The following is a 520,658-nucleotide window of genomic DNA, read 5'->3' as shown; positions in this document are numbered from 1 at the left end:
CAAGGAATTAGAAAAGCAAGAACAAGCCAAACCCAAAATTAGTAGAAGAAATAATAAAGGTTAGAGCAGAAATAAATGAAATTAAGACTAAAAAACAATACAGACCAACAAAATGAAAAGTTGATGTTTTTAGAAAGATAAATAAAATTGACAAACCTTTGGCTGGACTAGAAAAAAGACGCTCTCCTATCGTCATTGTTTTTAAAAAAAATAAATGTATATGTATCAAATGTATCCTTCAGGACCCTAAAATGCCTACTGGTACATAGCATGTCCTGCTTCATGCCAGATCCGGCTAATTAAGGAACTCTTCATAGCTGACACCTTTAATCTGCTATAAAGGCACTGAGACATGATGGAAAAATCTTTCAGGTATATATGGAACATTGATCTCCACTGAGTGAAAACAATCTAACCAGAAAGCTTTAATGCCTATCAACTAATGTTGAAGCTTAAATTCTGGGAGTGAGACATGTTGCAGGGCTGAAGGAATGGATAATTAATATTTCTCTTCTTCTTCCTCACCCTCTCCTTTAACAGAATCTATACCAACCTTCTCATAAATCTCCTCAAGGGCAGCCATGTCCTCATAGGCCTCAGAAAACTCTTCTACTCCCTCACTAATGTACTGGTGAACAAAGGCATGGTTGGCATACACCAGGTCAAAACTTATGGTCCAAGTGAGCCCAGGCCTCATCAAGGACTGTGGTATTGCTCAGCATGCACACAGCTCTCTGTACCTTGGCCAGGTCTCCACCAGGTACCACCATGGGAAGCTGGTAATTAATGCCAACCTTGAAACCAGTGGGATACCAATCCAGGGTCTTGATGCTGGTAACACCAGCATTGACATCTTTGGGGTGGGACCACAGTGCAACAGGCAGGAAGCCATCATTTGCTATGGTGAGGGTCACAATTCATCATCCGGTTGGCTGGCTCAAATCAAGCACTGGTGATCTTTGCTACAGAAAGCTGTTCGTGATAAGCTTTCTTGGCAAAGGTAACAGGGGCTAAGACCAAGTTGGTCTAGAATTCTGTCAGATGACCATTCAGGGAGCCACCAACTCTGAGGGAAGCAGTGATAGAGGGCATAATAAGGCAGTTAAAGTTAGTGTAGGTTGGGCACTCAATATTGAGGTTTCTATGGCAGATGTCTACCACAAAGGCATACTCAGAGTGCTCCAAGGTGGTGTGGGTAGTGAGGATGGAGTTATAGGGCTAAACTATAGCTGTGGAAATCTGAATAAATGAACTCCACCTTGGACTTCTTGCCATAATGAACAAAGAGACATTCTATCAGCAGGGAGGTGAACCCAGAACAAGTTCCCCCCACAAAGCTGTGGAAAACCAAGAAACCCTAAAGACTTGTGTACTGGTTGGCCAGTTTGAGAATTTGGCTGAACATGAAGCCAGTGATATCCTTGCCAATGGCATAGTGCCCTTGGACATACTTATTGGCAGTATCTTCCTTGTCTGTGATGAGCTGCTCAACGTGGAAGAGCTGTTGGTAGATGGCAGTGTGAACTCTGTCAATGAATGTGGGCTCCAGGTCTTCAAACACTGCCCTGGGCATATACTTGCCAGCCCGTCTCACTGAAGATGTCAAAGAAGTCATCTGCCCCAGTGGTCTTGTCACTTGGTATCTGGCCATCAGGCTGGATGCCTTCTTCCAGGCAGCAGAGGTCCGAGCAGGGATTATCAATCTGGACATCAGCCTGGCGAATGTGGACAGAGATGTGCTCATGCACTGTGGCTAGGGATTAAAAGGCAAAGGCAACAGAAGAAGACAAGTCCCAGTTACTTTCCCTGAGAAGCTAAGAGTCGAGGTAACACACTCAGAAGTCACACTTGTTTTTTCTTTTTTCGTCTTTTTTGGAGACAGAGTCTTGCTCTGTCACCCAAGCTGGAGTGCAGTGGCGTGATCTTAGCTCACTGAAACTTCTGCCTCCCAGGTTCAAGCGATTCTCCTGCCTCAGCTTCCTGAGTAGCTGGGAGTACAGGCACGTGCCACTATGCCTAGGTGACATTTTATATTTTTAGTAGAGACAGGGTTTCACAGTGTAAGCCAGGATGGTCTCAATTTCCTGACCTTGTGATCCACCCTCCTTGGCCTCCCAAAGTGCAGAGACTACAGGTGTGAGCCACCACACCCAGCCAATCACACTTTTAAAACTATTATAACTTAACATGTTTTCCTTCTGCTTAAATGTAAAATGGCTTTAGGATAATTAGCATTTTGAGGCATACAGTATCACTTACTAGAGTCCCTTCCTATTATGTGTTTCTCATTCCAAAACAAATACTAATTTGTCTTTCACCTGTAAGAATAAATATTATAAACACTGGGACATTCTTTTTAGAGACCTTGTATTTCCTATCCTGATTTTAGTAATCTAGTCTCTCTGGTATATTGACCATAGAGAAATTCTTTAGTGAGCTTGTCTTACTCATGCACAATTGGTGTTGTTTCATTCTTTAATTTGTCTCAAGCAAAGAAGTTTAAAGAGCAGCATGGTAAGGAATTTACCTAAAAGTCATATGATGGTTCTAGTCTCAGTTCAATTAACTGTGGTGTCCTAGGCAAATCACCCAATGCCTTGGTGTTCGCATCTATAAAGTATTAGAATTGTTTTTGGCATTGCTGCATGGCACAGAGTTGGCATCCGATAGTCTATTAACATATAAATATTAGTTTCATAAGCATCTTCAACATTTTTATTAAACTCAATTCACTTCTGTGAAAAGTAGTCAACCAACAAAATGGCAATACAAATTAACGAGGTCTGCCCTATTCCCCTCCTATGCTCGTGGCAGTCTGAAATTAGAACTAGCACTGGAATGAAACGAAAAATACAGTTAACACAGTAATCACTTTTAGTTCACTTCGTGGACAACTGACCTACAAACCAGAAGGAAAAAACTAACCAACCAAACAATCAAAAATGGCCCAAATGAAGCAGTAAACTAAAGTAGAAAAGGTTCACTTCCCATCCAGAACTGTTTTTTGAAAAATGTCAACAAATTCAGCTTCTCAAAAGTTATGTTAAAACAGGCAGGCGCCTTTCAAAGAGAAGCAGATACTTTTGAGGTTCTGGAACTTAGATTACAACAGAGATAAGCTTAATAAAGAGAGTGCACAATGTTAAAGGTGGAGGGGAAGAGGACTGTGGGGACAGTCATTTCTGGAGATCTAGAAAGATTCAGTATGTTTCATGCAAGGTAATTTCTGGGGTCCTTGTGTGTTAAACATTCTTAAGAAGAAACTGTCTTTATGTTTTACATTTGCCTTAATTTTCTTTTATTTCCAGACCACCTCTACTGGTTATGCTAAGTAATTATTTTCTCTTTTTGGAATTTAAACTTTTTAAAGAAACAAAAATTAAAGAACAGAAAGCAAGACACGTTGGAAATATAAACTCTTCTTTCTCATTTCTTATGCAATAAGAAATGAGAAGAAAAACTTAGTGTGAAATTCTGGAGTCTAAAATTAAAATGTAAACAGAGAATGCTCGGTGACCTTTTCCTAGGAGGCTCACATGAAGGAATGTCATGGTACACTGACCAAACTTTTATTCATTTGCCTTTTCAGGATGTTGCTATTAACACCACATAACATTCAATAAATTACACTACAACATTTTGTACAAATCACTTCACTTCTGGTTTCCTCTTCAGCTGTGTTACTTCAGCCTCTGGTTACCTGGTAGGAAAATAAATGTATTTGGGCTCATTTTTAAAGGGAGAGTCACAGTTCTGACCAATGTAAAAATATTAGTTCCCAAACTGTGTTCTGAGGAAATAGCTACCTAAGGTATCTTATTTTTAAAAAGTTTTCTACTGTTTGGGAAGCAAGTTTGGGAAGTGCTAGGTTAACCAAAGCTTAACATGATTCTTTCTAGTGGGACATCTGAAAGCCTTTTAACCAACAGTACACTGCGATTCTGCAAAGGGGAAACAATAATTCATTGTGTTTCCCAAATTTATCTGACCATACAACATATTTCTCAGAGTATTTTTCAAGAGTAGTATTTTCTGTAATATATGTTGAAAAATAATGGTATCGGCCATCTTTGTATGTAAGCTCAAAATGTCAGCCAGCCCCTGAAATAAATGTTAAAGGTAGAGAGATAAGTGAATAAAGCTAGCACACTGTCAGTCAGGAGTACCATGAAACTCCAGGAAACAGAGCTGGGGTTTGTCTCTAAGAAGAAAAACTAGAGCATCCAAAGCTTCTGGATCCCATTTAATTAAAACCCTTTTAAATTAAATCCTTGTAACTGAAGAGTATCAGTAGATGAAGAAAAAAATAGTCTCACATGTCTTCATTTCCATCCTTGGCTCAGTACAGCTCCAGTTCCATTATTCTTAAACATCTATTAACATGATTGCTAAATAATTACACAGGCTAACTGCCAAGCATTTCTCACAGGAAGCAAGGCACTGCTCTTCTGGTTTATGCAAAAGGGTCACTATTTTTTTTTTTTAATTTTTATCTTGTTTTGATTGAAGAAACATCTCTAAAAATACCATCTGAGTGCAACATAAAAAGGAAATAGCAATTCAAGGCACAAAGTTAAGTACATGCAACAATATAGATGATTTGGGGGTGGGACGGTACAGAATTCAGAATTGATAGAAGTTAGCAGCTCCATATTTCAGAAAGACCTAGTGTCTTCCTTCTGCGTATACTGTTCTGCCAGAATTTTAAATCAGTACATCCTCGATGTTATGATGTACTGATTCAGAGGTTCCAAATCAGTAGACCTGATCCTAGACAGATCCTCAAAGGTCAACTGCCACTAAGTGTCCCCTTCTTGATCATCCTTTATGCTCCCTGGATTGGGGCATGGCTAAGGAATCAAGTCAAAGGATTAGTTGGCAATATCCTACATTGCCAACAAAGCTTTGAAGAAAACAGAGAGACAAACTGGTATTTTCCAAGTACCTAGAACAACTCCCCTGCCCCAAATCCAAACAGATCCTTTCCCTGCTATTTATAGTTAAAATGCGCATAGAGAGGTTGTAAAAGTTGTCTAAGGTCAAACCAAATGCTGATAAGCAAATTAGGTAAAATTCTGAGCCAGGTCTGGATGAGTCCAAAGTCTGTTTTACAATATCATGCTGTCTACTGATCATTACAAAATTTCATTTGTTTACAGGAGCACAAATGGTCCATTTATGCCTTTTCTCTCAGCATCCAGCAAAACATCTCAATTTTTATTATACCAACTTCAGGAGTCTTGATAATGTTTAGAGCTTCTCATTCATTTGCCTAATCAACAGAGCTATTTATTCTCAACTGTTGGCAATAAACTGTCTAACTCAGCATTTTGGGAAAAAAAAAAGAAGAAAGAAATTCTAAATACTTGAATTGCTTCATTTCATGATAATTCTTTATGGCATGCATCTTTTTGATTTTCTTTAAAAAGAGATTCTAAAATCATGACATATTTAGATATGAAAAATAGGATGAAGAGCAATGGGAACACTAATCTAAAATAGTCAAATGGCTAGAATACCTGTGTCTGTAGTAATCTCAAATTATATAGAAAACTCTTGAATTTATTAAGCAATCCCTCACGTGTGCTTGATTGAAAAAAATAAAGCTCTGCTGTAGGACTGTAGACTTGGATTCTACCCCACTCTTCTACAGTTGCCATGGTGCTTAAGTCTCTCTCGTTGTTTCCTCATTGTTTAAAAGTAAGTGAGCTCTTAAATTCCTTCAAAACAAGATTCTATAGTCAACTGTAACTCTCTTGCCTTTCCAATGAATAAACAGTTTAAAAGAATACAAATACCACTGCCTCACCCCTTCTTAATTCTTTTGACAAGGGCAAAGGACTTACCCATCTTCCACCTAAATTTGCTTTTCAGCGTGACAGAGAGCAGCAAAGGAAAAAGTATGATCACTCAGCTAGGCAAGAGTGATGTACAGTGCTTAGAAAATAGTTAAGAAGAGAGCAGCTTAACAGTCCACTTATTTTGATTGCAGGTGTCATCTCTCATATCCCCTAAGGGTAGAGAGAAAAATCTATCTTTTCCAGGAAAGATGGTAACACAGTTAAAGCTTTTTTCCCTTGCTTGGCCTGATACCATATATTTACAAATGAAAATAATTCTATGAGTGCTATTATGCCCACAGCACCTGCTTTCAAAATCTTTTATCAGAGAAATTACATAACAGGCTATCTGGCTTGATCCTTACTCTGATAACAAATAGACCTGGGTTTCCTAGTATCACACCCTTGTATTTCATTCCTCTCATCATCTCATCGCTTTCATCTCCCCCTCCTCAACTGACATTGACACAAGCGGCCTGATACAGTAGGACACATAATAAAGTGAAGTCTGGACCATATTCATCACAACCTGGTGCAGTTGAGCAAATACTAGTTATTAAAAAATATAACTGACTTGACTTTCTGGGTTTAATTTCCTTACAAAGCAAACATTCCTTCAAAATGTCAGGACCAGAAGGATTTCAATGGTAGTGTGCAATTCTTGCTTGTTTCTTCAAAGATTTCTTGGACATGGCCAGGCCCACGGGTAGATGCACTAGAGGGGATATTTTGGGGAAATGCTCCCCTTTAGATACTCTAGCAGATGATCAAAATGGGAAAGAGAAAACTAGTGGGCAATTTTCCCCTCTACACAGACACATAACCATTTTTTTTTTTCTCAGTTCTGGGCACCATGCCCAGGGACCTTATAAGCAGAGGTCTCTTGTCAGAAAACATTAGTCACATTCACTGGTAATTCTACCATTGTAGCCTCATTCATGTGAAGACTACACAGTAATCTTAGTACAGTGCTTCTCAAACAACAAAGCGCACATGAATTACCTGGGGACTTTGTTGCAATGCAGATTTAGATTTAATAGTTTTGGGGCAGAGCCCAAACTTTAGCTTTTCTATAAATAACAAACTTCAGTACGACATTGATGCTGTTGGTTCACAAATCACCCTTGAGCAGCGATGTCCTAGGTACCTCTGCCTTCCCATATTAGAACCACATTTTACCTAAAGGTCTCCTTGTGGCTGGTTATCCTAAGAAAAATAAAGCAGAAAAACTCAGAATCTCTGCCATGGGAGAATTCTACCCTGCACACAGGAGTTAAGTTCTCTGACTCTCATTGCCCAGACTCAGGATCCTGCTTCTTGCCCAGATTGATTTGGCAGAGTCTTCCTATGTAGCTGATGACAAATCTTGGCTCAGCCTCACCACCCTTGGCTGATGCCATTCTGCCAGCAACCCAAACAATTAGTGGTGTGGAGAACCTCCTAAAATATAGATTCTTGGACTTTAATCCTGAGATTCTGACTCTTTTGGTCTGAGGTGTGCCTCAAGAATAAACAGACATCTTAGGTAATTCTAAGGCATCCTAAGATTTAAGAGAAGAAAATGCATGTAACCACTCTGATAGATTAGAGAAACCTATACCTTACTGCTATTAATATCTTTACATAAAGACAACAAAGGTAAGAAAAAAGAAAACAGAATTTAAGCATTTGATAATATAACAGAATAAACAAGTTCCTTTCCAATTTGGACACTTAAGGGTATTCATGGTTAATTCAGTGTATTCTGTCCTCTTCTTTAGAGAATTTCACTAAAAATGTGAAGTATATATTATATATTCTATAGAAAATTATTTTAATGTAGATATGATTACAAATATATTCACTTAGTGATCAAAACATCAAAGGAAAGGTTATTTGCTCTTCTGATTGAACAAATGAAACTAGAATTGTTAGTACACATATAATTTTTAAAAATACATTAATACACCAAAATCAGTTAACAAATATAAGAACTGCACATTAATTAGTGACAGTAAAATGGCAGAAGCAAATGTAAAATACAAAAAATAACTTTACTCAGACTTTTTGAATGACATGTCCTTCTATAGAAGGGCTACAGTTTGGCTACTTGGTCTCTGCTGAGGCAGATGTGGCATCCTGAGGCATGTTAGCCTCTGCCAGTGCAGGTACAGCTCCTGCCACAGTAGTGGTAGTCTCAGATAAAGCAGATATGGCTTCTGGATTGGAACTGGCTCCTGTCTCACTGGAGGTGGTCTCAGTCCGATTAGAAGTGGTATCAGTTTGAAAGGCTGGAGTTTCTTGACTGCAGCTGGTGTCTGTCAGACTGGGTATGATGTCAGCTTGAACAGTCATGGCCTCTTCTTCTGCTTCCAATTCTGTTTCCTGATTTTGAACTTCCTCACCTTCTTCTACCATAGCAGGTGGTAGTTGCAATAGAGTCTAATTAAAAAAAAAAAAAGACAACACCAACATGAAAAACAGTTTATAAAGCTAAGCTCTCACATTATTATTCTAGAGTTCTCCGAAACAGTGCTGGCCATTTTATATTACAAATGTAACACCTCTGATGAAAATGGTCTAGGAATATGTCTACAGAGATGTCATATATTGATGATCAAAATACATATAAAGTCTTCAGAGAGGAAAACAACCATGAAAAGCTATTACATTTTTAAGTGACAGACTTTGCTGTAAACATTTCTGCAAAAAACAGTGATGGATTAGGACCGATTATAAAACCAACTCAAGAGTCAACTTTGATTAAAGAGCACTGTGAGCCAGGTGCAGTGGCTCATGCTGGTAATCCCAGCACTTTGGGAGGCTGATGCAGGTGGATCAGAAGTTCCAGACCAGCCTGGCCAACACGATGAAACTCTGTCTCTACTAAAAATACAAAATTTAGCTGAGTGTGGTGGCAGCCACCTGTAATCCCAGCTACTCGGGAGGCTGAGGCAGGACAATCGCTTGAACCTGAGAGGTGAAGGTTACACTGAGCAGAGATTGCACCACTGTCCTCCAGCCTGGGCAATAGAGCGAGATTCCATCTCCAAAAAAAAAAAAGATCCTTGCCGGGGGTAAAGAGGAGCCCAGCCTTGAGGCAAAGCCACTGGAGGAGGGAGCAGCAAGGAACAAGGTTTCTCTCCCATTCAACCTGAAAACTAAAGCAGCTCTATGTGCTTAGCCTGCCCTTTGTCCCATGGCAGTCTAGTGATTTTCTCACCAGGAACTCTGCTTACAATGATGGAAACTAAATTGACTGACGGACTGATTGATTGACTGACAGAGTCTTGCTGTGTTGCCCAGATTGGAGTACAGTGACACAATCTTGGCTCACTGCAACCTCTGTCTCCTGGGTTCATGCAATTTTCCTGCCTTAGCCTCCCAAGTAGCTGGGATTATAGACATATACTACCAGCAGGTGATCCACCTGCCTTGGTCTCACAAAGTGCTGAGATTACAGGTGTGAGCCACCATGCCTGGCCTTGAAAAATTTTAAAAAGTACCATGCACTGGTACTGGTACCAAAACAGAGACATAGACCAATGGAACAGAACAGAGGCCTTGGAAGCAATGCCACACATCTACAACCATCTGATCTTTGACAAACCTGACAAAAGCAATGGGGAAAGGATTCTCTGTTTAATAAATGGTGTTCGGAAAACTGGCTAGCAATGTGCAGAAAGCAGAAACTGGACCCCTTCCTGACACCTTACACTAAAATTAACTCCAGATGGATTAAAGACTTAAACATAAGACCTAACACCATAAAAAGCCTGGAAGAAAACCTAGGCAAAACCATTCAGGACATAGGCATAGGCAAAGACTTCATGACTAAAACACCAAAAGCAATGGCAACAAAAGCCAAAATAGACAAATGGGATCTAATTAAATTTCAGAGCTTCTGCACAGCAAAAGAAACAATCATTAGAGTGAACCAGCAACCGATAGAATGGGAAAAAATTTTTGCAAGCTACCCACCTGACAAAGGGTATCCAGAATCTACAAAGAACTAAAACAGATTTACAAGAAACAGACAAACAAATAAACCCATTCAAAAGTGGGCGAAGGATATGAACAGACACTTTTCAAAAGAAAACATATATGAGGCCAACAAACATATGAAAAAATGCTCATCATCACTGGTCATTAGAGAAATGCAAATCAAAACCACATTGAGATACCATCTCATGCCAGTTAGAATGGTGATCATTAAAAAATCTGGAGACAACAGATGCTGGAGAGGATGTGGAGAAACAGGAACACTTTTATACCGTTGGTGGGAGTATAAATTAGTTCAAGCATTATGGATGACAGTGTGGCAATTCCTCAAGGATCTAGAAATAGAAATTCTATTTTTTTTTTTTTTTTTTTTTTGAGACGGAGTTTCACTCTTGTTACCCAGGCTGGAATACAATGGCGCAATCTCGGCTCACCACAACCTCCGCCTCCTGGGTTCAGGCAATTCTCCTGCCTCAGCCTCCTGAGTAGCTCGGATTACAGGCACGCGTCACGACGCCCAGCTAATTTTTTGTATTTTTAGTAGAGACGGGGTTTCACCATGTTGACCAGGATGGTCTCGATCTCTTGACCTAGTGATCCACCCGCCTCGGCCTCCCAAAGTGCTGGGCTTACAGGCTTGAGCCACCGTGCCTGGCCCCAGAAATTCTATTTGACCCAGCAATCCCATTACTGGGTATATGCCCAAAGGATTATAAATCATTCTACTATAAAGACACATGCACACGTATGTTCATCACAAGCACTGTTTACAATAGCAAAGACTTGGAACCAACGCAAATGCCCGTCAATGATAGACTGGACAAAGAAAATGTGGCACATATATACCATGGAATACTATGCAGCCATAAAAAACGATGGGTTCATGTCCTTTGTAGGGATATGGATGAAGCTGGAAACCATCATTCTTAGCAAACTGACACAAGAACAGAAAATCAAATACCACATAGTCTCACTTATAGGGAGGTGTTGAACAATGAGAACATGTGGACACGGGGAGGGGAGCATCATACACTGGGGTCAGTTGGTGGTGGGGGGGATAAGGTAGGAACATCATGGGGTGGGGAGGAATAATGTGGGGAGAAATGCCAGATATAGATGATGGGGAGATGGAGGCAGCAAATCACTGTGCCATGTATGTACCTGTGCAACAACCCTGCATGATCTGCACTTGTTCCCCAGAACCTAAAGTACAATTAGAAAAAAAAACAACTACCATGCACAATAGCAGCCAAAAAAAGAAAGAAAACTATTGAGCAAAATGTTACAAAATATGTGTAAGGTTTGTATACTGAAAACTACAAAACCATGATGAGAATTCAATGATGATCTAAACAAATGAGAGATCTTATTCACGGAAAGGAAGATTCAATATTGTGGGGAGCCACGGTGGCTCCCGCCAATTGTCCTGGCGGTTGAGGAGGCGAGGCTATAAGTTCAAGGCCAACCTGAGCAACATAATGAAGCTCTCATTGATTAACAAAAATATATATATAATAAAAATAAATAGACTGTTGTTTATATATCCAGGAAAATCTTAAAAAAAAAAAAAGTAAAGAGAAATGCATATAGGTGATTGCATAGCAGAACAGAACATTAACTGCAAACACTAAAGAAATATTATCAAATATACAAAGGTCCTACAATCCCTTAAATACATTTCACAAATAATATTTAAAAATCAATATTGTGAAGATGTTAATTGTCCCAAATGGATCCTAAACAATCCTACCCTTCAAAATATGCTTTTAAAAACCATAGCATGCTTTTTTGGGGTAGAAACTGACCTGCTGATTCTAAAATGTATATAGAAAAGCACAGGAACCAGGATAGCTAAAATAATTTCGAAAAAGAAGAACAAAGCTAAAGGACTTATGTTATCTAATTTCCAGGTTGACTGTAAAGCTACTGTAATCAAGGTAGTGTGGTGATGGCAAAGGGACAGATACACAAAACAAGGGAATAGAACAGAAAGCTCAGAATTAGACCCTCACATATATGGTCAGTTGATATTTTGACTAAGATAACAAGCAATTCAATAAAGAAAACAATAACCAATTAGGGAAATGGTGCTGAAACAACTGGATATCCACAGGCAAATGAATAAAACTCAATCCTACCTGTATCACATAAAAAAATTAACTCAAAATGTATCATACCTTAGTATCCAACCTAAGACTATACAACTTCTAGAAAAAAACCTTTTAACTCTGAGTTAGGCTGAGTATTTTTAGGACATAAAAAGCATGAATCATCAAAGAACAATTTGATATACTGAACTTTATCAAAATTTAAAACTTTTGCTAAGACACAAAATAAGCCAGAGAGAAAATATTTGTAGGGAGAAAATATTTGTAAAATACATATCTGATAAAGGACTTGTAACCAGAATAAATAAAAACCTTGAGAGGCACAGTGGCTCACACCTGTAATCCCAGCACTTTAGGAGGCTGAGGTGGGCGGATCATGAGGTCAGGAGATTGAGACCATCCTCGCCCATGTGGTGAAACCCCGCCTCTACTAAAAATATGAAAATTAGCTGGGTGTGGTGGTGTGCTCCTGTAATCCCAGCTACTTAGAGGCTAAGGCAGGAGAATGGCTTGAATTTGGAAAGTGAAGATAGAAGTGAGCTGAGATTACGCCACTGCACTCCAGCCTGGTGACAAAGCAAGACACCATCTCAATTAAAAAAACAAAAACCTCTTGAAACTTAATAAAACATACAACCAAATTAAAAAAAAAAAATGAGCAGGAAACCAGAGCAGACACATCCCTAAAGATAAACAGATGGCAAATGTCCACATAAAAAGTTGCTCAACATCATTAGTCCTTAGGGAAATGAAAATTAAAACCACATTGAGACCACTGTATATATATTAGAACTGCCAAAATTTAAAACAGACCTACCATATCAAGTAAGGATGAGGATGTATAGCAACTAGAACTCTCAAACTGCTGGTGGGAGTGTAAAGTGGTACACCACTTTGAAAAACAGGCTGGCAATTTCTTAGAAAGTTAAACACATCCTTAACATATAACCCAAACACTACACTCTTAGGTGTCTATCTAAGGTAAAGTGCAAAGGCTTGTATAAGCAATAGTAGACAAATTAAAAAAAAAACTGTATTATTTCATTTATATAAATATCTAGAAAATGGAAAGAAACCTATCATGACAGAAAGACAAAAAGGAGGGATTGCAAACAAGCAAAGCAAAACTCTTGTGGATAATGAATATGTTCTTTATCTTGACTGTGCTGATGGTTCCACAAGTAAATACCTATGCCAGAACATATAAAACTGTACACGTTAAGTTTGTGAACTTTATCATATGTATGAATTCTACCTATATAAAGATGCTTTAAAAAAATGCAAATGTCATATAAATAATAACAGCCTACTTTAGTTCATTTCCCACAAGGAATTAGGCACTTTAAAGATTTATTCCGTAAAAAAGAAAATCATTTCTACAGCAAGAAAAATAAAAGTCAGTTTTGAGAAACTCACCTGATGATAATGATGTGTAGTCTGTATCAAATGCATGTACATGTTGTATACAAAATTTGCCATCTGGGGCATATTTTTTATTATTTGTACTTCATGAGATGGTCTCTCTCCGTTCTATAAGAAGGAAAAAAGATTGTTAAATTTCTGGTCAAACAATCCGAGAAGGTAACAGTTCAACATAAGCCCATTTTTTAATCTTATGAAAAAGCACTATTAGAGTCTGGAAGACCTAACAGTAAGCGGACATAAAACGCAAGTATGAAGAGTCCAATAAAGACTTCATGAATGTTTTTAAAAACAGATTTTTAAATAGTTAAATTAATAAAAAAGGGGCCCAGGTCAGTGTGCTCTGCCTGCCGGCCATGTGACTCCCATTAAAAAAAGATTACTAAAGTAAACTTCATGAAGAATAGTGATTCCATTGAAATTTAGAAAAGTCAGAGACTAGAAAAGCTGAGAGTCACTAGCTTTTAATACAATCTTGGGCTGGTAAATGAAGTATGGGATTTAGTCTACAATCAATATAAAAGAATTAGTAAGAGAAAAGTAATTATTTGAATAGAGAGGAAAATCAACATGGTGTAAAGCAGCAGTTTCTAATACTGTGTATGCTCCAAAGACAGTTCACAAGATAATTCAGAAAAAAAAATTAACACTCTTTGTCCTAATTATATTTTTCTAAAAAAATAAGAAGCTAATATTTACTTTTACTGAACATACAGACTATGAGGCATGAGGCTGAATATTCAAATGTTCTTTTTAAAATTTTGGTGTCTATTAGAACCGTCTGGGGTAGACTGTTTAATTGCAGGTACCTAGGCTCTAGACCCTAAAGATTCAGATTCAGAAAGTCTGGGTGGAATGAGCTGATTCTTTTGTAGCTTCTGGACAACAATCTAAGAAACATTGCTCTATTAGTGTAGGTAAGGTAAAGCCAATCAAAATACAAATTTTGCACTTCCTTTTAAATCACCCTAAACCAGAGATTAACAACTGTCCTATTTATAGTTATTAATAAAATGTTTATAAAGTCTTATCCTTTCTTGTGGCAGAAACAATTTAGAAAACCATTAAGGTAGAAAACATACCCCCAAAAAGAGGGTTCAATTTTAAAGTCACAAATTATTTAAGGAGCATCAAGCCAGAAATAATTTAGTAAATTAAACAGCATTTCTCAGAAGTAAGCGGGATGGTAGCACTCCATCTAAGCGGGTATTCTTTTGATAATGGTCACTTTCTGCAATGATCAAAACTCCTATGTACAAATACTGCCATGCTATTTTGACTAGGAAAAGCTCTCTTCAAAACATGGACAACTTTTTGTTTGCTTGCTTTATTTTCTGGAGTCTTGCCGAGAGCTGCCTTTCCTCGAGATGCAGCACTCCCTGCCCCTCACTATCTCTTGAGCAGAAGATGGGGGGATGTTCTCAGCCCTAACCTTCCCAGGGCCTTGAACTGAGTGTTACCTAAAGCATGGGTTTTCAAGCCTTCTGTTCAGTAATATTGTCTGACCTGCACTCCAGATCGCTTCAGGTATGACATATAGTCCTTACACAGAAATCACCTGGAGAGCTTGTTACACATTATGACACCTAGGCTCTGTCCCAGACCTCTCATCAGGAATTTAATAGCGCACAGAAGATTGAGAAACTCAGACATAATAGGATTGTGTCTAGAGTTGAGCCTGACACTTGAGGCTTTATGTGACCCTACCACCTATGATCTCTCTCCACCATTTTCCTGCCACTTCTCCACAGCAGCATTTCCTTAAAAATAAGTAGGTAAATAAAAATGCAGGTTTTAAAAAAGTACTTATTATTAATAAACACACAGATTTAATTTTTTTTAGAGAGGTGGTGGGAAGACGCATACTGTGAACATCTAAAATAATGTTATTTAAAATCCAATGGATTCCCTAGGACAATTCATTAAAAAAAAAACCAAAGCCCAAAAGTCTATAGTATAATAACCTTTGCACAAGAAAGACAATAATATAAAAATAAATATTTATCTTCTCCTTTATAGAAAAGGAATATAAGTATAAACAAGAAACTAAAGAGACTAGTTACCTATGGAGGAAAGGTGCTAGAAAAAGGGGAGAAAGAAGGGATAACAGAGAGTAGTACTTCTCTATCTTTTCATTAAATATATGTGCTCTCTCCTCCCTCACTTCCCCAGAATGTAAGCTTCTTAAGAACTCAACTATTTATTGCTCTATTTTCAATAAGTAGTTAAGTTCTCCTTACAAAGCTGAAGACAAACAGTATAGTATAATGATAAATAACATGAACTCTGGGGGATGTTATTCAGAAAGACCTCCTGGCTTTTCAGATCTTGGATCCTCTATGCTAGATGCATGGTCAAACTATTTAACTTCTCTGGCCCTAAGTTACTGCATTTGTAAAATGGGATTAATAAAATAATCTAATAATGTAACAGGCTGTTGATACTGAGATGAAAATGAGGCAATGTATGTAAAGAACTAACTGTCTAATACAGGTAGATAAATAAATGTTGGCTGAATTATTATTTTTAATATTTATTTACTTTTTAAATAGAGACGAGGTCTCACTATGTTGTCCAGGCTGGTCTCAAACTCCTGGGCTCACGCGATCCTCTTACCTCAACCTCCCAAAGTGCTGGGACTACAGGCATGAGCCATTGAGCCCTGCTGATACTATTTTTATATAGAAAATTTAACTCAGTTCCTCAGTGCAACATACTCTAAGGCAGTAAGTGAATGACATATAATGATGCTCCAAGCTAATGTGGTCACCTATAAGAAAATTCCAATTTCCCCACTCCGCGGAATGCTGTTCTATAAAATGAAGAAGTCCTACCTTTCTAGTGGTTGGGAAAGGTTCTGTTGGAATTATATGCAAATGAAGCGGGCGAGCCGTGAGCTGACTGAAAGCTGGAGTCAGTTCAAAACAGTTTTGGAAGAGGGATACTCTGGCAAAGATGTAAAGTCCAAGTCTAGCTCTAGACATGGCCACTACCAAGCGACGGACATCCCTTTGGGAAATAAACAAAATTATTAGCACACTTAGAGATTATTAACATTTATGCAGATTTTTTTTTCACAAATTTCACTAGATAGTCCTGTTAAGCCACGGCAATAAAAAGTTAAGCTTCTTTAAAACTTAATAGAAGTTAATCAATGTTATGTGACTAATAAACCAAGTAAAAGTTAAGACTTCATTACTAACCTCTTATGGTTTTTTTGGGGGGAGAATCACAAAATAACCAATGCACTTACTTAAAAGGTCTAAATAATATATTTACTATTACAGTATAGTTTAATTGTCAGTTACTGGTTTACTATATCACTGTCACTGAGTCAATCTTAACTAGTTCTTCTTCCACTTCACCTACCAAAATCCCAGGTTCCATCAAGGTAAAAACTTTACTTCCTAGATAACTCTTATCACACTGTTTTATTCTTATTTACAACGAGTACATATGGAAATATAGTATACAAGTTTAGCATCCCTAATGTGAAGATTCAAAATCTGAAACTTCAGATAAAGGACAGTTAGCCTATAACGTGTCTTATCCATGTATTTATTCTAGTATTTAGATGCAATGCCTGGCCTATAATAGGTACTCAATGTTCATATAAACAGTGAAAACAGTTAAACTGAATGATAAAACTATACATGTAAGATGGCTGTCTGACAAACAATGTCATTTTTCTTTAATCTCTCTTTTTTTAAAAGAACCTAAGTTTCTTTACAATAGGTTTGAATCAAATAAATGTATAAAAGAGGGCTAATGTAATTTCACCTCTATATTAAATAAAATATGTCTTAGTGAGAAAAGATAATTTTGGTTTAAAATGCAGAGGATAATTTTTTTACTTGAGATGTTTTCAGATGGCTATTTAAATTTTTGAGTACTCTGCAAAAGAGAAGATTTTCATAAATAATAATAAAGCCTGGGAGAATTACCTCTAATCTCTGAAATAAAGTACAAAAGAGTGAAATAGATTATTCTCTGTAATATTCAGAGAGACAGAGAACCAGGAATTGGAATATTTATCTAATAACTTTTCTTTCTGTAATCCAAGATATTTGGGGAGTATCTATAATTCAGTCTCATTTTCTTTTTTTCTTTTTTTGAGACAGAGTCCCACTCTTGTCACCCAGGATGGAGTGCAGGGGCATAATCTTAGCTCACTGCAACCTCCGACTCACAGGTTTAAGTGATTCTCTTGCCTCAGCCTCCCAAGCAACTGAAATTACAGATACCCGCCACCACGCCCAACTAATTTTTTTGTATTTTTAGTAGAGATAGCATTTCGCCGTGTTGGCCAGGCTGGTCTTGAACACAAGACCTCAGGTGATCAGCCCACCTTGGCCTCCCAAAGTGCTAGGATTACAGGTGTGAGCCACTGTGCCCAGCCTAATTCGGCCTCACTTTCTATGGTGTTTTATGGACTAATCTATGGTCTTAAAATAATCTAGTTTCCTTTATTAGGAGGTACAGTGTGACACCAGCATATACTATTACTTATATTCTTGTGTTATACGTATGTGTGTGAGGGGACAGAGTGGGGATAGGTACCCTTCCCCCAGCAACAAACAAAATTAATACATGTTCATTTAGGTAGAAGGAAAAGAAATACTCTTTTACAGGAACTTTGAGAAATCTCTACGTTTGTGACACACTGGATTCATAAAGGAAATATTATTTTCTAGGTTGCTGTAATCCAAATTATTATTTTTGCCACATTTCCTTAGAACCCCAAGGGCTCATACAACAGTTGGGTAGTTCCAACACTGGTAACTGAAGAGATACTGCTAGAAATACTTAGCATAAGTTCTCACAGAAATATTATAAAGAAAATTATGGTGAAATTTAATGTTATTGGGGGAAAAAGGGTTAGTGATGGAAGCAGGTGATAAACTGTTATTTTCATAGTAACCACTGTAATCCCCCTCACATCAGAAGCCCCTATCTCTAGAAAGAGTATAGATACAGCACTACTGCAATGACCACTGTACGGTTCCTCTGAGAAAACAACTCCCCAGCCTTCAGTGCTATAGTGCAATAAAGTGGCTTTTGTAAGTCTGATCTCCGTTGTACATGAAGAGATTTGAACTAAAAATTTTCTGCAGATTGAAATGTAGGTATCTTCCAAAGGTATATTAATGAATCTGCCACTAGACCCTAAATGCCACAAGAGCAGAGATCATGAATGTTACCTCTATTACCATATATTAAGAATCTAGTCCACTGACAGACAGTAGACGGATACGAAAATGTTTGTTAAATGAATGACCAAACACTATAAACATAACAAACTACGAGGCAAAAAAACAAAGGATGGTAACGTGAGTAGGCAGAGTTGCTTGGAGATATGTCTTGAAAGCAGAGCAATATTGACTACTAAGTACTTTCTTAGTCCCAAGAAAATGGCTGGAGAGAAAAAGCACTGTTAAACAATGCCAACACTCTGATAGAACCTCTATGAGGAAACAACAGAGGAAAGCTGCAGCCTCATTACTTGGCTCAGAACAGGTTACACACATTTCTATTGGTAGCTAGGCTGTCCAAATCAGTTCAGTACAAGAACAATGAATGCTGGAAAAGGGACCAGAACTGTCCCACTACTCTGGCTTCTAAATAGCTCCACATTGTCCAAAACAGGCCTCTGGAACTGCAACTGGCTCCAACCCAATCACCCAATTAGTCCATCCTGGCTGAAAAAAGGTGTGAGCAAAAGAAATAAAGCAGGCACTTGAAAAACAGTCTAACAGTTCCCTAAAATGCTAAATACAGTTACTATATGACCCAGAAATCCTACTCTTAGGTCTATATCCAAGTGAAAGAAAAATAAGCATTCACATTAAAATTGTATATGCATATTCATAGCAGCATTATTCTTTCTAATAGCCACAAAGTGGAAACAATGTAATGTCCAATTGATGAATGGATAAATAAAATGTGACATAGCCAGACAATGGAATACTATTCAGCAATGAAAAGGAAAGAAGTACTGATACATCCTACAACAATGAACCTTCAACATATGTTAAGTGAAAGAAGCCAGTAACAAAAGACCACATATTATATGATTCCATTTATATTGTGTCCAAAATAGGCAAATCTACAGAGATAAAAAGTAAGTTAGTGGTTGCCAAGGTTTTAGGGGAGAGGGGAGGGAAATGCTAAGTACTGGGTTTCTTGCTAGAGTGATGAAAATGTTCTAAAATTGATCATGGAGATAACTGCATATATATTTTTTTTAATATATAAAAAAAATAATTGAATTGCACACTTTAAATAGATAAATTGTATGGTATGCAAATTACATCTCAATAAAGTTATTAAAAAATAAAACATGGCAGGAAATAGGTTTCCTTGTTATCATGAAACAGAAACAGTTTCTTACCTATATATAAAAGGAAGGATATGAAAGATTAGCTTTCTACAAATCAGAAATTTTTATTAAAAGTTTGATAAAATTCTAGCTAAGATACCTAGGCTAAGCTACCTGCGTAACTGGAATAATAAATAATAGTTAAGTTGACATATCCCCTCTATGCACAACCACTACCAATACTATCCCCAATTAAGAAGTTGGAGTTCAAAAAGAAAATTTTGGCAAAAACAAGTAAATTTAACTTATTGGAATATAAGTATTTTTGCTAGAAAATTTTGATACGCAAGACGATACTGAAATCAGGTTTTATTTTAACCCTTCATTTATAAGCATTTTATTATCAAAACCTTTCTTTTTTCCTAAATTTACAGAAAAATTAGGCAAAGAACAGCATAGGACTAAAGTCACTGGAAGTTGCAGACCAAGTACAAGAGTTAAGAAAAAAGGTAGGGAGAATTCATATATTCATATTGTACGTTTTTGAGATGTTAATTACATAAACCATAATGATAGCCCATTCAGATGGCAGTTATAAATCTCAAGGAGAAGAAGGAATTGCTTTTTAGAAAAGTTAAGTCTCTAAATATTTGCTTGACACTTAATAAACAAAAGCAAACTATTTTAGAATATGAAACAATTTCTTAAAACATTGTATCTTTAATTACTTTTTCATAAAAGTTATCAATCTCATGAACCTGGTCACTGGGTTAAGCTCCAAATGGATCTTAATGACAACATTACAAGAGCATTGAGAATTTTCTTTTTATGTCTATCCAATAAAATAATAAAATAAAGTCTCCTTAGTTGTGTTAGTAAGTCACATGAGATGAAGCTTTATACAAAACTAAACGGAGGCTTTGTAATAAGAAGATATTATTTCCATAAATCTCTAGCATATAAATACATCACAATACATGATAAAAATAGATTATTGTTTGTTTTGACAATTCCTAATCCAGGGAGAACAAACGGCTCCTTTGTCCTCTAACACTAAAGCTGAAAGACTGTGTATGAGAAAAAATGAGAAACCGTATTATACAATGAAAATTTATTCTTAAGGCTTTTTACTTCTTTATCTCCTTTAATTTCTGATATTAAGTTTCTAACAGATACAGGACAGATTAAGATTTTATGATAAAAATGCTACCTCTGAGTGTTACTAAAGAGTAAAACTTAACATTACTCAAACATTGAAGAGTACAAAAATTCAGCAGCAATGACAATGGTTACTACAAGGAATCATGTTACATTCCAACAAAAAGCAGCAGAAGTTGTCATAGTAACTATAGTTTAAACTTTAAAAATATTTAGAACACTTAGCCACAGAAATTTCAAAATTAAAGTAGATAGAAAAGTTTGATAACTATTATGAAAGTTGTTTCCTACATACCTCAGATGACCCACTGCCCTGGTTCGTACCAGAGAAAGAAGAATATAATCATTCTGTTGACCTTGAAATCTATCAACAGTTGTTACCTAGAAATACAAAATGGAAAATATGGTGCATTTTCAAAAGCCAAAAGACTCTAGAGATCATTTAAATAATGTGCTAGAAACAAACATCTTACCCTTAAAATAATAAATCCCAAAAGAAACCTAATCATAGGCTTGGAATTCCAAGAACAAGTTAAGGAACATTATTAAATAAACCATACTAACCAGATTAAACCACATACTTATGTTACTCACACTTACAATATTTGTCTTTACTTTTGCTGATAAATAAATATTTTTGGAATTAACAGTCTTCCCCCATTACACTGCAAACTTCATGAGAGCAGGGACTATGTCTAGCTCAGCAATGTAACTTAGCGTGCTTATTACTTAACATAACACCAGTACATGTCTATAGCGTTCCTCTATCCAAAAAAAAAAAAAAACAATAATCCTCATAGTACTTTCTGTTCATTTTGAAAATATATGTACATAGGAAGCCAAGGTGGGCAGATGGCTGGAGCCCAGGAATTAAACACCAGTCTGGGTAACATGGTGAAACCCCATCTACAAATTATACAAAAATGAGCCGGGCATGGTGGTATGTGACTATAGTTCCAGCTACTCAGAAGGCTGAGTTGGGAGGATTGCTTGAGCCCAGGAGATGGAAGTTGCAGTTAGCTGAGATCGTGACACTACACTCCAGGCTGTATAACAGAATGAGACCCTGTTTCAAAGGAAAGAAGGAAGGAGAAGGAAAGAGAAGGAAAGAAAGACAGAGGAAAGGGAAAGGGAAAGGGAAAAAGGGAAAAAGGGAAAGGGAAAGGGAAAGGGAAAAAGGGAAAGGGAAAGGGAAAGGGAAGGAAGGAAAAGAAAAGAAAAAGTGTATGTACAAATAGGGAAGTTCAGAAATGTTTCAGTCACTAATACTGGCAACTCAGGCATTTATCTTTTCATCAATTCAACGAAAAATTTATTGCTTACCCTGCAGAAACTGCAATTTATGGTCTATCTTTAGGAAGTTTACAAAACACTTTTTCAGTCAACTACATGAAGACATGGTTTATACACAATAAAATGTGTTCAAGTGTACAATTTGATGAATTTTGATAATACATTTTCCTATGTGACTACCACCACAATAAAAATGTCCATCACCTCAGGCCCCATTTTGGTCAAATCTGCATCCCCCAACCCCAGGCAATCACTGATCTACTTTCTGTCACTATAGATTATTTTTTGCCAGGTCTAGAATTACGTAAAAATAGCATCAAAAGGATATACTCTTTTGTGTCTTGTTTCTTTCAATCAGCATAATGTTTCTGATATATTCATTCATGTTTTTGAGATAATTCTTGTGTGTACACAAGAAATTCATACCTTTTTATTTTGAATATTCCTCCACTGAATGAATATACAACAGTTGGTTTATTCATTCACCTGTTCATGAAAATTTGGCCTGTTTCTAGTTTGAAGCCATTTTGCATAAAGTTGCAATAAATATTCATGTACAAATATTTTTGTGGACATGTTTTCATTGCTCTTAAATAAAGATGCAGGAGGGAAATTGCTGAGCTGTATAGTAAAAGTACATACTTTATAAGAAATGATCAAACTTTTCCAAAATTGCTATCCCACTTTACACATTCACCAGCAATGTTCCAGTTCTAGAGTTTCAGTTGTTCTTCATCTTTGCCAACACTTGTCATAATGTCAATCTTTATCATTTTACCCATTCTTTTGAGTAGGTAGTGGTATATCATTGTAGTTTTAATTTCTACTTCTTTGATAACTAATGATGGTAAGCACTTTTTCACATTTTATTGGCTACCTGTAGGTCTTCCTGTGTGAAACGTCTGCTCAAGTCATTTGCCCATTTTGTATTGGGCTGCCTTATTTCATAATAACGTTTACAGGAATTCATATATTCTGGATATAAGTCTCTTGTTATTATGTGTGGATATTACCTGCAAATTCTGTTGCCACCCTGATCATTTGGAGAACTGAGCTCACATACTGACACTGGCAGGACAGAATAACATCATTGAACTACCCTGTAACCCAACCTTGGAACCAACCCTATTTCCATCTTGTTATGAGAGACAGTAACTTTCCTTATTATTTGAGTGAGGTTTTCCATAAAAGGTCTCAAATATTGAGGTCCTTCTATTTCTAAACTTGCAAAATTATTAGTCTCTCAGTTTTACTCTATTCCTTATCAAGTATTCTGTAGTGTCCGTTCTTCCCTGTATTCCTTTTGATTTTGTTTTCATTCCTCTGATTTTACTTTCTTCCAGCTTACATTTCATTTCTTTCTCTGAGTTCTTACATTTCTCTGCTTTATAGCTTTTCCTCAAAGAAATGGTTACTTCATTAGGTATTTTCCAATTTACAATAAAATGTGTATTTGAAAATTTCATCTTTTCCAGGCCAACATGTTTTCTGCAGCATGTATCCTATCCATGTTTTGCTGTTCTTCACTTTTTTTCCTATAAATTGAGCTTGTGCTAGTTCCCTTCATACTATCCATCACTGAATAAGTAAGTTTCTTAGAATAGCTACGTGCGAGATGTTAAGATGGGGTGAGCAAAGCTGTTTTCTGAAGGCTGGATGGTTTTCATAACAAAAGGCCCTCTTTTCTTCTGCTACTGTCCAGATAGTCTATAAAAATAAGAGTTTGTACCCTTTCTCTCATTTTCCTGTTACTTTTGCATAATTTCAAAAAAAGGTGAGCTTTACATAGCCATGTTCACAACCACAGTCCTATCTTCAACATTAGTATAATCTTTATGTTATTTTCTAATTTATTCAACCCATCATTAATAAAACGAACATCATTTTATTTGATATTATACATCACTTTTCATTATGTAAAACAAAAAATATTTTTTAAAATCCCAAGGTCTGAATACGTTTTACCATCTTCCCTTATTCCCAACACAACCTTCCCTACATACAATTAAAAACAGTCTAAATTATACTTCTGCAAAGCAAAACAAACATACTCCTAGCAACAGTACACGAATTATAATGTAATTTTGTTATATATCATTTTACGAACAAAAAGTTTCAGAAACATTTATTTCTGTTACCATCTATCAGTAAACATCTTGTGTACTGTAACTGAGATAGATGGTCACAGCAAACCAGCAAGATTGACAGATAGGACTGTCAGAAAATTATTTATAGTTCCCATTATTTCATTTTCTCAAATATCTTAAAAAGAGAGAGCAAAGAGACAAAGCAGAACAATATAAACCTTTCTATCTTGCCAAAGTGATGAATAAGAGAACACATTATAATTATAAAAATACCTTGTTTGGTCTTCCAATCAACGGATTGTTTCCACATCGTCTATTGATGATGTCTCGAATAAGATGCTTTTGGCCATTGTATGTTGTTAGAATACTGATTCTGTCAGCAGGGTAACCAAGTAAACACATGTACATAAAAAGTGCTACTACATATTCTGCCTCTCCAAGATTCTGTAATGCAAACATAATCAGATTGTGCATTTATTTGCTTTTGTTTCAATGTTATAGAGAAAATATCTCATCTAGATAAGCAAAATTTGTTCACTTTGCACACCACAAGAAGTGAAGACTCAGTAACTCGGATAAGTGAGTATCTTTCATAAAACTGAGGGATAATCTTATGCTACATTAACACTGATACATGAAAACTTTTACATTTGCAATATATTTGCAATACATGGAACAATCATAAAATAAAACTGCCAACTTACAGGCTTAATATTCCTAAGACCACAACAATCACAATATAGATCAATAATATTCTGGCCAGGCATGGTAGCTCACATTTGTAATCCCAGCACTTTGGGAGGCCAAGGCAGACAGATCACTTGAGTCCAGGAGTTCGAGACCTGTCTAGACAACATGTACTAAAAATACAACAATGAGCTGGGCGTGACAGTCCATGCCTATAGTCTCAGCTATCCAGTGGGCTGAGGTGGGAGGATCGCTTGAGTCCGGGAGGTGGAGGTTGCAGCAAGCTGCAATTTCACCTCTGCAATCTAGCCTGGTGACAAAGTGAGACCTCATCTCAAAAAAAAAACAAAAAATTCTATACAATGTATTGCAACTATAGTTACATACAGACACAAAACTATAAAGTAACTAAGAAGCCAATACGATACCCAGTTTAATAGCATATACATCTAGCAGTATTATAGTTGACTCAATTTTTGCACAATGCTTTTCCTTTTGCACAACCGTCACTTAGAGAACAGAAACAAAGCATACAAAAAACAATTTTGCACAATGTTTTTTGTGTGCTTTGTTTCTGTTCTCTGAGTGACAGTTGTCACTTCCACTAGATCACTTTAGGTGGGATGAGGATGTGACCTCAAATTGGTCAGCCTGGTTTACTATTAAATTAGAGACTAGGAAGGCACTTAAAACTAAGGCTTATTCAACTTAAAGGTGAAGAATAATACATAAGGCTGTTTGGTCCAGTTCAGTAGACACTAAATCCAAAGTACTAGATGAAAGAAGAAAGTAAAATAAGACTATAAGCACAATATTTAAAAATAAAAAAGGAAGCTGCATTTTATGCACTGGCAACAGAAAAATTACTGGAAGACTTCTTGAAATATCATTTATATTATGGTTCTTTCTAACACACAGCCTGCGCTACTTACATCTGTCATTTAAGCTTTCTAGTTATTTAACATTGCCCAATTTGGTACTTTGCCCAAAGGTTAGACATAAGTATTAATAATAAAACAACATGAAGTGTATTGTGACCAAATATTTTAGAGCTCACTCCAAATAAGTCTAGTTCCCTTCAAATTAGTCACTTTTATTCATTTATCCACCTAGTGTTTCCCTCTCAGACACGAATTCTTCAAATGTTATCACTTAAATGCACAGGATTCTCATTTTAGGGGATAATGTTTTTAACTCTTCAGAAATACATTTAATAGTGGCAAATCCAAAAATTAGCTGGGCATGGTGGCGTGCACCTGTAGTCTGCGCTACTTGGGAGGCTGAGGCAGAATTGCTTGAACCCTGGGAGGCGGAGGTTGCAGTGAGCCGAGATTGTGCCACTGCACTCCAGCCTGGCGCCTGGTGACAGAGTGAGACTCTGTCTCAAAAAAAAAAACAAGTGGCAAATCATCATCTGAAAATATGTTTCTTGAAACACTAAAAACCCAGAGTTAGGCTTAATGAATAAGAAAAATAGGTAACCAATCTGGATTAAAACGTTACAATCAATACTACAGTATAACTCAGGCAATGAAACTAACTCAAAGGAGAAATTCCAAAAACCATTATGTAATGAAAATATCAGTTGATTACTGATGTTTTCTAATATTTTTAAAGTTATCATTTAAAGGTCACATCTGTTCTCAGGCAAAAAGCACACAAGTATAGTAACTTGATTTAATATAACCAAATATTTGGAGGGAAAATAAGATCTGCATGAGTTATATGTACACACATACATTTAAGCTGATGATATATGATGCTTTTTCATGAATAACTCATAATCTCTAATTTAGGTAACAACCTATATTGGATATTTTGCTGTAAAGAGAGAGAGAGAGAAAAAAGAAAAACTTAACCCCAAATGCTATCAACCAAACACTATATTTTGATGTATATGCTGCCAGATTATTTTGTATGCATTATCTGCACATATTTCTATTTTAAAATAAAATGAGATACTGCCAGGTGTGGTGACTCACGCCTGTAATCCCAGCACTTTGGGAGGCCAAAGCGGGGGGATCACGAGGTCAAGAGATCAAGACCATCCTGACCAACATGGTGAAACCCTGTCTCTACTAAAAATAGAAAAATTAGCAGAGCACGGTGGCTCGAGCCTGTAGTCCCGCTACTGGGAGGCTGAGGCAGGAGAATCACTTGAACCCGGGAGGCAGAGGCTGTAGTGAGCCAAGATCGTGCCACTGCACTCCAGCCTGGCAACAGAGCAAGACTCCATCTCAAAAAAAAAATAAGTAAAATGAAATAAAAAATAAAACAAAATAAAATGAGATACTAGAGATATACTTTGCAATTTTTTTCCACGTAATATAGCATGAACATTCTTCCTGTTAGTAAACACTTACGATGTTATCATTCTTAGTGGCTATTTATTTTTTCTTTTATATGGAATAGATAATAATGCAATTAATCCCTACTGACAGATATTTAGGTTGTTTCTCATTTCTAAAATCATATGTAGTGTTGAAAATTAAACATACAAGTCTGCAAATTGGCCCAATTATTTTTTAAGGATAAATTCCTAGAAGTAAGAACATTGCTTTTAACATACAGTGACAATTTATCCACCAAATTATTTTCCTACTAGCATTGTATGAGAATAAAATTTCCCCAAACCTACCTTAACACTGAGCATTATTAAAGAGGTAAAAATGTGATTAATTTATACTTGTTATAAAATATGAATTGCATATTCACATTTTTCTCTTAGTCTTGATTTTTAAAAAGAGTAACTGATGACTTATATATGTATATTCAGAATTCAACTTGTTTATTAAACATTGAAATAAATTTTAAACATTGAAAATAAATTTTTTCTCCCATCAGCATTTTTATGATTTCTGCTTTTGAAACAAGCTTAGGAAGACCTTTCTTACTCCAACACTATATATTTATCAATATTTTCTAGTAGTTTCCAGTTTGTTTATAGTTTCTTTAGTCCATGTATTTTTAATCAATCTGAAATTGATTTTTCGTATGCTGTGTGTAAGGTGGAGTTCCAACTTTACTTTTCTCCATGGCCAAATGGTTAAGTATCACTGATTTATGCATATGTGAGCCAGCAAATGCAAAATAAATTTAAAAGCTTCATCTTTTTTCTTACCTGATAGAAGTAAGGATTAGGTTCAGATTCTCCTACTCCTTGAAAATCTTCTACATTAATGAGCTGGAAGTCATACAGTAAGCCAGCATTTGCTGTACTAAACTCTGGCAAGAGCTGCACATGGGGTAAGTTTCCCAGATTCTTGTATCGCCAGTTGTAGAGGTTGCATAAGCTTTCCAAAGACAAATCCCCCACAAACAGAAAACATTAGCAGTATAAAATCCCATTTAATATACAAAAAGTTTCTCTGTTTCTGCGCTTCTTTTAAATTTTCATGTTAGCCATTCTTATTCATCTTTTAAACCATAATGCTTTTCCAACCTTAGCTTCCCTACTTTAGGTAACCAAGGGTCAGAAGATTGAAGGTACTATGAAACGATAGTTTTATTACACTCTCTGAGGTAAATGCTATCTTTATCCCTTAAATTACAAAATCAAGGAAGACTAAAAATTGAGGACAATTGGGGGTAACTCTGAGATGGGGCCTGCATCTTTTATAAAGTAAGAATTGGAGTGTTCTCCTCTTGTTCACTTTTTTCTTTAGATTTCAAAATTATATTAACTGTATATCTTTTGGGGATATGAAGAAAGGGGAAGGGACAATGAAAAGAAGCCTTTAGATTATAAGTTACTTAAGTTAATCTTAATGAATGAAATGAAGAAAATAAATTATTTGGTCCATTCATATCTCCGGCAGAAGTTGATAAAAGTCCTTTGGGATTTACGGATAGTCAAGTTCCCGGATAGCCGGGAATGCTAACAGTCTATACAAAAGCTATTCACAAATACTTGGATCATGGAACAAATGTCCTTAAGTAGAAATGATTTTTTTCCCGTTTCCTTTACCTTGCTCTGGCTCTCCCTTGAGCATCAAGGTCCACAGTCGGAACTCCAACGCGGACAAAGCGAGTGAAGAGAGACTGCTCCATGTTTGAGTACTTTTGAAAGGCCATGTTCTTAATAACTGGAGGTAACTGGTGATGATCACCAATCATAATCCATCGTTTCAGTCGGCTAAATCCATCCTGAGGATTCTAGAAATAAAAAATAAAGAAATGACAAAATATTATTCTATAGTCCCCAATATATTACCCAAGAGACTCACTCTTCCTCACAAGGCTTCCTTATCTTACAAATTACCAATCTTTACCAGCTCCACAAAGAAGAGTCTGGCAAATTTATAGAACAATTTGTGAACCAATTATGGACATCATTGCTCTTGGGTAACAGTGGGTGAGGGAGAATGGAGGGATTTAGAAGGCAAGCATGGAATTACCCTACTTTAATAGGTAGGGTAATCCAAAGAGGTCTGGAAGGCTTAGGTCAGCATTAGGTAAAGAGTATACAGAAAGAAAGAGAAGCCCCAGAAGAAAAATGGAAAGATGAGAAATAAACATGTTTCACAAGCAGCTGAGGACCAATTCTGAACCCACCAAAGCAGTTAAACACTACCTTCTTTAATTTTCTACACTACTACTTCAATTTCATACATATGTCTCTTTGTTCCTTGAAACATATCCTAATAGAATACATTCCAAGTTCCAAGTAGTTTCACTTATAAAAACAACTTTTGGAACTCAATTTATCTGCATATTAGAGTGGTCTCTATCCTTAAGTTGAGAATTCCACATTTCATTTTTAATGCTTCAATAGTAAAGAATATTGTACAGTGAAAAACATTCTTAAATAGCACCATTTAGCTCAAAAACTTAGGCATAAAGAAAAGCAATTCAGTCGGTGAATATCAAAAAATAATTTTACAAACAATTATAACAAAAGAAATTAAGAAACAGCTCATCTCCCCACCGAATTGCACAAAATGTAATTTTGATTAAAATTACTGAATCTTTTCAAAAATGCAGAAATAAACTATGAATTTTAAAATAGAACTTCTGGAAGCAAAATAACCACTAAATAGCCAGTGAATGGATCAAAAAAAGTTTACAGGCTTAAAATAGAACATCAAACATAATGAAGTTAAGGAATATATTTAACTATGGCAATGAGCACACCTAAATTGTACAGCTTTCTGATGTTGTCCTCAGCATTCTTAGAACTCGATTTTCTTTGCCTCAGATCTTATATTTCTTAATATTTCTTACCTGCAGAAGAAGAGGGATAAAAGTTTCTATCTCCAGAATCTGAGCAGCTTCTTCCATTAAAATGTTGTCATACTGAGAAAGAAAGAGGAAAGCTTGTCATAAAGACAGCTTAAAAGCCAAACAACTACCATGACACACATGACCATCCAAAAGAACCCAAATAATTTCAGATAAAAATAACAACATACAAATTATTCAAACAGAAACTTCATCGTATTATTTATCATAATGCCTCTGCGTTTCCAATTTAAGTATTTCATTTCAGGAAAGCCTCCTAAGTATGCAACTTTACATTGAAGAGATCGTGTATATCCTTTCTTGAATTGAAATGTCAATTTGGTTCTTTTCGATTTAGCTTTTCATTTCTACATCAGAAAGAATCAATTTATAATTATATATGAGGTCACTCCCTGTGGTACTCTTACTCTAGGTAGCATTTGGGGATAATTTTGTTTCCTTTATGAATCCTACTCATCACAACAATCCACTTCAGTCTCACTCCCGGACAAGCAATCCATCACCAGAGCATTGTCAATTTCACTTTCAAAACACTTGAGTCTATGGATTTTTCTTTATTTCTACCAGCATCACCACTCTAAAAATCCAAGCCATCACTATGACTACTGCTAGCAAACATCTTACTAGTTCTTCCCCTTCCTATCTTGACTCCTCTAAGGCATTTATACAACTCCTGGTTTCAAATCCTTCATACTACTGTTTTAGGGGAAAAAAAACCCTTAACATTGCCAGCAAGGAAGTATTACCAAGAACCTATAGTCAATCTAGCCTCTGACTTTCTCTTGAACTTTATCTTTCTCCTTACTACTACGCTTCAACCACAATGACCTATTTCAGTTTCTTTGAAATGGCAAAACACTTTCCTGCTGCAGGCCCTTTGCACATCCTATTCTCTTCATTTTTTTTTTTTTTTTTTTTTTGAGACGGAGTTTCGCTCTTGTTACCCAGGCTGGAGTGCAATGGCGCAATCTCGGCTCACCGCAACCTCCGCCCCCTGGGTTCAGGCAATTCTCCTGTCTCAGCCTCCTGAGTAGCTGGGATTACAGGCACGCGCCACCGTGCCCAGCTAACTTTTTGTAATTTTTAGTAGAGACGGGGTTTCACCATGTTGACCAGGATGGTCTCAATCTGTTGACCTCGTGATCCACCCGCCTCGGCCTCCCAAAGTGCTGGGATTACAGGCTTGAGCCACCGTGCCCGGCCATTCTCTTCATTTTTATTCTACTTGGTTGTTTCTCATCCTTAAAATATCAGCTTAAAACACACTTTATGTAGGCCTTCTCTGACCTCCCAATCTAAAACTAATCTCAAAGTACTATTCTTTTGTCTTCCAGACCTTCACAATTTGTAATTCTACCTGTATATTTATTTGTCTAATGTCTGTATCTTTTCCCTAGCCCAGTTCCCAGTCTTAGGTATTAAACATCTGTTTTAAAAAAATGAAAAATCAAGTCTTTCTCAAACATGAGAAAATTTCATTCTTTCTTTGACAATTACTGCTCTTCTATCTGTCCAATTCTCATTTAGATATATTCTCAACATGTTTTGTCTTTCCTCCTCACTTCTAATTCTGATCACTACTTAGTATGGTATCTTACTTTTTGTTTTGGTACAATATCTTCTTCTTGAATCTAAGTACACATTAGAGCGCTGTTTCTTTCTGTTTTTAATGTTTTCTACCATTGTTTTATTTTCTAGGGAGGTGGTAGATGGGGAGAGCATATTTACTCTGAATGTTTGGTCTCTATTTTAAAGTTATGGTTCAATTCTGGACTGTTACTGAAACGACCTGAAGGTGTAGGCATACGGATGGTCTCTGCTCTAGCTCTATAATAATACCAAATTTCCCTCTTATAATGATTAGGTCATTTTTATGGAAGCTGAAGAGAAGGAGAAATTCAAACAGTCACATTTTTTAACAAGTCCCTGTGTGGACTCTCAGGATAACAGATCCTATATGCAAAGCAGAGTAGGGGCAACTCAAAAAGAGATAGCTTAAAAGGACAGCTTCCTGAAAACCAATTCTGAAAATATAATACAATTTCACTTATAAAAATATATTTATAGATTTTGCTTTTTAAAAGGGAGATTTTAATTTCAAAGCAAAATTACCAGCACTTTAGCTAGTTGTCCCATGTATTTATTAGCCAGACCATTCTTTCATTCAACACTTACTAATCTCTACTAACATCTTACATGCTGGGTTGGCATTTGATGCTGCGGGTAAACCAGGCTAGGAGCTAGTCTTTGTGGTCTTTCAAAGGATTCCTAAATTCTACAGCCACCATTACTACAGTTCCATGGTTCTTTAGTTGATTATAGATGCTAGGATAGGGTCAGGGTGGTTTAAAAGTAAGGGTACAAGAGCCTTTAAATTCTTAGAAAATCACATTTTAATACTAGCTCTAGTAACTGATTACCTGTGACTCTAAGGTAATATCTCCCTTGAGTCACCCTTTCTCAACTATAAAATGGAGATATCTCAGCTAGGCGCAGTGGCTCACAGCTGTAATCCCAGCACTCTGGTAGGTCAAGGGAGGTAGATCCCTTGAGCTCAGGAGTTTGAGACCAGCCTGGCCAACATGATGAAAACCCTTCTCTACTTAAAAAAACAACTAAGTTGTTTGGGTGTTATGGCGTGCACCTGTAATCCCAGCTACTCAGGAGGCTGAGGCAGGAGAATTGCCTGAACCCAGGAGGCAGAGGTTGTGGTGAGCCGAGATCACGCCATTGTACTCCAGCCTGGGTAACAAGAGCAAAACTCCGTCTCAAAAAAAAAAAAAAGAAAAAAAGAGCTCATATAAAAATCTAGTTGTATGGAAGAGAAATAAATCATTGTAAATACAGAACTTTGTACACTATAAACACAGAACTTGTTACATTTGTAACACTCAACAAATTATGATTATCAGCTTATGTTTTTATTATCATTCTGATACATTTCCTTCTACAATTTCTACAGTGCAAAATGGGTTTAAGATAATCATAGAATTTCCAATCCCTAAAATCAAGCAAATTAAAACTAATATTTATTTAACTTTGTGCTAGTAAAAAACTGGGCTTCAACAAAATATATATTGAAACAAGTGACAGACTTCTGTTAAAAGGTGATGAACTGACACATAATGATGACCACTATCTCTAGACATTATGTAGTGAAATTTTACCCAAGAGTCAAAGAAACCAGAAACTAACAGAATTTCTTGAGTTTACAAAATGGCAGATAAGAAAAGAAACACCTTGCTGAAAAGCTGAAACTTACTTTGCTTCTAAGATAATAAAACTGGCTGAAACTGGTTGGAATTAATACAGCCAACTAGAGTTAGTGCAGAATGAGTATGCTTACATCACAACCCAAATTTCTACCATGTTTCATATTAACTCCTCTCAAACCTACACATGCGATCCAAGAGGTAGCATGGAAAGTGCACATGCTTGAAGACTTTCCAGACCCCTTTCCTTCCACCAATCACTTACTAACCCCAGAATTCACCCCCTAAACCTTTTCTAACAAAATTACTGCCTTAAAGCCAGCATGGGGACACAGATTTGAGCCTGGCTATGTTCTTCTCGTGAGTCAACGTGAAATAAGAAGCTTTCTTTCCTCAAAAACCTGGTGTTAGAATATTGGCTTCTAGTGCACCAGGCTGCAAGCCCCTTTTGCTCAGTAATAATAGGACTGGTTTAAAGAGGCAATTAGACTTCCCTGCTTCAAGGAACCAAATGAATGTACCTCCTTTCTCACCCCCAATAGGCAAAAGAAGGTTTAGTGTCTGCAGAGGATCTTGGAACTTGGAAAAAGCAGGCAGAGTTAAGAAGGTGGGATCAGAAATGAGCGCCATACAGAAAGTGGGAATTATGTCAAAGTCTGTGTATGTAACAGAATGTGGAAAAGTCTGGCTCTCTTTCTCCATTCATCTCCCACAATCCTAGGATCCAGAAAAGAGTCCTCCTTCTCCCTTTGCTACCCCTAAGACATACCACTGAAATTTCAGAACTCTAGGGACAAAGTAAAGATTGTAGGGCTTCCTGACAGAAAAAAAATGTGAAACAAAATACATTTAAAAGTACAGCTTTGAGGTTCTGAACAGCTATACTGGAAGACAGAAAATGAAGCAATTCTTCAAAATTCTGAAGGAAAATTATTTCCAATCTAGAAATCTATACCTAGCCATAATCATTAAATGTGAGAGTAGACTAAAAACAGTTTTGGGACATGGAAAGTCTTAAAAACATTACCTCCTATGCATCCTTTCACATGAAAGATACTGGAGGATGTATTCTACTAAAAGACAAAAGAAGAGAAAGACACAGAATGCCCAAAACACAGAATCTGACATATAAGAAAGGCAAAGGCTTAGAATGGATGCAATGTGAACTGAAATAGGTCAGGAGTATCTAGGAGAAACTTCTCAAAAAACATCTATGTGATGTGTCTAAATGTACTAAGAAAATATTTTAAAACTAAGCAGAGTTTTGGGTTGAACTAGTAGTAAAACAGAAAACTAAACAAACAAAAAAGACAAAAATCATTAATTCCAGAAAGGAAAAAAAATTGTGCATTAATGGAAAATGAATCATGCTATATTCCCCTGCTTGGATGCGAAACTGTTCATGTAAATTATGATGTAAACACCCAAAAGTGAGCAAACCAAAGTTATGACGTCACTATATTGGGAGAATTAAGGGAGGAAGGGTGTATGCACACATGCATGAATGTGTGTCTATTCTTCCTTCAGGAGAGCACAGAATCAAAAGATAATGCCTGAAATGGAAATTTAACATTCTTGACTGATACAGATGAAAAGGACAAAACAAATCTTAAAGAGTTGAAGGCCTGGATAAATGGGAAGGATGAGCAGAGTGGGCAATTGCCTTTTTTAACTAAGTGGACCTACAAGGTTTTTAAAAGTCTTAAGTGTGATAAAAATAAAACTTCAAATCAAAAACAGAGAAAACCTGTTAGCACTCATGATAACTACCCTTAGATGTATAGCACAATTTAAATACAGAAAATGACTACTGAAAATTTGATAAGTATTTTTAGAACACATGTAAAAGGTGCATGAAAGCATAAAATGTTAATTATGATTACATTATTTCCCTTGTTATTAAGCTATAATTTAATATCAAATTCAAAGTATATTTTATACGTCAGCCCCAAGAACAAAATATTTAGGTGAAAAATTCTCACTAATAATTTGCAAAAGGGTAAGTTCACACCACTGGGCTATGTTCACTCTACCTTTTAATAAATTGTCGTATTTGTCCTACCTTGCAGCTGAGGAACCTTGCATCCAAGATAACAACAATTTTATCACCTTGAATTTATTTAGCACCTATCTTTCAGTGAGCTCATAACATTTTTTAATTGTCAGTTAATTTAATCAACAGATGAATTACAAATTTTTAATTCAAACCCATATACAGAACTATGTTTTAAACAACAGATAAACCAGTTGAAGGAAGGTTAAATGACTGTATTAAAATCTAAGTTCAGATCAGTATCACTAGCAAAGTCACAAAAAATTTGCCAATTCAAATTTACTGCTCAATCATTACATTCCATTTCAAATGAGCTACAGGCTAACAGGCTATCACATCCTCTCCTGTCTTTATCATATGATAAAACCATTTTAGTATCAGCTAATTTTTGTAGTTTTAGTAGAGATGGGTTTCACCATGCTGCAGGCTAGTCTCCAACTCCTGACCTCAAGTGATCCGCTCACCTCGGCCTCTCAAAGTGCTGGGATTACAGAGTTAGCCATCACGCCCAGCTAAAACCCATTTTGAAATGTTCTTTTTATAGCTTTTACTTCTGATTGGAGATTTTTTTTTATTATGACTGTTTTTTTAATTAGGTGAATTTTAGGTGTTTCTCATAACTTTTATTTAGAGATTTTTAACTAAGTGATACTCAGTAAAAATAAATCCATTAACAAGTATGAGAATTTGGTCAGACAACCATATGGTTATAACATTACCTAATAGATATGTTACTGATAACTAGATTTAAAAAAAGTAGATTCAGAGTTCACTAATCATGTAAACAGGGGATATTATCACCCACTTTAAAAGACATATTTTAAGGTAATTATAAATGCAAACTTCAATAAGAAGTGAGTCAACCTCCAAGGGAAACAAATGGCCTAGGTAATATTCAAAACAAAACTACCAAAATAAGTCTTTACCTTGAAACCTAACTTGACCAAGTCATGTCGTTTTAAGGCAGCATGAGTACAGGTCATAGCAATAATTTTGGCTTCTTTCACTAAAAGGTATTTAGATCTGTCCAGTCCACTTCGAAGCAGTTCAGAGGCTCTGAATTCCTATGGAAATGAGGAGCAATGAAAAATAATTTTAGGAGAACAGAGTTTATGCACATAACCATACAATTGAATCAGACTTAGTTCCTGAGACATTAACATAAATATATTATAAACTAAGCCTAATGAATTATAATTCTGTTCATTATTATTTGGGTACTAATAGAGTTCATATAACAGCTGACACAAAAGTTATAATTCAAACTTTTTTGTACATAAGGTAAAATATTTACAATATAAACAAGAATACTGAATAAAATTCAATTATCACTGTACCTGTATTATTCAACGTCCCTCCAGGAAAATAATTTCAAGTATTCATAATATCAAAGGAAATTTAAGCAAGTAACTGGTTATAAAAGTGATAGAGGAATTACAAAGGTAATGTAACACAGAGATTAGAGACAGCAGCAGTCACCATCATCCCTAGGCTAGAAAGAATAAAGGTAGGAAGTGATATTATCAGAGCCTATGGACTGTAGTCACACAAAAAAGCTGGAACCACAAGTTTATCCAGCTGGAACCACAAGTTTATCCAGCTGGAACCACAAGTTTATCCAGCTGGAACCACAAGTTTTCCAGCAGAAACTGGGGTCAAATACCTTGGCACTCTCTCACTGGCTATACTAAACAAGAAGTCAGCTGACATAGAAAGCTGGGAAATTAAACCTGTAAGGATAAGCCAGAACATCACCCATAGCAAAGGATCCCTAACAGAGCTGAAAAGGGCGTGGACAATAGCGGGATATGAGGGGCAAACAAGGCAAAGCAGCATACCCAATATCAAGTTTTATAAAATCTAAGCCTTACCAATACTTATTTTAAAACTTAACATTTGTTTTGTTTTCTAATAATTAAAATATTACAGACATAGGTGAGGCATGCTGTATAACCTTCTGCCTTCTCTATCCCAAGGCAGTATTATGATGAATAAAGTACATTTTTATACTTTTACTTTGTGTTTATGTAACCATAAACATAATACTTTACATTTATTATTCTGTACCTACCATCCATCCACCTAACCATATACTTTTCAGTATTTACTGAACATATACTACATGTCTGACACTGTTCTAGGAAGTGGGTACATAATCACATCTAAAAGATACAAAGACAAGAGACAACGTCCCTGACATTTGTACCTGCAGTAATCCTAAATTTTCTTGCTGAGGAATCTGAGCCTGAATGTGATCCCTTTATAGACCACTGTAGTTTTTCAATTATGTTTGTTATATATTTTTACAATGATGATTCTGCAATGAGGTAGCAGAAACTAGGAGACATCTCCAGGGGAAGCTGGGTTCCAGACATAATCTCTATTCCCACTGTGTAGCTATGACTCTTATTTCACTTTAATAATCAGAATCAATCACCCTGGCTACCACAGCAACCCCCACTATTTTACTGATCAAGAGGCATAAAGGACTTAGAATGGCCACATGGCAGTCTCAAATTCCAATTCAAAGTACCATTATTGAATTTCTGATGGAAGCCTTCCTTTCTTAAAAATATTAAGACCTTTACATCAGGAAAGCCGGAATAAGGATCCAATTTATATCTTACTTAAAATTAACAATCTAATTTCTAAGCCAGGTGCAATGGCTCACACTTGTAATCCCAGCACTTTGGGAGGCCAAGGTGGGCAGACCACTTGAGATCAGGAGCTCAAGACCAGTCTGGCCAACATGGTGAAACCCTGTCTCTACTAAAAATACAAAAATTAGCTGGGTGTGATGGTGTGTGCCTGTAATCCCAGCTGCTCAGGAGGCTAAGGCAGGATAATTGCCTGAACCTCGAAGGCAGAAGTTGCAGTGAGCTAAGATCGTGCGGCTGCACTCCAGTCTGGGCAACAGGGTGAGACTTGGTCTCAAAAAAACAAAAAAAGGTTTGAATATTTCACATTTATTTCATAAAAAAAAAAACTAAACTAAACTAAAAACCATTAAAGGCAAGTTCAAAGAACTTGAGAATCCTTACCTCAAGCTGAGTAAAGATTTTCTTAATATGCCTAAAACATCCTTCAGCAATTTCCATGTCTTCCTCATAAGATCTTCCTTTAAAAATGGGTTGAGGAGCATTTGCAAAGTACTCATGGAAAGGGAAGAAAGTGGAGACTTCTGTAACATCTGGCAAGGCACTACCTTTATTTTTCACTTTGCTGATATACTCTTCCCAACGAGACATTACCTGTAGAAATAAGAACTTGAGGTTAACTGCCACCTAATTATGATGTTTTAAAGGATTAAAAAAAAATTTATAAAAACAAGATCTGTTAGGTGAAAAAGGAAAAAAAGAAATTTAATCTTTGATCCAATATAACTATTCCTCATTTCCTGTAAGTAACAGATTGCTCTTCTGTTATAAAAAGTAAGCTTGTCATTGGAGAAAAAAAGGCTCTTTAATAACAAATTTCTACAAACTATAAAGAACCCTAATGTCATCTTATGGAAATCTATCTCGGACATTTCAGATTCTCCACATAACTAAAGATAGTTTATTACTAATGTTTAAAAAGAATGTAAAGAAAAGAAAGCTCTCTCGACAAAGACATTTCTCATTTTGTCATCTGTTTCTCTCCATATATGGTAAATTCAGCTTTAGCACCTTTTAAATCAATTTGGCACTTGTCAAATCTTCTCCCAGATTTTTAGAACGTTTATAAAGAATGTCTGCTGTAGGCAAGTATATATTTGAAAGCTCATGTTATGACTTTTGTGTTTATAGTTCAATTGCTTTGTATAATGTTAGCTATATCTCTACCTGGCAGTTACTATGTAACCTCAATTTCTGTAATTCTCTCAGGTCTTTTTCTGTTATAATCTGTGTTTCTCAAAAGTGTAGTCCTTAGGCAAAATATTTGCAGAGCTAAATAAAAATGTAGATTCCTGAATTCCACCTCTATTGAATGAGAAGCTATAGGAACAAGGCCTAAGGAATTTAACTTGTAAAAAACTTTCCCAATATGATTCTTACATGTTGAAAAATGTCAATTTATACTGTAAAGCCTCATGTTCATTTTTTCCCAAATTTATTACATAAACCTCCATAATTTATAGATTATGTTTCCCCATTTTAAAAATTGTTTTCACTGAAAGCCAAGTAATTTTCTGTGTCAAGAAAGCATTTAAGCATGATTTTTACTCCTTTATTCAAGTCCTAAACAGTCTTGAATCTAATGTAGACTATATTACGTATTTTCCCTGCTTCACAAGAAACCATGAAAGCTGCTGATTTTGAATGAACTTAACTGGTTTGTGATATCCACTTACAATGAGCTTATGATATTATAATTTATATCTAAAATATATAATTGGCATTAGAACAAAGAACAAATAAAGTTATATAAAAATCTTCATTATCTGATTATATCCTAGTCCATTTTAAATTACTAGTAATCCAACTGACTATTAAAGTTTAGTTTTATTTACTTTATTTGGCTATTTCTCATGGGTTTTCATATTCCCAAAATTAACAGTAACGAAAGCAAAAGTACACATTTATATTGAAGTCAGAAGACTTTAAGACCCACTGTACAATTAGTTATAATTGAATTTAATTCTAACATAATTTACTTCTGGAAATTTAAGAATGTTTTCCTTCATTAGTTGATTAATGTATACAATATAAGTTAACTGTACTTTGTTGCCACTGGGTAGCTAGAATATTTATTTAGTTATATTTCTAGAGTAAAAAAAGAAAAAAGAGTGACTAGAATTTTTTCATATAAGGAAAAAAATGTAAAAAGTAGCAAGATTGGCCTTGCACAGAATGAGTCATCAGGCAAAGTTATTTAGCAAAGAAAACTGAAGATAACACAAAATACACTTAACACTCATAAATATAGCTTTGTAATACCATATATTTCAATCTACTCAAAAAATAAGTTTTCAAGAAGGATCATAAGAACTCATTAAGATTCTAACTGGGGTTCATATTATGATGAAGTATGATTCAAAAACCCTTAATATCTTACCTGGTATAAGAAGAAATAACCGGCAGTTTCACAGGTATATGAGGCATCTCCTGGAACCCCTAGACTCTTTTGCAATCGTTTCACTTCTTCTAAAAGTTCTATTCTTCTAGCCAGGACATAATTAACTCTTCCATACCTAGACATTTCAATTAGGCAAAATTGCAAAACTGTAATAAAGATACTTTGAAGGAAACAATCAGCAAAATTCAAGAAAATCATAATAGCAATTGCCAAAGAAAGGGAAAAAAAAACTAGAAGATATGGCTTCTATTTAACTATTGGTGATAGTTCCTGGGTTACTTAGGGAATACACTACTTAGGGAATATTCTGTGGACCAGCGTTGATCCACAAGGGTGTTACTGGTTTATGAGAAAGAAAAACCAACTAAATCACTAAATACATCATTTATTCGGATCTCAATCTTTTTTCTCACAATAACACACTTTCACAAAGAAGAAAACAGGACAATGCATTCTGGTGCTAGTTGATTTCATCACAGACCAAGAACATGTAAGTTCACAGATTGGCTGCTTCAAACAAAGTGTTTTATACTATTACAAAAGTAGACTCGATCTAAAGCCTTTGAAAGGTAATTTTTAAATACATTTCATTATCTCTGTCATCTACAAATCCCAATACATAGCTTGGCACCCTAACCTAGAAGGTTTATAATGTTTGCTGAATGAGTAAGAAAACTGAAGTTTGGAGAGTACCTTGTCCAAAAACACAAAGTTAAGGAAGAAAGTAGTAGAACCAAATTCTATGCACATTCTTTCCACAACAACAAAGGGTCTCCTACAACCCTTTGATGCTTAAAATAAGACTAAAATAATTTAATCAGTCACTGTTGTTCACATGTTTAAAGACTCAACAAAAGAAGTCACATTTCTTCTAGCTGTTCTGTAGTTCAGAGATTCATATTTGAGGTAACAAGGGATGATTAAGAATAAAAAAGAGATATAAAACATGATATATGTTTTGATATATATCAACTTGGAAGGGTATAAAAATTATGGCAGATACCTTTTTTTCTGCTTGTTTATTTATAGTTTAAATTTTTATCTATAATGAACACTTTGTTAATAAGAAAAAAATTAGAAATGCTTATAGACTCTGTTAATAAAATGCCAAAATTCTTGTGACATAATGTTAAACTTAAAAAGCAATATACCTGCCAGGCATGGTGGCTTACACCTGTAATCCCAGTTTGGGAGGCTGAGGCAGGCAGATCACTTGAGGTCCAGAGTTTGAGACCAGCCCGGCCAACATGGCAAAACCCCATCTCTACTACAAATACAAAAATTAGACAGGTGTGGTGGCAGATGCCTGTAATCCCAGCTACTTGGGAGGCTGAGGCACAAGAATCACTTGAACCCAGGAGGCAGAGGTTGCAGTGAGCCGAGATCACACCACTGCACACCAGCCTGGGTGACAGAGTGAGACTCCACCTCAAAACAAAACAAAACAAAAAAGGAATATACAGTACAATTAAACTCTATGTACTATCAGCTCAATTAGTACATTATTACACTTAAAAGATAAAGACTATTAATTATTTTTAAAAAGCAACTTAAAAATTACAAATAACAGCATTACAGAAAAAGACTACCAAAAGTTGTTTTAGGATAGTGTAATTATGGATAACCATTTCTTCTCTACAACTTCACCAGATTTTACAACTTTTTCTTCAGGGAAAGTGATATTACTTTTATTGTGAAACAATAGTCATGATTTTTCTTTTTAATTGTAAGAGAGAAAGAATATGTCCAATCAAATATGCAAACTAACAAGATCTAGGTTATGTGTCAGAAGAAAAAAGTATATTTTTTCTAAGAAATTTGGTGGTACCTGAAATCATCTTAAAAATTCTACCTCTGTTCTAACATTCTTTAAAAACTACAAATTCTACTTCAACATAACTGTAATTATAGTCAGACATTCTATTATCACCTTCATGTTCACTGAATTCTTAATTATTAGATTTTAGAATCTAACCTACTTTTGTAAGTTGGCTTTAAAATGAGGAAGTACTTATGGATGAATTCAGAAGTATCACTGGCTGATCCAAAATTAAGAATACAGAGCCCTGCCGGGCGCAGTGGCTTATGCCTGTAATCTCAGCACTCTGGAAGGCTAAGTTGGACAGATTATGAGGTCAAGAGATTGTGACCATCCTGGCCTCTATTAAAATACAAAAATTAGCTGGGCGTGGTGGCATGTGCCTGTAATCCCAGCTACTTGGAAGGCTGAGGCAGGAGAATCGCTTGAACCTGGGAGGTAGAGGTTGCAGTGAGCAAAGATCGCACCATTGCACTCAAGCCTGGGCAACAACAGTGAAATTCCATCTCAAAAAAAAAAAGAATTAGGAGTGAAGGATGAGTTTTATTAATACATATAATCTGTATATCAGTGATTTGTATGTAAACAATACTCCTTCAAAATAGTTAAAGACTGAAAAAAAAGACTATAGAACCCTAAATAACTTATGGCATGTTGTTCTTTGCCCTTTGCAAGATAGTGACTTTGTAGAAACTAAAAAGTCATTGTGCAATACGAGAACTCAAAATAGTTGCACATAATCATATTATATAATTATATTATAAGTTCTGTAGTACGAGAACTCAAAATAGATGGACGTAATAATTTAAAACTCTTTTAATGTCTATGGTCAGTAAGTCAAAGATCATGTTTAACAGACAAAGGCTGCGTTAAATATGTCCAGCTGTTAATTGTGCTTATTATCTAAAACTGGACTTTGAAAATGGATTTAAACATAAATCAAACATTATAAAGCAACTTTTAAGGAAAAAATTAAAATACTAATGGCAGAAGAAATCCGACTTAAAAAGTTTCAGTCAATTTACAGTATGTAATATCAAACATAAAGTCTAGCCAAACTAGCAACAAGTATCTGAAGTTATAACCCCAAAGCTTTTATTATCATTAATCATTAATTTGTGTTTCTTTTCTTTTCTTTTTGAGAAGGAGTCTAGCTCTGTCACCAGGCTGGAGTGCAGTGATGTGATCTCAGCTCACTGCAACCTCTGCCTCCCAGGTTCAAGTGATTCTCCTGCCTTAGCCTCCCATAATTTGTATTTCAATAAATAAATTAACCTCTTGACTGATACCTAAAATACATGCAAATTAAATGTCTGAATAAGATGTGAAAAGGAATCATTTAAGGTTGTTCAGTTTTGAATTGGCAACATTAAAAAATTATCTCAAGAAATAGCAAAAGGCAATCTGCAGTTTTAAAAAGATTAACAAGATCATTCTTTTCATTAAAATAATTGTATATTTGAAGACAAAATAGCATAACTACACACAATGGGAACTGAGGGACATTATGACCAGATTTCTAGGTCAACATACAGTCTTAGTAAGTTTTATTAAAAACTTTCAGAATTAAGTTTGAGTATTCCTCTCTTCTTCTGGTATTTCATTAGTAAAAGAAATGAAGAGGAAATAAAAAAATCCTTTTTTACACTGTTACTCATTCCCATTTGCTCACCTGCTGAAATCTTTTTCTGTCTCCAGCTCTTCTTCTCCATGACCAAGACGCAGTAGGTGGCGCTCATCAATGTCTAATGCCATGATTTTCTCAAACAACTGGTTTAGGGCCTAGAGAACAAAGCAAGAAGGGTGATGGTGTGTTTTAAAGAATCAGCAGGCACCTTTAAACACAGCAAAAACTAACATTTAAAAAGAATCAAAGTTGAAACAGAGAAGTAAATCGGCCTTATACTAGGCCACTTATAATACGATCAAATAGTATTTGTATCGATTTCTGATATTGCCTTCTAGTATATTTGGCTGTATGAATAACTAGAAACCATAAAACTACCCACCCATTAAACGTTAGCTTTTAATTTATGAAAGGAGAAAGGATTGGCTCAGATGCTATTTTTTCCAAGTTGTAACAATTCCTAAAATAAACAACCATACTGAGTTTCATTTCATTCAACAGCATTTCCTTGGTTGCAGAGAACTGGAAAAGTTTTCACAGTTGGAGAAAGACAACAAGAAGGCAGTGTGTAGGCAGAATACATTAAGAAGACCAGAGGGTGGAAAGATAAATTGCATCTTTCAAATCTTAGTCTGGAAGTCTAATGTTCTCTGTATAATAAAGAAAAGAGCACTCATTTATCGCAAACTATTCTGATGAAGGTCATTTAAGTCACTATTTTCTATCTATGAAATGTTCATAATTAGGGTTCCCTCAAACCCCAGTATTCATTATCTGAACCTCTGCAGTTTTAAGGTTTTACAGAAAGGTGAAAGTTTCATAGTATGGAGAGACTCACTAATAAAGTTATTATTTTAAAATGAGCCCCCATTCAAACAACTCTCCTCATTTATCACTAGTCCAACCCTGCCTGAGAAGTCAATGTCCAGTCTTATAAACACCTAGGCTATATAACGTAGGTACAGATATCCTTTACCATCAAAATTCTAGCAATTTGAGCTCTGAAACTGAAGAGATTTAACACAAATTTTCAGAAAAATCCCCCACTATCCACACTCTTGATACTCATCATCCAAAACTCAGGACCCAACAAAGCAGATTACATGGTGTTACTCACTATCCAAATCTTCACTATTTAAACTCAAGAAGCACAGAGATTTAGAGCAAAAGTAAAAACAAAAAACAAAAACCCCACAAACTTGCACACTATAATCTCAGAAAAAATTACATTATTCCATTGTGAATTAAAGTGATTTTGGAGAACTACTTGAATTATACATGCAAATGAAGATCTGGCAAACAAAACAGTTAACTGAAGGAAAACAATCCATTTGATGGGCATCAAGGGAAATGATTTGAATTTCAAAAAAAACAAGGCAGGTGTTTAGCAAGCCTTGAATTCTATGTCTACTTTTGCAAATTAATCTTTTCAGTGATTGTGCTATACGAATCAATCATAAAGTAGACAAAAACTGTAGAAAGTCATATCAAGGTATGACAAAACAGTAAAAATATGTTAAAACAACACATGAATTATTCTCTGTTCATTCTAAGAATTTACAATAGGCATAGTACAGAATAAATTTGACTAACCAGAAGAAAAAAATTCTTTTCATCATTTGTTTCTTTTATCAAGACAAAGTCCAAATTGATCCCCTTTCAACTCCCACAAATTCAGTATATTGGATGAATCACATACAATATATTATATAATTATACATATTATATATATCCAGTATGTAATAAGTTTATTACTAGATAAGTTTATTACTTATAAACTTCAAAATATATAAAAATGTGACAGGCAAATGAACTAAAAAGTATTATTTTTAAAACCTTACAAATTAAAAGTTAATGATCATTCGAATAACTGATATTTGGGATTCCGAAAACCCAATGCTTCTTTGTATACCAACTCTTTTTAAGACTGGTCAACCATAGTCACCACTCTGAGAAAAAACTTTCAGAGGTTTTGACTACCATGCAAATTTTAAAATATGCTTCAGGGTGTTCTCAGAGTTGCCTGTCTCATTTTATACCAGATCTAATAAATGTTCCTTGTTCTTCCCTCATTTCTTACAGCTTCAGAATGACTAACGTAGCGTACAGTCTGCTCATGTAATATTAGGTGTACATTTCACATGGATTTGAAATTTAATCCAGTATCAGTACAACTTAGACCTCAGTCTTTTAGTAATATACATTCTACTAAATGAAGAAAAATGCTCCTACTAAGGGTTAATGCTTATAATCTCAAAGTAAAAGTTCTAGTTTAGCATAGAAGAAAGGAAAAAAAAATGGCAATTTAATTTAATCCAAATATCTAACGATATATCCAAATATGCTTAGCTTTTTCACATTATGAAGCTCTCTAGTAAAAATAAAAGATTATTTTTATGTATCCCTCAACGTAGTCTCATTATAAGCAGTGATAATCCAAGAATAGCTCAACAGCAAATACTATTCAGATACTCCTCAACTTACAATGGGGTTACATTCCAATAAACCTATCATAAGTTGAAAATATCCTATGCTGAAAATACATTTAACACACCTAACCTACCAAACACCATAGCTTAACCTAGCCTACATAAATCATGCTCAGAATACATATATTGGCCTATACCTGGGCAAAATCATCTAACACAATATGCCTATTTTAGAGTGAAATGTTGACCATCTCATATAATTTACTGTACCAAAATAAGAGTGAAAAACAGAATAGCTGTATGGGTACTTGAAGTACAATTTCTGCTGAATTCATATTGCTTTCACACATCATAAAGTCAAATATTATAGGTGAGAACAAGTCAAACCGAAAGTCAGGGACCATCTGTACCAATTAGCCTTTCCTGGTATTCTGTGATACCTATGATCAGACTTCAATGCAAGGAGAATTATCTATCAACACATTCATTTCATAAATCTCCTGCTTCTTCCTTACCTCCCACTCAATCCCTAAGCTACACAACTGCACATGTGCACATACACACATGCACACACATGCGCGTGCACACACACACACACACACGCAGTCATTTACCTGATTGGAATGAGTAACAATTAGAGTCCTCTGTTCTGGGAAATTGTGGTAGATATTGGATATGATCTGAACGGCCACATCTGTTTTCCCTGTACCAGGTGGCCCCACAACCTAAAAAGAAAATGCATACATAGTAACTACTAAGTTATCACATACTGTTAGAAAATGTGCAGTACAGAACTGAAAGATAAAATTAACAACTTCCATAGAGGAGCCCAATAACAGAATAAACAGGATAGAGCAAGAGTTGGTGAACTTGGAGATAGATCAGTAAGCTACATAACCTGAGTAACAGAAAGACTGAAAAAAAAATTAGAGACTTGCGAATCTACAGAACAACATTAAAACATTTAACACGTCAACAAATTCTAAGAAGAGGAAAAAGAGTATGGCATAGGAAAAATTTTCAAAAAATTATGGCTGAAAATTTCCTAAATATGGCAAAATATATATATCTATAGATTCAAGCAGCTCATGAACCCCAAGAGAATAACCCTAAAGAAATCCAAGCCCAGATATACCACAACTGAATAGTTAAAAACAAAAAGCAAAGAAAAAATCCTCATAGCAACCAGAGAAAAATGATACACTACATATTACAAGAAGATGTTTATAATGACATTGGATTTGTTATCAGAAAACATGGAAGTCAGAAGGAAGTGTAGCAACATTTTAAGTGCTAAAAGCAAGAACTAGCAACCCACAATTCTATGTCCAGGTAAAGTATCTTTTGAGAAGATGTATCGGGGACATTCTTCCATGAAGAAAAATAAAACTAACTCATATCTAGTAGACATGTTATAAAAAAGTGGTTTAAAAAAAAAAAGTTCTTCAGACAGAAAGAAAATGCCACCAGAAGACACTTCGAATATCTAGAATGAAGAATAAATGGCAAATACAATAAAAGGCTATTTTTTCCCTCTAGAGTTCTTTAAAATACATATACAATTGAAAGCAAAAATTCTAATACTACCTGATGCTATCTTAATGTATTTAGATGTAGCACATACACCAACTACAATATAAAAGGGGAAGGAAGGCAAAGGAATCTGTTTGGGAGTAACTATTTGCCATTAAACCTGAGGTGACACAATACTGATTGTAAGTAGGCTATGAAAAGTTAAGTATATTATAAATCCCTAGAATAGCCACTAAGAAAACACTACACCCAAAATATAGTAAGATATAATAAAAGAGTATGATAGTCCAGGCGCAGTGGTTCACACCTGTATTCTCAGCACTTTGGGAGGCTGAGGCAGGCAAATCACTAGAGACCAAGAGTTCAAGACCAGCCTGGTCAACATGGTGAAATACCATTCTCTACTAAAAATACAAAAAAATAAGCTGGCCATGGAGGTGTACACCTGTAATCCCAGCTACTTGGGTGGCTGTGGCACAAGAATCACTTGAACCTGGAAAAGCAGAGGTTGCAGTGAGCTAAGATGACACCATTACACCTCAGCCTGAGAAGTGAGACTGTCTCAAAAAAAAAAAAAAATAGTAATATAATAAATAAAAACATAATACTGAAACCTATTCAAATAACACAACAGAAGGCAGGAAAAGGGAAATGGAAGAATATAAAATAAAGGGAACAAATAGAAAATAAATAAAATATAATAGGACTAAATCCAAACATGTCAATTAATTTACATTAAATGTGAATGGTCTAAACACACAAGCTGAAAGACAGAGACTCTCAGAATGGATAAAACAACTTTGGAGCAAAGAAAACTTCCAGCAATGAAGACAGACATTATATAATGCTAAATGGGGCCAATTTACCAAGACAACATAACAACCCTAAAGGTATAAAGCACTCATCCATGAAGCTTCAAAATATATTAAGCAAAAACTGACAGAACTAAAGGAGAAACAGAAAAACTCATAATTATAATGGGAGACTTCAACAGTCTGCTTTCAGTAATCAACAAAATAACAGACAGAAAATCAGCAATGATAGAGAAAAATTAAATAACATCAATGAAATAAATCGAATTGACATTTATAGGACAATCCATTCCCAAACAACAGAATACACATTCTTTTTAAGTGAACATGAAGTAATCACCAAGGGATAGTATATGCTGGGCCATAAAACAAATTTTAAGACATTTAAAAAGCAAAAATTAAAATCATACAATATGTTCTCTGACCACAATGGACTTTGAACAGAAACCAGTCACTGAAAGATAACAAGGAAACCTCCAAATACTTAGAAATTAAACACACTTCTAAATCAGTTGTCAGTAGACATTTTCTGTAAAGAGCCAAAGTGGAAGCATTTTCGGCTTTGCAGGCTAAGAAATCCCTGTTGCAAGTACTTACCTCTGCCATTGTAGAACAAAAGTGGCCATAGGCAATACAGAAACAAGTGGATGATAGATTTGCTAATTACCTTGATTTGATCATTACACAATGTATACAGTTATCAAAACATCACATCATATTCCATAAATATGTACAATCATATCAATTAAAAATGAAACAAAACTTTAAGCCAGGCACGGTGGCTCATACCTGTAATCCCAGTACTTTGGGAGGCTGAGGTGGGCAGATCACCTGAGGTCAGGTATTTGAGAGCAGCCTGACAAACATGGAGAAATCCCATCTCTACTTAAAATATGAAATTAGCCAGGCATGGTGGCACATGCCTGTAATCCCAGCTACTCGGGAGGCTGAGGCAGGAGAATCACTCAAACCCAGGAGGCAGAGGCTGCAGTGAGCTGAGATAGAGCCATTGCACTCCAGCCTGGGCAACAAGAGCAAAACTCCATCTCAAATAAAATAAAATAAAAATAAATAAAACTTTTTTTAATAAAAACAGAAAAAATGGACACAGTCATGTTCTAATAAAACTTTATAAACACTGAAATGAGCAGCAAGATCTCTAAATACATAAGAACCTGCACTTACTTATAAATACTTAAATTCAGCTGGGTTGCTGTCCTTCAAATAGAACACATTCTAAATTCTGTTACTTCTAAATCTATGTTAAAAACAGGTGTGGCTAGGTGTGGTTGGGTGTGGTGGCTCACACCTGTAATCCCAGCACTTTGGGAGGCTGAGGCAGGTGGATCACCTGAGGCTAGGAGTTCAAGACCAGACTGGCCAACATGGTGAAACCCTGTCTCTACTAAAAATACAAAAAATTAGCCAGGCACAAGGGGTGGGTGCCTGTGATCTCAGCTACTCGGGAAGTTGAGGCAAGAGAATCCACCTGGGAGGTGGAGGTTGCAGTGAGTTGAGATCACACCACTACACTCCAGCCTGGACAACAAGAGCAAAACTGTCTCAGGGGGTAGGGTGGACAAAAAACAGGTGTAACAATTCTCTTACCATAGTCAGCCCAGGCTGCATTCCAGCACGGATGGCTTCTATCTGTGTATGAGTGAACTGAATCGTATTACTGCAAAAAGAGTAAATAAAAAGTTGATAAGGATAAATGACACACAGTATAATACAAATTTAGACAACAATGACCAGTGGTCTAAATATCTGCTCTTTATTTACTCCAGTTCTCTTCAATCTCTTCTGAATGACTCCCTTCACCTCTACCCCCCAACACAGACAATTAAAATAAAATTATAATTATTTTTCAATATTTAACCCATCCCAGACCTCATATGGAGTGCCAAAGTTCTAGTTCCCATTTTAATACTAAATATAATGCCAATTTACTAGTTATGGCACACATGCATTAGGACTACTGCTATATGTAACATAGAGTCAAGAAGTAAGAACCCTTTGCTCAAATTAAGGTAGCCCTCTAAAACTTACTTCCCACAGTGCCTGAAAATGTTTCTTTTTGAAATATTATGACTACAGGATGGCCTAAAATTCAGTTATTCAGCTGAATGACAGAACAGAAAGAGAGAGGTTTCTGAAACAGAAGTTTTACGGAGTTTTCAAAGAAACAAAATTTAAAAACATTCCAAATTCAGTTGAAATAGCCAACTATTATTCATTATTACAATTAGAATGGGTAGTAAAATTACCGTTTGGGTTGATTGTAAGGATAAGGACCCCTATTAGGAATAACATGGGGCTCAACAATTAAGGTTTTTGCCTCCTCAGTGTCTTCATCTTCCACATCCGCATCTTTCCTTTTCTTCCCTTTTCCACTTCTTACTGGAAAAGTTATCCTACAATACCAAAACTTTTGTTCATTTTTACAATTAACAAGAGTTTACTGAGTGTCTATCTGGTGCATGATATTGTATGCAGGATAATCAGATGAATAAGAAACATTTCTGGCTTAAAGGAACTCACTATCTTTATGTAAACTCTGAAAATGGTAACACGGGTGTTAAAAGTTTTCAGATTTAAAAAAGTCACCCAGTTAACAGAGAATTAAGGGAGAATTTAAAGAAACATTAAATACTCTGTCTTGTGCACTGGAAAGTGTTTTATTCATTGTCCTTCATTTAATCAGAAACAATTTCATGGGACAGATGGTATCTAAGATGAGTCTCAAAGAATTTAGACATTCAAAGATGGGAAGAGAAGACATTCCTGGAAAGAAGCAACAGCAGAGGCCAACTATAAGCAGCCTATTTCGCCTAAGCATAGGGTAGAGAAAAATAGGTTGAAGAGACAGGAGTCTTGTTATGACAGGAGCTTTGTTATGACATCTCTAGAACATGAAGCATTTAAGGTGGAGGGTCATAACCTGGGGTTAGGAGGTAACTCCCCACAGATACCTCAGGGAAGTCAATTAACTCCCTAAAATTGAACTACAAAATTAATTTTCAATGTGTACTTTTTCCAGTCTTCTTTCACATTCTAAAAAAATAGATAACACCAAAAATGCTAACAGCCAAAGAGGCTAAGAGGTCAGCACTTATTTTGGTAAGAAATAGGAGCAATCAGCTTTTTAGCTAGGCAGTGAATAGCTCTAGCAGTAAAACATGTAATGGATTCAAGTGAGGTGAGACAGGGAGGAAAGAATTTGCTACCATAAAGACTGCTGAAGGTCTAAAGAGGAAGTGGCACATCAAAAAACTATCCTCAAGGCAAAATCTCTGAGATATAGCAGGAGTTTTACGGGAGTAAAAAGATTTAAAAAAAAAAATGCTGAGATTTCAAGACAGAGGAGTAGAAAAATGTCTTTGTCATAAATAGGATTAGGAAAGTATGGAGGAAGACTAGGTTTAGGTGTATAAAGGATATGTTTATTTAACATGTAGAATTAGTTATTATTTTGAGATAGAGTCTCACTGTCCCCCAGGCTAGAGTGCAGTGGTGTGATCATAGCTCACTGCAGCCTCACACTCCTGGGCTCATGTGATCCTCCCACCTCAGCTTCCTGAGTAGCTGGGCCTGTAGGCACACACCAAATCTTGCTAATTTTTTTTTAATAGAGATGAGTTGCCCAGGCTGGTCTACAATTCCTGGCCTCAAGCAATCCTCCCAACTTTGCCTCCCGAAGTATTGGGATTACAGGCATAAGCCACCACATCTGGCCTAGAATTATTACACACACACACACACACACACACACACACAATTTAACAATCAATTGAAAGCTATGTGCTTTCTAATTTCTAGCTAAGAAAGTAATCTGTAGGCTACCACCCATAGGTATACTCAGTGCCTTACCATTAACCCATATGAAGGAATTCAGGGAAAAACAACCAATTATTTCAGGTACTTTGTTCTATGCTCACTTAATTTTTAGGACCAGAACTAATTTAACATTAAATATGACTATATTGTAAATATTTAATTTATTTCTTTAGAGAAGGGGTCTTCCTCTGTCACCCAGGCTGGAGTGCAGTGGCACAATCATAGCTTACTGCAGCCTTAAACTCCTGGATTCAAGCAATCCTCCTGCCTCAGCCTCCTAAGTTGCTGAAATTACAGGTGTGTGCCATCACGCCCAGCTACTTTTTGAATTTTTTTAGAGATGGCATCTCGCTATGTTGCCCAGGCTGGTTTCGAATTCCTGGCCTCAAGCAGTTCTGTCTTAGCCTCCTGAGTTACTGGGATTACATGCAATAGCCATTGTGCCTAGCTATACACAAATTTGAACATTCCAAATTTGTGAAAGCAAGCAAAGTTAAAAGAAAAAAAGATTTTTTTTCCCTAAAAACAAACTTCAACATCACATGGCTGTATTATTTGGGAGACATAGTAGACTATGCACAAATGCAATGACATTTAGTCAAATGCTATAAATATATTTATACATTTCTCTTCAGACAATAAGCATTTACTGATCCCTTATTAGGCATTAGGCTACTTTTACTGTGGTCTTAAAACAGCTTCTGCACTAAGAGATAGATTCAAGTATAATAAAGTTATCCCAGCGATTATTTGGTGAAGGTAGGAACTGCTAAAACAAAATCCATGGTACAACTTGAAAGTTCACTGAAGGAAAAAAACAAAAAAACAAAATCCAAATATAGTACTCAAAACACTTTAGCTAACAATCCTGATGCCATAATGCACACTGACTACAGAATGCTGGAAAGGAGCATACCCAGTTCTGACTTTACCTGAAAGGGGGTATTTGTAGAGCAGGGTCTTCCACAGTTACTTTAACGTTATGACCAGGGAAGCTGGCTTTTAAATGCTCAATGGAGAGAAATGTATCATTGAAATCAAGGGTGGCAATCTGATTGGGCATTTTTGAGTAATGTGCGCTACTTGGGTCCCCATAACCTAAAATGATATCATGCAGCCAGTCAGGTACCACACAATCGGTATTCATCAGGTTCCGAATAGTTTCCAGCACAGCCTGTCAGTAAAAGGACAGAAAAAGATGGTGTCAATAAGACATCTCAAACATTTGCACTTACTGGAATGCAAAGCCGGCTGCACTAATCCAGAATTCTCAAGTGTTTCAGAGCAAGAAGCTATTTTCTGCTGGCTGACAGGTGCTTGGCTAGACTGAATCAACAGCTATATTTTCAGCTGATACCATACACTGGGTTAAACAAAAGACCAAACTTAGCAAGAACAGTTTATCCGTTAAGAGTTCAGTTAGACAGAAAGACATCAATTAATTTACCATTTGACTCCTATTGAGTAGGATGAAAACCAGACTCAGGTCGACACAGCAGTAAGAAAACAATCTAGAACAAAGCTTTAAAGAAAATACTTCCTCTCAGAAACTCCTGGAGTTTTTCCCTCTTTATATATCATAGTTCTTTAATACTAAAATCACGCACAACCAGAAGTACATTAATGTATGCTTCAATAGTGATGAAACGTCACAATTTAAAAATATTAAAATTAGCACTGTGAGAAGAAATAAAAAAGTGAACAAAATGATAAAAATAAAGAAAATATCAATTATATTTCAGAAGGAAAGAATCAGGACTACAGTAAAAGGTCATTGTTGTAGATAGCATGTATGTTGTCAAAGGTAATTACAAAAAGTCAAGGCAAATCTTAGACTTTCCAAAAATTATTTCAACAAAGTGATCTATCTCACATAAAGAAATCTAGAGACTAGGCTAGCAATTTCAATGAATAACATAACCAAACCGACAATTTTTAAATCATAAGTGCTATACAACTTTCGAAAATGATAAGATACTATATGTTAATCACACCCTTAATCACACTGCCTTGCTTTTACACTTGTCACTACCTGAAATTCTCTTGTTCGGGTACTTGGTTATTTGTTTTATCCCTACTATCCCTAATACCATTTGTTTAAATCCTACCAACATATAATTCCCACAAAAGTAGGGATCTAGGAACAGTTTAAATATGGAATGGGTGGATGAATGAATGAATACCCAAATGAGTATATTCACAAAACAATGATGATTAAGATCAGGGCTCTGCCTTCTAAGGAAATTACAGTTTTAGTAGCAAGATAAAATATGTCCTAACTGTAACACAAAGCAGTAGAATGTGGTAAATAGTGAAGAATGTTACAAAATACAATGGGAACACAGTTCACAGTAAATGAGAGAGATGGATGCAGGGGACGCTTAACATTGGGAAAGGTTTCGTGAAGGAAAATGGCATTTTTACTGAACTCAAGTAAAAGATTTGTGATGGAGCTTTGATTTATTTCATCATGAAGAGAAAGTCAAAGAAATGTTCTGAGAAGGAGAGTAAAGTGATCAGTGTCACACAGTAGGAGGAAACATGGAAAACAGGTGACTGACTATGAGGAGACTCAAGGGTAGACAAAGAGGAGGCTTCTATAACTGTCTAGACAAAAAATGAAGTATCCAGATGTACAAACTGGAAAACATAAAAGGAAATAAATGAGAGATGCTACACACACAGGCACATAATGAAACACCAAAAACACATAAAGAACAGTTTTTTCCTAAACATAGGCAAGTTAATCTTTCTCCTTTCTTGGTTCAGAAACTAAATGCCTCCTTTGAACTTTCAGGATGCTTTTATCTAGAGCCTTTTATGGTGCTGGGTACCTTCTAACTGTTCGTGGTAGGTATTTGTCTATATTTCTAACTTCTCTAAAGGTATCAGCTGTGTCTGATTCATCTTCATAAGATTCATCTCAGCACAGTCAGACTTACAGTAGGTACTAAATAAAATAGTCAAACAAATGAATATAAGAAAGGATTTTTTCACTTTTCAGTAAAGCAACTGAGATTTATTTACTTAAAACTGACCAACTGTGACAGTCATAGGAAACTTGGAAATTCTTAGATTTCTCCAACCTTCATTCCCTCAATAAATATTTATTAAGAACATACTATATAACAGGTACAGTTCTATGTGCTAAGGATACGCTGGCAAACAAAACAAAGATCCTGCCCTCCTAAACTTGCTTCTTCATTGCTTTCTAATGAAGAATTCGGATATGTAACAAATGTATAATCATCAGTTATGATAACGGCTCTGGGGAAAAATAAAGGGAATACGGTAGAGAATCATGAGATGCTACTTTAGGTAAGGTTGCCAGGGAAGGCTTCTCTTAGGAGGTGACATTGAAACAGAGTTGCCCATGTCAGGTGAGGAAATTAACCATGTAAATACCTGGAGATAATTGTCTAGGCAGAAGGAACACCATGTGAAAAGTATTATTTTAAAAAACAGCAAAAAGGGCAGTGTGACTGACATGGAGTGAATAAGGAAAAAGTGTTAGAAAATGATGTTGGAGAGGTAGCCAAAAGACAGATAAGGATAGGGCCTTTTGGATTATGATAAGAACTTTCTAATGTGATAGGAAGCCATCAAAGAATGTTAAATGGGGGTATCAAGGTAAACTTCACATTTTAAAAGAATTATTTGGCCATAATGTGGATATGTGTAAGGGGAGGAAAAGACAAGAAAGGAGGCAGGGATATAAGAGATAAAGGTGTCTTGGACATGGCATAAGCAGAGGTGATGAGCTAATTAGACTTACTGATGGATTAGAGGTAGAGTATGAGACAAAAAGAAATCAGGGATATCTCCATTTGTGTACAACAACAGGGGGAGATGAAGAACAAGTTCTGCTGTTTGAAAGGTCTTCTTTTCTCAATCACAATAAAAGGGTTACATAAAAGTAATAAAATGATAGGAATGTCTAAGAAGTACTGCACTTTGGGAGAAAGAGAAAAGGTACTCTTTCTGCAAAAGCTACATATTATCAAATGCTAGAACTGTTCAATGCTTAAATTTTATAATAGTTTCAAATAATGGTTTTAAAAACTATCCTTTACTAAAACTCTTCTCCCCACAATTATTCTAAAAGTAAAATTGTGAGCCACCAAACCTCCCTTTCCCACTAATTAGTAAAGTAAAAATATATCATATAGTACTTCAGAGCCTTAAGGTTCCGTATCTTTATTTTTAAAGTGACTTGAAAGTATATTTACTTTTGAGTCAAAAAAGAAGCCCCAGTAAAGTAAGCAAGTTTTCTTCACCTAATAATAGGGCACTGAGTACCTAATATACAAAGAGCAAAAAAGGAGGTGGACCTTTAGAATAACACCTGGATTCATCTATATTTTAAGTTTTTAACTCCTCAAAAGACAAAATAGATTTAACAAATGAATTTCTTTAAATTTTTATATTTCATCAATGTTAAAAATTTAAGAGGATTGCTTGTAATAAAAATATAAGCAGTAATTATTTTCTCAACAAATCTTCCTCTAACCAAATATCTTTGTATTTATGTCATAAGTCACTTAAATTATCACATAGTACTTTTAGTTACATAGCACCCAAATTACCTTAAAGTTATTTTCCTTTGGTTTTCTTCTCATTATTATATTAAAAGTTTCATACACATCCTCTGCTCCATTTTGTATAGTATTGGTCATATCTTGTTGATATTGGTTTGGATCCAAAAACACTCTAAATGTCCTTGACTCTCCTCTAAGATTGGGTCTGGGTTCAGGTCCTGGGGAATTTGAAAAAGTTTGTTAAATAAAATATATATTTTTCAAATATCTAAGTAAGTTAACAGTATTTCTTGTTTAGAAATGATGAGTAAATGGTTCTGGCTTAACTCCAATCATTCTTCCCAAACTAGAATGTCCTCCACTCACCCACTTCAAATTCTAAGTATTTTCTTCTTTCTCTAAATTCTTACTATTTCCTTCCAGATCAGACATGTAATGTCTATGATGCAACACCATGACTTGCAACAATTTGTAGTAAATGCATTCAACTAAAATAGGAGCACTTGGAAGTCAAACAACTTATCTTTACTTTTGTCACTCTTAGCGCCTACTACTGCCTTACATATAGTAAGTACTCAATAAATATCTTCTAATTAAATATATGTATTTTAGAATTTAAGGCATAGTTTTCTATTCCTTAATTTAACAGACATTCATCACTTTTCTCATCCTTCCACATTCCATACCTAGTATAACCAGCATGAAAGGAAATTTCACATACACAGAAATGTGGGATACTAATGGTTGCAAGATGAGAGCCTTTCTTTCCTCTCTGACGTATCTCCTCTTTTGGCAGCGGGAGCGGGGGGCCCGGCTTAGGCCGCCAACTTTGGTTCCATTATGTGGCCTTATGCTTATTCTATCCATATTCCATTCCCTTCTCCTATTTTCTTTTATTCTAGAGACAAATAACCTAATAATCAGCAGTTTAGCAATGATATAATCTCTAAACCACAGATGATAGAAACTAATTCAAGTTTCAAAAGAAGTTTAACAACCAAATTGTAAAATAAGCACTAGCCATGTATGCAGTTATAATTTAATGATAAGTATTATAAAGGAAGTCAGGACAATGGAAGAATTTTTTTTTTTTTTTTGAGACAGAGTCTTACTGTCACCCAGGCTGGAATGCAGTGGTGCGAACTCGGCTCACTACAACCTTTGCCTTCCAGTTTCAAGCAAGTCTCCTGCCTCAGCCTCCAGAGCAGCTGGAACTATAGGCACTTGCCACCACGCCTAGCTAATTTTTTTCTATTTTTAGTGGAGACAGGGTTTCACCATGTTAGCCAGGATGGTCTCAATCTCCTGACCTCATGATCTGCCCACCTCAGCCTCCCAAAGTGCTGGGATTACAAGCATGAGCCACTGAGACTGGCCATAGAAGAAAGAATTTCAAAGGGATAAGTGATATGCTTAAGAAATCAAATAACTGACTAATTTTGTAAAGCAGTGTTTTTATGGGGTAAAACTAGCATCTTTTGTGGGATAATTCCTTCTTTTAGTTCTGTTCAGATGTTTAGCATCCATCCCTGGCTCATAGTTACCTAATAACAATAGGCTCCCATTCCTCATCCCATCCCGGGTATTTAATATCACTATGCATTTCCAAATGCAGGACTGTATAGTTCCCAATTAAGAACCACCACTATGATGAATTAAAACAGTCAACTTTAAGAAGAAAAAAATGTATCATTGAACGCAAAAAAGCTTGGACATCTGAAAGAAGTATTTAGTTTTTCTAAAAAAAAAAAAAAAATTATAAAGTATTATACATTTTTAAAAGCTTTGAATAAAGACAATTTCAAAAGATCCTGTCCCAGCGTTCGAGACCAGCCTGGCCAACATAGTGAACCCTGTCTCTACTAAAAATATAAAAATGAGCCAGGCATGGTGGCAATCACCTGTAATCCCCACTACTCTGGAGGCTGAGGCAAAAGAATTGCTTGAACCTGGGCGGTGGAGGTTGCAGTGAGCCAAGATCATACCACTGCGCTTCAGCCTGGGTGACAGAGCAAGACTCCTTCTCAGTGGAGGAAAAAAAGAGTCTGTCCTTTCCAATATTTAGCAATATCTAACATAGAAGTTTTGAAACTGGCCAGGTACAGTGGTGGCTCACGTCTGTAATCCCAGAACTTTGGGAGGCTGAGGCAGATGGATTGCTTGATCTCAGGAGTTTGACACCAGCCTGGGCAACATGGCAAAATCCATCTCTACTAAAAACTACAAAAATTAACTGGGCATGGCGGCACGTGCCTATCGTCCGTCCCAGCTACTGGTGGGGCTAGAGAATCACATGAACCCAGGAGGCAGAGGTTGCAGTGAGCCGAGATCATGCCACTGCACTCCAGCCTGCACAACAGAGTGAGATTCTGTCTCAAAAAAAAAAAAAGAATTAGTTTTGAAACCATGTTACATATATCTAAAACTGCATGGGAGGTACCCTGCACATGCAGATAAATAGAGATAATAACCTAATCATCAGCAGTTTAGCAATGATATAATCTCTAAACCACAGATGACAGAAACTGATTCAAGTTTCAAAAGAAGTTTAACAACCAAATTGTAAAATAAGCACTAGACCTGTATGCGGTTGTAATTTAGTAAGTATTATATAGGAAGTCAGGACAATGAAAGCAAACCCTTTGTGTCAATTTAGTAGATGACACCACTAAAAAATATTACTTAAGAAGCAAAATAGGAAAGACATTTATCATTCAATACATATACTCTTTCAAAAATATGTCACCATACCATCTTCAATGACACGTCCTTTATCATCCAGCATGCCCTGAATTTCACAGCCTCTGACATAAACCAGGCCAACCTGCTCAATAAAAGGTCTCCTTCGGTCAAACTTAGTGCCATAAGGTTTTGTGGGACGTACAGTAATTAAAAAGCATACATCATGCTTACGAAGACCTGGTAAGATATAAAGACATTTTCATTTATTAGAATTTCATTGTTTTCAGTCTTTTGTAGGCAAATTCTAATTTGTCTCTCTACCTCTTATCTTTGGTAGAGAGATATCGTGAGTGACCAGTGATTACTATTGCACTGTAACACAATTATGGGCTTTTCTATAACCTTTAATACTCAATATTTCATAGCATTAATTGAAATGAAAACCTCTTTATATTAAAATTAGAAACATTCATGCCAGGAATACATTACTGAATAAGCCCTCCAAGTCATGCTACAGCTCCAAAATTGGATGTTCGTCATCATTCTTATTTTTAACATTCTTAATAAGTAACCAAAAATACAGTTGGCATACAATCCATCTATATCATATTTAGCAGGTTTTTAATATCAGTTTAAACTATCTATCAGTGTTCTTCCGAACACAGCCTAATTGTATTTCACTAAAACAGGTTAACTCTAGAATAATTCATCAGGGCAAAAAAGTATTGTTTACAGATATGATCTTGAGAAAGCTGGTTGAATATATACAGTTTCAATTGGCAAATAATGAATATTTTTATAAGTGATTATCAAGAAACAGAAGTATTGTGCCAAAGTCCATAGCTTCTCAGCCCACTAGACCCAATAATGGAATCAAATGGCTTCCCAGCTCCATTAAAAGTAGAGAAACTGGAAGACAAGGATTATAAAATTAGACCATACAACATGTAATGCTACACCACTTAATCTTCATTCCATTTCCGATGTTTTTTTTAAGCCATTATATGACATAAATGTAAATGTAAACAGTCTGCTTGCTCATAATCTTATTAACAACAAACACAATGAAATCAAATCAGCAATGTGGGTGTATAGCTAATAGTACTGAAAAGATTTTGGTTTGTTTTAATTGGGGGACTGGATAGAGTGTTGGTAAAGGTAGAAATAATAACTCTATTCATAATACTGAATTATTTCCCAATAAATTCTATGCAAAGCAGCAAGAGAAGTAATGAGAATGAACCAGGAATCGTTCTACTATCTGAGTTGTACTACTTGCATGATGTCTGATCTGCACAACTCATTAAAACTTCTAAGTCTAGGCCAGCCGCAGTGGCTCACGCCTGTAATCCCGGCACTTTGGGAGGCTGAGGTGGGTGGATCACCTGAGGTCAGGAGTTCAAGACCAGCTCGGTCAACATGGTGAAATCCTGTCTCTACTAAATATACAAAAATTAGCTGGGCGTGGTGGTGGGCACCTGTAATCCCAGCTACTTGGGAGGCTGAGGCAGGAGAATTGCTTGAACCCAGGAGGGGGAGGTTGCATTGAGCCAAGATCAAGCCACTGCCTCCAGCTTGGGTGACAGAGAGAAACTCTGTCTCAAAACAACAACAACAAAAAACAACTTCTAAGTCTAAAAGCCAAAGGAGGGGTCCTGAGAAGTCACTAATCCTCTACCAAGATAGGAGTTACTTTCTGGCATCACCAAGGAATGACCTCTTGTTCCTTCCTAAAGCAAACCACTTTAGTCTCTGACATCTTAGATCTACATTTTTTAAAATCCTGTATTACAATGGGCTCAACTCTCTCCTTACGACCATTTGTATCCACCCAATCCTAGCTGTGCTTTCTACAGTATTTCCATTTCATTAATTCTGTTTCCTTAACTTTAAATGAGAATACTGAAGATAAGGGCTTGAGGTTCACACCTTTTCAAAGGGACAAGCCGAATGTTTTATGGTATTTAAAAATCTTTAAAATTTACTTTTATAAAACAATATTCATTATTGTTTACAAAATCTCTCCTCTTTGCTCCCATTTTCTATTTGGCTATCCCATCTGTGATCAATAAAGGGGCTGGTTTTTGGCCCAGGCCTCCCAGAGAACACTTTTCTCTCCATCATACCCCAGATTATCACTCATCCCACAATACCCTACTAACGTACCCATTCCAGTTCTCATTCTACCAGAGGCCGATGTGTAAAAGAAAAAAAGACTGTCTCATGCCCTTCTGAAAGCAGTCAGTAATGGGGGAAGTGGCTTGCTTGTCTGGGTAAAACATCCTTTTGTTTTCTTTAACACCAAAATGCAGACTGTCATCTATAAATTCCTATAAAAAGTCATTTAAAATAAAAAAAATTCCAACCACTTACTACTTCTGCGGTACCCAGTAAGTTATCTCAGTTTACTACCCACTGTGTAAAACAGTATTTAATATCTCCTTAAGCTTCAAGGAATAATAAATATAAAACCTTCTCCAGCAACTTAATGGCTTTCTAAACGTCCAGCAATAATAAAGGTGTACCGCCTGTCTGTCCAAGCCCAGGCACAGGTCTTCATTCCTTCCTGCGATCCCCAAGGAAGCCCTCTCTCCCCAGACATGGCCAACAAGGGTCCTTCCTATGGCATGAGCCGCGAAGTGCAGTCCAAAATCGAGAAGAAATAAGATGAGGAGCTGAAAGAGCGGCTGGTGGAATGGATTATAGTGCAGTGTGGCACTGATGTGGGCCGCCCAGACCATGGGTGCCTGGGCTTCCAGGTCTGGCTGAAGAATGGCGTGATTCTGAGCAAGCTGGTGAATAGCCTGTACCCTGATGGCTCCAAGCCAGTGAAGGTGCCTGAGAACCTGCCCTCCATGGTCTTCAAGCAGATGGAGCAGGTGGCCCAGTTCCTGAAGGCAGCTGAGGACTATGGGGTCACCAAGACTGACATGTTCCAGACTGTTGACCTCTTTGAAGGCAAAGACAAGGCAGCAGTGCAGAGGACCCTGATGGCTTTGTGCAGCTTGGCAGTGACCAAGAATGATGGGCACTACCATGGAGATCCCAACTGGTTTATGAAGAAAGCGCAGGAGCATAAGAGAGAATTCACAGAGAGCCAGCTGCAGGAGGGAAAGCATGTCATTGGCCTTCAGATGGGCAGCAACAGAGGGGCCTCCCAGGCTGGCATGATGGGCTATGGACGACCTCAGCAGATCATCAGTTAGAGGGGAGAGGGCCAGCCCTGAGCCCTGCCCTCCCCCAGCTCCTTGGCTGCAGCCATCCTGCTTAGCCTGCCTCACCCACACCTGTGTGGTACCTTCAGCCCTGGCCAAGCTTTGAGGCTCTGTCCCTGAGCAATGGTAACTGCACATGGGCAGCTCCTTCCCCTTCCCCCAGCTCAACTTCTTATCCCAAAGCATCACTGCCCTGGCCCCTCCCACCCAGCTGCCCCCACCACCCCTACTGTGAAGCGGTCTGGGGGTAGCCTGGATATGGGTCAAGTCCACTGTCTTTGGCAGCAGAAGTTCATTGAAGAAGAACCAGCCCAGCCTCCCCCATCTTTTCCTGGAATATTTTTGGGGTTGGAACTCAAAAAGGAAAAAAAAAAAACAAAAATATATCAATCTTTTCTTAGAAAAAATAAAAAATAAAAAATAAATAAATTTTCTAGATGAATAATATATCAGAATGAAACTCTTTTGAAGGACATAGGGGTCATAAAAATAATCTGTCACAAACCATATGCACTATAGTAGGCATTTGTTAAACATCTGGCTAGCTTTGGTGCTGGATTCCTTCGAAATTCTTTGATAATGATATAGTTCCCATGATTATAAACAGCTACGTTGGTAGTAATAATTTCTGAAAACAAATCTATTAAAGGACTTTCCCTTTCCATCTGGGATGCCAAGAAGGTAAAAAAAGGTAAAACCTACTGACTACTGTTTCTCAAAACAGGGCATCAAATAACACCTCTCACAGGACAGCTGGGAGAAAAATATAAAAGTACTAATTAGAAATCAGTTCATATGTCACTTCTAGCATAGGTCTTATTGATGTTTTAACTCTATTGGACTTAGTAACTTTGAACATATCCGCCTCCAAAACAAATTAATTTTGACATGGAACGTTCATCCTTAAAATCTTGCCTAGCAAAAAATAGGAGAAATAACTCCTTTAATTTCTTGGAGTTATTTATAATAATTTCTTCAATTATTATATATGCTCAAGTATATTTGTTTTCACTGATTCTTTATCCTTTCTTAGGTGCAAATAAACTATTATTTATTTCTGAGTTGTTTGGACTTTTTATTTTTATTTTCCACAAAGTATATGCATTTCTATTCTTTTCACCTTGGCTACTTTTATCTTTTGAAAAATACCAATTTTCCTTACTTACTGCTCTGCATGTTTATCCATTATATGTGGGTTTTTTCCCTGCTCTTTGGCTAACACTAATATTTTTATTTTTTTATATTGATTCCACAAATCTATAAATATTATCTTGCTAAATTTAAGACTTAAAGCGCTCTCCTCTAAGCTTTGCGAACTTCAGTGTTCAAAGCTTTGATATGCATGCAAGTTTATGCTTTTTATTATAATATTAAGATACCTACATATTCTCATATGATCCCCGGTATTTTTATTTATTTTTTATTTTTACCCTATAAAATAAAGCTTTACACACAAATGGAAACTTGCTACAACCCAAATTACAGAATGAAATGCCACCTATGTAACACAAAATGGCAATAAAAAAAACAAATTAAACGTAGGCCTAGATTATTTGAAACCATACGTGACATAATTTGTTAGTATAGAACACTGTAGACAGTAGTCAGGGCACTGTCTTAGCCTAATAATCTTAGGGCAGCCTGATTGCTCCTAAATAAAATGAGAATTTAGACTAATCACTTAACTATTTTTTTTAAGTTCTGGGGTACATGTGCAGATTGTGCAGAATTGTTACACAGGCACACACATGCCATGGTGGTTTGCTGCCTCCATCCCCTAGGTATTTCTCCTAATGTCATGTAACGCCACACACCTACAACCGTCTGATCTTTGACAAACCTGCAAAAACAAGCAATGGGGAAAGGATTCCCTGTTTAATAAACGGTGTTGGGAAAACTGGCTAGCAATGTGCAGAAGGCTGAAACTGGACCCCTTCTTTATACCTTATACAAAAATTAACTCCAGGTAGATTAAAGACTTAAACATAAGACCTAACACCATAAAAACCCTAGAAGAAAACCTAGGCAATACCATATATGACATAGGCATGGGCAAAGACTTTATGACTAAAACACCAAAAGCAATGGCAAAAAGAGCCAAAATAGACATATGGGATCTAATTAAACTTACGAGCTTCTACACAGCAAAAGAAACTATCATTAAAGTGAACCAGTAACCAACAAAATGGAATAAAATTTTTGCAAGCTACTCATCTGACAAAGGGCTAATATTCAGAATCTACAAAGAACTAAAACAAACATACAAGAAAAAAACAAACAACCCCATCAAAAAGTGGGCAAAGGATATGAACAGACACTTTTCAAAAGAAGACATTTATGTGGCCAACAAACATACAAAAAAATGCTCATCATCACTGGTGAGTAGAGAAACACAAATCAGTCTCCGCTGCGAGCTTCCAAGATGACAAAGAAAAGAAGGAACAACAGTCGTGCCAAAAAGGGCCACGGCCATGTTCAGCCTATTCGCTGCATGAATTGTGCCTGATGCGTGCCCAAGGATAAGGCCATTAAGAAATTCGTCATTCGAAACATAGTGGAGGCCGCAGCAGTCAGGGATATTTCTGAAGCGAGCGTCTTTGATGCCCATGTACTTCCCAAGCTCTATGTGAAGCTACATTACTGTGTGAGTTGTGCAGTTCACAGCAAAGTAGTCAGGAATCGATCTCATGAAGCCTGCAAGGACCGAACACCCCCACCCCGATTTAGACCTGCGGGTGCTGCCCCATGACCCCCACCAAAACCAATGTAAGGAGCTGAGTAAAAGACTGAAGATAACTATTCTCTGGAGAAAAATAAAATGGAAATTGTACTTGATATTGCCTATTAAGTGTATCTGTGCCAGATAGGGTGGGGATTTTGTGTGTGTTAGACCAAGTGTGAAATAACAAGTAGTATTTTCATGGGGAACAAAGCTTATTTATGTAATCAATTTTTTTTGTTGTTGGTGGGAAGGGGTGGGAGATGTAGTCTTGCTCCGTTGTCCGGGCTGGGGTGCAATGGTGCTATCTCAGCTCATTGCAACCTCTGCCTCCTGGGTTCAAGCAATTCTCCTGCCTTGGCTTTCCAAGTAGCTAGGATTCGAGACATGTGCCACCACACCCAGCTAATTTTTTGTATTTTAAGTAGAGATAGGGTTTTACTATATTGGCCAGGCTGCTCTGGAACTCCTGACCTCAGATAATTCACCCCTTATCTTATTTAGGCCTCCCAAAGTGCTGGGATTACAGGTGTGAGCCATCATGCCTGGCTATTCATTTAAATTAAACCTTGTTTGTAGTCATGTCCTTGGCTTCACAACTTGCTGTGTGAAATAAAAAGTTTAGGCATCTGTAAAAAAAAAAAAAAAAAAAAGAGAAACACAAATCAAAACCACACTGAGGCATCAGTTCATGCCATCAGTTAGAATGGCAATCATTTAAAAATCTGGAGAGAACAGATGCTGGAGAGGATGTGGAGAAATAGGAACACTTTTACACTGTTGGTGGAAATGTAAATTAGTTCAACCATTATGGAAGACAGTATGGCAATTCCTCAAAGATCAAGAAACAGAGGTGCCATTTGACCCAGCAATCCCATTACTGGGTATATACCCAAAAAAACGTAAACTGTTCTATTATTATAAAGACACATGCACACGTATGTTCACACGGCATTGTTTACAATAGCAAAGACCTGGAACCAACCCATATGCCCATCAATAATAGACTGGATAAAGAAAATGTGGCACATATACACCATAGAATATTATGCAGCTATAAAAAAGGATGAGTTCATGTCCTTTGCAGGGGCATGGATGAATCTGGAAACCATCATTCTCAGCAAACTGATAAAAGAACAGAAAACCAAACACCACATGTTCTCACTTATAAGTGGATGTTGAACAATGAGAACATATGGACACAGGAGGGGAACATCACACACTGGAGTCTGTTGGGAGATGGGGGGCTAGGGGAGGGGTAACAGGGGGTGGGGATTGGGGAGGGATCCCTGGTATTTTTAAAACTAATAATTAGAAAGAAAATTGCTATTCTTTAAATCAAATTTCAAGAATAAAGTTTAATAAAAGCTTAAAAGGATAACATTTAGTAAAAGTACCTTGTTATTGCTCTAAGTGAAAGTTCGTAACAAGGCAAATGGTAACATAACTTTTTGAAACATAAAAAATTACCTTCCCATTCATCTTTGATGTGATCTCTGACATTCAGATTTATGGTAACATCTGCACGAACTCGGGTTGGCCAGTTTTCACCTATGTTGGGTTTGGCAACTTCAACTACAGTGAAAGCCACGATTGGCTGGGCCATTCTCGCCCAGCCACCAAATACTACACCGCCGTATTCAGACTGCCTGAAACCAAAGAAATGGATGATTACTCAAACAAAAAATAATTTATCCCCAACTTTTAGACAGGTAAAACTAGTAAGCAGGAATACTGTTTAGCTAGTATTTAAGCCCTAAATTGGTAACCCTTATTTCTAAACTTAAAAAAAAATAATTTAAAAACCTTTAACTCTCAATGTATAGAAAGTATATATGATAGTATGAAACAGATAATATGGTCCAGAAAAGAAACGAAAGTAGAGGAATATCTCCTCCCCAATCTAAGAAAAAAGCTAACCCTATGTGCATAAGAACATTCTGGGGCTGAGCCACTGTATCAAAGAAATAAAGAATCTAGCACACTTAGTTTTATTTCAGCTTTACTGAGGTATACTTGACAAAAATTGCATACAGTTAATGAATACAATGTGATGTTTTAAACTATGTATACAGGGTGATATTATTACCAACACAGTTATCATTTTTTGTGTATGTGGTAAGAATACTTAAGAGCTACCCTGGCAAGTTTTAAGTACATAAAACATTAATTATAGTCACTATGCTTTACATTAGATCTCCAAACTTATGCATCCTATAACTGAAAGTTTAGATCTTTTGACCAACATGTCCCCATTTCTCCCACCCACAACCTGGTAACTGCCCTTCTACTGCTTCTATGAGTTTGCCTCTTTTGGGTTCCATATGGAAAGTGAGATCATCAGTTTTTGTCAATCTGTACTGGCTTAATACATTTAGCATAATGTACTCCAGGTTTATCCATGTTGTCAAAAAAAGGATTTCCTTCTTTTTAAAAGTCAAATCATATTCCATTATATGTTTTTATATATGTACACACACACCACCACATTTCTTTATCCAATCATCCCTTAAGTTGTTTCCACATTTTGGTTATTGTGAATAAAGCTGCAATAACCACAAGAGTGCAGATACCACTTTGGGGTAGCAATTTTATTTCCTTCAGATAAATATTCAGAAGTGGGTTTGCTGGATCATATGATAGCTCTGTTTTTTAATTTTTTGAGGAATCTCCATACTGCTTTCCATAACAGCGTACCAATTGACATTCCCACCAACAGTGTGTAAGGGTTACCTTTTCTTCACCTCTTTGCAAACACTTGTTATCTTTTGACTTGGTAATAGTCATTGCAACAGCTGTGATATTTGAATACCTCATTGTGGTTTTGATATGCATTCACCTGATGATTGCTGATGTTGAACACCTTTTCATCTACCTGTTTATCATTTGTATGTCTTCTTACAAATGACATGTTATTCAGGTCCTTCATCATTTTTTATTGGGTTATAGGGTCTTAGGCTATTGAATAATATGAGTTCCTTATATATTTTGGATATTAACTTTTAATCAGATACATGGTTTGAAAATATTTTCTCCCAGTGGAGGTTGCGGTGAGCTGAGATCACGCCATTGCACTTCAGCCAATTCTGTCTCAAAAAAAAAAAAAAGAAAGAAAACATTTTCTCCCATTCTGTAAGGCTGCCTTTCATTTTGTTGATTGTTTCCTTTGCTGTGCAGAAACTTTTAAATTTGATGTGGTCCCCACTCCTTATTTTTGCTTTTGTTCCCTGTGATTTCGGTGTCACCCAAAAATCATTGCCAAGACCAATGTTATGCAGATTCTCCCCTATGTTTTCTTCAAGGAGTGTCATGGGCTTAGGTCTTAAATTTAAATCTTCAGTCTATCTTCAGTTAACTTCTGTGTATCATGTAAGATAGGGATTCCCTTTCATTGTTTTATAAGTAGATGTCCAGTTTTCCCAAGACCATTCTCTTTTTCCCATTGTATACTCTTGGTACATGCAAAGATTAGATGATTATACAAGTGCGGGTTTACTTCTGAGCTTTCTGTTCTCTTTTGTTGGTCTATGTGTTTTTATGCCAGTACCATAATGTTTTGACTAATGTAGCCTTGTAATATAATTTGAAATCAGAAAGTATGATGTATCCAGCTTTGTTCTTCTTGATCAAGATTGCTTTAGCTATTCAGGTCTCTTCATGTTACTAATTGGCTTCTTTTCATTTCAGATTGGAGAACTTCCCTTGGTATTTACTGTAAGGGAGGTCTAATGGTGATAAACTCTCTTGGCGTCTGTTCTGTTCTGCTTTTTGGTCTTTATTTCTCTTTCATTTCTGAAGGACCTCTTTACTAAGTTTTATTTTATATTGTTACCCTTTTATCCTCTTCATAAAGTCTGGTTCAATTGTTAATATTTTATTTTCTATATTTTAAGTATTTCTATAAGCTGTTTCAAATACATTTTAGGAGAAGCTATAATTTCAAAAAAACATTTAAAACAAGCAAACAAATAATATCAATGCAAAAACTTCCTTTGGAGCATATTTAAATCATTTAAAAGATATTGCTATGGATTAGAGAAAAAAAATAATGAAGCTAATTGTAATAACCAGAACCACTAACATCCCAATGCTTATTCTTTCTTCTTATGTTAGTCTAACTAGTACTTTAGTTTTCATATTAAATAGTTGTATTTGGGAAATCTGTAATGTAAAAGTAGAAGCAGCACTTCAAAATTAGGAAGTACTGCAGAATATGACATACCTACAAAGATAAACTGCCTCCTATATAAAGACTTTATATCACAACAAAGACTTTATTTGTGAAAAGACTTTTATTTTCACAAAAAACTGTAGAACTTCATAACATGAAAAAGAAAAACTAATTAAAAATAAAGTTCTGGAACGATCCAAGATGGCCGATCGCTAACATCTCGAGATTGCAGCTCCCAGTGAAAGCTCAGAGAACAAGAGGACGCCACACTTTCAGACAAATTTTCGTTGCTCACGGAGCAGAAGATTCCCAGTGGAGGAGCTCCACGGGTCGCCAACGCAACTCTTGTGGCCGGTGCAGCGGTTTCGCCGGCACCTTGGCACGGCAGCTCTCAGTGCACAGTAAACGAACTGGTTCCCCTTCTGACCAAGGTTTAGAGGAGCCGGACGGGTCGCCAGCGCAACTCTTGTGGCCGGCGCAGCAGTTGTGCCGGCACCTCGGCGCGGCAGCTCTTGGTGCAGAGTTAACAGGACTGGTTCCCCTTCTGACCGATGGCTGGAGCTCCGGAAAGGCAGAGTCACCTATTACGGACTCAAAAAGGAAGCCAGACTGGAGATTCCCGGGCAGAAAAGCACCATCAGTCTTAATGCCGCTGTTTTGGCTGGCGCAGTGGGTTGCTCATATTTCGGCCCTGGGAATTAACAACTTGGATGTCCACTCAGAGACCTAATATGAAAGTTGGTAATTACAAAGACAACAGGTGGATAAATTTACAATAATGGGAAGAAACCAGTGTAAAAAGGCTGAGAATACTCAAAATCAGAACGCCTCTCCCTCTAAAGAGGATCACAGTTCCACATCAACAAGGGAACAAGACTTGATGGAGAACGAGCGCATCCCATTAACAGAATCAGGCTTCAGGGAATGGATAATAAGAAACTTCTGTGAGTTAAAAGAACATGTTGTAGCCCAACGTAAAGAAACTAAGAACTTTGAAAAAAGGTTTGACAAAATCCTAATGAGAATAGACAACTTAGAGAGGAATATAACCGAATTAATGGAACTGAACAATATAATGCAGGAACTCCGCGAAGTATGCATAGGTTTAAACACTTGAATTGTTCAAGCAGAAGAAAGGATATCAGAGGTCGAAGTCCAACTTAATGAAATAAAACGAGAAGACAAGATTAGAGATAAAAGGATAAAAAGGAATGAGCAAAGTCTCCAAGAAATGTGGGACTATGTGAAAAGACCAAATTTATGTTTGATAGGTGTACCTGAATGCGACGGAGAGAATGAATCCAAGCTGGAAAATATTCTTCAGGATATTATTCAGGAAAATTTTCCTAAACTAGCAAAGCAGGACAATATTCAACCCCAGGTAATACAGAGAACACCACAAAAATATTCCTCAAGAAGAGCAACCCCAAGGCACATAATCATTAGATTTACCAGCGTTGAAATGAAGGAGAAAATACAAAGGGCAGCCAGAGAGAAAGGTCAGGTTAATTACAAAGGGAAGCCTATGAGACTTACATCAGATCTCTCAGCAGAAACTCTACAAGCCAGAAGAGAGTGAGGGCCAATATTCAACATCCTTAAAGAACAGAACTTTCAGCCCAGAATTTCATATCCAGCCAAACTAAGCTTCACAACTGAAGGAAAAATAAAATCTTTTATGAACAAGCAAGTACTCAGAGATTTTATTACCACCAGGCCTGCTTTACAAGAGCTTCTGAAAGAAGCATTACTCATAGAAAGAAACAACCAGTATTAGCCTTTCTAAAAATGTACCAAAAAGTGAAGAGCATCAACATAAAGAAGAATTTGCATCAATGAATGGATAAAACAGCCAGTTAACATCAAAGGGCAGTAATCCTAAATTTAAATAGACTAAATCCCCCAATCAAAAGATATAGCCAAAACCCAACAGCATGTTACATCCAGAACCATTTCACTTGCAAGGATACACAAAGACTCAAAACAAAGGGATGGAGAAAGATTTACCAACCAAATGGAGAGCAAAAATAAATAAATAAATAAAAAGCAGGAGTTGCAATTCTCGTATCTGATAAAACAGATTTTAAAGCAACAAAGATATAGTGGTAAAAGGATCAATGCAACAACAAGAGCAAACGATCCTAACACCCAGATACATAGAGACTTAGACTCAATGAGACAGAAAATTAATAAAGATATCAAGGACTGGAACTCAGATCCGGAACAAGTGAACTTAATAAATGTTTATAGAGCTCTCCACTTTAAATACACAAAATATACATTCTTGTCAATACCACATCACACCTACTCATAGGTTTAAATGAAACATTATTAATTGGCCATTATCAATACCCATTTTTTTTAGAATAAAGCAACATTTCCCTTCTCTCTCCCTCTTTTTCTTCCTCTTTCTTCCTCTCCTTCACTCCTTTTTTTTCTTTCCTTCTCTCAAAAAAAGAAAAAAAAAAAAGAAATCAACTTGTAGACCTCTAGATCCAGGTCGGCAATGTCTCTCTTATTGCTTGATTTCCTTCCTTCCCTTCTCTCCCTCCCTCCCTCCCTCCCTTCCTCCCTCCCTCCCTCCTTTCCTCCCTTCCTCCCTTCCTAAAAAATAAAAATAATAAAGTTCTGGGCTGGGCACAATGGCTCAAGCCTGTAATCCCAGCACTTTGGGAGGCCAAGGCGGGTGGATCACGAGGTCAAGAGATCAAAACCATCGTGGTCAACATGGTGAAACCCCGTCTCTACTAAAAATACAAAAAATCAGCTGGGCATGGTGGCGTGTGCCTATAATCCCAGCTACTCAGGAGGCTGAGGCAGGAGAATTGCCTGAACCCAGGAGGCAGAGGTTGCGGTGAGCTGAGATTGCTCCATTGCACTCCAGCCTGGGTAACAAGAGCGAAACTCCGTCTCAAAAATAAATAAATAAAGTTCTGCAAACCAATGGCTTGGCTAGTATTGGGACAATTTCTAAAAGAAATTATGTAGTGTCTAAACCCTTGCGAAAGAACTTCCTTTCACCTACTCCATTTTTTGCAGCTTTAATGCAGTATAATTTACATACCATAACATTTATCCACTGTAAATGTACAAGCCCATAGTTCTCAGTAAATTTATGGAATTGTGCATTACCACAAAATCCAGTTGCGGAACACTTCCATCATCTTTAAAAAGATCCCTCTGGCTAGGCGCGGTGGCTCATGCCTGTAATCCCAGCACCTTGGGAGGCCAAGGCAGGTGATCACAAGGTCAGGAGTTCAAGATCAGACTGGGCAACACGGTAAAACCCTGTCTCTACTTAAAAATAGAAAAATTAGCTGGGCAGGCTGGCTCGTGCCTGTAATCCCAGATACTTGGGAGGCTGAGGTAGGAGAATTGCTTGAACCAGGACCCGGGAGGCAGAGGTTGCAGTGAGCCAAAATTGCGCCATTGCACTCCAGCCTGGGCTACTACAGAGCAAGACTCCACCTAAAAAAAAAAAAAAAAAAAGATACCTCTTGTCCAGTTGCAGTCAATCCCTGTGACCAAATCCAAGCAACCACTAATCTATTCCCTTGACCCCTTTTTCTTCTTATAAAATCTATTTGAAGCATTAAAAAGTATAGATTTCTGGCCTTTAAGCACATCCTCTCTTACTGCTGGTTAGTGGGCTTCAGCACCAAGAAAACATGATCACTGGAACCACATAATGAGTCAAAATGCCTCTGTTAGTTTTCCATCTTCAAGATACATAAAACAGAAAGAAGCCTAGCCCTTTTAGGTTTCAACATTTTTAATAATTTTCAATGATGGGCATTAAAAATGTAAATTTTGAAGAATCTATTATTGCAAATGTGAATGAATTAACTCCAGAAAGTGACATTTTCTTCCCCTGCCAGAAAATGGTATACTTAAAAAAAAATTTTTTTTATTAATAGACCAAAAGAACTCAAAGTATTTTTGTTACACTTGGCATTTAAGTAAAATATAAATGAATTCTATTTGTTGAACTGCCAGTTAATAAATCCCTAGAGTTTGCAAAATGGCCAAAATTAGGCCCAAAATCTGAGCATATAAACTCAAGGTAATAGTAAATTATAAAGAAGTTTTCTGATCAAGCACTCCCCCAGGGTCCAAACAATGGGCAACAATTTCAGCAAAGCTGTGGGCAGAAATGATCAGTCAGTAGATATACAAATTTCACAGTGCTCGCCTGCCTACTGACTCAACTGATTATTAAGTAAAAAATGCTTTGTGTTGTATTTTAGTCTCACCCAGAATAACTTCTCACATAATTAATTAAAAAATAGAACTCTGTATGAAATAAAACATGGGAAGTGAAAAAATAGCTCATAATCACAGTATCTGTGGTAGCTCTCTATAATTAGTAAGGAGAAGCCTGGAAGATACCTGAATCAGTTCATATTCCAAAGCTGTTCAGTTTTTCATATAAAATGCAATATAATCATGTTATGTATATATGGTATGCTATAATGTAATAAAAATCCATCTCACAGTATTTTACTCATTTATAATCACATGTGATGTATAACTTATATCAGTTTATATATACTTCGAATGAAATAGTGAATAAAGAGCATTTGCCTGAAGTCAGCCATATCTATAAAACCAAATTAACCTTTACAACTTCTTGTAATGCAGAGCCGCTACCATAACCAGAATGAAAGACTTTTCTTAGCTAAAGGAATTCCAGACATCAGCTAGCAGGTGGGGAGTGGAGTTTATGCAGAAGAATTCCTCAAATAACAAGACCAACTCAACTGGCCCTAAAAGTAAATCCTGGTGATTTACTCTCCTCCACAGAATCTATGGGTGGAGAGACAGAGAATACTTTCTAACATACCACACCATACAATGTTCAGCAACAGCCCTAATCCTCTATCCATTCCCCTAGAGAGGCGGACTGAGAATACTGTGGCAACAGTGACAAGAGTAGCTGGATTAATGGAACATCCCTTTATCACAAGCTTCTTCCATGACTTAAACTGTCCTGCCCTAGCACAGGCCTGCTGGCTAACCCCTAGCCTTCAATCAGTCTTTAAGTAAGGTCCGACCTACTACCCTCTACAGTTCCCCCTTCCCTTCCTGAGCATGATGACTTCTTCTCCCCTATCCCCAGTCTCCCATCCCCATTCCTAAGTACTCAGATACATAGTTTATATTTTAGCACTTGTGATATGATACATGTTAATTCACATTTTAAAATGTCTCAAAGAGTAAATATCTCCTATTTTAGAGGGCACCTTTGTGCCAGGTATATTATTTCTAAATATACTAAGGTTTCTGACAGAAGTTTATCAGTCACTGTCTGCATCATTTCATTACAGGTGGAAACAATTTACTAACCATGGCTTCATTCTGCTGACACTATCTTCGATGTCCTGCCGAATTTCATAAGTTGACTCTAAGCGGAAGAGGTTAAAGTTCCTTAGCAGGTAGTCGTGAAGAGTCAAAAACTGCAAATTCAATTTGGGAAGAGCTAGACAACCTGAAAAGGAAAACATCATCCATATTTGAATTATTCTTCTAATCAGACATTTGCTCTCTGTGTTACAAAAACTGGCACCAAAAAACTAAAAATATAATGAATGCCTGAAATGCAGCATATTTATTTTTGTTTCCACACAGATGTTAAAACCAGATTAATAAATGTTGGTTATTAAGAATTAGGGGTGAAGCTGGGCATGATGGCTCATGCCTATAATCCCAGCACTTTGGGAGGTCGAGGCAGGTGGATCGACCTGAGGTCAGGAGTTGGAGATTAGCCTGGCCAACATGGTGAAATCCCATCTCTACTAAAAATACAAAAAATTAACCGGGCATGGTGGCAGGCACCTATAATCCCAGATACTCAGGAGTCTGAGGCAGGAGAATCGCTTGAACCCAGGAGGTAGAGGTTACAGTGAGCACAGATCACGCCATTGCACTCCAGCCTGGGAAACGAGCGAAACTCAGTCTCAAAAAGAAAAAAAAAATTATTAGGGGTGAAGGATGAGTTTTATTAATACATATAATCTGCATATCAGTGATTCGTACGTAAACTACTCCTTCAAAGAATTTAAAGATACTTGTACTAATAGTCTCAAGTAGTTCAAAACTTCTTCCCTTGTCACCTAATTTATTTTTAGCAAATATTGAAGTGAATCATGTTACCATAAATTTAGCCTACGACAAAATTTAGCATAAACGCTGAATTATTACGTTACGTTGCATAAATCAATCTCCAATGATCATTATTGTGCTCTGAACTTGCCTTGTGGCTAAACTTTAAGGATAAAACATTGCTTGTATGTTATTCCAGACTCCCCCTTTTCTGACTATATGAAAAAACAATATTCTGTTCATTATTCTCACTTAATACTATTTCTCCTGGACAGGAAGTGACCAACCACTTAAAATGTGTTTTGGAATTTTAAAAATCCCCAAACATATTTTACTGGTAAGTCACAGTCTCGTCATTGTTGTCCATATTACCAAAAAATAAATTAATAAAGACAACAACATTGACATATAAAAACTTAACATTATTTATATTAGTGAACTCTGACTTGTAATCTAACTCCATTTCTTTCAATAGCACATTTTTATTTTTAAAAACCCTGACAATTAAAATGTCACAACTTTGCAACACTCAAATGAATTAACAAATCTAGGTGTTTAGTATCAATAGCTACTAACAGCACAAAAAGAGAGACAAGCAGACAGTATGTGCCTCCTGATAAAAGAACATACCACTACCAGGAATCTTGCCAAGGAGAACCTTAACCTGAGACTCTGCCTAAGGTGGTATCAATTTGCAAGAAAAATAAAAAACAGAGGAACATATTCTGCAATATGCCATGAGTATTCAGTCAGAAAAATCTGAACCGTGGGAAACTCTAAGATCAAACAACTCTGGTTCTTCCGCAGGACAAAGAAAAGGAAAGAAAGGGATGTACAGAAGGTACCAGTAAAGTAAAAGACATTTTTTTTAATGAAACCTTTTCCGCTAACCCAGCACCCTCCCATATGCCCTTTCCCGGTTACAGCTTTTTCCCTTCACCTGACAGTAACCATTTCCTGACTTTCATAGCAATCACTGTCTTAATTTCTTTATAGTTTTATCATCCAGGTGTGTATCCCTAGACATAAGAAATTAACATATTAACCACTGTAAGGAATGTTCTGAAATCTAGCACAATATTAGCACACTGGATTTACTGGGGTTGTGGCTCTAAGATATGTCATAGAGTAACCATTTTAAATAAATATACCAATACTTATACTTGTGATGTCTTTAAAACAGTCACAGTTCTTCTAATAGTAATACCATTGTTCAAAAAATGATCTGAAATTTCTTTTGCAATATGCCTTCAAGGCCAGGTGCAGTGGCTCACATCTGCAATTCCAGCACTTTGGGAGGCCAAGGCAGGCGGATCACAAGGTCAGGAGTTCAAGACCAGCCTGCCAAACATAGCAAAACCCCATCTCTACTAAAGATACAAAAAATTAGCCAGGTGCAGTGGCACACGCCTGTAATTCCAGCTACTTGGGAGGCTGAGGCAGGAGAATCACTTGAACCTGGGAGGTGGAGGTTGCTGTGAGCCGAGATCAACAATTGCTCTCCAGCCTGGCCTACAAGAGTGAAACTCAAGTCTTAAAAAAAAAAAGGGGGAGAAGAAGAAGAAGAAATAGGCCATCAAAATATTGCATATACTCAGGTGTGACAAATTCTCATCCTCAGAGGATGAGTGGAAAGTGAACAAACTAGGCAATACCATTTTGGATCAACACTAAGGGTTTTCTGTCAATTAATGATAATATCTTTTTTTTGGTGTTTACTACCTGGCTTTACATAGAATTCAAAAGAGCCCCTAAAAAAGGCTTTGAAAAACAAAAGCTGTCAAACACAGCCTATCATAGCAACACAATTAAAGCTACACCTCATGCATTATCAAGTCTCCTTGAAAACAGTCTTATGGTCAGGTGCAATGGTTCACACCTGTAATTCCAGCACTTTGGGAGGCTAAGGTGGACAGATCGCTTGACCTTAGGAGTTCTAGACCAGCCTGGGCAACATAAGGAGACCTTGTCTCTACTAAAAATACAAAAAGAAAAAAAAAAGTGGGCATGGTGCACGCCTGTGGTCCCAGGTACTCGGGCGGCTAAGGTGGGAGGATCACTTGAGCCCAGGGGCAGAGGCTGCAGTGAGCTGAGATTGTGCCACTGCACTCCAGCCTGGGTGACAGAGCAAGACCACATCTCATACAAACAAAAAATTAAAACAGTCCTAGGGCTTTATGGTTGTATTTTTGACGCAGTGAAATATGTATAGTTAAATTTAATGAAAATCCTTAGTGCTAAAGCTTTCAAAATACAAAATCTTTTCTAGCTTCTAAGGTTAACTTCTGGGTACCAGGAAATTATCCTAATGTACAGAATAGACTGACGTACACTGTCTATAACTGCCAATTATACATGAGAAATCTGACGGTTTCACTGTTACAGCTGAAGCCATATTTCTTTACCATACCTTCTCCAGAATAGTACTCAGTCGGAACAATATTTTCATCCCATATAATTTTCTCAGTCGGATACAAAGGCATCTGGTTCAACTGCTGAATCTGAGAAATTCGACGTTCATGACGAGATACCTAAAAGAAAGGAAACAAGTTCATGCAGAAGGTTAGAACCATCTTTTTCAATCAAAATAATTTATGAAAGACGTTTCAGGCCTGTCAGTTATTTCATGTCTACATCAGTTATTGTAGCAGTTCAACAAGAATTTTTTTTTTTCTTTTCCTACTTTCTCCATAGATCAAAGATAACAAATGAACCGACGGTGATGGTCTTTGGAAACAGAGACTGAGTTCAAACCCCAGCTCTTCTATTTATGAGTACTGTAAAAACTAGCACGTTACTTTAACCTTCCTGACCTTACTTTCCTTTTCACTGAAACAGATAAAGTGCCACACATCTCAAGTTTCTTAAAAAAATGAAATTTTATAAAACAGTGTCAAAGTCCCTGGCACATGTCAAGAGTTTAAAAACCATGACACTTAGCATTAATCACCGTAAGAAAAAAAAAGGAGCTCTAAGTTTTGGACTACAATTTTCATTCTTATACTAACCAGCTATATCATCTGGGCAAGTTTATTAATCTATCACCCTAGTCTTCTCCCTCTTTGTTCCCTTCCATAATGACTTCTATGTACCCTTAATATTAATATTATAGTAATCTATCTCCAATTTGAAATTAAGTGTTTAATAATGCTAAAATGATACATTCTTACAACATATCACATTCTGTTCAGTGAAGACAATATAATTATAGAAAAAAATCATGGTATCTGAACAATATGCCTATTTCAAATTTTTAATCATAAATTGAGTATTTGAAGAATCCAAAGCCTGAAGAATCCATATCCAAATCCTCCCTTTCCCTTTAGGAAAGGAAACATAAACAATTTCCTGACATAATTTTCCTAAACAATTATGTTTAGGAAACATAATTGCAGTTCTTGCCATTAAGAAAAAAAAGAAAAAAAAAGGAAACGGAGGAAACAAAACATAATGTTGTAGCACTATGCATTTTAAAAATTATTGTCTTTTGGTGAAACTATTTAAATTTTAGGAAAAAAAATCCAGCCACAAGACTTTAATAGGCACAGGATCAATGTTATACTCAAATTTGTTGTCCATTAGAAGAATTCCTGAAAAAAGGCTGGGCACGGTGATTCATGCCTGTAACTCAACACTTTGGGAGGCCAAGGCAGGGGAATCACTTAAGGCCAGGAGTTGGTGACCAGCCTGGCCAACGTGGTGAAACCCCATCTTCTACTAAAAAATACAAAACTTAGTTGGGAGTCATGGCACACACCTGTAATACCAGATACTCAGAAGGCTGAGGCACAAGAATCACTTGAACCCAGGAGGCAGAGGTTACAGTGAGCTGAGATATATACCACTGCACTCCAGCCTGGATGATGGAGTGAGACTTTGTCTCAAAAAAAATTCCTGAAAAAAATCCGCATTTCTTTCTATTGTAAAGATTTATTATGAATCCCCAAAACCTGACTCATGAGAGAATTTACAGGGTCAAAAAACAGCACAGGAATTTTTAGGAATTGAAACAGAGACAATGAAAAGTGATTTGCACATAAATACTTGCTAATAGAATGATTCATCCAGAAAGTAGTTTAAAGAGATAAAATACTTGAGAAAAGAAATTCAAAAGATGAGAAAGCAAATCTCATAAAATCAAATAATAATACAATTCCAAAAACAAAATGGGAATTATCCACCTAATCTTTGGCCCATAAAATATCTATATGAACCTACATCTTTAAGAATGATTTAAAAAGGCAGGGAAAACCAAATGCAAAATTCAGAGAATATTAGTATTTACCAGCAATTCTAGAAGAAATTCTTTATCAAAAGATGTTTCTTCATTTTTAGGAAGAGTTGGCAACAAGCAGAGGTATGATGCCACCTGATGGAGTGTGTTTGAACTGCAGAATAGAGAACAATATTCATAGTAACTTACTTCACTTTTGAAACATGTATTTTTACAAATAGCTTTTAAAAAACAAATATAATACTATGACATGGGCAGCAAATATCAAAAACCAGCAATGAAAATTAAGGCTTCAGTGCGGGGTTCTCAAAATGTTTTCTGTAAACCTCTCATTGTACCCACGATCCTTTTAGGCAGTCCCCAAGAACACTTTTAAATATTTATACTAAGACATCGTTTGTTTCACAGTTTTAAGAATGTCCTTCATGAAGCAGCAAAAAAAAAAAAAAAAAAAAAATTAATGCCATTAAATTTGGACTTGAGTAACGTTCTTTTTTTTTTTTAATTCTGTGACAAAATGGGAAGCACATATTTTGCACACAACTTTTACTTCAAAAAATAACAAACTATACGGCCTTGGACAAATGGCAATTTTCTTTCAAATTTCAATTTTTGAATGAAATAAGTCTACAATTTCAAGGAAAACAACTATCAGTATTTGCTGTCAATGATACAATTTGAACTTCCACATGAACGTGAAAAATCAGAATTTTGGAAAACCAGTATTCGCCATGAGCTTCACAGCCTTCCACTATTTAATTGGTCTCATCAATGATACAATTTGAACTTCCACATGAACGTGAAAAATCAGAATTTTGGAAAACCAGTATTCGCCATGAGCTTCACAGCCTTCCACTATTTAATTGGTCTCATCACCTCCCAAAAATCTGTGCTAATTTACAGCTAACCCCCTTCTCCATCCCAATCCAGCAACCAAAATCAGTTTTCTATTTGTAATTTTGTCTTTTCGGGTCAAATAAACGAAATCATACATTAGGTAGTCTTTTTTTCTTGCTTGTTTTTTGAGATGAGTCTCACCCAGGCTGGAGTGCAGTGGCACCTTCTCAGCTCACTGCAACCTCCACATCTGGGACTTAAGCAATCCTCCCACCTCAGCCTCCCCAGCAGGTAGAACCACCAGTGTGCACCACCACATCCGGCTAAATTTTTGTATTGTTGGTAGAGATGAGGTTTCACCATGTTGCCTAGGCTGGTCTCAAACTCCTAAGCTCAAGTGATCCTGCCTCAGTCTCCCAAAGTGCTGGGACTACAGGTGTGAACCACCACAGCTGGTCTAAGGTAGTCTTTTGAATGGCTGCTTTTACTTAGCATAATGCATTTGAGATTCACCCACACTGCACTATTTATCTGTAGTTGGTTCCTTTATGTTGCTGAACAGTATTTCATGACATGGCTGTATCACAGTATGTTTATTTATTCAACAGCTAAGGAATATTTGTGTATTCCAGTTTTTGCTGATTTTGAATAAACCAACTATATTCCTTTTTCTGTATATTTTTGTGTGAACATAAGTTTTCACTTCTCTTGAATATATCTGTAAGTGGGAAACACTGGATCATGATGTAAGTTCATGTTTATCTTTACAAGAAAGAGTCAAATTTTTCCAAAACAGCTATCCCACTTTGAATTCCCACCAGTACATGAGAATTCCAACTGCTACACATCCTTGCCAAGAGTCAATGTTATCCATTTTGGGTTTTTTGTTTGTTTTGTTAAGACAGAGTCCACTCTGTCATCCAGGCTGAACTGCAGTGGTGTGATCATAGCTCAGTGCAGCCTCGATCTCCTGGGCTCAAGCAATCTTCTTGTCTCAGGCTCCTGAGTAGCTGGGATTACAAGCATGTGCCACCACGCTTGGCTAATTGTTTTGATTTTTAGTAGACAAATGATCTTCCCGCTTCAGCCTCCCAAAGTACTGGAATCACAGACATGAACCACTGTGCCTGGCCTTATCCATTTAAACAACAAAAAAAAATTATAATAGGTATGTCATATCTTGTTATGGTTTAAATTTGAATTTCCCCAACGACTAAACATGTTAAGCATCTTTCTATGGACTGACATCTATCTATCTACTTTGGTGAAATGTCTGTTCAAATCTTTTGTCATCTGTAAATTGTTTTATTATTACAGGAGTCCCCCTTTATCTGTGGTTTCACTTTCCATAATTTCAGTTACTCATGGTTGATCACAGTCTGGAAATAGGTAAGTATAGTGAAATAAGATATCTTGAGAGAGATACCACATTCACATAACTTTTATTATAGTATATTGTTCTAACTGTTCTTTGTTACTACTGTTGTTAATCTCTTACTGTGCCTAATTCATAGCTTTATCATAGGTTTTTACATGTACATGTAAAAACACAGTATATTCGGGGTTCAGTACAATATGCAGTTTCAGGCATCCACTGGGGTTCTTGGAACACATGCCCTGCGGAGACGGAGGGAACTACTGTATTGAATTCTAAGATTTTCTTCATCAAATATCTATTTAGCCAATATGTTCTCCTAGTTTGTGGCTTTTTTTTTTCCATTCTCTTATCAATGTCTTTCAAACAGCAAATGTCTTTTAGCTTTGATCAAGTCCAATTCATTTTTTCCCATTATGAATTGTGCTTTGGTTTCTATAGACAAACCACAATCAAAAACATTTTCTCCAATATTTCCCAGAAGTTTTGGTTTTGACATTTAGATCTATAATCCATTTTGAGTTAATTTATGTATATGATGCAAGGTATGGGTCAAGGTTCATACTTTGCGTATGAATATCTAATTGTTTCAGCACCACTGAACTCCTTTCTTTATTGAGTTGCCTTGACACATTAGTCAAAATTCAACTAACCATATAGGTGTGGTATATTTCTGGACTCTATTCTATTCCACTGGTCTATATATATATATCTGTTTATCAATACCATAATGTCTTGATTACAGCAGCCTTTACAGCAAGCCTTAAAATTAGTAGAAATCTTCCAACTTTGTTCTGTTACAAAATGGTTTGGGTTATTATAGTTCCTTTGTCTTTCCATGTTATTTTTCAAGTAAGTTTGTCAATTTCTATAAAATATCCTACTAGAATTATGACTGGAATTAAATTATATCTGTAGATTAATTTGGGAAGGATTCATACTTTGAGTCCTCTTATCCATAAGCAAGACCTAGCTTCTAATTTTTCAAATTAATTCATTTTAATTGTACAGACTTCCTTGACATGGTTTCAGATTCTACTGTGAAACTATTTTTTAAAGAAACCACCAGGCCAGGCGTGGTTGCTAACACCTATAATCCCAGCACTTTGGGAGGCCAAGGCGGGTGGATCACGAGGTCAAGAGATCGAGACTGAGAGGACTCAAGATGGCGCTGTGAGAACAACCCAGGATTGGAGCTCTCTTTGAGTCCACGGAGAGGTGAGTCAGAGCTGCATTTCCAGACTGATCTTTGTTGCCCATGGAACGGGGAGATTCCCAAGTATAGGGGAGACGCTGGATGCCTGGCAGTGCCTCTGCCTGGCGAAGCCAGCAGCCGGGGTGGTGGCGGCCGGCCCTGCCCATCGCTCCCCACAGGGCGCGCTTATCCGGGTGCCCTGTTGAGCCGGCAACCTGAGACTTGAGAGGGCTGGACTTGAGACTGAGCGAGACTCGGACAGTGGGCCCGCCCAGGGGATTGCAGGGACAGAGCGTTTGGGCTAGCCCAGGGGGACGAACAAGACCGCGATTTCAAGTGATCCCCGTGCAGTCGGTCTGAGACGCTATGTGGGGGAGGGGCGTCCACCATTACCGAGGCAACCCACCCCAACTGAGATACACGCCCACTGCTGAGGCAGCCAGCCGTTGCCGAGGCAACCCGTCCCTACTGAGATACACGCCCACTGCTGACGCAGCCTGCCATTGCCGAGGCAACCCGCTACAACAGAGAGACTCCACCTCAGGGCCTGGCGGAGACCACAGCAGAACAGCAGAGCCTGCCCTAACAGGGCGAGCCTCACAACAGCAGGAAGGAGCCTTGGCAGGAAAACAGTGGCTAGTCTGCCTCCTAGCTGGGCAGGACACCTCAACGAACATCCAAAAATAAAGCCCGAACCCCCCAACACAGAGCATATGAGAAAAAAAGGGTTTTTTTTAATGAGCTCTGTTGCAGCACAATCAAACATAGCAGCCTAACAGCCCTGAATGAACAACAGAGATCACAGCTCAGCAATTGAGCTCCTATAAAGTACAGACTGTCTCTTCAAACAGCTCCCTGACCCCTCTATATCCAGAAGACTGACATTTGGCAGGCATCATTCTGGGACAAAGATAGCAGAAAAAGAAATTGGTAGCATCCCTCGTTGTGCCACAGCTGCTAGAGGTGCACCCCAGACAAGCAGGGCCTGGAGTGGACCTCAGCAGTCGTACAGCGAAGGGGCTAGACTGGTAGAAGGAAAACCAAGTAACAGAAATACTTCATCATCAACAATCTGGGTGTCCACTCAGAGACCCAATCGAAAGGTCAGCAACTACGCAGACGACAAGCAGATAAATCCACAAAGATGGGAAGAAACCAGCGCAAAAAGGAGGAAAACACCCGAAACCAGAACACCTCGCCTCCTAGAAAGGACCAAAACTCCTCACCAGCAAGGGAACAAAGCTGGATGGAGAATGACTGTGACAAAATGATGGAATTAGACTTCAGAAGGTGGATAGTGAGAAACTTTTGTGAGCTAAAAGTTCATGTATTAAATCAATGCAAAGAAACTAAGAACCTTGAAAAAAGATATGAGGAAATGATAACAAGAATGGATAACTTAGAGAGGAATATGAATGAATTAAAGGAGCTGAAAAACACAATACGAGAACTTCGCGAAGCATGCACAAGTTTCAATAGCCGAATTGACCAAGCAGAAGAAAGAATATCTGAAGTCGAAGACCAACTCAATGAAATAAAACGAGAAACCAAGATTAGAGAAAAAAGCGCAAAAAGGAATGAACAAAGTCTCCAAGAAATGTGGGACTATGTGAAAAGACCTAACCTACGTTTGATAGATGTACCAGAAGAGGACGAAGAGCATGAATCCAAGCTGGAAAATACTCTTCAGGACATCATCCAGGAAAATTTCCCCCACCTAGCAAGACAGGACAACACTCAAATACAGGAAATACAGAGAACACCACAAAGATATTCCGCAAGAAGAGCAACCCCAAGGCACATAATCGACAGATTCAACAAGGTTGAAATGAAGGAGAAAATACTAAAGGAAGCCAGAGAGAAAGGTCGGGTCACCCACAAAGGGAAGCCCATCAGACTCACAGCAGATCTCTCGGCAGAAACACTACAAGCCAGAAGAGAGTGGGGGCCAATATTCAACATTCTTAAAGAAAAGAACTTTCAACACAGAATTTCATATCCAGCCAAACTGAGCTTCAGAAGTGAAGGAAAAATAAAATCCTTTGCGAACAAGCAAATACTCAAAGATTTTGTCACCACCAGGCCTGCTTTACAAGAGCTCCTAAAAGAGGCACTACACATAGAAAGGAACAACCAGTACCAGCCATTCCAAAATCACACTAAATGCTAAAGAGCATCAACATAATGAAGAATCTACAACAACTAACGGGCAAAACAGCCACTTAGCATCAAAATGGCAGTATCAAATTCACACATAACAATATTAACCCTAAATATAAATAAACTAAATGCACCAATCAAAAGACACAGACTGGCAAATTGGATAAAAATCCAAAACCCATCAGTGTGCTGTATCCAGGAAACGCATCTCACATGCAAGGATACACAAAGGCTTAAAATAAAGGGATGGAGGAAGATTTACCAAGCAAATGGAGAGCAAAAAGAAGCAGGAGTTGCAATTCTCATCTCTGATAAAATAGACTTTAAAGAAACAAAGATCAAAAGAGACAAAGAAGGCCATTACATAATGGTAAAAGGATTGATACAACAAGAAGAGCTAACGATCCTGAACATATATGGACCCAATGCAGGAGCACCCAGATACATAAGTTCTTAATGACTTACAAAGAGACTTAGACTCCCACACAATAAAGTGGGAGACTTCAACACTCCACTGTCAATATTAGACAGATCAACCAGACAGAAAATCAACAAGGATATCCAGGGCTTGAACTCAGACCTGGAGCAAGCAAACCTGATAGACATTTACAGAACTCTCCAACACAAATCCACAGAATACACATTCTTCTCAGCACCACATCACACCTACTCTAAAATTGACCACATAATTGGAAGTAAAGCACTGCTCAGCAAATGCAAAACAGCTGAAATCATAACAAACAGCCTCTCAGACCATAGTGCAATCAAGTTAGAACTCAGAATACAGAAACCAACCCAGAACCGCACAGCTTCATGGAAACTGAACAAGTGGCTCTTGAATGTTGACTAGATAAACAATGAAAAGAAGACAGAAATAAAGAAGTTCTTCGAAACCAATGAGAACGAAGACACAACATGCCGGAACCTCTGGGACACATTTAAAGCAGTCTCTAGAGGAAAGTATATAGCAATAAGTGCCCATATGAGGAGAATGGAGAGATCCAAAATTGACACCCTATCGTCAAAATTGAAAGAGCTAGAGGAGCAAGATCAAAAAAACCCAAAACCCAGCAGAAGACAAGAAATAACTAAGATCAGAGCTGAGCTGAAGGAGATTGAGACACGAAAAACCCTTCAAAAAATCAATAAATCCAAGAGCTGGTTTTTTGAAAAGATCAACAAAATAGACAGACCACTAGCCAGATTGATTAAAAATAAAAGAGAGAACAACCAAATAGATGCAATAAAAAATGATAAAGGGGAAATCACCCAGACTCCACAGAAATTCAAACCATCATCAGAGAATATTACAAACAACTCTATGCACATAAACTAGTAAACCTGGAAGAAATGGATAAATTCCTGGACTCCTGTGTCTTCCCAAGCCTAAACCAGGAGGAAGCTGAAACTATGAATAGACCAATAACAAGGTCAGAAGTCGAGGCAGCAATTAAGAGCCCACCACTCAAAAAAAGCCCAGGTCCAGACGGATTCACAGCCGAATTCTACCAGACACACAAAGAGGAGCTGGTACCATTCCTTCTAAAACTATTTCAAACAATCCAGAAAGAGGGAATACTTCCCAAATCATTTTATGAGACCAACATCATTCTGATACCAAAACCCGGCAGAGACCCAACAAGAAAAGAAAACTTCAGGCCAATATCCATGATGAACATAGATGCAAAAATCTTCAATGAAATATTGGCAAGCCGATTGCAACAGCAAGTCAAAAAACTTATTCATCATGATCAAGTAGGATTCATCCCGGGGATGCAAGGCTGGTTCAACATACGCAAGTCTATAAACGTAATTCACCACATAAACAGAACCAAAAACAAAAACCACATGATTATCTCAATTGACGCAGAGAAGGCATTTGACAAAATTCAACAGCCCTTTATGCTAAAAACCCTCAATAAACTCGGTATCGATGGAATGTATCTCAAAGTAATAAAAGCTATTTATGACAAACCAACAGCCAATATCATACTGAATGGGCAAAAACTGGAAGCATTCCCTTTGAAATCTGGCACTAGACAAGGATGCCCTCTTTCATCACTCCTATTCAATACAGTACTGGAAGTTCTAGCCAGAGCAATCAGGCAAGAAAAAGAAATAAAGGGTATTCAAATAGGAAAGGTGGAAGCCAAATTGTCTCTATTTGCAGACGACATGATAGTATACCTAGAAGACCCCATCGCCTCAGCCCAAAAACTCCTGAAACTGATAAGCAGCTTCAGCAAAGTCTCAGGATATAAAATCAATGTGCAAAAATCACAAGCATTCGTCTACACCAATAACAGACTTAAAGAAAGCCAAATCAAGAACGAACTGCCATTCACAATTGCTACAAAAAGAATAAAATACCTTGGAATACAACTCACAAGGAATGTAAGGGACCTCTTCAAGGAGAACTACAAACCACTGCTCAACGAAATCAGAGAGGACACAAACAGATGGAGAAACATTCCATGTTCATGGTTAGGAAGAATTAACATTGTGAAAATGGCTATACTGCCCAAAATAATTTACAGAATCAACGCTATCCCCATCAAGCTACCATTGACTTTCTTCACAGAACTGGAAAAAACCACCATGAACTTCATATGGAACCAAAAGAGAGCCCACATAGCCAAGTCAATTCTAAGCAGAAAGAACACAGTGGGGGGCATCACACTACCGAATTTCAAACTATACTACAAGGCTACAGTAATCAAAACAGCACGGTACTGGTACCAAAACAGAGATATAGACCAATGGAACAGAACAGAGACACCGGAGGCAACACAACATATCTACAAATATACAATCTTTGATAAACCTGACAAAAACCAGCAATGGGGAAAGGATTCCCTGTTTAACAAATGGTGTTGGGAAAACTGGCTAGCCATATGCAGAAAGCAGAAACTGGACCCCTTCCTGACACCTTACACTAAAATTAACTCCAGATGGATTAAAGACTTAAACATAAGACCTGGCACGATAAAAACCCTAGAAGGAAATCAAGGCAAAACTATCCAGGACATAGGAGTAGGCAAGGACTTCATGAACAGAACACCAAAAGCATTGGCAACAAAAGCCAAAATAGACAAATGGGACCTAATGAAACTCCACAGCTTCTGCACGGCAAAAGAAACAGTCACTAGAGTGAATCGGCAACCAACAGAATGGGAAAAAATGTTTGCAGTTTACCCATCTGACAAAGGGCTGATATCCAGAATTTACAAAGAACTCAAACAGATTATAGGAAAAAAACAAACAAGCCCATTCAAAAGTGGGCAAAGGATATGAACAGACACATTACGAAAGACGACATATATGAGGCCAACAATCATATGAAAAAATGCTCATCGTCACTGGTCATCAGAGAGATGCAAATCAAAACCACACTAAGATACCATCTCATGCCAGTTAGAATGGCGATCATTAAAAAATCTGGAGACAACAGATGCTGGAGAGGATGTGGAGAAAAAGGAACACTTTTACACTGTTGGTGGGAGTGTAAATTAGTTCGACCATTGTAGAAGACAGTGTGGCGATTCCTCAAGGCCTTAGAAATAGAAATTCCATTTGACCCAGCAATCCCATTACTGGGTATATATCCAAAGGACTATAAATCGTTCTACTATAAGGACACATGTACACGAATGTTCATTGCAGCACTGTTTACAATAGCAAAGACCTGGAATCAACCCAAATGCCCACTGATGATAGACTGGATTGGAAAAATGTGGCACATATACACCATGGAATATTATGCAGCAATCAGAAATGATGAGTTTGTGTCGTTTGTAGGGATATGGATGAATCTGGAGAACATCATCCTCAGCAAACTGACACAAGAACAGAAAATGAAACACCGCATATTCTCACTCATAGGCGGGTGATGAAAAATGAGAACACATGGACACAGAAAGGGGAGTACTAAACACTGGGGTCTATTGGGGGAAAAAGGGGAGGGCCAGTGGGAGGGGGAGGTGGGGAGGGATAGCCTGGGGAGAAATGCCAAATGTGGGTGAAGGGGAGAAGCAAAGCAAAGCACAATGACATGTGCATACCTATGCAACTGTCTTGCATGCTCTGCTCATGTACCCCAAAACCTAAAATCCAATAAAAAATTAAAAAAAAAAAAAAAAAAAAAAAGAGATCGAGACCATCCTGGTCAACGAGGAAACCCCATGTCTACTAAAAATACAAAAATTAGCTGGGCATGGTGGTGCGCGTCTGTAGTCCCAGCTACTTGGGAGGCTGAGGCAGAATTGCTTGAACCCAGAAAGCGGAGGTTGCGGTGAGCCGAGATCATGCCATTGCACTCCAGTCTGGGTAACAACAGTGAAACTCCATCTCAAAAAAAAAAAAAAGAAAGAAAGAAACCACCACTTGTCAAGTTCTTGTAGAGTATCAAAGAATATTCTCAATTATTTGATAAAGCTTATCAAAATACACTTCCCTCTGTGTAAGGCCAAATGTTCTCAATTTACTTCAAAACAATATCTCACAACAAACTGAATATAGAAACAGATCTGCAAATCTGTCTCCAATTAAATCAGACATTAAAGAGATTCACAAAAATGTAAAACAAAGACACTCTTTTCACTGTGCATTTTTTTTTTTCATTTTGGAGACTATATTTTTCATTAGCAATATATATGCTAACATATAATAGATTTCAATCTTTTTTTTCTTTTTTGTGATGGAGGCTTACTCTGCTGCCCAGGCTGGAGTACAGTGGCACCTGAGGTCAGGAGTTTGAGACCAACCTTGCCAACATGGTGAAACCCTCAAAATGCAAAACTTAGCCAGGTGTGGTGGCGCATGCCTGTAGTTCCAGCTATTCGGGAGGCTGAGGCAGCAGAATCAGTTTAACTTGGGAGGTGGAGGTTGCAGTAAGCTGAGATCATACCACTGCACTCCAGCCTGGCACTCCAGTCTGGCCAACAGAGGGAGACTCTGTCTGAAAAAAAAAAAAAAAAAAAGTTTCACCAACAGATTGACTTTAAAAAAAAATAGTATGGTGGGTCTGGGCGTAGTGGTTCACGTCTGTAATCACAGCACTTTGAGAGTCCAAGGTGGGTGGATCACAAGGTCAGGAGATTGAGACCATCCCTAACTAACATGGCGAAACCCCATCTCTACTAAATATACAAAAACATAGCTGGGTGTGGTGGCACGCACATCTAGTCCCAGCTACTCAGGAGGCTGAGGCAGAAAACATGCTTGAACCCGGGAGGCAGAGGTTGCAGTGAGCCAAGATGGCACCACTGCACTCCCGCCTAGGCGAAAGAGCGATACTCCATATCAAAAAAAAAAAGGTGGTCCTGTTTAATGGAACTCTACGTAGTTATTTAAAAGAATGAAATGAATCTATGTGTTATCAGTTATATTAAATCCTCATATGAGAATGAACAACCAAACCAACCTCAGTTTATTACATTTTAAATAGTCAAGGAACTACACATAATTTCTCCCAAGAGCTGGGAGATGACACAGCATAGTAGTTAAAAGTAAATTAGGACTTGGAAATCACACTATCCAGGTTTAAACTGTATCTCTGCCACTTACTTGCTGTGTAACCTAGGCAAATTACTTAACTATTCTATGCCTCAGATACCTTATATATAAAATGGTACCTACTTCTAGCATGAGTATTTTAAGAATTGTTTACATACTTAACAGAATTCTATCACATAGTAAATAAATGTATGCTATTATTATTACTATTTTCAAAAGGATATATTAGCAGATAGCTAAGTGCCAGAGGAAATTACTAATTTTATAAATGCTAAACATGCAAAAATTTCCCTAAGTCACACCTCTAATATCACACATACAAATATTTATTGGTTTTTGTTGTATGTGGTTTATGACTGATGAGATTGACCAGCTTTATGTTCTACTTTAGAAAAATTAAGATCTAGGAAAATTGTATACATTATAAAAAATAGAAACTTTACCAAAAATATATGGATAATTGCAGTTAACTGGCTCAAAGACACAAAACTGCTAGAGAGAAGCACTAGTTATAGACGTCAGTAAAGAGTGAAATAATAAGTAATATTACCTAAAGTAGTATAAAATGATTAAAAGCAATAAAGACAAGTATAATTGAGGGAGCATGATACAAAAAAAGGATATATAGTTTTTTCATGTTGTTTTACCTAAGAGGTCCAAAAAACTTGACCAAGGATTCCCGAGTATCTACTTCTGCCACATTTGAGAGGGCAAAATCATAGAGTTCAGTGAAATGTGCAAAAGCAGCTCTCTGGAAAATAACAGCAAAAAATATCAATCATTAATGTCTACATATTAATATACACATCTACAATTTAATAATAAAAATAATATTTTCTAAAAATATTAACACATTTCTCTTTCTTACATGCTTCTTTTACGCGACTTGTATCTTAATCAGACAGCAGCATGTAATAAAAAGAGAAAAACTACAACTATCATAGCAGAAATGTAAAAAACATAAAGATGGTGTTCAGGTTTTGACATCTAAAAGGATGGTCTATATATATGAATATAGCCACAAAGGCTAGCTTCATTGATAGAAGAGGAGAAAAAATCAAATACACACTTGATTATCAAGAACAGGTCTAATAAGACTAAAAGAAAGTCCCAAGGGAAACTCCAGCTGCAGAGAGAACTTGAAGGAGAGACCAAAAACATTATGTGTATGCCTTGCTTTTGTTTGGAACTCTGGGAAGAGAAGACCTCACAGGGTAACACTCTAAACCAACACAGGGTAAGCTGCAAGAAAACAGAAATAGGGCCGGGCGCAGTGGCTCAAGCCTGAAATCCCAGCACTTTGGGAGGCCGAGGCGGGTGGATCAGGAGGTTAAGTGATCGAGACCATCCTGTCAACATGGTGAAACCCCGTCTCTACTAAAAGAAAATACAAAAAATTAGCTGGGCATGGCGGCGCGTGCCTGTAATCCCAGCTACTCAGGAGGCTGAGGTAGCAGAATTGCCTGAACTCAGGAGGCAGAAATTGCGGTGAGCCGAGATCACGCCATTGCACTCCAGCCTGGGTAACAAGAGCGAAACTCCGTCTCAAAAAAAAAAAAGAAAGAAAAGAAAAAAACAAAACAAATAGTAGCATTACAAGAAAGTGACTTGTCTTCCTTGATGCCCATGTAGCACAGAAAAAATCCAGAAGTTTTCATGTGTTCCAAGTGGATGACACAGAAGGTTACCAAGGTTGCCACGAGTGAGCTTGCCATGAGATTATGGGATTACTGCACACAATGGCAAATGACTCTGCAACCCAAGCACGAGAATAACTATGTAAATAAGGAAATAAACAAGAGTCAGCCCTCAGGAGAATGCTAGCACCATCAAGCAAAGTTGGGGCCTCCTCAACAGGGACATAGCCAAGTTCCTTGAGAGTAATCATGAAGCCTTGCCTGTGTCAATACAATAGACCACATGCCATACCAGCTGTGGTCATTCCAAGGACAGAGATGGGACAAAAAACACTAATGCTCTAAAAAAAAAAAGCAAGAAAAGACATCTGAATTAACTCCTCTTCCAAAACAATAAGGTATTTTAGTGTCTCTACACACCTAGTAGGAAAGAAGGAAAACAGAGATTTTTTTCTTTTTACACAATTTTTTTTTAAATTTCTTCTTAAATAAAAGGGGGGGTACATATGCAGAATGTGCAGGTTCTGTTACATAGGTATACATGTGCCATGGTAGTTTGCTGCACCTATTGACTGTCTTCTAAGTTCCCTCCTCTCAGCCCCCACCCCCAACAGGTCCTGGTGTGTGTCGTTCCCCTCTCTGTGTCCATGCATTCTCAATGTTCAACTCCTACTTAGGAGTGACAACATGCGGTGTTTGGTTTTTTGTTCCTGTGTTAGTCTGCTGAAAATGACAGCTTCCAGCTTCATCCATGTTCCTGCAAAGGACATGATCTCATTCCTTTTTATGGCTGCATAGTATTCCATGGTGTATATGTACCACATTTTCTTTATCCAGTCTACCATTAAGGAACATTTGGGTTGGGTTCATGTTTTTGCTATTGCAAACACTGCTGCAATAAACATACATGTGCATGTGTCTTTACAGCAGAATGATTTATATTCCTTTGGGTATACAGTCAGTGAATGGATTGCTGCGTCAAGTGATATTTTTGGTTCTAGATCCTTGAGAAATCACCACACTGTCTTCTACAATGGTTGAACTAATTTACACTCCCACCAACAGTGTAAAAGCATTCCTATTTCTCCACAGCCTTGCCAGCATCTATTGTTTCCAGACTTTTTAATAATTGCCATTCTGACTGGCGTGAGATGATATGGTATCTCATTGTGGTTTTGATTTGCATTTCTCTGATGACCAGTGATGTTGAGCTTTTTTTCATATGTTCTTTGGCCGCATAAATGTCTTCCTTTGAGAAGTGTCTGTTCATGCCCTTTGTCCCCTTTTTGATGAGGTTGTTTTTTTCTTATAAATGTTTAAATTCCTTATAAATTCTGGATATTAGACCTTTGTCCAGATAGGTAGATTGCAAAAATTTTCTCCCATTCTGTAGGATGCCTGTTCACTCTGATGATAGTTTCTTCTGCTGTACAGAAGCTCGTAAGTTTAATTAGATCCCATTTGTCAATTTTGGATTTTGTTGCAATTGTTTTTGGTGTTATTGTCATAAAGCCTTTGCCCAAGCCTATGTCATGAATGGTATTGCCTAGGTCTTCTTCTAGGGTTTTTATGGTTTTGGGCTTTACAATTAAGTCTTTAATCCATCTTGAGTTAATTTTTGTATAAAGTGTAAGGAAGGGATCCAGTTTCACTTTTCTGCATGTGGCTCGGCAGTTTTCCCAGCACCATTTACTGAATAGGAGATCCTTTCCCCATTGCTTGCTTTTGTCAGGTTTGTCGAAGATCAGATGGTTGTAGATGTGTGATATTATTTCTGAGGTCTCCAATCTGTTCCACTAGTCTATATGTCTGTTTTTGTATCAGCACCATGCTATTTTGGTGGCTATAGCCTTGTAATATAGTTTGAAGTCAGGTAGCATGATGCCTCCAACTTCGCAGAACATATGTCTTAAGAGATAGCCAACTTGATTACAAAAGGGTTTGCGGTGAATCTTTACCCCCCTCAAAAGACTCTTTAAAACAGAAATAGCTGCATTACTTTAAACTGACAAAACTTCCTTCTGCCATGAGAGAAACTGGAGCTCAAGAATAAGATAAGATCAGCAATAAAAAACAAATGAAGGTACTTTTTGGGCATATCTGAACTACATTAGTAAATTTTAGCCCCATCATATGTGTTCATCTTAAATGTGCAAAATCCTTACACAACATCCTGCCAAATGTTGAAATACTCTTTAATAAATCTGACAATAGAGTTAATATTTAAATACACCAAACTGGCTCAGTAACTTGCATTTCCAAGTAGCAAATATCAGTATACTGATTCACCGGATTTAAAAAGGCTGTAAAAGAAAGTTCTATTTTTTGAGAATTCATTGGAAAAAGAAACATTAAAAATGTTGAGGATAAAAACAATATTAAATTAACATCATTTTCAATCTGTACCTACACAAAACCTAAACTGTAGGATGACACAATTTTATGAAACATACACAAAGGCTATAATGTATTTTAATTACCTGTAGAGAAGTAATTCTATCATAGTGAATTGTGGTCATCTCATTCTCCGTCAGAGCATTTCCAGTTTGGTCATTAATTTCAAAACCAGTATAGAATTTAAGCATGTCCAAAAGCTAAAAAAAAAAAAAAAAAAAAAACACACACATTTAAATAAATTTAAATGAATAAATCATGAGAACATAAGGGCAAGAAGCACAATACTATTCAAAATAATAAACAAGTTCATATAGCAGCTTAGAGGGGCTGAAAAACTCAGGACCGTAAACATTACAAAAAAGCTTTTAGAACATATCCAAGTAAAAATGTTTTCTTTATGTGAAAATAAAGTATGTGAATAAATTGTTCAGTCTATTTCATATACATGGTCTACTTCTGCAAAGAAAAACTTATACTGCAATCCCAATACTTAAGAGACATTAAGGAAGTAATCTAAAGAAGCCCAGCATTCTAATCAAACAAAACCTGTCTTATCTACATCACTGAAAATTTATAAAACTATAGCACTAGAGGGAACTCCTGGGGTTTCTTATTTAAAATCCTAAATACGAGTTTTGGAATTCATTATGTGCTTAGGTAAAAACAGTAAGATGGGGAAAGCTAAATTATTATTTTTTCTCCATGGCCATCAAAGTCCTTTGGCTTAATTTCTCTTGCTAATGAGGCTCTGATGTCCTGCCCTGTAGCAGCAGCATCAACAGAGCCTATTTGCTGCACTTACCCCAAATCTTTATTATTTTTAGATCTAACCTATGGCAGATCAGATATTATGATTTTAAGGTATTTTAATATATGTGACAAATCACTAGACAGAAATTTAAAGAGAGTAAGAGGAATGCTCACAGATACAAAAGAACAAAGGGGATATGTAAACACATACCAAAAATGTATCTCCAACTATGATCTCATTGAAAGATAGCATTAAAAGTTTGTTAGAAATGCTTTCTTCTGTTGGATGCAGTGTCTCATGCCTGTAATCCTGGCATTTTGGGAGGCCAAGGTGGGCAGATTGCCTGAGCTGAGTTTGAGACCACCTGGGCAACCTGGTGAGACCCTGTCTTTACTAAAAATACAAAACATTACCCAGGCATGGTGGGGCATGCCTGTTATCCTGGCTACTGGAGAGGCTGAGGCAGAAGAATCACCTGAACACAGAAGGCAGAGGCTACAGTGAGCTGAGATCGTGCCACTGCCACTGCACTCCAGCTCGGATGACCACTGCACTCCAGCCTGGGTGGCAGAGCAAGACTGTCTCCATAAACAAAACAAAACAACACAAAAGAAAATGAAATGCTTTCAGGCTGGACGCACTGGCTCACCCTGTAATCCCAGCACTTTGGGAGGCTGCGGGGGGTGAATCATGAGGTCAGGAGTTCAAGACCAGCCTGGCCAACATTGTAAAACCCTGTCTCTACTAAATACACAAAAAATTAGCTGAGTGTAGTGGTGGGTGCCTGTAATCCCAGTTACTCAAGAGGCTGTGGCAGGAGAATCACTTGAACCCAGGAGTCGGGAGGATGCAGTGAGCTGAGATCGTGCCACTGCACTTGACAGAGTGAGACTCCATCTCAAAAAAAAAAAAAAGAAATGCTTTCTTCTGCATGACATAACAGAAAATGTGAAATACCGTGTCTTCCTACCCAAAACAACAAAGTTAAGTGCATTTGCAGCTTCCTTATTCAAAGAAGTATGCACATTTCTACGCTATCAATACTCTGTCACCATCATCTTACAGAAAGACAGAGCCAGCCAGGTATGGTGGCTCATGCCTGTAATCCCAGCACTTTGGGAGGCCGAGGAGGGTGGATCACGAGGTCAGGAGTTTGAGACCAGCCTGGCCAAGATAGTGAAACCACATCTCTACTAAAAATCCAAAAATTAGCCAGGCACAGTGGCGGGTGCCTATAATCTCAGCTACTTGGGAGGCTGAGGCAGGAGAATTGCTTGAACCTGGGAGGCGGAGTTTGCAGTGAACCAACATGGCGCCACTGCACTCTAGCCTGGGTGTCAGAGCAAGACTCTTTCTCAAAAAAAAAAAAGGAAAAACAGAGCCATAGGATTGGGGCATAGTTCATTTAAAATTAATACACATCAACTACTATATGTCACATAATATCAAAATTGTAAACATCTGTGACTCTATTCCCCAAATCATAATTTAGTTCAATAATAAAAATCACATATAATTAACAAAAAGTTATATAATTACTAGAGGAAACCTGTATGAGAATACATTCATTTTGCAAGTTAACACATGACTTTAAAATAACTAACAGTTTGTGTTATCCCAGTTGTGTGGCAAAGAAAAGATAAATTTAGAAAGTAAAACAATAAATACATTCAGATACATCAATACTCACCTGGGAAAAAAGATGGCCATCCTCTTCTCTTCGAACAAGATTGGAAAGGTAACAGTGAACCAGAAGGTGGGAGTCATCCAGGATAGTATTAAACCAGCGCCTTGTGGGTAGTAGGGCCTGGGAAAAACAAACATCATAACAGTAAGTTTACATGTAGAGAATTCCACAGCTATAAGTACAATCTACTGATATTTAACTCATGAGTATTAATCACATACAAAGTACCCTCCAACCTTCCAATAGACACACTGTACACAATGCAAGAGGTCCCTTCATGCTGTAAATAAACCCAGTGGCAATGTTTTTTGGTTTTAAAAACAATAATAATGCTGGGGGCAGTGGCTCATGCCTATAATCCCAGCATTTTGGGAGGCCAAGTGGGGCAGATCACTTGAGGTCAGGAGTTTAAGACCAACCTGGCCAACATGGTAAAACACCGTCTCTACTGAAAATACAAAAATTAGCCATGCGTGGTGACAGACACCTGTAATCCCAGCTACTTGGGAGGTTGAGGCAGGAAAATCGCTTAAACCCAAGAGGCAGAAGTTGCAGTCAGCCAAGATCGCCACTGCACTCCAGCCTGGGCGACAGAGTAAGACTCTGCCTCAAAAAAAAAAAAAAACAATAACAATAGTAATGATAAAAGAACTTTTCTTTTTTTTTTTTAAAGATGGAGTTTTGCTCTTGTTACCCAGGCTGGAGTGCAACGGCGCAATCTCGGCTCACCGCAACCTCCACCTCCTGGGTTCAGGCAACTCTCCTACCTCAGCCTCCTGGGTAGCTGGGATTACAGGAACGCACCACCATGCCCAGCTAATTTTTTGTATTTTTAGTAGAGACGGGATTTCACCTTGTTGACCAGGATGGTCTCGATCTCTTGACCTCGTGATCCACCTGTCCCGGCCTCCCAAAGTGCTGGGATTACAGGGGTGAGCCACTGCGCCGGGCTGATAAAAGAACTTTTAAGATAAAACTGAAAATAAGGGGAGGGCACAGTGGCTCATGCCTATAATCCCAGCAACTTGGGAGGCCATGGTGGGTAGATTACCTGAGGTCAGGAGTTTGAGACTAGCCTGGCCAAGGTGGCAAAACCCTGTCTCTACTAAGAATACAAAAATTAGCTGGGTTTGGGGATGGGCAACTGTAATCCGAGCTACTCAGGAGGATGAGGCAGGAAGAATTGCTTGAACCCAGGAGGTGGAGGTTGCCACAAGCCGAGTTAGTGCCACTACACTCCAGCCTGGGCCAAAGAGCCAGACTCTGTCGCAAAAAAAGAAAAAAAGAAAAAAAAATCTCGCACTAAAAGGAATCTCACAGATCACCAGATCACCTCGGCCAGTAGTTTTCCAACAAAATTCTATGTAAAATCACAATATGTACTGTGTGTAAGTTTAAAAGTGGAGCTGCTCTGAGAAAAAAGGAAGTACAAGTTCCTATGTGGAGAATCCTGTCTTTGTTTCCTCTCCTTTGTTCCCCTATACCATAGCTTGAAAATCACTAATCTAATCAAACATCAGCATTTTATAGATGAGGTTATTGAGATCCTCAGAAGTTATAAATTAGTTACTGGCAGAGCTAGAATTTGAAAGATCTCATGAATGACTGCTAGTCTAATACACTAATACGCATATCAAGAAACCACCTTACTTCTCCAGATAAGGAACAAATTTTCTTTCAATATCCCACATTAATAAGAAAAAGGAAAGGAAATCAATCCAATCTGAACTATTCCAATTCTGTAACTGAATTTGCCACAAATCCTGTACCTCATTATGAAATCTTGTTTTTGTTTTGTTTTTTTTTAAGCATCTCCATTTTAAAAAACTGCACACAGCAGCTGTATTTTTCTTCACATTGGGCACATTTAGAAAAGTAAGATTATTTAAAGAGACAGTTAGAAACCTATGACTTCAGACATTATAGAAAACTCTACATGAGGGGTATATTTTGTGTCATATAGAGTATGACACAAAATAAATTGTCACTGCTGGATTCATGTTTAATAACTATACTATGTCATGCTTTTTCTACAACTAACAGCCCACAGTAGATGAGTCAGTCATTTGAAATCCTCAAGGGTCAACTAATTGTGACTTCCTTCTCTAAATGACACCTTGAAACAGGTACAAAGTAAAACCAGTTTGAGGTGATGAAGAAATACTTCATATAGACCAGGCACAGTAGCTCACATCTATAATCCTAAGCGATCCTCCTACTTAGGAGGCCAAGGTGAAAGAATTGCTTGATCCCAAGATTTCTAGAACAGCATGGGCAATACGAAGAAACCCTGTTTCTACAAAAAATAAAAAAAAAATTAGCTGGGCATAGCAGTGCACACCTGTAGTCTCCGCTACTCAGGGCTCTGAGGCAGGAGGATCAGTTGAGGCCTGTGAGGCAGAGGTTGCAGTGAGCCAAGAAGATGGCACCACTGCATTCTAGCCTTCATGACAGAGCAAGACCCTGTCTCTAAAAAAGGGAAAAAATAGGGGCCAGGAGTGGTGGCTCATGCCTGTAATCCAAGCACTTTGGAGGCCAAGGCGGGCGGATCACCTGAGGTCGGGAGTTCAAGACCAACCTGACCAACATGGTGACGCCCCGTCTTTTAAAAAAAAAAAAAAGAAAAAAAATACTTCCTACATAGTCATATGCTTAATGTTAGACCCACCCAACGATTATATAACAAAAAAGTCACTGTAGATTGTAGATTTCTTACCTCTAGATCAATCATAAGTTCAATGAATCTTTCACAGTAATGAACTTTGTCCATAGTGACAGGTTCTAGATATAAAAGAGAAGGCATGTTAGAATGTTCTTACTAGGTGATTTTTGCATGCTGTTTCTGAAAACTGGCAGTTATTTAATAAAGTCATTTGTCTTTTATTTATCAGAATTGGACTATGATTTAGAATGATGATCTCACATACATTTATTTTTAAGCCAGACCTTCCCCTGACACTTAACTCTATAAATATGAGAAAATAACACATCTAGCTTGGGTCAGAAGCACATTTTAAAAATCAGGTTTGCAAAGATATTTTAAAAGTATTAACTTTAAAAAATCTGTATTTAATTAGATTTGAAAAAACTTAGAGATATAAAAACTAGAAGGTAGTTTTATATCAGTTTTTGCTCCACTTTCTTGTCTTTACATTCTAAACTTCTGAGTTTTCTCATATGTATAAACACACACACATATGTATATCTACACACACACACATACCCCTTTAAAATGCACTGAAACTAATTTGAGAGGTGATTTTTAGGACATTTTTCCACTGTACATGTATTACTTTAATATTAGAATGCCAATGACACAAAGAACAATAAAAATACCTTTTAAATAACTAGCTTATTATATACTATTTATGAGCATGATATACGATTTTTACAAACATTTATTTTTGTTTTAAAATAATTACAACCTTGGGGCATGAAATTCTTTCAAAGTACAAGCTTTTTTTCTAATGTCAGGAAATGGCCTACCATTTTACCAACTAAAACCATCCTGTCAAGTTGGTTTCAATTAAAACAAAGATAATTTTAAGTTCCCTGTTTCTACTTAGTTTAAGGACTTACAGCAGTGACTAACATCCAGTGCCAGACATATAGAAGGCATCCTACAATTGCTTAAATATAAATCCATTTATTTATTTGTAGTGTACAGAAAAACAAAAAGCTTAATGCAAAGCAAGAAATGTGAATACTTTGGTGATTAATATATACAGAAATGTTAACTGGAACTTTTTCAGCTAGCATATATATCCCCATAATCCAAACCCTGAAATAACAGAATTATAGAATTTATTAGCTGGAAAAGACCTTTGGAAGCATCTGTTCTAGATTTTCATTTCCCAGGTAAGAAAAACACGATCAGAGAAAATGACCTGATAAAGGAGTAAAACTATAAAGGCTGGTTAGAACTGGAACCCAGGTTTTCTGAGACATACATATACAACTGTTTAAAATAAAAATTAAAAGGAGCAATTTTTAAATTAAGTCCATTCAAACTTATCTTTTTCCTATCTTTTGTTATTATAACTGCCAAAGAAAACATTTTTTCCCAAACTAGAAGAGTGAGCAAATTCTGAATTCTATATCTTTATTTATGTCTTGAGAAATTACTGGCAATGGCCTATTTAAAATCAGAAAATAATGCATGGTGCTCAAGTTCTGTGCTCTGGTGAATAGAGTTCCATGTTTTTATGTTAGCTAGTCATACTGGGCATGTTGCCTAATGTAGAAACCTTGTTATCCCAATTTCAAACACAAATATATCCTTATTTTTCTCAGGTATACTGTAATTTCTTTCCCTTCTGAAAGCAATCTTAACATCTAGACAGATGTTATCCTACACAGATTTCCAACTACTCATCTGGGCATGCCATTTTTAATGACCCTATTTTATTTTATGTATGTATGTATGTATGAGATGGAGTCTTGCTCTGTCACCAGGCTGGAGTACAGTGGCATGATATCTATCAGCTCACTTCAACCTCCACCTCCCAGGTTCAAGCAATTCTCCTGCCTCAGGTTCCCAAGCAGCTGGGACTACAAGTGAGCCCACCACACCCGGCTAAGTTTTTGTATTTTAGTAGACACGGGTTTCACCATGTTGGCAAGGATGGTCTCGATTTCCTGACCTCGTGATCTGCCCATCTGCACTTCCCAAAGTGCTGGGATTATAGGTGTGAGCCACCATGCCCACCCTAATGACCCTATTTTAAAAGGAAACTACAATCCTTCTTAAAATCTTTGAAAAATTTGCCTTCTCTTTGCTAACTATATAATCCATCTATCTTCATACCCATTCTAAACTGGTACATTATTGTCATTATCCTGTTAGTTCCTTTGCCAGCAAACTAAAAAATTTTGATAAAAACTCAAAATTAATACTGATGTTTACTGGCCAGGTGTGGTGGCTCAGGCATGTAATCCCAGTACTTTGGGAGGCCAAAGTGAGCAGATCACTTGAGGTCAGGAGTTCGAGACCAGCCTGGCCAACATGGCAAAACCCAATCTCTACTGAGAATACAAAACTTAGCCGAGCATGGTGGTGTGCACCTGTATGTAGTCCCAGCTACTTGGGAGGCTGAAGCAGGAGAATCACTTGGACCCAGGAGGCAGATGTTGCAGTGAGCTGAGATTGCCCCACTACACTCCAGCCTGGGAGACAGAATGAGACTCAGTCTTAAAAAAAAAAAAAAAAAAAACTTATTTTCTGACAATAAATAGCCTACAAAACACTTGCTATTGCCACTATAAATAATAGTGGCAATAGCAAGTGTTTTGTAGGCTATTTAATTGCTACAGGCCCTATGTTCTTGTTTTTGAAATGTAAATGACCCTAGATAAACATTCCACAGTTAGAGATATCAATTTTTATTATAGACATTAGTTCCACAGATATTAGTAGCTCAAAGAACTTGTTACTCTTCACGCCAAGAAAACCCAATCTTAGTCCTCTTTCCAGATATGAAGGCACTCAGTGGAAAGATTTAGATATACTAATACTAAGTGTCAAGATTATAAGCATAAGATGTTTTCTTTATACTAATGCCAGCAGTAGTATTGTGCTCCAAATCAGATACAACTGATTTACTGCATTGGTAGCAACTCCTCACTGAATTGTAGCTATGATTTTCAGTTGCAAAATATTATTTGGAATGTCAGTGTTTATAACTCATTCCATTGTATTTTTTTAAAAGCTACACTCTCTGATGCAAAAACATAAATATGGTATGCCTATAGAGCTGTCCTTAGATTATATTCCACTTTAAAATATTAAACAATTATATTTTAATTATATTTTATATATTTTAATATAGTATATACTCTACATAGTATATATTTACTTTTTAAATCAATAAATGGGGCTATGATGGAGGAAAATCCTTATATTTAGTCTTTTAGCTCATATCTCAGTATTTCTCCATTTTTCCTCCAAACAGTATCAAAGGACTTAAAAATACTATTCAGCATCCAATTATAAATAACATGCAAATATGGTCTGTAATTTTCCTGTTCACAACTGTATCCCAGCACCTTGGACAGGACTTAAATCTAATAATTAGGTGATAAAAATATTTGCTACATAAATGATTATTTCAATAACCACACCGGTACCTTTAAAATAACCCTTAGGCCAGGCACGGTGGCTCACACTTCCAATACCAGCACTCTGGGAGGCAGAGGGGGGCTGATCACTTGAAGTCAGGAGTTCGAGACCAGCTGGCCAACACGGTGAAACCCTGTCTCTACCAAAAATACAAAAACTAGCTGGGCATGGTGGCACATGCCTGAAATCCCAGCTACTCAGGAGGCTGAGGCCGGAGAATCCCTTGAACCCAGGAGGCAGAGGTTGCAGAGAACCAAGATTGTGCCACACTGCACTCTAGCCTGGGTGACAGAGCAAGATTCCGTCTCAACTAAATAGCATAGCATAGCATAGCATAGCATAAGCATAAGCATAAGCATAGCATAACATAGCATAACATAACCCTTAAAGGCAGTCCCAATGTTCAGACTGGTAATACATTTAAAAAGGAGAAGACATACACTTTGCCAATATAAATCAAAATCATTCCAAAAGCAGTTTTTAGAGATGAGTAAATACCAAAGAGGAAGCTATATGATAATTTCACAAATGCACTGAGCGAAAAAGAAGATAGTTACCAGAAAGTGGGACTGATTTCAGCACAGAAATAAACTTCTGGATGAGTTGTGAAAGAAATCTCCTCTCTTGATAGGCCCTAAAATCAGAAAGATCATTGACCAATTATTTTTGAAAAATAGTCATTTCCAAAGTAAATTTTAAATGTTGACCATGGCTTTCCTATACTGTTCAACTGTTCATTTGTCTGTGAAGCTGGAACTATAACTTGAATGCCCACCTTCTTCTTTCTATGTAAACATAGTGCTATATAAAGAAAAGGAGAGTCACATTACTGACTTAATAAGCCACCTAATCAAGCATCTCCTTTTCTCACTGTGAACACTTTCTTTTTTTTCTTTTTTGAGATGGAGTCTCACTCTGTTGCCTAGGCTGAAGTGCAGTGGTGCGATCTCAGCTTACTGCAACCTCCCAGGTTCAAGTGATTCTCCTGCCTCAGCCTCTCAAGTAGCTGGGACTACAGGTGCCTACTACTATGCCCAGCTAATTTTAGTATTTTTAGTAGAGATGGGGTTTCACCATCTTGGTCAGGCTGGTCTTGAACTCCTGACCTTGTGATTCATCCGCCTTGGCCTCCCAAAGTGCTGGGGATCACAGGTGTGAGCCACCACGCCAGGCCAAACGTTTTCACTTGTGATTTATGAGTCAGACCAAGAAAGAAGTTTCAAAATTCCATTTATAGTCTGCCCTTACCATTAAAAATCTCACATTTAATGTAGTTGAAACAAGATGAATAGTATTACATTTTAATATTTAAGTATTAAGTATATATAATACAGTATTACAATAGCTAAAAATCAAATGTTTAAAAAATAATTTTCTATTCATTACTACTTTAAGATACATCAATTAATGGACAAACTTGTGTCAAGTATTATATAGCTGTAAGTGCTTATAACAGTCCTGCTGGAAATACAAAGAAGGAGAATGGCTATCTACTTGCAATAACAAGTCATACACTATAAACATAATTAGTATACATGCCACTATGCAATCAATAAAACTGCCTGACATTAATTAAGCATCCATTGTGCCAGGATCTGAGCTATGCTAAACACTTCACATCTCATTTAATATTGGTAACAGTCCTCGGAAATGGGTACTATTGTCCAGATTTCACAATGAGGTTTAGAGGTGAAGTAACTTGCCCAAAGTCATACAGCAAGTGAGTGTGGAATCTAGGTAAGTCTGACTGTAGAACCTACATCCTAAACAACTATACACATCCCAATCATTACATAAACAGCTGGTGTTGCAAAAAAAAAATCATAAAGCATGTGTTCTAGGAGTTCAGATGAAAGCACTGTGGTCTAAAGTAGTTGGTCTGGAAGTGTGTTTATATGGTTAATACTCAATTAAATGGAGTGAAGAGGAAAGGGACTTAGGAAAGGAATGTTTAAGAAACAATGACTAGAGTAGTCCAGTGATTTGCAGGAGTCATGGGAAACAGCTGGAAGCTTCTGAAAGCCTTGTAAGAAGTTTAGAGTTTATTCAGTGGGAACTAAGAAATGATTGAAAGCTTGTAAGTAGGAATATTCTATGAAAAAGGCTAGGGAGGCTACATTGGTGTAGGAAAGCTAGAGAAAGACCAAGTGGGAAATTACTATGGTAGTTTAGTCAAGATGCTATAGGGCCTGAATTCTGATGACAGCAGTGTGACTAGACAAGAAAAGAGAGGAAGGACAAAAGGTGAATCCAACAGGGCTGGCTGGATATAATTAGTCAAAAAACTGGAGCATTCCAAGTCTAACTGGCTGGGAGAATTAAGAGAAACTGAACAAAAGGGTGAATTTGGGGAGAAAAAACAATGAGTATTATTTAGTTACACCAAATATGAGTTCGTAACAATGAGTCCAAGTAGAAGCATACAGGAAGCAGTTACATAGTGGAAAGTCACAAAAGAAGTCAGGACCAGAGAGACTGAGGATGAAACCACACTGAGGCAATGAGAGGAAGATTCCACCTAATTCCTCCCCCAAAATGCAGTCAAATATTGCAAAAATATCATTTGATTTGCCCAATCAAGAGGCTGTTGGTTACAAAGATACTATGAAAGAGATGGATTGAAACTGAATATTAAAGAAGGGATACTGCTACTCTGATTATAATATTCTCTTCCTGAAACTGTCATTCCCTTACTCCCAAACTCATCTCTGACATGCAGTTTTTTAGTTCTTCCCTATTTTCAAAAACTACCAGTGTAACTCCAGGTTTCGTTTCCTTTTATCCTCATCCCACTCTTCATGGCTTATTTACCTCACTAAATAATCTCACCCATATTCATAGCTTCCATTATTATCTACAGATGTACCTATACGAATGTGGCATTTAATACATATCCCATAATCTCAATCTCCTGGTAGCTATCTCAACTTGGCAAGGCAAAACAAAAATCATTCTCTTTACTGCCAAATCCACCCTCCCTCTTACATTCCCCATTTTGATGAATATCTCACTATCAGCCAGTCATCTAGCCAGGATGACAGTGAGATACTTAATGGATATCGATAAACTGCTGACTATGAGATAGTATCAATCTCACAGTCAACAGTTTACCGATATCCATTAAATAACTCTCCATTGTGTCACTATCTCTTTGCCTCCAATTCTGCTGTGTTAGTTCAAGCTCTCACTATCTCTTACCTGAGTATTACAATTACCTTCCATCCTTACAATCTACTGCTTGCTTCCAGAGAAATAATTCCAAAATTTAAGTCTGATTATATCACTTTATTGATAAAATCCCTTGGCAGCTCTCCATCATACAGGAAATAAAATTCTAACTTCTTACTTGCAAAGTGGTCAAGGAAAAAATGCTTGTAGACAGAAGGAACTAGGTCTAAATTCGATTCTGCCATATCCTAGATTTTTATCTTTTGAGTCAAGCTACTTTATTTCTCTGAATGTGAGTTTTCTCATAAACCTCTGGAGGGAAGGGAAAGTAGAACTAAAAGACAATAAAAGATAAAGCCTTGCAATGTGTCAATACCCTAGAAGTAGGTGCCAGGAAAGAGAGACAAAAATATCCAAAAAGAGAAAAAGCTAGAGACATTATGGAGGTGAAAGGAGGAGGGACATATGAGAAATGGAGTATCATCAACAAGATCAAATGAGGGTCCAAAGGAAATGACACAAAAAACAAACAATCCTCAAAATGACAAATGGTAGAGTGGACTGGTGAGATCAGAAAGAGCAATTTCAGGTGAGAGTAGGATAATGAGAACCAAAATTCAAGTAGGAGTTACAAGGCTTGAAGAAAAGTTAAGTACACTCCTCTAAGTGGAAGAAAAAATAAGACAGTGCCAAAAGAAGTTCTCATAGGCCCAGAGGAAGTATGTCCTCAGCATATACATGTGTATGTGTGTCTATGTGGGTTTATATATGCAGAGAAAAAAATTAGTGGAAAAGAAGAATTAAAGATAAAGGGGAAAAAATATTATTGCTGGAATAGTCAGGGAGTAAATGAGGTAAGAAAATAGTTAGACAAATTAGTCTCAAACAGATAAAGGGAAACAAACCTCTGAGAGCATGCCAGTCCTTCCCCTGTGTCCTACTAGTTCTTTGTTCCATGAAATAAATACTAGTTATCACAGACTTTTATTTAATTAATAAACATTACTATTAGAAATAATCCATTGGCCAGGTGCAGTGGCTCACGCCTGTAATTCCAACACTTTGGGAGGCCGAGGTGGACAGATCACAACAAGGTTAGGAATTCAAGACAAGCCTGGACAATATAGTGAAATCCCGTCTCTACTAAAAAATACAAAAATTAGCCAAGCGTGGTGGCACACACCTGTAATTCCAGCTACTCAGGAGGCTGAGGCAGAAGAATTGCCTGAACCCAGGAGGCAGAGGTTGCAGTGAGCCGAGATTGCGCCACTGCACTCCAGCCTGGGTAACAAGAGCGAAACTCCGTCTCAAAAAAGAAAAAAAAAAAATCCATCCTCATCTGCTCCTTTAATTCCTATACTTGACTTATTCTTTTCTTTAGCATGTATCATATCTAACATACTGTACAATTTATGTGTTCAGTGCTGTCTTCCTCAACTGGAATGTAAGCTCCACAAAAGCAGCAATTACTCTCCATTGTGTTCTCTGCTGTATCCCTAAAGCCTACAGCAGTACCTGGTAAAATAATAAACACTCAATATTTGTTAAGTAAATGAATGGTGGTTGGAGTGTGTAAAAGTCATTATTAAGAGTGAAGGAGTAAGAAAAAGAAAGAAAAGTTATATTAATGGCCTGAAGATTATGGAGAAAATTGAGAACCATCCATGGGACATGGACAAATAGGCAGGGACAAAAAAAGCTGGGCAACTATATATACTTAGCAGCACAGAAAGAAGGAAAAGAAGAAAAGCATGATGTTCTAGTTTCTACTTTAGACCTTTATGAAAAATATTCTTACGACAGTCTAAGTAAAAGCACTTATTAATAATTTAATTGGGCTCAGCACTATATAAAGGGAAAAAACAAACCAATCAACATCATCTAAGGCCCACAATCCAGCATAATAAGCCAACGTGAAATGAAGCTTTGCCAACATACTGTTTTCTTGCTTCTGGATCCATCTTTTCATCATTCTTTTTAATCAAGTTCCAAAATTTTCTTAGCTTAGGTGTCTTTTTTAATTCTAATTCCAATCGTGCCTGAAGAAAAGATGTGTTATTAAATCACCAGTAACCTCAAAGTTTACAAGGATAAGGATTAGATCAACTATTTGCTAGTTTTCTAATCTATAAATACAAAATAGAGCAATGTCATAAACCTGAAAACAACGTAACCTTAAAAATCAAGAAATGAATAATGATATTTTTAAAAATTATTCAACTCTAGCTCTTGTTAATAAAAATACAAATCAAGATTGTAAGCTCAATAATCAATTAATTTTTATTTCAAAACTCAAAAAGCTCAGTCTGAAAAATACATGGATCAACACTTAGCACAATCACTGAGGCTTAAAAAATATGAGTCTAAATGCACAAAAAACAGCTATCACAAGTAAATAAGGAAATGTCCTCATTAGCATATTCTCTCCTATGGCACTTGCTACTTTTTAGGATTAATTATATATATGTGTGCCTTATGTTTTCATTCCCATAAACTCCTGCTTATGAATGAGTCTACATATCTGGGTATATGCAGAAACACACATGTGCAGGAAATGAAATTCTGAATAAAGCATGACACTGAAATTTGATAATTTTAACTAAACTACTTAAGATGTAATAATTTGGTTTTGGTACCTGCACATATTACTCATTGAAGACTTTACAGAAAATGGAAGTCATTAATATTAAGTACAATCCAGATCTTCTCCTACAGCTCTCTATATATTCTAATCAAGGAAAAAAAATTCAAGTCTACATTTAGTCTCATCCATATTTTGCTAAATTAACCCCCTTTCTCTACAAGCTCAACAAATACCACCTTATTTCATTTTATAACACTGACATTAAGTTAAACATCAAATGTACATAAAAACTTTATAACTGTAAAAACTGTATCTATGATAAGCTAATGCATAGTGGCTTTTCTAAGAAAAGGGGTATTTAGCTACCACTTGTATATCCAGATTAAGGCCATAGACTCTAAAACCACATGTTCTACTTATAACACATACATTCATAAGATTCTGAAATTAGAGACTTACAGCCTGTAAGCCCATCCACATTGGGAGGGAGATAAGCTGCTGTACCTGACTCCGTATCAAGTCTACTTCCTGTTTTAGGCATAAAGAAAACAAGTTAATAAACATATCAGCATTTCTACCTAAGTCTTTACATAAGAAGTACACTGCCTTTTTAAGACCTGGAGGGAAAACATGCCACCAATATTTTCAAATTAATATTTTGATATTAAGTTCAATGCTTTAAAAAAAAGACTCCATCTTCATTACTTACAGATTTTGTATTTGCAAATTCATATATTAACAAAAATGTATTTGTAACGCCAAAATCAATACTTCCTGTGCTTTCACAGTCATTCAGACGGCACAAACAAAATTCTGAGTTGCCTGATGTGTACATTCTCAGGTGAGACTGAAGTGATGCTCTGCTTAACCCTCAGCTCTCATACTGTAAAAAACAAGTCTAGCCTGGCCAACATGGTGACACCCCGTCTCTACTAAAAATACAAAAATTAGCCAGGCATGGTGGGCACCTGTAATCTCAGTTACTGGGGAGGCAGAGGAAGGAGAAACACTTGAAGCCAGGAGATGGAGGATGCAGTTTTCCAAGAAGGGGAACCACTTGAAGTCAGGAGGTAGAGTTGCTGAAATCACACCACTGTACTCCAGCCTGGGTGACAAAGCGAGACTCTGTCTCAAAAAAAAAAAAAAAAAAAAAAAAAAGAGGCCGGGCATGGTAGTTCACACCTGTAATCTCAGCACTTTGGGAGGCCAAGGCGGGAGGATCACAATGTCAGGAGATCGAGACCATCCCGGCCAACATAGTGAAACACACATAAAATAAGGCTAGGTATTAACAGGTTGTAAAAATGTCACGACCAAAGCTTGCAGGAACCTAACCCTGTATTTCCCCAAGGACTAATGGTTCAGTTTTAGCTCATTCAGTGTTCATAGATAATTTATAAAATGAACATAACAACCTCAAATAAGAATTGACTGTGTATTTTACAAGATAAAACATTTCAATAATAAACTAGTTTGGTTAGTTGGTTAAAACTATCATCAAATTACTAATACTAATAAAATCTTGTTTCTGTTTCATTTCTGACAAAAAATCACATCTATTTATATTTCTACTTGTTCTGTTTAGTTTAATAAATGTTAGAGATAACAGTGGACATCATAAATCTTTTTTTATGCCTTTAAAAGATCCATGTGAGGTAGTACATTGAAACAGGTAATAACCATCCCTCTATTAACACTCAGTCTTCAGGATAAGAAAGAACTCCATGCATTCTCCTGCATGGCTGTAAGTAAATTATCAATGCAGAGCCACTAGATAAATATGTATGTATCATCAGATAACCACAGTAGGAAAGTTCAAATGAAATATTAATTACTGAAAATATTTAATTTTTTAGAAGATAATCTTATGGGGCCAGGCGCAGTGGCTCACGCCTGTAATCCCAGCACTTTGGCAGGCCAAGGCAGGTGGATCATGAAGTCAGGAGTTCAAGGCCAGCTTCATCAACATGGTGAAACCCTGTCCCTACTGAAAATACAAAAATTAGCTGGGTGTGGTAGTGCATGCCTATAATCCCAGAAACTCAGGAGGCTGAGGCAGGAGAATCACTTGAACCCAGGATGCGGAGGCTGTGGTGAGCCAAGATAGAGCCACTGCACTCCAGCCTGGGCAACAGAGTAAGACTCTATCTCAAAAAAAAGAAGATAATCTTATGAAGAATGAAAACGTATCACACATGAGACATTTTCAAAGATCATCTACAATCAGCCTTTATTAGTCAACTCAAAATATAACTGTCCTGCTGACTACTCAGCCTGTGCATGAAGCATGATGAAAAGTAATGAAACTCCATTTCTGTATGCATACACAGCTTGTGGCATGGATCTCATTACTCAAATTCCGTATTAACCAGTCTCTTGCTGCTTCTCAGTTGTGTGCTCTCCCTTTCGAGTTTCAGTTCTTATAATCATTTTTCTTAAGAGTCTAGATAGAAAAAACTAAGTATCGGGCCAGGCGCGGTGGCTCACGCCTGTAATCCCAGCACTTTGGGAGGCCAAGGTGGGTGGATCACGAGATCAACAGATCAAGACCATCCTGGTCAACATGGTGAAACCCTATCTCTACTAAAAATGCAAAAAATTAGCTGGGCATGGTGGCGCGTGCCTGTAATCCCAGCTACTCAGGAGGCTGAGGCAGGAGAATTGCCTGAACCCAGGAGGCAGAGGTTGCAGTGAGCCGAGATCGCGCCATTGCACTCCAGCCTGGGTAACAAGATCGAAACTCCATCTCAAAAAAAAAGAAAAAAAAAGAAAAAACTAAGTATCAAGCTCAAATCTATCAAAAAGTTAACATATCTTATAAAATGGTTTTACTAATAAGTGGCTGAAATCAAGCTTTTAGCATTATCCTTATTCCCCACTATTATGGATGAAGAATTGGCTACAGAGGTAATCTCACGTAAACTCAATCTAAAAGAACAAGAAAACTTGAAAATTTAAAATGTAAGTACCAAACTATTGAAGCAGTGATCAAGAAAAAGTAGTAGGACTGTCTGTTCATGAAGTGAAAATTCACCATCGGTTTCAGCTAATGCTGCCTTCAAGATGTGTTTGAAAAAGAATGGGAAATGGTCCGGTTTCTTCTTAAAAATCTGAAAAGAAAAAGAATAAAAATTCATTTTGAATTGGCTTGCTCACTTAAGCTTTAAAGAAATCCTAGTAGGCTTTTTAGCAGTCTATTTAAAAAAACAAATAATTACAAGATTATTTGTATCTGTATTTAAAAAAGCAGCATCACATGCTTACTTATAATTAATGGCAAGTCAACTATAGGTTTCTAACGGAACCAGGAGTTACAAAAACCTTTAGCTAATAAAATAATGGCTTTAATTCCTTTAGTTTTTCCTCTGTGGATTATGCCAGTATTTAGCTTAGGCTTTGTTTTCTTATTAAGGATCTGAAGTGTTTTAATTTATCTGATTTAAAAAAAAAAAGTACATCTTTAGCAAAAATCTTCTTTACACCCCATAATTAATCTGAAGGATAGCCTCTCCTGCTTTATATTAACTCTTTCCTCTTAACTTGTAAATAATGTAAATATATTCAAGTGTCTTTGACCTACCTCCATTTCTAGTTACTGCCATAGAAAATGCTCCAAACGTGTGGTCTTCACTAGTTGTTTTCACTCACTTCTCTAAGACAAGCTCTCTTGAAGCTGTATGGATGTCAAGTCCTATGGACCATTATTAAACCTCAACTCCTTTTTGCTATGTTGAAAGCTCTTCTTCTTTTGTCTGTTTTCCAAACAGCAACATTCCTAGGGTTCTAGTTTCATTCTTCTCCCCTATTACTTCAACTACCAAATACCAATGATCCCAAATATACATCTGCAGTCCAGATTTCTCTTCTGAGCTCTCAAACCTTAGATTCCTCCATCTTCTTAATCTAGATATTCCAAAGGCAATTTAAACTGAATATGTCCAAACTCAATTCAACAGTTTTCCATCCTCCAAATTATTCCTCACTAAATGGCAACATCATCTATTATATTAATCTGTCCAAGCCTGGAAGGTTATTGAAAATGACACCCTTTCCTAATGTTACTTCAACTGATTATCAAATTCAATCAATTCTGCTTTCTAAATATGTGTTTACCATCTAACTCTGTATTCTCATTTCTCTATTTTAAGGCCTAATCATCAAAGTGATCTTTGTAATAGGCAAATTGACCAGATTATTCCCTGGCTCAAAAAATTTTCTTTCTTCCTTTCTATAGTAGCTAAAGCAATTTCAAGAAATTCCTAGGCTCTCTTGTTATCGACATAAAACTCACAGTTTATTTTGAGCTCTAATGTGCCCTGAGATGGTAATCATTTAATGAATATTTGAGAAAAGTGTTCATGGTTTTATGTTAAAGACACTATCACCTTTTCGCTTTGGAGACCATTTACTCCAAACAGATGACAGGCATCCGCTTCTTTTTTTCATTTAAAAAAGTCTGACTAGAAGAGAAGAAACTCTTGATGAGGTGACCATTTTATGGTGGGCAAAGGAAACAGAGGTTTTGCATCTCTACTGATTAAGTCTCTGTTGCACCAACACAAAAAGGAAAAGTCAGTTCATTAGAAATTTCTAAAAGGAAAAATACATCCCAGGGCTCAGTGACTCACACCCGTAATCCAAGCACTTTAAGAGGCCAACGCAGGTGGATCACCTGTGGTCAGGAGTTCAAGATCAGACTAGCTAACATGGTGAAGCCCAGTCTCTACTATATTAGCTGGGTGTGGTGGCATGTGCCTATAATCCTAGCTACTCGGGAGGCTGAGGCAGGAGAAACATTTAAACCCGGGAGGCAGAGGTTGCAGTGAGCCAAAATCGCACCATTGTACTCCAGCCTGGGCTTTGGTAACATTTTATTCATATAAAACTACAAATATATACCTCTTCTTGTGAAAAAAGATGCTGAAAAATATCTCATTTGAACATTATATACTTGCACTTTTTTCTTCTTCTTAGAGACAGTCTCGTTCTGTTACCCAGGCTGGAGAACTATGGCGCAATCACAGTTCATTGTAACCTCGAATTCCTGGGCTCAAGCGGTCCTCTTGCCTCAGTCTCTCAAGTAGCTGGGACTACAGACACAAGCCACCATGCCTGACAAACTTTTCTTTTTTTTTAAGAGACAGATTTGTGCTTTGTTGCCCAGGCTGTTCTTGAACTCCTGGCTTCAAGCAATCCTTCCATCTCAGCATCCCAAAGTGCAGGATTATGGGCATGAGTGACAGCACTCAGCCTATCTGTACTTATGAATATAACTTCCAGTTTGCCAGCTCCTGATATAAGTCGTTATAACATACATATACCATTCTTTGTTTCAAACACAAAGCAGAAAAATAACTCCACAATTTTTCAATTCATAGTAAATTATTATTGTTGGAAAAAAGTGGCGAAACCAAAAGACAATGTTATCTTTCACATATCCATTCTTTTTCTCAATATTTGCTTTAACACTGGGTAAAGTGCTGCCCTAAAAGTACCACTGTCAATAAGTTCTGCCACTTTGTAATGGCTTAAGTGGGCACCGTATGAAAGCTATGAAGTAATTTAAAACAGTTACCTCCCATGCAGGCACATTTTCTCTGAACTTCTCATTCACCATACAGCAGATTGACATTAAATAAGCCTTGCTGGATACCTCAGGAGAATAATTCATCCAGAGATAATTTTCAAGATACTGGCTATAAAGTATAAAAAGCACCGAGTATTTCATTAGTTACCACCATTCACTGTAATGTACAAGTCACCCAGAAAAGCATAATTATTTAAAACTTTCTGAAAATGTTTTGGAAATCTCTATTTATAATTTGGAATCCTCGACCAGGTGTGGTGGCTCATGCCTATAATCCCAGCCCTTTGGGAGGCCAAGGCGGGTGGATCACTTGAGGTCAGGAGCTGTGCCCAATTTGGTGAAACTCCATCTCTACTAAAAATATAATAATTAGCTGGTTGTGGTAGGATATGCCTGCAATTCCAGCTACTCAGGAGGGTAAGACAGGATAATCGCTTGAACCTGGGAGGCAGAGGAGGCAGTGAGCCAAAATTGTGCCACTGCACTCCAACCTGGCTGACAGAGCTAGACTCTGTCTCAAAAAAAAAAAAAAAAAAAAACAACTTGGAATCCTTCAAAAATTTACCTGTAATCTCGGTCACTGCTACCAATTAGAAATTTACATATAGAAAACATAGCTTTGGGGAATGACAGTCTTATACTTTCAAGGAAAAAGGTATCAAAGGTTGCCAACATACATAATTAACACCACCAAACCACTGGATGTTCCCTTACCTAAGACTCTCTTAAAGTAAAAGACAAAAACACCTGACAAATATCAGTTCTAAAACAAAATTATGCCAGGTGTGGTGGCTCACATCTGTAATCCTAACACTTTGGGAGGCCAAAGTTGGTGGACTGCTTCAGCCCAGGAGTCTGAGACCAGCCTGGACAACATAGTGAGACCTTATCTCTACAAAAAATTTAAAATAAACTAGCCAGGTGTGATGATGCACACCTGTGGTCCCAACTACTCAGGAGGCTGAGGTAGGAGGATCACTTGAGCCTAGCGGGTTGAGAATGCAGTAAGCCATAATTGTGCCACTGTACTGCAACCTGGGCAACAAAGCAAGACCCCATCTCCAAAACTTAAAAAAAAAAATCTTCTGAAACTCCTATTATGCTTTCCCATTCTAGCCTCCACATATCTTATTTTCCTTTCATCTTTTTCATTTTTTACTTCTCTTTGCTATGTTCTAGTTAATTCCCTCAGATCTACTTTCAAGTTCACTAATTCCTTCTTTAGAGGCGTCTAACATGTTATTTTGCTAATTGATTTTTTAATTTCAATGATTTTGATCTCCATTTCCCTCCCCCAAGTCTACCCATTTTTCAGTGTCTTATTTCTTTCTCACATATTATATTTCTTTTTTTTTTTTTTTTTTTGAGACAGAGTTTCGCTTGTTACCCAGGCTGGAGTGCAATGGTGCGATCTCGGCTCACAGCAACCTCCGCCTCCTGGGTTCAGGCAATTTTCCTGCCTCAGCCTCCTGAGTAGCTGGGATTACAGGCACACGCCACTGTGCCCAGCTAATTTTTTGTATTTTTAGTAGAGACCATGTTGACCAGGATGGTCTCGATCTCTTGACCTCGTGATCCACCCGCCTCGGCCTCCCAAAGTGCTGGGATTACAGGCTTGAGGCACTGTGCCCAGCATATTTCTTCTCTTATGCCAACAATAATTTTAAACATAATGACTTAATAGTGTGTATCAATTATTTAATTATCTCAAGTTCTTGGTGGTGGGGGCAGGGGGGATCTTTGTTCTGTGTTGTTCACTCTTGCTTATAGAATATTACCCTAATGTGCTCTGTAATTTGGGAGTGTAAACTCACCTTTACCAAGGTTTTCTGTATAGAGATTTTTTTGCAGCATAGTTGGAATACATATGCTTCCAGAGTATCTTTATAACTGTTTCTGCCACAGTTTTTAAGAGTAAAATCTTATCTTGGGTGTTATCTGACTACACAGTAAATTCCAAACCTATCTATCTTTAAATCTTTTAGCTGAGAAAACTGAGGCAATGAGAAAACTGAGGCAATGAGAGTCAATGATTTGTCCAATTACACACGTATGGTCCTGACTCCAAACTACATCTCTTTTCTTCAGATTTAAAGATTTGTTCAATAACTTCCTGATCCTATTTCAGCAACTGCAGCAAATTCCATACAATACTGATATAAAATAATGCCTTCCTCTAATGATTTTCATCCACAGAAACCCTTTTCTTTCTCAGTTCACTCTCCCCTATCCAGCTACCTTCTCCATGCCATCTTATTTTCCACTCTAGCAAGAGACCATCAATTACTCTCTATAAGAAACTTTAGACTGGTTATGTCTGGAAGTTGGCCCAGGGAAAATGGCATTGTCTCATAATTAAACAGAAGTTCCTGAAAGGTAACCAACTTTTTCAGTTATTAAAAATTTTTCACTGTCATGCTTTCAATCTGTTTTGTTGCTTTGTCCCTCATCTCTTGCAATTCTCTTGGTTTCTGGACTCTAGAATTTGTGGTTAATCCTAGTTGCATATTTGTAGCCTCTTCATTTTACTCTGTTTTCTTGAGAGGAGGCACAATATGGTGGAAAAGACATTATTATTTCAGGGACAGATGGGTCGTTTCTAGTATCAGTTTTCTCGCCTATAAAATAAGGAAGATCGGGCCAGGCACAGTGGCTCACGCCTGTAATCCCAGCACTTTGGGAGGCCGAGGTGGGTGGATCACGAGGTCAAGAGATCGAGACCATTCTGGTCAACATGGTGAAACCCCGTCTCTACCAAAAATACAAAAAATTAGCTGGGCATGGTGGCGCGTGCCTGTTATCCCAGCTACTCAGGAGGCTGAGGCAGGAGAATTGCCTGAACCCAGGAGGCGGAGGTTTCGGTGAGCCGAGATCGCGCCATTGCACTCCAGCCTGGGTAACAAGAGCGAAAACTCCGTCTCAAAAAAATAAAAATAAATAAAATAAAATAAGGAAGATCTTACTGGTGTTATTATGAGGATTAAATAAGATCATTTAATAAGAAAATACAGTTCTGAGGATATAGGAGGCACTCAACTTACAATTCACAATAAATTTCAATTTCCCTCTATGAAAACAGTAAGACCATCTACTTCACATCATTTTTTTGTGAGGATCAAATCTGCGTATGTTGAAGTAAAATTATTAACACAGAGGCCCTGACCTCTGATGTAAAACAGAAGTCAAGAAGTGTAGAGAAATGGAAAACCATGAGCTTTGGCATCAGACATTGGTATCCCAGCTCTACCAATTACTTAACTTCATTATCTTGAGCAAATTATTCAACCTCTCTGATCTCAGCTTCTGTTTCCAGTAAATGCAAAGGATAGTACTTACTTCACAGGATTGTTCCGAGTACTCTATATATAAAATGCATAACACTGTGGTAAGTACAAGACAGGTGTTCTTGTATAAAAGGTAAATGTAACTATCATCAGCAACAATGCTGGCTTTTATTTTCAGCATACTGGTAAGACTTGGTTGTAACATAATCTAATGTATCTTTGCAATCTGAAAATCGTACATTATCTTTTGTTTGAAATATTTATAGTACTAGCAGCTAGATTGAAGCAATGCTGCCCTGATAACATTTTAGCCTGGCAGGGGAAAAAAATGGCTATAGAACACACTCTAATTTACTTCCAGTGATCACTAGAGAAAGCAAGTTTTAGTTCAGAAATTATTCAGCACATGCTAGCTTAACAAGTAAGAAACAAAAATACAAGTTATTCTGACAATGGGCCACCATCTTTGAAAATAAAGGCCATGATACACATATTTCAAAATAAGCCAATCATAGAAATATAAATCTTCACAAATTTAGATTTTCTTAGTCACTCACAGAAATACACAGAAAATGTAGCTAAAACTTAAGTCACATGGTCATCCTTTTCATCAATGCAATGTCTTATAACTTACCTAAATTCCAACAGCATTATCTTCCTAATAGCAAACCTGAAACATATAAATAAGATGTTTAAAACAGAGAATACAAACATTTCAGTTCTTAACGCAAATGCATTTCAGGATGTTTTGTTTTCATATTAACCCACTTATCAAAATTCATAATAGCAGATCACAACTTCCAATGTCAGTTCAACTTCTTAATCACTGACCAACATGTTTTCATTTAATACTCAAATAAAAACATTTTGCTAGAGTCATGCCTTCCTAAAAGCACACAGGACACATATCTATATTGCAAATGTGAAAATCAGATGTTTCACTTGCTTTTTAGTGTTGACAGTGAGCCTAAAATACTAAAATATTGTGGAAGAAATATGTCTTTAATATACTGTCTTTATTGTAATAGAATTGCTTTGTTTTATAAGAATAAACAATGATATAGTCATGTTTGTCCAAAATATAGTTATGTTGTCCCAAAGCAGGTATAAATGGCCACTAATTTGGTTTTATCATTTTTTATCTTTTAATATTGGAAATAAAATAGATCAGAACACTGCCACTAGATAATAGTTTCCAGCTTTGAAAATTAAATGTATAGGCATTATGAATTTATAATGCCCCAGGAAACCATTATCCTGTCAAAATCCTATTCTGGTTTCTGACCTCTTAAATAGTTTCACTGAGCATGCCATGTCACATAACTTTAATAAGAATGAAATGAAGGTTTTTACCATGCAAAAGCACAAAGACAGAATACTGCCAAAGTACTGACTTCTACAGTTAGCCAAGATGCTGAGTAGATGTGTCATCCTGGGTGACACACTTTCGATCTCCAACTGCAGACATTTTACTTGAATTAACTGTATGTTAGACAAGGGAATTCACTCACTGCCCACTATACACAAAACTCTACATTTAATGTCTTCAGTCACAAACAGGACCTCACAATAAAAGAGAAAATTCTGGCTCATGAGATAGAATACCAGTGTTCTAGTCATGACTCAGTGTTACTTTGACAATGCCTTTTAAACATTCTTTTTTTTTTCTTTTTTATTGAGACAGAGTCTTGTTCTGTCGCCCACGCTGGAGTGCAGTGGCGCAATCTCAACACTGCAACCTCCGCCTCCCAGGCTCAAGTGATTTTTGTGCCACAGCTTCCCAAGTAGCTGGGATTAGTGTCACATGCCACCATGCCTTGCAAATTTTTTTGATTTTGGGTTTTTGTTTGTTTTCTTTTGAGACAGAGTCTCACGCTGTCACCCAGGCTAAAGTACAATGGTGCAGTCTCGGCTCACTGCAACCTCTGCCTCCTGGCTTCAAGTGATTCTCCTGCCTCAGCCTTCCAAGCAGCTGGGAGCAGCCTCCCAAGCAGCCCACCACCATGCCCGGCTAATTTTTGTATATATACTAGAGACGAAGTTTCACTATGTTGGCTAGGCTGGTCTCAAACTCCTGACCTTGTGATCTGCCTGCTTCAGCCTCCCAAAGTGCTGGGATTGCAGGTGTGAGCCACCGAGCCCAGCAAATTTTTGTATTTTTAGTAGAGACAGGGGTTTCCCCATGTTGTCCAGGCTGGTCTCGAACTCCTGAGCTCAGGTGATCCACCCACCTTAGCCTCCCAAAGTGCTAGGATTACAGGCATGAGCTACCACACCCAGCCTCTTTTAAACATTCTGCAATTCAGTTTCCTCCTGTATAAAAATGGTAGAGCAGCCAACTTTCCTTTAAGATAACAAGTGAGGCCAGGCACGGTGGCTCACGGCTATAATCCCAGCACTTTGGGAGGCCGAGGTGGGCGTATCACCAAGTCAAGAGATCGAGACCTTCCTGGTCAACATGGTGAAACCCCGTCTCTACTAAAAATGCAAAAATTAGCTGGGCATGGTGGCACACACCTGTAGTCCCAGCTACTCGGGAAGCTGAGGCAGGAGAATTACTTGAAACCAGGAGCGGTGAGCTGAGATCACGCCATTGCACTCCAGCCTGGGTAATAAGAGTGAAACTCCATCTCAAAAAAAAAAAAGAAAACAAGTGAAAAATAAGTGTTCTTTTTTTTTTCTGAGATAGGTTTGCTCTGTTGCCCAGGCTAGAGTACAGTGGCACAAACACAGCTCACTGTAGTCTCAACCTCCCAGGCCCAAGCAATCCTCCCACCTCATCCTCTCAAGTAATCCCCCCACCTCATCCTCTCAAGTAGCTGGCTGGGACTACCAGCATGTGTTACCACACCGAGCTAATGATTTTTAGTAGAGATGAGGTCTCACTATGTTGCCCAGGCTGGTTTCAAACTCCTGGGCTCAAGTAATCCTCCCACCTGGGCCTCTCAAAGCGCCAGGATAATAGGCATGAGCCACCATGCCTAGCCTTGAAAAATAAGTCTTGATATGACAAGATAAAACAAAGGTATTCTGAAAAACATTCAATTCTTCTTCTAGCAATCTCAGTGGTATTCATTAAATTTAGTTTTATGTTTTTTCCAATAAACTCTCTGAGACAGATAAAGTGAATACTTTAACTGAAAGTGTACTTATAAAGGCCAGGCGTGGTGGCTCACACTTATAATCCCAGCACTTTGGGAAGCCGAGGTGGGCAGGTCACCTGAGGTTGGGAGTGCGAGACCAGCCTGATCAACATGGAGAAACTCCATCTCAACCAAAAATTCAAAATTTGCCAGGTGTGGTGGCACATGTCTGTAATGCCAGCTACTCGGGAGGCTGAGGCAGGAGAATCACTTGAACCTGGGAAGAAGAGGCTGTAGTGAGCTGTGATCATGCCACTGCACTCCAGCCTAGGCGTGAGTAAGAATCCGTCTAAAAAAAAAAATAAAAGAAAAAAGATATAAAAACAGGTCTATGAACTAGATAACACATCAGAAGAATTTTAAAGTATGGAAGGCCAGGCATGGTGGCCCACGCCTGTAATCCTAGCACTTTAGGAGGCCGAGGCAGGCAGACTGCCTGAGCTCAGGAGCTCAAAACAAGTCTGGGCAACACAGTGAAACCCTGTCTCTAGTAAACAAAAAATTAGCCAGGCATGGTGGCGTGCACCTGTAGTCCCAGCTACTCAGGATGCTGAGGCAGGAGAATCCACCTGTAGTCCCAGCTACTCAGGATGCTGAGGCAGGAGAATCGCTTGAACCCAGGAGGCAGAGGTTGCAGTGGACTAAGATTGCGCCACTGCACTCCAGCCCAGGTGACACAGTGAGACTCCATCTCAAAAAAAAAAAGATAATTATGAAAAGTTACAAACAATAATTACAAATACAAATAATTTGAATGATTTTTGTATATATATTTTTTTAAGTTACCAATATTTATTGAGAGCATGCATTGTGCCTGATACTGTGCTAAGGACTTAACGTGCATTTCATTAAATCCTTACGAAGTTGCATAATTTATGTACAAAAAACTGGGTCTGTCACTGTATCATTAAATTTGATAGGAAAAAGAGAAGGTGTCATGCAAATGAGAGCTCTTTTCTACTTTATCCTCCCTCCCCGCCCCAACAAATTCCTCTTTTGGGATATGACTTTGTGAAACATGAGATCTGGAGCTATGGCAGCCCCAGTGCAATCACATAGAAAAAGTCAATAAAATATTTTGACAAGACTGACAAGGGCCTTGACATTATGAACTTCTGAGCTACCTACTTCCAGATCTGTTAAGTAGATGATTAAAATAATAAATAAGAACACTGAACAAAAGCCAGTCATGGCTGGGCATGGTAGCTCACACCTGTAATCTCAGCCAATTGGGGCTTTGGGAGGCTGAGGTCAGGAGTTCAAGACCAGCCTGGCCAACATAGAGAAACCCTGTCTGTACTAAAAATACGAAAATTGGCTGGGTGTGATGGCAGGCACCTGTAATCCCAGCTACTCGGGAGGCTGAGGCAGGAGAATTGCTTGAAGATGGGAAGCAGAGGTTGCAGTGAGCCGAGATCATGCCATTGCACTCAACCCTGGGCAACAAGAGTGAAACTCCCTTTCATTTAAAAAAAAAAAAAAAAGCAGCAGCAGCTAGCCACAACCAAGTATATAATGTGTGATTCTATTTATTTATTTAAACTTCAAAAAGAAGCAAAATTATAGTGTTCTTGTTTACATACTTACATATTATAATGTTAAAAGTAAAGGAACAAGCAGAGAGCTACTGGAACACTGACAATGTCCATTGAGTTTTTCAGCCTAGGTGATGGTTATGAATTACTGTAATTCATAAGGCTATACATTTGTTTTATGCTCTTTTCTGTGTTATATTTCATAATACATGAGTCCATACATTTCAAATAAAAATAAACACTTTGGCAAAAGTAAATCACTCTGTACCTCACCCTTTTTGAAAGCATAAAAACCACTTTGCTGGATTCATAACAGGATTAAACATCGTATCAGAGTGTACTAGTTAAGAGGTTTCTAAAAGGCAAAGGATTCTTATTTTAAAACAGAGTACTTAAGGACAGGCGCAGTGGCTCACGCCTATAATCCCACCACCTTGGAATGCCAAGGTGGGTGGATCACCGGTGGTCAGGAGTTCGAGACCAGCCTGGCCAACGTGGTGAAACTCTGTCTCTACTAAAAATTTAAAAAATTAGCTGGGCATGGTGACACATGCCTGTCATCCCAGCTACCCAGGAGGCAGAGATTGCAGTGAGCCAAGATCACACCACTGCACTCCACCCTGGAGCAAAACTCGTCTCAAAAAAAAAAAAAAAAAAAAAAAAAAAGCAGAGCAGAATATTCAAAAGGAACCAGGGAACCAGGATTCAATACCTGGTGTACCTCTAAATACTGGGAAACATCTTTAGCAAGAGTTATTTAACCTTTCTACTTTAGTTTCCTCATCCAAAAAATGAGGATAATAATAGTGTTACAGGGTTGTTGTGGGAATAAATGAGCTAGGTGCTTACAGCAGAATTCAAGGTGCTTAGAGCAGAACCCGGCACACAGTAAGCACGTAACTATTATTTTTTAAATAATTTGAAATCAAACTTGGATTAAGATTAAGATATACCTGCCAAATCTGTTAATGGCAAGAAGAGCAAAAATGAATCAATTGTGTAATGTACCATAGAGTAACATGACTGCTACATCAAGCCATTTCCCCAACACTGAAAATGACTTGAGCGTGTAACTCAGAAAAATAATTTCCTCAGGAACTAGCCTAAAAAACTGGTCATCAAAAAAAGTTTTTTTGAGACAGAGTCTTGCTCTGTCATCCAGGCTGGAGTGCAGTGGTGCAATCTCAGCTCACTGCAACCTCTGCCTACCCAGTTCAAGACGATTCTCCAGCCTCACCCTCCAGAGTAGCTGAGATTACAGGTGCATGCCACCACAGCCTGATGATTTTTATATTTTTAGTAGAGACAGGGTTTCACCGTGTTAAATTTTAAAATACATACTATAGTTTACATGTTACAGAAGTATACTTGGAAATAAAAAATGTGTCCAAGATAAGAAAATGACTGTTAAAAGTACCATGATAAATCTTAGCCATGCCAAAGATAGCTACTTCTTTTGAAACTAAAAATAACACAGGGCTGGGCGTGGTGGCTAATGCCTATAATCTCAGCACTTTGGGAGGTCAAGGCAGGCAGACTGCTTGAGCTCAGGAGTGAGATCACCCTGGTAACATGGCGAAACCCTGTTTCTACCAAAAATACAAAGAGAATTAGCAGAGCACGGTGGTTTGCACTTGTGGTCCCAGCTACTCTTGAGGCTAAGGTTGGGGGATCACTTGAGCCGAGGAGGCAGAGGTTGTAATGAGCTGAGACCACACCACTGCACTCAAACCTGCGTAAAAGAGAGCAACCCTATCACATATACATACACAAAAAGTAGCAAGTCTATATGGCTTAAAAATCATTAGCTGGCAGAGCGCGGTGGCTCACGCCTATAATCCCAGCACTTTGGGAGGCTGAGGTGGGTGGATCACAAGGTCAAGAGATCGAGACCATCCTGGTCAACAAGGTGAAACCCCGTCTCTACCAAAAATACAAAAATTAGCTGGGCATGGTGGTGTGCGTCTGTAGTCTCAGCTACTTGGGAAGCTGAGGCAGGAGAATTGCTTGAACCCAGAAGGCGGAGGTTGCAATGAGCCGAGATCATGCCATTGCACTCCAGTCTGGGTAACAACAGCGAAATTCCGTCTCAAAGAAAAAAAATCATTAGCAGCTTGTGGCTGTTATAAAAAATCACCTCTGAAGAAGAAATACTAACAGCAAGGGTTTAAATGAAAAAAATAAACAATTACTTTTCACAGGAGGGAAAGCCTGTTCTAAAGACTCAAAATCATTTTCAATTTAGTATAACCTTAATGCAGAGGGGGAAAAATGATACTAGAATTAATCCACCTACTCGTCTTTAGTTTTCTCAGGAAATTTCATTCACAACCACCTTCAGACCAACAAGCAGTATGTTACAAATCTGCTCAAATGTCCTAACTTCAGAGAGGATTTGTCTAATTATTCTAAAATACCAGCCCTTGTCACTATCCTCTAACCACACTTTAATTCATAGCACTTACTATCTCCTGACATTACAGAAATATATATATATCTGTCTGTCTGACCACTAGAATGTAAGCTCCAGGAGAACAGGGACTCTATCTACCCTCGTTTCTGTTGTCCTGTTAGCATCAAAATGGTGGCTAACAAAAAGGAGGCTCAACTCAGTCTCTTTTTGTTGTTTGTTTTTTTTTGAGACAGGGTCTCACTCTGTCACCCAGGCTGGAGTGCAGTGGCATGATTACGGCTCACTGCATCCTTAACCTCCTGGGCTCAGGTGATCCTCCCACCTCATCCTCTTGAGTAGCTAGGACTACAGACATATGCCACCATGCCCATCTAATTTTTTGTGTTTTTTCTAGACACATGGTTTTGCCATGTTACTCAGGCTAATCCTGAAGAACTTACTGGGCTCAAGCAATCCACCCGCCTCAGCCTCCCAAGGTGCTGGGTTTACAGGCGTGAGCCACCATGCCCAGCCAACCCAATCTCTTTTAAGCTATACACCTAGATACCCAACTGCTTATTTCACATCTCCATCTTCATGGTTCTTATGTAGCTAGAACGCAAGACATCCAAAGTGAAATAACGATCTATACCCAATCCTACCCTCAACAACATGGCAAGAGTCAGTCATAGCATCATTAATCATTCAGCAACTTAAGCAAAAACTTTTAGGGTCACCTTTGATCCCTCCTTTTCCTACATCTACTGTACCCAAACATCAAATCTCTCCATTTTTATCTTTCTCAAATGGACAATTCCTCTTCCAACCTTCCACGCAAGTCAAATCATCACAACCTGAAACTGACTAATACAATACTCACCTATTTCCCTGCCTCCTGCTGCCTCCAAATCCAAATTCCTACTGGGTACAGTTGCTAATGCCTGTAATCCCAGCACTTTCAGAGGCTGAGGTGGGTGGACCACTTGAGGCCAGGAGTTTAAGTCCAGCCTGGCCAACATGGTGAAACCCAGTCTCAAAAAAAGAAAAAAAAAAAATCCAAATTATCTTTTTCAAATAACTCTGTGCTTATAACTCTTCTCACTTCCTACTGTTTTTCAAATAAAAAAACAAAATCCCATTTAGTCCAATAACCTTTTAAAATACTCACTGGGCATACACGTTTGCAGGTGCATATATTAAAAGGTCCCCAAGACACATTGTTAAATTTGTTAAAAGAAGCATGATGAAAAATGGCATGTAGAGTACAAACCCTTTATGTTTGAAAAACCATGTGAGGGGGTGGGGAATAGAACAGATGTATAACCAGGGATTAAGGGACAGAAAAGATGATTTATTGAAACTCACGCCTTACAGCATATTGCTCAAAAATAATTATCACTTCTCTGTTTATTATTATACATTTTATACATTACATATGTATACTAAGTGTCTCACTTTCATAACTTTTAAGAATATTTTTAAAAGCTGAATCAGAAATAAGAAAATTAGTACTAGCTGAACTAAAATTAAATCTTCATGTTTACTTTTTCTCAAATTCCATCTAAATCCAAATAAACCCTATGGGATTTGATACCTCTAATCTGAGCCAAAAGTTAGAAGGCAAAAAACAATTTATGACTCTTTAAGACCCAAAGTTTTTGTAGTCACCATTTCCCTGATGACCAATTTGAAACAGAAAAAAAGGTTCCAAGTTATGATCACATTTAGAAGTTCAGCCAAGCTGGGCGCGATGGCTCACTCCTATAATCCCAGCACTTTGGGAGGCCAAGGCGGGTGGATCACGAGGTCAAGAGATCGAGACCATCCTGGTCAACAAGATGAAACCTCGTCTCTACTAAAAATACAAAAATTAGCTGGGCATGGTGGTGCGCGCTTGTAGTCCCAGCTACTCGGGAGGCTGAGGCAGGAGAATCGCTTGAACCCAGGAGACGGAGGTTGCGCTGAGCCAAGATCGTGCCATTGCACTCCAGTCTGGGTAACAACAGCGAGACTCCATCTCAAAAAAAAAAAAAAAGAAGTTCAGGCAAGATCCAACTTGGTCCATCCCAATCACATTATATAAAATTTAAACTTATTCCTACCTTGATTTGACAATCTCTTTTTCATATATCTCTTCAATAACCTGTTATCAAAAATACAAACGTGTTTAATATCTCAACAACTTTTTTTCACCCCAAATTGACAGTTTTCAATGAGTAAGATAATATAAAATAAGTCGGTTTAGGAAAGCTATCAAACATTAATGCTACTGAAATAACAGGACATTTTTTAAATAATCCCATTATATTTCTCAAAATATGAAATTAACAGAAAGCAAACTAGAAAAAATAAATAATAAAACAAAGCCCTAGATTCATTAAAATGATGTGCTTATAAACATTTTTAGGGAAAATAAAAATTCACAAGATCAGGGTTTTTCTCAAACTTAAAGGGTATAAATGTTATCAGACTCCATTTAAGAGTCTGATAACAGTGTGCCTTCAAAATCCAGAGAGAAAATAAGTTAAAAGTATAAAGACGTAATAGAAACAAATTCTAATTGTTATATCCTATTATCCAAATGAATATAATAAAGCCTCAGAATTTCCATGCATTTGAGTGACGGTGGACAGAATAGTATACTACTTAAGAATTTAGAGTCTGCAATTGGAAGCCTGGTTCAAAACATCTGCCTTCACTACTGATGGCTAGAACTCTTGTGCAAGTGCCTGACCTCTCTAAAGCTCAGTCTCCTTACCCACAAAACAGATCTAATAATATAAACTATCACACAGGTTTACTGCAAATAAAATATGACAGGGTATATAAACAATCAGTACAAATACTGGCACATGGTGAGCCTTCAGTAACAGTTATCAATAGCTGTAGTAGGCCTGGCGCAGTGGCTCACACCTATAATCCCAGCACTTTGGTAGGCTGAGGTGGGCTGATCAACTGAGGTGGGCAGATCAACTGAGGTCGGGAGTTTGCGACTGGCCTAACCAAAATGGAGAAACCCAGTCTCTACTAAAAATACAAAAAAATTGGCTGGGTATGGTGGCACATGTCTGTAATTCCAGCTACTTGGGAGGCTGAGGCAGAATCGCTTGAACTCAAAACGCAGAGGTTGCGGTGAGCTGAGGTTGCGGTGAGCTAAGGTTGCCCCATTGCACTCTAGCCCGGGCAACAAGAACGAAACTCCATCACACACACACACACAAAGGGCCAGGCGCGGTAGCTCACACCTGTAATCCCAGCACTTTGGGAAGCCGAGACAGGCGGATTACGAGGTCAAGAGACTGAGACCATCCTGGCCAACATGGTGAAACCCCGTTTCTACTAAAAAAAGAATACAAAAATTAGCTGGTCGTGGTGGCGTGCGCCTGAAGTCCCAGCTACTCGGGAGGCTGAGGCAGGAGAACTGCTTGAACCCGGGAGGCGGAGGTTGCAGTGGGCCAAGATCATGCCACTGCACTCCAGCCTGGCGCCTCACAACAGAGCAAGACCCTGTCGCAAAAAAACAAACAAACAAAAAAGGGCTGGGCGTGGTGGCTCACGCCTATAATCCCAGCACTTTGGGAGGCCGAGGTGGGTGGATCACAAGGTAAAGAGATCGAAATCATTCTGGCCAACATGGTGAAACTCCATCTCTACTAAAAATACAAAAATTAGCTGGGTTTGGTGGTGCATGCCTGTAGTCCCAGCTGCTCCGGAGGCTAAGGCAGGACAATCTGCCTCGGGATTCTCCTGCCTCAGCCTCCAGCTACTTGGGAGGCTGAGCAGCAGAATGCAGGAGGCAGAGGTTGCAGTGAGCCAAGATCACGCCACTGCACTCTAGCCTGGCAGGAGAGTCAGACTCTGTCTCAAAAAAAAAAAAAAAATGGGGGCCAGGCACGGTGGCTCACGCCTGTAATCCCAGCACTTTGGGAGGCCGAGGCGGGTGGATCACGAGGTCAAGAGATCGAGACCATCCTGGTTAACATGGTGAAACCCCGTCTCTACTAAAAATACAAAAATTAGCTGGGCATGGTGGTGCGTGCCTGTAATCCCAGCTACTCAGGAGGCTGAGGCAGGAGAATTGCCTGAACCTAGGAGGCGGAGGTTGCGGTGAGCCGAGAATGTGCCATTGCACTCCAGCCTGGGTAACAAGAGCAAAACTCCGTCTCAAAAAAAAAAAAAAAAAAAAAATGGCAGTTGTAGTAGTGCTAGCATTAAATAGTTTTTTTTAAAATCCTACTGTAAAATTATGAAGTGCTTTAACATGGTATAATATATTACTGTATGGTAACTATAATGTCTTTCTTCTTTTTTTTTTTCAGATGGGGTCTTACTCTGCTACCCAGGCTGGAGTACAGCAGTGCAATCACAGCTCACTACAACTTCTGCCTTCCAGGCTCAAATATCCTTCCACCACAGCCTCCCAAGTAGCTGGGATCACAGGCATACAACGCCAAACTCAGCTAATTGTTTTGTATTTTTGGAAGAGATGGCGTTTCACCAAGTTGCCCAGGTTGGTCTTGAACTCCTGAGGTCAAGTGATCTGCTGCCTCAGCCTCCCAAAGTGCTGGGATTACAGGTGTGATCCTCGGTGCCTGGCCTGTATCTTTTAACTGCTCCAAGTATATTTGTGAAATAAGTATTTGTGGGTGGTAAAAAGAGGGAAGTGATGAAGAAAGCAAGTTTTGCTCAGCCTAGATGAAATTCTGTTACTGCTTTCATCAAATTTCAAATTAAACAATAACAATACTGGCAAAACAAAAATATACTTGTAAAGATTTAAGCTCAAAAAAAGTAAAAACTTTGGGTTTAAAAAGTTCAGTTTTACCAACAGTGCCTAAAGCATCACCATTAAATTTATAATGGCAGAGCTTAAAAGTCTTCATTACCTGTTGAATGGCATGCAATATGTCAATATCTACTTCATTTAAAGTCTTCACTCTCTTTAAGAGACAAGATCTCATTCTGTTGCCCAGGCTGGAGTGCAGTAGCCTGATTATAGCTCACTGGAGCCTCAAACTCCTGGGCTCAGTCATCCTCCCACCTCAGTCTCCTTAGCAATTGAGATTACATGTGTGAGTCACCACACCAAGTCAATTTTAAAAAACTTTCTGTAGAGGCAAGGTCTCACTACCGTCCAGTCTAGTCCCAAACTCCTGGCTTCAGATTATCTTCCCTCCTTGGCCTCCCAAAGCACTAGGATTACAGGTATGAGATACCGCACCTGGCCTTAGACCTCTCTTTAAGAACCTATTCCAGTGAGAATTAACCCTATATTTGGGAATTTGTCATATTATTTGTTCTACATTGCTTCAATTGGACTTATTCAATTGAATAAGTTCAGTTCCCTTATTGAATATTACTAGACTTGAGTTATTACACTATACAACTCCCACTCCTTCCATCTTTATTATACACCTTTCTTTCATTTACCACTCTGAAAAAAAGATAACACAATAGATTCAATTCTAAATGAACTGTCGGAAATTTATACAGCAAGGCACGGTAGCTCACACCTATAATCCCAGCACTTGGGGAGGCTGAGGCAGGCAGATCACCTGAGGTCGGGAATTGGAGACCAGCCTGAGGAACATGGAGAAACCCCGTCTCTAAAAATACAAAATTAGCCAGGCATGGTGGCGCATGCTTGTAATCCCAGCTACTTGGGAGGCTGAGGCAGGAGAATCACTTGAACCCGGGAGGCTGAGGTTGCAGTGAGCCAAGATCACACCACTGAACTCCAGCCTGGGCAACAAGAGCAAAACTCTGTCTCAAAAAGAAAAACAAACTTGTACCAAACTTTCTGTATATTTACAAAGGTATTTATTATGTGGTCATTTATAATAATGATAAATTAAAAACAACCTAAGAATCTATAAACAGAAAAACAAGTAAATTATATATAAACATGTTTTTTAAAAGCTTAAAGAAAATACAACAAAATGATAAGAGAGGTTATCTCTGGATACTGATTATTTTCTTCTGTGTAGTTTCCATAACTTCCAAATTTCCTTTTTTTTTTTTTTTTTTGAGACGGAGTTTTGCTCTTGTCACCCAGGCTGGAACGCAATGGCGCGATCTCGGCTCACCGAAACCTCCGCCTCCTGGGTTCAGGCAATTCTCCTGCCTCAGCCTCCTGAGTAGCTGGGATTACAGGCACGCGCCACCATGCCCAGCTAATTTTTTGTATTTTTAGTAGAGACGGGGTTTCACCATGTTGACCAGGATGGTCTCGATCTCTTGACCTCGTGATCCACCTGCCTTGGCCTCCCAAAGTGCTGGGATTACAGGCTTGAGCCACCACGCCTGGCCCCAAATTTCCTAACATGAGTAATTGTTAAGTTTGATAAGCAAAAAATTGTATATTGTGTAGATTCTTAGGCTGTTTTAAATTTTTTTTTAATTATGAAAAGCTTTTGTTGAAATAATCCTTTAAAAGGAGTGTAACTTCTCAAGAATTATGTTGCAAACAAAAGTACTTACCTTTATATCAAAAGGTGATTTCTTCTTGATGTGAGGAGCCCAGTATTTACATGCTAACTGCAAAAGTAAACAGTATAAACAGTAAGTCACAGACTCATACCATCGTAGAGCTAGAAGACAAATCATTTAGTGACAAGATGTCTCTTAACAAGGCAGTACTGGGCACTGGGGGACAGAGTAAATCTGAAAGGACTATACAGACATATAGGCTAGTTGGCATCCTTGACCCCTAAACCACTAAATGCCAGTAGTGCTTTGCACAAAATGCTACTGTGATTTAAACAAACAAAAAGTCCCCTCCAACCACCCCTAGGGAAACAACACAGCCCAGTTAATAACCACAAAGCCAAACATCTTCAGCAAAGCGATAAGGAAACCCTAATCTAGAAAAAATAAGTGATCTGGGCTGGGCGCGGTGGCTCAAGCCTGTAATCCCAGCACTTTGGGAGGCCGAGGCGGGTGGATCACGAGGTCAACAGATCGAGACCATGCTGGTCAACATGGTGAAACCCTGTCTCTACTAAAAATACAAAAAATTAGCTGGGCATGGTGGCGCGTGCCTGTAATCCCAGCTACTCAGGAAGCTGAGGCAGGAGAATTGCCTGAACCCAAGAGGCGGAGGTTGCGGTGAGCCGTGATCGTGCCATTGCTCCAGCCTGGGTGACAAGAGTGAAACTCCGTCTCAAAAAAAAAAAAAGGAATAAATGATCTGCCTGTGATTATAGTTAGTTAATAGTTGAACAAGTATTACAAGTGATATTCAAAATCTTCATGAATACTTTCTAAAATAATGCACCTCTAAATGATTAGTTCACACCCATACCAAAACCTAAAAAAAACGAACTGTAAGCCGGGCGCGGTGGCTCATGCCTGTAATCCCAGCACTTTGGGAGGCAGAGGGAGGTGGATCACGAGGTCAAGAGATCGAGACCATCCTGGTCAACATGGTGAAACTCCATCTTTACTAAAAATAGAAAACATTAGCTGGGCATGGTGGTGCATGCCTGTAATCCCAGCTACTCAGGAGGCTGAGGCAGGAGAACTGCCTGAACCCAGGAGGCAGAGGTTGTGGTGAGCTGAAATCGCGCCATTGCACTCTAGCCTGGGTGACAAGAGCGAAACTCCGTCTCAAAAAAAAAAAGAAAAAAAAAAACCCAAATTGTAGTCTATCAGCTGATTATTACAGAGAATATAAGAGCTGGTATATTGCAGCAGACCAGGCTTTACTTGTAAATTTTGAAATTTAAAGAAATATATATATTTTCTCTACATATTTAAAGAAATCGCATAGTCTTATTCATAGAGTTTTGTTTAAAAACCCAATTATAATTTATTTAAAAATAGATCGTGACACTGCACTCCAGCCTGGGAGACAGAGGGAGACCCCGTCTCAAAAAATAAAATAAATAGAAAACTGGCAAGCACAACTCAATATACTTGTTAAAAAGGTAGGGCAGGTGAGGTGGCTCATACCTATAATCCCAGCACTTTGGGAAGCTGAGGCAGGCGGATCACCTGAGGTCGGGAGTTTGAGAGGAGACTGACCAACACAGAAAAACCCCATCTCTACTAAAAATATAAAATTTGCCAGGCGTGGTGCCCCATGCCTGTAATCCCAGCTACTCGGAAAGCTGAGGCAGGAGAATTGCTTGAACCTGGGAGGCAGAGATACAGTGAGCCACGATCGTGCCATTGCACTCCAGCCTGACAACAAGAGAGAAAAATCTCAAAAGAAAAAAAAAAGTGACTACTCTGCAGTGGCTGGCATATCAGAGGCACTCATAAAGTCTGATGGATAAATGGATGGACAAATGAAGTAAAATCTGAAATGTTACTTCTGTGAAGCTGTCCTCAACACTACCTGATAGTGACAACTGGTTTCTCCTTCTCTTCATTTTGTATGTAACTCTTAATAACCTTACCTTTCTGTATTATAAATATTTGATTGCTTATCCATCTTTCCTTCTCACTTAATTGGAACAATTAAGAGATGGGACCTGTTTTCTTTGCTTTTATAGCTCAACAATGAACAGAGACAACACACTTAAAAAGTCTCCCGAGCAGTTAAGACACTGGCTCTGAGGAACAGCCTCTAAAAACATTACAGTAACTTCCTACTTAAATGACACCTTCCGGCTGGGCATGGTGGCTCACACCTGTAATCCTAGCACTTTGGGAGACCGAGGCGGGCAGATCACCTGAGGTAAAGAATTCAAGACCAGCTTGGCCAACATGGTGAAACTCCATCTCTACTAAAAACACAAAAGTTAGCCAGGTGTGGTTGCAGGCGCCTGTAGTCCCAGCTACTCAGGAGGCTGAGGCAGGAAAATTGCTTTAACCTGGAGGTAGAGGTTGCAATGAGCCAAGATTGCATCACTGCACTGCAACCTGGGAGACAGAGCAAGACCCTGTCTCAAAAAAAAAAAAAAAGCAAACATTTATTAAGCATCCATCATGTCTCTTCTCTGAGTTTCTCCTTTCCCTTGGGGTCTAATGTGTAATGTCTCAAATATCAGGATCTCGCAGTATATATATATATATATTGCCCTCCCTCAAACTCTCTAGTCTCATGTAAAATAAAAACTTTCCATTCCCCGCTTACTACAACTATGACAGTATAAACTGTTTAAAGTAAACCTTGCTAAAAGACAAAAAGGAAATAAAAATGTAATTGTATAAAAAAGTGACATGAAGTTTAGATTTCTAATCTTCTTAAAACTAAATTTTAACCTCTTGATCTCATTGATTCAATAAATAATTTTAAAAGTACCTTTTCTGGCTAGGTATGCCAAATGCTCAGAAATTAAATTAAAAAGGAAAAATGAGAAGAAGAAAACACCTAGTCCCAAGATGTCCCCTCTACGTAGAAAACCAATTCCCCCACTTTCCTCTCTAAATTTCAAAGTCCATCTCAAATGATACTTTCTCAATGAGAAAATTCTTTTTGGAAATTCTTCCCTTCAACAAAGTAATCATTTTATGCTCTTTTCTCAAAGCACTTCCCTCATACCCCAATCTGGCATTTCTCACACTAAACTATGGTGAGTTCTTTTAAGTCTCTTAAAGTCTCCTTCATAGACTGTGAACTCCTTGAAGGCAAAGATTACCTTTCTTTGTAGCCCAGAAGAGCCTAAACAGTTTCTGGCAAATATTAGACATTAATGTTTGTACCCATGGCCCAAGATTGCGGAGAACCTTCCTTTCTCCCACTATATCTTAATGATCTGTCATATTTGTTCATTAATTCACTTATTGTTCATTTGACAAATACTCATCACACAGCGTGTGCCTAGTATAATACCCAGGTGCTGAGAGTACATGGGGAATAAAACAGACATGTTCTCACAATCTAACCCAGGATACAATAAATGTCATATGTTTACAGTGTGCTCTAGGATATCTCATTCAGTCCTATGGTGTTAAATATCCTCTAGGATCAGTAACTCCCAAATTTATATTCAAGCCCAGATCTCACCCATGTGCTCTAGACTCACACATTCAACTGCCTTCGCAACATTTCCAACTACTAGGTATCTTACACTTTACATGGCCAAAACAGAAATCTTGATATCACCCAAAGAACAATCTCTCCTTCTAGTCTTCCCAATCTTAGTAATGTCCAAACCATTAACCCAGTTGTTCAAACTATTCTCAATTTGTCTCTTTCCTCCACCCCTGCACAAGCAATCATCAAATTCTATTGCCTTCAGCTTCAGAACATATCCAGTATACGTCACTCTCTAATAGTACAGGACACTACTCTTACCTGAACTAACTGGTAACTAACCCTGTTACAACTTTTGTTCCCTCATTCCCATCCACTTTCCTCACTTTAGCTACGGTGATCTTTCTAAAATATTATTCACCAGATTGCAAAAAATCCAAACTTTTTCAGATTCCAAAACTGTATATAATCTGGTCCCCACATGCTCTGTCCTCCTTTCATATCATCCTTAGATTCTAGCTACCCTGGCCTTCGGCGCGCGCACAAGACAGAGTTTTGCTCTTGTTGCCCAGGCTGGAATGCAATGAAGCGAACTCGGCTCACTGCAACCTCTGCCTCCCGGGTTCAAGCGATTCTCCTGCCTCAGCCTCTCGAGTAGCTAGGATTATAGGCACGCACCACCATAGCTGGTTAATTCTGTATTTTTAGTAGAGACCGGGTTTCTCCATGTTGGTCAGGCTGGTCTCAAACTCCCGACCTCACGTGACCCACAGGCCTTGGCCTCCCAAAGTGCTGGGATTACAGGCGTGAGCCACCGCGTCCAGCTAAAGATTTTAAGGACAGCCAGCCGTAATGTAGTCCCTGTAGTCCCAGTGCACGCCTGCAGTCTCAGCTACAAGGGAGGCTGAGATGGAAGTATCACTCGAGACCAAAAGTGGGAGACCAGCCTGGGTAACACAGTGAGACCCTGTCTTGAAAAAAAAAAAAAAAAAGGAAAGAGGCCGGGCACGGTGGCTCACGCCTGTAATCCCAGCACTTTGGGAGGCCGAGGCTGGTGGATCACAAGGTCAACAGATCGAGACCATCCTGGTCAACATGGTGAAACCCCGTCTCTACTAAAAATACAAAAAAATTAGCTGGACATGGTGGCGCGTGCCTGTAATCCCAGCTACTCGGGAGGCTGAGGCAGGAGAATTGCCTGAACCCAGGAGGCGGAGGTTGCGGTGAGCCGAGATCGCGCCATTGCTCCAGCCTGGGTAACAAGAGCGAAACTCCGTTTCAAAAAAAAAAAAAAGAAAGAAAAGAAAAGAAGGAAATAAAGAAAGGAAGGAAGAGATTTTAGGAAGGCAAGTGACATGATGAGATTTGCACTTGTATGAAATTACTTGGAAACCAACATCAATGAGCTAGAGGGGAGCAAGAGGAAAGACAATATGGCAGATTAGGATACCTTGGTACAGGCGGAAAATAATGGCAACGCAGCTTAGGGTGACAAAGATGCAGAACAACCGACGGATGCAAAAGATATTCAGAATGTAGAAATGTACGGGTTAAAGGAAAGGGAGGATTCAAAATTGCTCATAGGGTTCTGCCTTAGCAAATCTGCTGAGACAAGGAATAAAGAATAAAGAAGCAGGTGGGCATGATAACTTCTACGTTGAACTACTTACACTCTTACACAACTTTCAAATAAATAACAAGAATGAGGAATGTTGCTGACAACCACAGGACTGTGTTTCCCTATCCAAAGCCAACTGTGGCTCACAATACAACATAATAAATGGATTCTAAAGGAACGCTCTCAAACTACAGAATCACTCTCTACTTAGATGGATCTATTTGGAGGTGTCTTGTCAGTTTCGTATCACTGCTCAAAAACCCACGACACTCTACGGACCAGGAAAAACCCTATTCCTACTTGAAGAGTGAGTCCAGCATCACTCTGCTGCGAAGCCTGCTTGCCAGTCTCAGATGAAATGGGCTGTTGCCCCCTCACTGAATCAACTGCTCCTGAGACAATCTCCAATACAGCCAACCTCATATAGTTTTCTTTTTATATGTCTGTCCTCCTTGAGCCACGGAGTTCAGGGCAAGGCAGTCTCTTTCACCACGGTACACACAGCACTTAGCATTAGTGGTCGGCACAGAGCTAATACTCAATAAAAAGACTTGTGTGAATGAATTAACAAACGAATGCCTCCTCGGAGGTCCTAGTCCCGGAAAAAAAAAAAAAAAACCATCACCAGGCCTCGGGGCCACGACGTCCTTAGCCACTCACACACACCACACTCGCCTCCGCTCACCTGGGTCACGAACTCCGCGTTGATCTGGGACACCGTAGGGGCCACGATCTTCTTGGGCTGCGCAGGTGCTGCCATGGCAGCACTCTCTCCTCCACTCCAGTGGAAACGAAAGGACCGCCCCAAGCAGCAGCAAGTCTGGTCTACCTCCTCCAAGCAACTGCCCGGGCGGCTAACTCCGCGTTGCACTGACGCTCCGGGCCGGATATCCTCAGTCTTCAGAGTCCCCTACGGAACACGTACAACAGCCCAAACGTTCCCCGGGAAGCGGAATGGCTTGTAGCCGGAAGTTCATGCAGTCGTTGGAGCTGAGCTAGAGAGCCAAAGGCTTTGACCTCCTCTGTACGCGCTCTCTAGCGGGCGGCAGACAGAAGACATCCTGATGTCGGGATTAGAATGGCAGGGAGGGGCCCGGTGGATGGTGTTGGGTGGGGTTTCCCGTGGTTAGTGAGGAGTGGAGTGTGGGGTGAAATGGGAATTTTTTTTTTTCAACCCTACAGAAAAAAAAAAGGGTCGAGTGCGGTGGCTCACGCCTGTAATCCCAACAGTTTGTGAGGCCGAGGCGGGCGAATCACGAGGTCAGGATAGCGATACCATCCTGGCCAACATACTGAAACCCTGTCTTTACTAAAAATGCAAAAACTAGCTGGGTGTCGTGGCGCGCGCCTGTAGTCCCAGCTACTAGGGAGGGTGCGGCAGAAGAATCGCCTGAACCAGAGTTTGCAGTGAGCCGAGATCATGCCATTGCACTCCAGCCTAGGCAAAAAAACCGAAACTCCGTCCCCGCCCCTAAAAACAAAAACAAAACCAGCCTAGGAATACAGACTGAGTTTTAACTGCCTTTAACAGTGATGGAGGTAAAAATTGACATACAATAACCTAGCCGGGCGCGGTGGCTCACACCTGTAATCCCCGCATTTTGGGAGGACGACTCAGGCGTTCGAGACCAGCGTGGCTAACACGATGAAACCCCTTCTTTACTAAAAATACAAAAGAATCAGCAGGGCAGGTGGCAGGCGCCTGTAGTCCCAGCTACTGGGGAGGCTGAGGCAGGAGAATCGCTTGAAGCCGGGAGGCAGAAGTTGCAGTGAGCCGAATTCGCGCCAGGGCACTCCAGTCTCTGCGACAGAACGAGACTGCGTATCAAAAAATAAAACCAAATTGACATGCAATAACCCACACATATTTAGGTTGTAAAATTTGATGCGTTTAGATATGATCATACATTTGTGAAACTATCGCCAAAATCATGATAATAAGTATATCAAAGCCCCTAAAATTTTCCTCGTGAACTTTTGCAATCTGTGCCTTTCACTATTCCCACCCACTTTCAGGCAACCACTGATTCGCTGTCACTATCGTTTGCTTTTCATGGAATTTTATATAAATGAAATAATACAGTGCCTGCCTTCTTTGACTCAACAAAATGATTTTGAGATGCATTCATGTTGCTTCAGGTATCAGTTCATTTTTTATTGCTTAATATTCGTTCCATTTTACTGATACACCAGCTTGATAAACTATTCATCTGCTGATAGACATTTGAGTTGTTCCAGGTTCTTGGTTATTACAAATAAAGCTGCTATGAGAATTTGTGTGTTTATATGAACATATACTTCCTTTTCTCTTAAGCAAATACCTAGGAGTGAAGTGTTTGGGTTACATGATAGGTGTATGTTAAAGTAGTTGTACTATTTTACAATCACATCAGGAGCATATAATTCTAGTTTCTTCTCCACCTCACCAACACTTAATATGGACAATCCTTTTTTTTTTTAACTTTTAAGTTCAGGGGTACATGTGTAGGATGTGCAGGTTTGTTACATAGGTAAAGGTGTGTCATAGGGGTTCATTGTACAGGTTATTTCATCACTCAAGTATGAAGCCTAGTATACATTAGTTATTTTTTCTTATCCTCTCCCTCCTCCCATCCTCCACCCTCTGGTAGGCACCAGTGTGCATTGTTCTCCTCTGTGTGAATATGGATAATCTTTTTAATTGTAGTCATCATTTATTTATTTATTCTGAGACAGAGTCTGACTCTGTTGCCCAGGCTGGAGTGCAGTGATAACGATCCTGGCTCACAACCTCTGCCTACCAAGTTCAAGTGATTCTCCTGCCTCAGCCTCCCAAGTAGCTGGGATTATAGGTGCATGCCACCACACCTGTTTAATTTGTGTGTGTGTGTGTGTGTGTGTGTGTGTGCGCCGAAGATTTATTTCTTGCATTTGAAGTACTCTTTGATGACATCTTTGGCCTGAGACTCCTTGCCATAGTCCTTAACTAATACACAACTGCAACCAATCACTTTAGGGGGTTTCCCATGTCAATTTTACAGAGGCCTACCCATTCCAAGTTTCTTGTTGTCATCAACCTTAATTAAGTTGATTTGGCATTCAGCACAAAGGGCCTCCACCAACTTGGCATACATAGGCTCATCATAGTTGGATGGGCTTGGCGCTTGTCTACAGTTTTGGGCAGCTTCGCAAATTCCACATGCTAGGCCATCGTGGATGAGGGCGGTCTTCAGCACCTCTTGTAAAGCAGTATTAATGTCCATTACTCCTCCAGCAGCAACGCCTTCCTCAGCTATAGCGGTGAGTTGAGGGTGAAGCTGAATCTTGAACACACTCAAGCCTCCACCTCTGCACAACTCGCTGGTGACAGGGAAAGAGCAATTTTTGTATTTTTAGTAGAGACAGGGTTTCATCATGTTGGCCAGGCTGGTCTGGAGCTTCTGACCTCAAATGATCCGCCCACCTTGGCCTCTCAAAGTACTGGGATTATAGGTGTGAGCCACCAGGGGCACCTGACCCCGAATTTTAGTCATTTTAATAGGTGTGTGATATATTTCATTGTGGCTTTCATTTGGATTTCCCTATGACTAATGATGTTGAGCATCTCTTCATGTGCTTATTTGCTAGTAATACGTCTTCTTTGGGGAAGCCTCTATTCAGATTTTTTGCCCTTTCCTTAATCGTATAACTTGTTTTCTTTTTACTGAGTTTGAATGCACACCTCTACCATTCCCAAATTCATACATAAATGAAACGTGTCTCTCGTTAAACTCTCCATGGATGAACACATGCAAGAAACTGATAACACTATTGTTTCCAAGAAGGAGGAACTGTGGGGAGGGGACAACAGGAAGGGGAGAAACTTATTTTACACTTAATACCCTTTTGTGACTTTAGAATTTTGTAATCCATATGACATGTTCAAAAATAAACACTGTGGGCCGGGCCCGGTGGCACACCCCTGTAATCCCAACACTTTGGGAGGCCAAGTCAGGTGGATCATCTGAGGTCAGGAGTTTGAGACCAGCCTGTCCAACAAGGTGAAACACCATCTCTGCTAAAAATACAAAAACTTGCTGGGCATCATGGCATGCAACTGTAATCCCAGCTACTCGGGAGGCTGGGGCAGAAGAATCACTTGAACCCAGGAGGCAGAGGTTTCAATGAGCCAAGATTGCACTACTGCACTCCAGCCTGGGCAACAAGAGTGAAACTCTGCCTCAAAACAAAAAAACAAGAAACAAAAACAAAAACAGTGTGAAGGTAAAAGCAAAAGCCTGTAGGAATGGAGTTTAAATGTGAAGTCCCTTCCCCACCCATATGTTATTGTATAAAGTTTGTTTAGAGTGCTAGTGATAAAAATTTGCATAATTACAATTTTTTTTTTTTTTTTTTTTGAGACGAAGTTTCGCTCTTGTTACCCAGGCTGGAGTGCAATGGAGAGATCTCGGCTCACCGCAACCTCCGCCTCCTGGGTTCAGGCAATTCTGCCTCAGCCTCCTGAGTAGCTGGGATTACAGGCACGCGCCACCATGCCCAGCTAATTTTTTGTATTTTTAGTAGACGGAGTTTTACCTTGTTGACCAGAATGGTATCGATCTCTTGACCTCGTGATCCCCCTGCCTTGGCCTCCCAAAGTGCTGGGATTATAGGCGTGAGCCACTGCGCCTGGCCATGATCATAATTTTCAATGTAACAGATTTTGAATGTATAATATCTATTGACATTTTATTTCCAAACACAGTGTCTATAAAACAGGAAAAATAAGATCTTCAGATGGCTTTTTTTTTTTTTTTTTTTTTTTGAGACGGAGTTTCGCTCTTGTTACCCAGGCTGGAGTGCAATGGCGTGATCTCGGCTCACCGCAACCTCCGCCTCCTGGGTTCAGGCAATTCTCCTGCCTCAGCCTCCCGAGTAGCTGGGATTACAGGCACGCGCCACCATGCCCAGCTAATTTTTTGTATTTTTAGTAGAGACGGGGTTTCACCATGTTAACCAGGATGGTCTCGATCTCCTGACCTCGGGATCCACCCGCCTCGGCCTCCCAAAGTGCTGGGATTACAGGCTTGAGCCACCGCGCCCGGCCCAGATGGTTTTTATGATGAATCTTGACATAGAACATTTTGACTAACAAAAACCACAGGTCAGGCTGGGCGCGGTGGCTCACGCCTGTAATCCAACACTTTGGGAGGCCGAGGCGGGTGGATCACGAGGTCAACAGATCAACCCCATCCCTACTAAAAATATTAAAAATTAGCTGGGCATGGTGGTGCGTGCCTGTAATCCCAGCTACTCAGGAGGCTGAGGCAGGAGAATTTTCTGAACCCAGGAAGCAGAGGTTGCAGTGAGCCGAGATCGCGCCATTGCACTCCAGCCTGGGTAACAAGAGCGAAAACTCCGTCTCAAAAAAAAAAAAAAAAACACACACAGGTACTGTATTTCTATGCTATGCTATAGTTACAGCACAGATAAAGCCACGGAGGCAGCGGGCTATGTCAGGAGTGAGCAATAAGGCTTGATATGTTGAAAGCCTTGAAAGCTAGGAAGAGGAATCTTCCACAATAAAGATTGTGGAAGACAATGGGAAACCACTGATTGTAAATGTATTTTTGAAAGGTGACTTCTGAGTGGTATGTCAAATGGGTTGGTGCAGGTACTATAGGGATGGGAATATCAGCTAGGAGACTACTGCAAATCTGAAACTAAAATAAAAAGGATTAAATGTGGGTTCTGGCAATCAAAATGAAAAGGAAGGAATAAATGTGGAAGACACTGGAGAGAAAGAAAAAGAGAAATTACCTTTAGCAATTGAAAGAATAGTGGAACCAAAAAGCCCAATAGAGAAGACAGGGTAGAGTAGGTTTTAAAAGGAAAAATGATTATTTTATATAGAGAGGCAGTCTGAGGTAGCAAAGAGAGAGCCAGATGATGATAAAGTTTATTTTCCAATTTATATATTTATTAAATTCATAACTTATCTAATGATTTTGTGGCCAAGAGAATATAAGGGGTTAGGCATGGTGGCTTATGCCTGTAATCCCAGCACTTTGGGTGATCGAGGACAGAGCACCTGAGGTCAAAAGTTTGAGACCAGCCTAGCCAACATGGTGAAACCCTGTCTCTACTTAAAATACAAAAATGAGCTGGCGTGGTGGCATTAACCTGTAATCCCAGCTATTCAGGGGGCTGAGGCACAAGAATTGATTGAACCTGGGAGGCAGAGGTTACTGTGAGCCAAGATAGTGCCACCGCACCCCAGCCTGGGTGACAGAGCAACACTCCATCTCAACAACAAAAAATTAAACCAAGGTCCAGATCACATGTAGCTTTCTACTGATCTAAAACATAAATGGTTCTATTGTATAATACCTAGAAGATTTACGACAAAATGTTGTATCATATCTTCCCTCCCCCTTGCTCTCTCTATTCTTATCAACTTCTCTTAGCTAAGTTTCTGACTGAGGATTTTGACATTCTAAAATTATGTATATTTTATGATTTTATCTTTATTTTACAAGCTTTCTACAATATGTTGTGTAGACAGAAAGCAAAGGAACCAGGAAGTCAAGAAAGAAGGGTTTCAAATGACAAGATTGTCAATAGTGTCAAATTCAGATTTCTTCAAAGAAATCTGAAAGGACACAAATTTCAAAAAGTCCATGAGTTTGGCAATTAGCACACCATTAGTGACCATTATTAATTGTGATACGTTGTAAGAAAATCTAGTTCTAAATTGGCTTAACAATAAATAAAATCTAGAGTGGTAATAAAATCTGGTGATAAGTTAGGTTTCAGGCAGTTGAATCAGGTTTATGCTCCATTTCTCTGATTCTTTTCTTTGCCCCCACTACTTCATCCCCTTTGCGTTCTGACTTCATCATCAGAGAAGTGTCCCTCAGGGTACCAAAATGTAGGGAGCTGCTTCTATACACCCACTATTCCTTCCTGAATCACTAAAATAAGTACATGGTTTTGCTCTGATAGAATCAATCTAGGTCGGTGCTTACCCCCAAGCCAATTACTCTGGCTTAGACCTGAGTTACCTATTCCTGAACAGTCATCATGGCAAGGGAGATGTGAGTATTCTGACAGGCTTAGACTGATCACAACCCATGGCTGAGCTCCAACTAGGTCAGTCTAACCCTGACTATTTGGCAGATACACAGTGAAGGGAGGAGATGTCATTACAACCAACAAAGACCACCACAATAGCCACTGAGAGAGCAACTCCCAAAGGATGGTGAAGACAACATATATTAAATAATAAAGGGCTAAGAAGTTAGTGAGTGAAAAGGCCACGAAAGATGTAGGTGGAAGATAAATTTGCCATAGTTCTTACCACAAAAGGAAAAAAGTCAATTGTGATGGTAGCCAGAATGACAAATAAAACAAAAGTTGTTAGTCCCCACCAAACACTTTTTTTTTTTTTTTTTTTTTGAGGCAGAGTCTCATTCTGTTGCCCAGGCTGGAATGCAGTGGCACAGTCTCAGCTCACTGCAACTTCTGCCTCCTGGGTTCAAGTGATTCTCCTGCCTCAGTCTCTCAAGTAGCTGGGATTACAGGTGCGCGCCAACATGCCCAGCTAATTTTTGTATTTTTAGTAAAGACGGGGTTTCACCATGTTGGCCACGCTGGTTTCGAACTCCTGACCTTGTGATTCACCCACTTTGGCCTCCCAAAGTGCTGGGATTACAGGCGTGAGCCACCATGCCTGGCCACAAACACATCTTTTTAAGCTAGGTGCAGGGGACAACATTGATTGCTTATTCGTTCACTTCTCTTCCTAAACACAACTTCAAATTTGACCAGTATCCATATTACTTCCAGGAAACCAAATGCTTAAAAGGAAGGTGAATTCTAGCCTCAGTTCCAGGTTATTGTTGTCAGTGATTGGTTCAGAAATGTGGGCTGGGAGCGGTGGCTCACACCTGTAATTCCAGCTACTCAGGGAGGAGGCTGAGGCAGGAGAATGGCTTGAACCCAGGAGGCAGAGGTTGCAGTGAGCTGAGATAGTGCCACCACACGCCAGCCTGGGCAACAGAGTGAGTCCCCATCTCAAAAAAAAAAAAGAAAGAAAAGAAGGAAGGAAGGAAGGAAGGAAGGAAGGAAGGAAGGAAGGAAGGAAGGAAGGAAGGAAGGAGGGAGGGAGGGAGGGAGGGAGGGAGGGAGGGAGGGAGGGAGGGAGGAAGGAAGGAAGGAAAAATGTGATTTGTGAAGCAATTATGGCAGATGAGAAAGGAGAGGTTTGCTGTAGGCTTTTGGGAAAGTTGTCCTTTGGTCTTGTGAGAGTTTCCACCTCACTCACTCTCTGCTATGCCCTATCCCCTATGAAGTGAGCATGAGGTGTTGATTATAAAGCATCCAAAAAACACAGGAAAATAGCTTTGCCATTGTGAAAAGCAGAGCAGACAAAAGGAAGCACAATCAATTCAACGATGTGATTCAACAACTCTGAAGCTTATTTACTCACTAGACTTTCAAGTCATGTAAGCTAATTAAGGTCCTTATTGCTAAAGCAGTTTGAGTCAGGTATTCTCACTTGCAGCCAAAAGCACTATTATTGAATAGGGAACACATGAAAAAATTGTCTTGTTTTAGGCAGAGGGGAAAAAACAACTGGGAAAACTAGATACCAGAAAAAGGGATTATTAAGTTCCCAGAAGGGGGCAAGAAAAAAAGCTAGCTTCAGAAAGGCAAAGAAACATTATCCTAAGACAGACGAAGAGAAGCAGAGAAGAGATAGAGTTCTGAGTGAAGACAAGTTTGTGGCTTTGATCACAACACAGCAGAAGGTAAACTCATCCTCTGAGTGAAAGGAGCTAGGTGAAACTGTGGATTTAAGGAAAACATAAGTTTAGTAATAATTGCTCCATTCATTAATTTCTTTCTTCATACATTCAACATATATTTTAAGACGTAGTGTTTGCCACAGTATTAAGCCCTCTGTATATAGATAGATTCATTGTTTCTTTCCAGAAACATGTAATTCAGTGGGTTTCAGAGTATAGTCTCACAACTAACCTTAGTCACTAAATTCAAATTTTGGGGTCCTAAAAGACACTTAATCAGGAACTCTGAGGATGCAGCCCAGCAATCTATGCTTTTAACAAGCCCAATTCACACACTCAAGTTTGAAAACACTAGTTTCTAGTGGAAGATCAACAGAGTTATGAACAAAAAGTAAGGGGAACACAAGGGATGGAGAACTTAGGTAAATCAGAGAGGCTCCCGGAGGTAGTATTTAAGCTCAAACTTCAGCCGGGCACAGTGGCTCACGCCTGTAATCTTAACACTTTGGGAGGCCGAGGCGGGCGGATCATCTGAGGTTGGGAGTTTGAGACCAGCCTGACCAACATGGTGAAACCCCGTCTCTACTAAAAATACAAAATGAGCTGGGCATGGTGGCACATGCCTATAATCCCAGCTACTCAGGAGGCTGAGGCAGGAGAATCACTTGAATCCAGAAGGCGGAGGTTGCCATGAGCCGAGATCGCACCACTGCACTCCAACTTGGGCAACAAGAGCAAAACTCCACCTCAAAAAAAAAAAAAAAAAAAATCAAACTTCAAACAATGAATAGATTGCCAATGTAGATGCAAAATATTACGTGTTCTATATTTCATGTAATACGGTTATACTACTTTTCAGTTACATTTGCTTTTTTTCTCTTACTGCTAATAGAATTACCTTAATAGAATTAGCCCTTAAATTCTAAGCCCTTCAACCCGCAATAAGGAGAAATCTCAACAAGATAGGCATTAAATGTTCCTTCCCTGGAGCTTCAAAAAAGCAGACACCATTATGCATCATAAAACAGTACTTGCAAATTTTTTTTTTTTGAGATGGAGTCTCGATCTGTCACGACACTGGGAAGTACAGGGGCTCGATTTAGGCTCACACCAACCTCCGCCTCCCAGGTTCAAGCAATTCTGCTTCAGTCTCCCAAGTAGCTGGGATTACAGGTATATGCCACCACGCCCAGATTTTTTTTTTTTTTTTTTTGTATTTAGCAGAGACCGGGTTTTACCATGTTGGCCAGGCTGGTTTTGAACTCCTGACCTCAAGTGATCAGCCCATCTCGGCTTCCCAGTGTTAAGATTACAGGCGTGAGCCACCACACCAGCAGCAAATGTTAGTTTTCTAACAAAGATTCTTATAAAAGATTTCAAAGACTGTTGCTGTGTCCAAAAATATAATTCTAATTGGTTCTTATATAACATGTACATTGAAATCTGTTCTTTGCAGTCAGTTTTAATCACTTTGGTTTTCCCCCATAATCATGAAAAAATGGGAAAAGGAATGAAACCTGACTCAGCTAAATTTCTTCTTTGAACAGATTGTTGAGTATGGTTCTAATTTAAATTGATACAAGATAAATACCAGGGAAAGCAAAAGAGTAACAATACTAGTGTATAGTGGAGAAACCAATTCTCTATATATATTTCTAAGAGACAATCTCTGAATCAAGGACCAGAGGGAAGAAAAAAAAAAAAAAAAAGACAATCTTGCTCTGTCTCCCAGGCTTGGAAGGCTGGAGCACAGGGACATGATCATAGCTCACTGAACTTCCAGTACTTGGGCTCAAGTGATCCTCCTGCCTATGTGTCCTGAGAGGAGCTGAGATCGCATATGTGCGCCACCACTTCACTTGACTTTAAAAATATATGTATTTTTTTTCATAGAGACAGGGATCTTACTTTGCTGACTGTCTCAAACTCCTGGCTTCAAGCAATCCTCCCACCTCACCCTCCCAAAGTGCTGAGTACAGGCTTGAGACACTGTACCCAGCCCCTAATTCTGTATTTATTTAGTACAAATTTGAAGAGAAAGGTCAAAAAGGAGGATAAACAAGATAAATAGGTAGATCATACAACATAAAGTGGAGTTAACATATTCTTTTGTAGGTGATAAAGAAGCTGTCAGAGATTTTTTATTTTTTGCCACAGAAGGGAACAGCATGGAAATGTAATGTTAACAAGAGGGTAAATGATTAAATATCCAAGTAACTTTGGTGTAGAAGGTAGATTGGAGTGGACCCAAAGTAGCTAACAATCAATCAATCAATACCTTGGCTCCAATATTATGTGATTTTTTTTGCCCTTAATAAAGAATTTAAAAGGCCAAACTGTATAACTTGAAACTTTATTTTTAAAGTATTCTGAAAATATTTCAAGAGTTTTAACCACCACCTACTTCCCTTAAACACACACACATTTTTATGTTACAATTATAAGCCCTATTGCAATACCAAACAAGAAACAATAATTCTAAGTTAGCCAGCCAATCAAACCACTTCAGTAAATAATCATGCTACAGCCTGGAATCACTCAAACAAAAAATTCTTCTAGTTCTCTTTAAAGATATTTATCACTTATTTTTTTTTTTGTAAAACCAAAGTAATTAACAATACTAACAGTTGTAGCATGCAACAAACCATCTAATATCTAATGTTTAATCTTCTTAACATGTATATTTCATTCCTATAAAGTTTCCATAAGAAGCTTTCAATGATAATAAAGGTAAATAAGTACAGTTGTCCCTTGGTATCCACAGGGCATTGGTTCCAGGCCTCACCCCCCACCGCACACACCCCCAGATACCAAAAATCCAAGTATACTCAAGTCCCTTACATAAAACAGCATATCTGCATATAATTAACACACATCCTCCTGTATACTTTATCTCTAGACTAATACCTAATGCAATGTAAATGCTATTTAAATAACTGTTATACTGTATTTTTTATTTGCACTATTTTAATTATTTCCTCCTAATATTTTTGATCTGCAATTGGTTTAATCCACAGATGCAGAGTCCATGGATATGGAGGGCCAACTGTGTTTTGTTACAGGTACTTCAAATAGCACTACAGTACATCTTTGACAAAATTTTTACAATATTCCAACTTTCAATGTGAAACAGCTTAAGAAGTCATGGGTCAAAAATAAAGTATAGTAGTATCACTTAGGCAAATAAAGTCTCATAATCATACAAGCACAACACTGTGAGGACTCTCCCTCTTTAGGTTGGGAAAAAGAGTATGTAAAACATTTCCTTCAAATAAAATTACATAAATTTCTTAGAAAAATACCAAAATCAGTAAATTCAGACATATTAAGGAAAAAAACTTGAACATTATTGGAAAATATAAACTAGTTATTCCTTGCTTTTGTGTAACAGATGATGAGTCCTTGAAGTTTTGTGTAAAGCAAATTCTGTAAACCATTATCTTGTTTGCACTGGAGGAATATATCTCAAGGACCTAAGAGAGTATTCTGTAAAGCATGTGATTCTCCGCTTTTGTTGGAGGTCTACTATCTATGTAATAAACAGGAACAATTATACATCATTGGGTATTTTACTCGGATTGTCATGTTTTTATCTCCATAAATTAAACCCGAGTTACTTAAAAATCACCTCTGGCAAAAGCAAGCAGATCACTCCCACCTACTACCCCCCCACCTCCCCCTCCCCCCCCCCCCCCCCCGCCAAAAGAAAGTTCTTAGATTACGATGCAAAACTTACAATTGTTCATTTATCCACATTCTCAATAGAAGATTTTCCACTGTATTTAAGTGTGGTAGGATAACTATCCACATGTTCCTCTTTTCAGCTTAGAACCATAATGGTTAATTCCTTTTATTGCTAGAAAATGTCATTCCTGAAGATTTTATAAACAAAGGCAAATGTGAAGGACAATTTGTCATTATGAAATAAGTCATTTGTAGTTTAGAATATTTCCCAAAACATAACAGTTCTATTTGGAATGATACCCACAACTCTACAAGCATCTTATCCCTCTACAGGAATGACTACTTTACTAATTAAAATAAAAATATAACAAGGATCAAAATAAAATTCTTCAGCATTAGACTCTTGCAAAAGTAAAAACTAAAACTAGACCTAGTCATTGCCATTTGATCAAACTTAGAACAGGCTTAAATAATAGGACCACTCCATTAAAGAGGCATAAAAAGAAAAGTTTACTAAAATAAACATAAAAGTCTTAAGGAGATGAAAATCTCTAGAATAGAGTCTTAGATCTATGACTACTGCTATCACTAATGAGCAAATAAATGATTTGAAATTATTCCTCTGAAAAGATAAAACTGCATACACATTATGGAAAACAAAAAGACTATGGCACTTGGAAAATATTCCTGGTAAGTAAACAAGGTAGGTAAATGCACATGGATATATCCTAGCCTGTCTACTTTTAAATTATTTTGAGAAAGATGGCACTAACTGGACCAAAAAAAAAAAATCCTTATCACCTGAAGGTGAAATTATCATAATCCTAAATATAAACAGCTTAGAAAAGACCAATACTATAATTTTCTCATCCATTTTCACCGTTAGTGCCTCTGTAGTTTTTTAAATTTACAAAGAAAAAACAAAAACCCCCAACTTTCTAATGCAATTTGAGCCACGTGGTCAAAAACTTTCACATGAAATGTAAAATAAATGAAATAGAGCAGGGCTATGTGCTGCAGCTAAAAGTATATCTAACTTTTGAGTTATCTCAGACTTTTGAGTATATCTAAAAAGAGATGGTATGAATAATTCCTTTTAAAAAATGAGACTAAATTATTTGTACAGCATCATGGATTTATATTTTTCAATACAGCCAAAGCTTGTTTACAGTATTAAAATGCCTACTTTATAGCATCAAATCATGTTCTTGCCTCTAAAAATTCATTCGGCTGTTTCTAAACATCGTATTAATATTTTACCTTCTTACTATGCAGGATAAGCAAATGCCTGTGAAACCATTCAATTTAATGCAGGCATTTGGATACAGATGCATTTTAAATACAGGCTTTAAAAATGAGATTACCAGAGACCACAATTATTAGTGGTTGCCAACAGTTTACATAACCGAATCTAAGGCAACCACTTTCTCCCGTGGTCGTGACCGTTCTTTAAAGTGAGTAAGTTGATGTCTCTTCCAGTGAGGAGCCTGTCTGAATGTTTTGCCACAAACTGAGCATTCAAATGGTTTTTGCCCTGCATGAATTAGGTAGTGCCTTTCCAGTTTAGACGGAGATCGGAAACTTTTGGCACAAACACTGCATCGGTACAGGAAGACTTCATTTTTCTCCTGATTCTCTGAATAACTGCCAAAAGGATGGCTTTGCTCTGATTCCAAAAGTACATTAGGAAGACAGGGCTGCCCGGTGCTACCAGGAATAAAATCCTGCGAGTTTGCTTTAACTCCTGACATTTGATCTGACTCCGAGACCTCGTATTTTTGAACACCAGGAGCCTGACATTGTTGGGAAGCATTATAGTTATCATTACCTGGATTAGAAAGATTGTTCAAGTTTCCAAATTCTAGCTGGCAAAGAGATGCATAAGGACTCTTTTCATTATGAGTCTGTTCATGTCTTTTTAAGTGAGCTGACTGTCTAAAAGATTTCCCACAAATATTACAGCCAAAAGGCCTCTGTCCAGTATGAATTAAATAGTGTCTTTTCAGTTTGGATATAGAAGGAAATACCTTCTCACATTTGTCACAAGGACATATCTTATGTCTAGTACGTATGTTTTCCCTTGGAACTGAAAAACCGCACTGAAGTACCTCACAGTTATTAAAGAATTCCTCACCTGTTGAACCACAGATTGACAAGTCCTTCTTACTCACTGAATTATCAATACCTAATATGTTTTCTGTCGTAAGGATACCTTTCAAGTTTTTTCCCACATTTTGGCTCTGAAACTTTTGCCAAGTAAATGGCAAGGCCAATGTTTTCTTCTTTCTATTGCCAATTGTTTTACGTGTTCCATGTTTGCCAAGAGAACCCACAAAGGTTCTCTGGGTTTGTTCAGAGCTCTGCTCACCAGAAATAAGATCACAATTTTTCAAGAAACTCTTTTTAAACACTTTTTTCTCAGATCGAAAGTAATCTAATCTTCTACTCCTGGCACGTTTAAGCTTGGCCAAGATTTTTTTAACAATGGTTTTATAGTTGTAGCTTCTTTTGAACCTGCTTGAAAGTTTGCCACCTCTAGCAGGAAAACACTTGTGTTCATTGAGAATCTGCTCCGATTCAAAACACTTTTCACACTTTGAACATTGAAAAGGGACAATATAAATTGAGTGGACATCAAGTGGATTATTCTCCTCAGATTCACCAATCTCACCATTTTCAAAACCACCCTGATTTGCATTTAACTTATTAGGCAGGGGGCGAGATTCTGTACGCCTCTTCTTTAATAAAAGAGCCCGAAAAACCTTATTCCTAGTATGGATTTGTTTATGCTTCAGAAGTTTGCTTTGAACCTTAAATCCTTTTTGACAAAAACAACATTGAAAAGGTCTTTCTTCTGAATGTGTAAGTTGGTGGATTTTTAAGTGAGTTGACTGTCGAAAAGATTTAGTACACAAGACACATTTAAAAGGCCTCTGACCAGTATGAATAAGTACATGCCTATCAAGTTTTGACTGTGATGGAAACATCTTGCCACAAATCGTACATGCATGAATATTCTTTCTTCTCTTCATGCTATATGTGGGATCGGACTTAGAGCACGAGTGTAATGCCCATCTTTCCTGTGTGGTAAAAGTATTATACACTCCATACATTGACTTTTCTTGCTTGGCCTCCAGCAATCTTCTGACCTGTTTAACATTATTCTGATAGGTTTCATTGTGAAGTTGTTGGTGCTTCACAAATGTCTTCAGATTTTTAAAGTGGCGCTGACAAATACTACATTTAAAAGGCAGATTATGAGTTAGCTGATGCCTCTCCAGATGAACTAGTTGTCTAAAGGTTTTATGACACACATCACATTCAAATGGCTTTTGGCCAGTATGAATGAGATAGTGCCTAGCTAATTTTGATGGTGTTTCAAAGTGCTTGAAGCAAATATTGCAAATATATGGCCTGTTTCTAGGTAGTTTGTTGGTTACCACACACTGTTGAATCTTTAGCATTTTTAAATTGTTTTCAGCCATCATATTCTTCAGTGATATACTCTGATGAGCTCCATAATGTTCTTAAATTCCACAGATGTCTAAAAATTAAAAATAAAAATGTATTAATTTTAAAATTATTTATTCATATAAAAAGAAGTATTTTAAGTTGTCCTTTGGCTGAAGATATTAAAGGCAAAGGAGAATCTGGACTTACTGTTTACAAGTCAATAATCATTTTAAATACTTTAGAATAATATAACTAATTTTATACAGAGATATGTTGAGCCTTTAAAAGAAACATCTAAGAAAAATACAATTTTAAGCAATTTTTCTAATTGAGAGGCTGTATTACATGAGGACTAGGTTAAATTTCTTAACAGTAAATAGATATTTTAATTCCAATTTTCCTATTAGACAGATTTGCCAGTATTTAGCTGTCATCATTTTAAAAAATGGGCTAGAAAGATAACAAATTAAAACACAATACTGAAAATAAGATACAATTGCATTCAATTATAGCACATTATAAATATGCTCTGAGAATAGAACGTTCGCTGATCATAGTTGGATTTCTTAGCCACAAATTTAACATGACTTATTCTCAATTACATCTTTAGACCAACAAGGACAGTGTGGACTAGGAGAAAATTCCCAGAAGACCTGGGTTCTAGTTCTGGATTTGCCATCATATGATCTTAGTGGTAGGAAGAAGGAAATAGAGTTCTCATCCGTAAAATGGGGAAAAGGTCTCCTAGACTGTCTACAACAAACTGTCGTCAAAAAACAAAACAAAACAAAAAATCAATGGAGATAATGTATATATGAATGTGTTGAAAAACTGAAGCAACACATAAATCTAACTCAACATTGATCAAATTTTAAATGTTAGCTCAACACTAATCAAATTTTAAAATGTTATCCCTATCTTTTCAGTAACATGTTAAAGGGTTTCTCACTAAGAGATAAACCCACTGACTAAATTTACGGGTTTTAAAAATTTCTTGCCATGCGCGGTGGCTCACGCCTGTAATGAGCACTTTGGAAAGCTGAGGTGGGTGGATCACCTGAGGTCAGGAGTTTGAGACCAACCTGGCTAACATGGTTAAACACCCCATCCCACGTCTCTACTAATAATAGAAAAATTAGCCAGGTGGGCCGGGCGCGATGGCTCATGAGGTCAAGAGATCAAGACCATCTTGGTCAACATGGTGAAACCCCGTCTCTACTAAAAATACAAAAAATTAGCTGGGCATGGTGGCGCGTGCCTGTAATCCCAGCTACTCAGGAGGCTGAGGCAAGAGAATTGCCTGAACCCAGAAGGCGGAGGTTGCGGTGAGCCGAGATCGCGCCATTGCACTCCAGCCTGGGTAACAAGATCAAAACTCCATCTCAAAAAAAAAGCAAAAAGAAAAAGAAAAAAAGAAAAATTAGCCAGGCATGGTAGTGCACACCTGTAATCCCAGGTACTCAGGAGACTGAGGCAGGAGAATCACTTGAACCTAGGAGGCGGAGGTTATAGTGAGCCAAGATTGCGCCATTGCACTCCAGCCAGGTGAGACTCCATCTCAAAAGAAAAAAAAAATTATTTCTCCTTTTCATTCTTTTGTGAAATTCCCAAAAAGATAAGTACAGAGGTAATAAAATTGACAAACTAGTTATATAGCCAATCTATGACTAAGTAATTGAAAGTTCAGAGTGCTTTACCCACCAGGCAATAAAATAAAAGTGTAATTTTGACTTAAAAGTTAATACAAAGATTTAAAAAACTGGCCCAGTGCAGTGGCTCACACCTATAATCCCAGCACTTTGGGAGGCCAAGGCAAGGAGATCACATGAGGCCAAAAGTTTAAGACCAGCCTGAACAACATGGTGAAACCCTGTCTCTACTAAAAATACAAAAATTAGCCAGGCGTGGTGGTGTACATCTGTAATCCCAGCTACTTGGGAGGCTACAGCATGAGAATCACTTGAACCTGGGAGGCAGGGGTTGCTGTGAGCCAAGATTGCACCACTGCACTCCAGCTTGGGCAACAGAGCAAGACTCTGTCTCAAAAAAAAAAAAAAAACCAAAAGTTTAGCAAGCACTTTCATAACTATCTTATACCCTTGTCTTTTCTTTTATCAGAAAAGCCAATTTTCTACTCATTATTACTCTATTATGGCATTACCCTTAAATAAAGGAGTCAGATTAAAAAAAAAAAAAAATTAAAAAGCTATGCTGGCTCTTTCAATATAATGTATCTTCTAGATCAGAGAGTGGTTAAGTCTGGAGTTCTTTCGTCAGCTAATCTGGCAAACATCCAACAAATATGGTGTCACTATCTTCTCCTAGAAGATGCCTTCAACCCCAAATTACAAATATACCCACTGTGGTTCTTTAGCAACATGAATCAGAAACAACAAAAAAAATTTCTGAACAAGTATCTTTAGTTACTTTATTGCAGTGTTTTTTAAACTGCAGGACAAATGGACTGTGAATTCAACTTAGCATATCATGATGAGCACTTTGTTATTTAAAACGAGAGTTGAAGTTGGTATGGTGGCTCATGCTGGTAATCCCAGCACTTTGGGAGGCCAAGGCAGGTGGATCACCTGAGGTCAGGAGTTCAGGGCCAGCCTGGTCAACATGGCGAAACCTTGTCTCTATTAGAAATACAAAAATTAGCAGAGTATGGTGGTACATACCTGTAATCCCAGATATTTGGGAGGCTGAGACAGGAGAACTGCTTGAACCCAGGAGACAGAAGTTGCAGTGAGCCAAGATCACACCACTCCACTCCAGCCTGGGCAACAGAGCAAGACTCCATCACAAAAAAAAATAAAAATAAAAAAGTAAAAATAGGGGATAAAAATAAGAGTGAAAGTATCAGATTGCATACTATGTAGCAAGGATAAATATTGTTTTGGGAAACTTCTGTAGGAATAAGTAAAAAGTTTATAAAAGCTGTTACTAACATGCCTCTTCACAGTGGACAGAGGAACATACAACAAATCAACCACTTTATTCAAAGTGGCCAAGTAAGCTATTAAGATCAGAAAGATCGGGGACCCAAAGGCTGAGAAAAGATTACTAAAGAAAGCAAGTGTCTGATTTTCTTTGCTTCACCCATATTATTCCAAAATATTTATTTTAAATAAAAATCATCTAATTACAGGCCAAATGGAAAATGCCACACAAATTCACACAAAATAAGATAATCTGACTGTAAGCCAGCATAGTAGTAAAATATACCATATAACCCAGATATCAATCTTACCAACAATCAACTGTTGGTGCTATGAATATACACTTCCACTACCTTGAATTAAAGAAATAACAGGTGAACAAGCTCCAAAATCTCTAAACCTGCCGATACAGAGCAACAGTCATGATAATTAAAATTAAGTCATGAATCCAGTGAACTGCAAAGAACTTGGCAGCAATTAGGTGCCAAGGTAGTCAATCAGGACAATGAGCCAAACCAAAAGTAATCATGCCTTTATTCACTTACTGTAACAGTGCAAGCAAGCGGCAAAAAGAGGCACTGGCTCCCCAATGGTCTATTAAACACAAGGACACTGGATGAGGGTCAGTTGATGCTGTGCAGATGAGGTAATGCTCTCGCTGAAGAGGAGCCCCAGACAAAAGTCTCCTGCCTCTTATGAAACTTTAAAATTGGAAAGGGAGGAGAAGGTCTAGGAATGAAAGGAGCTGGGTCAAAAATGGAGAAAAGTGTCTTAGGCAGGGTCCTTCTTAGGACGGCCTCCAAATGCAGGTACCTAGGCTAGGAAAGAAGTCACAGGATTTGCCTATTTAGCAGGAAGGGCAGGGTGAGTCCTTGACTGCAACCCCCTTCAGAAAACTGCAATGCACTGGCCCATATCGAGTCTGGTATGGGAGGGCAGCTTCGCCCTTGAGGTCAGTCAAGCAAAGCCTGGTAATTGTCCAATGTCAGGACTGAATGATCACACAGAGGATTTTGGTCTGGAGCGAGATTCAATTCCTTTAGTATGTTTCTTCTTCCCTTTAATAAATGCTTTCGTGGAACATGTCTAAAAGAAAACAAAATCACACACCACAACCACCTCCGATTAAACAGGGACTGGCTACCCACAGCTCCTGTACCAAAAGGATCTATGGTTAATCATCCATTGTAAGCACTTAGATTGGATAACTATTGCCACTTGCTTCCCACCACGTGGAAAAGCACTTACTGGGAGCCCTATATTGTTAGAACCATTACTGGCAAAGTGGTGATCTTATCTTCTATTTATGAGTCAGGTTAGGGATTCTCACCTCAAGCACTCATGGAACTCCAAATCCCATTTCAACTGCTTTTTTTGTTGATAACATTAAAAAAAGAGACTGTAATATTTCTTATGTTAAACTGAAATAAAAGAATAATAGATCTGTTTAGTAGTTTAATCCAGAATTTCTCCTGACAAGAACAAAATATTCTATGTGAAGACTGTAAAAACTGACCTCAATAAAATCCAACGTTGCCTCAAGGCTGAAAGCCTGTTGATTTTCTTGTCTTGACTAGTAGTACCATTAAAACAATGTGACGATTTCAGGAAAGTAAGCGAACAAGAAATGAAAGACCTAAGAGAAACACACACAACTTTCAGTTGGGGAATAATCTCTAGCGGCTGCTTCTCCCCCACTAGCCCCGGGCCCATTCTCTTGGCCTTGAACTCTCACCTCTCCCTCCCGGTGGACTACACTGGACAAAGGACACTGACACACAGTCCTCGTCCTAATCGCCCACAACCAATAATAAGCACTACTTAATGGTGGAGCCGAGTGGAGAAACCACAAAACCCCACGCCAGTAAAGGAAAGGCAAGGGTAAAAGCTGCTTTGGCTGCAGTCAGGATAAAAATGCCACATGTGATACAACCCACAGCAGGAAAAAAAAAAATCCCCAAATCCCTCTGCGCCTTCCTCTCAGATTTCTGCTCCGCGTGAGACGCACTCAAGAGGTGGGGAAGTGAGAAAGCAAAAGGAGCTCAAGAACCGAGGTTGTAGAGCCCTCGTTCTGGGTCCCCAGGCACCTTGGCGAAATTGAGGCAGTCCGACCCTCCCTGGGGGTAGCTCCACTTCTCAGTCGGGTTTCCGAAGTCCTCCTCACGCACCTGGAGCTGGCGAGGGCCCGGGAGCCACGCACCTTAGGCCCAGGTGCCGCGAAGGCAGCGCGCGCACGTCCGCAGGGCCGGCGCGGCAACGGGCGGAGCGCGCATGCGCGGCGCCCCGGAGTACTTAAGGACGCGGTCCGGCTGGAAACAAGTGCTCCAAATTTCAGGGCCGTTGTCGCCTCCGCGCGGCCTGCCGGTCCCGAGGGTACTGGGACTCCGGAGACGCGTCCCAACCCCAGCGCCACTCACCCTGTCGTTACGGGGAAGAAAGAATAGAGGAATGAAGACGGGTACATTTTCTAGCTCACCCCTAAACCTCGCTTAGGAAAACGCTGTATCCCGGACTAAGGGGCGCAAGGGCCAACTGGAAAAGGGCGAGTCAGCGTTCACAGCCAAGTCGGGGCAGCCCTGTCTAACGTAGAGAGCCGGGGATAAGAAGACGACAGTGTATTAGGGGCCGTCTGGGCTAGACTATCCTCAGCACTTTGTACATTGCCAAAGTAAATATAACGTAGAGGTCAAGCGCAGGCGCTTTGGGGGCAGACATGACTGAGCTCCACTCGTGACTTCTCTAATGGCGTGCCAGCTGCGGACCTCATTGGCCCCGCCTCAAATCATTCAGTGTGTTTTGGTGTCTACAATGTACGAAGCCCTGTTCTCTCAATTAGATAAAATGAAATTGAACTGCTCGACATAATTCCTAGCAGGTTTTCAAAGAACTATTAAATACAACTCATATTAAATACAACTTTATGAAATGATAGGATCCCATTTTAAGATGAGGAAAACAAGGCTGTCAGAGACGTTAAGGAACTTAATGCCACATAGTTAACAAACGATATAGCAGTGCGATTTGAACTCAGGTAGTCTAATACCAGACCTACACTTATAACTCTCTACTGCTTCCCAAGTTATAAATATTTCAGCACTTTATGTAGTCACAATTGAAGACCAAATATACAGTTACAGACTAAGATGGCAAGTTATCACTGAATAAGATACTAGGGTATCTACTAAAGATTTTAAGTGCAAAAGGCATTAGTGAAGAATTTATTGTGGATTTTTGCAAATTCTGATTGTAATTGTCTCACCTTGAGAAATGAAAGCGGATATCAGGCATACTTTTTTTAATTCTAAGCAACTTTTTGCATTCCTTTCGGGGATCATCAACATCAAAACTCAATATTTTCTAATGTTGGTATATTTTCCTCTACTAAAAAAATAAATAAAAGCAGTTGGGCCAGCAAAACGTCTCTGTTTTGGATGTATTAACATGAGGAAATGGGGAATCGGAAATGAGCTTTTGCTTCTCATGAAGGAACCCTGAAGGAGTCAGGTTTGGGAGGGGTTGAAGCAGGGGTGGAGACAGGAAGGGAAAGACTTCTGGTGTCCCAAATGCTAATCCCAAAGTGGAGATGTTGTTTGTCCAGATAACCCTTGTAAATCTGCTCCATTCTGCAGCTGCTCCTGGGGAACTTAGCTCAGCCAAATAATACAAACAAACTGCATCCATCATCAGCCATGTCAGCCTTCGGAGGTATATCCACATTATGAAGGCATATCCATGTCATGAGAGAACACTACCTGAAATTGGCAACCACTGGAGGATGAGATTTCTTCTTTATCCATTACCTGCAAAACAAATTGGCCTTTGCAGTGAGAGTCTGAATATGGAGTGTGAATGCATTTAGGACATTACTGGGCTATTCTCCAACACATGCCCTGTATCATTTACCCTGAGAGCTCCCATTTACCTCCCCCATTTACCCTGAGAGCTACCTCAGGAGCCTTCTGGGAAAAAAAAGAAATTAATATGAATAAGAGTAATCAAGGAAGATTTCACTGAATACATGAAATTTGAACTAGTACTCAGTAGTGGGCAGACTATGGGACTATGGATAAATAGAAAATGTGACGGCAAGACAGAACATGGTAGGGCAGAGGTGGCAGGAGGAAAAAAGATAGTATGACGAGGAAAAATAAAGGGGGTATATGAAATATGTTTGGGTAAGCATCTTAACCTCTGTAGCTTACTAGTTGTGTCCTTAAAAGTTATTTAACCTTTCTGAACCTTTGTTTTCTCATCTGTAAAATGAGATCATGATCATTCATTTATTTGATGGCATGTACCAGTGGGGCACTGTAGCTCATGCCTGTAATCCCAGAACTTTGGGAGTCAGAAGAATCACTGGAGCCCAGGAGTTCAAGATCAACTTGAGCAACATAGTGAGAGCCCATATCTACAAAAAAGTACAAAAATTAGCCAGGCATGCTGGCATGTGCCTGTAGTCCCAGCTATTCAGGAGGCTGAGGTGGGAGGATTGCTCTAGCCTAGGAGGTCAAGGCCACAGTGAGCCATGTTCATACCACTGCACTCTAGCCTGGATGACAGAGCAAGACTTTGTCTTAAAATAAGTAAATAAATAATAATAAAAATAGAAAAGACATATCATGTACCAAGCACTAAAGATTCACTTCTAATTATATAAAGATGAAGAGCAGTTAGGTCCTGAACCTTAAATTAGTTTTTAGCTCAGAGGAGAAAATAACCTATAAACAAGTATTCATAAAATATGATAAGAGCAGATAGATACAGGGGGAGGAACTTCTAAATCTGCCTAGGGCGTGCAGATGGTCCCTGAGCTGCGGCTTCAATCAGCCATCCATCCATCCATCTATTCTGCGTATATTAAGCACTTATTCTATGTCAAGTCCTGGTCTAGGCAGGAGTTTGAGCAGACAAAAAGTCAAAAATCCATGTCTTCATAGATTTTATATTCTACTGAAGGAGGGAGACAACAAATCAAGTCAGTTAAAATATGTAATATGTTAAATATTAGTAAGAACTGAAGAAAAAGCATAGGAGAGGGCTGTGAAGATTTGGGGGTGGGAGTGAGAATGCTGGCATTTTAGCAGATGGCCAGAGATGGCCTTAATGAGAAGTTCTGTGGTGTGTTCTCGTTTTTTTTTTTTTTTTTTTTGAGACGGAGTTTCGCTCTTGTTACCCAGGCTGGAGTGCAATGGCGTGATCTCGGCTTACCGCAACCTCTGCATCCTGGGTTCAGGCAATTCTCCTGCCTCAGCCTCCTGAGTAGCTGGGATTACAGGCACGCACCACCATGCCCAGCTAATTTTTTGTAATTTTAGTAGAGACGAGGTTTCACCATGTTGACCAGGATGGTCTCGATCTCTTGACCTCATGATCCACCTGCCTCAGCCTCCCAAAGTGCTGGGATTACAGGCTTGAGCCACCGCGCCAGGCCTATGTTTTTGTTTTTTGTTTTTGATACAGAGTCTCACTCTGTTACCCAGGATGGAGAGCAATGGTGCCATCTCGGCTCACTGCAAACTCTGCCTCCCAGGTTCAAGCAATTCTCCTGCCTCAGCCTCCCGAGTAGCTGGGACTACAGGCATCTGCTCCCATGCCTGACTAATTTTTGTATTTTTAGTAGAGACAAGGTTTCATCATGTTGGCCAGGCTGGTCTCAAACTCCTGACCTCAGGTGATCCACCCGCCTCGGCCTCCCAAAGTGCTGGGATTATAGGCATGAGACACTGTGCCCCGCCTAGTTCTGTTACTTTTTTAGTTCAAACCTGGTGGAAATGAGAGACTGCCTTGCCCATGAGAGATGGTAGGAGGCAGGGAGAAAAATGAGTAGAAACTTGTTTAGTGGACAAGAGAGTGTCCTTTTGGAGGAGGGTGGGGAAGGGAAAGATAGGCAGAGAATATTCCAAACACAAAAGACACACAGTGAGAGAAGGCATGGCAAACAGGAAATACAAGTAGTTGCTGGAGTGTGAAGTACAGGTTGGGAAAGTGGGGAGTGGTAGGAGAGTCACTCATGCAGCAAATAGTTTGGAACACCTACTGCTCACCAGGCTCTTAGTAAGAAACTCAGAAAGTCCTTATATGCAAATGTTTTATTTTATTTTTTTTTTTTTTGAGATGGTGTCTTGCTCTTGTTGCCCATGCTGGAGTGCAGTGGCATGATCTTGGCTCACCACAACCTCCACCTTCTGGGTTCTAGAAGGTTCTGCCTCAGCCTCCCCAGTAGCTGGGATTACAGGCACCCACCACCATGCCCAGCTAATTTTTTTTGTATTTTTAGTAGAGATGGGGTTTCACTATGTTGGTCAAACTCCTGACCTCAGGTGATCCACCCGCCTTGGCCTCCCAAAGTGCTGGGATTACAGGCATGAGCCACAGCACCCAGCCAATGTTTTCTTTTTAAAATTTGTCTTCTTCTTTTTCTATCTTTTATCCAAAATAATTGTACTTGATTCTCTGGTTTCTCTTCAGATCCCATACATCTTTCATCTGTTACCAAAATAATTGTGCTTGAAAGGAGTCTATACTTTTAGCATATTTTCTACACTTTTTGGAATATTTTAAAGAAGGACACTTTTGAAATGGACTTTTAACGGTATTAAAGATGTCTGCTGCCCTAAGTAACAGGCTGGCAAGGAGCGCACATCTCCTGGTTTCATCTTATCTCTTATCTTTCCTCTCTCCTTTTCCCATTCCCTCTGTGGAGCAACCTACAAAGCCATCTGCTAGCCTTCTGCAGATAGTCCACCCAAATCTGTACCCCTCAGGTGTCAGTGTCTACCCTCAAGCAATTGTCAAAGAATTTTTTCAACAAAGAAATTCTATTTCTTTTTTTGTTTTGTTTTGTTTGTTTGTTTGAGACGGAGTTTCGCTGTTGTTACCCAGACTGGAGTGCCGCAACCTCCACCTTCTGGGTTCAAGCAATTCTCCTGCCTCAGCCTCCTGAGTAGCTGGGACTACAGGCGCGCACCACCATGCTTAGCTAATTTTTGTATTTTTTTAGTAGAAACAGGGTTTCACCTTGTTGACCAGAATGGTCTTGATCTCTTGACCTCGTGATCTACCCGCCTAGGCCTCCCAAAGTGCTGGGATTATAGGCGTGAGCCACTGCGCCCGGCTGAAATTCTATTTCTTTTTTTTTTTTTTTTTAGGATGGAGTTTCGCTCTTGTTACCCAGGCTGGAGTGCAATGGCATGATCTCGGCTCACCGCAGCCTCCGCCTCCTGGGTTCAAGCAATTCTCCCGCCTCAGCCTCCTGAGGCACGCTCCACCACGCCCAGCGAATTTTTTGACTTTTAGTAGAGACGGGGTTTCACCATGTTGACCAGGATGGTCTCGATCTCTTGACCTCGTGATCCACCCGCCTCGGCCTCCCAAAGTGCTGGGATTACAGGCTTGAGCCACCATGCCCGGCCGTCTGAAATTCTATTTCTTAAGAGGATTTTTGGTGACTAAAACCCTCTGCTTCCCATCATATACTGTACTTCCTTGAGAATAATACTTGCAACTTCTCGTACATTGTGCTACACAACTTCTGAGAGCATTGTGGCATAGGTGTGGGCGGATTGGGAAGAGGGATAAGTTGAGATCAGAAGACAAAGCACAATACAGCTGTACTGTATTTTACTTAGGGCAGTTGGACCATCTACAGCTCACAGGCTAGTCCCAGTCACCCAAAGGATTGCTGGAAATCTCTAAAGCTCCATTGGTGATCATATTTATTGGATTTCTGGGCCTAGTTAGGTATTAGATTGTTCCACACCCGACTCCTGCCCCACTTTTCCACATCCCATGTGTTGGTTCAAATTCGGTAGCACTGAGATTCCAGAGTTACCTGGAAGCAGGCAAAACTCCCTCCAGGGGTTTGACCATAATTCTTCATCCTTAGAGTCAAGACCAACCTCTCGGCCCCACCGAATAACCCTCTTGTAACCATCCAAAGGGTTCACCTTGGACACTGCCTACACAGAGCTTATTTATCAAGACAGGGGAATTGCAGTAGCAAAGAGTTTAATTCACACAGAACTGATTGTACAGGAGGCCAGAGTTTTATTATTACTCAAATCAGCCTCCCGAGAATTTGGGGGTCAGAGTTTTTAAGGATAATTTGGTTGGCGAGGAGGCAGTGAATCGGGAGTGCTGATTGGTTGGCTCAGAGATGAAATCATAGGGAGCCGAAGCCATCCTCTTATACTGAGTCATTTCATGGGTGGAGGCCACAAGACCAGATGAGCCAGTTTATTGATCTGGGTGGTGCCAGCTGATCCGTCAAGTGTAGGGTCTGCAAAATATGTCAAGCACAGATAATAGGTTTTACAATAGCGATGCTATCCTGGGAACAATTTGAGGTGGTTCAGAATCTTGCTGCTTCCAGCTGCATGACTCCGAAACCATAATTTTTAATCCTGTAGCTAATTTATTAGTCCTAAAAAAAGCAGTCTAGTCCCCAGGCAGGAAGGGGTTTATTTTGGGAAAGAGCCGTATTGTCTTTGTTTCAAAGCTAAACTATAAATTAAGTTCCTCCCAAAGTTTGTTGGGTCCACACCCAAGAACGAACAAGGACAACTTGGAGGTTTAAAGCAAGATTGAGTCGATTAGGTCAGTCATAATTGTCTCAGTTATAATTTTTGCAAAGGTGTTTTCACTATGACTCTTAAGACAAAGGTCTGAGCCAACCAAGGAGGTGGGAGGAACTATGGTTTTTGCTTAAGGAGTCAGGTGATCTTGACATTGTGACCCTCTCCTGTTTCTGGATCTTACTTTCTGGAAGCCGGTGATAGTGTTATTCTCACAGAGTCTACTGAAAAAAAAAAACGCCCTTCTTCACAAAAGCCAGCACAGACTAAACTTTTCCCTTATCAGTCCCCATCTAAAAGTAGTGTTGTGGGCTTTAAATCTGTCTCCGGTGTCTGCTAGATTCTAGGGGTAAATATGTGAGATGATACTGATCTCTCCTGTGTAAGATCTGGCTTCCCAATTAGGTGAATACTTAGTAGGTATGATTTCTGTTTAAGGTTCTGGGCTTTTTTGTTGGCTTTCTCACCCAAAGTAAGAACTTACTTATCTATGGTCAAGGGCTTTATTAGTTAGAAATCTGAACACAGGTGGCTAAAGGTAATCTTCCTCATTGCCAGCTCTGCCTGACTGGACTGGTGCCTTCACTTCTAACACTGAACTCTTTTTTTTCTCCTTTGAGACAGAGTCTCTCTCTGTCACCCAGGCTGGAGTGCAGTGGTGTGATCTTGGCTCGCTGCAACCTCTGCCTCCTGGGTTTAAGCAATTCTCCTGCCTCAGCCTCCCAAATAACTGGGACTACAGGTACATACCACCATGCCCAGCTAGTTTTTGTATTTTTAGTAGAGACGAGGTTTCATCATGTTGGCCAGGCTGGTCTTGAACTCCTGACCTCGTGATCTACCCACCTCGGCCTCCCAAAGTGCTGGGATTACAGGCATGTGCCACTGTGGCTGGCCTGAACAGTTCTCTTAATAGTCAGTCTTCTCTCTTCCTCCCGTTGAATGACTTCTTTAAGAACAGGAGGTGGGGAAGATATCTCAAGTTTTCATAGGAAGTTTTGAGCTTCTCGGGCAATGCTTTGCGTTAAGTTCCTCCCATAGCAACTTGTTCCAACAAGCCTGATTTTTCCAAATGACTTCTCAACAGCAATGTAGAATGGTTTGTTTCTAAAGCCTCTTAAATTTTTTTTTTTTTTTTGAGACGGAGTCTTGCTCTGTTGCCAAGCTGGAGTGCAGTGATGCAATCTCTGCTCACATCAACCTCAGCCTCCCGAGTTCAAGCAATTCTCCTGCCTCAGCCTCCTGAGTAGCTGGGATTACAGGCACCACACCCAACTAATTTTTGTATTTTTAGTAGAGATGGGGTTTCACCATGTTGGCCAGGATGGTCTTGATCTCTTGACCTCGTGATCTGCCTGCCTCTGCCTCCCAAAGTGCTGGCAGGCATGAGCCAATGCGCCTGGCCTTAAATGTTAACACATACGCAAAACAAAGGTTATTTCTCCTTCCAGCTGTTACATTGTCAGAAACTTTACTTACTAATCCAGGCAATTTATCACACTGCCAAGTATTGTTAAGCATTCAGGTACTCAGTGTACCCTAAGGGGTGCATTGACAGGTTTGCAATCAAATAAATTCCCAATTCTGGATCTGGCAAACATTCAATTATTATTGTTCACACCCTTACTGACACCTCTGTAATATTAATATTTTAGGGGAACATAAAAATCTTTCTTTCTGCGTTACCTAAAAATGTCTGTCTTTCTTGTGGCATAAAGCACTCACTAGTAGTCCTAATAGGCAGTTTCAAGTTTAGAGTCTAATCTATAAGGCTTATAGTGTAAGGGACCCTGTCTCAGTAAAAGAAGGAAGCATGATAGAAATCTTTAATCAGCCCTTTAATGAGCTGAAAACTGTCCTGTGTCCCTCAAAAAGATACGTTCTGTCCTAACCCTGAGTAGCTTTGAATGTGGCTTTATTTGGATAAGGAACTTTGCAGATGTAATTAAGGATTTTCAGTGTGAAATCATCTGGGTTTTAGAATGAACCGTAAATCCAATGACTGGTGTCCTTACGAAGCAGGGTACTTCCCTGACCCCTTCACAGCAGAAACTGGAGTGCACAGGCACTAGAACTAGCTGGTCACTTTAGTACTGGCAGGGGCAGACTTCGCTAACTTGGTCTCTCCATGTTCTACCCCTCGAGGGAGGGAAAGCACAGATGAGTGGGTTTAGGAGCTGAGGTGAGCATTTTTGGGCACTGGCAGGAGCAAAACTCCAAGCAGCCCATGTGGCAGTGGCTAAGGGGTTGCCCATGACCTATGAAGCTGCAGAAGGAGTGTTTCAGTGCCCTTTTAGTTTTGCAGTCTGTGGACAGCTTAAGTGTTAACAGCTCAGTGGAGGGCCAGTGTGACAGCCTTTTGCACCTGCACTTGTGGCACCCAAATTCTTGTCTGGCATCCAGAAGGAATGAGGTCACATGAATGACTTGTAGATGGTAGATGTGGGGAATTTTTTTTTTTTTTATATGGAGTTTCACTCTTACTGCCCAGGCTGGAGTGCAATGACATGCTCTTGGCTCACCACAATCTCTGCCTCCTGGGTTCAAGTGATTCTCCTGCCTCAGCCTCCTAAATAGCTGGGATTACAGGCATGCACCACCACGCCTGGCTAATTTTGTATTTTTAGTAGAGACGGGGTTTCTCCATGATGGTCAGGCTGGTCTTGAACTCCTGACCTCAGGTGATCCATGTGCCTTGGCCTCCCAAAGTGCTGGGATTACAGGCATGAGCCACTGTGCCCAGCCAGATGTGAGGGATTTTATTGCTGGCAAAAGTAGCTCTCAGTGGGAAGGGGAGCGGAAAAGGGGACAGAGCAGGAAGGTAGTCTTCTCCTGGAGTCCACTGTCCCCGGCGGGACTCCTCTCCAAAGTTGTGCCATCAAGCTGTCCCTCTGAAGTCAAGCCACTTCTCACCAACCAATTGTAGTCTCTGACATCCAGCTGCTTCTCCTCTCTGCCAGCTGAGTTCTGGGGATTTTATAGGCACAGGACGGGAGGTGGGGCAGACCATGGGTGGTTTTGGAAAACGCAACATTTGAGTGCGAAAACAAGGATATATATTCTCATTTTGGGCCATGGTGCCAGGCTTGAGGGTGGGGCCCTTGCTGGGGACCCACCCTCTTCCATCGAGATTTTCCCTGCCTCCTGTCTCTATCACTTATAAGAACAGGAAAGAGGGAGAAAAACAGGCACACAGAGAAGAAGGCCATGTGAAGACAGGCAGAGATTGGAGTTATGCTGCCACAAATCAAAGGAATTCTTGGGGCCACCAGAAGTTGAAGAGTCAAGAAATAATTCTTAGAGACGTCATAGGGAATATGGCCTTGCTAATGCCTAGTTCTAGATTTTAGCTTTCAGAACATAAGAGAATAAATTTCTGTTACTTTATTTTATTCTTTTGTTGAGACAGGGTTCTGCTCTGTCGCCCAGGCTGGAGTACAGTGGTGCAATCATAGCTTACTGTAGCCTCAACCTTGGGCCACACATAAAATATACTAAAAAAAATTTGCAAGGCCCAGCGCAGTGGCTTATGCCTGTAATCCCAGCACTTTGGGAGGCTGAGGCAGGCGGATTGCTTGAAGTTAGGAGTCCGAGACCAGCGTGGCTGACACAACCCCATCTCTACTAAAAACACAAAAAATTAGCCAGGTATGGTGGCGAGCGCCTGTAATCCCAGCTACTCAGGAGGCTGAGGCAGGAGAATCGCTTGAACCTGGGAGGCAGAGTTTGCAGTGAGCCGAGGTGGTGTCACTGCACTTCAGCCTAGGTGACAAGGCTCCATCTCAAAAAAAAAGTAAATAAAAATAAAAATTGCAAAGAAATCTCAGAATGTTTTAAGAAGGTTTACAAATTTGTGTTGGGTCACATTCATAGCTGTTTTGGGGTGTGGGTTGGACAAGCTTGTTGTAGATGTTTCTTTTTTTTTTGAGACGGAGTTTCGTTCTTGTTACCCAGGCTGGAATACAATGGCACAATGGCATGATCTCGGCTCACCACAACCTCCGCCTCCTGGGTTCACGCAATTTTCCTGCCTCAGTCTCCTGAGTAGCTGAGACTACAGGCGCGCACCACCATGCCCAGCTAATTTTTTGTATTTTTAGTAGAGAAGGGCTTTCTTTTTTTTATTTTTTTATTTTATAATGCTACTAGTTGTTTCATACATTTTATTGAAGTTTTTTCATTCTACATTTCAAACTGAATCAGTAACTGTAAATGACACAGCTTTATTGAGTGCTAAGTATAGTAACAGTTACATATTTAACCTTTGCACATAAATTTAGGTTGAAAAAGATAATACATTAGCAAATAAGTACATATTTATCCCAATCTTTAAAAACTGTCATGAAACCTAGGATAAATGTATTGAAATTAGATTTCCTGGGCAGTACTAGAAATCTATAGGGCTAAGGAATAGTCACAAAGAGGGAAGAGACTACAAAATGAGAACCTTGAGTGTGGCAGACAGGACAGTCAACTAGGCTGTCTGTATACATGATTTGTATAAGAAGGCTGAAGCTCTTTTACATATTTTAGTTTCTTACATCCTGATTTTCTAGCAAATACAATTAAAAACTCCTCCTCAGGGGAATCTGTAATAAAATGTGTACTATCTGTTACTAGTTTAATAAAACATTACCCAAATAACCAATTTCTACTGTTTAAAATTTGTAGTAAGAACTTATTAAAAACAAAAGATTATTACTGTTCCAAATATAGGCCAATATAAGTGATTTTCAATATAGATAAACTCAATGTGGGAGTTACATTTGGTTAAATCTGGCTGAGCCAACTTCTAAGAAAATGATTACGTGGCAGATGACGAGGATCAGCTGATTCTCTTCCTCAGCCGACCCTATGTCAGATCTTCACAATAAGAATCTCTCTCTTATTGAGGAGGCTCATTAGAAAAGGGTCCATCATCCATCAGAGACGGGGTTTCACCATGTTGACCAGGATGGTCTCAATCTCTTGACCTCATGATCCACCCGCCTTGGCCTCCCAAAGTACTGGGATTACAGGCGTGTTTCTTATCAGACTTAAAAAGGTGTCATACTCTTAGTTAATTGTCTCCTGGATCAGGGAAAAGACCTAGAAAAGGAAGTGGATACTCTACAGAATGTAGATTTCCCCCATAAGAGACAGCTTTGTAGGATCATTTCAAAATACATCAAAGAAACATATTTGGGGGTAAAATGCTTCTATTCCTTTCAGGACCTACCATCTGTCATGTTGGTATCTGACTACTACAGTCTGTTTTGTCAGTCTTAAGGTCTCTGTTTTAATGTTAACACTGGTCAGCTGTCCCTGAATTCCAAAGGGAGGAGAGTATAATGAGGCATGTTCAACTCCTGCTTCCTATCATAGCCTTAGCTAGTTTTGCAAGATAACTTTGGAATGCTCTTGGCTGAGATGAGGGATCTATGGGAGGCTTAGAATTTTGTTTTTGGTTTATAATTCCCTCAACAAACACTTATTGAGCACTATCATGTGCCAGGCAGAGAAATGAGAAAATGCTGTTCTTATCGAGCCTACATTCCGATAGTGATGGTGGTGGGAAAGAGAAAATAAACAAGCAAACAATAAATAAGATAATTTCTGGTGGTGAAAAGAACTATTCAGACAGGGTGATGTAAGAGAATACTGAGGTATGGTTGGCTTCTTTAGATTAAGTGGTCAGGGAGGAAGGTCTCTGAGGAGATGATATTTAAGCTGAAATCTGAATAAAAAGAAAAACCTGGTGACCTGAATATCAATCAATGGGAAGAAAGTTACAGGCAGATTTAACAGCTGGTGCAAAGGCTCTCGGGCAGGAATCACCTCAGGGAGGAACAGGTAGAATACCAATGGGTGGCCAGGCACACCTGTAATCCCAGCACTTTGGGAGGCCAAGGTGGGCGGATCACCTGAGGTCAGGAATTCAAAACCAGCCTGGCCAACATGGTGAAACCCCGTCTCTATAAAAATACAAAAAATAAATTAACTGGGCATGATGGCAGGTGCCTGTAATCCCAACTACTCGGGAGGCTAAGGCAGGAGAATCACTTGAATCCAGGAGGCAGAGGTTGCAGTGAACCAAGATTGCACCATTGCACTCCAGCCTGGGTGACAAAGCAACACTCCATCTCAAAAAAAAAAAAAAAAAAAGAGGCCAGGCGTGGTGGCTCACACCTGTAATCCAAGCACTTTGGAGGCCAAGGCGGGCAGATCACCTGAGGTTGGGAGTTCAAGACCAGCCTGACCAACATGGTGAAACCCTTCCTTTAAAAAAAGAAAGAAAAAAAAGAAGAAAGAAAGAAAGAAAGAAAGAAAGAAAGAAAGAAAGAAAGAAAGAAAGAAAGAAAGAAAGAGAAAGAAAGAAAGAAAGAAAGAAAGAAAGAAAGAAAGAAAGAAAGAAAGAAAGAAAGAAAGAAAGAAAAGAAAGAAAGAAGGCCAGTGGCTCAGGAATGGTGAGCAAGGAGGAAGTATTACAAAATGCAAAAAGATCCAAGAAGTGGTAGGGGTCAGATCCTATGCAACCTTGCAAACTATAGAAAGAGTTTGAATTTTATTCTAGATGCAATGGGAAGGATTTGGAAGACTTTGGGAAAGAAAAGTGGTCTGATTGTGTGTGTGTGTGTGTGTGTGTGTATATATATATATATATATATATATATTTTTTTTTAGCAACAGGGTCTTGCTCTGTTGTTCAGGCTAGAGTACAGTGGCGTAATTATAGCTCACTGCAGCCTCCAGCTTCTGAGCTCAGGTGATCCTCTTGCCTCTGCCTCTGAGTTTCTAAGACTATAGGCACATGCTGACAACACATGGTAGTTTTTAAATTTTTTATAGAGATCGGGTTTTGCTACGTGGCACAAGCTGGTCTTGAACTGCTGGCCTCAAGTGACCCTCCCGTCTTGGCCTTCCAGAGCTCTGAGATTACAGGCTTGAGTGATTGTGTCCAGCCTGATTTGTATTTTTAAATGAATTCTGCTGCCATGTTGGAGTTAGTTGAAGGGGTGTGGAGGGTTTGTATTGTGTCAGTTCAGCTAAAGTGGGATTTTTTTTTTTCAAGAATTTCCTTTGCTACCTGACTCAGGCCTCATAGGAGGCATTTTGCATGGTATTTGAAAAGTAAGAACAAAGCAGTAGCTTGTTTTTACACTTGAAATGTCTGAGCAGAGTGCAGGCACCCATCCCAGCTCACCCATGTTGTTGCAATCTGCTGACTCACCTTGCTGGCCTTGGGCAACATCCAGCCCACAGTTCCTTCAACTTCTGCCAGATGTTCTCCTTCAGATTCTCTAAGACCTTGGCCAGGAACATAATTAGCTTCATGACTAAGTGGAGGGCATTAGCATATCTGTGGAGGTAGTGAGAGGTCTGTCCTTGCAGGTTCATATTTCTCTTTGCAGATGCTAGTTGATCCTCGTGTTGTCTCTTTGCATCCATCATCCCTTTTTTTTTTTTTTTTTCTGAAACAGAGTTTCACTCTTGTTACCCAGGCTGGAGTGCAATGGTGCGATCTCAGCTCACCGCAACCTCCGCATCCTGGGTTCAAGCAATTCTCCTGCCTCAGCCTCCTGAGTAGCTGGGACTACAGGCACGCACCACCATGCCCAGCTAATTTTTGTATTTTTAGTAGAGACGGGGTTTCACCTTGTTGACCAGGATGGTCTCGATCTCTTGACCTCGTGATCCACCTGCCTCGGCCTCCCAAAGTGCTGGGATTATAGGCGTGAGCCACCGCGCCTGGCCCGTCATCCCTTCTAAGCACTAGCCCCAAGCTCTGGCACCAGGCACATATAGTGTTTAATCAGTCCCCACAATTGTCTAAGATCAAAGCCCTATAATAAATGTATATATATCTTAATTTATTTATATTTTATATAAGTATATTTATATATAATTTACAGTTAAAATTATATTTTTATATTTTAAATATCTTTTTATAGAGAAATAGATTTTCTGTAAAATGTTATATATTATATATTTAAATATTTATGTATAAAACGTGATTTTTATGTATCTGTTATAGATGTATGTATGTGTGTGTGTATGTATATATCTATCTCCATCATTGTGGTTTTCTCTCATTGAACACTATTGAAGAAGAGGCAAAAATGAAAGCAGATGCTGTGAACTTAGTTCAGAACCAGAGATCCAGAGACGTTGTCATCGAGATGTCATTGTTTGTTTCTTTTTTTTTTAATTTCTTTTTTACTCTTTTTCTCAAAGTATGTTTGTTTCTTAAACAGTTTAAGAAATGTTTTGAAGGCCGGGAGCAGTGGCTCAAGCCTGTAATCCCAGCACTTTGGGAGGCTGAGGCGGGTGGATCACGAGGTCAAGAGATCGAGACCATCCTGGTCAACATGGTGAAACCCTGTCTCTACTAAAAATACAAAAAATTAGCTGGGCATGGTGGTGCGTGCCTGTAATCCTAGCTACTCAGGAGGCTGAGGCAGGAGAATTGCCTGAACCCAGGAGGCGGAGGTTGTGGTGAGCCGAGATCGCGCCATTGCACTCCAGCCTGGGTAACAAGAGCGAAACTCCGTCTCAAAAAAAAAAAAAAAAGAAATGTTTTGGAGGTTGTATATATATATGTATTTACAAAGGGAGAGAAAGAGAAGGGAAAGAAAAAGAAAGAAAGAAGGAAAGAAGGAAAGACAGAAAGAGAAAGAAAGAAAGAAGGCTGGGCGCAATGGCTCATGCCTGTAATCCAAGCACTTTGGAGACCAAGGCAGGCGGATCACCTGAGGTCAGGAGTTCAAGACCAGCCTGACCAACATGGTGAAACCCCGTCTTAAAAATAAATAAATAATTTTTAAAAAAAGAAGGAAAGAAAATAGAGAGAGAAAGAAAGAAAGAGAGAGGGAGGGAGGGAGGGAGGGAGGGAGAGAAGGGAAAGGAAGGGAGGGAAGGAAGAAAGGAAGAAAGAGAGGAAGGAAAGAAAGAAGTATTATAAGAAATTGGTTCATGCAAATCCCAGCTACTCGGGAGGCTGAGGCAGGAGAATTGCCTGAACCCAGGAGGTGGAGGTTGCGGTGAGCCGAGATCGCGCCATTGCACTCCAGCCTGGGTAACAAGAGTGAAACTCCGTCTCAAAAAAAAAAAAAAAAAGAAAGAAATTGGTTCATGCAATTATGGAGGCCAAGAAGGCTCAAGATCTGCAGATCTGCAGTTGGCAAGCTGAAGACCCAGGATAGCTGATGGTGCAGTTCTAGTCTTGAGTGGGAAGGCCTGAGAACCAGAACAGACGGTGAAAGTCCCAGTCTGAATGCCGATTGGCTCAAGACTCAAGAATAGCTGCTGTTTCAGTTTAAGTCTGCAAGTAGGAAAAGAGTAATGACCTAACTCAGTCAGGCAGAAGGAGTTCCCTCTAATTCCCAGGAAGGTCAGTCTTTTGTTCTACTCAGGTCTTCAAATGATCAGATGGAACCAACATTAGGGAAGATAATTTGCTTTACTTTCTACCTATTCCCATGTCAATCTCTGTCAAACACTTTCACAGACACATCCAGAATATTTGATCAAATGTCTAGGCACATCATGGCCCAGTCAAGTGGACACACAAAATTTACCATCACAGAGGTAGAACTTACAAAACATCGGTATATATTGGATGCAAGGCTGCCTTCCTATGCAGTTGTACTGGGCCTCACACTTAGAAGGACCCCACATTTGGTTTAATGCTCTGCTATTGCTGTCTTGAAATTATATTTATTTATTTATTTGTTTGTTTTTGAGATGGAGTCTCGCTCTTGCCCAGGCTGGAGTGCAGTGGTATGATCTTGGCTCACTGCAAACTCCACCTCCCGGGTTTAAGCAATTCTCCTGCCTCAGTCTCCCCAGTAGCTGGGATTACAGGCACTCACCACCACGTTGGCTAATTTTTGTATTTTTAGTAGCGACGGGGTTTCACCATGTTGGCAAGGTTGGTCTCAAACTCCTGACCTCAGGTGATTCCCTCACTTAGACTTCTCAAAGTGCTGGGATTAGAGGTGTAAGCTAGCACAGCTGGCTGTCTTGAAATTCTTAATAATTTTTTTTTTTGAGACAGAGTTTCGCTGTTGTTACCCAGACTGGGGTACAATGGCATGATCTCGGCTCACCGCAACCTCCGCCTCCTGGGTTCAAGCAATTCTCCTGCCTCAGCCTTCCGAGTAGCTGGGACTACAGGTGCACACCACCATGCCCAGCTAATTTTTGTATTTTTAGTAGAGACAGGGTTTCACCTTGTTGACCAGGATGGTCTCAATCTCTTGACCTCGTGATCCACCCGCCTCGGCCTCCCAAAGTGCTGGGATTATAGGCGTGAGCCACCACGCCCGGCCATCTTAATAATTTTTTAACAAGGATCTCTGTGTTTTCATTTTTCACTGGATCTGCAAATTATGTAACTGGTCCAGATTGGATATGAGGAGCAAAGGAAAAGAGGCTGAAGCATTACACTTAAATTTTTAGCTTAAACAACTGGGTGGATGGTAGGGCACTTTGAGGTACAATTTGGAAGATAAATGAAGAATTCTGATTTGAACATGTTAACTAAGAGCTGCCTCTTAGACATTGTGATATCTGTTAATGGCTTCCTCAGCATTTGTTTTTCTCTTCCTGATTCCTAACTAGGCCTTGTTTCCCAGCCTCATGGCTAGGGTTTAATTGGCTCCAGTTCTAGTCACCCACAAGCAGTCGTGGCATAGCAGGCTCTGCCCTACAGGGGCGAAGTTTCAACTAAACATAGAAGACTAATTATTTTTGTAATTCTCTTTACCTCTAGATTAAAGAACAAGGAGGGCCAGGTACAGTGGCTCACACCTGTAATCCCAGTACTTTGGGAGGCTGAGGCAGGCAGATGACCTGAGGTCAGGAGTTCGAGACACGCCTGACCAAAATGGAGAAATTGTCTCTACTAAAAATACAAAATTAGCCAGGCACGGTGACATATGCCTGCAATCCCAGCTATTCAGGAGGCTGAGGCAGGAGAATCCCTTGAACCCTGGAGGCAGAGGTTGCAGTGAACCAATATCGTACCATTGCACTCCAGCCTGGGCAACAAGAGCAAAACTCTGTCTCAAAAACAAAAACAAAAAACAAGGAGAAGGCTGGTTATTTAAGAAGGCAAGGCAAAGGCTGCAGAAGTTAAGCCTAAAGGCTTATCAGATGTGATTGATAATTCTTTACTCTAGGGTTACAAAAACTACTCATTTCCCCCAGTATCTGTCTTTGCCATCTTCCTATCTAAGGAACCTTTTACTTCTTAGCTGAGGACATAGCTTTCTGGTATAAGAACTATATTGCCCAGCCTTCCATTCAGTTAAGCTCTGCTATGTGACTATATTCTGTTTAATGTGCTATCTTAGGAAGTGGAGTATGCAATTTCCTACACCTATCCCTAAAGGAAGGGGAAATTTTGGCCGGGCGGGGTGGCTCATGCCTGTAATCCTAGCACTTTGGGAGGCCGAGGTGGGTGGATCACCTGAGGTCAGGAGTTCAAGACCAGCCTGGCCATCATGGTGAAACTCCATTTAAAAAAAAAAAGGCAGGGGAAATTTCATTTATCCTTCCCCTTTCCTTTCAGTTGGCTAGATTTTGTATGCATTGATGGAAATCCCAGTAGTTTGCAGCAGAAAAGGATCCTGGTCCACTGATGTGGAGCCAGGCCCGTTCTGGACTGCCTACCTCTGGATTTTTACAAGAAAGATAAATACTATTTAATTTAAGCCACCACTATTTTGGATGTCTCTCACATATAGCCAATGCTAATCCTAAATGATATGCTAGTCATATAATTAACACCTTTTCTTAAGGACATCTAAATGAGTATCTAGTTGCTAGAACCAAGAATCTAATTATAACATTTTTTTTTCTTATGCAGGCCATGTACAATTTAGTTTTCATACAAACCACAAAATCTTACTGACCCATATTTTGCTTCCTCTATTTTTTAAGTCCTAAAAGAAATATAGACACTTTATTAAGATCTATTATTAAAAGACCACTATTTCCTCTAGGGAAGCAACAATAGATCCACATTTTCCTGACACCAGCTCACATTTCATAAATCCTTGCTCAAAATTAACCCAGATCATTAAACAACATAAAAAAATTCTTTTTAAATTACACAATAAAAGCTGCCTTCTGAGAGACTTTAAAAAAGTGAGTTTATGTGTAATCTCAGATAAGGTGACCAAATATTCAAAATTGGCTAAGACACTTCCAATTCCCAGATTGCCAGCTGCTCTGGTTTCTGTCCCAGCACACGTCTAATGGTTCTAGCCAGATGTCATCCAACTTTAGGACAGGAATTCCTGCCCCTACTCAGAAGAGCAAGCCACTGAAAATGGGAAGAAACAGTAAGAAAAATGGAAATGGCAAAATAACTAGGATGAATTTAATTTTAGTTAACAATTTGGTCCTTTTTTTTTTTTTTGAGATGGAGTTTTGCTCTTGTTACCCAGGCTGGAGTGCAATGGCGTGATCTCGGCTCACCACAACCTCCGCCTCCTGGATTCAGGCAATTCTCCTGCCTCAGCCTCCTGAGTAGCTGGGATTACAGGCACGTACCACCATGCCCAGCTAATTTTTTGTATTTTTAGTAGAGACGGGGTTTCACAATGTTGACCAGGATGGTCTCGATCTCTTGACCTTGTGATCCACCCGCCTTGGCCTCCCAAAGTGCTGGGATTACAGGCGTGAGCCACGGCACCTGGCCTCTTACACAAGTTTTCCAAAGCTGTTCCATTTACACATGCCCAGGACTGTTGCATGGTGGGTTGTCTACAGAGGATTGGTCAGTGGTAATTCACCTTTGATGTTCACTGGACAGATGATGTTGAAAGGCTAAATAAATGTTAGCCAGGTGGACAAGAAAAGGAAAAACAATCCAGCTAGAGAGAACAGTGTATGTAAACAGAAGAAAGGACAGTATAATGTATGGATTAGCATTATCTTATCTTTCATTCTGAAATCCCAAAAGTTCAAAAAGCTGAAAGCTTTTCTTAACCTGTTTGCCAGGAAAACAAGATTCGACTCAATTTGAACTCATGGGTGTACTGCATTTGTCAGGGACCTATCAGGAAACAGTGGCATTCTCAAATTGGGATCACTTGAAGAAGATTTAAGAAAGAGATTATGTATACAGGTGTGGGTGAGGTGCAGAAAAAACATGGGGAAGAGGGAGGGTGCTCATGCCTGTAATCCCAGCACTTTGGGAGGCTAAAGTGGGCAGATTACTTGAGATCAGGAGTTTGAGATCAGCCTGTCCAATGTGGTAAGACCCCCTGTCTCTACTAAAAATACAAAAATTAGTTGAGCATGGTGGCGGGTGCCTTAGCTATGTTGGGGGCTGAGGCAGGAGAATCGCTTGAACCAGGGAGGTGGAGGTTGTAGTGAGCCAAAATTTCGCCACAGCACTCCAGCCTGGGTGACAGAGCAAGACTCTGTCTTAAAAAAAAGAAGAGAATATTTGTAAAAAAAAAAAAAAAAAAAAAAAAAAATCATAGAAGAAATTAAGAAATGTGAGTACAGTGAAAATTATCTGGATTCTGGCTGGGCATGTTGGCTCACTCCAGTAATCCCAGCATTTTGGGAGGCCAAGGTGGGTGGATCACTTGAGGTCAGGAGACCAGACTGACCAACAATGGTGAAACCCCATCTCTGCTAAAAATACAAAATTAGCCAGGCATGGTAGTACACTCCTGTAATCCCAGCTACTTGGGAGGGTGAGGTAGGAGAATCGCTTGAACCCAAGAGGCACTCCAGCCTGGGCATCAAGACGAAACTCCATCTAAAAAAAAGAAAAAAAGAAAACAGAAATTGATTAAGAAACATAAATTAACGCCTGTAATCCCTGCACTTTGGAAGGCCGAGGCAGGCGGATCACGAGGTCAAGAGATCGAGACCATCTGGCCAACATGGTGAAACCCCTTCTCTACTAAAAATACAAAAATTAGATGGACATCATGGTGCGCGCCTGTCTGTAGTCCCAGCTACTTGGAAGGCTGAGCCAGGAGAATTGCTTGAACCCGGCAGCTGGAGGTTGCAGTGAGCCGAGATCACGCCACTGCACTCCAGCCTGGTGCCTGTCAACAAAGCAAGACTGTCTCAAAAAACAAACAAAAGAAAGAAAGAAACATAAATATAGTGAAAATTATCTGGATTCTGGCTGGGCGTGGTGGCCACCCCTGTAATCTCAGCACTTTGGGAGGCCAAGGTCAGCAGTTCAAGACCAGCCTAGGCAACATGGTGAAACAGTGTCTCTAAAAAAATACATAAATTAGCTGGGCATGGTGGTGGGTGCCTATAATCTCAGCTACTTGGGAGTCTGAGACATGAGAATTCCTTGAACCCAGAAGGCAGAGGTTGCAGTGAGCCAAGATCGCACCACTGCACTTCAGTCTGGGTGACAGAACGAGAGACTCCATCTCAAAAAAAACAAAAAAGAAAGAAAATTATCTGGAATCTCAGGAAATGTTTGACTTTCTGAACATGACAGGAAATTTTAGGAATAGAAAATAAGAGAAAATTCATTGACAATATATATTTGTATCCTATATTTTCAAATGTTAGTATTATAACTGTCAGAAATAATGTCGAATTTTATTTATTGAAGAGCTGGTTATCCACATCTAAGATTTTACATATGTTTTGTTACTGTTTTCTTCCCATATCATTCCTGCAATCTTCTGTATTTTCATTAGTTACAAAGCATGTGGAGTCTGGTGTGAAAGTTTTTTTCTCTCAATATGATTAGACTTTCAAGGCAAACTGTACGTTTCCTGACTTCCTCTAAAGGAGGACTAATAGATCACTCCTTCTAGGGGGCATCCATATTCTCTGGAGTATTTTGACTATAGCCTTGAATTAAACACATGGTTTGGTTGGCTACGTCATGATTTAATTTCACAAGAAACTTGAATGTCTCATTTCCTCATATCATCATTAACAAGATTTGAGGCTGGGCGTGGTGGCTCATGGCTGTAATCCAAGCACTTTGGAGGCCAAGGCAGGCGGATCACCTGAGGTCGGGAGTTCAAGACCAGCCTGACCAACATGGTGAAACCCCATCTTAAAAAACAAACAAACAACAACAACAACAACAAAACAAGATTTGAGGGCTTGACACTGGCTTTCAACCTCAGCTTCAGCACAGGATTCAAACTGTAGGATTTAGGGAGTATGTTATGGTCTAAATATTTGTGCCACCCCCTCCCCCATTCATATGTTGAAATCTCAACCTTCAAGGTGATGGTGTTGGGAAGCAGGCGTTCACCAGAAACAGAACCCGCTGGTACATTAATTTTGGACTTCTCCGCCTCTTGAACTGTGAGAAATACATTTGTTTTGTTTATAAGCCCCTCAGTTTATGGTATTTTATTATAGCAGCCCAAACCAACTAAGATGGGGATTTTTGATGCTTAAAGAGGGAGGGAAAATTAGAATGCTGTGGGTAGCCACTGATGCACCCATGGAGAGTTGGCTTTCAAATTTTCAGACTATGATTAATATACTAAGAAAAGACACTACAGCAGATAGAACTGTAGCCAACTTAGAGTTGGGTATTTTACGTATTTGTTTCTTTTATTTATCACCTTGTTCCAGAAAGTGAAGCAAAGCTATGTCATGATTTCTCTTCCAGGACAGTATCAGGAAAATATGAAGCTCTTGTTTCTTTTCTTTCTCCTTGGCCTGCAAAGGCCTGTGTTTAACTCCATAATAATTTCTTTTCAAACCTGAGTTGCTCAGGCAACTACACTCTTTGCTCTCTAACTTGACCCCATTTCCTGATGAATGGTCTTTTCATTGCTTTGCTAAGACCTAAAGGTTTTCACATTCTGCAATTTTCTCTGCTAAATAGCTCTAGGCATTACTGCTTATAAAATCATAGACAATCATAAAACCTTAGATTTGGAAGGAAACTTAGAGATCATTTAATCCCACCCCCTCATTTTACAGTTAAAGAAATTGCGTTCTCACGAGGTTAAATAACTCATTCTGTATCATCCAGCTAATTTGTAGACCAGGTAGTATTTTTCCAAGCTGATTTTTGGACTTTAATAAAACTACAACTGAAACCATTTTAAAGGGCATATACTTTTCCATCTTGATCCTTTTATAATATAATATTATAATTTACATTATCAAATTTGCAAAATAACCACTTTTACTCCTGAAAAACACTGTGATGTAAGAAATGGCTGAGTGAGGTTTGTGATTTACATGCTTTTTAATAGACCATGTACTCTGGTCTCAGATTACTAGTTAATTGAAGGTTGGCTAAGTCAGCCTAAAGGGATTGCTTTGCTTTACCTAATGACATTTATGGTGGAGGGCAGGGGCAGTTGAAAGAAAATAGGCCAACAAAGAGAGACATCAATGTCAGCATGAGAATGAGGTTAGGCTCAATAATCTATTGCCGTTATTATTACTGTTAATATAATAACACACTTGTGTGCACAATATCATGACTCTAGCTTGGCAGTATGAAGTCCAGACAAGAAATTATAAATTACCTTTGTGGCTGGGCGCAGTGGCTCATGCCTGTAATTCCAGCACTTTGGGAGGCCGAGGCAGGTGGATCACAAGGTCAGGACCAGCCTGGAGTTCAAGACCAGCCTGGCCAAGATGGTGAAACCCTGTCTTTACTAAAAATACACAAATGAGCCTGGTGTGGTGTCAGGTGGCTGTAATTCCAGTTACACGGGAGGCTGAGGCAGAGAACTGTTTGAACTCAGAAAGCAGAGGTTGCAGTGAGGTGAGATTGTGCCAGTGCACTGCAGCCTGGGCAACAGAGAAAGACTCTGTCTCAATAAATAAAGAAGATAAAATTTAAAAAAATTAAAAATTACCTTTGTGTCCAGAATTTTAATCTAAAGGTGAGCCATCCTCTTTTTACTGCCCACTCACTTCCGACGGAGGGTTCTCCTATATGGCCACAAGTAACTCACAGAGTCTTTGAAGAGCCACTTTTCTTGACTGCTCTATGTCTCTCTTTGCAAAATTGTGTATCTCACAAGTAGGCCCATTCCTAACACTTGTGAACTTAATGTGAATGTACAAATTGATGTTTCTCACCCTGCTCCAATGGACCACCCACCCTTCTGTCCTACTGACCTCACAGAGACTTTTAAGTATGTAGACTCTACCCCACACATCCAAGCTCTATCCACAACTCCAAACACCATACACAGCTGCCCCTTGACCAGACTTTGGGCAGTATAATTCACCCCTAAAAAGAGAAGAGAGGGGCAGAAGCCCAAACAATCCCTGGAAGCAGGTTTAGATTTCACAGCAAGGGAATTATGGGTTTCCTGAGTAACAGAACTTGATTTAGAAGAGGAAAGGAGGTTCCATGTGGAACAATCTCCTTGGCCACACAGATCTATTACTCTGTGGGGAAGAGTGGGTACCAGGGGATCCAGAGTATGGTCCTCTAAAGCACAGGATCCAGGAAGGAAGTCCCAGTCAAGTTGACTAGATCAAAAGCAATGCTGCTGATAAGAAAATTGTAGGACGAGGCCCTCCTACAGGTGTCTCCTGGTTTGGACCTATATAAGAAATGGAAGCAAAGATATTTGATGGACAGAAATACGCCACCTTAAACAAGTTATTTTTTAAATTGAGAAGGTTCAGATATGTTCTAAACGAGCATCTAAGGAACAAGTCTGTTTTAAAGTATTTCATGTCAGAACTAGAGAGAATCTTCAAAATCCTCTAATAAAGATGGAATGTGATCACAGAGACAAGCAACTTGTCCAAGGTCAGACTGAAGTTAGTAACAGAGCTCAGCCCCAAAACTTCAAACTTGGGCTTCTAGGTCCCAGGCCTGGGTCATTCCTTAACCTGGTACTGTATTGCTTTGAAATATAACTTTAAGCAACATGAAAGAAGGATGGTCACAGGGCAGCTCTTATTCTGAAAGGTATTTTAGGCTGACTGACTGCACCATGGACTGCATGGTAACCTCTGTGATGTGCACATACACCTCCAGCTGAGTTCCTAGAAATAGAAAGTCTGAAGTAACTGGAAAACCACAAAAAGGAGAGAAATGACCAACCACTGTGGCGCCTACTTAATTCTGAGACATTCTTCTATTGCTCCTTATTCCTACCTCAACTGATAAGGCAACTGGACTTTGTAACCAATCTTGCTCAACTGACATGACTCCAGACCCTATGAACCCCTCCCAGCTTGCAAAAGCCACCCTGAGCTGTAACTTCTATAACTTTCCACTGCCTAGCCCAAACCTATAAAACCAAATCCTATCCCACCGCCCTCTGCTGAGTCTCTTTTCAGACTCAGCCTGCCCACATCCAGATGAATAAACAGCCATGTTGCTCACACAAAGTCTGTTTAGGGGGTCTCTTCATTCACAGCATGCTTAACAGTGATCCACTGGCCTCGGCCTCCCAAAGTGCTGGGATTACAGCACTTTGGTATGAGCCACTGCACCAAGACTTTAAAAGGAATTTTGATATATGCTTCTATAGACAGCCTTTTTCTTGGTAAAGAATGGATGTGCTTGGGAATGATTCCCTCCGAGTCATTAGCAGAACGCAGTGTATGTGCCACCACTACCTCAGAACTATTTCTGTGTGCTGAGCCTGGTGTTCAAGAAAAAGTCAAATTGACCTTCATCAGCCTACAACAACTTTATCCATTCACTGGGAGGGATGACCAGTTCCTTAGGAAGATTTTTGTGCCTGAGATGTGCCTCAGACAGGGGTGGGAAATGTTTAGACAGACTTCTTTTCCCATGGCTTCAATTTCAGCCCCTCTTCTCAGCAGGGAGTGACCATTATCTCATGGTCATTCTCCACAGAAGCTGCTGGTAAGATGGAAAATGGTTAAAATACAAGTTCTTGGGAAATAAAAGCAGAGGGCAAGTAGGGCTGCAGGTGGAGCTAGTTCCAAAATTGAGCTTGGCATCCTGGGAAGGTAAGGTCAGGTAATATAGGGACTACTACTGTTACAGACTACTGGGTCAAGTACTAGCTATTAATGATCTTGGTTAACCTTTTAATAATATGATGTTAGCCATGTTATTTCTTCCTCCCCCTCTCCCGCCCCACCCCTCTCCTCCTTCTCCTCCTCCTCCTTTTTAGCTGGGGTAAATGAAGCTCAGCCAAAACAAAACAAAATGAAACAAAAAACGACTTGCCAAGATCTCACAGGTAAATGCTGGAGCCAGAGTTTGAATTGAAGTTTTACTGGCTCTGAAATGTATACTTTTTACAACAGAGTCCAGTGAGCCCCAGAGTTAATACCAGATTCATCCAGAAAGAACTTTGAAAACACAAATTCCAAAGTCCTATCCCTAGAAATGCTGATTTTAAGTATGTCGGGAATGGGACCAAGGAATATGTATTTTTAAAAGCCTCCTTGATTTTCTAGTGAAGGAGGTTCGAGGACTGCAGCTCTTCCACATGGCTGCTCCCACATCAGCAATTAGTCAAGATGTGTTCTTGTGCATGGGCCTGAAGACTCAGCCCAGTGAGTAAGCTGTGTGAACTTCACACTCTTGGCCCTGCCAGTTCTTCAGGCTCATATCTACCTCTCAACAAGTCAGAATTTGGGAAAGCAAGCCAGTCAGGAAGAGTGCTAATACAAAAAATATAAATGCCACAAGATAGAAATAATGAAGCTTCGGCTGGGCGTAGCGGCTTACGCCTTGAATCCCAGCTATTTGGGAGGCTGTGGGGGGTGGATCACGAGGTCTGGAATTTGAGATCAGCCTGGCCAACACAGTGAAACCCCGTCTCACTAAAAATACAAAAAAACTATCCAGGCATTGTGGCAGGCGCCTGTAATCCAAGCTACTCAGGAGGCTGAGGCAGGAGAATTGCTTGAACTAGAGAGGCAGAGGTTGCAGTGAGCCAAGAGAGCGCCATTGCACTCTATCCTGGGTAGCAAGAGTGGAACACTGTCTCAAAAAAAAAGAAAAAGAAAGAAAAAAGAAATAATGAAGCTTCCTAGGGTGGTGAGTGGGAGAAGGGGACAAGCGCCCCATGGAGTTGCTTCAGTCGCAATCAATGGTCATTAAACTGCTTTTAAGGAGGGCAGGTCCTCTTGGGTGCATGCCTTTGTTTGGCTGATTTGCTTTGCAGATCTGGGGCCAAGTCATGCCTCTGTTTAGGATCACAAAGCAATCACTGGGGAGCCACCAGCATTCTCCTCACCCCACTACATTTCACATTTTCGTCAGACTTAATAAACCTCTCCAGGCCGGGTGCGGTGACTCACGCCTATAATCCCAGCACTTTGGGAGGCCGAGATGGGTGGATCACGAGGTCAAGAGATCGAGATCATCCTGGTCAACATGGTGAAACCCTGTCTCTACTAAAAATACAAAAAATTAGCTGGGCATGGTGGTGCATGCCTGTAGTCCCAGCTACTCAGGAGGCTGAGGCAGGAGAATTGCCTGAACCCAGAAGGCGGAGGTTGCGGTGAGCCGAGATCCCGCCATTGGGCTCCAGCTTGGGTAACAAGAGCAAAACTCCATCTCAAAAAAAAAAAAAAAAAAAAATAGCTGGGCGCCGTGGCTCAAGCCTGTAATCCCAGCACTTTGGGAGGCCAAGGCGGGTGGATCACGAGGTCAAGAGATCGAGACCATCCTGGTCAACAAGGTGAAATCCTGTCTCTACTAAAAATACAAAAAATTAGCTGGGCACGGTGGTGCGTGCCTGTAGTCCCGGCTACTCGGGAGGCTGAGGCCGGAGAAATGCTTGAACCCAGAAGGCGGAGGTTGCCGTGAGCCGAGATTGTGCCATTGCACTCCAGCCTGGGTAACAAGAGCAAAAGTCCATCTCAAAATAAATAAATATATATATATATAAATAAAAAATAAACCTCTCCTTTAAATAAAATTTTTTTTTTTTTTTTTTTTTTTTTTTTTTGAGACAGAGTTTTGCTCTTGTTACCCAGGCTGGAGTGCAATGGCGCGATCTCAGCTGACTGCAACCTCCGCCTCCTGGGTGCAAGCAATTCTCCTGCCTCAGCCTCCTGAGTAGCCAGGATTATAGGGACACACCACCGTGCCCAGCTAATTTTCTGTATTTTTAGTAGAGACGGGGTTTCACCATGTTGAACAGGATGGTCTTGATCTCTTGACCTCGTGATCCACCCGCCTCGGCCTCCCAAAGTGCTGGGATTACAGGCTTGAGCCACTGCGCCCAGCCTAAATAAATATTTTTAAGATACGTCAAAAGATTAGTTTGAAGAGGCACAAAATTATTGACCTGTCTTATGCATCCCTGTATTTTAGTCCTGCTCTGTCTCACACCCTCCTCACATTGCCTCTGTTCTCCTCCAGGCCTCTGCACACCATTCCCACTACCTGGAACACTCTCCTGCCTGCTCACTCTCTCTCCACTTATCTTATTCGTACTCATCTTTTAGGTATAGGCTTAAACACGGCTTTTTCAGGGAGCCTTCTTCAACAGAGAGGATAGAGACTCTTAGTGTATGTTCTGACACCTATCACCACACTCATCACATTTCATTGTAATTACATATTCGTTTATCTGTTTCCCCCTAAACTGTGAGCTCTCTGAAGACAGGACTTTTTTTTTGTTTTGTCCATTACTGTTTCTTCATAGCTAGTCTAATGTTCATGAAGTCTGTATTGAGCGATTGAATGAGCTAAGAGTCTGAGGCTATGTACATAGTGATCTCTCACTTAGAAAAACTAAAAGCTGGGTCTGGAACTGTGGTCAGTTCACAAGAACTCCAGTGTATAGTCTCTAAGTTTACCAAAGCTTGATCTTATCCAAATTATGGTGCCAAGAATCCTGGGATGCAAATCAGAAATATAAGATCCACCAAGGTGTGCAACCTTTTGCCAGCTGTTTAACTGCTTCAAACTCTCAGAGCTTTTCTGAGTAGCAAAGTGTGGGAAAATACAGTGTTTTGAAAATACAAATATGAGCCCCCTTTCATGGAGACACAGATGTGTCATCTTTAAAGGGGCCACATTCTGGTTTCCATTTTTCCCACCTCAAGTCATACCTCTGGGAGGGTAAGCACAGTCAGTACAGTGAAGCCTCTCATCAACACCACTCACCACTGCCATTATCTGGCTGATTAATACAGTTTGTGTTATTGCTAAGGAAAGGGGAGGAGGAGAAAGAACAATGTGGCAGCATTTGTGGTATAAGAATGTGGTAGATCTCTCAAAAACACTTTCCAGATTCCTCATTCTCTAGGGGATAATTTTTCTGCTGCTGTTTTGAGATCTCAAAATTAAATACCTGTGCCAGAACTGCCATCGCTAAGGTGTCAATACTAGAAATCTCCCTCGGCTTCTTAACATGAAAGGTTTTAAATATTAGCTGCCTTAATGAAGTACCATATGCATAACATTTTAGGATGGGCAGTCAAATTTCGATAAAAAACAAAAAATGATTAACTGCAAGAAAAAGAATTGGAAGTAGGGTTGCCAGATTTAGCAAGTAAAAATATGTGAGACATACTTGCACTAAAAAATTAATTGTTGGCTGGGCACTGTGGCTCGTGCCTGTAATGTCAGCAGTTTGGGAGGCCAAGGCTGGTGGATCACCTAAGGTCAGGAGTTCGGGACCAGCCCGGCCAACAAGGTGAAACCCTATCTCTACTGAAAATACAAAATTAGCCGGGAGTGGTGGCAGGCGCCTGTAATCCCAGCTACTTGGGAGGCTGAGGCAGGAGAATCACTGGAACCTGGGAGGCAGAGGCTGCAATGAGCTGAGAGCTCCATTGCATTCCAGCCTGAGTGACAAGAGTGAAACTCTGTCTCAAAAAAAAAAAAAATTATTAATCATTTATATGACATTCAAGTGTAACTCAATATCCTGTATTTATCTGATAGCCCTTATAAGAAGGCCTTGCCTTTCCCTTAGATTGTCCTAATTATTCCATAATTTTAAAAAATATCTATTCTATAGAAATATTTATTCTGTAGTATCATTTCTTAAATGAGTTGAACAGTATCATTTAATTTCTTGGGTTTTTTTGTTTGTTTGGGTGTTTTGTTTTTTTTTTAGACAGAGTTTTTTTTTTTTCTGCTGCCAGGCGCCAGGCTGGAGTGCAGTGGCACAATCTCAGCTCACTGCAACCTCCACCTCCTGGGTTCAAGCAATTCTCCTGCCTCCGCCTCCCAAGTAGCTGGGACTACAGGCACACGCCACCACACCCAGCTAATTTTTGTATTTTTAGTGGAGACGGGGTTTCACCATGTTGACCAGGATGGTCTTGATCTCTTGACCTTGTGATCCACCTGCCTCAGCCTCCCAAAGTGCTGGGATTACAGGCTTGAGCCACTGCACCCGGCCAGTTTTTTGTATTTTTAATAGAGTCAGGGTTTCGCCATGTTGGCCAGGCTGGTCTCTAACTCCCAACCTCAGGTGATCCACCTGCCTTGGTCTCCCAAAGTGCTGGGATTACAGGTGTGAGCCACAGCGCCTCGCCTCCTAAGGTGTATTTCATATGGGAAAGTATCAAAGGTCAGTTTGCTGAACAACAGACTCGGAGATGAAAATTGCATGTCAAAAGTTTAAAGCAGGAAGCTCCAGGGAACAACACCTGTAAGAAAGTGAGGAAAGTGGAGACAGAGTGAGAAAGAAGTTGAACTGTGATGGAATTTTAGAGAACCCGGATAATCCTACAAGTGAGCTTTAAAGCCTGGATAGCTCATCAAAATTGAGGCTACGCCTTTGTATCTTCTACCCTGCCCATGCATTGATTAATCCTTGTGGGCTGCCCTTGTGTTGAGAGTGTAATCTTGAGTAAGACAGCTCGCTTTACCCAATAACAATTCCTGGGAGTGGCTCAGCTGAGAAACTTTAGTAGTGGAGGCCTCTGGGAACTGAATGAGCATCTCAGTTGCAAACGGGGCTGAGTGGTGCACTTAAGTATCAAATACACAGAACAAATTGTAATCCCAGCACTTTGGGAGGTCTAAACAGATGAATTGCTTGAGGTTAGTAGTTTGAGACCAGCCTGGCCAACAAGGTAAAACCCTGTCTTTTTCTTTTTTTTTGAGACGGACTTTCGCTCTTGTTACCCAGGCTGGAGTGCAATGGCTTAATCTTGGCTCACCGCAACCTCCGCCTCCTGGGTTCAGGCAACTCTCCTGCCTCAGCCTCCTGAGTAGCTGGGATTACAGGCACGCGCCACCATGCCCAGCTAATTTTTTGTATTTTTAGTAGAGACGGGGTTTCACCATGTTGACCAGGATGGTCTCGATCTCTTGACCTCGTGATCCACCCGCCTTGGCCTCCCAAAGTGCTGGGATTAGAGGTGTGAGCCACCGCGCCCGGCCAACCCTGTCTTTACTAAAAATACCAAAAAACAAAAACCCAGCCTGGCATGGTGGTACACACCTGTAATCCCAGCTATTTGAGAGGCTGAGGCAGGAGAATTGCTTGAACCCAGGAGGTGGAGGCTGCAGTGAGCCAAGGTCGCACCACTGCACTCCAGCCTGGGCAACAGAGCATAACCGTGTCTCAAAAAAAATAAAATAAAAACTTCAGCACTTATATTTGAGTGTGTTTAATTCATACACTTGTTATTTTGTTTTGTTTTTAAAGATGGTTTTTAATTATTTATTAGGAGCTACAATATGTACTATGTACATAAACTGTACTATGATTTGTTGATGGTCTTCTGGCTCATATTTTTAGTCTTCGCTAAATAGCCTAACCTGGCTGGGCACGGTAGCTCCTGTAATCCCAGCACTTTGGGAAGTTGAGGCAGGCGGATCATGAGGTCAGGAGTTCAAGACCAGCCTGACCAGCATGGTGAAATCCCATCTCTACTAAAAATACAAAAATTAGCCAGCGTGGTGGTATGGGCCTGTAATCCCAGCTACTCAGGAGGCTGAGGCAGGAGAATGGCTTGAACCTGGGAGGCGGAGGTTGCAGTGAGCCGAGATCGAGCCATTGCACTCCAGCCTGGGCGACAGAGCGAGACTCAGTCTAAAAAAATAAAAAATTGCCTAAACAGGCCGGGCGCGGTGGCTCACACCTGTAATCCCAGCACTTTGGGAGGCCGAGGCGGGTGGATCATGAGGTCCAGAGATCGAGACCATCCTGGTCAACAAGGTGAAACCCCGTCTCTACTAAAAATACAAAAATTAGCTGGGCATGGTGGTGCGTGCCTGTAGTCCCAGCTACTCGGGGGGCTGAGGCAGGAGAATTGCTTGAACCCAGGAGGCGGAGGTTGCCGTGAGCCGAGATCACGCCATTGCACTCCAGCCTGGGTAACAAGAGCGAAACTCCGTCTCAAAAAAAAAAAATTGCCTAACCTACCATTGGCAGTAACAATAGAGAAGTGTCAAACCTTTGGGCTATTCTTTTTCCTTAACCCTTATTTGACTGATAGGTATTTCAGAAGTTTGGAGAAGGCATATCTGGACTGCGAAGCTCGACTTATTATTTTCTGTATTTTCTGAGAGGGCATAGAATATTCTTTTTTGTTTGTGTGACCAAGTTTTGCTCTTGTTGCCCGGGCTGCAGTACAATGGTGCAATCTTGGCTCACTGCAACCTCTGCCTCTTGGGTTCAACCAATTCTCCTGCCTCAGCCTGCCGAGTAGCTGGGATCACAAGCATGTGCCACCACATTCAGCTAATTTTGTATTTTTAGTAGAGATGGGGTTTTACCATTTTGGTAAGGCTGGTCTTGAACTCCTGACCCGCCCTCCTTGGCCTTCCAAAGTGCTGACACTACTGACGTAAGCCACTGTGCCTGGCCAGGGTATTCTTAATTTAATCTCGTATGGGAAAACAGGTTATGGAATAAGTGGATGACATTCAAATAAATCTATCTGGTTAGTACTGGGAAATAGAGGACTGGGACTAAGAAGATAATTCAAGGAAACGCTGCATGGGGCAGAAGGCTCACCAGCTGTTTTCATTTCATCAAATGCTAGAAACAAATGCACATGTACTTAAGCTGAAGCCAGAATACCTTAAAAAGAATTTCCTGGAAGATTCAAAAGCTTAATGTAGAAGACAGTGTAATAGCTTTCTTCATAATTTGTAAAGGTTTGCCTTTATTTGGGCCATAGATTCTTATCGAGGGATGGGTTCGATAGCTAATAGTTTCTTAGTGTACTTTCCAGCCCCAGGAGTCAATAATTTAGTGTACTTAAGTAGGAATCTCCTTGACATTTCCGCATTGAATATCAGAATAAATCGGTAATAGCATATCCATATAACTTGCTAACATGTCATTTAGGCTGCCTAAGGGCTGCAGTAAATTGCTCTGCCACATTTTTAAGTGAATATACAAATGCTCAGCATCAGTGATAAGATGATCCTGTGTTTTATTTTATTATTACTCTTCCCCTCTGGTGCTGAGAAATGAATTGCTTATGAGAGGGAAAGGGGTATGGCTTAATAATTTGTAACCAGATATTCCGTGCAGCAGTGTGAACTTCCCATGTCCCTATTTTTGTTCTCTTTCTTCCCAAGAACAGCAGAATCTCATAATGTGGGAAAGGGTGGCATAGTCACCCTTGAATATAAAATGCCCATAGGAATTAGGTACAAGCGAGAAGAAAACAATAAAATGAACTTGTAATTGGTGACTATCTTATCCTTCTTTCTAAAAATAGTGCCAGGAGACAACTAATAATATTAACACGAGGCTTATTACAAGGCAGTCCCTCTTCTAAGGGTTTTATTAATATTAACTTAGTGCTTACAACAACTTGTGAGGTAGATATAGTTATTATCTCCATTTTATGGTTGACAGAACTGAAACAGTGACATGTAATTCACCCATGGTCACACAGAGTACCAGCTACTATGGTACACTGTCTCTAATGAAATACTGATTTCCTAACTGTATTTCAGTTTGTTCAATACTGTGTTTCTAGAGAAGACTTAATCAGTTTTTGAGAAAACATTGCATTCAGCCCAATTTCAAATTAGGAAGATTCTTTGGCTCAATTCCTTTAGTCTCTAAAAGTCCCTCAGAGCCCTTTCTTGGATAATTAGTTGCAAAAATATCAATTATATCTAAGCAGACAAATTTAATTACTACAAAAGACCAATTGATTTTTTTAATTATCATTGATTGCTCAGTAGTTATCTCAGTGTAAAGATTTGTACATTCTAAATCTTTAATTTAATTGGTTTATTAAGTAGACTAAAGGTTGACACCAAAGTAAGAGAGGTGAATATTCCTCCTGCTCCCTTATCTTCTCAATGAAAGTAAACACCTTGGAAGCCTAAGATAGTCAACAACAAAACAACAATAATTAATATTAAATTATGTGTAGGATTTTGGGATATTTTCTCTTTTTGATTTTAGGGGGTTTATTGAAGGAGTGATATCCTAGTTTTCCTAATGGTGGGGATAGAACTTGCATTATTAGCTATTTCACTGCTTACCAGAATGCAGCTATTTTTAATCCTTAAGTCAAATTCACAATGAAGCAACTTAAGATCATAAAGGTAATTGAAAACTGATGTGGATTTAGACAGAGGAGAACTGAAATCCACTTAAAAAAAAAAAAAGAGACCGGGTAGGGGCGTGATGGGGGATTGGGGGTCGATGGGGAGAGTGCGTCTCACTATGTTGTCCAGGCTGGTCTTGAACTCTTGGGTTCAGGCAATTCTTCCTCCTCAGCCTCCCAAAGGGTTGGAATTACAGGTGTGAGCCACTGCATCCAGCCAACTCTACTCCTTAAATCTATCTCTACCCCTACTCCTTTCCTCAACAGTAGCTGAGTGTGTGATTTAGTTTTTCAAGGTTTCAACAATCTCATCTTTAAAATGAGGATAATCACATCTGTCTTGCCTACAGGCCAAGTCTGTGGCAGTGCATCAAAAAATATTAAATGTATGTAAATTCAAGGATCATTAATATTCAGAGATAACTGTGATATTTTCATTATTTTGCTGTAAAACTATTGCCTGTCACTAATTGTATCAGTAATCTATTGTAGTATAAGAAACTACTCTTGGCTGGGTGTCTTGGCTCAGGCCTGTAATCCCAGCACTTTGAGAGGCCGAGGTGGGTGGATCACGAGGTCAGGAGATCAAGACCATCCTGGCCATGCTGAAACCCTGTCTCTACTAAAATACAAAAAATTAGCCGGGCGTGGTGGTGCACACCTGTAGTCCCATCTACTCAGGAGGCTGAGACAGGGGAATCGCTTGAACCTGGGAGAAAGAGGTTGCAGTGAGCAGAGATCATGCTACTGCATTCCAGCCTGGGGTCAGAGCAAGACTCCATCTCAAAAGAGAAAAACAAAAGAAACTACCCTCTAAACTTATTGACTTAAAGCAACCATTTATTATTTCTCTCTTATAAGCCTACAAGTCAGCCAGATGAGTGCACTGGTCTGCACCAGCCTCAGATGTTCTTAGCTGGTCTTGCTTACATTTTTGTGATCAGCTGGTGGGTCAGCGGGTGGTGCAGTGATACTGGCTTGTCTAGGATGGCCCCAGCTGGGATGATTGGGCTCTCTCTTATGTGGTCTCACATTCTTAAGCAGCTAGCCCAGAGCTGTTCTCATGGCAAAGGAAGAGAAGCGAGTGAGTGAATGTGCGTAATGCCTCTTAAAGCCTTGGCTATGAATGGCATCCCATCACGGCCACCACGTTGTAGTGATGAAAGCAAGCTACAAGCTACAAGACAGCCTGATTCAAGGGGTGGGCATGCGGACAAATGAATTTAACATCTTGATGGGAAGAGCTGTATATACACATTGTGAGGAGTAGGAAAAATTGGAGCAATTTTGCCATGATCTATTACACGAATTGAGTCACTTATATTCAATTTAAACCCTTGATTTTTAAAAAAGCTATTTACTATGCAGTGATTTTTTTTGAAATTTGCAATTTTTAGGTCACTGAGTTCTATCTTTTGACATATATATACATATTCATATCCATGGCTTACTGCTTATATATAAACCTAAAATAAAACATTTGAATATATTTGCAATTATTGTGACCAACTCTTACCTAGAAAATCTATTAGATGTATTCTCATTTATGTATTAACTTGCATTTGCTATATTTGTATTTACACAGGGAAATAAAACAAGCAAGAGGTCCAATCAAAATAAGTGTTGGAAGCTGGGCATGGTGGCTCACGCCTGTAATCCCAGCAGTTTGGGAGGCTGAGGCAGGTGGATCACAAGGTCAGGAGTTCAAGACCAGCCTGGCCAACATGGTGAAACGCTGTCTCTATTAAAAATACAAAAATTAGCCAGGCGTGATGGTGGGTGCTTATAATTCCAGCTACTCAGGAGGCTGAGGCAGGGAATTGCGTGAACCTGGGAGATGGAGGTTGCAGTGAGCCGAGCTCATGCCATGGCACTCCAGCCTGGGCCACAGAGGGAGACTCTGTCTCAAAAAAACAGAAGCAAAAAAACAAAACACCAACAAAAAAATAAGTATTGTCGGCTGGGTGCGGTGGCTCAAGCCTGTAATCCCAGCACTTTGGGAGGCCGAGGCGGGTGGATCACGAGGTCCAGAGATCGAGACCATCCTGGTCAACATGGTGAAACCCCGTCTCTACTAAAAATACAAAAACTTAGCTGGGCATGGTGGCACCTGCCTGTGATCCCAGCTACTCAGGAGGCTGAGGCAGGAGAATTGCTTGCACCCAGGAGGCGGAGGTTGCGGTGAGCCGAGATTGCGCCATTGCACTCCAGCCTGGGTAACAAGAGCGAAACTCTGTCTCAAAAAAAGTAAATAAATAAAAATAAGTATTGGAATTCTGAAGGCTAATGTGTTTTCCACTAGTGAATTCAATGTTGCCCTGAAATGATTAGTGCACTGCATTACTGATCCTAAAGCAGTCAGATTAAATAGAGAGTTGAGACAATATAAATAGAAAATCCATGTTTTCAGCCCTGCCCTTGAAAATGAAAAGAAGATTTTGGCTTTGTTTTATTTTGTTTGAGCTAGAATGAACCCAATTGGAAGACTACATTGATTACATTCTGTGGCTGTGTGTTTAACTCATGATTTCCCTTGGATTTAGGCATTTAGTTGTATAATGCCAAACATCTGGATGTTTTTTCTCTAGTGCCAAATATATAACTGTGTGGAGGAATGTTCCAGCTATGGCATTTACTTGGCATCCTTATAGATACTCTTCAACTGGATATACCATATCACACGAGGAACTCCAGAAATTTGGGTCAAAAAGATGTGTATTTCTTATTAGGTTTAATTCTAAAAACTGTAAATATAAGCTATCTGAATTACACATAAGCACTTGGAAATATTCTGTAGATTCTAAAAATCCTTCTATGTTGGCATCATGTTCAGAAACATTTAAAATATACTACCATAAGCCGGGCGCGGTGTCTCACGCCTGTAATCCCAGCACTTTGGGAGGCCGAGGCAGGTGGATCACGAGGTCAAGAGATCGAGACCATCCCGGTCAACATGGTGAAACCCCGTCTCTACTAAAAATACAAAAAATTAGCTGGGCATGGTGGCGCGTGCCTGTAATCCCAGCTACTCAGGAGGCTGAGGCAGGAGAATTGCCTAAACCCAGAAGGCGGAGGTTGTGGTGAGCCGAGATCGCGCCATTGCCCTCCAGCTTGGGTAACAAGAGCGAAACTCCGTCTCAAATATATATATACTACCATAAAATTTTTTAAATGACTCTATTATAATTTAATGCTATATTTGGCAAACACAACCTAAAATACGGTAGCTAATAGTGCAAGCCCATTTTACTTGCATATCGTTACTCACTTTCATGTAGTACTTACCAAATGAGTCAGATTATTACAATCTATTTAATGACTTAATAGGTAAGACACATTGTTCTTAAATTCAATTATACCCTTTGCACCTCTCTGGAATTAAGGTAATATCAGCATTTCTATTACATAAGTGCTCGGGTTTAGCAGTTTTTAACTGAGTTCTAAAAGTTGGCTTCCAAATCAAGTCTTAGTAATAAAGGTCACTGTCTGAAGGAATTTCCCTCCTCTTCAAATTTGGTACATATAATGTTTTGGTGCAACTCCTGCTTTCTAAAATAATTTTTTAGGAAAACTTTCATTATACTCTTCATATGGCAGAAAGGAAGCTCTTTTATTTTCTTATTGCATGATAAGGTCAAGCTTTTCTTCCTTGCAAAGTGACAATCATCTCTCAGATGATCTGGCTTTTTTTTTTTTTTTTTTGAGACGAGTCTCACCCCATCACCCAGGCTGGAGTGCAATGGTGCAATCTCAGCTCACTGCAATCTCTGCCTCCCAGGTTCAAGCCATTCACCTGCCTCAGCCTCCCAAGTAGCTCGGACCACAGGCATCTGCCACCATGCCTGGCTAATATTTTGTATCTTTAGTAGAGATGGGGTTTCACCATGTCGTCCAGGCTGGTCTCAAACTCCTGACCTCGTGATCCACCCACCTTGACCTCCCAAATTACTGGGATTACAGGTGTGAGCCACCACACCTGGCGTGATCTGGCTTTTAATATGTTCTTGATCTCCATTTTTTTAAATTGGTTTCTCAAGGTGTGATTTAGCCACTTTGTGTCTCAGTCTACTCATCTGTACAATGAACTACTGACAGTACCTACTATAAAGTCTTTTTGGGCCAACTGACTGCGCCATGGACTGCATGGTAACCTCTGTGACCTACACGTACACCTCCAGATGAGTTCCTGGAAACAGAAAGTCTGAAGTAACTGTAAAACCACAAAAATAGAAGAATGACCAACCCCTGCAGCACCTAATTAATTTTGAGACATTCTTCTATTGTTCCTTATTCCTGCCTCAACTGTCAAGGCAACTGGACTTCGTAACCAATCTTGTTCAATTGATAGGTCAACCTTGTGTCTCCAGACCTTATGCCCATCCCAGCTTGCAAAAACCACTCTGAACTGTAAGTTCTGTAACTTTCCACTGCCTATCCCAAATCTATAAAATTAACTCCTAACCCACCTCCCTCTGCTGACTCTCTTTTCAGACTCAGCCCACCCACACCTGGGTGAATAAACAGCCATGTTGCTCACACAAAGCTTGTTTAGGTGGTCTCTTCATTCAGAGCATGTATTTAACACCTACCTCACAGAGTTGTAGTGAGGATTAGATGAGATAGTATACACTTGTGTTTGGTAAAGTGCCTATTAATTGCTTAACCAAAGTTAGGTTTTATTATTATTAGATAAGAGATTTAGTATGAGTCTATTCCATGTCAGAGAAACATTTGAAAACAACAGGCTACTGAGGTAAGAGTTGGCATTTACTAAGATGAATGGAGGAAGCTATGGCTATCAGACGATCATTATCCTAATGTCAATAGTTTTTTATTTTAGAAATTAATATCTGCTGGGCACGGTGGCTCACGCCTGTAATCCCAGCACTTTGGGAGGCTGAGGCGGGTGGATCACGAGGTCAAGAGATCAAGACCATCCTGGTCAACATGGTGAAACCCCGTCTCTACTAAAAATACAAAGAATTAGCTAGCTGGGCATGGTGGCGCGTGCCTGTAATCCCAGCTACTCAGGAGGCTGAGGCAGGAGAATTGCCTGAACCCAGGAGGTGTAGGTTGCAGTGAGCCAAGATGGTGCCATTGCACTCTAGCCTGGGTAACAAGAGCAAAACTCCGTCTCAAAAAAAAAAAATTTTCACTGATAGATTAAGTTTTGCATTGACCGAATGCCTAATTTGTTCCTGAATAACCTGCAGAGAAATTCTCCTCCAAAAATTGGAAAGAGACAAATCCAATTAACAAAAAAATTTGTTTTCCTCTGTCTGAACTACCAATAGAATCTCTGCTTTCTGAGTTGTCATGACCTTCTGTTTCTACAGGGAATAGATCACTGTGTAAGGGACCCCACATAGAAGCATCACAGTAGTGTGATTAGACATGACTGCACAGATGCTCCAGCACTGATGTCGTGCCACACTACAAAAGAGTCCAAGAAATAAAATGCATGTGACGGAATCCAAAAGCCCTTAGAAGGATTTTAATCAATATTTTCCAGAAACTTCTTTTCAATATATACAATCTAAACACTGAAAATTATAATTTCCAATTCAATTAATGGACTTTTTTCACCTCTGTTAAAATTCTTTGGAGTTTTCTATTTGATCTTATTCAGGATAAATTTGATGTTTCTTACTTTTTTTTAAGAGATGGGGTTTCACCATGTTGGCCAGGCTGGTCTCTAACTCTTGACCTTGTGATCTGCCTGCCTTGGCCTCCCAAAGTGCTGGGATTACAGGCCTGAGCAACTGCACCCAGCCAATTTGATGTTTCTTTCTCTGACATAATACAGATAACATTCACGCAACTACAATCTGTTGTTTCCACCTTGCCATTACACAAATAGAATCCTAGAACAGGAAAGTCGGCAGAATTCATTTTTACAAGTGAGTATCAAATGTTATAAATACTCTGTTCACAAGATTTCCTTTCCTAAGAGAGAAAAAGTTCACAGCCTGTGATAGACAAAAGTCTAAATCAGGGAAAATGACAGTGTTTAAAGCCCTTACCAGGCACACACATCAAAGTTAAAGGAACATCAGATACAGAGAATATCCAGAATAAAACTTTGTGAAAGAAAATAAGGCTATAGAGAAAACCATCTAAGTATTGGTCTGTTATTATTTTTGAGAAAGAGTTTTGCTGTTGTCCAGGGTAGAGTGCAATGGCATAATCATAGCTCATGGCATAACCTGCAACCACTAGTCTCAGGCGATCCTCTCACCTCAGCCTCCTGCTTAGTTGGGACTACTGGCAGGTACTACCACACTCAGCTTGGTCTATTATTTATTTGATTCAATTATGTAAGAAAATTCAAGCATACTCAAAATAACCTGAAATATTTACTAGCAAAGAATAAGCAAGATAGATGCCAATCAGGATTCTAGATAACAGGCCACTTATGACTTGCTTGACCATCAAAAATAAGTTAGAGTAATATAAAATTCCTTTTCAAAATTTAATTAATATTTAAAAGAGAACACATAATGTAATTGATTGGGAACCTCTAAGTTGATATGATTTCTGAATAAGTCACATATATCAATTGATCATAAATCATCACTATCAACTATAAAATGGAGATTATGTTGTTCGGTGATACATGTTACATCATACCAGTAAGAGAGTAAGACAGGGTGATGATACAGTATCTTAGAAAGACATTACTACGATTTGGCTGGGCCTGGAGCTCAAATCTGTAATCTCAGCACTTTGGGAGGCTGAGGTGGGTGGATCATGAGGTCAGGAGTTCAAGACTAGCCTGGCCAATATGTTGAAACACCATCTCTACTAAAAATACAAACACTAGTCAGGCAGGATGGTGTGCACCTGTAGTCCCAGCTACTCAGGAGGATGAGGCAGAATAATTGCTTGAATCCGGGAGGCGGAGGTTGCAGTGAGCCAAGATCATGCCACTGCGCTCCAGCCTGGGCAACAGAGCAAGACTCTGCCTCAAAAAAAAAAAAACTAATAAAATTCAACGATAGTTCTTGAGATATAGTCCCACTGGAAAGGAAAATGTAGTAGTTATAATAGGACATGGTACAAGACAGTTGGAGATAAATGCCTCAAATCAAACAGATTTGCAGAAAACTGCCCAGGGGACCCCATGGATGTTTCCATGAGACTGGCTCACCCTGCAGCTGAATATCCTGACACTACCAATGCATGAGTAAATTAATCCAGGAGCTTAATAATTAAGCTTAATGTTTATTGATTAACAATGCATTGTTATCAATCTGCTCAATGGCAGGTAGAGTGGAAGAAGATAGTTTGGCCAATTTAAAGAGAATGTTGACTCTATGAAAGGATGATGAACTGACTATGAAATCTAAAGAGGTTTTCAATATTATATTCAGAGCATCTCATATTATGTCTCCATACTAATAACTGAAGAAAAAGAACTAATCTTAAAGCAAGTGACAAAGTAAAAAATGTGTATACACCTTCCCATCCCTTTCCTTGTGAAGTGTGTTCATTGTTTGAGTTTGAACTCAAATAATTCTTCCTCTGTGGAGGTATCTCTTATTTATCGAGAGAAAAATAACTTCTGTGACCCCAGATTATGTACATATACTTCTAGTATTGTATTCATCCCACCGCATTCTAAAAATTTGTGTATGTGTTAATTTCTCTGCTTATTAATATGATGAGAGTTCCTTAGGAGCATGTCTGATTTTTGTAATACGTGGCATGTGGCAGGTCCATAATAAATGTGTGTTGAATGCATGTGGTTAGTCAATATATGAGAATAAGAAATGTTCATGATGTCTATGATGCTTGTAATTTCAAAAATAAATTGGCTGACAGGCAAAACAAATCTCAAGAGACCAGATTTCTGCACCAAAACCACCTGCTTGTCAGATCAAATCATTTGCATATCATCCAAAGACAAAACTCTAAGAGATCTTACAAAGTTGCAGAAATCATGTGTTGCAACTCAAGATGATATTTAATAAAAAGAATAGCCAATACCAACTTCTTAATCTTTGATCAGATGTGTCCAAAAAATAAGCAAAGAAAACTTGGCAAGCAACAGAAAATCTACATTTAAAACACCGATTTTTATTCTCTCTCTCTCTTTTTTTTTTTTTTTTTTTTGAGACGGAGTTTCGCTCTTGTTACCCAGGCTGGAGTGCAATGGCGCGATCGCGGCTCACCGCAGCCTCCACCTCCTGGGTTCAGGCAATTCTCCTGCCTCAGCCTTCTGAGTAGCTGGGATTACAGGCACGTGCCACCATGCCCAGCTAATTTTTTTTTTTTTTTTTTTTTGTATTTTTAGTAGAGACGGGGTTTCACCATGTTGACCAGGATGGTCTTGATCTCTCGACCTCGTGATCCACCCGCCTCGGCCTCCCAAAGTGCTGGGATTACAGGCGTGAGCCACTGCGCCCGGCCTTCTTCTTTTTTTTTTTGAGATGGAGTTTCGCTCTTGTTACCCAGGCTGGATGGAGTGCAATGGCGCGATCTCGGCTCACCGCAACCTCCGCCTCCTGGGTTCAGGCAATTCTCCTGCCTCAGCCTCCTGAGTAGCTGGGATTACAGGCACGCGCCACCATGCCCAGCTAATTTTTTGTATCTTTAGTAGAGACGGGGTTTCACCATGTTGACCAGGATGGTCTCGATATCTTGACCTTGTGATCCACCCGCCTCGGACTCCCAAAGTGCTGGGATTACAGGCTTGGGCCGCCGCGCCCGGCCTTTTTTTTTTTTTGAGATAGAGTTTTGCTCTTGTTCTCCAGGCTGGAGTGCAATGGTGTGATCTTGGCTCACTGCAACCTCCCCCTTCCGGGTTCAAGCGATTCTCCGGCCTCAGTCTCCCAAGTAGCTGGGATGGGATTATAGGCATGCACCACCATGCCTGGCTAATTTTCTATTTTTAGTAGGGATGGGGTTTCTCCTGTTGGTCAGGCCGGTTTTAAACTCCCTACCTCAGGTGATCCGCCCACCTTGGCCCCCCAAAATGCTGGGATTACAGGTGTGAGCCACTGCGCTTGGCCTCTTTTTGTATCTTAATGGGATAAGCGGTTGTGAAAGGATTTTTAATGTTTAGAGACTGATGATTCTAAATTATTAGAAGTTTCCTCAGTTTCTTACACTATAACTTGCCTGGCTATGCTGATAACATCCCGTATTTCCCCCTTTAGAATGGTAAATGTGTTACAGAGGGAGATTTAAAAAAAATTAAACTAGTATCTGAAAGTGTAACAAACACAAAATAAGGATGCAAACAAGTGGGGTATTGTGTATATTAGTAAAACTAATTCGTTATTAAAGTATTTAAAGCCACTACTAAATAAGTAGTAGATTTTTTTTTTTATTCTTTTCTTTTTTTTTTTGAGACAAGGTATTATTTTGTCACCTAGGCTGGAGTGCAGTGGTGCAATCTCAGCTCACTACAAGCTCCATCTCCTGGGTTCAAGTGATTCTCCTGCCTCAGCCTCCTAAGTAGCTGGGATCACAGGTGCCCATCACCATGCCCGGCTAATTTTTGTATTTTTTTTTTCTTAATAGAGATGGGGTTTCACCATGTTGGCCAGGCTGGTCTTGAACTTCTGACCTCAGGTGATCAGCCCACTTCAGCCTCCCAAAGTGCTGGGATTATAGGTGTGAGCCACTGTACCCAGCCATAAGTAGGGTTTCTAAGCTAAAGATTTTCTTTAAACACAATTTAAATATATTTGCCCTTGTCAGTTTGTGTACCAAACATTTGACTTTTCGAGTGAAAACATCTGATGGTTTTGCAAGCATAAGAGCTTTGCTGCTGACTTGGTAGTATATTTCATAGAATAGGGTTGTGGCAAGAGTTAGGGCCCTGGAATGACGTATTGCTTCTGCTCTTTGGCAGCTATAGCACCTTGGGAAGTTATTTGACCTTAGTGTCAGAGTTCTCATATACAAAGTGAAGATAATTAACTATTTCACAAGGTTATTATGTCAATGTTATTATGTGTACAAAAGTACTTGTAAACTGTAATGTGCCATATAAATGTTAATTATGATTATGGCTTCATCTACTGTGCCATCACATCATCATGGAATATGGTCAGCCTATTTCTTTCTTTCTTTTTTTTTTTTGCCTGAAGGATAAAATCAATTTCTTCTTTCTAAATGTGCTCCTCTGCAACACAAATAGTGAAGCCTTTCTTCCATTTACTTTCTCGTTTTTCCTGTTCCCGATTTTTTTATTGTGGTGAAATACATGTAACATAAAATTTACCATCTTAAATATTTTTCAGTATACAATTCATTGCTATTGAGTATATTCATATTGTTGTGCAACCATTACCACCATCCACCTCCAGAACTCCCTTTATCTTGCAAAATGAAAACTTTATACCCATTAAACAGTAACTCCCCATTTCCTCCTCCCTACTTCCTTTTATTCTGAGGTAATTTAGAATTTGAATGCTGCTCCTACCTTAGCTGTTACACAAAATTCACTGCCAACCAGAAATGTAATAGTGGTAATCTCAATTCCATCTGCTACTTCTGTTGTTTTTAGTCTTGGCAAGATAAACAGAAGATATAGTGAAGAAATACTCTCATGTAGAACTTGCATAAGAGAAATGTGCAATTCAGCTACAAGTAGAAGCCTGATTATTTTGCAAACTTTGGGGCATAGTGACTCGTCTGGAAATATATCCTAAATAGCTAGGGATGTTTACAAAGAGTTATCTGATAATGGCTTTAAAAAAATTTAAGTAGGCTGGGCACGGTGGCTCACGCCTGTAATCCCAGCACTTTGGGAGGCCGAAGTGGGTGGATCATGAGGTCAGGAGTTCAAGACCAGCCTGGCCAAGATGGTGAAACCCTGTCCCTACTAAAAATAAAAAAATTAGCCAGGTGTGGTGGTGGGCACCTGTAATCCCAGCTACTCAGGAGGCTGAAGCAAGAGAATTGCTTGAACCCGAGGAATCAGAGATTGCAGTGAGCCGAGATGGCAACACTTGCCTGGGCAACAGAGTAAGACTCTGTCTCAAAAAAAAAAAAAAAAAAGTACCTAAGCACAATGACTCACGCTTGTATTCCAGCAGTTTGGGAGGCCGAGACAAGTGGATCACGAGTTCAGGAGTTCAAGACCAGCCTGGCCAAGATGGTGAAACCCTGTCTCTACTAAAAATACAAAAATTAGCTGGCGTGGTGGCAGGCACCTGTAATCCCAGGTACTCAGGAGGCTGAGGCAGGAGAATCGCTTGAACCCGGGAGGCTGAGATTGCAGTGAGCCGAGACTGCACCACTGCATTCCAGCCTGGGTGACATAAGATTCCATCTCGAAAATAATAATAATAATAATAAATAAATAAAAAGTTGATGTTACATATACACAATGAACTAAATATCTCATTATAAAATAATACCTAAATATGGGAATATGGTCTGTTATAGTGTTAGGGTAAAAATATTATAAAACAGTATATATTACTGTTTTAGTATTACTTTTTTGATATTACTTAACTGATATTATGCCCAATTAAATAATAAAAATAATACAGCTACACCTGTATGTGTGTATGTATATGTGTGCATATTGCATATATACATATATATGAAAAGGCTAGAAGGTATACAGCAAAATGTTAGTGGCAATCTCTGGGTGGCAGAATTATTCATGATTTTTAATTTCTTCTTTTTTTGTTAGAGATGGGGTCTCGCTATGTTGCCCAGGCTGGAGTACAGTGGCTCTTCACAGGCACAATCCCACTACTGATCAGCACGGGAGTTTTGACCTGCTCCGTTTCTGACCTGGGCCAGTTCACCACTCCTTAGGCAACCTGGTGGTCCCCCGCTCTCAGATGGTTACCATACTGATGCCGAACTTAGTGTGGACACCTGATCAGCATAGCACATACAGCCCAGAACTCCTGGGCTCAAGCGATCCTCCCACCTCAGCCTCCGAGTAGCTGGGACTACAGGCTGGGACCTTTGTGCCTGCCTGGCAATTTTTAATTTCTTCTTTGCTATTTTTGGCTTTGCAACTTTTTCAATGACCATTTATTACCTTTATAATCAGCACCAAAATTTAATTAAATAAAAACTCAGGCATAGGCTACTTTCAAAGCAAACTCAGCAATAAACTCTGAATTATTTCAGCTATGAACACTTAAGTAATTGGAAATTGGGAGGACTATAAAAAGTAGTCACTTGGGGCTAGTATTTGAATGAAAAACCCAAAGAGCTTGTTTCGAGTCCCGTCAGCTTTCACATTACTAATATAATTAAAGCAAGTAAATCAGTTGGCCAACTTGCCACTCACCCTTCAGACGCACGTCACAGCTGTCTGCATGCTCACTATCTCCACCTTGCTCAATTTTTACAGTTGTAATATGAATATCAATTCCCTTTTTCATAAACCTAACCTATAAATGCCACAACCCTCTGCGGGATTTTTCCAGGCTTCATTTTAGGCTCCACAAGAAAGGATGTAAAAGAGACTTTTCTTTTGTAAAGTGATTCTATAATTCTGTCCAATATCCATCATTTTCAAGGCCAAGTAATCATATTTAATAGATCCTAAATTACATTCTGTCAGGCAAAGATTCCCTTGATGATATTAACCAGAGCAGAGGACTGACAGTCAGAGGCCTGAAAGTAAGATATTATTCTACAAAGGGCTTACAAGCTTTGCTTTGTAGAGGTCAACCCCACGAAGTCTGGAGTGGTGTAGGATCTGTGCCTTCATCACAATCCTCAGCCTTCCTAGAGTTACCCACAAACAACCCCCTGATTTCCTGTCCTAAAATCACTTTTAAAATTAAATTACTTGGCCCACTTTTGACCCTTTCCTTTGAGTAAATTGCCATCGTGAATTTGTTTTTACAACACTACTTTAGGAAGACAGTTAGATGTATAAGAATCTACCTATGCTATCTCCACTGTAGCCCCTTGTGGGAAAACTGAAAAGAGAAATAGCTGAATGAGATGAGGAAGCTGGAGCGATGCTATCATGGCTTGTACTGTTCTATGAATGGTACAAGGTATCAGGTTGGAAATGTTTTCTTGACGGAAAAGACTGTAAGGTCAAGATTCCAGAAAAGGAGTAGAAGCACAGGGTTTCTTTTGCAAAAAGAGGACATCTTGTGCTAGATTTTCACTAGGAGGAAAGTTCTTGTCATTCCTTCTTTGAGCACCTCTATTGAAGTGGCTTTTATTTTGTGGATTTTACATCTCAAAAGTATCAAAGAATAAGAATAAGGGCCAGGCTAGGTGGCTCAGGCCTGTAATCCCAGCACTTTGGGTGGCGGAGGTGGGAGGAACACTTGTGAGACCAGCCTGACCAACACAGTGAATCCCTGTCTCTACTAAAAATACCAAAAAAATTAGCTGGGTGTGGTGGTGCACACCTGTAGTCCCAGCTACTCAGGAGGCTGAGGCGGGAGAATTCTTGAACCTGGGAGGCTAAGGTTGCAGTGAGTCGAGATGGTGCCACTGCACTCCAGCCTGGGTGACAGACTCCGTCTCAAAAAAAAAAAAAGAAGAGGATATTAAAAATAGCATGTTTAAGTTTTTTATGCTTTAGTTATTAAAATAACTGAAGCACAAATATTTTAATCTGAATCTTCATTTAAAATCCAACTATTAAGCTCTTGCTATGTGCCTCACCCTTGTTGCTTTATATACATGAACTCATTTCCTTCTTACAAAGACTCTGTAACCTATAGATAGAGTCATCCCTATCTTAGAGATGATGCTTACAATACAGCCATTTATTTCCTTCTCATTTCTAAAGTTTTAGGATGGCTTGGAGTCTGACCGTTTGTGCTACTATTAATGTTTTGATGATTTATCTATCAACTGATAACTTGTTTTTATTGTTCTGGAAAAAATAATCTCAATGCAGTTGCTCCAGACTTCAAGATATATGGATCTTGAAATTCTTGCCTAAAGAAAAACTGTCAAAATACTGAAGTGTAGAGTAAGAAAGAGGGGCTACTTGTCATCAGTGTTTAACATTCTAGAACAAGAAGTAGGATGATGAGCCTAAAACTGCAGAAGCAGAATAAAATAAATATTAAGGCCGGGCATGGTGACTCACACCTGCAATCCCAGCACTTTGGGAAGCTGAGGTGGAAGAATCATGAGGTCAAGAGATCGAGACCACCCTGGCCAACGTGATGAAACCTCGTCTCTACTAAAAATACAAAAATTAGCTGGGCATGGTGGCACATACCTGTAGTCCTAGCTACTCAGGAGGCTGAGGCAGGAGAATTGCTTGAACCCAGGAGGCGGAGGTGGCAGTGAGCAGAGATTGTGCCACTGTACTCCAGCCCTGGCAAAAGAGTGAGACTCTGTCTAAAAAACAAATTAAAATTAAAAATAAATATTAAACCATTATCAAGATACTTATAATTTTGAGTGATAAAAACATTTTACATAAAGGGACCAATGCTGCCCGTGTTCTGGCCAATTTTCTTCTCTTCCTTCTATTTTTTTTGGGTCTCTGTGTCCTTCCTTTGCTTTTTTTTTTTTTTTTTTTGAGACGGAGTTTCGCTCTTGTTACCCAGGCTGGAGTGCAATGGCGCGATCTCGGCTCACCACAACCTCCACCTCCTCGGTTCAGGCAATTCTCCTGTCTCAGCCTCCTGAGTAGCTGGGATTACAGGCATGCGCCACCATGCCCAGCTAATTTTTTGTATTTTTAGTAGAGACGGGGTTTCACCATGTTGACCAGGATGTTCTCGATCTCTTGACCTCGTGATCCACCCGCCTCGGCCTCCCAAAGTGCTGGGATTACAGGCGTGAGCCACTGCGCCCGGCTCCTTTGTTCTTGTATACCAGTTATGTTATTTTTACTCACAGCTCTTCCTTCTCACTTCTACTTTACCATAGTTCTTTCTCTCATCCTCTAATTTTTTTCTTATTTTTAAATTTAACTAATTAATTAATTTATTATTATTTTTTTTTTATAAAGATGGGGTTTCACCATGTTGGTCAGGCTGGTCTTGAACTCCTGACCTCTGGTGATCCGCCCGCCTTGGCCTCCAAAGTGGTTGGAGTACAGGCCTGAGCCACCACACCTGGCCTATTTTTTATTTTTATTTTTAGATGGGGTTTCACCATGATGGCCAGGCTGGTCTTGAACTCCTCACCTCAGGTGATCCACCCACCTCAGCCTCCCAAACTGCTAGGATTACAGGCATGAGCCACCACGCCTGGCTTATTATTATTTTTTTTTTAAAGACGGGGTTTCACCATGTTGGTCAGGCTGGTCTTGAACTCCCGACCTCAGGTGATCTGCCCGCCTTGGCCTCCAAAGTGCTTAGATTACAGCTGTGAGCCATAATTTTTTTTCTATGCCTAAAAAAGAGAAAAAATCAAATTAATCCAACTTGGATGCTTTTCCTTTAAATATAAAACACAGGTGCAATAACTGAAGGAACTGGCTGCTTTCATGATCATGTCTTCTATCTTTCATCATTAACTCCTTTTGCTACTCTCCTCTTACTTCCTCCTTTCCAATAAGTCACTTCCTTCTTTTCAATAAACCACCAAGGCTAAGATTTAAAAGCACATTGCCATATTCTGATACACTTTAGTAGTTTAATTTTCATATCAGTCTAACCCAAATTGATTTCTCATTGACAGAGCTCAACTGCCACCTCCTTGCCTGCTGAGTTCACCAAATGGAAAATGTCAATAAAACATGTATTATCATTTATTTCCACTATGGAACTATTAAGCAAGCTAGAATGTGATGATTTCTTTAAATTTTAAAAATCATAATGCAATTACTAGAGTAATGAAAAATTCCCCGTTTCCCAGGGAATGAGTTAGGGTTTCAAATAGAGTGTTCATGTAAAATCTGATCATTAGGTATCCAGTAAACTTTGGTCATTCATTTTGCCTGCACATGTCAATATACTGCTTACCCTCTTAGTGCTATTACTTTTTTTTTTTAAGAGTCAGCACACTTCTATCTTTTAATGAGTTTATTTTAAAAAAGATTTTTTTTTTTTTTGAGACGAAGTTACACTCTTGTTACCCAGGCTGGAGTGCAATGGTGTGATCTCGGCTCACCATAATCTCCACCTCCTGGGTTCAGGCAATTCTCCTGCCTCAGCCTCCCGAGTAGCTGGGATTACAGGCATGCGCCACCATGCCCAGCTATTTTTTATATTTTTAGTAGAGACGGGGTTTCACCATGTAGACCTGGATGGTCTCGATCTCTTGACCTCGTGATCCACCCACCTTGGCCTCCCAAAGTGCTGGGATTACAGGCTTGAGCCACCACGCCCGGCCCTAAAATAGATTTCTTTATTTTAAACTTTATTGAATAAACAAAGACAGCTGCCTGTATTTGGGTCACATTTTATAATTTTATTCATTCATTATTATTTTTTTGAGATGGAGTCTCACTCTGTCGCCCAGGCTGGAGTGCAGTGGCATGATCTTGGCTCACTGCAACCTCCGCCTTCAGGTGAGTCTCCTGTCTCAGCCTCCCAAGTAGCTAGGACTACAGATGCGTGGCACCACACCCACCTAACTTTTCTTTTTTTTCTTTTTGAGATGGAGTTTCGCTCTTGTTATCCAGGCTGGAGTGCAATGGCACGATCTCGGCTCACCGCAACCTCCGCCTCCTGGGTTCAGGCAATTCTCCTGCCTCAGCCTCCTGAGTAGCTGGGATTACAGACATGCGCCACCATGCCCAGCTAATTTTTTTTGTATTTTTAGTAGAGACGGGGTTTCACCATGTTGACCAGGATGGTCTTGATCTCTTGACGTCATGATCCACCCACCTGGGCCTCTCAAAGTGCTAGGATTACAGGCGTGAGCCACCGTGCTCAGCCAACTTTTCTATTTTTAGTAGGGATGGGGTTTCACCATGTTGGCCAGGATGGTTTTGATCTCTTGACCTTGTGATCCACCTGCCTTGGTCTCCTAAAGTGCTGGGATTACAGGCGTAAGCCACTGTTCCTGGCCTTAACCTGGTCTAATTTCCAACATTCATTTTTTTCTTTTGCTCTTTTATATATCATATTTGGAGAAATGCTGGACTTATGTAGGTTTACTTACATAAACTCTGTCATCTAGCAAGATGACAATACTCTTCTTTTTTGTGATGACTCTGCCTAAAAACTCTTTTGTGGTACAGCCTTTTTCCCAGGCAGGTTAGAAGGGCTTTCAGTGCTAACACCAATGTCTTTATCTGACCCATCCATTTAGATCCACAGTCTGTTTTGTGTCTATTCCTCTGGTTCCAGCAGCAGAGCTCCTTACCCAACCTATGGGCCACCCTTGTTCAGGAATGAGGATCTAATGTGAGCCTTAAACAGAAGTCCATGAGGAGCCCCAACCCATCTCTGAGTTGGACTTCTTGTTCACTCCACTAGGATAAGCTGTAGTCATTTTTCTCTTAGCTACTTAAAGTAGTAAAAAAAATACAGTATTTCTTCCTAAATGTTGTTAAAACAACTTCTTAGACAAATGGATTATAAACCTGGGTCAAAGCTTTATTTCTAGCTAGCCACAAGGGGTAAAACCTTTAAATGTACCAATTTAAGATTCCCTTTAGGAATTGTATAGAAAAGTGAATGGTCAATCATTGTTAAACTGGATACAAGAAAAAAATAATGTCTGGTTAAAGATTATTAGGCTAGCCAGTCAGCTGGGTGGGTAACCCTGGCTTCCCAGAAGTCCTTAATCTCATTTAGGTCTATCAGAAAAGTGCTCAAGCATTTTAACAGCAATGCCAATTACCTCCCAGAGGAGGTTGTGACTTATATCACATAAAAAAGTTCTGCTTCCAGACAAGGTTTAGGACAATTTTTGTTCTCAATGTGACTAAAACTTTTGTGCCAAAAAGTTATTATTGAATTTTTGTTCTAAAATAATATTTTTTCCCTAACTTTTGATTTAAGGTGGCTAGCCCTTTTGGAAGAAGCCTATAAAATGTTTGTTAGCTTAAAAGAATGTTGCAAGATTTGAGATGTTGATAGACAAATGCAACACTTCTGAGAAATTGTAAAATGACATAATGGAAATAGTACTGAAGTAAGTGGCAAATGTGATTTTAAAACAAGCCAGCAGTGTCTGGATTTGTCTACCAATTTATAGGAAATACATGATAAATTATACCACAGATGGGCAGTGAGGAATAAATAGACCGTGGAAAATTCTACAAGACCCAAAACCTGGTTTTTTCAAGAAAAAAACTGCAAGGAAGGGGTGGGGGAACCTATATATAATACATAAAAATTTCCAATCCATTACATGTGGACTTCATTTGGGTCCCTAGTGAAACAAACACATTATGAAATAAAATTATGCCATTCCTGAAGCAGTTGAGAATTTGAACTCTCTTACTGAATATTTAATATTAATGAATTATTGTTGATATTAAAATTGTGATAATGGTATTGAGTTTATATGTTAAAAAAATCCTCCTTATTCTTTAGAGGTAACTGAAAAATCTGCAGAGAAAATAATACAATGTCTGGAATTTACTTCAAAGTAATATAAGTGAAAGAGAAGAGGGCATGGATATAGATTAAATACAACTAGCTTGGATTGATAATGGTTGAAGCTGGGTCATGGGGGTTAGAAAGTTTTTTGTACAAGTCTGCCTTTTTGCATATGTTAGAAACTCTCTTTAATACAAGTTTAAGTTGAGGCCGGGCGTGGTGGCTCAAGCCTGTAATCCCAGCACTTTGGGAGGCCGAGGCGGGTGGATCACGAGGTCAAGAGATCGAGACCATCCAGGTCAACATGGTGAAACCCTGTTTCTACTAAAGATACAAAAAATTAGCTGGACATGGTGGCACGTGCCTGTAATCCCAGCTACTCAGGAGGCTGAGGCAGGAGAATTGCCTGAACCCAGGAGGCGGAGGTTGCGGTGAGCCGAGATCGTGCCATTGCACTCCAGCCTGGGAAACAAGAGCAAAACCCCGCCTCAAAAAAAAAAAAAAAAAAAAAGTTTAAGTTAAATGATCTCAGCAAGATTGGTCCTATGAGCTGTTGGTACTTTTGTTGCTTTCCTGGCTAAACTCCTTTTCTAGAGCCCACCACCAGTAGAGTCCTTTCACAAAAAACAGGTGGAGGGCAGGAATGCCAAATTACAGCACATGTGCAGAAGTCAGACCACAGTGTGATGTAAGGGACACCTTTCCTTTAGAGCATAATATTATGGGCAAAAAAAAATCCTGGCGAGGCACAAGAAATGGCTATCACTTTAAAGCATTGTGGTAAAGGAGTAGTACTCATCTCTCTTTGGAAAATAGAAAACTTGGTGGGGTTTACTGGCTGTGGATAGAGAGGATGAAAACGATGAGAAAGAATATGGTCCCAAGTTTGGCAAGGGGCAGAACTATTCTTCCACAGTTTAAAAGGTGCTGGGCCTCTTCTGGGAAGTAATTAGCATTCCTAATCAAAGGCTTGATAGATGTCGCTGAGATGAGGACCTCTTCTGGAAAGCTGGTTGGCCACAATCTTCAACCATCCTTTATTCATCTTCTTTCTTATAACACTTCCTCCTTCTTTCTCTTTTGCATTCTACTCTTCCTCTAGTCTTCTTTTTTCCCTTTCTACCTCTTCACAGATGTTTCTTTCGAGAATTACTTGTGTATGACTTGCTCAGAGGTCTCTGTCCTTGCAGCAAACTTGAAATGAGACTCTTGACATTTCTTGTAATCAGTTTGTCTGAGAATTTGCTTTCTTCAATTTTTTCATCGCATAGACTAGATTGTTCATTGGCACATAATAAATAACAAAAATCTTGGAGTTTCTAGTCCAGTAGCTCAAGGAAGGTGGCTGGAAGCCTGGAAAAGGTGGCAGAGAAAAAAGGATATGGAGAGAGAGGAGGAGAGCAATAAAACCAGAGGTTGGAGGTGAGGCACAATGGCTCATGCCTGTAATCCCAGCACTCTGGGAGGCCAAGGTGGGTGGATCATCTGAGGTTAGGAGCTCAAGACCAGCCTGGCCAACATCGTGAAACCCTGTCTCTACTAAAAATACAAAAATTAGTTGGGCATGGTAGTGCATGCCTGTAGTTCCAGCTGCTCGGGGTCCTGAGGCAGAAGAATCGCTTGAACCTGGGAGGCAGAGGTTGCAGTGAGCTGAGATTGCACCATTGCACTCCATCCTGGGTGACAGAGCAAGATCCTGTCTCAAAAAAATAACGAAAAAAAAAAAAAAAAGACCAGAGGTTAGGACTCTGCAGCAACACAGCCCAGAAAAACTGCTGTGCCTAACATTCAACTTGACCTGTGTTGAATGTTCTTTCCTACCTGTGTTGTTATTGTTCCTTTTCTCTCCCATCTTAGATGACAACCCCATCCCTAGGTTGAAACCTAGTCCAAAAAGCTAAGTTTCATCCTTGCTTCCTCTCATTCTTTCACATCTACACTGGATTCATATGCAAGTCCTGTTGGCAGACCTTCAACATATATCATAACCCAACCACTCCTCCCTAGTGCCATTGCTGGAACACTGGTTCCAGTCACCAGCTCTAGCCTGGATTACTGCAATGGCTATCGAAGTCATCTTCTTCCAGCTTCCATCTTTGCCTGTTTCATTCCACTCTTAACTCAGGAGCCAGATGATCCTTCTAAAATGTAAATTAGATCGTATCACTTCTCTGTTCCAGAGGGTGCGATAATCATGCAAAAGCTAATGGTCACACTGGTCTTCTGGTCTATGCAAGCCACTTCCCACCTATCCCTGGCCGGTTAGCCCTATGATCATATCTCGGCACTGCCCTCACTTGTTCCCACTGACGTCACACTGGCCGCCTGATTTTGTCCCTAGGGACTGCACCTGCTGCTCCCTCTACCTGGGTTGTCCTTTTCCCAGACGTGGGTATGGCTCTCTCCAGTGCTTCCTTCATGACTTTATCTAATGTTAAGGCTCCTCAGTGAAGCCTTTTTGACTCATCTGCTTAAACAATCAAACTCTCATGTAGATAGTAAAACCAAAAAGAAAAAAAAGTGAAACCTGAGTCACGGCACCAAAATTAAAACAACTACCACAACAACAACAGAAAAGGAAAAAAAAAAATAATCAACCTCTCCTCCCAGCACTCTACCACCCTTCTACTTTGTTTTCTCTGTATATGTATTATTATCAGACATACTATCAGCATTTCATTTGTTGTATTTATTTTATTTTGCATTTTTTGAGACGGGAGTCTTGCTCTGTCACCAAGGCTGGAGTGCAGTGGCATGATCTCGGCTCACTGCAACCTCTGCCTCCTGGGTTCAAATAGTTCTCCTGCCTCAGCCTCACGAGTAGCTGGAATTACAGGTATGTGCCACCACACCGGCTAATTTTTGTATTTATAATAGAGACAGGGTTTTACCATGTGGGCCAGGTTGGTCTCAAACTCCTGACCTCAGATGATCCACCTGCCTCAGCCTCCCAAAGTGCTGAGATTATAGGCGTGAGCCACTGTGCCTGGTATTTGTCTTTTAAGACAGAGCCTCACTCTATTGCCCAGGTTGGAGTACAATAGCACTGTCTCGTCTCACTGCAACCTCTGTCTCCTGCCTCAGCCTCCTGAGTAGCTGGGCTACAGGTGTGTGCCACCACACCCAGTTAATTCTTGTATTCTTAGTAGAGACAGCATTTCACTATGTTGGCCAGGCTGGTCTCGAACTCCTGACCTCAGGTGATCTACCCATCTTGACCTCCCAAAATGCTGGGATTACAGGCATGAGTCACCACACTTGGCCATTTTATTTGAGTATTAAAACAAGGGCAATCATAGAAGATTGGAAATACATGGGAATGTTTTGTTACTTTAAAATAATTTAAACTTACATTTTGAGAAAAGACATTTTCTAAATCTGGACATTTATACATCTGGTGTTTTGTAATTTCTCAGAAAAAGGTTTCAATATTTGAAATTAGACATCTGGCAACCCTAGTAACTAGCTTAAACAGGGCAGAGACAATCAACACTCTATTCCAGATCTGCCCAACAGGAAATACAACCTCCAATGTTGAAGATTTGAGAGTGAGGGTGGGAGTGGGGAGTGTGGGTGTTTGCCCTATACATTGGCGACTTCTTTGGGGGCTCTGAGAGTGGATGGAGCAGGTGAGGAGATGCTGATGAGGAAGGTAGAGGAGGCTGTGGTGGGAGGATCAGATCATCCCTGGAATAAGGCCCATTTTTAGGTTGGCCCAGTTGGCCTGCAATGAACAGACTACAGTAAGGCTCACAAAAAGAAGTGGTTAGTTTAGTTGGCACTAAGAAAAAGACAAAAACTGATTAGGAAAGAAGAGCAGCTCTAATGCGTAAGTAGAAATAATCCACATCCCTGCCTCCAGCCCCTTTTGTTAATCTCCCCATGGTCAAGGTGAAATCAGCAGGCTCCTCTCTCTCCTCTTCTAGTAATCTTTCAGTTCACAGATTGCATGTTCGAGGTTGTTCCTACTTTCACTCCACAAGCTACATTTTAAGGTTTTTTTTTTTTTTTGGCCGGGCGCGGTGGCTCACGCCTGTAATCCCAGCACTTTGGGAGGCCGAGGCGGGTGGATCACGAGGTCCAGAGATCGAGACCATCCTGATCAACATGGTGAAACCCTGTCTCTACTAAAAATACAAAAATTAGCTGGGCATCGTGGCGCGTGCCTGCAGTCCCAGCTACTCGGTAGGCTGAGGCAGGAGAATTGCCTGAACTGGAGTGCAATGGCACGATCTCGGCTCACCGCAACCTCCGCCTCCTGGGTTCAGGCAATTCTCCTGCCTCAGCCTCCTGAGTAGCTGGGACTACAGGCACGCGCTACCGTGCCCAGCTACTGTTTTGTATTTTTAGTAGAGACGGGGTTTCACCATGTTGACCAGGATGGTCTCCATCTCTTGACCTCGTGATTCACCCGCCTCGGCCTACCAAAGTGCTGGGATTACAGGCGTGAGCCACTGCGCCCGGCCTAAGGTTTTTCTTGATATTCATATTTTTGTCTTGTGTAAAAATATTGAGGCCCACATTTGCTAGGCATAGTTGTGTTGCCGAATAAACCTAAAAGTGGGTGCATAAGACCAAAGAATTGATTGATACTCCATGTTAATGTTGGAGAAGTTGCACAGCCTGGGTAGGCAGAGAGTTCAGGCCTCCAGGTGTTTTGCCCAGCTTCCACAATACCCATACCCTGAACGTATCCAGGAGGAACACTGACCATGCTGAGGGTGTTGGTGGGAAAGCTTGCCCCAGGGCCAACTGAGCTCTGTGTACATGTGTGTTTGTGGTATCAGTGTGTGTGTCTAAGGAAGACAGGATGAACAAAGAAGAAAAATCATACTTTAGTTGACAGCAGTGCTGGTCTGCAGCCCAAATGAGATTTGCAGGTAGACCTCCTCAGAGACTCCAGCAAGAACCCCAACAAGAGTGGAAATGAGGCTGCAAAGTAGCCAGGAGGCACCACTGGGCTCTGGCCAAGCCTAAAGGAATCAGAGGATGATTGGGCGTGATGGCTCACACCTGTAATCCCAGCACTTTGGGAGGCTGAGGCAGGTGGGTCACCTGAGGTTGAGACCAGCCTGACCAACATGGAGAAACCCTATCTCTACTGAAAATACAAAAATTATCCAGATGTGGTAGCAAGCACCTGTAATCCCAGATATTGGGAGGCTGAGGCAGGAGAATCGCTTGAATCCACGAGGCAGAGGTTGCAGTGAGCCAAGATCACACAACTGCACTCACAAGAGCAAAACTTCATCTCAAGAAAAAAGAAAGAAAGAGAGAGAGAGAAGGAAGGAAGGAAGGAAGGTAGGTAGGAAGGAAATAAATAAATCAGAGGACAAGGTACAAACAACAGAAGCAGCAGACCTTAGCAGGGCAGCAGCATCCGGGTGGACAAATGACAAGAACATCCAGATCGGGGAGCTACAGGACCTCATGCTTGAGGTCTCTGACCCCATCCATCATGAAATTGCAGTTTCTGGGCAAACAATCCAACTCTCTATATATTCATGTATTCTGATGTCGTCTTAGAGAGGAGCTGGTGGAAGACTGAGAAATCACCACTTTTATCCAGAGAGATGGAACATTAAACAAAGGGATCCTAAATGGTTACATTGGACCAAGGTTTAACCAGATTGGACCTTTATTTATTTATCTCCTTGCTGCTTACTTAGTGGTTAGGTGTCCACAAGGGTATCTGTCCTATTTATGTAAAAATACCAATTTTTAATTTTTACCTATCTGATAAAATTGCAACCACATAATATGTATGTAATTGTGTACATTTTCTGAGTATATGGTACCCCAGGTTATAATCAGCTCAGATATTTAAAGCTGCTGGCTGTCTTGGTACAGGAGAAATAGGGTAGGCACTAACCTCAAAAAGACCTAGACTTGAACCCATCTCCTCTACTCTACTTCCTCCCTGTGGGAACCTGGGCAAGTTACTTAACACCTCTGAGTCATGGTTGTCTGTAAATGGATTTAACATGGCTCATCTAAGAGGGCTGTCCTGAAACTCAAAGTTATCCTTGGCTGGGCACGGTTGCTCTTGCCTATAATCCCAGCACTTTGGGAGGCCAAGGTGGGTGGATCACTTAGGCCCAGGAGTTTGAGACCAGTCTGGGCAACATGGCAAAACCCTGTCTTTGCCAAAAGTACAAAAATTAGCTGGGCATGGTGGTACATGCCTGCAGTCCCAGCTACTCAGGTGGCTGAGGCATTTTAATCTCTTGAACCTGGGAGATGAAGGTTGCAGTGAGACCAGATGGCCCTATTGTACTCCCACCTGGGTGACAGAGTGAGACCCTGTCTCAAAAAAAAAAAAAAAAGTATATATTTTTTTTTGTTGAGTGCCCCGTTCAGGACTTGTCCCTCAGTAAATGCCCCACAAATGTCACTTTTTTTTTTTCCTCACTCTAATTAACTTGTACATCAATAAACAAATGACAAATTGTTTCTTAGCTAACTTAGTTCAGTTAACTTTCAATAAATTGTCTTAGGTATTTGGTGGGATAATCCAAATTAAAGTATTGGCACATTAAGAAGACACCATTTTTTCTTTTATGCCAGTTTCAACTGTAACCTCTAGATGTCTTTGTGAATCTTCCTCTCTATCCAATTATGGCTAAAGGTACAGAAAACTGCTCAGCCATTGGTGTTAATGATTAGTCATAAGAGAGTCTGTATGTGAGAAGAGAGCTCACTTCACTCTGCCCATCCATGTAGCCATCTCCATCCCCCACCGCAGGATGAGGAAAGATATTCCTTGAATTTGACCCTTTAGACTGCGTCTACTCTTGGCCTTAGAGTGTGGGTATAACCCCCATGCAAGGGACTCTGCAGGTGGGGCATCCAAGTCTGCAGGGCTTTCTGATACCCTTAAGGCCTCAGCCAGGATGGCAGCTCAGGGCAAACTCCTGTTTGGAGCTGTCCTGTGGGGCATTTTCCACAAGAAGCTGGTTTTTTTCCATGGGACATGATTTAGCTTGCATGACTGAGCTGGGTAAGAATTAGCCAAGTAAGGGAGGGTTTCTGCCGGATGCATTGGGACAAAATATTGAGCATTTGTTTCAACTAACCCCAACAGCTGAAAGCAGAATAAATGGCCATTGAAAAGGTGAGGGAAATGACTTTAATAAATCGTGGGGGTTTTTTTGTTTGTTTGTTTGTTTTCAGAGAGAGTTTCACTCTTGTCACTCAGGCTAGATTGCAGTAATGTGATCTCCGCTCACTGCAACCTCCCCTCCTGGGTTCAAGTGATTCTCCTGCCTCAGCCTCCTGAGTAGCTAGGATTATAGGCAGTATGCCTGGCTAATTTTTGTATTTTTAGTAGACAGGTTTTTTTTTTTTTTTGAGACAGTGGCTCACTCTGTCACCAGGTTGGAGTGCAGTGGTGTGATCCTGGCTCATTGCAATCTCCACCTCCTGGGTTCAAGCAGTTCTCCTGCCTCAGCCTCCCGAGTAGCTGGGATTACAGGTACCCACCACCATGCCTGGTTAATTTTTGTATTTTTAGTAGAGATGGGGGTTTCACCATGTTGGCCAGGCTGATCTCAAACTCCTGACCTCGTGCCTTCCAAAGTGCTGGGATCACATGTGTGAGCCACCATGCCTGGTGAGATGGGGTTTTGCCATACGGGCTAGGCTGGTCTTAACTCCTAATCACAGGTGATCCACCTGCCTCAGCCTCCTAAAGTGTTGGGATTACAGGCGTAAGCCACTGTGCCCGGCCTGTATGATATTTTTAAACAACATTTTCTACTCCATGACAATAGGATTCTTTTGAATTACATAAAACAGATACAAATGTATGTCCATGAATTGGTGGGTTTGGCCTCTCCCAGGCTACACTTTACGTGGCATAAAAGGCTTCTGGTGAATAACGTGGTATGGGGTGGCAGTGGGTGAGCAAGAACAGGAGAAAAAAAATCTCCCACCCGCAGTCCATTTCTTTCTTTTTTTTTTTTTTGAGATGGAGTTTCGCTCTTGTTACCCAGACGGGAGTGCAATGGCGCAATCTCGGCTCAGCTCACCGCAACCTCCGCCTTCTGGGTTCAAGCAATTCTCCTGCCTCAGCCTCCCGAGTAGCTGGGACTACAGGTGGGCACCACCATGCCCAGCTAATTTTTGTATTTTTATTAGAGATGGGGTTTCACCTTGTTGACCAGGATGGTCTCGATCTCTTGACCTCGTGATCCACCCAGCTTGGCCTCCCAAAGTGCTGGGATTATAGGTGTGAGCCACTGTGCCTGGCCTCCTTTTTTTTTTTTAAAGACAGAATCTCACTCTGTCACCCAGGCTGGAGTGCAGTGGCACAATCTTGGCTCATTGCAACCTTTGCCTCCCGGGTTGAAGTGATTCTCCTGCCTCAGCCCCCTGAGTACCTGGGATTACAGATGTGTGCCACCACATCTGGCACCTTTTGTATTCTTTTTTTTTTTTTTTTTTTGACACGGAGTTTCACTGTTGTTACCCAGACTGGAGTGCAATGGCACGATATCAGCTCACTGCAACCTCCGCCTTCTAGGTTCAAGCAATTCTCCTGCCTCAGCCTCCCGAGTAGCTGGGATTACAGGTGCGCGCCACCATGCCCAGCTAATTTTTGTATTTTTAGTAGAGATGGGGTTTCACCTTGTTGACCAGGATGGTCTCGATCTCTTGACCTCATGATCCACCTGCCACGGCCTCCCAAAGAGCTGGGATTATAGGTGTGAGCCACCGCGCCCGGCCAACTTTTGTATTCTTAGTAGAGATAGGGTTTCACCCCGGTGGCCAGGCTGGTCTCCAACTCCTGACTTCAAGTTATCTGCCCGCCTCAGCCTCCCAAAGTGCTGGGATTACAGGCGGGAGCCACTGCGCCTGGCTTGCAGTTCATTTCATTTTGAAGAGGACAAAACAAGAATCTGCTTTATTTTGGGGTCAGGAGTCTGTACTTTATTCCTGACAAATGACTGAGACAATTTGAGTGGAATATAGTTTGACATTCTACTTTCTGGATTTCCTTTACCTCTTTTTGTCTTTCCTTCGGTCCACTGGAGCTTAGACTGCCCAGTCTCCTTGAGCAACCCTGAGTAGATAGTGATCAAGGCTGCTTCTCCGCATGGAGTTCCCATGCATCTGTTTTGTTCTGCGCTGCTGCTGGTCTTTGGCAGATGGCAGGGATCATGCAGCAGTTGATCAAGGATGAGAATGAGACAGTGTCTGTGTGTTCTGTTATCCTCGGCAGAGGACGATCTCTTTCCCTTGGAGACATGAGTGGAGATACCTCAGGGAGTCTGTTGAGGCAGAGTTACCTGAAGTCAGTCAGAGTATAAGCAGGAAAAAGACAGGACACTTGAAAGCACAGATGAAGTCACAGGACATTAGATCAGGAAGGAGCCCTGGAGCCAAGGGAGGGCCAAACCTGGATCTGAGTCACAGCTGTATTTGGGATGGTTTTTGAGCTTGTATTTGGAGCTTGCTCTCTGTAGGGTGTCCTGTTAATAGGCAACCACATGTCCTAGTCTGCTCAGGATGCTATTGGTTTATGCCTGTTGCCTGGGGCAATTAACAATAGCACCCCATTTATTCTTAGACGTGTTCTCGCTGGGTGCAGTGGCTCATACCTGTAATCCCAGCACTTTGGGAGGCCAAGGTGGGTGGATCATGAGGTCAAGAGATCAAGACCATCCTGGCCAACATGGTACAACCCCATCTCTACTAAAAATATAAAAATTAGCTGGGCATGGTGGCAGGTGCCTGTAATCCTAGCTATTCTGGAGGCTGAGGCAGGAGAATTGCTTGAACCCGGGAGGCAGAGGTTGCAGTGAGCTGAGATCACACCACTGCACTCCAGCCTGGCGACACAGTGAGACTCCATCTCAAAAAAAAAAAAGTGTTCTGATTTGGATGATAGATTATATTGTCACCCTACCTAGTCACTGCACTAGATAGTCTATCAATATCCCAAGAGGATGCTATGCTTGACAGTCCAGTAAACATAAACTTAAAGCAGGACAAAGAAACTAGTCTAAATAGGTCAGGGATTTTATTTGAGAAGCTGTGTGTTTCCTAGTTCTTACTTTGTGTTAAATTTTAATAATATCCATTTTCTTTTGATCCTTACTTCTCTTCTTTCCTTCTAGCTAAGAAAGGTTTTTTTTTTTTTAAATTAACATTATACTGTAAATTGCTTTTTTTTTTTTTTTTTTTGAGATGGAGTTTCAATCTTATTGCCTAGGCTGGAATGCAAGGGCACAATCTTGGCTCACCACAACCTTTGCCTCCTAGGTTCAAGCGATTCTCCCACCTAAGCCTGCCAAGTAGCTGGGATTACAGGCATGCGCCACCACACCCAGCTAATTTTGTATTTTTAGTAGAGATGGGGTTTCACCATGTTGGTCAGGCTGGTCTTGAACTCCCAACCTCAGGTGATCCACCCACCTCAGCCTCCCAATGTTGGGATTACAGGCGTGAGCCACCGCACCCTGCCCACATTTCTTTTTTGTTTTTTCTTCTTTTTTGGTGGGGGGAAGCTGGAGTCTTGCTCTGTCATCCAGGCTGGAGTGCAGTGGTGCGATCTCTGCTCACTGAAACCTCTGTCTCCTAGGTTGAAGTGATTCTCCTGCCTCAGCCTCCAGAGTAGTTGAGATTACAGGTGCATGCCACAATGCCTGGCTAATTTTTTTTGTATTTTTTAGTACAGACGGTGTTTTACCATGTTGGCCAGGCTGTTCTAGAACTCCTGTCCCACCTGCCTCAGCCTCTCAAAGTGCTGGGATTATAGGGGTGAGCTACAGTGCCCAGCCTTATAAATTACTTTTTTTTTTTAAATTAAAAAATATATTTAAGTATTCCTCTGTTAACAGGTTAACAATGTTTGGCCACTACAAATCATGCATATACATATTTGCTTCGTATATACTGCATTTATTTCTGTTTTCTTATATGCCAATGAAGAAATCACAGGTAGAAAAATCGTAAGATTGGTGGGATGATTAAATGAGATAAGGCTTACAAAAGCACATAATACAGCACCTGGTAGAGTAAACATTCAAATAAGCCCTTATTATTATTCAAATAAGCATTATTATTATTACTTAAACATTACTGGTTCCATAAATGACTTTTTCTTGTCTCAGAAAGCCCTCACCTTAGGGCCGTCTGACTAGTGGAAATGGAGCTCTATGCCCTTTCAGGGTCATGGGCAAAGGCAGGGCATGTCTATATAAAATGCCTTCCTGACTGGGTGCAGTGGCTCATGCCTGTAATCCCAACACTTTGGGGTGCCGAGGTAGGCGGATCACCTGAGGTCAGGAGTTCAAGACTAGCCTGGCCAACATCATAAAACCCCATCTCTACTAAAAATACAAAAATTAGCTGGGTGTGGCGGTAGGTGCCTGTAATCCCAGCTACTCGGGAGGATGAGGCAAGAGAATTGCTTGAACCCAGGAGGTGGAGGTTGCAGTGAGCCGAGATCATGCCACTGTACTCCAGCTTGGGTTACAAGAGTGAAACTCCATCTCAAAAAAAAAAAAAAAAGCCTTCCTAAAGCATCACTCAGGACTTCAATGAGGGTTCCAAATAAGAAACCCAAAGTTCTTGTGGTCTATAATCCCTTTCAGCTCCCTGTTATAAAGTGAATATGATTATTTATTCATTTCTGTAGGGGCTAAAACGCCATTTGAAGTTGGCATTGAGGCATTAATTTTTTTCTCATCTCCAAAGCATAAGGTTCCAAAGACCTGCAGAGGTGAGGCTGTGAGAGATGGGAGGATGAGAGAGGCCATTCAAAGGAGAATGAGATGGAAGAAGTGGGCCTGCCACTCTTGGAACATGAGGTTTGTTTGGAGGAACTCCTGTAGAGACTGGAGTGGGAAGTGGCGAGGTGAAGAGCTGCCTCTACTTTTATGTTTTATAATACATTTTTTAGATGTTTCTTCCCAGCCTGAAATTGTCAATATGATTAAGAATCAGCTGTCTGACCTCAAAAGAAGGTGACCAGCTGCCCTTTAAATAAACTGTCTCTGCAGTTGAGGGCATCCAAAAAAAGCCACCTTTATATGGAAAATCAATTTTTCTCTTTGCTGTTTATTTTTTTTCTTAAAAAGCTTTGAACAACACAGCAAAAAGTAAGAAAGGAGGGCTGTGCTCCAGATGTGCAAGGTTTCCTAGAAGAAAAAAGATGTTAAAAGCTTCTTCACCACCTGTCCTGGTGAGACAAAGAGAGGACTTCACATGAAAAAGATAATCAAAGAAAAAAACTCCACTTGTCAGTATTCTTCTCTCTAGTTTTCATTTTAAAGAGGCACATCCTGACAAGCTGTAGAGTCTCTCCACTGACCAAAACCAAAAAACAAGACAAAGTAACTTAAAATAGGGCTGAGTAGAACTGAAGGTTTAAGAAACTATTACAAACAAAGGAAACACGCTAATTCTACCCAACAAAGATACAGGAAACATGTCAGGAGACAGAGGGAAAGAAATAAGACCCACCACCCATTTTACTCTTTGTCTGCTTTCGGAAGACTCACAGAATTTCAAACAAGTAAAAATGAAAATACAGAACATACTTTAACAAACAGATCAGTAGGTGGTTACCATGTGCCTACTTAGAGCGGCCCTTATTTCTCAGGGCCACGAGAGTGACAGCCCGGATGAATTAAGCTCAGAAGCCAGAAGCAAAAATTTCATTTTGGTCTTTAGTCTTATTCTCGTCTCAACCAGAGACTAACGAAAGTAAACCACTTTGAGTTGCAGCAGCTTTCCTTCCTATCTCTGTACTAAAGAGTTGTGAAAGTGCCTATTGGCACATATGAGGAAAAGGAAAAGCAACAAGCCTCATGTGACCACAATGAGGATGTCTGTGGAAAGACTCTTCAGAGGTGGGGGTGTCAGTGCAAGAGAGGAACAGCACACGGGACCCTTAGCCTTACCACTTTCTTTGAAAGGCTATAGAAACTGACTGGTAGGTGCCAGGCATTGTGATAGCTGCCATATATATATTCCTTAAAATAGCCCAATGAAGTAGAAATTTGTATTTCTGTTTCACACAAGAAGAACCCAGTTCCAGGTATCAAAGTCAAAGTCTCATATATATATATATATATATATTTTTTTTCAAGATGGAGTCTTGCTTTGTCACCCAGGCTGGAGTGCAGTGGCGCAATCTTGGCTCACTGCAACCTCCGCCTCCCAGGTTTAAGTGATTCTCCTGCCTCAGCCTAGGGAGTAGCTGGGATTACAGGCATGCACGAACCACACCTGGCTAATTTTTGTATTCTTAGTACAGACGGGGTTTCAACATGTTAGCCAGGCTGGTCTCAAACTCCTGACCTTATGATCTGCCCATCTTGGCCTCCCAAAGTGCTGGGATTACAGGTGTGAGCCACCGCTCCCAGCAAAGTCATATATTCTAAATAGAGGTGGGCCAATATTTGAACAAAGATTGGAGAAGAACCAATGTATTTGCTGTGCTGTGAGCAAGCATATTTGCTCTGAAATTTGAACTGAGAGGCAGTTCTGGAATGTTCTGCAGACTGGGGGCCAGAATTGGTACCCTGGCAAACCAGAGCCACAGGCATGATGGTATAGTAGCCAAGGAATCAGCTCCCTGTGGCAGGAATGAAGCACATGCAGAGAGAAGCGATCAGGAGTCAACGTGGACTCGCGTTTGTGCAACATTTAAAGCTACAGATAGGCCAGGTGCAGTGGCTCACGTCTATAATCCCAGCACTCTGAGAGGCCGAGGCAGGTGGATCGCTTGATCTTAAGAGTCAGAGACCACCTGGGCAATATGGCCAAATCCTGTCTCTACAAAAAATACAAAAATTAGCTGGGTGTGGTGGTGCGTGCCTCTATATCCAGTTACTTGGGAGGCTGAGGTGGGATGGCTGCTTGAGCTGGGGAGATGGATGCTGCAGTGAACCAAGATGACACCACTGTACTCCTGCCTGAGGCACAGAGGGAGACCCTGTCTCAAAAAAATTAAAAAGTTAAAATAAAAAAATAAAGCTGCAGATGATGCCTGAACCTCTCCCAAGCCCACCGGTTGGAAATCATCAGGAACTCAGACCAGAGCTAAGAATACTGAGCTAACATGAGTAGATTTTGTTCCTTGAAATCTTAAAGTGTCTTTGACCTACCCCAGACCCCTTGTCCTTTCTACTATAGCTCATTGCCTTAGGTAAGCATAGAAATACAGTAATTAAGGCCGGGCGCAGTGGCTCACGCCTGTAATCCCAGCACTTTGGGAGGCCGAGGTGGGTTGATCACGAGGTCAAGAGATCGAGACCATCCTGGTCAATGAGGTGAAACCCCGTCTCTACTAAAAATACAAAAATTAGCTGGGCATGGTGGTGCGCGCCTGTAGTCCCAGCTACTCGGTAGGCTGAGGCAGGAGAATTGCTTGAACCCAGAAGGCGGAGGTTGCAGTGAGCCGAGATCGTGCCATTGCACTCCAGTCTGGGTAACAACAGCGAAACTCCGTCTCAAAAAAAAAAAAAAAGAAATATAGTAATTAATTCAGGAAAAAGGTAACAAAAAGAAGTAAAATACAAAGAAGAAATGTGATCTGACGGCTAAAAGCATCCCCTCAACTCAGCTAATCACCACTTTCGTGGTTATTTTTGTTTAACACTATCAGAGTTTACTGAAAAAAATATGGAATCTAATTTCTTGAATATTTGCAAAGAAGACCTACCAGAATGATTCCAGTGCCAATGCTTCTGCCTGAAACTCAATGAGTGTGTCTTTCTTTTTTTTCTTTTTCTTTTTTGAGACAGAGTCTTGCTCTGTTGCCCAGGCTGGAGTACAGTGGCATGATCTTGGCTCACTGTAACCTCTGACTCCTGGTTCAAGTAATTCTCCTGCCTTAGCCTTCCAAGTGGCTGGAATTACAGGCATGTACCACCACGCCAGGCTAATTTTTGTATTCTTAGCAGAGATGGGGTTTCACCATATTGGCCAGGCCTGTCTTGAACCCTTGACCTTGTGATCCTCCCGCCTTAGCCTCCCAAAGTGCTGGGATTACAGACATGAGCCACTGCGCCGGGCTGAGTGTCTTTCAAGTCCCAGTCCAAGGACGTTACTAAAACTGCCTTTGCAAAAATTATAAATGAGAAAATCATGACTAACCTAACTGACTCCATTTTGCGTCTAACCTCCAAGCTGACTTTGTTCATTCCTAGGCGTGGTCCCAACTAACTTTGGGAGAAATTTAGTTTACAGTTTAGCTCTGAAACCAAGACAATAACAGCACTTTTGCAAAACAAACCCCCTTCCTGCCTGGGGACTAGACTGCTTTTTTGGAAGTAGCAAATTAGCTACAGCAATTATGGTTTAGGAGTCATGCAGCTGGAAGCTGCAAGATTCTGAACCTCCTCAAATTGTTCCTAGGGATAGCATCACTATTGTAAAACCTAAGATCAGTGCTTGCCATACTTTGCAGACCCTACACTTGATAGATCAGCTGGCACCACCCAGACGGATAAACTGGCTCATCCTGTCTTGTGGCCTCCACCCAGGAACTGACTCAGCGCAAGAGAACAGTTTCAACTCCCTATGATTTCATCTCTGACCTGACCAGTCAGCAGCTCCCCACTCTCCAACCCTCTACCCACCAAATTATCCTCAAAAACCCTGATTCCCAAGTTTTCAGGGAGACTGATTTGAGTACTAATAAAACTCCAGTCTCCCATATAGCCGGCTCTGCGTGAATTAAACTCTGTCTTTATTGCCATTTCTCTGTCTTGATATATCGGCTCTGTCTCGGCAGCGGGCAAGGTGAACCCGTTGGGCAGCTACGTTATTTGTTAAATGCCATAGCAAGTTCCTTGCTGGACGTGCAAGTTCGACCTCCTGGCTCCGGTGAAAGGAGACATATACCTGGCTTATTCTAAATTATACTAATTCCACACATCACCAGAAGAAAATTATTTGTGATGGCGAAACTTTTTTACTTACCTATAACCTTCTAAGGAGGATGCACCTTAATGAGAAACCTTGTTTTGCTGAGTGAGGTAAAGGGGAAGAGGAGCAAGGAGAGACCTAAATTGTTTTGCACAAGAAAAGAGATGTGGGGGAGGAGAAAGGCTAGAGTGGTTTTCAACCTTAATTTCCCATTAGAATCTCCTGGGGAGTTTTTAAAACGGGGAAACCTGAGTTTCACTTTCAGCAATTCAGATTCTATTAGTCTGGATGGGCCCCACCTGGGTACTTTGAGAACCTGTGGTAAACAGAGAGGAGGACTTGGTGCTTGGTGTTTTCTATTGAAATTGCTGTGCCATATAACATCTGTCTTTCTGGAATACTCCTCAGAAATCTAGACTAATCATTAACACTTTGGAAATTTTCTTTTTTTTTAAAATGTATGTTTGGCCTCAAAGTGGCTGTGGAGGGTAAAGTGTGCTCATGGTCTTGGTGGCTCTGGGGCAAAACATTTTATAACTGCAAAGAAGCAAAGGGTGGAGCAGGGTTAGAAGCTCATGAGTGAACATATTAGCGATTTTGCCCCTTTTATTGCTTCTATCAAATAAAAAAATTTTGAGGTACAGAAGGATTTTTCTTGGTGGGATACAAGTATAGCACTCATATTCTAAACAAGGTATTCTAAATAAAATGAAATAAAATAAAACACAGCAAAGCCAACATCAACAGAAGATTACCCTTTCTTTTTGACCCATACTTTGTCTTAGACATGAGAGGACTCAAGGGATGAATGTGTGGTTTGTAAATTTCCCAGACCTTTGTTTCTCTGGCCTTGAGATATGTTACTGCCCTTCTGCAGAAAGTGGAGATGAAGTGACAAGCAGTGGAACAAAAAAGGATGACTAGACTAGTACAAGACAGCCCTCCTCTACTCCCATTGGGCTCACAGGTGAGGGATCCTTCAGCTTTTTATTTTTTGAGATGGAGTTTCTCTCTTGATGCCCAGGCTGGAGTGTAGTGGCATGATCTCGGCTCACTGCAACCTGTCTCCCAAGTTCAAGTGATTCTCCTGCCTCGGCCTCCTGAGTAGCTGCGACTACAGGCATCTGCCACCACACCCGCCTAATTTTTTGTATTTTTAGTAGAGACAGGGTTTCACCATGGTGGTGAGGCTGGTCTGGAACTCCTGACCACAGGTGATCCGCCCACCTTGGCCTCCCAAATTGCTGTGATTAAAGGTGTGAGCCACCATGCCCTGCCATCTTTCAGTTTTTAAAGATAAAGAGGCCAGGCCATAGGAAGGGTAAGTCAGTTCATTCTGCCATCCTCCTGGAATGCTGACAAAGTACTGTTAGTAGGGCAAGTTGAAAACCTCGAATTTAGTGGTGATTGATCTCAATCAATTTTTGGTGTTTTGTTAGATGCTTGATAGTTATACTAATGGAGGATAATGGCACATCCACTTATTAAAAATATTATTTATATGACACTTTTTCTATGCCAGGCACTGTACTAACCACTGAAGAGAAAATAGTTCTCACCCTCTGGTCTATTTGATTGTTCCCAGGCTTCATTCCTTAAGAAAATGTTCAGTTGTAATTTTCAGAACAAACTGTTTACAACTGAGTTTGTTCTGTTACTTAAGAACTGGTATAGAGACACTGATCTAGAGGAATAGCTGCATTCAAGACCCTTACTCCTCTTTGCCACCCCATCTTTCCCCTTATGGGTCCAGGAATATAGCACTTCACTGAGTATGCAAAATAAAGCTAAGGTTTTCCTGTTTGGAGTACTGAATCTAGGATTCATAATATAATTTTTTTATCTTGAAGAAGACTTTAAGTCATAATCCGTTCTCCTTAGCAGTCAAAACAAAATTAAAATCACCCCATAGAGTTAACAAAGTTCATGCTAATATTATTATAGACTGTAAAATTTGTATCAGTCACATTACTGTTCTCACTTGTGGCCTATAATATATGTAAATAATAATAAAAAAAAAGAAAAACAGATTCTACTGCTTAAAGTAAAGGAATACTAACAAATCAAAGCAAGGCATATCCAGAAAATCCAATTTGCGAATTCCTAGGCTCCACAACTAACACTGAGCCAAAGAGGTCAACATCATAACTCAACATGCTACAGAGGTAGCCATGTTCATCTCTGGGAAGGGTCCATGGGTATGGGTGCCAGGAAAAGAGGGCCTGAGGTTAGACAGAATAGCAATTATAATCCTTTATCGAAGCAAACAGAATCCAGGTCTGCTTTTCCAAACTCAACCTATCAAAGTCGGATTTGTCCTGTCATTTTTTTTCAAGAACATTGTCTAGGATGGTGGCTTGTTTATTTATGTCTTAGATTTGTGGGTTGACTTTCCTCCAGAAGGCCTCTCTGCTAAAATTTAAACATGGTTTTTAAATCTCTTCTTCCTGTCATTGTCACCCAGCTCAAAAGAGAGAAAGAGAGCCGTGTGGTCCTGCTGTGCAATAATAATGGAGTGTTTGCAAACAAACCCATTTGACACATGCATTTATGCTTACATATTAAAACATCTTTTTTTGGGGGGGAGAGGAAAGATTGACAACAATTTTCTGTTAGACATAATGTGCTCTTATTCTGTATTGTCTTTTTCTGTTTGCTCCCTACTCAGCCTGGGAGTAGATTATTTTCCTTTCTTGTCACCTGTGTTTCTTCCTGAGCCTTTCCAGCTTCTCACCTGGGCTGCTTTTCATTTCTTTAAACAACTCATAAATTTAACCTCCTCTGGTCACAATTTTGAAGTCACAATCTAAATGTTTTTGTCAGCTCAATAAGCTCTCTTCATTTGCATAATAAAATAAAGATGATTAACAGACACTGGGAAGACAGTGCTGTATCTTGGCAAGACAGATCGGGCTTTTCTCAAAGGTATCAAGAAATTCTGAAAAGAAAAGACACTACAGAACTGTCCTTTTTTTTTTTAGTATTGGTAATAGGATGGCTAAGGGTATTCTACTTATGTGTGTGTGTCTATGCATGGTTGTGAGCCCAGGGAGAGCCAGCAGTAAGGGGCCCTATATGGCGGTGACTGGATTCTTTCCTACCCTGTGGAAATTGCAGCCAATAGGACTCTTCCTTTATGACAATTTCCTACTCCTCTTTAAAGAGGTCAGACTGGCCAGGCGCAGTGGCTCAAGCCTGTAATCCCAGCACTTTGGGAGGCCGAGGTAGGTGGATGATCACAAGGTCAAGAGATTGAGACCATCCTGGTCAACATGGTGAAACCCTGTCTCTACTAAAAATACAAAAAATTAGCTGGGCATGGTGGTGTGTGCCTGTAATCCCAGCTACTCAGGAGGCTGAGGCAGGAGAATTGCCTGAACCCAGGAGGCGGAGGTTGTGGTGAGCCGAGATCGCACCATTGCACTCCAGCCTGGGTAACAAGAGTGAAACTCTGCCTCAAAAAAAAAAAAATAATAAAATAAAAAATAAATAAAGAGGTCAGACTTAGACTTCAGAATGTTCTGTTGTTGGGTCACCTAGCCACAGATTAAACAGTATGGTATGCATGCTCATGATTGGGAAATAATTGGTCATTACACTGCCTGATGATGAGCTCCTCCTGTCATTACTAGTGTAGCATGAGATTCTAAGGGTGTTGGGAAACTCCAGCATGGAGACACCTGCCTTGTGAAAATGTCACATCTTACTGAGCCTAGATTGGAAGCCTGGGCCATTCAGGCTCTGCAAGCCTTTTTGCACAGAGCCTTAAATGGCTCTCCTGGCAGGAGATACATTCAGGCTGAATCTGAAAGTGGGCAAAATTGGCAGAAGATAGAAAAAATAGAGTCACCAGAAGCTGATTCATTTTTTTTTTTTTTTCTGAGTCAGAGTTTTGTTCTTGTTGCCCAGGCTGTAGTGCCAAGGCACGATCTAACCTCGCTTGCCAAGTTCAAACACTTTCCTGCCTCAGCCTCCAGAGCAGCTGAGATAACTGGCATGCACCACCATGCCTGGCTAATTTTGTATTTTTAGTAGAGACGGGGTTTCTCCATGTTGGTCAGGTTGGTCTCAAACTCCCAACCTCAGGTGATCCTCCCTCCTCGGCCTCCCAAAGTGATGGGGTTACAGGCGTAAGCCACCACGCCTGGCGATGATTCTTCAATGAAAGGATTATTGGACCTCTGGAATATGTTTTGTCTTCATATCCCTAGGGCCTAGCATAATGCCTGCATGTAATAAATACTTAAGAAATGTTGTCTGAATGATTAAATGAATTTGAATGGATGTATTAAATGGCACTCCCAATGAAGACAGATGGCTCGAATGCCTCATTGTGCAAAGATGGAATCCAAAGTCCACTGGATTAAGAGAGAATCCAAAGTCTCACTTATCCATCCATCCATTTGACCAATGTTACTGAGCATCTCCTATGTGTTCCTTAGCACTCTCTCTGAAATTATCTGGTTCATTTAGACTTCTTACCCCCACCTAGCTGGGCCCTAGAATGTAAGTTCCTTGAGGGCAGTGAGCTTCCTGTCCTTGTGGCTATATCTTTAGCACGTAGAGCAGAGTTTTAGGAACAGGGAGAGGTCCTCAAAAGGTGATAGACTAAATTTTCTGCCAGCTAGTATTGTCTTATTTGTAAATGGCTCCAAATTGTTCCTTGTATTAAAACCCACTGGTGGCTGGGGTATGTGGCTCTTGTGTTGGGCTTGAGATCTTCCCCTGTCAAGGGTCACTTGCTCACCTACTGATCAGCCTCTGCTGTTACCCCAGACCATCTGCATCTTTCCCCAGCTCAGAGCTGATATACAAAATCCAGAGTTTTTCCATATTTTCTAAAAGTTCAGTTTTTTTTTTTTTTGAGATGGAGTTTCACTCTTGTTACCCAGGCTGGAGTGCAATGGTGCGATCTCGGCTCACCGCAACCTCCGCCTCCTGGGTTCAGGCAATTCTCCTGCCTCAGCCTCCTGAGTAGCTGGGATTACAGGCATATGCCACCATGCCCAGCTAATTTTTTGTATTTTTAGTAGAGACGGTGTTTCACCATGTTGACCAGGATGGTCTTGATCTCTTGACCTCGTGATCCACCCGCCTCAGCCTCCCAAAGTACTGGGATTACAGGCTCGAGCCACCGCGCCCAGCCAAAAATTCAGTTTTTTAAGAATAGTGTTTGCTATTCCTTTGTTTCGGTCATTTCTATTCTTAATGTATTTCATAAAATCCAAAGAATGCTGGAGGTTGAAAGTGCAACTTTCCTCTGGCAGGAAAATGTTTAATACCTTTGGCAAAACTGTTTTCTCGGTGCTGCTGGGATAGGATGGGTCTCATAAACCTCCCAGACTTCAGGCTAGAAAAGAGTAACTCCTAGACTAAAGACAGCCTGCAAGAATTTCCCCAGCTTCCTGCAGCATCCTTTATTCTGCTTTTGCTTCTTGAGTCCCTATTCTGAAACTTACTTTCTGCTACAGAGGGGAAGAAGCCAAGAGGAAGAAAGATATTTGCATAGAACTCCACAGTTTACAAAGCTTTTTCATATGTTATCTTTAAAAAATCCTTGCCGTTAAACTGTGAAATGTGTGCTATCTGTGTTTAGAGATGAGGAAATCGAGGCTTAGAGAGGTTAAATAACACGCTAACAAGGAATCGAAGTGTCGTTCCAACCCAAATCTCCCAAATATGAACCTTACATGTTTTTCTACTCCCAAACCATGTCACAAATGAGCCTCTGAAGTTTGCTGGGTTTTTGTTTCCTGGTTGCTTCTCTGTGGATGCTGTGGTTTGCCAAACTTGCCCTCTCCTCTATGTATTTGCTGTCACTTATATTCATCCCTATTCACATCTGAGCTCATACAAGACAGTGGAAGATACTGGTAAGAGTGGGATCTGAAGTCACACTGTCTGAGTCTAAATCTTGATTCTGCCATTTACTCTCTGTCAGACCTTGGATGGTGGTTTAACCTCTCAGTTCTTATTTATCTTATCTGTATGATGGGGTAATTACAATGCTTATCTTCAAGGGCTGGCGAAGAAAGAGTGTAAATATCTAATTCCTTAAAGAGTATTCGGTTTGTTGTGATTCCCTCCCAATTTAGCACATTACCCATCTCACCTTTCACCCCCAAATCACCTATTGATCATCCTGGGGATTCCAACCATCCACCCCTTCCCAGAGAGAGGAAAATGAAAGGAAGGAAAAAAAGAGAGGAGAAGAAAGGAAAATCATGGGGCAAATGAAGAAAAGTGTCAGATGCAGAGAAAACATAAGACAGCCAGCTGAAAGGAAAGGAGAAGGAATATTAAAATAAATGTACAAATGTTGTTCTGTGGAAGGTTGGGGAAAAGAGAGAAATAGCTAAAAATGGCACTGCCTGTCCTGGCAGACATGTCCTGGCTCAGAAGGATCTGCTCTGAATCCAGGAACCGGCAGAGGAGCGTGGAACCCAACTCAGCAACTCTGCGGGAGGAGAGGAAACGATGAGAAGAGCTGGCTTGGAAAGGAAGGAGGAAGGATGACAGGAATTGTCTCTGTATAAATCCAAGTGGCAGTTGGGATGTATTTACGTTTTAAGAAATTATTTTTTTTTTTTAAAAAAAAGGACAACAAGCTTTTTATACACTTTTTGCTTAGCAACAAGAGCCACCAAAGGCATGTGTTCAGTCAAGATGTCAGTTGCTCAGCTCAAAATATTAAGTGAAACACTGATGACAATTACATAGCACTGAGACTTTTTGTCTGCCAAAGTGTGCCTTTCAATGCACAACAAAGTGGGTCAAAAGTTTGTTTTGTTATTTTATCATTTCTTTTTATCTTAGACTTTTGATGTTTTCTTTTCCGTAGGTGAAATGGTTGCCAAGTTTGGCAGGGATGATTTGAGGACAGGGAACTTCGATAACTCAGACATCGATTTCTGGATGGCCAAGGAAGGGAAAGACTCCCCTGAACTTCTTTCTGTCATAGACATTCACTCACTCAACAAACATTTTCTAAGCTTCTGCTATGCGCTGGACCTTCTGGTAGATGTCGGGAATAAAGTTGTGAGCAAGACAAATACTGACCATGATCTTATGATAAGATTCTTGGCCCCTACTCAAGTCTGTTTACCTGGACAACATCTCCTGTTCAAAATCTCTCTTCCAATCACAGAAAAGGTACACCTCCTAAGACTTCCCCGCCAGGCTCTACTATGAGAAATGAACACTGATTACCAGTGGATGTTGATAGATTATGAGGTGTTCATGGCAAAGAACAGCTATGTAAGTAATCTCCTTGTGGGTCCTTGTACCTGGAATATATAAAAGTATACACCTGGAAATATAAACTTTAACCTACAGGACCAAATTCCTGCTTGTGGGATTTCAAGTGGACACACGCTTTTATTTACGTGGCCCTCCCAGGGGATACCTATATTTTGATGGTTATAATGCAAGTTGAGGGAGCATTTATTGAATGTTTACCAAGTACCAACGATTGTGCTAAGCATTTTAAATGAATAAACTCATTTAATCTTTAAATCATATAAGGTTTGAAGACCTGTAATGGATCTGAGATTTTGCTCTATTTCCGAGCTTCTGGATGCTGGCAGAAGACATTAGACTCCTGGGTCAGAGGCAAAGACATTATTACTCATGGCTCAGTGTGAGTATCAGTCCATTTGTACAGGTTCCTCTGGCCTGAAGTTTCAAGGGGTACCAGCAAATGGTGGATTGTACTCCAGAAGAACTCTAAGCTTAAAAACCCTGAATCTTTTATAATGGGCAGAAAGCATGCCTGCCCTTTGCTCTGGAGGGAGACATCATTTCTATATTTCAAGGCTACTTGCTGTACAAAATCCTTGAGAAGATAGTTTGGAACAAAGAGGCCTCAGTGTCTCACAAGACATGTAGAAATTTGAGAGACTTATGGAAGATGATCTCTCTGAATAGATACTGTGAATACTCCCTTTAGAGACACAGTCCCACTCTGTCGCCCAGGCTGGAGTGCAGTGGCATGATCTCAGCTTACTGCAACCTCCACCTACTGAGTTTAAGTGAGTCTCATGCCTCAGCCTCCCCAGTAGCTGGGATTACAGGCATGTGCCATGATGCCTGGCTAATTTTTATATTGTTAGAAGAGACAACGTTTCACCATGTTGACCAGGCTTGTCTCAAACTCCTAACCTCAGGTGATTCACCTGCTTCGGCCTCTCAAAGTGCTGGGATTACAGGTGTGAGCCCCTGCACCAGGCCTATTGCTTTTTTTTTTTCCCCCAAATGAATAGGTCTTTTATTGCATCATTTAAATATCACAAGTAGGTCTTAGCTATGATAGGCATCTTGTTTCTGTAGCTGGGCAACTCTAAGGTCTTACTCATCAGCCTGCTGTCTTTTCTGTTGTGAATAGTGCTGCTATTAATGTATGAGTGCATATGTTTTTCTGGTAGAATGATTTATTTTTCTTCAGACATATAATCCCGTTGCTGTGTTGAGTAGTGGTTTTACTAAATTCATTGAGAAATAAAACTGCTTTCCACAGTGGCTGAATGCTTACATTCCCACCAATAGCATATAAGTGCTCTTTTTTCTCCACAGCCTCGCCAGCATCTGTTATTTTTTTGCTTTTAAATTGTAGCCATTCTGTCACAGGTGAGGTATCTCATTGTGGTTTTGATTTGCATTTCTCTGATGATTAGTAATGGTGAACATTTTTTCATATGTTTGTTGGCTGCTTGGATGTCTTTTGAAAATTTTCTATATATATCTTTTTTTTTTAGATGGAGTTTCACTCTTTTTGCCCAGGCTGGAGTGCAATGGCGCCATCTAGGCTCACTGCAAGCTCCACGTCCTGAGTTCCAGTGACTCCCCCGCCTGAACCTCTGGAGTAGATGGGATTATAGACATGTGCCATCAGGCCTGGCTAATTATTTTGTATTTTTAGTAGAGACAGGGTTTCACCATGTTGGCCAGGCTGGTCTCAAACTCCTAACCTCAGGGGATCCACCTGCCTTGGCCTCCCAAAATGCTGGGATTACAGGCGTGAGCCACCATGCTCAGCCCTGTTTATATCTTTTGCCCACTTTTTAATGGTGTTATGTGGTTTTTGCTTGTTGAGTTGTTTAAGTTCCTTATAGATTCTGCATACTAAACCTTTGTTGGATGGATAGTTTGCAAATATTTTCTCTCATTCCGTAGGTTGCCTGTTTACTCCGTTACGCTTGCTGTGATACATATATGTATATGGCAAATCTAAATAGCATAATCCAATCCATTGTTATACTAAGATACTTTATGCTTTGTTCTCCAACTCCAAATTGGCTTCTTAGCCAAGTGGAAATGCTATGAAAGGTGGAATACAAGAAGACAAAGAGCAGTGAACTCCCCTGGATCTGACTTGCCAGTAGTGAGCTGTGTAAACTAAGCCAGATGCTTGCTTTTAGTTGCAGTTTCCTGGTCTCTTAATAGGTCAGAAAGCATGATATATGTATTTCTTCTACTAGTGCTACTTGGAATATGATTCTGATCTAGTGAATGCTATTGAGAAGCCAGTACTTAGAACCAAGTTGTACACTCTTTGTGTTTGTATTTACTTTAGTCAGACAGTCGTGGGATTGCATCCTAACTCTGCTGGTTGTGTGACTTTGGGGTAAGTGGCTTAATCTCTTTGAGGTTCTATAAAATTGATATGACAACACTCTCTTTTCCCTAAGTATTTCTACACACTCAAGTCTCTCTCTCTCTCTTTTTTTTTTTTTTGAGACGGAGTCTCACTCTGTTGCTCAGGCTGGGATACAGTGGCACAATCTCAGTTCACTGCAACCTCTGCCTCCCCGGTTCAAGTGATTCTTCTGCCTCAGCGGATTACGGGCGCCTGCCACCACACCCAGCTAAGTTTTGTATTTTTAGTAGAGATGAGGTTTCATGGTGTTGACCAGGCTGGTCTTGAATTCGTGATCTCATGTTCCTCCCACCTGGACCTCCCAAAGTGCTGGGATTACAAACACGAGCCACCACGATTGGCCAACAACCCTGCTTTGACCTCACATTCCTGTTGTCATCACCATTGCTCTCTCTCTCTCTTTCTCTCTTTTTTTTTTTTTTTTTTTTTGAGATGGAGTCTCGCTCTTTCACCCAGGCTGGAGTGAGTGGTGTGATCTTGGCTCACTGCAACCTCCGCCCCCTTGGGTTTAAGCAATTCTCCTGCCTCAGCCTCCCAAGTAGCTGGGATTTCAGGCACCTGCCACCATGCCCAGCTAATTTTTGTATTTTTAGTAGAGACAGGGGTTTCACCATGTTGGCCAGGCTTGTCTCGAACTCCCGACCTCAGGTGATACACCCGTGTCAGCCTCCCAAAGTGCTGGTAGTAGGCGTGAGCCACCGTGCCCAGCCAATAATCTTTTCTGCTTTTCTTTCAGAGCAAACTTCCTAAGAACTGTTTGCACTATTGTCTCTACTTTGCCATCTTCCTTTGACCCTATAGCAATGTGATTTTTCTCTTATTACTTTCACTGAATCTTTTCACCAAGATAACTAATGACTGGCTTCTTGCTAAATCCAAAGAACATTTCTCCACTGTTTCTCAGCAAAATTCAACATCGTCAACAACTCTCTCCTCGAAACACCCTTTTTCTTTGGTTTCCAAGAATTTATTTTCTACCTCTTTTCCTCTTTTTTTCTCTGTTTCTTTTGGAGCCTGTCTTCTGTTTACCCCTTACATATGTGGTTGTCCTGTAAGGTTTTATTCTAGATTCTCTCTTTCTCTACAAAATCTTTTGGATATCTTATATATTTTGATGTCTTCAAGTATCACCTACCATGTATGCTAATGACTCTGGAATTTTTTTTTTTTTTTTCTTTTTTCAGACAGGGTCTTGCTCTGTCACTAGGCTGGAGTGCAGTGGCATGATCTCAGCTCATTGCAACCCCCACCTCCCGGGTTCAGACAATTCTCCTGCCTCAGCCTCTCGAGTAGCTGGAATTACTGGCTTGTGCCACCATGCCCAGCTAATTTTTGTATTTTTAGTAGAGATGGGGTTTCACCATGTTGGCTAGGATGGCCTCGATCTCTTGACCTTGTGATCCGCCTGCCTCGGCCTCCCAAAGTGCTGGGATTACAGGCATGAACCACGGTGCCTGGCCTGACTCCTGAATCTTTGTCTTTAGCTCACAGTACTTTCTAAGCTTCATATCCTCATACACAACTGCACTCTATTTCTACTAAATTGTCTTATAGGCATGCCCCATAACATGTTCAAAATAAAACTCATGATCTTTCTGCCCATATTAATGCTCTTATATTGGTGAAGGAGCCACTATCCACCTGGGCGTTATCCTTTCCTTTCCCCTACCCTCGTGCCTCATATTCAATCAAGGAGGTCTTGCTGATTCCAGCTTTCACATATCTCTTGAATCCATCCATCTTCTCCATCTCAATGGCCACTTTCTGATTCAGACCACCATCGTCTCTCATCTCGATGACTGCAACATTCTCCACATCGATCTCATTGATCAGTCTTGCTGCCATTCTTCACACCACAGCTGAACTGATCACATCATTTTCCTGACTACAATCTTGCAACAGCTTTACACTGCCTTCCAGCTAATGTTCAGACTCTTGGCAATAACTTATAAGACGCTTTGTGATGTGGACTCTGCTCACCTCCTCAGCCTCATATTTCTCTCCTCTCACTGTTCTGTCACCATACATTTCATGCTCCATTGAAACACAGCACTTTCCAGTCCCTCAGATGAGCCATGCTCTCCCACCCTGGGCCTGTAGGTACATGTTATCCTCTTAGCTAGAAAAGTCCTCTCCAAGCTCTTCGCAGGTCTACATCTATATCATCACCTCCAACAAGACTTTCCTGATCCACAACGCTCCTGCTGGATGGATCAGGACATATTCCCTCCATGTCCCCCTCTGTGTTCACCCTATCATCACATTTGGGACATTGTACTATCAGTATTGCTCACTGCACTGACTTCTGTGAAGGCAAAGGCCCTGTCCATTTCACAGGTATTCCTTGTACTTAGCAGAGCCTGACACATAGTGAGAACACACTCCACAAATGTCTGCTGACTAAGCATATGTACAGAAGTCACCCATTAGCTTGTTTAATATGCTAATTTCTGCACGGTCACTAGAATAATAGAATAGCAGAGTATTTCAAATATTGGGATTTTAATAGGACAGTAGAATAGGACAGTAAGCCAGTTGGTTTCTGTCTGTGTTCAGAAGCCCTGTGGGTTGACAGAGGAACTTGGGGATTCTCATGATGAGAGCGGAGGCTGTAGAAGGAGAGAGCAGAATGGTAACGGAAGCCCACTGGACAGGTCCTGGGGTCTGTAACATGGCTTTAACCAGAACAGTTCAAAATTGTTTTGTTTCATGCACTGGAATGCCATTTTATATTTCACATGCAAAAAAAAAATGAATGATAAAGGAGACAAAAAGAAAACAAAGCCCTGATCTAAGTAGGCTATCAAAACGGGTCTTCTAAAATGGTGCTGCAGTTAAGTCAAAAACACTGACAAATGGAGGCAGATATTGTGGTCGCTATAACACAGCATATACTGACATTACCCAAGACATGTAGAGTACTCTTGAAGACTGTCCTAGTACAAGGGCATGTACTCATAAGTTTACGTTGTTTGTTAAATCAATTAAGTTAAATGAAACTATCAACTGTCTTTTCTTTTTTTTTTGAGATGGACCCTCGCTCTGTCACCCAGGCTGGAGTGCAGTGACACGATCTCTGCTCACTGCAACCTCTGCCTCCCAGGTTCAAGCAATTCTCTGCCTCAGTTTCCCAAGCAGCTGGGATTACAGGCTCCTGCCACCACATCCAGCTAATTTCTGTATTTTTAGTAGAGACAAGGCTTCACTATCTTGGCCAGGCTGGTCTCAAACTCCTGACCTCATGATCCTCGCACCTCAGCCTCCCAAAGTGTTGGGATTACAGGCGTGGGCCACCAAGCCCAGCCCCAATTGGCATTTTATTATGCGAAACACTGTGGAAATTATTTAAAATCATCCTGTGCCTTTCTATTTCTCTTCTGTATATTCCTATTGTTTTAGAAGAGTGTACCTGCATACAATAGGACTTTTTGCTGAGTAGACAAAGAGAAACATATATAATCAGACTTTCAAAAATTAAATTAAACCCAGCAGTGGGAATTTACAATGCTAGCCTGCTGCCTCTACCGATGCATGGGCAGAGTGTGGACTAGCATTCACACTTTCTAGTTCCCTAGTGGAATGCCACCCATGATGTCATGTCCCACCTTTCTAATGCTGGAGATGGTAAGGTGTTGGACAAAAAGATTGCTATTGGAAGAGAAGGCTTAGGGGTTAAATATTCTCTATCATTTATTAAAAAATATTTATTTAGAGTCAAGAGCCTGCCAAATTTCCAGTGTTTGGAGGCACATAAGTGGAAACAATACACAAGGTCTCTGCTGTTACAAAGCTGATATTGTGATGGGGAAGAGAGATATTAAATGAGTAAATAGAAAACAAGATAATTCTGAGAAGTGATGAGCTGCGTGAAGCCAGTAGAATGATAATGTGTTGGATGCGGATACTGTGGGAGGGTGTCAGAGGAGGGGATCTGCTCTAGCCAGGTGGCCTCTGGGCTGAGCAATCTGGGCAAGAACTAGCCTTGTGAGGGGGTAAGGGAAGGGCCTTCCCCCTGAGGGAGCAGTAAGGGCAAATTTTCATCTTGTGCCTTTCCCACTGGGTCCTCAAGTAGCCAGAGCCTGAGCAGTAAGGAAAGTGCTAAGCTTCCCCAGGTGACTCCAAGGCCCATGGCCGGGTGGTTTATTAGGAAGGCCCAAAACAGTGTGCCTACATATAAGGGGACATCAAAGAAAAATCAGTGAGGAAGGGGAGAGAAGAGTCACATGCATTCTTTTATAAGAAGTTATATGCTTGGATAAAATGACTATTTAGTTTTTTTCTTAAGATTTAAAAGAAGGTACTCTTAAAACTGGATGTGAAATCAAAAATAAAAAATGGCCCTCAATTTTAAGGGGATTTAATTGAAGCTTGCGTTCATCCTTCTTGGCCACTAGAGAGCAGTATTGCCTATCAAATGCACCACAAGGCCCGTGCTGTAGGTTGAGATTTAGAGGGAGAAAATCAGTGCCACAGGTAAATCTCTTTTCCATCTTGATTTCCCACTCCTCCCCTCACCTTCTCATAATTCCACCCCTTAACTCCCTACTGTTTCCCTATCATACACATAATCTCAGTGTTCTGGATAAGCCTAGTGGTTAGAGAAAAATCTATTGATTTTTTAGGAAAAGATAAAATAATCACATTTAACCATGTTGGAAGTATTTTTACTCTTCCTTCAGCTGTGGACTCTCAGTGGCCAACAACCCAGGTCTAGGTAGCCTTTGGGGCACTGTTTGGTTCCTTTTGCCCAGCTCTTCAGAATTAGACCCATTATTTGGGGGATCAGGTTCATATTTTTAGCCTGGAGAGCAAGGAGTGTCGTTCCTTCCATGTGTTGTTAGATTGACTGTCCGCTGGTAGGTTGGTGGCTGCAGAGGCCTCTCTGCCTGACTCGGCCTCAGTGGGAGAGCCAGGACCTTGCTTCCTATTTCCTCAGCAGCCCATGCTCCTGCCTACTGAGTGCAAGTCTTGTGTTCTATGTGCCGGGGCCTTTTATGAAACAGTATGCAAAAGAATGGATTCACAAGAGGAGAAAGAGACAGAATTTTATCCATAGCCATAATTTTAGCCATAGCCACATAGCCACACAGGCAGAGCAAATGAAAGACTTTCAAATATGGTATAAGAATAAATGCCAAAAAAGGTAGGAATTGATAATATGGTCCCTCCTTTCTTCCATAGAAGGATTTGACCCATGCGACAGCAAAAATACACATAAAAAAACACATGCTGCTTGGAACATGGAGTAATTTATTCATCCAAATTATATTTACTGCCCTATTTTCTTTCTTTCTTTCCTTTTTTTAAATTAGAGATGGGGTTTCACCATGTTGATCAGGCTGGTCTCAAACTCCTGACCTTGTGATCCGCCTGCCTCGGCCTCCGAAAGTGCTGGGATTACAGGTGTGAGCCACCATATCCAGCCATTTACTACCCTCCTTTCATGTGCTGGAGCTAGAACATAGACGCTGCTTCTTTGCAGCTTCAATGCAGAATTGAGTAAGGTTACAAATGAGATCAGAAATCACACAAGAAAGTGTGTGTGTGGGTGTGTGTGTGTCAGAGGTGGTTCAGAGCTGGAAGGAAACTTAAAATCATCATCTCCATTATTATTATTATTACTATTATTTGAGACAGAGTCTTGCTCTGTTGCCAGGCTAGAGTGCTGTGATGCGATCTCTGCTCACTGCAACCTCCACCTCCTGGGTTCAAGTGATTCTCTTGCCTCAGCCTCCCAGGTAGCTGGACTACATGTGTGCGCCACCATGTTCAGCTAATTTTTGTATTTTTAGTAGAGATGGTGTTTCACCATGTTGGCCAGGTCTCGATCTCTTGACCTTGTGATCCACCTGCCTTGGCCTTCCAAAGTGCTGGGATTACAGGTGTGAGCCACTGTGCTTGGCCCTCCAATATTCTTTATTTTATATATGAGGAAACAGTGGCTCAGAAATATTGTCACTGATCCAGAGATAAATCAATTTTTTCATTTGAGCATGAAAATTTGCTCTGAGGAAATAGGAAAATATCTATTATCTGGGTTTCCTGGATTTTGGTGCTTGATTAAGAGAGAATAGTTAAGGAAAGGAGATTTCTTTGAGGGGATGCTAATTTATTGAAACAATGTTCATATGCATCCTTATATCATAGATATGAAGAGACAATGAAACATTCTTAATATGACTATATAAAATCATTAGCCCTTCATGAAATTGAGCTATATAGTATTGTGTTGTATTTTAGTGAAGGAATTTCTGTATGGGTTTAAACTACTGCACAGTTCAAGATTGTGTAACTTTGTTTAATCTAACTTGACAAAAGAATGTAACTCTTTTAAAGTTCCAGCATTGAGCACCTGGTCAGCCAATATGATGACTGAAACTCTCAGATGAAACCACTGCCCCCACCTGGCTGTCTGGTTCAGTCAGCTCCTTTTTAAATAGCATGCTTTGGGGCCTAAATTATCTGTATAGTTGTCTCAATAGAAGGGAATGCTGGTAAGAAAAAGAAACAGGGATGTTTGAATATGTTGTTTCTTACTTTTATTAGAACATAAACTCCTAGAGCTGAAATTGTATCTTGGATTTTTGGTTCTGCTGGTAGCACACTGTGCTCAATAAAAATTAATCCATCAATCGACAGGACAGAAAATCCCATCCTGCCAGAAGCAGTACCTCCTGTTTGCCCCATACAAAGCCAATAAGAAATGGAGACAGAAACTAAGGAAAGCAGCAAAAATTAATTTAAAAATCTCCTAAAACATCAACTAGAAAATGTAACTGGAAAAAAGCAGGTAACAGTGGAAAACCACTACCCAATTCCGTTTTCCCCTTGACACACTCTTTCCACTTACCTTCAGTGTACTAACAGTCTGACCGCAGAGTGGCATCTTGGGCTGCCCACATTTCCTGATCAGGGGGAAGCCTCCCGCCTTCCTAACAACTCACCCAGAGGGCACTCACTGTGGCACTCATGGCAGTCTTGCCATCTACCTACACTACATCAGGGCACCAGCTCCTGAGTTTTCCTTGCTCAACTTTGCTCGATCAGAAAACAAAGAGGACAATTCATCTGGGAAGGGATAAATAGGCAGCTGGCAAGAGAGCCAGCTAGCTACTGCTGATAAGTTGCCCATGCTGGAGTGCAATGTGGAGGGTGGCTGTGGGAAGGAAAGCAAGACAGGCAAATTGGGAATTCTTTCTGTCATGAACCCTCTTAAGAATTGATTAAAAGCAACCAAGGCTTTCTCCAGAATACAAACATATGTATATATGCACACAATTTTGCATTCATTTCATGAATCCCCACCTCACTTACACACAAACATACCTCTTGTTCTAAAAACATAAACTCTAGAAGCTATAAGCTTCCAAAGCTTACTAACCAAGAAATTCTGAAAAAGTTTTTAATCATGGCAACTGTTCAATATTAAGGATTACCAGCTGTAGTCTTAATATGTTTCCAATATAATCAGTTTCAAAAGCAATTTCTAAAACACTAAACATGGTCAAAATGGACACTTATGATAAAAATACTTGTTATCAAAGTTTCTTCTCATGTTGCAAAGCACACTGTATTTGAAGTTTTTACATATGCATTTACCTAAAACTAATTTTTTATATGAAATTTTGCTCTTGTTGCCCATGCTGGAGTGCAATGACTTGACTTCGGCTCACTGCAACCTCCACCTCCCGGGTTCAAGCTATTCTCTTGCCTCAGCCTCCCAAGTAGCTGGGATTACAGGCACCTGCCACCACACGTGGCTAATATTTTGTATTTTTAGTACAGATGGGGTTTCACCATTTTGGCCAGGCTGGTCTTTAACTCCTGACATCAGGTAATCCACCCACCTCGGCCTCCCAAAGTGCTGGGATTACAGGTGTTAGCCACGGTGCCTGGCCTATTAATTTTGTTTAAAAGAAAAAAAGACCTCCAAATCTTGGATGACAGTTGGGCAGGGGGGATGTCAGATCACCTGATATTTGACTATTCGGGGCTCTTTTGGGGAAATAAAAAACACAAAAGTAAACAAAACAGTTTTGTCCATCTACCACGCTCATACATTCTGTGTCCTGAAAGGAGGGGGAACATCTCCAAGTTCAACTAAGAGTATGCTGACTGCAGGCCGGGCACGGTGGCTCAGGCCTGTAATCCCAGCCCTTTGGGAGGCTGAGGTGGGCAGACTGCTTGAGTTCAGGAGCTTAAGACCAGCATGGGCAATACAGCAAGACCCGTCTCTTAAAAACAAAAATGCTAACTGCAAATTGCACATTCTGCAAATGGTTCAGTGTAGGAACAGAAGGCTCTTTCTGATCTCTTCTTGAAGGTAAGTCCTGGGCCTTTGACATACCTTCTTTTTGAAGACCATACAGGAAGAGGTTTTCAAACAAGGATGGAGCAAGAGGCCAGCAGCGCTTGGACCACCTGCAGGCAGAGACACAGGAGAAACTCTACCTGCCCTCCATAGCATGTGGGAGAGCAGAATATGCAGAGATAACTGCTGGCAAAGGGAACATGTGGGAGGAAGTAAGGGGAAATCAATAAAACAGGGATAAAAAACTGCTTTCCATGCCATGAAGGAAAATCATGATGAAGGCCCAAGTTAACTCCGAAAATGCTTTCAGGGATCACAGAAATGACACTGTCAAATACATTAGTTTTCTGAAGCCTACAGGCTGAATTTTATTTATTTAAAGTTAACTCCCATTTTAATAAAAAAAAAGATAGCATATTCTACATCAAAGGGAAAAAATCTTTTCCTAATGTATCCATTTCTCTTCTGAACACACGAGCTGCCGCTATATAATGCTTTGTGGTGTTTTCTCAACTGTGCTTGCTTTTCTCTGTATCAGGAAATGCACAATAAACAGGCTCAAGCCTGGGTCTGCTGTTTCTCAATGCCGAACAGGCAATCGTTCCATTGTGTGTGTGTTTTTGAATACATCGTTAGTTTTAACTAAGATCTATATATGTTCCATGAATGATATTTCAAAGCAGGAGAGAAAATGAGGATCAGGCATCACTATGAAATCAGTTCTTGGTAAACTATATAAAAGTGCAAACCATAAGCTGTCAAGAGGATCAGACTGGGGTAGCCTTTGGGGAATGATTCAGGTTTCTGTGGTGACTATTTTGTTCTTTCTGAAAGTTCAGTTGGTGGTTTCCTGGGTCTGATTAAAACTTCACCACCTGGTGAAGATAAGCACTAGCTCTCTACCAGCTTTCTGATATGGTTTTCGTGGCTGTGAGAAGAGACTAGAATTACCATCTTTCTGAATTGCTGGCCTTCTCATTGTTCTCCAAATATACCTTGCTCATTTCTGAGTCTAAGTCCTAGTTAGTTTGAACTAGTTAGTTAGTTCTTCTCTGAGTGTAGAGAAGTCAATTTCCCTTTTTATTTTTTTTGTGAGACAGAGTTTTGCTCTTGTTGCCCAGGCTGGAGTGGAATGGTGTGATCTTGGCTCACTGCAACCTCCGCCTCCGAGGTTCAAGTGATTCTCCTGACTCAGCCTTCCAAGTAGCTGGGATTACTGGCATATGTCACCACGCCCGGCTAATTTTGTATTTTTAGTAGAGACAGAGTTTCTCCATGTTGGTCGGGCCGGTGTTGAACTCCTGAACTTAGGTGATGCTCCCGCCTTGGCCTCCCAAAGTGCTGGGAGTACAGGCATCTGCCACCACACCTGGCCTGAAAAGTCAACTTTAGGGTAAACACAATGGATGAGACCATGGACTTGGCAGTGAGATGGCCTGGATTAACTCCCTTTACTGGCCAATGTCTCAGTTTCCCCATCTGAAAATTGGGATAATATGATTATCTACCCCACAGGGGTGTTAGGAGTAAATAAGTAGTATGTAAAAGTTATTTAGAATAGTACCTGGTATGTAGTGAATTCTTTATTTTAGAGTGTTTGCAATGATTGCTGTAGTTGCTATTTTTCTGGTGACCTCATTACAGTGTTTTTTCTCTGGGGATCTGATCTTGTTCTATATTCTAATATGGCTTAGATGAAGCTGACCTCACCTGCTTCTGTTTTTTTTGAGACAGAGTCTTACTCTGTCGCCCAGGCTGGAATGCAATGGCATGATCTTGGCTCATTGCAACCTTGCCTCCTGGGTTCAAGAAATTCTCTGCCTCAGCCTCCCGAGTAGCTGGGAATACAGGTGCCTGCCACCATGTCAGGCTAATTTTTGTATTTTTAATAGAGTCAGGGTTTTACCATCTTGAGCAGACTGGTCTTGAACTCCTGACCTCAGGATCAGGAATTGATCCACCTGCCTCAGCTTCCCAAAGTGCTGGGATTACAGGCATGAGCTACCACGCCCGGCCACCTGCCTCTGTTCTGTGGGTGGACACGTAGCCCAGACCTGGCCAATCAATGAATTCTATCCTCCAGCTATAGTGATTGCCTCAGGAATAGGAAAATGATATAAATTGGTCCAATCAGGGGAAATCACAGGAGTGTGTTAAAACTGTTGAGAAAGAGAGCTTATCTTTTGTATTGGGGTGGTTAAGGGAGTAGGATGTAAGCCAGAGGATGCGAGAGGCCATTGTGTGCAGTCAGTCAGGCTGAGACTGAAATCAGTGTGGAGGAAAGCAGAGCCAGGTGATAAAGGGAGAAAGAGAAGTCAACTGAAATTGTAGGAGCCCGTTGCTCTGGCCAGGGCCTGAAGCCCTAGGACCACTCTTTCTGCACAAGTCAGTTTGTGTTGGGTTTTTCTCCTTGGCGACACACTCTATCTCCTCATATGCAACCCACCCTTTGAGGCACAGTCCAAAGTTCACCCCTTCTGGAAGTAACACTTCCTTTTCTAAGTTACCAGTGCACCTACACTCTGGGCCATCAATCTCGTGCTTATTATTCACTTTAGAAAATGGACCTTTGCCAACGAGTCATGGCATCTCTTCAGTGCTACAGATTGACTCTGTGTTTTACTGTTTGGTGATCTGCATAGACACTTGCACATCTGGCATTTTACAGCAATCTTGCCAGTATTTATTATTTGAATTCCTTCTATCCTTTCATGTCCATCAGAAGTGGATTATATGCCCCGGTACGCAAAGGAATGTAAGCAAAGGAGCACTTGAAGTAAACTGAAGATGGGGCAAACAAAGTTATATTGTTCATGTAGGTAACTTTCAAGGAAGAGCCCAGCTCCTTGAAATGTGAGAAGCAGCAGTAGGATGTGGACTTGTTTATACTTGTCCCATCAGGTTGTAGGCTTCATAAGAGCAAGGACTAGCTCTATTTTTAAAACACTGTCCTTAGTGTTTGGCTCAGTACGTGGCACATTGTGTATGCTCAATAAATATTTGTTGAGTGAATGTTGCATGTTGCAGTACAGGGGGCTTCCACCAATAACTAATCTTTACCAGCATGTAAAGGAAATGAAGTAAGAAAGGAACTGCTAGTTCTATGAAGCCAACACCTTCTTTCCATTATTCTGAGCTTTTTCTACCATCACCTCATTTCTCCAAATTACAAGAATTAAGGCATTCCCTAGGATGACAGATGAGGTGTAATGACAATAGAATGTTTGGAATTTCCAGGTCTGTAAGAAAATTGGTATGCATTCCAGATCCAACAAGGAAAGGCTTACAATCTGCAGAATGAGTGAGTGGAGGAATATGAAAGTTGAATCACAGGTTTATAAAAAGGCACGGTATTGAAATGTTCATTATATACACAAAAAATTCTGGGTTTGGATCATTCTTATTTTCTTAGGTATCATTATACAGCATTAGTTCTATGGAAGCTTCATGTATTATAAATTGAAGAAAATACATGCCACTTCACTTTTCCTTTAAACTAGCTGATTTTCTCCTATAGAAAGTTATGAAGATATTAGTCATTCCCTTTCCCAACACAATATTTTTATTTTTATTTATTTATTTATTTTAGGGAGAACTTGGAACAATTCTAACAACACAATATTTTTTATTCATCCTTTATTAGTCAGATGTCAAAATTATCATCCTAAAAGCTCATTTTATTAGGTCAATACTCTTGAAAACATTGTTGCTCCTTCACCATAAAATGCAAGCTAAATCAGACAGCCAAGGCCTTCAACAATTTGACCCCAATCTACCTTTTCGTATGTGAACTTTTCCCCTCTCCACCATGCAAGCTTCTAATCCATTTACCTTTGTCTATTTACTGTCTCTCTCACTTGATTCATACCTTTGTTCTTCTGAATCTTTCTGCCTATTCAAACGTGTTTTCTTTCTTTTTCTGAGACGGAGTTTCGCTTTTGTTACCCAGGCTGGAGTGCAATGGCGCGATCTTGGCTCACCACAACCTCCGCCTTCTGGGTTCAAGCAATTCTCCTGCCTCAGCCTCCCGAGTAGCTGGGACTACATGTCCAGCTAATTTTTGTATTTTTAGTAGAGACAGGGTTTCACCATGTTGACCAGGATGGTCTCGATCTCTTGACTTTGTGATCCACCCGCCTCGGCCTCCCAAAGTGCTGGGATTATAGGCGTGAGCCACTGTGCGGGGCCAAATGTGTTTTCTTTTTTTTTTTTTTTTTGAGATGAAGTTTCACTGTTGTTACCCAGACTGGAGTGCAATGGCATGATCTCAGCTCACCGCAACCTCCGCCTTCTGGGTTCAAGCAATTTTCCTGCCTCAGCCTCCCGAGTAGCTGGAACTACAGGTGTGCACCACCATGCCCAGCTAATTTTTGTATTTTTAGTAGAGACGGGGTTTCATCATGTTGACCAGGATGGTCTCGATCTCTTGACCTCGTGATCCACCCATCTCGGCCTCCCAAAGTGCTGGGATTATAGGCATGAGCCACGTGCCTGGCCTCGTGTTTTCTTTTAAGTAACATTTTTTAATCCCTCCAACTGGAGATAGGCTGTAGCACTTATGGCCTCCACCACTAGTTCCTTGTATTGTCTCAGTATTTCATGTGAATGTGTTCTATGTCTTTTACTGTAAACTCTTTAAAGGCAGGGATCACACCTTAGATTTACTGGTATTTTTCTTTCTTTCTTTTCTTTTGAGATGGGGTCTCACTCTGTTGCCCAGGCTGGAATGCAGTGGTGCAATTATGGCTCACTGCAGCCTCAATCTCCCTGGGCTCAGGTGATCCTCCCAACTCAGCCTCCTGAGCAGCTGGGACTACAGGTGTGTTGCAGCATACCCAGCTAATTTTTCTGTATTTTTTGTAGAGATGGGTCTTCAACAGGTTACCCAGGCTGGCCTCGAACTCCTGGGCTGAAGCACTCCACTGCCTCAGCTTCCCAAAGTGCTCAGATTACAGGCGCGAGGCACTGTGCCTGACCCCTCTTAGCATTTTTCTTTTTTTTTTGAGATGGAGTTTCGCTCTTGTTATCCAGGCTGGAGTGCAATGGCGCGATCTCGGCTCACCGCAACCTCCGCCTCCTGGGTTCAGGCAATTCTCCTGCCTCAGCCTCCTGAGTAGCTGGGATTACAGGCACGTGCCACTGTGCCCAGCTAATTTTTTTGTATTTTTAGTAGAGACGGGGTTTCACCATGTTGACCAGGATGGTCTCGATCTGTTGACCATCCTGTTGATCCACCCACCTCGGCCTCCCAAAATGCTGGGATTACAGGCTTGAGCCACCACGCCCGGCCAGCTTTTCTTTACATATAATATAAATTCTTTCGATGGTTATTATGGCATAACTCTGGTAATACACAGCTAAGGATTTTCACTGTTCATGTCTGGGGAGGTTTTGCCCTTTCTGAAGTAGTAATGCCAAAAGTGCAATAAAGTTTTCAAATTTATGAATATCCTTCATGACTGAAGTTAATCAAAACTGCTTTTCAGATTTTCTATTTCACAAAGATCTCAATCAACTGAGAGCTTTGCAAACCAATAAGCAAAAGACAAAATACCTAACAGAAAATTGGGAATGGGATATTTATAACTTAATAAATAGCTACTAAAATACAAAAAGATGCCCATCTTTACTTAAAATTAAAGGTGAGAAAATAAAAAAAGAGATTCCATCTTTCCACTCTGAGACTGATGAAGATTTTTAAAAATTAAAATTGCCAGTTAACAGTGTGGGGAAAGGTGTAGGGAACTAGGAACCTATATACACTGTTGGTGGGAGTACAAATTTGGTATAATGACTTTGGAAGGCTATTTAGCAATATACATGAACATTTTAATTTACCTAATCTGGCCAGGTGCAGTAGTAGCACATGTCTGTAACCCCAGCACTTTGAGAGGCTGAGGCGAGAAGATGACCTGAGGTCAGGTGTTTAAGACCATCCTGGCCAACATGGCAAAACCCCATTTCTATTAAAAAATTCAAAAATTAGCTAGGCGTGGTGACAGTTTCCTGTTATCCCAGCTACTCAGAAGGCTGAGTCAGGGAGAACTGCCTGTCTCAGGAATTGCCTGAACCCAGGAGGTGGAGGTTGCAGTGAGCCGAGATTACACCACTGTACTCCAGCCTGGGAAACAGAGCAAGACTCTATCAAAAATAAATAAATAAATAGATAAATAAAATAAAATAAAATTTACCTAATCTTAGATTAAAGAAGTCTACTTTTTGGAATATATATATATATATATACACACACATATAATTATTTAAATGCACAAATATATGTACATGTAAAAAGATGTCCATTGTAGTATTATATATAATAGCAAAAGACCACCTAATGCTCTTCAGTAGGGGATTAACCTGAGGTTAAGTAGCAAGCTGTGGTGGGACTAGGCTTTGAATCCAGGCAAGCTAAGTCCACATTTATAAATGCAAGGCTTTACTACTGTCAATTGAACTAGGGCCATTTTCTTAGAAGCTCAAAATGCTCTATAAACATTGTTCTGGGTTTTGGTCAGAAGGAAAAGTAGTTAGAAATATGTCATAAACATTACTAAAGTTATTAAACCAGTCAGCAACAGAGACAAGATTAGAATTCCCATGCTCTTGACTCTCAATCTATAAAGCACCCTGCCATTTCTCATCTCAGTTTTGAGTTCATTTATTTAACTTAGTTGCATGTCCGTAAAAAATAAAATGTTCTAATGAATCTTTCAAGGTGTTCTGATAGCTGCTCTGTTTTGAAGTATATCTAATGCATGATTTATACGTTAGATTTATTAAAAACACGTCCATTACTTTGGGGCCTTTGGTGGATTTTTAAAGGAAGAATATGACATGTTCAATGCAGCAGTTAAGATTCTCCATAAATAGGCTGGGTACAGTGGCTCATGGCTGTAATCCCAGCACTTTGGGAGGCTGAGGCGGGTGGATCACAAGGTCAGGAGATTGAGACCAACCTGGCTAACACAGTGAAACCCCGTCTATACTAAAAATACAAAAAATTAGCCATGTATGGTGGCATGTGCCTGTAGTCCCAGCTACTCTGGAGGCTGAGGCAGGAGAATCGCTTGAATCCAAGAGGTGGAGGTTGCAGTGAGCCAAGATCTCACCACTGTACTCCAGCCTGGGCGATAGAGAGAGATTCTGTTTTTTTTTAAAAAAAGATTCTCCATAAAGAGTGGAGGGATAGCCCACCTTTTGATGCCAGATCAGAAAGATGCTCTGAATGGTGGGAGGGTGGGAGGAGAGCGAGGGATGAGGAATTACTTAGTGGGTATAAGGTATACTGTTCAGATGATGGCTACACTAAAAGCCCAGACTTCACCACTATGCAATTTACTCATGTAGCAAAACTGCCTTTATACCCCCTAAATCAGTAATTTAAAACATGCTCTGAGGAGATAAGTAGACTAGACCTCTCTACCTCAAGATGCAGAAACAGAGCTACCACAGTCTTGCTTCCATTCCTTGTGGCTCAAAACTTCAAACTTCTTTTGCAAAGGCAGGCAACTGATTCTTCTCCTGCCTGGCTTGAGTTATTAAACTCCCACTGCATTTGGACAAAATGCGATTCTCAAAATAGGATGCAAACACAAGCGCCAATATGCCTAGTAAACTGAAGGAAGGAAGGAAGGAAGAATGATTGAAAGTACAATGATCTTTCAAAATCAACATTGGGTACAACAGGTTCCTAATTCCTTTTAGAAGTTAGCTCTGGAAGGGGCACTAGATGGATTCGTTTCTAACTCCCTGACTCTGTTTTTTTTTTTTTTGAGACGGAGTTTCGCTCTTATTACCCAAGCTGGAGTGCAATGGCGCGATCTCGGCTCACCGCAACCTCCGCCTCCTGGGTTCAGGCAATTCTCCTGCCTCAGCCTCCTGAGTAGCTGGGATTACAGGCACGCACCACCGTGCCCAGCTAATTTTTTGTATTTTTAGTAGAGACGGGGTTTCACCATGTTGACCAGGATGGTCTCGATCTCTTAACCTCGCGATCCACCCGCCTTGGCCTCCCAAAGTGCTGGGATTACAGGCTTGAGCCACCGCGCCCGGCCCTGACTCTGTTTTTTAATGAAGTTTTAGTACTTGCCAAAAATATTCTAGGGTTTGGAAGACAAAAAGGTAAAAAGGTTGCAAGAGTACAAGATTTCAAGATTCATCTTTGAAAGCCAGGCTAATAGATCAACCTGGATTAGTCTGCCAAAAATATGGAAATATAAAAACATTATAAATTAGTAAGATGTCCGTGGCTATAATCTGTTTGCCTGATGCCAGATGTACTTATAATAGGAAAAACAGGTGGCTTTAAAATAGCTAGAAAATGCTAAGTACTTATATAACACATTTTTTTGTTTTAAGTATCAAATGAGTTGTTTACTTAGAGTTTCCAGTAAAAGAAGTGCCTAAGATTTAACTTGGACCAATGGTAAGTTTTCCCATTTTAGGATTTCAGTGTTCATTTAGGGAACTATAATACCATGTTGTACAAATCCTTTATTAAATCAATGCATTCATTATCTGAAATAAAAGTTTTATTCAAACACTGTATTTTGATAGACTAGACTATTGCACACAGGTAGGAGATAATGGATTGAAGAGAGTGTCCTTGAAGGAGAGGAGCTCACACCTCCTTTCTTACACATTCCCAGGAAACAGTCCATTTCTAACACTATCAGGATTTCAGACTGTGAGCCAGCCCTATGCAGTATAACAAATCAGCACACGAACCAACTAACCATGTAACTAGTGAGAGGAAAAAAATAAAATCACTTCTGTTTAAAATCTCTCAGTGTCATCTTTTAACCTATTTAAGGTGATCAGCTCAGGTGGCTTTATGGCGACCCAGCCATGTGTATGGTAAGGAATCACTAGAAGTCATCATCAAACTTAGTAAATCTGTTTCTGCTCTCTGCAAGCTTTTCTCACCTAGATTGATCTGCCCATCTCTCTTACTGCCCAACAATTAGAAAAAGAGCAGGAAGCACTCTTGGGAGAGAGAGGAGAAAGAATACAAGGACTAATAGGCAGATATGCCCAAACACAACACAGATTCAGAAAAAATGTGTTAACTGGTATTTTTACATTGTTATACAAGAGGGAAATCAAGACTCGTTTAAAAAATGCTCACTTTCTGGGCTGGGCACAGTGGCTCACTCCTGTAATCCCAGCACTTTGGGAGGCCCAGGAGGGTGGCCAAGATGATGAAACCCCATCTCTACTATAAATACAAAAGTCAGCTGGGTGTGGTGGCAGGTGCCTGTAATCCTAGCTACTTGGGAGGGTGAGGCAGAGAATTACTAGAACCTGGGAGGCAGAGGTTGCAGTGAATCCAGATCAAGCCACTGCACTCCAGCCTGGGTGACAGAGCGAGACTCTGTCTCAAAAACAAACAAACAAACAAACAAAAACCTCATTTTCTCATAACTTCCTACAACTTTTCTTTGTGCACTGATAAAGACTTCTCACATTCTTTTGTGTTTTGGATGCTGGAATAATCATCAACAAAGACTAATTTTGATACTGATAATCTCTAAATTCTTCTGGCAAGAGGACATGGTTAATAAAAGTTAAAAATCAATAAAATTGATTCATATATATGTATGTATACATATGTATATGTGTGTGTGTGTGTGTGTGTGTGTGTATAAGGTTTAGAACCAAAAATCAAATACATATTTGTGTACTCTAAGAGAAAACCTTGTTAGTTAAATATTGATGTGAGGGTCTGTCACTTAGTGGCAAACATTCTCCAAATTTCAAATCTTAATCTCTTTCTCAATTGTGGGTTTCTTGCAATCATGTGCTGGATGCATACACTACTACAAAGATCTCTGGGAAATGCTCTTTGGCAGCAGAACTTGGGAATTATGATGAAAAACACTCACTAGCACAAGTTGTGTAAAAAGATGGTGATGCTACTTTCAGAACATTTAATAGCTGTGTGCATTTATTTATACACATAACTGGCATCACCGTATTAATATAAACTGTTTCTATTAAAAGTTGAAGGAAGTGAAAAAGAGAAGAGGGAGAGTCCTAGAGAAAAAAGATAAGCACAGAATCAGCAGCTTCTACCTTCCAAAAACATTTCATAAATCACTCTACCCATCAGGAGGATTTTAAATTTTCCCACTTCATAAAAGGGAAATAATTCTCGAATGGAGAGAAATGACCTTATGATCATGCCATTGCATTATTTCCCCATTTTTCAACACATGAGTAAAGAGGATAAGACATAGCTCCCACCATATGAAGCAAGGCAGCCTTGAGGTTCCACTAGCTTCACATCCAGGTCACAGTCAATGTTGAATCTACTGTGTCTTCCGCTTGCAGCTCAAATGCAGTCACGCAATGCATTGGATTGCATGTGATGGCTTTTTCTGGGTATAGTATCAGAGTGATTTATGAGAAAGGAACAGAAATGGGTTGAATATTGCATTGCACAGTGTCTTCATACTGCCTGAGAATCTCCTGCCCACCCAACTAAAATGCTAACACAGGAACTTTGCGGGACTCTAAAACAGGTCCCAGCCCTACTGTAGTATACATAGTGCTCCCCACTTTGGCTTGGAATTACGATCCTTTTGAAAAGTTAACAACTCACTGTCTTCATATGAAAGGAGCCATTGACATCAATGGGTGCTCTGTGGGCCCTGGGGTCTGAAAATAGGCAGACACACAAGGCAGCAGGTACCGAGTTCCATTCTTTTTTTTTTTTTTTTTTTTAAAGAAAATACTTTATTATGTCACGAAAAAAGGCATCAACTAGATTCATACTTGTTTGAAAAAAAATTGAAAATTTATTAATTAGACAGTATGTGGGCATCCTGTTCCACATGGGAATGAGAAGATGCTATAGGTTCTCTAAGTATTGCACAGTCTGAAAAAATAACAAAAACGGGGAAGGGAAGGAAAAAAAATCACATGATATTGGGAACCTCTCATATTATGAATAATCTACCAAGAAACATTTAAAAAAGAAAACCCTTCGTTTCTCCAGTAGCTTTGAGTTTATAGTTCTTGGAATGACTGTATTCCATTGAAGACATCTCAGTAACAGGAAGCTGTTTTAGCAATCCCATGTGCAAATATTAATAAAAAATATATAAAATAATGCAATTCATCTCTTGCCATCACCCCAGCAATCGTGACATTTCTGAGAACGGTTTTGCTTGAAAATGGGTTAAGCTGTAAGGTTTGCCTGAAGCTCCATCTCTGCAGCCCGTTTGAGTGCAACATCCACTAGAAGCTGAAATCCGCTAAAGTCCTGGTTGAGGTCCGGTGGAGTAGGGGGAGGAGTGTTGAAAAGACCACTCTGTATTTGTAGTTGGTCCAGATTTACACGTGTCCTCTGGGTACATGAGAGAGGAGTCTGTGAAGTTGCTGGCCGCTATCTGCTGTATATCTGTGTTCCGTCCCACACCAGCCGACTGGCAGAGAGAGAAAGGGACATCTTTCAACGCAGTCACAGTGGTATGGCAGATCACTGATGGACGAGCCAAAACTGATCCCGGGGATGATGGCTTAGGAGACAGTGGCCTCCCTAGGGTTGGGTTTGGCCCAGCTGTAGAGGTAGAGGAATGAAACGGGGTCTCCTCTAGAACTGGCATGAAGTTTTTGATGCCCATTACAGACTCCACAGAGCTCGTTTCAGAAATCTTAGCTCCGCGGCGGGAAATTGCGAACTGATTTGGATCTTTGCCATCCTTTCTCAGCATGTCAGGGAGGAGCCTTTGGCGGACGTTGATGAACCATTTACAGACCTGTAGTGTAGACAGGTGTGTTTGCTGGGACAGCAATGCTTTTTCTTGCTCGGAAGGATAGGCATTGTAGTGGTGCTCATACAGCCAACCCCTAAGAATCTGCACAGACTCCTTGGGTAGTTTCCCCTTCTCCTTCTCTTGCTTGAGCCAGCGGATGAAGAAAGGTCCAAGGGAATGTCCATACTGTCCTCATCCTCACTCTCACTGCCAGATGCTGCAACAATACCTTACTTGCATTTCATTCTGGAACTCCCCGCCCAGCGCGAGGCAGGGATGGGGTCTCGAGGGGCCAGGAGCGGGGACCCAGGGGACAAGCCATCGTCTCCTTCAAGGCCCGACTCTCCCGTAACTTGTAGGACGTGTTCCAGCGGTTATTGCTAAACAGGGCGCTCTGATCCCTGGCGCCGGCTCCTTGGGTGGAATTCAAGTGACTTCCTCCCGCCAGGATCTTCTGGCAGCCGGCCGGGGGCTCTCCCTCGCCCAACTCTCTCTCCTCCCTTCTCCGCTCCTTTGTTCCCTGCTCCTGCTAGGCGCACCTCGGCCGCTGTCCCCGATTTCCATTCTTAACTAGGCTGGCATTTGTCCAGTTGAAGTGCCCAATATATTTACCTTTAAATTCCTTACTTAGGCTTTTCATGACTGCAAAAACAAAGTTTTGTTTACAAATTTAGTTTTCCTGTTTTCTCAGTGCTAGGGAAGGAGCACTTTCTCCTCCTTCTACTGACAATAAGGCTCAGCTCTTGACAATTTAAACTCTGTAGGAAACTCTAGAATTTTGATGCATTGTTGTATTCACTCATTAAGGAAGAAGACCCCTCTCCAAAATAAATAGACTTGAGGTCTAGATCACAAAGGCCTGAAGAAGTAAAGTTAGGTGCAGAAGAGCTGTCTTTTGAAGAAGTTCATCATGAAAATAAGCACGGGCACAGAGTGTTGCAGCTTTATTGTGGGGAAGAGACACAATTCAGCCCATAATTATCCATTATCTCCTTTATCCTCAAGGGCTGAATTGTGTCTCTTCCCCACAACCCCATGTCCCAAATTCACATGTTGAAGTCCTAACTCTCATTACCTCAAAATGTGGCTGTACTTGGAGATAGGGCCTTTAAAGAGGCAATTAAGATAAAATAAGGTCATATGAGTGGACCTGAATCTAATATGACTGATATCTTTATAAGAAGAGGAGATCAGGACACAGTTCACACAGTGAGGAGTGACCATGTGACAACACACTGAGAGGAAACCATCTACAAGCCAAGGAGAAAGGCCTCAGAAGAAACCAAACCTGCCAGCGCCTTCATCTTGGACTTCCACCCCCAGAAATGTAAGAAAATAAATTTCTGTTGTTTAAGGCACCCCATCTGTAGTATTTTGTTTTGGCAGTCCTAGCAAATAAATACAGATTTGAAAGTACTGGTAATTTGCGAAGTATTATACAAATGTTAGTTATCATTATCATTATGTGATTATGTTGCACTGTAAAAATGTATTATTCTAAAAGTAAGAGTGAGGGAGGAAGACATGTCATGAAGGAGCTGGAGAGTGAAAAGTGATCTGGACATTCAAAAGCAATGTAGTTCAGTAAAAATGGATTGAATGCTGGGTGTTTGGTTGTAAGTAAGCTGAGTAAAGTATGCATTTTGACCTCTAGCAAATGTCAACACGGTAAGGAAGATGCTGAAAGAAGCTCAGGGAGTGGGGGAAAGGATATGACTTCTTGCTGAGTGTGATGAGTGGAGGTGGGGAAGAGGGAGTTTGCAAAGTTTTCATAAAAAGTAACATTTAAGGTTCAAAAATGAAGACTTTGCCAAGTCAACGAAGTGAGGGCAGAGGAGAAAGCAAGTTCGGCGGCACTGTTCCATGAGTGTGCCATGTTGCTGGGAAGGGCACACACTGTGCTGGCAGGACATGAAACAGAGGGGAGAGTGCTAGGGGATATGGTTGAGAAATGGTTGTCATCAATTTGTGAAGGGCCTCGAAGTTACCATACAGACAATGAAAAAGAAAAGTATATATGCATTTTACGTTCTCAATAGTTCTTTACTTTCCGATTTTATCTGTTTTTTTCACTTTCATCTTCATACCTTTACCCAGACTTCAAGTGCTGGCTCTCCTAGTCTACTGGATTTCCATCAGCTAAATGCTTCTTAAAGTCCATCTTTTCTGATTTCCTATTGAGTCCACTCATGAAAGCTAATCAGTAACCTGAATGTCCTACGGTGTGCAAAGTTTGTCACCAATTTGATGGATCTTTTAGAAAAAGTCATTTTTGCGATTTGTTAAGAACTGACTATAATGGTCTTGTCAGCCAAAGTGTGATGGGGCCAAAACATAGATTAATTGGGAGAATAAAATGTGTCTAAAAGTTGCCATATACCCTGTTGTCTAGTCTGGGCATTCCCTCCCTCTCTGTATCTGAATTAAAATGGCATCCATCAATTATGGAGCACAGCCAAACAGTTAAATACAAGTTATGAAATTAATTGGAAATGCATGCCAATTCTTGGAAAAGTTTCAAGAGAAACCTTTGTTGATTCATGTTTATATATCACAGGGAATAATGAAACTCACATTCATCCTTTACTTAAAGCCTCATCACATCTTCTTAAATAGCTCTAAAAACCTTTGACTATGGTGGGTAAGCTGCAACACTACAGAATATGCATCCGGTGAAAAAATGGGCTGAATGTCTAAAAAGGCAGAACAACTCTTACTACCACATTTTATGCTCCTATGTACCAACTTGTAAATTAGAAGTAAATGTACATGCTTCTGATTTCAAACTTAATTTTCAGTACACTAATAAAACGCTTCCATATTGGCTGAGAGTTGGTTTTTATATTTTTAGAATTTATTCTTCTAATAAATCTAAAAAATTTATTATATAATTTTAGTTATACAGAGGATGTTCTTAGAGTATCAGTATAAATGAAGTGGTTAGGAATGAGAGCTTTGGTGTCAGATTACCCACGTTCAAGTCCTGGTTCTCCAGTTTTTAATGACCTTGTCCATTAAGTCATTTTAATCTCCTTGTACCTTAGAGAATTACCATGAAGATTAAGTAAGGTAATGCAGGTACAGTGCATGCATAGTATAATAGTGGGTAAAACAATGTGCTATATAGAAAAGAAATTATTTTCTGCTAGAAATTGGGTCTCAAAATAGATTTTGGAAGCTCTAGTCTCTTTCCACATGGAATGAAGTGAGTTGACAAGGAAGTTATACAGAACGCCAGATATGACTCCCATCTACAACTATAACTCCTCTGTCAGTGGGCAAGAAGTGAAAATGCTGATATAATTGATAAGTCACAATTGAAGAACAATCAGTTCATTTACAGGTTTCAACAAGTGGCTCAGAAGTTGACTTTTACGCAGCTCTAAGCATGGAGCTAAAAGGTCCGGGGAGTTTGTGTTGACAGAGAGTACTTTTGAACCTTTGAAGCAAAATAGATGTTTATATCTAGGTAGAAAGGTTTATTATGGATCTTACTATTGAACAAAAGAGGTGCAAAGTGTAATATTAAAATACTTAGCCCAGCTTTGCCCCAGGGAGACAAAGACATTTTAGAATGGTGCTGAGAACAGTTAGCGTGAAGAGCTCACTCCTCAAGCAGGGTGATGGAGTTCTTGTTTGTTTATCTAAGTGTTAAACCAGCATGCCACATGGATAATTTCTTCTATGGGTAAATGGTTCACAGATACCAGAAGCAGTGCAGGTGCCATCTTGTCCACCTGTGCTTCCAGCAATGTCTGGAACTCTTATGCAAAAATAGATAAAAGATGAGTGTTCACTGTTGACCTTACACAGATCAGATACACAATCAACAACAAAGTTGATTTCTTTGGGGGTGAGATGTGGATAAAGATTCTCCTACCTTTCTGGGTTCTGACACCCAGCTCCCATTTTGTCTGGTGCTGTCGTATGTTTTGCCTGAGGAATTTTCTATTATCACATCAAGTGGAACTAATGTTAAAATATTTGCCACTTCTTCAATTTTTCTGGTTTTTCATTGTAGCAGAAATTCTGATTGAAATGAAAATGCTTTTCTCTAGCTCTGAAAATGATATTCAGGTTATGTTTATTAAAAATAATACAAAGAAATGGAACTCAAAATAAATATTTAAGATAAAAATCTAACGATGATAAAAATCAGCACTATCAGAAGGCACTTGCTGTTAATTCAATGATGTTAATCAGAGAGGTGAAGCATATGATATGGTACCTTATAAACACGAGGTTGGGGAAAAAGTAAATATTTTTATTAATAAATAATGAAAGCACAAGAAGAAAACAAAATTCTTTTCATAACACCATCCAACTTCTAAGTTCAATAAAAATTTCTCATATGGCAGTTTCCTCTCTAAACTGAGAAATTCTCTTGTAACTAAAACTGCCATGAAGTTGCCACATTAGACTAATGACCTTTAGTTATAATTGGATAATCAAATTTTAAACTGTCAAGAAATGGAACTGAAATTCACGGAATTTGCCAAGAGAATAACTATTTGATATGCATTTGACAATCTGAAAAATACCACTAGCTTAAAAAAAGAGAACCTTCTATTGCATTATCCAAGGGCAAAGCAAGCACTTGCATATTTTTTTAAAAAGCATTTTCCTCCATGATCTCAGGATTAAAAAAATATCTCGGCAACATTTGTTAAATTTGTAATATATTTGCTTCAAGTTTCCTTTGGAGTAAGTTTATTAGAGATGATTTTTCATGAATCCTGTCCTCAGTATAGGTTAATTTACGGGTAACTTCTTATGACATTTAATCACATAATCATAATGTTGCTCGGTCTCCTCTTATTAACAAAGAGTATGGAAGAAACAATTCTTGAACTGGGTGAAATTTGTAATGAATAGGAATTAAACATTTTTAATGTGTGTGAATTAAGAAGACTATCCATTACTGAATTTATTTCACATTGAAATGTTGACCTTAGAGGTGATATTGACAAAAGTGGGGCTGATCAATATTGAACCTTAAGGGTCAAACGACTTCATGTTTGGTGTAATAAGCAACTCAGTTTAGGTATTACAGTGTTTCAGTAAAGTAACAACTATTAAGGGTTAGGTGAGCTTTCCATTATAAACTTTAATTTGGGGAGGCTTGCGTATTTCCAGTCTCCAAAGGAAAGTGATAGTATGATTAAGCAAGATGGTGGCTTGGAAATAAAGAGAAAGGGAGTCATTAAATTTGAATTTGAGGAATTAGATTATTTCCATTTTTCAGATTCAAAACCTATCTTTTCTTACCATCTCCATAGATCTTTAATGAAATCACTAAACCCAGGAAAGTTTGGATGAAAGGTAAATCTCATTTAAAATTTTAAATGGCTGGAAATCTTTGCTTTTGAAAATTATCTGGCACATACAAGAAGCCTATAAATTATAAGTACTACCAAAAGGAGCTCTGTATCAATTCAGCTAGATAGGGTTCAATGAAATATTGTCTACACTTTTCACTTAGTCCCTGTGTAGAATGTTAGCACCACATGGAAATCGTTACTCTTCACTCAAACGTACTTGATTATGTTTGTGTACTCAATTGCTTAAGCTTTCATTTTTCAGCAAATATTACTGTTTATTTAACTAAGAAATAATGCTTTAATTATTTATTTAAAAATTTACTTTGGATACATTGTGATTTGAACTTCAGAAAAAGCAAACAATAAGGTAAATATAATATATACCAAATATTTTATTTAAAAAATGATGAAATAAAAAATAGGTAAGTTCTTAGCAGAAGATATTGCCTGGCTTAGAATTCAACAACATAATTCATTCCCTTATTATTTTGTTAAATTAACATGAAAACATTTAAGATTATATACTTTGGGTTTCATAAAAATTGCATATCTGAGCACAGAGGAGAGGGTCCTAGAGTATTAACTCCAATACTGTCTGTCTAATAAACAAAACTTCTGAATCTTCAAGTCCTTCCTTGGGCAGACACTAAGTGCTCTGCCTTCCTGTGACCCTTCTTTTTGAATTTAGAATGTATAGATACATTCAAACAACAGAAGTGGGCATTGATCAGTCAGGGAAGAAGCCATGCGCTTTCAGTTTCCATTAAACAAAATACTCATTAGTCTTGGCATTTTCCCAAACAGACACAATCAAGGTGTCCATTGAGGGCTCATTGTGCAGTTAAGAAGTTTAAAAAGACTTTCTAGACATCAGCTAGGGACAATTAAGAGATGGGTTAAATTACTTTAGGGTAAGAGGGCCGGAATTACTGGAAACAAAAACATGTAGAAAATAACTGCAAATAGACAAACCATCTTTATCTTTAAGATCAGTTAGATATTCAAAGAGAGAAAGACTGAAGACTGCTCTGCTTAATAATTATTGCCCTCCTTGATGAAATCACAATACACTTTACTATGGTAGTATTCAGGTACGTTAAAACTAAATCATGTCTAGATATGTGGCAGGAAAAAAAAACCCTGATGGAAACCTGTCATCTCAACATAATTGTTCCTATCCTTTATTCAACAAGGAAACTAAGTGCTACTACTACTAACAGGTCATAATAATGTAAGTTAGCTCAGAAATCCATATCCATTAAAACTGTTGAACATGTTTTTTTTTTTTGACACAGAGTTTCGCTCTTGTTACCCAGGCTGGAGTGCAATGGCGCGATCTCGGCTCACTGCAACCTCTGCCTCCTGGGTTCAGGCAATTCTCCTGCCTCAGCCTCCTGAGTAGCAGGGATAACAGGCACGCACCACCATGCCCAGCTAATTTTTTGTGTTTTTAGTAGAGACGGGGTTTCACCATGTTGACCAGGATGGTCTCGATCTGTTGACCTCGTGATTCACCCACCTTGGCCTCCCAAAGTGCTGGGATTACAGGCTTGAGCCACCGTGCCCAGCCTGAAACATGTTTTATGCTAAACATCCACCCCCAGATCCTCCTAGAACAGTTTCTAGAAAAAATTACTGAGAGCAAATACTTGCATGCAGATCACATCAACTGAACTATTTTTCCAAGTGTTTCCTTCTTTCTTTCTTTCATTCATTCTTTCTCTTTCCCCCCCTTTGCCTCTTTCTGCCATCCATCCATCCGACAGTCATTAAGTACTATCTGCCAAGCGCTGTGCCAAATGCAACGGCTATAAGAGTGAGCAAGACAGACAACGCTTATGCATTCATGAAGTTACAGTCTAGCACATACTGCAAAAGCTTTTATATGACCCTCGTTGCTGTTGGTATTAAGACAACACATTTGAGAAATCTTAATTCAAGACTAGTACCATAAGTTAAACTTCAAAAGTCGTTCATGTTACCTGTTCTTCACTCTCTGGGTAGGGGAATGAGAAGCAATGCTTTTCATATCAAAACTTCTCTTATTTTTATTTTTTTGAGATGGAGTCTTGCCCTGTTGCCCAGGCTGGAGTGCAATGGCATGATCTCAGCTCACTGCAGCCTCTGCCTCCCAAGTTCAAGTGCTTCTCCTCCCTCAGCATCCTGAGTAGCTGGGATTACAGGTGCCCACCATCAGGCCTGGCTAATTATTTTTTTGTATTTTCAGTAGAGACAGGGTTTCACCATGTTGGCCAGGCTGGTCTCAAACTCCTGACCTCAAGTGATTTGAGGCAGATCACTTGAGGTCAGGAGTTTGAGACCAGCCGGGCCTCCCAAAGTATGAGGTTTATAGGCATGAGCCACCATGACCAGCAACTTCTCTTGTTTTAAGGAGACATTTATGTTTGAACTCTGGCTGATGCAATCTAGTATACCAGGAAGGTCTAGGAACAAATGTTAAATATAAACTCTTTGTCAAAAAGATGCTGTGGAATCTTTTCACAAGGAGTGTAGGAAAGACTAGGGAAAAGGAAAGAATGTATGCTTAACATGGAACATGAAAACCTCCTTGAGTTTGCCACAATATACTCTCCCTGCTTTTTAAGTCAAAAGCACCATTCTACCAGTATTTAACATGGATCTTTAAATCCCAGAGCTAATAATGCTTCTCAGCTACAGCTGGATGCATCTGACAAGCAGCATGTAGTAGGAAACCTCACAGGGGATAAGGTTCCTAACAGTCAACTAAGAGTTCAAATCCCAAAAGAGATGCCCCTGGAGCGCAAAGCACTTAACCCTTCGACCAGTACCAACATGACTATTCACAAATTATTGATGCTGCTAAATCCCTGGCAGATTGCAGACAGTTCTTGTATCCACTGAAGCTGAAGCATATGGCCACTAATGAGACAGATTTTTAAAAAATACATGTACACATTCAGTCTTTGCTACATGAATGTAAATCCACTGAAATGCTAGAAGGTGATTGAACTGGATGGAACACTGTTAAATACATGCTTAGTCTCATGTTATGGATCATTTCCGTTGACATCTATCTGCATCCTCCATACAGTTTAATTAAAGCTGTCTGGAACAAGTCTGCCCTCTAAATGATCAGCAGTGCAATGAAAAGGTGAAATCTGAGAAGGCTTGAGGCCTTTTGTAAAGCATTCAAATGACTGTCTCTGTGGTTGAGAAGAGCAGCAGAGAAGAAATTTATTTTCAAAATTAACCAGCCATTATGCTTTTTTTTTCTTTTGAAAAAAGACAAAGCTTCTTCTGATGTCATTTTGAAATACCAGAAGCTGAGTTAGTTACACAGATCTTAAGAATTCAAACTGGACCATGTTCTGGTAAAAAATAAACATGCTTTTTGGCTTGAAAACAGTAAATACTGTAGTAAACTTTCTTATTATTTAGTACGTTATTTTGCAAAATAAAACCCCCAAATTGAACTATTTGCCTAAAATAATCCCTTAAGACAATTTTGCAACTAGATGGCAGAAACATCATCTGTTTAAATTGGTTTTATGGTGTACAGAATAATAGCATGACAAGTAGATATTTTCAAACAATTACAATGTTTATTGAATTCTCTGATGTTTCTAGCACTTGTTAAGGTAACAGGGGAAAAAGAATAAAATGTGGATCTAGGGCATAAGAAATGTGAGACATGAAAGACAGAATTTTAAGTTTATTAATTTATATTTATTTTCTGTGGCATTTTTCTTTATTATAATTTTATTTAAATATATGTAGATTAAATTATATTTGTTCTTTATTTTCAGAATTAGTGGTACTTTATAAAAGTATCAAAAAGACTGTGTCATATTTAAATTTTTTCCATTGGTTTTTCCACACAAATCCATCAGTTATGGTGTAGGTGTTTCCTTTTCATTTAATATTTATTGTTTATTTTATTTTATTTTAATTAATTTATTTATTTTTGAGACGGCGTTTCGCTCTTGTTACCCAGACTGGAGTGCAATGGCGCGATCTCGGCTTACCGCAACCTCCGCTTCCTGGGTTCAGGCAATTCTCCTGCCTCAGCCTCCTGAGTAGCTGGGATTACAGGCACGCGCCACCATGCCCAGCTAATTTTTTGTATTTTTAGTAGAGACGGGGTTTCACATGTTGACCAGGATGGTCTTGATCTCTTGACCTCGTGATCCACCCGCCTTGGCCTCCCAAAGTGCTGGGATTACAGGCGTGAGCCACTGCGCCTGGCCGTTAATATTTATTTGATATTTACTTTATATAGAACATTTGATTATACTCTGTGCCTAACACCCACTCCCTGCCACCACAAAACATAGTCTCTCTTTGTCTATTATAACAGGTTCATCCAGCATGGGGAAAACTTAAGAGTAGTGCTAAATCCAAAAAGCATTCTTACATACACTTTGGTTGCCATTCTGGAGTACAGATGATTTTAACCTTGATGTCTCATAGAAATTAGTCAGACCTAGAAAATATTATATTGAAGCAAATAAGCAATATTTATTGGGTGCTTCATGTGCACCGGCACTGTAATAGGATGGGGAATAGGATTCAAGTACCAGCTTCCTCAACAAACTTACAAACTGGGAAGATACACACATTGAAAGTCACCAAGGAATAATGGAGTCAGGTGAGTAAAAACTGGAGTGATGCTGAAAGGCATTTTGAAGAAGACGAAGTTTGAACTGGGCGTTGAAGAATGAGGCCAGATGTCCAGGCCAGAAATATCATAACAGGCACATAGGGGCTGAAGGGCCAGGCACAGAATTGAGAACAGTGTCAGTTGGGATCTAATCAGAACAGAAACTACTTGAGTTTATTTTAAACAGAAGGAATTTAATTCAGGGAATTGACTTTAAAGGTGATTAAAGGCTGAGATGAGGTACAGGAGACATTGTAGCAATTTAGAGATGAGCAACTTCAGGAAGCTGCCAGCAATGCTTTGGTTGCAATGGCAAGGGAGAGTATTAGAGTTTCTGGAGCTCAGAAACTAGGGCCACTTAGAGGATGATGGAACTAGAGAAGGCTTAACCAGTTGGATCTGAAGAAACAGAAAAATAAAAATGCAATTACTTCCAGAGATCTGCATGAAGCAGAGAGAAGGAGAAATAACTTGACTTTTTCCTAGCTGCCACCCCCTAACCTCCCACCAATGTCTCCTATTTGCTAGGCCCAGTCTGAAGTTGACAAGCAGTCTAGGAAAAACATCCTGCAGGGGTCAGCTTCCCTATGAAACAAAACAGAGTAGGGGAAGGTGAGGACTATGTATGACAAAAAGGCTAATAATTAACAAACAAAGGGAGTAATGCAAAATTAGGTAAAATTATTATAGTAGGACCCTTTTATATAATGGGTCATGAATGTTAGGGAGAGGAATTTAAACCAAATAGGCTAGAGAAAGCCATCTTAGGTTTTTGAGAAGGGGGAAGATAGAATGAAATTGAGACTTCAGGAGCATATGGCCAGAGTATGAAAAAAGATTTGAGGCAGGGTGACCAGTCAGGAGGTGGCAACAGATTAAAGATGGCCACAAGCTCCTTGACATTCCTCCCCTTGAAAGGTGGGATGTATTTCCTTTCCACATGAGTCTCAGATGGTCTATGAAAGAAGTGACACTATACCAGTAGCCTTTAAGAGGACTGGCAGATTCTATTTTGGTATCTTGAAGTCCTGAACTGTCATATGAGAAGTCTAACCATCCTGTAGAAAAAGATCATGTGGAGAAGCCCAAAGAATACAGGGCAGGCAAAAGGGCTCAGTGGGATCCAGTTGTCCAGCTGTTGCCCACCAAGGCACGAGACATGTGACTAAAGCTGTCCTAAACCCTCAAGACAGGCCCAGCTACTGGATGAATTCCAATGACTGACTGCTGTTAATGAATCGTTCAGCTGAGCCTTGCCTAAATTTCTGATCCACAAAATGATGAGTTATAATACAATGGTTGTTGTTTAAATTCATTAAGTTTTTGGATATTCTATTATGCAGCAGCATATAACTAGAGTGGAGACCATGCAATAATATGAGCATATCATGATAAATCCGGAAAATTAAAGTTGTAGCAGGCACGGAGAAGAGGTATATTTTTTGGAAGATATTCTGACTTTTTTTTTCTGAAGATGGTCACATAGCAAATATTTTTGACTTTATGAGCCAACATATCTCTGTTGCTACTACTCGACTCAGTCATAAGGCAAAAGAAGCCACAGACAATATGTAAATGAATATGTGTAGCTGAGTTTCAATAAAACCTTACTTACAAAAACAGGCGGCTGACAGCATTGGCAGTGGGACATAGATTGCTGTTCCCTGGTTTATAATGTTTGAAGTAGGGAGGAAAATTCAACTGGGGATATGTTACATCTAGATATAACACACAGGAATGGAGCTTTGTGATGTGTCAGGACGGGAGTATAGACTGAAGAACAGATATTGTGGAAGAGAGACTACAACATTGGTGTTATATCTGTTTAAGGTGACTTCTGCTTTGTTGTTTCTTTTAAGTGATACTGGAGTAGTTGGTAAACACACTAGCAGGCTGAGGAATTACTTTAATCTGTAAGATGGTTCCACTGAGCCAGGGAACCTAAAATATGGAGACAATCAGAGAACAAAATTAAACAGATTTTCAGATACATGTAGGTTTGCTCTCAATGGTTTTCAGATTTGGACAATTTCAACCCTATATATTTTATGAGTAAATTAAACTATTCTAGAACCATTTTTTTTTAGTGTGTGGCTAATACCATGCTAATTGTTAATTTATATCACATTCATGATTTATTTGAACAATTATGCGTTTGGCAATATTTCTTGCTCATATTTGAAGAGTATCTATAACATTAATCTCTAAGTATTTATATCCTAAACTACCCTGAAAAGTCAATGGTTATTTTCCATAATTTATGATATACTGAAGGCATTCTGTCATGCTATTTACTATTAAGTCATGGGAAAAAAAGCATGTCCTTTGAAGAAATAAAAGAAGTAGCTTTTAGCTCTCCTATGTATCTGTTAAGTTTATGGATATTTAGGCTTTATAAAACTTCTATCGGGCAGCTAAACAATTTAGACTCACACAGCATGTAAATTCTATTAAAAAAGGGCTCTTTACCCTTTCACCTATTGCCCTACGAGTGCTTGGCACAGTGGTACAACTATTCAAAACAAACATTAATAGTCTGCTTAAAATCTTTAATGTAAGTAATGCAGGCATGCTAGAGGATTCTAGTGTATACTGAAATGGGTTTTATCCTTTTAAGGAAGAGAATGGCTTGAACAGTTCTGTTGGGGCCAGAAAAAGAGCAACCTGGTTCAGAGGTGAAGGCTTCTTATAGTTCCTGCATTTGGTAAAATACAGACCTTATAGCATTCCCTCATAGACCTATGACCTCACACTCTGGCCTTTAGACTTTTTTCCTCCTTGAGAGTGAAATGGTTACTGAGGTTCTTCTATTAGATATGTTAGCAGTTTCTGTGAAAAAGAGGATTTTAATAATACTAAATTACAAAGAATTATGAGGCAGGGCTTACTCCTAGATACTAAGACAAACTCAGTTGAAGCTGACTGCATAAGCTCCTATGCAGGGCCATCTGTTTAGTTCTAATAGCATTTTCTTTCTTTCTTTCTTTTTTTTTTTAAATCTTTGTAGTTTGGTTTCAAACCCTGTCTGGGACACCTGCTGAATGTGAAATGAGATTGGTGAGTCTCAGTCCATTTGTGGCTGGCTAGAATTTTCCATCTTCCTGTCCAGAAAAATGGTCCATAAGGAAATTAAGTGAAAAGAGTTAGACGTCACACATGGATTCACGTGTAGGTGTACTGAAGGCCTAGATAATCTTCCTGTGTGAAAAGTACAATATAAATTCAACACTGGTTCATTGGTTCATCCACTTCTCTCAGCAGCTCTCTAACACCTGAGGTCTCTGATACCCTGAAGATGATGCAACTTTAGGGACATCTTTTTGCTATTCTAAGCCACTACATAATTTGAGCTGAGATTGTAACATGGTTTGAAATTGGCTGTATTTGCTGCTTCATTTAAACAGGATGGCATATGAAAATAGCGTAAGAGGTACATGTTCTATGCTTTTCTAAATTATGTAAATAGATTCTACATTATGTAAATAGAGATTTAAAGTCTCTCTAAATAATAATTAAAGAATATTCATAGTTTAAGAGTAAACAGATTGGATGCCTTCAGACCATATATTACCCAAGAGAAAAGGCGGACTATCATAATTTATTATAACCCAAGGCAATATTACCCTAAAGTGGTATGAATTTTGATTTCAAAAGTCAATAGGGTCTTTTCCATATAAATTTAAAGCCACCAAAAATTTCACTGCATTTACTAAATACACAATTAGTTTCTTGTTACAGATAATTTCTGTTGATCCAAATCTGGTTTGTCAGCATGGATTAATCAAAATCGTCAGGGATTGAGATCTGCATGGCTCAAGGGATCAGTTTCTGGGCTAGGAGCCCCTCACCCCAGGTCATTGTTTCCAATGCATAAAAAAGTTTCGAAAGGCCTATTTGACAGCTGGTGTGAAACAGACCAGCAATTTCAACTGTCTCCTGTGCAGATTCATTGTCTCTTATACTCAAAGACATTAGCACCTACTGTCTGAAGGTATATGTAAGGTGATAAGTTACTGCACTGTCAGCAACCTTAGTTATTATTCATAGATATGTCCATATTTATAATTTCCTATGGTAAGCAATAGCAGTTGCTATCTTCAAGACCTGCTGTATCTAGTTTTAAAATATTTATCTCTGTATGACATCTTCCTGTGGTTGAGACCAGTTGATCTCTGATAGACCAAGCTATTGTATATTCTTTCCTTTCTAGAACAAACTATAGAAATATTTATTTTCTAGACAGTGTATGTGTGTACATCTCCCTCCTTTGTTTGCCTTTCAGGTCTTCCCTAAAGTGTAGGTAATAAGGTTCTAATCTTTTATCACTACGTAACTTCAGGTCCAGGTCTTCACCAGTCCTATGGCTTCCCTAAAGAAATAGTGTCCTCTGGCAGTTCCTGGGTTAGATGATTGTCCGTCACAGTCTTTAGGAGGCTTTTAACTCCACCTGGGCATCCATAATGATCTATTGGGTAGAACTATGACGTAGAGCAGGTATGCCCTGCTCTACAGCCACATATTTCATCACTCTAGGTCAAAAAAAACCCTTTGATGATCCTCTTCCCTTCAGCCCTCAATCTGTTAAAGCCCTTAATAGCCTTGTTTATTCAAGATGAGTCAGGCAATCTGGTTTTCAAGAGTTTTCTGTTCTAGTCCCATAGATTTTCTTGTCAGGGACCAAACAACCTGTTTCTTTCCTGCCTTTGTAGAAAATTTAATGGATTTTTAATACAATTAGCCGTTCTCTAGTTAAGAAAGAAAAAAATCTGGTTACCCTGAATTAAAGAAAAGAGGGTCTAGCCATGTTGGATTATGTATTAAGTTTTTCTACCCTTTCTTTACTAAGATTTTTTTTTTTGAGACGGAGTTTCGTTCTTGTTACCCAGGTGTACAATAGCTCGATCTTGGCTCACCGCAACCTCCGCCTCCTGGGTTCAAGCAATTCTCCTGCCTCAGCCTCCCGAGTAGCTGGGACTACAGGCGTGCACCACCATGCCCAGCTAATTTTTACATTTTTAGTAGAGATGGGGTTTCACCATGTTGACCAGGATGGTCTCGATCTCTTGACCTTGTGATCCACCCGCCTCGGCCTGCCAAAGTGCTGGGATTATAGGTGTGAGTCACTGCGCCCAGCCTCTAAGATATTTTTAATGTATGGTTCTTCTATGAAACTACATCTAGGAAGCTCAACATAGTGACTGGTGCCTATAGTGACTGTTATATTGTGAATGCAAATTCATTATTTTTATTCACATAAAAAAGGGGGGCAGGTTTGTTTGCTTATGCCTGTAAGCCCAGCCCTTTGGGAGGTCAAGGCAGGCAGACCAGTTGAGGTCAGGAGTTTGAGACCAGCCTGGCCAATATGGAAAAACCCTGACTCTACTAAAGAAACTACAAAAATTAGCCCGGGTATGGTGTCAGGCACCTGTAATCCTGGCTACTCTGAAGGCTGAGGCAGGGTAATCGCTTGAACCTGGTGGGTGGAGGCTGCAGTGAGATGAGATCACGCCACTACACTACAGCCTGGGTGACAGAGAGAGACTCCATCTTGAAAAAGAAAAAAAAAAAAAAAAAAGAATGGGAAGCCTCTAGTGCTTTCTAATTTATTCTCCGAGGGGGCTCATGGTGAACTTTGGATGCTGTATAGTAGACAGTATAGTTCTCTACTACTGGTCCATGTCCATACAATGAAGCCAGCTTGGTAGAATGTCTCAGTTGATAAAGGTCATGCTCACAGGAATTTGTTGCTTTGTTATTAGTTATCCCTATGTCTGTGGCTACTTAATTTCAAGTCCTTTTGCTTTGGGATCAGAAAGGCCATCCCAGTGTCCACACCCTCCTCCAGCTCTGAGCTCTCCCCCTTCCAGGAGCAGCAGGAAATGGTGCAGGCTTTCTCTGCCCAGTCTGGGATGAAGCTGGAATGGTCTCAGAAGTGCCTTCAGGACAATGAGTGGAACTACACCAGAGCTGGTCAGATCTTCACTGTGCTCCAGACCAAGGGCAAGATCCCAGTGGAGGCCTTCAAGCAGATTCCCTGAAAGAAGCCCTTCCATGTCTTCTTTGTCTTCGCTCACATCCTCTTTGTTTCCTCTCTTCACCGGCCGAAGGCCATGCCCAGGAGTGGCGTTGGAGGCCTGGCCGATCAGGAAGCCAAAGTTAACTGGCAGGCTGCAATGCCATAACCACCTCAAGAGCCACTTGCCCTCTGTATTTGCCCCACTCATGATCCCTGTTTATTTTCATAATAAAGAGTGACGTTAGGGAGATCTAATTAAACCAAGAAATTTGCCTTCCTGGATTTCAGATGTCAGGGAAGTAGCCCAAGAGAATTATCTTCCATTTCCAAATTGTGGACCCAAATTGCTCCGAACTGACTTGAGTGCTCCTGGCCATAAGGCTAGAGGTGTGGGAGGAAGGAGGAAGCTCTTCTGGTTTCAGGTAAATGAGTGGAGTTGTCCTAGCTATGTGGTTTCCTTCTCAGTCCAGGGAGGAGAAGACAGACAGTTACTTTCATAGAATGTCTTGGTTGAGGACAAAGAGCTGCTGGATGCACCCAGAGGGGATTTACTATTGTCCTGGAGAAGGCCATCACTAAGTAGAAACACTGAATTCTTTGGAATTTAAATTTTTCCAGTGTCCCGATAGCTTCTTGTATACATTTCAATTACATCATCATAGTGAACTTCAATCTTTTACCAGTTTTCCTTCCCAATGAATAATAAAGACAGTAACTATAGATTATTTATCTTTACAGAACAAGGATAGAATCTGACATATTACCTGCACTCAAGAAATGTGACGAATGAATGCATGGGCGAATCCAGAGAGGAACATGAGATGTTCCTTACTTCTTTTGTATCCTATTCTTTCCTTTTGGTGATGGTGACTTAGAGATGGAATCGTTACGTATCAGTACAGTATAGTTGGTAAGCACTCAAGTGCCATGTGCTTAATTTGAATTCCGATGTTTAGTACATTTTAGTTACGTGATTTTGAACAAGTATACAGATAAATATCTCTATCTGTAAAATCAGTATAATGCTTACTTTATTTGGCTATTGCGAGGATTAAATAACATACAGTTCTTGACACCTATAAATGACATTATTAGTATATCACTGCCATCAAAGTGAGAATATGTCCAGCTTGCTGCTACTGAGTCTTGGTGAGAGGGAGAAATCATTTATAGCATCAAGTAAGAATGCCTGATTTATTGTTTTCGGTAATGCTAAAGAATGGACTAACCCCTAGTTATTGTGTATCCCCCAGGTGATTTGTTTTACCAGGTAAAAATACGTGTCTTCCCTATTCTAATTTCCTCTAGAGAAATAAAATCTAATTATTTAGTCGAGGAAATTCCTTTTTTCTTCTGGGTGGCCAAGGTGTGTGCATGTAGGGGGAGATGAGTAGAGCCTGATAGGAACCATGTTTCAGTGTCCAGCAATCCTGGGGGCACTGAGGGAGAGTGTGAGTGCATAAATATGGAATGCTAACATTCTGAGCAAGCCAGAGAGAATGTACCTAGATTCCAAGTGTGGACTAGAAATGCAAGGGAAAACAGGCACTGGTTAACAGAAAGTTCAGGAAGAATTCTGACATTGGAAAGGTAGATTTCCAATGGAGTGAATATGGATGATGCCTGGAGGAGAGAAAACATCTTAACCTAGAATCTTTGCACACAGCAGCAGAATGGTAGTCTGCTAAATAGTTGAGGTAATGAGTGCCCATAAAACCAATATAAGGTAAGAAAAAATATTTCTGGAAAGATTAGACGATCTCTAGAGTCTAAATTTCCCTGGGGAAATGTAGTTATTTCATATTTACAGGTTTCTTTTCATTAAAAAGAAACATTTACTTAAGTCTATATTTCCTATTTTTCCTTAATTTATTTGCATTTATAACTGTGCTAAAATAAATTGGTAACCCAGCAATACATAGGTACCATTTTTTTTTCTTGCCATTGACCAGTTCTAAATAATCATTAAATAAAAGAACTTCACAAACCCAGACCTTGATTTGAAAGATACCCTGAAGATTTACAACATGCTAAACCAGGGAAAAACTTGGGAGTACTCAGTACAATACATTTTGCTCTCCATCATAATCAGTTTTCCAGCCTCCATGTCGATAAAACTTTTTCTCCTTTTTCACAATGGTTTACAACTGAAATAATTTAATACAACAGTTGTTATATTTTTATTGCAAGCTTATAAAACTGGTACCGTAAGTCTTTTCTATGCAATATATTACCAAAAAGTGACAGTGGAGAAGAGGAACTGATGATTACTAAAACTATAATTCAATCTTCAAGTTCTGAAGATGTCATAAAAACGTCTTCTGCTTTACTTGCATATGGCAGATACTATGAGGATGCCTCAAATGAACTCTCTCTGGATATTCAATCTCTCCTTAGGCATTATTTTATATACAATAAAAAAGGGACTTCACAATGCAAATGCAACTGTGATTCAAGCCCAATAGTTCTTTTGTCAAATAGGATTTTCTTTTATGAAGTTTCGTCTTAGAATTAATTTTGATACCAATTCCTGTCAAGCTGAAATTGAGCTGAACCAAGTGAGTCTATTCCTCTTTGCGCTGACTTGAAGGAAGTGGTAATTGGAAAAAATGCAGAGATTTTGTACTGTGCTAAAGAAAATTTAACTCATCATGCTACATATTGTCAATCTTGTGTAAAGTATATAAATGGTACATAGTAACATTCTATAAATGTCTGTTTTTCATATATTTTAAATCCCCTCTTTACTACTTTTCATCTTATATTAGTCAAAGAAAATTATTTTCTAATTCTGACTAATTGTTGCTATAATCTGAAATGTCTGTGAAAATAAATTACAGATTCCTATAGTGTTTATGATTAACATTTTCCACAAAACTTAGGACACTAGCATGGAAGAAAATGTATTTCATTAGATAAAGAGGATGGATGGTTCGTTACTTGTACATTCTTGCCAACTGTTCTCTTTCAGTGATCTTATCACATCTGTACTAACGTCAGTCTAAAACAAAGAGGCATCAAAGTCCCCAAATCTCTTCTTTGACTGGCCAACATACAATTAATCTACTAATGATGTTGCAAATAAAATTAAAGAATTGTTATCTTTCTATTAACAGAGTTGCTTTGCCTTCTGTATCAATGCACTAAAGCAATGCTTTACAAAATCATTTAAAAATCTTCCTATCATGAGAATAATTAGTTTTTATTGGGAGGTGGAGGAATTGAACTTTCATAATATGGCTGCCTGGTCACATACAGTTGGAACACATACAGTTGGAAAGTAAAATTTTCCATTTATCCCCCAGCCTGAGAGAGTGAAGTTGACACTCTGTGGGTTTCTGCACTTTGTCTCCCAGCCAACGCAGCCCTGGCTGACTCCACAAGGGGTGAAAGCTCACAAACACTATGTGAGTGGTGTTTAATTCTCACCACAACAGAGGCTGCTAATCACATAACATTAGGGTGAATCATAATAATTATAAAAAGCTGAAGAGAGAGATTCAACAATAACATCAGCTCGACCACAGCTGTGATGGTAGTGATGAAAATGTGGTCTTTCACAGCCCATGGTAATGGGTTTGATTGAGACTCTGGAAACCTTTGGTGAAAGATACTTTGCCCCTTCCAGGTTAGCTTTTCTTTCTTTTTTTTTTTTTTTTTTGAGACAAAGTTTCGCTCTTGTTACCCAGGCTGGAGTGCAATGGCGCGATCTTGGCTCACCGCAACCTCTGCCTCCTGGGTTCAGGCAATTCTCCTGCCCCAGTCTCCTGAGTAGCTGGGATTACAGGCACGCGCCACCATGCCCAGCTAATTTTTTGTATTTTTAGTAGAGACGGGGTTTCACCATGTTGACCAGGATGGTCTTAATCTCTTGACTTCGTGATCCACCCGCCTCGGCCTCCCAAAGTGCTGGGAATATAGGCTTGAGCCACCGTGCCCAGCCTCCAGATTAGCTTTTCTAAACTACCTTTATAATAAGTAGAGTAAAAATAACCAATTTTGATAGTTTCTGGTGTTGGAAGGAGCTCAAAACATTCTCCTCTAGCATCCTGAAGTCCTATTCATCTATAGAGTAATAATTTATTTCAGAGTTACTGTTTTCCAGCAGGTCTCAACTTGTACAGCTGTTAGCTTTTGAGTCTTACTGAAATTTTAATTTGTTTGATCTCATTTTACTCTTCTACATATGTAACCCCCTGTAATGGATTTTATTTGCCCTAGGAAAATTTGGAGAACAATAAAGAAGAGCCTATTCTTAGGAGTTTTCAAATTCGAGAAAAATTGCACATTTTAAAATAGGAAAAAGTCAGGCAATGGGTATGAAGTGCAATATAGAAAAACTGATACAGTTAGTCATTACTGATTAGTTTGCTTTTCAAGTTTTGGGGGCAAAGAAGGCTTCATAGTCCCTACTGATTATAGTTTGCTTTCCATATCTTGGGGGCAAAGAAAGCTTCTTAGACTTTCTGTTGTTCATCAAGCTGAAATGCCTTGCAACATTAGTTGCAAGAGAGGCAGAGATATTTAGAAGCCATGAATTACAAGGGGAAGTTGAGCTACCATTAGCCCCAGAGTTAAGTATTAGGATTGGCTTCTAAGTAGCACTGACTAACCTCACTCTTTGAATATACAGAAGATGCAGCATGTTTAAAATAAAAACACAGGACTTCAGCCATATTTATTTATTGATTTATTTACTTGAGACAGAGTCTTGCTCTGCCACCCAGGCTGGAGTGCAGTGGTGCAATCTTGGCTCACTGCAACCTGTGCATCCTGGGTTCAAGCGAGCACCTCCAGCTAATTTTTGTATTTTCAGTAGAAACGGGGTTTCAACATGTTGACCAGGCTGGTCTCAAACTCCTGACCTCAAATAATCCATTCACCTTGGCCTCCCAAAATGCTGGAATTACAGGTGTGAGCCACCATGTCCAGCCATATTTATAAGTGAATTGTAGCATACTGAATCTTACTAGGAAGTCAAAAAGTAGTCCTAGTTGACAAATAAATGAAGTGATACATGTATTCTATGCAAATGTGCCATAAAACAAAGAGTCTCATATGTTCTAGCTAAGGCATCTGGGTGGTTTTTAAAGAATTTTTTTTCTTCTTAAAATATGATGCAATGATCCAATGTGGTGCTAATTAAGGTGATAAAATCTACAAAGTCTGAGTCATGAAGAAAAAGTTGAAAACTCTGACACAGTTCAATAGAAGAGGCACCAGGTGCTTTTCAAATGCCATGTTATCAAGCCAAGCTGCTATGAGGTTGCATAATTCCAAACTAGGGTCTAGGCAATTTATCCCAGTTGTATACTTGTAGCCCACCTATTCTGGCTGATTTGATATTAGTTTGGCAAGGCAGTTTTTGGGCTAAATAATGCTGGGGCTTATAGCAAGTTCATTTTAAATTTTTGGCAAACATGAAAACATTTATATTCAGAAGTTACATAGTTACTTAGGCAAATGGCTACTTAAATGCATGCATCTTTATTTGATTCCTGAACTACAAGAGGTAACGATGATAATAACCATCATAATGACAAAAACTAATGGTATTGAATACCTACAGGCATTGTATTAGGTATATTGACTGCATTATCTCATTTGATTCTCACAACATCCAGAGGCTGCATTTTGTTGTTATACCTATTTTACAGATGAATAAATTGAGGCTGAGAGAAGTAAAAAAATGGGGCTTTCTGAATTGGGTGGAAATTTGGCCTCTACTGAGTATCAGAAACATTCTGGGATAACAAATGGAATCATCCTGTTCTTCTGTGATTATTGGCTCTTAGCAGCAGTGCGGCTTTAGGAATAAATATAGTGCACGAGTTCTATAAATGTGCCTCTTAATAAGTTAATAAAACAGAGATATTCTCATTGCCTCTCCATCAAAGTTTCAGGGGAAAAATGAGAATATTAAATGCAGTAGGATAGGGAAGATCTGCTCCATTTGCTCTGCAATGATAATCTTTTACAAAAGAGGATTTTTATTATTAATTCTTTGCCTTCTGGGGATATTATAATTTTCTAGAATGTAGAACTGCCTTAAGCACAGTAATTTGCTGAGCTAGACTGAATCTCAAAATGTTTCAAATGAGCTGATAAACAACTGCATAATTAGCCATTATTAGATCAAGTCTGTATGTTACTGATATCCACATGAACAAACCAATGGATAGGCAAATTGTAGATGCAGTTTTAAAAACTAAGAGCCTGTGTTGTATTTTTACATGCTTTGTAACTTGTTCTTTAAAGAATTAAAAACCACATTTCATTTGCCCCTTAAAAAAAGAAATTTAGATTATTCTATCAAATAAATCCTTAGAGACTTAATCATTAAATACATACTGCCCTGTATGAATAATGAAGGATTTGTGTGGTGAATGCAACTCATGCTGTAAAAATGACTAGATGGTGGGATTTTTCTTTTCAGTTAAAACTTGCCTCAAATCTATTGCTTGCATGGGTAATGCTCTTTCATCCTCCTTTTGAGTTTTGGTTTAAGTCCAAAGTATGAAATACATTTGGCCTTGATTATGAAAATAAAAGGTTTTGGATGCTCAACTAAGAAAAGGAAAATGCAGTTGGTTTTTATGCTTAAACGTGCATACCTTATTAAGGGGCTAGCATGAGTACAAAATGTACCCATATTACAATTAAACCTCTCTTTCTTATCATTTTTCAAGAACTTCTCACTGGATCATAAAACACCTGGGCTGGAATTTGTCATGTAGAGTTACAACCTAGGTGTAAGATTTTTGTTTTTTTTTGTTTTAATATTAAAATCAACTCACAACAGTTTTGAGGACCAAATAAAGAAAAGAGAAAGATTTCATTTAAACAAGGTTGTACTTTATGCTCTGAACTCGGAGGTCACAAAGCCAAACAGATAAAAGTACCAGCAGAAAGAGAAGCAGCAGCAATTTTCCTGAAGATTTCTAAATTAGAGAATTCATATTTTATATTAAATGGCTTAGCTGTCCTCCTATTTGGGGGGCAGAAGAGGTATAATTTTTTGAAATTCCTTGCAGATCAATTATTCTGATTTTTGTCGATTAGTATTTCAGATGTCAGAGCATAAACGCTAATTTGAAATTATGCAAGGGGCGTAAGACGATGTGTAAGCCTAGCCAGAGAATCATTTGTCACTACATTAAAAAAACTATTTTGAACTTTGACAACTTTAACACCTCTAAAATTCGAATACCCTTCCTATGCTTCCCATTATCACTGATACTCCATTTGATGCCAACTAATAGCCTATGTAAAATTTTATTGTTGTTGAGCTCAAGTTCTGCCATTATTACAATGATTATTTATCCACAATCTGATTTCTATTTTAGTCTCAGCCTTAATTTATTACAGACCTTGAGTCCCTGTTACTTTTTTTTTTTTTTTTTTTTGTAAAAAGGCATCTATTTGGCTTTTAATACAAAATGACTTAGAGAATGACAGAGAGAAAATATCATACAAGCTAGTTACTTAAAAAAAAATTTTCAACCAACAAATTTGTCACATTGGGCCTGCATTAGAAAACAGAAAACAAATAAAACAGTCCCTGAAATCTGGCAGGTGGTTTTTAGAAGCCATGGGGAGCTTGCCTTAGTCATCCTGGTGAAACGGGACAGAAGTGGTTTTTGGAATACGGCCACCGCCTCCTCTGTTTCTTGCTAGTAATGGTCATCTGAAGGGAGGGTGCTAGCCCGGGCAGCCAACATTTGACGTCACTTATGCAGTCTGAGGTCTTAAACACAAGCAGCCTTGGAATCTTCTATTCCATATCTTCACTGAATCTCTCCCATATACAGTCTCTTGTCACTCGATGCTGAGATAATGATGGGCTCGTCAGGGTGGAAAGCGACTTCATTGATGGAGCCAGCATGGCCAGGCAGCTTATACAATATTCTCCTGCTTGTAGTATCCCACACATACACAAACCTGTCGGCTGAGCAAGCTGCTATTTTACTTCCATCTGGTGACCAAGAACATCTCAGAAGGTTCTTTTCAAAGTTGTGCACATTTCCTTGAAATATCTTTACACACCTCTCTTTGGGGGCAAATGGCCGGACATCCCAGACACGAACTGTATTATCCATTGCATTGGACAAGAGGTAAGAGCCTTCAGAACTTAAACTCAGGCCAGTCACTGAATCTGCATGGCCTCTCATGGTGTAGGTTAGCTTGTTCTGGCGCAGGTCCCAGACCTTGATATCATTGTCTATTCCACCAGAAATAATCTGATCACTTGTGTCATTGAAGGTCACCGCTAGTACCTGGTATGTGTTCTGAAATGTCTGGATGGCTGCTTTCTTCCGGATGTCCCAAAGCTTAACTGTGCCATTGTCACTGCCAGTGCAGACAAGTTGAGGGCCTCTCCTGGCTGGATAACAGGAATTCACAAAGGAAGTATGTCCCTTTAGCCTTTTAACCCTCTCACCTGTTTCGCTATCCCACACAGTCACAGTTTTATCTGTGGAAGCTGAGAAGAGCATACTGCCATCTGTGTTGTAATGCAGTTCCATCACTGCTCCACTGTGTCCCTTCAGTGTGGCATAGTTATCACAGTCACCATAGACATTCCATAACAATATCAGTCGGTCAAATCCTGCAGATGCTAAGGTGGACCCGTTGGGGTGGAACTTGCAGCAGTATACTTCCCCTTTGTGTCCAGAGAGCAGCATGATTGGGGCTTGAAGGGAGGAACACCTTGGAGGTCCCGCTTGCAGCAAAGCTCCCGGTGTCGCCTGCTGCTGCCCGGCTCCAGGGCCCGACCCCGTCGCTCCCAATAGCAACTCATGGCGCTGCCGCTTGACTGGGACCGGCGGCAACTCTGGGCCCTTACGCTTCTGCTGTTCTATCATGGCGGCAACCGGTCCCCTGTTACTCTTTTTATACTTACACTTATTCAACTAGCCCTTTCACTTTATAAATTGGCATTCATCTTACTTGCAATATTTGCATAGTTGCTCAGATATATCATTTATACCCTCAGCGTTAGAGGTATAAGGCCATCTAGGCTCTCAATCCAACAAGGAGTGCCAATTTCTTTTTCTAAAAGTGTCCCAGCTGAACTCAGTCAATGATGAAAAAACAAGACCTTTGATTCGTAAGGTATCAACAATAATTGTGTTGGTGTTTTTTGAAGGCACTGGAAAGGTTTTCAACTATTTTAGAATGTTCTGACTTTGTCAGGAACATTTTGCCTTCATGTATTTGATAGGTAATCTTATCTGTATATTTTGTATCCTTTTGTTCTAAACTCATAAAAATGACACCAGTATTCTACAATGTCCAAGATACCTCATTAGGATTTTATTAATGAGCCTTTTAAAGGCAATCCCTCCCTAAAAGGGAAATTACATTTGGTTCAGAAAAAATGAACTTATACAATTAAAGATCTGAATTGATTTAAGGCTCTGCAGCTGAGAAATTTAAGTAGATTTCAAATTTGGAGCAATATACTGTCATGGTCCCAGAATAAGAATATTATTCCTAATTTGATTATACTTTCACAACGTGTAATGCTACATTTTTCAGAATTAGGTAAATATTATTACAGAAATATGGGTCATTACTTAGTTTCAGTTTTATGCATAAATAAAATGCTAGGGAAAAAGTTTCACTGAATTTTATTTCAATCCATTGTCTCCCCATCTGACATTACTATAAATCCCACTGACATTATAATAAAGTAAACCACAGTTTTGCTATTAATGACACATACAAAACAGCTTGTCTGGCATTTGATTCCTAGAAAACCTTTGAGATCTAAAGTTACACCTCACAAATGCATAACTGTAATGGATACTGAATACTTTGGGTAGGCTTTTGATCTGGAAGGATTCTGAAAAACCTTTATAATGGACAATGTTTGTATTTTTACATTAAAAGACTCATAAAACCAAATGAAAACACATTGACAGTACTATAATCAAAGAAGGAAAAAAGACCTCCAACCATTTAAGTAAGTTGTTTCCTTACAAATGTGGATGGAAAAATACTGCGAAATCAACTGCCAGAATCAAAAGTTAACAGACCATGATTGTAACCATCATTTACTTCTGACTTGTTTAAGGAAATAAGTAAAAAGTACAGGCAAAGGAAATGTGAACCTAAATTCTGATGAACAAATTTCACAATAGATAATTCTGCTTTTGGATTTTTGCCATCAAAATACAGTTAATAATTAAGAATCAGTGGCCATAAATCACCAAGAAAAATCAATGGACAACTTCCAGAAAGAGAGAGAAGAGCACATATGGCTATAGACATCCTGGACTGGAAACAATGGAACTTGTGCAAGATATTTAATCCAGTGAATAAGTTATTTGTTAAATTATTTATTTATTTATTTGAGATGGACCCAGGCTGGAGTGCAATGGCATGATCTTGGCTCACTGCAACTTCTTGTCTGCCGGGTTCAAGTGATTCTCTTATCTCAGCTTCCTGAGTAGCTGGGATTACAGGTGCATGCCACCATGCCTGGATAATTTTTTTTTTTTTTGGTATGTTAGTAAAGACAGGTTTCAGCTGGGCGTGGTGGCTCAAGCCTGTAATCCCAGCACTTTGGGAGGCCGAGGCGGGTGGATCACGAGGTCAAGAGATCGAGACCATCCTGGTAAACATGGTGAAACCCCGTCTCTACCAAAAATACAAAAAAAAAATTAGCTGGGCATGGTGGCACGTGCCTGTAATCCTAGCTACTCAGGAGGCTGAGGCAGAAGAATTGCCTGAACCCAGGAGGCGGAGGTTGCGGTGAGCCGAGATCACGCCATTGCACTCCAGCCTGGGTAACAAGAGCGAAACTCCGTCTCAAAAAAAAAAAAAAAAAAAAGACAGGTTTCACCATATTGCCCAGGCTGGTCTTGAACTCTTCAGCTCAGGCAGTCCACCCACCTTGGCCTTCCAAAGTGCTAGGATTATAGGTGTGACCTACTGCACCCAGCTGTGAATAAGTTATTAAACAGTGAGTGTGAATTTTATTTTAATTATTTTACAAAACCAGTAGTGAGGATAATGATTACTTGCATTTAAGCTTTGGTGCATTATACTAACTGCATTAATACTATAAAAATATTCATGTTGAAGTATGGTGGTTCCAGAAAAAGTTAAACAGAGTTATAGGATCTAGCAGTTCTAGTTTTGAGTATATAAACAAAACAAAAAAAAAAAAAAACAACTGAAAGTAGAAACTTCAACAGATATTTAATTTTTTTTCTGGTTCATTTGACTGGATTCAAAGGAACAGATATTTGTACATCAATAGTAAGATTATTCACAATAGCCAAAAGATAGAAATAACCCAAATGTTCATTGGCAGAGTAACGGATAATCAAAATGTGGTATATACACACAATGGAATATTATACAGCCTTAAAAAGGAATGAAATTCTAATTCATACAATAATAACCTTAAAGGCATTATGCTTAATAAAATATGCCCCACACAAAATGAGAAATATTGTATGATTCTACTTATATGAGGTATGTTGAGTTGCCAAATTCATAGAGACAGCAAGTGGAATAGTGGTTATCAGGAGTTGAGGGGAGGGGAGAACTTGAAGTTATTGTTTATTGGGTATAGAGTTTCAGTCTGGGATGACGACAAAGTTCTGGAGACAGAGAGCAGTGATGGCTGCATGACAATATGAGTGCATTTAATGCCAGTGAATCATACAGTTAAGAATGACTAAAGTTATAAATTTTATCGTATTTCACCAGAGTGAAAATTCACACAAAAAATTCACATTGAGTAAACATTATTTAATATTCAAGCCTTTTAAACAGTATGGTAGAATTATGAAATTTACTAAGATTTGGAGATCTTTGTGAATCCCCAGTTTTATAGGTATGAAAATGTTTGTTCTGACTTGATTCTAACTTCCAGCTTTCTCTCCCTTGTTAGCTCTTTCTCATGCATATCCTACCAACACACAAAACAAATTCGATGTTCACTGACTTTATTTTCCCATAGTATGCACTTATTGCATTGTTTGGGACATGAGAATTTCTCCCTGTAATGGTTTTCTTTTGCTTTGCATAGAAAGTTCTGTGAATTCTTTCATGTGACACATCTGATCTGCCATCAAATTCAACATGCTACTATTTAATCTATTGAAAATTTATGTTTTCAGGCTAAAACAGATTATTTCCCTGAATTACTTTCCTCCATTTTTATTTCTATCAAGAGCTCTAGCAGTTGGCTTTCTTCTTTGAGCCATTTTTTTTTGCCATAAATCATCATGACAGTTACTATGAGAAATAACTAAAAAACAAAGATGAATAGTAATGAAAGTGCTAGATGATAAGATATGAATACTGGACAGTCAGCTAGGTTCATTGGCTGGTTAAACGATGCTTCTTGAAAGTATCTGTGATTCTAACTCTTGCTTTGGGAAAATTACAAATCAGCACTAATATAGGTTCATATTTGCAAAGTTCTAAGAACAGTGTCTGACACAAAGTAAATATATAATTCTTAGTACAAGATACATGTTAGGGGTCTTTAGCATATCAGAATCAATATACAAAGATCATCAGACCTGAAAAATACCAAGCTGAGACTATAGCTGGATAGACATGGAGGAGCTACATCACTAAGATACAAGTTAGGGGGTCTTCTCAACTGGGAATTGAAAGCCTAGATGTAGAGCAAAAAGAGAGAGTATAACAAACAGGGAAAGATTTTAAGTTCACATTTCTGACTGACCTACGAGGTGGATTGTTAACTCTTCTTTTTTTTTTGAGATGGAGTTCCGCTGTTGTTACCCAGACTGGAGTGCAATGGCACGATCTCGGCTCACTGCAACCTCTGCCTTCTGGGTTCAAGCAATTCTCCTGCCTCAGCCTCCCGAGTAGCTGGGACTACAGGCGCGCACCACCATGCCCAGCTAATTTTTGTATTTTTAGTAGAGACGGGGTTTCACCTTGTTGACCAGGATGGTCTTGATCTCTTGACCTCGTGATCCACCCACCTCAGCCTCCCAAAGTGCTGGGATTATAGGCGTGCGCCACCGTGCCCAGCCTAACTTTCTTATGATTAACGTATTCAGGTTCCAAGGCACCCATACTGAGAAACCTGTTTTCAAGTAAGTCTGGGTGAATTGCATAAGATTCAGTCGACCTAGGTTCATTTGATGGATGTCTTAAGCATATGAACATGCTTGAAATTTAGTGTGTTTCTTATAACTGAAGTGTCCTGAAAATGTAAAAATCATTAACATTTAATTTATGATTGCTGAGGATCTATGCATTTTTCCAATAAAAATACTGATAGGATAACAATTGGAAAGTAGCTAGGGGTTTACAGATGCTCTAAAAAAGGATATGAGGAGTTTTTAGAAGCTTTCACAGGAGTTTCTGAAGTCAGTTCTATCTTTTGATGAACCCACATAATTAAGAACTTCCTTGGTAAAAGAACCCACGAACACTTAGGAAGAGTAGAATTTACTAAGTGGGATAACCCTATTTACTTGAAATTGCAACAATGTTATGAGGATTTAGTGATATTTCTCTATCATCCTAGATGATAATTTCTGTGTAAAATTTCTGTGTTTCATTATGCAAATGTACAGTAATTTTGTGTGTGTGTCAACATTCCACAGCTTCAGCTCCCTGAGCTAGTGTCTGTCAAGAATACACGCTCGCCGGGTACGGTGGCTCATGCCTATAATCCCAGCACTTTGGGAGGCCAAGGCGGGTGGATCACGAGGTCAAGAGATCGAGACCATTCTGGTCAACAAGGTGAAACCCCGTCTCTACTAAAAATACAAAAATTAGCTGGGCGTGGTGGTACACGCCTGTAGTCCCAGCTACTCGGGAGGCTGAGGCAGGAGAATTGCTTGAACCCAGAAGGCAGAGGTTGCGGTGAGCCGAGATCGTGCCATTGCACTCCAGTCTGGGTAACAACAGCGAAATTCCGTCTCAAAAAAAAAAAAAAAAAAAAAAAAAAAGAATACATGTTCAGTAAATGCTAGTTGAATGAATACATCAATATATGAACAAACTGACATTTCTCTTTCCTTTATTCATCTCCAAAGCTGACCTATTTGTTCCTTTTGATCTGGCACCAAAAATCTAGGTTTTTTTTCTGAGTGGAATGACCAGTTTCATAGGGGAAAGCTCCGCAGCCAGACAAGCCACACGATAAAACTGGTTAAACTGGAGATAGGAGGAGAAAACACCAAAAGTTGAAATGATGGCATTAAAAAATAACTTTATGCTTTCTCCGCTGAGAGCTTCCAAGATGACAAAGAAAAGAAGGAACAACGGTCGTGCCAAAAAGGGCCGCGGCCATGTTCAGCCTATTCGCTGCATGAATTGTGCCTGATGCGTGCCCAAGGATAAGGCCATTAAGAAATTCGTCATTCGAAACATAGTGGAGGCCGCAGCAGTCAGGGATATTTCTGAAGCGAGCGTCTTTGATGCCCATGTACCTCCCAAGCTCTATGTGAAGCTACATTACTGTGTGAGTTGTGCAATTCACAGCAAAGTGGTCAGGAATCGATCTCGTGAAGCCCGCAAGGACCGAACACCCCCACCCCGATTTAGACCTGCGGGTGCTGCCCCACGACCCCCACCAAAACCCATGTAAGGAGCTGAGTAAAAGACTGAAGATAACTATTCTCTGGAGAAAAATAAAATGGAAATTGTACTTGAAAAAAAAAAAAAACTTTATTAGAAAAGGTAAAATACGCCTTATAGAAGAAAGGCTTCCATGGAAACAAAAAACGAACCTACTGTTCTATCAGCTTTTTCTGTATAAAAATAGATTTAAAATTTATGCTTAGAAAAATGAGTAAGATTGTAGAGATGAAAACATTGCATTTTATATATTTAATTTAAACATTTTAAGAGAGTGAATTAGGGCACTATTTTCCCCTTAAAGAATGTTTCCATTTTTTTTTTTTTAAATTTTTATTGGATTTTAGGTTTTGGGGTACATGAGCAGAGCATGCAAGACAGTCGCGTAGGTACGCACATGGCAGTGTGCTTTGCTTTGCTTCTCCCCTTCACCCACATTTGGCATTTCTCCCCAGGCTATCTCTCCCCACCTCCTCCTCCCACTGGCCCTCCCCTTTTCCCCCCAATAGACCCCAGTGTTTAGTACTCCCCTTTCTGTGTCCATGTGTTCTCATTTTTCATCACCCGCCTATAAGTGAGAATATGCGGTGTTTCATTTTCTGTTGTTGTGTCAGTTTGCTGAGAATGTTTCCATTTTTAGCTTGGGGAAATAGCAGGTTTTCTTGCCACATGGTAAGTGATTCTTATACTATAGCCATTAGAAATTCCCCCATCATCCCGGAGTGGGTTATTATTAATTGAAATAGCTCTTTCAGAGTGATTATTATAAAATATACTACTGCTTTATTTATCTCATGTTAAAAGATCTTTAGAAAGCCTTCTATCATTAATGGACAAATTCCATTTTATACACACATCCATTAGTTGGCAGGAATAATTGTGATCTGATTAAAGTATATTTAAGACAAATTCACATATTAAATGCTTAGTACTGTACATTGTTAAAGACTTATGCCTCCAGACCTAGTATTTTTTTCTTGATAGAAGACAATAAATGAGATCTCAAATAGTGGATGAATCTTCTCTTGTCTAGACTGGAGGAAAAAAGGGCTAAAAAACAAGCATATTGCCTGAGAAATCCTTTCAGAAGGGTGTTCAAGGATCAATGTAGATATTATGAAATAACAAAGTATTACAAATCTCTTTGAGATGGAGGGAAGTTCATTAAAAAGAAAAAAAGTGAGATCAGATCTCAAATGGGTATTTAAGGAAATAAACACGATAAACTATTTCTTATATCTATGAAGTGTTTCTCAGAAAGAGTAAAGCAAATTTGTTATTCTAATAACTATTTCCATGCAATTAAGATCATAAATAGAACTTGTTTTCACAAGGGGCAGTATTGGAGAGGCAAAAAGAGAAATATGCCAGTATTTAGCAAAATGTATGCATTAGATTGTAAACACCTTGAAGGCAGGGGCCTAATTAATTCCACGCCTCATCCTCAGGGCCTAAAATTGATTCTGACAAATGTTATTACTCAATAAATGCTTGCTAAATGAATAATTTAAATGAGCACATGACAGGTTTCCTAATCTCAGTGCAGAATCCACAACCTACAAATATGCTAAATTCCAAAAGCATTTTGAGGCAAATTGCAACTTAAAATACATATCTCCACAGGAAATGATATCATGCATGGTGCCTGGTTGGAAAACCAGCCCATGAAAGTCATTTAATCCACAATGTAGCAGAAACACTACATATCTGAAATGAACAAGTAGCAGAAAAATAATACTGTAGCAATAAAACCAAAGAGAGAAATCATAAAATTAAATAAAAGCTAATTTTTTCTTGTCTCTCTGTGCTTGGAGAGATGTATAGAAATTGTCATGGAGAGGCTTATATTCTCAAGGAATTTTAGAAGCTGATGGATCTTAAAAAATTATGTAGAATTTCCCTTTAAAACATAACTCTATGTGTTCATGATAAAACTATTTGATAATACTATTTTAATGCTTATTAGCAAGATTAAAATGATTTTTTAAAACCCTAAAGTGGAATGGTGAGAAAAGAAACAAGTGAAGAAAAATCAATAACAAAGATGAAAATATTATAAAATGTATTAATCTAGTACTCCCAGTGCTCCAGACACTGAGGATAGATAGAAGAGTGGATAAAAACAGTCCTTGCCCTCAAGAAACTTCAAGCATAGTAAGGGAAGCCAAAATTATAAAACACTAAGTGTAATCGTCATTATAAAGACTACAAAAGAGGTAACTGGGGTATAATGGGGCCAAAAGGAAGCTGGCCAGAGCCTCCTGAGACCGTTGGTGAAGGCTTGTGGTGAATCTTAAAAAAGGAGGAGGTACTTTGTTGGCAGATAGAGTAAGAGCAATTCAGGCTCAGGGAACAGGGTGAGCCTATGAAAGCTTTCTAAGTGCAGAGACCGACTGGGACTTGGGGATGGAGGGGCAGGCCAGGGTTGGAGCAAGAAAGGGTTCTATGGTTCCCTTGGGAAGCATCCTGTCTTAGTCTACAGACCCCTGGAAACTTAGGGGGTTTGAAGCATGGAAATAACATGACCAAGTGGACATTTTAGAAAGGTCACTGACAGCATTATGGAGGATGGATGGTAGGTGTGAAATACTGGTAGCAGAGAAAACCTGTTAAAAAACTTCAAGGGAGCCGGGCGCGGTGGCTCAGGCCTGTAATCCCAGCACTTTGGGAGGCCGAGGCTGGCGGATCATGAGGTCAAGAGATCGAGATCAACCTGGTCAACATGGTGAAACACTGTCTCTACTAAAAATACAAAAAATTAGCTGGGCATGGTGGTGCGTACCTGTAATCCCAGCTACTCAGGAGGCTGAGGCAGGAGAATTGCCTGAACCCAGGAGGCGAAGGTTGCGGTGAGCCAAGATCGCACCATTGCACTCCCGCCTGGGTAACAAGAGCAAAATTCCGTCTCAAAAAAAAAACCAAAACCAAAACCAAAACCAAAAACCAAAAACAACAACAAAAAAACTTCAAGGGAATGAAAGCTGGGAGTAAATAGCAGAGCTAATTATACAGAGAACCAGGAGAGCCATTTGGTCTGTATTCTTCATGAAGAGGCTCAAATTTAGATTTTTGATGTTCTTTTCTACTGAGGTTATCCACATGGTCATTGGGATTCATTGTTAGGATGGAATATTTAAAATATGCTAAAAATATTGTAATCTATCTAGAATCTACAAAGAACTAAAACAAATTTACAAGAAAAAAACAAGCTCATTGAAAAGTGGGTGAAGGATATGAACAGACACTTCACAAAAGAAGACATATATGAGGCCAACAAACATGAAAAAATGCTCAGCATCAGTGGTCATTAAAGAAATGCAAATCAAAACTACATTGAGATACCACCTCACACCAGTTAGAATGGCAATCATTAAAAAATCTGGAGACAACAGATGCTGGAGAGGATGTGGAGAAATAGGAACACTTTTAAACTGTTGGTGGGAGTGTAAATTAGTTCAACCATTGTGGAAGACATGTGGCGATTCCTCAAGGACCTAGAAATAGAAATTCCATTTGACCCAGCAATCCCATTACTGGGTATATAGCCAAAGGATTATAAATCGTTCTACTATAAGGACACATGCATACGAATGTTTCTTACAGCACTGTTTACAATAGCAAAGTCAAAGGCTTGGAACCAGCCCAAATGCCCATCGATGATAGACTGGACAGGGAAAATATGGCACATATACACCATGGAATACTATGCAGCCATAAAAAACGATGAGTTCGTGTCCTTTGTAGGGACACAGATGAACCTGTATACCATCATTCTCAGCAAACTAACACAAGAACAGAAAATCAAACACTGCATGTTCTCACTCATAGGCGGGGGTTGAATAATGAGAACACATGGACAAAGGGAGGGGAGCATCACACACTGGAGTCTGTGGTGGGGAACGAGGGGAGGGATAACATGGGGAGAAATGCCAGATATAGGTGATGGGGAGAAGGCAGCAACCCACACTGTCATGTATGTACCTATTCAACAATCTTGCATGTTCTTCACATGTACTCCAAAACCTTAAATGCAATAAAATATATATTAAAACAAAGAAAAAAAGAAAATAAAATTCCTATAATGGGAAAAAAAGTTGTAATCTTGCTTTAGTATGTTTTTAATACACTGAAAGCCTCAATAATAAAAAGGATCCAACAATGGGGAGGAAATCTCCACCTAACAAGCCTATTACTTTGCTGTGCCTGGTTTGTGCTTACCCTTCTCCTCAAGATAGAGAATGGCAGGACCAGAGAAGAGGTGAAAGCTAGGAAATTTCCATAACTGGCACCAATTTAGGTGTTTGCAGTTGGGTGAGGAGAGTGTATAGCTCTTTACTTACAAGTTTTTGATGTTTGCAAGTGTGGGTGTTTGTAGCTTTGGAGTACCTGAACTGTTACTAAATAATTAATTCTCTCTTTACCTACTTACAATATAGATGAAGGTGCAGGATTTGAAATATTTAGTAAAAGGTATTGTGCTTCTCTAAATTACTCTCAGTTTTCCTGACACAGAAGATTAACTTTGAGAAATGACCCAGGGTTAATTGTTTTTAAACTAAATTATTGAAAGTGGCTCTTTTCTCTCATATTTATGTCTCTGGTACTATACTTTTTAAGAGCTTATAAAAAGCACTATAATCTGCAAAAAATCATTTTGTGGTTGTTGACTACAAAAAGTGAAATTCAATTTTTGCTTCTTAAACATCTTGGATTAGCTACTGTTGAAAGGAGAAGTAGATATGCAGCCAAGTTAGGGGCTATTTATTTCTAGGTAATCACAGCAAAATCACCTTGATGAATACAGTAAGTAAAAATACAGCAGATTTCAAGAGAGTTGAATTTAAAAGTTTTTTAAAAAGCATTCATTCATTAAATGCAATTGGTTACTAGCCTTTTGCTAAATGATTAACATATATCTAAAGTTAATAATTATCTATCAGTCATGAAGGATCTGTATATCACATATCTACAAAAATAAAAACATACCTTCCGGACAAAGTGGCATAGTTGTAAAGCCAAACTTGATTTAAATAATATATCACAATTTAGTCTTGTATGAATTCAGACTGTAAATAAATCTAAATTATTCCCTCTGAATTCAGTTGTCCTTGACATGTAGAAAAACCAGGAAAATATATCTCTTTTCAGAAAGAAAACATTTTTTTTCTTTTAGTGCATGACTAGATCTTTATCCATATGGGAGAAAGCAATAAAAATCATAGAAGTATTACAGTATTAAGATCAAGAGAGAGGGTCTTCATATTTCTAAAGTTAGCCATCTCATACAAGCCAAGGACACAGAAAAGCTCTTTCTCTTTTGGAGTATTTGACTCAATGTTTATATCCAATGCTCTGATCCTTCTGGTAGGGATCAACTCTTTCCTCTTCCTCTTTCTCTGCATTGGACAGTCACTAAACAGCTTGGGCACTGAGGGGACCGAGCAAAAGAAGGCACTGGTTGTATGCTAATTAGTGCTCTGAGATCTGAGAGAATCTAAGCGTCTTTGAGAGAAGTCAGTTTACTCTCTTCTTAATGCAAGGTCAACCTTATCACAGTTCTGGTAGTTGGCACTGAAACATGATTATCTTATGCAGATACAAAGTTGTGCACAACTACTTTTTGGCTGAATGCGTAACTTAAAGATCCTTATTTTAATATTTGAATTTAGATTTGTTTAATGCTAATTATAAGCATGCTTTAGAAAGTTTAAACTGTTTCCCTCATCAGGTATCAGTTTCCTGACCTAGAATTCCTATGAGGAAGATGGCCTAGAACAGTCATCTATGAGGCAAATTCTGATCCTCTTCTAAACATGTTCTCTTCCTTAATGTTTTGATCTCACCAGACGTTGTTTTGGGGGGGGCGGTAATGGTGAGGGAATTGTTCCTGTCAAGTATGCTGCCTTACTTTGCTTTTTTATTTTTTTTATTTTTTTTGTCAAGATAGACTCATAGCTTCCTTGACAGGAACAATGAAGTAACTGGTATTATACTTCCCACTTAATTAATGTGTGACCCAAATTTTGTGCCATAAGTTTTCAATGAGTAGTTTGATTTTTTTTCTGCGCTTTTAAAAAAGTGGGGTCAACATGACTTCTTGTTCAAGTGGACAGAAAACAGAAAGGCCCAGTCCGCAGAACAATTCACACAGAATCTTCTAATACATTCCCTTTAATTGCATTAAACTAAAAGACTCAGAACTTCCAAAATGCTTGTAGTGAAGCAAGTCGTCTCCTGAGTGTAGTTGTAGGCATGTTCTAATACTTCAAGCAGCAGACCTCTCTTCTTTGACTTATTTTCTCATACGACAGTGGTAAACTGAAAACTGACAAAGAAGAATTTGGGGCTTTATGATGAAAATTCTGTAAGATATATTAAACATCTACGCATTATGGTGGGAAGGGATCGTTTACTTTTGGACATTCAACTCACTAGGTATTCTAAATGCTAGGTTTCCCATAACACAAAGGCACAGAGGCCAACATGCCAAAAGTAGTGCCATGTTTAAAGATTTCTTCTCATGAGTAGCATTTACTGGCCTCAGCCCATCTTTACATTAAAAAAAAATCTGCTAAGTATAGAGTCTATATTCTAAAGCCTAAGAATTATAAATAAAATCTGAACCATGGAAAACTGAACAACTTTCTAAGATGTTTACCAGAGACATGTGCATTCAGATCTTTCCTCAAATTAGCTCTCTGGCATTGCTTTCTTGCTTTCTAGCATTACTCCAATGCCATATCTGTTTCATGGCTGGGAGGAAGCCAATTTCAAGGATCTATTGCACAAAGAACTATTTACTGAGACATATGTAATGTATTCACTACAAAATAAACAGGAGTAACATGCCTTTAATATAGATTTTGACAATAAGAAATGAGACTAATTTGTCTTTGCACCCTCATGCTCTAGAATACAGTGGCAATATCCTTGCTATTTATGATAGTACAGCGCCTTCCATGGTTTTGGAAGCACATAATTTTCTTAGCTTAGTCTCACATTTCACCTTTACATATGCCTTTGCATTGTCTTCCAAAAGGTAAAAATCTATTACCTTGTAAGTTTTTAAAATGAGAAGGCCTTTTCAAACTAATGCACAAGTTTCCTATGTTCTACCAAATGGTGGCATTATTCTTTCTGCCTGCCAGATTGAAAACTTAGTCATTTTGACTCTTTTCTGTATGTCATAAAATTCTGGCAAGTTCTCTTGAGTCCCTCAAATATAGATTCCACTTTAGTACTTCTATCATTTTTCCTCCTCTAGGGCAGACATTCTCTTTAGTTTGCAGATAAGGACCTGGGAAACTCTTGACATACAGATTCTTGGCCCCAGTCTTAGATTATTTAGTAAGTCTTAGGAAAGGCACAGGAAACTGAATTTTAATAAGTCACTTAAACATGATCTGTGGTCTAGATTTTGAAAAGTTATTCTACTGTATTCTAATCTCTGTTGTATCTTATAAACTATTTCCAAACAAAGCATCCTAGAGATTATATCATACTTATTCACTCATTTATGCCTTCAACTATTTGTTGAACACCTTCTGTGTGTTAGTACTCTCCTAGGTATTGCATTTATAACAGTGACCAAAACAAACATTCCTGACCTCATAGAGTTCATAGTCTGTGTTTCCCCAGGTTTAGAAGAGGCTTCTGTAACTCATCATATTTGATCTACATTCTCAGACTGATGTTAAGATCTTACTAATATGTCTCTTACTACCTTTCAACAAGGATGTTCCTCTCTAGTCAGGTATTTCTTTTACTGTTATTTAGCCTGTTAGTCTCCATACAAAGTCAATCCACCTCTGGTCTTTGGTCTTATTATTCTCCATCAGAAATACTGTCCAGTATTGTGGACAGCGAATAAAGTTGAGAAAGCAAGATTCATTTATTCAATTAAATACACATTTGTTGTGAGCAAAACACTATTCTAGACATATGGAAATTCAGCAGAAAACAACCATACAAACAAAAAACTCCCAGAAATATCAGTTAAATGCAATGTAGGGTGTGACAGTGGTAGTGACCCAGAAGCTACTTCATATAGGGTAGTTAGGGAATACATTGAGGCTGAGAGCTGAATGACAAAGGTAGTGGCTGTGCTAAGAATAGATGCTGGTGAGAATGTCAAGGAAGGGTAAGCCTCGTACACTGTTGGTGAGAATATAATTTAGAAGAGTCATTAGGGAGAACAGTATGAATGTTCCTAAGATAGCTAAAAATAGAACCATTATATGATCCAGCAACCCCACCTGTTGGGTATATATCCAAGAAAGAAAATTGCTATATCAAAGAGATACCTGCACTCCCATGTTTATTATAGCACTATTCACAATAGCCAAGGTGGAATCAATCTAAGTGGATGAACAGATAAAGAAAAAGTGATATGGATATACAATGGAGTACTATTCAGCCATGAAAAATATGGAATTCTGTCATTTACAACAATATGAATGGAACTAGAGGCCATTATCTTAAGTGAAATAAGCCAAACACAGAAAAACAAATATTGCACGTTCTCACTCACGTGTGGGAGCTAAAAAAAAGTCGAAGTGACCAGGCGTGGTGGCTCATGCCTATAATCCCAGGACTTTGGGAAGCCAAGGCAAATGGTTCACCTGAGGTCAGGAGTTCAAGACCAGTGTGGCCAACATGGTGAAACCCTGTCTCTACTAAAAATACAAAAAGATTAGCTGAATGTGGTGGCGGGGCACCTGTAATCCCAGCTACTTGGGATGCTGTGGCAGGGGAATCGCTTGAACCTGAGACGTGGAGGTTGCACTGAGCTGAGAACATGCCACTGCACTCCAGCCTGATTACAAGAGTGAAACTCCATCTCAAAAAAAAAAAAGTTGAACTAATGGAGACACAGAGTAGTGGTTACCAGAGGCTAAAAAGAGTGGTGAGGATGGGGACATAGAAAGGGGATGGCTAATGGGTACAAAAATATAGTTAGATAAAAGGATCTAGTGTTTGGTAATACAATAAGGCAACTATAGTTAATAATTTATTGTATTTTTCAAAATAACTAAAAGAATAGAATTGGAATGTTACACACACACACACACACACACACACACACAAATGCTTGAGGTGATGGCTATCCCAGTTATTCTGATTTGATTATTACACATTATATGATTGCATCAAAACATCACATATATCCCATAAATATGTACAACTAATATGGATCCATAATAATTAAAGATACAAAATTATAATGTAAATGTAAATCAATAAAAAAGGATTCTGCATGTTTTCAATCTTTTCTTCTAAAATATTTTAAATTAGTTATTAAAATTAAAGGGCAAAACAGTATATACATATATAATAATTATTATTATTTTTAGTTGCAGTCTCACTCTGTCACCCAGGCTGGAGTGCAACGGTGTGATCTTTTGGTTCACTGCAACCTCCGCATCCTGGGTTCAAGTAATTCTCCTGCCTCAGCCTCCCGAGTAGCTGGGATTACAGATGCCTGCCACCATGCTCGGCTAATTTTTGTATTTTTAGCAGAAATGGGTTTCACCATATTGGCCAGGCTGGTCTCAAACTCCTGACCTCACTATCCACCCGCCTTGGCCTTCCAAATTGCTGGGATTATAGGCATGAGCCACTGTGCCCGGCCCAAAATGTATTTTAATCAGGGGAAGAGAGACTTATAGGCAGAAGGAATAGCTAGTGCTAAGACTTTCAGATGAAAACGTTTGTAAGAATATGAAGAAAGCTAGTGTGGCTGGTGCACAGTGAGAGATGATAAGGCAGTAAAGGCTAGGATCAAAGAACTCCATGTAGGCCAGACGACACAAGGGCAAGAGTATGGATTTTATTCTAAGTGGAATAAAATGTGACTGGAGGCTTTTAAGCAGGTAGTGATGTGATCTGATTTATGTTTTAACAAAGCTCTTTCTGGCTTCTGTGTGGAAACTACAGACAAGCAAGAAGGAACCAAATAGAAATTACGGTGGCAGCCCAGCTGAATGAAATGGTGGTGTGGGTAGGTAGTAATATGAATGGACTGAAATGGATAGATTAGGCAGATGTTGTGGAAGCAGTGTCAAGGTGCTTGGTGATGGATGGGATGTAGTGAGCGAAATAACTCAAAGGTAATTCTGAAATTTTTCACTTGAGTAATTGACTGGGTGGTCATATCCTTCACCGATGTAGGGAAGACTGGAGAAGGTGCAGATTGGGGTGACAGGGTGAAATCAAAGGTCCAAATCATAGGTGATGTGGCTGAATATATAGCTGCTTGAGTCATACTGTAGAAAGCTTACAAGAAGAAAAAAATAGTGGCAGCTCCTATTACTATTAAGATTATCTAACAGGATATCTGATAAAAATTATATATTGTCGCATTTTCAGAGCTTGAAATATAGGTTCATAAAAATGGGGCAATTTTACTCAGTTAAGAGTTCTATTGATAACAGGCAGTATGTCACAAACAGGATGTATGTAAAGAGGATCATTGTTGTGACAAGGAAGAAAAACTGTTGCTCTTTGTAAGAAAATGTTTCTAGTTTACAATTAATTTTATATCTCTGACTGAATTTCTTCTCCAGTTCCACAAGCCTGATTAATACGAACCCTCCATGTATAATTTAGGAAATCCAGACAGGGGAAAATCACCAAAGAGAATACAAGCGATGGAGAAAATCAATGTGCTTGCCTACTCTGTGTTCACTTATCCTTCATTTTCCACTTCTTTTGTCTTCATAAAAACTTGGCCTCTGAAGCCAAGTGAACCATTGGAATATATATATTTTTTCCTAAAGAAACAAATTTTGGCTCATGTGTATCAATTTCAAAAGTAGCAGCTTTTTTCGTAGATGAGCCATTTTCTAAATAAGTGATTTGGTTTTTTGGTTGGCAAGTTGAGTAATTTTGCCTTTATTGATAGTTGGTATTATCATCAAATAGGAGGCAAATTATTTACTGTGAATGAATTAATATCTCAAAGAACTACAGTTATTTATGCCCTGAGTGATAAGCTTGGGAAGTGTTAATCAGCGTACTGACAGATTTTGTCAGTGAGATCAATTTATCACTGTTGGGAATCTTCCAGGAATGATGGTGGACAGGAAACTACCAGAAGACTGGATTCATTTGTTTACTTGCTCCTTCTTTCTTTTTCATTCTTTCTTCTGTCTCTTCTCTTCCTCTTTCTTTTCCTTCTACAGCATATATTGATGATCTCTTCTGTGCTAAGTGTCAGGGATAACCTTAATAAGACCATATACCCACATATTAACAATCTAGTGGGGAAAATAAATACACGAAACCATCAGACATCAGTAGAGCACAATGTACTGAGTACAACAGTAAAGGCCTATACAATGTTTTAAAGTGCAGATAAGACTCTAATTTGCCCTATGGGGATTAGGAAGGGCGTCACTGAGAAAAATACAAATTTCGTAAGTTGAGAAGGCAGTATTTTAGGCCAAAGACAATCTATGTGCAAAGTCATGCTCTTGTGGAAAAATATGATCCCCACTACCACAACTGCAATACCATGTACTTACTTTATGTCAGGTACCATGTTAGGTGCTTTTCATAAATGAATACATTTAATCATTACAACCACTCTATAAGGTAGGCATTATCCCCCCTACTTTTTATTTTAAGATACAGTTTCACTCTTGTTACCAGCTATTTTTTGTATTTTCAGTAGAGACAGGGTTTCACCATGTTGGCCAGGCAGGTCTTGAACTCCTAACCTCAGGCAATCCACCCACCTCTGCCTCCCAAAGTGCTGGGATTACAGGTGTGAGTCACCGCGCCTCACCTATTCCCTTTTTTTTTTAAAATAAGAAACTGAGTCCCCAAATAGTTAAGGAACTTGTCCCAAAGAAAAATTTTAGGGGGTTGCTTAGAGAGTTGTGACCACTTTGGCAGGTTGGTGTGTAAAGGGTATGGTGGAAAATGTCTACAGATGAGTCTGGAAAGACCATCAGAAGTTTAAGAAAAACTAAAGTATATTACAGGGTAGGGTTTAAGCTCACTCTTAGACAGGACACATTTTTCTGTATCTGTCTCCATCCACTCAGTTTTTGAATATCTGCTACATAAGGAACTTTTAGTACACAAAAATCACATATAAAATGAATAAAAATGAGGGCAAAAGAAGAGAAAAGACAAGAAAATGTAATGGAGTTAGGAATAAGACCAGCTCAGTAGACATAGTGAATCTTGGCAGACACTGGTGCTGTTTTACATCTTTGTGTGGAAGTTGAACCAAATGAAAAGAGAAGGCCAACCTGCCCACTGAGTGAGCTGAAACTGTACCCACTGGAAAGGCCAGGATTTTCTGAAATAATGATTTCTGAAGTCATTTAATCAGATGAATAGTGAATAGAAGTCCTGACATTTTGTTTCTTATGGCACAGTTGATATGATTTTAGCTTGAAAAAGGAAATATAACCAGGCCAGACATGGTGGCTCATGCCTGTGATCCCAGCAGTTTGGGAGGCTGAGGCAGGTGGATCACTTGAGCCCAGGAGTTGGAGACCAGCCTGGCCAACATGGTAAAACCGTGTCTCTACTAAAAATACAAAATTAGCTGGGTGTGGTGATGCAGGCCTGTAATCCCAGCTACTCAGGAGGCTGAGGCAGAGGTTGCAGTGAGCCAAGATCGCACCATTGCACTTCAGCCTGGGTGACAGAATGAGATTCTGTTGAAAAAAAAAAAAGGAGCTAGAACCAGTTGGCTGCCCACCTTAATCAAAACAATCTCAGTAGAGCACTCATGAAATGTCTATTAATAATTCTACTGCTTGAATATCTGCCAAAATAACCTGTGACATTTTACCAGTTTAGCTTTATTTAGTTAAACTTGCCGGTTGGCTTATTATTTTTAAACCCATTAAAATATTCAGACACCTAACAAATATGCTAACTTTGGTTTTGGGAACGTCTGATGTATAGCCCTTCCTTTTGGTAGATTAGTTAGGGGGAATATTGATTATTCAGGCTACTCTTAAATTCATAGGACTCAGGCTGGGCGTGGTGACTCATGTCTGTAATCCCAGCATTTTGGGAGGCCGAGGCTGGTGGATCACTTGAGGTCAGGAGTTCGTGACCAGCCTGGACAGCATGGTAAAACCCTGTCTCTACTAAAAATACAAAAATTAGTCAAGCGTGGTGGCACATGCCAGTAATTCCAGCTACTGGGGAGGCTCAGGCAAGAGAATCACTTGAACCTGGGAGGCAGAGGTGGCAGTGAACGGAGATCACGCCACTGCACTCCAGTCTGGGCAACAGAGTAACACTGTCTAAAAAAAAAAAAAAAACCAGAAAGGTTTACAGGACTTAAACTGCATCAGCCAAACAGTTTCTATTATAAGGGATCTTAATTGAATATATCCAGACATGCTTATAAGAGTATTTAGAAGCTAGTTCAAAAGGAGAGAGGAAAAGAGCCAGAACACAAACGATGGAAAAGTTAACTGCTCTGTTGAAAGATCATCTCAAGCAGTGCCAACTCTAATGTCAGTAATCTGACTCTATTTTTGTGTAAACATTAATGGGGATAGTGTGACAAGAGAGGTCTATGTTTAGTTTGTTTCTTGGATAGTAGTCCACAGAAGCAAAAATTATTTGGCACGTTATCTGAATATGCTCCTGGTAGGTACTTGCATGAAGTGGTAAAAAGTACCATAGTGTGGCGAGAGTCTGTAGGATGATAGCTAGCTCTAAAGGCCACCAGTCCCTTATGAGAAAACTGTCCTGAGGAACAGAAACTAATAATTGGTCAGGCATATAAGTTGTGTATGATTCAAGTAAACTGTCAAGTGGCCCAGTAAATCTATGATTTGGAGGCACAGGAGGTGAGCCTCTCTGAAAATGGAATAAATGACAATCTACTAGAAGGTACTGTGCTCAGAGTCAGTAAAAGTTTACAACATGCCATTAAAGAGGAGGGATCTCAATTCAGAAAAATTACTGAATAGCTCTGAGGGCAACATGTCTTAACTAGGGACTTTATTGGTTTACGTTTTCAATCAGCTGGACAGGATGAGGCCATGACTGGTGAAAGTTGAGGCAGTTAGCTATGTTGTAAGGTTATGAGACCTTGAGTCTCCCTACCTATCAGTGTGTCCCTACAACTTAGTTCATACCTATGTTAACTCTGTCTAGAATCCATGCTTATTGTCTAATGAAACCTAATGGCATATGACATGGCTTTGGCTCTATAGGTCTTTTTAGAACCAAGGTTTTTTCTGAGATAATACAATGTAAAGCTTTAAAAGCTTTAAATTTTATAAGGTCATAGTCTCCTGTTTAGTTTTTCTTTTAAGCTATTCAGCAAATCTGGTCAAACCAGGTACTAGAAAAGTGTAAAGTGGGATTTGCATTTGTTTTGAAATTCATTTTAAATTAAAATTTTTTTCAAGTAAAATTGATGTTAAATTCTGCTGATCTGGGGAAAGGGATTAACTTTAGTTTCAACTTCCAGAGGCAGAGATTCATCTGGTTCTCACTGAATTGAAAGAGATTCAACTGGCCATCAGTGAATGTTGAAAGCCACTCAGTCAGCCATAACTACTTTAAGCTCCCCTCAAACTCCTAGTCCAGTTGTCTATGCTCATAACTCAGACATGTACAGTTATATCTAGGATCACATCTAGGATTCACCCAGGACTAAAGTACTCACTCATCACCCATTTAAAATATCCTTTCTATGAATGATGAGAATCCCAGAAAAATCTGTGGGGCTGGATTCTGGAGAACCATGGGTAAAATTTCTAGATTTCCCAATGTACTGTGATTCAATTTATCAGAAATAATGAATCTGTTGAAGAATTTTCATTTAAATTGACAAATTTATCTCTAATAGCACATCCCATAGTCATTCTATTGGAGACACAATCTTCTTTCTTCACAAATTTCAGGTTGCCACCAATGTTTAGAGGAATTATTTAGCTTCAGGGTAACATATGAACTACTTCCAAATATTTTGTAGACTACTATGCAGATGTAGTACTACACTCATTCACCAAAGCCAGATAGGTGGAATAACATCTTAACAGTCATAGAGCTATCAAAAGACAAGTTATCTCAGAAGGCTTGACCCTCCAACCCCCACTCCAAAAGAAGTTCAATAAGCGTGTGGATGATCATTTGGCAGGAAAGTCATGTGTAGAGAGTACTTGGATCACATGATATGGAGCTCTCCATAGCTAAAAGTTCTAAGAATGAGTATTTTAAAAAATTGTTTTAAACCACTTTGTGGGTTTATCAGCTACATGATAAGATCTGAGGAAGAACTTTTTGTTGGAGGCAAAATATATGCTTATGTTTTACACTTTTAAGTTTTAAAATTGTTGTATTATTTATCACTTTTCAGAAAGCTTACTAAAAATAACTGTAAAAACTTCCTAAGATGTTGAATACTAATAAGGTCATAATTGAAGTTGAAATATTACATTTTTTCTTTTAGACACAACTCCTTGGGTGATATAGAATGCTAAATTTATTTATGTTTTACCTTTTTATTTTGGAAGAGTTACAATTTATAAAAGTTGATAGATTAGTACAAGGAATGCTTATCCATCCATCACCTAGCTTCAGTAATTATTAATTTACAGGGCAGGATTATTAATTTGAAAGGCAGAATAATGACCCCCAACAAAGATGTTCATGTCCTAAACCCTGGAACTTGTTACTATATTAGGTTACACGGCAAATAGAATTAAGTTTGCAGATGGAATTAAGGTTGCTAATCAATTGACCTTGAAAGGGTGAAATTATCCTGATTGTCCAGGTCAGAGCAATCTAATCACATGAGTCCTTATACATATAAGAGAGAGGCAGAAGAGATAGAACCAGAAGGATAGCAATGTGAGAAGGACTTGGCCTGATGTTGATAGCTGAAGATGGAGGAATGAGATCTGAGCCAAGGAATGTGGGTGGCTTTTAAGCTTAAAAAGGCAGGAATATGGATTCTTGTCTAGAACCTCCTAGAGGCATGCAGGCCTGCCAACAGCTTGATTTTAGCTTAGTGAGATGCATTTCAGACTTCTGACCCACAGAACTATATGAAAATAAATGTTTGCTGTTTAAAGCTGTTTATTTTCATAATTTTGTATAGCAGCCATAGAAACCAATTTGCTAAATAAGAAAAAAGAATGTCAAAGTATGAAGAAAATGAAATAATCCTTGAGGATATAGATAAAAATTTCTTTGAGTATGTTTTCAAGTAAAACAAGTATTTACAAACTTAGCAAAGAAAGAGAATGCTGTTATGTGTAGAGATTTAAGTACAATAGAGATATAAGACTGAATACCTATAAACGACATTTTAATATGTGCCACCAAAAGTTAAATAGATATTTAAATTGCTGCTATTATTAATTTTATTAATTATTTAAATGATTCAAACCTATTATTCTGATCTTGAGGTACCATTTTTATTAAATGACTTATCTCCATTTCTTTTTTCTTTTTTTTTTATTACATTTTAGGTTTTGGGGTACATGTGCAGAACATGCAAGATAGTTGCAAAGGTACACACTTGGCAGTGTGATTTGCTGTCTTCCTCCCCTTCACCCACATCTGGCATTTCTCCCCATGCTATCCCTCCCCAGCTTCCCTCCCCTATTCCCCCCAATAGACCCCAGTGTGTAGTGCTCCCCTCCCTGTGTCCATGTGTTCTCATTGTTCATCACCCACCTATGAGTGAGAATATGCAGTATTTCATTTTCTGGCCTTGTGTCAGTTTGCTGAGAATGATGTTCTCCAGATTCATCTTAAATTACAAATTAGATAGTCTAGCTTGTTAAATGTCTATATTATGATTGCTCTTGATGGCTTTTCTTTATATGCTATTTATCATTGAAGTTCAATGAAAAAGCAAATATTGGAGAGTGAAAATTGTATTATTTTATAAAAGCTAGTGAAATTGTTTATACTTATCCGGATATGATACTTTCAATAAAACCAATTAAAGTCTATAATTATTTTTCAAAATCATTCTTTAAATTTCTATTTATATTTACAGGTTTTTTTTTCTGGTCTTGATATGTAAAGTATTTAATTTGAGTTGAAAAACCAAGCAACCAATCACTCAACCAATGGAATGACTCACTCTGCAAACATATCCATAAGTAGAAATAAAAAAATAAAATGAAGTCTGGGTGCCGTGGCTCACACCTGTAACTCTAGCACTTCAGGAGGTCAAGGTGGGAGGATTGCTTGAGCCTGGGAGTTCAAGACCAGCCCTGGCAACACAGACACTCATCTCTACAAAATATATAAATATATATAAATAAATTAGTGTGGTGGCACATGCTGGTAGCCCCAGCTACTAGAGAGGCTGAAGTGGGAGGACTGTGTGAGCCTGGGATTTTGAGGCTACCGTGAGTCATGATTATGCCACTGTATGCCAGCCTTGGTGATAGAGCTAGATCCTGTCTAAAAAAAAAAAAAGAAAAAGAAAAAAGAAACAAAAATGAAGCAATTAAAATTTATAAGCAGTCATTTTTGAAAATCAGTGCAAATGACTTGGATGGAATTTTTCATATATATTTCGAAAAACTCTATAGTGTTAAAATAAAGGGCAAAAGATGCGTGTCTACATTACTGAAGTCATGTATACTAATAGGCCATTCATTTCTTTTATGTTTTAGGCCTTCCTCCTCTAAGATATCAGCTATATGATTCAGAATCTGGAGTGAAGTTTTATTAAATGTTATCATTTGAGGTAGATTCAACCATAGTGTTTGAAATGTGCAGATTCTATTTCTTTGCAAAGTTACAGAAAAAATGTTGTGGCAGCATATATTTGCCTTAAAAATGTAATTTAGAAACACATACCAACAATATTGAGCATATGGCACAAACTTTAACACACAGGCACACACTAAGTGAAAAAATCTCAGGAAAACATATGAGATTTGACCTTCTACTTAATACAATTATTTGCAGAAACTTATTCTTTCAAACACTATGAAAAACCAAAAGGTACAAAAGTGAGGGTCGTCTCTAAAGGTATGATGATTAATTTTATGTGTGATAGTTAATGTTATGTATCAACTAGGCTAGGCTATGGTGCTCAGTTGTTTGGACAAATACAAGTCTAGATGTTGATGTGCTGTATTGATCGTGTTGATGTTTTTAGATATGATTAGCAATTATAATCAGTAGACTTTGAGTAGAGCAGATTATCCTCTATAACGTGAGTGGACCTCATCCAATTAGCTGTCCTTCGGAGAAAAGAATTAAGTTTCCTAAGGAAGGAGCAACTTTGTCTTGGAACTGCAGCATGGAAACACTGCCTGAGTTTCCCACCTGCTAGCCTGCACTACAGATTTTAGACTCAAGACTGCAATATCAACTTTTACCTGAATTTCCAGCCCCTCGGCCTGCCCTACAGATTTCAGACTTTCCAGCCTCCAAAATCATGTGTTTCTCTCTCTGTATCTATGTATAAATATATTTATATCTCTATCTACATATCCCATTGGTTCTGTTTCTCAGGAGAACCCTGACTAATAAAAGCTGTTATTGATTGACCAAACACCTTTCAAATAAAACATTACCTTGATTACTTCTGAAATAAGGTAATTCCATAGTCTCATTGTGGAGACCTTTCAATGCCTTTACTTAAATCAATCCGAAATATTTTGTTCATTTTAACCCTAACTGATAATAACTTTAAAAAAGTTCAAAGGGCTTTATTTTCTCTACCCAACATTCCTGTTCCCTGAGATTCTTTCCCTACCTTTGCCCAGTGTTCACAACTTTCCTATCCAGCCCATGAGTCATCTGTCACATATACTTCATTTTTCTAAATTATAAGATCGATGAAGAGTTTTAGAGACATTCTATATTAGTTTTGATTTAAAAAAAAATTTCTTTCTGTGACCATCACTTCTGTGTTCTCGTGTGGAAGTACTACCCTTGGTGACTGTTTTCTATCATGTTAACAATTTATGTTTAGCCAATAGTTTAAAAAAAGTGTGCTGGCAGAAAAGCTGTGTCTTCATTTTCTTTTTTAGGTTTGGAATAACTAAATTCTGACTCAAACTCTAAAAAGAATTGGAAACACAAGTTAATTAAAAGCCATAGTGTCCGTGGTCAAGAGGTCCACATTCCTACCTAAGCAGACAGCATATTTCAAGATGCTTATTAATACAGGATTTATTCAAAGCAAACTTCAAAACTACAAAACTACTCCTTTGCTGTTGCTTAAGAGAGTGAGTTACCCCTTATCTAATTTATGACTCAGATTATCTTCTTAAACAATGTTACCCATATAAACCTTACTTGAAATCAGTGGTGCTGGCATTCAAACATTTTCCTTATATGGAGTTAACTGTGTCCTCTATCATCTGACTGAACCAACTAAAGTCATTTCTCTTAAAGACATCAACAGCTTAAGGAAAAAACAGTTTTCTCCCTAGGGCTGGGGGAGGACTTTTACTTTGCACTTTAAAATGTTTGCTCTGTACCAAGAAGATATTAGGATCAGTTGACTGACAACAGGAAAAATTTTTCTGGCAGAGAAGGAAGCCAGAGGAGATTCATATGCAGACAAAATTTTAACTATCAGGCTATTTGTATACCCCATGTCTATTCTAATATGCCAAGCTGGGATAAATCAAATGGCTCTAAAAATGGGAGACAAAAATGTGATTTCACAATAATTCTGGAGTTTACAGAATATCCACCTTAAGTGTTTCTTTTTTACAGAGTTATTTATTACTGGGCAAAGCTAAACGGCTATTTTAATACATGCAGTATTCAAAGAAAAAAAATCCCTGAAAACCCTGCATTTAAAAAGTGTTATAAAGATACAACAGTTTTACTGAAGTGCTAGTGTGGGTTTAGAGAGACTAGGACCCACACAGAGATGCCCAAAATCTGTTTGAAACCAGGAGGGAAAGCAGGACAGATGAGCCGTGTAGTGCTTGATGGATGTGATTACTTTCTAGCTGGCCATCCCTCCACAGGAGCGGTCAGGACTGAAGTGTCCTGGCTCACAGTGTGAGGCACATATCTACGCAGCTTGCCTCCATCATGTCCTCAGATCTTTAGGGCTGGTAATCCCTTATGGATGTGGGAGCTGGACTCCAGGCATAAATGCAGAGGACTAAACACACATGAAAGCACCGTTGGGGTGAACATGAAGCAAATACTGTAGAGCCCTCAGGACAGACTCCGGTCAGCCTTTCATAGCAACTTTATAATCATCCAGCTTCCCTTGGTTTCTCCAAGAAAATGTGATCCTTTTGAGAATTAGTAAACAACAGCTTGTAGAAACCATCTTTAATTCCTGCTATAATATATGTTATGAAAATCCCTCAAAGAGTACAGGAGGCCAGGTGCAGTGGCTCCCACCTATAACCCCAGCCCTTTGGGAGGCTGAGGTAGGGGAACTGCCTGAGCCCAGGAGTTCAAGATAAGCCTGGGCAACATAGTAAGAGCCTATCTTTATTAAAAAATAAAACAATTAGCTGGGCATTATGGCTCACCCTGTAGTCTCAGCTTCTTGGGAGGCTGAGGTGGGAGGATTGCTCTAGCCTGAGAGTTGGAGGCTGCAGTGAGCTGTGATTGCTCCTTGGCACTCCAGCCTGAGGGACAAAGTGAGACCCTGTTTCAAAAAAACAAAAAGAAGTGCAAGAAGTACTGATTTCTGAGAGTGAGGAGAGCAGAAGCTGGGCAGACTCTTTTGTTCAACAGTAGCACATTTTTACCATTTACCATTGCCAAAGGCAATATGCCTTTGGGGACCTTACCTGCCCAGTGGGATAAGACTTCCAAATTAAATCTTCCAGCCTAGCTGTCCTCCCCTTGCTGGGGTGAGCCTTGGGCCTTTTTTCTTGCTAAGACATTTCACAGGCAAAATGAGGGGTGTAAATGAAAATTCAAAATCAAGGCACTCAGGATTAATTCAAGGCTTGCAAAACCATCTCAACTAAACTTTAAATAACTAAACAAAACATATTGGGTCAAAATATAAATCGTATCACAGCAATACAAGAGGAATCTGATTCGGTTTTACCCTCATTCTTCCCTGAAAAAGGCTCATTTTGAAGAACCACTGAAGAACAAATTTAACTTAAATTTGATATAGATTGGATCAAGAAAACTAAAGACAATAGCAACAACAAAACAACGTAAAGCTGCCAAACACTGCTAACTATAGGAGAATTAATGTAGCTGAAAATCACTTACTGTATGCAGTTTACAAGATTCTGTTTAAAAAAGCATAAACTATTCAGAAAGACTGAAATCCATTATATTAGTGATATATTTGCCTTAAAGCATTCTGTTTTTTAAATAAAGCTATTTATTTTGAATAAAGCTGTTTTTTAAATTAAAGCTATTTATTAAATATAAATAAAGCTAAAAACAATGCAGAGAGATAGAAATGGATGGATATATAGATAGAAATATTAACATTTATTAAGAGTTTGATAAACTAAGGATTTTTCCAGTTATAATTTTTTTTAGGATTCTTTAATTTATGTTAATTTTTTTCTTATTTTGGGGACCATTTTCCAAAAAGCATTACTTTCTGTTATCTGCAGTAAATGCATAGTATTTTGTGAGAAAGCTATCTTTTGTTAGATACCTTTTTACTTCTTGGGAGGTGTTTTCTCTCCGTCTCTCTTATCTAAAAAATCCAAGTCAATTTATTTCAAATAAGTGGCAATAAATTGAAAATTTTCACAGGTGTTAATCTGGCCTAGGTGTACAATACTAATAAACCAAGAGCTTCAGAAATTGAGTTATTTATTAGTATAGAATAGGACCTGACTAAAATGGTTTACATTTTATTTAAGCACTAAAAAGCCTTTTCTATAATCATAGTATGCTGTTTTTAAGTCTATTTTGGTTTGTCTCTTCCATTTTTTTATCTTGGTATAAACTTTAAATTTTAACTATTCTGATGCGAAGATTTTAGCCAATTTCTAAGTTTGGGTAAATAACACTAACCTTGGAACGATCCAAGATGGCCGATCGCTAACATCCCGGGATTGCAGCTCTCAGGGAAAGCGCAGAGAACTAGAGGACGCCACACTTTCAGACAAATTCTGGTCGCTCATGGAGCAGAAGATCCCCCAGTGGAGGAAACACATGGGTGGCCAGCGCGATTCTTGTGGCCGGCGCAGCGGTTCCTCCGGCACCTCTGTGCAGCAGCTCTCGGAGCAGAGTAAACAGGTTCGGAGGACCCGCACGGGTCCCCAGCAGGACACCAGAGCCCGGCGCAGCGGCTGTGACGGCACCTCAGCGCGGCAGCGCTCGGCGCAGAGTAAATGGGACCGGTTCCCCTTCTGACTGAGGTTTGGAGCCCCAGGAAGGCAGAGTCGCCTACTACGGACACAAGAAGGAAGCCAGACAGGAGAATCCTGGGCAGAAAAGCACCATCAGTTTTAACGCCGCTGCTCTGGCCCTGGGAACTAACAACCTGGACGTCCACTCAAGAGACCTAATCTGAAAGTTGGTAATTTCAAAGACGACAGGAGGATAAATTTACAATGACGGGAAGAAACCAGCGTAAAAAAGCTGAAATACTCAAAGTTAGAACGCCTCTCCCTCTAAAGATGATCACAGTTCCACATCAACAATGGAACAAGGCTTGATGGAGAACGAGCGCATCCTGATGACAGAATCATTCTTCAAGGAATGGATAATAAGAAACTTCTGTGAGTTAAACGAACATGTTGTAGCCCAACGTAAAGAAACTAGGAACTTTAAAAAAAAGTTTGATGAAATCCTATTGAGAATAGACAACTTAGAGAGGAGTATGAGTGAAATAATGGAACTGAAGAATACAATACAGGAACTCCGAGAAGTATGCACAGGTTTAAACACTCGAATTTTTCAAGCAGAATAAGGGATATCAGAGGTCAAAGTCCAACTTAATGAAATAAAACACGAAGAAAAGATTAGAGAAAAAAGGATAAAAAGGAATGAGCAAAGTCTCCAAGAAATGTGGGACTATGTGAAAAGACCAAATTTACGTTTGATAGGTGTACCTGAATGCGACAGAGAGAATGAATCCAAGCTGGAAAATACCCTTCAGGATATTATGCAGGAAAATTTTCCTAAACTAGCAAAGCAGGTCAATATTCAACCCCAGGTAATACAGAGAACACCACAAAGATATTCCTCAAGAAGAGCAACCCCAAGGCACATAATCGTTAGATTCACCAGGGTTGAAATGAAGGAGAAAATACTAAGGGCAGCCAGAGAGAGAGGTCAGGTTACCCACAAAGGCAAGCCTGTCAGACTTACAGCAGATCTCTCAGCAGAAACTCTGCAAGCCAGAAGAGAGTGGGGGCCAATATTCAACATCCTCAAAGAACAGAACCTTCAGCCCAGAATTTCATATCCAGCCAAACTAAGCTTCACAACTGAAGGAAAAATAAAATCTTTTATGAACAAGCAAGTACTCAGAGATTTTATTACCACCAGGCCTGCTTTACAAGAGCTTCTGAAAGAGGCATTACACACAGAAAGAAACAACCGGTATTAGCCTTTCTAAAAATACACCAAAAAGTAAAGAGCACCAATATAAAGAAGAATTTACACCAACGAATGGATAAAACAGCCGGTAAACATCAAATGGCAGTAACCCTAAATATAAATTGACTAAATCCCCCAATCAAAAGACACAGCCAAAACCCAATGGCATGTTACATCCAGACCTGTTTCACATGCAAGGATACACAAAGACTCAAAACAAAGGAATGGAGAAAGATTTACCAACCAAATGGAGAGCAAAAATAAATAATAAATAAATAAAAAGCAGGAGTTGCAATTCTCGTATCGGATAAAATAGATTTTAAAGCAACAGAGATATAGTGGTAAAAGGATCAATGCAACAACAAGAGCTAACGATCCTAATACCCAGATACGAGACTTAGATTCAATGAGACAGAAAATTAATAAGGATATCAAGGACTAGAACTCAGATCCGGAACAAGTAAACTTAATAAATATTTATAGAGCTCTCCACTTCAAATACACAAAATATACATTCTTGTCAATACCACATCACACCTACCCATAAGTTTAAATGAAACATTGATTGGCCATTATTAATACCCAATTTTTTTCAAAATAAAGCAATATTTCCATTTACTCTCCCTCTTTCTCTTCCTCTTTCTTCCTCTCCTTTACTTATTATTTTTTTTCTTTTTCTTTCCTTCTCTCAAAAAAAAAGAAATCAACTTGTAAACCTCTGGATCCAGCTCGGCAATGTCTCTCTCATTGCTTGATTTCCTTCCTTCCCTTCCCTCCCTCCCTCCCTCCCTCCCCGCTTCCTCCCTTCCTTCCTTCCTTCATCCCTTCCTTCCTCCCTACAGTCCTTCTTCCCTCCCTTCCTGCCTTCCCCCCCAAAAAAACACTAACCTTATGATTAATTATAGCTTCATTTCTTTTCTTTTCTAGATTATTCATTAAAATGAGTACTCTGTTTGTCTGAAATATGTTCTTTCTGCAACAAACAGGAATGTATAAAGAAAAAAACCAAAATCATTTATAATCTCACCATCTAGAAAGAGCTTCTTTTTATATTTTGGTGAATTTCTTTCTGGTCTTTTGTGTGCATACATACATTTCCAGGTTACTTATTTTAGATTTCATAGCATAGACATGCTCTTTCATGTTTGGCACTTAACAGAGAGTTTCGTTTTTTACTTTCCTAGTGTCCTTTAACTGAACTTCTTTATATGTGAAGCAATTGTGCTAGAATTTGGAAAGACCAATGACTGACAGTTATTCTTCATTAAAGGATTTAGAATATGGAAATACTGCTGGGGAGCTGGGCTGATACAAACAGTATGAACATTCTGGAGAGTTAGCTCTAGCTAAATTCTTCAAGCTGGCATCCTATTCTAGAAGGCTCACAATAAACTTGCTCAAAAAACAAATGTTCCCTGTTCCTGTCTATGTGGGAGAGATCCCTTGAGTTTGTCAAAATTTTTCTGTCATTTCTCCCTTTGCTGAAATCCAGTCCTGGACACGTAATGGACAATTATTGACTTCACTGGAACACACAGAGATGAAAACAGCTTCAAGTTCTGGGGTGGTGACCTTAGCCAGCTATCAAAGAACAATTTTATTTATGCACTGTGTAAGGATGGATGGAGATATTTCTATTTGTATATGCATACACTTCTCTCTCCATATATCTACATTGTTTTGCAGCACAAAAAAATGCTTCTCTCAAATAGCTTCATTTATAAAATAATGATTTAAAAACAAATAGTATATGAAACATTTAAATTCCCTCTGCAATAGCATTTGTGTAATATTTCATAGATGCATACCCAAATAAACAAAAACCCAAAATGCCAAAGGTAACCACCAAAATGTATAAAGCTTAGACAAATGTAATGGGCTTATAGTTTCTCTCTCTCTCTCTGTGTGTGTGTGTGTGTGTGTGTGTGTACACATGCATGAACACTTTGTTCAAAGATTTACTCATTGAGTATGTATTACTTCAATATCACATTACTTGAATACACTATTACTTTGTGATAGATAAAACAAAGTAAGCCTATGAGGAAGAATTTTAAAAGTCCTCACTACAGTAATTTTTTATTTGCAACTCTTAAAAGTATATTTGACCACAAAACATATTTTAAAAATGTGATATCAAAACCTAAAATTGTCAAGACCATTTCTTTGCTGAATGTTATGGGTTTAGACTCCATATTTTGTTTCAATATTTTGTTTTCTCACCTCCTTATTTCTCTCCTTATAAGAAAAAGAAGATTCCCTTTTTCTCTCCTTCTTATAAATACTAGCACATTCATACCTCTAAACAGTATCTTCTACTTTGGATGTTCTGAGGAGAGGGAGAAGAAAATTGATATGTTTTAACCTTTGCATTATTTCAACATGATCTCATACAGTTCTTTTGAACATTTTTGCCCTATATATTTTCTGTCCTTCTCTTCTCTCTCCCTTTTCCTCTCTTGCCTAGAAAAATCATGTTAATCTGCTATATTGCAGAACTAGCAGTAGTGGTACTACTAAAGGTGAACTTGAAAAATTTTATAACGTTTGTTATCATTGTGTCTTGGCATTGACTTGGCCTGTACGTTATTCATATGCAGCCTCTAAAGTCTTCAGACTTCTTTATTTAAATGGTATTCATTTGTTGAGTATCTACCATGACCTTATCAACCAACATGTCACTAAGCAGCTAATCAGGCTGTTCTGATGTCCTACTATTAATGTTAGTCTATTCGTAAATGTCTTGGGACAATTGTAATTGACTCTAGAAAAATCAAAGTGGGGATGACACTCCTTATTTCTTTTTCTGGAGGAAACACTGGTTAATATATATATTACATATAACAGCATCACATTTATCGAATAAATTAAGTTCTAAAGTGCCAAATATAACTCATTATTGCATCAAGCATGCACTTATATGGTGCATTCTATATGGCAAGCATTTGGTCTAAATGCTTGATATATATTAATTCATTTATTCATCTAACAATTCTATGAATAGGTACAATATTACTCCTGTTTAACAGATGAGGAAATTGAGGAGCAGGGAGGTTACAGAAATTGTCCAAAGTCTTGTAGCTCCTGAGTAGCAAAACTAAGATTTAAAACCAGGCAGGTTACCTTCAGAGGGCTTTCTCAATCACAATGATATCATATTTTATTATATTATCATTATATATTTGATCATTTATTTTTTTAAAATACAGAGAAGTATCCATGCACAGGAAATGTAAAAAAATGGAAGTGATCCAAGATGGCCGATCAATAACAGCTCGGGATTGCAGCTCTCAGTCAAAGCGCAGAGAACTAGAGGACGCCACACTTTCAGACAAATTCTGGTCTCTCATGGAGCAGAAGATCCCCAGTGGAGGAACCACACAGGTTGCCAGAGCGACTCTTGTGGCCAGCGCAGCGGCTTCGCCGGCACCTCCATGAGGCAGCTCTTGGAGCAGAGTAAACAGGGCCGGCTCCCCTTCTGACTGAGGTTTGGAGGACCCACACAGGTCCCCAGCACTATTCCTGAGGCCGGTGCAGCGGCTATGACGGCACCTCAGCGCAGCAGCTCTCGGCGCAGAGTAAACGAGACTGGTTCCCCTTCTGACTGAGGTTTGGAGAGTAAACGAGACTGGTTCCCCTTCTGACCGAGGTTTGGAGCCCGGGGAAGGCAGAGTCGCCCATTACGGACACAAGAAGGAAGCCAGACAGGAGAATCCTGGGCAGAAAAGCACCATCAGTCTTAACGCCGCTGTTCTGGCCCTGGGAACTAACAACTTGGACGTCCAATCAAGAGACCTAATCTGAAAGTTGGTAATTTCAAAGAGGATAAATTTACAATGATGGGAAGAAACCAGCATAAAAAGGTTGAAAATACTCAAAATCACAACGCCTCTCCCTCTAAAGATGATCACAGTTCCACATCAACAATGGAACAAGGCTTGATGGAGAACGAGCGCATCCCAATGACAGAATCACTCTTCAAGGAATGGATAATAAGAAACTTCTGTGAGTTAAAAGAACATGTTGTAGCCCAACATAAAGAAACTAGGAACTTTGAAAAAAGGTTTGATGAAATCCTATTGAGAATAGACAACTTAGAGAGGAATATAAGTGAATTAATGGAACTGAAGAATAAAATACAGGAACTCCGAGAAATATGCGCAGGTTTAAACACTCGAATTGTTCAAGCAGAAGAAAGGATAACAGAGGTCAAAGTCCAATTTAATGATAGAAAACAAGAAGACAAGATTAGAGATAAAAGGATAAAAAGGAATGAGCAAAGTCTCCAAGGAATGTGGGACTATGTGAAAAGACCAAATTTACGTTTGATAGGTGTACCTGAATGCGACAGAGAGAATGAATCCAAGCTGGAAAATACCCTTCAGGATATTATTCAGGAAAATTTTCCTAAACTAGCAAAGCAGGTCAATATTCAACCCCAGGTAATACAGAGAACACCACAAAGATATTCCTCAAGAAGAGCAACCCCAAGGCACATAATCGTTAGATTCACCAGGGTTGAAACAAAGGAGAAAATACTAAGGGCAGCCAGAATGAGAGGTCAGGTTACCCACAAAGGCAAGCCTATCAGACTTACAGCAGATCTCTCAGCAGAAACTCTACAAGCCAGAAGAGAGTGGGGGCCAATATTCAACATCCTCAAAGAACAGAACCTTCAGCCCAGAATTTCATATCCAGCCAAACTAAGCTTCACAACTGAAGGAAAAATAAAATCTTTTATGAACAAGCAAGTACTCAGAGATTTTATTACCACCAGGCCTGCTTTACAAGAGCTTCTGAAAGAGGCATTACACACAGAAAGAAACAACTGGTATTAGCCTTACTAAAAATACACCAAAAAGTAAAGAGCACCAACATAAAGAAGAATTTTCATCAACAAATGGATCAAACAGCCAGTTAACATCAAATGGCGGTAACCCTAAATTTAAATCGACTAAATCCCCCAATCAAAAGACACAGCCAAAACCCAACGGCATGTTACATCCAGACCTGTTTCACATGCAAGGATACACAAAGACTCAAAACAAAGAAATGGAGAAAGATTTACCAACCAAATGGAGAGCAAAAATAAATAATAAATAAATAAAAAGCAGGAGTTGCAATTCTCGTATCAAATAAAATAGATTTTAAAGCAACAAAGGTATAGTGGTAAAAGGATCAATACAACAACAAGAGCTAACGATCCTAACAACCAGATACATAGAGACTTAGATTCAATGAGACAGAAAATTAATAAGGATATCAAGGACTAGAACTCAGATCCGGAACAAGTAAACTTAATAAATATTTATAGAGCTCTCCACTTCTAATACATAAAATATACATTCTTGTCAATACCACATCACACCTACTCATAGGTTTAAATGAAACATTGATTGGCCATTATTAATACCCATTTTTTTTTTCAGTTTATTTCCGTTCACCCTCCCTCTCTCTCTTCCTCTTTCTTTCTCTCCTTTACTCATTTTTTTTTCTTTCCTTCTCTCAGAAAAAGAAATCAACTTGTAAACCTCTAGATCCAGGTCGGCAATGTCTCTCTCATTGCTTGAATTCCTTCCTTCCCTTCCCTCCCTCCGTCCCCCCCTTCCTCCCTTCCTCCCTTCATCTCTTCCTTCCTCCCTTCATCTCTTCCTTCCTCCCTCCCTTCTTCCTTCCCTCCCTTCCTGCCTTCCTCCCTTCCTTCTTCCCTCCCCCACAAAAAATAAAAATAAATATAAAAGAACTTCTGCCTTTAGGGTTCTTCAATCTAGTCAGAAAGAGTAAACAATATAAAATTGTAAACAATACTAGGCAGCAGAAGCAGTGACAAAGGAGTCATTCAGACGAGTTTTCTAGGATTTTTAAGGTGGCCTGGTCAGTGATAGCAGGGGAAATTTGGAAAGGCTTCATATATCTGGACTTGTGAAAGATTTGAACCAAGGATCAAGATGCTTTTTAAGATCTTTTAAAAAAATTCAACTGAAATATGGATAGCTAAAAATGTATCTCAAACTCACTAAGACAGATGGTCTGAAATAATTTGAATCATCTGTGGGTAGAGTGAGCACTTGATTAAACCCCAGCAGGTGAGTGAGAATTACTAATATAAAACAACGGAATTTAAAACACAATTATTATGCCATTAATATCGAAGAACTAGAGTGATCAGATAATTCAGAAAACACTTGCCTTGATGCCTTTAAAAGTGGGACATGGAACGCCTTGGGCTGCAAACAATTAGTCCTGCATGTCAGAAGCTTGGGAGTGACAAGACCCTTTGACAGCTCTGACGATGAACCAGTGCCCAGGAGAACAGCAATCTAGAAACTGACTTGATTTGATACTTCCTTTTGCTTAAAGCAACCATCATATCAGTGATCTATAGTACTCCAGGGTTATATTATCTACAATTACTGTAATGCAATTGTTTCAGACGAAATAATGGGTAAGTTAAATAACAAGACCAATGGCACCTCAGGATAAATAAGAATATAGGAAAATTTAATTGTTAAAAATCCTGTATATCTATTTCTGCCACTTCTTTTAAGTTAACAGTAAAATTATTTCATTTTTCTTCCATTTACCTCACAAGCCATAAGTCTCTACTATAGTTTGGCTCCCTATTATAGCTAATTATAGTTTATTCTATAAATTTCATATTTACAGGGAACATTGTGTATCAGTTTCTTAACATTATTGTCTTTTGTAGAATGTGTTTAGCTTTACATATAACTTGAATGTATACATTATTTCAATGGATCCTAATAATCTGGTATTATTATTTTCTCTCTAGTATTTCTACCATCCACTTAAGTTATTAAAAATCAGAATTCTAAGTTTTTTTGATTCTTTCCTTTTCTTTTCTTTGTTTTTTTTTTTTTTGAGATGGAGTTTTGCTTTCCCTGCCCAGGCTGCAGTGCAATGGCGTGATCTCAGCTTACCTCAACCTTTGCCTCCCAGGTTCAAGCAATTCTTCTGATTCAGCCTCCTGAGTAGCTGGGACTACAGGTCCCTGACACGACACCCGGCTAATTTTGTATTTTTAATAGAGACAGCGTTTCTCTATGTTGGTTAGGCTGGTCTGGAATTCCCTACCTCAGGTGATCTGCCTGCCTCGGCCTCCCAAAGTGGTGGGATTACAGGCACGAGCCACTGTGCCCAGCCTTTCCTTTTTTTCCTCCTCATATTTAGTCAACACATGTTCTTCACTGTACTTCTTAAATATTTTATAAATGTGTATAGTTCATAAAGGCAAATTATTTCTATGGACCTGGAGGCATATATATTCCTGCTGAAACTAGAACCCAGGCCTTTTGATTCTTGGTTCAGCCCTTTATTTGATTTATGATATTTTCAGGGTAGGGACTTTCCTTTTAACGCAAATCTGTACTTTCTCAATAAGTAACTACAGAGTAAAAAATAATAAACATAAAACTCTCTGCAAACATTAAAAAAAGGCACAGAAATACTAAATACTATTAATGTGCATAAAACACTATTAACGTTACCTATGACACTTGACTCTGAATTTATTATTCTTATGCTTCACTAAAGAATGTTTTGCTGAATGTCCTCCTGGTCAATGTCTCTACCTGTGCTGTGGATCTTAACTGCTTTTGCTCCCTCCCAAGTCCTGCTCAGGCAATATTTCCTTCTTCCCAGTATCTAACTTCTCCATCCCCCTTCTCTCCTCCCTTGCTCTTTCCCTTCACCCTGTAACTATCCTTATATTTCTTCCAACTTAAGAAACAAAGAAAAGCAAACACACACACACACACACACAAACCCCACAACTGAACTAAACGGAAGAAAACTATTTTCCTTGTCACTTCCTCTCACCCCACAACTACCACCAAGTCTTCAAGCTACTGACAGACCTGACCCCCATGGGCCTTCCTCACTGCCTGACCACCATGTACTCCTCAACCCACAGTCACTTCTGCCCTGGCTATCACCATGGCTACCATCTTTGTTTTGCAAAGCCAGTGTACACTTTTCTATGATTTTGCTGAGCCTTTTATAGAATTTGACACAACTGACCATTCATTTATTTAATGAACAATTAATCAGTTATTTCTATGGGCCAGGCATTGTGCTACGGAACTAGCATCACTTTAGCATTCTGCAATAGACTGCAACTAGAGTCAATAGTTCACAGGCTATGACTGCACTAGAGTTGCACAAAAGAATTAGCATTAAAGTTAGGGTCTTCTCACTAAGTTAAATAACAGTGAGTATGCAGTGAATGCAGAAATATTTTTATTATGTGTATCCATTCAAGTTAACTACATATGCGACCCCATGCTTGTTCTGCTTCCCAGCCCACATATTTCTTGAATGCAGAATACCTGCATTGGCTTTCTCTGAGAAGAATGAGGATCTGGTCCACTGGGAGTCTTATGACTTTTTAATCTTATGTCATCAACCGTTTTACATAAGGGATCAGCAAATTGGAAGTTGGAAAGATTTTTGCAAATGGAGGCAATGTAAATGTTATTTTCAATTGAGCCTGATGTCCACCTTTAAAAATCAGATTACTCTTTCAGAGGTGTCAGAGAGAGAGAACGACAGATCAGAGTTGTAACTGGAGAATAAAATAAAGAACATATTTCTTATCAGATGGTGCAATTTAGTAAAGGTAAAAACAAAGGAGGGGCTTGAGAATAATAATAAAGTTCCTTAGCCATTCGAACTGGTGGTAGACAATAAGAATTTATATGAACCCATTTAAGAATCTCATTTGGTTTCCAAACAGTATCTGCCAATAGTGATGTACAGAACAACTTCACAGCTGTTATTCATAATAAGCCCTTATAAATATAAGAAAACTATTTGGCCATGGATCATGGGAGTTTTAAACAAATATATGTCTGGAAGGCAGAGCTTGTGTTATAAATTTTATGCAAGGCCCTCAGAAATCTACTTCAGTAAACAGAAAATATAGCCATTACTCCTACCTAAATGTGCAAACTTGTGGTGAAGAACACATGCTACAGCTTTTACATTGGAAATAATCATATTCATGCAAAGTAATAAAAATAACCACAAAGATTCAGGCTCAAGTGTTTCTCTACAACATATATATGTAAATAATAACAAAGATTTAGATGCTCCTCGAAAGAATCATAGAGATGTTAAAAGATGATGATGCCAAAAATTCCAGTTTCCTTTAAGAGTCAAAATAAAAACAAAGGCTTTTTTTTTTTCTGTTTTACATTTCTGGCTCCAAATGATGATGTTTCTTTAAGGTTTTGGAGACATTCAGAACATAAATTTAATGGCTATATCTTTCATCAGTTTATTTTTCAATTATCTTGTATCTCTCCTGCTTCAGCAACCCCACAAAAAGAAAAAGAAAATAAAGCAAACATTTGAATGTAATAAGACAGGAAGAAGTAAAACATGTAGGTAACTAGATTGAGTTACTCAACTTTAACCCCAGGGAAGTGGGTTTTAGTAACCAAAATTTCTAGTAATTCATATTATGATTTATTTTAAGCTTCTGGATCTATGTTTTTCTTTTAGCTTAAATTACAGCATTGTTTGTAAAACTACAGTCTACAGAATTGTTTTTACAATGTAACGTGCATTCAAAACACCTGGGGATCATATTGGAATGAAGATTCTGACTCAGTGGGACTATCCTGTGGACTAAGAGTCTTTATTTTTAACAAATTCTCGGGTGACATTGATGTCTCTGTTCCATGAACCACATTTTGAGTAGCGGGCATCTGGATTTGAGAATATAGCAGATCCTCAAATAACATAGTTGTGTTTAACATTGATGAGAAAAAAACAAATCAATCCCAATCTGGGGCCATCATCTGTGTGGCATTTCCATATTCTCCTCATGTCTGCATGGGTTTTCTCTTAATATTCTAGTTCCTCCCACATCCCAGCGATGTGCACATTAGGTGAACTGGTGTGTCTAAATGGTTCCAGTCTGAGTGAGTGTGGGTGTGGGTTTGAGTGCACAACTGTCCAATATGGGTACCTGCCTTGTGTCCTGAGCTACTGGGTTGTGTTCTGGGCCACCCTTGACCCTCAGTTAGAATAAGAGAACTGGAAAAGGAAAGAGTGAATGAATACAAATTACTATAAAATAAAAATGTGTAAAGTCTATGCTAATCATACAAATGATAATAAGTGACACAGAATGAAATGCTCAGCAAGTCCACATTTGTTATTGTTCGTTTTTGAATGTGTGGTTGTGGTTGAAGTGTTCCTTACAATTTTCACTATGAAAACATTTATTTCTTGATTTAATCCACCATGACTACATCTGGTGTCACTCACTGAGTCATCAAAAATTAAGTAAATAACTATCTCACTTGTTTTTATTCCTCTTTCTTAAGTGTACATATAGCTCACATTTATTTCAATATTTAAGATTAGATGTGTTTTTAGTCTTTATTTAGAAGTTTGCTAATGTTTTTGTGACCAGAAGTATGTCTAGGAACTTAATTCTTATTTATATCAATCAGCCTATGGTAAAATTAGTTTTCTTATATATCGTTTCACATAAAGTTGCAGTTTCCATGAGCCTAGTGACAATGCTAAGTGAGGACTCGCTGTATCAGTTCCTTGAGATGCCTCAAGAGTTCTGTGGCTGGTATTAATAAGTTAGGAACCACTGAATACTGTATTACCCTCTTGGAGAGTCACATATTAAAAAAACCTCTGAAAATCTTAAGGTTTGAGACACTGGCCCAAAGAAGAGTACACCCTAATTAGACCATTACTCCAAAAACTATTTCCTCAGAAAAATGATTATATTGCATTTGTTTGTTTTTTTATTTTTTATTTTTTTCAGATGGAGTTTCACTCTTGTTGCCCAGGCTGGAGTGTAATGGCATGATCCTGGCTCACTGCAACCTCTGCCTCCCAGGTTAAAGTGATTCTCCTGCCTCAACCTCCCAAGTAGCTGGGACTACAGGCATGTGCCACCACACCTGGCTAATTTTGTATTTTTACTAATGACGAGGTTTCACCATGTTACCTAGGCTAGTCTCAAACTTTTGACGTTGGATGATCCACCTGCCCTGACTTCCAAAAGTGCTGGGATTACAGGCATGAGCCACCATGCCTGGCCAGATTGTATTTCATTTTTGAGATGAGAGAAAGAAGTTAGAAATAATGGGCTTTGTTGTACTTAGTGGGAAGAGTATACTTTTCCTCTAGAAGGTAAATGAACTCTTCTGAGATTTAGCTAGGGCTGGGCAGCAGAACGTGACAACAGTGGTATGTTTCTTTCAAAACTACAAAAAATACTATGATATAGGAGTTGGCAAACTACAGCCCTTGTGGTAAGTTTTTGTATGAAGCGAAGAAAGGTTTTTATATTTTTTAATGGCGGAAAAATATCAAAAGAATTATATTTTATGATGTGAAAATTATGTAAAATTAAAATTTTAGTGTTTAAAAATAAAGATTTATTGAAACACAGCTCCACCCATTTATTTACAGATTGTATATGGTTGCTGTCACTATACAAAAAAGAAGTGAGTAGCTGCTGAGACTATGGCTCACAAAATCACAAGTATTTACTATTTGGCCCAGAAGAAAAACATCTGCTAACTTCTGCCATAATGGACATAGAAACATAAATTTATAAAGATAAAATATATAGTATTTTATATTTTATTTTCCCTCCTATTTAAAAAAAATATAAATAGCTTATTACCTAAGAATCAGTATTGGACCCTATATTTTGTTTAGTGAGGGTGTTGAACTAAAAAAAAATGCATAGGTGGTTAGGTGGTATTTGTATTTAACTATTCTGCAAGGCTTAATTAGGACCTCAGGAACTTAGGCCTCTATATTGTTTTTATAATTAGGTCATCCTTCCTAGAAGCACGGAGCTTGTGAAATGAAAGATCTTTGGTTCTGCAGAACATCATAATGAATTTACTATGTAAGTTTGACCCTAGGATTTGTGAAGAGCAGAAGAGCTCTGTAAAAGAAAGGAACAAAAATCTGCACAGTCCTAGAGGAAGAGAAAGAGAGAGAACAGAGAGGGAGAGAAGAAATGAACAAATCTGAGGAAGAGCATAGGTAACGTAACATGAACCCCTTCAAGAGAGCCCCTCAAAACATTCCAAAAGTCTGCAAATGACAAGAAGGCTTAATGTAGGGGATTTTGTTGTGAAAATCTGGAAAGGGTGGAGTTTAACATTTGGAGTGAGTAATAGCTTGAACCCAAAAGATAAAGAAAACCAAGGAAATTCACAGAAAAATTGAGGAAGGCACAAGGATTTCAAAAGCTCAATAATTGAGTAGTTCATACTTGAGTGGTTCATCTTACCTAGACCTCCAGAGAGAAGAAGGTAGCATGTGATATGTGACTTATATAATCAATAAATGTTTGTCGAAAGTTACAATGAGATAGAAGGAATAGTTTTTGGGGTTCTAATGCACAGTAGGGTGAAGCTGGTTACCAGTAGAGTATATTACAAAACAGCTAGAAAAGGGTTTTTAATGTTTTCACCATAAATAAATGATAAATGTGTGAGGTGATGGATATGCTAAACCCTGATTTGACCATTAGGCAACATATACATGTCAAAACATCAAATTTTAGGCCATAAATATGTACAATTACAATGTGTTAATTAAAAATAAAATAAACAAATATTTGTTGAATGGTTCAATGACACAAGTTACTTAACTTTGTTATGTTTCATTTCCTCTTCCAGAAAATGGGGACAAGAAAATCTACCTCTCGTTGCTGTGAGGATTAAATTCATTATGCATGCAGCCCTGCATCTGGCATGAAATAGGGCCTCAACCAATAGTAATTATTGTTCCCATTACTTTTGTTTCATCATTTTAAGCAGACTATCAGGCACATGGCAGGTGCTCAGATAGCATTTTTTGATTATGTAATAGGAAAATTTTCTCTCCATGACAAATGTGAACCCAGTATGAAACCATGTGTACCTTTTAAATACTGCTATACTTTTACATTTTGATTATGACTGAAAGGAACACTAATAAGACAAATTGCCTAAACTGTTATAAAATTGGGATGATTGTAGTGGCAAGTTCCTTTTACTCACAGTAGCCTTAACATTATCAAGCCTATGAGGCCCTGGAGATGCACTGGCCCTACACTGTTGTATGATGTCACACAGAAATATCAGAGCCTGTAGATGATTATGATCAAACACTCATAAGTTTGATTGAGACAAAGAGGCAAAGAGGATAGCAAAAAATATGTGCTCCTTATAGAAAAAAATGTGAGTAAGGGAGCCACATGAGGAAAATGCCCTTTTTCCCTCAGAGCATTTTGGAAAACAGAATGTTCTACAACTAGCTGCCTCTTCCTTTCACATTTGAAGGTAGGACAAATTCAGAAAGGAAAATGGATCTTTGTCTCTGTCCTATGACCTTCAGCAGAGGTTAATTGAGATGGAAAAGAAAAAGCACCAGATCTTCTCCTGCACAATTACAGCACACATCTCCCAATCTTTTTGCATCATTATAACGTGTTAGAGCTAACCATAAAAAAGGACTGGATTTATGAAACTCCTCATAACTCAAACAAGAGCCAGAGAACTATAAAAGTTTGAATCCAGATTTTCTTTTACATTGTGTGTGTGTGTAGTATGGTTTCTGAAGCATGTTCAATTACATTATCTCATTTGATTCTCATAACAACTCTACGAAGCAGGCAGGCATAATTGCCCTCCATTTTATAGGGAAGCACATTGAAACTTTGAGAGATTAAGGGTTTCACCCAGTTTCAAATGATTAGAAAGTACCAGAGACGGAACTAGGTCTTTCAGTTCTTTGTCCACTGTTCTTTCTACCCCATCACACTGCTCTGGTCCATGAACCCCAAGGTGAAGGGCAAAGGGAGACTACGCATCTCCAGGCCTTGCATTGTGCTAGCCACAGGCTTGGCTGTCCTTATGTGAAACACATGCCAAGATGACATTTATCATGTTTGAATGTGTATGTAAAAGTGACACTCAGCTTGAGGGAGACTGGGTTACATTCATGAAAAAGATAACCACAGATAAGTTCAATCTCATCTTAATTGTGTTCTTTCATGAGAAAGGCATGATTTTATGAGACATTATTATTATTACTTTGAATCATATTATATTTCTTTCACTAAAAATAAAGTAGACCACTATTTTTTAAATGTTTATATTTTCTAGGCATAGTTTGAAATATCTGAAATGAAATTTATCTATTACAATCTTATCTTTTTTAGTTATACAGAGCAAACCAGGTTTCTGACCAAGGTACCCTCCACAGATTACACTGAAACATTTTATCTTCTTTCACCTCTGATGAAATTCACATTTGAGAAATTATGGGAACCCTGAATACTTGATGGTCTTCCTTTTTTATAAAAACCCAGTCTAGACTTAAGGAAAACCATAATATATTTTTCTATTAAATATGAAATATATGATATATATTTTTACAATTAGAATATACAAAAATTGGTTTGTGATACTGAAGTTTTATACTTGTTTGTGTCATATGTTGCACAAAAGAAAGCAGAACATATGAATGGACAAATTGCATAAGATTTGGGAAGCGATTTTTAAGAGGATAATAAACATTTCAAAGCATAAACTAAATGTTTCTTTTCTAAACATCTGGAATGTTACATTTAAATCCTCTTATTTGAAATAGTATGATATGAAAAAAGAGTTTAATAAATAAATATCTTTTTTTGTAGTTTAAGATTAAAACGCCACTATTGGACCTTCAACACTTTAAAATTTGCTCCAAACACCTTTCAACCTCTGTGTGTGGAGTGGCGGTGGTAAGGCAGGTAGAGGATGGAAAGGATATGGAAAAGGATGGGGCACACTTATTTGAGGGGAATCCCAAGGTGGACCTAAAGACTAGAGAATGCAAATTCATTCTGGCTGTCTGAGAAAGGCTCTGTTTTTGCCTTTGATTCAATTTGATGACATAGATTTTTTTTGTCTTGATCTGATTATTCTCTCTTTCCTTTGCCCCAACAATTGCTATTTGACATCTAATGCACAGGAAAGACCCAGTGTGCCATGAATAGAGAAACAGGTATAGGTGCTCTGTGTTTACGGAAACTAGCTGTTGACCTGCACATTTATGGGAGTTGTCTGTCACTGAGTTAGAACTTTCTGAGCACCACAGCTTAGACATTACATCCAGTTTACACGACCTGAATCTGTAGATTTTCTTTTAACTAATTTTGGAGATTTTACAACATTATCTTCTGAAGTACTTGATAGACACTACTATAATTTTGGATTTGTAAATTGATTTTTGAATAACCAGATTCACTACACAATCTGTTTCATTGGATAGGACTGAGGCTGAGGAGGGTGAATGCAGATTTTTGGGCCTTAAAAATATCAGAGAATGTTTCTGATTGTCTTCTTTTATAATACTATAAACTTTTTAGTTAGGGGTTGCTCTAGTTTTTCTGTTTCTGTGTATAAACCTTTCAAATTAATGAAGAGAATCAAGTTGTTTCCCAAAAATATACTTGACATCACTGTATACCACATCAAATTCAGAACTTCATAAATAACTTACAGGTTTTCTTGCATTTTTAAGATCATGTAACACAGTTATCTCTAATCTTGGCTTCATGAATGATAGACACTATTTTCAAAATTTAATGTGTATGTGTAAAATCTTTGGGGGGGAGTTGTCATAGCCTTTATTAGATTCTTAAAGAGGTCCATGAGCACCTCTATCCCCCAGAAATTAAGGCCCCTCTATGGTAAATAAGCAGACAAGTTTACATGAGACTATTAAAACAGAAGGTCTCAGAGACTAGGCTGTGGTACTTTGTCCGCTCACTTCTGGCATCTTCTTTCTATCCTGCCCACATACCTAGTGTTGAGGCTCCCTCTTGCTCTTATGCTCCTATGCATGTACAATCAAGTTAATAATGAGAGACACAGAGGATGGATGCTTCTACTGCATTTCTACTCTTTAATTATGAATATCATATCGACCCTGAATCTTAGTGACCATTTCTGTTCTGTAAACAAATTGGACAATGAAGAAAGGAATTAAAAATGTTCTTCTTCATTCTCCCTCTTAAACTAAGAGCTTAGAGAAAGAAAGGCTTGCTTTTAAATTTTAGGCTGAATAGGGAGCAATCAAATGTCAAAGGCATATACTAAGAAGGACTCCAAAACAAGCCAGCCAAAAAAAAAAAAGTCCTTTTCAGATCTTCTAGATTTATATTCTCTTTTCTTTCTTTTTGAAACAAAGTCTCACTCTGTTGCCCAAGCTAGAGTGCAATGGCATGATCTCATCTCATTGCAACCTCCATCTCCTGGGTTCAAGCGACTCTCCTGCCTCAGCCTCTTGAGAGTAGCTGGGACTAGAGGCACACATCACCATGCCCAACTGATTTTTGTATTTTTAGTAGAGATGGGGTTTCATTATGTTGACCAGGCTGGTCTTGAACTCCTGAACTCGTGATCAGCCCACCTTGGCCTCCCAAAGTGCTGGGATTACAGGTGTGAGTCACTGTGCCTGGCCTATAGTCTCTTTTCTTTTTAGTATTAAAAATGCTTTCATTTTCAGTCTTAGAATCCCTGGGTAATACTTAAATACTACCATATTCCAACCAGGCAGGAGAAGGGAAGAGACTTCTGCCATTGCCTAGGCTCCTATTGTGATGCCTTCCTGTCTTCTGCATTTCTGTAGTGCCCTATTCTTTATTGTGTGCTCCTATTTTGCATCCTGGTCCCTTTCTCAAGGAAGTGGTAGGGCAGAAATGAGAAAAAGAAGTGTGAGAACAAAAGGCTACCTCTCGAATGAACTAAGATTTTTATTTTTATACCTTGTTTGGCTATATAAGCATTTAGGAGGGATTTATCAGTATTTGCATTGCTATCTTCATCAATAAAATTAAATTTGCTAATGGTTTCATGGAATTAGGGAATTATATGCACTCAGCAAATGTAATATTATTCATTTTAAACAAACTCCCTTTTATGAATAAGTATTTTTCTAAACATTCTTACAGCAAGTTGTTTTGAAACTCAAAAGTGCCAATGTTAATAACATCCATAATTATTTCTCTACAGCTTATGCTGTTATATAAGAAAAACTAGAAAAACTGGTAGAAAGGATTTTAAAAAGAGTCCTCAACTTGAATTAAGTAAGTGAGAGATAGAACAAATTATAGTACTTATGCTGGGAAAGCTATTTTTCAGCTTTTGAATTTTTTAGTTATGGCATGACTAAGAAAAAATTGAACGCCTACATACCAGCATACACAATGTGTTTTAGTTACAGAAATTGGTTTTAACAAAAGAATACTGGAAATAATAAAACAGGAAAAAAAAACAACAACAAAAAACTCTTCTGTCTTGTTACTTCTGACTTCACCTCTGACTTTACTCACCTAGAAAAACCCTAATCCTCTTTAAAAATCCAACCCTCCACCTACTATCTGCCTGCACCAAATAGTAAAGTTGGCTAGGCAAAAACATAGGCTAAGTTCATTTTAAATAGAGAAACACTCATTGGTCTCATCTTAAATTTATACTCACTGACCTAAATGGGGCTTCAGCCGTCCCACTCTATTTATGTAGTCAATGTATACTATTATTTTTCTAAGCTGGTGTTTCACACCCATACCCTTTCTTTTTTCCTCCAACTTCCAACATTTCTCTCTACTCCTCACTCTCAGCTTGCCTCTTATTCCAATACAAGATTGAGAAATCAGAAGAGAATTACTTTATTTTCCCACTATAAAATCTACCCCCGTGTACTCTGTGTTTTCTTCCTTTATGATGGGAACCATGTTCCTATGTAGGACCAACTCCTCTACTTATGCAATGCATCTCACTCCTTCTGGACCATTCACTCCTATAGCTATTCTTTCTCTTATACCTTCAGTTTGTACTGAATCAGCGTAAGTGCAGGCTACAGTATCTCTCATTTAAAAAATACTCTTCTCTAAGACATACAAGTGGCCAAGAAACAAAAAAATGCTAGTTATCGCTAACCATCAGAGTAATAGTATCAAAAGCACAAAGAGATACTATCTCACAGCAGTCAGAATAGCTTCTATTGAAAAGTAAAAAAAATAACAGGTGTTGGGGGAGCTGCAGAGAAAAGGAAACACTTATACACTTGTTGGTGGGGATGTAAATTGGTTCAGCTACTGTGGAAAGCAGTTTGGAGGTTTCTCAAAGAACTTAGAACCACTATTTGACTCAGCAATCCCATTATTGCATATATATCCAAAGGAAAATAAATCATTCTACCAAAAAGACACATGCTCATCACAGCACTCTTCACAATTAAAAAAAAAAAAAAACACATGGATTCAGCCTGGAGCCCGTCAGTGGTGGACTGGATAGAGAAAATGTGATAAGTAAACACCATGGAATACTACACAGTCATAAAAAAGAAAAAGTCACATCCTTTGCAACAACATGGATGCAGCTGGAGGCCATTATCCTAAGCAAACTAATGTAGAAACAGAAAACCAAATACTTCATGTTCTCATTTATAAGAAGGAGCTAAACATTGAGTACACATGGACATAAAGATGGAAACCATAGACTGGAGAATGCAAGAGGGGAGAAGAAGTGGGGGAAGATTTGAAAAACTGTGTATTGGGTACTATGCCCACTCCCTGGGTTCAATCATACTCAACATCATGCAATATACCTTTGTAACAAATGCACACATGTATCCACTGCATTTAAACTAAAAGTTGAAAAAAATTCTTCTCTAGACCACACATCCCAATTATTGTCCTATTTCTTCTCTCTACCTTGCAGTACAACAAAACCTTCAAAAGGCTTCCATGTCTAGGCTTTCCATATCTACCTCTTAACTTACTTTTCTTTCTAGCCACTCCATTCAGGCTGTCTTCTCCATTTTTCCACAGAAACCATTCTCATCAGGATCCGCAGCATTCTCCTTCTAGCTACAACCCATAATCAATTCTTTTTTTTTTTCCTCTTATCAACTTTATTTTAGGTTTGGGGGCACATTTGTGGGTTTGTTACATGGTTAAATTGCATGTTGCTGGGGTGTGGTGTACAGATGATTTTGTCACCACCTGGGTGTCCAATAGGTAGTTTTTTTACCCTCACCCTCCTCTCACCCAACTCCCTCAAGTAGGCCTCCATGTCTATGGTTTCCATCTTTGTGTTCATGTGTGCTCAATATTTAGCTTTCACTTACAAGTGAGAATCTGTGGTATTTGGGTTTCTGTTCTGTGTTAATTCGCTTAGGATCAGAGGCCAGTTCTTAGTTCTTATTTGACCCATCAACAGCATTTGACACAATTAAGCTTCCTCTCTCTCTCAGCGCATTATTTTTTCTTTGGTTTCTGAGACACATGCTCTGCTAGTATTCTTGTTGCCTTAGGAACTTCTTCTTAGTGTCCTTACTAAATCCACCAACTCTTTCAGTCCTTGGCATTTTTCTTCCTCCTTCAACTTCCTAGGTATTCATATCCCTTTTGTGGTTTTAAATCTTTATGTGATGCCTTCCAGATTTATACTTCCCACCTCAAACTCTCCCTGAGCTCCACACTCCTGTATTTAACTATTCATGTTTACTTGAGTGACTGACAGACATACCTGCATCTGCAGTTAATAAAAGCAGAAAAATGACCAAAATCATATCTCCCTGTTATGGATAGACTGTGTCTCCCCCAAATTCATATGTTGAAATGCTAATCTCCAATATGTTAGTATTTGGAGATGGAAATTTTGGGAGGTAATTAGGGTTAGATGAGGTCATAGAGTGAGGGCCTGGTCTGATGGGATCAGTATCCTTTTAGATGAGACACCAAGAGCTAGCTCGCTAGCTCTCTCTCTCTTTCTCTCTCTCTATCTCACTTTCTCTCTCTGCCATGTGAAAACAGAGAGAGATACCAGCAAGACAGTCCTCAACAGGTGCCAAATCAACCAGCATCTTGATATGGGACTTCCCAGCCTCTAGAACTGTGAGAAATAAATTTCTGTTGTTTAAGCATCCAGTTGCTGGTATTTTGTTACAGCAGCCCAAACTGACTGATACACTCCTCTTTGCCTTCCAAACTGCTCCTCCCCAGCTTACCCCATTTTGATAAGTGGCACCAGTATTTCTGCACTTGCTCTGGCTAAAGGGCCAGAACCCATCCTTGATTTTCTTTCCCACATTCCTCATCCAAATTCATCAAAAATCCTATCAAGTCTTCAATATATATCCTGCATCTTGATTATTTCTTGCCACCTCAACTACTACTAATGTAGCCCAAGACATGTACATTGTTGGCATAAACTACAGTACAGTCTTCTAATGGATCCCCTTGCTTCCACTCTTTAGTATGCCCAACCCTATTTCCTACATAATATTCTCCACACAGCAGCCAAGATATTTTACAAAGGTGTGTCAGAAAATGCTACTTTCCCTGCCTGAACTAGTTCATGGCATCCCAGGACATTCAGAATAAAATCCAGCTGCCTACGTGGCATCTCAAATGTTCTCCATCATCTGGCCACTGTTTATATCTCCATCCTTCCAATTTTTTGTTTATTTTCTCTGTTCTAGCTGCATTTGCTGCTTCTAAGCATGTTCATTGCATTCTTGCCTCAAAGCCTTGCAGCAGCTAGTTAGTTCTTCTGAAACACTCTACTCTCAGAGCTTGGTGAGACTCATTCCCCTACTTCATCTAGGTCTCTGTATGAATGTGGCTTCCTCACAATGGCCTTTCTTAGACATTTTATCTAAAATAGTGAATACCTTGTTTTTATCTCCCCCTTACCCTGCTTTTTTCTCTTCACAGCACTCACAGTGTTTTTTAATCAATTCTCTTCCATCAGAATGTAAACTCCATCAAGACATGTTTGTCTTTACCACCGAACCCACACTGCTAACAAGAGCCCCTACCCAAGAGTAGACCCTCTCTAGATATGCATTGAATAAATAAGCAGTTTTCAAATGCTTTTCTAAAAACGTAGAAATTGCTATTTATAAATTTTAAGGTCTAAAATCTGATTTCAAAAATGTGTTCTCCTTTGAATGAGGGGAAGTGAGGGACCCCCACAAGCAAATGGTCACAACATGCAGACCCTGTAAATAGATTTCAAGGCAAAGATAGAGGAGTCAGCAAGGCTTACAAACATGCTTACTACCGTGGTGAAAGAGTGAGGAAAATGGAGAAAACACAATTGCATTTGCTTTTTGGATCCTTGGTGAGCAGAAAGATGAAAGACATTGGTTCTACTCTGCCAACTATTATCTTCTGACCCCCGCATCTTTTGAGCTAGAGATATCACATGCTATTTGTGCTTTGCTGGAGTTTGTACTGAGACTGCTACTGACCCCAGAAAACAAGAGTAGTTTGTTCTCTTCCTTTTAGTTTTTAAACTTCCATAGAGCCTGAGTTTTACTGCCATTTATCTATCCTCCTACTGAATTCCAATACTGATTCCCCGTTCCAACACTTATATTGACCTGAAGTGAAATCATGCAACATTCCCTAAAATGCAACCTGTTATTTTTCTTACCTGGCCTTTATAGCCTAAAATTATTATAATGCCATCCTGAAACACAACAGTAAGATATATTTAAAATATTAATCTGAAGAAACAATCAGGACTTTTCATTTGGCTGTGAAAATGTACTAATGCAAATAGAACAAGCTAATGCATATTTGATTTAATAAGCAGTGGATCTAAAAGTTATACTAAGTAGTTTATCCAATCACAGCCTCAAATACATCTCTGGGCACTCACTGGATATAATTGGGAATAAGAATAAAAGGGCAAGCACAAAAATTTACATCTAAATTCGTCAGCAATTTAAATGAGCCACCCCTTTGTGGACTGCGTTGGTCATGATATTGCTCATCACTACCTTGTAATGACATGCTAGGACAAATGCTCAGAACAACAAATTCTTTCCATGGTTGCTTGGTTGGCCTTGAGGAGCAAAAGGCAACTGGATTTATTTTGTTCTGGCAGTAGCTCAGTGGGAGCATAAACTAGCAATGCTAGGGAGCAGAGGGTCTACAAAGAAAAGGAAGTTCTACCCATATACCTAAACCCTCAAATACCAGCTGCACTTAAACCAGAAGGAATGCGAGTGGTAAACATTAACATTTTCAAAGAATTGTCTAATATTCACGGTAGAATCTATAAAAGGTGACTTTGAATAATCACTTCCCAGCAAACTGTAAAAGTTTTATAAAATATGCTGCAAAAATGACTCACAGTAGATGTAATTACTGCGCAACCTTGGAAACTGATGTAAAAAATTCAGCTGCCAGCATGTTAACGGCCACCTAATATATGGGTTGTTTGATTGGACTCTTTGGGCAAAACTGCAAAATTCCTAACCCATTGCTGCTATATATTTTATCAGGGCCAAATTTAGCTACTTCCATTTTTTAAAATGCCATTTTAGACATCACGGTGAATCAAGTCAGTGTTGCTTAATTGCTTGCATACATTACAATCTAATCCATTTCCCCAAACACTAATTTAACCAGTTATTATTTATTTTTATTTTTTTGGAGCAGTGGCAGAGCTCTAATGCCTGAACTATGAAACTTGGCAAAATCACTGCTTTCTTAAAAAAAAAACTGTTAAGTACCAGCAGTGAAATTTTCTCCTTTATGCAGTCAGCAACTGTTTGTTTATTTTTTAATGTATTCAATCTAAATTAACAGTTTGCTATAAAAGTATTTTATTGCCCATATTCTGTTTTGAGTTGTAATAATATAGTGTTTCTGTAGGTGGAAAAATAAGCCAAATTTTAGAAGGGTCCCTTGCCATATTTTTACCCTACACTTCTGGCTTGGTGGGAATGATCAGGTATACTGTCAGTTTAACAGTGAATGTCAACCAAATATGTCAACTTTTGAGAGATGTTCTCATCTTATGAAATGTTCACTCTATAATCATTGCCATTCTTTGGACTTATGGGCTGTCACTTTTGGAAGATTACATGTAAATTGATTTTTTTTTGCAAAATTGATTCTATGTTAATGCCACTACAGGTGTTTGCTAGTTAAATGACCTTACTAATGAATCTTTTAGGAAAGAGACCATCCCCCCTATTTTGTAATAGAATAATAAATTCACTTCTCCCCTTAAGCTTACCTGTTTGGTAAACTTACATATATAACATTTTCTCCAAAGTGAGGCTTATCCCAACCATGGGTAAAAGACTGGATGATAAGAATTGCTCTACTGGCCTTCTTCTAGATTAATATTTAGGACTATTAGGATCACCCAAATACAGTAGCCACCACACAAAGTGAGTTGAGCTCTCAGTCTGACACCTTCATTGCACACCCTCTATTTATTCTAAGACTTAAATTGCAAGCAGGCAGGGATTTTGTCTTATTAATCTATGTGCCCCAATGAATATCTGTCAGATTGAATTCTCAGTTTTGTACAGTTGAAATAATGTCTCATCTTATTCTACGGTTCACTTTGGTGGAAGATTTTGATTTACTTACAGAGAACTAAAATTAATTTTAAAGAAACATTTTAAAAATCCATATAAAAATTTGCTGAAGAGGAGGTTTGGTGGTGAAGCTTTCAAATATATCAATAACAATAAGAGCTGTCTGTTTTTTACATTTCCAAATTCCGTAACTATAGGTGTTGAAACTCAAATTATTCTACATAATTAATTTCAGTTCTATATAAATATACTTGTAGATACCGTATGAAGCTGAATTTTTCAGCACTCAATTTAGTCTCTTTGGAAGATTAGAATATTTTGTTCCTAGTGTGGTGAACTGGGCAAATGCTGAGCCCAGAAGTTATTTCAACTGCAAACACTACTTAAACCTTTAATTAGTTTAAACATGTTTTCTTAAGTCATTGTGATCAGTAATTAGAAGACCCTGTCTACTTTGCCAGTTAATCTTAGTACATAATTCTGAACAACCTAAATTACAGGATGGCAATTTTGCTTCAGAAGCTATAGAGTATACAAGATTTAGAAAATTTTGAATTGTCTAGAAACTCCCAGCTATCAATACAATTCGAAATGCCTATGAAGTTTTAACTGTTATACATAGTATCAGTTAATTTGGGGGCAGCTTTCTTATGGTAACTAAAAAGATTGAATTACCTAACATACATGCTACACTTGGTGACAGTGCAGAGCATTCTTTCACTTTTGAAACTGATGGGTTTCAGGATATGATATGCCAAACTATGGTACCTTGGCATATTGAATTTTTTAAGCTGAAGGAATTTGAGAAACTATAGGAAGTTCTCTCTGGCCTTTTCTGTCCTTCTCTCGTGAAGCAGGTTATACGCCTCTCATACAGGAGGTACCCTCCTTCAACCCTGAGTAAAGGAGCATTCTGACCTCTGAATATGGGACACTGAGGGGAATCAGAACTAACAGGCCTTCCTAGTCTTCCCCTTCATTTATTATACTTATCTTCTTTGTCCTAACCCATTTTTCCATGACTTTCCACTTTTCATCAAACCTAGCATAAAAATCGTCAGATTTAACCATTTCTTTGGGTCTTCATTTCCTTATGAAGCCTCCTGTGTCACAAAAAACTTATGTTAAATAAATTTATATGCCTTTTTCCTATTAATCTCCTAAATTAAAGGAGCCCCATTCAAGAACTAAGACGGGTAGAAGGAAAAAGATGTTTTCCCTCTCCTGTAATACTAAGAGTTAAGAATAATTTTTCCAGCTCAAAAACATGAACCATAGAAGTACAAGATCCTGTTTTGGCCTCCATTAATGTTTTATAGACAGTTAATAGATAATAAAGATACTATCAGTGTAGTAAGAATGCAAAAGAAACTACATACATTTCATTCAGAGTTCTTTTAAAAAGTGAGTACTTGTAATGCTAAGGATTAAAATAAAAAGGATGATGAAAAAATGTCAAATTGCAGAACTCTTTCTGAAGGAGACCCCATCATCAGCCTGCTACTGAGATGAGGCATTGGTCAATCTTCTCTGGTAAGGGAGGTGGGGCATGCTGGAGGGAGAAAATCCTATCATTCTGAAGCAGCAGGGAAGAGGAGTTTAAGAGAGAGAAGACATTGCAAGAGGCAACAGGAAAGACTGTGATTAAAGAAGTCATTTTCTGGTAGAAGTACTGAAGGACCAGAAGAATTTAGAGTGTCAATGCAAGCAAATTCTCTTTAACGACCTCTGCCTCACTATATATCCAGATTAGGGAAATCTATGTAAACAATCAACAATAAAACTAGACATAGTTTTAAATTATCCTTTAAAATTTGGGGGCAAACAAAAGCCTGTTTATTAAAGAATATGGTAAAGATTGAAAACACAGTTTTATCCTTTTTAAAACCACCGAAGACTCAGAAGAATAACAAAAAGAGCAACAGCAACAACTTGGATTGGTACAATTCCTAGCAATGAACAAAAATGCCTTCACATAGATGGTCTCAATTGATTACTATAATTACCCTACATGTGAACAAGGCTAGCTAGCACTTCCATTTTATGGAAAGGACATTGAGGCTTTGAATCGATTGTCAGTTGTTTTCAAAAACATATGTTACTCTCTCTCAATTAAAAATATTTTTTGACCAAATTAAAAAAGAACCACATTCATAGAGCTAGAATATTCATTGGCAATAGCCTGTAAATGTTATACTGCAAATTACATGGTATTCTGTTCCACACAGAGATTTCGTGTCTCTTTAAAAAAAAAAAGAAAAAAAAACAAAACAAAATACCTGACCACCTGCTTCAATATCAGACATCTGGCAACGTGTAAGGTTAGATAAGATAGTTTAATAGAAAGAACCATTTATATATGGCAAATAATGATCTCTAACTCAGCCTTGCTTCAAATTTAGAACACTCTGAAGTAACCTACAATGTCTCCATAAACCTAAGAAGTCAACTTCTCTAGTCCTCTCTCTTCCTGATAGCTTTCTGAACTTCACCAACTATCGAAATTGTGATGGGATTGTGGATAAGGGAAAGTTATGAGGACTGCCAAGTGTAATAGTGCTCTTTATTTACCGCAAGGTACTCGTTTCCTCATACTTTCAGATGCCACGCTAAGTTCATCCTGAATGATTGTATTTTGGCCCTGTGGATCTAGTTTAATTCTGGTCCTGGAGATTACATGAGAAGTAAGCCCTCTATTAGCTTACTGAATAACATTGGAATATTTAAAGTATGTCTGAGACAGAAAAGACTTAACAAAGTTTATTAAAACTCTTCTTAGTGCTTTTTCACTCACTGACTAGACAATGTTTATTACATTCAAGGAACTGTAGTAGGCAGGGAAAATGCATGAAATAAAATTTTAATACTGATAATTTTTAAAAGGTTTTATTTATAATTAAAAAAATTCTATGGCTGAAACCTTTGACTTCCAGTGTTTACACTTGGAACATAGAAAGTGGCCTATATTTTATTTTCTCCTGAGCTAAATGATATTGCCTTGAAAAGAGAAGAGAATATCTTAATCACAAACTTTATAAAAAGATTGCTTGACTGCTACTATATGAGCTTTCAGTATATTGTGTCTAGGAATATGCATGTAGTACTATTTCAAGTCCTCTTTACAGATAATTTAATGCTACCTCTAAATTTAATGCCTATTGCCTTTTCACCAGAACGCAGTTTTTACTGATGATAATGATGATGGTCATTAGGGCCTTGGAGACTTTTAAAAGGATCCAAGGATGAATGAATAAATAAAAACCATGATGACTCATTCTGCACTGAATGCCATTAGTATAACACACAGCTCAGCACAGTTCCTCTTCCCCACGAAGCTGCACTATTTAAATGTATGTTAAAAATTTTTTAAACAAAATGAGTATGATTTATTCAGAGAATAATATGAGACTGTGGAACGTCAGCAGCTAAGCAGGCAAGATGCAAAAAGGAAATACATTTTACCAGGCTGATATTTTCTCTAATACTACTCCTAGTAGAACAACAATCAGGTTCTGTCAGGCTCTGTGTTCATTCCTTCCTTCCTGCATGAGAGGAGCTTATTTCTGTCACATTTTCATTGCTTTATTTTATAATGTTTTAAATGTATTAGAGACTTTCCAGTTGAATTTCCTTCTAGTATTGTTTCAGGCTAAGTGAAGGAAAAATAAATGCTGGGATCAGCAGCATAGATCAGAGCACCATGTTTTATATTAATTAAATTAATATGGTTTAGTCAATGTTTCATATTCATATTCATGAAAATGTGAATGTGTAGACACTGCCCTTAAAAATGAGTATACAAGTATACAGAGATATGCTCTGAATTATTTGTTTTGTGAAGACATATGTATCATTTCCCCAAAACTAAAGCTGCCACAGGATGGTGCATTATAAGCTATTATGGGGCATTTTATTTCATGAAGGATTAAACCACGGAAAATCCCAAGGCTGTAAAAAGATTTATGTTAATTAGGCACTGAATTTACGAGTATAGTCTCTGTTTTTCCCTTTATGAGCTGATTTCAAAGTCATTGATAGGCTTTCTCATGACTTACATGGTACACAACCACTTCTCTATTTTCCATACACCTATTTTCTTTCTTCTTGCAGTAGACAGTAGAGCAGTGAAAAGGACACTGAACCAGAACTCAGATAACAAAGATTCTCTACCTTACCATCCATGAAGGAGCCAGGTGACTGATCTTGGAATCAACCAGATGCATCTATGCCTTGCTCCCGCTTCCGTGCAGTGTAAAGATAATAATACCACAGTGTTGGTGGGACATAACTTTTATTACGTTGTTTTGCCTGCAAAGAAACAATCAATCACCAAAATTCCTAAAGAGTAAATGTTAGTTCTAGAAATGTTTTTGCTTTAAACAAATTAAGTATATCAAAATCTGTATTAAAACAAAAAGATAAATGAGCAGGCAGTTATTCATTTGGCTTTAGAAATATCTGATGTAGGAAATGCATTTTAAAAGCTAACTTCCATAAAATGTTCAAAGTAAAATTTAATTTGCAAATATTGAATTCAAATGCACCTATAGCAAGGTCTGACATACAACTGCATTTTAAAACCCACTGAGAGGCTTCACATGCAATTTAGGCTAATTTGATAAAGGAATAGTACATCAAATTGGAATTGATTGTTCTGAATCAACTGTCAGTCAGTGTCATTTACATGAAGGTGGTCCAATAAAAATCAAAACTTTCATTGGCCTGGGAAGACTGAGAACTTTCTATTGCTGCTTAAATGGGAAATTAACCAGTTGGTCAGCAAAATGTTCTGACTCTTGAGCCTGACTTGCATGATGAGAATGAAACGTGTCTCTTGGTTCCGACCCTTTTTTGGTAGCTCTAGCTACACAGTAAAATATGCCAAGAGCACACTGTAGTGTTTCTGTCTCTTAGAACTATGAATCAAAGCCCTTTCTGTAAAATATTCCTGGAACATAAATGGTGGAGCTTCCCTCTGAGTCAGAGTTAGTGTGGGGGATGACATTTTCACTTTCACTTATGTGTGTGGAGCATGAAGCCAGATTTACACTGGGGTTGGTTTAAATTCCGTAAGTCATCTCTAAAGAATAGTGTTCATGGTACTATGTACACAAACCTATTCACTAATATGCACTGCATAATGTGTGCAGCATTATATGTTAAACATGGTTTGGAATATAATAAAGAGGGTTACAGAGTAGGAAAAATGCATTGCTTTAAACTCTGGAATCACTCATAGAGTAGTAAGAGGTTCACACAGAAAATATAAAAGAACTGAGAACAACAGTGGGAAGAGTGGATTCCTATCTCTCATCCTATACTCTCATTGACTGGATAGGGGCAAAAGTCTCCCATGTTGCTTATGTTATTCTCTCTCTCTGATGAACATATATGATGTTGCTCCACAATCTGTACTTTCCCTTCACCCGTCTAATGGTCCTCTTACCTGGTTGCAGAACTGTTGTCTTTTGAAATAAAATATTCTAAAACACAATAATTTAGCTTGGTGAATTTTAGGTTCTTCCCCCTTCTTGTACAAATACAGTTATCATGTCCTGTAGAGTCCTATGTACAACAGTTCAGGAGGTAGAAGGTGACATTCATTGCAAAGAGATGAGGACTGATGCACAAGAAACAGAACTGGATGCCACAACTTCACATTCCATTTGAAAATCCTTAGCTTTCGTCTTCAAAGCAAAATTCTTCCTTTTAAATGGTTCTTCTGCCACTGCAGTGACGTGCTACTTGGCTGCAGCATCTCTGGGAAGACTAGGAATTACCACCACCATCAGGATACTCCTACCTGTGCCATTGTATCACACTTGTGGTTTTCCTAGAAATAAAAGACAGCAATCTGGATGTTGATGTCAGAATGGATCTGCAAGTATTCCATTCCAGAAACCTTATTATGTTTACATATATATACAATATGTACATATTTAGTAAATTAAAAATTATGTAGTAAATGAAAATAGGTTGAAACAAATAAAGTAGTTCCGTTAATTAGCTCTTAATAATTGTTGTCCATAATTGCCAATATAAACTAGGGGTTATGTATGTTTGCATTCTGAATAGTTCTTGTATCTTTATTCTAATATCTTTTGTAGAACCAAGCAAGATAAAATATAAGAAATTATATATGTTTGAAAATATATGTGGGTATATACAAGTTGAGTGTTCCTTATCAGTAATGCTAGGGAATTTAAATGCTTCAGCCATTGGATATTTCTGGATTTTGGAATACTTGGGAATACTTAGAATACTTTGGAATACTTGGGATGGGACCGAAATATAAACACAAAATTCATTTATGCTTCATATATACATTACACATATAGACTGAAGATAGTATTTTATAATATTTTTAATAATTTTGTGCATGAAACAAGGTTTGTGTACACTGAACCACCAGAAAGTAAAGCTGTTACTATCTCAGCCACCTATGCAGACAATCTGTGGTTGTTTGACACCACTATCATTTCTGACTCTGAATTTATATGCCACTGATAAGCAATCATTTTCTTACACTTATTTACTGTTATGAAAAAGGGTGTTTAGGGTAACTTGTAGTATAATGTTGGTGTTCAAAAAGTTTTGAATTTTGGAGCATGTTGGATTTTAAATTAGGGATGCTCAATCTGTATGTTCAATTCAATATATTACTTTAGCACTTGCATGTCATGTAGCTCTAAGTGCAAAACTATTTAAGTGTCTCACCTATACAGATACACTCATAATTAATTCCTAAAGCATACAGAGCATCATTTGTGGTAACTTAGTCTGTGGCACCATTCTTTCCATTGATTAGTCACAATTCAGGATAATTATAATAACTCAACTCTCAGAAACAATTTACTCTTTGTAAACCTTTGCATTTAAAAAAAAAATTTGAGATGGGCGTCTCACTATGTTGGCAAGGCTGGAGCACAGTGGCTATTCACAGGCACAATCATAGTGCACTGCAGTCTTGAACTCCTGGGCTCAAGCGATCCTCCTGCCTCAGCCTCCCATGTAGCTGGGTCTACAGGTATGAACCACCATGCCCTTCTACCTTTGCATTTCATAAAGGCTTTTATATGAAAAGTGGTCCTCCTGCTTCAGCCTTCTGAGTAGCTGGGACTATAGGTCTGAGCCACCATGTCCTGCTACCTTTCCATTTCATAAAGACTTTTATAAGAAACAATAATACTTTTATATTATAATTGCAATTTATTTTGAATGTATGAAAATATTGCTTCTAACTTCTATAATAGGTACTTAGATTTGTTTCATCCAATAGCTGTAATGGACTTAGTCTGGGTCTCAATCTGTCCCAGATTTCTGGGATCAGTACAGAAACTAGGGCTATTTCAACAAGATACTTTAAACAACCTAGCATGTCCAAAAGTAAACTTGTCACCTTCCTTACGAAACATATCTTTTTCATGTTGGGAAATAACAACTATCCACTCAGTTGTCCGAAGCTATAGAACTGGGTCTTACCTTTGTCTCTTTTGTCTTACTTAGCTCCTTTTTTTCACCTCATTCCAGGCAGCCAACAAATCTTATCATTTCTAATACCTTAAAACCACTTAAATATGCCTATTTCTCTCTGTTGCTTTACTTTTTCCTTAACGTAGGCCACTGTCATTTGTATGCTGCTTTGATTTCTGTAAAGCCTCCTAACAGCAAAGCCTCCTCAACTCCAGTTTTCTTCTTCAATCCATCTGGCACACTTCAGCCAGAATAATCTTTTCCTAAAATATGCCTTTTTTTTCAAGCTCCTGCATGCTTAAAATTATTCAATGGATTCTTGTCTAATGTCCATACTTCTCAGCATGACTCATCAGGCCTTTCAGAATTTGTCCTGTATTTACTTCAACCAGCTCTGCATGCCCCACCCCTCACTCATTGCTGGGGCCATGTAGAATCAACAACAATTCTTTCAACTACCTCTTCTCTAACCTTAATTTTGGAAATCTCTGGTCCCTTGATACAGAAGGTCCTACTCCAAGTCTCCTTGGCTCAATCATGTCAATATTTCCAGAGGTTAGACTTATCTTTCACTGGGGAAGTCTTTCCTGACCATCCCTTGGTCTCCTAACTGTACTGTGTATGTATGCTCCATGACATCTATTCAGCATTCAACAAATATGTCATGTGTTTTCCCTATGCCAGGTGCAGGTTTAGGTGTTTATGATATCTAACTGAATAGAACCATGAAAATCCTCGCCTCAATGGAGCTTGCATTCTACCAGTGTTGTGTCAGTTTATCTCACTATTGTCCTTACTCCCTATTCCTCACTAGATAAAGGCAGTTACTCTCCTGAGATTATTGTATTATCATGATTGGTACAATGTACAACCAGTAAATATTCACTTAAAGAATGAATAAACTGATAAAATGGGAATCAAAGAAATGCTAACATACTATAATTCTTTTATATTAGATCATTATAATTATTTTGAAACCAGGGAAAACTTGCTTAGAAGTGAAAGAATTTAAGCCTTTTATATTAGTTGGGAACTTGATGAGTAGGCATATGAATATATCTTCAAAATTATGTGTTACCCTTTCTCCCTCTAAATCTGCTTTCAATCAATGAGTCCTTTTATAACCTCTTTTAATATCTAGGCCAGTCTGCCCATTTCTGACCACCTGAATCTATAACAGAAAAATCAGTATCAGCAATGGAGAAGTCAGGATCAGGGACAGAAAAACTAGATGGTCCTCTGAAACAAAAATGAAATGAACACTACAATTGAATATACACTTTCTATAGGCTTGAGGTTACTTTGAGAGAAAGATGTTTTTCTTGCAAACCTAACAGCCATACTAAATTCCTAAACTGTGTTTCAGAATTTAAGTAAAAATCTAGAAGACAAGGAAAGTGTTTTTTATATTTTGAAAGCTCCTTGATTTCCTTTTTCTCTAGAGAAAAAGGAGACAGCAGTAATATTTGGTTTTCAAAAGAATACATCAGATGGACTTGAAAATTCAGGAGCTAATTACTTTTAAGATGATCTCAGGAAAAATTAAGGTTACATATAGAGGTGGGGTGTCTAATATCATTATGATTCCACAATTCCTTTGCAAAACAAGTATAATTTATATGTAATTTAAAAAATATGTATATTTCTTAACCACCTTCTAAACATACTCATCTTTATTTTAACATCTATTTATATTTGCATCCTCTTAGATACCTTATACTTAATATATCTACGCTATTCTTCTTCAAAGCACTGTTGGTTGTTTTGTAGAGATCACAAGTCCACTTGATATTAGTGACTTATACTTTCCTCTGCTTTGTGAGTGTCGGTAATAGCCTTTTTGTATACCAATTTGCTTACACTGCAGTTTATTCTGGTAATACTGTACGTTGCCTGACCTCTGAATGGAAAAATAATAACAAGCTAAAGCAGTCATTTTACCTGAAGTCGATAAGGCCATAACACTCACCCTGCTTTCAATTCACATGCTCAATTTTCATCCACTCACTCTCGACTTTGAGAGGAAGGAATAATGACAGGTTACAGGCACTTTATTTCAAAATTCACTCACAAAGTTATTGACAAGCATTTTTCACAGAAACAGCTCTTCTCTCTGACCCTCATGAGCTGTTTACATGAAAAATGTTCTTCCTTGTAGATTAATGAGAGTGGAACCTAATTCCATACCAAACATGTAACAATTGCCTTAGCATCTCTGATTTTGATATGGGAACAAAAGTAGGGATAATATGCCTCAAATTGCAGTCACTTCAGTCATAATAAAATCTCAGAGAGTACTGTTTGCTTTCAACTTTCATTAGGTAAGCTGGGGCTGTTATTAAGGTACCAACACATAAATGTTATATTAGCACTTAGCAGAAGCATGGCATTCTCCTCCAGGAGATAAATTCTACCCTTGTCAATAGAATTCCGCACCAAATGCAGTAAAGAGTTTGAAAAGATGAACTAGTGAAGCTTTGCACAAGAAAAAGAAATTCCTTGTTCATTCAAGCTTAAAGGCCATTTTGTTGGCCCAAGGTTCTAGGGTACTGTTTAGAAAATAAGTCTAAGAGAAACTCTCTCAGGTCAAGTCAAACATGGAGACAAACCTTCAGACATGTTCTCTTTGTCTGAAGTTGTTAAATCAGTTACTTTAAATTTCTGTGTGTCTTCAAATGGCATTTCAACTGTGAAGAGATAACAATTTAAGGTTAAGATGGAGTTTATTTCCAGACTTCAAATGATAAACATTTTGTGTGAATCACTGTATATACAATACCCACACATTTTATTTTATTTTTTTTAGAATGCTAAACGCTTTCAAAATGTAAGGTATTGTGTAGACTGTTGTGATGGAGCTGTTGAAATTAAATCTTTGTTTATCTTGACTCTTATCACCACGTCTTTCAGATACTTTTAAAATAACTATCTCCAATTTAAGGCTAAGGACAGTGCTGCCCCACTTAACAATATGAGGGCTATTTAATCTAAAATGGAAGAAAAGGAAGGAATTGGGGCATCCAAGAGCTTGGCTTTTGATAAGCCTAACTTCTCCATCTTTTATCTTTACTCCTAGCTTGTCAGAGTTCTTTATCATGCCATCATTTGATAGTTGTAAGGTCTTTTAATGAATCTATTGTCATTCAGATTATTTAATAGCCTTAATTGCACAAAATTATCTATTTTAACTACCATAATAACAGTTAGACCATAATGTTTTTCAGGTGACATGCGAAATATCGAAAACACTAATGTTTCTCTGCATTTCTAAGACATATGATTAGAAACAGCAGCATATGGCATCTGATTCTATCTAAAGATGCTGGTGAAGACCCCTTAGCTTAAAGTTATATTCATAGAGTTCGATGTATTTGTATTTGCCAATGAATGCTACTATTCCACAAAACTAGGAAATAGTCATTCATCCTTTCCCACAAGGTAAATCTGTTCCCATCTACATTTCCTCATATCCCTTGCATTCTGGTAATCTGAAAATGGCCTAAAAATGCTTACTGTGGCTAGACCTATAGAGAAAAGAGGTGTTAATACACTTTTCTGAGACTTCGAAGTCATGGATTTAGCAGATGTTGACAGTAACGAAGTTTAAAAAAGCTAATTAATTTGGGCCATGTGTGGTGGCTCAGGCCTGTAATCTCAACACTTTGGGAGGTCAAGGCAGGGGGATGACTTGAGACCAGGAGGTTGAGACCAGCCTGGGCAACATAGTGAGATCCCCCCTCTCTAGAGAAAAAAAAAATAATAATTAGCTGAGCATGATGGTGTGCACTTGTAGTCCCAGCTACTGAGAAGGCTGAGGTGGGAGGATCGCTCAAGCCCAGGAATTTGAGGCTACAATGACCTATGATTGCATTACTGAACTCCAGCCTGGATGACAAAGTAAGATCCCATCTCTAAAAAAAAAAAATCATCATCATCAATTTTCTAAAATTGACACTTTGTAATTCTACCTACTTATGGGATATAATTTGCGTCAAATGCTCTACCACTGAGCTATACTCCTGCACCTACGGGGTATAACTTGATGTTTCAATACATATATATGCTGTATGAAGATCAGACCAGGGTATTGAGCAGTACCATTATCTTGTGCATTTATAATTTTTTGTGGTATAAACAAGTTTTAAAATGATATTTTTATTATATAATATCTACATGAACAAAACAGACAATTACTTTACAAGACTAAATTAAAACAACTTTTAGGCCAGGTGTAGTGTCTCGTGCCTATAATCTCAGCACTTTAAGAGGCCAAGTGGGCAGATCCCAATGTCAGGATTTCAAAACCAGCATGACCAACATGGTAAAACTCTGTCTCTACTAAAAATAGAAAAATTAGCAGGGTGTGGTGGTGGGCACCTGTAATCCCAACTACTCAGGAAACTGAGGCAGGAGAATTGCTTGAACCTGGGAGGCAGAGGTTGCAGCGAGCCGAGATTGAAGCACTGAACTCCAGCTTGCACAACAGAGCAAGACTCTGTCTCAAAAAAAAAACAAAAATCAAAAACAACAACAAAAACTTTTATTCCACAAACAATTCTTCAAAAAACATCTTTTTGGGTTTTATATACTGTATTAGACTGTTCTCACACTGCTAACAAACATATACCTGAGACTGGATAATTTATAAAGTCAAGAGGTTTAATTGACTCACAGTTCCACATGGCTGAGAATCTATCACAGTCCACCTTACAATCATGACAGAAGGCAAATGAGGAGCAAAGTCACGTCTTACATGGTGGCAGGCAAGAGAGGGTGTGTTTAGGGAAAATCTCCTTTATAAAACCATCAGATCTTGTGAGACATATTCACTACCACAAGAACAGCATGGGAAAGACCTGCCCCCATGATACAGTTACCTCTCACCAGGTCCCTCCCATGACACATGGGAATTATGGGAGCTATAATTCAAGATGAGATTTGGGAGGGGGCATAGCCAAACCATATCATATACTAACAGTTTCATATACTGGAAAATATTATATACAGAAGTTTTTTTTTGGCTTCAAGAATTAGAAAGGCTTTTTCTGTGTTATATGTATAATTAAAAATTAAATATATGGTCAGAGCCAGAAGCTTCTCAACTCTGTCATTAAGTGCAAATCCAAAGACACATTTTAGAGGTATCAGGGGCCTACCATTTAACTGAAGCAAATGCTCAACTGTATTTGAATAACAGAATACATTGAACATATTTTTGTATCCTAAGCAGCTAGTATAGTACCTTGGACCCAATAAGTGCTCAACAATTGTGTTATGCTAACATTTTTCTGAAGGAAAATTTATATCAAATTTTCAAATGCTTACTCAATTTGTCCCTTATAATTCAAGTTTAAAAATTTATTCTAAGAAAATAATTGGGAGGGGACTCAAGATGGCGCTGTGAGAACAACCCAGGATTGGAGCTTGCATTGTGTCCGCGGAGAGGTGAGTCTGAGCTGCATTTCCTGACTGATCTTTGTTGCCCACGGAATGGGGAAATTCCCAAGTGAAGAGGAGACGCGGGATGCCAGGCAGAACCTCCGCCTGGCGAAGCTGGCAGTCGGGGTGGCGGCGGCCGGCCTTGCCCAGCGCTCCCCACAGGGCACGCTTGTCCGGGAGCCCTGTTGAACCGGCAACCGGAGACGTGAGAGGGCTGGACTTGAGACTGAGCTAGACTTGGACAGTGGGCCAGCCCAGGGGATTGCAGAGACAGAGCGTTAGGGGTGGCCTAGTGGGATGAACAAAACCGCGATTTCAAACAAGCCCCGTGCAGACGGCCCGAGACGCTCTGTGGGGGAGGGGCATCCACCATTACCGAGGCAACCCGCTCCAACTGAGATACACGCCCATTGCTGACGCAGCCAGCCGTTGCTGAGGCAACCCGTCCCTACTGAGATACATCCCCACTGCTGACGCAGCCTGCCGTTGCCGAGGCAACCCGCTACAACAGAGAGACTCCACCGCAGGGTGTGGCGGAGAACACAGCAGAACAGCGGAGCCAGGGCGAGCCTCACGACAGCAGGGCAGAGCCTCGGCAGGCAAACAGTGGCTAGTCTGCATCCTAGCTGGGCAGGACCTCAACGGACATCCAAAAATAAAGCCCAAACCCCTCAACACAGAGCATTTGAGAAAAAAAAAAGGGTTTTTTAAATGAGCTCTGTTGCAGCAGAATCAAACATAGCAGCCTAACAGCCCTGAATGAACAACAGAGCTCACAGCTCAGCAATTAAGCCCCTATAAAGTATAAACTGTCTCCTCAAGCAGCTCCCTGACCCCTCTATATCCAAAAGACTGATATTAGGCAGGCATCATCCTGGGACAAAGATAGCAGAAAAAGAAACTGGTAGCATCCCTCGCTGTGCCACAGCAGCTAGAGGTGCACCCCAGACAAGCAGGGTCTGGAGCGAACCTCAGCAGTCATACAGCGAAGGGGCTAGACTGGTAGAAGAAAAACCAAGCAACAGAAATACTTCATCATCAACATTCTGGGTGTCCACTCAGAGACCCAATCGAAAAGTCAGCAACTACGCAGACGACCAGCGGACAAATCCACAAAGATGGGAAGAAACCAGCTCAAAAAGGAGGAAAACACCCGAAACCAGAACACCTCGCCTCCTAGAAAGGACCAAAACTCCTCCCCAACAAGGGAACAAAGCTGGACGGAGAATGACTGTGACGAAATGACGAAATTAGACTTCAGAAGATGGATAATGAGAAACTTTCGTGAGCTAAAAGATCATGTATTAAATCAATGCAAAGAAACTAAGAACCTTGAAAAAAGATTTGAAAAAAGATTCGAGGAAATGATAACAAGAATGGATAACTTAGAGAGGAATATGAATGAATTAAAGGAGCTGAAAAACACAATACGAGAACTTTGCGAAGCATGCACAAGTTTCAATAGCCGAATCGACCAAGCAGAAGAAAGAATATCTGAAGTCGAAGACCAACTCAATGAAATAAAATGAGAAACCAAGATTAGAGAAAAAAGCACAAAAAGGAATGAACAAAGTCTCCAAGAAATGTGGGATTATGTGAAAAGACCTAACCTATGTTTGATAGGTGTACCAGAAGGGGACAAAGAGAATGAATCCAAGCTGGAAAATACTCTTCAGGACATCATCCAGGAAAACTTCCCCCACCTAGCAAGACAGGCCAACACTCAATTGCAGGAAATACAGAGAACACCACAAAGATATTCCGCAAGAAGAGCAACCCCAAGGCACATAATCGTTAGATTCAACAGGGTTGAAATAAAGGAGAGAATACTAAGGGCAGCCAGAGAGAAAGGTTGGGTCACCCACAAAGGGAAGACCATCAGACTCACAGCAGATCTCTCGGCAGAAACACTACAAGCCAGAAGAGAGTGGGGGCCAATATTCAACATTCTTAAAGAAAAGAACTTACAACCCAGAATTTCATATCCAGCCAAACTGAGCTTCAGAAGTGAAGGAAAAATAAAATCCTTTGCGAACAAGCAAGTACTCAGAGATTTTGTCACCACCAGGCCTGCTTTACAAGAACTCCTAAAAGAGGCACTACACATAGAAAGGAACAACCAGTACCAGCCATTCCAAAATCACACTGAATGCTAAAGAGCATCAACATAATGAAGAATCTACAACAACTAACAGGCAAAACAGCCACTTAGCATCAATATGGCAGTATCAAATTCACACATAACAATATTAACCCTAAATGTAAATGGACTAAATGCACCAATCAAAAGACACAGACGGGCAAATTGGATAAAAATCCAAAACCCATCAGTGTGCTGTATACAGGAAACCCATCTCACATGCAAGGATACACAAAGGCTCAAAATAAAGGGTTGGAGGAATATTTACCAAGCAAACGGAAAGCAAAAAAAAAGCAGGAATTGCAATTCTCATCTCTGATAAAATAGACTTTAAAGCAACAAAGATCAAAAGAGACAAAGAAGACCATCACATAATGGTAAAAGGATCGATACAACAAGAAGAGCTAACAATCCTAAACATATATGGACCCAATGCAGGAGCACCCAGATACATAAGGCAAGTTCTTAACGATTTACAAAAGGACTTAGACTCCCACACAATAATAGTGGGAGACTTTAACACTCCACTGTCAATACTAGACAGATAAACCAGACAGAAAATCAACAAGGATATCCAGGGCTTGAACTCAGACCTGGAACAAGCAAACCTGATAGACATTTACAGAACTCTCCACCCCAAATCCACAGAATACACATTCTTCTCAGCACCACATCACACCTACTCTAAAATTGATCACATAATTGGAAGTAAAGCACTGCTCAACAAATGCAAAACAACTGAAATCATTACAAACAGCCTCTCAGACCATAGTGCAATCAAGTTAGAACTCAGAATTCAGAAACCAACCCAGAACCGCACAGCTTCATGGAAACTGAACAACTGGCTCTTGAATGTTGACTGGGTAAACAATGAAATGAAGGCAGAAATAAAGAAGTTCTTCGAAAGCAATGAGAACGAAGACACAATGTGACAGAACCTCTGGGACACATTTAAAGCAGTCTCTAGAGGAAAGTATATAGCAATAAGTGCCCATATGAGGAGAATGGAGAGATCCAAAATTGACACCCTATCGTCAAAATTGAAAGAGCTAGAGGAGCAAGATCAAAAAAACTCAAAACCCAGCAGAAGACAACAAATAACTAAGATCAGAGCTGAGCTGAAGGAGATTGAGACACGAAAAACCCGTCAAAAAATCAATAAATCCAAGAGCTAGTTTTTTGAAAAGATCAACAAAATAGACAGACCACTAGCCAGATTGATTAAAAAGAAAAGAGAGAACAACCAAATAGATGCAATAAAAAATGATAAAGGGGAAATCACCACAGATTCCACAGAAATTCAGACCATCATCAGAGAATATTACAAACAACTCTATGCGCATAAACTAGTAAACCTGGAAGAAATGGATAAATTCCTGGACTCCTGTGTCCTCCCAAGCCTAAACCAGGAGGAAGCTGAAACTATGAATAGACCAATAACAAGGTCAGAAGTCGAGGCAGCAATTAAGAGCCTACCACACAAAAAAAGTCCAGGTCCAGACGGGTTCACAGCCGAATTCTACCAGACACACAAAGAGGAGCTGGTACCATTCCTTCTAAAACTATTTCAAACAATCCAAAAAGAGGGAATCCTTCCCAAATCATTTTATGAGACCAACATCATCCTGATACCAAAACCCGGCAGAGACCCAACAAGAAAAGAAAACTTCAGGCCAATATCCATGATGAACATAGATGCAAAAATCTTCAATAAAATATTGGCAAGCCGATTGCAACAGCAAATCAAAAAACTTATTCATCATGATCAAGTAGTATTCATCCCAGGGATGCAAGGCTGGTTCAACATACGCAAGTCTATCAACGTAATTCACCACATAAACAGAACCAAAAACAAAAACCACATGATTATCTCAATTGACGCAGAGAAGGCATTTGACAAAATTCAACAGCCCTTTATGCTAAAAACCCTCAATAAACTCGGTATCGATGGAACGTATCTCAAAGTAATAAAAGCTATTTATGACAAACCAACAGCCAATATCATACTGAATGGGCAAAAACTGGAAGCATTCTCTTTGAAATCAGGCACTAGACAAGGATGCCCTCTTTCACCACTCCTATTCAATATAGTACTGGAAGTTCTAGCCAGAGCAATCAGGCAAGAAAAAGAAATAAAGGGTATTCAAATAGGAAAGGTGGAAGCCAAATTGTCTCTATTTGCAGACGACATGATAGTATACCTAGAAGACCCCAGCGCCTCAGCCTAAAAACTCCTGAAACTGATAAGCAACTTCAGCAAAGTCTCAGGATATAAAATCAATGTGCAAAAATCACAAGCATTCGTCTACACCAATAACAGACTTAAAGAAAGCCAAATCAAGAACAAACTGCCATTCTCAATTGCTACAAAAAGAATAAAATACTTTGGAATACAACTCACAAGGAACGTAAGAGACCTCTTCAAGGAGAACTACAAACCACTGCTCAATGAAATCAGAGAGGACACAAACAGATGGAGAAACATTCCATGTTCATGGTTAGGAAGAAATAATATCGTGAAAATGGCTATACTGCCCAAAGTAATTTACAGAATCAACGCTATCCCCATCAAGCTACCATTGACTTTCTTCACAGAACTGGAAAAAACCACCTTGAACTTCATATGGAACCAAAAGAGAGCCCGCATAGCCAAGTCAATTCTAAGCAAAAAGAACACAGCGGGGGGCATCACACTACCAGATTTCAAACTACACTACAAGGCTACAGTAATCAAAACAGCATGGTACTGGTACCAAAACAGAGATATAGACCAATGGAACAAAACAGAGGCACCGGAGGCAACACAACATACATACAACTATACAATCTTTGATAAACCTGACAAAAACCAGCAATGGGGAAAGGATTCCCTGTTTAACAAATGGTGTTGGGAAAACTGGCTAGCCATGTGCAGAAAGCAGAAACTGGACCCCTTCCTGACACCTTACACTAAAATTAACTCCAGATGGATCAAAGACTTAAACATAAGACCTGGCACCATAAAAACCCTAGAAGGAAATCTAGGCAAAACTATCCAGGACATAGGAGTAGGCAAGGACTTTATGAACAAAATACCAAAAGCATTGGCAACAAAAGCCAAAATAGACAAATGGGACCTAATGAAACTCCACAGCTTCTGCACGGCAAAAGAAACAGTCACTAGAGTGGATTGGCAACCAACAGAATGGGAAAAAATTTTCGCAGTCTACCCATCTGACAAAGGGCTGATATCCAGAATTTACAAAGAACTCAAACAGATTTACAGGAAAAAAACAAACAAGCCCATTCAAAAGTGGGCAAAGGATATGAACAGATACTTTACGAAAGAAGACATATATGAGGCCAACAATCATATGAAAAAATGCTCATCGTCACTGGTCATCAGAGAGATGCAAATCAAATCCACATTGAGATACCATCTCACGCCAGTTAGAATGGCGATCATTAAAAAATCTGGAGACAACAGATGCTGGAGAGGATGTGGAGAAAAAGGAACACTTCTACACTGTTGGTGGGAGTGTAAATTAGTTCAACCATTGTGGAAGACAGTGTGGCGATTCCTCAAGGCCTTAGAAATAGAAATTCCATTTGATCCAGCAACCCCGTTACTGGGTATATATCCAAAAGACTATAAATCATTCTACTATAAGGACACATGTACACGAATGTTCATTGCAGCACTGTTTACAATAGCAAAGACCTGGAATCAACCCAAATGCCCACTGATAATAGACTGGATTGGAAAAATGTGGCACATATACACCATGGAATATTATGCAGCAATCAGAAATGATGAGTTTGTGTCGTTTGTAGGGACATGGATGAATCTGGAGAACATCATCCTCAGCAAACTGACACAAGAACAGAAGATGAAACACCGCATATTCTCACTCATAGGTGGGTGATGAAAAATGAGAACACATGGACACAGAAAGAGGAGTACTAAACACTGGGGTCTATTGGGGGGAAAAGGGGAGGGCCAGTGGGAGGGGGAGGAGGGGAGGGATAGCCTGGGGAGAAATGCCAAATGTGGGTGAAGGGGAGAAGAAAGCAAAGCACACTGCCATGTGTGTACCTATGCAACTGTCTTGCATGCTCTGCTCATGTACCCCAAAACCTAAAATCCAATAAAAAATTAAAAAAAAAAAAAAAAAAAAAAGAAAATAATTGGAGATGTCCACAAGAAAATAAGTGGAACTATATAGGAACTATCTCTGTAAACATATAAGGATAGTTTTATAACTAATGTTTATCTTGATAAACAGTCATAAAATAACTAATGTAGATAATAGCAAAAATTGTTAATAACCAAAATATCAAAAAATAGTCAAACATATTATATTACATAACAAAATACTGTTCACCTATAAAAATCCATATATTCATTTAAAGAACATTTAACTGTCAGGAAAAGTAAAACATTATATGGGAGAAAAGACAGTTCAAAGACTAGAAGCCTTTAAATATATATATAAAACGTGTACATGTATATTCACATAAATGTGCATACAGATATGAATGAGATAGGAAATATTACCTGTTATGAGGATAATACATATGTTTCTTGCAAGCCCCTGCTGGCTTGTAAAGACAGGGGATGCTAGGATGGGCCCTTTGTTTACTGAATGGGCAGATTTTTGTGAGAATAAGATGAGAAGATGGGAGACAGGAGCAGCTCTATGCTGGGAGTTGAAACAGCTGGTGTTTAATAGAAAGTAGGTGCATGGCAAAGAACAGAAGTTGAATAGAAATTTTCTACTGTTTTGCTGTGTAGTATGTATTGTATTTCGTCTCCTTTGCCTCCTTCTGAAAATGTCAGCAAAATTTTTGTTTTTCTCTTGCACTTGTAAAGATAGATTTGTTTTGAGGAGGGGTGAAACAACTTGCATTCAGGGGCAAAAAGCAAGGCTGTCTCTGGGACCCAATCCTATCTGTGATCTAATGAAATAAAATGCATAAAAATATTAAACATTCATTAGCTTAGAGAGAGAAGTAAGTGACTGTCATTTCCCTCTTTGTACTATAATAGATTTTTCCAAATTTCTGCCACGAATACACACTACTATACTCTGAAAACAAGTGATTTAAAAAAATAAATTGATGTCAAATAAATGAATAAGTAAATAAATCAACTTGATAATTAAAAATGGCATTGTAGAGAAGAAGTATATCCTCACTAATTTACACTAATTGCACTAATTTACACTGGGTAAAAGGAAAGTCAGTGTCTTCCTTCAGTTTTGGTTGCTCCTTGAAACAAGAAACTTAGTTTTAAAACACACACACACATTTGCCCAGTGAGTTTCACAATGCCTAGTTAATCAAAAAATGCCTACTTTGGTTTCTTGCCCAGGCTGGCATATGATCATGGCTCACTATAGCCTTGACCTCCAGGGCTCAAGTGATCCTTCCACGTCAGCCTCCCAAGTGGCTGAAACTACCGATGTGTGCAACCATTTTAAACTAACTTTTCTTTCTTTTTTTCTCTCCCTCTTTCATTCTCTCTCTTTTTCTTTCCTTCCTTCCTTCCTTCTTTCCTCCCACCCTCCCTCCCTCTTTCTCTCTCTCTCTCTTTCCTTCCTTCCTTCCTTCCTTCCTTCCTTCCTTCCTTCCTTCCTTCCCTCCCTCCTTCCTTCCTCGCTCCCTCCCTCCCTCCCTCCCTCCCTCCTTTCTCTCTCTCTCTCTCTCTCTCTGTCTTGCTTGGTAGAGACAGGGATCTTACCATGCTGCCCAGGCTGCAAAAAGGTCTTTAACTCCTGGACTCAAGAGATCACGCCAGTTAGAAAGACAATCATTAAAAAATCTGGAGACAACAGATACTGGAGAGGATGTGGTGAAATAGGAACACTTTTACACTGCTGGTGGGAGTGTACATTAGTTCAACCATTGTGGAAGACAGTGTGGCGCTTCCTCAAGGACCTAGAAATACAAATTCCATTTGACCTAGCAATCTCATTACTGGTATATGCCCGAAGGATTATAAATCGTTCTATTATAAAGACACATGCACATGTATGTTCATAGTGGCACTGTTTACAATAGCAAAGACTTGGAACCAACCCAAATGCCTATCAACGATAGACTGGACAAGGAAAATGTGGCACATATACACCATGGAATACTATGCAGACATAAAAAATGATGAGTTTGTGTCCTTTGTAGGGACATGGATAAATCTGGAAACCATTATTCTCAGCAAAGTGACACAAGAACAGAAAATCAAACACCACATGTTCTCACTCACAGGCGGGTGTTGAACAGTGAGAACACATGGACACAGGGAGGGGAGCATCACACACTGGGGTCTGTTGCAGGGGACTAGGGGAGGGATAGCAGGGGGTAGGGAGGTTGGGGAGGGATAATACGGGGAGAAGTGCCAGATGTATGTGACGGGGGGATGGAGACAGCAAACCACATTGCTATGTGTGTACCTATGCAACAATCCTACATAATCTGCACATGTACCCCAGAACCTAAAGTACAGTTAAACAAAAAAAGAGATCCTCTCTTCTCAGCCTCTCAAAGTGCTGGGATTACAGGCATAAGACACCATGCCTGGCCTACTTTAGTTTCTTGAAAAAAATGTAATATCTTGTCATTTAAAATCAATATTTTAATAAACAATTTTAATATACATTTCTTTTGGTCAAAGTGAAGTAGGCATTGAAAGCAATTTTTAAAATTTTGTTTTTATCTATTTTCCATTAAAAAAGGCAGTATAAAAATATGCATTTAAGCAAATAACGAATGTAGATGTGATGACACTAGTCACTACTCCCACTGATTAAGGGCACTGATACTAGTCAGACAACTAAGGCTTAAAATATGGCTCCACCACTAACTGGCTTTGTGCTCTTATGGCAGTCATTTAACTTTTTAATTTTCTCATTTGTAAAATGGGGATAGCACTAATTCCCATCTCAGGGTTGTTAAGATAATAATAACATTTTGTAGTATTTACAAATTTGTCTAGATAACCACCTTATATGTGGGTACTGACACATTATTTATGCCCGCGTTTACATTTGTGTTAGTGCCAGCAAGCACCTAAATATTCTTTCTCATTTGCTTCCCCCTGGAAGCTTCAGAAAACTTTTCATTTTATTTTAGTTAAGATATTCATTTGGTGCCAACATATGTAAATGGAGACACTAAATATTGCATTAATTGTCCCTGTGTTCACTATTCTTGCCCTTAGATTCTCCTGTCAGCTTTTTAGTAAAAATTCACCATTATCTTTTAATAGTTTAATAGAATATGACTTTAGTTCCCTGACTTATTTAATAAATTGAGATTATGACTGACATCATGAAATAATATTACAGAGTGTTATTTACTACTTTAATTGTCTTACATGATTAGAAATAGAGCTTAAGTTTACTTAATACATAAACAATGCCCTCATCCCAAATACAGGCCAAATGTTACCATGACATGCTGAGCAAAAGGTTTTACAGTGGTTCACATAGAAATAGTGGAAGAAATGAGTCATATTGTGACATTTTGTAGTTTAGCTATACCAGCCAGAAAAGAAGTCACACTATAGGAGTCAGCACTTACTTGGTAAGGAGAAGTATCATGAAACCTATTTTTGTAAATATTAATTAGCAGAAGCTCATTAGCAGTGTGTAGAAGTAAATGTATAATATATCTTTGTTTAATGATATTTCTTTATCAATGTTGTAAAGAAGATTCTTAAAGTAATTTTTTTTCTAAATAAAGATGTATATATTTGTGACTCAAAATAATTATAGCATGTGTCACAATCAAGTAATATTTTTAATTATAGTTGTATTGGTTTTGTAGGCTTGTTTTTATTTGTTTTGATTGTGTAGCTGTATAAAAGCTATAGATAAAGGAATTCATAGCTAGTTTTATAGTTTTACATGTACAACTATAATAACATTATAAGGAAATAATGCTCACCAAAACTGAACATCTTTAAGAATTTTCTTTTTTTTTTACTCTTAAGTACAAAAAGACTGAGAAACGCTATACTAGAGTAAACTGCTTTCCTTGCAGGGTGTTTCAAACTATATTATTACCAAAAGTAATATGCAATTCTGGCTGAAAATTTAATACGTTTAGTTTCTACTGAAGAACTGGGATAGGTTTGTGAGCTTAATTATTATTGACAAGGGTGATGATGATAATGGTGAGGATTAAATCTAAACATGATATTCCTACTTCCCCTCAATAGCATGTTCATGATTCATACTTACCTACTGACAATTTTCATCCAGTTATGATAAATAACATGCCTTTACAAATTTTCATTGTAAATGAACAACACTTATCTGATTATTTTAGAAAGTTGAAGTGAGGAACAAAGGAATGTATGAAAATTGTTAAAGAGCAAAATTCTATGGCTACACAAATGATATTATTTCATTGTGAATGATCTCAGATAATAAATAATCTCATTTACTCAGAGTTTTGTTTTTGTGTAGGTGGTCAGGTATAGGTTATAAAAAATCGGGTATAGAAAGGTCATTATTTCTTGCCTATAATAATATAACATTACTGTAACCTGATTGTTTTTAGAAGCTGCATATCTCTAAAACTTTAGCACCATTCAGAGGATCAATGAAGCTTTCAAAGCAAAAAATACTATTTCCTTTCTTTGATAAATATAAAGCATATTGGTGTAGATGGCACGATGCAAAACAAAGACTACAACTCCTGAAGCTGTAGCCCACATTACAGAAAGAACTGAAACTGAGAACTCTTTTACCACCTGAGCTTCTGCCCTTGAATTGATATTAAGTAACCATATCACTCATTATAGCCTTTAATCTCCCTTGCTGATACCTTTTAATTTTTAAACAGCCCTGCTTTACAAATCATATCCTCTTTCATGTGTTCTCCCAGCTAAAAAATTAATTCTGCAAGCAAAATATCTAAACAGTAAGCATAAAAAGAATGAAACAGGTTAAAGCTCATTAGCAGCAGGGAGCAGATGTAGTAAAACTCTGCCAGTTCCTCTACATTTCCTTCTCAGCAGGGACTGGGCACCAAGCTGTGAGTTAGTTCTATAGCACAATGCTTGGCTGCTGTTTCAGCAATTGCGCTTCTATTGCTTCAAGTATAATACTAAGAATTCACTTTGATTTTTGATTTTTCTTTACAATAATAGTGTCTAAAAGGACCCTGCAGAGCTAAAGGATAATGTTAAGCACCAAGTGCCAGCTAATCAGGAGACTATAAAAATGTAATTGATAAGAAAATAAGTATAGATTATAAAATCAGTGTATCTTTAAAAATATTAACCTCTTGACAAACAGAGGCTTGAATTCTGGATGAAATCAATAATTGCTCAAGTTAAACTTCCTTGATATATCATGCAATAATATCTAATATTCAGTAGCATGATTGTTAACACAACAGATAAAAGATACTGTGCAAAGATCAAAGACAGACTGATTATGATGTCAAAATAAAAGCAAATGAATTCTGTTATAAAAAACATAATTTCAAATTATTAGGCTAGGATTTCCTCTTTCATGTACAATGTTAAAACAAACCATCTTTGGGAAGACAGTAATTTCAACCAAGTTAAGATACCTATACATATGAATATTAGCAAAGCTTTATTAAAACATTCTTTTGTAAACATTAAAATCCATTTCTAGGGCTAAAAGTAGAACTTAGATGATAGAAAACAGTTGGAGATGATCATCAGTATGAATTCACCTGCCAGACTGTTTGTCCATGACAGATTTCTAGGACATAATTTATTCAGAAACATGAAAATGGACTATAAAATCAAATTTATGGTGTTTCCAACAAATCAGACTGCAACAGATGTAACAATCAATAAATTTATCCGCTTATTCTTACAACTTTGTAAATTACTCTTAAAGCTGATGCTACGTGTTTATTTGCTGTGTTTGTGTAGATTTAGTTTTGCAATGGCTTCATTCAGCCAAGTTTGATAGACAGGATGCTTTTAGAAGAATGACATTAACAGTGTTCCAAGAAAGCTACTCTAAATCCTTCAAAGAAAGAAAAAGAAACTCCTTAGAAGTGCAATTACTGGGAGAGTGGGAATGCATATTCTGAGCATTCTGAGCTTCTAAAATAAACTCATAAACCTCCCACTGAAAAGTAATAGGATTGGCCTCAAAGCCTGGAGCAGAGCTAAACCTACAATTAGGGGTTAACTTCCCCATTTCATGAAAATTCAAATAGCAAGGTCAAGAGGATCATTATAAAGTGAAGAAGTTGACCTAAAAAAAAGTTCACCTATATACTAAGGTTGATTGATTGCTCTGAATTGCTTGACCCATTTTTTTTCACTGCAAAAGGAGGAAAATTGGGTTTTCTGACGTGTCTCCTCTAAAGCAAACATTATTGTGTGTCTTCAGATGTAACTAGGTCCCAAGAGCTTATATCAATTAATGTCTTTAGAAGCTTGAGTTAATTTTTCAAACTCAACAGGTTATAGGTAACATTGAAAGTCATGCTACTAATCATCTAGGACTTGTGTGTCCTCGAAGTATACACAAGTCAATGGGTCATTTTGTAGTGTCAGCATTTTACTATGCAATTTCAATGGCTCTAAAGACAACTGAACTCTCTTAGCAAACTCTAGCAGAGATCATATGGCTTTAAAGATTTTCCCAAAGTTTTTCACCAGAACTATGAAACTGAAAACTTCCTGTGAATTCTAGTTTTATGTTTAATTAGAAATTGACTAAGAAGAATAGACTTAAATTGAAAGTGAAGATATATATGTAGAAAAATTGACCAAAAATATAGCTCCAATGTGGAAAAAAAACCTCAATCCGTAACAAATGACTTAAAAAAATAGTGCTGTCTAGTATTTTATAGGTACATAAAACACGGGCAACCACTGACATTATATCTACCTTTTGGAATAATTTCATCTGGGTTGCCTGCCATCCAAACTGCGTATCAAGTGACAAGAAAAGAGTAATAACTACAAAGTCCTTGAAAACAGCCAGACCACCAGGATTGCAGGGGGAGTAATCAAAACACAATTCTGCTAACTGATCAGGTATGAGGAAGAGACAACAGCAGGATACTCAACAAGCTGGAGTATAGTGTCCTGAAATGTAACATTTCCAAATAGGGAGGACAGAGAAAGCCTTTAGATTACTATTGAAGCAATATGGAATTAACTGTAGATGACTATGACATTAGGTGGCAGAGCAGCCTGGTATGTAGCTACAAGAAACAGAGTTGTTTTTCAGTAAAAAAATTTCAGGCTGATAACTGCTTGGAAGGTACAGCTGCAAATAGCAATGGACTTTTCAGACAGTAGCTGCTACCAAATAAATGACAATTTTCACGTGGAAATTTCTGAGTGTAGAAGGTATTAGAAATCATAGAATTATAGAATGGACAAAGTCATAAATATCATCTGTCCAATTCACTCATTTTATACAAAGGAAACAAAGTTTCAGAAATGTGTGTCTTGCTCACCAGTCAGAAGCAGAGTTTGCATTTGAATCCATGTCTCTGGATCTTTTCTTGCCGTATACCCTACTATAACACATTGTAGAAGCATAATTTTAAAAATATATAGATGCGACCTCTTACATTGGAAGGAAGCTTGCAGCAACTCCTTTAAATCTTCAAAGAAAATCAGGGGAGGGGGTAGTACGTAAAGTGTGAAATCTATGAACTCAAAACCTTTAAGTGATTATTAAACATAGGACCCTCATGATATCTTTAAATTTCTAATCCAGTTGTATAATTTTAGTCCATCACAAAAACCTATTGTGAAATTGAAGGGAATTCAGAGGTCATCTCCTTCAATCCTTTTGTTTTAAGGTTTAGGAGGGCTCTTAACTAATTTCCACGTAAGTAGCCCTCAGCTCCTGCTCTCTCTGTAAACACTTTCACCGATATGGCAGGATGAATGATTTAGACTACTAGCTCTTCTCCAGAATTTCCACCACTCTGCTTCTACCAGCTGAATTATGAATTTACAAATCACTAGTTGTCTTTATTTCAAACATGAATATGCTAGATGCAGTTGTTATGTACTTTCTATTAAGTATTACACAAGCCTATGGAATATGAATGTGAAACAAAATACACTTGTTTCTATAAAGCCCAAGTTGAGTATTTTGGATAGGCTTTACAAAAGTGAGTTTTTTTAAAAAACATTCTGTCCATGTTAGCAAGGATGTGAAGAAATTGGAGGAACCCCTTTTCCCTTTGGTAGAAATGCAAAATGGTGCAGTCCTATGGAAAACAATATGAAGATTCCTCAAAAAATTAAAAATAGAAATAAAAGATAATTTTGGCTTAAAATGTAAAGAATAGGTATGACAATTTAATCACTTTTATTATAATCAAGCTGTTCATTCAGTTCAGTAAGTATTTCTTAGGGCCTGCTTTGTATTAGGTACCATGAGAGGCATCTTATTACATAATGTAGAAGGAACATGAAATTTGAAGTAAGACCTGGTCTCAAAGCCTGGCTCTACTTTTAATATCTACCTCATTAAGTTGCCTAGAAGATTTAATACTAGGGTACCTTACCCATGGTAGGTGCTCAATAAATATCAGTTTCCCCAAATATATAATCACATTGAATCATCATGACAACTGACAAGTGGGCACTATTATCCTCATTTTGTAATCATATAGCTAATAATTTGGGAACTAATACACAAATCCTAGACTAAAGCCTGTGCTCTTTCCACTACAGGATATTATCTCATGATGGCATAATTTTTCATAGTATTCCATTCTGAATGATTTAGCCAGGTTGAGTTGCAAATATACCAGTAATAGCTGAATGGATTAATATAACTACTCAGCATGAACTAGACAGAATTTTTTAGTAGTAATCGTTTATATGTTGGGGAATACCTGTCAAATACAATTGCTTAGACTTTACTAGTGTTTATGCCCAGCTCCTTTTTTTGTCTAATTGCTCAAGGAGCTGCTTTTATTATAATGATTTTTGATTTATTATATTTTATAATATAAGGACTAGTCACACAAAGTAATTGCATTAGAAGTTTAAAAGGAGGGAATGGCAAGGGAACAATCCTAATTTTTATCGATTAGAATTAGAATTCAGGCCGGTAGCAATGGCTCATGCCTGTAATCCCAGCACTTTGGGAGGCTGAGGCAGGCAGATCACTTGAGTCCAGGAGTTCAAGACCAGCCTGGGCAACATGGTGAAACTCTGTCTCTACAAAAAATACAAAAATTGACCAGATGTGGTGGTGTTACACAGTAGGTATTTAATCAGAATGAGCATGGAAGGAGAGGGCATCCTCCTGCATAGGAATGTCCGGTGACCATCAGGTGATGGTCAAGCAGCTGTTAACTGCCTCTAAAATAATAATTGGTCACTGATGGTGCCAGGGAAAGGTGCTCTCCCAGTAGAGAGAAACACCTGGACCTAGTGATTAGCAGCTTCCTCATAGATCTCAGGAGTTGAGTGAGTGGGCTCACCCATGCATACTAAGAGGCAAAATGGTGGATGAGCTTCCTCTAGGAACATTGGACTGGTAAGGGAAAAATGCCTCCAGTGAGCATGTGTACAACTCCAGTAAACACACTGTGCATGCTCACTTCTCAAGTGCTAGCAGGCCACTGTGCATGTAGACAGCTCACCCCAAAGGGAAGAATCAGGAGAGAAGAAATGCAAGACCCTGGAAGTATGCCAACATATAAAACCCCAAATCAGAGGTCAAACAGCACACTTGATCTCTCAAGTTGTCAGTGTGGCCCTCTTCCAAATGTACTTGACTTCCTTTCATTCCTGCTCTACAGTGTTTTAATAAACTTTCACTTATGCTCTAAAACTTGCCTTCTTTCCCTCAGTTGAATTCTTTTTCCTGGGGAGGCAAGAATTGAAGTTGTTGCAGACCTGTATGGATCCACTGCTGCTGCTAACATACTTGGGTACTACATGACTCAGATACATTTCACTGTTAACAGTGGTTCATACCTGAAGTCCCAGCTACTCAGGAGGCTGAAGCAGAAGGATCACTTGAACCCAGGAAGTAGAGATTGGCCACTGCACTCCAGACTGGGTGATAGAGTAAGATCCTGCCTCAAAAAAAAAAAAAAAAAAAGAATCCATGATTTCTGTTCACTCTGATTTTAGAAGAACTATTACCCTGGTATTTGAAGCATTAAAAGCCTGATGAAAATAGCAAAGTACTATTGTTAGTGTCATTTCGAGTTCGAAGATCATCATGATGGCTGGAGAAGATAGAAGCTGAATAAGAAGTGAATGGTGATGCTCTTTTAACTTCGAGTGTGTTTCCCAAGCAATGAGATTAACACTTCTAATTGTTACTTCAAAAATTGCATTCAAATGACTTGGCATTATTAAATAGCTTTATGCTACAAGTTAGTTTTTCTATCACTATCTCATGTTTGTACCACAAAGGTATTTCTCTTGGTGTACTTTATCCCATTTTTCTTATATTCCTTTAGCTTCTGGAAGATAAAATTATCTAATGTAAAGCAAACTAAATAGGTAACTTGTCATATTATTTGCTTTTAAGTTCTTAGGCTTCCATTACATGTTTTCTGCCTTGCCTCAATCTCTCTACCCTTTCTCTTGCTATATTTTTTCCAATGCAAACTCCATATCAGAGAGTCTTCCTCAAATATAATGCAATTTCACCTTTTATTTTTACCTTATAAGATCCATTATATGATTTAAGACCCAGGAAAATCCAAACCTGGAATTATCATCTAAACCTGGAATTCTCTCTCCCTGATTTCACTTTTCTATTGAATTTATTAAGTATTGATTATAATTTATACTAAATTATATTTGCAAATTCTTTGAAGGCACCTTTGTAATTATAGGGAAGTATAAATGTTCCCTCTGAAAGTTCGAGTCTAAGTCTTCTGAACTTAATTGGGTATGAACAGAGTAATGAAGGAAAAGCCATGACAAATTTGTTAATGTTTTGCAGGAGCCATACAAAATATAAAAACTCAAAGAAGGGGCAGATGGTTGAAGCTTAAATACCCTTTTTATTGGGGGCTGCAGGCAATTTTAGAGGGCTAGTAAATGATTTTTAGGGGAAATCAATAGACTTAGGAAGCAGACATTATCTAATAATTTAGTCTCTGTAATTTGAAGAAACCCAAGAGACAGACAATATCTTATAAAAAAGTTTGTCTAGGTGTGGTTACATTTCTCAGTCTTCTTTTCTGTAATAGATAATAAAATTTCAAAGAGGATATGGAAGGCAATTGTGTTCCCTTTGGCAGTTCTGGTCTTAAGATACTGAAAATAGGAGAAGATTATGTAACCGCCCAGTGGGTTCTCCTTGCCTGCTGCCTAAACAGAGCTGATTTATCAAGACAGGAGCCTTGCAGTAGCAAAAGAGTTTAATTCATGCAGAGCCAGCTGTTTGGAAGACTGGAGTTTTATTACTACTCAAATCGGTCTCCGCTGCGGTTATTAAGGATAAGTTGTGGGTATGGGGTCAGAAAGTAGGAAGTATTGATTGGTTGGGTCAAAGATGAAATCACAGGGAGTTGAAGTGGCTTATTCTTACTGTCTTCTGTTCCTGAGTGGGACTGCAGAACTGGCTGAGCCAGATTGCTTGTCCAGGTGGTGTCTGCTGGTGCTCTGGAACGCAGGGTCTTCAAGGTGATCTTAAGTTCTATGACAGTGATGTTATCCCCAAGAGCAGTTTAGGGTGGTTCAGAATCTTGCAGCCTCTGGCTGCATGACTCCTAAACCATAACTTCTAGTCTTGTAGCTAATTTGTTAGTACTTCAAAGGTAGACTGGTCCCCAGGCAAGAAGGGTATTTATTTTGGGCAAGGACAGTTACCATCTTTGTTTCAAAGTTAACCTACAAACCAAATTCCTCCCGAAGTTAGTTCAGTTTTCACCCACGAATGAACAGACAGCGTGGAGGTTAGAAACAAGATGGAGTCAGTTAGGTCAGATCTCTCCCACTGTAATAATTTCCTCAGTTATCATTTTTGCAAAGGAGTTTTCAATCAGACTAAAATTTCACCTTGCACTGGAGTGTGGGGAGAGACAAGAGAGGTCAGAAAGGTTTTGATTCTGAGGCAGCTTCTGAGGCCTTCCTAGTTTAAGGAAGTGCTCAGCATGCCAAATTGCCATACTTTTAGGGTATCATTTTCTAAATCCCAACAATCTCTCTTAAATATAGTTTGGTCTACATTTTGATGAATTTCAAGATGAACCATCAATCAATGTTTAATGAAGCAAATAACAGACAGAAATACAGATTCAATGTAATATGCCACATTTCATTGTATGTCAAAGGCATTTTATATCAAACTGATATATACCTCTAGGTATAGCCCTCTTGTCATAAAATCTACTAAGGCCTCCCTGAGGCAATAGTCTTCTCTTTCTGTTCTGCTTTCAAGACCATGTCCTTTAAGTATCATCTTCAGAAAGAAGAATGAAGCATCATTCTACTCAAATGGTGATTCAAGCAACCATCATATTTGGAGACCTTTTGTGTTTTAGACATTGTGTTTGTCATTTCAAAAGCCTATGAACATCTGTATTTCACAAATAATACAGTCAAAGACTAGAGTGCTTAAGTAACTTGCTCAGGATGACTCAGGGCAGAGCAGGGATAAGAACGAAAGTTTACCTCAAGTCAAAGTCTGTACCTTTCCCCTATGAAGCCTTCCCTGACACTCTCCCCACTGCTGACATTGAAACCAGCACAATTGTTCAATAAAAATATTACTGTTTTTTGAATAAACATAGAGATTGAGTCTCCCAGACCTAAAACTTGAAACTTACACTTGTCTCATCTGAATTCCTTCCTCAGAAAAACAACCCTCAGACAAGTGACTGAACCTCACCAGACTACCACATTCAGACAATCTCAGTAATGATATACTAGACCCCTCATTCATCATGATTGCTTCCTTACCTCTCCCTAATTCCTTCCCACATGTAGCTATATCTCTACCCCCACTATATAAACCTCCCAATTTTAGTCACTTGAGAGTCAGATTTGAGACTTAACTCCTGTGCTCCTCAGCTGCAGCACTTCAATAAAGCCTTCTTCCTTGGAAATACTTGTTGTCTCAGTGATTGGCTTTCTGTGCAGCAAGCAACAGGACCTAGAGCAAACCCTTGGCATTTCAGTAACATGATCATTGTGATCTCTGATAAAGCCAGTAGGAATCATTTACATAACTGATGTATGCCCTGCCTTGTTCCAGAAAGTATTTAAGATGGGTAAAATGTGATCATGTTTTTTATTGTAATGCAAAAAAAAGGGTTGTATAGTTTCAGTTTAAATCCTAGGACTCCTACTTGACAGCTCTGAGAAACCTGTTTTCTCAGGAATAATAGTACCTAACATGTAAAACTTCTGGCACTGTAGCTGGTACACAGTAAAGAACATAAATATTACTTATTTCTTTATTCTACCTTATCCTTTGACCCTAACTTGCTTCTTTTTAGGTGGTAGTCCAATTTGAAAGAAGAATATCTCTATTTTTTCCCCACTGAAAGTTACATTAGTATTTACCCATCATTTTCTTTATGTGTGAACAATACTCTAAGTTTTAAGAAAGCCCTTCAGTAAACACATCCACTTTGCTACAGAGGATGCAGTCATATAATTTGGGATTAAGAATGAGCATTGATCTTTATAGAATTCATTGCTACTTGGTGTATAACAAGATAGAGATAATGAAATGACACTATTTGATGAGAATATTGAATTTGAAAATTTACAGCAACACTATACAATTTGTATGCATCTATAAACATCAATATCATTCATTTATTTATTTCTAAAACATTTATTGAGCCCCCACTATTTGCCAAGGCACCATGCCACAAACTTATGTGATGATAAGGGATGAACATAAGGCAGACAAGGTTGTTTCCTTCTAGAAATTGCCAATCTTGGAGGGAAAAGAAAGGAAAGATGTAGAAGTGAGGAGATAAAGACATAAACTAATGCTTGTAACTCAGAGTGATACATGCTACAATGAATTATGTTCAAAGTTCTAACATAGCAAAGAGAATGCTTCACACATTTATAATATTAATTCTTACCTTCCATCTCAAAATTAATATGAATACTAAGAGTAAATAAAATCTATGTTGAGATAATATACTTCTAATCTCTATCATTAATATCTGAATACTGAAATTTGTATGTGAAATAACGTCACTGAGATTAAATTTTTTTTCAGATCTCTCCCTTTTAAGAACAATGCAAAGACAGAGAGATAGGGACATTAATTAAATCTGGATTTGATTTCAACTTTACAAAAAAGAATGGTAGTTTTTCATTTAACAAAGAAAATAATATCAACAGACATGCAAACTTAAAGATAATTAATATTTAGATATTGTTTAACTTCCATAATTATTTAATAATTTATTGTATATAAATTCAGTCTCACATTTTTCTCTCCATCTTATTTTTGACTGTCATTTATTAATCTAAATGATCATGGCAGTTATTCTCTGGCAGTAATAAAGGTAGTTGCATGGAAAGAACAGGAAGAAAGTGTTTTTAATACGATCCCTTCCAAGAAGGACCACCAATATATATGTATTTCTCAACAAACGGTTTTGGTTTGGAAATCACCGCTAGAGAATTAGCACAGGGGCTTTGAAATGTATTAGGATAATTTATTCCATGTCATGGATGATGAAGAAAATATCAAGAAAGGTTAAATAATTAGTCAATAATAAACCAACATGTAACTGAGACAATGACATCCATTTGTGGACAGGACTTTCAAGAAGGGAAGACAGAACACAAGAAAGCATATTGTGAAAATGATAAACCACCAAGGGGGAAAAGGAAACAAATATACATGGTTCAAACAAGCTCTCAGAAAATGGTATGCCACAGTGCTTCCTTCTAACTCTTATTCTGATGTTTAGTTTTCATCAGGAGTCTAAATTATAATTGACTTTTGCTCAGAGCACCTAATATAACGCTGTTCAAATGAAGACTCTGATGCCAGTCAAAGAAGATGACAAGAAAACCTTGTTAAAAATACTCATTTACTTGTTAACAGAGTTTTTCTGTACACTTTTTAATGCTGCCCTCTAGGATTCATTTTTATTTATTTCCTCCTAAGGTTCCATATCTTTTATGACAGTCTTCTCATTCATGTTGCCCAGAAAGGAAAGAGCCTGGGGTTTCCTGACATCGCTGCTTTAAAGATACGCTCTATTCCACAGTTTCAAGCAAAAGTCAAAGGAAAAGATAATATATGAATACAGGGAGACCTGAAGCTTGACAGAGAGTCTTCCTTTTTCCAGAGAGAGACAGAACACCCCTTCCTCATTAGGAGTAAAAGCCCAGAAGTCACAAGCTGACATCAGCCCTTGAAACCCCAGGCTTCTTTGAGTCATCAGAGCACACAATAGCTCCACAGCGTCTGAAAGCAAGAAAACGTCTCATACTCAATAATAACCTATTATTTTCTGGTCATCTTTTTGTTTTAACACAGTGCACAGCATGTGCTTCTGTAGTCAAATCTTTCAAATCAGTTATGTAACTACATACAGGATTTTAAAATACATTGATTGCAGATCCCATGAAAAGTAAGTAATGGCTAGTACTAACTACATCACAGGCATTGTATGATGGGTTTCACTTGCATGATCTCATTTAAACCTCACAGCAACACTATGCTGAAGCATCATTTAAAACACATTTTTATTGATTCATATTAGATGTACATATATTCAGCCAACATGTGATAATTTAATACATTCATATAATCAAATTAGGGTAATTGGGATCTTGATTACCTTAAATATTTTGTTTATGGTAGGAACATTTGAATTATTTTCTTTTAGCTATTTTGAAATGTACAATTAGTTAATGTTAACTATAGTCACCCTATTGATCTATTGAACACCAGGTCTCATTCTATCTAAGTGTATATTTGCACCCGTTAATTAACCTCTCTTTACCCACCTAGTTCTCCACACCCTTCCTGGCCTCTGGTAACCACCAATCTACTGTCCATCCTCAGAAAATCCACTTTTTTAGTTCTTGCATATGAATGAGAACATCTGATATTTGTCTTTCTGTGCCTGGCTTGTTTTACTTAATACAATGACTTTCAGTTCCATCCATGTGGCTACAAATGACAGGATTTCACTTTTTTTCATTGTGTACATGTAGCACATTTTCTTTGTTCATTCATCCATTGATGAACACTGGTTGATTTCATATTTTGGCTATTGTGAATAACAAGCACTTAACAGTGATTAATGTAACCATTTTATAAAAGAGGAAATTGAGGCTTAGAAGGAAAAAGTCAAAAGTTCGGGTGAAAAGATACCAAAGGTCTTGCGATCATTGAATCCACATTTAAAGCAGAAGGTCAACATGTGATAATCAAATGAATCATTGAATTCACATTTAAAGCAGAAGGTCAACATGTGATAATCAAATGCTTGTGATTCAAGCATGGAAGACAAGGGAATTTACAAAGAGCAGGTTAAAATGCTCATTTACCTTCATATACTGCCTTAAGTCTACAGATCCAGGTTCTTAGAAGGAGTCGTGAGCAAGTCTGATATTCAGTTAGTATTTACAGGTAAGGCTCCACAGACTGTTAAAGTATTTAAAAGCTGTCCTCCAGGTTGGTAAAAGTGCCCTGGCCATGCTACCTTTACACCCAAGATCCCTTGGTATAGCAACTAAAAGGTTTATGACAAGTTCCAGGACACTGCTTTGCTCTAACTGGTTGATGCTGAAGGTAGTCAGCTCCCTAAAACCCTACCTTCCTGGACACTACTAGTGGCTCCCACAGAGATCTCCACCTACTGGTTGGTCTTTGTCTCTTCTGTAGCTATTTATTGGAATTTCAGCTTCCATGGGAATGTGGCTCTAAGAGAGTCAGGGAGAGACAAAAGAACTTGCAAGTGTGGGCTGGTTGGTGGGTCACAGATAGGGTGCTGTAGTAGATGATATATATTTAAACTGTTGAGACCAGAAGAGAAATGCAAGTCTTGATAAAATGAGGTATTCCTCATTTAGTAAAATAGCGTACTCAATCATGTTTATAATGGGATCCATTGCAAAAAGACAAATCGCTCTTGAAATGCAAACATAAAACTTAACGTAAATTAGTAAAAAACAGTTCTCAGGTATTAACGATAACATTATACTATGCTAAATAGATCATAAGATAAAATGATCACTAGTGAAAAGAGGTTGTGTCAGAAAATCTGCCACTTCTAGTGAAGAGATAAAAAATCTCTAAAGGTTTGGCAACTTGTCATTTTTAAAATCAATAATAATCATTTATCTAAGAACTAGGGAATCCTTGATAGAGGTGCCAGATTTAATTATGTGGACAAAGGCATTAAACTGGGCAGAGTTCTGATTACCCACTAGCTGGAACTCAGCTTCACACTTGCCTCAGCTGTTTTGTGGGAGGAGATGGGTTTTGCGGTAAGTATGCTGGGAGAAAAAATGACAAGGGCTTGAGAGTAAGGTATGAGTGCAAACTTATCCAATTTTTGGTAGCTGATCCACAGAATAAACTTGTAACAATCTATGAATTCTTTGACTCTGAAATTTGATGGTGGCTTTCTGCCACATTTGAGCTTGCTTTATAAGGCACTTGACAATGTGTTGAAAAGAGGTTTGCCAAGTTATTTGTGTCCTTGTCTTTTTTTCCACACCACCAGCAAGAAAGTTCCTTCAGGGTGAGGATAGCACTGGCACATAAGTATCCAATGAATGGACTTTAATTTATAACTCCAAGCAACTAAGTTATAAGCAGAGTTCTGGGAAACTGTATTCAAGTAAAATGATTGTTACTCAAAACTATTACCATCTTTAAATGGATACCTTTTAAAATCCAACAATCTCTTTGGGATTCTCAAATAAATTATACATTATTTTCATACTTTTACATTTTTTGAAATTATACAATGAACTTACAGATTTGTTACTACTGAGGGTTAAATACCCAAACAAAGAATTCTGGACCGAGTCATAATGATTCTTGTGAACACTGTCCTGTAAAATACAATGTATGTTAGCACACAAATTCACAGTAGAGCTTTGTAATCTTTAATGTAATAAAATGCAACTAAAAACTCATATGACTGGAAGAATATTGCTGTCTACTATTGAAATGGATCATTTAAAAAATCGAAACTAATTGCCGAAGAGGGAAATCCACAATAAAAATGGCAGCAGTAAAAGGAAAAAGCAGCTTTCATAAAGAATGTCAACATTGCCTTTCATACGGATGCTTCTGCTAAAATATGTTAATCTGATCATTTTGATTTACTAGTTTTGCTTAGTATTTACAAAAGGCCAATCATGTAGAATTTTACATCTTGTAGTAGACATTCCATGGCTTTTTAGTATAATCCCCTGCCTCCTCAAAAAAGAAAAAAATCTGATTAATGGCTATGGCCAGGGATACGAGTGCTATAAAAATGAGACAGACAGTAACACACTTCTTTTGTAAAGTGCAACTACAGCTTCAAAGGGTGGCAATGAATCTTATTTTACACATGGAATATGTATATGTACCTGAAATATATTCTATCTATTGCTTTAGGATTTCTAGGTATGTCAGAAAGTTTTTGAATTAAGTCACATTATCAGGCAGTTGTTTTGTTTCACCCCCCTAGAAACAATTTTCCTGAACTACTCTTGGGCATTGGTCTGAGAAATAACCACATAATGCTCTGAGTGAAGAGTAAAGATGGTGAAGAGTCAAGTGGCTTCCTAAGAATGCAAACAAGGGATTTTTTTTCCTGAAATTTCAGCACCATACATTCATTCTGGAAATAGTTATTAAGTCCCTAGGAATAGCTGGGCTTCTACTGAGCAACCAGTTTGTTTTTCTCTCATGGACATTACAGATTTTGTCACTGACTGCATTTCCCTTTTTGCGTAGATGACTAGAACGCTCAGAGCCAAATGTGACTAGGACATAAGACCTCATGGCACATATTTTAGATAAAAAAAAAAAGAAAACAAGCAGAACTAATCTCAATCCCTGCTGGCTTTATTTTATTGCAATTTAACAAACATTTAGTCAGTATGCAATATGAGCCAGGTGCTCTAGTTCTTTTTTTTTCTAATTTTTCCATTTAATAAAAACAAAACTTTTATATTTTATTCACTTTTCTAAGCTATCAAATAAAGAATACTAGGCTTCTAATTTTTAAGGCTACAGATTGCAGTCATAAGACCATACTTCTCCAAACTAGAGAATTAACTTGCCTCAATTTCTGGCAAGAAAGATGGTTTTCTATAAATTCCAATCACATCATATGGTTTGGTGCAAAATGAACTATCTATATGCATGAAGCTAATTGCTTAATAGCCCTACTAACATATGCTTTCTGGAAAAAATATATACACATACAGACAACAAATGTAATTGGTGGAATCCTTGCTTAAAGGTCTCTGGAGTCTTAGCAGAAAGTTGTAAGTAAACCAAGAAACTTGCATATAAAATTATTCATTTATTCTACTCTTCGAGTCAAGTGTAAGACAGTACTATTCATCTTGGAAAGCAATCTGGCTATTCTTTCCTTTAAAAGCAATTTCAACTGGTGAAAAAATATGAAATGTACTAAGTTTTTCTTAAAAGATACCAAAGGTGCCTCTTTATATATTTTGAAAGTAATAGCATAAGAGGCCCAAAAGTCTTTATCTGAAAAATCATCATGCAAGAAAGTTGCCTAATCAAAAGTGATTCTTAGAAGCTGAATACAGGTAATGTCTTACTATAAGTACAGCCAGGATGTGATTATAAAAGTGATTTATAAAAGTACAGCCAGGATGTGATTATAAATGCATTCCTACATATAGTAACACTTCAAATACTTTTAACTACAGGAATCATTTAAAAAATAATTTGTTGGCTTCTTCTTTTTTTTTTTTGAGACAGAGTTTTGTTCACTCTTATTGCCCAGACTGGAGTACAATGGTATAATCTCAGCTCACTGCAACCTCTGCCTCCCAGGTTCAAGAGATTCTTCTGCCTCAGCTTCCCGAATAGCTGGGATTACAGGCACATGCCACCATGTCTAGCTAATTTTTGTATTTTTATTAGAAACAGGGGTTTCACCATGTTGGCTAGGCTGGTCTTGAACTTCTGAGTTCAGGTGAGCCACATGCCTCAGCTTCCCCAAAGTGCTGTGATTACAGGCATGAGCCACCATGCCCAGCCACTTTGGTGTCTTCTTGACAGAATGATGTCATTAAATTTAATGCTGTAGTTTAAAAAGTCCATAAGAAGCTCAGTCAGAAATCAAGATTAATCATTTCACTTATAAAGTAATTGTCTCTCTCATAGTTTCATGGAAAAAGCAATGAATCTTGTATAATGGAAGTGAGAATGTCAATCATTTCTGTACCCCAAATAAATACCTTACACAGTACCAAGAAATTAAGAATTCAGTAGATGGCATTGATTGAGCAAAAAATTAATGAAACAATCCAAGACTGTTAGAGGTAGAAGATATTTATATATTTTTTAAGAAAAAAATTGAAACTACAGTTGATTTAACTGCTATGCATTTTAACATCTGGCTGAGAAAAACAGTAAGGACTAGAATCCAAATTTCCTGACTTCTAGAATAATTCTTTTTTATATCATTATGCTATTTAAAAATGTAAATCTTCTGCACATGTACCCCCAAACCTAAAATGCAATAAAAAAAAGAAATAGTTTATGACACTAAAGCAAAAAAAAAAAAAAAAAAAAGGCATTTTAGAGATCTTGCCATGGCAAAGGATTATAAATAAAACAAGAAAACAAGTCTTACACACACACAAAAAAGGGTAAATCAAAGGTGACATATTATCAAGGTTTTACCTAGAGATTGCTTATGTCATTAAAAAAAAGAATGAGATATTCTTGTTTTATGTTATAAAACAAAATGGCTTTTAGGGGGAAAAATACCTCTCTGAACAGAACAAGGCAATACTGTTGTCCTGAAAGAGAATAAGAGAGCACATATGTAATGAAAGAAAGAAAATAAAATACACCTCTCAAGATGAGTACCCCAGGACTTAAAGAGCATCTAAAATTGTGATGCCATTACAGTGCAGATCCCAGGGAGTTGCTATTAATGCAAAAAGGCTCTCCAAGAATTAAAACTTGAGCTCTGCAAGGTAGAGATACAGTACAGTGGTCTCTCCTTTCCCATGGAGGAAGCCGTTGTGGCCTCTTCCAAAGAAATAAGAAATAATAATAAAAGAAATAAGCCGTCTCGAACAAAATTGGCTTGGGTTCTCCATCTGCAATCCAAATGCCCAGAAATTCTATAGAAAACAGAGAAAGAAAGATGAGAGAGGGTTTGGAACAATATGAGGTGGTGGTATCATTTAAGGGAGATTTGTCTCCAAACAAAAGTTCCCCAGGAAGATTACAGAGTTCTGGGCAAAATGGAATTCTGGCAAAATGGAAGGTGGTGAGATGTTTCTTTGGTCTTTTCAAATCTTGCTTTTTGCACAGTAATAAAAGCAGGAACATTTTGAATTGGTGTACATTAGATACTAAAGTACTGTAACTCCCTTTTTTGGATTGTATCCTAAAAAAAATAACTGACATAAAAAAGATTATTTGAAAGAATCATTTCATCAATGTTCTTTGAAAATAGGCTTGTTTTACATTAATTAATTTGTTTTTCTTTAGTCAAATATTTACTGCCTGCCTACTATGTGTTAGGTATTGTGCTAGGTATTGTGAAAGACAATGGTGAGTATTGATTGCTGTGTGCTCCCTGCTTCTAGCTTTCATTCTAATTATAAATCATAAAGGAAAAAGAAAAGGAAAGCCTTCCCATTTTGAAGGTTAAATACAACATCCGTGCATCTGTTCATAGATTAAAAAAAGGAAAAATAATAAAATTTAAAATGACAAAATTGTATCATTTTGAAGCAAGCCTGCAACTGTTTTACCCTAAAAAATATTTAATATTTGGTGTGTACTTGGATAACATGATGGTTGCTTTAAGGACCAAAGAGAGTAACTTATTTTTCTGATTGTGGAATATATTAAAATTAAAGAAAAGAGCTATAAATTATAAAAATATATAAAGAAGAAAACTAAAATTACCTGCAATTATACCAATAATTTCTCTCTTTTTTACCATTTCTATCATTTTGGTGTAATACTTACCAGTTGATTTTCCTTGCACACATGTATACACACATATTTTATACCTGACTAGGTTCATACTGTATAAATATTTTCATATTTTTTCTATTTCATGAGCATTTCTATTTAAATTCTTCAAAAATTATACTTGATGTCTGAATTTCACTGTATCACTCTTTTTTTCTCTCCAAATTCTAGCCAAATCTTGTATTACCCTTCACTGGATAATCTACCCTATCTCTATTACTGGAATATTCTTTTGTCATATTTGGTTCATAGAAATGCTGGGGTTAGTTTTATGTTAATTCATTCCATTCTATTGATCTATGTATGAATTCTACGTGCAGTGGTACCATGCCATATTAAATATTGTAGTGTAAGAACATATTTTCATATTTAATAAATCCTATTCCCCTTTATCATGTTTTAAAAATTACCTTTTGCTATTCTGAATCCTAACCATTTAAAAAGTTCTTTCATGTTTTTAAAATAATCCCACTAGAATTTTGCCTGATATACTAAAGTCATACCTGTACATTAATTGCTATTTTTACAAAATTCCCATTTAGAAGCATAATTCTTGACATTTATCATTTTGCATGTTGCTCAGTAAAGTTTTATAATTCCTTCCAGACAAGAGTCTTGTGCAATTCTTATTCAGGATATTACCAGATATCTTATAATTGAGATTATTACACAAATCAAGATAGTGATAAATTTAAAATTTAAAATACATTATATATTTTCTATCCTGCCATTTTAATTAATTATTTTCAGTCCAAGTGGTTTTTTAGTTGATTCATCTTGTTTTTTCCATGTTGAAATGCATTCATGTAAGGTAGGACCCTGAAACTGTCCTAGAGAAACTCTTATGTCAGTCCATTCCCATTATCTCAACTTATCATATTCTTCTGAAATAGAGTGAGTAAGCCCTGATTATATGTTTCATAAAAATGAGAATTTGCTTTCCTTTTTTTGTAACACATCTTTTGTAAGTTCATTGCACTACTGAATTGTCTAGAACTTCCAGAATAATCTTAAATTATAGTACTATTGCTATGCATTCTTGCCTCATTCCAGATGTTGATGTAGACTTTCTCTGCTATTTACAATATAGTGGCTGTTTTCTAGGCACGTTTAAAAGCCTTCATCATGTATAAACAATGAATAGTAACTGTATTAATCCACTCCCAATGGTATTGAGAAGAACAAGGATGGTGGCTATACAGCAGAACTTCCATGTTACCACAGAGAGTTTACCAAATGGAAGGCCTCAGCTACTTTAATAATTCTTAGAGTAAGCAACAACTTTTGTTTCCTGAAGTAACTGCTGTATTTATTGGAATGTTCAAAACAAGTTTCCATTCTACAATGTGCTCAAAAATAAATTTCCACTTGGGGAGAAGCCTGCAACTGGATTAGAAAATGTATTATTTTAGCTTACTACATCTGTAACATTGACCCAACTTATCATATTTTTCCAAGACAATGTAATCTAGCCCTGAGCAGCCACCGGGTATGTTTTAGCTTTAAAGCAGTTTCTGAATATCATTTAGAGCTCAATGAATTTTACTGACACTGCATTCTTTTGTACATATCTTTCTCTAAGATGAGGTGATACCACCCAATCAAATATAATTTTTAAATGGGTTTTCAGTAGCTGGTCATTCAGTGACAGGCCAGTTTTTGTACAGAGGCTGATCTAGTTTAGCAATTATTATTTTTTAAACATGAGAGGAGACACAACCAGCACACAGAAATAATTTATTTTCTCTTGCTTTTAACAAAGTCAATGTCCTGAGAAGGAGAAAGGTGCTAACATACCTGAGCACTTCAGTGAGAAAGATGGAAAATCACTTAAAGTGCTCAAATAAAAAGACTGCTTCAGGGAAAAAGGAGTCTAAAAAAAATCTGTTGTGGTAGATAGCTCTGTCAGGTAATTCTTTCCCATGCCTATGGGCAAATAAATATAATTTTTCTCCACCTTCCACCATGGGAATAAAAAGGAAGCATTAAGAGTTTTTAAAAGTTATACATATATATAGATATAACTATCTGATTTTCTATAGATAAATATTGTTGATAGTATCTCATATATCTTAAATGTCTTATTGTTTGATTCAAATGTCTTATTTTCTAAAATTCATTTGAGCAATTTGTGTTCTTTTCTGCCAAACATTTCATTAGATTCACAAATTGAACAATATAACATCTTTAAACAAAGAGTGGTAATCTTTTTCAATTCTACTGTGGAATGATATATTTTGAAAAATAAATTTATTTATAAGCACTTCTAGGGTGTCACTATTCTCCATTTGACCCACATTAAATATTCTCTTTACAATTGCTATGAATGAAACATATCACTCTGAGATGAAAGATCCAATGCTACCTAGTCATATGAATGCACATATGTTCTCAACATTGGTCACAAGTAAACTGTATTTTAATAATTCAAATTATTGCAAATTCAAAACAATACATAGCTAAGAAATAAATGTCATAAACCTGATATGCAGAAGAAATAAACAGCAACCTGCATATTTTAGCTATTAAGTTTATAATGGAGTCCCACATGATTCACAATGATATTTTTCAAAACTGAGTTTCTCTTAGTAACATAACCAAATATATTAATTAATCTGTAGGAAAGCACTGACAATGCAATCTAGGGCATAGCATTTTGATAATGTAACAGCAAAAATTTTTGTTAATGTCAGCCATCAATTTTTTCTTTTAAAATTCGACTTTTTCATTAATAGTCAAACTCTTGAGTACTGTTTTGGTGGAGATCTTACATTATGTTTTCAAAAAGGAGGCCTGTTTTCAATTAACAGCTCCTTGACAAGGTATGACAATATTGTACATCTAAATTTTTATTTATTTTTCTCTTTCATTGTTAGCAATCCTCTAAACTTGAAAACACTTTTTCTTCTCTCTGATTTTACATTTGGCAAACATCAATCTTTCCTGTACTTACGTGCACCGTAGTTGACAGGCTGCTTTTGTTAAAGAATGTCAGTGAATGCACTGCCTAAATATGCCAAAATTTATTTTTTATTCAGCAGCATGATAAATTACTATCATCCTGTCTTCAGAAATTAAGACTTGGAAAAAAATCTGTTTCAGATAAATTTGATTAAAGTCCAAATGACTCAGGGATAAATTTAGAAATTTATTATTGAGCATTCGCTTATTATTTTCCCTGTAAGCATATGACATCTTTAAAAAGATTAGCTGGATAAATATTCTAATGCTCTTAAAATATAAAGAAAATTTGCTTTCACCCATGACTTTGTTATCTAAAATGTAATTTTAATATTCTTAGTTTGTCTTTAAAAATTTTGAAGGCCATATAGAATTCTAATAACAGAAATTAAATGCTGAGATGTACTTTTTATGGCTTATTTTTAGAAACATAGATAGTTTTTTGGGGAAGAAGATGGGTTATGCCTAAAACTCTGGATAAAAACTTTCATGAGAAGAATGGTGAAAGGAGTAACTGTATCACTATAAATGTAATCAGACTCCTCAATTCTAGAGACTTTTTCTTTTTTCCATAAAAGAAGTGATAAAACTTTATCTAAAACATATAAAATAAAAATAATAAGAGTAATAAAGTCTTCCTAAAACAATCACAACATAACCACATTGAAGAGTTGTCTGTGAGAAAGTCTTCTTGTTTGGTTATCCAAAGTAATAGCTGTATTTGTGTCTGTCTGCATTTTGCTGTCTCTCAGTGTATAAGTGAGTACCGAGGGAGGAGGGACAAATGAAGAGAGAGAAACACAGATAACGAGAAATTGAGAAAAGATCAGGGAAGGTTAAGGGCTGCAAATGTAGATACAAAGTTCAGAGTAAAAATTCTTCCTGAATTCTATTGAAAAGCACCCATATATGTGATTCCATAAATAAAGGACATAAAAGCCTTTATTAACCACAAAATACATATGTCTTTTATATTACTTAGACTTTGATTTTTAAAAAAAATACACGTAGAATGTTTCAAATTCCATACCAATTCAATGAATGCTGGTCTTTTTCTTGGTTTATTATTGGTCCTGAGAATTCTATCAGAATATTCTCTATGCCATTTTAATCACTGAAGTAGCCACAGAGTTTTGAAAGCATATGGAGTCATCAGGGTGTATTTGATCCATTTCTTCTTGCCAAGGCAGTAGGAACGCAACTACTGGTATATTGCCCTAAATCATACAGTAGAGTCTATCTTGAATGGGATATGTTTACATAGGTCTAAGTTACTTTATCCTCTTGGCCCACTGAACACTATATTTTTAATTCAATAAAGCTTGGCCAACTTATTCTTTCCATACAATTTACATAGCTTATTTTTATAAGAACCTTTTAAAAAGAATGATCTCATCAAAATTTAGTATAAAGTTTTTATTTGATTAGTGGGATCACAATACTATTTTGAAAGCATATAACTAAATTTTTATATTTCCAGTTGTCTTTTTGGATGTATACTATTCCACTTTAATTCTCAGTATAGCAATCAACCTTGAGTTTCTGCTATGTGCAAGACAGTGCGCTAGAATAAATACTGAGAATTGAGTGGTGTCAGTTATTAATGAAGGTAACAACAAATTTAAAACTACATGTAAAAACCTTTAGTTTCTATGCCTTTGTAATATTTTTACAATAACAAATCTACAATTTAAAAATTAATTCCACTGTCAGGCAATATGTACTGATTCTTGGTTTGGAAAAAATGAGCACTACCATTAAATAATTTATATTGCTTTCTAAATAAAATAGCAAGCAACCTTGAGGCACTATCACAGAGCTCCTAGCAGTCTTTAAATACATACCAGACTTCAATAACAGATTTGGTATTATCTAAGAAATAAAGCAATGGCAATAGAAGTTTTAGAATTACTAAAACTATCATTTTTAACTTTGCAATTGTAAAAATACGGCATGGCTATATGTTTTCAGTATGCACTTAAACAATACAAAAATATATACAATAAAAAGTGAAGTCCTCTGGATTTTGTTTATTTTTACTTGTGTGAATATGATTTTGGAATAATGCCAAATATTTTCAGAGGATGGTACATTAAGGATATCATACCAGCATTAATCGTTCTTCAAATGACTGAATTTCAAATTGAGAAAATAAAATTTGATTAGAACCTGAATCACATAATTATGTCCTTATGTCCATAGTTTAATTGGAACATAATTTTAGGAAATCTATTGAGAGTAGAAACTTAAGCAAGAGGCACATGTAAAGAGACCTAAGACTGCTCTTTCCCTCTTTGCCTCCTGCAGAACAAAGGAGATAATGACGGGGAAAAGCTATGGAATCTTTGCTTCTGTCACTTCAGAGATCCTTTCTTGAACTTAGTATCTGCTCGAAATATTTTTTTTACTTTAAAATACTCAAGACCAAAGTGATAGCTTGGTCAGAATTCAGATAAGTAAACACAAAGCCTTGAAAGAGAAATACCCATCACATATTAGTTGAAAGATAATTAATGCTACAATTCAGACACTGATATGATTAAATGGATACATGGTAACTAAATTAAATTATTTTATTTGCCAATTACTTTAGAAGCTAAAGGTATTAAAATTCAGAATTCAGAGTCCCTGTAATATTATTATACAATAAATATTTGGAATATTTCCATTTATCAATAATGCCATCTGTCCTATCCAATACAAATGGACTACAACCCATGAGGCTCCTTTCCCATTTGATTACTCTGATGAATGAGGTATAACAACTCATAAAAACATCATATCATATGACACTGTCATTAAAAAGATATGGAAAAAGGAGAAACACAAGATAATACTTAAGTTGAAAATGGTGTCAATTTAGTAAAGTTTTTTTTTTTTTTAAATAGAATCTCTCTGTTGCCTAGGCTGGAGTGCAGAGGTGCGATCATAGCTCATTGCAGCTGTGACCTCCTAGGCTCACGTGATCCTCCCACCTCAGCCTCCCAAGTAGCAGGGACTACAGGTGTATGCCACCATGCCCAGCTAATTTTTTTATCTTTTTGTAGAGACAGGGTCTTGCTATGTTGCCAGGGCTGGTCTCGAGCTCCTGGGCTCAAGGGATCCTCCCACCTGGCCTCCCAAAGTGTTGGAATTAAAGGCGTGAGCCATCATGCCCAGCCTCAATTAGTAAAGTTATAACAACCAACAATATGATCCTAAAAAGTATATTAATGTTGAATAATATTGTGTCAGTCCTGTACTCTCTTAGCACCTTCAAAGAAAACCAAAGAACCAAAATATTCCTTGGAAGAGTATAATGGCTTATTATGATATGTTTAGATTGCTATAATAATCATCCCAATAAGAATATACTCAAATATCCTTTTAGGTAGGGGTAATTGTATTAAAAACACTTTTCTCTCACTTCACAGAAAATTATAAAATGATAATTTAACATCTAATAGCAAGTTGTTTTTAAAGCAAAATTAGATACATTCTTTATACCTTGTAATACAGTCTATAGATTTCAACTGAGCAAAATGATCTTTCCCAAACTAATTTCCTTCTTAGCTATAAATGTATTTTCTTAAAATAATGACAGATGATGATTCTGTAGAAAATTACTATAAGAAGTGTCTAAATTGACATTAACTAAGCTGGAAATTAAATACCACTAACTGGAATTCTCAAATTTTCTTTTTGATGTGGTAATTTACAATACACTTAGTTATAAGATGAGTATAGTTGGCATGCCTCGAAATTATCTTTATTTTTCAAGCTCTATTACAATGACCAGAATTTGTTTTGCCTACTAGACTTACTGAAAATATTCTATAAACTGTTTACTTGGTGAAACTCATATTAAATTGGGATCCACATCTGTAGACAAACGAGAAGAAATACATTATGAATAAATATATTTACTCTATAGTAAGACTTAAGTTTAGCTTAAATAATTTGAAATTTTATATCATTTCATTTTTAGCTTACATTGAATACCAAACAAAGTCCCTGGAGGTGGTGGGGGGAGATTCTGTGAAATAACTCAATTCCAAATGTGTCAGCCACAGCAAAAATAAATTAAAATAAAGCACAAATCCAGAAAATATTTTCCCTACCAATTGAAGAAAGCAGCATTTACAACAATTCCACAGACCCCAGGAGTCATTGGAAAAGACTCTCAGATATGCAAGCAAGCCTTAGATACAATCAGATTTATTAAAACCACAAGTGTCATAACCAAAGTAAGAGGCAGCTAGGGCTGACTGCTTGCAAACTCTACCTTGTTAGCAGGTGCGGCATCTAGAAGGCTCATTCAGGAAAACCAGGGTACTAACTCCAAATAAGGTTTGCCAAATCTGCAAGAGGCAGCATGACCTCATATTCCCTTCTGATCAAAAGAAACGCTAGCACTTCTACAAATGTGAAAGCACATAATTTAGAGAAATGTGTTTGCGCCACTGATTCTTATCTGTTACTATGACACTCCTACATGATTTTAATTGTATCTTTACAATATATTTTAATATCTGGTAGTGTAAGACTTTCTTATTCTTCCTCCTCTCTTCCCCCATGTCCGTCTTATTTCTTCTTCTTTTGGCAAAAACTTTTAGGCTATTTTTGCCAGCTTTATTCTTTTTATATCCACTTCAGAATAATTTTGTTAAGTGTATTCCATGGGAGACTTGATTCTAATAAAGATAAATTTATTTTAAAAACAAAATTGTAGAAAATAGGTATCTTCACATTATTTTAAATCAGAAACAAGGTATATCTTTTCACTTTTTAAAAGTTTCATCCTTCCGGAAAGATTTCTGGTTTTCTTTATAGCAGTCTCAAAATTTCACATAGTTTTCATGCTACTGTGCACGTGGTTTTTTTCTCCACTAGATTTTTTAAGTTTGTTACTGCTGATAGGAGGTAAAAGATTTTCATTATATTTCTGTTTTACCTAGCAATCTTATTTAACTCACATTAAATTTGCTCATAGTTCATGTGTCATGGGTTTACTAGTTAGATAATATTATCTGCAAATAATGATTGTATTGCCAATGCAGTTCTTAACCTCAACAAAGAACAGATTTTTGTTTCTTCTAGAGTATATTCTAATCATCAACTTACTTGGTTATTTAATTTAAAAGTCTTACTTTCTGATGATGCAACAGTATAAATTGTGGTATAATCTAAAGTCAATGTATTTCAGAAACCACTTTTGATATGTATGGGATAACCAAAAGTTCCAACCCCAAACCAGGTTACAGATATTGTATGAAAACAATAAAAACTCAGTTAATAGTTTAGAAGAACGGAAAGATGTGAGCCTTTTTAACTGCTCTTGGAGAAATAAGGTGAATTTTAGCCCAAGTGAATAAAATATCAGAAAAATTACCCCTGCACCAGAAAGTAGAATGTGATACTTGGCCAGAAATATTTTTAAATAGTATATTTTAACAGTTTCTAAAAACTTTAAGCTGCTTTTAAAGAACTCTTAACTTTTTGCCTTAGGGAATTAAGATAAAGTTAGTGATGACTATGACTTTCTATTTAGCAATTTTCTTTTTCAATTGTGCACAGCCAATTATGAGGTAGAACATAACAGCCGAATCAAACCTTATTATTTCAGATTCAGTTTAAACCCTTATAAAGTGCACTGAGACTTCATATTGTCTGAATAAAACTTTTGCACATATTACTCTTTGGTAGGCTAGAAATAAAATAGATACTGTAGGTACCTTTTAATGGGTCTTTAAGTTCTACCAGTTATCCCAGGCAGCGGCAATGAGCTGGCTGTTCATTACATAACAGTGGGCCATGATCTTGTGCTGAAGTCTGGTGCCTCCATGTATAACTTCCGGGATTTTCAGGGTATGGCTTAAGGACACAGTAGCTTTTGTTTGTATTCCACCACCAGCAAATTTCACTGTGCAAGGTACCAGGGCAATTTGCCCAGTGAGATACAGAACTTCTCCAACCTAAAATGGCAAAGGGAAATTAAGGACTGAAATAAGAAAACACTACTCTCTTTATTCAAGCTACTTCCCAAGTTCTTAATTAACTGGACAAATGATGATAATATCTATTTTGGCAGGTTATTGTGGGAATAAGATGTATATAAAATATCTACTATATAGAGTTCAGAGTCAGAGCAGGAAATAAAAATGTAGCAATTTATTATTATATTATTAGCCATCATTATCATTTCTGAATTAAGACTTTCCCCTAGTATAACAAAGTTGACTGAGTTTACTTATGGACCAATAATTAACCACTGTCTTTGTTTTAGAGGGCAAAAATTAATACAAGGATGAATAGTCATACACTACTTCGTATGTCATACACTATTTTAAATAGTGTACAACAGTCATGCACTATTTTAAATAGTGTACAACAGTCATGCACTATTTTAAGACCCAGTCATATGCTGGGCCTTAAAGGAGTTAGTTCTGAGTATATGTAATTAACACTTTTATAATATCATAACAAATGCCCCAATTAATTGGGCAAAGATATCACTAGGATATTATTTATCCTTGAGGAACATTTAAAATAGGACTAGGAGAAAGATGTTTCAAGTCTGTGTGTTCCTCAAGGGTGGCAATGTATTTATGGGATGAGGGCTGTGGGTTTCAGGTCACAAAAGCAAGATTTCAAATGTCATTAAAGTTGAAAATGTGTCCTTAAAGTTGAAAATGAATTTGCATCTTATCATTTCACAGACTAATGCCATTGAAATTTTGGCTCCTAAGGACATAGATAGATCACTTTTTTTTTTTTTTTTTTTTGCAAATCAGCCTCTATAATTGGACATAAGTGATATGAGACCTTTTTACAAAGCATCTGCTACTTTTTCTGTTGAGATGTTTACTAGATCTTGCTCCAAAAAAGCAAGGAAATAATAAAGGCTCTACTCTTTTCTGATTTTTATAAAAATTTTGTGATAAATCCCTAAGTTTTTTTTCCCACTATTAGAAAGAATAAACACATGAACTATTTAGTATATATAGATCCCAAATACAGAGTGGTGGTGAATAAAAACTTTTTTCCTTCCCTATTCCCAGAATGTGTAAATTATTTAATAGAGACTTTGTTAAACTTTTACCACAACTAAAAATTCCTCAGTATTAAAGCTCAGTGAAAAGAAATCTCAGGGCCCGAAGACAAGGAAATCAAACCATGTGACAGTCCCATATGCAACTCCAAATCTGTCCTCATAACTGTCTGTAGAGCTCACAAAGGAGTCACACATGTAGCTATTGGAAGAATATCTTACACAATTTGGCACACAAGTTCTAAGATTAGCAGCTGAAGAGGGGGAGGAGGAAGAGAGGAGCATAATACATTAACTGACACCCATCCACTATCTTTCTAAATTGTTTGGAATGTTAAAAATATTGTTTTGATCAATCTATATATACATCCTCAAATTTGAAAGAGAAATTCAAAGCATGTTGTGGTTGAAAGAACAAATGGTTTTTAAAAAAACACTATGAAATATATGTCACTGAACAAGGGAGTCCAGCCAGCTCCCAAGTGGCATGTTAACATGATGAAAAGCAAATCCAGGATGCTGTGAATCAAAGAGGCATGGGTTTATTTTTAAAAAGGCCTGTGTCTCCCCACTCTGTTTGCCAAGTACAATTTTCTATGGAGTAACCCAGCATCCAAAATAGGTAAGCATTTAAGTGTTCCAGCGATTACCTGCCCAACACTTGACCACCTCCTTCCCTTATAAGGCCTTCGGCTCTACACATATCATCCATGTTAATTACCAGACAAACAGAAGAGCTGTTCAACTAGTTCACTTCCCCTATTCTTGAACAGATTGTTTGAGACATAATATGAATACTAATTAATGATAAAATATCTGTGAGTGTTTTGAAATATGGACGAAGATAGCACTTTTAAAAAGGCGCCCAGATAGATCTTGTGCAACAAGCCCCACTGGTCATACGAAGGGTCAGGCTACAGCTCGGAGATTTGAGAGCAAAACTGGCAGAGTTTTTGGCTCCAATTCAGTGGGAAACTGTGGACCACTTTTTTTTTTTTTTTTCTGGAGGAGGGGATTTACTTTCTTGTTAACCTTATCCCTCTGTTAAACTGGAAGAGTTTAGAATGAAAACTCTTCACAGACAAATGGAGAGAAAAACAGAATTTTGTTAGAGGTCAACTTGACTAGATGAAGGAGTGAGACTTCAACATGTTCGATCCAGGATTATGGGTCTATGCTCTGCAGCAAAAGGAAACAAGCAGGTTAGGGTTGATCTAATGCTGAGAATGCTGAGTGCATAGGACCAATTCAGGCTCTGTGATGCAAGGGGAAGGGGAAAGGTCACTTAAAAGATAATGATCCCTCTTCCATTCAACCACCCTTTTACAAATAGTTTGCTTAGTCTCAGAGAAGTATACCCACAGCGATACAAAAAATATACTTTTTGTTAAAGAACAAAGCATATTATTAGGTTGGATTATAAAGACAAATGAAATAGTATTTTTTATAATAAGAATCTAAGCCATTGCCAAATTGTGTTGTCTCCTTTCCTTCTAAAACTGAATATTGTATTTTCTTCTTGAAACCTTTAAAACTGGCTCCATCTTATCTCAGAAACTTTACTCCATTAATAAAATAGGCTTTGTATTTTCCTTCAATTTTGATATCTAATGTAAATTCTTAAATAGTGTTTTTTAATTCTTCTGACTTCAGTAATTACAATTTGTTCTAATGCCAAAAAAGAGAAGATTATTTAAAATTAAACTTAAAAACAAAAAACAAAATAATTTATATTTGACATTAGAGTTGTTTTTGCATTGAATTTTAACAATGAATGTGTAAAATATTAAAAAATTCATTTGTCTCACTCAAAGAACTGAAAATGTCTCATGAAAATCTGATTTGGGAAAGAAAGTTAGCCACAGTCTGCATTTCATGTATAGCTAGTCGTTATCTGTCTGAAGTAAGGCCTAGAACTCTTACACTTCCCTGTAATTAGATGATTCTTTCTAAGACTGATTCAAGGTTTGCCATGTTCCAACCTTTCCTGAGGGCAGGAGAAATGATCGCTTATTTGCATTTCAAAGGTTTTCTTTGCATTCAACTAAATTTAGAAAAAAGAGATGTCAACATCAAATGTCAAATGAGATACCGTTAAAAGTAGTTGCCTAAGGTGACAGCAAATTAAGTTCATAAATAAAGTAGGAAAAAGCATAATAAAGATAATTCATTGTGGATATGAACTTTTGTTATAATACACATTTTTATGCTTATTTACACTTATTTGTATTTCTTTTCATATATATTAATCTTTCCCCCACTTGCCCACTAGACCTGATGTTAGTATTTTAAGGAAAGGCTTTTCTTAACTATTTGGAAAAAAGAGGTAGAAAAATGCCTTCTAAGTTAACTGGGAAAACATACACAATGTCCTGGACAGGTCTTTTCCTCCTGATTGGTGAACCCTTAACTTGAGACTTAATATTTCTGGGTCTTGCTTTCCCAAAGCCATCTTACCTGGACCCCCATTTACATTACAAAAAGATCCAAAGTCAACCGGAAAGCACCCACTGCCACCCCCAGGCCCTGTGCTTAAGGTCCAAACCTAGGCAGTGCTTACCTATCCAACATGCTGAAATAGACAGCAAAGCTTAAGGAAGAGAGAGGCTATGTCTTCTAATTCTTCTGGGTGTCTCAAATATCCTCATGTTGATGTTACATTGTTCATTCAATACTACAGGAGATAGTGTCCTCAGAAGTGACAGCTAGTAAAGTGATTTTCACAGGGTTACACTGAATTTACTAAGAGCATTCACAATGCCACTAGAACTGGTTTTCACCAGTTTGGAGAGCAGAATGAAAGTTGAAACAGAGATGACACACAGAATCATTAGAAGCACTAAGTATATAAGGAAAGATTTTCCTCCTTCTCATGTTTGTATGTTGCTCAGGCCCAAAACCTTTGAATCTTCCTCCAATCCTTTCTTTTGATTACTCCCCACATTCTGTCTGCCAGAAATGTTCTACTTTCAACGTATATCCAGAATCCAACCACTTCTTTCTCATGTTAAGTGATCCAAGTCACTATCATTTTTCATCTGGATTATAGATACAACTTTTTTTTTTTTTGAGACGGAGCTTCACTCTTGTTGCCCAGGCTGGAGTGCAGTGGCACGATCTAGGCTCACTGCAACCTCTGCCTCCTGGGTTCAAGTGATTCTCCTGCTTCAGCCTCCCAAGAAACTGGGATTACAGGTGTCACCACCACACCAGGCTAATTTTTTGTATTTTTAGTAGAGACGGAGTTTCACCATGTTGGCCAGGCTGGTCTTGAACTCCTGACCTCAGTTGATCCACCTACCTTTGCCTCACAAAGTGTTATTACAGGTGTGAGCCACCACACCCAGCCCTGGATACAACTTCTTAATTGGTCCATTTGCTTCTACTCTTGCAAGAGTCTATGCTCAACCCAGCACCTGAGTGACCCTAGTAACAATGAAAGTCAGATCAGGCCAGCCCTCTGCTCCACCGTGAATTGCATTTGTGAATTATCATATCACCATCTTATACACTAATTCACCAAAGAGATTACCATTAATGCCTTTTTACGGAATGTTTGTGAAGCATCGTGAGAGAAGAAGAACAGCTCACTTACCTACCAAGTGGGAAAGTGCACAAGATACTTTCTGTACCACTTGCCCACTTGGTAGAGATTGTCAAAGTCAAGAGTCCCTAACAAATATTTATATATCTTATCTTTAATTTGAATGTATGAACAGATGATTGTCTAGATTTCAGAGTAATATATGATTCATAAAAGTATGCAATACCAGAACACATAGATTTAACACAGAATAAGGAAGTACATATAATCTAAACTATTTATTTTGGTGGAAAATATTTTTTTTAGAGACAGGGTGTCACTCAGTTGCACAGGCTGGATTACAGTGGTGTGATCATAGCTCACTGCAGCATTGAACTCCTGGGTTCTTACTCTCGTCTCAGCCTCCCATGTAGCTGGGATCACAGATACGCATCACCACACCCAACTAATTTTTAGAAACATTTTTTATAGAGGTGGAGTCTCACTTTGTTGACCAGGCTGGTCTTAAACTCCTGGCTTCAAGTAATCCTCCTGCCTTGGATTACAGGTGCTAGCCACTGTACCCAGCTGAAGATCCTTAACAACAACAGCTAATGTTGCCATTTATGGCTAATGAGCCATGATGATATCAACAGCTAATGAGCCATGATGATATGCCATTTAATGTGCTAGGCATTTTACCTGCATAATTTCATTTGATTCTCACAAGTCCACTGGTAGGCACTATTATTATATCTATTTTAATGATAAGTGCACTGGAACTTGGAGAAGTCAAGTAAATCACTCAAGGTTACACAGCTGGGACATGGCAAATCTGAGACACACGTATAGAAATGTATGATGTCAATGCCCATGCAGTCTTTTTTTTTTTTTTTTTTTTGAGATGGAGTTTTGCTCTTGTTACCCTGGCTGGAGTGCAATGGCGCGATCTCGGCTCACTGCAACCTCCGCCTCCTGGGTTCAGGCAATTCTCCTACCTCAGCCTCCTGAGTAGCTGGGATTACAGGCACGCGCCACCTTGCCCAGCTAATTTTTTGTATTTTTAGTAGAAGACGGGGGTTTCACCATGTTGACCAGGATGGTCTCGATCTCTTGACCTCGTGATCCACCCGCCTTGGCCTCCCAAAGTGCTGGGATTACAGGCTTGAGCCACCGCGCCCGGCCGCCCATGCAGTCTTAACTGCTAAGTCATATTACCTTTAATTTCCCTGATCATTTTTCTTATCTTTGGCTCTAGTGCTTCAGCCAATACTGGATATGAAATTTTCTGTACATTTAGTACAGTTTCAGTATGTTAAATAGCCTTTCCAAAATTCTAAAAATAATGCAAAGTTAGAGTCAGTTGAGTGTGGTAGATAGAGCTTGATCTTTAGAGCCAGCAAGACCTGAGTTGTGGGCCTTTGGACAGGTTACCCTGTGAAACCAGTTTTCTTATCTGTGAAATGACAATTATGCCATGTATCTGTATATAGAATGCTCAGTATTTTGTAGGCAATATATCAATAGTCACTATCAATCTCTAATGCTGAATCGTTTGAAAACTGTACAATCTCAAAAATAACGCAAATATTTTAATAGCATATAGATTTCTTTTTTTTATATACTTAGTAGCTTAATTATTCATAAATTAAAATAGTAATTTTGTCTTCAACTCTGATTCTCACTTTATTTTCATATTCAATGCTATTGGTTTAGTCATATGACTAAATTAAAACATTGCTTCTTACAATAGTCTGTACATTACTAATGAATAATTTAATACTAGTAAGAGATTAATGAATTCTTAAATTATAACAAATTACTATTCTATCACAGGTTACACTTATATGTAGCATAAAGCTAATTATGGTCATTTACTTAGTCAGTACATTTTTACCAAGTGCCTATATGTGCCAAACACTGAACTATTTGCTAGATATTTAATATGAAAACACACCATCTCTACTCTGAAGAAATTATAGCCTAGCAGGAAGACATTCATGCCAAGAGGACCATTGAATCATTTGGAAAGCCAGTTAAAAGATACTATAATTGATCAATCAAAAACAAGTTGCTGAACTGGGGCAATGGCAGTGGGTTGAAATAGAGGGGGCATTGAATCTACTGACAATATTCAGTAAGTAGAACTGATGGAATGTGATTCGAGATGAGATGCATATTTGGGGAGGGCAGAATATAAAGGAAAGGATCTAAGCTGACTCATGGGCTTGTATTTGATCTAGAGGTACAAGTTGTAAAAATGATGTGCTATACAAAAGTATTTTTTCCTTAAAATCTAACTCATGGAATCATCAGTCATATTTAAATCAATAACAGAAAATGTAAGTGATAATAATTTTAAGTTTAAGTAGAGAAGGACAAAAAAATTAAAAAAATAAAATGCTAACAAATGTATCAAGTTACATCACTGCCATATAAATTATCATCATAATGCTTTATTATGATAAAAATCACTGGAACTATATGCAAAAATTTTAGATTACTGCTTTATGAATAATCTTGCATTTTCAATTCTCATTTGATTGATAGCAAATATCCAATCTCCCATGTCAGCAGTGGGTATTTAGAAGACATACCAATGTCCTTATTAAGGTGAGACTCAAATATGCTTCTAACCATTAACTTTGAGACTGGTGTCCCAGAGCCATTTCAGCAACTGTGTGTCCAGCTTGCTACAATTACAGCAAAGCCACATAGCAGGAGAAAAGTTTATATTGCAAAGGGATATACAGTTCTTTCTTGGTATCCATGGGGGATTCAGGATCTCCCTTGAATACCAGAATCTGAGAATGTTCATGTTCCTGATATAAAATGGCATACAAAATTTTTTTCAAATATTTCCAGTCCTTGGTTGGTCGAATCCACAGATGCGGAACCCACAGATACAGGGGGCCAACTCTAGTCATTGGATCGATCTGCTCTTTAAAAAGCTATTTAGAGTTTCAAGTGCAATCTGCTTGCTGAACAAAAATCCTCAGACACAATCAACCACAGGATTTCAACCAAACCTCAAGTATTTTACAAAGAAATAATATAGTATTTGTTCAAAGAGAATGAAACACCTGTTTCTAAGGGTGATTTAAGTCAATAAGTAATAAGCTAAATCTTTGTTAGGAATGCATTCTGGTGTCTGAATGACTGTTGCCCTTTCAGAGGGCAAAGTGCACAAAAGATTCAGTGACCTTCTGACTTGACAGTCAAATAACTACCATTACATTCAGTCAATGTAAGTAAGCATGGCTGACAATTTGCTAATTGGCCGCCTGTGGTCAGTCAAGGGTACTTTTGACCTTAATGAGAAGCTAATCAATTAATACTTAGGGCAATAAAGACTTCTTACTGATTAAGTAAGACAGAAATCATCTTTTTCTAACAGGATTAATTCTACAAAGTGACCAACTTTTTATTTAATATATGGTCATCCTGTCTTTTTTGAACTCTCTTATTTAGCTAACACGGTAAAACTGAATTATGGACGGTGAAATCTTTTGTTCAACTATGCTCCAAGCTTTTTTTTTTTTAAAACAAGCAGTGTAATTCAGATACTAAAATGAGAACGTCTGGTGTTTATTTGAATTATATGATAATCAACTGAACCTGATATGATCATGGAATTGAAAAACATGTATGTTTTCTTAAACCAAAATAGTCCATATTGAAATCGTTAAAAAATAATGAAAATCACTAGAATTGTTTTTAAATCAGGGTCTCTTTTCTGGCCACTACTAAGATGATAGTAGCTAGGATTCCAGAGGCATACAGTTTTCTTTTTAATAGTAAAGAAAGATGATACTATTGTCTCCCATGAAGATATTTTTTAAATGCTCTTAAAATAGAAATTTCTTTATGTTACAAGAGCAACTGTCATTTTAAGTCACAAAGCATAGTCTTCTCTTCTGTAGTGTGGTTGATATAAAGCAGCATCCTTTTATGTGTTCTGTAGACTAGGTAAACAGCCTTTATGCAGAAATGCAGCCATAATTTGTAGGAACTTCCAGAATTACTTTCTGTTTACAATGCATAATATCTGACTTGGCAAAGGAATAAATTTATCATTTTAGGTTAAAAATTTATCATTTAGACACAGTGACTAAAAATTTATAATTCTCTGAGATAAGTTTTCCTCTTTAAGGCTTTGCAATTCATTTGGCTCAGATGATACTTTAGAAAATGCATGTATTTTATATAGGAGAGCAGATATGGTTCCTTTAAAAAACAGTTGAAAAGCAACAGCTGTGTATCTGCAATAACTGTTTCATGACACTTTTAATACAGATAAATATGCAAATATGTCATACTATTTTTAATACACCATTTTCACACAGCATAGTGACTGAAAACAGAGCAAACATTCTGTGTATTTAGATTCATAATGAGAAATACACACCACTCAAAACTGGAATTATTGTCATGTTGTAGCAAGTAATAAAAAATATGTTTTTGGATGGTAAATAAAACAGTGCTAAGTCATAACAAGAACACTGACAAAGTCCAGGGAGTAGCTGTTCAGCTTCTACTACCATGTCATCAATATTATTTAAAAAACTACAAAGCACTGCTCAGATTCTTCTGCTGATGGGATAATACATGTTAATATCACAAACAATAGGTAATTTTATCTAGATTCTAGTTTCTGAAGACAGGGTTTCACAATTTAGATAAGTAATTCAAGTAGTTAAATCAACTTACATTTTTTAGTAGAATCATATGAGATATCCATAATGGAGTTAGAATTAAGTCCCATGGATTCAACCGAACCTCACTATGCTAAGCTTTCTTTTAATATTGCCCACAGCGACTTTTTCCATATTTATTATGAAAAATGTCAAATACAAAGCAGAGTATAATCGGGGACATCCACATACACCTCCACCATTAACATTTTACTATACTTGTGATATCATATATCTGTCTACTATATTTTTTTCTTTTAGATTTTGTTTTTTTTAAAAAAAGCCTATTTTGGGAGGGCAGTTTTAGGTTTACAGAAAAGTTGAGTAGAAAATACCAAAGGGTTCCACATCACCTCCCAACCCCTCCCCATAGTTTCCTCTATTAACATCTTGGATTAGTGTGGTACATTTGTTACAACTGATGAGTGTCTTAGTCCGTTTTGTGCTGCTATAACAGAATACTACAGACTGAGTAATTTATTAAGAATAGAAATGATTTGGCTTACAGTTTTGGAGGCTGAAAAGTCCTCTATAAAGATGCCACCATCTGGCGAGAGCCTTTTTGCTGCATCATAACACGGTGGGAGGCGTTGTATTGTGAAAGGGCCAAGAGAGGGTGTAAGGGCAAAGAGGCAGGAGACAGGAGTGAACAAGAGTGGGATAAACCCACTCCTGCAATAATAGCATTAGTTCATTCATGAGGGTGGAGGCATCAAAGTCGAATTAATGATTAAATATCCTACCTCCCAAAACTGTTGCAATGGCAATTAAATTTCAACATGACTCTGGAAAGGACAACCATTCAAAACATAGCATTCTACCCATCTACACAAGGAGCAATATTGAAAAAAAAATTTTTTTTTGAAGTATTCCATTCCCAGCCTTTCAAAATTTTTTTTTTTTTTTATTGAGAAGCAGACTGCTGCACAGTGACTGAAGGCCACCCAATGGGCACTTACACATTGTACTCCAAAAGACACAGGATGTTTTGCTAATAAAAACCAGTGGGAACAGGGATTCCTCTGGGCAGCTTCCAACCTCATTCCTTTCAGAGATGGAGAAATCTCCCATTTTCCTGATGGCAGCTGTGGTTTACTAGAGATAGAGCCCCTCAGGGGTGCCTTCCTGTTTCTTATAAAGAACATTTTCTTCAGATTTTTTGAAGTCTTCATTTGTTACTTTCATTCTATGTTCTCTTAAGGCCATCAGATGAGCTTCTGTACAGATTGCCTTGATGTCAGTACCAGAGAGGTCATCTTTAGCCATGATCAAGTCGTTCAGGGTTACATCATCGGCCAGTGTCATCCTGCTTGTGTGAATCTGAAAGATGTGCTTCTTAGTCTATTCATCAGGCAGGGGGAACTTGATCTTCCTGTCAATGTGGCCTGGTCTGATAAGTGCTGGATCAAAAGTTTCTACTCGGTTTGTGACCATGATAACTTTCACATCTCCCCTAGAATCAAATCCATCCAACTGGTTCAACAGTTCCAACATTGTTCGCTGAATTTCTCTCTCACCACCAGAATTTGAGTCATATCTTTTTGTCCCAATGGTGTCAATTTCATCAATAAACACAATGGCCGGTGCATGTTCTTCAGCATCTCAAAACAGTTCCCATATGAGTTTGGGCTCATCACCTAGGTACTTCTGAATAAGTTCAGAGCCAACCACTCTCAAAAAAGTGGCTGAGGTTAGATTTGCTACTGCTTTGGCTAACAAGGTTTTACCTGTGTCAGGTGGACCATAGAGAATGACCCCCTTAGGAAGCTTTATACCCATCTCTTCATAATATTCAGAGTGGGTGAGAGGAAGCTCCACAGATTCCTTAATTTCCTGAATTTGGTTGTCCAACCCCCAATATCGGCACAGGTCTCCTGGGGGGCCTTTGCCACCTTCATCACTGTGACCCGGGGATTTGTGTCAGCCATCAGCACCCCTATCACAGCATGCACCTTGTAGTTGAGCAGGACTGAGCAGCCAGGTTCCAGCAGACCCTTGTCTACAAATGACAGAATGCTGATGTAGTATTCTGAGTCCACAGACGTAGACACGATGGCATGATTGTCATTGATGATCTCTTCCAAGGTTCCTACTGACATCGGGGTGCCCCTCAGATCATCCATTTTTGATCTTTCCTCCTCTTGCTTTTCTTCTAATGGTTTCATTTGTTCCTGATTTCTAATGAATTCTTCCTCCATAAGAAGGTAGTCTTCAATTCTCTCTAATTTCAGTAATTTCAACCGGCACTGAATGTGAAGTGTCACCAGTGGCGATTTGCTGGCAGCATCTGGTCCCTTTGTTTTCTTCTTCTTTTTCCCCACTCTAGTTGGTACAGGAGGTTCATATTTCTTTTTCTTGTCCTTGTCATCCTTCTTGCCACCTCCAGAACCATGACCACCACTTTGACTTTGACCCGTCTTGCCTTGGCCTCAAAATTTATACATTGTTTCCATCTCAGTGGCTCCCAAAGTCTTAACTCCTTCCAGCATCAACTCAAAAGTCTAAGTCCAAAGTCTCATCTAAATCATCTATGGGTGAGACTTAAGGTACAATTCATAATAAGGTAAATTCCTCTCTGGCTGTGAGCCCATGAAATCAAAACATGTTACATGCTTCCAAAATACCAAGGTGGAACAGGTAAAAGATGAACATTCTTATTCCAAAAGGGGGAAGAAATAAACAACATTAAATGATAAGGCTCCAGAATAATCTTTCTGGACTCCATGTCCTGCCTCCTGAACACACTAGGGTGGGGGTTGGGCCCCCTAGGCCTCAGACAGCCCACCTCTATGGCTTTGCTGGGCTCTGCTCATGTAGCTGCTATCACAAGTTGAATTCCTGGGGCTACAGAACCACCTACTGGTGGTTCTATAGTTCTTGGGCTTTAGGGGTGGCCATACCCCCATGGCTCCACTAAGAATTTCCCTGGTGGGAACTCTGCAGTGGCTCCACTCCTGTGACAATTCTCAGTCTGGGCCTCAGGGGTCTCTGAGGTATCCTTTGAAAAATAGATGAAGGCCACCACAGTACCAAGGTCATGCACTCTGTGTCTGCAGAGTTATCACCACGTAGACACCAAGGTGAATGGGTCTATAATGTTCCTGAGAGAGGCGGCAGGACCACTGGTTTTGCTCTTAAGGTCCTAGATGGGAAAGACAGCCTGGAAGATCTCCTCAATGCCTTTGGGTTGTTCTCTCATTGTCTTGATGAATAGCATTTGTCTTCCTTCTATCCATACTAATCCCATTATCAAAGGGTACCTTGGCTACCACCTTGGTATTCTCTCCCAAGCAAGCTTTTTAATGTTTTATATGGCCAGGCTTCAAATTTTCCAAGTGGTTGCATTCTGCTTTCTTTTAAATTAATTATAAATTCCATCTTTAAATCACTTCTCTTTTCTGACATTTTACTATGCTCAGTTGAAAGAAGCCATGCAGCACCCTCAATATTTTGCTTAGAAATTTCTTTCATCAGATATCCTGGTTCATGGCTCTTAAATTCTGCCTTCCATAAAGCCCTGGGCCATGGACACAATTCAGCCAAGTTCTTTGCCACTTATAATAAGGACATAAGGATGGCCTTAACTCTAGTTTCCAATACCTTGTTTCTCATTTCTGAGAGTTTATTAGAATTGCTATTACTGTTCACATTTCTATCTATATTCTGATCATGAACAGTTAAATAACCTCTAAGAAGTTTCAGACTTCACCACAGCTCTCTTCTGAGCTATTAAAAAGCAATTCACCAGAATTACCAGTAAGGCTCAACTCTTGACAACATAGGCTTTTTCCAGCATTCACTTCAAAACTGTTCTACCTACTACCCATTATTCAGTTCCAAAGCCACATTCACATTTTCAGGTATCTGTTATGTGAACCAAAAGTATTTGAGACAGATCTCTATCAATTTAGAAAATTTATTTTGTCAAGGTTAAGGACATGCCTGTGGCACAGTCTCAGGAGGTCCTGATGACACGTGCCCAAGGTGGTTAGGATACAGCTTGGTTTTATACATTTTAGGGAGACATGAGACATAGATCAATACATGTAAAATGTACATTGGTTTAGTCTGGAAAGGTGGGACAACTTGAAAGGGGGGCTTTCAGGGCATAGGTAGATAAAAAAATGGTTGCATTCTTTTGAGTTTTTGATTAGCCTTTCTCTGAATATATAATTCACATGTGAAGTGGTGTACAGAAATAGTCACTTATGTCTTAGTCTGGCTCAGTGAATCTACATTTTGACATAAACAGTAGAGCAGAGGAAGCAATCAGAGATGCATTTGTCTCAGGTGAACAGAGGGATAACTTTGAGTTCTATCCTTTGTCCTGTACCTGTGAAGATAAGCTATTATTTTACTTAGCCAGGGTGAAATTCAACTGTTTCAGGGGAAAAATCTTGAGGCCCCCAAGGAAGTTCCTTGTGGGCAAATTGTGAGGGAGGTTAGTAGCTTTTTAATTCTTGTAGCTATCTTATTTAGGAATCAAATGGGAGGCTATTTGCCTCAGGCAGTTCCCAGCTTGACTCTTCCCTTTGGCTTAGTGATTTTGGGATCCCAAGACTTATTTCCTTTCACAGTTCTAACAACTCTCCACTCTCTAATACCACTTTTCTTAGTCTGCTTTGTGCTGCTACAATGGAGTTCTTGACTGGGTAATTCATAATGAATGGAAATTTATTTTATAAATAAAAATTTATTTATAGAAAATAAATTTTCCATAATAAATGGAAATTTATTACAGTTTTGAAGGCCAGGAAGTCTAAGATTAAGAAGCCAGAATCTGGGGGAAGGACTCAAGATGGCGCTGTGAGAACAACCCAGGATTGGAGCTCTCGTTGAATCCGCAGAGAGATGAGTTGGAGCTGCATTTCCAGACTAATCTTTGTTGCCCATGGAACGGGGAAATTCCCAAGTGAAGAGGAGACATGGGACGCCAGGCAGTACTTCTGCCTGGCGAAGCCGGCAGCCGGGGTGGCAGCGGCCGGCCCTGCCCAGCGCTCCCCACAGGGCGTGCTTGTCCGTGTGCCCTGTTGAACCAGCAACCTGAGACTTGAGAGGGCTGGACTTGAGACTGAGCAAGACTTGGACAGTGGGCCAGCCCAGGGGATTGCAGGGACAGAGTGGTTGGGGTGGCCCAGTGGGACGAACAAAACCGCGATTTCAAACGATCCCCATTCAGACGGCCTGAGACTCTCTGTGGGGGAGGAACGTCCACCATTACCGAGGCAACCCGCCCCAAATGAGATACATGCCCATTGCTGACGCAGCCAGCCGTTGCCGAGGCAACCCGTCCCTACTGAGATACACGCCCACTGCTGATGCAGCCTGCCATTGCCAAGGCAACCCGCTACAACAGAGAGACTCTGCCGCAGGGCATAGCAGAGAACACAGCAGAACAGAGCCTGCACACCAGGGTGAACCACACAACAGCAGGGCGGAGCCTCGGCAGGCAAACAGTGACTAGTCTGCCTCCTAGCTGGGCAGGACCTCAATGGACATCCAAAAATAAAGCCCAAACCCCCAACACAGAGCATTTGAGAGAAAAAAAGGTTTTTTTTTAATGAGCTCCGTTGCAGCAGAATCAAACATAGCAGCCTAACAGCCCTGAATGAACAACAGAGCTCAAAGCTCAGCAATTGAGCTCCTATAAAGTACAGATGGTCTCCTTAAGCAGCTACCCGACCCCTCTATATCCAAAAGACTGACATTTGGCAGGCATCATCCTGGGACAAAGACAGCAGAAAAAGAAACTGGTAGCATCCCTCGCTGTGCCACAGCTGCTAGAGGTGCACCCCAGACAAGCAGGGCCTGGAGCGGACCTCAGCAGTCATACAGCGAAGGGGCTAGACTGGTAGAAGGAAAACCAAGTAACAGAAATACTTCATCATCAACAATCTGGGTGTCCACTCAAAGACCCAGTCGAAAAGTCAGCAACTACGCAGACGACAAGCGGATAAATCCACAAAGATGGGAAGAAACCAGCGCAAAAAGGAAGAAAACACCCAAAACCAGAACACCTCGCCTCCTAGAAAGGACCAAAACTCCTCACCAGCAAGGGAACAAAGCTGGATGGAGAATGACTGTGACGAAATGACGGAATTAGACTTCAGAAGGTGGATAATGAGAAACTTATGTGAGCTAAAAGAACATGTATTAAATCAATGCAAAGAAACTAAGAAACTTGAAAAAAGATATGAGGAAATGATAACAAGAATCGATAACTTAGAGAGGAATATGAATGAATTGAAGGAGCTGAAAAACACAATATGAGAACTTCACGAAGCATGCACAAGTTTCAATAGCTGAATTGACCAAGCAGAAGAAAGAATATCTGAAGTCGAAGACCAACTCAATGAAATAAAATGAGAAACCAAGATCAGAGAAAAAAGCGCAAAAAGGAATGAACAAAGTCTCCAAGGAATGTGGGACTATGTGAAAAGACCTAACCTACGTTTGATAGGTGTACCAGAAGGGGACAAAGAAAATGAATCCAAGCTGGAAAATACTCTTCAGGACATCAACCAGGAAAATTTCCCCCACCTAGCAAGACAGGCCAACACTCAAATGCAGGAAATACAGAGAACACCACAAAGATATTCCGCAAGAAGAGCAACCCCAAGGCACATAATCATCAGATTCAACAAGGTTGAAATAAAGGAGAGAATACTAAGGGCAGCCAGAGAGAAAGGTCGGGTCACCCACAAAGGGAAGACCATCAGACTCACAGCAGATCTCTCGGAAGAAACACTACAAGCCAGAAGAGAGTGGGGGCCAATATTCAACATTCTTAAAGAAAAGAACTTTCAACCCAGAATTTCATATCCACCCAAACTGAGCTTCAGAAGTGAAGGAAAAATAAAATCCTTTGCGAACAAGCAAGTACTCAGAGATTTTGTCACCACCAGGCCTGCTTTACAAGAGATCCTAAAAGAGGCACTACAAATAGAAAGGAACAACCAGTACCAGCCATTCCAAAATCACACTAAATGCTAAAGAGCATCAACATAATGAAGAATCTACAACAACTAACAGGCAAAACAGCCACTTAGCATCAAAATGGCAGTATCAAATTCACACATAACAATATTAACCCTAAATGTAAATGGACTAAATGCACCAATCAAAAGACACAGATGGGCAAATTGGATAAAAAGCCAAAACCCATCAGTGTGCTGTATCCAGAAAACCAATCTCACATGCAAGGATACACAAAGGCTCAACATAAAGGGATGGAGAAAGATTTACCAAGCAAACAGAGAACAAAAAAAAGCAGGAGTTGCAATTCTCATCTCTGATAAAATAGACTGTAAAGCAACAAAGATCAAAAGAGACAAAGAAGGACATTACATAATGGTAAAAGGATCGATACAACAAGAAGAACTAATGATCCTAAACATATATGGAACCAATACAGGAGCACCCAGACACATAAGGCAAGTTCTTAATGACTTACAAAAGGACTTAGACTCCCACACAATAATAGTGGGAGACTTTAACACTCCACTGTCAATATTAGACAGATCAACCAGACAGAAAATCAACAAGGATATCTAGGGCTTGAACTCAGACCTGGAGCAAGCAAACCTGATAGACATTTACAAAACTCTCCTCCCCAAATCCACAGAATACACATTCTTCTCAGCACCACATCACACCTACTCTAAAATTGACCACATAATTGGAAGTAAAGCACTGCTCAGCAAATGCAAAACGACTGAACTCATAACAAACAGCCTCTCAGACCATAGTGCAATCAAGTTAGAACTCAGAATTCAGAAACCAACACAGAACCGCACAGCTTCATGGAAACTGAACAACTGGCTCTTGAATGTTGACTGGGTAAACAATGAAATGAAGGCAGAAATAAAGAAGTTCTTCAAAACCAATGAGAACAAAGACACAACATGCCAGAACCTCTGGGACACATTTAAAGCAGTCTATAGAGGAAGGTATATAGCAATAAGTGCCCATATGAGGAGAATGGAGAGATCCAAAATTGACACCCTATCGTCAAAATTGAAAGAGCTAGAGGAGCAAGATCAAAAAAACTCAAAACCCAGCAGAAGACAACAAATAACTAAGATCAGAGCTGAACTGAAGAAGATTGAGACACGAAAAACCCTTCAAAAAATCAATAAATCCAAGAGCTGGTTTTTTGAAAAGATCAACAAAATAGAGAGACCACTAGCCAGACTGATTAAAAATAAAAGAGAGAACAACCAAATAGATGCAATAAAAAATGATAAAGGGGAAATCACCACAGATTCCACAGAAATTCAAACCATCATCAGAGAATATTACAAACAACTCTATGCACATAAACTAGTAAACCTGGAAGAAATGGATAAATTCCTGGACTCCTGTGTCCTCCCAAGCCTAAACCAGGAGGAAGCTGAAACTATGAATAGACCAATAACAAGGTCAGAAGTCGAGGCAGCAATTAAGAGCCTACCACACAAAAAAAGTCCAGGTCCAGACGGGTTCACAGCCGAATTCTACCAGACACACAAAGAGGAGCTGGTACCATTCCTTCTAAAACTATTCCAAACAATCCAAAAAGAGGGAATCCCTCCCAAATCATTTTACGAGACCAACATCATTCTGATACCAAAACCCGGCAGAGACCCAACAAGAAAAGAAAACTTCAGGCCAATATCCATGATGAACATAGCTGCAAAAATCTTCAATAAAATATTGGCAAGCCGATTGCAACAGCAAATCAAAAAACTTATTCACCATGATCAAGTAGGATTCATCCTGGGGATGCAAGGCTGGTTCAACATATGCAAGTCTATCAACGTAATTCACCACATAAACAGAACCAAAAACAAAAACCACATGATTATTTCAATTGACGCAGAGAAGTCATTTGACAAAATTCAACAGCCCTTTATGCTAAAAACCCTCAATAAACTCGGTATCGATGGAATGTATCTCAAAGTAATAAAAGCTATTTATGACAAACCAACAGCCAATATCATACTGAATGGGCAAAAACTGGAAGAATTCCCTTTGAAATCTGGCACTAGACAAGGATGCCCTCTTTCACCACTCCTATTCAATATAGTACTGGAAGTTCTAGCCAGAGCAATCAGGCAAGAAAAAGAAATAAAGGGTATTCAAATAGGAAAGGTGGAAGCCAAATTGTCTCTTTGCAGACGACATGATAGTATACCTAGAAGACCCCATCACCTCTGCCCAAAAACTCCTGAAACTGATAAGCAACTTCAGCAAAGTCTCAGGATATAAAATCAATGTGCAAAAATCACAAGCATTTGTCTACACCAATAACAGACTTAAAGAAAGCCAAATCAAGAACGAACTGCCATTCACAATTGCTACAAAAAGAATAAAATACCTAGGAATACAACTCACAAGGAACGTAAGGGACCTCTTCAAGGAGAACTACAAACCACTGCTCAACGAAATCAGAGAGGACACAAACAGATGGAGAAACATTCCATGTTCATGGTTAGGAAGAATTAATGTCGTGAAAATGGCTATACTGCCCAAAGTAATTTACAGAATCAATGCTATCCCCATCAAGCTACCACTGACTTTCTTCACAGAACTGGAAAAAACCACCATGAACTTCATATGGAACCAAAAGAGAGCCCGCATAGCCAAGTCAATTCTAAGCAAAAAGAACACAGCGGGGGACATCACACTACCTGATTTCAAACTACACTACACGGCTACAGTAATCAAAACAGCATGGTACTGGTACCAAAACAGAGATATAGAGCAATGGAACAAAACAGAGGCACCGGAGGCAACACAACCTATCTACAACTATACAATCTTTGATAAACCTGACAAAAACAAGCAATGGGGAAAGGATTCCCTGTTTAATAAATGGTGTTGGGAAAACTGGCTAGCCATGTGCAGAAAGCAGAAACTGGACCCCTTCCTGACACCTTACACTAAATTTAACTCCAGATGGATTAAAGACTTAAACATAAGACCAGGCACGATAAAAACCCTAGAAGGAAATCTAGGCAAAACTATCCAGGACATAGGAGTAGGCAAGGACTTTATGAACAAAACACCAAAAGCATTGGCAACAAAAGCCAAAATAGACAAATGGGACCTAATGAAACTCCACAGCTTCTGCACGGCAAACGAAACAGTCACTAGAGTGGATCGGCAACCAACAGAATGGGAAAAAATTTTTGCAGTTTACCCATCTGACAAAGGGCTGATATCCAGAATTTACAAAGAACTCAAACGGATTTACAGGAAAAAAACAAACAAGCCCATTCAAAAGTGGGCAAAGGATATGAACAGACACTTTACAAAAGAAGACATATATGAGGCCAACAATCATATGAAAAAATGCTCATCGTCACTGGTCATCAGAGAGATGCAAATCAAAACCACATTGAGATACCATCTCACGCCAGTTAGAATGGCGATCATTAAAAAATCTGGAGACAACAGATGCTGGAGAGGATGTGGAGAAAAAGGAACACTTTTACACTGTTGGTGGGAGTGTAAATTACTTCAACCATTGTGGAAGACAGTGTGGCGATTCCTCAAGGCCTTAGAAATAGAAATTCCATTTGACCCAGCAATCCCAATTCTGGGTATATATCCAAAAGACTATAAATCGTTCTACTATAAGGACACATGTACACGAATGTTCATTGCAGCACTGTTTACAATAGCAAAGACCTGGAATCAACCAAAATGCCCATTGATAATAGACTGGATTGGAAAAATGTGGCACATATACACCATGGAATATTATGCAGCAATCAGAAATGATGAGTTTGTATCATTTGTAGGGACATGGATGAATCTGGAGAACGTCATCCTCAGCAAACTGACACAAGAACAGAAAATGAAACACCGCATATTCTCACTCATAGGTGGGTGATGAAAAATGAGAACACATGGACACAGAAAGGGGAGTACTAAACACTGGGGTCTACTGGGGGGAAAAGGGGAGGGCCAGTGGGAGAGGGAGGTGGGGAGGGATAGCCTGGGGAGAAATGCCAAATGTGGGTGAAGGGGAGAAGAAAGCAAAGCACACTGCCATGTGTGTACCTACGCAACTGTCTTGCATGCTCTGCTCATGTACCCCAAAACCTAAAATTCAATAAAAAATTAAAAAAAAAAAAAAAGAAGCCAGAATCTTACAAGGGCCTTCTTGTTGCATCATCCTCCCACTGACATTATACTAGCACCTCCCAATGACATCATAGCAATTAAATTTGTCATAATTTTGGAGGGGACAAACATTTAAAGTATAGCAATGAACCAATATTTATAAATTATTATTAAAGTCTATAGTTTATATTTTCGCTCTTTGTGTTGAATTTTCTGTGAGTTTTAACTAATGCATAATGAAATGTACCCACCATTACAGTTTCTTAAAGAGTAGCATCACTGCCCTAAAAATCCCCTGTGCTCCACCTATTCATTCCTCAATCTTTCCTCTGGAACTCCTGGCAACCACTTATTTCTTTACTGTCTCCATAGTTTTATCTCTTTTCCGAATATAGCATGTAGCCTTTTCAGAGAATCTTCTTTTAATTAGCAATATGCACTTAAGGCACATCCAGGCTTTTTGTGGCTTGATTTTAGTTTTTAAAAAAATTTTTTGAAATGAAGTCTTGCTCTGTCACCCAGGCTGGAGTGCAGTGGTGCGATCTCAGCTCACTGCAACCTCCTCCTCCTGGGTTCAGCCTAAAAAGTAGCTAGTATTACAGGTGCCCACCACCACACCTGGCTAATTTTTGTATTTCATCATGTTGTCCAGGCTGGTCTTGAATTCCTGACCTCAAGTGGTTTGCCCACCTTGGTCTTCCAAAGTGCTGGGATTACAGGCATGAGCCACCATACTTGGCCTGATTTCAGTTTTGAATAATATTCCACTGGATAGATGTCCTAAAGTTTGTTCATCCTCTCATCTAATGAAGGGCATCTTGCTTGCTTAAAGCTGCTATAAACATTCATGTATTGAGTTTCTTTAATAAGTGTACGTTTCAACTCATTTGGGTAAATACCAAGGAACACAGTTACTGTATCTTATGTTAAGAATGTATTCAGTATTGTATAAAAGTGCTAAACTGTCTTCCAAAGTGGCTGTACTGTTTTGCATTCCTACCAGCAATAAATGAGAGTTCCTCTTATTCCATAGTCTCACCAGCACGTGGTATTGTCATTGTTTTGAATTTTGCTGTTCTAATAGGTGTGCAGTGGATTTAATACATTTTAAAGACACTTTGTACTTTGAAGTAAATTAGTATTTACAGAAAATTTACAAAGATAACAAAGAATTCCTATATGCCACTCAACCAATCTCCCCAATGTTAACATCTTAAATTATTGTGGTATACTTGTCAAAACTAAGATACAAACATTGATAAATTGCTAGTCACTAAACTCCAGACTTTATTCATATTTCATCAGTATTTCATCAGTAATGTCTCCCTTTTGTTTCAGAGACCCATCCAGGATAACACATTGCATTCAGCCATATGCCTCCTTAGTTTTCTCTGGTCTATGACAGTTTCTCAGTCTTGCCTCATTTTCCATTACCTTGACAGTTTTAAGGTGCATTGGTGGGGAATTTTGTCTCTCAATCTGAGTTTTTCTAATGTTTACTCAGGATTAGATCAGAATTACAGGATTTGGGTAACAATACCACAGAGGTGAAATGTCCTCATCACATCATATAATGGGGTACATGCAATAAAAGTAACCTATTACTGGTGATGTTAATCTTGATCATTTGATTAAGGTGCTGTTTATTAGATTTGTTTACCTTAATGATGCTATTCCTCTCTTTTCATTCTCTGTTATTTGGAAGGAAGTCACTAAATCCAACCAATACTTGATGGTAGGGGATTATTTATATCTGTATAAAGTTATGTATATGTATTTTATACTTTAAATTTTGTTGCTAAAATTGTTATAGCTTTGGCCATTGGAGACATGATCAGGATGGCTTTCTGTCTACTTGATATGTCTCTAGCCTTTTATTTTTTTGAGTACTTCCTTATTTTCAGACACTATAACATACTTCAGGCTCATATGGTATCCTCTCTACCCCAGATATAGAATCAGCCATTTCTTCAAACAGTCCAAGTTTTTCCTATTAGGGTTTGGTGTTTTGAAACAAAGTCCAGGTACTAGGTGTGATTGCTGTCACTGGTATGTTACCACAATGATTTACATACCTTTGAACTAAAATTATAACATTAGGAGGTATAATTTGAAAATTTGACTCTTCTTAAATTTAAATACCTGAGAAGAGTTAGGTCACAAAAGTATCTTCAATTGTTCTATCTAGTAGCTTAGAAAAATCATACTATGGTCAAAAATATTTTTATTTGTGATTTTAACCTATTTCATTTGGACCTAAAATTGAAATACTCTTAAAAATAATCTTAAAAATTATTTACTGCTGGGCAGGTGGCATGTGCCTATAGTAGCAGCTACTTGGGAGGCTGAGGGAGGACTGCTTGAGTCCAGGTATTTGAGGCCATAGTGTGCAATGATAACTCCTGTGAATAGTCACTGCATTCCAGCCTGGGCAATACAGCAAGATCTCATCTGAAAAAAATATATAATAAAAATAGTATTATAGAAATAACTGAAGCATCAGGAAATAGCTGTAAACACTCATGTATCTATTCAGTTTTCTGTAATCTGGAACATTAGTGCATATAAGTGTAGTATGGTGGTAATTTTATTTTTTCAGCTAAAATACTTTGTCTCTTGGTATAATTCTCTGAACTGTTTTTCCTTTTATGCCAATAAATGCCTTTACTCAGTCTTTACATTCTTAAGGTAACAAAAATTAATTCACTAGTTAGGTGATATTTGGGAGTGGTAATAGAGAAAAGTTTCCATACACATTTAAAAAAAAAATAGGTAAAGAAAAGTGCAGCACAACTATAGTTGCATGGAAAGCCTCATTGGTACAAGTAAAAAAGTCGTATCATCATCAAAATGGTCTCATGTTTGGTGGGAAAATCTGTCTTTCTACTGAAGAAATTTGGGGTGCATTTATAATAGCTACAGAGAAAATTAAATACCTAGGAATTAATTGAAGAAGTGAAAGATCTCTACAATGAAAACTATAAAACACTGATGAAAGAAATTGACAAGGTCACACAAAATGTAAAGATATTCCAGGTTCATGGACTGGAAGAATCAATATAGTTAAAATGTTCAGACTACTCAAAGGAATCTACAGATTGAATGAAATGCTGATCAAAATGCCAATTTTGTCTGCTTTTGGTATCAGGGTAATATTGGCCCACAGAATGAGTTTGGAAGTATTCCCTCCTCATGTATTTTTTGGAATACTTTAGGATTAGTACTAGTTCTTTAAGTGTGTGGTAGAAATCAGCAGTGAAGCCACTAGGTTCTGGGCTTTTTTTTAATGGAAGACTTTTGATTACGGTTTTGATCTCATTACTTGTTATAGGTCTGCTCAGGTTTTGGATTTCTTCCTGTTTCAATCTTCGTAGGTTGTATGTGCTGGAAATTTGTCCATTTCTTTTAGATTTTCCAATTTATTGGCATAGTGGCTCACAGAAGCCACTAATGAACATTTCAATTTCTGCAATATCAGTTATAACACCTTCATTTTCATCTCTGATTTTATTTGGCTCTTCTCTTTTTTTTCTTAGTCTGACTAAAGGTTTGTCAATTTTACTTTTCAAAAAAATCAACTTTTTGTTTAATTGATCTTTTGTTTTATTTTCTTCATTTCAAATTCATTTATTTCTGCTCTGGTCTTTATTATTATTTCTTTTCTTTTACTAATTTTGGTTTTGGTTTGCTCTTGCTTTTCTAGTTTTTTAAGATACATTGTTAGGTTATTTATTTGAAGTTTCTCTTCTTTTTTAATGTAGGCATTTATAGATATAAACTGTTCTCTTAGTACCAATTTTGCTGTATCCACAAGATTTTGGTATGATGTGTTTCAATTACCATTTGTTTCAAAAAATTTTTTCAATTTTCTTCTTAATTTCTTTATTGACTTATTGGTCATTTGTGAGCTTATTATTAAATTTTCATGTATTTGTATAGTTCCCCAAATTCCCTGTTATTGACTTCTAGTTTTATTCCATTGTGGTCACAGAAGATACTTGATATTATTTCAACTTATTTATTTATTTTTATTGCATATTAGGTTTTGGGGTACATGTGCAGAACATGCAAGACAGTTGCATAGGTACACACATGGCCGTGTGCTTTGCTGCCTTCCTCCCCTTCACCCACATTTGGCATTTCTCCCCAGGCTATCCCTCCCCAGTGCCCCCCCCGCTGTCCCTCCCCTAATCTCCCCAATAGACACCAGTGTGTAGTACTCCTTTCCCTGTGTCCGTGTGTTCTCATTCTTCATCACCCGACTATGAGTGAGAATATGTGGTATTTCATTTTCTGTTCTTGTGTCAATTTGCTGAGAATGATGTTCTCCAGATTCATCCATGTCCCTACAAAGGACACGAAGTCATCATTTCTGATTGCTGCATAATATTCCATGGTGTATATGTGCCACATTTTCCCAGTCCAGTTTATCATCGATGGGTATTTGGGTTGCTTCCAGGTCTTTGCTATTGTAAACATATTTCAACTTTTTGAATGTTTTAAGACTTATTTTATAACATAACATACGGTTTATTCTTTTTTTTTGTTTGTTTCTGTTTTTCTTCTTTTTTTTTAAATTTTTTATTGGATTTTAGGTTTTGGGGTACATGAGCAGAGCATGTAAGACAGTTGCGTAGGAACACACATGGCAGTGTGCTTTTCTTTCCTTCTCCCCTTCACCCACATTTGGCATTTCTCCCCAGGCTATCCCTCCCCACCTCCCCCTCCCACTGGCCCTCCCCTTTCCCCCCCAATAGACCCCAGTGTTTAGTACTCCCCTTTCTGTGTCCATGTGTTCTCATTTTTCATCACCCACCTATGAGTGAGAATATGCGGTGTTTCATTTTCTGTTCTTGTGTCAGTTTGCTGAGGATGACGTTCTCCAGATTCATCCATGTCCCTACAAATGACACAAACTCATCATTTCTGATTGCTGCATAATATTCCATGGTGTATATGTGCCACATTTTTCCAATCCAGTCTATTATCAATGGGCATTTTGGTTGATTCCAGGTCTTTGCTATTGTAAACAGTGCTGCAATGAACATTCGTGTACATGTGTCCTTATAGTAGAACGATTTATAGTCTTTTGGATATATACCCAGAATTGGGATTGCTGGGTCAAATGGAATTTCTATTTCTAAGGCCTTGAGGAATCGCCACACTGTCTTCCACAATGGTTGAAGTAATTTACACTCCCACCAACAGTGTAAAAGTGTTCCTTTTTCTCCACATCCTCTCCAGCATCTGTTGTCTCCAGATTTTTTAATGATCGCCATTCTAACTGGCGTGAGATGGTATCTCAATGTGGTTTTGATTTGCATCTCTCTGATGACCAGTGACGATGAGCATTTTTTCATATGATTGTTGGCCTCATATATGTCTTCTTTTGTAAAGTGTCTGTTCATATCCTTTGCCCACTTTTGAATGGGCTTGTTTGTTTTTTTCCTGTAAATCCGTTTGAGTTCTTTGTAAATTCTGGATATCAGCCCTTTGTCAGATGGGTAAACTGCAAAAATTTTTTCCCATTCTGTTGGTTGCCGATCCACTCTAGTGACTGTTTCGTTTGCCGTGCAGAAGCTGTGGAGTTTCATTAGGTCCCATTTGTCTATTTTGGCTTTTGTTGCCAATGCTTTTGGTGTTTTGTTCATAAAGTCCTTGCCTACTCCTATGTCCTGGATAGTTTTGCCTAGATTTCCTTCTAGGGTTTTTATCGTGCCTGGTCTTATGTTTAAGTCTTTAATCCATCTGGAGTTAAATTTAGTGTAAGGTGTCAGGAAGGGGTCCAGTTTCTGCTTTCTGCACATGGCTAGCCAGTTTTCCCAACACCATTTATTAAACAGGGAATCCTTTCCCCATTGCTTGTTTTTGTCAGGTTTATCAAAGATTGTATAGTTGTAGATAGGTTGTGTTGCCTCCGGTGCCTCTGTTTTGTTCCATTGCTCTATATCTCTGTTTTGGTACCAGTACCATGCTGTTTTGATTACTGTAGCCGTGTAGTGTAGTTTGAAATCCGGTAGTGTGATGCCCCCCGCTGTGTTCTTTTTGCTTAGAATTGACTTGGCTATGCGGGCTCTCTTTTGGTTCCATATGAAGTTCATGGTGGTTTTTTCCAGTTCTGTGAAGAAAGTCAATGGTAGCTTGATGGGGATAGCATTGATTCTGTAAATTACTTTGGGCAGTATAGCCATTTTCACGACATTAATTCTTCCTAACCATGAACATGGAATGTTTCTCCATCTGTTTGTGTCCTCTCTGATTTCGTTGAGCAGTGGTTTGTAGTTCTCCTTGAAGAGGTCCCTTACGTTCCTTGTGAGTTGTATTCCTAGGTATTTTATTCTTTTTGTAGCAATTGTGAATGGCAGTTCGTTCTTGATTTGGCTTTCTTTAAGTCTGTTATTGGTGTAGACAAATGCTTGTGATTTTTGCACATTGATTTTATATCCTGAGATTTTGCTGAAGTTGCTTATCAGTTTCAGGAGTTTTTGGGCTGAGGTGATGGGGTCTTCTAGGTATACTATCATGTCGTCTGCAAAGAGACAATTTGGCTTCCACCTTTCCTATTTGAATACCCTTTATTTCTTTTTCTTGCCTGATTGCTCTGGCTAGAACTTCCAGTACTATATTGAATAGGAGTGGTGAAAGAGGGCATCCTTGTCTAGTGCCAGATTTCAAAGGGAATGCTTTCAGTTTTTGCCCATTCAGTATGATATTGGCTGTTGGTTTGTCATAAATAGCTTTTATTACTTTGAGATACATTCCATTGATACCGAGTTTATTGAGGGTTTTTAGCATAAAGGGCTGTTGAATTTTGTCAAATGCCTTCTCTGCGTCAATTGAGATAATCATGTGGTTTTTGTTTTTGGTTCTGTTTATGTGGTGAATTACATTGATAGACTTGCGTATGTTGAACCAGCCTTGCATCCCCAGGATGAATCCTACTTTATCATGGTGAATAAGTTTTTTGATTTGCTGTTGCATTCGGCTTGCCAATATTTTATTGAAGATTTTTGCATCTATGTTCATCATGGATATTGGCCTGAAGTTTTCTTTTCTTGTTGGGTCTCTGCCGGGTTTTGGTATCAGAATGATGTTGGTCTCATAAAATGATTTGGGAGGGATTCCCTCTTTTTGGATTGTTTGGAATAGTTTTAGAAGGAATGGTACCAGCTCCTCTTTGTGTGTCTGGTAGAATTCGGCTGTGAACCCGTCTGGACCTGGACTTTTTTTGTGTGGTAGGCTCTTAATTGCTGCCTCGACTTCTGACCTTGTTATTGGTCTATTTATAGTTTCAGCTTCCTCCTGGTTTAGGCTTGGGAGGACACAGGAGTCCAGGAATTTATCCATTTCTTCCAGGTTTACTAGTTTATGTGCATAGAGTTGTTTGTAATATTCTCTGATGATGGTTTGAATTTCTGTGGAATCTGTGGTGATTTCCCCTTTATCATTTTTTATTGCATCTATTTGGTTGTTCTCTCTTTTATTTTTAATCAATCTGGCTAGTGGTCTCTCTATTTTGTTGATCTTTTCAAAAAACCAGCTCTTGGATTTATTGATTTTTTGAAGGGTTTTTCGTGTCTCAATCTTCTTCAGTTCAGCTCTGATCTTAGTTATTTGTTGTCTTCTGCTGGGTTTTGAGTTTTTTTGATCTTGCTCCTCTAGCTCTTTCAATTTTGACGATAGGGTGTCAATTTTGGATCCCTCCATTCTCCTCATATGGGCACTTATTGCTATATACTTTCCTCTAGAGACTGGTTTATTCTTTAGAAAGATCCATATTCTAAAGAAAATAATGTACATTCTGCAGTCATCGAATGAAATGTTCTGTAAATATGTATTAGATCCATTTGGTCTATAGTGTAGATCAACACTGTTTGTATAAATAGACAAAAAGAAAACGAATAAAGAACCTGTACTTAAAATAGTTCAAAAGTGCCACCCACTTTTTAACTTTTTATTATTACTGTTTATATGTTGCTGCACTGTCCATGTCTTGAGAAGTCATTGTAGTTATTATTTTAGGTTGATTCATTGTTCAGTCTTTCTATGTAGGATAAGAGGGGTTTACACATCACAGTTACAGTTATATTCTGTGTACTTACTGTTATAAGTGAGGTGGTTTTTGTTTTGTTTTGAGACAGGGTTTTTTCTGTCACCCAGGCTGCAGTGCAGTGGTGCGATCTCAGCTCACCACAGCCTTGACCCCCTGAGCTCAAGGAATTCTCCCACCTCAGCCTCCAAGTTGCTGGGACCACAGACTTATGCCTAGCTCATTTTTGTATTTTTATAGAGACAGGGTTTCAGCATGTTGCCCAGGCTGAACCACTGAGTTTTATACCATCAGACTATTTCTTATTGATCATTAATATCCTTTTGTTTCTGATTGAAATACTCCTTTTAGCATTTCTTGTAGAACAGGTCTTGTGTTGATGAAATTCCTCATCTCTTGTTTGCCTGGAAAAGTCTTTATCTCTCTTTCATGTTTGAAGAATAATTTTGTTGTATATACTATTTCAGGGCAAAAGTTTTTAGCACTTCAAATATGTCATGCCACTCTCTCCTGGCCTGTAAGGTTTCACTGGAAAGTCTACTGCTAGGCATATTAGAGCTCCATTGTATGCTTTTTATTTCTTTTCTCTTGCTACTTCTAGGATCTTTTCTTTATCCTTGACCTTTGAGAGTCTGATTATTAAATGCCTTGAGGTAGTCCTCCTTGGGTTAACTCTTCTGGGTGTTCTGTAACCTTCTTGTACTTGGATATTGATATATTTCTCTATGCTAGAAAAATTCTCTGTTATTGTCCCCTTGAATAGTCTATCCCTATTGGTTTCCCCACCTCCTCTTCAAGGCCAATTACTCTTAAATTTGCTGTTTTAAGGCTGTTTTCTAGATCTTGTAGCTTTGCTTGTTTTTTTTTTCTTTTGTCTTTTCTATCTATTTTCAAATAGCCCATCTTCAAGTTCACTAATTCTTTCTTCTGCTTGATCAATTCTGATATTAAATGACTCAGATGTATTCTTCAGTATGCCAATTGCATTTTCAACTCTAGAATTCTGCTTGATTCTTTTTAATTATTTCAATATATTTGTTAAATTTAGCTAATAGAATTCTGAATACCTTCTCTGTGACATCTGGAATTTCTTTGAGTTTCTTCAAGACAGCTATTTTGAATTTTCTGTCTGAAGAGTCAGATATCTCTGTTTCTCTAGGATTGATTCCTGCTGTTTTATTTACCAGGAGGTCATGTTTTCCTGGATCATCTTGATACTTAGAGATGTTCCTCTATGTCTGGGCATTGAAGAATTATTTATTACAGTCTTCACAGTCCAGGCTTGTTTGTATCCATAGTTCTTTAGAAGGCTTTCCAGATATTTGAAAGGTCCTGGGTGTTGTGATCTAAGCTGTATCTGCTTAGTAGGCACCCCCAGCTCAGTAAACTGTGGCTCTTTCAGACTTATAGAGGTACTGCCTTGATTGGACAAGATCCAGAAGAATTCCCTGGATTACCAGAAAAGATTTTTTGCTTTCTTCCCTTACTTTCTCCAAAACAAACTGAGTCTCTTCCTCTCTGTTTTCAGCTACCTGGAGCTGGGGATGGAGTGACACAAGAATCTTTGTGGCCACTGAGGGAACGTATTCTCTTCCCGGGTCCACAAGGGGGTGTGGTTTCAAAGGCAAGAATTTCCCAGTGCCATACCTCCACCTACGTCTCCATCCTGGAGCTTAGAGGTCTTTAACTTTTGTGCACACAGGAAGATAGACTGCCCAGGTGAGCTTCCTTTGTCTAGAAAGACTGTGAGAAGCTAAGGGAGGACTATGGGCCAAAATAACAAATCAGATATCAGAAATCAAAGAACAATTACTCCAGCGGAAGTTTAAAGGAACTCCTTTCATAGGACAGAAAATTTGAATGGGGCAGGAATATCTCCCAGGTTAAAAGTCCCCTTCTCCCACATCTGGGCGGACTTCATTTCTGGATCCCCTCTCATGACAGTGTGAGAACTCACTCTCTCTCTGTATTTCTTTCTCCTTTATTTTTTTTATCTCTCTGCCTAAATAAATAACTTTCTACAAAACTCTTTGGGGTCTGATATTTACTTAAGCCCACTGCATCTGGCGGGGTCCTCTTTCCCATTCTTCGGTGAATGAGGGACCAAGGGCCTAGAAGAACACATCCATCCTACTGGGGACCTGAGCCCATTGTCTGCAATTCGGTCATAGCCACTATCCCTGGGACTGTACTGGGTCAGACCTGAAGCCAGCACAGCACTGAGTCTTACCCAGGCCTACCGTAACCACACCCTGGCTATCACTTATCGTCACTCAGAGCCCTGGGGCTCTACAATCAGCAGGTGGCAAAGCCAACCAGGCACATGTCCTTTTCTTCTGGGTAGCAAGTTCCCCCAGGCCCCAGGCAGGTCCAGAGGTGCCACCTGGGAGCCAGGAACTACTGTCAAAAACCTTAGAAACATACCTGGTGTTCTACTGTATTGCAGCTGAGCAGGCACTCAAATCACAAGACACAGTCTTTTCACTCTTCCCCTTTCGGCAGGCAGAGGAGCCTCACCCTGTGGCCACCACTACGTCAGGCCCACAGGGAATACTGCCAGGCTACCACCAATGTTCCCTTAAGGCCCAAGGGCTCTTCAGTTAGTGTGTGGTGAATGCTGCCTGCCCTAGGACTCACCTTTCAGGAGAGTGGGCTCTCCTTCTGGCCCAGGGAAGGTCCAAAAATGCCATCCAATATTCAAGTCCTGGAGTTGGGAACCCCAAGAGCCTGGCTGGTGCTCTACCCCACTGTGGCCAAGCCGGGACCCAAGGTGCAAGACAAAGTCCCAATTTTATCAAAGAGAAGAAGTCTTGCCCTGTAGTCACCACAACTGGGAATGTGCTGAGTCTCACCTGAAGCCAGCAAGTCTCAGAATCTCACCCAAGGACCTCAACATAGTACCTGGTATTGCTGCTGGTTATTCAGGTCTCAAGGGCTCTTCAGTTAGCAGGTAATGAAGCCTGCCAGGACTGAGCCCTTCCCTTTAAAGCAGCAGATTCCCTTATGTCCTAAGGCGTGTCTAGAAATGTCCTGAAGCTAGGGCCTGAAAAGGGAGCTTCATGACTCTGAATGGTGCCCTATCCTGCTGTGGCAGAGCTGGTATCAAAGATACAAAACAATGTCCTCCCCACTTTTCCACCTCCTTTCCTTAAGTGGAAGGAAAAGGTCTCTATTCGAGCCGTGAGTTGTGCAACCTGGGGATAGGGGGAGGGTGATGTCAGTACTCCCTTAGCTGTCCCAGTTGGTATCTCAGTAGGTCACAAGTCCCCTCCAGTCCACTGTCTGTGGGCTCAGTTCAGCACTAGGACTCACCTAGGTTTTACAGTCCTTGTGGCCTAGACTGTCTTTCTAGGGTATTCGGAGCCCCAGAGCAGTGTAGACTGTGGTGATAAGGCTTGAGAGAAGTGAAGTTCCAATCAGTGGGATCTGCAATTCCCCTTTAACCAGAGCTTGTTTAAATGTTCCCTTCTTGGGTGGCTGTCAGCTGAGTTTGGTCTGGTTTTGCTTTTTGCTGTAACAATGGCAGCACTGAGTTCAATACCTTACAGTTGCTGGCTCTCTCTCTCCTCAGGGAACAGGAATATTCTCTGCACCATGTTGCTGCTTCCACGGAATAAAAGACGGGTGGCATGGGTCATCCAAGACTATTTCTTCTACCTCTTCAGTGCCTCTTCCAGTGATATGGAGTTAAAACCAGGTACTGTGAGTTCTCATACGATTTTTGGTTCAGATAAAGGTGCTTTTTTGTGGTAGAAAGTTGTTAAATTGATGTTCTTATGGGAGGAGGGTGGATGATCAGTGGAGCCTTCTTTTCTGTCATCTTGCTCCACCAATCTCTGTAATCAGAGCTCTTGTATTAGTCCACTTTGTATTGCTATTAAGGAATACTTGAGGCTGGGTAATTTATGAATAAGAGATTTATTTAGCTCACAGTTCTGGAGGCTGTACAGGAAGCATGGTACCAGCAAAGGCTTGGCTTCTGGTGAGGCCTCAGGAAATTTTTACTTACGGTGGAAGGGAAGAGGACCCAGCATGTCACATGGTGAGAGAGGGAGCAAGAGTGAGGGAGGAGGTGCCAAGGTCTCTCAAACAATTCAATCTCATGATCTCACAGGATCAAATAGAGTGAAAACTCACTCATTACCATGGGTATGGCACCAAGCCATTCATGAGATCTGCCCCCAAGACCCAAACACTCTCCACTAAACTCTACCTCAAATATTGGGGATCACTTTTCAACATGAAATTGGAGGGGATAAGCATCCAAAGTGTATCAGTATTACCTGGAGTGAACTGGAAAGACAGGAGGTTGCAATAAGAGTGAAGTGCTCAAAATTAGATAATGGAGGGATTGCTGTTATTGGTAATGACAAGGCTCAGTGCATAGGCTCAGTATATGACCAAGACATTTAGTGCCTTTAGATGAAAAAGAGTAGGTCAAGTGTTGGAAAGACAGCCTTGTCTACCTTGGAAGGATATTGTGATCACCAAGAATTGACACAGAACCTGGACTTAAAATATTCAAGGCAAGAAGGGAAACAGTCCAAGATTCTATAGATAACTAAAATAGGAACTTCCACAACACTTTTCTTCTATCAGATTTGCAAAAATAAAAAAGATTGATAGGTTCTAGTATTTGCCAAGCATGGGAAGAATATGGAATACCATTTTTACAGGCAATCTAGCAATATTTATCTTAATTCTCATACTCAGCAATTCTATTATGGAAAACTTATTCTACAAAAATAGTTGCACAAGAATGCAAAGACATTTGTACAAGAATGTTCAACTGCAGAAATGCTTACAATAGTAAAATACTAAAAAGAATCTTGATATTCATCAACAGACAATTAGTGAAATAAAGTATACACCTATCAATGAAAACTCATGCAACCACAAAAAAGAATGAAGGGACTGGGTGTGGTGGCCTGTAATCCCAGCACTTTGGGAGGTCTAGGTGGGTGGATCACTTGAGGTCAGGAATTCTAGACCAGTTTGGCCAACATGGTGAAACCCTGTCTCTACTAAAAATACAAAAAATAGGTGGGCATGGTGGTACATGCCTGTAATCTCAGTTACTTGGGAGGCTGAGGCAGGAGAATCGGTTGAACCTGAGAGGTGGAGGTTGCAGTCAGCCAAGATTGTGCCACTGAATTCCAGCTTGGGTAATAAGAGCAAAACTCAACCTCAAAAAATAAAAAAACAGAATGAAGGGATACTACATGTACAGACATAAAACAATGTCCATTGTATTTTATTAAGTGTGGGACTAAAGATATAAAATGGCACAAACTCTTTTTGTTGTTAAAAAAAATTAAAATCTTGGATTTTATAGGCTTTATTTCTTATAAAATAAGAAAAATTTAAGCATACTGTTACAAAATCAAGAAAATAAAACTAGTTGTGCATAACCAATCATTAAGACTTTGTCGGGGCTTTGTGCAATGCTCCAGTGGCCTCAAGTACCCTCGTTCCTGCCCTGGAAACAGCTGAAGAATAAAGACAGCAGGAATTTGAAGTTCACTTCAAGCTGAACACTAACTTCCCTCATAGACAAGTCAAAGGTCTTGGGCGTAGGTCTGGCACTATGTCCTCTCTGACTCACCTCACCCCTCATCACTCTCCACACTCCAGCCACTAGCCTTTTTCCTCTGTTCTCTAATGTACTAAATTGATTCCTACTTCTAGCAGTTGTGCTTAATATTTTCATGGTCTTTAATGCAGATCTTTGCATGGCTGGCTTCTTGCCACTCAAAATCACCCTTCAGATAAACGCTCTGCTTCCCTGATTTTAAATTCATTGTTTTATTTACTTTATAGTATTATTACTCTCAAAAGATATCTTGTTTATTTTTTTGCCTGTTTCTTATTGTATATGGCCCCCAACTCCCAACAGAGGAACCTGCTATGTTCAGTTCACTACTGTACTTCTAATACTCAGAAAAGTACCTGGTATATATGGGGTACTTACTATTTATTGAGTGAATGAATTAAGAAAGGGCTAGAAGATAGTCATACATCTAAGTAACTAAGCCTGATTCCTCTGGCTTGCCCAAGATTGAGATTGTAGCAAATTCTTGAGACATCTAATTTAAAAAGCTGCATTTAATGACAAACTTCGGTTCCAACAGAGTAAGTATGACAGTAAGATTTCTTTTGTTTGTTTGCAGATGTAGGGTGATAAGGCAATGGTGGTGGTGGTGGTATATCCCATGATACCACAGCCTAGCTTCTGAGAATTCTTTATTTCTCCTTATACTCAAACCAACTCTGCTAATTCCAATTGGGTTCACAAGTCAGCTCAAACATTGCCATGTCTACAGTTTGAAATAAATTAGATTCAGAACACAACCAATCTAAATTCACAATAAGAACAAGAGATCAGCGACTATTTGTTAATTTCTTATAATTGTGCTTTCTTTTTCCTTTTTAATATTAATACAGCCAAACCATGACATTTCAATAATATTGACTCCACTCATACACTTAAGCCAGATTTAGTAATGGGCAAGTAACAACCAGCTTAAGCCAATGAAAACACTGCATTTCTTGGCCTTATCAACTGAAATAGGATTGGACATGTGATCTAAACTGTTATCACTGCAATTCAGAATTTTTTTTGTTGAGAAAATTGGATATGGATTCTCTCTTTTGCAGTCCTTGTGGCTTGGTGCTTGGTGGTATGGGTATGTGAAGCTTGGAACAGCTATGGCAATGAGGAGAGAAACTAGAGCCACTGGGATGTCCTATCAGGATGGGAGTGAATCCAGAGAAAGTGGAACTGAGAGATGAAATGAAATTTATGTGTGAACACTGGATCAAACTGCATCTGAAAAGATATCATTCCATTTATGTATCCTAAAATCAAAGTATTCTTAACTGATATTAGGGAAAACATAGGTCTTCAGTCATGTTCTACTTCTTTCTCTGGTATCTGGGAAACAACCTTTAGCAGATGTTGTCAGTGCTCTGTCGAAAAGCCCTTTATACCATTTTCGTGCATTTATTTCCCTTTGGTATAGCAGCCACACTCCCTTTAGCTACTGGAATCACTGAGACCGCAAGTGAAAGACAGCCTGGGAGTTTTCCGATGACTGTCTAGTCCAGGGGTAGGAAAGTCCGGTTTCGTTGCCTTGGTTTGGACAACCTTGTGGCATTCCAGAGTTCCTGTGCAAGACAATTTTTGCCTGAGGCTGCACTGTGTCAGGCTCTTTCCTGTCCTGACCTTCCTTTATAAACACTTGCATACACATCTTCATCTCAGAGCCTAAGACAGTCTCCTCAATATGTGTGCATAGGTCAATCACTTGGCCAAAAAAAATCTAATGAAAATATTAGAACACAGAAAATAAATGATTTATTCACCTCTGAATATCACTAGTAGATACTGTACTTTCAAAAAATTCAATTATGAAAGTGTTCAATATAAGAATTAATTTGTGTTGGCTCCAGAGAGAATAGAGAGAGCCTGATTGCACTACAGTTTCAGGCTATTCCTACCAAAAATTCAGTTTTGAGTGTGTGAGTAGTTCCCAAAATATACACTGTTTTAAAATTTCAAATTCATAAAAACTTATAGTCTTCCACATTTTGGCTTTTGAAAATGGAGGATTTGTTCTCAAATACTTGGATTCCAATATATCAAGGTCTCTGCTTACAATAATATTCTTCCCCACAGTGTGCTATATATACTGTGGTAGATTTGCTATCTGAGATGCAAGAAAGTATACTGTAGTTGCAGAATATTCAACTTAGAAACTACTGATTGTGCTTTCAAAGTTTAATTTGTGTCACGAATATTTTCTTAGTTAAAAAATAAACAAAAGAGAAAATGGACTAATAATATATTGAAATAATGCCACCACATATGCTTAGTTAAATGTATGATAAGATGGAATTAAAGAACAAAGTTCTTTCTAATCAAGTATTTATATAGCTAGAACCATGCAGGTTTCTGGTTTTAAATTTTATGTTCTTACTCTCATATGCATAAATATGAGATACCAGATATCTGCCATATTAAGTAAACATTACAGTATTCATGGAAAAATAATTATCTCATTTTGTAAAGTTGACATCTCTAGGTTCACATAAGTGGTTAAAAAGTAAGAAGTGGCTGGGCATGGTGGCTCATGCCTATAATCCCAGCACTTTGGGAGGCCTAGGCGGGTGGATCACGAGATCAAGAGATCGAGACCATCCTGGTCAACAAGGTGAAACCCCGTCTCTACTAAAAATACAAAAATTAGCTGGGCATGGTGGCGCGCATCTGTAGTCCCAGCTACTCGGGAGGCTGAGGCAAGAGAATTGCTTGAACCCAGGAGGTGGAGGTTGCGGTGAGCTGAGATTGTGCCATTGCACTCCAGCCTGGGTAACAAGAGCGAAACTCCGTCTTAAAAAAAAAAAAAAAAAGTAAGAAGCATCAAACTGAATTTTGGTGAATTTTTTCAGATAGGAATAATTTAGTATAGTTAAAAAGTAACAAGTATAGGCCATGGAATTTCTCAAAGGAATTTGCCTTTAAGAGAGATTGTTCACATGGCCTTAGGTCCAGTTGGCTTTTTTGTCATCATGCATAAAATTCAAATCAATCGCCACTTTTAAAGTGACTCTTAGGTGTACGGTACTCTTCAACAGAAGAGTATAAGAAAACTATAATATAAGACAAGTATGATAAGAGCTCAGGTTTTTAAATAAATGTTTGTTCTCTCAAGTGATAAAGAAGGAAAGTGAAGAAAAGCAATCACCACCACCATCTTTTATTGTGACACTTTTACAGGTGAGAAAAGGAAATCTGGTCATGTAGCTAACAAATGGCAGAAGCAGAATCCAAAGTCCTATCTGTACAATTCCCAAGTCTATGCTTTCAACTTCAGACCTCTTCAAATCTCACACTGTCTTAGATACTTTACTGTTCATACTGTACATCATAACCGATACTGTTTTTCTTGGGTTGAAATGCATACACACAGGTATTGTTTGGCTTAGGTACTGGGTTTTCCTCTACAATTTTACTTTGATGGTAATCTTTACATAAAATCTCTTCCAGTTTCCTCATTTAAAAATTCAGCATTAAAAGAGTGACCATTAAGCAGTAAATGAAGTCTTGCTGTGAGGACAGTATAGCAAGAAATATTTCCTGGTTACAAAATCACTTTATCAGCAGTAGTTGCCTTTCCTCACCATTGGGCAACATTTTATTCACGTATTTCAATATGCATCCTGCTTTAATTTGCTATGCAAATAGTACACAATCTTCAGGAGCAAATACTACTGAAAATAGAGCCACACTTGGGGAGCAAATTTCTAGATCTACAACTTAGTAATGAGATTATTTTGGGCAAAGCTTTCATTTTTCTGTGGTTCTCTTTCTTTTCTGGAAAATTTGGAAATAGACTATGTTGCCTATGGAATTCTGTCACTTAATTCCTTTCTATTTTGCATTATGATTACTTATAAACTAATTTTATTTGCTTTACTAGTGTATAAGCTACTTCTAGGCAGCAGCTAATGTAGTATCTTGCACATGACCAATAATCATTGGATAGATGATTCATAAAGCAAGTATTTTCAGTAAATATTTGCGTATTTGTATGCTCAAGGAAAACAGCAGTATTGGATTTTAATTCAGTATAGTGATAAAAGCTGTGAAGAATAAACTTTTTAGTTTTTAAGCTCCTTGAAGGCAGAAGCTATATACAAATGTCAATTTTTTATGCTCTGGTAAGGGTGGGATGTACCAAAAGACATTTAATTAATGCCTTTGAGTCAGTCTCAAATGAGAATAATTCATAATGCAATCAGAATTTAAAAATTTAAAAATTCCCAACTAGTTCTTACTACAGCATTTTGCCCCCTTTCCACTTTTTCCTCCCCTCTGGGAACTGGAAGAGTCCCTTGAATGACCTCTTTAAATTCTAGGCTTTCACTATAGCTAGCACGTTAGTATAAAATCTTTTTCTCCTTCTGAAAGCTGGAGGGAGCTTCCTGAATGATTGATTGGCGAAGTGTCCCCTGGACACTCTGGTGCAAATACCATGCAACCACTGATTGATGTGCTCGCTCTTTCACGAATACATTCATTTTCTCTTCTCTAACACACAATTTATTCATCCCATGATGCATTTATGCATCCATTATCACTGTCTTTCAATTTTTAAGTCGGTGAAAAGATGAAAAGTTAATGCTTATGAGGTGGTAAGGCAAGCCTATCTTAAATAAAAGTAGTGATCTTCCCATATATCCAGAAGAATATTTTTTCAAGAGTTTCCTTTGCTCTGATTAATTACAATTTTAAAACAACTTTGGATTGTGAAAGAAGAAAACTCAGGATTGGGGAGTGAAGCTAGAGAGGGTTGAGCTGAGTTATATATTATTAATAATATCAGGGCTGAACTGGGGATAAGGAGACTAAAATTCTAGGTAAGCCCCTATGAGCCTATGAGCTTGGTAAGTCAATTAAACTTTTTGGAATTTGATTTTCTTATTTGTAAAATGTGGGGATTTAACTAGATGGTTTTGAAGCCTCCTTCCTGCTACATTGTTTTATGATGTTGTAACTACCACCAACAGGTAGAAACATCATTAAAGAATCTGACACTCATGAAAAATTCAGACGGAAGTCATACTTTTAGGGGGAGGCTATTCATGCTACACATTTTTGGTGTGATTTAAATATGAACCACATGCCCACTCAGGAAAAAAATACAAACAATTTATAAAAGAATCTATCAATCATGTCATTCATGAGTCTATGAAATCAGAAATAATTCTCTAATAAATATACAGTTTAGAGGCAAACATTACTCTTATAAATATTTCTGGGTCATTTTTAAATTGTGAGAAAAAGTAGAAATTTAGTTTAAATTGGTTAGCTTCTGGGTTTACAAAAAAGGGAAAGTATTATCTAAGACAAGGGAAGGTTGATTTCATTTTCCAAGAAGACTTCTGACATTTCACTTCAATGAACTGCAGAATAACTCCCTCAAATCAATGACATCAACATATTTTAACTTTTCACAAAATTAAGAGATTTTAAAATGAAATCTCTTAACTCAAGAGCATCACACAACAAAATAATTTACAGTATTACCTATAAGACATGACAATTAGAGAAGAAGGCTTAAGGAATATGATACAGGATGTTCTCAAGCAAATGCTGAGTCTGACAGGTAAGTTTCATTAGCAATTTAAAACAAACTGGTGAACAGTTATTTCTAGATTCATTAATTCAAATAATACTTGTTGAGCACTTAAGTATCAGACACTGCTTCAAACACTCTTTTGTTAATTTTGTTTTTCCACATTTTCTTGTGGAGGATGACATATATCCAAATGGTAATTCGGATATTTAGTTAGTCCCCATCTCCCTGTTTCCTTTCCCCATTAGTATCTCCCGTCAAATAGTATTTTTCTTCAAAGCTCTGCCTGCCTTTTACTGAGCAATGGGATTAGTGCCAGACTGCAGTAAGCAATTTGTTCATCCTTGGAGAGCACATTTGCACTACCCCATGATACAGGCATTTAAATGATTTTATTCGTTCACCTGTGTTGAACATTAAGGGGGTAAATTTTCAGTCCAGGGATTTGGCTTTAAAACTCCAATTGATGTTAATGAGAATTGGTAATGAGCCCCTTCTTCTTAATTAGTGGCACCATACCTATGACTGTAGGAGGCCTGGCTGAGATGTGGGGAGCTTAACGAGGTGATAACAAGGAGAAAATGTTTAAGCCTGGATTTTGGCCCGGTCCATACTTTACTATGCAAACATAATGTAGGAGCTGATGCTTTAAAGTAATTTATTACCTAGATTTTATGACTGTATAGACCTTCCATAAGAACAATTCATCTTTTCTATAAAAGTACTCTAGTTCCATAGAAAAGGAGTGAGGCAGAAGAAGCTAAATCAAAGGAGCAAGAATATGATCACGTAGATTTTCTCTCCTTGTTCATGTAGAGCAATTTTTACGTTAAAACAAACTATCTTTTGCTGATTCCATTTGCCTCAATTAAGGAATACCACAGAGGATAAAGCTCATTCCACACCAAGGAGCAAAATTCTTTCTCAAGGTAAATTGAACCTCTAAATATCATTCAGGATGTTACAGCGATGATTTAAAGAAATAAGAGTCTGACTTTTATAGCATCTTTCATTGAATATCATATGATCATTATGGCACGCTGGTAAAAACACAAGTTTTGATCTTACATACTCTACTTGAGCTGCTTCTTACTGCCACAGCACATGACCTAATCCAGGAAGAATAAAATGATCACAGAATAATAAAATTTCACTGTACCTAGCAAAGGACATAAAAGTTGGATTATTGATTTTGCTTGAATGATGTGCTGTAATTTCATATGCCAACAGAGTGGAGCACAAATCCTGGCCTGCCAGCTTTCATTACTGGAACTCACTCTCTTGCCACCAAGTAACTTCAACCAAGTCACAAGATAAATCTGGATTTCTTAACTTACTGAAAATGAATGTCTTTAGCCCCAGGCAATTAATAGGAACTTCAGGACTAGAGAAGACCTGCTTTCAGTTGGGAGAAAGAGGGGAAACACTTCAGTGGAGACATTTTACTATTTCTTGAGTTGGCAATTATCCCTATACTCAAAGATAAAGTAACATGCATTAATTTATAAATCCTTTCTGTATCTCTTTGCCCCTTGAAATACTGTTTTTGGTTCTTTCAACTAGATTCATTGTACTGATTTTAAAAATAGTGATAATAAATTAAAAACTATGCATCATCAAAACAAGAAAGAAAAATCAGATACAAGGTCAAAGCAGCCAAGTCTGGTTGCTAAACACACTATTTTGTTTCTGCTGTCATACATTATAGAGCCAAGCCTGGAACCTTGATTAACTGTCTAACAATTAAATTTTACTGATTTCAAATGGGAAAATGTGTGGATAACAGTAAAAAATGAATGTTAAATAGCGCAAAGGCATTAACAATGTCAGTTTGTAAGTGATGCAATCTTTATGTACTAAAAAAAATTGGAATTCCATGTGTAACTATTTGTTGAGGCTCAGAAAATGACACTCTAAAGTGAAAGCCTCATAAGCAGACTCAGAAGTGGTTTCTGTCCTTCTCTTGTCCTCTTGTCTCTTACCTCTCATTCTTCCCTGAGGTAAGCCATAGAAACTAGAATTCCTTTTCTCTAAGTTGGGTCATAGAAACCAGAACCCCTTTTCTCAAAGCCACCCATAAACCTAAAATTATTACTCTATAACTTCCCCCCACCTTTCTAAGAACTGGCCATAAAGCAATTACTTGACCTACCTAGTTTGATTGTAGGTTATAAGACCTCCATTCCAGTGTGGGTCCTGCCCCATACCCAGAAGGAATGCATGCTCAGAGAGAACAAGAAGAATCTGAACACACAGGCCTTACTGGGTTCCATTCTCCACAACCTCAGTCTGCTACTATTAGATGATACTGTTTTTGTCCAATCACATCTCTACACCCTGTTCTTGCTTCATCAGATACAAAGCACCCAAGCATGAAATCAGATTGCTTTCCTTCTGTCTTTGGGTCATTCGGTCTGAAGGCTCCCATGTCATGTAAAACTTTGATTAAATAAATCCGCTATGCTTTTGTCAATCTGTCTTTGTTATGGGATGTCAGCCATGACCCTTATGATGAAGAGAACAGGTATCACCATCTCTCTGTCCCCACACTATACAAACTTTGGCAAATGATCTCTGACATATTTAAATGGTAGGAGTTTTATAAAATAAATATTATATGCTAATGAGATTAGATTTTTTCCCAATCTAGAGGAGCTATGGAAATCGTTCCCAGGAATCATTATATAATTAAAGGGCAAGGAATACTTAAAGTTTCATGCATTACAGTTTTTTTTTTGCTTGCTGTAATAACATCTCTAATAAAAATATGTCTAAAGTATCAGAATAACAATGAATAAATATGGAGAGATTACAGGACTAGAGGAAACGGTAGCATTATATTACAGAATTTCAGACCTTTGGTAGGTTTTATAATTACTTGAACAAAAAGTAGTCCATATAAAGACAATTTTTGTTTGTTTATATGTATATATATATATTATTGCAATTTAGGTTCTGGGGTACATGTGAATAATATGCAGGATTGTTGCATAGGTACATAGATGGCAACATGGTTTGCTGCTTCCATCCCCATCACCTATATCTGGCATTTCTCCCCATGTTATCCCTCCCCAACTCCCTACCCGTCCCCTGCTCTCCCTCCCCTAGTCTCCCCAAACAGACCCCAGTGTGTGATGCTCCCCTCCCTGTGTCTATGTGTTCTCATTGTTCAACACCCGCCTATGAGTGAGAACATGTGGTGTTTAATTTTCTGTTCTTGTGCCAGTTTGCTGAGAATGATGGTTTCCAGGTTCATCCATGTCCCAAGACAAATGTTAATATAGTGGCAGGACAAATTTGGAAAGCAGTCCTTATACTGAACAACAAGATGGCTACACACTTTCAGGGACTAAAGTTCCTGACTTGGCCCTGGAGAAAGCGTCCTCTTGTGAACTTTATCTACTCCTGTAGATAAAATTCCTCTAACACCTTTAGAAATTCTGGCATATTACAGAAAAGAAGGAAAGGCTTGAGATTAGACAAAAATATTTAGATTGAAAAAGCTACATATTTAAATAAGAACAAGTTTGGGACAGAGAGAATATAGTCACATTTCATTTCCAAAGCATAAAGTTCTTTTCTCAAAATAAAAACAAATATTAGAGATGCTTAAGGATATAGATGGTATAAATCTGTGTTCCTGGGGGTAACAAAGGCATGAATAAATTATTTTATGTAAAATTCTTTATAGTGGGATAAATAGTTATTAACACTTTAAGACCTTCCACAGTCTTTATATTGGTTATTTTTTACTCCTTGTCTCGCTGCAGGTGAGATTTATAATCTGGCTATTTATAATCTGGCTTAAATAGAGTAGACAATAGAAAATCATATGCCGCTCCAATCTGAGAGTTGAGTAACTTTAAAAATAGCATATTAGTTCTGAATTTGAGGTTGATAATGTCTTTTTTGTTATCACTTAAGTTCGTGTGATGTGTTAGAGAATGGAAAACAGGCAGAACACAAAGGTAAATTAATATACTTATAAGCACAGCATAAAGTAGCAGGAAGAACAGTTAACCACCATCTGAAAAAATTATATAAGATATAACCTAATGACTTAACATCTCCAGAAGACTAGAGCTTCCTGTGTCTTCAAAAAGAAGGCCATGCCAATAGGGAGTCCCACAAGACAGAAGAGAGGCTGATATTTCAAAGATGATTTAAAACATCCCAGCCACAACATCTGGTGTTGTATAAGGCATTTAATAACATCAAACCAAGAGTTTGGGTTTATTTTTCCATTAATATTTATGTAACATGGCAGTTCAAATATATGTTGCAGGCCAGTACAACTCAAGATTTTGAAGATATAGGAAATACATTATGCAAAAAGTTCTTACATGACATTTTTAAACTAATATTGCTGGATATTTTTGAATTTCCCTTTTCAGAATAAAATCAGAGTAATGTTTTTTTCAAGTATTATATACCCAAACCATTCATTAAGTACTATGATGCATCAATTTTGGTGGATCTGAAGATATGAAGACAAACAAGATCCAGGACTAAAAAATTCAAAATGGGAAAGAAGAAAAGGAGAGAGAAGCAAGGTATATGAAATAATAAATATAACAAGAATATTAGAAATGCTTTAGCAGAGCCATGTATAAAGCTTTGTGAGTATGCAGAAAGGAAGCAATTTTTCTCTATGATTCTAACATTGTATATAGCATTTACGGTTATTTTTTTAGATGTATATATTCCCATGTACTTCCAGTAAGTTACTTACTTAGTCACTTTTGATTTGTGTTACCAATAATTTTCATGAGTCGTGCCAAGCAATCTACACATATGTTCAATTAGTCTCCCTTGAGAAGAAGGTCATTGTTATAAAACTGCTGGCCGGCTGTAGACACATGGATCAGTTTCCTTTTGAAAAACGCAGTATCTCTATTTATAAAACTAGGTTGAATCACCGTTTATATAATCTCCCAAACTTGACATGCCAGTCCTGTCCCTGGTTTCTCCATTTTTCTTTCTTTCTTAAAATTTTTATGCAATTACAATTTTTGTTTTAGACTCAGGGGATATAAGTGCAGGTTTATTACACAAGTATATTTTTCTATTGCTCCTCTGGCAACTGATTGCTTATGGATTCTCATCAAATTCTACATCAAAAATGTCTCTTAATATATGCCCTCTCCATTCCCAATGTCACTGCCTCAGTTTGTAATCCCGCTGTTCTCCTCCCTCCTTTTCTCTTCTTTCTCCAGCCCCAGCCGTCAAGCTTTTTTTCCTAAAAAACAGGGCTGATCATGTCTTTCTCATGAACAACAATTCTCTGCTCATTTTGTGGTCTACAGGATAAAATTCAAAACTGAGCTCGGACACAAGGTCCTTCAAACTTTGGCTCCAATTTACCACACCTGTGTGCCACATCCCTTTGCCACATCCAAGATCCTACACTTAGTTTCATATCACAGATACAAGAGTCTCTTACCACTTTGCTTTGTAACTTATTAGTTGACAGGTCTGCTTCTCCTCTTATGCCTTGTTGTATTGACTCATAAAATCTCAAACTCTAACCTAGTGCCTTCTATACAGTTTACTACATTACACATTCAGTAAACCCAAAGTGAGTGAAACAATAGCACTGGCCTCACTCATTCAATTATAACAACACTACCCATGTTACTATGTATAAATAACAACAGGCTGGGTACGGTGGCTCATGCCTGTAATCCCAGCACATTGGGAGACCGAGGTGGGCAGATCACCTGAGGTTAGGCGTTCAAGACCAGCCTGGCCAACATGGTGAAACCCTGCCTCTACTAAAAATACAAAAACTAGCCAGGTGTGGTGGCAGGGGGCCTGCAATTCCAGCTACTGGGGAGGCTGAGGCAGGAGGTGAAAGTTGCAGTGAGTCGAGCTCACACCATTGCACACCAGCCTGGTTGACAAGAGTGAGACTAAGTCTCAAAAATAAATAAAAAAACATACATATAAACTAATAACAATAGCAAATACTTATGTAATACAATATGATAGACATTATCTAAGTGCTTTACATATATCAGCTTGTTTAAGCCTCATGTCAATAGGTACTATTATTACACTCACTTATAGATGAGAAAATTGAAGCACAGAGAAATCCCCTAAATTTCCATGAAAGATAGCAGCTGGTTTTAAGAGAAACAAGTCAAGAAAGAAAGAAAGAAAAGAAAAAAAGAAAGGAAAGAAAGGATGAAAGAAAGAAAGAAAGAGGATTTTGTATTCAAATGAGTTCTGGATATTCTGGGTTGAATAGAATTAAACAAGTTTCTTCACTGGAGGACTTCTCAGAGTCATTAAACAAGAATTGTGACAATGTGAACTGCCATTAAAGGTGTATTTACCCTGATCCTCTAGCTACAGAGGATTTGGTGGCCAAGCATCTTGTGGGACTAGTGATCTGTGAAACATACCTTGAGAAGAACTGCTGGAGGGTTACATAAGGTGACACAGTAAAACCTGTTATCAATTAATGCTTGTATGCCTCCTTTCCTCTCCTCTCCCCATCGGAAATAGGTCATAAGGTCTATGGTCTTGCCTAAGGGCAGACGGTGAACAAATAAACTGTCTAAGACAGTAGTTAATTTTCTTTCTCTTCTCTCTCCTCCTGATTTATAGATTGTTTGGTTATACATTAAAAATACATACTCTATAATTTTTTTTTTACTGGTATTAAGGAGAGTTCTTAAATTGTAATATAAAGGTTTTGATGTTATAGTTAGAGAATTTCAGCAACTTTCTTTATCTAGTTGAGAAAGGTACATTAGAGTTGTATCAACCTTCAAATGAGCTCTACATGTTTTTAAAGGCAGCAAGCACTATAAACAGGGCTAGTAATAAAGAGACTTGGGTCTGCACCAACTATCTCTGATGCCCCGCTATTTGCCTCAGCTTCTTTATCTGCCCATTAAAGACATTTGAATACTAATTTCTCAAGTACCATCTAATTTTAAAATTCAAAAACATGCAAATTGCTCTTCCAGATTCATTGAAGCATAGAACAGAAAAATACTAACTAAATATCTAAACTACATTGGTGAGATTCCCCCCCCCATTATTATAAAGAAACTTCTGCCAATGAAATTAAATATAAATAGTAGGTTGTGGGAAGCATCATCAAGTGAAGTGAAAAATGGGGGGAAGCAATAAAATTTTTACTGCTTCCTTGGTACAGACAATTTTTTTAGGCTAAAGAAATGGCAGATTCTTATATTCTGGTGCACAGGAACTATATGAATAAAACATGCCTGTGCAAATGAACTCACAACCTTATTCCAAAGCACCATTCGGGAATAATACGTTTAATGTCTCATCGACTTCCCCAGAAAAGTGAAAGTAAACCTGTGCATACAGACAAAACAACCATAACAAAAAGCAAGGTAGAAATAAATCTGCTATGGGGAACAGATTTGATCGACATTTGAAGGTTTCAAAACTCGAAGTAATATGCTAGTCACTTAAAAATATTCCCACATTTCTGCTTTCTCCCATCACTCTATGCCTTAAGATTCATCTGTCAATTTTGACGCATCTTTTTAAGTACCCCTTCAAGCCTAAAAATCCAGACCACTGAAAAGCCCTCTTTGCTTTGAAACTATCTGATCAATTCATAGATCATTTACCTGCAAGGATTATTTGGTGAAGCTAAAGCGGCACATCAACCAGCAGCATCTGAGGGCTGAGGTGGCGGAACGTCAACAACAAATTGTCATTGGCATTCCATTTATGAACCTTCAAACAGCATCAGATCTTTTCCATGGGAAACCAGATCAGGTCAGACTAGAGCTGAATATTTCTTAACAAGCTAACCATCAAAAGAATTTACGTTTTGAATAAAAAGGCTATCATTTGTTGATTTGAATATCAAAGGGATCCACTGCAAACTCCCAGTCTAGAAAAACCTCCCTAAGCTGCACTAGACAGGTGTTTAATAATCTATTATTAAGGCACTATTTTAGGTTACTCAGAATTATAAAAAATAGCTGTAACTGTGAAGCTGCAAATGGGACTGCACAAAGAACCGAATGCTATTAACATACTATTAACAATTCAAAAGAATGAGTTGACATACCAATCAAACTTGTTAATTGACTGTCAATGGCCTGTCCCTGAATATACAACATGACTGCATTATAGATTTCAAATGCTGACAGGAAGACAGTTCCATTTGCATTAACTTCATAAACTGATCAACAACCAAACTGCCACATACATTTATAATGGGAAGCTGAATCATTTCAATATTCATGGAGCTCTGTAATTGTAAATTAGGTACTGGCAAACAATACAATACTGTACATACTCTAAAATATCTGAAATTTCATTGACCTACTTTCATTCTGGTTTTAAAATACAAAAAAAAGTTTCTTCTTGAAGTGATCATTACTTTAATTTGTAGTTTGTGTCTTAAGCAAAATTTGTTTGCAACCCAATTTGCAACTATAGTTTACAGTTGCACTTTAGAAGCATCCCTGGTCTAGAAAGTATGAGGTAAAAAAGGTAGTGCAAAGTGAGCTTGCCTTACTTGGGGATTTTGAAATATGAAACAAGGCAGAATCATACTACTTCAGGTGACAGCTGAAGATCCATTATGATAACATATTTAGCAAATAATCATTAACACAATGAAAAGGTTATAAAGTACTCCTGGACTGGAGCCTTCTTAAATCCCCTCAAATGGACCTGCTATTCTGAAATCAGACTTTAAAATTTTCAATCATCCATTGGTTTCAGAATCAATAGAGTAAAAGGAAAGATAAATGAGGGCTGAAGACTGTTTTCAACCAAAGCTTCATGATAAATGGTCTAAAATTCAATAGTTATCAGCATGGAGATATTCCTTTCAAATAGTTCTATGACTTCTTCAACAATAAACACAGGGGTTTTTTTTCCTTAAAAAAGCTGTTTCCCCCAGAGGTAAATGTTACTATAGCTTTGGATACTTTACTTTGTTCATTAGGTAGGCATCACCCCTCCAGCCACTAGAAGTTGCTCAAACTTTGTGGATTAATTCTGGAATATTATAAAGTATACAATTTTGGGTGCACCAGTTTACTCATAGAGCCTTTAGTAAAGGTTGTCTTGAAATTTTTTTGACTCTGCAAATTACTACATACTGTTAAATAACAAAATGAGTTTATTAGTTGGAGGGGAGCAGTTACTTCTAAATAATGAATGTGATCCTCAGAAGATTATTCATTCTATCTATTAGAATTAGTTTCTTTTCTCATCTTTGTCCAGCTAAGCAGTGATATATATTCCACAATGGTAAGTAACACACACATCATACATGCACACATATACATAATTTATGCATACATAAAATTGACTTATATTTATAAACACAAATATATAGTATATAATATACATATTTGTTTAAATATATACACACCTATATAACATATATATCTTTAATAAACTTAATCTTAGAATGATTTTAGATTTATAGAAAAGTTATAGGATAGTATAAGTTCCTGTATAACGTGAATCCAGTTTCACTAATTGTTAACATCTTATATTACCATGATATATTTGTCATAACTAATAAGCCAATATTTATATATTTTATTATTAGCGAAAGCACATATTTAATTCAGATTTCCTTCATTTTTACCTATTTGCTCTTTTTCTATTATAAGATCCTAGCCAGTTACCCTATTATTTATAGTCATATGTCTTCTTATGCTCCTCTGACTGTGACTGTTTCTGAGTTTCCTGGTTTTGATGACCTTGACAGTTTTGAGTAGTACTAGTCATGTACTTTATAGATTGTTCTTTGATTTGGATTTTCTAATGTTTTCCTCATGGTTAAACCACAGTTATAGATTTTTGGAAGGAAGACTATAAAGTGCCATTTGCATAAATGATATGTTTTTATCTTTGAATGTTCTCAATGTATTCAATGTACTAAAATATATTTTTTTCTGTTTAGAAATAAAGGGCAAGTTATGTAAATCATCAGCAACAATCTGCAAAAGAGGCTATGTGTATATAATGGAAAGTGCTTCATTGCTATTAGTAGTGTAGTAGATGTCAAGATCTGTGTTCACTCTGGGATTTAGCCATGTCTGGGCATGTCTGCAGGACTATAGTGTGGGTCCACGAGGGATCCATTTATAAGAGATGAGGTCAAGAGCCAGGAGATGGAAATGGAAGAACATATATCCTGACCTAAGGGAAAGACAGATGTTTACTAGTTTAGTTCAGGGTCAATGTGCAAGTATATCTGATATGTATGTACACGTGTGTGTAGTGGTTTTGAATTTACCATTTCTGAATTTTAGGGCAAGAAATATGGAAAGAGAACATAGGGAAGACTAAAGAGTCTGTTGGTAAACATTAGATGCATTAATGACAGCTACTCTAGGACTGATAAGAATGGCGGTGATTTGATAGTGACAAGGGAGTACTGGTGACTGAGGAAAGGAGTGGGTACCATTAGCATAAAATATAGTGTCTTTAATAGTGGGCATTATAAGTGTCAATAGTGACATGGGCAGGCATCACCATAGAAAGATGACATTAGCATAGCATACCAGGAAAGGAGGAGAAAAATAGAAGATCCATAAATAGGCAAGGATACTGGTTTTTTGTGTTTATATTAGTTACTTCTTAGGAACATGTAACATTTTTGGGAAAAATGTATGGGGCTGGGGTGTTCTCAGGGAAGGTAAAAAGTCTAGTTAGAGAAATACCACATCTGGTAATTGCTTACCTATAGGCCTGAACACAAGTTAGAGACAAAAGAAAGTCATTGGCCAGGCACGGTGGCTTATGCCTGTAATCCCAGCACTTTGGGAAACTGAGGCGGGTGGATCACAAGGTCAAGAGATCAAGATCATCCAGGCTAGCATGGTGATACCCCATCTCTACTAAAAAATACAATAAATTATCTGGGCATGCCTGTAGTTCCAGCTACTTGGAAAGCTGAGGCAGGAGAATTGCTTGAACCCGGGAGGCAGAGGTTGCAGTGAGCGAGATCATGCCACTGCACTCCAGCCTGGTGCCTGGTGACAGAGTAAGACTCTGTCTCAAAAAAAAAGGAAGTCACTTACATTCTCTGAGTTTCCATACTCATGAATGAGCAATCCATTCTTCTTCAAAAGGTTGTTGATTGGAGTGATAGCAATGCTACTCAAAAAGTATAAAAATAAAAAATAATAAAATGTTGAGAGATTTGGTAGAGATGGTAGTGACTTGGAAAGTACAACTCTTTTTTTTTTTTTTTTTTTTGAGACAGAGTTTCACTCTTGTTGCCCAGGCTGGAGTGCAATGGCATGATCTCGGCTCACTGTTAACCTCCACCTCCCGGGTTCAAGCCTCCTGAGTAGCTGGGATTACAGGCATGCGCCACCATGCCTGGTTAATTTTTGTATTTTTAGTTGAGACAGGGTTTTCCCATGTTGATCATGCTGGTCTCGAACTCCTGACCACAGGTGATCCATGCCTCAGCCCCCCAAAGTGCTGGAATTACAGGCATGAGCCACCACACCTGGCAGCAACCTCTTAAGTAGACTTGAAGGGTTATAAGTAGCTCGGATTCAAGAAATGTGGATTTTTTGTAGAGATGTAAGAGGCACTATAGGGGACAGAATCTTAGAAATGCCTCATGAGTATTGGAACTTAAGTCTTATTCTGGATTGAAGGCAATTAAAAGAACCTCAGCAGCAGTTGTTCAATAATTCCATGCTAGCGCTCAAACCACATTATTTTCTTGGTCTCATGTGCATGTGTGTGTGTGAGTGTGTGCATTTTCTTACTTCTTTTATCATTACAGTGCAAAGTAAGCAATTCACCAGGAAAACTTTACCTATTGATTGAGTGGTGGTACTCTTAAACAATCTGAATAGTGTTATCCTTAGAAAATAAATGTAAGCAATAAAGGGAACTCTACTAAGTGGTGACTCAATCCACCATTCCATAGAACTTCTCTATCTGTCAGAGTCTGGTTTCTCATGGACTTTAGCTTTCCTGTGGAATATCATGGTCCTTCTTATTTTATGATATCTTTTATCCATTCTTTTTACCATAGAGTGACCGGGTTCTGGGTGCAGGGGAGACTCAGCTCCCCTGAGGGGATGTTCTTCGAGGCTCTTGGTCTCTCACTCTCCCAAGAATGAGAAGGAGGAGGCTGCCAAGTGTGGTACACTCATAAAGTAAATGTTGGACCCCCAAAGAGTTTTTGTAGAAAGTGATTTATTTAGGCCGAGAAAGAGAAAAAGGAGAAAGAAAAAAATAAGAGTGAAACCTTCCATGAGATTGTGGAAGGGGATCCATACATGGAATCACAAGAGGTGTGGAAGAAGGGGACTTTTAACTTGGGACAACTCCCTCCCCCTTTAAGTTTCCAGGCCTATGAAAGGAGTTCCTTTAAACTTCCGCTGGAGTGATTGATCTTTGATTCTTTCCCACGCACGTGAAAATTTAAACAAAGACCTCTAATCCGTGATAGAGAGGTGGGGGAGGCATGGCACTGGGAAGTTCTTGTCCTTGAAACTATGCCCCTTTGTGGACCCAGGAAGAGAATACATTCCCTCAATAGCAGCCCAATATTGGACCAACCCTTACTTTCTTGGGCAAGGTGTTATTCTTGTTTTTAGTTTGCATGAAGACACTTGATAAAGCCATTGAATTATTAATGAAAAGATTGCCCTTGGGCCTTACTTGGGCAAAAGACCACAAATGGTGTGAGAGGTAGGGGTTGGGTCATATTACTGTACAAGGAATAGCCTAGAACTGTTTTTCACTAAAAGGAGAATGATGGGACAGTTTCTATTAGAAGAGAGAAAATGAGCATTCAGACCTCCAGGATAGTCAAAAGTAACCTGACATGAAAACAGGACACTTTCACTGTGACATTAGTTGGCTGTACAAATTCTAAACCAATGCTTTAAAATTTGCTCCTCAGTAAATCATCTAAATCTTTCATACGGAAGGAAACTAAAGTCTGGAGTAAATACTAGCTGTAGGTTAGAAAGCTCCTTAACAGCAGAGCTAGGCTTAGAGCTTAATGTCCTTTCTTCTGTAAGCTGTCTCAGCAAGCTTAGAGAAGAGTTAAGGTAGCAGTAAGCCTTTATCAAAATAGGAACTCAATTTTCTTTGAAACATTCTCATTTTTTTTTTTTTTTTGCCAAGACTTGAACATTTATTCTTTATATAGTTTCCTAAGGACTCCACTATTTTCACTAGCTGAAAACATGCTTTCTTTCATTTCCTCAATCCTTTCTCCTTCCCTTATATATTTATCTTACTGCGCCAGCATTCTATATGCATCTTCTCCTTAAGATTCCTACTATGGGCCAGGTACGGTGGCTCATGCCTGTAATCTGAGCAGTTTGGGAGGCTGAGGCAGGTGGATCATGAGGTCAGGATTTCAAGACCAGTCTGGCAAATATGGTGAAACCCCATCTCTACAAAAGATACAAAAATTAGCCGGATATGGTGGTGTGCACCTGTAATCCCACCTACTTGGGAGGCTGAGGCAGGAGAATTGCTTGAACCCAGGAGGAGGGGTTGCAGTGAGCTGAGAATTCGCCACTGCACTCCAGCCTTGGTGACAGAGCAAGGCTCTGTCTCAAAAAACACACACAAAAAGATTCTTACCATATGATCATCCCTTCCTTGCTTTCCCTTCTTGAATTCTATTAGGGGTATTCTAATAATATATCTGGAAAGGCAAGCACAAGTCAATACTTACCATAGTTTTCTTGAACCCTTGTAGGATAACTTAAAGAAGAGAAGGAATGGCTTAATTGTGAATTATTCAAAGTCAAGATTTTGCTACAAGTATGACTATACATTTACACTATACTTCCTATTGGGAGCAGCTGCTTTAAGACATACCCAATCACATAAAAAAGTATACAATCCTATCATTACTAGCAGTATTTATTCATCACAAGCAATATAAAATAGATAATAAGATTTCAATTATAAAGCACAGCTGCACAGCATCAGCTTCTGGAACATGCTCTACATCTCCTTTTCATATTTGAAATAGTGATTGTAACCAAATCTCGGGGAGTGAGAGAGGTTCAGCTCCTCCGAGAAGATGTTCTTTCGGGCTCTTGGTCTCTTACTCTCGGGGAGGGAGGACATCACTGGGTGTGGTGTACTCCTAAAGTAAATATCATACCCCAAAGAGTTTTTAGGCAGAGGAAAAGAAAAAGGAGAGAGAAAACGATGAGCGAGAGAGAAGCTTCTATGAGATTGTGAAAGGGGATCCATATATGGAGCCCAAAGAGGTGTGGAAGAAGGGGATTTTTAACCTGGGAGGAATTCCCTCCCCCTTTAAATTTCCAGGCCTATGATAGGAGTTCCTTTAAACTTCTGCTGGAGTGATTGATCTTTGATTCTTTCCCGTGCTCGTGAAAATTTAAACAAAGACCTCCAATCCCTGGATGGAGAGGTGGGGGAGGCTTGGCACTGGGAAGTTCTTGCCCTTGAAACTACACCCCCTTGTGGACCTGGGAAGAGAATACATTCCCTCAGTGATGACGCTGACAATTTCAAACAAGTTAACAGAGATAAAGAAATATGTGATGTTGCAATGTTTACTACACAGAATGCAGTCAAGAACCTCAAAGTAAGCTCCTTCCCACCTTCCTCTCCAAAATAAAGCCACTGAGAAGCCAATCTAAGTCCTAAAAGAATCACATCCTTGAGCTCATACAATCTTAGCATAGTTTCTTAGTTGCTTCCTGAAAACTTATTTTACTTTAGTTATGGTCACACAAGCTTCTTGTCTGGATTTTCTGCCTGTAATATGTTGAACATGACAAATTGGAAAGAAGCAGAGAGGGAGTCACTAGACTCATCCCATGGATGATACCAAGAAGAGAAAGCAAGTAAAACAGTAGCCAGGGAGGACACAAAAGACCTACATAAAGCAAGTGCAAATACTCAGAAATCCAAGCTGGAAAAAATAGTCCAACTAACCCCAATAATCTTTGGGAGAATTAATATTTTAGAGTAAGTAATCAATGTTCACGTCACTACACATCTTTAAGAACAAATAAAATCGGGCACTCACACCTGTAATCCCAGCATTTTGGGAGGTCGTGGGCAGATCACAAGGTCAAGAGATCGAGACCATTTTGGCCACATGGTGAAACCTCGTCTCAACTAAAAATACAAAAATTAGCTGGGCTGGGCAGCACCCATCTATAGTCCTAGCTACTTGGGAGGCTGAGGCAGGAGAATCACTTGAACTTGGGAGGTGAAGGTTGCAGTGAGCCAAGATCACACCACTGCACTCCAGCCTGGTGACAGAGCAAGACACCATCTCAAACAACAACAACAACAAGAAACAAATAAAATCTTCAAAAGATTCTTTTTTTAAAACTCAGGATAAAGCAAAATATATTTTAGAAGGATTTTATTTAAAATATTTAAATAATACATTAAATAATAATACATTAGTAATTATTATTACCTAATAATTATTAGATAATATTAAACCTAATCCTACAACTCACTTCAGCTCTGTTATAAATTCAGATACAAATTTTAATTTATTTTACCTAGATTTTGTTATTGCTGTTTCCTTCTTCCTTCTCTTGAAGATCTTTTCTCTGTGTTTTTTAGTTCAGGTTAAATTTAAATCTCTTGACATCTCAAAATTATTTGGCATAAACTTTACACATATGGTAGAAGTGCTTAGGTTAACCAATGCTGATGTCTCATGATGGAGTAGGAATGTGAATCTATAAAGTTAGTTTAAAAAAAAAAAAGGCTGGACATGGTGATTCATGCCTGTAATCCCAACACTTTGGGAAGCAGAGGTGGGATGACTGCGTGAGCCCAGGAGTTTGAGACCAGCCTGGGCAACATAGCAGGACCTTGTCTCCATCAAAAATTAGAAAGCTAGCTACGTGTGGTGGCGTATGCTTGTAGTCCCTGCTACCTGTGAGGCCAAGGTGGAAGGATGGCTTAAGCCCAGGAGATTGAGGCTTCAGTTAGCCCTGATCTCACAACTGCACTCCAGCCTGCACAACAGAACACACCCTGTCTTAAAAAACAAAAGAAAAATCTTTCTGTGAATTAGAAAAACGAATGGAAATTTTAAGTTAGGGTGGTCCAAAACATAGATTAAAATAGTTTTACCTAAAGCTACAGTAATAAAGGGAAGTAACTACCACATATATAGCATCTATATTTCAAAGGTGATAGGAGTGGAGACATACAAAGAAGGATCCTCATAACAACTACTGTGTACAGTCCTTGTACTTTCCTCTGTGTTTACTACTTTGGGAGTTTTCTTCAATACAACCAATGAATGTGCTAGAAGGACTACTCATAACTCAAGATTCTATGAGCCAATTAGTTTATATACAGTTATACTTTTTTTTCCTATTTCATTAAGGAGTTAAATTACATTTATTACATGGTAGCCTCTAGAGTCTTTCCAGATTTCCTATCACAATTTTTCATGAAATCTCCAAAGAGCTTAAAAAATAAGATAAACACATTTCATAAAAATTTCTAATTAATTCTAATAATAACTCATACTACATGTAATTCATACTTACTAATTTGCTGTAAGTTTTAAAAAATGTTTTCTAAGTGATGTTTAAAAAAAGATATCTTAACGAATAATCATTTAGGTAAGATTTTCTTTAGGTCCTAATTGTGTAAACATCTTTATTTCTTGCCAGACTCTGTGGAGAGATCTTTACCAAAGTACCTTCTAGGAGTCAGCTGCTACATTATGACTATGCTTACATGTCTTAAAGTGAAAACGAAAGTGGGAGAATCATGCAAAATTTTGCCCTTACAAATAATTAGAAAATTAAATAAACTCAAATAATGAATATGCCTGTAAAATATTTAAGACTGAAGGAATTACAATTTGATGTGAATAATTACATGCTGAAAGTAAGATCTCTATTTGACACTATGAAGAAAAAAAGACGTGAAAAGTTTCTAATGAAGAGAAACCTCTCAATGAATTTTAATTCATTACTTTTGATAACTAAGGAAGACATTTTAATCATTAGTTTATCATAGAGCTACTAAATATAATACTCCATTTACATATCACATTTCTTCCAGAGGTTTTAGACATTTTACAAACATCTCATTAATCTTCACAACCCTCCTGTGAGACTGTATACAGAGAAATATACAGTTATTAAATTAACTCCAGAAGATTCTTCCATATTTCCTCTGAATTCATAAGAGGATAATGCCAAAAATACTTGAAATGGAATATAACAAGAAAATATTTTAACAAAATTAAATTAAAAATTTGTTTTTAGAGACAGGATTTCACTCTGTCACCTAGGCAGGCGTGCAGTGGCACAATCACAGCACACTGCAGTCTAGTCCTGGACTCAAGCAATCCTCCTTCCTCAGCCTCCTGTAGTCAGCTGGGATTACCGGCATTCACCACCACACTTGTCTAACTTTTTATTTTTTGTAGAGACAGAGTCTCACTATGTTGCCAAGAATGATCTCAAACTCCTAGGCTCAAGTAATCCTCCCACCTTGGCCTTCCAAATTGTTGGGATTACAAGCATGAGCCATTTTGCCTGGCCTCACAGTTTTTACTTTTTAAAGGGCCTTTTTTTCTAGTCAGTGCTGACTTTTCACACAGAAAATTCACTCATAAGGATTCAAGCCTGGTTTTTGTTTTTATTCAAAGATTAAAAAAAGAACACAAGTATTTTAAAAAGTACTTCTTAGTTGCCCCAACTCTAAAGCAAGGAACAAAGAGCAAAATCCATCTTGGATGCTTTACTAAAACAAATAATAAAGTTTTGTCTGTTTTCTTTAGTACTATCTGCTTATTAGGAATTAGATTCCATTTGACATTTATTTCACCCAAATTTTTCTTTTTTCTACTATAGGCAATGCTACTCTTCCTCTTCATTATTTTCAAAGCTTTTCTCAAAATAGCATTTATAGTCTCTACCCTGACTTTACCCAACACATTAATATCACTTCTGTATCATCCTGTGGCCATGCTTAAACCATAATGAACTTTGTCTGATTCTTAGACCTCTCTTCTGAAAATACTGGTCTATGAGTACTCTTTGAAAAACAAAAAAGCTTACTATTTTTTATTTTAATTGAAGTTAGTAAGGAAATTCCTTAAGTAGCTCTTGTATTTCCCAATCATGTTGCTGAATTTACCGTGAGATTCAGTGGGTGGGAACGCAGCAGCAGTCAGGTGAAATGGTCTTTAAATAAACTATGAGTTTGGCACAACAAAGCATACCACACATGCTCATTTGTACATTTGTTCATTCAACAAACATTTACTGAGCTAGGTACTGAGAATACTGAGATAAACATGACATAGGACCACATTTGAATTCCCAGTGTCAATATTGAGTGCAAGATGTTCTGGGAGAAGAAAGGTAGAGTGCCTAACTCTTTTGGTGGTCAAGGAAGACTTCACTGATGAGTGTCATTTGGCCTTCATAGGCAGATTATGAGGATAAATTGAGACACAGGGTTTGGGGAGTCTTGTTGAACATGTAGAAGGAAGTGACTGAAAGTGTTTTATACTCCAATGTTCATAATTATTACTGAGAGAAACAGTTATGTCATTGTAGATTGGGCCATGCTGTCTAAAGTCCATACAGTAAAAAATAATCCATCTAGAAAAACAACCAGACAAGCTAGTGGTCAGAAAACACAATGTAACAGTACTGTGCTTTTACCATAAACATAGCAAAATAGCTTCAAATTAAATCTAGACTATAATGAGAATCAAATAAGATATTTAATCTTTAAGTGCTTTGAAAGAAAAAGAAAGCACAGTATAAATGTAAGAAACCATTATGAAAAAAGAGTAAACTTTCAGCCCAGTCACAAAAAGCCAAAATACTTCCTTTTGATAACCCCTAAATTACATTTTTCAGAATGTGTTTCTTTTTCTTGAAGGCATCCACAGTATTCCACATGATGTCTAAGTGTAGCCAGACTGAACTGACATTCTTTAGGCATTTCTTCAAAGAAAGGAATAAGATTTGACAGATTCCTTTGCACAGGGGGAAAAGGCATGGAAGGACAAGGTCTGGTGTGAATCTTAACATTGCTCTCTCCATCTGCAACAGAGTCCTCCTCTCTACTCTGTAATAATAGCTTCTGAAGGTGTTAGCACCCAGCAAGACATTTCTCTGTTTAAAAAAAAAAACACAGCTTTTACTTTGGGATTTAAAACTAATCTACTGTGTTAAAAAAAAAAAAAAAACACCACATACTAATCCCTGTATTATTTTAGACTTTAGTATAGAAATACAAATTTTCACTACTTGACAGGTAAAGTATGGAACCAATGCAAAAAACATGTTTTAAGAAGTAAATTGACAAGTTAAAAAAAAGTCTTTCCTTTATATTGCTGTCATGTGATAGTCATGGCATAACAGTATTGTCAAGTAACATTAAAGTGGCACTGACTCAATGTAACAAAACACCTAAATTGCTTTGTTGATATTGAAGTGTATAGAGGGCTACTTCTACAGTCAAACAATTTAGTTTAGTTTTAACTGGTTAACTCTGAATATAAGTTCTCCAGGACACATGTAAGAACATGTTCTTTTACAAATATACAAAAATGTTCTTTTACAAAAATACATTTTTGTGAAAGTATGTGTAATCTGAAAACATATATAGCAAAAGTAATTTCTACCTAAGAAGTAATCAGAGGAACTTAATTATATAATTCCCAGGGCACAGGCTGCTATTCGGTAACACTTGGTATTGTAACAGCAAACTTACAGGAGTAGCCAATGAAGATGCTTATCACGCACTGTGAACCATGACATCCCAAATATGACGCTTATCAGTCTATCAAAATTTAAAGTAGACAGTATATGAAAGAGGCAATCATATATGGTATATATAAACAGGAGGGTTATTATGGCAGGAGAAGAAAGGAAAGCATGATCAGATTAAGTATTCCATTAGCTTAACTGGCTTTTATTGGCTTGGTAGGTATGACTAATAAAAAGTCAGTTAAGATACATAATATATGTCTACAGACTGTTAATCTCAGGCAAAACAGGGACTAAACTTTTAATTTCTTTTAGTTCTGAACTAGTTAGAGTTTGCATTGTCAAGCAAGTAACAAAAATTTAATATTGCAGCAGTCAGAATCCAGTATGATTAGCCAGTACTAGTTTGATAATGCTTGCTAAGTATTTTAAATATTACTCCTGGTTGGTATCAAATGTCTAAAGGAGGTAGAACAGGATACATACTTCCATTATGATTTTATTTTAACAGTACCACATAGACATAACTTAAGAATCAAGAGGTATTTAATTAATCAACCAATAATCAGTAATAATTGTTTTCTATTGTCTTTCTAGTTCTGTGTTTCTACAATACAATAGATACTATGCTAGGAGCTTTACTTGAAAGAAAGGAAAGACATGGTTCATGCATTCAAGGAGTTTGCACATATATACCATAATACATAGTATTAATACATAAATAAAATGATTAGTGGACAATTAAGTGCAACACTGAGTAAAATAATTATAAAAATCATAGAAATTTGGAGGCATTTATAATCACTGTGGGCAGCAATAGTAGAGTTCAATGAAGAGGCCAGTCATAAATTGGTCCTAAAAAAATGCAAGGAGTCACCACCAGGCCTGCTTTACAAGAGCTCCTGAAAGAGGCACTACACATAGAAAGGAACAACCAGTGCCAACCACTCCAAAAACACACCAAATGGTAAAGAGCATCAACAAAATGAAGAATCTGCATCAACTAATGGGCAAAACAGCCAGCTAGCATCAAAATGGCAGGATCAAATTCATACATAACAATAATAACCCTTAATGTAAATGGACTAAATGCCCCAATCAAAAGACATAGACTGGCAAACTGGATAAAAAGCCAAAACCCATCAGTGTGCTGTATCCAGGAAACCCATCTCACATGCAAGGATACACAAAGGCTCAAAATAAAGGGATGGAGAAAGATTTACCAAGCAAATAAAGAGCAAAAAAAGCAGGAGTTACAATTCTCATCTCTGATAAAACAGACTTCAAAGCAACAAAGATCAAAAGAGACAAAGAAGGACATTACATAATGGTAAAAGGATCGATGCAACAAGAAGAGCTAACAATCCTAAATATATACGCACCCAATACTGGAGCACCCAGATACATAAGGCAAGTTCTTAATGACTTAGAGAGGCTTAGACTCCCACACAATAATAGTGGGAGACTTTAACACCCCATTGTCAAGATTAGACAGATCAACCACACAGAAAATTAACAAGGATATCCAGAACTTGAACTCAGACCTGGAACAAGCAAACCTGATAGACATTTACAGAACTCTCCACCCCAAATCCACAGAATATACATTCTTCTCAGCACCACATCACACCTACTCTAAAATTGACCACATAATTGGAAGTAAATCACTCCTTAGCAAATGTAAAAGAATGGAAATCATAACAAACAGTCTCTCAGACCACAGTGTAATCAAGTTAGAACTCAGAATTCAGAAACTAACTCAGAACAGCATAGCTTCATAGAAACTGAACTGGCTCTTGAACATTGACTGGTTAAACAATGAAATAAAGGGAGAAATAAAGAAGTTCTTCCAAACCAACGAGAACAAAGACACAACATACCAGAATCTCTGGGACACATTTAAAGCAGTCTCTAGAGGAAAATATATAGCAATAAGTGCCCACATGAGAAAAAAAGAGATATCCAAAATTGACACTGTATCATCAAAATTGAAAGAGCTAGAGGAGCAAGATCAAAAAAACTCAAAACTTAGCAGAAGACAAGAAATAACTAAGATCAGAGCAGAAATGAAGGAGATAGAGACATAAAAAACCCTTCAAAAAATCAACAAATCCAGGAGCTGGTTTTTCGAAAAGATCAACAAAATAGACAGACCACTAGCCAGATTAATAAAAAAGAAAAGAGAATAACCAAATAGATGCAATAAAAACAATAAAGTGGATATCACCACAGATTCCACAGAAATTCAAACCGTCATCAGAGATTACTGCAAACAACTCTATGCATATAATTAGTAAACCTGGAAGAAATAGATAAATTCCTGGACACTTGCCTCCTCACAAGCCTAAACCAGGAAGAAGCTGAAACCCTGAACAGACCAATAATAAGATCTGAAGTTGAGGCAGCAATTAAGAGCCAACCACACAAAAAAAGCCCAGGTCCAGATGGGTTTACAGCCAAATTCTACCAGACACACAAAGAGGAGCTGGTACCATTCCTTCTGAAACTATTCCAGATAATCCAAAAAGAGGGAATCCTTCCCAAATCATTTTATGAGACCAACATCATCCTGATACCAAGACCCAGCAGAGACTCAACAAGAAAAGAAAACTTCAGGCCAATATCATGATGAACATAGATGCAAATGTCTTCAATAAAATACTGGCAAGCCAATTGCAACAGCACATCAAAAAAGCTTATCCACTATGATCAAGCAGGATTCATCCTGGGGATGCAAGTCTGGTTCAACATATGCAAGTCTATAAATGTAATTCACCACATAAACAGAACCAAAGACAAAAACCACATGATTATCTCAATTGATGCAGAGAAGACCTTCGACAAAATTCAACCGCACTTTATGCTAAAAACCCTCAGTAAACTAGGTATTGATGGAATGTATCTCAAAATAATAAAGGCTATTTATGACAAACTAACAGCCAATATCATACTGAATGGGCAAAAACTGGAAGCATTCCCTTTGAAATCTGGCACTAAACAAGGATGCCCTCTTTCACCACTCCTATTCAATATAGTACTGAAAGTTCTAGCCACAGCAATCAGGCAAGGAAAAGAAATAAAGCATATTCAAGTAGGAAAGGACAAAGCCAAATTGTCTCTATTTGCAGACGGCATGATTGTATATCTAGATGACCCCATCATCTCAGTCCAAAATCTCCTGAAACTGATAAGCAACTTCAGCAAAGTCTCCAGATACAAAATCAATGTGCAAAAATCACAAGCATTCCTATACACCAATAACAGACTTAAAGAGAGCCAAATCAAGAATGAACTGCCATTCACAATTGCTACAAAGAGAATAAAATACCTAGGAATACAACTTACAAGGACCGTAAAGGACCTCTTCAAGGCGATCTACAAACCACTGCTCAACAAAATAAGAGAGGACACAAACAGATGGAGAAACATTCCATGTTCATGGTTAGGAAGAATCAATATCGTGAAAATGGCCATACTGCCCAAAGTAATTTACAGATTCAATGCTCTCCCCATCAAGCTACCAATGACCTTCTTCACAGAACTGGAAAAAACCACCTTAAACTTTACGTGGAATGAAAAGAGAGTCCACATAGCCAAGTCAATTCTAAGCAAAAAGAATGCAGCAGGAGGCATCACACTACTGGACTTCAAACTATACTACAAGGCTACAGTAATCCAAATAGCATGGTACTGTTACCAAAACAGAGATATAGACCAATGGAACAGAACAGAGGCCTTGGAGGCAACACAACATATCTACAACCATACATCTTTGACAAACCTGACAAAAACAAGCAATGGGGAAAGGATTTCCTGTTTAATAAATGGTGTTGGGAAACTGGCTAGCTATGTACAGAAAGCAGAAACTGGACCCCTTCCTGACACCTTACAATAAAATTAACTCCAGATGGATTAAAGACTTAAACATAAGACCTAACACCATAAAAACCCTAGAAGAAAATCTAGGCAAAACCATTCAGGACATAGGAGTAGGCAAAAACTTCATGACCAAAACACCAAAAGCATTGGCAACAAAAGCCAAAATAAACAAATGGGACCTAATCAAACTCCACAGCTTCTGCACAGCAAAAGAAACAGTCGTTAGAGTGAATTGGCAACCAATAGAATGGGAAAAAATTTTTGCAGTTTACCCATCTGACAAAGGGCTGATATCCAGAATTTACAAAGATCTAAAACAGATTTACAAGAAGAAAACAACCAAGCCCATTCAAAAGTGGGCAAAGGATATGAACACTTTACAAAAGAAGACATACATGAGGCCAACAAACATATGAAAAAATGCTCATCATCACTGGTCATTAGAGAAATGTAAATCAAAACTGCATTGAGATACCATCTCACGCCAGTTAGAATGGTGATCATTAAAAAATCTGGAGACAACAGATGCTGGAGAGGATGTGGAGAAATAGGAACAATTTTACACTGCTGGTGGGAGGGTACATTAGTTCAACCATTGTGGAAGACAGTGTGGCGATTCCTCAAGGACCTAGAAATAGAAATTCCATTTGTCCCAGCAATCCCATTACTGAGTATATATCCAGAGGATTATAAATCGTTCTATTATAAGGACACATGCACACGAATGTTCATTGCAGCACTGTTTACAATAGCAAAGACCTGGAATCAACCGAAATGCTCACCGATGATAGACTGGACAGGGAAAATGTGGCACATATACACCATGGAATATTATGCAGCCATCAAAAACGGTGAGTTCGTGTCCTTTGTAGGGACATGGGTGAACCTGGAGAACATCATTCTCAGCAAACTGACGCAAGAACAGAAAATGAAATACCACATGTTTTCACTCATAGGCGGGTGTTGAACAATGAGAACACATGGACACAGGGAGGGGAGCACTACACACTGGGGTCTGTTGGGGGGAATAGGGGAGGGACAGTGGGGGATGGGGATTAGGGGAGAGATAGCATAAGGAGAAATGCCAGAAACAGGTGAAGGGGAGGAAGGCAGCAAATCACACTGCCATGTGTGTACATATGCAACTATCTTGCATGTTCTTCACATGTACCCCAAAACCTAAAATGCAATAAAAAAAAGAAAAGAAAAAACGCAAGGATTTGGATACATGAAGGATGGATAAAGAAAAGATATAATCCAAGAAGTGGAAATGTGGATGGATAGTATAAAGTGCAGTAAAAAACAAAACTGAGAGCAATGACAAATAAGGCTGCCAAGGACTTGCTTCCAAAGAGCCTTGTAAACCGTGCTGAGTGGGCAGGGAGGAGCTGCTAATCAGATTGGATGAGATGCCTTGATCTGGACTGGGCCATTTTTACTTATGTGTGCCAAAAGATCACACACAAGGATGAGTGCTCTTTGCTTCTTCTCTTCTACCACTGGAACTAGATCTGCAACAAAACTGAGGCCTTCTTCTTGGTTCAGCTAGCTCTCCTCTGCTGCTGATGCTATTTTTTTTTTTACCCATCAGGCAAAGGGATAAGCTTTTTTTAAGGCAGGCTTTTATTCCTATTTCCTTACTGCCTATCTCTCTGCCTGTCTGTCTCTGTCTATCTTCCCCGGTCCTAAGAGAACTTAGCTGCCTGGGAGTTCTGATTATCTCAGGTTTGGTGACCTGTTTGTGGCAATATTTGGCCTTTGCTGGATGGAGAAACTATGTTTAGGCCTAAACTTCTAATTGTTCATCAGTTTTCTAGAATAGTCTGAAGGTTTCAGACACCCTGTTAATGTTACATATAACCCATATTTATTCATTTGCCATCACTTTTTGTGTATTTATCTCCCTTGGGAACCTTATGAGGTTTGTAGTAGAGAAAGGTATGAGGACTCTTGGGTTTCTTAGTCCAGTGCTCCAATAGGATCCTAGTGCTACCAGTATAATCTAATAGAAGCCAGGCAAAACTGTTTTAATTTGCTGTGTAGTATATAAAAGAAAACTGAAGGAGTTTGAGCAAGAGTGTATCATTAATAAAATAAAATGATGTAGTCATATTTGCAGCAGGAATTAGGAAGGTGGAAGATTGAAGCTAGGTAGAACAGATAGGAGGCAACTGCAGAAGTGCAGATATATGGTGGTAAGGATAGCAATAATAGGAATGAAGGTGAAAATACAGGTCTGAGAGATATTACTAAGGAAAGAATGGGTGGCATATTTAATGCAGAGATGATGACAAAATATTCAAAGGTGATTTGAGATCTCCTGTTTTGGGAGCCTAGAAGATTTGTGATTTTGCAACTCTAAAAAGAACAATGGGAAGAAACAGTCTTTTACTTTTGCAGCTTAAAAAAATTTTTTTAAGGGAAAGTAAAAAAAATTAGTTAAGGTGAGGTGTTTACAGAATATCTTCTAATACTATATATTTTTGAAAACATAAGATTAAAAGGAAGTCAAACATGAAGTCATGTTACAGATCCTTAGGGACAGATGGGCCAGTTAATGGAAGGTATAAAAAGTAGCAAAAAAAGGTATAAAAAGAGCAAAGGGCTAGGAATTGGGCTTTGTAGAATTAACTATTGTTAGGGCACATGAGGAAGAGAATCAGACAGAAAGAACAAAGCTGGCAAGGTAGGAGGGCAGCCAGGAAAAACCATCAGTCGAAGGAGAATCAAATAGAATTAAGATCAAGAATATTAAATAGCTTTCATGTAAAATAATGCCAGGATGAATGTTTCCAACACAAAAATCACTTTTTTAATTATGTAAGTATCTGAAAAAAATCATTATATTGATTGACAGCTCGTTTACAATAACTACTCAATATCAATCCCCACGTTTTTTGCTGCTGTTCAGACTTATCCCCTAGTATCCTATAAAAATAGAAAACATATTATAAGTACTACCTAAATAAATTATTTCATATGTTGGAAGACTATTAGTTCTTCTCAAAGTCATTCCTAAGTTAAATAATTCCAGTTCCTTAAAATCTAAAATATCTACTCTTTTTTTTTCCTTCTTCACTGTTTTCTTATGAACTTTCCAAAATTTGGTAGTTATTGCTTGTTCTTAGGACAAAATATCTGATTATATGGTCTGATTAAATATCTCTAAGAGTAAGGAGAACTCAATGTGACCCCAGAAACCCTTCAACACAATCAGATGTTTAGACTTACATAGGGATTTTAGTTAGTAAGGATAAACCCATTTCAGTGAATTTCAGGACTTCATTTTATGTACTCTTTATTTTTTCTCACATTGTTAAGGGTGTGTTTCTCAATGCTGAACATTAGCTGAAATGTAAGATGCAATCCATGAAGTTGCAAGTACCGCCTGTTAGCAACCAAAAGAATAGTATCTATTGGCAAAGTAAGAAATAAAAAAGAAATAATGGAAATTAAAGATTACTTGCTACAGTCTTTAGTCCATGTTGCATTGAAGTGGAAAATGATTTTCAGAGAAGCAATATTATGAATGGAATGCATCGATTCTGCTAATCTTGTCAGCTATTTTGTTATCTGTATTGTAATTTAAAGGTGAGAGAATTTCAGTGGTAAATAGAAACATGTGGGCTTTGGTTCTCAAATGTTGGATACAAGTAGGTAGGATCCAAGGTTATACATTTTTTCCAGCCTTCACAGACTGTGCCTCAAGTAGTATTCTGATAATGTAGTTACAGTGATTTTTCAATAGTTATTTCTCCAGTTTTGGGACTTGGTTAATATATTTGGTCTACGTTAGTGAAGGCTTTGTCTAGTTTACTTCTTTAAGGGCATCTAGAAAAAAAATCTAAGTTATTTCCCTAATACACTCTAATATCTTGAAATACTAAATGTTCCTTCAAAATGCTCTTGCGTATGTAGGGAATGACAACTTCCTAGAAGGATCTAGTCCACTATGCATTTTTATTATGGTACTATTCTCCTAAGAAGGAAATAAAAAGAAAGCCAATTGTTGAGCTTCTAACACAGACAAGATATTTGGATACATTTTTATTTAATTCTCAAAGCAGTTTTATGATGTAAAAATTCTTTGATCCTTTTCATTTCATAGTTCAGTACAAAAGTGCAGAGATGTTGAGTAACTTGCTAAGGATCGCAAAGCCTGTAAACTGATAGAAATGGGAGCTGAAGCCAAGACCATCTACCTATAAACTGCATGTTTTTAGTTACTGGTCTAATCAGATAGGAGTTAGAATTGAGGTGGGGTATGTCTAGGAAACCACTGACAGCCAAACATAAGGCTTCCCTACAAAAGGGTTAGTTCAGCCAAACTTCTTTCATATTATGAAATTAACTAACCCTTATCCCAAAAAGCTGCAGTGCTGCCCAAACCTCTGACAGTTCCCTTAGGAATAGAAGGATTAAATAAAAGGTCAATTGAGTTAAACAAACGAACAAACAAACAGGCATTATTCACTCTTTCTGACTTTCATCATCCCCACCCCCCACCCCCAACGGGGTAGCTTTCATTTCATAACTTGAAAAAAAGGAATATGAAAATATATTCTTTGCAAACATTTCCTCAGGGCAAGAAGAAGAAAAAAACATTTGATAAAAAACACCCACATCAATTAAAGTTGTTTCAAAGGAAAGCATCTGAATCAAGGTGCCCTCTCTGCGGAGAATAACAGGATAACAAGATGAATAAGCACAAACAGAGCGTGATTCACCCATTTTGGCAGTTAAAGTTACACATATAGAGTAAAGGCAGAGTAATATATAGTGACCACTCAAGTATTCACTTTTTTTTTTTTTTTTGAGACGGAGTTTCGCGCTTGTTACCCAGGCTGGAGTGCAATGGCGCGATCTCGGCTCACAGCAACCTCCGCCTCCTGGGTTCAGGCAATTCTCCTGCCTCAGCCTCCTGAGTAGCTGGGATTACAGGCACGCGCCACCATGCCCAGCTAATTTTTGTATTTTTAGTAGAGACGGGGTTTCACCATGTTGACCAGGATGGTCTCAATCTCTTGACCTCGTGATCCACCCGCCTTGGCCTCCCAAAGTGCTGGGATTACAGGCTTGAGCCACCGCGCCCGGCCATATTCTCTTCTTTGATGAATATTGTCAGGCGCTAGGCAGGGCAAAACTGACCCATAATGGTGGAAGAATTCTGTTTCTCAGACATACAGGATGGGCACTGAGAATTGTAACATGGAATCTCTGGAGCTGAGGGTTGGGCATGCTATTCCCATGGCCTTAAGAATCAGAGAAAGCTATGCTGCAAGGTAGAACAAACACCCAGATAGAAACAGAGGTGACAGAAGGGAGTCCTGTTGGCTCCAATGGGACAGTTTAGCTCAGTGTTCAAGGACAAGAACTCTATAACCAGAAAACTGTGTTTAAACTTGGCTTCATCATTTACAAACTATGTAACCTCAGACAAGTTACTTACTTAATATTTTCTGCTTTCTTGTCCTTATTTATGAAATGGTGGTAAATAGTATCTATTTTGTAGGGTCTTGGTGAACATTAAAGACAATGCAGTTCGCCTTCTGTATCCATGGATTCTGCATCTGTGGGTTCAACGAACCACAGATCAAAAATATTTTTAAAAATCAGTAAAAACAACAATACAATAAAAAGCAAGACAAAAAAAACCCCAATAGAGTATAACAAATATTTACATTGTATTAGGTATTACAATTAATATAGAGATGATTTAAAGTATACAAGAGGATGCATATAGGTTCTATGCAGACACTATGGCCATTTAATATAAGGGACTTGAGTTCATCTGGGAATTTTGGTGTCCATGGGAGTCCTATATGTTATCTCCCATGGACACTAAAAAATGACTTTATAAAAAAAATAAAATAAAATAAATTTTAAAAAATGACTTTATATCTAAAGTGCTTCTAATATGGGATAGCATCTAGGAAGCATGATATTATGGACTGAATTACGTCCTTCCTAATATGTTTGTTTGGATGTTTGTGCCTTGAAATCTCATGTTGAAATGTAATCCTCAGTGTTCTAGGTGGTGCCAAACACTCATGGTGTTTGGGTCATAGAGGTGGATCCCTCATAATAGCTTGGAACCTCACAATAATAAGTGACTTCTTACTCTGAGTTCATGTGAGATCTGATTGTTTAAAAGAATGTGGGGCTCATTCCTGTAATCCTAGCACTTTGGGAGGCCAAGGTGGGTGGATCACCTGAGGTCAGGAGTCTGAGACCAGCCTGGCCAGCATGGTGAAACCCTGTCTCTACTAAAAATACAAAATTTAGCTAAGTGTGGTGATGCATGCCTGTAATCCCAGCTACTTGGGAGGCTGAGGTAAGAGAATTGCTTGAACCCAGGAGGTGGAGGTTTCAGCGGGCTGAGATTGCACCACTGTACTCCAGCCTGAATGACAGAGCAAGACTCCATCTCAACAAAAAGGGGGTACCCCACCCCCATGGCTCCCTCTATTGCTCCCATGTGATACACCAGCTCCCCTTTGCCTTTCGCCATGACTGTAAGCTTCCTGAGGCCTCATCACAAGCTGAGCAGATGCCAGCACCATGCTTTCTGTAGAGCCTACAGAAGCATGAGACAATTAAACCTCTATTCTTTATAAATTATTCAGCCTAGGGTATTTCTTAAAAAAAAACCTTTTTTTAATTTCCATAGGTTACTGGGGAAAAGGTGGTGTTTGGTTACATGAGTAAGTTCTTTAGTGGTGATTTGTGAGATTTTGGTGCACCCATCAGCCGAGCAGTATATACTGCACCCAATTTGTAGTCTTTTATCCCCCATCCCTTTCCTACCCTTTCCTCTGAGTCCCTAAAGTCCATTGTATTATTCTTATGCCTTTGTATCCTCATAGCTTAGCTTCCACTTATCAGTGAGAACATATAATGTTTGGTTTTCCATTCCTGAGTTACTTCACTTAGAATAAAGACAAATTGTCTCTGTTTGCAGATGACATGATTGTATGTTTAGAAAATCCCTTCGTCATAGCCCCCAAAAATCCTTAAGCTGATAAGCAACTTTAGCAGAGTCTCAGGATACAAAATCAGTGTGCAAAAATCACAAGCATTCCTATATACCAACAATAGACAAGCAAAGAGTCAAATCCTGAGTGAACTCCCATTCACAATTGCAACAAAGAGAATAAAATACATAGGAATACAACTTACAAGGTATCCGAAAGACCTCTTCAAGGAGAACTACAAACCACTCCTCAAGGAAATAAGAGAAGACACAAACAAATGGAAAAACATTACATGCTCATGGATAGGAAGAATCAATATTGTGAAAATGGCCATACTGCCCAAAGTAATTTATAGATTCAGTGCTACCCCCATCAAGCTACCAGTGACTTTCTTTGAAGAAACAGAAAAAACTAGTTTAAATTTCATATGAAACAAAAAGAGAGCCCATATAGCCAAGACAATCCTAACCAAAAGAACAAAGCTAGAGGCATCACACTAACTGACTTCAAACTATACTACAAGGCTACAGTAACAAAACAGCATGGTACTAGTACCAAAACAGATATAGACCAATGGAACAGAATAGAGACCTCAGAAATAACACCACAACTCTACAACTATCTGATCTTCAACAAGCCTGACAAAAGCAGTGAAGAATGGATTTCCTATTTAATAAATGGAGCTGGGAAAACTGGCTAGCCAGATGCAGAAAACAGAAACTGGACTACTTCCTTACACCATATGCAAAAATTAACTCGAGATGGATTAAAGACTTTAAATGTAAAACCAAAAACCAGGAAACCCTAGAAGAAAACCTAGGCAATACCATTCAGGACATAGGTATGGGAAAAGACTTCATGACTAAAACACCAAAAGCAATGGCAACAAAAGCCAAAATTGGCAAATAGAATCTAATTAAACTTAAGAGCTTCTGAACAGCAAAAGAAACACTCATTAGAGTGAGGAGGCAACCTACAGAATAAGCGAAAACCTTTGCAATCTATCTATCTAACAAACAGCTAATATCCAGAATCTACAAAGAACTTAAATAAATTTACAAGAAAAAAATAAACCTATCAAAAAGTGAGCAAAGAATATGAACAGACACTTCTCAAAAGAAGACATTTATGTGGCCAAAACATGAAAAAAAAGCTCATTGTCACTGGTCATTAGCAAAATGCATATCAAAACCACACTGAGATACCATCTCATGCCAGTTTGAATGATGACCATTAAAAAATCTGGAGACAACAGATGCTGGCAAGGCTGTAGAGAAACAGGATGGCTTTTACACTGTTGCTGGGAATGTAAATTAGTTCAACCATTGTGGAAGACAGTGTGGTGATTCCTCAAGGATCTAGAACTAGAAATACCATTTGACCCGCAATCCCATTACTGGGTATATACCCAAAGGATTATAAATCATTCTACTATAAAGACACATGCACATGCCTGTTTATTGCAGCACTATTTGCAATAGTAAAGACTTGGAACCAACCCAAATGCCCATCAATGATAGACTGGATAAAGAAAATGTGGGACATATACACCATGGAATACTATATAAAAAAGAATGAGTTCATGTCCTTTGCAGGGACATGGATGAAGCTGAAGCCATCATTCTCAGCAAAGTAACGCAGGAACAGAAAACCAACCACTGCATGTGCTCACTCATAAGTGGGAGCTGAACAATGAGAACACATGGACAAAGGGAGGGGAACATCACACACTGGGGCCTGTCAGGGGTGTGGAGCAAGGACAGGGAGAGCATTAGGACAGATACCTAATGCATGTGGGACTTAAAAGCTAGATGTGGGTTGATAGGTGCAGCAAACCACCATGGCAAATGTATGCCTAGATAACAAACCTGCACATTCTGTACATGTATACCAGAACTTAAAGTAAAACAATAATAATAGTATCCACTCTCATTCAGGTGACTGCAAATGCCATTAATTTATTTCTTTTTATGGTTGAGTTGTATTCCATTGTAGATATATACCAAAGTTTCTTTATCTACTTGCTGATTGATGGCCATGTGGGTTAGTTCCACATTTTTGCAATTGCTAATTGTGCTGCTATAAACATGCATGTGCAAGCATCGTTTTTGAATAATGACTTCTTTCTGTGTAGATACATAGTAATGGGACTGCTGATCAAATGGTAGTTCTACTTTCAGTTCTTTAAGGAATATCCACACTGTTTTCCATATTGTTTGTACTAGTTTACATTCCCACCAGCAGTGTAGAAGTGGTCCTTGTTCACTGTATCCATGCCAATATCTATTTAAAAAATTTTTTTAGTTATTGCCATTCTTGTAGGACTAAGGTGGTTCTGATTTGCATTTCTCTGATCATTAGTGATGTTGAGCATTTTTTTCAATATGTTCATTGGGCATCTGTATATCTTCTTTTGAGAATTGTCTATTCATGTCCTTAGCCAAATTTTTGATGGGATTGTTTTTTCTTGCTAACTTGAGTTCATTGTAGATTCTGGATACTAGTCCTTTGTCAGATGTATAGACTGTGAAGAATTTCACCCACTCTGTGGGTTGTCTGTTTACTTTGCTGACTGTTCCTTCTGCTGTGCAAATGCTCTTTAGTTAATATTACTAAGTCCCAGCTATTCATCTTTGTATTGCATTTGCTTTTGAGTTCTAGTTCAGGAAATCCTTGCCTAAGCCAATGTCTAGAAAGGTTTTTCTGATATTATCTTCTAGATTTTTTATAGTTTCAAGTCTTAAGTCCTTTCCATCTTGTTTGATTTTTTGTATAAGGTGAGAGATGAGAATTCAGTTTCACTCTTCTAAATGTGGCTAGCCAATTATCCCAGCACTATTTGTTGAATAGGGTGTCCTTTCTCCACTTTATGCTTTTGTTTGCTTTGTCAAAGATCAGTTGGCTGTATTTGGGTATATTTCTGGGTTCTCTATTCTGTTCCATTGGTTTATGTGTCTATTTTTACACCAGTACCATGCTGTTTCGGTGAGTATGGCCTTATAGTACACTTTGAAATCAGGTAATGTGATGCCTCCAGATTTGTTCTTTTTGCTTAGACTTGCTTTGGCTCTGTGGGCTTTTTTGGTTCCATATGAATTTTAGGATTGTTTTTTATCGTTCTATGAAGAATGATTACAGTATTTTGATGGGAATTGCATTGAATTTGTAGATTGCTTTTGGCAGTATGGTCATTTTCACAATGTTGATTCTACCCATCTGTGAGTATGGGATATGTTTCCACTTGTTTGTAGTCATTTACGATTTCTTTCAGCAGTGTTTTGTTGTTTTCCTCATAGAGGTCTTTCACCTCCTTTGTTATGTATATTCCTAAGTATTTTTTTTTTTTCAGCTATTTTAAAGGGGTTGAATTCTTGATTTGATTCCCAGCACTGTTGGTATATAGGAGGGTTACCAATTGTATACATGAATTTTGTATCTGGAAACTTTGCGGACTTCTTCTATCAGTTCTAGGAGTTTTTTTGGAGGAGTCTTTAGGGTTTTCTATGTATACAATCGTATCATCAGCAAACAGCATCAGTTTGACTTCCTCTTTACTGATTTGGACACCTTTTACTTCCCTCTCTTGTCTGATTGCTCTCCAGCCTTAAGTATTTCTTTATAGTAAAGAGAGAACTGACTAATACTGAAAATTGATACCAGAAGTGAAGTATTCTTATAAAGACACCTGAAAATGTGGAAGTGGTTTTGGAACAGGGTAACAGGCAGAAGATGCAAGAGTCTAGAGGTCTGAAAATAAGACAGGAAGATGAAGGAAAGTTTGGAATTTCTTAGAAGCTAGTTAAATGGTTATGACCAGAATGTTGATAGAGATATGGACAGTGAAGTCTGGGCTGAAGAGCTCTCAGATGAAAATAAAGATGTCATTAGGAACTATAGCAAAGGTTATCCCTGTTGTGCTGTTTCAAAGAACTTGGCTGAATTGTGTTCATGTCCTAGGAATCTGTGGAAGTTTGAACTTAAGATTATGACCTAGGGTGTCTGGCAGAATAAATTTCTAGGCAGCAAAGTGTTCAAGATGTGGCCTGGCTGCTTCTAACAGTCTATCATCAAATACAGGGGCAAAGAAATGACTTAAAGTTGGAATTTATATTTAAACGGGAAACAGAGCATAAAAGTTTGACAGATTTGCAGCCTTGCACATTATAAAGAAGAAATACATGCAAGTTGTGGAGTAACCACTTGCTAAAGAGACTAGCATGACCAAAAGGGAACCCAATGCTAATATCCAAGACAATGGGAAAAGAGGCCTCCAAGGCATTTCAGAAATCTCTGAGGCAGCCCTTTCTATCACAGGCCCAGAGGCCTAGGAGGAAAGAATGGTTTCCGGGACCAGGCCAAGAACACTGCTGCCCTGCTCAGCCTTGGGAGGCTACTCCCTGTAACTAACTTGCTCCAGCTCCAGATGTGGCTCAAAGGCCCCAGGTACACCTCCAGCTGCCACTTTGGAGAGTACAAGCCATAAGCCTTGGCAGCTTCCATGTGGCATTAAGCCTGCAGCTGCACAGAATGCAAAAGTGAAGGAGGCTTGGCAGCTTCCACATAGATTTTGGATAATGTATAGGAAAGCCTAGATGCCTCAGCAGAAGCCTGATGCAGATGTAAAACCCTGACAGAGAAGCTCTACTAGTAGGGCAGCATCAAGGGGACATGTGAGGTTGCAGACCCCATACAGAGTATCCACCAGGGCATTACCTACTGGAGCTGTGGGAAGGGGGCCACTGCCCTCCAGGCCAAAGAATGGTAGAAAAAGCAGCAACTTGTATACTTAGCCTGGAGAAGCACAGGCACTGGACACCAATCCATCAGAGCAGCCCTGTGGACTGTATCCAGCAAAGATACAGGGTTGAGCTACCCAAGGCCTTGGAAGCCCACCCCTTGCACCTTTGCACCCTGAGTGCAGGACATTAAGTCAAAGGAGATTGTTTCAGAGCTTTAAGATGTAATGACTGCCCTGCTAGGTTTCACACTTGTATGGGACCTATTACCCCTTTTCTGGGGGCTGATTTCTCCATATTGGAATGGGAATGTCTACCCAAAAATGTACCACCATTGTATCTTGGGAGTAAATAAATTTTTAAATCTTACAAGCTCATAGAAAAGAACTAATCTCCAGATGAGACTTTGGATTTGGGACTTTTGGGTTAATTCTGGAATAAGTTAAGGCTTTGGGGGACTACTGAGATAGACTGATTGTGTTTTGTATAGAAGGACATGAGATTTGAAGAACCAGAGGCAGAATGATATGGTTTGGGAAGTTTGTTCCCTCCAAATCTCAGGTTGAAATGTAATCTACAGTGTTACAGGTGGGGCTTGGTGGGAGGTGTCTGGGTCATGAGGTCAGATCTTGCATTAATAGCTTGGTGCTGTCCTCCCCATAAGTGAGCTCTCTCTCTGAGTTCATGCAAGACCTGGTCCTGGTTGTTTAAAAGAGTGTGGCATCCCCTCCACTCCTTGCTTCCTCTCTCAACATAGAATGCACCTGCTTCTCTTTGTCTTTCCTCATGATTGTAAGCTTTCTGAGGCCTTACCAGAAGCCAAGCAGATGCCAGCACCATGCTTCCTGTATAGCCTCCAGAACTGTGAGCCAATTAAACTCTTTTCTTTATAAATTACCCAGCTTCAGACATTTCTTCATAGTGTTGCAAAAACTAACCTCAAATTCATATGTTTAAGCCCTAACCCTCTATGTCACTATATTTGGAGATAGAGCTTTAGAAAGAAATTAAAGTTAAATGAAGTCATAAAATCAGCTAATTCAATAGGATTGGTGACCTTATATGAAGAGAAAGAGGGTGTAATCTCTTTCCCTACACACAGGTATGTATGAGGACAAGGCCGATTGAGGACACATGAGAAAACAGGGTCCTCATCAGAAATCAAATTGGTGGCACCTTGATCTTGAACTTCCTAGCCTCCAGAACTGTGAGAAACAAACTTCTGTTGTTTGAATCTCCCAGTCTATAGTATTTTGTAGTGGCAGCCCAAGCAGACTGATACAATATCATAAATATTTGCTAACACTATTATTCTGATTTTAGTTCCTGGGTCTAGTTCTAATTCACAGTAGCCTTCTGAGGACTAATTTCTACTTTGATGTTTTGGAAAAGAGCACAGCATCACAATAATACATTTTCTACTGTTTGCTTAAACAGCATTAGTAGGCTTCTGCAAATGATAACCAAAGAGTCTTAAGCAATAACTAACTCTGGAGGTTAGAGTAAAGAAAAACCATTTGTAGCTCATGACTTGGATGAAAGTATCATGGAAGAGAAGTGATTTAAGTTAGAATTTATAAAATGGCTAGCCTTTTAAAAGGTAGAGAGAGAATATACTGATAACTGAGACAATAGCATAGAATTATTCATGTTGTGCACATCCCAACAGCACACATCAGCCTGAATGATAATAATGATGATAACCCAAATGTGAAATTTGGATTACTCCATATTAGGTTGCTATAGATACAGAGAACTATTTACCAATTTATCTTACACATATTAAAGGTACAAATTTCAAACTTAAATTTCTATAAGCTTTACTAAAACCTAATGAATTATTAAGTAGGTAAGGTAAAAAAATATTTTACTCTTTTATGTTTATTGAGGATGGAAATCTTATGAATTCTCTCAATTTTATTTATAGTTCTCATAACAAAAAATCAGCTTTCAGAAGTTCAAGTTTTCCTAGATATTACAGCAAATGCATTAGCTCATCTAGATCTTTGTTGGACAGAAAATTGACTTACTTTTCTATGCTTTCTACTGGTGAATGCTTCAAATACAATATTAAAATAGATAAATAATTGCCTATCTGTCCTTTAGTACCACTTCATATACAATTTTGAGTGAACTGTCCTGTAAAATTCAAAAGGGCATGCAAGACTTGCTCTCTCAAGCAAATTCTTATTTTTAGGAGGTCTCAAAGGCCTCCTTTTAAAACTATATGATTGCTTCCTTTTAAAACTATAAACATAATGAAAGCATTCTAAAAATAATTATGGCATATTATCCAAATAGCTCACAAAATTAAAGACTTAATAGAAACATTGCCTGAAAACTTTAAAATATTGTCATTTAAATATGTGTTGACATATTTTGACCTGAAATAATTTTTTTCTTTAAATTCAGAAAACATATGCTAATAATAAAATTTTTCATGAAAAAAATGACCAAAAGGAGGCATGCCTTTTGACCTAAGCAGGAGGCTGGAAGCCAGACAACTCATTTTCTTTTTTATAGCTTTTAACAAAATAATGACTTCATAAATATATATATATATTGCACTTTAGGTTCTGGGGTACATGTGCAGAACATGTATGATTGTTGTATAATCATGATTTCTTAAAATCCATTTTTCTATCCAAAACATTGGTCGACTCTTAGGTATCATCTCTTTTAGCAAGACATTCATGAATTCCTAGGCTGGTGAGAAAAAGGCTCTAGTCATACATTCGTTCCTAAAATATTTATAAATTATCATGTATGAGTCAGGCAACGAATCTCCAAGGGCCAATATAGCTTAAGAAAGACTATGTTGTAGTGACACATTCTAACAGAGATATCTTTTGTAGATACTTGAGGTAGCCTACACTAGCCTTTCACTGACCTCTGGTCAAGACATTCTCACATGCAACAAATTGTTTGATTTTTTTGTTTGTTTGCTTATTTTCACTTAATCCATTTACTTGTATATTGTCTTCAGTTAGTAAGAGAACAAACAGCATTATTCTCACCAAGATGCCTCATAGAATATAGACAACATAATATTCAAGAGTATATTATTCAACTCATTTTTATTAGATATTGCTTCTCGAAGAGTATCCCAACTCTTCCATTCTCTTTTTATATAAAACTAATTTTCTAGTTCATTATTTGCTTTTGCTACTCCTCCTACATGATTCAGCTTCTGTAGATAGTTTTTCTTTTTGTTTTTAAATGAGCCCGGGTCTCATTCTGTCACCCAGGCTGCAGGGCAACAATGAGTGATCACAGCTCACTGCAGCTTACTGCAGCTTGGAACTCCTGGTTGGAGCTCCTGGAATTCCCAATCAATCCTCTTGCCTCAGCCTCCCAAGTAGGTGGGACTACAGGTGTGTGCTGCCACACAGGGCTGATTTTTTTTTTTTTTTAATTTTCTGTAGAGACAAGGTCTCACTATGCTGGCCAGGCTGATCTTGAACTTCTGGCCTCAAGTGATCCTCCCATCTCTGCCTCTCAAAGCACTAATATTACAGTTGTGAGCCACCACATCCAGCAGTTTCCATGAACAGTTTTTGAAGAAACTCAGTCTTGCAGACTGTGCTGGGTTGTCACGCTGCTGCCGCCACTGTGCCAACCCTTCAGGTCTCAACAAGGCTGGGGAATGCTCCAGAATGGGTAATGAGCCAATTTGGGAGCAGACTGGATCCTGCTTCATTCAGCTTTACTACCGGTTATTTCATAATGAAAAATAACCCAACTAGGTGCAATTTACATTCATGTGCCATGCCTTACATGGAAAGGACAGCAGTTCCAGGGGAAAGCTGCCATTGTAGAGAAGTTGTCTAGCCATTCCTTCCAAACAATCCAGCACAGCATCACAGTGCCGGACCATCAGTCCAAGCCAGCTGCATCATCAGAATAGTTGTGGACCAGCTTAAGGTGGATGAAGACCCCGTCATGGGGTTCCACAGATAGATGTTTGTATTGAAGAACATCAGCAATACTTGGGTTTGCACCAATGACAAGTTCAGGCTTGGCCTGCACATCTTGGGATGACCTCTTTCCAGCCAGGCAGTCATGCTGTTTTCTCCTCCCTCCTCTTTCCAGTATCATTTATACTCCTCCAGATGCTCCACATATCATGCCAAAGGAGCAAGGCCTTGGTGGGAGTGGGCACAGTGCAGTGATGCCACCCAGGTGTCGTGCATGATGTTTGGATATTAGATTAGTTGCATCTGAAGGAGGAAGTGTTGTACCATGCATGCCTTGAAAGATGGAAGGGAAGGAGAAAGCAGCTGCCCCACCACCCAGACATTGATTTGTTCAGATGTTTCAATGCCTCATGACACAATAAAGCCACAAACATTTTCTTAAAATAAAAAAGCAGCTCAGTCTTTACTTTAGTATTGGGTTCCTTCTTTCCCAAATTTGAATAACACTGTATGATAAAAACATAGGTTTGAAGTCATATAGAGTTGAGGTTAATAGTCTTAATTCACTAGTTACTAGCTGTGTGATTCTGGACAAGTTATACAACCTCTGTGAAGCTCAGTTTCCATACTCAAAAAAGAAATAATAATACTCATTTAAAAGAATAGCTGTAAGGATTAAATAATAAGCTGCTCAGCATAGCATGAGTTATATACTGAGTTTCTATGCATTTGAGCCTGGTCTCTGATCCATTTCTTTAGTAGTAACCTGTGATTAAGAACAGTCCTACTATTTAGTGGAATCAGGCTTGGAATAAGGCTTCTTCATTTATTTTTCCCATTTATATTCTGGGTTTTCTTTCATGGTAGTCATGTGGCCATGGAGGGAAATACCATCTTTTCCTGGCCCTTGATTATATCACATTATCTCTCTTTCCTGGTCAGAAGCAAGCTTTATGTGTCCTTCTATTACCAGCTCTCCCCTCTTCTCTTGGTGCTCCTGAGTAATTCTTTTTTGTGTGTGTGTGTGTGTGTGTCTCAGTCTCGCTCTGATGCCCAGGAGCTAGAGTGCAATGGCGTGACCTCTGCTCACTGCAACCTCTGCCTCCTGGGTTCAAGCAATTCTCCTGCCTCAGCCTCCTGAGCAGCTGGAACCAAAGGCACCTGCCACCATGCCTGGCTAATTTTTGTGCTTTTAGCAGAGATTGGATTTTAACATATTAGCCAGGCTGGTCTCTTGGCCAGGCTGGTCTCAAACTCTGAACCTCGTAATCCTCCCAATTTGGCCTCCCAAAGTGCTGGGACCACAGGTGTGAGCCACTGCCCTGGGGCCCCTGAATAACTTCCTATAATGGTTCTTCCCACCCCACGAAACCCAACGAGGGTCCTCTAGAATCCTATTACCAACACCAGAATATCTTTAAGCTAAAGTAAAAACAATGGCCACCATTTATAGCAAGAAAGATGATTTACTTTTGTCATTGGACACAGTACACACACACACACACACACACACACACACACACAGTCTTAGACAACTTCTGTATGCCCTGGAAAATGACTTGAAATCCAACGTATAAGATATAAGCCATGGCAATGTAAATTGATGATGGGAGAAAATGGTTCTCCAAAAATTACACTTCATTTTCGGACCCTCTTTGCCTTTATCTTTGCAGTAGTAATTTAAGATGTTTTATTCTTTCATTAAGCATAAATTTTAAGATCCATTACTTTCAATCCAGTTCTGAGGGGCCAACAGGACAGAACACTATTTCCTTTCAGGACACAGTTCTGTTCTGGTAAAAGGGAAGATTTCCATTTCAAGCATGATCTGATCATCTCCCACAGTTAAACTACTGACCTTTCTCTTTTGTCATCTATCTTCTCTCATCAGCTGCCATGCACTTTCAGAAACTGAGAGCTTGATGACATCCCAACCTAATAAGTGTACTATATGATCTTATCATGTATTTACAAATAATGTCTTTTCCATATAATACATACAATAAGAAACCTTCTGAGGAATAAACTTAACATGTGTGTAGAGGAAATGAAGTGCTATCTTTTTTCCCCTCTAAGGTAAAATATGTTATTTGGCTAAATTTTTATCCTGAAATATTCCAAGGAGACATGTCTACACCATGGGCTAATAGATTGTAAAAATTTTCTGGAAAATAAAAATGGTGATTTAAATATTAACAAAAAGAAAAAAGTGAGAACATGTACGGTTTTATTTACTTTATAACTTCAGAAATATTTTATAGTATAAATTATACATATAATAAAAATTATTTTGTAACAGCCAATAGACCTATATTATGGGGGAGTGGTGAGCTTGGAAAAATGAATGAAAGAATAAATACTTTCTTTCCCTACAGTCCTAGTAAAAGGACTTCAGGGCTTGCAGGCAAGTTTGAACCAGAAACAAGTATGATGACTTTTGTATTAAAAGAAGCAAACCTATGACAGATATAAAAGGAAGATTCATGGGTGAAGTCTCCAAAATGTATGTTTTTTTTTTTTTTTTTTCTTTTTTGAGGCAAGGCCTTATTCTGTCCTCCAGGCTGGAATGCAGTGGTGCAATTACAGCTCACTGCAGCCTTGAACTCCTGGGCTCAAGCAATCTTCCTGCCTCCGCCTTCCCACTAGCTAGAACTATAGGTGCACATCATGCTCAGCTAATTTTTTCATTTTTTGTAGAGATGAGGTCTTGCTAAGTTGCTCAGGGTGGTCTCCAACTCTTGGGCTCAAGTGATTCTCCCACTTTGGCTCCCCCATACTATTAGGATGACAGGCATGAGCCACCATGCCTGGCCCAAAATGTATACATATTGAGATGCATTCGAGATATCTACCCTTGTCAGGAGAAAAAAAAAAACCGTATCTAAAATAAGTACGTTTTATTCCTAGCCTTGATTTTTTCCTGTTTTCCAGTACCAATAACTTTTCAGAGAACTTATGGTAGTCACTTGGTATGGTTTGGCTGTGTCCTCACCCAATTCTTACCTTGAATTATTGCTCCCACAATTCCCATGTGTTGTGGGAGGAACCCAATGGGAGGTAATTGAATCATGGGGGTGGGTCTTTCTCATGCTGTTCCTGTGACAGTGAGTAAGTCTCACGAGATCTGATGACTTTATAAAGAGGAGTTCCTTTGCACAAGCTCTCTTTGACTGCTGCCACCCACATAAGATGTGACTTGCTCCTTCCTGCCTTCTGCCATGATTGTGAGGTCTCCTCAGTCATGTGTAACTGTAAGTCCAATAAAACCCTTTCTTTTGTAAACTGCTTAGTCTTGGATATGTCTTCATCTACAGTGCGAAAATGGAATAATGCACCATTTTTGCTTTAAAGAAATAGTTTTCAAATTGAAATTTTCAATGAAAATTAAATAATTACTTAATCAGTTTCTTTCATATTTAAAAACAAATAGTTTCAAATTCAGTGGAAATCTGTTTAGCTAACATTCTTGTTTACTTGAGGAAGTTACCTGTATGTCCAGAAATATCTAGACTAGATTTCTCTGGAACATTCTTCCTGATGAGATTCTAGACTGACTCAATTATTATTTTATCGTTGAGTTTGTTTTTTTTTTTTAGCCTGAGACTACTTGTTCACTATAAAGAATCCCAAACAAATAACTCTGAAATGATAATAAGAGTTCATAGAAGCAGCTCTTGAAGCTGGGGCAAAATGAAAAAATAATCTAAATGCTACTAATAATCTTTGAGGCAATGAATTTATTAAAGACAAGCTAGTGAAAGCAGAATGGAAAACAAATATAGTGTGCTTCATGAATTCACCTGTCCTGAGTAAAAAACATTGTCAAATAAATGTTTGAGTTTCATCACAGACTAGGTAGATTAAAAAACACAAACTAGTTACCCTTCCATTAACATGAGAATTTCCAGGTATTCTAATACTGCAGCAGGAATGAATTTTCCAGACAAACACAAGAACTAGATCCAGTCCAGATGTGATGATAGCATGTTAATAGACTAATAATTAATTAATTAATTAAGCTATCTCTTCATTTTCTGAGACTCATTCATGGAGTGGCAATGCCATTAACTCTGGAGGTGCTTTGCCCAATAAATAGCTCTCGATTAAATCGTTGATTGGACCTTCTCTGCTCACTTCACTCGCCATCCCTTTGGGAAATAAACTCTTGCACGGTATCCTTCAAAGGACACAGAATAGGCACTATAAGCAGTAGGAGCCTATACTGATTGAATGAACAAGTGACTGAATAAACAGTTCATAAGACATCGAGAGTTAAACTGGCATTACTAGGTTAGTGGTCATTATCTAGACTAGAAGAATCGTAAAATCTAAAGACAATACAAAAATTGATCTGTCCAGTACATTACCCTGTTTATTCAATTTAGAAAACCTTGTCTGAAAAGGTGGAATTTAAATCCTTAGTTTATTAAAACTTTTGGGAGGGGAATGGTGAGCTGTATACTTATTTGAAAAAGGTTTTCTTTTTAAAATCATCTACCAAAATTTTCTGTTAAGAGAAATAAGAGTTATTTTTGTTCTTTCCTAAAGATTATCTAAGAGTATTATGGCTTTGCTATTTAGGGGAAAATGCTAGAAAACTTCTAAACAAGGCAAATTATCTGTCACTTCAAGCACATTTCCTATGAGGAAAGAAATTTTACAGGAGAAGCAACAGGTGCCTTTTTTTCTTTTTGATGCAGTATTATACTGCAAAAAGAAGACAATAGAAAAAAGTTGTTAAAATGTGGCACAAGACTGAAGGCTACAATACCAATTCTCAATGAAATAAATATTGTACAGAGTATCCACTTACAGCCACAATGCTGAAATTGGGCTGAAATGTTCCAACCCAGTAAATAGGATTTATTTAAGAAAATCTTTTTATGAGTCAAGGGATGATGTATTAGAAAAATAATGTTCACAAAAAATCTAGTTTTTAACAATTGGGACCATAAAGCACTTATTATCTCTGATTAGTAAAATAGTTTGTCTGAAAGCAGTCAGTTTTGAAGATTATAGACAGGAGGGTAAGTTTAAAAACATATGAGGTTTATAGAGAGCACTATTATTTTACAGAAAAAAAATGATTTAAAATAGTCTGAAGTAACATTATTTAGAGCCACTTTCATGTTATAGAATTCAATAAATAATGTTTTTTAAAAAGTTTGCACAGTTCTTCTTGATCTACTTGTAATTGTAGGGCATTATTAGTTTCATGTGTATCATGTTTCCAGATCTGGGTGTTGAAAGATTTATTCATGTTGAGCTGTGCCCTAGGGTAATTTTAGTTTTCATAAAACCTAATTCTACAATTATAACCGTCTTAGAAAATGAGTATTCTTCCTAGGAACAGTGTAGTAAGAAGATACATTTTTATTATAAGCCTGATTTTCATGTGATTATTTTTTTCATTTTCTTTAAACTCTTTACTTAATTTTTTTTCTTATTAGACCCTCAACCTACAAATGTTCATCTGTCATAAAAGATCAGTGTTACTGAACTGCCAGCATTACTATTTTGTTTGAAATGTATAAAGACAAATAAAGGAGACATTGCAAAATGTCTTTATGCAGAAGCAGATATTGAAATGATAAATAACATAACCTGTAAACACTAGCTATAATGTTCTTGGATAGAAGAATTTTCTAAATATCAAAGACAGTGGCATCACTGTCAGGTACTCCATAAATAAACCATAGACAATATCTGACACTGGACCTTTCATTCTTGCAATGCTATGCTAAATACGCATGTTTCCGTTGCCTGTCTGAATTCTACATGCCCATTTCCAGAAATGATGCTGCAGATAAGTAACACTGTCACGTCAGTTTTGTCAACTACACTGATTATCCTTTCCTATCTGTAGTTTGGGAACATTATCAAGGTCAGATGCAAACTCTCAGAAAACCTTTCCTAATGTGGCTATATTTGATAATTTCTATAAGGGGCTTTCATAAATAAACTTTGCAGAAACACACATGTGTTTTCTAAGATTTTACTTTTAGACCATGGAAAAGGTAAAGATTTACCAGTAAGGCTTTGGAAATTTAAAACCGAAAGGAGAATAAGACTAGTCTTTCATTGTATGTATTTTCATGTAATCACTAAAAATTTGATATTTGAGGATGGCATATCTAATTTTTTTAAGATGCTTTTACAGTGACCCTACTTTTTCTACCTTCCTAACCTCCTCCTATTTATTTTATTTTGACAAATTACTTATGAAGCATTTGCAACTGATGCACATATCACAAAATTATTTCTGCCAAGCTTCCTCTGTGACCTGCCCGTGGGACATGACATGCTCCAAGATGCATCGCTCTATCAACCCGCATTTTTCCAGGACAATGCAAATTATGACAAATCCCATCATCCTGCATTATGTGCTTCATGCTAATCTCACTAATTCTAAAGAATCAGGAGGGCTTGTTGTTCTGCTGAAGGGCATACTGTCTGATTGAATGATAGGAAAACATTTGCCATCCCCATCTCACAATCCCAGCTGTGGCCACCACTGCCCCACTTCTGCTAGGCAATCGCTCTTGCTGTGTAACTTCTATACCAGAATTAGCTTTATATCAACAGAGCTTTTTAACAGGAAACTATATATCACCAAAAATGATAGTTCTAAAGTCCAGAAAATAAGGCTTTTGGGGGTAAAATGAAAACAGGAAACAGTATTTTTACTGACTGTTGGATACCGGTATTCATTTTACTTATTTAAAATTAAGAGTTAAAATCAAACTTATCACTTCTATGATAAAAACCAGACAGTTTCTAAACTTAGAAGTTTCTGGCTGCTGGATCACTACGAATGGCCACCTGAGAAATCTCTTAAAACAGCTAACCTTGAGAACAATTCCTTTGGGCTTCAGAAGGTGGCAGTATTACTGCATGAAACAAGCTTTAGGTTTCTGTGCTATTACATGGCCACATTGCTGAAATAAACATGTTTAATTCCCAAAGAAACATATATTTTATCCGATGGCATAATTTACTTATAACATTAAAACTCAAACATGGAGCAATTTGTAGCAATAACCATGATTATGCTGTTAGTGGCCCAAATGTCACTGTCTAGATTAGGCTAAATGATACCTAGCACCGAAGAGCTTCTGTGATTTATTTTTTATGATCACGGGTAGAACTTGCATGCTTAAAAGGCTCACCAGAAAACTGCCGTCAATAAATAAAAAAGGATGAAAAGATTGAAAGAATTTCATATTATTGTTCAGAGATGTGATTGTAAAAAAATGTCACAGGAATGAGGCAAATTTTAAATCTCAGAGACATTTTCAGAAAAAGAGGTAAATATCTTGAGCATTTCTAATGTTACATTTTAGATCTAAAGTATTTTGCTGTAAGTAAATAACTCATCTTATAAATTAAAATGTATCTAAACTGTTTTGTCCTTTATGAATGTTTCCTGAAATGTCAGAACAAAATAAAGGTTTAAAATACATGTAATGCATTAAAATTGATTATTTTAGCTACTTTTAGAAAATGTAGTAAATATAAATCGGCTGATAAACGTTAAGACTAAAATATCCTATTCAAACCTTCAATAATTTACTTTTGGGAGTTCTGGTCTAATGCACATTTCTACCTGGAAACTATATTGTAGGCTCTTTTGGCCATTATCATACATCAAATTGAAATTGTTATGCATAATCAAAGTAAAAGTAAACCACACTAAATTTGAAAAGGAATGTAAACCATACTAACTAAAGTTGAAAAGGTTTTGCAATGAACTCACATTTTAGCACTTACTAAAACAAGGGCAAATTTAAGTCAGCATTTACATCTGTGCCTTAATGCAGTGTTGCATAATTGGTTTAATGTTTTAGTGAGTCCTTAGATAAGCTTAATATGTACACAGCACAAATCAACATTAAGGTATTACAAAGAAGAGACAGGAAGATCTTTAGCTTTCTACTTTACTCCCAATGAGACCCAGTCCCCTCAGAGGAATATGACGATGTGAACATCATTTCTGCAAAGGCACTGGGCACACCCTGCACATGCTGTGGCTTGTTGACATGAACCAGGGCAGGCAGACACCAATAATACATGAAGTGCGGTTCAGAGGCAATTAGGATCAGTTGTCAAGGCCAGGCCATTAATGAAAGAACATGTCAGAGGAGCTGGAGACTTCAATGGTTGAGGGCAAGAAGGCGATTTAGTGTGACAGATCGAGTCCTTCCAATGTCCTCAGTGGTACATGCTAATACCAGCCTTAACAACCTTTTGTGGCAGTGTATAATGCGACTAACATGGACTTTGATTCAGCAAAATGACTGCTGCCACTGTTAGTCTGTCTCATTTCAAACAACAGTAAAAGCATTGCTACAAATAATTACCCACTTCCGTCCCTCCCTCTGCCACTTAAAGCATCCACCCTTTGTGCATGCCATAGTTGTTTGTTACTAGGTTAGAAAGTTTATCACTTTTGGTTTGTATGATACTTTTTTTTGGTCAGCACATATAATCTCAAGTAACTAATTATAATATATTTTAGAAGCCAAAATAAATAATTAAACCTATCACATTCTCATATAGTTAACATTAACGACTTCCAACACAAGTAAAATATGCCTGAAAGAAACAATATCCACCATGTCACTTACAGCAATAAGGAAAGTTGCTTACCTAGGCTCCAAAACCATTAGCCAAAAATTAACCTAAGACTCAATGAAGTTAATGCAGGAGGATTACAGAAAAATCACCCACTGCCATTTTTTTGTTAAGTTTCACAATTTGATAGTTATTTAAAATAAAAACCTACATGTCTATGAGCTGAAAACCAACAATAAGTAGAAAAAATACATTAAACATTGGTTAGCAATCCAGGTAAATTACAAGGGATGGCTAATGGTTTTGGAGCCTAGATAAGCAACTTCTCTTATTGTCTGTGAGTAACTTACATGGTGGACATTGTTTCTTTTAGACACATTTGATTTACCTTGGGAATCCTTGGAAACTATACGAGAATGGGATAGGTTAAATTATTTATTTTACCTCCTAAAATCTATTATAATTAATTACTTGAGATTATACATGCTGACATAAAAAGCCTCACATAAACCAAAAGTGACAAACATCCTAACCTGCAGATTTTTATGTTTTGGCAAAACTCCACAGCGTCGCACTCCTAAGTTGTCTTTATAGAGACCTGTTATTTGTTAATTTTTGGCTCTTCTTTCATATTTTCTACTCATTTGGATAAGATATTCTTATGAAGATGAACACTAACTTAGAAGAAAAATGGCTTAAATTTTCTCATAATCTCTTAAAGTTCTCACCTCCTCCCAATTTCCAGGATTTACTTCCAGCATCTAGCTACAAAAGATGATGTGATATCTCAGGGCTTAAGGCAAATAGTTCGACTTTGTCTGCTTATGAATGACTAGAAAGATGTGAAGAAGAGTATGTGGGTAGAGATTAATGGAAATTATATTGTCAGGTAGGTACCTTCTTCAGATATATACATTTTTTTTTCTGGGTCTTATTTTTCTTCCTTTCTGAGATAGTCCTCACTTATTTATTTCCAGTTTCACACACTGGAAATTTCACACACTGGTCTTTTCTTTTGCTATTTTGTTCCATTCTCTTTGCTCACTTTTTTTTTCTGACCTGAGTTACTGACACTCCATTCCTCTTACACTTAATTCATTTCCAGCCTTCTTGCTTCCTCATATAAATGCTTTTGCCTCATTTCTCAGGAGAGCTTTTAAAACTGAGCCCTAAAAGGAGAAGTTGTGTAAAAAATTTATCAATACAAATATCTAAATGTTTGTGTAATCTCAAAAAGCATTCTCATATTTTTTTGATGAGAAGTATTTAGGAAAAAGGTTACCATGCTAAAAATGTAATCTTTATAGCTATACCCAAAGTAAACCTGATGCAGACACCTGATAATGTTATTAAGTTATTATTACATTAACAACATACCACAAATGTAAATTGTCTACCTGGTCCTAACCAATAAAAACTATATCTTCTTCTAAAGAGAAATTCAGTCTGATCTACTCTTGGTTAGTCTGCAAGACATCTATCTAGCTTAACATTAGCCCTCCACGTCTGGGTCTCTGTTGTGAGACTGATATTTCTGTACCTTGGTATGATAATATTTGATATTATTTTTCCCCCTAAATGTTCAGGACTAATATGATAACAGAATTTGTTCAACTGGTGACTGGGATAAGTCTTTATTATTTTTTTCAGGCTTCTGGCCTTCTTGACACAGAAGTCGGCCTACAGGGCTAAAAGTCAATACTGCAAAGTTAGTGATGATTCACGTATTGGTAGGATCAGGACTTTAGAAAGTACCAAAATGAAAATAATGTTATATTTATTCATTTGAATAACAGAAAATTCATATTAAAAATGCTGGGAAACTTACTACTTTTAAAAAAATGTAGTTTTTTTTAAAAGTGAGCAACTTTTTTGAGATGGCTTTTGATACTCACTTCAGTTTCTCCCCCTCTTTGACTGAAAATCTGGCATTTCTCATCTGTCGTAATATGTTTACTTTGAGTATAACATTTTAAAGGTATTATTTTGCCTTCTAAAAACTTACTCCTAGAAGGTTTGTTTTCCTTTACAAGCATACTTATATCTAGTTTCTTCAATCATTATCTCATATTTTAATAATATGCTGCCATTTGGGTATAGCTATAACCATAATAATGAACATAAGGTTCAAAGATCACTAGATATATAGATGGCATGAACCATTAGCAAGAAATATCCTACAGCACAGAGATCACACATTTTAAAAACTCTGAAATTCACTATAGAATTTGCTATTCTAAGGCAGCTTTCTGTGTAATTAACATAAATCTCTTTATAAAATATGCTAGTTTTAATAACAAATAGGGACATTTTCCAGGAAAAATAAAGAATAGAGCACAAATAAAATTATAATATGAATAATTTAGTTATCTCTTTCTCATATCTCATAATGATACTGTGCAGCTAAAATGGACCTAAACCGGAACTATTTTCTTTAAAAAATAGGCTTATCTCCTTTTCCTGTATGCCACTGAAATTCGTATCACCACTTCCACACAAAAACACATAATTAATCCTAATTGTTTCCAACACTCTGAGCAGGAGAAGTGATCTACGGTTTCTCCTTTTATGTGTGTTGAGTCTTTTTGGCCACAAGGGCATCATTTAGTAAATTACTTCCTCCAAAATGCTGACCAGTGCCCTCTTGGCCTGAGAGAGTTAGTGTAGTTGCTCGAGGTGAGTCACTGAATTCCTTTGCGACAGAAAGACGAAACTCAGTGATTGCTCAGGGGTGTCCTATTCTGCTATTGAATGATGATCTAGCAAGGGGGAAAATCACTTCTGAAATTCAGGTCTTAACAAGACAAAGGAAGAGGATGCACTGTAAACGCACAGAGGTAATGGGTGTGAAAGGAATGTAATGGTGTTCCTGACTGGTGGAGAATTCAAATGGAAACAGAATGAAATCTTCCCTAGTGGTGATTCTTCAACTTTGTTATGACTTTTCCAAGATTAGCTAACTCTGTACTATTGTCTTATTTATCTTGGGTGACATTTGTTAGCATAAGGGGCACAGTTACCATAAAACCATTGGCATTCCAATCTCTAGGCTCTAAGTCCTATTCAGTAGGGAGAGAGTTTCACCTCTCAGCCAGTTCAATGGTTTGCTCCAACTTTGACTAACTCAGCCCTTTTTCCAAAACTGTCTTTGGCCATGGCCGCACTCTTCAAAGTGCCCTAGTTCCTGAATTGACTCCATATAGAGCCAGTTGTTTCCCTGCTTCAAAAATGCTGTGATGTCACTCCTATCCCCCTCTCCTCCTACTCCACCCACAACCCAAGTGTACCTTTTATCCCCTGGATCTATCCTGTCCCTCAGTCCTTGAAGAACTGTAACAATTGTTATTTCCTTAGTTAGAACTAGGTTCTTAAAGGAGTTCCCTTTGAAGTTGCTTTAGACTTCTTGTTCCCCCTAAATTTCCATCTCATATCCCTCTTGTGATTACTGTTATTATTAATGTAGTCTTTAAATAGTTCTTTGCTTTCAGACAGAAGGTTCATAGTATTGTCCCTTCAAGATCAGTTGGGTCATGTCCATGAGGATTGAGCTGTAGACCTTCAAAAGGAGACTTAGTAGTTGGAACAAGAAATGCTCCTTGCAACTTTAACTTCAACAGTACCTCCTGTTGGTCCTCTTTAGTTTCCTTCGTTTTTTTTGTCTTCAATATCTGCTAACTCTGATCCTATTAATTCAACAAATTTAACTTTGTGTGCACCTATTATATACTAAATACTGTGCTTGAGATACAATAGTAAACAAAAAGAGGTACAGTCCCTTTGCATAGAGGCTAGTCTAGCAAAGGAGTCAAACTTAACAAAACAATCCCACAGATAGATATAAAACTGCAGCTGTGACTTATGAGATAAAGATGAGGTACAAGTGCTATAAGAACTGGATCAGGGAGGCCAGTGGAGTCAGGGAAGGTTTTCCTAAAGCTATGAGACTTGTGCAGAAATCAAAGAGAAGACAAACAGCTAGTTAGTTTCCAGGAACAGGATGAGATATGTGTACAGGTCCTGCTGCATGGTGAGTTCACGGGGCTCAGTCACATTGCCTTTCCTCACAGCCCCAATTTTCCCTCCTGTTGCCATGTTGGTTACCTCAGATTTGAAGGGCAGTTGCTGGCACTACCTTGCTCCCAGGGAGGCTCTTCTTCCTTCACTAACACACTACCATCTCACTTCTACAAACTAGCTCAGAAACCAAGCCTGTGAAGAAGGCTAATATGGGCCACTACCCCCTTTTCCTTGTGTTACCATCAAAACTAATCAGACCCACATTTAATTTCAGTCTAAGTCTCCCAAGTCATTTTCATTTAATTCATCTCTGACCTCCCAAAGCCTTTCCCTAGACCCTATGGAAATCAGAATCTCTCAGTAACAAAACCCCTCCATGTCCACAATTTTTTCTGTTGACTTTTTCCTCACAGTGAAGACAGGACTCTAAGTCTGCATCTTTTTCTGGGTACTTCAAAATGAAAGTTGCTTTTTCTTTCCCACCCACATTCTAGGACCTGGAGGTAATGTGACTTCTCTAGCTCTTTAAAATCTCCCGTCTCTTAGAGGCACAAAGCACTACCAGACTACACCACCACTTTCATAGTTCTCCTCCATGCCATTACTCCTGTCATCATCCCTGATGGCTTTCACATCTAGGTAGATAATCCATCTGACACTGTGGACTCTTAGGTGTCTGAATTCTACAATACCAACAACACTTTCCTCCACCCCACACCAATCATTCCTATGGTCACTAGAGCTGTGTTTTCAGAATGCAAAGTTTGATCCATTAGTAATAATAAAAATCAATTTATAACCAGTTATAACCAATTTTTTTCCTTTTAAGTAAGATAGAATAGATTTTAAAATGGTAAAGTTTATTGAATGAAATCAGGTAAATATTATTTCATAGTTTTTTCAATTACATATCATATAGGTATTGTGCATATTGAGTTGCATTAAACATCATATTACTATGTCCATTTTAAAAAATTTTAGAAATGCTGTTTGGCCTTGTCATCACCAATAACCACATTACTTCCAAAATTCTGATTTTAAGTGCAGATTTGCTAACTACCATCTTCTAATTGTAAAGCCTACTTATTCTAGCTCCCTTCCTCTAAAATGTGTATATTTCATTCAGACCTCCAATTTATTGACCCTACCACTTTTTACTATAGCACTACCACTCCCAATATGCTCATATCCTTCTTTGCTTGGCTCAGATTCCAGCCTCCATCACTTTAATCATACCCATAATTCCTATGCTCCTTGCTACTCTGTCATATTTTCTTGTCAAAATCCCAAAAACTACACTCAACTCTCCAGCTACGTTGTGCCACTATTCAAGCTCCTGAATGTTGTTAGAGAAAAACACATAATTGGAGACAGATTTTACATTACATTTATGATGATAAATTTCTAGCAGGCATTTAATGCTGCCCAATCTTACTATATTTTCCTAGTATTTTAACTTTCTCTTTCTCCTCACAACCATTTTTTATTTCATCTTCTCTAAACTGATGGCCTGATTTCTTACTTCACCTTCTCAATACCAAGTCTATAGCCTGATGAGACCATGTGCTGCACCTTCACTAGGATCACAATAGAATTGTCCCTGTTCCTAAGACTAATCACCCTACTTCAAGTTCCAACCCATCTTGCCAACACAAAGATTTAGATTCTGAAATTATGATTTCATTATCCTGTGTCTTCAGTTTTATCCTTTTTCATGGATTATACTCATTAACATAAACAATATGCTATAAGGACTCCAAACTTGAAACCAATTTTTTAACCCCTTGTTCTCAATTTTTGCTGTCAACTGCCTTTTTTATGTTCCCCTTTATAGCAAAGCTCCTTGAAAATGAGGTCTGTATCTACTCTTTTCCCTCCCTTATTTTTCTTTTTAAACCTTTAGGTTTTTATTTCTACCAATCGGTTGAATACAGTCTTGTAAGTTCTCAACAATTTTCATTTTGACAAATTCTGAGGCCAGTCCCTGTCTTTTTATTCTATTCAGAGCAGCATTTGTCCCATGACCTAATTCTTTATTTTTTTTTCACCAGTCTCTCATTTCTTCTTCTGAGATACCATATTTTTTTGGTAAGGATATTGCCTGATCTTATTAAATGTGCTATAGGACTTGACCTCTTTCCTCTTCACTTCTCCTTTTCTCTATAGGTGACTTTATTCAGTTCCTAGACTTTAATCTCTATCTGTATGCGATGATTTTCCATTTTGTATCTACAGCCCCGACCTTCACTTGAGTTCTAGACTCACAATCATCTACCTGCTTGATACTTGGTGATCTACTAGATACAGTCAATTTAACCTGCTCCAGCCATCCGCCTTACCCCCATCAAAAAAACTTGATTTCTCTCCACTAACAAACCTGCCCCTTCCCTACTCTTCTCTATTTCAATGTGTAAGACTACCATTTATTTGGTGGTCAAGGAAAAAACCTAGGTATCATCCTTAATTTCTACCTTTCCATCACCAATCACCAGCAATCTCTGTTAGTTCTGCCTCTAGAATATATGCCAAATCCACTGCTCTTTATCTCTTATTACTGCCTCATATCTCTCCAACCTTACCTGTAACATTTTCTTTAAAAAATTTTTATAATATATTTTTAAAAACCACAAAATAAAAAAAGGACCAATCAATATATATCTTAGAAGTCCTTCCAAGAGTCTCAGTATGTAACAGCCATGGAGGCTGTGACCTTTTTCCTTCTTTTCTCAGCCTACAGTTCATTTAAGAATCACCGGAGATGACTTGTGCTCTAGTTCTTTTTTTTTTTTTGAGACAGAGTCTTGCTCTTGTTACCCAGGCTGGAGTGCAATGGCGCGATCTCGGCTGACCGCAACCTCCGCCTCCTGGGTTCAGGCAATTCTCCTGCCTCAGCCTCCTGAGTAGCTGGGATTACAGGCACGCACCACCATGCCCAGCTAATTTTTTGTATTTTTAGTAGAGACGGGGTCTCACCATGTTGACCAGGATGGTCTCAATCTCTTGACCTTGTGATCCGCCCGCCTCGGCCTCCCAAAGTGCTGGGATTACAGGCTTGAGCCACTGCACCTGGCCCGCTCTAGTTCTTAAAATCAAACTTGTTCTGCCAAACCGAGACCATAAATTTGTCCAAATCGTAGAAACATGCATTTGCCACCTGTCCACCAAAATACCTCCCATTCAAGTCAACAACCACTTGAATTGCTGATATAACTCTCTCAAATTCTAAAAATATCCATACTGCTTCATTATCAGGGGCATGAGAATTTCAAACATCACACATTTCCCAACTTTGCCATACTTGTCACATTCTTTTTTGGTTTCAACTTCCAAGTCTTTGTCCACCTCTCCCGCACCAACCATGTTCCTTAGTAGGACCACTTTAGTAAGACACTTAAGTAATTCAGTCAGTGGATTTGAATCTGACTTCTTGGATGCATCTTTCTCTGCTGTCTCTGTCGTTCCAATAAAACATAAACTCTACAAGGCCAGGGCTGTATGTTCAGCTCCTAGAATATAGTTAGTTCTAGGGTTCCACAAAGGGCTAAACACAATAAAATATGCACTTAAAAAATATCGCCCTGACTGGATAGCCAAGTTAACATGCAGAAACCAGTGAGGAAGTTGCTAGGGCAGTCTGGGTAAGTGACAATGGGAGCTTGTACTAGGACTGTGAGCACAGAGGTGGTAAAAAGTGAATGGATTTCACAAATATTTAGGAAGAAAATCATTTGTCCTAGGCCACCCACGCAAGGGCAACAGCAAGTGAGAACAAGGTTGGCATGCTGAATGAGCAAAAAATGGGAGATGGAGCACAGTGAAAAATAAAAAAGTGGTAGGAGATGGGGCAGACAAGGGTTTAATCACATAGTTCTCATAGGCTACAGTGAGACGCTTGGGTTTTATTTTAACTGTAATGGGAGCTATTGAATTGTGCAATCAGATTTATATTCTTCTTCTTCTTCTTTTTGTTTGCTATGAAAGTGTTTTATTAGGTCAAACTATTTACTATGAAAATGCTTTAAAATGCAGCAGGAGGAGATGTAAAGACTCAAAGAAGTGCATAGTGACAATGGCTATCAGAACACACTAAAGAATCCACACTGCTTCCCCCTTTACCTAGAAAAGGAGGCTTCTAGGCTACCTACTCCTCAGCACACTCCTCAAACTCCTCCTCAGCTATGGCATCCTGGTATTGCTGGTATTCTGACACCAGGTCATTAACGTTGCTCTTGGCCTCGGTGAACTCCATCTCATCCATGCCCTTGCCTGTGTACCAGTGCAGGAAGGCCTTGCGCCTGAACATAGCTGTAAACTGTTTGAGACATGTTTAAAGAGCTCTTGGATCGCTGTGTTGTCACCAATGAAGGTGGCCGACATTTTTAGCCCCTGGAGTGGGATGTCACAGACGGCTGTTTTCACGTTGTGAGGGACCCATTCAGCAAAGTAGCTGCTGTTCTTATTCTGAATGTTGAACATTTGCTCATTCACCTCTCTTGTGGACATGCGACCTCTGAAAATGGCAGCCACGGTTAGGTAGTGGCCATGATGGGGATCACAGGCGGCCATCATGTTCTTAGCATCGAAGAGTTGCTGAGTGAGCTCAGCCATGGTCAGGGCCCGGTATTGCTGGCTGCCCCGACTGGTCAGCGGGGCAAAGCCGGGCATGAAGTGCAGCCAGGGAAATGGAACCATGTTCATGGCCAGCTTCCGCAGGTCGGCATTCAGCTGGCCCGGGGAGCACAGGCACGTGGTGACCCCACTGAGGGTAGCAGACACCAGGTGATTCAGGTCACCGTAGGTGGGTGTGGTCAGTTTTAAGGTCCTGGAACAGATGTTATAGAGGGCTTCATTATCGATGCAGAACGTCTCGTCTGCATTTTCTATTAGCTGGTGGACAGAGAGGGTGGTATTGTAGGGCTCCACCACGGTGTCTGACACCTTGGGCGAGGGCAGGATGCTGAATGTGTTTATGATCCTGTCTGGGTACTCCTCGTGAATTTTGCCCATGAGAAGGGTACCCATCCCAGACCCAGTCCCCCCACCCAGGGGGTGGGTCAGCTGGAAACCCTGCAGCAGTCACAGCTCTCAGCTTATTTTCTCACATCCATCACCGACTCCAACAGCTCCGTGCCTTCTGTGTAGTACCCCTTGGCCCAGTTGTTCCGGGCCCCACACTGACCAAAGATGAAGTTGTCTGGCCTGAAGATCTGCCCAAAGGGCCCTGAGCGCAGAGAGTCCATGGTGCCTGGCTCCAGATCCACGAGCACAGCATGGGCCATGCACCTGCCACTGCTAGCCTTGTTGTAGTACAGATTGATGTGTTCCAGCTGCAGGTCACTGTCCCCGTGGTAGGTGCCAGCCTGGCTCCAGCATCTGGACTTTTACAGTCTTCAATCTCTAAAAGGAGAGGGAGGAACTTACATGACATCCTACTGGGAATTTTCTAGAAACCAGATCTCTCTGCCCTACAGGCAGAAGGTACAATAGGGAAACGAGAATGGGGCTCAGAGGCACCCTGGTCCCCTCACCATCACCTGCTGAAACAGAGAGCCTCCCTGGCCATCCAGGAAGAATCTAGAAGTTATTACTCAAAACCACTTTACTGGGAGAGCAAACATCAGGAGGGAACCTTCTAGCAGCTGCTGAGTTTCAGACTTCAGGAAGTGGAGGCCTCGTGCCCATGATCTATTTGGATGAGACTAGAAAAAGATTCCAGAGCCAAGCCACCCTCTGTTCTTCAGACACTGCCCTGAGTTGCAAGTCCTATGACCTTCTTTCTAGGTTGAGGCCTGGCCCGTGGAATCACAGGAAAGGTCCGCAGGCCCCGTGGCCTGGTCTTCAGAGATGGTCCCTTGGGGCAATTCTGTATACTTGCAGGAAGAGCTTCGGGCCAGATGGGCTGGGTAGTGTCACCGGTTGATGTCCATTTTGGAGAGCACTGCTTGGGGCAGATCCACATGGCAGCGGGCTGCTAATGCCACCAGGTAGATGAGGACATCACTAAGCTCCTCTTGAAGGGCAGCCCGTTCCCTGGAGGACCAGCCTTGGGGGTCAGGCTCCCCATCAGTTTTCCACTGAAAGAGTTCTGCCTGCTTCCCTGCTTCCCCGACCAAGGCCAGGAGGAGGTTCCGAGGCTGATGGAACTGTTCCCAGTCTCATTCAGCAGCAAACTCAGCATGGAGGTGGCGGATGTCCTTGAGCATGGGCTCCGGGCTGAAGCTGAACCGACCCGCAGCAGCAGTGCCCTCTCCCCCCGTGTCCCCAGGTGTCTCCCCACCTGCCGCAGACATGCCGCCCACCCGCTGCCTATTTTTATAATTCTTATGCTAATAAATCATTTCCCTGATGTTTTTGGTAAAACCCAATATTCATGATAAAGTCCAGAACCCCCCCAAAAAAATCATTTTGAGTACTACATTGAGAATAAATCATGGAGGAGGTGGCCAGAGTAGAAGTAGACAGCATTTGTTGAAGGATGTAATGGACAAAAGAGGGAACATGAAAAATGCCTAGGTGTTTGGTTTGAGCAACTGGGTGAATTTTTATGTTGTTTCCTGAGGTGGGAAAAGGCAAATGGCAGAGAAGTGGGAATTAAGTCAAATTAATAAACTATTATGTTGGGTATTATCTTTCACCCCATGTGGTAAATCTGGATTTCCTACATAATTCTGTTGACTGTTTCCTTAGGTTAGTACCAAGGACTGGGAGTTTCAAATATTGTTTGCAACGTTTGAGAACTAAAGAATCCCCTTGATCATGATCTTCTGTGCCCCTGTAAGCTCACAGGCACATATGGCATCATCATTATGCTGAGTCCTGTGCTTTACTCCACTACATTACCTGTTTTACAGAGTGCCACTATTCAGCAATGTATTCTATCAATACAGTTCAGCAATGTATTCTATCACCATCTATCAAGGATGAGAAAAATCATCATTTTTTCAAGTATTAGAAGTGAATAATCACACTCAAGTTATCTGAGAGTATTTCTTGATCTGAGCAACAATAAAATGGTCTTATTTACAAGTTAAAAAAAAGGAATTATATGAATCAAGAACCAAGGACCTTTCTCAATACTAAATCACACTAATTATTTTAGATAGTACTATGTAGGTTTAGAGAAATATAAAACCATATGTATTGTCCAAACATTTCTTCCAATATTCATTTGATCACATATTTTAATAGGTAACAGTGACTTTATCATCCAAGGCAGGACACTTACGAGAGTGAAAGAAGGAGGTATTGTTAATTATGGAAAAATACCAGGACTGTGCAGACATACTTGGATCTAAAGTCACTCTATTTATAACATGATGCCTTAAGAATGAAAGCTCACACAATATCTGGCTTCATTTAGCTAAGTCAGGTGGTAAAACACGAAGAATAAAAATGAAAGAAAAAGCCTGTAATCCCAGCACTTTGGGAGGCCGAGGCGGGTGGATCACCAGGTCAACAGATCGAGACCATCTTGGTCAACATGGTGAAACCCCGTCTCTACTAAAATTACAAAAAATTAGCTGGGCACGGTGGTGCGTGCCTGTAATCTCAGCTGCTCGGGAGGCTGAGGCAGGAGAATTGCCTGAACCCAGGAGGCGGAGGTTGCGGTGAGCCGAGATCGCGCCATTGCACTCCAGCCTGGGTAACAAGAGCGAAACTCCGTCTCAAAAAAAAAAAAAAAAAAAATGAAAGAAAAGTCAGAAATTCTGTATTTTGCTTAGTGACTGTTGTCCTCTTTGCTTTTCATTTAGTTTATTTAAATACATAAGTATGAAATAAGTTTTGAAAAGTCAGTTTGTTCAACTAAATTTGTAGTACAAATCCAAATTAAGATTCTTATTTTATTATATTAGGTCTCATATTAGCACTGAAGAAATCTAAAGCAGATGCTATAGACATATCATCTATACATTAAAAGAAAAATTAAACTAACTTCAAAAACTAGAATAAAAAAATTAGGCTGAGTGCAGTGGCTCATGCCTATAATCCCAAGGTGGGGGGATCACTTGAGGTCAGGAGTTGGAGACCAGCCTTGCCAACATGGTGAAACCCTGTCTCTACCAAAAATATAAAAAATTAGCTGGGTGTGGTGGCACGCGCCTATAATCTTAGCTATTTGGAAGAATGAGGCAGGAGAATTGCTTGAACCCGGGAGGTAGAGGTTGCAGTGAGCTGAGATAGTGCCACCACACTTCAGCCTGGGCAACAGAATGAGATTCCATCTCAAAAATAATATATATATTATATATAATTAAATATATATAATATATATTTAATTAAATATATTTTAATTATATGTATATAATTAAATTTTAATCATATGCATATAATTTAAAAGATTAAAAACCCAAATTCCAACATTTATTGTAGTCAACACATAAAATACATATATAGGTTTGGTAAAAATATATGCATAAAAAGGAAATATTTATATACAGAATAAAACTATCATATCTAGAACTAAGACAAATCAAATGGAATACCAAATCTTTGGTAACATAAGGGAAAAGGTTTCCACTAATGTAAATATATACTTGGGGACATTTATTTTCTCATTTCAGTTATCACTTTCAAACTATGCTGTATTTTCTGTATAACCCATTTTTCATCTACCCAATTACTAGCAATCTTTTTTCTACTATCAAAAATGATCATTTGCTTCTTTATTGTAGTAGATAAAACATCCTTTCATTGTTTCAGCTCACAAGCTGTGCAGATCCTACCCACTGTTCTTGCCTCCAGCACTTCACATTATTGGTGTATTATTTCATGCATGCCCTACTCTTTTATCAATTGCTTTTGAAGTAATGTTAATAGACTAGAAAATTGAGACATTTATGAAGTATAGGCAGTGTTTATGAAAAAATCCATAAAATATGACACAGGCAAGACAAGATAAAAGCAGCATTTTAATAGATTATGGCAAAGAGATCTTGTCAGAGTTGACAACTGACTCCTTCGAGATCACTAATTTTTATGGGATTAATTCTGTGGTATAAAAAATGAAGTTAAATGTCCTAATTAATCTGTAAATAGCACACCCACAATTAAACCTTGTGGCTCTTCCTTGGATTGGGGCTGCGGTGATTTTTGAAAAGTAATTATCTCAAATTCACAATGAAGATGATTTTACTTTGTCCTTTTTTTTTTTCCCTCATGGCATTTCAGCTAAATATCCACCTGAATTCAAACTTGAATAGCAGTCTTCTGATATACAAATCGGTTTGCAGATTTGTGTGGAAACACATTTATTAGACTTGTAAGCTATATACTTATAATGCTTTATATATTAAAAAATAAAATTTGGAGAAATGGTGCAGAAAGGAAGTGGTAAAGAAAAACTAGAGTTTCTCCATATTGGGGGAACTCTTCTTTGTTCTACAATTTCAGAACCCCAAAAAGTTAAGTTGCCTTCTCTTATACAGGTGATAATGTGGAGACGCCCTGTCTCTTATACGGGAGTTAGATAGTACATTATGTTGGAGTTAGAAAATAAAGCATTCCCTACCTTTTCCATCATGATGCCATGGCAGGGTATTCCAGAAATATTAGTTCCATTCCTCTTCCTTCCTTCTACTTTTAATATTTGAACTTAATAATACTTTCTATAAAGGTGTGATGTTTCTATATGTAGTCAGAAGAAAATAATACAGTTTATTAAATATAAAATATTTTAAAATAGTTGTATAAAGTTAGTGCTAATAAGAATGCAAACTAGCCTTTATGATTTACATTTATTATTTAATTTCTTACCAACAGAAGTTCCAGTGACAAATATTACTGCTACTGTCTTGTTAATAATAAGGAAACCAAGATTCAAAGGTGTTAAAGAAATTACTCAAATTATATATATAGGAGGTAAACAGAGTCTCAAAGATGTCCTGACTCCAAATCCCATGCATTTTTCATTGTAAGTATACTGTGATGCTACAGCTTTGCAATAAAAAAATAACCTGTTGATAAAGTAAAATATTCTACTAGTTTTGGTGAAGAGAAAATTATTCAAATCAGAGAGCTCTGAAGTTAGAAAAAATAAAAAAAGAGGAGAGGTCAGTGTCTATTTACTCTTCATTTGAATATTCTATTTTTTTGAGGAATGGGAATATAGTAATCTTTTTTTCCCTCCTTTTTAAAAGAAGGATATTAACTTTCTTTATTGAGTTCCAGGATAAAGTAGGATTGTAAAAGCTAATGATTTTTTTTCATTTGTACTCTAAGGCCCTGGTAATAGTCAAGCTGTGATTATATTCCTGAAAAAAAATATTGCAGTAGAGATAATATAATACTGCCATGTTTTGAGAAAGATCTTTTAAGTTGCCATTACTTGGCAAGTAGTACTAATGTTAAGAAAACTAACACTGAGGTTCTCAGATATAAAAATCTAGCTTTCTGATTGCTTGCAGTCTTTCTAATATAAATGACTTAAATATTTTGGCTGAACTGATACACTGATGTAGTTAATTTGATTAAATGATATATTTATCTGATTATGTAACAAATTGAATCATTTAGGCTAGCCAAAACCTTTCATATCTCACATGAGGAAATAGAAAATTGAGAGGACACTAAGTGCTTTGCTCAAGATCACGTCCAAATTATGTTACAGTTTCCTAACTAGAACTCACTACTGCTTAAGCCCAAGTTCTTTTCTAATAGATTACCTTACTTGATTTTATCAGAATATTTTTCAGTCAAAACCTCTGGTACACACAATCTAAGATTTTAGCACATCCTCTGATAGAACATCCTTCAACAGCTGAAACATTTAAGAACAGATAGGCCCAGTATTATAAACATGATTGCAAAGAGAAGTCTTAAGCTGACAGAGAGAGAAAATAATAAATGGCACCTTTTTCATCTCTAAACTCTCTAATTCCGAGAAAACACCCTGAAGCCATTGCCTTGGGTAAAACATATTTGAAATGCCAAATCCGGTTATCAATTTATCTCTGTGTGTGTCGGGAAGGATTACCACAGTTAAGTATAGTCTAATCCTGTTTATACCCAGCATTACTCCTGATGTTCCAGTAAGAATGCCTATTTTTATTTTTATTTTTGAAGTCACACTAACCTGAGAAGAAAGAAAAAAACAGTATGTTTAAGCCATTCTTCAAAGCTCATCTCTATGAAGCTATTTGGATGGTTAAAAAAAAAAAAATCCAGCAAGCTACAGCTAAATTAGATAGTCTCACCCTCACATTCTCTTAATATAGATAACAAACAAATGTGAAATACTTACAGAGTTTGATAATCAAATTTGTAATTCTGCTTATTTTATGCTGTTCTATTCTAGAATCTGTCCTAATAAAGACAATTAATCACAGAGGGACATTTTAAATATTATTGTTGAGAGCAAATAGGGAAATCTCCTTGTATGGTATGGTGAATATAACATGGAATTTTTATATGACCAAGTAATGTACTCATTAATGCTACTGAGATATCCATAAAGGTTTGAAGTGTTTGATAATGTCTATTGAGTAAGTAAACTTGTCTCAAGTCAGGTAGTATGCTGTTGGTTCTACTACAGATGATGCTTCTTTTTAAAATTACCCACACAGTAACTCTTTTCTAGGGTGTGTATTGCCTCTAAATGATTATTAGTAACATTCCTTATACTCACAAAATGTTCAACATCATTAAATAGAAAACAATGACTAAAGTCTTAAAGAATGTAGAGCTATTTTTCATGACTTTAACCACATACCCACAGACACTATACAACAACAAAATTAACATTTTCCAAACCTCGTATGCTTTTAGTTCCTGATTATTCCTGTGATTCAAACCACTTTGGTTTTCAGTTTTAGATTATTTTGTTTTACATTTAATTACCACTTTAGAAAGTTCATAATTGACTTGAGATCTACCATTTCTTTACTTGTCACAAAACCACCTGTATTAGGTTTGAGAAATTTTGAGATAATTATACAGGAAATTATAAATTATTGGTTATTGTACTTAGATCACTCAAAAAGCATGAAAGATCTTTAAGATCTCACACAGAATTCTATACATATTTCTAACAAAGATCAGTGACAATTTAATTTTCAACTTTTATAAAAAATTCTGTTTATTTTATAGTCATCAACCAGAAGACACAAAATAAAGTTACATTAAAAGAGTAAAAAATTAGCATGATGTAAATACTCAGACCTCAAGGGTTAACAAGCTAAATCAAGTTTTATAATTTTATAGTGGTTATTCTGTTATTCTTGTATTGGGTAATTGCATTGTTGGAACACTACGACTTTAACATCTGTGCACTTTGGATCACCTTAAGCCAGCTGGTTCCTTTCAAAACTGCTCATCGTTTGTTCTTACTATGTTCTGACCTGGGCTCCTGGCCTCAAGACAGCAGTGTGCTTTCTGCAGGATATCCTCTTCAAGACTGTCAGATAATCTCAAATGATTGATGTGCTAGTCTGGTGCTCTGGTATTTTTCCCTTTAGTAAGACTCCAGTAAATCCACAACTCATTCTATAAGAATGCTAATTAGATCACTTTTACTAACTTCATGCACATTTTTCTTGTTCTCCTGTATCTTTGGAGGTGAGCTTGAAGTTTATAATACAGTGTGTTTCTAAAATACTTTTTTATAATATTACATAGAAATAAAATACATTTCCCACCAAGGGAAATAATTCAAGTGATAGACTCAATTGACTCTTTTCCTTCTAGAACTGTGCCATGCATCCTTACTATGCTTACTCTTATTTGGAGCCTGTTCTACTCTTTCTGAGGTTATTCCCCCTTATTGAGTCATGGTGTTCTATCATTCAAAAACCAAAGCAGGGCACAGTCAGGCTCTGTTAGGCTATCAGGCTTGCTTCTTTGCTGCAGAGCTGTTTTCACATAAAGACAGACCTCTATCAACCTCAGGGCATTAATTCTAAACCCCTCGCCTTAACACAAATTGTACCATGTCTCCCAACCTGTTGATTTTGGCTTTGAATTTCATGAATGATTGCCCTTTGGGGGTCCTTACATAACTTCCCATTCTGAGGCTAATAATTGAGCTTCTGGCTTCAAACTTTTGCTTTCATTCTTGACCATATTTGGATTTATCTCCAAATAGGTTACCTCCCTCAGTAAAGTTCAGGTCACTATGGTTTCCAGAACCTGCAATTATTTCAGCAGAACTCCCTGCAGAGAACACATCCAACATTTTCAGCCTGATTCCAGAAGTCAGGCTCAGACTGAGAAAAGTTAGAAAGCAAAATAACTGGGTGGATGTTGTCATGTAGCCCTTAAGAACAAAGGCAGTTTCAGAGCAAGATGGGCAAGAAGAAAGAGAGCATTTCAGGGATAAAGAAAAGTAGATAGGAAAATCTGGGCAACTTTAGGGATTTTATAGTATGACTGTGTATAGTACAATCATAAAAATATGTTTAGTTCAAGTCATTTAAAAACTGTAATCTAGCATATTTACATTAAATTGTTTCCCTACAGATTACTTATTAGTGTCAGGAGAAAAACTGATAACCACACAGTAGAGAAATTGGGCACTACTCTGACAGGGTCATCAAAATTAATATCCACATTGAGGGTAGATGGGTATAGTGTGGCTCCTGATGTGACACCCTGAGAAGAGCACATCATCTTTCACTCCATATTCAGCACAGAATGCATAACCTCAATCTACCCATAATGAAACATCATGTAAACCAAAACAAAGAATTCTCTGTTATTAAAAGTGGAATTACAGCTTTCATAAATGTGAATGTTATAAAAGCAAAGCAAAGCTTTATAGAAATGCTCCAGATTAAAGGTGATTGAAGAGACTAAATGTAATATCTGATCCTAAGTTGAGTCCTAAAAACAGTCCAGATCCGGTTTTTCCCAAGAAAAAACAAGAGTATAAAGGATATCATTGGGTTAACTAACGAAATTGGAATACAGATGAAGGATTAGAAAAATGCAACAATTTTAAGTTTACTTGTATGTAAGACAATATTTTTATTTTTAGGAAACAGGTATTGAAGTATATAGAAGAAAGGACCATGTTGCTACTTTACAAAAGGTTCAGAAAAAATGTGTTGTGCATGCATATATATATATATATACACACACACACACATACACATAAGATATGCATATATGCATATGCATATATACACACACACAAACACACATATATATTCAGAGAGATAAGAGAGAATGAGTAAGCACAATTATCTAGTAATGCAGATGTAGCAAATGTCAGCAATCGGTGAATGAGGGTAGAAAATATATAGATACATGAACGCTCTAGTATCATTCTTATTTATGCTACTTTTCTGCAAGTTTGAAATAACTGCACAAAGAGGAAATAAAACTTCTGGCCAGGCATGGTGGCTCACACCTGTAATCCCATCACTTTGGGAGGCTGAGGTGGGAGGACTGCTTAAGGCCAGGAGTTCAAGGCCAGCCTGGGACACATGGTGAAACTCCCATCTTTACAAAAAATAGAAACATTAGCTGGATGTAGTGGCGTAAGCCTGTAGTCACTCTTACTTGGGAGGGTGAGATGGAAGAATCACCTGAGCCCAGGAGGTTGAAGCTTCAGTCAGCTATGATGCTGCCACTGCATAAATAAATAAATAAATAAATAAATAAATAAAATCTCTAGAATATCAACAGCTTCTATGATCTATCACAAATAAAATATGTGAGGTGATGGATATGTTAATCAGCTAGATTTAATCATTCCACAATGTAAAGGTATAGCAAAATATTACATTGTATCTCATAAATATATTGGATATGTTAATTGGCTTGATTTAATCATTCCACAATGTAAATGTATAGCAAAATATTACACTGTATCTCATAAATATAAACAAATTTTATTTGCCAACCAAAAATAAAATAAAATAACACTCCCAAAACAAGTAAAACAAAACAAAACAATTGTTAGGTGTACTGAGACATGGGCAGGGGTATGCCTGTGGAAGGCAGGGGAATTTTTACAGTAACAGAAATCTCTTAATTTAAGTGCCTGGTGGCTAAAAAGAAAAAGAAAGTACACTTGGATAACCCACAACTGTGAAGACAATTCCTACTGAAATGAGAATATACCTACACCCAAAGAAGATTCTTTCTTCTTTATATGTCATAAACATTTAGGAGTTGAGATAGTTTGTATTTTAAGGAGACATATGTAAAAATGATTTTAGATCTTAGAGCCTCCTAGTTATTTGTACTTCTATACACTAAATATAATAAATGTAATTTGAATGTAACAATAGGAGGATCAACACTATGAAGACAGCAAATATCTGCTTATCTAAAAGTTAGCAGATAAAGAAGTACTGCCAAGATAAACAAGCCGAGAGTGAGAACGGACATTCAAAGTACCTTATTGTGTTATTGGAACATCTGGTGCTAACACTGTCAAGTTTACATATGTTCTCAAATGCTTATTTATGTAACAATCAAATGCTAAGCATTCCAGCTGCACTTGTAAACTTTTTATGAACTGAAGTCATATGCACAAGCTCAGCTAAATATACTTCACAGAGGGAGGAGCGTGAGGAAACTAGGAACTCTCACAACTGAAGTCTGATTGCAGTGCAGCCTTCTGGCGGTGTTATGGACCAGTATCTGGTGTGAGAGCTAAGCTTCTGGCTCCTATAAGATTCATTCGATTCTAACAGTTAGAATCAGAAATGCCTAACCAATGGGTCAAACATATTTTGGCAGTTACATTTTTAGACATAATATACTCAGAAAAGAAAATGTGATCAGGAAAAGAAAACAGAGCAAAGGACATGATGAAGTGAAAAAAATATTTTTCACTTGACTATTAGAGCTAGAACAGGTAGAATAACTGTGGCAGTGCATAAATTAGAAAAGACAGCGTAAAAAGAGGAGGCACATTTGTATGATGATTATCGCATATTACACCTAATGACAATTTGTTGTGTGAATCTTGCCTTCTTAAAGACAGAATTAATGGTAACTGCCTTAAAACCATTTTGAAGAGCAAAAAGGCACAAACAGAGGAAAACAAGTATTTCATGCTCTGTTTTTTTCCTCTACTAAAAAAAGGAAGTAGATGAACCTATTTTCCTCTAAGTTTGCCAATCATTTCTTTGATGAAATTTCTAGATTATGAAATGTTGCAAAATGGAACTAATTCATTAAGCTGTCTATTTCGTGAACAGTAGATCTTAAAAGTTATTCCTCTCAGGTTGAGGTTAAAAGGACGTATTTTTTGGTAAAAATAAAAATTCCTTCCACTTTTATTTGACTGGCACAATTCTGAGAGTTATCTTTAGAATTAATCAGATGTTTCAGAGTGATGTGTTGATCTTGATGTGTGAATATCTATAATCAGTGGGATCCTGTGTGTACTTCTTAGCTGTCAGTAGCAATTTTCCGAAGCCATGTCCTGAAATCACAAATTTTGGGCCTAGAACTCATGCCTCAGCACCACTTAATTGTGCAGCCAAGACTGAGGACATCACGTAGAACAAGGATGGACATTCTTTAGGGATGGCAGGATTCATTTCACAAAAATGCATTTTACCAAAATTACTGAAGCACTAGGTGTTCCCCATGCTGTCCTCTAACCAGGCTCTGGAAATTTAAGGATTATGATTATAACAGCTTTAACTCTTCAAACTCCACCTTTTCATACATCTTTAAAAAGGACCAATAAGGGAGCGTTCTAGGGTAGGCAGTCCAGCCTTGCATGCCCTATGGCTTCTCCAATTTTAGCTGAGGAATAGTGGGGTAAGAAAAATGGATCTTTTCTTCACTTTTGACAGGTTACAAAAAAAGTAGCAATTTTTGCCTACAAAACTACACTGCAATTATGAGTGTGAAGAAGGGGTTAGGATGTAGGTGGAAGCTTAATCATAATCAGGACAGGACATAAAAACCTTATATGAATGTCTTTTAGAGGTGTTCAAAACGATATGTCATACATATATAAATTTCTGTGTATTAGTATTATCTGACAGAATAACCTGAAGTTCAGCTTTAAAAAAGATGACTATTACTAATAGTAACTTCTAATTACTAATAGTACCTTCTTTAACTCTCACTGTTCTGTTTAGATCACAAATTATACTAAAAGAGGTTGGAGAATTATTATTGAGCAGAGAATTCCGTTTAAAAGTAGAGGTAAGATATATGAATTACACATAGTCCTCAACAAACATTAGGTGACATATGATTCTGATAATTACTAATTTAAAAACAACAGGTTTTAAAGGCAATTTACAAGTATTGAAAACAAAAATGCACATCCTCAGATTTCAATCACATCTTGGCAATCAAAGACTGTTTTTTTCTCTACATCCCCACAAGTGGTTATATAGTGTCATCTTTGAAAATAAATGGCAGCGTTCTTACTCTTTTTTCTATACAAAAATATAATTTGTAATAATTACAAAAATACTTCTGTTTCCAAATATCAGAGGAATTTGTATTTGATAAATCTAGTTTAAAAATTATTACCAAATAGATGCCCTCCTTATGACTATTAATCCAAGTTTAGAAATTTATGTTCAATGCTTTGGGACAAGAAAGAAAAAAAAAAGACATACAGAGAGAGAGACAGGAATGGCATTAAGATCTGCTTTAAGTACAGTTATCCGAAATGTTCTCTTGTTTTGACTTATTCCAGAAGGAAAACTTGAAACAATGATTAAATGAGTATAAGTTACAAAGAGGCATATTTTAGCTCAACATAAGGATTTTTAAAATAGAGTTGTCCAACAGAATGGATTGTTTCAGGAAATGATGAGCTCCTTTGCTGAAGATATCCAAATTGAGACCGGATGAGCATATGCCAAGGATGCTGCAGAAAACATTTCTGCACTGTGTGGGAGGTTAGCCAACAGAAGATGATGTCTTAGGTTCCTTCCAACGCTAAATTTTATAATCTTATGACTATCCAAACACGAATAACTACTTTAATGATACAGACTCTGAAGCCTGGTTAAGAAAATGAAAAAGAAAAAAAAAAAGAACAGGAAAAACAAACAAACTTTACTTGGATACCAGGGAAAACAGACTATATAAAGAAGTTTCATCTTTTTTTAAATGCTGAGATAAGGAAAGCTACTATATTTTAAAAGCATATGTTTTATGATGCATGCAATTATTTTATAAAATCTAGTACGAACAATTAGGCATGCATTTCCAAAGGATAAATGAGCTGGAGAATAAGAAATTATTTGCTGAATGATTTGTATAATTTTTGAATTACACAAAACAAGAGGATAAGAAGGTAGGCAGAAAGCCAGTAAAGGACTGAGCAAGGTTTTCCCATAGTCTCACAGGCTGTGGAAACAAAAACTGGATTTTAGAAACTTCCAAGGGAGAGGAATCCTGATTAAAAACCGCAGGATCTCTACTGAGAATCCAGGTGTCCACATCCTGGAAAGGCAGAGATAAACAAGAGGCAGACTGAGTATTACAAAATCTGTAATTGAGTCCCAGAATTAAAATAATCTGCCAACACTCTATTGGCCAAACAGATCCATGGACAGAGATAAGAGTATCCAGAGTCACTATAGCTTAACAAATATAATATTTAGCAATAATAAAGAAAGGAATAACAGACATGATACAAAACAGGACAGGAGCAGGGAAAAATCCCAGACCCACAGGCAACTCATTTATTGAAATCCTTGGCTGAAATTAAAAAGACTGTATTTCCTTCTTTTGCATATAGTTAACTAGTTTTCCCAGCATCACTCATTGAAGAGTCTTTGTCTTTGAAGAAGACAAAAGCTCTTGGTGCCATTGTCAAAGACAAGTTGGCTCTAAGTGTGCGGATTAACATATGGGTTCTCTAGTTTATTCCATTGGTCTATGTGTTTGTTTTTATACTAGTACCATGCAGATTTGGTTACTATAGCTTTGTAGCAAATTTTAAAGTCAGGCTGGGTGCAGTGGTTCACACCTGTAATCTCAGCATTTTGGAAGGCTGAGGTGGGTGGATCACTTGAGGTCAGGAGTTTGAGACCAGCCTGGCCAACATGGTGAAACCCCATCTCTATCAAAAATACAAAAAAATTAGCCAGGTGTGGTGGCAGGTGCCTGTAATCCTAGCTACTCAGAAGACTGAGACAGGAGAATTGCTTGAACCTAGAAGGCGGAGGTTGTAGTGAGCTGAGATTGCACCACTGCACTCCAGTCTGGGCTACAGAGTAAGACTCAGATTAAAATAATTTTTTTGAAATCAGGTAGTGTGATGTCTCTAGCTTTGTTCTTTTGGCTCAGGATTGTTTTGGCCATTTGGAGTCTTTCATGGTTTTATATACATTTCAGCATTTTTTTTTTCTATTTCTGTGAAGAACATCCTTGGTATTTGGAGAGGGACTACACTGAACCTGTAAATTGTTTTGGGAGTAGTGCCACTTTAACAATATTAATTCTTCCAGTCCATGACCATGGAACATATCTTTTCTTCTTTGTTTTCTCTTTAATTTCTTTCATCAGTGTTTTATACTTCTTGTACAGATCTTTCAGTTCTTTGGTTAAATTGACTCCTAGGTACTATATATTATTTGTAGCAATTGTAAATGAGATTGCTTCCTTGATTTTCATCTCAGGTTGTTTGTTGTTGGTGCATCTAAACACTACTGACTTTTATATGTTGATTTTGTATCCTGCAATTATTGAATTCATTTATCAGCTCTAATTTTTTTTTTGGTGGCATCTTTAGGTTTTTCTGAAAAAAAAAATCAGGTTGTGTATACACAGGGCTATTCACACACAAAAATTGAATCAAAATTGATTTAAAACTGAAATCTAAGACCTGAAACTATGAAACTACTAGAAGAAAACATTGGAGAAAGACTCCAGGACATCTGTCTGGGCAAATATTTATTTTGTGTAAGGCATCAAAAGCACAGGCAACCAAAGCAAAAACGGAGCAATGGGATCATGTCAAGGTAAAAAGCTTCGATACAGCAAAGGAACCAATTAATACAGTGAAGAGACAACCCATAGAATGGGAGAAAATACTGCAATCTATCCATCATACAAGAGATTAATACCCAGAATATGTAAGGAGCTCAAACAACTCATTAGCAAAACAAAATAAAATAAAAATGAAAAAAGTCAAATTTAAAAAACGGTTACGAGATCTGAATAGACATTTCTCAAAAGAAGAGGTACAAATGGTCAGCAAATACATGAAAAAATACTCAACATCAGTAATCAGAGCAATGTAGGTTGGTGCAAAAGTAATTGTGGTTTTTGCATTGTTGAAATTTGTCATCTGATATTGGAATAAATTTTTAAATAAATGTGGTTATGTGATAAATTATTTTAATGCATATTTCCCTTTTTTTGCTAATGACTTATTACTTGGGATTTGTTTTAGTCTATGGAAATGATGTTAGACAAAAAGCAAATCAGAGCAATTTTCTTATTAGACTTCAAAATGGGTCATAAAGCAGCAGAGACAACTCGAAACATCAACAACACATTTGGTCCAGTAATTGCTAACAAACATCTAGTGCAGTGGTGGTTTGAGAAGTTTCACAAAGGAGACAAGAGCCTTAAAGATGAGGAGCATAGTGGCCAGCCATCGAAAGTTGACAACAACCAACTGAGAGCAATCATTGAAGCTGATCTTCTTACAACTACATGAGAAGTTGCGAAATAACTCAGTCGCGATCATTCTACAGTCATTTGTTATTTGAAGCAAATTGGAAAGGCAAGAAAGCTAGATAAATGGGTGCTTCATCAGCCAAGTGAAAGTAAAAAAAAAATCACTGTATTGAATTGTTGCTTTCTCTTATTCTATGCAACAATAATGAACCATTTCTTGATGGGATTGTGACATGCAATGAACAGTGGATTTTATACCACAACTGGTGATGACCATCTTAGTGGCTGAACCGAGAAGAAGCTCCAAAGCACTTCCTACAACCAAATTTGCACCAATAAAGGTCACAGTCACTGTTTGGTGTTCTGCTGCTGGTCTGGTCCACTATAGCTTTCAGAATTCTGGCAAAATGACTACATCTGAGACGTATGCTCAGCAAATTGATGAGATGCACCAAAACCTGCAACACCTGCAGCCACCATTGGTCAATAAAAAGAGCCCAATTCTTCACAACAATGCCCAACCACATATTGCACAACCAACACTTCAAAAGTTGAAGGGATTGGGCTACAAAGTTTTGCCTCATTTCGCATATTCACCTGACCTCTTGCCAACCAACTACCACTTCTTTAAGCATCTTGACAACTTTAGGAAGGGAAAATGCTTCCACAACCAGCAGAATGCAGAAAATGCTTTCCAAGAGTTTGCTGAATCCCAAAGCACAAATTCTTACACTATAAGAATAAATAAACTTATTTCTCATTGGCAAAAATGTGTTGATTGAAATGGTTCCTATTTTGATTAATAAAGATGTGTTTGAATATAGTAATGGTTTGAAATTCATAGTCCACAACTGCAATTATTTTTGCCCCAATGACATATTATCTCACCCCAGGCCAAATGGTTTCTGTCAAAAAGACAGGCAGTAACAGATGCTGGTGAGGATGTGGAAAAGGGGAATCCTCATACACTGTTGGTGGTAATATAAATTAGTAGAGTCACTATGGAGAACAGTATAGAGGTTCCTCAAAAAGCTAAAAATAGAACTACCATATGATCCAGCAATCCCACTACTGGAAGTATATTATTCAGCTACAAAAAAGACCAAAATCCTGTCATTTGCAGCAACATGTATATAACTGGAAGGCATTACATGAAGTGAAATAAGCACAGAAACACAAGTAATGCATGTTCATACTCAAATGTAGCAACTAAAAAAAATGGATCTTGTGAAGATAGAGAAAAGTTTGGTGGTTACCAGATGCCAGGAACGGTAAGGGGAAGGAAGATATGAGGATAAATTAATAGGTAGAAATATATAGTTTAATAGAAGAAATAAGACCTAGTATTCGATAAATCAGTAGGGTGCCTACAGTTTATAATAATTTATTGTAAAATTCAAAATAGCAGAGAATAATTCATGTTTCTAGAATTTTAAAAAGAGTTAAAGTGATAGATATTCCAAGTACACAGATTTGATCTTTACAAATTATATGAATGTATTATTTACATGTACTTCAAAACTGTGTACATCTATTATGCATCAAGAAAAATTGTTTTTAAAAAGATCTGTGATTAATATGTCAAAAATAGATGATAGTATAAGGAATTTACAGATTCCAGAAAGCTGGCTAGAATGTATAAAAAATAAATGAAAAGCAACCTGGAACATAAAAAAATGTAATCACTGAAACTAAGAACGTAATAGGTAGATTAAATAGAAAACTGGAAGCTGAAGAGACACTTAGAGATTTAGAAGAGATGCCAGAAGGTATTTAAGCTGAAACTTGGAGACTAAAAAGAATGGAAGAACTGAAAAGATTATAGCTACATAGACCTGGTGAAAAGGTAGTCTAATTAGAGTCCCAGAGGGAGCAGAAGAGAAAAAAATAGGACAGAACAATTGAAGTAATAAAGGCAAAGTATTTTCAAAGTGAAAGACATGCAGGCAAAGAAAACCACACCTAGGTATTCACAGCAAAACTGATGAAAACCAAAGACAAAGGACAAAGAAAAAAAACACAGAAAAGAGATTAATGGCAAAACTATACATTACCTTCAAAGGTACAGCAATAAGAATTGTGGTTGACTTCTTAATGGAAATAACAAAAGACAGACAATGAAAATGTATCTTCAAGACACCAAAAGAGAACTGTCTTTCTAGAATTTTACTCAGCAAAAAACTCTCTAGGGCCAGGCACAGTGGCTAAACCCTGTAATCCCAGCTCTTTGTAAGGCTGAGTGAGGCAGGCAGATTGCTTGAGGCAAGGAGTTTGAGACAAGCCTGGGAAACATGGTGAAACCCCGTCTTTACAAAAAATACAAAAAATTAGCCAGGTGTGGTGGTGTGCCTGTAGTCCCAGCCACTTGGGAGGCTGAGGCGGGAGGATCCCTTGAGCCTCAAAGGTAGAGGTTGCAGTAATCAGAGATTTTGCCTTTGCACTACTCCAACCTGGGTGATAGAGACTCTGTCAAAAAAAAAAAGAAAGAAAGAAAGGTGGGAAGGAAGGAAGGAAGAAGAGAGAGAGAGAGAGAAAGAAAGAAAGAAAGAGAGAGAGAGAGAAAGAAAGAGAGAGAGAAAGACAGAGAGAGAAAGAAAGAAAGAAAGAAAGAAAGAAAGAAAGAAAGAAAGAAAGACTCGACTCTCCAAACAAGAAGGTAAAATAAAGACATTTCCAGACTAACGAAAGCATGTAAAATTTTCACCAGCATATTCTAACTAAAATATATACTAACATGAGTTCTGCTGGTCAATAATAATAATAATAATAAAAAGATTCTAAATAAATATATAGAAATTCAGAAGAATTAAATATGACAGAAAGAATAAAAATGTGGGTAAGTATAAATGGTTACTGATGGTAAACAACAGTAATTATGATGTCTTTTGGGAGCCAAAAAATGTAGGACTAAAATGATTAACAACACAAAGGGTGGTAATAAATAAAGTTAAAATATTTTACAGACCTACCATTGTCCAAGAAGTGTAGATATCTGTAAAGTTATATTATGATATAATAAGTCCAGACAATACATTGTATTCTTTAGTATATGCAGTAAAACACAGCAAATGAATGTATAATTAATAAACCAATAAAGGGGGAACAGAATAATGAAGAATGCCTAATTAACTTAAATATTGTAAAGAATAAAAAAAGGAGCATATAACAGGAGAGAGACAGGCAGAAAATAGAGAATAAGTATTAACACAAATATATCAGTAAGTATATTAAAATAATTGCTCCAATAAAAGTCAATTATTTTCAAACTGGAATAAAAAGACAACCAGATCTTGCTTAAAAGACATATTCCTTAAATGTAAGGACAGAGAAAGGTTAGAAATGAAAAGGTGGAAAAAGATATACTTGGAAATATTAACCAAAAGAAAGTTGGTATAGTTATTTTATTATTGAAGTAGAACATGTAGCAAAAGAAAATCCACCAGAAAGAGAAAATAATTCTAAATTTGATTTCACATATCTTCAAGTATCTAAAGCAAAAACTGACAGAACTTAATGGAGAAAACAAATCCATACAACCACCTCTCTCAGTTACTGATAAAGAAAAAAAAATTAGCAAAGGTAAGGAAAATCTAAAGAACACTTTTAAAAAAATCTACTTAATTGGCATATATATATATAAAACACTGCACATAATGATTAAATAATACATGTTCTTTACAAGTGCATATAAATCATTTACCAAAATTGATTGTGTGCTAGGACATAAAGCAAGCAATGAATTTAAGGAAACTAAAATCGGCCTCAATGAATTTAAAGAAACTAAAATCATATGAAGTACATTCTTTGACTACTATTTAATTAAGCTAGAAATCAATAAATAAAAACAACAAATATCTTTGCTTCATAACCTAAACTAAGACTACAACACAGAAGAACTACTAGAAGTCTTCCACTGCAGAAACTCATCCAGGAATCATTTTCACATTTAAAACGTACTATAAAATAAATTTTTATTTATTTTCAGTTAATTACCAAAAAATCTGTGTATTATATGTTTGGAATAGCTTTTTCTAGATGAAATCATACATAAATATATTTTATATATGATTTTTACATAGGATTGTAATCAAGGTCTTGCATTTTGAAGTTGTCAATATACATACTTGAGATCACGAATACTTTTTATTTATAAGCTTTGTCATTGAAAAACAGCCAACTGGTCAACTTACTTACTTAGTTGCCACAAAAACGAAAAAACCTTAAATAAGTCTAACCTTCATAGACTAACTATACTGTCCAGCACCAGCAGGTGCCTAGTAAGAAATACTTTGAATCTGCAGGATTGTTTTAGGTGGACACAGACCATCCCCAATCTTCAGGTCACTATGGTGGACAAGGCAATCTACTGAGAAAAGTACTTCTTCTGGCAACATGGTTTCTAGGTATACACTCTGCAAATAAACCAAACATAAAAGAAAAAGGTAAAATAAAAAAACCTCAAGGTAATGAATGTGAAAGGCTCTTCCCTCAAATCTTAAGATAATATGTATCCTTAATGTAGATGCTGGAAAACTTTTTTTTTTTAATCCTAAGATTATATTGTCTGGTTCAAGGTGACCAACTGAACTTATGTCTCATCCCTTTCCAAATTCTCCTGAAGTGATGGTAGAAAGTAAATCTAAAAATATATTCTTAGAGGCTGAGTGTGGTGGCTCACACCTGTAATCCCAGCACTCTGGGAGGCTGCAGCAGATGGTTCACCTGAGGCCAGGGGTTCAAGAACAGCCTGGCCGACATGGAGAAACCTAATCTCTACTGAAAATACAAAAATTAGTCAGGCATGTTGGTGCATGCCTATAATCCCAGTTACTCAGGAGGCTGAGGCACAAGAATTACTTGAACATGGGAGGTAGAGGTTGTAGTGAGCCGAGATCAGCCACTGTACTCCAGTCTGGGTGACAGAGTGAGACTCCATTTCAAGAAATATATACACACACACACACACACACACACTCTCTCTCTCTCTCTCTCTCTCTATATATATATATATATATATATAAAACAAAAATATATTTTTAGAAATGCTGCAAAGTTAGAGGTGTGCTACCAACGTACAAGAACAGTAAGGAATTTCTGGAAAATATAAAGCCTGATTGGTAAAGAAAGACTGAAAAAGAATTACAAGGCTGAGAATTTGCAAAACCCAAAAAGGAAAAGAAAGAACATAGAGCATGACAAATTCTTACACTCTTTTTGTGTTTGCTGTTTTACATGGAGCTATGTGAAAATTAGTCTGTTCAACCTTTCAGATCATTAAACTGATCTTTAGTTTCTTCTTTCTACTTTTCAGCCCAATTACTTATTTTTAAAAAATCACTAATTATTTCATTTTCACAACTTTTTTTCCCCAGATACATTATTTGCTTGAATGTCACTAAAAATATTAAGTAAAATAATTTTGAAATTTCATTTATTCCCCAACTTAATTTTGATTTCCCAAAGGATATATTTTGTTTGTTAGTTTGATGCCTCTTTGTCTGGTTCTTACATTGTTAGCTGGAATATATTTCAAATGAAAATGTTCACCTGGCTCCAAGGGTCTAAATGTAGAACATGGATTCTGGATACACTATCAGCCTGGCTTGCAGGGGCTGGGTATCTTTTGCATATATATCCTTCCTTCTCTTTTGGGGCCTATAAGTCAGGGGAGATTCTACCCAATCAAAGGCTTCTTTGGGAATCTCCCACATCAGATTTAGATTTCTGTATTTGTGGCTTTATCCAAAATATAAGAAAGTCAACTGCTTTTGCAAGCAGAGTGCTGGTGCAATTGTTTTACTACCCTCTAATTAAATAGCTGGCTATCCAGATGTAGCCTATTCCTTCTAGTTCCCTGCTGTCTTTAATCTTGGGCTTACTTTCATGGTTCCTTTTGTTTTGCAGCATCTTTTCCTTCTCTGTGGAGCTGCAGAGTCAACTTCGTTGTAACTGGCCATCCGCCTTATCCTATTCCTTTTATACCTTCCAAAAACTCACACTGCTGATAGCACTTTTTCCTGCTTTCTAAAGTTGCTAAGTTTTATTATTATTTTATATTTCTTCTGTCATTTCAATGGAATTTTGGTAGGGAGAAAAAATAAAAGCTTTCAAAATATTCAGTCCGTTTTCTGAACCCCGACCTTCTCCCTCAAGGGTCTCCCTAAATTCCATGGGTATGGGTGAAGTCAGCTGGTCATCAGAAATGCAAAAGTCCGAAAAAAAAACCTCGGAAGGCCAATCTTAGGTTCTTTAATTGTGATGTTATCTACAGGAGCAACTGGGGAAGTCACAAATCTTGTGACCTCTGGCCCCATGATGACCTCTGAGCAATAAAGGGTTATAGAAACTGTGCCTACATTTTAGCAGAGTTCAGTTTCCTTCCATAATTCTAATCTTGTAAACTTTCATTAGTTTTACAAAGGCAGTTTAGCTTTGGAGAGGGCTACCACCACCCTTACTTTAAGGTTAAACTACAAACTAAATTCCTTCCACGGTTAGCTTGGCCTATGCCAAGGACAGAGTGAAGACAGCTAGCTTGTAAGGCTAGAAGCAAGATGGAGTCAACTATGTCATATTTCTCTTACTGTCATAATATTGCAAAGGTGGTTTCAAAAGAAGCCAGGCACAACAGAATACATAAGAGTAAATACCAAATATTTTCATCTATATAGACTTCAAAAACAAAACTATCTATGGTGTTAATTGTGAGAACTGCAGTTACTTTCTGCAAAAGAGGGGAGCAATAGTGACTACGAAGGGCACAAAGCAGAAGGGAGGACTTCTGTCATTTTGACAATGTTTTATTTCTTGACTTGGGCAATAGTAACACAGGTGTAATCACTTTGTAAAAATTCATTAAACTGTATTCTTGATTTGTACTCTTTTCTCTGTGGTAATACTTCAATAAGAAGGTAAGCAAAAAAGCAATTTTATAGATTTTCAAAAAGAGGTCCTCCTAGTATTATTTCATTCATCTAGAGGTAACCATGAAGAGACACATTTCTTCCCACTTCTCAATTTGTACTGCCACTGTAATTGCCTGATGGGTTCATCCTGCCCTCTGCACAGACAAAATCAATTCACTGAGACTTTGGCTTGCAGTAGAGAAAGAGTTTAATTGACGGGAGCCTGGTCCACCCAGGTGAACTGAAGTTATCACTCAAATAAGTCTCCTCTAAGACTCAGAAGTTAGGGTTTTTATGGAGAATTTAGTGGGCGGGGCGGGCGGGGGGAGCTAGAAAATGAGTATTGCTGATTGGTTGGGGATGAAATCAAAGCTGAGTGGAAAACTGTTCCCATGCACTGAGTCTACCTCTAGGTGGGGCTGCAGGACCAGTTGAGTCATAAGTCATAGGGTCCAGGTGGGGCCAGTCGGAAAAATATCTTAAAAACCAATCTTAACTTCTACATAGTGATGTTATCTATAGGAATAATTGGGAAAGTCACAAATCTTGTGACCTCTGGCCACATGAATCTTGATCAGTAAGGGAGTATAGACACCATGCCTACATTTTAGCCACATTGAAACCCTTCCCATACTCCTATTCTTACTTACAAGGGAGGTTTTTAGTCTCTGAGGAAGGAGAGGGTTAGATTAGGGAGGGACTATTATCATACTTGCTTTAAACTATAAACTAAATTCCTTCCAAAGTTAGCTTGGTCTTTGTCTAGGAATGACTAAGGACGGCTTGGAGGTCAGAAGCAAGATGGAGCCAACTATGTTAGATTTATTTTACTACCATAATTTTGCAAACGCAGCTTCACAACCATTTTCTAATAATTTTTGGTCATGTCATATATATTATTTACAGTTTCCTTTCCTTTTCCTTTCTGTATCACTACATTTCTCTTTTACTTCGGAGTTGTAGAGTTTCTCTTTTAATTTGGAGTTTTTTTTACATTTTTTACATTTCTCTTTTACTTTGGAGTTTTATAACCATGATAGCATCTAAGAAGTTTTGGGTGTGAGTTTTAATCTGAATAATCATGTATTTTTAAAACTAAGGACACTTTTCTTCTATTTTCAAAAATTATTTTCTACTACCAGATATTTATGTCCTATTTATTTGAAAGCATGATCTCCTTAAATTTTCCTCTATATCTCTGAATTTTTCTCCCATGTTTTCCAAACTGTTCTGTATTCTGGGACATTTCCTGGATTAGTAGGGAACTATTAGATCTTCAGCTTGTTCTTATATTCTGAACTCTTTTATATGCCTCTGAACATCATGTTTATCTCAGGTTAGACCTACTGGATTGAAGGAATCCCCTCCAAAAATAGGAAAATTTTCTTCAGTTTTCAGAAGGAACTTAATGCCTTTGAAAAGAATTTTTAAAATTTTCATTAAAATATTATGTTATTTAAACAACAAATGAAAGAATAAAAGAAAAATAATGAAGACAATGCTCACGATGACTTTGAGATGAATTTTAATCCTTTTCTTCTAAAGTCTTATAATGGTGGAGACATAAAGTAATTAAATTGGATTTTTTAAAACAAGGTCAAATTCTGAACATGGCATTAAAAAACTCTATTTAAGGATGATGTTATTAAGGTATAAGAGGCTTTAGACATCACTTTTCTATGAATGTCTTTAAGTCAGCTTTCTTATAGAAAATTTTGGTTTTATGTCTGGCTTTATACATTTTTGGTTTTGTTTCAATGAACATATATTTATGAGACTACAGCCAAGGGAGTGTGCCATTTGGAAAAGGAGAAAGCATTTTATTTCCTTTTTTTTTTCTTAACTTATTTTTATTTACAGAGTGAACATAGGATGCCATCAAACTTCAAAATCTGAACAGTAAAGGTGACTTTGTCAATATCGCTTTGCTCCCAAAGTCAGTAGCTTTCCAAAACAGTGCAGTTGCCAACTGAGTTTTTTGGTTACTGCCACATTTAGATACTTTAATAAAAGCCTATGTTCACTTTGTGCTCTATCATTTCATCTTTATGTATTGTTTGCCCAAGGAGAATTCATTTAAAAGTAAGGATTCATGTTCTAAAGTTATTCTACCATCAAATTGCTTTAACAGTACAGGGAATTATTTTCACAATTATGAATAAAACAACTAAATGCAGCACAAGAATTCATCCAATATGTATTTGCTAAGCATCAGTACTGATGAGCCATTGCTATCAGAATTCTGTCAGAAATAATTTTAAAACCTTTGACAAATTTCTACACTTAAATTTCTCATTTAAAATTTCATAGCTAAATAGCTTGAGAAAAGTACATAATATATAATCCTTCGATAACAGAGTTATAACATAACTATTTTGCAGAACTATAGAGAAGCCATATTGCAAAAAGGTTAAAGCAGAGGCATCAAAGCCAGTGTGCTTGAGTGTATCCCACCACTGGCTTGCTATGTAAATTTGACCTGGTTAACTTCTAGATGCCTCAGCTTCATCATTTGTAAAATGAGGATAATAACAGTACATAAATTAGGGTTGTAGTGAGGATAAATGAGTTAATACAGTGCTCGGCATATGGTAACATAAAACAAAATTTAGCTGATTCCTCATCCTTTATAATGGGAGACAATAGAGCAATAGAGAATATCTGAACATGCTCTATCAGTAGAGATATAAATGTATTGCATAAAGTCATAAGACATCTTTCAAAAGAATTAAAAATAGAAATTTCTAATTGTAGGAGTAGGAGGACTGGGAGGGAAAGATAGACCCTATTTTTCTTAAATTCAACAAAAATAAGATGAAGAATATAATACAGATAAGTGCCTCAGTTACTTAGATATAAAACAGCTCCTTCCTTCCACTGTGCCTTATAATGTTGTTACTTAGGTTGTTCTCAGTCCTTTCTAGCAGTTCCCTTTATGACTTCTAACATTTCCTCTCCCCTGTCTCCCAAAGACAGCTTTTATGTTTGGAGCCTGTACTCAAGACCAGGAGATAAAAGACTGTCACTGAATCTGAGAACATACATTGGAGATAGCAGGAATCAGGAATCGAGCTGTTTATCCATAAATATAAACTGATAGTTAATAATTACCAAAACTGAAGGAAAACCAATACAGGTATTTAAAAAAGGCATAAGGCATCAAACTCAACAAACAAAATTTTTTTACGTTTTAGAAAACTGGATTAATATGGAAAACAAAAGAAAATTATTATACTTAGTCTCAGATAAATTAGGGAAGATGTATCTGTCTTAACAAACGTGCTGCTATGAAAGTGAAATAATTATAAGTTAAAATAAAACAAAATCTCAGTACTTTGGGTGAACAGCCAAAGAACAGATCTAAACATCAGCTTATTGTACTGAAAGATAGAATTAAAGAAATTTAACATAACCCAGTGCAAAAATCACAAAACGATGGGAAAAAATACAGAAGTTTTTTTTTTTTTTTTGCATTTTAGGTTTTGGGGTACATGTGAAGAACATGCAAGATAGTTGCATAGGTACACGCATGGCAGTGTGATTTGCTGCCTTCCTCCCCTTCACCTATATCTGGCATTTCTCCCCATGCTATCTCTTCCCAACTCCCCATCCCACACTGTCCCTCCCCTATTCCCCCAAATAGACCCCAGTGTGTAGTGCTCCCCTCCCTGCATCCAGGTGTTCTCATTGTTCAACACCCACCTATGAGTGAGAACATGTGGTATTTCATTTTCTGTTCTTGTGCCAGTTTGCTGAGAATGATGGTCTCCAGGTTCATCCATGTCCCTACAAAGGACACAAACTCATCGTTTTTGATTGCTGCATAATATTCCATGGTGTATATATGCCACATTTACCCTGTTCAGTCTATCATTGATGGGCATTTGGGTTGATTCCAGGTCTTTGCTATTGTAAACAGGGCTGCAATGAACATTCATGTGCATGTGTCCTTGTAGTAGAACGATTTATAATCCCTGGATATATACCCAGTAATGGGACTGCTGGGTCAAATGGAATTTCTATTTCTAGGTCCTTGAGGAATCGCCACACTGCCTTCCACAGTGGTTGAACCAACGTACACTCCCACCAGCAGTGTAAAAGTGTTCCAATTTCTCCACATCCTCTCCAGCATCTATTGTCTCCAGATTTTTTAATGATTGCCATTCTAACTGGCGTGAGATGGTATCTCAATGTAGTTTTGACTTGCATTTCTCTAATGACCAGTGATGATGAGCATTTTTTCATATGTTTGTTGGCCTCATGTATGTCTTCTTTTGTAAAGTGTCTGTTCATATCCTTTGCCCACTTTTGAATGGGCTCGTTTGTTTTTTTCTTGTAAATCTGTTTGAGTTCTTTGTAAATTCTGGATATCAGCCCTTTGTCAGATGGGTAAACTGCAAAAATTTTTTCCCATTCTGTTGCTTGCCGATTCACTCTAGTGACTGTTTCTTTTGCTGTGCAGAAGCTGTGGAGTTTGATTAGGTCCGATTTGTCTATTTTGGCTTTTGTTGCCAGTGCTTTTGGTGTTTTGTTCATGAAGTCCTTGCCTACTCTTATGTACTGAATGGTTTTGCCTAGATTTTCTTCTAGGGTTTTTATGGCGTTAGGTCTTATATTTAAGCCTTTAATCCATCTGGAGTTAATTTTAGTGTAAGGTGTCAGGAAGGGGTCCAGTTTCTGCTTCCTGCACATAGCTAGCCAGTTTTCCCAATACCATTTATTAAACAGGGAATCCTTTCCCCATGGTTTGTTTTTGTCAGGCTTATCAAAGATTGTATAGTTGTAGATATGTGGTGTTGCCCCCAGGCCTCTGTTTTGTTCCATTGGTCTATATCTCTGTTTTGATACCAGTACCAGGCTGTTTTGATTACTGTAGCCTTGTAGTATAGTTTGAAGTTTGGTAGTGTGATGCCTCCCACTGTGTTCTTTTTACTTAGAATTGACTTGGCTATGAGGGCTCTCTTTTGGTTCCATATGAAGTTAAAGTGGTTGTTTCCAGTACTGTGAAGAAGGTCATTGGTAGCTTGATGGGGATAGTGTTGAATCTGTAAATTACTTTGGGAAGTATGGCCATTTTCATGATATTGATTCTTTCTAACCATGAACATGGAATGTTTCTCCATCTGTTCGTGTCCTCTCTTAATTCGTTGAGCAGTGGTTTGTAGTTCTCCTTGAAGAGGTCCTTTACATTTCTTGTTGGTTGTATTCCTAGGTATTTTATTCTCTTTGTAGCAATTGTGAATGGCAGTTCATTCTTGATTTGACTCTTTAAGTCTGTTATTGGTGTATAGGAATTTTTGTGATTTTTGTGCATTGATTTTGTATCCTGAGACTTTGCTGAAGTTGCTTATCAGTTTCAGGAGATTTTGCGATGAGAAGATGAGATCTTCTAGATATACTATCATGTCATCTGCAAATAAAGACAATTTGGCTTCCTCCTTTCCTATCTGAATACCCTTTATTTCTTTTTCTTGCCTGATTGCTCTGGCTAGAACTTCCAGTACTATATTGAATAGGAGTGGTGAGAGAGGGCATCCTTGTCTAGTGCCAGATTTCAAAGGGAATGCTTCCAGTTTTTGCCCATTAAATATGATATTGGCTGTTGTTTTGTCATAAATAGCTTTTATTATTTTGAGATACGTTCTGTCAATACCCAGTTTATTGAGGGTTTTTAGCATAAAGGGCTGTTGAATTTTGTCAAAGGCCTTCTCTGAATCGATTGAGATAATCATGTGGTTTTTGTTTTTGGTTCTGTTTATGTGGTGAATTATGTTTATGGACTTGTGTATGTTGAACCAGGCTTGCATCCCCGCGATGAATCCTACTTGATCATGGTGGATAAGCTTTTTGATGTGCTGTTGCAATTGGCTTGCCAGTATTTTATTGAAGATTTTTGCATCTATGTTAATCATGGATATTGGCCTGAAGTTTTCTTTTCTTGTTGAGTCTCTGCTGGGTTTTGGTATCAGAATAATATTGGTCTCATAAAATAATTTGTTTGCCTAGCACGGTGGCTCAAGCCTGTAATCCCAGCATTTTGGGAGGCCAAGGCGGGTGGATCACCAGGTCAAGAGATTGAGACCATCCTGGTCAACATGGTGAGACCCCATCTCTACTAAAAATACAAAAAAAAAAAAAATTAGCTGGGCATGGTGGTGCGTGCCTGTAATCCCAGCTCTCAGGAGGCTGAAGCAGGAGAATTGCCTGAACCCAGGAGGCGGAGGTTGTGGTGAGCTGAGATCACGCCATTGCACTCTAGCCTGGGTAACAAGAGCAAAACTCCATCTCAAAAAAAAAAAAAAAAAAAAGGAAGAAAAAGAAAATGATTTGGGAAGGATTCCCTCTTTTTCGATTATTTGGAATAGTTTCATAAGGGATGGTAACAGTTCCTCTTTGTGTGTCTGGTAGAATTCGACTGTGAACCCATCTGGACCTGGCCTTTTTTTGTGTGGTAGGCTCTTAATTGCTGCCTCAACTTCAGATGATGTTATTGGTCTATTCATGGTTTCGACTTCCTCCTGGTTTAGGCTTGGGAGGACGCAAGTGTCCAGGAATTTATCCATTTCTTCCAGGTTTACTAGTTTATGTGCATAGAGTTGCTTGTAATATTCTCTGATGATGGTTTGAATTTCTGTGGGATCTGTGGTGATTTCCCCTTTATCGTTTTTTGTTGCATTGATTTGGTTATTCTCTCTTTCTTTTTTATTAATCTGGCTAATGGTCTACCTATTTTGTTGATCTTTTTGAAAAACCAGCACCTGGATTTAATGATTTTTTGAAGGGTTTTTCGTGTCTCTGTCTCCTTCAGTTCTGCTCTGATCTCAGTTATTTCTTGTCTTCTGCTAGGTTTTGAGTTTTCTTGATCTTGTTCCTCTAGCTCTTTCAATTTTGATGATAAGGTATTAATTTTGGAGCTCTCCACTCTTCTCATGTGGGGACTTATTGCTATATATTTTCCTCTAGAGACTGCTTTAAATGTGTCCCAGAGATTCTGGTATGTTGTGTCTTCGTTCTCGTTGGTATTGAAGAACTTCTTTATTTCTGCCTTCATTTTGTTGTTTATCCAGTCAACATTCATGAGCCAGTTGTTCAGTTTCCATGAAGCTGTGTGGTTCTGAGTTAGTTTCTGAATTCTGAGTTCTAACTTGATTGCACTGGGGTCTGAGAGACTGTTTGTTATGATTTCCATTTGCTGAGGAGTGATTTATTTCCAATTATTTGGTCAACTTTGGAGTAGGTGTTATGTGGAGCTGAGAGGAATGTATATTCTGTGGTTTGGGGTGGAGAGTTCTGTAAATGTCTATCAGGTTTGCTTGCTCCAGGTCTGAGTTCAAGTTCTGGATATCCTTGTTAATTTTCTGTCTGGTTGATCTGTCTAATATTGACAGTGGAGTGTTAAAGTCTCCCACTATTATTGTGTGGAAGTCTAAGTCTCTTTGTAAGTCATTAAGAACTTGCCTTATGTATCTGTGTGCTCCTGTATTGGGTCCATATATATTTAGGATCATTATCTCTTCTTGTTGTATCGATCCTTTTACCATTATGTAATGTCCTTCTTTGTCTCTTTTGATCTTTGTTGCTTTAAAGTCTATTTTATCAGAGATGAGAGTTGCAACTCCTGTTTTTTTTTTTTTTTTGCTCTCCATTTGCTTGGTAAATCTTCCTCCATCCCTTTATTTTGAGCCTTTGTGTATCCTTGCATGTGAGATGGGTTTCCAGGAGTTTTTATATTTAGCGCCCTTGATTTCACTTTTTTTGGATTTGAAGGTTTCTTAGCATCATATGCAATTGAGCATTTACTGTTCAGATTTTGAGTTTGACATTTTCCCCTAATTGGTTTATACGTTTAATACATTTCTAATCCAAATTCCAGCTGGGTTTTCTTTTTTGTTGTTGTTGAAATTGACAAACTGAATTTAAAATATTCATGAAAATGCAAAGGGTTAAAAAAATACCAACATAATTCTAACGAACAAAGCTGGAGGATTTATTCTATTAAATAACAAGACATTTAAAACCTACTATAATTCAGACTTTGTGGTACTAGAACAAATATAGACAAATAGACAAACAGGAACAGATCAAAGAGTGTGGAAAAGGGACATAGTTGTAGGAATAATGAATTTATGAGAGAGGTAACACTGCAGAGTCCCAGAGTAATAATTATCCTTCCCATCAATTGTGCTAATTCCATTGTATGTACATGTGGGAAACATAAAATCTAAACCTAACCTCACTCCATACACAAAAATCGACTGGGGGTGGTGGAGGGAGGAAACTGTTGAACTAAATTTGGAAGGTAAGCAATAAACTTTCTAGAAAATATCATAATATTTCTTCATGGCCTTAAACTTGTAAATGTTTTCTTAAACAGGACATTAAAAGCACCAACCATAAGGGAAAAATAATAAACTGTATTGCACTAAATTGACAAATTTCTGCTCATAAAAGATACCATTAAGACAGTGAAAAGTCAAACAATGGAATGGGAAAAGATATTTGCAACAGAAATTTTTGACAAAGGTCTCATATCTAGAATATATAAAGAAATAATGTGAATCAACAAAAGGACAGATAACACAAAAGAAAAATAGACAAGACACTTAAACAGTCACTTTACAAAGAGTGTGTCAAAATGGCTGATAAATATATGGAAAGAAGTTCAATCTCATTAGTAATTAGGGAAATGCAAATTAATATCAACACAAGATACCACAATATACCAATCAGAATAGACAAAATTTAAAAAACCCCAACAGTACCAACTGTTGACAAGGATGTGGAACAAAAACAATCCACTGCGGATGGAAGTGGAAATTGGCATTATGAGTTTAGAAAATTGTCAAGTGTTTTCTGAACTTGACCATGTGTAAACTTACTCTGTCTCACCTTTACTTTTTTATTGTATTCTCTCCTCTAACATTGAATTTTTTCATGTCCACACATAAAAATAGCATAAATGTATCATCATTTTTCTTGAAAACCAGCAAAACTGATTTCTATTTGTCAAATACAAAATATAACTACCTATTAAAGCTCAACCACCCTTGAAAATTTTGTATGTGGAAATACTAAGTTACATAATATAATAAATCATTTTTTCTACATTTAGTTTCTTTTAAAATTAGCTAAATAATCCTTTAAAATTTAAAAATAATTTTTTTTAAGAGACAGGGTCTTTCTCTCTGTTGCCTGGACTGGATGCAGGGGTGCAAACTTGATTCACTGCAGCCTCGACCCCCTGGTTCAAGCTATCCTCTTACCTCAGCGTCCTGAGTAGCAGGGACCACAGGCATGCAACACAATTCCCAGCTAATTAACAATTTTTTTTTTGTAGAGATGTGATCTTGCTATATTGCCCAGGCTGGTCTCAAACGGTTCAAGCAACCCTCCCACATTAGCCTCCCAAAGTTTTGTGATTACAGGCATGAGCCACCATGCCTGGCATGCAAATAGTCTTGTTAAGTGACAAAATACTTGTGTTTTATGTAGTATTCAATAAATACTAAGTTCCTTCAGGATGTCAGAATTTTTACGTCTCTATCCCTACTTCACTAAGAACCTACATTCTAGCTGAGGATCACAGACAGTAAGAAAAACTAAAGTAAAATATATCCCATGTTAGACAGGGATGACTGTAAAGAGATATTTAAGGCAGAAGAAGTATTAGAGTGAATGTGTAGCATTCATAGAGTAGCCAGGAAAGACCTTGCTGAGGAGGTGACATGTAAGTGGCATGAAGAGCCATGCCAGTATTTGGGAGAAGAACTACAAGTGCAAAGGCCCTATAAAATGTCCCAAATTTCCATTAAAAAAAGCTGCCTTAATCATTCAAATCTTGTATTCTGCAATCTATACTGGTTACATTATGTGTAATGTTGCAAGCTTTTGCAGCATATTAAACATTTTAGTTCTTGCTTAGCAGTTGTAGTTTAGTTTGTAAATGCTTCCTAAATTCGACTTTCTATAATCAAATATAATTTTTCTACTCCAAAAGTATTGACTAAAATTTATAGAAAAGGTTCTTTAAGCAATGGTGAGTGCATGAAGTGAAAGGAGACATGTTCCAGTCCCATCTTTGCTGCTCACTTGTTTTGAGACTTTGGTCTCTAACTTCTCCAGGCCTTGGTTTCCTCATCTAGGAAAGAAGACAGTTGGGTTGACTCTGGGTTTTTAAGCCTATGCTTTGTTAGATAAATAGAGTATTTTCAGTAACTTTAGACTGATCTGTCCCTCTCTAGTTTGACTCTCTACCTCACCATATCAAAACTTACCAACTTGTACCATGACCACTTCACTCCTTAGTTATTTGCTAAACTCCTGATCAAATACATTGCAAACACACCAGCTATAACAGCTAAATGCTATGTCTGTACCTTGTTTATTTAAACTCCTCTACAACATAAGAGCTTTTCTGTTTAGTTCTCTCATCTTCACTGCAACATGAAACATCAAAATGTCCACGCACTTGGACAAAGTTAGGCAAACTTATATATATATGCTCAGGACAGTTTATAAGCAGCTGCCTTTTAGTGTAGTTAGGGAGGTAAGGTGGTTCAAAGAGTCTTCATGGAATAAAAGTACAATTTTATAAATAGTCCATAAAACTTTTTTTTCCAACAGACAATCTTAATCTTAATCTGTAACACAAAGTGAAAATAAATTGTAAGCTCTTTGAAGGTAGGACCTATTTCTTAGTTGTGTTTGTATCTCAATGGTACAACATAGTACCACGCATAATACATGCTCAATATATACTTATAAATTGACTTATCTTAATAATTTTCTGCTTTATTTTTTGCCACTATTTTCAGGTCCTCTGTGTCATCATACTCTCTCTTGCTCCTAAGCTTTAAAATGATATTAATTATCCCTAACAGGCACCATCTTTCTCCTTCTTTCTGCCATCTTCACCTGGTAATCCATTTGACACCTGGAATGCAAAAATCTGAGTTCAGGGCATTTCTTTCTTTCTCTCTCTCTCTCTCCTCCCAACCCTACTTTGTATAATTACATGTATTTTCCCTACTAGACTCTAAACGTGAATACAGAAAATGTCTATTTTGTTCTCTGTAATAAATCCAGCAACTAGCATAGTACTTGACACAGAGCAGGTGCTTAAAAAGTATTGCTAAATGAATGTTATGGAAAGACTGGATATGGCTGACCAAAAGAAGAAAAGGTGATAAGAGAACAAGGTGCTAAGAGGAAATAAAGACTCAAGTTATTTATCAAGGAAGATAATGTGAAGTTATATAAAACTAAAGAAGAATGCTTGTAAGTCACAATTTTTAATACAGAGTTTTTTTTTGTGAATTGTTCCAAATGTAGGAAAACAATGTTGTTAGTCCAAACAAAGATATTTCCTTTAGGGTCAGTGTATTAGTCTGTTTTCATGCTGCTGATAAAGACATACCCGAGACTGGGCAATTTACAAAAAAAAGAAATAAAGAGGTTTAATTAGATTTACAGTTCCATGTGGCTGGGGAAGCCTCTGAATAATGGCAGAAGGCAAGGAAGAGCAAGTCACATCTTATATGGATGGCGGCAAGCCAAGAGAGAATGAGGAAGATGCAAAAGCAGAAACCCTGATAAAACCATCAGATCTCATGAGCCTTATTCACTACCATGAAAACTGTATGGGGGAAACTGCCCCCATGATTCTTCCACTGGGCCCCTCCCACAACATGTGGAAATGATGGGAGTACAATTCAACATGAGATTTGGATGGAGGTACAGAGCCAAACCATATCAGTCAGTAAAAGATATTAGAAAATACAGACTCATGGTTACTGAGGTACACTTAACCATAGTAATCTATAATACCAGATAATTACAATATATATTAGCTATTATTAACACTCAGGATGTATTTATTTCTAAGATTATTATACACAAATGGTTTCTGGTAATAGCAGATAGCATTGGTATATATATAGAATGCAGAGAAATAGAGTTGTAAATGAGGGTGGTGTCAGTTTTCAATAAATTAATAAAAGACAAGCATTCTCCATAAAGTATCTGCATTGAGGCAACTTATTTTCATTTTAATATTTTTAAGAAATAATATTCTAAGATTATTTCATTTTAATATTATTAAAATTTGTGAAATTTTAAATACCTGAATTTCTAAATTGAGATTTCTTTTTTTTTTTTAATTTTTTATTGGATTATAGGTTTTGGGGTACATGAGCAGAGCATGCAAGACAGTTGCGTAGGTACACACATGGCAGTGTGCTTTGCTTTCCTTCTCCCCTTCAACCACATTTGGCATTTCTGCCCAGGCTATCCCTCCCCACCTCCCCCTCCCACTGGCCCTCCCCTTTTCCCTCCAATAGACCCCAGTGTTTAGTACTCCCCTTTCTGTGTCCATGTGTTCTCATTTTTCATCACCCACCTATGAGTGAGAATATGCGGTGTTTCATTTTCTGTTCTTGTGTCAGTTTGCTGAGGATGACGTTCTCCAGATTCATCCATGTCCCTACAAACGACACAAACTCATCATTTCTGATTGCTGCATAATATTCCATGGTGTATATGTGCCACATTTTTCCAATCCAGTCTATTCTCAATGGGCATTTTGGTTGATTCCAGGTCTTTGCTATTGTAAACAGTGCTGCAATGAACATTCGTGTACATGTGTCCTTATAGTAGAACGATTTATAGTCTTTTGGATATATACCCAGTAATGGGATTGCTGGGTCAAATGGAATTTCTATTTCTAAGGCCTTGAGGAATCGCCACACTGTCTTCCACAATGGTTGAACTAATTTACACTCCCACCAACAGTGTAAAAGTGTTCCTTTTTCTCCACATCCTCTCCAGCATCTGTTGTCTCCAGATTTTTTAATGATTGCCATTCTAACTGGCGTGAGATGGTATCTCAATGTGGTTTTGATTTGCATCTCTCTGATGACCAGTGACGATGAACATTTTTTCATATGATTGTTGGCCTCATATATGTCTTCTTTCGTAAAGTGTCTGTTCATATCCTTCGCCCACTTTTGAATGGGCTTGTTTGTTTTTTTCCTGTAAATCCGTTTGAGTTCTTTGTAAATTCTGGATATCAGCCCTTTGTCAGATGGGTAGACTGCGAAAATTTTTTCCCATTCTGTTGGTTGCCGATCCACTCTAGTGACTGTTTCTTTTGCCGTGCAGAAGCTGTGGAGTTTGATTAGGTCCCATTTGTCTATTTTGGCTTTTGTTGCCAATGCTTTTGGTGTTTTGTTCATGAAGTCCTTGCCTACTCCTATGTCCTGGATGGTTTTGTCTAGATTTCCTTCTAGGGTTTTTATGGTGCCAGGTCTTATGTTTAAGTCTTTAATCCATCTGGAGTTAATTTTAGTGTAAGTTGTCAGGAAGGGGTCCAGTTTCTGCTTTCTGCACATGGCTAGCCAGTTTTCCCAACACCATTTGTTAAACATGGAATCCTTTCCCCATTGCTTGTTTTTGTCAGGTTTATCAAAGATTGTATAGTTGTAGATATGTTGTGTTGCCTCCGGTGCCTCTGTTTTGTTCCATTTGTCTATATCTCTGTTTTGGTACCAGTACCATGCTGTTTTGATTACTGTAGCCTTGTAGTATAGTTTGAAATCCAGTAGTGTGATGCCCCCCGCTGTGTTCTTTTTGCTTAGAATTGACTTGGCTATGCGGGCTCTCTTTTGGTTCCATATGAAGTTCATGGTGTTTTTTTCCAGTTCTGTGAAGAAAGTCAATGGTAGCTTGATGGGGATAGTGTTGATTCTGTAAATTATTTTTGGCAGTATAGCCATTTTCACGATGTTAATTCTTCCTAACCATGAACATGGAATGTTTCTCCATCTGTTTCTGTCCTCTCTGATTTCGTTGAGCAGTGGTTTGTAGTTCTCCTTGAAGAGGTCCCTTACATTCCTTGTGAGTTGTATTCCTAGGTATTTTATTCTTTTTGTAGCAATTGTGAATGGCAGTTCGTTCTTGATTTGGCTTTCTTTAAGTCTGTTATTGGTGTAGACGAATGCTTGTGATTTTTGCACATTGATTTTATATCCTGAGACTTTGCTGAAGTTGCTTATCAGTTTCAGGAGTTTTTGGGCTGAAGTGATGGGGTCTTCTAGGTATACTATCATGTCGTCTGCAAATAGAGACAATTTGGCTTCCACCTTTCCTATTTGAATACCCTTTATTTCTTTTTCTTGCCTGATTGCTCTGGCTAGAACTTCCAGAACTATATTGAATAGGAGTGGTGAAAGAGGGCATCCTTGTCTAGTGCCAGATTTCAAAGGGAATGCTTCCAGTTTTTGCCCATTCAGTATGATATTGGCTGTTGGTTTGTCATAAATAGCTTTTATTTGAGATACATTCCATCGATACCGAGTTTATTGAGGGTTTTTAGCATAAAGGGCTGTTGAATTTTGTCAAATGCCTTCTCTGCGTCAATTGAGATAATCATGTGGTTTTTGTTTTTGGTTCTGTTTATGTGGTGAATTACGTTGATAGACTTGCGTATGTTGAACCAGCCTTGCATCCCCGGGATGAATCCTACTTGATCATGGTGAATAAGTTTTTTGATTTGCTGTTGCATTCGGCTTGCCAATATTTTATTGAAGATTTTTGCATCTATGTTCATCATGGATATTGGCCTGAAGTTTTCTTTTCTTGGGTCTCTGCCGGGTTTTGGTATCAGAATGATGTTGGTCTCATAAAATGATTTGGGAAGTATTCCCTCTTTCTGGATTGTTTGAAATAGTTTTAGAAGGAATGGTACCAGCTCCTCTTTGTGTGTCTGGTAGAATTCGGCTGTGAACCCATCTGGACCTGGGCTTTTTTTGTGTGGTAGGCTCTTAATTGCTGCCTCGAATCTGACCTTGTTATTGGTCTATTCATAGTTTCAGCTTCCTCCTGGTTTAGGCTTGGGAGGATGCAGGAGTCCAGAAATTTATCCATTTCTTCCAGGTTTACTAGTTTATGTGCATAGAGTTGTTTGTAATATTCTCTGATGATGGTTTGAATTTCTGTGGAATCTGTGGTGATTTCCCCTTTATCATTTTTTATTGCATCTATTTGGTTGTTCTCTCTTTTATTTTTAATCAATCTGGCTAGTGGTCTGTCTATTTTGTTGAGCTTTTCAAAAAACCAGCTCTTGGATTTATTGATTTATTGATTTTTTGAAGGGTTTTTCGTGTCTCAATCTTCTTCAGTTCAGCTCTAATCTTAGTTATTTCTTGTCTTCTGCTGGGTTTTGAGGTTTTTTGATCTTGCTCCTCTAGCTCTTTCAATTTTGATGATAGGGTGTCAATTTTGGATCTCTCCATTCTCCTCATATGGGCACTTATTGCTATATACTTTCCTCTAGAGACTGCTTTAAATGTGTCCCAGAGGTTGTGACAGGTTGTGTCTTCATTCTCATTGGTTTCGAAGAACTTCTTTATTTCTGTCTTCATTTCATTGTTTACCCAGTCAACATTCAAGAGCCAGTTGTTCAGTTTCCATGAAGCTGTGCGGTTCTGTGTTGGTTTCTGTATTCTGAGTTCTAACTTGATTGCACTATGGTCTGAGAGGCTGTTTGTTATGATTTCAGTTGTTTTGCATTTGCTGAGCAGTGCTTTACTTTCAATTATGTGGTCAATTTTTGAGTAGGTGTGATGTGGTGCTGAGAAGAATGTATATTCTGTGGATGTGGGGTGGAGAGTTCTGTAAATGTCTATCAGGTTTGCTTGCTCCAGGTCTGAGTTCAAGCCCTGGATATCCTTGTTGATTTTCTGTCTGGTTGATCTGTCTAATATTGACAGTGGAGTGTTAAAGTCTCCCACTATTATTGTGTGGGAGTCTAAGTCTCTTTGTAAGTCATTAAGGACTTGCCTTATGTATCTGGGTGCTCCTGCATTGGGTCCATATATGTTTAGGATCATTAGCTCTTCTTGTTGTATTGATCCTTTTACCATTATGTAATGTCCTTCTTTGTCTCTTTTGATCTTTGTTGCTTTAAAGTCTATTTTATCAGAGATGAGAATTGCAACTCCTGCTTTTTTTTTGCTCTCCATTTGCTTGGTAAATCTTCCTCCATCCCTTTATTTTGAGCCTTTGTGTATCCTTGCATGTGAGATGGGTTTCCTATATACAGCACACTGATGGGTTTTGTATTTTTATCCAATTTGCCAGTCTGTGTCTTTTAATTGGTGCATTTAGTCCATTTACATTTAGGGTTAATATTGTTATGTGTGAATTTGATACTGCCATTTTGATGCTAAGTGGCTGTTTTGCCTGTTAGTTGTTATAGATTCTTCATTATGTTGATGCTCTTTAGCATTCAGTGTGATTATGGAATGGCTGGTACTGGTTGTTCCTTTCTATGTGTAGTGCCTCTTTTAGGAGTTCTTGTAAAGCAGGCCTGGTGGTGACAAAATCTCTGAGTACTTGCTTGTTCGCAAAGGATTTTATTTTTTTTTTTTCACTTCTGAAGCTCAGTTTGGCTGGATATGAAATTCTGGGTTGAAAGTTCTTTTCTTTAAGGATGTTGAATATTGGCCCCCACTCTCTTCTGGCTTGTAGTGTTTCTTCCGAGAGATCTGCTGTGAGTCTGATGGGCTTCCCTTTGTGGGTAACTCGACCTTTCTCTCTGGCTGCCCTTAGTATTTTCTCCTTTATTTCAACCTTGTTGAATCTGACGATTATGTGCCTTGGGGTTGCTCTTCTTGCAGAATATCTTTGTGGTGTTCTCTGTATTTCCTGCATTTGAGTGTTGGCCTGTCTTGCTAGGTGGGGGAAGTTTTCCTGGATGATGTCCTGAAGAGTATTTTCCAGCTTGGATTCATTCTCTTCGTTCCCTTCTGGTACACCTATCAAACGTAGGTTAGGTCTTTTCACGTAGTCCCACATTTCTTGGAGACTTTGTTCATTCCTTTTTGCGCTTTTTTCTCTAATCTTGGTTTTTCGTTTTATTTCATTGAGTTGGTCTTCGACTTCAGATATTCTTTCTTCTGCTTGGTCAATTCAGCTATTGAAACTTGTGCATGCTTCGTGAAGTTCTCGTATTGTGTTTTTCAGCTCCTTTAATTCATTCCTATTCCTCTCTAAGTTATCCATTCTTGTTATCATTTCCTCATATCTTTTTTTAAGTTCCTTAGTTTCTTTGCATTGATTTAATACATGTTCTTTGAGCTCACAGAAGTTTCTCATTATCCACCTTCTGAAGTCTAATTCCGTCATTTTGTCACAGTCATTCTCCATCCAGCTTTGTTCCCTTGCTGGGGAGGAGTTTTGGTCCTTTCTAGGAGGCGAGGTGTTCTGGTTTCGGGTGTTTTCCTCCTTTTTTCGCTGGTTTCTTCCCATCTTTGTGGGTTTATCCACTTGTCGTCTGCATAGTTGCTGACTTTTCGATTGGGTCTCTGAGTGGACACCCAGATTGTTGATGATGAAGTATTTCTGTTACTTGGTTTTCCTTCTACCAGCCTAGCCCCTTCGCTGTATGACTGCTGAGGTCCACTCCAGGCCCTGCTTGTCTGGGGTGCACCTCTAGCAGCTGTGGCACAGCAAGGGATGCTACCCGTTTCTTTTTCTGCTATCTTTGTCCCAGGATGATGCCTGCCAAATGTCAGTCTTTTGGATATAGAGGGGTCAGGGAGCTGCTTGAGGAGACAATCTGTTCTTTTTAGGAGCTCAATTTCTGAGCTGTGAGCGCTGTTGTTCATTCAGGGCTGTTAGGCTGCTATGTTTGATTCTGCTGCAACAAAGCTCATTAAAAAACCCTTTTTTTCTCAAATGCTCTGTGTTGGGGGGTTCAGGCTTTATTTTTCGATGTCCTTTGAGGTGTCCTGCCCAGTCAGGAGGCAGACTAGCCACTTTTTGCCTGCCGAGTCTCTGCCCTGCTGTTGTGTGATCCTCCCTGTTCCTGCAGGCTCTGCTGTGGTCTCTGCCACGCCCTGTGGCGGAGTCTCTTTGTTGTAGCATGTTGCCTCAGCAACAGCAGGCTGCATCAGTAGTGGGCGTGTATCTCAGTAGGGACGGTTTGCCTCGGCAATGGGAGGCTGCGTCCGCAGTGGGCGTGTATCTCAGTAGGGACGGGTTGCCTCGGCAACGGCTGGCTGCGTCAGCAGTGGGCGTGTATCTCAGTTGGGGAGGGTTGCCTCGGTAGTGGTGGACGCCCCTCCCCCACAGAGTGTCTCGGACAGTCTGCTCGGGATACTTTGAAATCGTGGTTTTGTTCGTCCCACTGGGTACCCCGAACGCTCTGTCCCTGCAATCCCCTGGGCTGGCCTACTGTCCAAGTCTCATTCAGTCTCAAGTCCAGCCCTCTCAAGTCTCTGGTTGCCAGTTCAACAGGGCACCTGG

General features: G+C 38.4%; 2 protein-coding genes, 1 long non-coding RNA gene and 12 pseudogenes across 19 annotated transcripts; 4 read left to right on the top strand and 11 right to left on the bottom strand.

Annotated features, from left to right (window-relative positions):
- Nucleotides 1-378: 378 nt before the first annotated feature.
- LOC144577359 (tubulin alpha-1B chain-like) lies at nucleotides 379-1,880 on the bottom strand (annotated as a pseudogene).
- Nucleotides 1,881-7,636: 5,756 nt separating this feature from the next.
- Nucleotides 7,637-137,956, bottom strand: AQR (aquarius intron-binding spliceosomal factor). 6 transcript variants are annotated; one of them, XR_013521053.1, is made up of 35 exons: nucleotides 137,770-137,956; nucleotides 132,022-132,078; nucleotides 127,644-127,684; nucleotides 119,106-119,141; nucleotides 115,176-115,296; nucleotides 112,570-112,710; nucleotides 110,060-110,128; nucleotides 108,955-109,055; nucleotides 104,406-104,482; nucleotides 100,447-100,511; nucleotides 97,734-97,850; nucleotides 95,376-95,489; nucleotides 91,906-92,009; nucleotides 80,229-80,331; nucleotides 78,354-78,474; nucleotides 75,188-75,329; nucleotides 67,141-67,319; nucleotides 59,806-59,973; nucleotides 57,103-57,272; nucleotides 53,449-53,690; nucleotides 50,947-51,093; nucleotides 50,288-50,357; nucleotides 46,949-47,059; nucleotides 43,951-44,060; nucleotides 40,439-40,574; nucleotides 38,443-38,652; nucleotides 36,328-36,465; nucleotides 30,119-30,190; nucleotides 28,863-29,050; nucleotides 28,017-28,188; nucleotides 24,482-24,652; nucleotides 21,124-21,894; nucleotides 16,186-16,360; nucleotides 13,346-13,459; nucleotides 7,637-8,261 (listed from the first exon to the last, which is right to left on the bottom strand). XR_013521053.1 is itself a non-coding variant. In XM_009005600.5 (35 exons), exons 1-35 carry the CDS (start codon nucleotides 137,842-137,844, stop codon nucleotides 7,926-7,928), a joined length of 4,479 nt encoding a protein of 1,492 aa, XP_009003848.1. In that variant the 5' UTR covers nucleotides 137,845-137,956; the 3' UTR covers nucleotides 7,637-7,925. The 6 variants fall into 6 exon arrangements, 4 of the variants coding, with proteins under 4 accessions (XP_009003848.1, XP_035115795.1, XP_078190536.1 ...); XM_009005600.5 differs by having other exon boundaries at nucleotides 21,124-21,209; XR_013521054.1 differs by lacking the exon at nucleotides 127,644-127,684.
- Nucleotides 62,263-63,080, top strand: LOC100397794 (transgelin pseudogene; annotated as a pseudogene).
- LOC108593420 (small ribosomal subunit protein eS26 pseudogene) lies at nucleotides 65,353-65,786 on the top strand (annotated as a pseudogene).
- Nucleotides 137,957-139,855: 1,899 nt separating the features above from the next.
- On the bottom strand, nucleotides 139,856-140,455 carry LOC118145148 (small ribosomal subunit protein eS12 pseudogene; annotated as a pseudogene).
- A 7,734-nt stretch (nucleotides 140,456-148,189) lies between these two features.
- Nucleotides 148,190-158,195, bottom strand: ZNF770 (zinc finger protein 770). 10 transcript variants are annotated; one of them, XM_054239757.2, is made up of 5 exons: nucleotides 158,016-158,195; nucleotides 157,445-157,564; nucleotides 157,259-157,349; nucleotides 155,668-155,783; nucleotides 148,190-153,080 (listed from the first exon to the last, which is right to left on the bottom strand). In XM_054239757.2, exon 5 carries the CDS (start codon nucleotides 153,022-153,024, stop codon nucleotides 150,934-150,936), a length of 2,091 nt encoding a protein of 696 aa, XP_054095732.1. In that variant the 5' UTR covers nucleotides 153,025-153,080; nucleotides 155,668-155,783; nucleotides 157,259-157,349; nucleotides 157,445-157,564; nucleotides 158,016-158,195; the 3' UTR covers nucleotides 148,190-150,933. The 10 variants fall into 10 exon arrangements, 9 of the variants coding, with proteins under 9 accessions (XP_054095732.1, XP_009003847.1, XP_054095733.1 ...); XM_009005599.5 differs by having other exon boundaries at nucleotides 155,668-155,765; XM_054239758.2 differs by having other exon boundaries at nucleotides 155,668-155,765; nucleotides 158,097-158,195.
- On the bottom strand, nucleotides 148,508-149,877 carry LOC144577230 (uncharacterized; annotated as a pseudogene).
- A 56,670-nt stretch (nucleotides 158,196-214,865) lies between the features above and the next one.
- LOC144577358 (uncharacterized) lies at nucleotides 214,866-496,908 on the bottom strand. 3 transcript variants are annotated; one of them, XR_013521051.1, is made up of 7 exons: nucleotides 489,385-496,908; nucleotides 485,550-485,644; nucleotides 484,397-484,512; nucleotides 362,379-362,479; nucleotides 338,831-339,217; nucleotides 337,560-337,692; nucleotides 214,866-219,603 (listed from the first exon to the last, which is right to left on the bottom strand). It is a non-coding gene; the product is annotated as an uncharacterized LOC144577358 (long non-coding RNA). The 3 variants fall into 3 exon arrangements; XR_013521050.1 differs by having other exon boundaries at nucleotides 485,550-496,908; XR_013521052.1 differs by lacking the exon at nucleotides 485,550-485,644.
- On the bottom strand, nucleotides 254,958-256,179 carry LOC100396691 (homeobox protein TGIF1 pseudogene; annotated as a pseudogene).
- LOC100396325 (small nuclear ribonucleoprotein 40kDa (U5) pseudogene) lies at nucleotides 279,306-280,799 on the bottom strand (annotated as a pseudogene).
- Nucleotides 286,144-286,594, top strand: LOC100395968 (small ribosomal subunit protein eS26 pseudogene; annotated as a pseudogene).
- LOC100396439 (26S proteasome regulatory subunit 4 pseudogene) lies at nucleotides 390,489-395,145 on the bottom strand (annotated as a pseudogene).
- Nucleotides 460,763-464,149, top strand: LOC144577357 (nuclear transport factor 2 pseudogene; annotated as a pseudogene).
- LOC128928785 (tubulin beta-8 chain pseudogene) lies at nucleotides 469,609-480,128 on the bottom strand (annotated as a pseudogene).
- Nucleotides 480,324-481,178, bottom strand: LOC100395609 (dCTP pyrophosphatase 1 pseudogene; annotated as a pseudogene).
- Nucleotides 496,909-520,658: the final 23,750 nt, after the last annotated feature.

Source organism: Callithrix jacchus, chromosome 8 (assembly GCF_049354715.1).
Source record: "Callithrix jacchus isolate 240 chromosome 8, calJac240_pri, whole genome shotgun sequence".
Taxonomy (NCBI): domain Eukaryota; kingdom Metazoa; phylum Chordata; class Mammalia; order Primates; family Cebidae; genus Callithrix; species Callithrix jacchus.
This window is presented reverse-complemented; position numbering and strand designations above follow the sequence as displayed.

Excerpts from the sequence above, each read along its gene's own strand:
- AQR (XM_009005600.5), bottom strand. The coding sequence starts at position 137,844 with ATGGCAGCACCTGCGCAGCCCAAGAAGATCGTGGCCCCTACGGTGTCC. Across the intron at positions 119,142-127,643 it reads AAAGAGATTGTCAAATCAAG|GTTTGCTATTAGGAAGATAA; the intron begins GTAGGAATAAGT and ends TATATGTTTCAG. Across the intron at positions 110,129-112,569 it reads ATCACTGCTTCAATAGTTTG|GAAGTAGACTTGATACGGAG; the intron begins GTACTTACATTT and ends TGCCTAAAACAG.
- ZNF770 (XM_054239757.2), bottom strand. The coding sequence starts at position 153,024 with ATGATGGCTGAAAACAATTTAAAAATGCTAAAGATTCAACAGTGTGTG.